The sequence below is a fragment of the Pristis pectinata genome, chromosome 6 (assembly GCF_009764475.1).
Source record: "Pristis pectinata isolate sPriPec2 chromosome 6, sPriPec2.1.pri, whole genome shotgun sequence".
NCBI classification, from domain to species: domain Eukaryota; kingdom Metazoa; phylum Chordata; class Chondrichthyes; order Rhinopristiformes; family Pristidae; genus Pristis; species Pristis pectinata.
This window is the reverse complement of record NC_067410.1, coordinates 96,154-645,761: the sequence shown is the minus strand read 5'-3', so window position 1 is coordinate 645,761 and position 549,608 is coordinate 96,154. Positions and strand designations below refer to the sequence as shown.

General features: G+C 47.7%; 8 protein-coding genes across 17 annotated transcripts; 3 read left to right on the top strand and 5 right to left on the bottom strand.

The window, feature by feature from the left end:
- Window positions 1–4,444: 4,444 nt before the first annotated feature.
- On the top strand, window positions 4,445–23,430 carry LOC127571759 (inosine-5'-monophosphate dehydrogenase 2-like; the record flags this gene model as incomplete). Its single annotated transcript, XM_052018445.1, is given in 17 exon segments — window positions 4,445–4,498; window positions 5,919–6,020; window positions 8,292–8,366; window positions 8,961–9,006; window positions 9,009–9,166; window positions 9,753–9,804; window positions 9,807–9,839; window positions 10,301–10,480; window positions 10,483–10,499; window positions 10,870–10,960; window positions 11,349–11,444; window positions 20,224–20,277; window positions 20,280–20,366; window positions 20,635–20,779; window positions 21,409–21,552; window positions 21,707–21,790; window positions 22,996–23,430. Coding segments are annotated over 17 exon segments (1,440 nt in total), but the record flags the coding sequence as incomplete, so codon positions are not given.
- Window positions 23,431–24,097: 667 nt separating this feature from the next.
- On the bottom strand, window positions 24,098–36,258 carry ndufaf3 (NADH:ubiquinone oxidoreductase complex assembly factor). Of its 2 annotated transcripts, XR_007956508.1 has the most exons (5): window positions 36,124–36,258; window positions 35,667–35,855; window positions 28,846–28,911; window positions 25,662–25,727; window positions 25,156–25,215 (listed from the first exon to the last, which is right to left on the bottom strand). XR_007956508.1 is itself a non-coding variant. In XM_052018448.1 (4 exons), the coding sequence occupies exons 1-4, from the start codon at window positions 36,168–36,170 to the stop codon at window positions 25,092–25,094; spliced, it is 426 nt and encodes a 141-aa protein (XP_051874408.1). In that variant the 5' UTR covers window positions 36,171–36,258; the 3' UTR covers window positions 24,098–25,091. The 2 variants fall into 2 exon arrangements, 1 of the variants encoding a protein (XP_051874408.1); XM_052018448.1 differs by lacking the exon at window positions 28,846–28,911 and having other exon boundaries at window positions 24,098–25,215.
- Window positions 36,259–38,847: 2,589 nt separating this feature from the next.
- On the bottom strand, window positions 38,848–56,146 carry LOC127571763 (cytochrome b-c1 complex subunit 1, mitochondrial-like). Its single transcript, XM_052018450.1, has 14 exons — window positions 55,966–56,146; window positions 51,605–51,745; window positions 51,310–51,396; window positions 50,572–50,701; window positions 49,413–49,611; window positions 47,248–47,327; window positions 45,763–45,878; window positions 44,419–44,562; window positions 43,706–43,866; window positions 42,588–42,662; window positions 41,291–41,316; window positions 40,512–40,600; window positions 39,911–39,986; window positions 38,848–39,078 (listed from the first exon to the last, which is right to left on the bottom strand). The coding sequence occupies exons 1-14, from the start codon at window positions 56,011–56,013 to the stop codon at window positions 39,014–39,016; spliced, it is 1,437 nt and encodes a 478-aa protein (XP_051874410.1). The 5' UTR covers window positions 56,014–56,146; the 3' UTR covers window positions 38,848–39,013.
- Window positions 56,147–62,715: 6,569 nt separating this feature from the next.
- LOC127571757 (hyaluronidase-2-like) lies at window positions 62,716–71,194 on the bottom strand. Of its 2 annotated transcripts, none has more exons than XM_052018442.1 (4): window positions 71,038–71,194; window positions 66,136–67,158; window positions 65,389–65,478; window positions 62,716–63,842 (listed from the first exon to the last, which is right to left on the bottom strand). In XM_052018442.1, exons 2-4 carry the CDS (start codon window positions 67,057–67,059, stop codon window positions 63,459–63,461), a joined length of 1,398 nt encoding a protein of 465 aa, XP_051874402.1. In that variant the 5' UTR covers window positions 67,060–67,158; window positions 71,038–71,194; the 3' UTR covers window positions 62,716–63,458. The 2 variants fall into 2 exon arrangements, with proteins under 2 accessions (XP_051874402.1, XP_051874401.1); XM_052018441.1 differs by having other exon boundaries at window positions 66,136–67,112.
- Window positions 71,195–100,061: 28,867 nt separating this feature from the next.
- Window positions 100,062–248,256, top strand: LOC127571755 (6-phosphofructo-2-kinase/fructose-2,6-bisphosphatase 4-like). 3 transcript variants are annotated; one of them, XM_052018432.1, is made up of 16 exons: window positions 100,062–100,139; window positions 106,390–106,522; window positions 138,011–138,265; window positions 184,433–184,558; window positions 185,750–185,846; window positions 185,944–186,010; window positions 187,872–187,946; window positions 189,724–189,780; window positions 191,966–192,087; window positions 195,818–196,025; window positions 199,307–199,453; window positions 200,336–200,440; window positions 205,104–205,233; window positions 205,816–205,878; window positions 207,021–207,085; window positions 247,891–248,255. In XM_052018432.1, the coding sequence occupies exons 3-16, from the start codon at window positions 138,256–138,258 to the stop codon at window positions 248,188–248,190; spliced, it is 1,572 nt and encodes a 523-aa protein (XP_051874392.1). In that variant the 5' UTR covers window positions 100,062–100,139; window positions 106,390–106,522; window positions 138,011–138,255; the 3' UTR covers window positions 248,191–248,255. The 3 variants fall into 3 exon arrangements, with proteins under 3 accessions (XP_051874392.1, XP_051874394.1, XP_051874393.1); XM_052018434.1 differs by lacking the exons at window positions 100,062–100,139; window positions 106,390–106,522; window positions 138,011–138,265; window positions 247,891–248,255 and adding exons at window positions 175,691–176,366; window positions 176,599–176,772; window positions 237,925–238,922; XM_052018433.1 differs by lacking the exons at window positions 100,062–100,139; window positions 106,390–106,522; window positions 138,011–138,265 and adding exons at window positions 176,633–176,772; window positions 182,991–183,214 and having other exon boundaries at window positions 247,891–248,256.
- A 13,893-nt stretch (window positions 248,257–262,149) lies between these two features.
- LOC127571753 (protein kinase C delta type-like) lies at window positions 262,150–345,879 on the bottom strand. 2 transcript variants are annotated; one of them, XM_052018426.1, is made up of 18 exons: window positions 345,701–345,879; window positions 310,418–310,550; window positions 309,023–309,222; window positions 301,038–301,098; window positions 280,151–280,310; window positions 279,678–279,709; window positions 279,235–279,320; window positions 276,931–277,060; window positions 276,744–276,844; window positions 275,955–276,066; window positions 275,099–275,244; window positions 268,330–268,503; window positions 267,253–267,344; window positions 265,858–265,920; window positions 265,628–265,766; window positions 264,739–264,927; window positions 263,545–263,673; window positions 262,150–262,702 (listed from the first exon to the last, which is right to left on the bottom strand). In XM_052018426.1, exons 2-18 carry the CDS (start codon window positions 310,530–310,532, stop codon window positions 262,547–262,549), a joined length of 2,085 nt encoding a protein of 694 aa, XP_051874386.1. In that variant the 5' UTR covers window positions 310,533–310,550; window positions 345,701–345,879; the 3' UTR covers window positions 262,150–262,546. The 2 variants fall into 2 exon arrangements, with proteins under 2 accessions (XP_051874386.1, XP_051874387.1); XM_052018427.1 differs by lacking the exon at window positions 345,701–345,879 and adding an exon at window positions 334,322–334,456.
- An 80,105-nt stretch (window positions 345,880–425,984) lies between these two features.
- On the top strand, window positions 425,985–519,901 carry rft1 (RFT1 homolog). Of its 5 annotated transcripts, XM_052018436.1 has the most exons (14): window positions 425,985–426,214; window positions 426,267–426,367; window positions 429,213–429,298; window positions 434,467–434,583; window positions 439,311–439,500; window positions 454,222–454,323; window positions 464,530–464,664; window positions 482,792–482,870; window positions 498,230–498,280; window positions 501,650–501,780; window positions 510,697–510,841; window positions 512,575–512,680; window positions 514,093–514,342; window positions 519,568–519,901. In XM_052018436.1, the coding sequence occupies exons 2-14, from the start codon at window positions 426,305–426,307 to the stop codon at window positions 519,739–519,741; spliced, it is 1,629 nt and encodes a 542-aa protein (XP_051874396.1). In that variant the 5' UTR covers window positions 425,985–426,214; window positions 426,267–426,304; the 3' UTR covers window positions 519,742–519,901. The 5 variants fall into 5 exon arrangements, with proteins under 5 accessions (XP_051874396.1, XP_051874400.1, XP_051874395.1 ...); XM_052018440.1 differs by lacking the exon at window positions 429,213–429,298; XM_052018435.1 differs by having other exon boundaries at window positions 425,985–426,367.
- A 4,069-nt stretch (window positions 519,902–523,970) lies between these two features.
- Window positions 523,971–531,821, bottom strand: LOC127571355 (musculoskeletal embryonic nuclear protein 1-like). Its single transcript, XM_052017651.1, has 3 exons — window positions 531,442–531,821; window positions 531,236–531,359; window positions 523,971–524,371 (listed from the first exon to the last, which is right to left on the bottom strand). The coding sequence occupies exons 1-3, from the start codon at window positions 531,448–531,450 to the stop codon at window positions 524,262–524,264; spliced, it is 243 nt and encodes an 80-aa protein (XP_051873611.1). The 5' UTR covers window positions 531,451–531,821; the 3' UTR covers window positions 523,971–524,261.
- Window positions 531,822–549,608: the final 17,787 nt, after the last annotated feature.

The window sequence follows — 549,608 nt, the reverse complement described above, 5'->3', positions numbered from 1 at the left end:
GGGGTGGGGGAGGAGGGAGAGAGATGGAGGGAGGGGAGCTGGAGTGAAGGTCAGGGTGGGGGGTTGAACAGTGGGTGGGATTTGGGAGGGTGGGGGGTGGATGGGTTGGGATTTGGAGGTGGGGGGTGGATGGGTGGGATTTGGAGGTGGGGGGTGGTGATGGGTGGGTTTGGAGGGTGGGGGGTGGATGGGTGGGATTTGGGGGTGGGGGGTGGATGGGTGGGATTTGGGAGGGTGGGGGGTGGTGGATGGGTGGATTTGGGAGGGTGGGGGGGTGGATGGGTGGGATTTGGGAGGGTGGGGGGGTGGATGGGGGGATTTGGGAGGGTGGGGGGGTGGTGGATGGGTGGGATTTGGGAGGGTGAGGGGTGGATGGGTGGGATTTGGGAGGGAGGGTGGGGGTTGGATGGGTGGATTTGGGAGGGAGGGTGGGGGGGTGGATGGGTGGGATTTGGGAGGGAGGGTGGGGGGGGTGGATGGGTGGGATTGGGAGGGAGGGTGGGGGGGTGGATGGGTGGGATTTGGGAGGAGGGTGGGGGGGTGGATGGGTGGGATTTGGGAGGGAGGGTGGGGGGGTGGATGGGTGGTTTGGGAGGAGGGTGGGGGGGGTGATGGGTGGGATTTGGGAGGGAGGGTGGGGGGGGTGGGTGGGTGGATTTGGGAGGGAGGGTGGGGGGGGGATGGGTGGGATTTGGGAGGGAGGGTGGGGGGGTGGATGGGTGGGATTTGGGAGAGGGTGGTGGGGTGGATGGGTGTGTTTGGGGGGAGGGTGGGGGGGGTGGATGGGTGGGATTTGGGAGGGAGGGTGGGGGGGTGATGGGTGGATTTGGGAGGGTGGGTGGGGGGGTGGGAGTGGTGGGAATGGGCGGGATGTGTGGGGGGGGGGGGGGATGCCGTGTGCTGGGTGCCCACGGTCGTAGGGATACAGCGAGCCCCAGGTGGCCTGTTTCTGTGCTGTTGACTCTGCCCCGGGGGGGTGGGGGGAGATGTGAGGGTGAGGTGCTGGATCGAGGGCTGGGACTCAGCATCTGGTCTGGGTGACGCGGCTGGCAGATGTGCAACACTTCACATCTGGGGAGCCAAGCTTCATGTAACCAGGCGTCAGTTATCGAGGAGGTTGGAGCTGTAACTGACTGAGGCCTTCCCGGGCTAGGACACCCTCCCCCTTCCCCCCACCCTGCCCAGAGACGCCTCCCCTTCACCCCCCGCCCTGCCCTGCCCCGCCCAGAGACGTCCCTCCCCCACTGAGGCCGTGGTTGAGCGGAGTGGAGGGATGCAGACGCTCTGCCGGCTCTGTCTCCTGACAGGCAGCTGACCCAGAGCCGGGCCGTTCACATCAGGGACAAAGCAGCTCCTGTCATCCGCCACCACTGGAATCTGCCTCCCTTCAGTTCCCAACCATCTCCTCCTGGGGGGTTGAACAGCCCCCCCCACGTCTCCATCCGTGCTGCACTGGCTGCGAGAGGAGCAGAGGGATGGAGCACGCGGCCCGTTGTGTGGGGAGGTGATGGGGACACGTGTGGGGAGGTGTGATGGGGACACGTGGGGAGGTGTGATGAGGACACGTGTGTGGAGGTGTGATGGGGACACGTGGGGAGAGGTGTGATGGGGACACGTGGGGAGGTGTGATGAGGACACGTGTGGGGAGGTGTGATGGGGACACGTGGGGAGAGGTGTGATGGGGACACATGGGGAGAGGTGTGATGGGAACACGTGGGGGTTACTGTCTCCAGTGGGAAGGACGGTCGGTGCAGGGCTCAGCAGGGAGGGTGAGGGTATCTTGGTCAGGGAGGGGGGAGTTGCTCACACCCACCCACTGATTCAGTGGCATGACGTTCAGCCTATAGCAGTTGAATAGCCCAGTAATGGTGCTGCAGGTTGGGAGCTGATGGTGGTGGTGTGTGTAGATCCCAAGGGGGGGTCATGAGGAAGGGTGGGGGGTGATTAACTGTGCACGGGATTAGTTGAGGGCTTTATTGAGAACATTTGACTTTAATCAAATCAGCACGGGCACTGGTTCAAGGGGAGGAATCATGGGATGTTCATCAGCTGACTCTGGACTTGGGCCCTGTGAACACAGCGTTCATTGAGATGGGAGGGGGAGTGTCTTCAGGGGGATGGGGGTGTCTCTGAGTGGGAGGGGCTGTCTCTGTGCTGGTGGGGAGGGCGTCTCCGGGGGAGAGGGGAGGTGTCTCCCAGCAATAGACGGCCTTGCCTGAGGAAGAATCTCAGGCTGCAGCTGTGTCATCAGGAAGTCTCTGTGGCACTTTCCCCGACGCTGCCTTTGACTGGACCCCCAGCCAGCCAGCCAGCCCGGGAGGACTCGTGCTGAGTCCTGGGCAGGAATCTCCCTGAGAGGTCTCTGATGTGGATCCACGGGAGCTGATCCTCGTCCATCAGCCCAGTCTCCGACTTCCTTTCTGAACCTTGGCAGCCCCATCCACACTTGCACTCTCCAGTGTCCGTCACTCCCTCAGCTCACTGACCCACACCTTGGAAACAGGCCCTTCGGCCCAACTCATCCATGCTGACCATGGTGCTGTCTTGAGCCCGTCCCATTTGCCTGTGTTTGGCCCATATCCTTCTAAACCTTTCCTATCCACGTCCCCATTGTAATTGAACTGCCTCTACCACTTCCTCTGGCAGCTCATTCTATACTGACCCCTCAGATTCCCATTAAATCTCTCCCCTTAAACTTGTGCCCCCTAGTTCTTGATTCCCCAACCCTGGGAAAAAGACTGTCTGCATTCACCCTATCGATGCCGTTGAGACTTTATACACCTCTGTAAGATCTACAAGAGAGGACTAGACTGTTGGTACATACCAACAGACTTAAGGACAGCTTCTACCCTACTGTGATAAGACTATTGAACGGTTCCCTTACACGATGAGATGGACTATGACCTCACGATCTACCTTGTTGTGACCTTGCACCTTATTGCACTGCACTTTCTCTGTAGCTGTGACACTACTCTGTACTGTTATTGTTTTTACCTGTACGACATCAATGCGCCCTATACTAACCCAAGTAACTGCACTGTGTAATGAATTAATCTGTACGAACGGTTTACAAGGCGAGGTTTTCACTGGACCTTGGTACAAGTGACAATAATAAACCAATTCCAATAGACTGGAGACAGTTTTCTGATTTCCATAACTACTGGATTCAGTTCATTTTTCTACTTGTACACACTCCTGAATCCCGAGAGCCTTTTGAACAGTCTCCTCCCTTTGCCTATCACAAGGACTACTGGGACACCTCTACAACAGAGACTGGCAAAGTTTCAAGGAGGAAATTCCAGATGCACCATAGAAAGCATCCTATCCGGATGTATCACGGCTTGGTACGGCAACTGCTCTGCCCAGGACCACAAGAAACTGCAGAGAATTGTGGACACAGCCCAGCTCATCACGGAAATCAGCCTCCCCTCTGTGGACTCTGTCTACACTTCTCACTGCCTCGGTAAAGCAGCCGGCATAATCAAAGACCCCACCCACCCCGGACATTCTCTCTTCTCCCCCCTCCCAGTGGGCAGAAGATACAAAAGCTTGAAAGCACGTACCACCACGCTCAAGGACAGCTTCTGTCCCACTGCTATAAGACTTGGATGGTCTCCTAGTACGATAAGGTGGAATCTTGACCTCACAATCTACCGTTATGACATTGCACCTTATTGTCTGCCTGCCCTGCACTTTCTCTGTAACTGTGACACTTTATTCTGCATTCTGTTATCGTTTTACCCTGTACTACCTCAATACACTGTGTAATGAATTGATCTGTATGAACGGTATGTAAGACAAGTTTTTCACTGTACCTCGGTACAAGTGACAACAATAAACCAATCCCAATAACATTGGTGCTATGAGCTGTGTGTGTGATAACGGGGCCAGAATTGGAGGAGTGCAGTGATCCCATACTGGTCTGGGATTTGAGGACGTTCCTGAGATGGGGAACAGTGAGACCATTCATAGATCTACAAACAAGGATGAGAATTTTAAGATCAATAGTTTCCCCAGGGTAGGAGAGTATAGAACTAGAGGTAGAGGTTAGAGGGGAAAGATTTAAAGGAACCTGAGGGGTAACATTCACACAGAGGGTGGTGGGTGTGAGGAACGAGCTGCCAGAGGAAGTGGTAGAGATGAGTACAGTTACAATGTTTAGAAAACATTTGGTCGGGTCCATGGATAGGAGACTTGTGGAGGGATGTGGGCCAAACACAGGCAAATGGGACGTGCTTAGATGGGAATCTTGGTCGGCACGGACCAATTGGGCCGAAGCGCCTGTTTCCGCACTGTGTGACTCTGTGACTATTTTTCTCCTGAGGAAGCCCACCTCTTCACCAGCAGACGTCTCCTTACGGGGTTGATGTTCGTGCTTTTACAGGGAGGGTGGTTACGCTCCACTGAAGGTGGAGGTGGTTTAAGTTGCTGAATTTTCTTGTCTTGCAGTGATTTCCTGATCTTGCCCGGATACATTGATTTCACCTCCGATCAAGTGGTGAGTCTCAGCATTAAAGTTCCTCAATGTATTGGGTTGTGGACGGGGAAATCCAGGAGGTCACCGTCTCAGCCCCACTGTCCAGCCTGAAGTCCTCAAATGGCTATCCTGTTCCTCCTGGATTGCCTTCCACTGGCCTTTTGGGTGCTCCACATCACAGCAATGTTTCTAGAAAAATTCTACCCCTCCCCCTCCTCCTCCTCCCTGATCCCATTCCTCCCCCCAATCCCCTCCTCCCCCCCCGTCCTCTCCCCCCCAATCCCTCCTCCCCCCGTCCCCTCCCCAGGTCCCCCGATCCCCTCCTTCCCCCTATCCCCTCCTCCCTGCCCCCCCAGAGAAATTATTTCTCTGGTGTCTCTATTCTGTGAAGCCCCCATCCTTGGGATTGGGCAAATCTCCTCTGCATTCCCTGCCCCCCCACCACCGGCTCCCTCCCCCTCTGGCTCCCGTCTCCCCCCTGCTCCCTGACTGTGGTCCAGATGTGTGCCTGTGATCAGGGCTGCTGTGAAACAAAAGACCTGACATGCTGGGAAGGCTCGAGTGTTGGGCAGCCTCTGTGGAGGAGAGGTGCAGAGTGACTGTTTCAGGACGAACGGCCTGAGTCAGGACCATTCTGTGATCGGGCACGTTAACTGTCTCTCTCTGCACAGAAGCTACCCGGCCATTGGGTTTCCCCAGTTTTCTGTCTTTGCTCTCGTTCCCAACACCTGCAGATTTCCGTGACCACTGTTTAACTGGGTTCAGCTGGAAACCCCCTTGACTGCCGAGAGCCCTTGAGCAGCTCCCTGCACCACCCCCGTCATCACAGAATGTGTTGGGTGTGGTCTTACAACCAGGATTGCTTCTCCCTCAGCCTGAGGCACTGACTCTGGAGGGAGGGGTGGCTGTGGATCACATCACCAAACCGCAGAGGGGTGTCCCTGGGGCAAGGAGGGGAGGGACATGGTGGGGGAGGTGTCCCTAAGGTGGGGGGGGTGCAGCCCTGTACAACATTCAGCTGGTTGGCGGTGTTGATGGAGGTGCCCGGTGCCATGTGTTGGCAGTTGGTCTGTCAGCCCCAGACAGTCCGGTGCCAAGGCCCATCTGCATCACAGATCTCCTCGGCTTTACCCTTTGTCCCAGAGTTACGTGAGGACTGGACCCGGCGTGGTTTCATTCTAACGCTCTGTAGGTTGGAACTGAATTTCACTACGGCGTGGATCTCGGCTCTGGTTTGTTGGCGGGTGACTTGGTGTTGGAGGTGAGGGAGCCGACGTGACCTGCCCTTCCTGCCCCTTCTGTCTGTTTACTGGTGATGGATTGAGCGGTTTTTGGGGAGAGGTTGGGCAGTGGTGTGGGTTGTCCGGTCAGCGATGGTCTCGGCTGGGATGAACGTTCCGCTCAGGACACAGACTGAAGCTGGTTCTGTCTCTGTGTGCAGGACCTCACCTCTGCCCTCACCAAGAAGATCACGCTGAAGACGCCGCTGGTCTCCTCTCCGATGGACACGGTGACTGAAGCTAACATGGCCATCGCAATGGCGGTGAGTGAACCCACCCTCACGTCCACACTGGTGGTCTCACAGAACGACAGCTTAACCCACACCCAGGGACCGTGGTCCCAGTGTAAGCATCTCCAGCTCGTCTCTGCTCTGTACCTCAGCGCTGTTTCCTGCTCCCCATCACTGCCTCATGACCCTGGGTTAGAGAGTCATTGTTTGGGGGCAGGGGGAACCTGCCAGGGTCCCTGCCCCTGACCACTGACCCCTGGGTTAGAGACAAAACATCAGCATGGAAGAATGTGTAAAAATCCCAAGGGCAAGGATGTGTCGCAGAAGGGACTAATTCAGTGAGGTGTTTACCTATCAGTTGAATGAGTTTGGCACAACTCGGTGGCCGAAGGGCCTGTTCCTGTGATGCACTGCTCTGTGTTCTAAGTGACAAAGTATTAGAAAAAACCCACGGCTGAAGGCAGACATGGCCAGGACCCACTGGACTGCACCCAGGGGTTTAAAGGAAGTGGCTGCAGAGGTGGTCGACCCTTTGGCTTTGGAGGGTCCCAGATGATTGGAAAGCAGCCAACGTGACTCCCTTGTTCAAAGGTGGGGAAGGCAGAAGGTGGGAACTACAGGCCAGTTAGTCTGCAGCCATTGTTGGCAAGATGTCAGAGTCAATAATGAAAGCGGAAATACACGATCAGTTGGAAAGCTGAATATAACCAAACCTGGTCAATGTGGTTTTATGAAAGGTAAATCAGGTTTGACAAATGTAGTGTATTTAGATTTCCAAAGATATTTGACAAGGTGCCACGAAGGCTGGTGCATACATAAGGGCCCAAGGTATTGGAGGAAGTGCGTCAGCATGGATTGACAACTGGCTGTCACATTGTTGGAATAAATGGGTCCTTTTCAGTCTGGAGGGATGTAACTGGTGGAGTTCCCCAGGGATCGGTTCTTGGTCCTCAGTTGTTTAATTACATAAATGATCTGGAGGAGGGAACAAAATGTAAGGTTTCCAAGTTTTCTGATACAAAAATGGTTGGAAGGACCTGTTGTGATGGGACATTGTGATTCTGTAACGGGATATTGACAGATTGGGTGGGTGAAAACCTGGCAAATGGAGTTTAATGTGGGGAGGTGTAAGGTCATGCACTTCAATAAGGGGAATCAAATGGTGGGTTATTATCTAAATGGAGAGAGACTGCAAGTGAGTGAAGTTCAGAGGGATCGAGTTGTTCTAATGCATGAGTCACAAAACATTACCAGGCAGGTCCAACAAGTAGTTCAGAAGGGAGACGGCACGTGGGCCTTTATTGTGAAGGGTTGGGGTTTAAGAACAGGGAGGTTGCGTTCCAGTTGTACAGGGTGTTGGTGGGACCACACCTGGAGTACTGAGCACAGGTTTGGTCCCCTGACCTCAGTAAGGATCGAGTGGCATGGGAGACAGTAGAAATGTGATTCACCAGGCTAATTCCTGGGATGAAAGGGTTGTCTTAACAAGAGAGGCTGGACAACTTTGGCTGTATTCCTTGGTGTTTAGAAGAATGAGGGGTGAACTTATTCCAACAGATAAGATCCTGAGCCAAGGTTCCTGCCCCCAAGGTATCAGAGTCTGGGTGATGTGCTGGTCACCACTGCAGTTACCCCATCCCTCAGCCAAGGGCAGTGGCTGGCAGCTAAAGGTTAACAGGTTCTTCTGATTTCCCTGTGGTGTGTGCTTGGGAATTCGCAGGTAACGGGGGCTGGTGCTGTAGTGTGGTGACGGGATGGTGGTGTGTCTGGGAATGGTGGGAGGGTGATGTGGGTGTCTGCGTGATATTGAGGGGTAGGGGTGGTGTGTTGGGGAAACGTTGGTGTGTCGGAGTGAGGGGTGTTGTCGGAGTGAGGGGGGTACAGGGCGGTGTGTCAGGGGGTCGGGGACGGTGTTAAGGACGTGTCAGACTGCCACCCCTCTGCCCACAGTCGATGGGAGGTCGGGGACATGGTTGGAGGTCAGGGGTCGGGTGTGTGTCGGAGGTCGGGGTTCGGTGTGCTGTGTCGAGGTCGGGGGTCGGGACATGTCTGACTGTCACCCCTCTGCCCACAGTTTATGGGAGGTCGGGGGTCGGGTGTGTCGGAGGTCGGGGTGATGTGTCGGGAGTCAGGGACATGGGTCGAAGGTCAGGGGTCGGGACGTGTCTGACTACCACCCCTCTGCCCACAGTTGATGGGAGGTCGGGGTGGTATCGGAGGTCAGGGGTCGGGGTGGTGTGTCGGGGACGTGGGTTGGAGGTCGGGGTGTCGGGACATGTCTGACTGCCACTCCTCTGTCCACAGTTGATGGGAGGAATCGGCTTCATTCACCACAACTGTACCCCCGAGTTCCAGGCCAGCCAAGTGCGCAGGGTGAAGGTACGGACTCCCCACCCGACCATCGGTCCCTCGTACCTGGGGAAGGGTTGTCACGGGGGAGGGTTGGGGAGGACTGCCCTGAGATGGGGGTCCCAGTGTGAGGTGGGCGAGGTGTGACCAGCAGGGATGGGTGTGGGGGGGGTGGGGGAGGAGGAAGGAGGGCAGTGGGTGAGTTCGGGGAGTTGGAGTTTGGGTTGGGGTCAGGGTCGGGCGGGGTCAGGGATCAGGGGTTGGGGTCAAGGGTCAGGTGCAGGATGGGGTTGGGGTCAGGGTCATGTTGGGATCAGTGGTTGGGTGATCGGTGTCAGGGGTGGCGGTGTTGAGGTCAAGGGTTGGGGTGGGGTCAGGGGTAGGGTGGGGTCGGGGACAGGGGTTTGGGGTCTGGGTCAGTGAATTAGGGTCAGGGATAGGGTGGGGCTGGTGGTTGGGGTCAGGGTCAGTGGTTTGGGGTCGTGGATAGGGTGGGGTCGGGGTCAGGGGTTTGGAGGTCGGGGTCAGGGTAGGGTGGGTTGGGGCCAGTGGCTTGGGGTCAGGGTCAGGGGGTTAGAGTCGGGTCAGGGGTTGGGGTCTCTCTGCTGACGCCATGTTTTACAGAAGTACGAGCAGGGCTTCATCACGGACCCGGTGGTGATGAGCCCCCGGATCGGGTCCACGATGTGTTCGAAGCCAAAGCTCGGCACGGATTCTGCGGAATTCCCATCACCGACTCTGGCACGTTGGGAGGGAAACTGGTCGGGATCATCTCGTCCCGGGACATCGACTTCCTGACCCCAGAGGAGCACAGCCTCCCGCTGGCCGAGGTAACGAGGAGGGGGTGGGGGGCTCTGACCCCGGGGTGACCTGGTGGGAGGGGTTTGACCCTGGGGTTGGGGGGGGGTCACAGGGCAGTGAGGCTGACATCCCCCCACTGCCCCCTGGTGGAGATCTACTGTTCCCTCCCCACTTGTCGCTGTGGGCGTTGCCAGGGTCAGGGTTGGGGTGTTGCTGGGGTCGGTTGGCTGTTGTCAGGGTCAGGGGTGGGGCGTTGCTGGGGTCGGTTGGCTGTTGTCAGTCAGGGTGGGGCGTTGCTGGGGTCGGGGTTGTCAGGGTTGGAGGTGAGGCCCTGCAGGCATTGCTGGGGTCAGGGGGCTGTTGCTGGGGTCAGGGGTCAGGCCTTGTCGGGGTCAGGGGTGGGACATTGCTGGGGTAGAGCGTTGTCGGGGTTGGAGGTGAGGCCCTGTGGGCATTGCTGGGGTCAGGGGCTGTTGCAGGGGTCGGGGGTCAGGTGTTGCCGGGGTCAGCTTTTGATGAGGTCGGGCAATGCCGGGATGGGGGTTGGAGGTGAGGCCCTGTGGGTGTTGCTGGGGTCAGGGTAGGGTGTGCTGACCTCTGCCCCTCCTGCCCCAGGTGATGACAAGGAGGGAGGACCTGGTCGTGGCCCCAGCTGCTGTCACACTGAAGGGGCGAATGAGATCCTGCAGAGGAGCAAGAAAGGTGCTGACCGCTGGTGACCGATAGTGACCGCTGGTGACTTACTGACCATCGTTGACCACTGGTGATGGTCACTGACTGCTGGTGACCATTGTGACCATTACTGACCACTGGTAATGGTTACTGACCATTGATGACCATTGGTGACCATTACTGACCACTAGTGACCACATGATGGTGGTGTGCCCTGAGGGTGGGGTTCGGGATCATCGGAGACTGTGAATGATTCACCGCTGACCCTCCCTGGGCGCGGGTCTCTGCCCCGGTGGGGGAGGGAATCGGGTTGGTGGGTGGGGAGTTGACCGACCTTCCCACAGGTCTGGGGGCGGGGGGGGGTCGCCCCCCCCCCCCTTCACTCCCACGGGTGAAGGAGGGTCCGGTGGTAGGTGGTGGGGGGTATATCACTGGCTGTCCCTGCCCTCCCGCAGTGATGGATGACCTCTGACCCTGCCCCTCCCCTCCAGGGAAGCTCCCCATCGTTAACGAGGATGACCAGCTGGTGGCCATCATCGCCCGGACCGACCTGAAGAAGAACCGGGACTACCCGCTCGCCTCCAAGGACTCCAAGAAACAGCTGCTGTGTGGAGCGGCCATCGGGACCCACGCCGATGACAAGTATCGACTCGACCTCCTGGTCCAGGCCGGGTGGACGCTGTGGTCCTGGTGAGTGATCAGTCAAACTGGCAACTGTCTTTGTCCGTGGGACCCCTCCCCCAGTGAGGGTCAGCGTGTGTGTGGGACCGTCCCCCGGTGAGGGTCAGCGTGTGTGTGGGACCGTCCCCCGGTGAGGGTCAGCGTGCGTGACCCGTCCCCCGGTGAGGGTCAGCGTGCGTGACCCGTCCCCCGGTGAGGGTCAGCGTGCGTGACCCGTCCCCCGGTGAGGGTCAGTGTGCGTGACCCATCCCCCGGTGAGGGTCAGCGTGCGTGTGGGACCCGTCCCCCGGTGAGGGTCAGTGTGCGTTTGGGATCCCACCCCCGGTGAGGGTCGGTGTGACCCCTCCCCCTATCTCTCACCTTCCCTCGTTCTCTGCAGGATTCCTCCCAGGGGAACTCCATCTTCCAGATCCACATGATCCAACACATTAAGGAGAAATATCCGGATCTCCAGGTCATCGGCGGGAACGGTAAGTGCACCCGGTGTGGGAGGGGCAACATTCCCACAGGACTCTGTCCCAGCTCCCGCTGGACATGCAGTGATGGGTCCCCACGGGCTGTCACCGCTGACGCAGGGGGTCCCACACTCCTCCCCTGGTCAGTCTGCTCTCTCTGCCCACAGGCGCAGGGTCCGACCCCAGCAGGCCCACAGGTTAACATTCCCCCTGCTCCTCCAACCGCTGGACCAGTGAATATCACCTACCCCGTCCCTTCCCCGAGGAGGGCGACCCTGTGCCAATCCCTGGATTGTCTGTAACGCCCCCGCACCCCCCCCCCCCCCCCCCCCCACTGCACAGTGACTGTGAATAGCTGTATCTGACGACAGTGACGGGTTTATTCCCTCCCCCCCCCACACAGTGGTAACGGCAGCCCAGGCGAAGAACCTGATTGACGCTGGCGTTGATGCCCTGCGAGTGGGAATGGGCAGTGGCTCCATCTGCATCACTCAGGAAGGTAGGATTGTGTTTCCCGGGAGGTGGCGTCTGGCGTGAGGTGCGTTCCCCTTCCCTTCTCCCTCCCAAGACCCCTACCCATGCCTGCACCTCGATCCCTCACTCTTCCCCCAACTCCGGTCCCTCACTGCCCCTCACGCTGCCAGTTGCCTTGGGTCCGTTGCGTCTCACTCTCTATCTCTCCCTTTTCTCACTCTCTAGAACACAGAACACAACAGCACAGGAACAGGCCCTTCGGCCCACCACGTCTGTGCTGAACACGATACCAAATTAAACCTATCTGTCTGCGTGCGGTCCGTGTCCTGTGGTCCGTATCACGTGGCCCACGTCCCGCGGTCCACGTCCCTCCGTCCCCGGCACCTTCACGGGTCTGTCCAACAGCCTCTTCAACACCAGCGTGGTGTCTGCCTCCACCCCCACCCCGGGCAGCACTTCCCCGGCACCCACACCCTGTGTCTGTCTGTCCCCCTCTCCCCATCCCCCCTGTCTTCCCCTCTTCCTATCCACCCCCCCCCCCCCCCCCCCACCGATGTGTGAGGTTGGTAGGTTGGTGATGGTTCTGTGTGGATTATTTTTTCAATTTCCTGACCTTCAGCATCTGACATTTGCAAACTCTGAGCTCGCCTTTGGAACAACTGAGAACCACACCCCCCCCCCCCCCCCCCACCCTGCACCTACCCCCCTGCTCCCCTCTGCACTCACCACCCACTGCACCGCACCCACCCTGCCCCCCTCTGCACCCCCCACCCCGCCCCCTCTGCACCCCCTTTACCCTGCCCCCTCTGCACCTACCCCACCCCCCCACTGCACCACCCCCACCCTCCACCCTGCCCCCCTGCACCCCCACCCTGACACAGTTTCCTGGCTGGGGTTGGATCAGCTGCTTTGTACATCGATGCAGGGGTCAGGAGGATGTCGGTGCAGGGTCGGGAGTGCGTGGGGTCGGTTGGGTGTCGGCACTGAGTTCCTGCAGCAGACTGTGTGTTACACACGTGTAGAGCAGGTGATGGGAGCGTCACCTCTGCGGGGGAATGCAGGATGAGAGGAGGGAACGTTGGGTGCTGGTGGTAAGGCCGGAGCCTTGGTAGTGTCGGTCTCCAGGAATGAAGGTCGTATCCTCGCTGCAGAGAGGGGTCACGAGGTTGACTGTGGGGTCGGTGGGACTGTGCCCACTGGAGTTGGAAGATCAAGAGGTGACCTTGGGGACTGCAGGTGGTGCTGAGAGATGTTACTTCTGCTTGGCACCGTTGGGAGGTGAGACGCTGGGACGGGGACCGGGAGATGGAACAGTACAATTTCCTCTGGTCTGAGAATGTGGGAACATTTATCCTAAGGAGCTGTTCAAAAGCGTGTGTTGGGAAGCTGTCAGAGACGGCCATTGGCAGGGCCTGGGGAGGGAGAGTGGGGGAGTCCCCACTGGGTACGAGGTGTTGGTGACTGTGTCAGTGAGCGGAGAGTGGTGGGTGATTTGGGGAGGGACCCCAACCTCTCTGTGGGCAGTGTTCCTCGTGGGCCGATTCCCCCTCCCCCTGGGAGGGATCAGGGTCAGGGGGCACAGGCTGGGTCAGATGTGACCTGCTGCCTGCCGATCTGTGGTTGGGTCTGCTCTTCCCTCCATCTCTTCACTCTTCTCTGCTGTAACACCACCCCTCTCTCTCTCTCTCTCTCTCTCCCCCTCCTTCTCTCTACACTGACTCAGCGGCACCCAAGATTCCTCCAGACTTAAAGTCTCTCAGCCCTAAACTCCCATCGACAGTCTCGGGCTGCTTTAGTAAGTGTCTCTCCACCTGATGCGGGGACGGGTGCCTGCCTTGTGTTTGCCAGCTGTCGGTCCTGCACGTCTCTCACCCGGGGGCTGTCGATGCAGATCTGTGTGTGACAGCAGACCAGGGGTGAATCCCCCAATCACCCCACCGTCTCATCCTGGGGACGGGTCCCACACACACTGACCCTCACTGGGGGACGGTCCCACACACACACACTGACCTTCACTGGGGGACCGGTCCCTCTCTTTCTCCCCCTCTCTCCCCCACCCCTCCCCCTCCCCCTCCCCCTCTCCCTCCCTCTCTCCCTCCCACACACACACACTGACCCTCACTGGGGGACGGTCCCACACACACTGACCCTCACTGGGGGACAGTCCCACACACACTGACCCTCACAGGGGGACGGGTCCCACACACACACACTGATGCTCACTGGGGGACGGTTCCATACACACTGACCCTCACTGGGGATGGCTGGTGTATATGGTTGGAGCCATCGTATCCAGGGAAGGTTGGCAGATTGAATCCAAAACTGACCTGGTAATTGGAGGGCGAGGATGGAGGGTTGTTTGTGTGACGGGAGCTCTGTGCCCAGTGCTGGACTCCAGGGACTGGTGCTGGGACGCCTGCTGCCATTATGTACATTAATGACTTGGATGTCAGTGTGGGGATGTGGTTTTGCACATGACACAACAATGGTGGTGGTGATAGTGATCAGCTGGTAAAAGGAGCAGGGCAGGGGCAGGTGGGATGTAATGCTGGGACGTGTGGGGGTCTAATTTACAGGACACAATGGTGGGGCCCTGGGTGGCAGTGAGGAAGGTACACGTCTGTTGGTGGAACCACAGGGACACGGGATGGTGAAGGTGTACAGGTGCTTGCCCTTGTGAGTCGGGGCAGAGATGATCAGAGCAGAGGGATTATGATAAATCGCTGGTCAGGCCACAGCTGGGATTCTGTGTGCAGATCTGGTCACCCCACTGTTGGAAGGATGGGACTGCACTGGGGAGGGTGCAGAGGGGCTTCCCCGGGATGGTGCCTGGAACGGAGCTGTCCAGTTCTGGGGATATCAGATAGGCTGGGTCTGTTTACCTTGAACAGGGGTGGGGGGGGGGGGGGGGGTAGCTGATAGAGGTTTGTAAAATCAGGAGGGGCAGAGATAGGGAGGATGGTCGCAGCCTAGAGGGCAAGAACGAGGGTATAGACCTCATAGACCTCTGGTTCTTGATGAGAGGAAAGGTTTAAAGGGGACCTGAGGGGCAAGTTTTCCACACGCAGAGTGGTGGGTGTGTGGAAAACTTGTGTGTGGGTGGGTGGGAGGAAGTGGGTGAGGCAGGTACATTAACAACATTTAAAGGTACTGGGAACAGGTCCACGGATAGGAAAGGTTTAGAAGGATCTGGGTCAACCTGGGCAAATGGGACTGGCTCAGGTAGACATCTTGGTTGACATGGACAAGTTGGGCCGAGGGGCCTGTTTCCGTGCTGAATGATTCTGTGAGGGTAGAGAGTGAGAAACCTTCCCCCACAGCAGATGTGTAAACCTAGAGGGCACAGGTGCCGGGGAAGGGGAGGAGGGGGTCTGAGGATGAATTTTTCCCTGGGTGGGGGTGGCGGGATGCGGAGTAGGAATCTGGAACACTGCTGAGGGGGTGCTGAAGGCAGAGACTCGACATTTAATCATTAAGGCAGAGAGGGCTACAGACCCAGTGGGATTAGTGTAGATGCTTACTGGATGGTTAGCATGCACATGATGGGCCAAATGGCCTGTTTCTGTGCTGTGTTGTTGTATGATTGAGGTTCAGACCCATAGACACTGATGCCCAGTGATTGAGGTAGATTAAACTTTCCTTTTTATCTAAATTTCCTTCACTTTCCTCATTTCTAACCTGTGTCCTAGCAGTATGTGGCGGGACGGTGCGGAGGGAGCTTCACCCTGTGTCTAACCCCAGGAGTGTGTGATGGGACAGTGTGGAGGGAGCTTCGCTCTGTGTCTGACCACGGGAGTGTATGAGGGACGGTGCAGAGGGAGCTTCACCCTGTGTCTGACCGCGGGAGTGTGTGATGGGACGGTGTAGAGGGAGCTTCACCCTGTGTCTGACCCTGGGAGTGTATGAGGGACGGTACGGAGGGAGCTTCACTCTGTGGTTTGCTACCATCCGCATCGTGTGTCTTGGTGTTTCCAGAACCTCTGTGCTTGTGGCTGATGCTGTGTCCCAGGTGGTGACTGATGTGCAGTTGTGGTGGGACCTGGTGTGACGGCAGACGAGACAGGACGTGTGCGGGTGTGGCGACTTTCACCGGCACTGCTGGTATTCCATGTGTGTTTGTTAATGACCAGGGTACCGGGCTCACGTGTGTGTGACGGGGGGACCAGGTTCTCTCACAGGTGTGTGTGTGTCAGACACGGACCAGGCGCACACTTTTCCACCCTGCCCCACCGTTTGTCGAGGAGTTGAGCTCAGCACGGGTCATCCTGTTGGGCAGGCGAGAGGGGCGGAGTGGACGACTATTTCCCTGTGATCTTCTACCCCAGGGCCAGTTCCTCCCGGTCCCCAATGTCACACGGTTCCTGTAGTGTCTGTAAATCCATCCATCTCAGGACCTACTCAGCAGCTGAGCCCCTCCATGCTTGTGGGGAGAGAACTCCAAAGGATCCCCTTCACTGCTGTAACCAAACCCGTTCTAACAGCCTGCACACCATCGGCCCTGCCAACTACTCACTGCCCCTGCACGTTGCCTCCAGTGACTGGTGGACATGTGGTGGTAGCCTCTGTACGCCGTTGTCCATCCTCGCCGTCACACCTGGTTCACCAAACGTCGCTGTGACAACATCTGCTCCTTCATGGTGGGCCTCAGATCCTACACCACCCACTGGTCACCACCGGTGGAAGGTCCACGTTCCCACTCTGCCCTCTGTCCAATAACCAGCTCTCAGTCAGTCAGGGCATTACCCCAATTCCATGCGCTCTAACCTTGTTCACCAATATCCTGGGGACATGGAACATAGAAAACCTACAGCACAATTCAGGCCCTTCGGCCCACAAAGCTGTGCCGAACATGTCCCCACCCTAGAAATTACTAGGCTTACCCATAGCCCTTATTTTACTCAGCTCCATGTACCTATCTAACAGTCTCTTAAAAGACCCTATCGTATCCGCCTCCACCACTGTTGCCAGCAGCACATTCCACGCCCTCACCACTCTCTGAGTAAAAAACTTACCCCTGACATCTCCTCTGTACCTACTCCCCAGCACCTTAAACCTATGTCCTCTTGTGGCGACCAATTCAGCCCTGGGGAAAAGCCTCTGACTATCTACCCGATCAATACCTCTCATCATCTTATACACCTCTATCAGGTCCCTCCTCGTCCTCCGTCGCCCCAAGGAGAAAAGGCCGAGTTCCCTCAACCTGCTTTCATAAGGCATGCTCCGCAATCCAGGCAGAATCCTTGTAAATCTCCTCTGCACCCTCTCTATGGCTTCCACATCCTTCCTGTAGTGAGGCAACCAGAACTGAGCACAGTACTCCAAGTGGGGTCTGACCAGGGCCCTATATAGCTGCAACAATACCTCACGGCTCCTAAATTCAATTCCCCAATTGATGAAGGAAAACCTTCTACTGGAAAGATGCAGAAGAGATTCATAGAGTCATATGGGCCCTTCGGCCCAACTGACCCATGCTGACCGAGATTCCCACCTAAGCCAGTCCCATTTGGCCCAAATCCCTCTAGACCTTTCCTAACCGTGGACCTGTCCAAATTCCTTATAAATGTTGTTGTTGTACCTGCCTCAACTACTTCCTCTGGCAGCTCGTTCTATATACGGACCGCCCTCTGTGGTAAAACATGCCCCTCGGGTCCCCTTTAAATCTCTCCCCTCTCCCCTCCCACCTTCAACCTTTGCCCTCTAGTTCTCGGTTCCCCAACCCTGTGAAAAAGACCATGCACATTCACTCTGTGCCCCTCATGGTTTTATACACTTCTACTCGGACACCTCTCAGTCTGCTATGCTCCAAGGATCTACCCAACCTCTCCCTATAAATCTGTCCCTTGAGTCCTGGCAACATCCTCGTAAACCTCTGCACGTCTTTCGTCCTTCCTATAACAGGGCGACCAAAACTGTCCACAGTGCTCCATGTGCGGCCTCACCAACGACTTATACAACTGCAACATAACCTGCCAAGTTCTTTCCTCAGTGCCCTGACTGATGAAGGCCAGCGTGCCAAACAACTTTGTCACCACCCTGTCTACCTGTGATGCCAGGATGGTGCCTGGAGTGGAGCAGATCAGTTATGAGGAGAGCTGGGTCTGTTTTCCCTGGAGAGGAGGGGTTAAGAGGGGGCATGACTGAGGTGTATAAAATGATGAGGGGTATAGATGGGGTAGACTGCAGGAAACTGTTCCCCATATCAGAGGTGAATAAAACCAAAGAACACAGATTTAGGGGAGGGGATATAATTTAGGGAACCCAAAATCCACTGCCGGATGGAGAGGTGGAAGCGGGGTCACTGACAGCATTTTAGAAGAGTCTAGTTGAGCCCTTGAATCGCCCGGGTGTGGAAGGCTACCAGCCAAGTGTGGGGGGTTGGGATTAATATGGATGGGTGATCACTGGTCATATGTGGACATGATGGGCTGAATGGCCTGTTTCCATGTTGTGTGACCTAAGTCTCCACATCCCCTGGTTCCCCATTAATCTATTCTGGTCAGAGCTGCAGTGTGTTAGGTAAACATGATGTCCCATTGGTAAATCTGGGCTGATTCTGTACTTTTCCAGCTGTTGTGTTAGTTTGAGATCCCAGCATCCCCCCACCAGTCAGGCTAACCCCTCTGTGGATCCTGTTCTCTCTCCTTCTGACTTCAACCGTGGGGTCACATTCCCACCTCTCCAATCCACTGGAAAAATCCCAGAACCTACAGAACCCTGGCAGACAGGGACTCAAACCAAAACTCTGGGATGTTGATCATCAGATCCCTGGGATTTACCAGCTTCCCAAGTGCCTGAGTGGATGAAAAGTTGATTCCTGTCCCTTGGCCCAGATACACCTGGGCAGGTTCCATGTTGTAACTTCCTACCACAGCCACTTGCGCAATCCTATTCCTCCTGCCGACCCACATCTCATTGGGATGTGGGAGGAAACCGGAGCACCCGGGGGAAACCCATGGTCACAGGGAGAGCGTGCAAACTCCACACAGACAGCGCCGGAGGTCGGGATCGAAACTGGGTCTCTGGGGTGCGAGGCAGCGGCACTACCCGCTGCTGCGCATGAAAATAGATGCAGAAGAATTGTTCCAGGGTTTCCACACTTTGTAAATCCCACCCCCTCCGGTACCCGGGGCCACCCCCAGACCCCACCCCTGGTACACGGGGTCAACCCCGGACCCCACCCCTGGTACCCAGGGTCACCCCCAGGCCCCACTCCCGGTACCCGGGATCACCCCTCCCCACCTCAGTCCGGTGACGTAACGGCTCTTGCTCCCTTGTTCTGTTCTGATCCGCTGTCCTGTCCAGTCTTCGTACACTGGGATTGCACTGTGCAGTACCTGGGTACTGGGATCACACTGTACACTGTCCAGGACCTGGGTACTGGGATTGCACTGTGCGCTGTCCAGGACCTGGGTCCTGGGATGGTACGGCTACTGTCCGGGGTGACCCCCCACCCCTGACTGACTAGCTCCCTGCCCCTCTGACTGTCTCTCACCACTCCCCATGCACCATCTCCCCCCACTGACCGTCTCATAGAACAGTACCACACAATACAGGCCCTTCGGCCCACAATGTTGTGCCGACCTTTAAACCACACCTAAGACTATCTAACCCCTTCCTCCCACATATTCCCCTATTTTAAATTCCTCCATATGCTTATCTAACAATCTCTTGAATTTGACCAACGTATTAGCCCCCACCACCACCCCAGGCAGCGCATTCCATGCACCAACCACTCTCTGGGTGAAAAACCTCCCTCTGACATCTCCCTTGAACTTCCCACCCATTACCTTAAAGCCATGTCCCCTTGTATTGAGCATTGGTGCCCTGGGAAAGAGGCGCTGGCTGTCCACTCTATCTATTCCTCAATATCTTGTACACCTCTATTATGTCTCCGCTCATCCTCCTTCTCTCCAATGAGTAAAGCCCCAGCTCCCTTAGTCTCTCCTCATAATCCATACTCTCTAATCCAGGCAGCATCCTGGTAAATCTCCTCTGCACCCTTTCCAACGCCTCCACATCCTTCCTATAATGAGGCGACCAGAACTGGACACAGTACTCCAAGTGTGGTCTAACCAGAGTTTTGTAGAGCTGCATCATTACTTCGCGGATCTTAAACGATCCCACGACTTATGAAAGCTAACATCCCATAAGCTTTCTTAACTACCCTATCCCGTGTGGCAACTTTCAGTGATCTGTGGATATGAACCCCCAGATCCCTCTGCTCCTCACACTACCCAGAATCCTGCCATTTACCTTGTACTCCGCCTTGGAGTTTGTCCTTCCAAAGTGTACCACCTCACACTTCTCCGGATTGAACTCCATCTGCCACTTGTCAGCCCAGCTCTGCATCCTATCAATATCCCTCTGCAAGCTTCGACAGCCCTCCACACTATCCACAACACCACCGATCTTTGTGTCATCTGCAAACTTGCTAACCCACCCTTCCACCCTCTCATCTAAGTTGTTAATAAATATCACAAAAAGTAGAGGTCCCAGAACCGATCCCTGTGGGACACTAGTCACAGCCCTCCAATCCGAATGCACTCCCTCCACCACAATCCTCTGCTTTCTACAGGAAAGCCAATTCTGAATCCACACGGCCAAGCTCCCCTGGATCCCTTGGCCTCTGACCTTCTGAAGAAGCCTACTATGTGGAACCTTGTCAAATGCCTTACTAAAATCCATGTCTCCCTAACCCTCTGACTGTGTCTCACACCCCTCCCCCCCCCCACTGACCAGCTCCCTGCCCCTCTTGTCTCTCACCCCTCCCGTGCACCCCCCTGATGGTCTCGCTTCCCCCACAGTGCTGGCGGTGGGGAGACCTCAGGCCACAGCTGTGTACAAGGTGGCTGAGTACGCCCGCGGTTCGGGGTGCCGGTCATCGCCGACGGGGGCATCCAGACCGTGGGTCACATTGCCAAGGCCCTGGCCCTGGGGGCATCGACAGGTAGGTGGGGGTGGCTTGGGGTGGGGGGGTCAGTGGGGGGGGGGGTGGCGGCTCAGTCTGTGCGGGGGACAGTACTGAGGGAGGGTCACACTGTGGGAGTGGGTGAGGGAGCGTCACGCTGTGGGAGGGGGTGTGGGAGGGTCACACTATGGGGGGGGAGTGCTGAGGGAGGATCACACCGTGGGGGGGGGGGAGGTCTCATTTCCCGGTGGGTGACGTGCACGTGAAGTGGCTGTGCGGAGTGAGACGTGTGACCTCTGGCCGGCAGTGATGATGGGGTCGCTCCTGGCTGCCACGAGTGAAGCTCCCGGTGAATATTTCTTCACGGACGGAGTGCGGCTGAAGAAGTATCGTGGGATGGGATCGGTGGACGCGATGGATAAGCACCTGGGCAGCCAGAGCCGCTACTTCAGGTCAGTCTGCCTGTGGTTCTTAGGGCAATGGAAGCTGCTCCCGACCCCCGCCTGTGCCCCCCCGACCCCCGTCAGTGCCTCCAACATTGTGACAAACCCCAATGGGAAATAATAACTCCTCACAGGACAAGGGGTTCCTGGGGCAGCCGGGCTTCCCCTGGGGTCTGCGCATCCCTGGCCAGCCCAAGTTGCCCCGGGGGGTGGGGGAGTGAGCTGCTGCTGCCCCTGGGGGGGGGGGGGGGGGCTCGCATGGTGCTGGTGGGGAGGGAATTCCAGGGCTTTGACCCAGTGACGGGAACAGACTCACGATACATTTCCAAGTGGGTGAAGTTTCTGGTGATGGGTCTGGAGGTGGCGGGGGCGCAGTAGGGAGAGGAAATGGGTGGGGGTGGTTGCATCATTCATTGCCTGGCCCTGTGTCACTGAGTGCAGGTGTCTCCCTCTCCGAGTGCAACAGTCGGACAGGAGGGGTTTACCGGTGGATCAACGTCAGGATCCACAATGCAGGGAAGGGTGAATCCCACCCCCTCCCCACGCCTGAGGCCGACACACAACCCAGGGTCACGGTGAGTGTGGGAGGGCTCCAGGGTCTGGAGCTGTCTGATCCAACACACCTCTCCTGTCCCCAGTGAGTCGGACAAGATCAAAGTGGCTCAGGGAGTGTCGGGAGCTGTACAGGACAAGGGATCCATCCACAAGTTTGTTCACTATCTGATCGCTGGGATTCAGCACGGCTGCCAGGACATCGGAGCCAAGAGTTTAACACAGCTCAGGTACCGATGTCCCTCCCGCCCCCCCCACCACCCACCTCCCTCCCCTCCCGCCTCCCTCCCACCCTCCCCCACCCCGTCTCCTTCCCCTCCCCTCCTCCTTCCCCACCCCCCCCACTCTCTGTGAGCTGTTGTCACTGATGTTCTGTTCTCTCAGGGCGATGATGTACTCTGGAGAGCTGAAGTTTGAGAAGAGGACACTGTGTGCTCAGATGGAAGGAGGTGTTCATGGATTACATTCGTAAGTCTCACCCCCCCCCCCCCCCCCCCGAATCCTCCGTTGCCCCGCCCTCCCTGCTGAGCTGTGCTCCCACTTCTACCCTGGCCACTCTCCCTGCCTGAGCTGTTGTCCGGAGAGCTGGGGGTCTGGGAGCCTCTTGGAATTAAGTTCCTTTAGTGAAGTGTGAATGATAATTACTGTGGCATGGAGCCCTCTCTCCCCGACAATGAGGCCCACAGGGCTGTGCAGTGGCCGGTTTAGCTCTGACTTTGTTTGACACCTTGCTCAAAATGAAAAGAAGCATACATTGGGTTTAAGAGGTTGGGGATGACTGAATCCCTTGATTATTATAAAAAGATTAAGAATAGACTTTGAGATCTACCAGCATTTGGATAGACAGTCTGATTAGGATTCAGCATGGCTTTGTGTGTGGGAAGTTGTGCTTGAGTTTTTTGAAGTGGTAACCAAAAACTTGATGAGGGTAGGGCAGTGGATGTTCTCTATTTGGACTTCAGCAAGGCCTTCGATGAGCATGGTAGGCTGGTCTGGACGGTTAGGTCCTGTGGAATCCAGGGAGAGCCAGTTAGGTGGATTCAAAATTGGCTCAGAGGTAGGAAGCAGAGGGTGGTGGTTGAAGGAAGGTTGTTTCTTGGAATGGAAGCCAGTGACTAGTGGTGTGCAGCAGGGGTCAGTGTTGGGATCCTTGCATTTGTTATTTATTTAAATGACAGATGCGAATGCACAAGGCTTGATCAGTAAGGCTAGGCTGGGTCTTTATTCCTTGGGACATAGGAGAATAAGGGGCGACCTTATAGAAGTGTTTAAAATTATGAGAGGCATAGATAAGGTGGACGGTAACAGTCTTTTCCCCAGGGTAGGGGACTCTAAAACCAGGGGCATAGGTTTAGGGTGAGAGGGGAAAAGGGACCTGAGGGGCAACTTTTTCACGCAGAGGGTGGTGAGTATATGGAACGAGCTGCCAGAGGAAGTGGGTGAGGCAGGTACAATAGGATCATTTAAGAAGCACTTGGATAGGTACATGGAGGGGCGGGGCTTGGAGGGATATGGGCTGAATTGCAGGAAATTGGGACTAGCTGAGTGGGCACCGTGGTCGGCATGGACTAGTTGGGCTGAAGGGCCTGTATCTGTGCTGTATTGCTCTGTGACACCCTCTTTGATGGGACTGACTGCTGTCTCTGATCCACTAATTTCTGGTTATTTTGCAGGTATGAGAAGAGACTTTTTTGAATCCAACCTGGGGAGCCCAGTGGTGGGTTCCCTCCTCCTCGGGTCTGTCCGGTCACAGTTCCAAATCCAGTTTGCCTTCTGTTCGCTTCCATGAACTGGGGACTGGGGTTTGCGGTGGTGCTGCTGCCCGAGGCTGTCCTGCTGACTGGTTGTGAATTCTTTCCAGGAATGTTATTTTTGTTAACTGGTTTGTTGCCATGGAGACTGCCCATCAACTTCACCAACCTGTCCGTGTCTGCGAGCTGTTGCTGCCGACAGCAAGTCTGTCAGTACGGGGGACAGACACTGGGGCTTCTGACCAGCACTGCAGTCACCCGGGGCTCTCCGTGTGCACGGTGTTGATACTGTAAGCTGCACCATTGACTGCTCTGAGCGTGGTGGACGAGCTTTTTAATAACTGAGATGTTTGTACATCAATCTGTTTTGACTGGAAGATCCTTGTTTAGAGAATAATTAATAATTCAGAATGTGTAGAGCTGCCTTTTTATTTTTGCCAGTAACTCCCATGTCCTGCCTGGGCTCTCACCTCTCTCCCTCTGGTCCCTGTTCATGCACAAACCTCTCACCAACCTCCCTGATTACCCACTGCTTTCCTGCCCCTCTCTGCAGGCAGTGGGTCTGAGGCTGTAAGGGTGAATGGTGTGAACCAGCCACCCAGAAACCACTGACCACCTCAGCCTACAAGCAGCTGCCCTGCCACCCTGCAGAGAACGCTGGTGGGACAGGAACAGCGAGACATTTCCAGACCAGATGGTCTGTGGGTGAGTGGTCGTCTCGTGTGCCAGCTGGCCTTGTCCTTGCTGTGAGATGTGGGCCAAGGCTGCTGTGTTCTGTAGGTGAAATAGTGTGCACTGGTGGCAGAGAGAGGGATTATCCATGGGCTTGGGATCTGCTTTGTCCTGGACAGTGAGGCTGGTGCCCACTGACCCTCACAATGAGATGAGATGGGATATGAGCTGGAATTGTCCTGTCTGCTCTGAGCGATGCCAGCATCTCATCCCAATCCATCTCCCCACTGATCTGCCGTAGCAACAAGAGGATGATGAGCCCAGGGCCCCAGACATGAGAGAACTCCTGCTGTATTCTTGACACAAAGTTTATTCTGTACAACCCACATGGGTCTTTGGTAGTTGCCGTGGCTCCTGCTACATGTCAGTGGGGATGTTCTGTGTGGGATCAGTGCGGCTGCCACACCGTGGTCGTTCACTCGTCAGGAAGTTAAAGGTGGCGCAGGCGTTGGGCTTGGGAAAGAAGAACAGTGAGGTAGCATTAAAATATCATCCCCCCACACACACATGGCAGGAAGTAGTTAATTACTGAGCTAGCAGAGAGTCCAAGATGAAAATTTAACCCCAACTATTCAATAATCCAGAACCTCAAACCAAAGTAACAATAAAGTTGATACGATCGACTGAAAACCTCAGAGGAAATCAGCTGCCCACTGGGGGACTCAACAACTAACAAGGTTGACTCTTGCTTCATGAAGACACAAGAGTCTGCAGATGTTGGAAATCTGGAGAACAGAGGGGTCAGGCAGCATCAGTGGAGGGAAGGGTCTCAACCTGAAATGTCAAGTGTCCATCTCCCTCCACAGATGCTGCCTGACCCTCTGAGTTCCTCCAGTTATCTACAGCCTGGGGCACAGAGTGGTGGGAACACAGCAGCAGTTCAGCAGGCTGATGCCTGGTAACTAGATGGAGGGTTTATCCTACAAGAGGTGACGCAGGTTCAGCCTGTACAGAGTTTAAATAAATCAGAGAGCAACCAATTTGAAATGGAAAATATTCTTAAAGGGGTTGAGGCAGGAAGAAGGTTTACTAGATCCAGGACTATTACCCAATAGAGGATGGGTGGTACAGGACAGATCAGAGGAGTCTCCACAGCCTGAGAGAGCTGAATCTTCACAAGTTCTACAGGAAAGTGGTGTTGACAAAAATGATGAGCCACAGTCTTACCAAGCAGCAGAATTAGAAGGGTTAATGGTCTCAGTGAGGGTCAGTGTGTGGGTGTGGGTGTGTGGGACCTGTCCCCCAGCGAGCGTCAGTGTGTGTGTGGACCCGTCCCCCAGCAAGAGTCAGTGTGTGTTGGACTCACCGTGTCCAGTTACCTCTAGAGCGACCCCCTTGCTCCTCATGAACCTCAGCAGCTTGGGGTCCAACCCTCTGCACCCGGTCACCCAGGCCCCAGCACCAGGATGTCTGCAATACAACACAGGTCAATGTAGACACAGGAGAGAGTGCACTGGCCCACAGCAGGGACCAGTGAGGGGGGGGGGGGGAGGGGGGGTTGGGTGGGGCGGGTTGGGGGGGGGGTGGGGGGGGGGGGGGGAGGGGTAGAGCCAGCACACGGGATTTCCATTGTATAGCACCTGAAACATCCCCATGTGCAACATTTCACAGCAACAAGTATGTTTCGACTGCAGTAATACAGGAAATGCAACAGCCACATTTTGCACAGGACATTCACTTAAACAAGATACTTCAATGAGCATATGAGTTTTACAGTGTAGGTCAAGGGAAAACATGATGGGCGAGAGGTTCCAGATTCTATTCAATAGACTAAAGACATTTAGCCACATTCACACAGTCACATAATTTAACTCATTAGACTCCAGTACGTGGGCTCTGCACACCCAGATCCACACCTATTTTGGGTTCCAGTAAGTAAAACAATGCCAGACTGTCTCAGTGATGTCTCTGTAACTCCCAACCTAGACAGAACAAAAGTCAGAACGTTAACACTCTGTACTCCTGACTCTAGTGCCACTGCAGTGAGGTGTCGCCCTTCATCACCTGATCCAGTGGTCAGCACCACAGTCTCTGCTGTTTCCCGAGTCCACACTGAGCACTTGACTGGGTGGTGAGAGTGACCTTACCCCTGGAGTGGATGATGTAGGTTACTGGACACTGAGCCAGTGAGGACATCTGGGCATCCAACTTCAGAAGCACACACAGGCTACGTAACTGGCTAAAGGAGTGGCCCACCTCACGATCTGCCCACCTCCTCTGATCGAGAGAGGAGTATTCAAGTCTGGCCAAACTTTCCTGCAGTTACAATCTTCCACTCCTGGCAGCTCTCCTCTGCTACCACATCTCCCCCGCTACCACATCTTCCCCCCAATGCGGTGACCCGAACTGTGCGCAGTGCTCCGGGCTGTGGATTAACCACTGTACACTGGATAAAACTGCACAACAGGCCATTCAACCCCACCACTCCATGCTGGCCATTCATAGAAACATAGAAACCTACAGTACAATACAGGCGCTTCGGCCCACAACGTTGTGCCAAGCATGTCCCTACCTTAGAAATTACTAGGCTTACCCATAGCCCTCTATTTTTCTCATCTCCAATGTAACTATCTAACAGTCTCTTGAAAGACCCTATCGTATCAGCCTCCACCACTGTTGCCGGCAGCCCATTCCACCCACTCACCACTCTCTGAGTAAAAAACTTAACCCTGACATCTCCTCTGTACTTACTCCCAGCACCTTAAACCTGTGTCCTCGTGGCAACCCTGGGGAAAAGCCTCTGGACTATCCACATGATCAATGCCTCTCATCATCTTATACACCTCTATCAGGTTCCCCCCTCATCCTCCGTCGCTCCAAGAGGAAAAGGCCGAGTTCACTCAACCTGTTTCATAAGTCATGCCCCGCATTCCAGGCAGCATCCTTGTAAATCTCTCTGCACCCCTCTCTATGGCTTCCACATCCTTCCTGTAGTGAGGTGACCAGAACTGAGACAAGTGGGGTCCTGACCAGGGTCCTATAGAGCTGCAACAATACCTCATGGCTCCTAATTCATTCTATGATTGATGAAGTACAATACACATATGCCTTCTTAACCACAGAGTCAACATGTGCAGCTGCTTTGAGCGTCCTATGGGACTTGGACCCCAAGATCCCTCTGATCCTCCACACTGCAAGGGTCCTACATTAATTACTATATTCTGCCATCATAGTTGACCTACCAAATGAACCACTTCACATTTATCTGGGTTGAACTGCATCTGCCACTTCTCAGCCCAGTTTTGTATCCTATCTATGTCCCGCTGTAACCTCTGACAGCCCTCCATACTATCCATAACACCCCCAACCTTTGTATCATCTGCAACTTACTAACCCATCCCTCCACTTCCTCATCCAGCTCATTTATAAAAATCATGAAGAGTAAGGGTCCCAGAACAGATCCCACTGGTCACCGGACCTCCATGCAGAATATGACCTGTGAAACAACCACTCTTTCCCTTCTGTGGGCAAGCCAGTTCTGGATCCACACTGCAATGCCCCTTGGATCCCGTGCCTCCTTACTTTTTCAATAAGCCTTGCATGGTGGTACCCTTATCAAATGCCTTGCTGAAATCCATTATACACTACATCTACTGCTCTCCCTTCATTGATGTGTTTAGTTCACATCCTCAAAAAATTCAATCAGGCCTCGTAAGGCAGGACCTGCCCTTGACAAAGCCATGCTGACTGTTCCTAATCATATTATACCTCTCCAAATGTTCACAAATCCTGCCTCATTCATGCTGCACGTGAGCCTCACAAGTCTTCCCTCAGCCTGACCCCCATCTCCCCCCCCCCCCCACTTCCCCAGCACATGGATGCTTTTCACACTAACCTCTGTCCATGGGGGTGAGGCGTCACATACTCCCCACTCTCTGGTGAGGACATTTCTGAATTCCCTGCAGGACCTCCCCACATCTCTGTACCCGTTCCTTCCCAAATCCTTTAAAGACCCGTGTCTGGGTCACCTCTCAGGCTGGTCTCTGGAGACACAAGATGTGGCACATACATCCTCACTAAACCTTCTCTACAACCCACTCCAGTCCCACTAGATCTTGTTTACGACACAACCAGAACCGCACACACTCTCTGCTGTGGTGACCAAGCTCTGGTTTCCTACTGTTCAATTCTAATCCTATAGATGTAAACCCTCGCTCCTGGTATTTGCCTGTGGCCATTGCTGACCTGCGACAGTTAGTGATCGGTGTGTGTGCTCCTCTCCTCGCCAAGAGGAGATGGTCCTAGACCTTCGCTGTCTTCTTTCCAAACTGTACCACCTGGTGTTTGTTTTCCCTTTCTGCAACTTGATTGGTGTTCCTGTAGTTTGCTGTTGTCTCCTTAACACACCATCCACCCTGATATAACATCACCCGCAAGTTTAAATTCTCAGTGTAATGAGTGCAAAGATCCTGGCCTGTTCCCCATGGAAGGCCAGCAACACCTCCCACAGTGAACAGCATCCTGCACTCCCACTCTCTACCTCTGTCCTGTCAACTACCAATCCATTCTGCTACCTCAATCCAATTCTCTGACAAAAACCTTTTGGAAATCTGGATAAATTACATCCTGTGCATTACCATTGTGTGGAGAGTTTGAAACCCATGCTGACTGCACTATTACATAGAGTCACAGAGTCCCACAGCACGGAACAGGCCCTTTGGCCCAACTGGTCCCTGCCGACCAAGATTCCCATCTGAGTCCCATTTGCCTGCGTTTGGCCCAGATCCCTCTAAACCTTTCCTATCCATGTACCTGTCCAAGATCCTTTAAAAGTTGTTAATGTACCTGCCTCAACCACTTCCTCTGGCAGCTCAGTCCATGTACTGACCACCCGCTGGGTGAAAAAGTTGCCCCTCAGGTTCCTATTAAATCTCTCCCTTCTCACCGTAAACTTATGCCCTCTAGTTCTCGAGTCCCCATCCCTGGGAAAAAGACTGTGCGCATTCACCCTGTCGATGCCCCTCATTATAGAACATAGAACAGTACAGCACAGAACAGGCCCTTCGGCCCACAATGTTGTGCTGACATAGCTATTCCTACCTACAGAATGCCCGTATCCCTCTATCTTCCTCTCATTCATGTGAATCCGCTCCAGGTCTTCAAAGTCTAGCAAGGAGAAGATATTTACCATCCAGTCCAGGGAATCCACTCCAGGTCGTACAGGTCTGAGCCTAAAACAATAACTTACCTGGTGGCTCCACTTCAGGACCGAAGAGTCGCCGCCGCGTGTCTTGGAACGTGGCAAAGAGGGCTGGTCCGCAGGCGAGGCTGAAACAGCATGGTTACAAGACCCCCCTCCCCAGCTTACTTCTAGCTAACGTCCAGTCCATTGCAGAACAAAGTTGATGAACTAAGGGCAAGAACGACCTAACAAAGAGAATGAGGGGACTGTTGTTTACTATGTCTCACTGAAACGTGGCTCCCACCTGCCTCACCTGACTGTGCTATTCACCTGACGGCTTCTCGATTCATCGAATGGACCGTACAGGGTCCTCAGGCAAAGTTTAAAGGCGGAGGGATCTGCTTCTTAATCAATAACTTGTGGTGCTCGGACGTGACGATCCTGGTGAGCTCCTGCTCACCCAGCCTGGAATATCTAACGGTGAAGTGTCAACCATTCTATCTGCCAAGGGAGTTCGCTTCAGCTATCCTGACGGCAGTCTACATTCCCCCACAGACGGACATGAAGCCTGCACTCAATGAGCTATACTCCGTGGTCAACAACCTTGAGACAGAGGATACCCTGAGGCCCTCTTCATCGTCGCACGGGACTTCAACCAGGCCAACCTCAAGAGTGTGTTACCAAATACTATCGGCACATCTCCTGCTCCACCAGGGGCACCACCCTTGACCACTGCTAAACAACCATCAAAGATGCCTTCCGAGCCACCCCTCGTCCTCACTTTGGGAAATCAGATCACCAGGCTGTGCTCCTCCTCGAGGAGGTTACCAAGAAGTAGATAAAGGAAAGGCTGTGGATGTTGTCTTTAGTATGGACTTTAGTAAGGCCTTTGACAAGGTCCCACATGGGAGGTTAGTTCAGAAGGTTCAGACACTAGGTATCCATGGAGAGGTTGTAAACTGGATTGGAAATTGGCTGTGTGGGAGAAGACAGAGTGGTTGTGGACGATTGTTTCTCAGACTGGAGGCCTGTGACTATGGTGTGTCTCAGGGATCTGTGCTGGGGCCATTGTTGTTTGTTGTCTATATCAATGATCTAGATATAATGCGGTAAGTTGGATCAGCAAGTTTGCTGATGACACTAAGATTGGAGGCGTTGTGGACAGTGAGGAAGGCTTTCAAAGCTGCAGAGGGATCTGAACCGAATGGAAAAATGGGCCAGAAAATGGCAGATGGAATTTAATGCAGACAAGTGTGATGTGTTGCATTTTGGAAGGACAAATCAAGGCAGGACATACACAGTAAATGGTAGGGCACTGAGGAGTGCAGAGGAACAAAGGGATCTGGGAGTTCAGATACATAATTCCCTGAAAGTGGCGTCACAGGTAGACAGGGTTGTAAAGAAGGCTTTTGGCATCCTGGCATTCATAAATCAAAGTATTGAGTATAGGAGTTGGGATGTTATGGTGAGGTTGTATAAGACGTTGGTGAGGCCAAATTTGGAGTATTGTGTGCAGTTCTGGTCACCGAACCATAGGAAGGATATCAGTAAGATTGAAAGAGTGCAGAGGAGATTTACTAGAATGTTGCTGGGTCTTCAGGAGTTGAGATCAGGAGTTGGTGTGCTGCAGCTGTTTGATGTGGGAACTTGTGGACCTTGTTGCGGTCCAAGATGGCCACATCTGCAGTAAGTGCTTGAGGCTGGACGAACTTCGGCTCAGAGTTGATGAGCTGGAGTCGCAGCTACAAACACTGCGCAGCATCAGGGAGGGAGAGAGTTATGTAGACACGGTGCATCAGGTGACAGTCACCCCCCTTAGGGTAGGTACATATGAGGTTCAGGAGGCAGATAGAATGTTCCCCTCAGTAACAAGTTTTCTGCCTTGGAAGCTGTTGAGGGGATGACCTGCAGGGGCCTAGCTGCAGTTACCAGGTCTCCGGCACTGGGACTGGTACTACTGCTCAGAAGGGAAGGGTGGGAAAGAGACATGCGGTAGTGATAGGGGACTCGATAGTCAGGGAAACAGACAGGAGGTTCTGTGGCAGTGAGCATGAACTCCAGATGGTATGTTGTCTCCCAGGTGCCAGGGTCCGGGATGTCACTGATCGGGTCCACAGGATTCTTGAGCAGGAGGGAGAGCAGCCAGAAGTTGTGGTCCATATTGGCACCAACGACATAGGTAGGAAGGGGGATGAGGTCCTGAAGAGCTGAGTTCAGGGAGCTATGCAGAAGATTGATGGAACAGGACCTCAAGGGTAGCAATCTCGGGATTGCTGCCAGTGCCACGCGATAGTGAAGGCAGGAAGTAGGAGGAGGTGGCAGATACATGCGTGGCTGAGAATGCTGGTGCAGGAGGGAGGGTTTTAGATTTCTGGATCATTGGGATCTCTTCTCGGGAAGGTGGGACCTGTACATAGAGGACGGGTTACACCCGAACCAGAAGGGGGCCAATATCCTTGCGGCGAGATTCGGCTAGGGTGGATTCGGGAGGGTTTAAACTAGTTTGTGAGGGGGAAGGAACCGGAGGAGTAGGTCAGAGGAAGAAGTGGATGTGGAAAAGTTACGATCAAACAGGTAGAGAGGCTTTGGGAAGGAGAAGCAGAATACAGGCTATAAAGTAGCAAGGTAGATGGACTGAAGTGTATTTACTTAAATGCAAGAAGTGTCAGGAATAAGGGGGATGAACTGAGGGCTTGGATAAGTATGGGGGACTATGATATCGTGGCTATTACTGAGACGTGGCTGACGTCAGGAGAGGAGTGGATATTGAATATTCCTGGTTTTCGGTGTTTTAAGAGGGATAGTGAAGGAGGGACAAGAGGAGGAGGGGTGGCGATACTGGTCAGGGACACTGTTACGGCTGCGGAAAAGATGGATGTTGTAGAAGGATCATCTATAGAGTCTGTATGGGTGGAAGTAACGAACAAGAAAGGAGCAGTTACTCTACTAGGAGTATTCTATAGGCCCCCGGTAGCAGTAGAGATATAGAGGAGCAGATTGGCAGGCAGTGTTTATAGAGAAGCAAAAATAACAGGGTTGTTACAATGGGATACTTCAACCTCCCAAATATAGACCGTAACCTGCTTAGTGTCAAAGGTTTAGATGGGACGGAATTTGTCAAATGAGTCCAGGAGGGATTCCTGACGCAGTATGTTGGCAGGCCGACTAGAGGAATGCCATGTTAGATCTAGTTTTAGGAAATGAACCGGGACAGGTGAAGGATCTATTAGGTGGGTGAGCATTTGGGGGACAGTGACCATTGCTTCCATAACCTTTAAAATTGTCATGGACAGGGACAGGTGCAGAGAGGACAAGAGGATTTTTAATTGGGGAAGGGCGAACTATGAGGCTATAGGAGAGAACTTGGGAGTGTAAATTGGGATGTCCTTTTTGAAGGAAAATGTACCATGGAGATGTGGTCGATGTTCAGGAATCTTATGCAGGATGTTAGGGATAAATATGTCCCGGGAGGCAGAGAAGGAATGGCAAGGTGAAGGAACCGTGGGTGACGAGAGAGGTGGACACGACTTGATAGGGAGAAGAAGTTAGCGTACGATGAGGTATAAGCAGCAAGGTTCAGACAGGGCCCGTGAGGAATATAGAGTAGCGAGGAAGGAACTTAAGAAAGGGCTGAGGAGAGCTAGAAGGGGACATAAAAAGGCGTTGGCTAGTAGGGTTAAGGAAAATCCCAATGCCTTTTTCAAGTACGTGAAGGGTAGGAGGATGGCTAAGGTCAAGGTAGGTCCGATTAAGGACAAAGGTGGGAGAATTTGCCTGGAGGCGGCGGAAGTGGGAGAAGTTCTCAATGAGTACTTCTCTTCGGTATTCACCAAGGAGAGGGGTCTTGATGACGCGGAAGGCAGTGCTGGTAGGGGTAATGTTCTCGAGGTTTCTAGATATCAAGAGAGAGGATGTGTTGAAGTTGTTAAGTAATATTAAGACAGATAAATCTCCGGGGCCTGACGGGATATTACCCAGGCTACTTCGAGAGGCTAGGGAGGAGATTGTTGAACCGCTGGTAAGGATCTTTGAGTCCTCGTTGTCCACGGGGATGGTGCCAGAGGATTGGAGGGTTGCGATGTTGTCCCCTTGTTCAAAAAAGGTAATAGGGATAGGCCAGGGAATTATAGACCGGTGAGTCTCACGTCTGTGGTGGGTAAGCTGTTAGAAAGGATTCTAAGGGATAGGATTTATGAACACCTAGAAAATTATGGACTGATTAGGGACAGCCATCATGGCTTTGTGAAGGGAAGATCTTGCCTCACAAACCTGATAGAGTTCTTTGAGGGAGGTGACCAGGAGGATTGATGAGGGCAGTGCGGTGGATGTGGTTTACATGGATTTTAGTAAGGCAGTTGATAGGTTCCTCATGGTAGGGCTTCTTCAGAAGGTCAGAGGCCAAGGGATCCAAGGAAGCTTGGCTGTGTGGATTAGGAATTGGCTTGCATGTAGAAAGCAGAGGGTTGTGGTGGAAGGAGTGCCCTCGGATTGGAAGGCAGTGACTAGTGGTGTCCCGCAGGATCAGTTCTGGGACCTCTACTTTTTGTGATATTTATAGATGACTTAGATGAGGGGGTGGAGGGCTGGGTTAGTAAGTTTGCGGACGACACTAAGATAGGCGGTGTTGTGGATAGTGTGGAGGGCTGTCGGAGCTTACAGAGGGATATTGATAGGATGCAGAGCTGGGCTGACAAGTGGCAGATGGAGTTCAATCCGGAGAAGTGTGAGGTGGTACACTTTGGAAGGACAAACTCCAGGGCAGAGTACTGGGTGAATGGCAAGGTACTTGGCAGTGTGGAGGAGCAGAGGGATCTGGGGTTCATATTCACAGTTCATTGAAAGTTGCCTCACAGGTGGATAGAGCAGTTAAGAAGGCCAAATGGGATGTTGGCTTTCATAAGTAGCGGAATTGAGTTTAAGAGACTGCGAGGTGATGATGCAGCTTTACAAAACTCTAGGTTAGGCCACACTTAGAGGACTGTGTTCAGTTCTGGTCGCCTCATTATAGGAAGGATGTGGAGGCGTTGGAGAGGGTGCAGAGGAGATTTACCAGGATGCTTGCCTGGATAGAGAGTATTGAAAATGGGGAGAGGCTTAAGGTGCTAGGGCTTTATTTCACTGGAAAGGAGGAGGATGAGAGGAGACATGATAGAGGTATATAAAATACTGAGAGAATCGATAGAGTAGACAGTCAGCGCTTACTTCCAGGGCACCAATGCTCAAGACGAGAGGGCATGGCTTTAAGGTTACGGGTGGAAGGTTCAGGTGGAGATGTCAAGGGGGAGGATTTTCACCCAGAGAGTGTGGTGCATGGAATGCACTGCCTGGGGTGGTGGTGGAGGCAGATACATTGGGACAGGTTCAAGAGCTTGTTGGATAGGCATATGGAGGAGTGTGGAATGGGGGGATATGCGGGAGGAAGGGGTTAGGTAATATGAGGGTGGTTTGACGGACGGCACAACATGGTGGGCCGAAGGGCCTGTTTTGTGCTGTATGGTTCTATGGTTGAGTTACAGGGAAAGATTGAACAGGTTAAGACTTTATTCTTTAGAGCCCAGAAGAATGAGGGGAGATTTGATAGAGGTTTACAAAATGATGAGGGGTATAGACAAGAGTAAATGCGAGTAGTCTCCTTCCACTAGATTAGGAGAGATAAGTACGAGAGGACATGGCTTTAGGGTGAAGGGGGAAAGGTTTAGGGGAAACATTAGAGGGAACTTCTTCACTCAGAGAGTGGTGGGAGTGTGGAACGGGCTGCCATGTGACGTGGTAAATGCGGGCTCGCTCTTGAGTTTTAAGAATAAATTGGCTAGATACATGGATGGGAGAGGTCGGGAGGGTTATTGACTGGGTGCAGGTCAATGGGACTAGCGGGATAACGTTTCGGCACAGACTAGAAGGGCCGAATGGCCTGTTTTTTTCTCTGTGCTGTTGTGTTCTGTTGTTAAGCCTCCTGATCTTCCCCTCCTGTGCTCAGCCCACTGGACCTGTCTGTTCTATTTTTTACGTAGGAGTCACCTCCCCACCTGCGGCACCGTCATTCTGGGTCCCACCTCCTGCTTCACTGGTTTAACCGCCTCCCCCCCCGACCCCCAACCCCGAGCAGCGCCAGCAAACCTCCCGGCAAGGAGACTGGTTTCGGAGCGACTTGTCCTCACTTCCACCCCCGGTTCTCAACCCCTTCGTCAATGGAACGGTTTCTCTCGGCTACACCCCTCCTGCTGCGCGACATCAGGTCTGGTTGCAACCCTGTTCCAAGGAGAACAGCCCCTCCCGCCACCACCACCCCTCACCCACCCCCTCCCCTCCCCACCCCCACCCCTCCCATCCCCCCCACCCCCACCCCTCCCATCCCCCTCCCATCCCCACCCCACCCCCTACCCCCCTCACCCACCTCCCCCTAACCCACCTCACCCACCCCCTCCCCACCCCCACCCCCACCCACCCCCCTCACCCACCCCCCACCCCACTTCAGAACCACGACCCTCCCCCCATCCAACATTTCACACTTTAACACATCAACCCCCCCCGGTCCCCCCGGGTCCCCCCCCTCAGGTCCCCCCCCCCGTCCCCCCGGTCCCCCCCCTCGGGTCCCCCCCCCCCGGTCCCCCCGGGTCCCCCCCCTCAGGTCCCCCCCCCCCGGGTCCCCCCCCTCAGGTCCCCCCCCCCGGTCCCCCCGGGTCCCCCCCCTCAGGTCCCCCCCCCCCCGGTCCCCCCGGGTCCCCCCCCGGTCACTCACGTCCCAGTGCAGCAGGCGGGCGGCAGCAGCGCGCAGGGCCCCAGCACCCTGATGCCGCCGACGGTGAAGCCGCTGCCGCTGAATCCGTCCACCAGGAGGGAGTCGGGGCCGCGCTCCAGGGCGCGAACCGCCGTCCGGCCCAACCGCTCGTCGTCCGCCGGCGTCGTCCGGTGTCCCCGCCCCGGGGGCCTGCGGGAGGCAGCGGGGGTCAGTGGGAGCCTCACCCCGACCCCTGACCTCTCACCCCGGTAACCGACAACCCGAAACCCCCCACCCTGACCCCCGGATAACCCCTGACCCCCCCCGACAACCCCCAACCCCGCACCCTGACCCCGGATAACCCCTGACCCCCCCCACCCTAACCCCTGATAACCCCGCTCTCACCCCACTCCCCGACCGGCTACCCGGTCCCTCCCCCCCCCCCAATCCACCCTCCGACCTCCGACCTCCGACCGACCTCCCGACAACCCGACACGTCCTGAGAACCCGGCAGAGCGCGGCCATCGCTGCCAGGGTCAGAGGTTAACAACAGCCAATGAGCGGCTGCCGCTCCGCGCAGCTGCAGCGCCGCGCCTCACGTGACATCATCCGCCCACGTGGGCGGGTCCCGGTCAGGTCATGTGATCCGGGCCGGTCCCGGGACATGGAACGTTCCAGCACAGTCCAGGCCCTTCGGCCACGATGCTGTGCCGACCCTCTCTCCCGCTCCAGGATCCACCCCCCACCGCCCCGTCTCTGTGTCATCCGCGTGTCTCCGAAACGCCCCCGATGCCCCTGCCCCACAGCCTCCGCCCTCCGCGTGGGGCACTTACCCCCGACACCCCCCGACCCTCCTCCAGTCACAAACCCGCGTCCCCTCGTGTGAGGCATCGTCGCCCCGGGGAAGGTCTCTGACTGTCCACTCGCTCTGTGCCTCATCACCTTGTGCACCTCTATCGTCACCTCTCAGCCTCCTCTCCAAAGAGGAGAGCCCCAGCTCACTCAACCTCTCCTCATGGGACGTGCCCTCCAACCCAGGCAGCATCCTGCTAAACCTCCTCTGCACCCTCTCTAAAGCTGCCACACCCTTCCTATAACGAGGCGACCAGAACCGAACACAATACTCCAGGTGTGGTCTGACCAGAGTTCTATAGAGCTGCAACATCACCTCGCGGCTCTTGAACTCAATCCCCCGACTAATGAAGGCCAACACTCCACACACCTTCACAACAACCCTATCGACCTGCATGGCAACCTTAATGGATCTATGGACGTAGACTCCAAGATCCCTCTGTTCCTCCGCACTGCTATGAGTCTTAACCTTTGTATTCTGCCTTCAAAATGAATCACTTCACACTTATCCAGGTTGAACTCTATCTGCCACGTCTCAGCCCAGGTCTGCCTATCAATGTCTGTTGTAATCTACAGCAACCTTCTAGACCGGAGTGACCAGTTCGGACATGTGTCCGGGGGAGTGACCAGTCCAGACACAGGTCCAGGGAGTCCAGACATCAGTGTGGGGATGACTGGTCCAGGGGAATGACTGGTTTGGGGGGAGTCCAGACACGGGTTTGGGGGAGTGACCGGTCCGAACTCTGGGTTGCTGTAAAAACTATTTCATCCAACAGGCAGAGTTGGTCCTCCTGCTGATGGAGCCGCTGTAGCAGACCCCAGACCCCAGACCCCAGACCCCTGTCCCGTCCCTCAGTGCCCAGACATCCGTCAGTCTGAGATCAGTGACCAAGTGTCCACATTCCTCTGGTGGAGAAGATTTTTCCTAAACATCCAACCCCTTATTCTGACGCTGCGAAACCCTAAACTCCTCAACCAGGCTACACCATCAGGCCCAGATGCATTTTGTAAGTCCGACAGATGCAGCCAATCTTTTCACCAGCTCCCACCATCCAGGGACCCAGTTATTTCAGGTGAACCAGCGAGCAACTTGCTAGTTACTCTTCCTAGGAAGTTCTTCTTCCTATCTGTTGTTTCTAATAAAGTGAATCATCTCACATTTTTCCAGACTGCTCTCCATCAGTACTGCAGATTCCCCTTCCCAAAGAACAGCTTTTTACAACAATTTGTAGTTTCATGGTTACTGCGAATGAGGAAGGCTTTTTTAAAATCAGATCGATTTAATAATTTTAAATTTCCCAGCCATGGTGATGGATTGTGGTCTCTGTTCCAGATCTCAGGGTAACCATGGCTGCACTGTACCCTCAGAGTGGCGACAGAGCTGAATGAGGCTTGGCAGTGGGCTGGAAAGAGAATCCACTGAAACTGTTAAGGACTCAGCAGAGAGTTGTGGGTCACCCCCCATCACTCCAGGGGTACAGACCATATAGCACGGGTTCACAGGTCTGTTAGACCTGGCACTGTGCAGCAGGCAGGACACCTTTGGTATCTCCACCTTCCTGTGAAGAACAGGAACCTATAGGATGTCCTGAACCACAATATGTGGAGAGCAGAAGACTGCATGGGCCCCACACCACGGAGTCAGGGTGTAGAAACCTGCGACTATCACCTGGTGTATTCTGTGGATGTGGCTGAGGGGAGATTTAAATTCAGGTGTAGGAGAGGTGAAGATAGAGTGAAACTGGAAGGGGCTGTTTCCCTCAGCAGAGGGCCAGAAACCAGGAAACAGAATTAGAGTGACTGGTAGAGAGATTAGAGGGTAGGTGAGGAAACCCTTTGCACCCGAGGTAGGTCCGGAACTCAGTCTGAGATGTGGGAGATGAAGAAACCCTCATCACATTTAAACAGCAGAGTCAGACAGAAACCGGTCCTTAGGCACATGGTGCCCGAAAATGGGCACATAAACTAATCCCATCTGGATAATGAGGAGCCATGACCCATGCAGGAAGGTGGAGTTAGGTGGGGAATGATTTTTGACCAGCGCAGACACATTGAGCTGAAGGCCTCCTGGTGGTAACAGATGTAGTGCACAGCTCCATGCTCTGCAGTAAAGGCCAGCCTTCCAGTAACCTTCCTGATGACCCATGTACATTCCCAGGCGTCGTTGGTCCCAGTCTCTGAGGGAATGCAGAGTGTAAGACCTTCCCAGACTGTCAGAAACTTCACAAGGAAGGACACTCTCGGTCCTGCTCACCCAGAGTCACGTCTCATCGCGCTAACAGAGAACCATCTCCTCTCCTCATCCGTCTGTAAACAACTCAAGCACAGTGAAAGGATCACAACCAGCCTGCCTGGTTTAGTTTAATTTTTAATTATTCATGTTCTGTACAGCAGGGTTACGTGGCCTTCAGATTCCAACACCAAACAGTGACAGGGAGAGAGGGAGACCACACCCCATTGTTCCCCAACAGGCCGGGGGCTTCAGCATCAATGACTCCATTACTCCTCCTCCTTGCTCACAGGCGCAGCCAGTACATGGCGCTCCTGATCCTGTTGTAATCTGGCAGTTGTTCAATCGGGCCTGTCAGGGAGACAGAAGAGAGTCAATCCACATCCGAGTCTGAGAGGTCCAGCACAGAAACAGGCCCTTTGGCCCACTGAGTCTGCTAATCATCAACCACCCATCTACATCCCACAATAAGCCCACATTCTCCCCACATTCCCTATGACTCCCCCAGATCCTAGGAGCTGATTAACTTTGGGAGAAAACCGGAGCACCCGGGGGAAACCCACGCGGTCACAGGGAGAACGTGCAAACTCCACACAGACAGTGGCGGAGGTCAGGATCAATCTCTGGCGCTGGGATACAGTGGCTCTACCCCCTGCCCCACTGTGCTGCCATGGGTGGGGGATGCAGAGGCACTGGGCCTGGGGCTGCAGCTCAAAGACAGAACAACATCCTCAGACTGCTGGCCGGCCACAAACAGGGCTGGAAAGCAGGGGCCTCACTGCATCCAGCTGGTCGTTCCAGTCTCCACAACAGGGGCCGACGGAACACACAAGCTGCACTCTGACACTTGGCAAGTCAATAAAAACGTCAGCAAATGATCCTGGACCCTAGGAACATTCCCAGAGAAAACCCTGGCATCGTGCCCTGGACAATTCCCAGCTCCTGGGACCGTGCCCTGGACAAGCCAGGGATCAGCGCATGGTGTACCACTCTGGGTTATACACTTCCTTCGTGGTGTCTCTCCATCCTGGCAACCAACAGGCTCCACGCCCACAACCCAGGCTGGACGGACTCGGGGAGAATGGGTGCAGGGGCCCAGCCCGATCTCCCCAGAGCTCCACGTGCAGTGATCCTATAACAACGGTCGATGACTTGGGGTGAACGGTTACCAGCAGGAACTCACCAACTGCAGCAACAGCAGGACACTGATCGTAGATGTAACGGCTGCAAACCTCTCGCAGGGTCCGTGCATCAACCGCCTGCACCAGGAAGAGATGCACCAGTCACTGAGGAGTGACCAGCAGAACACACACCGTCTGAGGTCTAAAGCAAGACTTCACCCCGCCACCCCTCACCGGGGGACGGTCCCACACACACACCGACCCTCACCGGGGGACGGGTCCCACACACCGACCCTCACCGGGGGACGGTCCCACACACAAACCGACCCTCACTGGGGGACGGGTCCCACACACACCGACCCTCACCGGGGGACAGGTCCCACACACACACCGACCCTCACCGGGGGACAGGTCCCACACACACACCGACCCTCACCGGGGGACGGTCCCACACACACACCGACCCTCACTGGGGGAAACGGTCCCACACACACCGACCCTCACCGGGGGACGGTCCCAACACACACACCGACCCTCACTGGGGGAAACGGTCCCCACACATACACTGACCCTCACTGGGGGACGGGTCCCAGATGCTGTGTTACAATCAGTCAGTGAGGAGCTGCCCCTCAGCTGGTTTCTCAGCTGCCAACCTGTACGTACATCAATCCTGGCATTCCACTCGGCTAACGAGATCCGTCTGTTGTGACTGAGGATTTGTCGGCCGATATCAGCGCACGTTGGCGTGGTACCTGCATAAAGACACAGTGAACTTGCTATAGGGAGGTGGGTGAACATTGTTCCAGTCTGTCAGTGAGTGGGGGAAACTGGGGGCAGTTGGTAGGACGTAGGGGAATGGGGTTAATATCGGACAGTGTGAACGGTCAGCCTGGACCCGGTGGGCTGGAGCGCCTGGTTCTGTGCTGCATCACCGTGACTGCACGACTCAACCCACCCAGCAGTGGGTTTCCTTTCAGTCACACTCTGTTGGCAGAAGGGCAGCCCCTCCCTCCCTCTGGCCCTGAGGTAGGGGCACTGCAATCTCACAGGGGGAGAGGGAGGAGTTACCCCAGGCCATGTCCCCGTGACTCAGTCTAACGATTACACACTTCAACCCTGTAAACTTCAATGAGCCCAGGACTGACCCCCCGCCCCCCCCCCACCCCCACTCTCTCTACCTCCCTCCTCCCCCCGGCACATTCTGCACCACCCCCCCTTCTGTCTCTACCTCCCCTCCTCCCAACACCTGCCCCCCCCCCCTTCTCTGTCTCTACCTCCCCTCCTCCCAACCCTGCCCCCCCCACCCCCGCTCCACCTGCCCACCCTCTGCTTCCTCACCTGGCTCCACCTGTCACCCAGCACCCCTGCCTCTCACCTCTTTGTACCAGCCATCTCCTCTCTACCCTACAGTCCTGATGCAGGGTCTCAATCCAAATGTTGACCATCCCTCTGCCTCCAAAGATGCTTCCTGACCCACTGAGTTCCTCCAACAGGTTCCAGCATCTACAGTCCCTTGTGTCTCCACTAATATTAACGTCTCTGCAAACTTACCGATCATGTGTCCTATATCCACATCATTCATGTAGATCACAAGCAACAAGGGTCCCAGCACTGATCCCTGTGGGACACCACTGGTCACAGGCATCCAGTCGCAGAAACACCCCTCTACCGTCACCTATCGCCAGACCATTTTGGATCCGATTTGAATCCCATGGGCCCCAAACCTTTTGGACCAAAGGCCTTACTGAAGATGTGAGCACAACTTCTGCACTGCCTGTCAATACACTTTGTTAGCACCTCCAAAAATTCAACAAATTGGTCAGACAGGATCTGCTCCGGACAAAGCCATGCTGCTGTCTCTGATGAGTCCCCAGTATCCAAGTGATCACTTATCCTCTCCCTCAGAATTTTTCCAGTATCTTCCCTCCTCAGGTCTATAGTTACCAGTTTTCCCTGCTGCCTTTCTCAAAAAGGGGGACCATGTCCGGTCATCTGGTACCTCATGTGTCCAGTGAAGACTTAGAAATCTCAGCCAGAGGCCCAGCAATCTCTTCCCTTGCCTCCCATAACAGCCTGGGATAAATCCCATCCGGTCCTGAAAGCACACTAAGGCATTGAGAAGCTCCTTTATTTATGGAGACCTGCATTAGACTTTCACCTTCCCCTTCACTGAATTCTCCAACGGCAAAGTCTGTTTCCTGAGTAAATACTGATTGAAAGTGTTCATTTCGCACCTCACCCATAGCTTCTGGCTTTACACATAATTTGCCCAACTTTTCCCAGGCTATTCTTTTACCTTTTACATAGAACACCTTTGGATTATCCTGTCCACCAGTGATAGTTCATGACCCCCCCCCTTTACCTTCCCAATGTCCTTTGTAAACATGCCCCTACAAACGTTTTATTCCTAGACGGGTGCCCCTTTAGTTCCCTGGACTTGCTATCGTTGTTTTCACCCTGACATGCCAGCCCTGACCTGATAAAAAAACCATTGTGGGGGGGGGGGGGGGGGGGGGGGGGGGGGGAGGGGGGGGGGGGGGGGGTGGGGGGGGGGGGGGGGGGGGGGGGGGGGGGGGGGGGGGGGGGGGGGGGGGGGGGGGGGGGGGGGGGGGGGGGGGTGGGAATATGGTGGATATGTGGGATAATAGGGCAGACTCCCGAAGACGCACAGATCTGGGCAATGGTTGGCACAGACTCCTTCCTGTTCCGTCATCTCCTTACCGTCCAGCTGGGGGCAACCAGGTGGGTCTTGAGGAGTGGTTTTTGGCTCTGGTCACCTCGCTCTCAGTCACGCTCGTGTCAGAGCCCGTCATCCTGGGCAGAAACACAAATGTGAAACCATTAAACTCCATGGGATGAGAGCTCGGAGCAGAGGTGGCCATTTGGCCCTTCGAGCCTGCTCCCCATGCAACATCACAGCTGATCCAATCTTGTCCTCTGCACCCTTTCCCACTCTCCCTGCACCCCTCAAATGTCCATCACTCTCTGCAGTGAACATACCCAATGCCCCTACAAAGGTTTCACAATCCTGACAGGAGAAATTCCACATTTCCTTCTGAACTGGGGGACTCCTTGTTCTGAAACAAAACTCTGCCCCGGTCAATGGGTATCCCAGTGGGGGAACACCCTCTTCATAGTCACTGTCAATCCCTTCACAATCTCATCCCTTTCAATAAGATCACCTCTCATTCGTACAAGTCCCAATGAGTACGGGCCCAACCTCTCTTGATACCGCAGCCCCTTCTCCGCACAGCCTCTAATACAATCCCTGCCTTAGACCAGATCAGTACGTAGTACTCCAGGTACAGTCTCAGCTCAGAGGGCATGTGCTATCAGGAGAGGCTGGACAAACTTGGGCTCTTTTCTCTGGAGCAGTGGAGGCTGAGGGGTGATCTGTTGGAAGTGTATAAAATTATGAGGGGCATAGATAGGGTGGACAAGCATTATCTTTTTCCCATTATTGAGTGATCCAATACCAGAAGGCATGCATTTAAGGTGAGAGGAGGTAGGTTCAGAACAGACGTGATGGGTAAGTATTTTACTGAGAGAGTGGTGGATGCCTGGAATGTGTTGCCTGATAGGGTGGTGGAGGAAAATTCATTGGGGGCTTTTAAGAGGGGCTTGAATGGGCACCTGAATGAGAGGAAAATGGAGGGTTATGGGCATTCTGTATAGGAATTAGATATGTCGGCGCAGCATTGTGGGCCGAAGGGCCTATTCTGTGCTACTTGTTCTCTGTTAAATTCCCTGTTCAACATGTTGCTTCATTTATTCCACAACTTTGATTTACTGAGCTATCGGCTGGTTGCAGGCAGTGTTAGAGTTGGAGGGACAGAGACCCAGCACCAGACACTCACCACTCTCCCTGTGCGAAGTGCAGCATGTCTTCAATGTTCATTCCATCACACACCAGATGTATCCCCCACAGCCCTGTGTCCGAGTAACATGTGTTGAAGGAGCGGAAACTGTGACCCAGCTTATTCTCAACTGAAATCTTGGCCAAACGACTCGAATGATTCTGCACAGGACGGATAAACGGTATAAGTAACCTGCCTCTACAATGTTCTCCCACACACTCCCAGGGCAGGGACAGGATCAGACAGAGAGTAAACTTCCCTGACAGAGAAACCAAGAGTCAACGTTTCAGCTTCATAACCTTTCATCAAAACTCAGAATAAATGTGGAGCGAGGGAGAGTGAGAGAAAGAGAGAGAGCGAGAGGGAGAGGCGTCCAGGGAGGGAATACCAGAGTTTTAAGGGGCCAGACGAAAGCACAATCATCAATTGTGAAGCAATGAAAATTCAGGGATAAGGAGGTGGCCAGAGGTTCTGCAACATCCCTGGACTGCTGGGGGTTACAGAAAGAGTGAGGGGGGAGCAGGGAGGGACCAGACACGTGGAGAGAACTCTCGTTGGGAGACGTTGACGAGTGAGGATCAGCGGTGGGAACAATCACGATGCCCCTCCGTTGGAGAGTGAGCTGCTGGCGGATCTGGGCCTGTCCAAGTTCCTGTTGTTCCACCGGTCAGTGAGACTTCAGGACAGACACACGTAGACACACAGCTGCTCACCGCTCCGCCTCCGTACGTGCGATCCCAGCTCCCGACCAGCATGCTGCCAATGGAGAGTGGGATCACGTCAGGGTTGCCGGCTCCAACCCCCTCCACAGCGATCGCAATGTGGGCCAACGGCATGGCATCATCCCGCACCAGGATCTGAAATCAAAGAGCAGTCCTGGTCAGCCTCAGTCTTAACGGTTCCACACACCACCTGCAAAGCTGCTGCTATTCAACTGTGGCAGTCTCCACAGTCAGTTCAACCCAGCCTTCACCCAAACCTTCCTCCACATCCTGACCATGCCAGGCGGTGTCAGGAGCAGCTAGAGGGGAGCGGGCAGGCTGGGAGGTTCCCTCTCCCACCGTGTGGGGCTCATCAACACCTTGTACAGCTCTGGCTCCAGTTGTGGAGTGGGTGCCAGTATCTGACATGTTCCCGGTCTCAGCCCAGTAGGAGGCCACTGCTAGTCCTCCCCTCGTTCCTCCTCCTCAGTGCCCGCCTAACTCCCCTTTCCCCTCCCTGCTCTGTCCCTGACCTCTGATAACGCACCCAACTCCAGAAGCAACAGGTTCTTCTCTCAGAAACCCTACTCACCATGAAGACCTCAGTCACCCTGAACATCCCCCAGCCTCTGACAGGCGAGGTCTCTCATCCCTGGCAGGATCTTGGACACCGTCTGGTCTCCACACTGGAGTCAGAGTTGCACAGTATACACACAGGTCCTTCAGCCCATTAGCTCATTCCACCAAGCTCTCCCGTCCTTGTCACTACACAACATAATCAGGTTCATGACCCTCCCTGCACCCTCGATTAGGTCACACCCAACATTGACGAGCAGTGGACCCAATGTTCCTTTTGCTTCAATTTGGTAATCCCATTGAAACTTTGCAATTCCTGAAGACTTTCCCTCATGATCCATCCCCCACCACCCCTTCCCACCGTGACTGACCTGTCCCCTGCCCCACCTTCCTTCCTCCAGTCACAGTAATCAGCCGGGCCTCCCACTCAATACATGACTGACCCCCACCCAACCGTGGTAACTGACCTGGGCCTCTGCACCCACCACGCGACCCTGGGCCACCCTCATGGTAACGCACCAGACTCCCTGCCAAGCCTGTGCCCCTGATCGGGCGATCCGTTCCTCTCCCGGGGGGTTTTACCTACGAACAAGGCTCTTGCCTTATCCACACACTGATCGGTCACCTCATTCTTCCACAGAGGAGTGCATCATCACAGGGGCAGATGATGGTGGCTGCTCCGGGTTCAAAGTGTGGGACAGTGACTGGGACGTTCTGTGTAGGAGCAGGGGACAGGTTACAGGAAGGGAGAGCAGCCGGTTACCGAACCGAACCACTGACCTGACTGCCGGTGAAGCGACAAGGAGACAACACTGGGACCACATCGTCCTCGTACTTGTAGGAAATCCCCCCGAAGTGCTGGCGAGCCAATCCCACCACCTCGTCGTGTTGAACACCTGAGGGGAGGGAAGCTTACTCTGTACCATGACCTTGAACATCGCGCTTCAACCGAGACATGGACATCATCTCCGAAACCACCCCAGCGTTACACAGACACTAATGACCCCACTGCACATTTAAATACAGAATCTCACCATCCAGGCCGTTTGGCCCATCTTGCCTGTACTGGCTCACTGAAAGAGCACTCCATTTAGCTACTCGTTCTCCAGCTCTGCCTTCCAACCTGCTTTCACAACCCTCTCAGGCATTGACTCTGGATCACAACTCACCGCGGGTACAACATACAACTCCTGTTCTCAGAGTGGGGAGCTGCCAGAGGACTGGAAAATTGCTAGTGTCACTCCCTTGTTCAAAAAGTGGCTCTAGGGATAAACCCGGCAAACAGAGCAGTCAGCTTAAACTTGGTGGTGAAACTTTTGGAAAGAATAATCAGGAAAAGAATAAACAGTCACTTGGAGACATAAATTGATTAGAGAAACTCAGCTTGGATCTGTCCAATTAACAAGAGATTTCTGACGAAGTGAAGGTCAGAGCACCGCCCAGGAGTAAGAAGGGTTGTAGTAGTGTGGATGGAAACTTGGCTCAGTGAAAGGTTGTTTATCAGACCCGAGGGCCGTGAATGGTGCAGTAATTCTCCCCAAGGTGCAGGGGTCAGCAGCTGGGCACAGGGAAAGACGGAGACTGGGGAAAGGAGGAGTTTTATTGTTAATGACGTGAGTGGGTGGGGTGTGCAATGTTGGAATGTGCTTCTGGGGGCTGATTCAATCGCAGCATGAAAAGGGAACTGGATAAAGATAGCTGGCAGGGCTGTGGGGGTGGGGCTGGGGGAGGGGAGTGGGGGGGGAGGAGAGGGGAGGGGTTGGGGCTGGGGGGAGGGGAGGGGGCAGAAAGGGGGGCTGGGGAGGGGGGTGGGAGGGAAAGGGTTGTGGGGAGGTGGGGCTGGGGGAGTGGGAGGGGGCTAGGGAAGGGGAGGTGGGTGGGGCTGGGGGAGTTGGGGGGGGCTAGGGGAGGGGAGGTGGGTGGGGGGGAGGGGTGTGGGGCTTGGGGAGTGGGAGGGGGGCTGGGGGTGAGGAACTGTTCTGGGACCCTGCTTCCTTTCTCCTATAACCCATTCCCCGTGTTCTTTAGCTGCCAACCCTCCAACCACTGGAATCAGAATATCCTCAATCCACCAAACCCTTTCACAGATCTCACCCCTTCCTTCAGATCTCACCCCCTCCTTCAGATCTCTTCCAACCCACCTCTGCTCCAGTTCCCATACAACTGAGGAGCTCCTCCCTGGGATCCCGGAACTCACTTCTAGACCCTGATCTTCTCAAAGTGCACAGAGACCTGCAGCTGGGGCCTCAGTTGATCAGCACTCACCTCCTGATGTTGCCAAGACTATTCGGGGAGCCTTGTAATGACCAGTCACAAACTCTACAAGATCATTGCGATTCAGAGTCCTTAGCAATAAGACAAAGGAAAGGTTAGTTGGATGAGGAATGATGCTAGTTTTAGTGGAGTCATTAAAGGCAGGTTGTTGATACTGTACAACTAACATAAAGCTGGTAGATAAATGTCCACAAACACAGTTTATGGGCTGAAGTTGGAACAATTGGAATTTCCCTGCATCTGATGGGTCTTTTAAACTAAGCGTTGACCTGTTGTTCACAGAACCGGACGCAGCCCACCTGCACTAATCCTGTTAGTCCCGTATCCCTCTACACATTTCCATCCAAACATCCATCCAAACACCTCTTAAACCTAACTGTACCTGCCTCCAGCACCTCCTCTGGCAGCTCGGTCCAGATAACCACCACCCTCTGTGAAAAACCTGCCCCTCAGGTCCCCTTAACATTTCTCCTCTCTAGTTCTAGACTCCCCTATGCTGGAAAAAAGACTATCTATGCCTCTCATAACTTTATAAACTCTATCAGGTCACCCCTCAGCCTCCTATGTCCCAGTGAGAACAATCCCAGCCTGTCCAATCCCTCCTTGTGACCACAGCCCTCCATTCCAGGCAACATCCTGCTGAACATTTATTGTGGGGACAGACTGTACACAACACTCCAAGTGCAGTCTAACCAATGCCTTGTACAGCTGCAACATGACATCCCAACTCCTATACTCAGTGCCTCAGCCTATGAAGACAAGTGTACCAAACACCTTTTTCACCAGTTCTGGACACCTCATTATAGGAAGGGTGTGGAAGCGTTGGAAAAGGTGCAGAGGAGATTTACCAGGATGCTGTCTGGTTTGGAGAATATGCATTGAGGAGAGACTAAGGGAGCTAGGGCTTTACTCATTGGAGAGGAGGATGAGGAGAGACATGATAGAGGTGTACAAAATATTAGGAGGAATAGATAGAGTGGACAGCCAGCGTCTCTTTCCCAGGGCACCAATGCTCCATACAAGAGGACATGGTTTTAAAGCAATGGGTGGGAAGTTCAAGGGAGATATCAGAGGGAGGTTTTTTTTACCCAGAGAGTGGTTGGTGCATGGAATGCACTGCCTGGGGTGGTGGTGGAGGCAGGTACATTGGTCAAATTCAAGAGATTGCTAGATAAGCATATGGAGGAATTTAGAATAGAGGGATATGTAGGAGGAAGGGGTTAGATAGTCTTAGGCAAGGTTTAAAGGTCACCACAACATTGTGGGCCAAAGGGCCTGTATTGTGCTGTACTGTTCTATGATTCTATGATCCACCTGTGTCACCATTTCCAAAGAGCTGTGGACTTGTATCTTAAGGTCCCTCTGTACATCGATGCTCCTGAGGGTCCTGCCATTTACTGTTCTTGACTCTTGCATTTGACCTTCCAAAATGCAACACCTCACACTTATCTGGGTTAAACTCTATATGCATATCCCCACCCAAATTCCCAACTGATCTACATCCTGCTGAATCTTTCGACAACCTTCCCCACTGTCCAAAACTCCTCCAATTTTCATGTCATCTGCAAACTTTTTAATCAGACCACCTAAATTTTCATCCAAGTTGTTAATATACAGTATATCTTAAAGAACAGAGGTCCCAGCACAGATCCTGTGGAACACCACAGGTCACAGATGCCCAGTAAGACAAACCCCCCTCCACCACTACCTGCCTTCTCTGACCAAGCCAATTTTGGATCCAATTTACCAAATCTTTATGGATCCCAATGTGACTTAATCTTCTGGATGAGTTTACCATGAGCAACCTTCACTAAAGTCCATGTACACAACATCCCTGCCCTACCCTTCATCAATCATCTACATCACTCCCTCAGAAACTCCAGAGTCTGTGAGACAGGACCTCCCCCACACAAAGCTTCATGATAAGCTTGGAGCAGGGTGGAACTGCACTAAATCAGGAAACACTTTGGAGGTGACAGTGACCTGCAGGCAGTGGGATAACTGGAACCCTAGATATCAGCCTACTGCTGAGCAGCGGCCTCGTTAGCAACAGGTTACCTGGTCATTTAGTTAATCATAGTTCGCAAATCAACTGCCACCTTATTAACATTACAACAGTTGGACATGAAAGGCAAGTGGACAGTGCAAGTGCTTACTTGATGTTCCTGGAGGGCCCCACCACGGTGTAGGCAAGGGGGGTTCCCTGAAAGGCGGTGGTGTGGAGATAATCAAACACCACCTCCTCCAGGTTGCTCTCCATCTCCTGCATCTCCTGCAGGATTAACCTGCGTCCAGACTCAATTTCCGCCTCCGATAACGAGCTGTTCTGTATCAGGTCACCGAGAAGCTCCACAGCTGTAAAAGGCCAATGCATCAGTTTAGCAGGAAATGTGCAACAGTTTCACAGTGGTGGTAACGTGCAGAGTGCAACCAGGCAACAGCGACGGTAACCAGTGCACAACTAGTTAAACAACATCAGTACATCACTGATTCAATACAGCCAGTAACGAGATGCAACAGTAACCAGCCACATGCAAACAGCAGTAGTTACTAACAGTTTACCACCAGTTTAACAGAGATTTAGTAGAGATAAGAACTAGCAGTATGACCGGTCTAACCATGGCAACCACCTGCAGTGTGCAACCAGATTAACAGAAGCAGAAACTAGCAGTGTCCAACTAGCAGAAACAGCAGTGTGCAACCTGTTGAACAGAGACAGGGACTGACCAGAGAGCCCACTTCACAAAGGCTGGAACAAGGTCAGTCACAAGCAGCAACCTCTCCCCTACACTGACTCTCACCCTGCCCGTCACTCACTGTTGACACGAAGCAAGGTTTTCACAGAAATTGGGATTGGATCCCCATTTCAGCCCACCTTGGTAGCATCTATCCATCGAACGACGAGTGTAAGGAGCTCTGGTAAACTGCACATAGAATATTTTCTCTTCACGCCCAGAAGTTGCTGAATGCGACCGATCAGCATTACCATTCGGCAATGAAATCGGCCGGCTCAGCAGTGACTGGGGACTACCTGCCGATGCTGCAACGCAAGCTCAACCATCGTGTGATAGCTGGAATGTTCCAGAAAGTTCTGGGGAGACACCAGTCCCAAATATGAGAGGAAGGGGAGTGGAACTAATTGGATAGCAGACACATAGCCAGCATGTGCCCGTGGCACAGGGCACCATGCGGTCAGGTTTTACACTGATTTCTGGACAAAGGAAATGGAGATCACGGAAATTATACAAACTCCAAATCCCAGACGTCAGGTTAAAGATATAAAGAAACTGAAAATATGGTGGGAATGTTCAGCACCTTTTGGCAAATCCTTGGACAGACACTTCATGTAATAGGCAGTCTGCTCACGAGAGGTGTAGGCACTCAGGTGAGCCCCTCTGCTGGCTACCTCCTGCTCCAAGGCCATCTGGGAAAGTTTCTTGGTTCCCTGAAAACAACAATGTTCAACCTTTCAAGACATTTATTCAAGAATTTTACCCGTAGCTGTTGTAACTCTCTTATTCGCTCCTGTAGCACGGTTACTGACATCGCCGTTACCCACCCTCACACCACATGTGTTGCATGAAGAAATACACACTTGGAGAGAACCTGAGGGAGCTGGAGACCTCCTACAGCTGCTGCCCTTGTCCTCAGCGGTAGTGGTCACAGACATGGGAGGTTCTGTTGGAGCAGCCTGGGCAAGTAACTGCAGCGCAGTTTGTTTTATACCGTCCACACTGTAGTTACTGAGTGGTGGAGGGATGGGGGGGGAAGAGGGGAGTGGGGGGAGGAGAGGGGAGAAGGCCATTCAAGCAAGCTGCTCTGTCCTGAATGGTGTTGAGTTTCTTGGGAGCTGTTGAAGCTGCACTTGCCCAGGCAAGTGGGAACTATTCCAACAGGCACCTGACACTCCTTGCGGATGGTGGAATGGTTTTGGCCTGAGGCTGAGGGATGACCTTACAGAGGCAGAAGGTGGATCAGTGGGAGACCCTGCTCACTGGGTGAACACTAGGACCCTGGCATTCCATAGAGCAGCTCTGGGGCCACATCACATACCTTCAGGATCAAGTGTTGGAGGAAGTTGCCGACTCCATTAGTTTTCTCATTTTCGTAGCGGCTCCCGACATCGACCCACACACCGACCTACAGAGAGTGAGAGGGGAGTGAGAGTGGGACGAGGGTGGGGGGTGCAGGGGAGGGAGTGAGAGTGGGATTAGGGTGGGGGTTCAGGGGAGGGGAGTGAGTGGGATGAGGGTGGGGGTACTGGTGGGGGGGGGGTGCAGGAGGAGTGAGAGTAGGGTAAGGGAGGGGGTGGGGTTTGCGAGCCATGGACAGCAGCAGTGGGACTCACTGTGCAGCTGTGGTGGTCTGATTCCTCCGTGGCCACTCGCAGCCCATTGTCCAGCGTCGTCAGCTTGGTTTCCGGAACATTCTCAATGGCCTGAGCGTAGGAGACGGTGCTCTGCAAACGCTGGGCTCCCAACAGGGCCGGCTGAAGCAATGAAAGAGACAGCGGGGAGTTCAGCCAAACCAGTACAGTACAACTCACCCCCGGGGTCAGTGCCCCAGGGTGCAGGGTCAGCGGCCCAGGACATGGACTGACCCCCCCCCTCCCCCCCACTTCCCTCAGGACGGAGAGACCGTGTCTCTGACAGTGAACAACGAATGAAGGTGGCTGAGGGAACAGATCCTGAGGCAAAAACCCGAGATGCTAAATCACTGTGGGGTGTCATGAAGCACGGGCTGAGAGTGCGCCGGGAGCCCGTACATCCTGGGGAACACCCTCCGCACTCTCTCCAGCACAGTCCCATCCTTCCCATGGAGTGGTGACCGGAACTACATGCACTGCTCCAGCTGTGGTCTGACCACTGCAGAGCTGAGCAACACCTCTCGGCTCTTACCCTCTATGCCCCTGCTAATGAACTCCTCCATCACAGGCACAACCCTCCCCACCACTGAGGACACCTTCAAGAGGCGGTGCCTCCAGAAGGCAGCATCCGTCACTAAGGACTCTCACCACCCGGGACATGCCCTCTTCTCGTTACTACAATCAGGGAGGAGGTGCAGGAACCTGAAGACCCACACTCAACGATTCAGGAACAGCTTCTTCCCCTCTGCCATCAGATTTCTGAACGGTCCATGAACACCACCTCATTATTCCTCTTTGCACTATTGATTGGTATTTTTTTTATTATTGTCACTTGTACCATACAACCATACAGCACAAAACAGGCCCTTCGGCCCACCATGTTGTGCCGTCCATCAAACCACCCTCACACTACCTAACCCCTTCCTCCCGCATATCCCCCCATCCCACACTCCTCCATATGCCTATCCAACAAGCTCTTGAACCTGTTCAATGTATCTGTCTCCACCACCACCCCAGGCAGTGCATTCCATGCACCAACCACTCTTTGGGTGAAAAAACCTCCCCCTGACATCTCCCCTGAACCTCCCACCCATAACCTTAAAGCCATGCCCTCTCGTCTTGAGCATTGGTGCCCTGGGAAGGAGGCACTGACTGTCTACTCTATCTATTCCTCTCAATATTTTATATACCTCTATCATGTCTCCTCTCATCCTCCTCCTTTCCAGTGAATAAAGCCCTAGCACCTTAAGCCTCTCCTCATATTCAATACTCTCTAATCCAGGCAGCATCCTGGTAAATCTCCTCTGCACCCTCTCCAACACCTCCACATCCTTCCTAAAATGAGGCGACCAGAACTGGACACAGTACTCTAAGTGTGGCCTAACTAGAGTTTTGTAAAGCTGCATCATCACCTCGCGGCTCTTAAACTCAATCCCGCGATTTATGAAAGCCAACATCCCAATGGCCTTCTTAACTGTTCTTTCCACCTGTGAGGCAACTTTCAATGAACTGTGAATATGAACCCCCAGATCCCTCTGCTCCTCCACACTGCCAAGTACCTTGCCATTTACCCAGTACTCTGCCCTGGAGTTTGTCCTTCCAAAGTGTACCACCTCACACTTCTCCGCATTGAACTCCATCTGCCACTTGTCAGCCCAGCTCTGCATCCCATCAATATCCCTCTGCAAGCTTCGACAGCCCTCCACACTATCCACAACACCGCCGATCTTAGTGTTGTCCGCAAACTTACTAACCCAGCCCTCCACCCCCTCATCTAAGTCATCTATAAATATCACAAAAAGTAGAGGTCCCAGGACCGATCCCTGCGGGACACCACTAGTCACTGCCTTCCAATCCGAGGGCACTCCTTCCACCACAACCCTCTGCTTTCTACATGCAAGCCAATTCCTAATCCACACAGCCAAGCTTCCTTGGATCCCTTGACCTCTGACCTTCTGAAGAAGCCTACCATGAGGAACCTTATAAAACGCCTTACTAAAATCCACATAGACCACATCCACCACACTGCCCTCATCAATCTTCCTCGTCACCTCCTCAAAGAACTCTATCAGGCTTGTGAGGCAAGATCTTCCCTTCACAAAGCCATGCTGGCTGTCCCTAATCAGTCCATGATTCTCCAGGTGTTCATGAATCCTATCCCTTAGAATCCCTTCTAACAGCTTACCCACCACAGACGTGAGACTCACCGGTCTGTAATTCCCTGGCCTATCCCTATTACCTTTTTTGAACAAGGGGACAACATTCGCAACCCTCCAATCCTCTGGCACCATCCCCGTGGACAACGAGGACTCAAAGATCCTTACCAGCGGTTTAACAATCTCCTCCCTAGCCTTTCGAAGCAGCCTGGGGAAAATCCCGTCAGGCCCCAGAGATTTATCTGTCTGAATATTATTTAACAACTTCAACACATCCTCTTTCTTGATACCTACAACCTCGAGAACATTACCCTTACCAGCACACCCTTCCGCGTCATCAAGACCCCTCTCCCTCGTAAATACGGAAGAGAAGTACTCATTGAGAACTTCTCCCACTTCTGCCGCCTCCAGGCAAATTCTCCCACCTTTGTCCTTAATCAGACCTACCTTTACCCTAGCCATCCTCCTACCCTTCACGTACTTGAAAAAGGCCTTGGGGTTTTCCTTAACCCTACTAGCCAAAGCCTTTTCATGTCCCCTTCTAGCTCTCCTCAGTCCTTTCTTAAGTTCCTTCCTCGCTATCCTATATTCCTCACGGGCCCTGTCTGAACCTTGCTGCTTATACTTCACGTACGCTACCTTCTTCTCCCTAACAAGTCGTTCCACCTCTCTCGTCACCCACGGTTCCTTCACCCTGCCATTCCTTCTCTGCCTCACCGGGACATATTTATCCTTAACATCCTGCATAAGATCCCTGAACATCGACCACATCTCCATGCTACATTTCCCTTCAAAAAGGACATCCCACTTTACACTCCCAAGTTCTCTCCTTATAGCCTCGTAGTTCACCCTTCCCCAATTAAAAATCCTCTTGGCCTCTCTGCACCTGTCCCTGTCCATGACAATTTTAAAGGTTATGGAGCAATGGTCACTGTCCCCCAAATGCTCACCCACCAATAGATCCTTCACCTGTCCCGGTTCATTTCCGAAAACTAGATCTAGCATGGTATTCCTTCTAGTCGGCCTGTTGACATACTGCGTCAGGAATCCCTCCTGGACACACTTAACAAATTCCGTCCCATCTAAACCTTTGGCACTAAGCAGGTTCCAGTCTATATTTGGGAAGTTGAAGTCTCCCATTATAACAACCCTGTTATTTTTGCTTCTCTCCAAACACTGCCTGCCAATCTGCTCCTCTATATCTCTACTGCTACCGGGGGGCCTATAGAATACTCCTAGTAGAGTAACTGCTCCTTTTTTGTTCCTTAATTCCACCCATACGGACTCTAGAGATGATCCTTCTACAACATCCATCCTTTCCACAGCCGTAACAGTGTCCCTGACCAGTATCGCCACCCCTCCCCCTCTTCTCCCCCCTTCCCTATCCCTCTTAAAACACCGAAAACCAGGAATATTCAATATCCTCTCCTACCCTGGCGTTAGCCACCAAGGTCCAGTGAAAAAGTTGTCTTACAAACTGATGGTACAGGTCAATTCATTACACAGTGCAGTTACGTTGGGTTAGTACAGAGTGCATTGATGTAGTACAGGTAAAAGCAAGAACAGTACAGAGTAAAGAGTCACAGCTACAGAGAAAGTGCAGTGCAATAAGGTGCAAGGTCACAACAAGGTAGATCGTGAGGTCAGAGTCCATCTCATTGTATAAGGGAACCGTTCAATAGTCTTATCACCGTGGGGTAGAAGGTGTCCTTGAGCCCGGGAACTGGAGGATATTGAGCGGGTCCCTCGGTGCTCCCCCCGGCCCGGCCCCACCGCGTCCAGGCGCCGTCCATCACCCGCTCTCTGTGGGGACGGGACGGGGACCGATCCCGGGGCTCGGGGACCAGCCCGTCCGGCCCCCGGAGCCCCGCGGTCAGCGATCCACCGGCTCCCGGACCCCGGCGCTGCTGCCCCGTACACCCCGGGGCCCGGACCCCCAACCCCCTCCGTCCCCGGTCCCCCAACCCCCGGGGCCCCTCCCCCGGACCCCCAACCCCCGGGGCCCGGACCCCCAACCCCTCCCCCGGGGCCACACTTACCCCCCGGTCCCCGGCCCGAGGCCCGTTTGACCTTCCCGTGTCCGGGCGCTGTCCCCAGTCCGGGGCCGGTTCCCCGCCTCCCCCCAGCGCCCCCGGTCCCGGGAAGCCCCGGCGGTGACCGGGCCCGATCCCCGGCCCCCGGACTCACCCTCCCGGCCCGGAGCAGCGCGCTCCCCGCTCGGTAAACGGCCGCCATCTCCGCCCTCAAGTGCGCGCCCTCCCGCCGCAGCGCCGCCCCCGGCCCGGCGGAGTCAGTCCTCCCGCCGCAGCGCCGCCCCCGGCCCGGCGGAGTCTCCTCTTCCGGCGCAGCACCGCCCCCGGCCCGGCGGAGTCAGTCCTCCCGCCGCAGCGCCGCCCCCGGCCCGGCGGAGTCTCCTCTTCCGGCGCAGCGCCGCCCCCGGCCCGGCGGGGTTAGTCCTCCCGCCGCAGCGCCGCCCCCGGCCCGGCGGAGTCAGTCCTCCCGCCGCAGCGCCGCCCCCGGCCCGGCGGAGTCTCCTCTTCCGGCGCAGCACCGCCCCCGGCCCGGCGGAGTCAGTCCTCCCGCCGCAGCGCCGCCCCCGGCCCGGCGGAGTCTCCTCTCCCGGCGCAGCGCCGAGCTGCGGGACGGGGCGGGACCCTCGGACCGTGGCGGGGTCGCAGTGGGCGGGGTGGGTATTGTGGGGCCGGCGATGATCGGTCACTGCAACACTGCCCCGTCTGTGTAACCCCCGGGGGCAGGGTCTGAGCTGGCCGGGCGGCGGGGTCTGAGCTGGCCGGGCGGCGGGGTCTGAGCTGGCCGGGCGGCGGGGTCTGAGCTGGCCGGACAATGTCCGGTGCCGGTCACGGGCAGCCGGGAGTGGGAACTGTTCACCCCCCGCAGCCGCTGGAAGCGGTGGATCTGAGCATTTTATCACCTGTCTGAGAATCTTTAATTGGTTTAAATGTTTTGTGGTTCCTGCCCGGGTCCTACAGCAGGAAACAGGCCCTTCGGCCCGACTCGTCCGTGCTGACCGTGCTTGGATCGATAGAGATGCAAATTCCCTTAATTTCTTTAAGCTTTTACCCCAAACCTCGAACCGAACTTTGAATTGAAGATCAAAGATTTAAGTTTTAAATTCAGATGTGGCACATTCTTTTAACCAGCAGGGCGGGGAATCAGAAACGGCTCTGGCCTTGAACCTGAAGTTCGGTGATGGTGTCTGGTTCTGGGTCACTGGAGCTTTCAGAACAATGTTTTAATGGGCTGTTTGATTACATTGAGTAGTCGTGTTCATTATGAATTCAAACAGTCATTTAAGGCCGGTTTAATTCAGTTACAGTGAGTGTTGGGGCTGCTTCTCCCACTGACACCTCCCCAGAGTTTTGTCAGGGAGGGACTGATGCAAAGTCACCCCCGGGACCAGTTGCCGCTCCTTCCCCGAACTACCAGGGACACATTTCCATCGATGCTTGAAGAATGTAAAAGTTTCCCCTCCTCCAGGCTGCGGTGCCACCCATCATCGCTTTGGACAGGAATGCGAAGGTTTTGTTAAAGTCATGATTCATTTCTTCGGAGTTTTATTTATTTTTATGTTACACGAGGAAACCAAAAGTCCCTGAAAAAAGGATAGCAACTTGTGAATTGATGGCTTTGTCCTGCTCTCTCCATTAAGAATATTTTTTATCTGTTAATAAATGTTGATCATAATTAATATTGGATGGAATAAGGATCTGAATTCAACTCTGATCATGTGAATTCTGGTTAATATTGAGTTGTGTGAGGTTCCCACATATTAAAGCAAACGGTGACAAGGATTCTGGAATCTGGAACAAAATCAGATCACTTGAAGAACTCAGCAAGTCGAGCAACATCCGTGGAGGCAGAAGTGGTAAGTTGATGTTTTGGGTCGAGACCCTGTCTCAGGGTTATGTCAGGTTGTGCCTCTCGTAATCTTATAAACCTCTATCAGGTCTCCCCTCAGCCTCCGACACTCCATAGGAAACAACCCAAGTTTGTCCATCCTCTCCTTATAGCTCATGCTCTCTAATCCAGGCAGCATCCTGGTGAACCTCATCTGTGCCCTCTCCACAGCCTCCACATCCTTCCAGTCATGGGGCGACCAGAACTGCACACAATACTCCTTGTGGCCTAACCAAAATTTTATGCAGCTGCAACATGACTTCCTGACTTCTTTCTGCACACCCTGGCCGCTGAAGGTGAGCGCGATGTCTGCCCTCTTCGCCCGATCTACTTGTGTCGCCACTGTCAGGGAGCTGTGGACTTGGACCCAAAGATCCCTCGGTACATCAGTGCTCTCCAGAGTTCAGCCTCCACCCCACCCATCGTTGTTATTGCCACATCCGGCAATCTTTCCCCTCAGCCCCCATACAGGGTCTCAACCTGTAACACTGACGAACACCCTTTTCCTCCAAAGATGGAGCTCAGCCCACTGAGTCCTTCCAGCGAACTGTTCCTTGTTAAAAGCAACTGGTGAATAATTTGAATTGGGAGTTTAGAAAATCGCTTGGAAAAAAAATCAGTTGTAATTGCAAACATTTTCTTCATTAATAAGGCCTTAATTAATAAATGGTCCTCATTAATTAACGACACCCCCCAAGCTCTACACATACAGAGGCAATTTACAGCAGCCAATTAACCCACTGACCCACGTCCTGGGGATGTGGGTGGGAACTGGAGCACCCGGAGGAAACCCGCACGGAAATGTTTAACCCTGATATCAGTTCTAGTTCCAGACGTTCTGTTGGAAGTTGGAATCTAAAGGAAGACTGTGAGCCTTTAAAGCGTCAAAAACAGTACAAAATAATTAATTTATTGTAATATCAAACTCAGCCTATTGTTGAAATGCTACGTGAAGGTCAGTTTGCAGAGAGGTTAACCCCTTCCACTGACAGCTGTTTTGTTCAGGTTGTTTTAAATGGATGCTCTTCTGAAAGTTATGGTTTAATTCTTCCAGCTCCGTAGTGCCACATGGACTCTGTTGGTGAAAACTTTTCACACAGGTGAAGGTGGATTCAGGTCCCAAGGGAAGCAGGTTCCACAAGTTATCTGCAAACTTCACATGCAACATGTTGACAATTGGATGTCTGTGCGCGCGCGTTCTGTGTGTCTGTGTGGGGGGGGGGGCTTGTATGCGTGGGGGGGGGGCTGAGTGTGTGGGGAGCGGCTGCGTGTGTGCGCGCTGTGTGTGTGTGCGTGCACATGCACTGTGTGTGTGGGGGCGGCTGTGTGTGCGCGTGCAGTGGGCTCTGCAGGGCTGTAACAGCTGCCTGCTCTGTGGTTTAGTGTCCATCATATGACCCTTCAGCCCACCTTATCCATGCTGACCACGATGCCCACCTACACCTCATCTGCCTGCATTTGGCCCATATCCCTCTGCACATTTCCCATCCATGTACCTGTCCAATGCATTTTAAACGTTTATAACAGTACCCACCTCTACCACTTCTTCTGGCAGCTCGTTCCACACACCCACCACCCTCTGTGTGAAAAACCTGCCCCTCGGGTCTCCTTTAAATCTCTCCCCTCACCTTAAACCTATGCCCTCAAATTCTAGACTCCCCCACCCTGGGGAAAAGACTCTGACCATCCACCTGTCTATGCCCCTCATGACTTTATTAACCTCTGAGGTCACCCCTCAGCCTCCTACGCTCCAGTTAGAACAAACCCAGCCTGTCCAATCTCTCCCTATCACCACAGCCCCTCATTCCAGGCAATGCCCTGGTGAATCTCTTCTGCACTCTCTCTATTGCGACCACATCCTCCTCGTAGTGTGGTGACCAGAACTGTACACAACATTCCAAGTGCGGTCTGACCAATGTTTTGTACAGCTGCAATATGACATCCCAACTGCTCTACTCAATGCCTCGGCCTATGAAGGCCAGCGTGCTGAACACCTCCTTCACCACCCTGTCCTCCTGTGTTGCCATCTTCAGGGAGCTGTGAACTTGCCCCCCAGGATCCCTCTGTACATCAACACTCCTGAGGTCTCTGCCATTCACTGTCTGCGTCTCGTTAGTGTTTGATGTACCAAATTGCATTTCCTTGTCTGGAAATGTCGCCCAACTTTCCAAAGATCTATGTCTATGTATCATTTCACAATTCTCTTTGCTGTTCACTACTCCACCAATTTTTGTGTTGTCAGCAAACCTACTGATCAGTGCACCAAGATTTTCACCCAAATCACACACACACCCACAGGTCCCAGTACGGATCCCTCCAGACTACTGCTGCTCACAGACACCAGTCCATATATCACCCCTCCCAACTGCCTCCTATCACCAACACAATCTGGGATCCCATTTGCCAACACACCTTGGGTCCTGTGTGCCCAGGACCAACCTTGCTGAAGTCCATGTGAACCACGGCTGCTGCCCCCCCCATCAACTTTCTTCGTTACCTCCTCAAAAAATGCGATCAGAGTGTGAGACAGGATCTCCCCCGCACAAAACTGTGCTGACCTCCCCCCCCACAATCCTTGTATTAACATAAATCCTGCCCCTGATTTTTCCAACAACTTCCCACCACGATGTCAGACTCACCGGCCTGTGGTTGGCAGCCTTGTCCCCACTGCCATTTTGAACAAGGGGAGAACATTAGTGGCACAGTAGTGGGGGGGGGGGGGAAGAGGGGCATGGTAGCGTGGGGGGGGGTTGGCACCGTAGTGGGGGGGGGCACGGTAGTGTAGCGGTTAGCGTAACGCTATTACAGCACCAGCGACCCAGGTTCAATTCCCGCCACTGTCTGTAAGGAGTATGTTCTCCCCGTGTCCGCGTGGGTTTCCTCCGGGTGCTCCGGTTTCCTCCCACATTGCAACAGCGTACGGGTTAGGAGGTTAACGTGGGTGTAATTGGGTGGCGAGGGTTCATTGGGCTGAAGGGCCTGTTACCGTGCTGTACAATGTTAACATACCCTTCCTTCATCTCTGCAGAGAATACAGCCCAGGAACAGGCCCTTCGGCCCACCATGTCTGTGCCAACCAGGATGTCAGTCTAACTAATCCCTTCTGCCTGCACACGGTCCACATCCCTCCATTCTCGACTCGTTCGTGTGTCTAACAGCCTCTTTAACACCACTGCTGTATCTGCCTCCACCCCCTCCCCTGGCAGCCCGTCCCAGGCACCCACCAGCCCTACACATCTCCTTTAAACTCTCCCCCTCTCACCTTAAGCCTCTGCCCTCTAGTATTCAACGTTTCCACCCTGGGGGAAGACTCTGGCTGTCCACCCTATCTGTGCTCTCATAATTTTATAAACCTCCATCAGGTCTCCCCTCAGCCTCCACCGCTCCAGAGAAAACAACCCAAGTTTGTCCAACCTCTCCTTATAGCTAATCCTCTCTAATCCAGGCAGCGTCCTGGTGAACCTCTCCTGCACTCTTCCCAAACCCTCCACATCCTGCTCCCTAGTGAAGAGTGATGAGAAATGTTCAGTTAGGACCCACTCGTATCCCCTGGCTCCACACACAGATTTCTACTTCTCCCTCCGCTACCCTCTCACTTCCAATACAGATTCAGCCCTTCCACCCAACCGGTCTGTGCCGACCAGGTCACCTTCCTGAGCTCGTCCCATTTGCCCGCGTTTGGCCCACATCCCTCTAAACCTTTCCCATCCATGAACCTGTCCAAATGTCTTTTAAACAGTGTAACTGTACCCACCTCTACAGCTTCCTCTGGCAGCTCGTTCCACACACCCACCGCCCTCTGTGTGAAAAACCTGCCCCTCAGGTCCCCTTTAAATCTTTCCCCCTCACCTTAACCCTGTGCCCTCTAGACTCCCCCACCCTGGGTAAAAGCCTGTGACCATCCACCTTATCTACGCCCCTCATGGTTTTATAAACCTCTGTCACCTTCCACTCCCAGTCCAAGTTAACTTACATCTGCTGTCTCCTGCCCACTTCTCCAGCTGATCTAGACCCTGTTGTGACCTTCCACAACCTTCACTGTGCAGCACACCATCAATGTTGGTGTCGTCTGCAAACTTACTGACCATGTTAAACAACAGTGGACCCAGCGCCAGTCCCTGCAGCACACCGCTGGCCACAGGCCTCCAGTCTGACGATCACCCTCCAACACCTCCCTCAGACTCCTTCCACCAAGCAGACTGTATATCCAACTGGCCAACTCACCCTGGATCCTGTGATCTCACCTTCCAGACCAGCCTCCCATGCGGGACCTCGTCAAGGGCCCTGCTCACGTCCATGCGGGACCTCGTCAAGGGCCCTGCTCACGTGGCGTCCACCACCCTGCCCTCATCAATCCTCTTCATCACCTCTTCAAAAACCTCAATTCATGAGACATGATTTCCCACACACAAAGCCGTGCTGACAGTCCCTGATCAGTCCTTGCCTTTCCAAAAGCAATCCTGTCCCTCAGAATCCCTTCCAGTGACTTTCCCACCACTGATGTTAGGCTCACTGGCCCGTAATTCCCTGTTTTGTCCTTGCAGCCCTTACATAAAGGCACAACATGAGCCCTCCAGTCTTCCGGGACCTCACCCATGCTAATATCTCTGCCAGGGCCCCTAGGCTTCCCCCCCCCAGCTTCCCACAGTGTCCTGCGGTACACTTGGTCAGGTCTGGGGATTCATCCACCTTTGTGCACCTCGAGACTGTCAACACTTCCTCTTTTGTAACATCAATGTACTTCAAGACATTCCTTAAGCTTCTCCACCGAGTACTGCCGCAATGTTCTCCCTGACCAGCAGTGCCACACCCCGTCACACCTGGAACTTCTACATCCCAGAGCACTGAGCTGCCGGTCCTGCCCTTCCAGGATTGCAACAACATCACAATTCCGTGCACTGATCCATGCTCTCAGCTCACCCGCCTTACCCACAAGACACCGGCATTAAAGTCACGGCCATTCAGCCTCCCGACCCTGTCGACCTTTCCCCCCCCCCCCCCCACCCTCCTGCCTCTGCTCTGCCCACTGGATCGCCTGTTCCACGTTCCCTGTAGGAGTCACCCCCCCCCCAACTGCTGCACTGCCTCGCTGGTCTAAACTCTCCTGAGCTGCTCTAAACTGCCCTGCAAGGAGACATCAGTCATTGGACCAAGAGGCCACAGGATGAGCCGTTGAAGAGCCAGGACACCAGACCGGGACCTTGTACAGCACAGGAACAGGCCCTTCGGATACCGGATAACCCAAGCTGCTACTTTATTGGTCAAGTGAGCTCCTGCTCACTGTGCAGAGGTCACTGCTTTAGACACACACACCGACAACCTTTTGACACAGTTTACAGTCAGGCTCAGACATCTGCCATGTTGCTGTGGTGGTCAGTCATTGTTCTGTTTCCTGCCGACTCTCCCTGAGCCATCAAGCATTTCCAGCAGCTTCTGACCTTATCAGTGCGACCGTCATCAACACCAATGGCTCAGGGTCTCTGTTCACCGAGTCCAAGCGTCCTTGGCTGTGAGGTTCCAGCATTTACATTGATCAATGTCCCACCGCTGCCCAGGGAAGCAAGGGAATGGCAGTGGATTACACGGGTGGCTCCCGTCACGTGGAGCATCACCGTCACCCTGTGACCACCAGTTACTGCGGCCACTGCAGCACCGGAAAATTCACACAACTCTTTGGATGTAAAAATACTGGTGAAATACTGTCCCTGCAGAGAGGCTTCGAGGAAGCAGAGCCTGGAGGAGGAGGGAAGGGCTGACGGTTGCTACAGTATCAGAGGGAGCAGGAGGGCGAGGAGAGGGGCAAGGGTGGAGGGCAGACTGCGTAGGCCGGCACTCTCTGCAATACCACACTGCTGGCCCAACCAGCCCCGGAAACAGCGGCACTGGAAGTCCTCCTGGAACCGTTGGCGGTCGCGCTGGGTCAGGGCGCCGGATACCTGGAGCCCAGCTCCCTCGGACGGGCTTTCCTGGATCCGGAAGCTGTCCGGGCTGAGGTGGAGGTAGGTCTCAGCCTCACTGTCCCTTCGCTCACACCTCCCGCGGCCCCCACACAGGAACTGGCTGCAGTACCTGGTCGCCGTGGTGACGTTCAGGAGGTAACGGCCAAAGACCCCTCCCACGTAACTCTTCATCATCCGGCAGCGTTCCTGTGGATACATCCCTGGGATCGTCAGCATACAACCCGACCTCTGGCCTCTGACCCCAACCCGACCTCTGACTCCAACCCCAACCCATTCCAACCCAACCTCTGACCCCAACCCCAATCCATTCCAACCTGACCTCTGACCCTGACATTCCAACCCGACCTCTAACCCTTACCCCAACCCATTCCAACTCGACCTCTAACCCTGACCCCAACCCATTCCAGCCCAATCTCTAACCCTGACCCATTCCAACCCGACCTCTAACCCTGACCCCAACCCATTCCAACCTGACCTCTGACCCTGACTCATTTCCAACCCAACCTCTAACCCTGACCCCAACCCATTCCAACTCCAACCTTTGACCCCAACCTGATCTCCAACCCTGACGCAACCCCACCTGACCCTCAACCCCCAGTGCAACCTCTGACCCCAACCCTCTGCTGTTTGTGATATATATAAATGACCTGGATGAAAATGTACATGGGTGGGTTAGTAAGTTTGTAGATGATACAAAGATTGGTGGTGTTGTGGATAGCGTAAACGACTGGTAAAGGATACAGTGGGATATAGATCAGTTGCAGATATGGGCGGAGAAATGGCAGATGGAGTTCAACCTGGCCAAATGTGAAGTGTTGCACCTTGGGAGGTCAAATGTAAGGAGACAGTACACTGTTAATGGCAAGACCCTTTACAGTGTTGATGAGCAGAGGGATCTTGGGTCCAAGTTCATAGCTCCTTAAAAGTGGCCGCACAGGTCAATTGGGTGGTAAGGAAGGCGTACGGCATGCTTGCCTCTATTAGTCGAGGCACTGAGTTCAAGAGTCGGGAAGTTACGCTGTAGATTTATAAAACTCTGGTTAGGCAGCATCTGGAGTATTGCATTCAGTTCTGGACGCCCCATTACAGGAAGGATGTGGAGGCTTTGGAGAGGGCGCAGAAGAGGTTCACCAGGATGCTGCCTGGATTAGAGGGCATGAGCTGTAAGGAGAGGTTGGACAAACTGGGGTTATTTTCTCTGGAGCAGCGGAGGCTGAGGGGAGACCTGATACAGGTTTATAAGATTATGAGAGTCATAGAGTAGACAGCCGGTATCTTTCCCTCAGGGTAGAAATGTCTAATACCGGAGGGCGTGCATTTAAGGTGAGAGGGGGGTAAGTTCAAAGGAGGTGTGCAGGGCAAGTATGTTTTCTTTTATACAGAAAGTTGTGGGTGCCAGGAATGCGCTGCCAGGGGTGGGGGTGGAGGTGGAGGCAGATACGATAGAGGGGTTTAAGAGGCTCTTGGGTAGGGACATGGATGTGCAGGGAATGGAGAGAGATGGACATTGTGTAGGCAGAAGGGATTAGTTTAGTTGGGTGTTTAGTTACTAGTTTAATTAGTTTGGCACAACGTGGTGGGCCAAAGGGCCTGTTCCTGTGCTGTACTGTTGTGTGTTCTGTGCTCACACCTGACCTTCAACTGAACCCTGACTCGACCCCAACCCACCCAACCGGACCCCGCACCAGCCCCCGATCACAATCCAACCCGGTGGGGAGGGGAGGGGACTTACCGCACTGTTGCTGTAGTCGGTGTCTCCCCAGAAGATGATCCCGGCGGCCCCCAGCGCCGCTGTCTCCCCAATGGTGGTGACCAGGTCCCGCTGCTCACGGCAAACCCACCGTCAGTACAGACACTGACCCCCCGCCCCCAACACAAACACTGACCCCCCACACACACACTGACGCCCCCCCCCCACTTCACCAGGCTCTGCCCCCAAACCCACCACCGAGGTCTCCTTGGACACCCCCCACCCCCACCCCGGTCCCTTTCTTGGACACAGGCAGAGCCCACCCATTCCAGACCCCCAGGGGAGAGGTAGGGAGGTGTTGGGGTGGGGGTAGGGGAGGAAGGGGATGGGAGGGGGAGTGAGGGGAGGAGGGGGGTGGGGGAGGAGAGAGGGGTGGAGGGGGTAGAAGGGGAAGAGGGAGGGAGGAGGGGAGGGAGAGGGGACGGGAAGTAGGAGGAGGAGGGGTGGAGGGGGATATTGAGGGATGGAGGGTGAGGGTGAGGAGGGCAGGGGAGGGGGTGTGGGAAGTGGGTTTGGGGATGGGGTTGGTGGGAAGAGGGGAGGGGTGGGGGTGGGAAGAGGGGAGGGGTGGGGGTGGGATGGGGGGTATCTGCTGGTGCTGGGTGTGATGGCACCATTGACCTTGGTCAGCAGCTGGATGGTGTAGGGGGAGGGGGGAGGGGGGAGGGAGGTGGGGGTGGGCTGGGGGAGGGGAGTGGGGGGTGGGGCGGGGGCGATGGGACCACTGACCTCGGTCAGCAGCTGGACGGTGTAGCTGTAGGTGGGCCGTGAGTACACAAAGACGGGCAGCGCGTGGTGGGGGCCGTGCAGCTGGGAGACGCGGAGAGCCTCCTTCACCCGGGACCGGACGAACTTGTGGGCACTGGGCGAGGAGCGGAGGGAACGGTCCAGGTAGATCGAGGGGTAGATGGCGGTGCTGTTCCTCCAGAGCCATGTCAGCAGGTCGTTGCGGGCGATCTCCACGTCGGGGCAGCGCCCGGTGTAGTTGGCTGCGTTGTTCTTGTAGTCGTGGTTGTAGCAGTCGGGGAAGAGGTAGAAGCCCCAGAGGCTGCGGGGCCGCGTGTTCCTGCCCTCCTGCAGAGTCTGCACCATGAACCTCTGCGCCGACTGCTCAAACTCGAACTGTGCCTGTCTGCTGACGTCCGCCTGTGACCAGTCGGGGTGTCGCTGGGACACCAGGGACAGCGAGCTGTCCCGGTAGATCTGCTTGTTCTTCCAGTTTCGGATCCAGAGTGGCCTCCACTCCTCCCAGTCGATCACTGCCAGACCCTCCTTGTCCCAGGACCGCATGTAGCGCCTGATGTCCGAGCGCACCGCGTCCAGGTGTGGCAGCAGGCTGCTGTTCTGGGGCACGCCCCCATTCACAGGGCTCTGCCCCTGGAAGTAGGGATACCTCCCGAGCCTCTCCTTGTAGAAGATGGTGAGCTGCTGGTCGTAGAAGCCCTCGTTCGGCGAGGACACAATGTCAAACATCTCAAGGTTGAGGGACACTGAGTACCGGGCGCAGTCGTGGGTCGGAGCATTCCACACCGTCACAAACGGCTTCCCGGCAAAGCTGGACGTCTGCTTCCGCTGCTGTGGCCTGGCCATAGCTGCCAACAGTGTCACCACACAGGTCACCGTCCGGGCAAAGCAGGCTGCCCACTGGCCCATGGTTCCCCGGTCACTCACTGCCCAGCCGGTCCTGGAGATGGTCAGTCCCAGCCCTGCAACACAGTGTCACACAGCGGTCACTGATGGTCAGTCCCTGCCCTGCAACAGTATCACACAGTGGTCACTGACGGTCAGTCCCGGCCCTGCAACAGTGTCACACAGAGGTCACTGACCTGAGGCACAGTCACTCTGCGCCCCGCAAACACCCCCACCTCCCCCTCCAACACACCCACCTTCCCCCGACACACCCCGACCCCTACAAACCCTCCCACCCTCCATGACACCTCCACCCCCTGCCCAATGCTCTCTGCCCCCTTCACCCACCCACCCTCCCTAACGCTCCCCTCCCCTCTCCCCAACATCCCCACACACATCCTGTCCCCATACAGTAACCACAACGATCTCCCCCCCCCCCGCCCCCACATCTGCCTCCTCGCTCTGTGGCAGACATGGGGTCCGTGGAGCCTTGCTCCCCTCATCCTTGGGGTGAGGGGGTGGGGAAGGGAGGGGTGGGGTGAGGGGGTGAGGGTGAGGGTGTGGGGTAGGGAGGGAGGGGAGGGGGGTGGGGTGAGGGGGTGGATGGGGAGGGGTGGGGTGAGGGTGGGGTTCAGCCACTGAGCATCCTGTTCAAACACTTACTCAGCAGCACACCAGAGAAACAGGAAACACCGATAAACACAGAGCACTTCCTGAGGGCGCACGGACAGCAGGCTGTGGGGTGGGGGGGTGGGGGGGTGGAGATGGACCAGGCTGTTGGGGGGGGCGGGGGGGTAGAGAATACAGAGCCACAGCACTGGACAGGCAGTACTGCTGGTTCAAGACAAACTGCATCATTTTCACACACTCCGTGCAGCCACGGAAACCCAGGAGGAAGTGACAGACCAGCGTTTACAGCTGGAACAGGGCAGAGATTTACAACGGTGAAGGTCAGAGGGTCGGGAGCATCTTACAACTCAGCAAAGGATGACCAAGGAATTGATGAAGGAATGGAATACAGAGCAGGAACTGGACGAAAGAGCTTCATCGCTTTACAAAAGGTGAGAGGGCAGCAAAAGCAACGGTCAGTGTCCGCGCCGGAGCCCATACCGGCGCTCGGTCAGTGCCCGCGCCGGAGCCCGTACCGGCGCTCGGTCAGTGCCCACAGCAGACAAGATAAAATCTTGCCAAAAGTACAGAGAAACAAAGGTCCAACAGGAAGGAGGAACCAAAGTAAATAAACATTATTCAAAATGAAGTATCTGAGTGACTAAACGGCGATAAACCCCAGGGACCTGATCACCTACAGCTCTGAGTTTCAAGAGCAATGATTATGGATAGTGGATCCTCTTCTGGGGTTCTGGGATCGTTCCTGTGGACTGCGGAGAGTGAACTGTTTAAGTCGGAGGGAGAGAAGACAGAAATTCCAGTGTGTGGGTGGGGAAAATGCCAGAATCTATAATCAAGGATGAAGCAACAGGTCAGCTTGGAAAGGAAAGAGTCAGCACGGAGATCAGATTTGTCTGGAATTCCGCGAGGATGTGACTGGTCAAATAGATAAGCTGAAACAGTGGATTTGATGCCTTCGGAATGAGCGTTTTTGAGAAGCAGAAATCGATAAACATGGTTAGAGCACATGGAATTGGGGGTGACATACAACAAAACATCACTGGACAGAGAGCAATGTCCTTGTCAGGGATCAGCATTTGGCTCCACCTGTTCACCATCTAGGTCGAGGGAACAAGCATCACTTTTCCAGGTTTACCGATGACACAAACCTCGGTGGGATTGTGGGTGGGGAGGAGGATGTCAAGGGGCTTCAGGGATATGGACAAGCTGGGGGAGTGGGCCAGAGCACAGCAGTGGGAACACGCAAGGTCATCCACTTTGGTGCAGATAATCAGAGTATTTAAGTGGTGAGAGACTGTGCAGTGTTGATGTCCAAAGGAACCTGGGTGTGCTTGTACACCAGTCACTGACAGTTAGCGTGCAGGTGCACCAGGTAAATGGTATGTTAGCTTTAATTACAAGGAATTGAGTATAAAAGTAAAAGATGTCTTACCTCACCTAAGGAAAGATATACTCAACAGAGAGCGAGAGCGAGATCACACTGGAACTTACAAAATTCGTACAGGCTCAACAGGCAGGATGCAGGGAGGACGTTTCCCCGGCTGCCTGGTCTAGGACCGGGAACCTGGGCTGTGATTCACCACCACTGGCTGCACTAACAAGGGGATGGCTCCGATGAGAACATCAGACTGTCCCTTACACGTGAGGTTTCCGCCTGATCTCCCGATCAGACAGCAGAGTCTGACAGAATTCAGCTGTGTCACATTGGAACAGGTCGGTTGGAGAAAGGTGAGCACGGGTGTGGACAGGTTGTGGAGGAGACCCACAGGAACGGACTCAGAGACGGAGATCGCAGAAGTCTGGACTGAGGGCAGCAGAATCAGGTCTCTCCTCACTTCCACAAACAGAACGGCTGGAAAATCTGAGACTTTTAAGGCAATAGAGAAAAAATAGGTGGGTGAGTTGTAATCTGGAGCATTCCCACTGTGGGCTGAAAGGGCTGTTCCTGTTCTCTACTGTTTTGTGTTCTGCTCCCTTACAACACCCTTCCGATAAGGCGATTACTTTAAACCAGAAACACAGGAAACCACACAATCCGGAGCAAAAAACAAACTGCTGGAGGAACTCAGTGGGTCAGGCAGCATCTGTTGTGGCAGAAGAATGGTCACCGTTTCTGGACACTGGGAACGTCCTCCTTTTTCAGGGAACGTAGCTTCCCTCAACAGTGGCCGACGGAGCCCTCACCTCCGTTTCCTGCTCTCACCTCACCTCCCTCCAGGCAGAGCAGAGGCAGAGTGCTCCCGGTTTTCATCCCAGCACATCAGCCTTCATCATCTCCACCAGCTGCCACACAATCCCAGTCACACCCCCAGCCCGTCCTGTCAGTCACTGTGTGTCCTTCCAGGTGAGGCAGAGATTCACATTTACCTCGTCTCAGAGGGTTACACAGCAGGGGAACAGGCCCTTCGGCCCACCTCGTCCATGTAACCAAGTGCCTACCTGGGGCTGGTCCCATTTTCATGAATTTGGCCGGTATCCCTCTAAACTTTTCCTACCCACGTAAAAGTCTAAATGTCTTTTAAATATTGTAACTTGTACCCATCTCACCCACTTCCTCTGGCAGCTTGTTCCAGATATGGACCACCCTCTGAGTGAAGAATTTGCCCCTCGGGTCCCTTTTTAATCTTTCCCCTCTCACCTTAAACACGTCCTTCAGTTTTAGACTCCCCCACCCTGGCAAAAAGACTGTGACCGTTCACCCTGTCTGTGCCCCTCATGGTTTTATAAACCTTTATAACATCACCCCTCAGCGTCCTTTACCCCAGGGAAAACAGTCCCAGAAACATCTTTGTGAATCTTTTCTGCACACTCTCCAGCTCAATGACAGCTTCCTATCGTTTAGACAGGCACATGGACAGGAGGGTTTCGAGGGACATGGGCCAAACGTGGGTAAATGGGACCAGCTTGGACAGACATCTGGGTTGGCACAGACCAGTTGGGCCGAAGGGCCTGTTTCTATGCTGTACGACTTCAGCAACAAGAACTGCACCCACTACCCCCCACCCCAGGGCACCCCCTCCCCTCACCCCCCCTCCTGGGGCACCCCCTTCCCTCAACCCCCCCCCCTCCTGGGGCGCCCCCTCCCCTCACCCCCTTCCCTCAACCCCCCTCCTGGGGCACCCCCACCCCGGGGCACCCCCCACCCCGGGGCGCCCCCCACCTCGGGGCGCCCCCTCCCCTCACCCCCCCTCACCCCCCCCCCCGGAGCCCCCACCACCGCTCGGGGAGCCCGGGCAGCGCACCAGATCCGAGGGGCCTCCCGCCCCCAGCACAGCAAGATCCCACTCCTGCCCAGTCATGTGGCCTCCCCGGGCTCCGGCCTTCCGACGGACACTAGGCCGCAGCCCGGACCTCGATTTTCCTCTCGCTTACCCTGGGTTGTGGCGGGAGCCGGCCTGTCCCGCCCGGGCGCCGATCCCCGGGCCCCGCTCACCCGCGCCCCGAGCCCGCCGCTCGCTTCATCCCGGGAGCGGCCGCCGGACGACGCGCGGAGCCGGGGGAGAGGAGGTCCCGCCCCCGGGATACGGGCCCCTCCCCCCCGGGATACGGGCCCCGCCCTCCCCCACCACCGGGATACGGGCCCCTCCCCCCCGGGATACGGGCCCCGCCCTCCCCCACCACCGGGATACGGGCCCCTCCCCCCCGGGATACGGGCCCCGCCCTCCGCCCACCCCGGGATACGGGCCCCTCCCCCCGGGATACGGGCCCCGCCCTCCGCCCACCCCGGGATACGGGCCCCGCCCTCCGCCCACCACCGGGATACGGGCCCCGCCCTCCCCCACCACCGGGATACGGGCCCCTCCCCCCGGGATACGGGCCCCTCCCCCCGGGATACGGGCTCCTCCCCCCCCCCCCGGATATTGGCCCCGCTCCCAGATGATCCCCAAACATTGCTCTGATACCCCACCCATAACACCCGTGACCCTGAGACAGACCCTCACCGTCCCGAGATCAACCCTCCCCTCCCACACCCAGAGCAAACCAGCACTGAACACCAGACCCTGACCAACCCTTACAAGCCATGCCCTTGAACCAAACCCAGACCAGACCCCAACACACCACCAAACCATTGCCTGACCAAAAAAATGCCCAAACCACTCCCACTGCCCCGTGCTCTCTTCACACCTCTATCACAGCCGTGCTGGTTTCGCTGAACCAACTTCTCTGAAGGTCCAGGGCACTACTTTGAAGAGCAGGAGATTTCCATGTCTGAGACTAATGTTACTTCCACTCCATAGTGTCCACGGTCCCGGGTACGCACAGTGTCCACACTCCCTGGTACGCACACAGTGTCGAATGTCCCGGGTATATACAGTGTCCACAGTCCCAGGTACACACACAGTGACCACATTCTCTGGTACGCACCACCTCCACAGTCCTGAGTATGCATGCACACAGTGTCCACAGTCCCGGGAACTCACAAAGTGTCGTCAGTCCCAGGTACACACACAGTCAGGAAGTCAGGAGAATGCACACCAGTCCTCATTGAGGGGTCAGCGGTGGAAAGGGTGAGCAGCTTCAATTCCTGGTGTCAACATCTCGGAGGATCTGTCCTGTGCCCAACGCAATGATACAATCACGAAGAAGGCATGGCAGCAGCTCTACTTCATTAGGAGTTTGAGGAGATTCAATCTGTCACCAAAGACTCTTACAAATTTCTACAGATGTACGGTGGAGAGCATTCTGACTGGTTGCATCACTGCCTGGTATGGAGGCCCCAATGCACAGGGTCGCAAGAGGCTGCAGAGGGTTGTAGTCTCAGCCAGCTCCATCACAGGCACAACCCTCCCCACCATCGAGGACATCTTCAAGAGGCGGTGCCTCAAGAAGGCAGCATCCATCACTAAGGACCCTCATCACCCGGGACATGCCCTCTTCTCATAGGAACAGCTTCTTCCCCTCCGCCATCAGATTCCTGAATGGTCCAGGAACCCATGAACACTACCTTATTATTTCTCTTTTGCACTATTTATTTATTTTTGTAACTTATAGTAATTTTTATGTCTTGCACTGTACTATTGTCGCAAAACAACATATTTCACGACATACGTCAGTGGCAGTCACGGTAGCGTAGAGGTTAGCGTTATGCTATTACAGCGCCAGCGACACGGGTTCAATTCCGGCCGCTGTCTGTAAGGAGTTTGTACGTTCTCCCTGTGTGTCTGTGTGGGTTTCCTCTGGGTGCTCCAGTTTCTTCCCATGTTCCAAAGACGTACGGGTTAGGAGCTGTGGGCATGCTATGTTGGCGCCAGAAGTGTGGCAACACTTGCGGGATGCCCCCAGAACACTCTACGCAAAAGATGCATTTCACTGTGTGTTTCGATGTACATGTGACTAATAAAGATATCTTTATAAATCTGATTCTGATTCAGTCCCAGGTACGCACACAGTGTCCGCAGTCCCGGGTACGCACACAGTGTCCACAGTCATAAAAACATAAGAAATAGAAGCAGGAGGAGGCCATCTGGCCCATCGAGCCTGCTCCACCATTCAATAAGATCATGGCTGATCTGGCCATGGACTCAGATGCCCCTACCTGCCTTTTCCCCATAATCCTTAATTCCCCTACTATGCAAAAATCTAGCTCACTGTGTCTTAAATATATTTATATATAGAGGTAGCCTCTACTGCCTTCCTGGGCAGGGAATTCCACAGATTCACTACTCTTTGGGAAAAGCAGCTTCTCCTCATCTCCATCCTAAATCTATTCCCCAGAATCTTGAGGCTATGTCGCCAAGTTCTAGTCTCACCTACCAGTGGAAACAACTTTCTGCCTCAATCTTATCTATCCCTTTCATAATTTTATATGTTTTTATAAGATCCCCTCTCATTCTTCTGAATTCCAGCGAGTATAGTCCCAGGCGACTCAATCTCTCCTCATAGGCTAACCCCCTCATCTCCGGAATCAACCTGGTGAACCTCCTCTGCATCACCTCCAAAGCCAGTATATCCTTCCTCAAGTAAGGAGACCAGAAATGCACGCAGTACTCCAGGTGTGGCATAACCTCCCTGCTCTTAAATTCAATCCCTTTAGCACTGAAGGCCAACGTTCCATTTGCCTTCTTGATAACCTGTTGCACCTGCAAACCAACCTTTTGCGAATCATGCACAAGCACTCCCAAGTCGCTCTGCACAACAACATGCTGCAATCTTTCACCATTTAAATAATAATCTGATCTTCTATTTTCCCTTCCAAAGTGGATGACCTCGCATTTACCAAAATTGTACTCCATCTGCCAGACCCTTGCCCACTCACTGAACCTATCTACCTCTCTCTGCAGACTCTCCGCATCCTCTGCACAATTTGCTTTTCCGCTCAATTTAGTGTCATCGACAAACTTAGATACGCTGCACTCGGTCCCCTCTTCCAAATCGTTAATATATTTCGTGAACAGTTACCAGCCCAGCTCCGACCCCTGTTGCACCCCACTCCCCACTGATTGCCAACCAGAGAAACACTCATTTAACCCAACTCTCTGCCTTCTATTGGTTAACCAATCCTCTGTCTGTGCTGATACATTACCCCCAACTCCATGCATCCTTATCTTATGGATAAGTCTTTTACACCGCACCTTATCAAACGCCTTCTGGAAATCCAAGTATACAATGACCACCTGTTCCCCTCTATCCACTGCGCTCATTATATCCTCAAAGAACTGCATGCACAGTGTCTACGGTCCTGGGTACACACACAGCGTCCACAGCCCCGGTTACACTCACACTGTCCCGGGTACACACACAGCGTCCACAGCCCCGGTTACACTCACACTGTCCCGGGTACGCACACAGCGTCCACGGTCCCGGGGACACACACTGTCCTAGGTACAGACTGTCCCAGGGACGCAGTGCCCACGGTCCCTGGGACACACACGGTGTCCACAGCCCAGGGTATACACACAGCGTCCACGATTGCGGGTACACACACTGTGCCCACAGTCCCGGGTACACACACTGTGCCGGGGACACACACACTGTGCCGGGGACACAGTGCCCACGGTCCCGGGTACACACACTGTGCCGGGGACACACACACTGTGCCGGGGACACAGCGGCCACGGTCCCGGATACACATAGACAGTATCCCGGGGACACACACACACAAACAGTGTCCCGGGACGCGGTTCAGGGTTCGGATTTTGTCAGCTCGGGTGTCCGGGCGGGACGAGTCGCGGCTCCCTCCGGCTGTGGGAGGGATGGGACACCCGGCCAGTCCGTCCCTGCCCCGGTGCCGGTCCCTACCTGTGTCCGCTCCGCAATCCCGGCCGCCCGGACTCCCCGCCCAGCCCCGTTCGTCAGCCGCTTCCTGTCACCCGATGTGGATCCACATTCAAACCCTCAGCAAATGGCCGCTCGGGCCGTCGCACCCGTGCTACATCGCGGCTCTCTCATTCCTCCCCGCTCCCGCCCCCCGACCAGTCTCGGACCACCGACCCCAACCCCGGGACCTCCAGACTGTGGGATCTCCGCACGGACCTCGGCGGCGGCTCGGGAGACGCAAACAGGTCCCCTCTCCCCAATGCCCCTCTACCCTCCCCTCCCTGCTTCCCCACCCCCTCTCTCCCCCCCACCCCACCCTCTTCCCCACCCCCATCCCACTCCCTCCCCTCCTTCACCCCACCCTCTCCCCCCCCCCCTCGGGTGTGGGCGGACCCTGCAGGAGGGGCCCTCTGGGAACCCACCCAAGGTGCTGAGGGCAGTGCAAGGTGCAGGGCGGGAATTTTGCCTCATCTTCCACAGTCGGTGAAGGATGTGGGGACTGAGGAACCCGGTCCATTCACAGTCGATAGGATGGAGGTATTGGAAATGTCACCAGGACCGGGTGGGATGTCCTGGGATTGAGGGAAATGTCACTTCCCAGTGCTCTTCATACACAGGATGGAGAGTGGCGAATGTTACTCCCTGGTTCAAAAAGGGAGTGAGAATAAGCCCAACAACTCCAGGCCAGTCTGTTTAACATTGGTGATGGGAAAGGTTTGAGAAACATTGATATGGGAGAGGATCAATAGTCACCTGAAGGAATTAATTATCACAAGCCAAAGCTGATTTGTTGAGGGCAAATCTTGTTTAGCCAATTTGATAAAACTCTGATGAGGTAATGGATAGATTTAACGAGGGTAATGCAGTCAATTTGGCATACATGGACTTCCAGAAAGAGTTTAAGGTCCCACATATCAGGCTCATCAGCAAAGTTGAAGCATGTGGCATAAAAGGGACAGTGGCAGCACGGATACAAAACTGGCTCAGTAACAGCCGGTGGGTGGTGGAGGAGGGCATTCCCAGGGGTTGCTGTGGGGCATAGACTTGGGGTGCAAGCCACAACTTCGAAACCTGCAGATTATATAAATCTTGGCAGCATGGAAAGCTAGGAGAAAAATGATTCATTTCAGTGGGATTTGGACACTGGTGGCACAGGGAGACAAAGATGCAGAATACGAGGTTGCATTTGATAGGAAGAACGGGGAGAGGCAATACAGAATAAAGGACACTGTTCTAAAGGGTGCAGGAGCAGATGGACGAGGTTATGAATGCACAAGTCCCTGAATGTGGGAGAGCAAACTGAGAAAGCAGTTAATAAGCTGCACACAATGCAGGGCTTCATCAGTGCAGGCAGAGAGTATAAAAGCAGAGATGTCATCCTGAACCGTTATAAAACACTGATGTGTCCGCACCTGGATCAGTATTAAATTCTGGGTGCCACATCACAGGAAAGAAGTGAAGGTATTAGAGAGGTTCCAGGAGAGATTTATGACAATGGCTGCTGGGCAGAGGGACTACAGATACAATGAATGGCTGGAGAGGATGGTTGATGAGATTAGCATTAGTGCATGTTGTCTACATGGACTTTAGTAAAGCTTTCGACAAGGTTCCTCATGGTAGGCTGGTCCAGAAGATTAAGACACATGGAATCCACAGTGACATGGTGGATTGGGCAGGCACGGTCATGTAGCAGTTAGAGTAACGCTTTACAGCGCTAGCAACCTGGGTTCAAATCCGGCCACTGTCTGTAAGGAGTTTGTACGTTCTCCCCGTGTTTGCGTGGGTTTCCTCCGGGTGCTCCGGTTTCCTCCCACATTCCAAAGACGTACGGGTTAGGAAGTTGTGGGCATGCTATGTTGGCGCCAGAAGCGTGGCAACACTTGCGGGCTGCCCCCAGAACACTCTATGCAAAAGATGCATTTCACTGTGTGTTTCAATGTACATGTGACTAATAGATATCTTATCAAAATTGGTTTGGCCATACAAGACAGAGGGTAGTGGTAGAGGGGAGTTATTCTGGCTGGAGGTCTGTGACCAGTGGTGTTCTGCAGGGATCAGTGCTGGGATGTCTTGGTTTGTGAATGATTTGGATGAAAACGTAGGTGGGCTGATCAGTAAGTCTGCAGACAGCACAAACATTGGTGGAGCTGTGGACAGTGAGGAAGGTTGCCAAAGGATACAGTAGGATACAGATCAGTTGGTAATGTGGGCAGAGAAATGGCAGATGTATCTTCTACCTGATGGAAGAAGAGAGAACGTCCAGGGTGGGTGGGATCTTTGAACATGTTGGCTGCTTTCCTGAGGCAGCGAGGTGCAGACAAAGTCCATGGAGGGGAGGTTAGTGTCTGCGATGTGCTGAGCTGTGTCCACAACTCTCTACAGTTTATTGTGGTCACGGGCAGAGCAGTTGCCGTACCAAGCTGTGATGCATCCAGATAGGATGCTTCCTATGGTGTATTGATAAAAAATTGGTGAAGGTCAAAGCAGACATGCCAAATTACTTTAGCCTCCTGAGGAAATAGAGGCACTGGTGAGCATTCTTGGCTGTGGCATCCACATGGTTGGACCAGGACAGGCTATTGGTGATGTTCACTCCTATGAACTTGAATGGTTCCCTAGTATGATAAGATGGACTCTTGACCTCACAATCTACCTCACTATGGCCTTGCACCTTATTGTCAGCCTGCCCTGCACTTTCTCTGTGACGCTTTATTCTGCATTCTGTTATTGTTTTACCTTGTACTACCTCAATGCACTGTGCAATGAATTGATCTGTATGGAGAGTATACAAGACAAGTTTTTCACTGTACCTCGGTACATGTGGCAATAATAAACCAATTTACCAGAAAAGTACATAGTGACAGGACTGTTAAGACATTGATGTATAGAGAGACCTTGGGGTGCAAGTCCATAGCTCCCTGAAAGAGGCAACACAAGTAAATAGCGTGGTGAAGAAGGCATACGGCATGCTTGCCTTCATCAGTCGGGCTGTTGAGTAGAAAAGTCAGGAAGTCAAGTTGCTGCTGTATAAAACTTTAGTCAGGCCACATCTGGAGTATTGTGTGCCGTTCTGGGCACTGCCACATTACAGGAAGGATGTGGAAACTTTGGAGGATGCAGAAGAGGTTCACCAGGATGTTGCCTGGATTGGGAAGTATTAGCTACAAGGAGAGCACTACGACGCTGGAGGAACTCAGCAGGCCAGACAACATCCACAGAGAAAAGCAGGCGGTCAATGTTTCATATCAGGACTGCTTTTCTCCGTGGATCCTGCCTGGCCTGCTGTGTTCCTCCGGCACCATAGTGTTTTTCATCAAGGTTCCAGCATCTGCAGTCCTTTGTTTCTCTTGCTATATGGAGAGGTTAGACAAACTTGGACTGTTTTCTCTGGAGTGTCGGAGGCTGAGGGGAGACCTGATAGAAGTTTATAAAATTATTACAGACATAGGTAGGGTAGACAGCCAGAGTCTTTTTCCCAGAGTGGAAAAGTCAAATACTAGAGGTCATGGCTTTAAGGTGAGAGGGGGAAAGTTTAAAGGAGATTTATGAGGCAAGTTTTTTTTAACATGGAGAGTGGTGGGTGCCTGGAACATACTGCCAGAGGAAGTGGTGGAAGCAGATACAATAGCAATGTTTAAGAGGCTGTTGGACAGACACGTGAACAGGCGGGTAATGGAGGGATGTGGACCGTGTGCAGGAAGATGGGATTAGTTTAGATTGGCATCATGGTCGGCACAGACATCATGGGCCAATGGGCCTGTTCCTGCGCTGTCATGTTCTGTGTGTGTGCTTCGTGAAGGCTGAGGGACAATTCGTCAGGATATATGAAGTGTTGAGGGGACAGTGGGAGGCAGTGGAGGATTGAGGACTGAGGGTATAGGGGAACATTAAGGGGAAGCGAATCCAGAATGACATGAATAAAAATCTTTTAATGCGACGTGTAGTTAGAAGTGGCAAAATGCCTGAAGTGGAAGCAGGTTCCACTGAAAGGGAATTGGATAAATCTATGGTGAGGAAACACTTATAAGACCACAGAGGAAGGGCCAAGAGCTGGAACTAGAGAGCTGGCATGGAAATGATGGACTGAGTGGCCTGCTCTCTGAATCTATGACTGTGTGGTCCAGCAAACCTCCCCCGTTTTGGAGTTAATCTTTAGAATTTATGGGAGAGTATTCAATCTACGGCAATGACACCCCAGAATAAGGCCAGCCAATCCTCAGTGGTCAGCTGTAGTGTGCAGTCAATGGCTGCAGTGGTTCCCAGTCAGAGTATGGCTCCGTGTCATCGTGAGCACGAGGGTGGTCCCTTACAGTCAACATCCACAAGAACAAGGTGTTCTACCACCCTGCCCCACCGCCTCTGACAATCACGGCTCACAGCAAAACTCCACAAGGCAAGGACCATGTCCCACGTCTCAGGAGGGTCCTCTCGGGGAAGGTGGAGTTCACCAGCACGGTCTTTGGTCAACTGACGAAAGGGTGTTGGAAGATGAAGCCTGAGACCTGGCATTAACCTCTGGTCTCCCAGGCAGCAGTGGTCCCTGCCTTGTGTACACGTCTGGGACCCACACACCTTCAGCAGGCACCTCAAAGCACTGGAAAATACCCAAACACTGTCTAAACTCACAGGAGGGATAAAGCAGCACTGGCCAACGTTTCCCTAGTTACCCACAGTCAGCTGTGTTCAACAGGTTACAGAATTCATGTGCCCACAACAGACTCTGTTCAGACAAAGAGCTCAGTCAGTCAGCAGCGTTTGTGGAGAGAACCCAGTCGGGATCCTTCTTCAGAACTGGGGGGAGAGTGGAGGGGTTACTGCGAGGAGCAGTGAGGTGAGAGACAGACGGCCAGATGGAATAGAAACGTAGGTCAAGTCGTATCTGTGGAGGAAAACCAGGCTCAACCGTTCGGGATCGATGAAGAGGAGATGCGATCCGAGAGATCAGGTGACAGAGCTGCCTCTCTACAGTTAGAAACACATGTTATAGAAACAAAGTGAGAAAGGGACGTGTGGAAGCGGGAACCAACGAGAGCTGGAGAGTTCCACGTCCACGCCTCCACACTGAGCTCCAGAGGGAGAAGAGATGGAGCACCAAGGAACAGGGGTGTACCTTCCCACCGACTCCTGGGACTCCCTAGCCCACCAGCACTGCAAGTGGAGGGAACACCCGGAGGGGTGGGGGAAACACCTGGGGGGGGGAACACCGGGGAATGGCGGGGGCGGGGGACACCCGGGGACGGTGTGGGGGGGAGGGGAACCACCCGGGGACTGTGCGGGGTGGGGGGGGGGACACCCGGGGACTGTGCGGGGTGGGGGGGGGGGAACACCCGGGGACTGTGCGGGGTGGGGGGGGGGGAACACCCGGGGACTGTGCGGGGTGGGGGGGGGGGGACACCCGGGGACTGTGCGGGGACACCGGCGCTGTGCGTTGGCAGCACGGAGAGGCAGAGGGAGTGCACCTCCTGTAGTCTGCGGTTTCCACACCGGCCTCACCGGTCACCTCAGACCCACATAACCGGAGCACAAGTGAGTCACCCTCCATCCAAAGAGGGTGATTCAGATAAGAGATCTCAATTATGCCCCCCTCCCACCGTGTGACCCTCCCTCAGTACCACCCCCCCGCAGTGTGACCCTCCCTCAGTACCACCCCCCCGCAGTGTGACCCTCCCTCAGTACCACCCCCCCGCAGTGTGACCCTCCCTCAGTATCACCCCCCCACAGTGAGACCCTCCCTCAGTACCGCCCCCCCCGCAGTGAGACCCTCCCTCAGTACCGCCCCCCCCCGCAGTGAGACCCTCCCTCAGTACCGCCCCCCCCGCAGTGTGACCCTCCCTCAGTACTGGGGGTGGGGGGAAAGGGGTGGGGAGAGGGTAAAGGAGGGGAGGGGAAAGGGGGTGGAGGAAGGCGGGGAGGGGGGTAAAGAGCAGGGGGAAGAGGGAGGGGGGAAAGGGAGGGGAAAGGGGAGATAAGGGGGGGAGAGAAGGGGAAAATGAGGGGGAAGTGGCAAAGGAGGAGGGGAGGGGAGGGGAAAGCAGGATGGGGAGTGGGAGAGGGGGTAGAAGGAAGGGGAAGGTGGGTGGGGTAAGGGGGGTGTGTGGGATAGGAGGGGTGATGGAGCAGAGAGGAGAAGGATCTGCTGTTCAGGGAGGCCCTGCTACACAAGGATGCAGGCGGTGTCCCGCTCTCACTCCCACCCCCACCCCAAGACATGGACGTTTGGCCGGGAGGAAATAGATCGGAAACCTTGGCTTCCGGGAATTAATCCAGTTCCTGGTACTGAGTGAGCACAAAAGGCAGGAAGGAAACGGCAGCCGTTCGCCCTGTGTGGAGAGGAAGGGAGCGCCGGCAGCAGCTTGTCGCGGGACGTGTCGGTGACGAAGGGGCTGGAGACTGACAGCTGGCCCGGGACAGGGAGAAGGGGAGATCCCAGCCAGGCTCACGAGCTGAGAGCCTCCTGTGGCTCAGGATGTTGTGGAGAGTGACCTGGAGCGGACTAATTCCCAACCTACACCAACGACCTACAGACTGAGTGTCCAAGTCCCGCTCTCTGCCGTCAACGTTCTTCAAGCTGGGAAAATAAACCCGGTGCTAGTTAAACGGAGCTTGGGTCTGTGGCATTCACCTGAAGCCCACTGGTCACTCACATCCTCAGGAGGTCAGTGTCCGTGCTGACCCCTGCTCTGTGCAACGATGCCATGAGCAGAAGGCTGGGAGTCACCGGGAAGGGAGGGGGAGAAGGGGAATTTTTTGCACACCGAGGGAGTCTGGAACACACTGCCTGATGGGGTGGTGGAGACAGGGACCACGTTTAAGGAGGACCCTAAGGCAAGTACGTGAATCACCAAGGCACAGAGGTTAATGTGGGTGAGTGGGAGTTGTGTGAATGGGTACAACAGGAGACACGGTGGTTCTGTGCGGTACCACACTGTGACTCCGTGACTGTGTGCGTGATGGGACCAACCATCACGCACAGTTAACAACGTCAGTCAGCTCAACCACTTTCAGGAAATTGTGTTCATTCTGGAAAGGATCTCCTGTCAGCAGAGGACCTGGATCAGCAGCAGGAGAAAGGTCACGGTGAGCAGGGAGCATTCCCTTCGAGGGGCCGGGGAGGCTTTCTTGAAGTAGCTGCATCGTAAACCACTCCAGCCCTTGTAGCACTGACACTGGAAGTGGGCTTTAATCCGCTTCTTCTCCACATGCTTGAGACGGCCTTTAACGTAGACCCTCTTCTTCGTGGCCGTGCTCCGTGTGACCACTTGAAAGTTCTTTCCACTCAAGTGCAAGAAGACGTCTTCCTCGGGCTGCTTGCGGTAACACCTTCCGTGTTTGCTGCACAGATACTTGCTGCACAAACGGGCAGCCGTGGTCACGTTCAAAATGTAGGGTCCCAGGACAGTCTTCAGATTATCCTTCACACTCTGGCAGTTTGCCTGCAGGCAGAGAGGAGGAAAGGGAGAGTCAGCAGGTTCAAATTCCTGGGCATTAAACATCTCGGGCGAGCTGTCCTGGGCCTAGCACAGAGATGTAATCACAAGGAAGGTGCGCTAGAGCCTCGACTTTATCAGAAGCTTAAAGAAATTCAACTGGGACAGAGTTAGAGAAGGGAAACTCGTTAAGGGCAGTCCTTTGATGTAGTCTATGTGGATTACAGCAAGGCTTTTGACAAGGTCCTAATTGGTCACAACAGTAAAACATAGAACACAAAACAGTACAGCTCTGGACAGGCCATTCAGCCCACCGTGTTGTGCCGATCTTGATGCAAATTTATACTAAATGTCCTCCTCCTGTGTATCATCCACATCCCTCCATTCCCTCCATATTCATGTGTCTATCTAAAAGCCTCTTAAACTCCACCAAACTGCCTGCTTCTACCACTACCCCTGGTGCCCCATTCCAGGCACCTACAGCTGTGCATAAAAAACTTGCCCCTCATGTCACCTTTAAACTTCCCTCTCTAACCTTAAAGCACGTCCTCTGGTGTTTGATATTTCTACCCTGGGGAACAGTTTCTGACTGTCTACCCTATCTATGCCTCTCATAATTTTAAAATCCTCTATCAAGTCTCCCCTCAGCCTCCGACATTCTAGGGAGAACCATCCAGGTTTGTCCACCCTTCCCTTATAGCTTATACCCTCTAATCCAGGCAGCATGCTGGTGAACCTCTTCTGCACCCTCTGCACACATTTCCTGTAATGGGGCGACCAGATCTGCACGCAATGCTCCAAGTGCGGTCTGACTAAAGTTTTATACAGCTGCAGCATGACTTCCTTACTCTTGTACTCAACACCCTACCAATGAAGGCAAGCGTTCCATATGCCTTCTTTACCACCTTACCCACCTGCGTAGCCACTTCCAGTGAACCTGGACCCCAAGATCTCTTTGTACCTCAATGCAACTAAAGGGTTTGCCATTAACTGTGTACTTTCTCCTTTCATTTGACCTCCCATAGGAAGGATGTGGAAGCTTTAGAGAGGGTGCAGAGATTTACCAGGATGTTGCCGGATTGGAGAGCATGTCTTACGAGGACAGGTTGAGTGAGCTGGGGCTTTTCTCTTTGGAGAGAAGGAGGATGAGAGGTGACTTGATAGAGGTGTACAAGATGATAAGAGGCATAGATCGAGTGGACAGTCAGAGACTTTTTCCCAGGGCGACAATGGCTAACATGAGGGGACATAATTTTAAGGTGATTGGAGTTAGGTATAAGGGGGATGTCAGGGGTGTTTTTTTTAACACAGAGAGTGGTGGGTGTGTGGAACGCACTGCCGGCCGGGGTTGTGGGGGCAGATACATTAGGGATATTTAAGAGACTCTTAGGTAGACACATGAATGATAGACAAATGGAGGGCTGTGTGGGAGGGAAGGGTTAGATAGATCTTAGAGCAGGTTAAAATGTCGGCACAACATTGTGGGCCAAAGGGCCTGTACTGTGCTGTAATGTTCTAAATTCAAAGTGCAACACCTCACATTTGCCCGGATTAAATTCCATCTGATACTTCTCTGCCCATATCTGTAACTGATCTATATCCCACTGTATTCTTTGATAGTCCTTTACACTGTCCACAGCTCCACCAATCTTGCTGTCATCCACAAACCTGCTAATCCATCCATCTACATTTTCATCCAAATCATTGATATATATCGCAAACAACAGAGGTCCCAGCACTGATCCTTGCGGAACACCACTGGTCACAGACCTCCAGCCAGAATAACAGTCTTCAACTCCAGCTCTCTGTCTTCTTTGGGCAGCCAATTCCAAATCCAAACTTGCAATTCACCCTGGATCCCGTGCATCTTTATCTTCTGAATCAACCCACCATGAAGGACCTTATCAAATGCCTTACTGAAGTCCACGTAGATAATGTCCACTGCCTTTGTCACCTCCTCAAAAAACTCAATCAAGTTTGTAAGGCATGACCTGCCCCGCACAAAGCCGTGCTGACTGTCCCTAAGCAGGCCATGCCCTTCCAAATATGCACAAATCCTATCCCTAAGCATCCTCTCCAATAGCTTCCCTCCCACTGATGTGAGACTCACTGGCCTATATTTACCTGGATTATCCCCATTTCCCTTCTTGAACAAAGGCACAACATTTGCTACTCTCCAGTTCCCTGGGACCTTGCCTGTTGCTAGTGAGGACACAAAGATCCTTGTCAAAGCCTCAAAATCTCCTCACTTGCTACTTTCAATATTCTGGGACACATGTCATCAGGCTCTGGGAACTTATCCACTGTAATGCTTTTTAGAAGACCCAGCACTACCTCCTCAATCTCAAAATGTCTCAGCACATCAGCACAACTCTTTCATCATCCTCCAAATACTGACACAAAATACTCATTTAGTACCTCAGCCACTTGCTCTGACTCCAAGTACAAATTTCCTCCTTTATCCTTGAGTGGACCTACCCTCTCCTTAGTTATCCTCTTTTTCTTAATGTAAATATAAAATGCCTTGGGATTCTCCTTGACCCTGCTCACATTTCATGGCCCCATTTGACCCTCCTAATTGCCTGCTTGAGCACTTTCCTGCTATCTTTATGTTCCACAAGGGCCCAGCCTGATTTTAGCCTCCTAAACCTTCCTTTATCTTCCTGACTAAATGTAAGACCTCTCGGGTCATCCAGTCTTCCTTTACCTCACCATCCTTATCCTTACCAGAACATGCCGATCCTGAACTCTGATTAGCTGGTCTTTAAACAACTCCCACATGTCAGATGTGGACTTGTCCAACAGCAGCTGCTCCCAATCAATGCCCCTTAGTCATAGAGTCATACAGCACGGAAACAGGCCCTTTGGTCGAACTGGTCCATGGCGACCAAGATTCCCATCTAAGCCAGTCCCATTTGCCAGCAGTTGGCCCCTATCCCTCTAAACCTTTCCTATCCATGTACCTGACCAAGTACCTTTTAAATGTTGTTAACATACCTGCCTCAACCAATTCCTCTGGCAGCTCGTTCCATATATGGACCACCCTCTGGGTTGCCCCTCAGGGTCCTAATTGATATCTCCCCTCTCACATTAAACCTGTGCCCTCTATAACTCTCTCCATAATTCAGTCCCTTGAGTCCCAGCAATATCCCCACAAATCTCCTCTGCAGCTCAATGGCACGTGGTGTTGGACTCTTGGGGTGTGTGCCTTTAGGGGTTTCCCTGCAGAGATTCAGCTGCAGTCGGTGACCCTGGTCCGTCAGGAACTGCCTGGCTCATGCTCCCTCCCATTTCCGGGTGCAACCACCCTCCCCCCACTGTGCTGAGGGAACTTTTGGCCAATTTCACGATTTTCCCAGGGAGTCCCCACTGATGTCAGCACGAGAAACGACAATGGTTTACTACAGCAAACACATGTGTAAAGCATGCCAATGTGGGTGTGTAAGGGAAGTGAGTAGGTGTGCCTTACCGTGGTTCTGGAGAAATCGATGGTTCCCCACAGAACTACTCCGCTCGCTCCCATGGCCGCACTCTCCCCGATAACGTGGACCAGATCAACCTGCAACATGAGGACCTAAATGAGCAGGTGGGCTGTGGTGCAGCCAGTGAGAGGGTTGGACCTTCACTCTGCAGCCCCTCCCCATCCACACTGGTCCTACCAGACTAGTCACAGGCACACTCACCACCCTCTGTGTGATTATTCTCAACAATGGTGCCCCACAAGGCTGCATCCTCAGCCCTCTACTCTACTCCCTGTATGCTCATGACTGTGTGGCCAGATTCTGCCCTAACTCACCTACAAGTTTGCAGATGATACCACCGTTGTAGGCTGTATCTCAAACAGCGATGAGTCGGAGTACAGGAAGGAGATAGAGAGCTTAGTGGAATGGTGTCATGACAACAACCTTTTCCTCAATGTCAACAAACAAAAGAGCTGGTCATTGACTTCAGGGAAGGGGGCAGTGTACATGCACCTGTCTACATCAATAGTGCTGAGGTCGAGAGGGTTGAGAGCTTCAAGTTCCTGGGAGTGAACATCACCAATAGCCTGTCCTGGTCAAATCACGTTGATGCCACGGCCAAGAAAGCTCACCAGCGCCTCTACTTCTTCAGGAGGCTAAAGAAATTTGGTTTGTCCCCTTTGATGCTCACCAACTTTTACCGATGCACCATAGAAAGCATCCTATCTGGATGCATCACGGCTTGGTATGGCAACTGCTCTGCCCAGGACCGCAAGAAGCTGCAGACAGTTGTGGACACAGCCCAGTGCATCACGGACACCAGCCTCCCCTCCTTGGACTCTGTCTTTACCTCTCATTGTCTTGGTGTAGCAGCCGGCATAATCAAAGACCCCACCCATCCGGGACATTCTCTCTTCTCTCCTCTTCCATAGGGTAGAAGATACAGGAGCCTGAGGGCACGTACCACCAGACTTAAGGACAGCTTCTACCCCATTGTGATAAGACTATTGAATGGTTCCCTTATACAATGAGATGGACAATGACCTCACGATCTACCTTGTTGTGACCTTGCACCTTATTGCACTGCACTTTCTCTGTAGCTGTGACACTTTACTCTGTACTGTTAGTGTTTTTACCTGTGCTACTTCAATGCACCCTGTACTACATCAATGTAACTGCACTGTGTAATGAATTGACCTGTACGATTGGTATGTAAGACAAGCTTTTCACTGTACCTCGGTACAAGTGACAATAATAAACCAATACCAATAATAAACTGATATCAATAAACTTGCCCCTCACTTTAACCCTATGACTCCCCTACCCTAGGGAAAAAGACTGTGACCATTCACCATATCTTTGCCCCTGATGATTTTACAAACCTTTACAAGGTCACCCCTCGGCTTCTTATGCTCCAGTCCCAGCCTATCCAGCCTCTCCTTATAACTCAAGTCCTCCAGTCCTGGCAACATCCTTGCGAATTTTTCTGCACCCTTTCCAGCTTAATCACATCCTTCCTATAGCTGGGTATATCAGTTACAGATATGGGTTGAGAAATGGCAGGTGGAGATTAATCCAAGCAAGTGTGAACAGATGCACTTTGGCAGGTCAAATGTATGCGGAGAGTATACAGTTACTGGCAGGACCCTTAACGACATTGATGTGCAGAGGGACCTTGGGGTGCAAGTCCAAAGCTCCCTGAAAGTGGCTACACAAGTAGTTAGGGTGGTAAAGGTGTAGGGCACGCTTGCCTTCATTGGTTGGGCCACTGAGTACAAGTCACGAAGTCATGTTGCAGCTGTATAGGCCAGATTATCGTGTGCAGTTCTTGTCACCACATTACAGGAAGGATGTGGGGGCTTTGGAGAGAGTGCAAAAGAGGTTCACCAGGATACTGCCTGGATTAGAGGGTATGAGCAAAAAGAGAGGTTGTTCAGACATGGGTTGTTTTCTCGGGAGTATTGGAGGCTGAACGGAGACACTCTATAACTTCTATAAGTTTATAAAATTATGAGAGGCACAGTCAGAATCTTTTTCCCAGGGTGGATATGTCATCAATCTAAGGTGAGAGGGAAAAATTTTAAAGGATATGTGTGGGGCAAGTATTTTTTTTACACAGAGAGTGGTGGTGCCTGGACCGGGTTGCCAGGGGTGGTGGTGGAGGCAGATACAATAGTGTGTTTAAGAGGGATTTAGACAGGCACCTGAACAGGGAATGGAGGGGAATGGATCACGTGCAGGCAGATGGGATCAGTTTAATTTGGCATTGTGTTTGGCACAACGTTGTGGACAGAAGGGCCTGTTCCTGTGCTGTACTGTCCTATGTTCTTTAATAGAACTGGGGAAAGTTGGAGGTGAACAGGTTTTTAGGTGCAGAGAATGTGGTTCAGAGGGTCAGCTTCCTTCTCCCAGAAACTCCAGCTGTATTGATCCTCCCACAGCATGGCGCTCCCTCACCACCCCTCCCACAATGCGATGCTCCCTCCTCACTGTCCTTCCCACAACGTGACGCTCCCTCCTCACTGCCCCTCCCACAACGTGACGCTCCCTCCTCACTGCCCCTCCCTCCTCACCGCCCAATAATGAACGTTTATTCACTAAAAGCACTACAAAAGACAACCAGTGTCAATACACGACATCTAATACAGAAAAGAAGAAACTACGCAACGACATACCACGGTAGAGAATGCAAACTAATACTAACGAAACACACATGCGACGCTACACCCGTTAACGCGACACGTGACACTTCAAATAAGAATCGCGTTCGTACCGTCCACGACACACGCGATCCCCTGAGGGGCCCACCGAGCGCGGAACTCGGCTAGGGTGCCCGCGGAAACCGCACCTGCGCGCGCACGTAAGCGCGGAAGACGGGCAGGCAGGCCGACCTGCCGGTACCCTCGGCCGCCCGCCGCCGCGTCCCGTGGATGGCCAGCTTGGCCAGGCCCAGCAGGAGACCCACCAGGAGATCCGCCGCGCACCCCTCCCCGCGCTGCACCGGGTGCCCATAAACCAACAGCGCCGGGCTGAAGTGTAACCAGAACTTAAGCAGCAGCCCCCGCAGGTACTCGAAGAGGGGCTGCAACCTCTCGCACTCCGCGTACGCGTGGTACACCGTCTCCTCCCGGCCGCAGAAGTGACATGTGGCCGGGGTGTCGGTGAACCGGCTCAAGAATCGGTTGCACGGCACGGCCCGGTGCAACACCCTCCACCCCAGGTCCCCGATGTACAGCGGGAGGACTCCCGCGTAGATCCTCACCGCCCTCCCACAACGTGATGCTCCCTCCTCACTGGCCCCCCCACAACGTGATGCTCCCTCCTCACTGGCCCCCCCACAATGTGATGCTCCCTCCTCACTGTCCCTCGGTGGTTTGAACTGTTGACCTTCAGAGCCAGGTACAGGAATGCTCTGCCCACACTGTAACCGTGCATCGAGAGGTTTAACTCCTTGGCAGAGGTTGCAGTGGAGCCTACCAGTGACCCCAGAAACCCGTTTCTGACCTTAGTGCCGTGCTCCTATTTGTTCATCTCTTGTCCATGTGGAGAGACCCCTGTGAACTCGACCCTACGTTCTGCACCCTTTCCCCTCGACTGCTGGCATGAGCAGTGAGAGCCAGAAACTGTGCTTTAGAATGTGAATTACCATCAGTTGGCACGGCCTGTCTGTGGGCTCCACCTACCTGAGTCAGAGGTTTGAGGGTTTCGGTGTAGTGGGAGCGGGTGTACACAAAGACAGGGCGTGCGAACTTGGAGTCTGACATCAATGCTACACGCATGGCCTCTTCCACCCGGTATCTACCGTACAGCTTGCCTCGTTCTGAGGATTTTAAATGCTCCTCCAAGTAAACGGATGGAAAAAGAGCCGTACTCCGTGACCACAACCAGTGGAGCTCATTATTGCGTTCAATCTCTGCAGCAGGGCAGAGGCCGTTGTACTCAGGGTATTCACCTCCATAGTGGTAGTTGTAACAGTCTGGGAAGAGGTAGTAGCCCCAGAGTGCCTGAGGTCTCAGCTCTTGCCCCAGCTTCAGGGTGTAGCTCATGAAGAGTCTTGCGGCCTTGTCAAACTCCACCTGGGCTTGCTTCTCGATCTGACGGGGAGACCAATCTGGATGTTTTGCCTGGACAATGTCCCGTGACTTCTTCCTGTAGATCTTTTTTGTGCCCCAGTTCCTCCAGTACAAGGGCCGCCACTCCTCCCAGTCAATAACCGCAAGGCCCTTGAAGTTCTTGGATAAATACTTCTCAATGTCAACCTTCATTTCTTTGCTGTGCTCCATCAGACTGGCGTTTTGGGGACAACCCCCATTGATTGGTTCTTCATCCAGGTAGTGGGGATACTTGCCCAAATGTGCAACATAAAATATTGTGATTTGGTCTCCCATAAAGACTTCGTTTTTATTGTTCACAATTCCAAAGTCACCCAGGTGGAGGTCGACCCCTCGGTGAGTGCTGCATTTCTCAGTCGGAATGTTCCAGAAGACAAGGAAGGGCTGGTCCTTCATTATAGGGGGTATAGCTTGTTTGATGGAGTTGCCTTGGGCAACATGGGCAAACAGCACCAAGCACAGGGTGGCACAGAGGGAGCAGGCTGCAGGGAGGGATGGCAGGCTCAGACAATACTGCCAACCTGGTCCACACCAATGCCAGTCCATCAGTCTCTCATCAACCTGCTACAAGATCCACATTGTTAGTTTGCAATTAGGCAACCAGTGACAAGTAACCAACCGTTTTAGGCAAAAGGCTAAAAAGCAGGACCTTGAGGACAGTAATCTCTGGATTACTCCCAGTGCCTCGTGCTAGTGAGGGCAGAAATGGAAGGATAGGCCAGCTGAATGTGTGGCTGATGAGTTAAGGCAAGGGGAGGGATTCAGACTTTTGGACCATTGGGATCTCTTCTGGGGTAGAGGTGACCTGTCCAAGGGACGGGTCGCACCTGAACTGGAGGGGGACCAGTGTTCTGGTGGAAGAGTTTAAATGAGATTGGTGGTGGGTGGGATCCAAAGCAGCAGGTGGGAGGCTGGAAGTTGAGACAGAATTCAATGACAACAAGTTGACAAGTTGCAGATGGCAAGCAATGAGGAAAGACTGTTGGATTTGTTTCAATGCAAGAAGCCTGACCGATAAGACAGATGAACTCAGGGCATGGATAGGTATGTGGGACTGGGATATTATAGCCATTACAGAAACATGGAAGCTAAATGTTCTGGGGTACAGGTGCTATGTTGAGATTGTACTATAGGACCCAAATGGGATTTAGAGGAACAAATATGTAGGGAGATTGCAGAGAGTTACAAGAATAGTAGCGTTGTCACAGGAGGGGATTTTAACTTTCCTAACAGAGACTGGGATCGCCATAGTGCTAAGGGTTTGGATTGGGAGGAATTTGTTGAGTATGTTCATAAAGATTTCCTCAGGTAGTATATAGAGGGCCCTACTAGGGAGAGGGCAAAGCTTGGAAAATGGGACAGGACAAGTGACTGAGGTGTCAATGGGGGAGCACTTTGGGACCAGTGACCGTTTTTCTATTAGTTTTAAAATAGATGTTGTCCATTTCTGTCCACTTCCATAAGTTGAAGCTCTAATTTGGGGCAAGGTGAATTTTGACAGTATTAGACAGGAACTTGCAAAGGTTGATTGGAGTAGGTTGTTTGCAGGCAAAGGGACATCTGGCAAGTGGGAGGCTTTTAAAAGTGAGATAGTGAGAATTCAAGGTCTGCATATTCCTGTTGGAGTGAAGGGCAAGGTTGGCAGGAATAGATGACAAGAGATATTGAGATTCTGGTCAGGAAAAAAGAGGATGCATGGGTCAGGTACAGGCAGCTGGGATCAAACAAATCCTTGGAGGAGCATGGGGGATGCAGGAGTGTACTCAAGAAGGAAATCAGGAGGGCAAAAAGGTGGTATGAGATAACTTTGGCAGAGAAAATTAAGAAAAATCCAAAGAGATTTTATGATTATATTAAGGGAAAAAGAGTGACTAGGGAGAGAATAAGGCCCCTCAAAGACCAAAGTGGGGACCTTTGAGCCGCAGGAGATGGGGGACGCCCATGATGAATATTTCTCCTCTGTTTTTACCTTGGAGAAGGACTTGAAAACTTCGGAACTTTAGATAGTTAATGGGAATGTCTTGGGGATAGTCCGCATTACAGCAGAGGAGGTACTGGATGTTTTAAAACGTATGAAGGTAGATAAATCTCTAAGGCTAGAACAACGTGGGAAGTTAGAGAAGAAATTGGGGGAGCCCTGGTTGAGATCTGTGCATCATCATTAGTGTCAGATGAAGTGTTGGAAGACTGGAGGGTGCGTGGGAGATCATGTCTCACGAATTTGATTGAGTTTTTCTCCAACCCACAGACACATCGAACCATTAGACATTGAACTACCAAATCATTAACGATTTGCCCCACAGACCCATTTATCCATGGAGTCACTGACCTCTTGATTGTTTGACCCACCAAATCATTGACCCAGTGAGTGATTCATCCACCGCCTCATTGACCCACTGCCTCACTGAACCATTGTCCCATTAACCCATTTGGACACTGAACCACTAACCCAGATTCCAGACACCCTCTGGGTGAAACATTTTACCTTCAGATCCCTCTTACTCTTCACCTTAAACCTACAGCCTCTGGCCTTAGACACCTCTGCTCTGGGGAGCCACCTTATCAATGCTGCTCATTACTGTGTCAGATGCCCCCTCAGCCTCGCCCACTGCAAGGAGAACAAACTCAGCCCCACTCTCTCCTCATAACTGAAACATTAAATCCCAGGCAACATCCTGGTGAATCCCCTCTGCACCCTCTCCAGTGCACTCACATCCTCCCTGTAGTGTGATGCTCACACAGTGCTCCAGCTGTGGCCTGACCAATGGTTTATGAAGTTGTAACAACCTCCCTGCTCTTATAGTCTACACCCCAGCTAATGAAGTCCAGCATCCCACATGCCTTCTTCACCACCTCAGGAACCTGTGCTGCCTCCTTCAGGGATCCTGGGACATGTACACTGTCCCTCTGTTCCTCAGTCCTCCCTGGGCCCCTACCCGTCACTGTGTCCCCTGGCATCATTAGTCTCCCACAGTGTATTGCCTCACACACCAGGATTAAATTCCATCTGCTCAGTCCAGCTTCCCAACTGATCAATATCATTCTGATTGTGGGTGGGGAAAGGGGGGGAGGTGTGGGGTGAGGGTGAGTGATGGGGGTATAGGATGGGAGGGTGAAGTGTGAGAGCTGTGGAGGGGTAAGTGGAGTGTAGAGGGGTGAGGGGAGAGTGGGGTGTGGGAAGGGGGGTGATGAGTGAGTGGGGTGTGGGATGGGGACAGGTGGGGGGGTGTGGAGGGGTGGGTGGTCTGTGGGGGGTGTGGGATGGGGACGTGGGGTGTGGGCGGGCCGTGGGGGGGATGGGGACAGGTGGGGGGGGAGTGAGTTAGTGTGTAGGACCAAGAATTAGGTTGTTACAGCGTGTGGATTACCTGCACCGGACTGAAGGAAATGCACGTTCAATGAGGCGCAGCACAGCAGAGACCATTGGTGAAGGGCAGCAGAGAGCAACAACTAAATACGTCTCACTTGAAGAGAAACAGAAACAGAAACACTTGTGGGGGAAATTGTGGTGACTGGTGACAAAATGAGGCCAAAAACGAGAGAGAAGCCAATTGGGCAGTGGAGGTTTCATGGGTAGAAAGAACAAACTGGGAAGTGTTTAAGATTTGGAGTGTCCCCACTGATAGCAGTGGTGAAGTGGCTGCTACCACACAGATCCAACAAGCTGGCTTCTCCCTATGACCACCTGGGTCCCCCCCAGATGTTTCTCCTCCTGCATCACTGCAGTGTGTTGGTTGATCGGTGAGCTGCCCCGATAGTGTAGGTGGGTGGTAGAATCTTTCTTTTTCAATCTTTTTATTAGTTTTCAAATTAATACAGATTAAGGCGGGTGGTAGAATCTGGGGAACCCGTGGTAACACGAGGAGTATGGGTTACAGGGAAAATCTGTGGGGAATGGGACGCTCTGTCAACTTGCCGAGACTCGAGGGGCCGAAATGGCCTCTTTCTTTGTCGTCAATAAGGAAAAATGGTAAAAACAGGAAGGTTTTAATGGGAGGTTCTAAATTCATATTGATTGGGATAACCAGCTCATGCATGAAGTGCGGTGGCTTTCTGGAGACTGCACTGGATTCCTTTCTGTGACAAAGTGTCCTGAATCAACCTGGGACAACTCAAGGTAGATTTAGTAATGAGTAACACGTCAGATTTGGTTGGAGATGCAAGTGACTGCAGGATCAGATTTGGTCAACAGCCCAGTCATGCCGGAACATTTATGTAACAGCGATCAGAATGTACTGTTCAAAGGCAGGAAATGTCAAACAGCTACTGAGAACTGGAGAACGTTGACTGTGTGATGAGACAGCTTCCACGATAAGCTAATGGATCAAATGACAGACCCGGGAGAGGTTTCAATAAAGAACCAGTTAACACATTTAAGGAACACGAAATCCTGTCGCCAAGATAAGCCAAGAAACAAGGGACAAAATGACACTAAAATGAAAAGATGCTAAAAGGCAGAACAGAGCACGTGGTGACTGCTGTCACAAAGCACAGACACAAAAGTTAGAGCCAAAAGTATGAAAAACGATTGTAAATGTTCATTTGACCGACACTTGAGCAACAACAATCATTATTGGAAAGGGTTGAGGGTGGTAACGGGTTGAGGGTTGAGGGTGGTATAGGGTTGAGGGTGGTAATGGAGAGAGGGACAGGGGAGCAATGTCAAACTGAAATTCTGTTGTGGGTGAAGTAGGAGATGAGAAGAGTGAAACAGGATAATGGGAAACCCTCCAAGAGATGTTCCTGGTGGATTCTCACCAGGAAGAAAGGAACCAAGGGCACGGCTCCCAGGATCAGAGTAGGGAAGGTGATGGGACAAGAAGTGGGGCGTGAGACATCAGCAACTGAGGCAAGACTACAAAATGTGGTGAGTGAGGAGTGAGCAGTTTGGTGGAGTTTAAGAGGCTTTTAGACACATGAATATGTAGGGAATGGATGGTAGAAGGAGGAGGAGGGGGGAGGAGGAGGAGGGGGAGGGGGGAGAGGGGAGGGGAGGGGGAGGGGAGGAGGAAGAGACAGGGAGGAGGGAGGAGGGGTGAGGGATGATGGGGAGGAGAGGGGAGGGATGATGGGGAGGAGAGGGGAGGAGGGAGGAGGGGAGGGGGAGGAGGGGAGGGGGAGGAGGGGAGGGGGAGGAGGGGAGGGGGAGGAGGGGAGGGGGGAGGAGAAGAGGGGGGAGGAGAAGAGGGGGGAGGAGAAGAGGGGGGAGGAGACGGGGAGGTGTGATGGGGAGGAGAGGGTAGGAGGGAGGAGGGGAGGGGGAGGGGGAAGAGGTGAGGGGAGGGGGAGGGGAGGAGGGTGATGGGGAGGAGAGGGGAGGAGGGGAGGGGGAGGGGGAAGGGAGGAGGGAAGGGGGAGGGGGAAGAGGGGAGGGGAGAAGGGTTGAGGGGCGGACGGATTCCGATCCCGGACCCACCCCGCTCACCGCTCCGTGGAGCCGTCGCCTGGTCCCGGCCTGTGGGCCGTGTCCTGACGCCACTCGGCCCCTCACCAGTGACCTAGCCCCATCTAACCACCCGTGCGGGGGGGGGGCGGCCCCCGGTAACAGGCGAGCTCGATGCCCGGCAGTTCCCCCACCACTTCCCCGCGACCCCTCGGTTCCCCAACCCCTGCCGCCCTCCGTCACCGCCCCCGGGCCCGGGCCCGGGCCCGGGCCCGCGACCCCAGGACACTCGGTCCCCGAGCCCGGGAACCGGCGGCCTCCCGCCTGGGTGGTACAGTCCGGTGTCCCGCCAATAATGGGGCGGAGGGGGCGGGGCCAGTCCGAGGGGCGGGGCCAGGGTGGGTCCAGGGGCGGGGGGCGGGGTGCAGGGTGGGTCTTTCAGGGTGGGATGGGGTTGCGAGGTCAGGGAGGTGGCAGGATGGGGAGGGGTGAGTTCAGGGATGGGGTTAGGGTGGGGGGGTGAGGTGAGGGAGGGGGGCAGGATGGTGAGTAAGGTCAGGGAGGGCACTGGGCAGGGTTGGTGAGAGGTGGAGCAGGGAGAGGCAAGGTCAGGGAGAGGGAGGAGGCGAGGTGGGGGGGGTGTGGACAGGGAGGGGTCTGGGAAGGGTGACCCATCTCCCAGTGAGGGTCAGTGTGTGTGTGGGACCGTCCCCCAGTGAGGGTCAATGTCTGTGTGGGACCCGTCCCCCAGTGAGGGTCAGTGTGTGTGTGGGACCGTCCCCCAGTGAGGGTCAGTGTGTGTGTGGGACCCGTCCCCCTGTGAGGGTCAGTGTGTGTGTGGGACCCGTCCCCCAGTGAGGGTCAGTGTGTGTGAGAGAGACCCGTCCACACTTGTGAAAGCTCTGTGCCATTATGGTAAGGGGCTATGGGAAAGGTGGAGGGGCAGCTGGAGTGGTGGTGGGAGTGGGATGGTGAAGGGAAGGATGGGGTTGAGGGAGGGAGGGATGAGGAGGGCCAGGAGTGTTTGAGAGTGGAGTGTTGGAGCAAGAGGATGGGGGCAGGCGGGTGATGGAAGGCCTGGAGGTGAGGTTGTGGGGGGGAGGTGGATGTGGGCAGGGCAGGGGGTGCAGTGGGTGGGGGAAGGTGAGGATGGATGGAGAGAGAGCTGACACTAGGGGTGGGGCAGGTGGGGTGGCTAGAGTTGGGGGTTGAAATAGGAACAGATAGCAGGTGGGGAGGAGGGAGGGTGAATGTGGGATATGCTGTTGGGCTGACCTGGAGGAGGGGTGGGCTAACCTGGGGGAGGAGAGGAGTGCGCTGACCTGTCCTGTGCAGATCTCACTGTGGTGAAGTGACCCAGCATTGAGTGGGTTGCCGGAGTCTGGTTCTGGTGTTGACTCCCGTCTGTGGTTCCAATGTCCAGCACCCGTGAGCGCCCCAACATCCTGCCTGGACCCTGGACTTGGACATCGCCAATGACTCCACCAATCAGCATCTCCTCAGGGACAGCTCCAACACCTCCACTGTGGACAGGACCCGAAGAGCAGTCGAACACTGTGATGTCTCCAGGTTGGACGCCGGGGCTCCCAGCAACTTCCGGTGAGAGGGAATGGTTCTCCTGTTGTTGGTGGGGGTGGTATTCTGAGGGACATTGGGGGCGGGGGTTGGGGGAGATCAGGTCAGGAACATTAGGGTCAGGGCCAGGTTGGCGTCGGGGTCAGGGCCAAGCTATTTAATGTTTTATTTGGATGACCTGAAGAAGCTGCAGGTGGCCTCCCTGGTGCCCTCGATCTCTATGGAGTTTGAGGTTCCACTGGAGAAGCCTCTGCAAGTAACTGTAGTGCATTTTGTGGATAAGAACACAAAACATAAAAACTTGCAGCAGCAGAGGCTGCCTGGCTTTTCAAGCCCACCCTCCCGTTCACGGCTGGTCATCCATTTCCCAGCACGATCTCCATCTCCCTGGAGTTCCTTCGTGTCCAGAAATCTCTCCATGTCCATTTGGAATGAATTCAACGGCTGAGCCTCCACAACCCTTCCCGGTGGAGACTTCCAAACATACACCATCTTCTTGGGGAAGACATTTCTCCACATCTCAGTTCCAAATGGCTCACCCCTTATTCTGAGACTGTCACCCCAGATCTAACTCCTCACTCAGGGGGAACTTCCAGTTGGATGAGTCCCGTAAATTTCAATCAGATGTCCTAAACTCTGGAGAATACAGCAAATACAGTCTATTCTTCATACAGCAAACCTGCTATCCCGGCAACCGGAGCAGTGAAGATTCACGGTGCTCCCTGTGTAGAGGGCATGTCCTTTGTTTGAGTGAGGAGACCAAAGCTGTACGCAGTGCTCCAGGTGCGGGTTCTGTGAGATGGCTTTTACCCTGCACTGTAGCCACAATGTCTTGGTGTTGGAGGGAAGGCACGTGTATGTTCTGTATGGTGTCAGACATCTGGTCTCAAACATCCCTCGTCCAGCCACTGTTCCATCGCACTCCCGACGTGTGCCTTTGTAGATGCAGGACAGGCTTTGGGGAGTTCGGGGTGGGCCACTCACCGCAGGATTCGCAGCCTCTGACCTGCTCCTGTAGCCACGGTGTGTCTGTGGCTGATCCAGTTGAGTTTCTCTTTAGTGGTGGACCCCCAGGATGTTGATGGTGGGAAACTTGGTGATGGTAATGTCATTGTATATTGAGGGGAGGTGGTTAGATTCTATTGTTGAAGACAGATTGTTGTTGCCTGGAATTTGAGTGGCATAAATATGACACCCTCTACAAACTGGTGTCCGAATTAATCCAGATTTTCCCATCTACAGTTCTCTGAAACCTGTTCTGTATCATGATTATTCAGACCCAAGTATGTTTCAGCCACTAAGTATTTCACTGTAAATGCTTCTTGTGTTGAGCTAAAATACCTTTTAATTTTGACCTGTTAATTTTTCTTGGTTGGACTGTTTTTGATGTCCCGTCAACATTAAACTCCTTGCCCTCCCTGACAATCAGACTGCTTTCATCCAAGGTAATGACCCACACCACTTCCCCAACCCCCAATCTGTGGTAACCTCGGGAGGGGGGAGGTGGGGAATGGGCTCAAACACTTTGTGGTTGTGCTGATTCTGACCTCTCTGTCTTTTCCAGATCCCTGTGTCTACTGTTCTGCGAGTTATTGTCTTCCCCTCCCTCCCTCCCTCCCTCTTCAGCCTTCTACCCCCTTTGCCCTGGAGATACTCCTTTCCAGAGGCTGCTCAGGCCCTCCTGCAGCTGCTGCCCAATCAGAGGGGGGACCTCCAACTTGTAATAAGAGGAAGCCTACCCTTCACCCCACCCCGGTTCCATGTGCCCCCTTCAAACATGGGGGCATTCTCACTACCTCCCTGTAACCCCTCCCCCCCCACCACCCCTCACTAATATTGCCCCCACCCACCACCCACCACCCCTCACTAACATTGCTCCATCCCTCTGCAGACTCTCCGCATCCTCTGCACAATTTGCTTTTCCAGTCAATTTAGTGTTATCAGCAAACTCAGATATGCTACAGTCGGTCCCCTTTTCCAAATCGTTAACACATATATAAACCGTTCCTTGCCATGTACCTGTCCAAGTGTTGTAATTGTACCTGCGTCTACTGCTTCCTTGGGCAGCGTGATCCACATACCCACCACCCCCTGTGTGAAAAGGTTTCGCCTCAGATCCTCTTTAAATCTTTCCCCTCTCACCTTAATCCTATGCCCTGTTTTAGACTCCCCCACCCTGGGGAAAAAGACTGTGACCATTTACCTTATCTATGCCCCTCATAACTTTATAAACCTTTAACATCACCCCTCAGCTTCCTGCGCTGTAACTCAAGCCCTCAGTCCCAGTAACATCCTTGTGAATTTTTTCTGCACCCTCTCTAGCTGAGTCACACCCAGGCTGTAGAATGGTGAGCAGAACTGCTCACACACTGCTTCCACAGGTGTGGTCTCGCCAACGACTTGCACGACATAACTCTTGTACTCAGTGCCCTGACCGCTGAAGGCAAGTGCGCAAACCGCCTTCACCACCCCGTCCCCCCCGTGTCTCCACTTCAGGGAACCCTCTGGCTCTCCTGTATCACTTGTCCGAGTGTCACGGTCCCCACTCAGGGTGTCCAGCACCGCGGGAGCAGTGCCAGCACAGTCGGGGCCTCAGAGCATCGCTGCATCTGGGACAGGTGCTCCACTGGGTGCTGCAGCGGGTGGAGCCACTGGATCCCAGCGCCAGAGACACGGGTTCGATCCCGACCCCGGCGCTGTCTGTGTGATCTCCCTGGCACCGTGTGCGATCCCACCCCAGCCCAGAGGTGGTGGGTCGGGGGGTGGGGGGAGGCGGTCTGACAGGGGGCGGGTCACTGAGTGGATGGGCGGGGCCTCGATGATGGAGGGGCGGGTCCAAGAGGGTGGAGCTGGTAACAGGCAGGGGCGTGGTCTCCGGGGAGGGATGGGGGCGGGGCCTCCCCGTGGCGCGCCGGGGCCGGGCCCCGGTGACGGGCGGGGCCGGGGCCGGGGCCGGGGCCGGGGCCGGGGCCCGGTGACGGGCGGGGGCGGGGCCGGTGACGGGCGGGGGCGGGCCCCGGTGACGGGAGGGGCGGGGCCGGGGGCGGGGCCCGGTGACGGGCGGGGGCGGGGCCGGGGCGGGGCCGGGGCCCGGTGACGGGCGGGGGCGGGGCGGGGCCGGGGGCGGGGCCCGGTGACGGGCGGGGGCGGGGCCGGGGGCGGGGCCCGGTGACGGGCGGGGGCGGGGCCGAGGTCCCGCCGCTGCCCGGGGATGAGGGAGCGGGACCCGCGGCCGATCAGCCTGACAGCCGAGGCCCAGGTAAGAGCGGCCCGGCGGACGGTCCGCGCGGCTCCGGGAGACGCAGGCCCGATCTGACCGCACACCCACCGTCCCTCACCGGGGGACGGTCCCTCACACACCGACCCTCACCGGGGGACGGTCCCTCACACACCGACCCTCACCGGGGGACGGTCCCTCACACCCACCGACCCTCACCGGGGGACGGTCCCTCACCCACCGACCCTCACCGGGGGACGGTCCCTCACACACCGACCCTCACCGGGGGACGGTCCCTCACACACCGACCCTCACCGGGGGACGGTCCCTCACACACCGACCCTCACCGGGGGACGGTCCCTCACACCCACCGACCCTCACCGGGGGACGGTCCCTCACCCACCGACCCTCACCGGGGGACGGTCCCTCACACACCGACCCTCACCGGGGGACGGTCCCTCACACACCGACCCTCACCGGGGGACGGTCCCTCACACACCGACCCTCACCGGGGGACGGTCCCTCACACACCGACCCTCACCGGGGGACGGTCCCTCACACACCGACCCTCACCGGGGGACGGTCCCTCACACACCGACCCTCACCGGGGGACGGTCCCTCACACATTGACCCTCACCGGGGGACGGTCCCTCACACACCGACCCTCACCGGGGGACGGTCCCTCACACACCGACCCTCACCGGGGGACGGTCCCTCACACACCGACCCTCACCGGGGGACGGTCCCTCACACACCGACCCTCACCGGGGGACGGTCCCTCACACCCACCGACCCTCACCGGGGGACGGTCCCACACACACCGACCCTCACCGGGGGACGGTCCCACACACACTGACCCTCACTGGGGGCGGTCCTACACGTACTTTTGTTAGTTATGGGGAGAGGTTGGATAGGCCAATTTTGTTTTCTCAGGAACAAAGTAGTTTGAAGTGTTGTAGAGCACGGAAACAGGCCCTTTCGTGATCTGATAAAGATATATAATATGATGATAAGCATACGTAGGATAGGCGGAATCTAGGAAGAGCTGTCTTAGATCACCTGGAGTCCAGGGAGGGTTGGCTCATTGGATACACAATTGGCTCGATGCTATGGAGCAGAGGGTAAGGGTGGACATTGTTTCTCGGACTGGAGGCCCGTGACTAGCAGTGTACCTCAGGGGGGCTGGGCCCTTTGTTGTTTATCATCAATATCAATGACTTGGATAAGAATGTACAAGACACGGTTAGTAAGTTTGCAGATGTCAACAAAATGGGTGGTATAGTGGGCAATGAAGAAGGGTATCAAAAATTCTGGGGGGATTGTGATCAGCTGAGTAAGTGGGGCAGGAATGGCAAATGGAGTTTAATTTGGGTAAGTGTGAGATGTTACATTTTGGAAATTCAAATCCAGTGAATGACAGGGCCCTGGGGAGTGTTGTAAAAAAAAGGACCTTGGAGTTCAAGTATATGGTTCCCTGAAAGTGGCATTGTAGGTGGACAGGGTGGTGAAGAAAGCTTTTGGCACACTGGCCTTCATCAGTCAGGGCACTGAGTATAGAAGTTGGGATGTTATGTTGCAGTTGTACAAGATGCTGGTGAGGCTGCATTTAAAATATTGTGGTCAGTTTTGGTCACCCTGCTCTTGGAAAGATGCCATTGAGCTGGAAAGAGTGCAGAGGAGATTTACGAGGATGTTGCTGGAAATCAAGGGACAGAGTTAAGGAGAGAAGTTGAGCAGGTTGGGACTTTATTCATTGGAGTGTTGGAGAATGATGGGTGATTTTATAGAGGTGTATAAAATCTGTACTTTCACCCAGAGAGTGGTCCGTATATGGAATGAGCTGCCAGAGGAAGTGGCAGGTACATTAACAACATTTAAAAGGTACTTGGACAGGAAAGGTTTAGAGGGTATGGGCCAAATGCAGGCATATGGGTTTAGCTCACTGGGCAACACAGTCGGCATGGATGATTTGGGCCGAAGGGCCTGTTTCTGTGCTGTACCACTGTAATTATGAGAAGTGTAGGTAGGGTACATACATAGAACATTACAGCACCATACAGGCCCTTTGGCTCACGATGTTGTGCCGACATTTTTTCCTGCTCATATATCTATCTAACCCTTTCCTCCCACATAGCCCTCCATTTCTCTATCATACATGTGCCTATCTAAGAGTCTCTTAAATGTCCCCAATGGACGTGGACCCCAAGATCCCTCTGTTCCTCCACACTGTTAAGAACCCTGTGATTAACCTTGTATTCTGCCTTCAAATTCGATCTTCCAAAGTGTATCACTTCACATTTTTCTGGGTTGAACTCCATCTGCCACTTCTCAGTTCTGCATCCTATCAATGTCCTGTTGTGATCTACAGCAACCTTCTACACTATCCACAGCAGCACCAACCTTCATGTCATCAGCAAATTTACTAACCCACCCTTCTATATCCTCATCCAAGTCACTTATAAAAATCACAAAGAGCAGCGGTCCCAGAAAAGATCCCTGTAGAACACCACTGGCCACTGACCTCCAGGCAGAATACATTGCATCTACCATCACCCTCTGTCTTCTATGGGTGAGCCAATTCTGAATCCACACAGCCAGGTTTCCCTGGATCCCATGTCTCCTGACTTTCTGAATGAACCTTCTATGAGGAACTTTATCAAACGACTTAATAAAGCCCATGTACACCACATCTACTGTTCAACCTTCATCAATGTGCTTTGTCACATTCTCAAAGGCACGACCTGCCCCTCACAAAGCCATGCTGACTGTCCCTAAGCAGACTGTGCTTCTCCAAATGCCATAAATCCTGTCTCTAAGAATCTTCTCCAGTAATTTGCCCACCACTGAAGTCAGACTCACTGGTCTGTGATTCCCAGGGTTATCTCCCTTTGTTAAAGATAGGAACAACATTTGCCACCCTCCAATCATCTGGCACTACTCCTGTTGCCAGTGAGGATGCAAAGATCATCGCCAAAGGCTCAGCAATCTCTTCCCTCACTTCCCGTAATAACCTTGGCTATATCCCACCCGGCCCCGGTGACTTATCTATCCTAATGTTTTTCAATAGTTCCAGCACATCCTCTTTCTTAACATCGACATGCCCTAGTGTATCAGCTGTTGTACACCATTCTCACAAATGTCAAGATCTCTCTCTCTGGTTGAAGCAAAGTATTCACTGAGGACTTCCCCTACCTCTTCTGACTCCAGGCACATGTTTCCTCTTTTATCCCTGATCGGTCCTACCCTCACTCTAGTCATCCTCCTATTCTTCACATACGTGTAGAACGCCTTGGGGTTTTCCCTGATCCTACTCGCCAAGGACTTCTCATGCCCCCTTCTAGCTCTCCTAAGTCCATTCTTAAGCTTCCTCCTGGCTACCTTGTAACTCTCCAGAGCCCTGTCTGATCCATGCTTTCTAAACCTCAGGTTTCTTCCTCTTGACAAGATATTCTACATCTCATGTCAGCCATGGTTCCTTCACTCTCCCATCCTTACCCTGCCTCAATGGCACAAATTTATCCAGACCCCATGCAAGTATTCCTTAAACAACCTCCACATTTCCGCTGTGCACTTCCCCAAGAACATCTGTTCCCAATTTACGCTCCCGTTCCTGCCTAATAGCATCATAATTCCCCCTCCCCCAGTTAAATACTTTCCCATATTGTCTGCTTCTATCCCTCCAAGGCTCTGGTAAAGGTCAAGGAGTTATGGTCACTATCACCAAAATACTCTGCCACCAAGAGATCTGAAACCTGATCAGGCTCATTGCCTAGTACCAGGTCCAGTATGGCCTGTCCACATACTGTGTCAGGAATCCTTCCTGTACACACCTAACAAACTCTGCCCCATCTATCCCCTTTACACTAAGGAAGTGCCAATCAATATTAGTGAAGTTGAAATCATCCATGACAACAACCCTGTTATTTTTGCATCCCTCCAAAATCTGCCTCCCAATCTGCTCCTCAGTGTCTCTGCTGCTATTGGGGGGGTCTGTAGAATACTCCCAATAGAGTGATTGCTCCCTTCCTGTTTCTTACCTCCACCCACACTGACTCAGTGGACGATCCCTCCAGGACATCCTCCCTTTCTGCAGCTGTGATACTGACCCTGATCAGCAAAGCCACTCCCCCACCTCTTTTACCTCCCTCCCTGTCCCTTTTGAAACATTTAAACCCCGGAGTATCCAGCAGCCATTCCTGCCCTTGTGACAGCCAAGTCTCTGTTATAAGATAAGAAAAGATAAGATATTTATTTATTAGTCACATGTACATCGAAACACATAGCGAAATGCGTCTTTTTGCATTACTGAGAATGTTCTGGGGGCAGCCCGCAAGTGTTGCCACTCTTCCAGCGCCAACATAGCATGCCCACAGTTCCTAACAGGTTAGGAAGTTGCGGGCATGCTATGTTGGCACCGGAAGCGTGGCGACACTTGTGGGCTGCCCCCCAAAATCACTACGCAAAAGATGTATTTCACTGTGTGTTTTGATGTACATGTGACTAATAAAGATCTTATCGTATCTTAACCTGTACGTCTTTGGAATGTGGGAGGAAACCGGAGCACCCAGAGGAAACCCACGCAGACACGGGGAGAACGTACAAAATCCTTACAGACGTTGGTGGGAATTGAACCCGGGTCGCTGGTGCTGTAATAGCGTTACACTAACCGCTATGCTATCGTGCCGCCACATCACAGTTCCTTGCACTTACCCATGCTCTCAGTTCACCACCCTTTTTCCTGATACTTCTCACATTAAAGTAGACACACTTCAGCCCATCCAACTGACTGCAACTTTGCCCTTTCAAATGCCTATCCTTCCTTGTGAAATTGTGGAATTATTTTTCCTATTGTAGAGGATTCAAAAACAAGACAATGACTTAACCAGCGTGCCCTATATCCACGGCCAAATGTTCTCTCCTAATTCACGAATGTTTACTTTCTGCGCCATCCTTTGATGCAGCACCCTTTCAAATGTCCTTTGGAAACCTTGATATTGTCCACCCACTGGTTCCCCCTTATTCACACAACATATTACTTCTTCAAATAATTCCAATAAATTGGTCAAACATCTTACTTTCACAAAACCATGTTGACCTTTACCTGATTACTTAGTACCCTGTTGTAATGTATTTAATAACAGTTTTGAATGTTTTCCAAATGACAGACTGACCTGTAGTTTCCCGGTTTCCACTTTCCCTCCTTTTTTGAATAGATACCTTCCCCAAATCTAGGGAATTGTGGAAAATTAAATGTTATTCTGCAACTATCTGACTGGCCGCTTCTTCTCAGACCCATGGATGCAGTCCATCAGGACATCAGCTGCAGCTCAACAGTTTGCTCAGTGCCACTGCCCCGATGCTTGTAATTTTCCGGAGTTCCTCCCTCTCAGTTCCTAACTTGCAACAATTTCTGGGATGTTACTTATATCCTCTATAGTGAAGACTGATACAAGATACCAGTTGGGCCCCAGCAAGGATCTCGGTTGTTTACGTTCCATTGACTGCTCCTGACGTCATTCCCACTCTCCCTACCTCCCACCTGCCTATCACCCCCTGCACCTGGATCCACCGGTTATCTGCCAGCTCTTGCTCCCCCCTTCCCCTCACCTTTTTATACTAGCTATCTCCCCTCTTCCTGTCCAGTGCTGATGAAGGGTCTCGACCCAAAATGTCAACTGTCCACTTCCCTCCACAGATGCTGCCTGACCCGCTGAGTTCCTCCAGCATTTTGTGTCTTGCACCTGTTAATTCATCTGCCATCTCCCTGGTTACCATTATTAATCATCCAAACTCACTTTCAAATGGATCATTCTATAAAGGGATGAAGGTGTGAGTTTATTTAACCATGGAGTGCAGTACCGTTGCTGCTTGTTACATTGGAGAGAGTAAAACCACTTAGCAGAACGTTGAGTACGTATTCAAACAGGGCGCATGGTGAAAATAGTATGACCAGACTGAAACTGGCCTGTTTTTGTTGTGTAATTCCATGATGTAAAAAGCCACTATACAACGACCAGGCCTTTCCCCTTTGGCTGGGAGCAATAACATATTGTGTAGTAGCTCGGAGTGCGGGGTATGTTGTGCTCGGATTAAGTATTAATCTCAATTGCTACTACCATAGTTAACCTTTGAACCTGTTCTAACATTTTTATTAGTTCTCTTGATAAACTGGAAGTAAATAACATCTATTGTTGTAATTTTTCATCCCATGACCATTGCTGGGCAGATGGGAAAGGTTGTGGGCTTTGATGGTTCTGTAATCAGATGGTAAATGATCTCTACATTCTGACAGAGGCACCCAGCTAAATATAAAACCTTGACTTGCCAAAGGAGGTTTGGAATCCAACCTTTCTTCTGCCGAGTGGGATACGAGCTTCAATAATGTTGTGTGCCTTCTGTTCACTGGCGGACAGACCAGACCTGCTGTAAGTACAAGGCATGGATTAACAACTGTGTCTCATTGCTGTTCCGTGACTGACCAAACTTTGGAGAAAAATGACCAAGAATTCCTGATGTTTTATTAAATTAAAAGTTAGACAGTGCCTTTTGAAATTTTAACAAGATTTGTGCTTAGTTCGAGGGAATTCTATCTGAGGTGCTGAGAGGAGGGGCAGTATTGGAAATGTTTACAGAGTGAAGCGTTGTTTTGTTATTTATACTGGGATCATTTCTGAGCTAATTTTAGCTCTCCAGAGATGGCCGGAGAGAGTTATTGTTGGTGAGCTAAAAGTAATCAGTTCTGAATCCTTCGCCATCCTGATTCTCAGGGTGAGCTGTAACTGTTGCAGAGATAGAATAGCATTGAACTTGTAATCTCCCTCAGCAACATCTTAAAATGCTTCACCTACACCATGTCTTTACTTTGTCGACTCCGAGGCTTCCACTTAGAACTTAGAACATTACAGCACAGTAGAGGCCCTTTGCCCACAATGTTGTGCCAACATTTTATCCTACCTTAAGATCTATCTGACCTTTCCTCCCACATAGCCTTCCATTTTTCTATCATTCATGTGGCGATGTAAGAGTCTCTTAAATGTCCCTAATGTATCTGCCTCCACCACCTCTGCTGGCAGTGCGTTCCACGACCCACCACGCTCGGTGTGAAAAACTTACCTCTGACATCCCCCCTGTACCTTCCTCCGATCACCTTAAAATTATGCCCCCTTGTGTGAGCCATTTTCGCCCTGGAAAAAGTCTGACTGACCACTTGATCTATGCCTCTTATCATCTTGTACACCTCTATCAAGTCACCTCTCATCCTCCTTTGCTCCAAAGAGAAAAGCCCCAGCCCGCTCAACCTATCCTCATGAGATGCTCTCCAATCCAGAGAGCATCCTGGTAAGTCTGCTCTGCACCCTCTTGAAAGCTTCCACATCCTTCCTATAATGAGGCAACCAGAACTGAACACAATACTCCAAGTGTGGTCTAACCAGAGTTTTATAGAGCTGCAAAATTACCTCGCGGTTCTTGAACTCAATACCCCAACTAATGAAGGCCAACACACCATATGCCTTCTTAACAACCCTATCAACCTGCGCAGCAACCTTGAGGGATCTATGGACGTGGACCTCAAGATCCCTCTGTTCCTCCTGCTAAGTGTCCTGCCATTAACCTTGTATTCTGCCTTCATGTTCGATCTTCCAAAGTGTATCACTTCACACTTTTCCGGGTTGAACTCCATCTGCCACTTCTCAGCCCAGCTCTGCATCCTTTCAATGTCCTGTTGTAACCTACAGCAACCTTCTACACTATCCACAACACCACCAACCTTTGTGTCATCTGCAAATTTACTAACCCACCCTTCCACTTAATCATCCAAGTCACTTATAAAAATCATAAAAAGCAGGGGTCCCAGAACAGATCCCTGCAGAACACCACTGGTCACCAACCTTCAGTGAGAATACACTCCATCTACAACCACTCTCTGTCTTCTATGGGCGAGCCAATTCAGAATCCACACAGCCAAGCTTCCCTGGATCCCATGCCTTCTGACTTTCTGAATGAGCCTTCCATGAGGAACTTTATCAAACATCTTACTGAAATCCATGTACACCACCCCCACTGTTCTACCCTCATCAATGTGCTTTGTCACATCCTCAAAGAATTCAATCAGGTTCCTGAGGCATGACCTGCCCCGACAAAGCCCTGCTGACTGTCCCTAATTAGCCTGTGCTTCTCCAAATGCCCATAAATCCTGTCTCTAAGAATCTTCTCCAGTAACTTGCCCACCACTGAATTCACCCACTGAATTTACACTAGTGTGTAATTCCCAGGGTTATCCTTATTCCCCTTCTTGAACAAAGGAACAACATTTGCCACCCTCCAATCATCTGGTACTACTCCTGTGGCCAGTGAGAATGCAGAGATCATAGGCAGAGGCTCAGCAATCTCTTCCCTCGCTTCCCTTGGATATATCCTGTCTGGCCCCAGTGACTTATCTATCCAAATGTTTTTCAAAAGTTCCAGCACATTCTCTTTCCTCATGTTGTCATGCCCTGTTCTACGCCATCCTCACAAACATCAAGGTCTCTCACTGGAGAAGCGAAGTATTCATTGAGGACCTCCCCTACCTCTTCAGACTCCAGGCACATGTTTCCTCTTTTATCCCTGATTGGTCCTACCCTCACTCTAGTCATCCTCCTATTCTTCACATACGTGTAGAATGCCTTGGGGTTTTCCTTGATCCTACTCGCCAAGGACTTCTCATGCCCCCTTCTAGCTCTCCTAAGTCCACTCTTAAGCTCCCTCCTGGCTACCTTGTAACTCTCCAGAGCCCTGTCTGATCCATGCTTTCTAAACCTCAGGTAAGCTTCTTTCTTCCTCTTGACAAGATATTCTACATCTCGTGTCAACCATGGTTCAGTCATTCTACCATCCTTAACTTGCCTCATTGGGACAAACCTATCCAGAACCCCATGCAAGTATTCCCTAAACAACCTCCACATTTCCACTGTGCACTCCCCGAACATATTTATGTTCCCAAGTTCCCACCTAATAGCATCATAATTCCCCTTCCCTCAATTAAATACTTTCCCATATTGCCTTCTCCTATCCCTCTCCAAGGCTATGGTAAAGGTGAAGGAGTTATTGTCAATTGTCTCCAAAATGCTCTCCCACCGAGAGATCTGAAACCTGATCAGGCTCATTGCCTAGTACCAGGTCCAGAATGGCCTCTCCTCTCGTCGGCCTGTCCACATACTGTGTCAGGAATCCTTCCTGGACACACCGAACAAACTCTGTCCCATCTATTCCCATTACACTAAGGAGGTGCCAATCAATATTAGGGAATATTAGGAAAAAAAAAACAGGGTTGTTGTCATGGGTGATTTCAACTTCCTGAATATTGATTGACACTCATTCTACCTCCCTTTCTACAGCTGTGACACTGTCTCTGATCAGCAAAGCCACTTCCCCACCTCTTTTACCTCCGTCCCTGTCCCTTTTGAAACATCTAAACCCCGGAATATCCAGCAACCACTCCTGCCCTTGTGACAGCCAAGTCTCTGTAATGGCCACCACGTCATAGTTCCATGTACTTACCCATGCTCTAAGTTCATCATCCTTGTTCCTGATACTTCTCTCATTAAAGTTGACACACTTCAGCCAAACCAACTGACTGCAATTTTGCCCTTTCAACTGCCTCTCCTTCCTCACAGTCTTTCTACACTCTGCATCTACTCTTATACAAAATGCACCAACCTCTGACCTATTACTCGGGTTCCCATCCCCCTACCAAACCCTCCCCAACAGTTCTAACAAAACCATAGAACAATACAGCACAATACAGGCCCTTCGACCCACCATGTGCTGCCCTTCAAACCATCCCTAAGACTATCTAACCCCTTCCTCGCACATATCCCTCTAACTTAAATTCCTCCATATGCTTATCTGACAATCTCTTGAACTTGTCCAACCACCAACCCAGGCAGCGCATTCCATGCACCAACCACTCTCTGGGTGAAAAACCTCCCTCTGACATCACCCTTGAACTTCCCACCCATTACCTTAAAGCCATGTCCTCTTGTATTGAGCATTGGTGCCCTGGCAAGGAGGCGCTGGCTGTCCACTCTATCTATTCCTCTCAATATCTTGTATACCTCTATCATGTCTCCCCTCATCCTCCTTCTCTCCAATGAGTAAAGCCCTAGCTCCTTTAGTCTCTGCTCATAATCCATACTCTCTAATCCAGGCAGCATCCTGGTAAATCTCCTCTGCACCCTTTCCAAAGCCTCCACATCCTTCCTATAATGAGGTGACCAGAACTGGACACCGTACTCTAAGTGTGGACTAACCAGAGTTTTGTAAAGCTGCATCATCACTTCGCGGCTCTTAAACTCGATCCTCCGACTTATGAAAGGTAACATCCCATAAGCTTTCTTAACTACTTTATCCCCCTGTGTGGCAACTTTCAGTGATCTGTGGATATGAACCCCCAGATGTCTCTGCTCCTCTACACTGCCCAGAATCCTGCCATTTACCTTGTACTCCGCCTTGGAGTTTGTCCTTCCAAAGTGTACTACCTCGCACTTCTCTGGATTGAACTCCATCTGCAACTTGTCAGCCCAGCTCTGCATCCTATCAATATCCCTCTGCAAGCTTCGACAGCCCTCCACACTATCCACAACACCACCGATCTTTGTGTCATCTACAAACTTGCTAACCCAGCCTTCCACCCCCTCATCTAAGTCATTAATAAATATCACAAAAAGTAGAGGTCCCAGAACCGATCCCTGCGGGACACCACTAATCACAGCCCTCCAATCCGAATGCACTCCCTCTACCACAACCCTCTGCTTTCTACAGGCAAGCCAATTTTGAATCCACACGGCCAAGCTTCCCCAGATCCCTTGCCCTCTTGACTTTCTGAAGAAGCCTACCATGCGGAACCTTGTCAAATGGCTGACTAAGATCCATGTAGACCACATCTTTTGCACTACCCTCATCAATCTTCCTGGTCACCACCTCAAAGAACCCTATCAGGCTTGTGAGGCAAGATCTTCCCTTCACAAAGCCATGATGGCTGTCCCTAATCAGTTCTCCAAATGCTCATAGATCCTATCTCTTAGAATCCTTTCCAACAGCTTACCCACCACAGACGTAAGGCTCACTGGTCTGTAATTCCCTGGACTATCCCTACTACCTTTTTTGAATAAGGAGACAACATTCGCCACCCTCCAATCCTCCGGTACCATCCCCCGTTGACTCAAAGATCCTAACCAATGGTTCAGCAATCTCCTCCCTCAACTCACGGAGCAGCCTGGAGAATATTCCGTCAGGCCCCGGGTACTTATCTGTCCTAATATTTTCTAACAACTCCAACACATCCCCTCTCTTAATATCTATATACTCTAGAACATTACCCTGACCTACACTGTTCTCAGCATCATCAAGACCCCTGTCCTTGGTGAATACTGAAGAGAAGTATTCATTGAGAACCTCACCCACTTCCACAGCTTCCAGGCACATCTTCCCACTGTCACGAACCAACAACAAAAGAAACACACTGAGCATGATTCAGTGTTAAAAACTATTTTATTAATCACTACTTATGATAATACGTAAAAATAAAAGTAACAATGTTAGTATGTTAGAATTCCAAAATGTTAAACCTTGAACGTTAACCCCAAAACTAAACTCTTCGTGTGTGTGTGACAAAGTCCCAAACTCCAAGTTCCGGAATGGTTCTTAAAGTTCAGTTCCGCAAGCCATAAGGTGAAACATGAGCAAGGGCTTCTTCAACAACCACCGTTGTCTGAAGATAAGACGTAGATGTAGAGAAACAGAGAGAGAGTAAATACGAAATCCAAATGTTCCACGATGGAACCCCAGCGACACTTCAGTGTTTACTCGGTAGTGACTTCCTCACCCCGAAAAGCATCCGAATCGTGGTCGTCCACACACACAAATACCTGTTTCCTTCTACAGGTCAGCAACAAAGTGAACTCCACCGGATTACTTCCAACTTCCATACATGGATTTCAGTGGCAGACACAGTTATTGTTTCTCATCCATCGATAGAGAAAACTAGCAGGCTGGTGTCTCTCTCCCTTCTCTCTCTCTCTCTCTTTCTTCTTCTTCTAACTTCTTCAACAACGTCATTACGTCCTTTATCTTCTATTGACGTAAGCACGCCCCACACACACATACACACACACTCTCCATCTTAAAGGGACTTTCACTGAGTCCGTAACACCACCTTTGTCTTTAATCGGACTTACCTTTACTCTCGTCATCCTTCTGCTCTTCACGTATGAGAAAAGAGCCTTGGGATTCTCCTTAACCCTACTCGCCAAAGCCTTTTCATGTCCCCTTCTCGCTCTCCTCGGCCCTTTCTTAAGTTCCTTCCTTGCTACTCTATATTCCTTACGGGCCCTGTCTGAACCTTGCTGCTTACACCTTATGTATGCTGCCCTCTTCTTCCTAACTAGTTGTTCCACCTCTCTCGTCACCCACGGTTCCTTCACCCTGCCACTCCTTCTCTGCCTCACCGGGACAAATTTATCCCTAACATCCTGCAAAAGATCCCTGAACATCGACCACATCTCCATAGCACATTTCCCTTCAAAAATGTCATCCCAATTTACACTCTCAAGTTCTCGCCTTATAGCCTCATAATTCACCTTTCCCCAATTAAATATCTTCCCGTCCTCTTTGCTCCTATCCCTGTCCATGACAATTCTAAAGGTTATGGAGCAGTGGTCACTGTCCCCCAGATGCTCACCCACCGATAGATCTGTCACCTGACCCAGTTCATTACCTAAAACTAGATCCAATATGGCATTCCCTCTAGTCGGCTTGTCAACATACTGCGTCAGGAATCTGTCCTGGACACACTTAACAAATTCCGCCCCATCTAAACCTTTGGCACTAAGTCTCCCATTATAATAACCCTGTTATTTTCGCTTCTCTCCAAAAATTGCCTCCCAATCTGCTCCTCAGTATCCCTACTGCTACCGGGGGGCCTATAGAATACTCCCAGGAGGGTAACTGCCCCTTTCTTATTCCTAACTTCCACCCATATTGACTCTAAAGAGGATCCTTCTACATTATCTACTCTTTCTGCAGCTGTAATAGTGTCCCTGACCAGTATCGCCACCCCTCCTCCTCTTCTCCACCCCCCCCCATCCCTTTTAAAACACTGAAAACCAGGAATATTCAATATCCATTCCTGCCCTGATGTCAGCCATGTCTCTGGAAGAGCCACAATATCGTAGTCCCATGTACTTATCCAAGCTCTCAGTTAATCTCCCTTATTCCTGATGCTTCTTGCATTCAAGTAAATGCACTTTAGCCCATCCACCTTACTACTTTTACAGCCTGTATTCTGCTTCTCCCTTCTCAAACCCTCTCTACCTGTTAAATCTGACTTTTCCCCATCCCCTTCTTCCTCTGACCTACTCCTCCGGTTCCCATCCCCCTCGCAATCTAGTTTAAACCCTCCTGAACCACCCGAGCAAACCTGGCCGCAAGGATATTGGCCCCCCTCAGGTTCGGGTGTAACCTGTCCTCTCTGTACAGGTCCCACCTTCCCCAGAAGAGATCCCAATGATCCAAAAATCTAAAACCCTCCCTCCTGCATCAACTTCTCAGCCACACATTTATCTGCCATCTCCTTCTATTCCTACCTTCACTATTACGTGGCACTGGCAGTAATCCCGAGATCGCTACCCTCAAGGTCCTGTCCTTCAGCCTTCTGCCTAGTTCGCTAAACTCACTTTTCAGGACATCATCCCTCTTCCTACCTATGTCGTTGGTACCAACATGAACCACGACTTCTGGCTATTCTCCCTCCCACTCTAGAATCCTGTGGACCCAATCAGTGACATCCCGGACCCTGACACCTGGGAGGCAACATACTGTCTGGGATTCATGCTCACTGCCACAGAACCTCCTGTCTGTTTCCCTGACTATCAAGTCCCCTATCACTACCGCCTTCCTCTTCTCCTCCCTTCCCTTCTGAGCAGCAGGACTGGTCCCAGTGCTACAGACCTGGCTACTGCTGCTAGGCCCCGGCAGGTCATCTCCCTCAACAGCCTCCAAAGCAGAAAACCTGTTACTGAGGGGAACAGCCTCCGGGGTCCTCTGCTCTATCTGCCTGTTCGTTTTCTTTTTTCTTTTCCCTCCCCTGACAGTCACCATTCTATCTACTTCCTGGACTCCAGAATTACCTGCTCTGGGGGGGGGGGGGGGGGTGACCATCTCCTTATGTACAGTATCTACAAAACTCTCCCCCTCCCTGATGTTGCGCTGTGTTTAAAGCTGTAACTCCAGCTCATCGATTTTGAGCTGAAGTTCCTCCAGCCTCAAGCACTTACTGCAGAAGTGGCCATCGTGGACCGCAGCAAGGTCCATGAGTTCCCACATCAAGCAGCTGCAGCACACCACCATGTCCTCCAACTGAACTAATTCCGTTTTTTTCCCCCTAGTTTTTCCTACTTAAATATTTATCACAGATAACAGGTAATCCTTACCTTTACCTATCTACCAGCTACTCACCTGCCTTGCCCCTTTACCGCCTAAGCCCCTGAAGCCAAAGCCCGACCACTGTGCTCCGTCTCACTCCGCTGCCCACTGGATATGGCGCTTTGCTTTTTAAACTGCCCGCGCCGCGTCTGCCGACGTCATGCACCTGCGCAGTCCAGCCCCCACTCTTCCCGATTAAAACTTATAGAAACACTTAAAAAAGAACCTTATAAAAATCTAACCCTAATAATCACAACCCTATTAAAAACTAACCCATAATTAAAACCCTATTAAAAAATAGATAAAAAGGTAAAACTTATCTGCTCCGAAGTCTTCCGAAGCGAAACCCACGAAGCCTCCGTGCAAACCTGCCTGCAAGAATATTGGTCCCCCTCAAGTTCAGATGTAACCTGTCCCTTTTGTACAGGTCGTACCTTCCCCAGAAGAGATCCCAATGATCAACAATTCTGAAACCCTGCCCCCTGCACCAACTCCTCAGCCACACGTTCATCTGCCAAATCATCCTATTCTTACCCTCACTGGCACGTGGCACAGGCAGCAATCCAGAGATCACCACCCTTGAGGTCCTGCTTTTCAGCTTCCTACCTAACTCCCTATGTTCCCTGTTCAGGACCTCATCTCTTTTCCTACCTATGTCATTGGTATCAATACGTATCACGACCTCTGGCTGTTCACCCTCCCCCTTCAGAATGCTGTGGACCCGATCCGAGACGTTCCTGACCCTGGCACCAGGGAGGGACCATCCACCCCACCCCCCTCCGCACCTCTCCCTGCCCCCTCCCCACTCCCCACCCACCTCACCCCTCTCCGTACCCCTTCCTGCCCCCTCCCCCCCTCCCCCCACCCACCCTGCCCCCCTCCCCCCTGTAGTTTTATTCACCTCTGATAAGGGAAAAGATTCCTGCAGTCTACCCGATCTATAGCACTTGTAGAGTCACAGAGTTATACAGAAACAGGCCCTTTGGCCCAAGTTGTCCAAACCCAGCAAGTTGTCTACCTGACCCAGCGTTTGGCCCATATCCCTCTCAACCTTTTCTGTCCATGGACCTGTCCAACTGTTTTTCAAATGTCGTAACTGTACCCACCTCTACCACTTCCTCTAGCAGCTCGTTCCACACACCCTCTGTGTGGAAACACTGCCCCTCAGGTTCCCTGTTAATCTTTCCCCTCTTTCCTCAAATCTCTTCCCTCCCCTATCCTGGGAAAAAGACTGTGACCAATCACCTTATCTATTTTATACACCTCCATCATATCCCCCTTAAACCCTTCTGCTCCAGGGAGAACAGACGCAGCCTCTCCTCATAACTGATCTGCTCCATCCCAGGCAACATCCTCTGCACCCCTTTCCTACGCAATCACTGCACTTTCTCTGTAACCATAACACTATATTCTGTCATTGCTTCTCCCGTGTACTACCTCAATGCATTGATGTGGTGAAATGATCTGTATGGATGGCATGCAAAACAAAGTTTTTCACTGTACCTCGGTACATGTGACAATAATAAACCAATTTAATTTACCAATGTACATCCTTCCTACAGTGCGGCGACCAGAACTGCACACAGTACTCCAGCTGAAGTCTGACCAATGTTGTATAAAGTTGGAACGTAACCTCCGTGTTATCAGAGGGGCAGGGCAGAGGTGATGTCCTGTCAGAGGGCATTAATGAGAAGCCTATGTTTTTCCCTTCAGATGAAAGAACGACAACTTGTTGCATGGGCACTTTTAATGTTGTAAAATGTTTCACAGCCCCGAAGAAATATTGAACAGAATTTGATACCAAGCCACATAAAGATAAATTGGATCAGATGACTAAAAACTTTGTCAAAAAAGTAGGTTTAAGGAATGTCAAAGGATGAAAGAGGAGCAAATGGAGGTTTAGAGAGGGAATTCCAGAGTTTAGACCCCTGGCAGCAGGAGGCATGACTACTAGCAGTGGACTGATTAAACTGGGGATTGAGCAAAGATCTAGAACTGGAAGAGTGTGGGTAAATAACTCAGCAAAACAGAAGCAACACACAGAAGGTGCAGGTGGAACTCAGTGGGTCAGGCAGCATCTGTGGAGGGAAATGAACATTTGACGGTTTGGGCTGAGACCATCAAGACTGCTATGAAGGGTCTTGGCTTGAAATGTTGACTATTCCTTTCCCTCCATATATGTTGCCTGACCTGCTGAGTTCCTCCTGCATCTTCTGTGTGTTGCTCCAGATTTCCAGCATCTGCAGTCTATTTTGTGTATCCAAAGTAAAACAGAACATGCTGGAAACACAAGCAGCAACTCACAGACCTGTGACGTACAACACAGAAGCAGGTCCTTGGCCCCCCTCTGTCCCTGCAGCCCATTGAGTATCTATCTATGCCAGTCTAATTTACCAGAACTTGCTTCTCTGCCTTGGTGATCCAAGTGCTTGTCGAGATACTTAAATGTTGTGAAAGTACGCGTCTCCACCACCCACTTGGCAATGCGTTCCAGATTCCAGCCACCCTCTGGGTGAAAATGTTCTTCCTCAGATCCCTTCTGAACCTCTTACCTCTTACCCTAAATCTATACCTTCTAGTGTTAGGTACATCTGTTAAAGGGAGTAGATTTCTATAATCAATCCTATCTATTCCCTCATAGTTCTGTACACCTCTGTCAGATCTCCCCTCGGTCTCCTCTGCTCCAAGGAAAACAAACCCAGCCTGTCCTGACACTGAAACACTTTATCCCAGGTAACATCATGGTGAATCTCCCCTCCACCCTCTCCAGTGTTATCCTGGCCTTCTCATAACACAGTGACCAGAACTGTATGCAGTGCTCCAGCTGATTTATAAAGTTGGTATTGGTATTGGTTTATTATTGTCACTTGTACTGAGGTACAGTGAAAAGCTTGTCTTACAAACCAATTGTACAGGTTAATTAATTACACAGTGCAGTTACATTGAGTTAGTACAGAGTGCATTGATGTAGTACAAGTAAAAACAGTAACAGTACAAAGTGTCACAGCTACAGAGAAAGTGCAGTGCAATAAGGTGCAAGGTCACAACAAGGTAGATCGTGAGGTCATAGTCCATCTCATTGTATAAAGGAACCGTTCAATAGTCTTATCACAGTGGGGTAGAAGCTGTCCTTAAGTCTGGTGGTACGTGCCCTCAGGCTCCTGTGTCGTCTTCTTGATGGAAGAAGAGAGAAGAGAGAATGTCCCAGGTGGGTGGGGTCTTTGATTATGCTGGCTGCTTCACCAAGACAACAAGAGGTAAAGACAGAGTCCAAGGAGGGGAGGCTGGTGTCCGTGATGCACTGGGCTGTGTCCACAACCCTCTGCAGCTTCTTGCAGTCTTGGGCAGAGCAGTTGCTGTACCAAGCCGTGATACATCCAGATAGGATGCTTTCTATGGTGCATCGGTAAAAGTTGGTGAGAGTCAAAGGGGACAAACTAAATTTCTTTAGCCTCCTGAGGAAGTAGAGGCGCTGGTGAGCCTTCTTGGCCGTGGCACCTATGTGATTTGACCAGGACAGGCTATTGGTGATGTTCACTCCCAGGAACTTGAAGGTCTCAACCCTCATTGATGTAGACAGGTGCATGTACACTGCCCCCTTTCCTGAAGTCAATGACCAGCTCTTTAGTTTTGTTGACGTTGAGGGAAAGGTTGTTGTCATGACACCATTCCACTAAGCTCTCTATCTCCTTCCTGTACTCCGACTCATCACTGTTTGAGATACAGCCTTCAACGGTGGTATCATCTGCAAACTTGTAGATGGAGTTAGAGCAGAATCTGGCCTCACAGTCATGAGTGTATAGGGAGTAGAGTAGAGGGCTGAGGATGCAGACTTGTGGGGCACCAGTGTTGAGAATAATCGTGCTGGAGGTATTAGAACATAGAACATAGAACAATTACTGCACAATTCAGGCCCTTCGGCCCACAAAGCTGTGCCGAACATGTCCCTACCCTAGAAATTACTAGGCTTACCCATAGCCCTCTATTTTACTCAGCTCCATGTACCAATCTAACAGTCTCTTGAAAGACCCTATTGTATCAGCCTCCACCATTTCCGGCAGCCCATTCCACGCACTCACCATTCTCTGAGTAAAAAACTTAACCCTGAAATCTCCTCTATATCTACTCCCCAGCACCTTAAACCTGTGTCCTCTTGTGGCCACCAATTCAGCCCTGGGGAAAAGCCTCCGACTATCTACCCGATCAATACCTCTCATCATCTTATACACCTCTATCAGGTCCCCCCCATCCTCCATCTCTCCAAGGAGAAAAGGCCGAGTTCCCTCAACCTGCTTTCACAGGGCATGCTCCGCATCCCAGGCAGCATCCTTGTGAATCTCCTCTGCACCGTCTCTATGGCTTCCACATCTTTCCTGTAGTGAGGCGACTAGAACTGAGCACAGTACTCCAAGTGGGGTCTGACCAGGGACCTATATAACTGCAACAATACCTCTCGGCTCCTAAATTCAATTCCCCGATTGATGAAGGACAATACACCATATGCCTCTTAACCACAGAGTCAACCTGCCCCGCCACTTTGAGCGTCCTATGGACTCGGACCCCAAGATCCCTCTGATCTTCCACGCTGCCAAGAGTCCTACCATTAAGACTATATTCCGCCAACATATTTGACCTACCAAAATGAACCACTTCACACTTATCTGGGTTGAACTGCATCTGCCACTTCTCAGCCCAACTCTGCATCCTATCTATATCCCTCTGTAACCTCTGACAACCCTCCAAACTATTCACAACACCCCCAACCTTCATGTCATCCGCAAACTTACTAACCCACCCCTCCACTTCCTCATCCAGGTTATTTATAAAAATCACAAATAGTAAGGGTCCCAGTACAGATCCCTGAGGCACACCACTGGTCATCGACCATCGCTCAGAATACGACCCCTCAACAACCACTCTTTGCCTTCTGTAGGCCAGCCAGTTCTGGATCCACACTGCAATGTCCCCTTGGATCCCATGTCTCCTCAACTTCTCCATAAGCCTCACATGGGGTACCTTATCAAATGCCTTGCTGAAATCCTTGCTGCCTATCCTCATTGATTGCAGTCTGTTTGTTAGAAAGTCAAGGATCCAGTTACAGAGGTAGGTGTTGAGTCCTAGGTCTCGGAGTTTGGTGACAAGCTTGCTTGGGATTATTGTATTGAAGGCAGAGCTGTAGTCAATAAACAATAGCCTAACGTAGGTACAATAACCTCCCTGCTCTTAAATTCTATGCCCCTGACTGATGAGGGAAAATAATCCAAATCTCTTCTCTCCTGCTTACCAACCTCTGCTGCCATGGATCTTTGGGGCACAGTCCCACTGTTCCTCAGAACTCCTTGGTCCCCACCATTCATTGTCCTTATTACTCCTCATGAAATGCATCACCTTGCACTTATCAGGATTAAATTCCATCGCCATTGCCCTGCCCGTCTTACCAACTGATCAATATCATCCTGGAGCTTGTGACTACTCTTCTCACCATCAATTGATGCCATTACCTTCATGTCATCTGCAAATTTACTAATCACACCTCCTGCATTCATATCCAAAGTATTAATCTCCATATTCGCACGTGGAGAGAGAAACGAACCTTTCCTCAGAACTCAGAACATTTAGATGAGCAGCATGTTTTAGGTTGCAGAGAAGGGAGAGGGATGTAGAGAACAAAGGAAATGTCTGTGAAATTGTTCAGACCAAGAGACTGAGGTTGGCTGAGAGTGGTGAATCTGGAGGAGGTGTAAATAGATTCACACGGTCCAGCTCTGACTCTTCCCTTCCCATTCCCGACATCTCCATCTCTGGGATAGAGTAGTCACCAACATTCAGTTCAAGCCCACTGACTCCCATATCCATCTCATTACTCATCCCTCAAGCCCGTCTCCTGTAAGGACTCCTTTCCATTCTCCCAGTTTCGGCAGCCCTGCCGCATTTGTTTTGATGTCAACATTTTCTACGCCACTGCTTTAGAAATGTCTTTGTTTGTACGTAATCATGACTTCTCTACCATGGTTGACAGGGCTATCAACCACATCTGTTCCACATCCTGTACTTCTGCGCTCACCTCTTCTCTCTCCCAGGGTAGGGTTCCCTTTATCCTCACTTTCCATTTCACCAACCTCCACACTCAATAGATGATCCTCCATAATTTCCGCCATCTTCATTGTGATGCCACTGGACAGATCTTCCTCTCCTCCACTTTCAACTCCTACACCCTTCCTTAAAGCATCTTCCCATCCTTTTGCAGGAGATGCAACTCCTGCCCTTTCACCTCTTCACTTCCCAACATCCAAGGATCTAAACACTTCTTCCATACAAAGCCGTGAATCACTTGTATTTCCAGTTTAATGTACTGGATTTGGTGCTCACATCGTGGCCTTTTCTGCCTTACAGAAGTACAGACTGGGAACCACATTGCGGAATCTCCCTGTTCAAGCAGGAAGGGTGACCCCAAGCTGCCTGTCAGTTTAATACACCATCCCGCTCTCACTCTGATCTTGAGCTCTTGCTATGTTCTAACAAAGCCCAACATGAGCTCAAAGAACAGCATCTCATCCACCATCGAAGCTAATTATAGACCTCAGAACTCAACGGTAATCAGCCTTTCCAGTTTGTTTTGAAACTGGCCAGTTCTGATGACAGGTTATCACTGGTCACATTATCACCGTTTTCTCACCACATTGACCTGCTGGGTAGCTCCTGTCCTCTCTGTTATATCAGGTCTCCAGTGACTACGGCGTTCTGTATGTCACTGTTCCAGCTGGGATTTTATTTCTCTCATGTCCGTCCTCATCACTCTCCTGTGTTTATACCTCCTCCAAGCAGGTCCACTACGATTAACAACCTTTCACCACCTTCTCTTAACCAACATCACTACCGTTTGAATCATTCAGTCTCTCTTTGCCTGCACCTTATCAGAGATGGTATTCCCATTTCTCTCCAACCCTTACCTTTTCTGCAACTTAAGAATGTTTGTCTTCTAAATTCTGCTGGCTCTGAAGAAGGGTAATTCCAAAACATGAACTCCGTTTCCCTCTTCACAGACTCTGCCTGACCTTCTGAGGATTTCCTGCTTTTACTGTTTGCATTTCAGATTTCCAGAATCTGAAGTATTTTTGCTTTCGATTAGTATTTAAATAATTTGTGAGTGTCTGTAAAGTTTACAGAGATAGGGAGGGATGAGACCATGGTGAAATTTGAAATTTCAGATTTCCAGAATCTGAAGTATTTTTGCTTTTGATTAGTATTTAAATAATTTGTGAGTGTCTGTAAAGTTTACAGAGATAGGGAGGGTTGAGACCATGGTGAAATTTGAAAGAAAAGATGAGAATTTAAAATTGAGGCTTTATATATCAGAGAAAGACGATAAACCAAGAGCCCATTTTCTTCCCAAAATGAATGTGGTTTTATGTGGATTTATGGGCCAGTGTTTACCCCTCACCCATATCAGTAAGTTGATTATCCTGTTAGGCATTTCCTTTCTGTTTGTGGCATCTTTTGGCTTCATTTGGCTGCCCTGTTCCTTACTTTGAAAGCCATCTGGATAAGTCCTTGGATAGGAGAGGTTTAGAGGGCTATGGGCCAAACGTGGGCAATTGGTACCAGCTCGCTGGGCAACACAGTCGGCATGCTGTTTCCATACTGTATGACTCTGTGACTTCAGAGCAGTGATTACATTTCAAAAGAATGGCTGTAAAACATTCTGGAAGCCCTGGGTCATGAAAGATGATATGTTTCACTTTCCATTCATGTTGAGTTGTAGCGCAGTGCACCAGCTGTTGTCGACCTAGATCTGGAAAACACCTTGTAATCTGATTAGATGCTTTCTGTGCAGAGCATTGCAGGGCTATGTGAGGCTGGCACTCTGCTCGGGAGTCCTACTCTTGGCACTGATGGAGCAGTATTCCCTCAGAACTGACTACAGGTCTTGGTCACCGTTATAGCTTAGACTGACGGACACAGTTTCACACAGTGGAAACCACTGATTTAGGTGTAAATGCCAGTCCAAGTGCACCAGGATACGTGTAATACCCAGGCCAAGCACAAGTTGCCCCTGAACCAGTTTGTCTGAGCAAAACTCGTGGCCTTGCTGGTTACTCTTTTAAAAATAATTTATTCATTTTTTTGAGACATGGGCTTCACTGGTAAGGCAAGCATTTATTGCCCAAGCCTAATTGCCCTTGAGATGTCTCCTACTTGAAGCATTTCAGTCCTTTGGACAAGGTGATCCGACTGTGCAGTAGGGTGGGGATTTTGAGGATTTAGATTCAGCATCAAGGAAGGACTGGTGAAATATATCCCAATCAGAGGGATGTGGCACTTGGGAAGGTAACCTGCAAGTCGTGGTTTTCACCGAAGCGTGGCAACATGTTGCAAGCTGCTCTTTACAGACCTACTCATTACCCTTACTATAATCGTTCACTGTGTAATGAATTGATCTGTATGGACGGTGTGCAAGAAAAGTTTTTCACTGTACCTTGGTACAAGTGACAATAATAAACCAATACCAATACCATGCGTCTGACTTTATTCTTCTTGGAGGCAGAGATCATGCTTGGGGAGGTACTACTGGGGTAGCCTGGCGAGTAGCTGCACTGTATCGTGGAGATGGCATACCCTGCAGCTACTGTGCATCACTATTGGAGGTAATGAACATTAAAGATGGCAGATGGGGTATCAATCAAGTGGGCTGCTTTGAACTCAGTTGAGTTGAGCTTTATTAGGTCTTAATAGATCTTTTTAGCTATTATTAGATCTGCAGTCTTTCAGGCAAATGTGTATTCCTTCACATTTCTGACTTGTGCCTTGGTGATGGTGGGAAGGCTCCAGGCTGTTGGGAGTTAGATTACTTGCCACAGGATATCTAGCATCTGGCATGTTTCTGTGGGTGCAGTACTTAGGTAGTTCTGGTTAATGATAAGCCCATTGTAATGATTGAAGATGAAAACAAAAGAATGTAGATCTTGTCACCACAGCTGTAGCATATCATAACGGAGACTGGTTCCCCTTTTCAAGGAGGGCAGCAGGGAATGCCTGGTAATCATTGACCTGTAGGGAGTGATAGGGATTGAGAAAAATTCTGAGGGACAGGATTAATGACTAATGACAGGACTAATCAGAGATAGCCAGCATGACTTTGTCAAGAGCAGATCCTGTCTTATCGATCTGATTGAATTTGTTGAAGAGGTAACAAAGTGCATAGAGGAGGGATTGGATGCAAAATTGGCTTGGTGATAGGAGACGGGGGGTGATAGTAGAGGGGTGCTTTTGAGATTGCATGCCTGTGACTAGTGGTGTTCCACAAGGGTTGGTGCTGGGACCCTTGTTGTAATATATGTGAAAGACATGATCAGTAAGTTTGCAGATGACACAAAGATGGTGGAGTTGTTGACAATGTGGAAGGTGGTCTTAGGCTACAGGGTGATAGTGATGTGTTGGTGAAGTGGCCTGAGGAATGGCAGATGGAGGTTAATCCTGATATGTGAGGTGATGCATTTTGGGAGCACTGATGAAGTGAGAACATACACTATAAATAGAACATAGGATATAGAACAGTACAGCAGGAACAGGCCCTTCGATCCACAATATCTGTGACGAACATGATGCCAAAATTAAACTAAATCTCTTCTGCCTGTACATGATCCATATCCATTCCCTGCATATTCATGTGTTTATCTAACAGCCTCTTAACTGTCACTATTGTATCTGCTTCCACAACTACCCCTGGCAGCCCGTTCCAGGCAACCACCACCCTGTGTAAAAAATTTGCCCCACACATCTCCTTTAAACTTTCCCCCCTCACCTTAAATGCGTGCTGTCTAGTACTTGACATTTCTACCCTGGGAGAAAGATTCTGACTGTCTACCCTATCTATGCCTCTCATAAGTTTAGAGACTTCAGTCACTAAGTTTAGACACTCAAGAAAAAAAAAGTTTGTCCAACCTCTCCTTGTAGCTCATACCCTCTAATCCAGGCAGCATCCCAGTGAACCTCTTCTGCACCCTCTCCAAACCCTCCACATGCTTCCTGTAACGGGGCAACCAGAACTGCACACAATACTCCAAGTGCGGCCGAACCAAAGTTTTATACAGCTGCAACATGACTTCCTTACCTTTATACTTAATGCCCCGACCAATGAAGGCAAGCATGCCATACACCTTCTTTACCACCCTATCTACTTGTGTTGCCACTTTCAGGGAGCGATGGAGTTGGACCCCAGGATCCCCCTGTACATCAATGCTGTTAGCTATATACTTTCCCTTTACATTTGACGTCCCAAAGTGCAACACTTCACACCTGCCCAGATTAAACTCCATCTGCCATTTCTCCAACCATATCTGTACCTGATCTATATTCTGCTGTATACTTTGACAGCCCTCTACACTGTCCACTACTCCACCATCTGCAAATTTACTAACCCATCCGTTTACAATTTCATTCGTCATTATATATATCACAAGCACCAGAGGCCCCAATACCGATCCCTGTGGAACACCACTGTTCATGGACCTCCAGCCAGAATAACACCCCTCCACCCCTACCCTCTGTCTTCTATGGGCAAGCCAGTTCCGAATCCAAACTACCAAATCTCCATGGATCAACCTACCATGAGGGACCTTGTCAAATGCCTGATTAAAGACAACATCCACTGCCCTACCCTCATCAATTGCTTTCGTCACCATCTCAAAAAACTCAATTATGTTAGTAAGACACGACCTGCCCTGCACAAAGCCACACTGACTGTCCCTAGGCAGGCCGTCGTTTTTCAAATGCTCATAAATCCTATTCCTAACAATCCTCTCCAATAGTTTCCCTACCACTGACATGAGACTCACCAACCTATAATTTCTTGGATTATCCCTATTTCCCTTCTTGAACAAAGGAACAACATTGACTGCTCTCCAGTCATCCAGGACCTTGCCTATTGCTGGTGAGGACACAAAGATCTTTGTCAAGGTCATCTTTCGATAACTAGGGATAGATCCCATCCGGCCCTGGGGACATCCACCTTGATGCTCTTCAAAAGACTCAGCACCACCTCCTTCCTGATCTCAAAATGCCCAGCGCATTAGCGAGCCCCACACTGCTCTCACTAACCTGCATGTCTTTCTCCTTGGTGAATACAGACACAAAGTACCCATTTAGTACCTCACCCACATCCTCTGACTCCAAGCATAAATTCCCTCCTTTATCCTTGAGTGGTCCCACCCTCTTCCTGGTTATCTGTTTGTTTTTAATGTAAGTATAAAATGTTTTTGGATTCTCCTTAATCCTACTTGTTAAGAACATTTCATGGCCCCTTTTGCCCTTCCTAGTCCCCTGCTATCTTTATATTTCTCAAGGGCCCTGTCTTATTCTAGATTCCTAAACCTTGCATGTGCTTCCTTTTTGTTTTTGACTGTTCATAACCTCTCCTGTCATCTGGGTTTCCCTTAGCCTGCCATCCTTGTCCTTTCTCCTTACTAGAATATGCTGGTCCTGAGCTCTGATCAGTTGGCCTTTAACCAACTCCCATATGTCAGATGTAGACTTGCCAGATGACAGCTGCTCCCAACTAACTCCCACCAGCTCCTGTCTAGCCATGTTATTTGTCCTCCCCCAATTTTGTACTTTCCCAAAAGGTCCAGACTTATCCTGATTCATAACTATATTAAAGCCTAAGGAATTATGATCACTGTTCCCAAAATGCTCTCCCACGGAAAGGCCGGTCACCTGGCCAGGATCATTTCTCAAAACAAGGTCCAGGATGGTCCCTCCTCCAGTTGGACTACCCACACACTGTTTCAAGAAACACTCCTGAATGCACTGAAGAAATTCTGCCCCATCTAAGCCTCCTGCACTGAGGAAATATTGGGGAAGTTAAAGTCGCCCACTACGACAACCTTGTTAGGGTCCGAGGGAACACTGAAGAACAGAGGAACTGTGGTTTTAAAGTCCAAAGATCTTTAAAGGAAACAGAACAGGTAGACATTGACATTGAGAGGGTATATGGGATACTGCCCTTCATTAGTCAATGTAAGAGGTTATGCTCCAATTTTATAAAAGATTGGTCAGACCTCAGTTGAGTACTGTGTGCAGTTCTGGTCACCGTGCTGTAAGAAGGATGTGAAAGCAATTGATGAGGGTAGGGCAGTGGATGTTGTCTTTAATCAGGCATTTGACAAGGTCCCTCATGGTAGGTTGATCCATGGAGGGTGAAGGCACTCAGTCTTTTTCCCAGGTTTGGCAAATCGAGAACTGGAGGGCATAGGCTTAAGGTGAGAGGGAAAAGATTTAATAGGAATTTGAGAGGCAACTTTTTAATACAAATTGGGGTATGTATGTGGAATGAGCTGCCAGAGGAAGTGGTTGAGGCAGGTACAGTAACAAATTTTAAAAGACAGTTGGACAGGTACATGGATTGGAAAGGTTTAGAAGGTTATAGGCCAAACACTGGTGAAGTTGTAGTATGACATCCCTGCTCTTACATTCTATGCTATGGCTGATGAAGGCAAATATCCTACATGGTACATCATCATACATCTCCTCAGGCCCTGGGATTTGTTCACCATTATGTTCTCCAAGACGTAACATCTCCTTCTTCTTAATGCTAGCATGCTCGAGAACATCACTCCCTCTCCCCAAACTCTTCTTCTACCATGTCTTTCTCTTCAGTGAATACAGATAAGAAATTTTCATTTAAGCTTTGCCCCATCCCCTGGCTCCACACACACATTGCCTCTAAGGGAACCCACTATTTTCCTGGTTACCCCCTTGCTCCTAATGTTTATAAAATGCCTCGGGATTCTCCTTAATCTTGTCTGCCAGTGATATTTCATGACCCCTCTTTTTTTCTTCTAATTACCTTTTTAATAGCGGTGATAGAGGTGTACAAGATGATCTGAGGCATAGATCGAGTGGACAGTCAGAGACTTTTTTCCAAAGCGACAATGGCTAACACGAGGGGACATAATTTTAAGGTGATTGGAGGAAGGTATAAGGGGGATGTCAGAGGTAAGTGTTTTACACAGAGAGTGGTGGGTGTGTGGAACGCACTGCCGGCAGAGGTGGTGGGGGCAGATACGTTAGGAACGTTTAAGAGACCCTTAGATAGCCACATGAATGATAGAGAAATGGAGGGCTGTGTGGGAGGGAAAGGTTAGATAGATCTTAGAGCAGGATAAAATTTTGGCATAACATCGTGGGCTGTAATGTTCTATATAAGTACTGTCCTACACTCACTGCCTTGGTAAAGCAGCCAGCATAATCACAGACCCCACCCACCCTGGACATTCCCTCTTCTTCCCTTTCCCATTGGGCAGAAGATACAAAAGCCTGAAAGCATGTACCACCAGGCTCAAGGACAGCTTCTGTTCTGCTGTTATAAGACCATTGAATGTTCCCCTAGTACGACAAGATGGACTCTTGACCTTACAATCTACCTCATTAAGACCTTGCACCTTATTGTCTGCCTGCACTGCACTTTCTCTGTAACTGTAACACTTTATTCTTCATTCAATACAGCACAGTACAGGCCCTTCGGCCCACGATATTGTGCCGACCTATATACTGTAAACTTACTCCGTGATCAATTTAACCCTTCCCTTCTGCACAGCTAATAACCCTCCATTTTTCTTACATCCATGTTCCTATCTAAGAGCCTTTTAAATGTCCCTGTTGTATCAGCCTCTATCACCACCGCCAGCAGTGTGTTCCAGGCACCTACCACTCCCTGTGTAAAAAAACCCTACCTCTGACATCTCCCCTAAACTTTCCTCCTCTAACCTTAAACGGATGACCTCTGGTATTGGCCATTGCCACCCTGGGGAAAAGGTGCTGGCTGTCCACTCTATCTATGCCCCTCATAATCTTATACACCTTTATCGAGTCGCTCCAATGAGAAAATCCCTAACTCGCTCAACCTTTCCTTGTAAGACATGTTCTCTAATCCAGGTAGCATCCTGGTAAATCTCCTCTGTGCCCTCTCTAAAGCTTCCACATCCTTCCTATAATGAGGTGACCAGAACTGAACACAATACTCTAAATGTGGTCTAACCAGAATTCTACAGAGCTGCAACATTACCTCGCAGCTCTTTCTGTATTGTTTTCCATTGTACTACCTCAATGCACTGTGTAATTAATTGATCTATACGAATGGTATGCAAGACAAGTTTTTCACTGTACCTCAGTACATGTGACAATAATAAACCAATACCAATTCCACTCTGTACTCAAAGGTCTCTCCTGTTTTCAGTGACCTATACCTACACGTCGTTCTTTTATTTCCTTCATCACCCTTGATATCTCTTTGTCATCTAGGGTTCTCTCATCTCCCCATCTCTCCTTTCTCCCTCACAGGAACATGTTGACCCTGAACTCTCACGATCTCAGTTGTTGGATGTTAATATATGCATAAGCAGCTGCTCCCAATCTGCTTTTTGCCAGCATTCCCCAATTTAGAACTTTAACTTGTGGACCATAATTATCCCTTTCTATAACTGTCTTGAAACTTATGGAATAATGATCACTATCCCCAAAATGTTCTCCCACTGATATTCCCACCACCAGTTTGGTATCGTTTCCCAAGATTAAGTCCAATAAAGCCCCTTGTCTAATTTGGCTCAAAAACTTCTCCTGGCTGTACTTTACAAATTCCACCCCATCTAAGCCTGTTGCACTCAGCAATCCCAGTCAATATTGAGGCAGTTGAAATCCCCACTATTATAACTTACACCTCTTGCACCTTTCTGCGATTTAAACATGTAGTTTGATGAAAATAAACCAGGTAGATTAATGTGCCAGGGGTGATTCTGGGTGTGTGCTCTGTGCATGAGAGAGTGAAGGCTCCCATGCCAGCTCCCACTTCGAATGAGTGCTTTAGAGCTACAGATAATTGATTTTTACTTGTTCTAGCCCAAAGATTATAGCACACTGCAGATGGTATGACATCAGAATCAGGTTTATTTCACTGACCTATGTCGTGAAAGTGGTAGCAGTGCAGTGCAAGACATAAAGACATAAAAATTACTATAAATTACAAAAATAAATGAATAGTGCAAAAGAGGAATAATAAGGTAGTGTTCATGGGTTCAGAAATCTGATGGCAGAGGGGAAGAAGCTAATCTCATCACAACTTCAGATCCCTGTTCATTTATTCAAACAAGGTTCTTTGCAAAGCTCCATGTAGAAAGATCTTGTACTGACTTTAGCCTGAGCCACCTGTAGCATGCCATTGAGTTACTAAAGGCAACTTGCCTCAATATGAACTTATTTTTGGAAAAAGATCTTACCATCTTCAGGAATGGTTATTGAATCACCTTAGGAATCTTCTGGATTTATTTGTGCTCAGTTGTCAACAGATATTTCATCTGCAGCTGATGCCATCTTTATACAAATGAATCATGTTGTATTTATACAGCACCTTCCATGTCTTCGCATCCTAGAGTGCTTTAAAACCAGATATACAGTTTAGAATGGAGCATCATGAAAGCAAATGGGTGAGCAGTGTTTAGGAGACATCCTGCAGGCACTGATGATAACTGTTGAGTTAATTTGTCTTTTGGTTGAGATGGAAATGTTGGCCAAGATATATCCTTGAGTCATCTTTGAATATTGAAACTTGAAAACCACTTGAGCAGTCAGTGAACTTGTGTGAGGCTGCATTTGATCCCAGTAGTGGACTAACAGAATGCAGCATGTATCACTTCTCTGCCTACGTCTTTTTTTCACTCTTTCTTCGTAGAGGAAACCTGACCTGTAATTCCCCTACTTCACTGATAACTAAATTTATCTCTGAGTCTACAATGTGAAAAAGGATGATTTCTCACCACTTTTCTACAAGTTGTTGAAAAAATCAAATGCTTTCAAATTTTTTATTTTTTCAAAAAGGCACTGAGACGCTAGGTGCAAGCAATAATCAACTAATTGTTGGGGTTTCTCTCTAGACTGCAAGTACCAGATTATTATCCTGCCCTACTGCCAATATCCATGGTATTGGATGTACCCTTGGCCCAAATGATTAGACAGTTGCCTTCAGTCATGAACACTGGGTAAATGCAGTCCAGGATTATGCAGAAAATGCAGGGTGGTTAAGAATTTATTATGCTCAAGGTAGAGGGTTCGCTGACATGGACGTGTATCCACGATGATTCTGTTACTTAGGTTAGGCCCTACTTAGATCATGACATTGACTTTGCTACAGTGAGCTGGACCATCTGACCCACTCTTACTCCCACAGTCTCTGCCTCTGTCACGGACGTTCCCACAGTTTCTGACTTCCCTATCAACCACTCCTGGGACATCTGACACCAGACCCCAGTTGCTGAAAACCAAACCAATCATGTCCCTGGATTGATACAATTAACTGAAATGCAGTAACTGATGTATTTTGTAAAGAATAAATATTTATTAGTTGGCACAACATGTTGGCCTGTTCCTGTGCTGTGCTGTGCTGTTCTGTGCTGTGCTGTTCTGTGTTCTATTGATTAATGTAAAAATGCATTTTAAAAAATGTATGGAAATCTTTCTGTAATATAAACAGTTATGGCTAAAAATGAACATATGTAGAAATTTCTGCAAATTACTGCAATTCATAAAAATAAATGTTATTTTTCTGCACTTTGCTTGTCTTGTCCACAACTCAGTTGCAATTTTTAAGTACAATTTGTAGGTAGAACCTGACAAGCACTTAAAGACCAGTTGTGCTTTTTTGAACTAAGCGAGTGTAATATAATACCTGGTGCTTGTAGTCTCACACTTGGAATACATTGAAGTTCAAGATGTACATCTGTAAAGAACATAAATATTCAAAGATGTACATTAAATCACATTGTTCCACAGAGTGGATGCAGCATTAAACGCAGGAGGCTTTGATTGCTCAACATTGCTGTGTCCGAGTGTAATGCAACACCATAAATGTTTTTAAAACACAAAGATTTGCATGGTGAAAGCACTGTTCACTGGCTCAGGACTGGCCAAAACTCACTGCTCTGCTTTTCTCTCCTATATATTGGGCTTCCCCTTTTCCTGTCTTCAGTCCTGAAGAAGGGTCCTGACCCAAAATGTTGACCGCCTACTTTTCCCCACGGATGCTGCCTGGCCTGCTGAGTTCCTCCAGCATCGTCGTGTTTTCCTTCAAGGTGACATTTGTGTTGTGTGGACGGTTAGGGTGAGGTTCTGAATAAATATTTGTGGCCGTCTTCTCAACACAGGAGACTGATTTTGACACTGTAGTAAAGGCAAAAGAGTGAAATATTGGATGGGATAAACATCGTACAGAGGAAGTATTGGGGTTTGGTATGTCTGAAAGTGAATAGAGCCCAGATGAACGATATCCTAGGCTGCTAAAAGAAGCAAGAGAGGAGATTGCAGAGTCTCTGACCATGACTTTTTGATCCTCCCTGGTACAGGAGAGATGCCACAGGACTGGATTCTGCTAATGTTGTACCACTGCTTGAAAAGGAAGGAAAAGATAATTGCAAGTTTGTCAGTTTAATCTTGGTGGTGGGAAAGTCATTGGAATCCATTCTAAAGGGCAGTATAAACCTTCAATTAGAAAGGCTCAGGTTATTCACGTGGATTTAAGATAAGATATTTATTTATTAGTCACATGTACATTGAAACACACAGTGAAATGTGTCTTTTACTGAGTGTTCTGGGGGCAGCCCACAAGTGTCGCCACGCTTCCGGCGCCAACATATCATGCCCACAACTCCTAACCCGTACGTCTTTGGAATGTGGGAGGAAACCGGAGCACCTGGAAGAAACCCATGCAGACACGGGGAGAACGTACAAACTCCTTACAGACAGCAGCGGGAATTGAACCTGGGTCGTTGGTGCTGTAATAGTGTTACACTAACTGCTACACTACCGTGCCGCCTGTTAAGGGAAGGTGGAACCTGACTAATTTGATTGAATTTTTTGAGGTGACAATGATGGTTAACAAGGGCAGGGCATTTGATAGTTCAATAAGATTTGGAAAGTCCAAAGTAAAAGCCAAAGGGAGAGTGGAAAATTGGATCCACTGACGGTGGTAGGAAGCAGAGAATGGTGGCTGATGGCTGTTTTTGTCACGAGAAGGTGGTTACCATGGCCTTCCACAAGCTCTGTTGCTCCGTTCCTTCCTTTTTCCAGTGTAATGATTTACAGTTAAATGTAAGGGGCATGTTAATGGTGTTTGCAGCTGACACAAAAACTGGCCCTGAGGTTGATGGAGGAATAAAGAAATAGGTGATATAGTCAGTTGGGCAGAGACCTTCAAGGTAGCAGGCCAGGTTGATAACGAACAGGATGCTTTCTTATATTAGCTGTGGCATACAAGGACATGGAGGTTGTGTTAGAATTGTATACAACGTTATTGTGACCATAGCTTGAGGATTGCATACAGTTCTGGTCCCACATTACAGGAAAGATGCGATTGCACTGGAGAGGGTGCTGAGATTTGGAACAATGTTGCCAAGACTGAAAGTTTATAGTTTGGGAAAAGATTAGATAGGCTGAAGTTGTTTTCTTTATAAAATTGCCAGGGCCCCAGGTAGAGTAAGTAAGAAGAGATTTTTTTTAACCCTTAGCAGAGGAGTCAAAAATGAAGAGATTTAATTAGTAGAATGGTTACAGCGGAGGTGAGGATAGTAGGGGTCTGGAACTCAGTGCTTGCAAGGGTGGTAGGGCATTGCATTTGGATGTGTGTTTGGATAGCTGTCATCTGCAGGGGTACAGATCCAGTGCTGAGAAGTGGGAGGAGGTGGCGCGCAGTTTTTTCAACTGGGAAAAGGACCAGGGGTAAGTCATTGGGTCTGCTCTGCTATTCAACAAAATCATGGCTGATTTCTAACTCCAGAACATGTTCCTGAGCTTTCCCCATATTACTCGATTCCTCCAATATCTAGAAATCTATTGATCTCAGTTTAGAATGCAGTTGATAACTGAACTCCACAGCCCTCCAGAGCAGAGAATTCCAAAGGTTCACCTTCCTTTGATTGAAGAACTTTCTCCTCAGTGCCCAGCCTTGCATTTTGAGACCGTGGCTGTGGTCCTAGACTCCTCAACAAAGGGAAATATCCCGCCTGCATCCAGCCTGTCCAGCCATGTGTTTCAGTGGAGTTTACCTAACAATGAACGTGATGGGCCTGTTGTGTAAATTCTCTGATTCCATGAACTGTGGGGGCCTTCCATAGCTATTAGTCTTTCACCCATGGTTGCCACTTAGCTGTAGTATTTCGAGGAGGAAGGGGCTTGAGGTGATGCTGAATATTACACAGTTGAATTGCTCTCCAGAATTGGTGTTGGTGGGTGTGTATGTGAAGGTAGAGTCACATTGTCAACATTGTGCCTTCCTTCAGACTGAAGCCTTAGTACAATGACTGGAAGAGTGAAATGGAGGGTGCCATACCCTGAAACTTTGCTGATGGCTGTAGAAGACAGCTCAGCGGTCACAAGGATTCATCGGTCTGTGTTGTGCCTGGCTTGGTAGAGCCATGGCAATGCTGACTGGCCATGAGGCCTTTTAATGGATGTGCTTGCTGAAGACTAATGGTTAACTGTGAGTTTAATAAGTATCCCATCTGCTGTCTCAATTTAAATCCAGTTTAATTGGATTGGAAATTTAATGGGGCTTAAAGGTTCATGGTTAAATAATTTACAGATTAGTATTTGCAACTGTAAGAGTCAGGGCCTGAATGGTAAATTATCATTTGAGTCACTTTCAGGGAGAAATACGGGACGTGTGCCTCCCACCTGGCCCAGCTTGGCCTCTGTATTGAGGTCTGTTTCTTCTGGTTCTGTCATGTGTAAAAATTGTTTTAAAAGATTGGTCATGTGTACGGGGAGAGGACAGAATGTTTCAGAAGCTGCTGTAAGCCGGGCAGCTTGTTTTTCAGCCCAGGAAAGTACTCTCCCAGCTACATACTAACCTCTCTTTTCTCTGTCATCGCTGCTATGAAGTGCTGGTGCAAGGAGCTCAGTCCACGTGCCAGAACGTGACATGTTGATAAAGCAAATGCAATGGCAAAGCAGTGGTGGTGAATCTCAGGGCTCCAGGCTGACCTAAGGCCACACATCCTTGTGTTGTAGGTTACAAACTTCCTGTCACTCTACTCATTGGTTATAACCCACAGCTTAATGCCTAAATTCTAGAAACTTCCATTGGTGGACTTTCATCTGTTTAGACTGCTGTAATGAAGAGCGACCTTTGAGATTTCTTGGAAGACAATAAGCATTTCCAGTGATATGGGAAGATTAGAGAAGCTGCATTTGTTCTTCCTAGAGCAGAAAAGGTTAACGAATAAATCAGGGACTGCATCATCAGCTGGGCTTTGGCTGTTTCTGGTGGCAGGAGGCGCGGTGACCAGAGGACCTAGATTGAAGGCTGTGGCCAAAGCCGGGAGGTAGACGAAAGTTTTGCTTTAACCACAGCTGTAGATATTCGGATGCCACAGGCAAGCTTCATCTCTCATCAAGTTGTGATATACTGACAGGGATTGGCACTTTACGCTCAGTCTGCATCAGTTGCATTTTGTGTTGATCTCCACTTCATTGCTATTGTTCATCCTTCTCAAGCAGCTCATTTCAGTGAGAAACACATTTGCCAAACTGTTGAGTAGTACCGCACCAGATCTGAAAGTAAAGTCAGAGACTTGTACAGAACAGGAGTAGGCCCTTCGGCCCAACTCATCCATGCTGGCTGTGGTGCCTATCTGTGCTAGTCCCATTTGCCTGGAGTAGGCCCATGTCCCTTTGTGCCAAGTACCATAGTGAGTCCAACTGCAGCGCCATGTGGTCTGACAGGTATATCGTCAGGGTCATTGGATGTGTCCCTGGTCTCATGCATCTGCAGGAGGAGCATTAAAGCAAAGTTAAAAAAATCAATTTCTCTTCACCGATTGTGGAGCTTAGAGGTCCTGGCAGTTATGTCAGAGAGCTTCTTTACGTCACACCACACGTTCTGTCTCTGGTCTCAGTAAGCTTTGTAATCTTTCTTGAGAAACAAAGGACTGCAGATGCTGGACTGCAGAGGCACAAGACCCCACCTCTCCTCTTTTGTCCACCTATCACTGCTCTGCTTTTCCCTCCCATATATTGGGCTTCCCCTTTTCCTATCTTCTGTCCTGCTTTTCTCCATGGATGCTGCCTGGCCTGCTGAGTTCCTCCAGCTTCATCGTGTTTTTCATTGTAATCTTTCTCCACTGTCCTCATTACCAGCCGTAACATAATGGTGAGTGGGCAATAATGGAGCTGGTGATTCCTGCAGTAAATGAACCCTAGAGACACTAGGAGTTTCGGAATATGTACCAACTCTTTAGTAAGGACTAACAACAAACTGTGAGGTGCGCTCAGTCACACATTTAATTATTTTATTACATCATGTACCCCACTTACATATTTGCAGACAAATTTACCACAGCAGAGAGTGGTTCTGATTTAGAATGTGCTGCCTGAGATGGATCAATGGGGCAGGTACGGTAGTGTAGCAGTTAGCGTAACACTTTACAGCACCAGCCACCTGGGTTCAATTCCCGCCGCTGTCTGTAAGGAGTTTGTATGTTCTCCCTGTGACTGCGTGGGTTTCCTCCGGGTGCTCCGGTTTCCTCCCACATTTCAAAGACGTAGGGGTTAGGAAGTTGTGGGCATGCTATGTTGGCGCTGGAAGTGTGGCAACACTTGCGGGCTGCCCCCAGAACACTCTACGCAAAAGATACATTTCACTGTGTGTTTCGATGTACATGTGAATAATAGAGAGATCTTATCTTATCCAAAGGACGGCAGTCTTCAAAATGATGGTTCATCTCCAAGGGCCATTGGGGGTGAGCAACAAATACTGTCCTTGCCGGTAACAATCTGCTGGAGGAACTCAGCAGGTCGAGCAGTATCTGGGGGGGGGAAGGAATTCTCAACGTTTTGGGTCGAGACCCTGTATCAGGACTGTCCTTGGCAGTAGAGGTAAGTGCAAGGTGTTGCATTTTGGTGTTAAACCAGGGCAGCACTTACACAGTAAATGGCAGGGCCCTGGAGAGTGTTGTAGAATGGAGAGACTCAGGGCTACAGATACATAGTTCCCTGAAAGTGGCGACAATAGTAGGCAGGGTTATGAAGAAGGCATTTGGCATGCTTGCCTCCATCAATCAGGGAACTGTGTACAGGAGTTGGGACATCATGTTACAACTGTACAAGATGTTGGTGGGACTACACATGGAGTGTTGTGTGCAGTTCTGGTCACCCAGCTATAGGAAGGATGTGATTAAGCTGGAAAGCGTGCAGAAAAGATTCACTAGGATGTTACTGGGACTGGAGGGGTTGAGTTATAAGGAGAGACTGGATAGGCTGGGACTTCTTTGACTGGAGCATAGAAGGCTGAGGGGATATAAAGGTTTATAAAATCATGAGGGACATAGATAAGGTGGACGGTCACAGTCTTTTTCCTAGGGCAGGAGAGTCTAAAACTAGACAGCATAGATTTAAGGAAAGAGGGGAAAGATATAGAGGGGGTCTGAGGGACAAGCTTTCCACACAGAAGGTGGTGGGTGTATGGAACGAGCTGCCAGAGGAAGTGGTAGAGGCAGGTACAATTACAACGTTTAAAATACGTTGGACAGGTACGTGGACAGGAAAGGTTCAGAGGGACATGGGCCAAATGTGGGGTATTGGGACTAGCTCAGGTAGGCAACTTGGTTGGCATGGACGAGTTGGGTTGAAGGGCCTGTTTCTGTTCTGTATAACATTACAACTCTATGATTCTATGGCACATTGTGACGTTACAGTAATTAGGTTATGTAATTTCTTTTCAACCGACATTTTTTGTTGGTTCACCAGTTATAAGCTGGGCGTTGTGCACTGACCTAGTCCAAGTTGAGAGAAATGTTTCAGGAAAAAGACTTTGAGTCAAAATAGAAACACATAATTCCCCTAAAATATTGCACAAATCTTTAACCAAGTCTGAACATGTGCAGAGTGCACAACCCTTAGCTGACAATCCAAAATTGTTGCCTTCAGAGGAATCCCTTATCATTGACTTTAATGAATTTGTTAACAAATCGATTTACTAATGGTATCCACTTATGTCAAAAATATTGTTTTAATACATTTTTAAAAGAATCTTAATTTAATGGCAGAAGATTTTTTTCACAAAGGCATTTTGAGTGGTTGGGAAATTGTGTTTTGTGGCTGCTGGCTCTCTCAGTAAATAACAGAGAACGAGGACAGAATCAGGTCTGAAGGAGCAAGTATTGTTAAACTACAAGATACTGTCTGCAGAGAAACTTCCTTCACTGTAGTGCTGACAGAGTAAAGAAGAGCAATGAATGTTTGTTTCCAAAACCCATGCAACTCTGTTGCTTTGTCAACTTTTCATTATTTTGCACAATAGTATTCTTATTTCATTAAAACTCCCTCAACCCAGTTCAGATGTCACTTCAGTTTATTCTAATCGATTTGTCTACATATATAAGATGATTATTATAGTTTTAATCTTTTTTTAGAATCACAAACCAGATCTTGAGAGAGTGGATTGACAGGTTTGCTCAGAGATCTTTGGACTAAGATGACAACAGTTGGTTGGAAGAAGTGATTATGACTCAGCAAGAGCTCAGACAAGGAAGATCACATTATTTCTTCCGGAAAGCTCTTTAAAACAACAGTTGGACTACTGCTTTTCCTGAATGTGTATGTTTCCTTAATCATGGTACATGGAATCTTGGATTCAGTTTGAAAAACAATAGCCAATATGTCTAGAGGTGAGTAAGTAATTTTATTTTTATTTAAGCAACCTGTTGCAGCCCCTCTTGTTTGTCCCATTTTGGTACAGGGCAGTGGAACATGACACCAGACAGTGTATTTTGTGAAGTGACAGAGCCCTGAGGTACCTCAGTGTCACCCTGCACTACACTGTGTACTCCAGAGCTGTGGCGTAACACAAGGGCTGTACAATACCACTGTGTACCATAGAGTGTCATAGAGTGTCTATCAACTAAGGCTGTCAACATTAAGGAACACATTGTGCATGGGACTGTGGGCAGGGCCCAAAGCCCCACTATATAACAAAAGATCCCAGGAGTAGTGCAGGTTCAATGGGTCACAATGTGTCCTATGACCAGGGTCATGATGAGGAACTATTATTATGTAAGTGAAAGCAGAAAAAGAAAATCATATGGAACATCTGCTAGTTATGGTTTCAGGAATCTGACTAATAAACATTACAGACAAACACCAGGCCATCTAGAAAACACATTAAAGCTGTGTTCTTTTAAAAGTTAGCTATTGACATTTTAATCTCAGTGGGGAAACATTTCAGACTCTCCAAAGCCAGGAAAGTGGACACTTCTGCCTTGTCACAGTGTCACAGAGTCACAGAGCAATATAGCATGGATACAGGTCCTTCGGCCCAACCAGTCCATGCCGACCATGGTGCCCACCCAGCTAGTCCCAATTTCCTGCATTCGGCCCATATCCCTCCAAACCCCACCCCTCTGTGTACCTATTCAAGTGCTTCTTAAATGACACTGTTGTATCAGCCTCACCCACTTCCTCTGACAGCTCGTTCCATATACTCACCACCCTCTGCGTGAAAAAGTTGCCCCTCAGGTCCCCTTTAAATCTTTCCTCTCTCACCCTAAACCTGTGGGATTTTGGGACTGTCAACATCCAAAACCTACTGCTCTTGGCAGCGTTAGCTGTCTGAGAACCCCTCGAGTTCACATAAATTCACCTGCCTCAAAACAAGACGAAGAGCTGGAGAGTGGCCAGGCGAGGGATGGGAATTCAAAGAATTGTGTTGTTTCTGTAATAGCTCCTTCAGAGAGTTGTTTTGTAACTGCATTTAATGCCAATGTGAGACTTGCTGGGTATCCCAGGACACAGGGACCTCAGCACCAATACCATGTGGGGCTTGAAGACCCAGCGGACAAAGAGTGGACCCCAACTCTGAGCCAACCCTGAGGCGAGCAAAGATACCAAATCCTTCCCGTGATTCCCTCTTCTCGCAGCCTCCACAGCGCTTCTCTGGTCATATGACAAAGGGCTTCAGATACACTGGGTGGTGATGGCATTATTGCAAAGTTCCTGGCAAACAGTCTGGGTGTCCTGGGAATTGGTAGCTCTGCCTCATGGGTTTTGATGGTTTACAAGGAAGTCCCATGTCAGGATTGTGGCACAGGCAATTTTCCTTTCAGATACAAGCAGTTCTGTAAACTTTTGGGGTCCTGACAACCCTAAAAGCTAAATACCAGCGCATCACACAAACACTGGAGGAACTCAGTGAGTCAGGCAGCATCTATGGAAGGAAATGACAGTATGTTTTGGGTTGAGACCCTTCAAATGGACTGCACCTGAAGCCAAATACTAGTGCACTGTATTCCAGTAACTTGCAAAGAATGTTGGGAATGAGTCAGGGATTGGGATCAAACCTGCGGCCAATTTACGTGCTCCTTTCCCTTGCTGCTTTTGAGTTGACTCCCTGTGTAGTGGGCTCCGTGGATTCTACGTGAAAGACGTCAAACCAATAAATGAAACCAAGTTAATGCCTGGCAGCTCCCCAACGTCCAACCATCCAGCCTCCCCTCCTTCCTCCCCTCTCCTACCCCTGCACAGAATCATTCCGCTGGCACAGAGGCAGGTTCCCCTCAGCCACCCCTCCCTGCATACAGAACTCACTCGCTCTGCAGATCACGCATCACACACCCTCCCAGTTCCAACTCGCATACTGATGGTCTCTCTCCCCCACTGGTCTCTCTCCCCCAGTAAGGGCACTCTTACTGCACAGGGTTCCCTTTCACAGTGAAATCATTTTAGTTTCACAGTGATGTCTGAAAATATGTTTCTCACAAAGTGTTTGTTTGTGTCACTAGTAGTTACAAAGCACACAGTGGAAATGTTTGGAATACTCTGCAGACCAGCCAGCCTCTGTGAAGAGTTACTGGTTCTGGTTGTTGCCTGTTCAGCAGTTAGAATTACATGGAGTGCACTGCCATAAGGTGTGGCTCAGACATAGCCTCAGGAAAACAATAATCCTCTCAAATTCTTCACCACTGAGTATAAAAGTTGGTGCGGTTGTACAGGACTCTGGTGAGGCCACACTTGGAGTATTGTGTTCAGGTTTGGTCGCCCTGCTATGGGAAAGATGTTATTAAATTGGAAAGAGTGCAGAAAGGATTTACGAGGATGTTGCTTGCACTTGAGGGACTGAGTTATAGGGAGAGGTTGGACAGGCTAGGAATTTATTCCTTGGAGCGTAGGAAACTGAGAGGTGATCTTATAGAGGTATATAAAATAATGAGAGGCATAGATAGGGTGAATGCACACAGTCTTTTTCCCAGCGTTGGGGAATCAAGAACTAGAGGGCATGGGTTTAAGATGAGAGGGGAGAGGTTTAATAGGAACTTGAGGAGCAACTTTTTTTACACAAAGGGTGGTACCCCTGTGGAATGATCTACCAGAGGAAGTGGTTGAGGCAGGTACAATAACAACATTTAAAAGACAGTTGGATGGGTACATGGATTGGAAAGGTTTAGAGGGATATGGGCCAAACGCTGGCAAATGGGACGAGCTTAGATGGGGCATCTTGGTCAGCATGGACCAGTGGGGCCGAAGGGTCTGTTTCCGTGCTGTATAACTCTATGACTCTGTGAAACTGTCAATGAACTGACCACCCATAAGGCCCAAAGACAAAGACCCACTGGTGCAGCGGTCCTTCTGAGACAGTTGAAGTTGAATTTGATTGTGTTTCATGTTAGTGCAGCCTACTGTTCTATCGGGAACCATTTAAAAATGATCACACAGAAGACGGTCATTCAGCCCATTGTGCCAGTGCTGGTTCTGCTCCTTCTGTGTCTGATAATGCAGGTATTTTGTGTTTCCCATCAAGCAATCTGCAAAGATGTGGCTTTATCATGTTTGGAGATAGAGTTTTCAGATGTGGTACTAAATTCAGGATCAGACTAAGATTTCCATTTGGTTTTTGTTAACAGCTTAAGGTGCCTTTCTGAAGTTTGTCTTCTGAAATACATTTCCTCCGTTTTCTGTTAAATTGTTGGAATAGTTTAATGAGTCTTACTCTGCAGCAAGTTATGGTGGAGAGTTACATTACAGACAGCTCTGATTCCTAGTGTGGACAGTGCAGGTTTAAACTGAATTGTCAAGGTCTGGACATCAGCTCACAAGGGAAGAAATCTGAATGTAGGTGCTTAAAGAAGTGAGAGTGTGGCTAGTACTGGAGAAGGAAGGAACACCACATCATAAAAATGGTTACCAGGAAAATAAAGGTAGGTTTAGAAAACCTGCAGGTCTTTTGGTTGTGGAAGGAAACCGGAGCACCTGGAGAAACCCACACAGTCACAGGGAGAGCGTGCAAACTCCACACAGTCACAGGGAGAGCGTGCAAACTCCACACAGACAGCACCGGAGGTCAGAATTGAACCTGGGGGTCTTGGCATTGCGAGCCTTTGTACTGCTCCCGACTAGGGGAGGATAGAATTAAACTTAGAGCAGAAAATACTGGAAACACTCAGCTGTGGAAAGAGAAACAGTTAACATTTCAGATCCATGACCCGTCAACAGAACTTGGTCTGTTTCTGAGGATGGGTCTCCATCCTGTTGCGTTAACTATTCATCTTTCCACAAGTGCTGCCCGACCTCATGAGTTTTTCCTGCATTTTCTGCTTTTATTCTGAGACTCCTTTGAACTTTGGTTTGTGTTGTTGAGGTGGGACCTGGCACTGTCCTGCAGCCGACTCCGCTGCCTTGTGGCATTTTGTGGTAAACACACAGGATGAGATGTGTCACAACTTCATATAGTTACAAACTGAACTGAGCTAATTGGATTGTGGTTGCATTGGAGATACGTTTGTGTGTATTTTAAATTTGTTTTCCAGTTTTCAGCTCCTTCCTTGCAAACTGCCACATGAAAAATGAGGCAATTTTCCCAATCTCTGCTGTGCATCTGAAATTTCTGCAACAGAAAATCTTGACAGGAATCGACACTGACTTGTTCATGGTTTAAACTGCACTTCGCAATAATGAGTATTTTTGAACAATGCAAGAGGAAACATATACCTTTGAGAGGGAGTGCAGGGGGTGTGATACTTGTTACTGGTGTGTACTGTCTGCAGAATGTTCATTTACAAGCAGCAAAACTTAAACATTCCAGAAAGACCAGGTCAGAATTTCAAAATAAGCATCACAGAGAGTCATAGAAAAGGCCCTTCAGCCCGGCTCATCCATGTGAACCAAGGTGCCCATCTATGCTAACCCCATTTTCCCGCAATAGGGCCCATATCCCTCTATTCCTTTCCTATCCATGTACCTGTCCAAGTGTGCTGAAAATGTCCCCGCCTCTACCTCCTCCACTGGCAGCTCTTTCCACACATCCACCACCCTCTGTGGAAAAACTTGCCCCTCAGGTCTCTGGTAAAACTTTCCTCTCTCACCCTAAACCTACGTCCTCTAGTTTTAGTCTCCCCTACTCACTGTGGCTATCTGCTCTATCTATGTCACAATTCAGCCTCCCCTGCTCCAGTGGGAACAGTCCTTGCCTGTCCAGTCTCTCCTTGTAACCACAGCCCTCCATTCCAGGCAACATCCTGGTAAATCCCTTCTGGACTCTTTCCAGTGTTACCACATTCTTCCTGTGGTGTGTGGCCAGAATTGCACACGATATTCCAAGTGTGGCCTAACCAAACATGATGTCCCAACTCTTATACCCAATACCCCTGCTACCTTTACTGTGGAGAAGGTCATAGAAGCTCGAGAATTCAGGGAAGAGAATAGTGATGTCCTGAAACATATCCACATGACTAAAGAGGAGGTGCTGGTGGTCTTAAAGAGCATAAAGGTGATTAAGTCCCCGAGGCCTGGCCAAGTGTATCCCAGGACATTGTGGGAAGCCAGGGAAGAAATTGCTGAGGTCTGGCAGAGACATTTGGTTTTTGCTCCAGATTTCAGCATCTGTGTTCTCTTGTGTCTCCATATTTGTATTATTGTGAGCTACGGGTGAGGTCCCAGAGGACTGGTGGGTGGTTGATGCTGTGCCTTTATTTAAGTAGGGCTGCAAGGACAAGCCAGGGAACTACAGGCCGGTGAACCTAACACCAGTGGTAGGAAAGTTATTGGAGGGGATTCTGAGGGACAGGATCTATCTGCATTTGGAAAGGCAAGGACTGATTCAGGACAGTCAGCATGACTTAGAATTCCCAAAATACAACACCTCACACTTACACTCCTTTTGCCATTTCTCCGCCCACATCCGTAACTGATCCATATCCTGCTGTATCCTTTGACAACCTTCTTCACTGTCCACAACTCCACCAATCTCTGTGCCGTCTGCAAATTTACTAACTCACCCATGTACATTTTTAGACCTCCAACCAAAATAACACCACTGCCCTCTGTCTTCTACAGGCGAGCCAATTCTGAATCCAAACTACCAAGTAACCATGGATCCCATACATCTTAACCTTCTGGGTAAGCCTACCATGAGGCACCTTGTCAAATGCCTTAATAAAATCCATGTACATAACATTCACTGGCCTACCCTCATCAATTACCCTCATCATCTCCTCAAACAACTCAATCAAGTTTGTAAACTATGTTGACAATCCCCAATCAAGCCATGGTTTTCCAAATGCTCATAAATCCTATCCCTAAGAATCCTCCAGTAGCTTCCCTACCACTGACATGAGGCTTGCCAACCTATATTTCCTGGATTATCCCTATTTCACTTCTTGAACAAAGGAACAACATTGGCTACTCTCCAGTCCTCCAGGGCCTCACCTATTGCTGGTGAGGATACAGAGATCTTTGTCATAGCTCCAGAAATCTCCTCTCTTGCCTCTTTCAATAACCTGGGAAAGATCCCATCCGGCCCTGGGGACTTATCCACCTTGATGCTCTTCAAAAGACTCAGCACCACCTCCTTCCTGATCTCAAAATGCCCCAGCACATTAGCAAACCCCACACTGCTCTCACTAACCTACGTGTCTTTCTCCTTGGTGAATACCGATGCAAAGTACTCATGTAGTACCTCACCCACATCCTCTGACTCCAAGCATAAATTCCCTCCTTTGTCCTTGAGTGATCCTACCTTCTCCCTAGTTATTAACAAGAGCTCTGATCAGCTGGTCTTTAAACAACTCCCACATGTCAGATGCGGACTTGCTCAATAACAGCTGCTCCCAGTTAACTCCTCCTAGTCCTGTCTAATAATGTTGTAATTTGCCCTCCCCCAGTTTAGTACTTTCCCGCAAGGTCCAGACTTATCCTGATTCATAATTATCTTAAGACCCAAGGAGTTGTGATCACTGTTCCCAAAATGTTCTCCTGCTGAAAGGCCAGTCATTTGGCCAGGCTCATTTCTCAAGACGAGGTCCAGGATGGTTCCTCCTCCAGCTGGACTATCCACGTACTGTTTCAAGAAACCCTCCTGAATGCACTGAAGAAATTCTGCTCCATCATTTGCTAGGGTGGTTCGGGAGGGTTTAAACTAGTTTGTGAGGGGGAAGGGAACCGGAGGAGTAGGTCAGAGGAGGAAGGGAATGGGGAAAAGTTAGATCTGACAGGTAGAGAGGCTTTGGGGAAGGAGAAGCAGAATACAGGCTATAAAAGTAGTAAGGTAGATGGACTGAAGTGTGTTTACTTAAATGCAAGAAGTGTCAGGAATAAGGGGGATGAACTGAGGGCTTGGATAAGTATGGGGGACTATGATATCATGGCTATTACTGAGACGTGGCTGACGTCAGGAGAGGAGTGGATATTGAATATTCCCGGTTTTCGGTGTTTTAAGAAGGATAGGGAAGGGGAGAGAAGAGGGGGAGGGGTGGCGATACTGGTCAGGGACACTGTTACGGCTGTGGAAAAGATGGATGTTGTAGAAGGATCATCTCTAGAGTCCGTATGGGTGGAATTAAGGAACAAGAAAGGAGCAGTTACTCTACTAGGAGTATTCTATAGGCCCCCCGGTAGCAGTAGAGATATAGAGGAGCAGATTGGCAGGCAGTGTTTGGAGAGAAGCAGAAATAACAGGGTTGTTATAATGGGAGACTTCAACTTCCCAAATATAGACTGGAACCTGCTTAGTGCCAAAGGTTTAGATGGGATGGAATTTGTTAAATGTGTCCAGGAGGGATTCCTGACACAGTATGTTGACAGGCCGACTAGAGGGAATGCCATGTTAGATCTAGTTTTAGGAAATGAACTGGGACAGGTGAAGGATCTATTGGTGGGTGAGCATTTGGGGGACAGTGACCATTGCTCCATAACCTTTAAAATTGTCATGGACAGGGACAGGTGCAGAGAGGACAAGAGGTTTTTCAATTGGGGAAGGGTGAACTACGAGGCTATAAGGAGAGAACTTGGGAGTGTAAATTGGGATGTCCTTTTTGAAGGAAAATGTACCATGGAGATGTGGTCGATGTTCAGGGATCTTATGCAGGACGTTAGGGATAAATATGTCCCGGTGAGGCAGAGAAGGAATGGCAGGGTGAAGGAGCCGTGGGTGATGAGAGAGGTGGAACGACTTGTTAGGGAGAAGAAGGTAACATACGTGAAGTATAAGCAGCAAGGTTCAGACAGGACCTGTGAGGAATATAGGGTAGCAAGGAAGGAACTTAAGATAGGGCTGAGGAGAGCTAGAAGGGGACATGAAAAGGCTTTGGCCAGTAGGGTTAAGGAAAATCCCAAGGCCTTTTTCACGTACATGAAGGGTAGGAGGATGGCTAGGGTAAAGGTAGGTCCGATTAAGGACAAAGGTGGGAGAATTTGCCTGGAGGCGGCGGAAGTGGGAGAAGTTCTCAATGAGTACTTCTCTTCGGTATTCACCAGGGAGAGGGGTCTTGATGATGCTGAAGGGAGTGCTGGTAGGGGTAATGTTCTCGAGGTTGTTGATATCAAGAGAGAGGATGTGTTGAAGTTGTTAAATAATATTAAGACAGATAAATCTCCGGGGCCTGACGGGATTTTCCCCAGGCTGCTTCGAGAGGCTAGGGAGGAGATTGTTGAACCGCTGGTAAGGATCTTTGAGTCCTCGTTGTCCACGGGGGTGGTGCCGGAGGATTGGAGGGTTGCGAATGTTGTCCCCTTGTTCAAAAAAGGTAATAGGGATAGGCCAGGGAATTATAGACCGGTGAGTCTCACGTCTGTGGTGGGTAAGCTGTTGGAAAGGATTCTAAGGGATAGGATTTATGAACACCTTGAGAATCATGGACTGATTAGGGACAGCCAGCATGGCTTTGTGAAGGGAAGATCTTGCCTCACAAGCCTGATAGAGTTCTTTGAGGAGGTGACCAGGAAGATTGATGAGGGCAGTGTGGTGGATGTGGTTTACATGGATTTTAGTAAGGCGTTTGATAAGGTTCCTCATGGTAGGCTTGTTCAGAAGGTCAGAGGCCAAGGGATCCAGGGAAGCTTGGCTGTGTGGATTAGGAATTGGCTTGCATGTAGAAAGCAGAGGGTTGTGGTGGAAGGAGTGCCCTCGGATTGGAAGGCAGTGACTAGTGGTGTCCTGCAGGGATCGGTTCTGGGACCTCATAGATGACTTAGATGAGGGGGTGGAGGGCTGGGTTAGTAAGTTTGCAGACGACACTAAGATAGGTGGTGTTTTGGATAGTGTGGAGGGCTGTCAGAGCTTACAGAGGGATATTGATAGGATGCAGAGCTGGGCTGACAAGTGGCAGATGGAGTTCAATCCGGAGAAGTGTGAGGTGGTACACTTTGGAAGGACAAACTCCAGGGCAGGATACAAGTTAAATGGCAGGATTCTGGCAGTGTAGAGGAGCAGAGGGATCTGGGGGTTCATATTCACAGTTCATTGAAAGTTGCCTCACAGGTGGAAAGAGCAGTTAAGAAGGCCAATGGGATGTTGGCTTTCATAAGTCACGGGATTGAGTTTAAGAGCTGCGAGGTGATGATGCAGCTTTACAAAACTCTAGTTAGGCCACACTTAGAGTACTGTGTTCAGTTCTGGTCGCTTCATTATAGGAAGGATGTGGAGGCATTGGAGAGGGTGCAGAGGAGATTTACCAGGATGCTGCCTGGATTAAAGAGTATTGAATATGAGGAGAGGCTTAAGGTGCTAGGGCTTTATTCACTGGAAAGGAGGAGGATGAGAGGAGACATGATAGAGGTATATAAAATACTGAGAGGAATAGATAGACAGTCAGCGCCTCCTTCCCAGGGCACCAATGCTCAAGACAAGAGGTCATGGCTTTAAGGTTATGGGTGGGAGGTTCAGGGGAGATGTCAGGGGGAGGTTTATCACCCAGAGAGTGGTTGGTGCATGGAATGCACTGCCTGGGGTGGTGGTGGAGGCAGGTACATTGAACAGGTTCAAGAGCTTGTTGGATAGGCATATGGAGGAGTGTGGGATGGGGGGATATGCGGGAGGAAGGGGTTAGATAGTGTGAGGGTGGTTTGATGGACGGCACAACATGGTGGGCCGAAGGGCCTGTTTTGTGCTGTATGGTTCTATGGTTCTATGGTTAAGATGTTGATGAGACCACACTTGGAGTACTGTGTGCAGTTCTGGTCACCCAGCTACAGGAAGGGTGTTATTGAGTTGGATAGGGTGCAGAAAAGATTCACAAGGATGTTGTTGGGACTGGAGGGCTTGAGTTACAAGGAGAAACTGAATAGGCTGAGACTTCTTTCCTTGGAGCAAAAGAAGCTGAGGCTTGTTACATTTGGGTAGTCAAACCAGGGTAGGACCTGCACAGTAAATGGTCGGGCCTGGGGAGTGTTGTGGAACAGAGGGACCTAGGATTACAAGTACATAGTTCAATAAAAGCAGCTTCACAGGTAGATACGTGTTTGGCACGCTGGTCTTCATCAGTCAGGCCATTGAGCATAGGAGTTAGGACGTTATTTTGCAACTGTACATGATGTTGGTGAGACTACACTTGGAGTGTTGAGCACAGTTTTGGTTGCCCTGTTGTAGGGAAGACATCATTAAACTAGTAAGAGTGCAGAGAGGATGCTGCCAGAACTTGAGGGCCTGAGTTACAGGGAGAGGTTGGGCAGGTTAGGATTTCTTTCCTTGAACAAAGGAGAATGAGGGGGACCTTATAGAGGAATATAAAATCATGAGGGGCATAGATAAGGTGAACGGCCATAGTCTTTTTCCCAGGGCAGGGGAGTCTAATACAAGAGGACATAGGTTTAAGGTGAGAGGGGAATGGTTTAAAGGGGACCTGAGGGGCAGGTTTTTTTTCAGAATCAGGTTTATTATCACTGACATATGTTGTGAAATTTGTTGTTTTGTGGCGGCAGTACAGTGCAAGACATAAAGACATAAACATTACTACAAGTTACAAAAATAATTAATAGGGTAAAAGAGGAATAACGAGGTGGTGTTCATGGGTTCGTGGACCATTCAGAAATCTGACGGCGGAGGGGAAGAAGCTGTTCCTGAAATGTTGAGTGTGGGTCTTCAGGCTCCTGAAGTCTTTTCACACAGAGGGGGTGGATGTATGGAATGAGCTGCCAGAGGAAGTGGTAGAGGCGGGTACAATTACCATGTTTAAAAAACATTTAGACAGGTGTATGGATTGGGAAGGTTTAAAGGGACATGGGCCAAACGAGGGCAAATGGGACTAGCTTGGTTAAGCACCTTGGTTGGCATGGACGAGTTGTGCCGAAGGGCCTGCTTCCATGATGTATGACTCCGCGAAGGCAAGCAAGATAAACACCTTCTCACTACCCTGTCCATCTTTGTCACCATCTTCAGAGAACTATGAACTTGCCCCCTAAGTTCCCTTTGTACATCAACACATCTACGATCCCAGCACTTTCCTGTATATATCTGGCAGTATTAGGTGACCCAAATGCAAGAATGAGGGGAGACCTTGAGGGGAGGTATACAAAATTATGAGGGGTATAGATAGGGTTAATGCATGCAGGCTTTAGCTGCTGAGGTTGGGTGAGACTAGAACTAGAGGACATAGGTTTAGGGTGATAGGTGAGATATATAAGGGGAATCTGAGGGGGGACTTCTTCACTCAGAGGGTGGTGCAAGTGTGGAATGAGCTGCCAGTGGAAGTGGTGGATGTGGGTTCAATTGTAACATTTAAGAGAGGTTTGGATACGTACATGGATGGGAGGGGTTGGAGGGATATGGTCTGAGTGCAGGTAGATGGGACTGGGCAGAAGATGTCAGCGTGGACTTGATGGGCCGAAGGCCTTTTCTGCACTGTAGTACCCTATGACCTCCTTCTCATACTAACCAAACACCCAAGTCGGGACGTGAGGGACTGTTATGGAGAGAGATTGAGCAGGTTGGGACTTTATAGATAAGTAAAGATATCTTTATTAGTCACATGTACATCGAAAGACACAGTGAAATGCATCTTCTGCATAGTGTTCTGGGGGCAGCCTGCTAGTGTTGCCACACTTCTGGCGCCAACATAGCATCCCCACGACTTCCTAACCCGTACGTCTTTGGAATGTGGGAGGAAACCAGAGCACCCGGAGGAAACCCACGCAGACACGGGGAGAACGTACAAACTCCTTACAGACAGTGGCCAGAATTGAACCCGGGTCGCTGGCGCTGTAATAGCGTTACGCTAACTGCTACACTACCGTGCCTGCCTGGTATTGCATTGGAATGTAAGAGAATGAGGGGTGATCTTATAGAGCTGTATAAAATTATGAGGGGCATAGACAGGGTGAATGTGCACAGTCTTTTTCACAGGGTTGGGGAATCAAGAACTAGAGGGCACATGTTTAAGGTGAGAGGGGAGAGATTTAATAGGAACATGAGGTTCAACATTTACACCCAGAGAGTAGTCAGTATGTGGAACGAGCTGCCAGAGGAAGTGATTGAGGCAGGTACACTGACTACATTTAAAAGGTACTTGACAGGTACGTGGATAGAAAAGGTTTGGAGGGATATGGTCCAAACGTGGGCAAATGGGACCAGGTTAGATGGGGCATCTTGGTTGGCGTGGACCAGTTGGGCTGAGGGGCCTGTTTCTGTGCTGTATGACTTCAGATCTGTGCTTGGTGTGAAAGCTGCTTAACAGACATTTTACTGAAATGCCAAAACAGCTCCTCCTCACTAAGTTCCCACTCTCACTCACTTTGCAAGGTTTTTGCATTCTGCTTAAGTTGCATTCAGCTAATGCTCCTCCACACTCTCTGATTTGCTTCAGTTACATCAAATTCTCTGTTTCTTCATAACTTTTAAAAATGAGTTTGGAATCAAAGTGAGGAAGATTCAAATTCAATAAGTAGGAAGAGTTACTGAAGTTGCTTAACTTCTGCAGTACAGAGTTCAGACCACTAAGTGGCATGATTCGGCTGGGTTTTACACAAACCATTGCTCTTTACAAAAAGCATCACTACTTGCAATCTGTTGCATTTTCCCAGTCAGTATGTGGTAATAAATACCAAAAATCTAAAGTATTATAAAACTGGAGCATTGGTGAGCTCTCTCCCATCAACAACTCGTGCTGCCCTAGAATAGCCAGCTACACAACTGTAGCTACAAAGGAATTGGAACTGGAATCGGTTTATTATGTCACGTACAGTGAAAAACTTGTCTTGCATACCGTCCATACAGACCAATTCATTGCACAGTGCATTGAGGTAGTACAAGGTAAAACAATACAGAATGCAGAGTAAAGTTTCACAGTTACAGAGAAAGTGCAGTGCAGGTAGGCAATAAGGTGCAAGGTCATAACGAGATACATTTTGAGGTCAAGAGTCCATCTTACCGTACCAGGAAACCATTCAATAGTCTTATAACAGCAGGATACAAGCTGTCCTTGAGCCTGGTGGTACGTGCTTCCAGGCTTTTGTATCGTCTGCTCGATGGGAGGGGGGAGAAGAGAGAATATCTGTGGGTGGGGTCTTTGATTACGTTGGCTGCTTTACCGAGGCAGTGAGAAGTGTAGACAGAGTCCATGGAGGGGAGGCTGGTTTCCGTGATGTGCTGAGCTGTGTCCACAATTCTCTGCAGTTTCTCGCGGTCCCGGGCAGACCAGTTGCCATAGCAAGCCGTGATGCATCCAGATAGGATGCTTTCTATGGTGCATCGATAAAAGTTGGTGAGAGTCAAAGGGGACATGCCAAATTTCTTTAGCCTCCTGAGAAAGTAGAGGCACTGGTAAGCTTTCTTGGCCGTGGCATCTACGTGGTGGGACCAAGACAGGCTGTTCACTCCGAGGAACTTTAAGCTGTCAACCCTCTCAACCTCAGCAACATTGATGTAGACAGGTACACGTGCACCTCACCCCTTCCTGAAGTCAATGATGAGCTCTTTTTTTTTGCTGACATTGAGAGAAAGGTTATTGTCAATGACACCATGTCACCAGGCTTTTTATCTCCTTCCTGTACTCCGACTCATTGTTATTTGAGATATGGCCCACTACGGTGGTATCATCTGCAAACTTGGAGATGGAGTTAGGGCAGAATCTGGCCACACAGTCATGAGTGTATAGGGAGTAGAGTAGAGGGCTGAGGACGCAGCCTTGTGGGGCACCAGTGTTGAGAATAATTGTGCCGGTGGTGTTGCTGCCTATCCTCACTGATTGTGGTCTGTTGGTTAGAAAGTCAAGGATCCAGTTACAGAGGGAGGTGTTGAGTCCTAGGTCTCGGAGTTTGGTGACAAGCTTACTTGGAATTATTGTATTGAAGGCAGAGCTGTAGTCAATAAACAATAGTCTAACGTAGGTGTCTTTACTGTCCAGATGCTCCAGAGCTGAGTGTAGGGCCAGGGAGATGGCATCCGCTGTAGAACTGTTTCAGTGATAGGCGAATTGCAATGGGTCCAGGTTGTCTGAGAGGCTGGACCAACCTCTCAAAGCACTTCATGACGGTGGATGTCAGAGCCACTGGTCAGTAGTCATTAAGGCATGTTACCTTGTTTTTCTGAGGTATGGGGATGATAGTGGTCTTCTTAAAACAGGTGGGAAACTCAGATTGAAGCAGGGAGAGGTTAAACGTGTCTGCAAATACCCCCGTCAGCTGATCATCACAAGATCTGAGCACACGGCCAGGGACACCATCTGGACCAGATGCTTTCCTTGGGTTCACTCTCCAGAAGACTGATCCGGCGTCCTCAACAGTGACTACGGGTTCAGGTGCATTGGAGGGTGTCAGGGTGGGTGGTGACCTTCCAATCCCCTTCAGTTCAAAACGTGCATAGAATGCGTTAAGCTCAACAGGGAGGGATGCGCTGTTGTCGATGATGCAGCCCAACTTCATTTTGTAGCCCATTATAGCGTGTAAGCCCTGCCACAACTGACGGCTGGTCTGGAACTCGATTTTGGACTGGTATTGTCTCTTAGCATTCCTGATAGCTTCACGGAGGTCATATCTCAATTTCCTGTATGGGTCAGGGTCACCTGATTTGAACGCTGCGGTCCTCGACCTCAGTAAGGAGTGGGTATCCTGGTTCATCCATGGTTTCCAGTTTGGGAACACCCGTATTGTCCTCTTTGGTACACAGTCCTCAATGCACTTCCTGATAAAGTCAGTGACGGTGGTGACATACTCACCCAGGCTGGCTGCTGAATCTTTAAACATGGACCAGTCCACTGACTCAAAGCAGTCGCGTAGAAGCTCATCTATTTCCTCAGACCAGCACTGCACAACTTTCTGTACTGGATCCTCGCATTTCAGTTTCTGTTTGTCTGCTGGGAGGAGGAACACAGCCTGGTGGTCTGATTTACCAAAGTGACGACGGGGGGAGGGGGAGGGGAGGCGGGGTGGCTCGGAAGGGTCTTTGATGGTTTTATAGTAGTGCTCAACCGTCTTATGGCTCCTGGTGGGGCAGGAGATGTGCTGGTAGTATTTTGGTAACACACTCTAGAGGTTGGCCTGGTTGAAGTCACCTGCAACGATGAAGAGGGCCTCAGGGTATCCTGTCTCAAGGTTGCTGATCACAGAGTATAGCTCATTGAGTGCAGGCTTCATGTCCGTCTACGGTAGGATGTAGACTGCCATCAGGATAGCTGAAGTTAACTCCCATGGCAGGTAGTATGGGTGGCAGTTGAGAGGCTGGACATCCTGTAGTGAGTAGTTGACCTCGTGATTCCACCATCTTACGAACAAGTCAGGAGTGTGCTGGAACACCTCCCACTTGCCTGGATGAGGGCAGCTCCACAACCCTCAGGAAACTTGATATCATCCAGGACAAAGAGCCCATTTGCTCACAAAGAGCACATTTGCTCGCTCTGCCACTGATGTCTGCCGGCTTTAGTGCCTACCATTTACAAATGCACTGCAGTTATTGGCACTATTCTGACAGCACCTCCCAAATTTACAACTCTCCCACCAAGAAGGCCAAGGTAGCAGGTTCATGGGTCAGCCATCACCTGCCTGTTGCTCTCTGAACCACACGCCTTGCTGACTTACAAATATATCGCCCTTCCTTCATCGTCACCGGTCTGCAGTTCCCTGCCCAGCCGCATGAACTGAATCAAGGATATGGCTGGCCACCTTCATCAGAGTGAGAACGAGCAGTAAACTGCACTGCAGGGTTGTCCACTTGGGAAGAATCATTGAAAAGAACCATAGAACCATAGAACCATACAGCACAATACAGACCCTTCGGCCCATCATGTTGTGCCACCCTTCAAACCACACCAGAGACCATCTAACCCCTTCCTCCCACATATCTATCTTAAATTCCTCCATATGCTTATCTAACAGTCTCTTGAACTTGACCAACGTATCAGCCTCCACCACCACCGCCTCCACCATCTCTTAATCCTTTCTAGCAGCTTACCCACCACAGACTCACTGGTCTGTAATTCCCTGGACTACCCCTACTACCTTTTTTGAATAAGGGGACAACAGTTGCCACTCTCCAATCCTCCGGTACCATCCCTGTGGACAAAGAGGACTCAAAGATCCTAGCCAACGGTTCAGCAATCTCCTCCCTAGCCTCGCGAAGCAGCCTGGGGAATATTCCGTCAGGCCCTGGGGACTTATCTGTCCTAATATTTTCTAACAGCTCCAACACATCCTCTCTCTTGATATCTACATACTCTAGAACATTACCCTTACCAACACTGTCCTCAGCATCATAAAGACCCCTCTCCCTGGTGAACACTGAAGAGAAGTATTCATTGAGAACCATTGAGAAAAGTAAACTGAAAAACAGCAATAAAACTTCTCAGTGGAGTATGAAGGAGGAGGAGATTTTCCTTGGCCTGGGCACATAGAACATAGGGCAGGACAGGATGGGCAGGACAAGACAGGATGGGCGGGGCAGGACAGGGCGGGGCAGGCAGGACAGGGCAGGAAAGGTTAATGAACACAGTGGTACTGATGGGCTGAGCTGTGTTTGTTTCAGTGCCAGGAGTATTATGGGCAAGGCAGATGAAGGTAGAGCCTGGGGTCAGTGCATGGAACTACGATGTTGTTGCCATTACAGAGACTTAGTTGTGAGGGACAGGACTGGCAGCTCAACATTCCAGGATATCGATGTTTTAAATGAGATAGAGATGGAGGTAAAAGAGTTGGAGGGGTTGAATTACTAATCAGGGAGAAGGCCACAGCTGCACGCAGAGAGGACATGGTGCAGGGTTCATCCACTGAGGCAATATGGGGGGAGCTCAGGAATAAGACAGGTGCAGTCACTCAGATGGGGTTATACTGCAGGCCTCCCAGTAGCCAGCGGGAGAGAGAAGAACAGATGTGTTGGCAGATTTTGGAAAGATGTAAAAACAACAGTGTAATTGGTGAATTCGTTTATTATTGTCACGTACTGAGGTACAGTGACAAACTTTGTCTTGCATGTCATCCATACAGATCATTTCATTACAGCACGATATTGAGCTAGTACAAGGGAAAACAACAACACAGAATAAAGTGTTACAGTTACAGAGAAAGTACAGTGCTGGCACACAAATAAAGTGCAAGGGCCACTACAAGGTAGATTGTGAGGTCAAGAGTTTTTATCATACAAGGGGACCGTTCAATAGTCTTATAACAGAGGGACAGAAGCTGTCCTTGAGCCTGGTGGTACATGCTTTCAGGTATTTGCATCTACTGCCCGATGGGAGGCGGGAGAAGAGAGAATGTCCGGGGCGGGGTTGTCATAGTGGGAGACTTTACCTTCTCCAATATTGGCTGGGCCATCCTTAATGCAAGAGGCTTTGACGGGGCGGGATTTGTTATGTTAGTAAGTTTGAGCATAGAGTCATACAGCATGGGAACAGGCCCTTTGGCCCAACTGGTCTGTGCCTATCAAGATTCCCTTCTAAGTTTGTCCCATTTGCCTGCATTTGGCCCAATCCCTATCAACCTTTCCTATCCGTGTACTTGTCCAAATGCCTTTTAAATGTTGTTAATGTACCTGCCTCAACCCCTTCCTCTGGCAGCTCATTCCATATACTGACCACTCTCTGGGTGAAAAATTTGTCCCTCAGGTTCCAACTAAATCTCTCCCCTCTCACCTTAAACCTATGCCCTCTAGTTCTTAATTCCCCAACCCTGGGAAAGAGACTGTGCACATTCACCCTATCGATGCCCCTCATAATTCTATACACCTCTATAAGATTACCCCTCATTCTCCTACGCTGCAATGGATAAAGTCCCAACCTGGTCAACGTCTCTCCATAACTCAGTCCCTCGAGTGCTGGCAACATCCTCGTAAATCTCCTCTGCACCCTTTCCAGCTTGCTGTTATCTTTCCTATAGCAGGGTGACAAAAACAAACACAATATTCCAAATGTAGACTCACCAATGTCTTGTACAACTATAGAACCATAGAACAATACAGCATAATACAGGCCCTTTGGCCCACCATGATGTGCCGCCCTTCAAACCACACCAGAGACCATCTAACCCCTTCCTCCCACATATTCCTCTATCTTAAATTCCTCCATATGCTTATCTAACAATCTCTTGAACTTGACCAACGTATCAGCCTCCACCACCACCCCAGGCAGCGCATTCCATGCACCAACCACTCTCTGAGTGAAAAACCTCGCTCTGACATCTCCCTTGAACTTCCCACCCATTACCTTAAAGCCATGCCCTCTTGTATTGAGCATTGGTGTCCTGGGAAAGAGGCGCTGGCTGTCCACTCCATCTATTCCTCTCAATATCTTGTATACCTCTATCATGTCTCTGCTCATCCTCCTTCTCTCCAATGAGTAAAGCCCTAGCTCCTTTAGTCTCTCCTCATAATCCATACTCTCTAATCCAAGCAGCGTCCTGGTAAATCTCCTTTGCACCCTTTCCAACGCCTCCACATCCTTCCTATAATGAGGCGACCAGAACTGGACACAGTAATCTAAGTGTGGCTGAACTAGAGTCTTGTAAAGCTGCATCATCACTTCGCGGCTCTTAAACTCAATCCCACGATTTATGAAAGCTAACATCCTATAAGCTTTCTTAACTACCCCATTCACCTGCGAAGCAACTTTCAGTGATCTGTGGATATGAACCCCCAGATCCCTCTGCTCCTCTACACTGCCAGAATCCTGCCATTTACCTTGTATCCTGCCTTGGAGTTTGTCCTTCCAAAGTGTACCACCTCACACTTCTCTGGATTGAACTCCATCTGCCACTTGTCAGCCCAGCTCTGCATCATATCAATATCCCTCTGTAAGCTTCAACAGCCCTCCACACTATCCACAACACCACCAATCTTTGTGTCATCTGCAAACTTGCTAACCCAGCCTTCCACCCCCTCATCTGTCATTAATAAATATCACAAAAAGTAGAGGTCCCAGAACAGATCCCTGTGGGACACCACTAGTCACAGCCCTCCAGTCCGAATCCAAACCACAAACCTCTGCTTTCTACAGGCAAGCCAAGTCTGAATCCACACTGCCAAGCCTTCCTGGATCTCTTGGCCTCTGACCTTCTGAAGAAGCCTACCATGCGGAACCTTATCAAACGCCTTATTAAAATCCATGTAGACCACATCCACTGCATTACCCTCATCAATCTTCCTGGTCACCTCCTCAAAGAACCCTATCAGGCTTGTGAGGCAAGATCTTCCCTTCACAAAGCCATGCTGGCTGTCCCTAATCTGTCCATGATTCTCTAAATGCTCATAGATCATATCTCTTAGAATCCTTTCTAACAGCTTACCCACCACAGACGTAAGGCTCACTGGTCTGTAATTCCCTGGACTATCCCTACTACCTTTCTTGAATAAGGGGACAACATTTGCCACCCTCCAATCCTCCAGTACCGTCCCCCTGGACAACAAGGACTCAAAGATCCTAACCAACGGTTCAGCAATCTCCTCCCTCGCCTCACGAAGCAGCCTGGAGAATATTCTGTTAGGCCCCGGAGACTTATCTGTCCTAATATTTTCTAACAACTCCAACACATCCTCTCTCTTAATATCTACATACTCTAGAACATTACCCTCACCAACACTGTCCTCAGCGTCATCAAGACCCCTGTCCTTGGTGAATACTGAAGAGAAGTATTCATTGAGAACCTCTCCCACTTTCACAGCTTCCAGGCACATCCTCTGTCTTTAATCGGACCTACCTTTACTCTAGCCATCCTTCTGCTCTTCACGTATGAGAAAAAAGCCTTGGGATATCTCCTTAACCCTACTCGCCAAAGCCTTTTCATGTCCCCTTCTTGCTCTCCTCAGCCCTTTCTTAAGTTCCTTTCTTGCTACTCTATATTCCTCACAAGGCCTATCTGATCCTTGCTGCTTACACCTTATAGAACCATAGAACCATAGAATCATACAGCACAAAACAGGCCCTTCGGCCCACCGTGTCGTGCCGTCCATCAGACCACCCTCACACTACCTAACCCCTTCCTCCCGCATATCCCTCTATCTCACGTTCCTCCATATGCCTATCCAACAAGCTCTTGAACCTGTTCAATGTATCTGCCTCCACCACCACCCCAGGCAGTGCATTCCATGCACCAACCACTCTCTGGGTGAAAAACCTCCCTCTGACATCTCCCCTGAACCCTCCACCCATAACCTTAAAGCCATGACCTCTCGTCTTGAGCATTGGTGCCCTGGGAAGGAGGCGCTGACTGTCTACTCTATCTATTCCTCTCAATATTTTATATACCTCGATCATGTCTCCTCTCATCCTCCTCCTTTCCAGTGAATAAAGCCCTAGCACCTTAAGCCTCTCCTCATATTCAATACTCTCCAATCCAGGCAGCATCCTGGTAAATCTCCTCTGCACCCTCTCCAATGCCTCCACATCCTTCCTATAATGAGGCGACCAGAACTGAACACAGTACTCTAAGTGTGGCCTAACTAGAGTTTTGTAAAGCTGCATCATCACCTCGCGGCTCTTAAACTCAATCCCGCGACTTATGAAAGCCAACATCCCATTGGCCTTCTTAACTGCTCTTTCCACCTGTGAGGCAACTTTCAATGAACTGTGAATATGAACCCCCAGATCCCTCTGCTCCTCCATACTGCCAAGTACCTTGCCATTTACCCTGTACTCTGCCCTGGAGTTTGTCCTTCCAAAGTGTACCACCTCACACTTCTCCGGATTGAACTCCATCTGCCACTTGTCAGCCCAGCTCTGCATCCTATCAATATCCCTCTGTAAGCTCTGACAGCCCTCCACACTATCCAAAACACCACCTATCTTAGTGTCGTCTGCAAACTTACTAACCCAGCCCTCCACCCCCTCATCTAAGTCATCTATGAGGTTCCAGAACCGATCCCTGCAGGACACCACTAGTCACTGCCTTCCAATCCGAGGGCACTCCTTCCACCACAACCCTCTGCTTTCTACATGCAAGCCAATTTCTAATCCACACAGCCAAGCTTCCTTGGATCCCTTGGCCTCTGACCTTCTGAAGAAGCCTACCATGAGGAACCTTATCAAACGCCTTACTAAAATCCATGTAAACCACATCCACCACACTGCCCTCATCAATCTTCCTGGTCACCTCCTCAAAGAACTCTATCAGGCTTGTGAGGCAAGATCTTCCCTTCACAAAGCCATGCTGGCTGTCCCTAATCAGTCCATGATTCTCAAGGTGTTCATAAATCCTATCCCTTAGAATCCTTTCCAACAGCTTACCCACCACAGACGTGAGACTCACCGGTCTATAATTCCCTGGCCTATCCCTATTACCTTTTTTGAACAAGGGGACCATATTCGCAACCCTCCAATCCTCCGGCACCACCCCCGTAGACAACGAGGACTCAAAGATCCTTGCCAGCGGTTCAGCAATCTCCTCCCTAGCCTCTCGAAGCAGCCTGGGGAAAATCCCGTCAGGCCCCGGAGATTTATCTGTCTTAATATTATTTAACAACTTCAACACATCCTCTCTCTTGATATCAACAACCTCGAGAACATTACCCCTACCAGCACTCCCTTCCGCATCATCAAGACCCCTCTCCCTGGTGAATACCGAAGAGAAGTACTCATTGAGAACTTCTCCCACTTCCGCCGCCTCCAGGCAAATTCTCCCACCTTTGTCCTTAATCGGACCTACCTTCACCCTAGCCATCCTCCTACCCTTCAAGTACTTGAAAAAGGCCTTGGGATTTTCCTTAACCCTACTAGCCAAAGCCTTTTCATGTCCCCTTCTAGCTCTCCTCAGCCCTTTCTTAAGTTCCTTCCTCGCTACCCTATATTCCTCACGGGCCCTGTCTGAGCCTTGCTGCTTATACCTCACGTACGCTACCTTCTTCTTCCTAACAAGTCGTTCCACCTCTCTCGTCACCCACGGCTCCTTCACCCTGCCATTCCTTCTCTGCCTCACCGGGATGTATTTATCCCTAACATCCTGCATAAGATCCCTGAATATCGACCACATCCCCATGGTATATTTTCCTTCAAAAAGGACATCCCAATTTACACTCCCAAGTTCTCTCCTTATAGCCTCGTAGTTCACCCTTCCCCAATTGAAAAACCTCTTGTCCTCTCTGCACCTGTCCCTGTCCATGACAATTTTAAAGGTTATGGAGCGATGGTCACTGTCCCCCAAATGCTCACCCACCAATAGATCCTTCACCTGTCCCGGTTCATTTCCTAAAACTAGATCTAACATGGCATTCCCTCTAGTCGGCCTGTCAACATACTGCATCAGGAATCCCTTCTGGACACACTTAACAAATTCTGTCCCATCTAAACCTTTGGCACTAAGCAGGATCTAGTCTATATTTGGGAAGTTGAAGTCTCCCATTATAATAACCCTGTTATTTCTGCTTCTCTCCAAACACTGCCTGCCAATCTGCTCCTCTATATCTCTACTGCTACCGGGGGGCCTATAGAATACTCCTAGTAGAGTAACTGCTCCTTTCTTGTTCCTTAACTCCAGCCATACGGACTCTAGAGATGATCCTTCTACAACATCCATCTTTTCCACAGCCGTAACAGTGTCCCTGACCAGTATCGCCACCCCTCCCCCTCTTCTCCCCCCTTCCCTATCCCTCTTAAAACACCGAAAACCAGGAATATTCAATATCCACTCCTCTCCTGACGTCAGCCACGTCTCAGTAATAGCCACGATATCATAGTCCCCCATACTTATCCAAGCCCTCAGTTCATCCCCCTTATTCCTGACACTTCTTGCATTTAAGTAAACACACTTCAGTCCATCTACCTTACTACTTTTACAGCCTGTATTCTGCTTCTCCTTCCCCAAAGCCTCTCTACCTGTTTGATCTAACTTTTCCCCATTCCCTTCTTCCTCTGACCTACTCCTCCGGTTCCCTTCCCCCTCACAAACTAGTTTAAACCCTCCTGTACCACCCTAGCAAATCTCGCCGCAAGGATATTGGCCCCCTTCTGGTTTGGGTGTAACCCGTCCTCTCTGTACAGGCCCCACCTTCCCGAGAAGAGATCCCAATGATCCAGAAATCTAAAACCCTCCCTCCTGCACCAACTTCTCAGCCACACATTTATCTGCCACCTCCTCCTATTCCTACCTTCACTATCACGTGGCACTGGCAGCAATCCCGAGATTGCTATCCTTGAGGTCCTGTTCCTCAATTTTCTGCCTAGCTCCCTGAACTCACTCTTCAGGACCTCATCCCCCTTCCTACCTATGTCATTGGTGCCAATATGGTGCCTATGTCATTGGTGCCAATTTCTTCTTCCTAACTAGTTGTTCCACTTCTCTCGTCACCCACGGTTCCTTCACCCTGCCATTCCTTCTCTGCCTCACCTGGACAAATTTATCCTGCAAAAGATCCCTGAACATTGATCACATCTCCATAGTACATTTCCCTTCAAAAATGTCACCCCAATTTACACTCCCAAGTTCTCGCCTTATAGCCTCATAATTCGCCTTTCCCCAATTAAATATCTTCTCGTCCTCTTTGCTCCTATCCCTGTCCGTGACAATTCTAAAGGTTATGGAGCAATGGTCACTGTCCCCCAAATGCTCACCCACCGATAGATCTGACACTTGTCCCGGTTCATTACCTAAAACTAGATCTAATATGGCATTCCTTCTAGTTGGCCTGTCAACATACTGTGTCAGGAATCCGTTCTGGACACACTTAACGAACTCCGCCCCGTCTAAACCTTTGGCACTAAGTAGGTAATAAGTGCTAAACTTTCCTGCGTCCTCACCACAAAATTCTCAAAAGAGCAGTGCATGCAAGACAGCCCAAGAATCTCACAGAACTAGAAGCCTTTTGCAAGGAAGAATGGGCAAAAATCCCCCAAACAAGAATTGAAAGACTCTTAGCTGGCTACAGAAAGCACTTACAAGCTGTGATACTTGCCAAAGGGGGTGTTACTAAGTACTGACCATACAGGGTGCCCAAACTTTTGCTTTGGCCCCTTTTCCTTTTTTGTTATTTTGAAACTGTAAAAGATGGAAATAAAAAAGTAATCTTGCTTAAAATATTAAAGAAATGTGTCATCTTTAACTTTATGCCTTTTGGAAATCGGGTCATCTTTTACTCGCTTAGCTATTCACAGTAACAGAAATTTTGACCAGAGATGCCCAACTTTTGCATGCCACTGTACATGCTTCCCTTAAAGCAATGTCACAGGTAGACAGGCTGGTGAAGAAGGCATTTAACATGCTGGCCTTCATCAGTCAGGGCAATGAGTATAGGAATTGGGATGTAATGTTGTACTTGTACAAGATGTTGGTTGGACTGCACTTGGATTACTGTGTACAGTTTTGGTCACCCTGTTCTCGGAAAGACATAAGTCTTTTCTGCACTCTTTCCAGTTTATGAGGATATTGCCAGGACTAGAGGGCCTGAGTTATTGGGAGAGGTTGGGCAGGCTAGGACTTTATTCCTTTGAATGTAGGAGAATGAGGTGTATAAAATCACGAGGGTCATGGAAAGGGTGAACGCACATCATCTTTTTCCCAGGGAAAGGGAACTGAAGCCTAGAAGGCACAGGTTTAAGGTGAGAGGTGAAAGATTTAAAGGGGATCTGAGGGACAACTTCTTCACACAGAGAGTGGTGCGATTATGAAGTGAGCTGCCAGAGAAAGTGGTTGAGGCAGGTGTAATTACAACATTTAAAAGACATTTGGATAAGTACATGGACAGGAGGGTTTGAGAGGGATATGGTCTGAACATAGGTAAATGGGACTAGCTTGATGGGCACCATGGTTGGCATGGACCAGTTGGGCCGAAGGGCCTGTTTCCATGCTGTATTACTTTATGATTCTAGGTGCTTCCAAGGAGGTTTTTTGAAACAGTATGTGGATAGTCCAAATAGAGGAGAGGCCATACTAGACCTTGTATGGGAAACGAGCCTGGCCAGTGATTGGGATTTCTGTGGGAGAGCATTTTGGGAACAGTGGTCACAGCTTTAAGATTGTTATGAATAAGGATAGGTCTGCACATTGGAGGAAAGTGCTGAATTGTGGGAAGACAAATTCCAACAGAATTAGGCAGGAGCTGGGGAGAGTAGATTGGGAGCGGCTATTATTGGGCAAGTCCACATCTGGCATGTGGGAGTTATTTAAAGACCAGCTGGTCGGAATTCAGGACCAATGTGTTTCTGTGAGGAGGAAAGACAAAGATGGCAAGGTTCAGGAACTTTAGATGATGAGGGATGTTGTAAATGTAGTCAAAAAGAAAAAGGAAACATATGTAAGGTTTAGGAAGCTGAAATCACACAGGACCCTCGAGGAAATATAGAGATGGCAAGAAAAGGAATGGGACCTTTGAGAAGAGGTGAGTCTCTGTGCCTGTGCTTGGGAGTTTCACCTTGCAAGAGTCTAAACGAGGCACGTTTGCAAATTGTTACCAGTTGATTGGCTGATTAACTGCAGCAAATAAAGGGAAGGCAGGTATAAGCAGAGCGGCCATTGTGTGAGTGGCCAGTGTTGGAGTGGGGAGCTGAGGCTTTGGCTCAAGAGGCAAAGGTAAGTCTCCAGTAAGTTCCTTTCTTTCTTTGCTTTGGTGTTCCCTTTAATGCCAGGACAGAGTAGTGAGGATGGCTCTAGGGTCAGTGGTGTGTTCAGCTTGTGAGATGTGGGAGTTCTGGGACACATCCAGTCTCCCTGATAACTACATCTGCACGAGGTGCATCCAGCTGCAGCTCCTTACAGACCACGTTAGGGAACTGGAGCTGCAGCCAGATGACCTTTGGCTCCTATGGGATACTGAGGAGTACATAGACGAGCTACAGGGAGGTAGTCACTCCGAAGCTGCAGGACGTGGGTAGCTGGGTGACTGTTAGGAGAAGGACGGAGAATAGGCAGGTTGTGCAGAGTACCCCTGTGGCCATTCCCCTCAATAACAGGTATACTACTTTGGATACTGTTGGGGGGATGACCTACCAGGGGAAAGCTGCAGTGACCAGGCCTCTGGCACTGAGCCTGGTCGTGTGGTGCAGAAGGGAAGTGGGGAAGAAGAGGAGGATGGTAGTGATAGGGGATTCCATTGTAAGGGGGGCAGACAGGAGATTCTGTGGACGTGAAAGAGACTCCTGGATGGTATGTTGCCTCCCAGGTGCCAGGGTCAGGGATGTCTCGGATCGGGTCCACAGCATTCTGAAGGGAGAGGGTGAACAGCCAGAGGTCATAGTACATATTGGTACCAATGACATAGGTAGGAAAAGAGATGAGGTCCTGAAGAGGGAATATAGGGAGCTAGGTAGGAAGCTGACAAGCAGGACCTTGAGGGTAGTAATCTCTGGATTGCTGCCTGTGCCACGTGCCAGTGAGGGTAAGAATAGGATGATTTGGCAGATGAATGCGTGGCTGAGAAATTGGTGCAGGGGGCAGGGTTTCAGATTTGTTGATCATTGGGATCTCTTCTGGGGAAGGTACGACCTGTACAAAAGGGACAGGTTACACCTGAACTGGAGGGGGACCAATATTCTTGTGGGCAGGTTTGCTAGAACTGTTGGGGAGGGTTTAAACTAGTTTGGTAGGGGGTTGGGAACCCGAGTGATAGGTCAGAGGTTGGTGCATTTAGTGTACAAGTAGATGCAGAGTGTAGAAAGACTGTGAGGCAGTTGAAAGGGCAAAATTGCAGTCAATTGGATGGGCTGAAGTGTGTCTGCTTTAATGCAAGAAGTATCAGGAATAAGGCTGATGAACTTACAGTGTGGATAAGTACGTGGAACTGTGATGTGGCCATTACAGAGACTTGGTTGTCACAAGGGCAGGAGTGGCTGCTGGATATTCCAGGGTTTAGATGTTTGAAAAGGGACAGCGACAGAGGTAAAAGAGGTGGGGGGGTGGCTTTGCTGATCAGGGGCAGTGTCACAGCTGTAGAAAGGGAAGATGTCCTGGAGGAATCGTCCACTGAGTCAGTATGGGAGGAAATCAGAAACAGGAAGGGAGCGATCACTCTATTGGGAATATTCTGCAGAGCCCCCAATAGCAGCAGAGACGCTGAGGAGCAGATCAGGAGGCAGATTTTGGAAAGATGCAAAAATAGCAGGGTTGTTGTCATGGGTGATTTTTAAACTTCCCTGATATTGATTGGCACCTCTTTAGTGTAAAGGGGAGTTTGTTAGGTGTGTACAGGAAGGATTCCTGACACAGTATGTGGACAGGCCGACTAGAGGAGAGGCCATACTGGAACTGGTACTTGGCAATGAGCCTGATCAGGTTTCAGATCTCTCTGTGGGGAGCACTTTGGAGACAGTGACTGTAACTCCTTGACCTTTACCATAGCCTTGGAGAGGGATAGGAGCAGACGATATGGGAAAGTATTTAACTGGGGGAGGGGGAATTGTGATGCTATTGGGCAGGAACTTGGGAGCATAAATTGGGAACAGATGTTCTTGGGTAAGTGCACAGTGGAAATGTGGAGGTTGTTTAAGGAATACTTACATGGGGTTCTGGAGTGGTTTGTCCCATTGAAGCAGGGTAAGGATGGTAGAGTGAAGGAACCATGGTTAACAAGAATGTAGAATATCTTGTCAAGAGGAAGAATGAAGCTTGCCTGAGGTTTAGAAAGCATGGATCAGACAGGGCTCTGGAGAGTTACAGGGTAGCCAGGAGGGAGCTTAAGAATGGACAGGAGAGCTAGAAGGGGCATGAGAAGTCCTTGGTGAGTAGGATCAAGGAAAACCCAAAGGAGTTCTACACATATGTGAAGAATAAGAGGATGACTAGAGTGAGGGTAGGACTGATCAGGGATAAAAGAGGAAACGTGCCTGGAGTCGGAAGAGGTAGGGGAAGTCCTAAATGAGAGAGACCTTGATGTTTGTGAAGATGGCGTATGACAGGCTGATATGCTGGGGCATGTCGACATGAGGAAAGAGGAAGTGTTGGAACTTTTGAAAAACATTAGGATAGATAAGTCACCGGGGCTGGAAGGATATATATCCAAGGTTATTACTGGAAGCGAGGGAAGAGATTGCTGCACCTTTGGCAATGAGCTTTGCATCCTCACTGGCCACAGAAGTAGTGCCAGATGATTGGAGGGTGGCAAATGTTGTTCCTTTCTTTAAGAAAGGGAGTAGGGAAACCTTGGGAATTACGGACCAGTGAGTCTTACTTCAATGGTGGGAAATTACTGGAGAAGATTCTTAGAGACAGGAGTTATGGGCATTTGGAGAAGCATAGGCTGATTAGGGATAGTCAGCATAGCTTTGTGAGGGGCAGGTCGTGCCTCACGAGCCTGATTGAATTCTTTGAGGATGTGACAAAGCACATTGATGAAGGTCAAGCAGTGGATGTGGTGTACATGGATTTTAGTAAGGTGTTTGATAAGGTTTCTCATGCAAGGCTTATTCAGAAAGTCAGGAGGCATGGGATCCAGGGAAACTTGGCTGTGTGGATTCAGAATTGGCTTGCCCACAGAAAACAGGGTGGTGGTAGATGGAGCGTATTCTGCCTGGAAGTAATACACTTCAGGAGATCGAATTTGGAAGTCAGAATACTAGGTTAATGGCAGGACTCTTAGCAGTGTGGAGGAACAGAGGAATCTTGGAGTCCATGGATCCCTCAAGGTTGCCACGCAGGTCAATAGGGTTGTTCAGAAGGCATATGGAGTGTTGGCCTTCGTTAGTCGGGATATTGAGTTCAAGAGCCACGAGGTGATGTTGCAGCTCTATAGAACTCTGGTCAGACCACACTTGGAGTATTGTGTTCAGTCCAGGTCGGCTCATTATAGGAAGGATGTGGAAGCTTTAGAGAGGGTGCAGAGGAGATTTACCAGGATGTTGCCTGGATTGGAGAGCATGTCTTATGAGGATAGGTTGAGTGAGCTAGGGCTTTTCTCTTTGGAGAGGAGGATGAGAGATGACTTGATAGAGGTGTACAAGGTGATAAGAGGCACAGATCGAGTGGACAGAGACTTTTTCCCAGGGTGACAATGGCTAAAACGAGGGGACATAATTTTAAGGTGACTGGAGGAAGGTATAAGGGGGATGTCAGGGGTAATTTTTTTTTTTACAGAGTGATGGGTGAGTGGACCACACTGCCTGCAGAGGTTGTAGGGGGGGCAGATACATTAGGGACATTTAAGAGACTCTTAGATAGACACATGAATGATAGAGAAATGGAGGGCTATGTGGGAGGGAAGGATTAGATAGATTTTAGAGCAGGATAAAATGTATTGGTTTATTATTGTCACTTGCACCGAGGTACAGTGAAAAGCTTGCCTTACAAACCGATCTTACAGGTCAATTCATTACACACTGCATTTACATCAAGTTAGTACAGAGTGCATTGATGTAGTACAGGTAAAAAAGTAACAGTACAGAGTAAAGTGTCACAGCTACAGAGAAAGTACAGTGCAATAAGGTGCAAGGTCACAACAAGGTAGATCATGAGGTCATAAAGTCAGAGGTCATAGTCCACCTGATTGTATAAGGGAACTGTTCAATAGTCTTATCACAGTGGGGTAGAAGCTGTCCTTAAGTCTAGTGGTATGTGCCCTCAGGCTCCTGTATCTTCTACCTGATGGAAGAGGAGAGAAGAGAGAATGTCCTGGGTGGGTGGGTTCTTTGATTATGCTGGCTGCTTCACCAAGATAATGAGAGGTAAAAGAGTCCAAGGAGGGGATCATTGTCGGCACAACATTGTGGGCTGAAGGGCCTGTTATGTGCTGTGGTGTTCTATATTCTATGTTCTAAGTTGAAATCATCCATGACAACAACCCTGTTATTTTTGCACCTCTCCAAAATCTGCCTCCTGATCTGCTCCTCAGTGTCTCTGCTGCTATTGGGGGGTCTGTAGAATATTCCAATAGAGTGACCACTCGCTTCCTGTTTCTGTCTTCCACCCACACTGACTCAGTAGACAATCCCTCCAGGACATCCTCCCTTTCTACAGCTGTGAGCCGAAGGGCCTGCACTGTGTTCTATGTTCTATGAAAGAACTCAAGCAGGGGATTAAGATGGTCAAAAGAGGCCATGAAGTGTCCAAAGTGTGTAACACTTTATACAAATCCAAAGGCATTTTATACATACATTATTAACATGAGTATAACTGGGGAGAGGGTAGGACCACTCAATGATAAAGAGGGAATTTATGCCTGGAGTCAGAGGATGTGGGAGAGGTACTGAATGAGTACTCTGTGTTGGTATCCACCAAGGAGAAGCATGGAGCATAGTGAGATCAGGGGTGGGTACGCTGATATTCTAGGGCATGTTGAGATCAACGAGGAGATGGTGTTGGGTCCATTGAAGAACACTGAAGTGGATGTCCCCGGGGTCTAATGGATCTATCCCAGGTTATTGAGAGAGGAGATTGCTGGGGCCTTGACAAAGATTTATATTCTCATTAGCCACAGGTCCCGGAAGACTGGAGAGCATCCAATGCTTTTCTCAAGGGCAGTAGGGATTATCCAGGAAATTATAAGCTTGAGTGGTAGGGAAGCTGGTGGAGAGGATTCTTGGGGGTAGGATTTACTCACATTTGGAAAGGCATGGGATTATTAGGGATGGTCAGCATTATGCGGGAGAAGTCATGTCTTACAAACTTGATTGATTTTTCTGAGGAAGTGATGAAGTTGATTGATGAGCATAGAGCAGTGGATGTTGTCTACATGGACTTTAGTAAGGCATTTGAAAGGGTCCCTCATGATCCAGAAGATTAAGATGCAAGGGATCTATGGTGACTTTGTAGATTGGATTCAAAATTGGCTTGGCCATAGAAGTAGAGGGTAGTGGTGGAGGGGTGTTATTCTGACTGGAGGTCTGTGACCAGTGGTGTTCTGCAAGGATCGGTGCTGTTGTTTGTGATATATATAAATGACTGGACAAAAATGTAGATGGGTAGATTAGTAAGTCTGGGGATGAGACAAAAATTGGCAGAGTGGTGGATAGTTAAGAGGGTTGTCAAAGGACACAGCAGGATATCAATTAGGTACAGATATGGGTGGAGAATTGGCAGATGGAATTTCATCCGGGCAAGTGTGAGGTGTTGCACTTTGGGAAGTTAAATGTAAGGGGAAGGTGTACAGTGAATGGCCCTTCAGCCCATGATGTTGTTCCCTACTAAACTAGTAATTAAACGCCTAATTAAACTGATGCCTTCTGCCTACACAATGTGCAGATAATGGAGGGGTATGGACATTCATGTGCCTATCTAAGATCTCTTAAATGTCCCTGTTGCATTTCCCTCCACCACCACCCCTGGCAGCACATTCCAGGCACCCACCGCTCTCTGTTGTAAAGAAAAACCTGCCCCACACATCTCCTTTGAATTTACCCCCTTTCACCTTAAATGTATGCCCTCTAGTATTAGACATTTCAACCCTGGGAAAAAGATATCGGCTGTCTGCTCTATCTGTGCCTCAGAATTGTAATACTCCAGATGCCACTGAATCTTCTAGACTAACCCTAACCCTTGTCAAAAGCTTGACTAAAGTCCATGTTGACAACATCCACTGTCCTACCCTCGTCAATACAGAGGAGGAGGAATTTTCTTTGTACCTGGGTACCTGGAGAAGGAGGAACCATCCATAATCTGGGAATGTGGAGGAGGAACCATCTTGTGGTCTGGGAACATGATGAGTGGAATCATCACTCATGGCTTGGAATGTGGTGGGAGGGAAAGATGCCATGCCCAATGAGCATCAATCATGAGTCACACAGCACAAAAATATACCCTTCGTCCCACCACATCCATGCCGACCTTTTTTATGTATCTACACTAATCCCATTTGCCCACATTAGGACCGTATGTACTTTGCCTATTTATGTGTCTTTTAAATGTAGTGATTGTATCTGCTTCCACCACCTCCTCTAGCAGCGAGTTCCAGATATCACCCACTCTCTGGGTAAAAAACTTACCCCTCAGGTCCCCTTTAAAATGTCTTCCCATCACCTTAAATCTGTGCCTTCTTGTTTTGGATACCCTTACCACGAGAAAGCCTCTCATGATCTTGTACACTTCTATCAAGTCACCCCTCAGCCTCCTTCTCTCCGGAGAAAACAGTCTCTCCCCATGACTAAAGTCCTCCAATCCAGGCAACATCCTGGTGAATCTCCTCTGCACCCTCTCCAGTGCAACCACATCCTTCCTATAGTGTGGTGACCAGAACTGCACACAGTACTCTGAGTGCAGCGTAACCAGTGTTTTGTAAAGCTGCAACACAACATCCCAACTCTTATGGTCTGTACCCTGACCTATGAAGGCAAGTATGCCATATGCCTTCTTCACCACCCTATCAACCCATGTTATCACTTTCAGAGAACTATGGACGGACCCCAAGCTCCCTCTGTCCATCAACATTCCCTAGCACCCTACCATTTACTCTGTGTGTGTGTGTGTGTGTGTGTGTGTGTGTGTGTATATATATATATATATATATATATAAAAATATATATATAACCCCCACTTGACTTCCCAAAATGCAGGGTTAAATTCCACCTGCCAAGGCTCTGTCCAACTTTCCATCTGATCTATATCCTGCTGTAGCCTTAGACAATTCTTCTTGCTGTTCACATTTTTCTCGTCATCCACAAACCTACTAATCATACCTCCTACATTCATATCCAAGTCATTAATATACATCACAAACAGCAAAGGTCCCAGCACCGATCACTGTGGTACACAACTGGTCACAGACTTCCAATGAGGAAAACATCCCTCCACCACTACTCTCCTCCCTATCACTAAGCCTATTTTGGATCCCATTAAGAAGCTTGCCTTGGATCCCATGTACCTTAGCCTTCTGGACCACAGGGAACCTTGTCAAATGCCAAACTAAAGTCCACATAGACATTTCCCATCCTGCCTTCATCAGTCTCCTATGTTACCACCTCAAAAAATGCAGTCAGGATTTCCCCCACACAAAGCCACGCCGACTATCCCGGATGTACATAAATCTTGTTCCTTAGAATTTTCATCAATAATTTCTCAACCACTGATGTAGAGTTCCCAGACTGTAGTTACCTGGTTGATCCCTGCTGCCCTTAGGTAAAGGAACAACATTAGCTTCCTCCAGTCTTCTGGCATCTCACCTGTGGCTAACAAAGATATAAAAATCTCTGTCAGGGCTCCAGTAATCTCTTCCCTTATTTCCCATAGTCATATGGCCATGGGAATTAATCTACCCTTGTGCATTCCAATACACAGCACCACCTTCTTAATACTGACCTGCTTCAGACCATCAACAAATCCCTTGGTTCCCTTTCCTCCATGTCCTTCTCCTTGGTGAATATACACAAGAATTACATCACCTGGCTCCACACATAGATCGCTCCCTAGGGGGACCCTCTCTTTTCCTAACCACCCTTTTTGCTTCTAATGTATAATGACTTCTTTAAATATATTTGCTTCTCCTTAACCTTACCTGCTAAGGATACTTCATGGCCTCTTTTTACCCTCCTAATTTCTTTCTTAAGTTCTTTCTTAAGGTAGGTCCGATTAAAGACAGAAGTGGGAAGATGTGCCTGGAAGCTGTGGAAGTGGGTGAGGTTCTCAATGAATACTCTTCTTCAGTATTCACCAAGGAGAGGGGTCTTGATGACGCTGAGGACAGTGTTGGTAAGGGTAATGTTCTGGAGCATGTAGATATCAAGGGAGAGGATGTGTTGGAGCTGCTAGAAAATATTAGGACAGATAAGTCCCCAGGGCCTGACGGAATATTCGCCAGGCTGCTTCGGGAGGAGATTGCTGAATCGTTGGCTAGGATCTTTGAGTCCTCGTTGTCCACGGGGATGGTACCGGAGGATTGGAGGGTGGTGACTGTTGTCTCCTTATTCAAAAAAGGTAGTAGAGATAGTCCAGGGAATTACAGACCAGTGAGCCTTAGGTCTGTGGTGGGTAAGCTGCTAGAAAGGATTGTAAGAGATAGGATCTATGATCATTTAGAGAATCATGGACTGATTAGGGACAGCCAGCATGGATTTGTGAAGGGAAGATCTTGCCTCACTAGCTTGATAGGGTTCTTTGAGGAGGTGACCAGGAAGATTGATGAGGGTAGTGTAGTAGATGTTGTCTACATGGATTTTAATAAGGCGTTTGACAAGGTTCCGCATGGTAGGCTTCTTCAGAAAGTCAGAGGCCAAGGGATCCAGGGAGGCCTGGCCATGTGGATTCAGAATTGGCTTTCCTGTAGAAAGCAGAGGGTTGTGGTGGAGGGAGTGCATTCGGATTGGAGGGCTGTGACTAATGGTGTCCCACAGGGATCGGTTCTGAGACCTCTACTTTTTGTGATATTTATTAATGTCTTAGATGAGGGGGTGGAAGGGTGGGTTAGCAAGTTTGCAGATGACACTAAGATAGGCGGTGTTGTGGATAGTGTGGAGGGCTGTTGAAGCTTACAGAGGGATATTGATAGGATGCAGAGCTGGGCTGACAAGTGGCAGATGGAGTTCAATCCAGAGAAGTGTGAGGTGGTACACTTTGGAAGGACAAACTCCAAGGTGGAGTACAAGGTAAATGGCAGGATTCTGGGCAGTGTAGAGGAGCAGAGGGATCTTGGGGTTCATATCCACAGATCACTGATAGTTGCCACACAGGTGGATAGGGTAGTTAAGAAAGCTTATGGGATGTTAGCTTTCATAGGTCGTGTGATAAGAGTTTAAGAGCCGCGAAGTAATGATGCAGCTTTACAAAACTCTGGTTAGACCACACTTGAGTACTGTGTCCAATTCTGGTCACCTCATTATAGGAAGGATGTGGAGGTGTTGGAAAGGGTGCAGAGGAGATTTACCAGGATGCTGCCTGGTTTGGAGAGTATGGATTATTTTGAGAGACTAAGGGAGCTAGGGCTTTACTCATTGGAGAGGAGGAGGATGAGGGGAGACATGATAGAGGTATACAAAATATTAAGAGGAATAGATAGCCAGTGCCTCTTTCCCAGGGCACCAATGCTCAATACAAGAGGACATGGCTTTAAGGTAATGGGTGGGAAGTTCAAGGGAGACGTCAGAGGGAGGTTTTTCACCCAGAGAGTGGTTGGTGCATGGAATGCGCTGCCTGGGGTGGGGGTGGAGGCTGATACATTGGTCAAGTTCAAGAGATTGTTAGATAAGCATATGGAGGAATTTAAGATAGAGGGATATGTGGGAGGAAGGGGTTAGTTAGTCTTAGGAGTGGTTTGAAGGTCAGCACAACATGGAGGACTGAAGGGCCTGTATTGTGCTATATTGTTCTATGGTTCTCTCCTACACCCTCTACACTCCTCAAGGGACTTGCCTATACCTGTCCTATGCTTCCTTTTTTCCTGATCAATAATGTTTATCATCAAAGGTTCCCTAATCTTACCATCTTTGCGTTTTACCCTTACTGGAACAGGCTAGCCCTGAACTCTTATCAACTCTCTTTCAAAGGACTCTCATTTGTTAAATGTTGTTTTACCCACAAGCACCTGCTCCCAACCGACTTTCACCAAGTCCTCTCTTGCGCTATAGGAATTATCCTTCCCTCAGTTTAAGACTGTAACTTGAGGACTAACCTTATCCCCTTCCATAACTACCTTGAACCTTACAGAATTATTGTCACTGTTTCCAAAGTGTTCCCCAACCGACACTTTCACCACCGCCTGGCTCCATTTCCAAAGGTCAAGTACAGCTCTCCTCTGGTAGGACTACATATTGTCTCAAAAATCTATTTTAGGCACACTTCTGCCCTATTTGCCTCTTTCACTGAAGCAATCCGTCAATAACGGGAAAGTTAAAGTCCTCCACTACCACAACCTTTAACTTTTACACCTTTCTGCGATGTTTACACACCTGTTCTAGTTCCTTTCAACTGTATGGTATGACCCCAGCAAAGTGACTGCCCCTCTCTTCTGAGTCCTACCCACATGGCCTCATTGGACAATCCCTCCAGCATATCCTCCCTACACACTGCCATGATGTTCTCCCGAATCAGAATTGTAACTGCTCCTCCTCTTTTGCACCCTCATCACACCTTGTGTCTATATCCTGGAACATTAAGCTGCCAGTCCTGCCCTTTCCTCAACTATATTTCTGTGATTGCAGTAATGCCAAAATTCCACATGCTGATCCACGCTGTAAGCTCACCTCGCTTACTCATGAGGCTCTTGCCTCAGTTGAACCTGCCAGCCCCATTGCTCCCTCAGCTGCCTGTGTCCGATCTGCCCACTGGACTTGCTTGATTTATTGTCTTCAGCATCGTGGGCTGGAGGGCCTGTCCTGTGCTATACTGTTCTATGTTCTGTGTTAATACTGAACTCTCAAACCAGACACCCAGCTCTGAACTTGTTGATGGGTAAAGATTACCAAGTGGACAGAGGGCTCAAAGCTTCCCTGAAAATATACAACATCCCTATGACTCCAGGGAATCCCTGGCACACAACTGTTCAAAGCAGACATTGGGGACAGTATTGAGAACCTCTAGTCCATGCATGAGGAGCACACAAAGGCCCAGCATAAGTTGTAAGCTGTGAATACTGAGTGGGTGTGCAGACAGCATCTCCACCCCGCTGCCTTTGAAACCTGACTGCAGCATAGAACCTTGTATCCTCAGATGACCTCATGATCTACCTTGTTGTGACCTTGCACCTTATTGCACTGCACTTTCTCTGTGATGCTTTACTCTGTACTGTTATTGCTTTTACCTGCACTACATCAATGTACTCTGTACTAACCCAATGTAACTGCACTGTGTAATGAATTGACCTGTACCATCGGTTTGCAAGACAAGTTTTTCACTGTACCTTGGTACAAGTGACAATAATGAACCAATCCCAATACCAATGAACTTTTAGTCAGTGAGTGTTGAGAACCCATCTGTCTGCAGCAGGAAGACCAGTGTGTGCTGGTACAGTGGTGTGCAAAAGTTTGGGCACCCCTGATCAAAATTTGTGTTGCTGTGAATAGCTAAGCGAGTAAAAGATGACCTGATTTCCAAAAGGCATAAAGTTAAAGATGACACATTTCTTTAATATTTTAAGCAAGATTACTTTTTTATTTCCATCTTTTACAGTTTCAAAATAACAAAAAAGGGAAAGGGCCCGAAGGGCACCCTGTATGGTCAGTACTTAGTAACACCCCTTGGCAAGTTTCACAGCTTGTAAACGCTTTCTGTAGCCAGCTAAGAGTCTTTCAATTCTTGTTTGAGGGATTTTCGCCCATTCTTCCTTGCAAAAGGCTTCTAGTTCTGTGAGATTCTTGGGCTGTCTTGCATGCACTGCTCTTTTGAGGTCTATCCACAGATTTGCGATGATTTTTAGGTCGTGGGACTGTGAGGGCCATGGCATAACCTTCAGCTTGTGCCTCTTGAGGTAGTCCATTGTGGATTTTGAGGTGTGTTTAGGATCGTTATCCTGTTGTGGAAGCCATCCTCTTTTCATCTTCAGCTTTTTCTTTTACAGATGGTGTGATGGTTGCTTCCAGAATTTGCTGGTATTTAATTGAATTCATTCTTCCCTCTACCAGTGAAATGTTCCCCGTGCCACCGGCTGCAACACAAGCCCAAAACATGATCAATCCACCCGTGCTTAACAGTTGGAGAGGTGTTCTTTCTATGAAATTCTGCACCCTTTTTTCTCCAAACATACCTTTGCTCATTGCAGCCAAAAAGTTCTATTTTAACTTCATCAGGCCACAGGACTTGTTTCCGCAATGCATCAGGCTTGTTTAGATGTTCCTTTGCAAACTTCTGAATCTGAATTTTGTGGTGAGGACGCAGGAAAGTTTGGAGAAACCATTTCCCCCCACCCAGGGGTTGGGGTGAATGTGTGGTTGGCTGCGGACTATGACCAGCAGGGATAAGCGTCTTTAATGCAGTTAGTCTGGAGCTTGGAGTCGGTCAGTTGTCGGTGAAACGTTGTCTGGGCTCCTGTGTGTCGGTGGGCGGTGTCTGCGGGCTCGGCCTCCCCGCAATCCGAGTGCCCCTGGGTTAGGAGACGTTCGGTAGTTTGCGGCTCCGCTCGGGAGTTTGCGGAGGATTTCACGTGATCAGCCCATGGCTGCAGACGGAAGCGGCTCCGGGAGCAGCAGCGGGGGCTCGGGCTGAGCGGCGGTTCCGGGAGCAGCGGCGGCGGCGGGAGTGGGGGCGGCGGTTCCGGGAGCGGGAGTGGGGGCGGCGGCTCCGGCAGCGGGGGCTCGGGCTGAGCGGCGGCTCCGGGAGCAGCGGCGGCGGCGGGAGCGGGGGCGGCGGTTCCGGGAGCGGGAGTGGGGGCGGGGGCTCGGGCTGAGCGGGGGCTCGGGCTGAGCGGCGGCTCCGGCAGCGGGGGCTCGGGCTGAGCGGCGGCTCCGGGAGCAGCGGCGGCGGCGGGAGCGGGGGCGGCGGTTCCGGGAGCGGGAGTGGGGGCGGCGGCTCGGGCTGAGCGGGGGCTCGGGCTGAGCGGCGGCTCCGGCAGCGGGGGCTCGGGCTGAGCGGCGGGGATGCTGCGGGTGTAGATTCCGCACAGGGCCGAGGACAAGAGACGTGATGGCAAACTCGCTGCCAGAGCTCACCCAGAACCCGCTGAAGAAGATCTGGATGCCGTGTAAGAATGGCCGGTGTGAGGTGCACATTTCACAAAGGAAGGGTAGGTGCGGAGTCTGCAGACAACACCACCACCACCGCCCCCCCTCCCCCCGGAACACCTTCCCCCCCACCGCTGGGAACACCTCCCTCCCCCCAATCCCATCCCACCCCACTGCCAGGAACACTTCTCCCCCATCCCACAGTTTAGAATACCCCACCATCCTCCCAATCCCACTGCCAAGAACTGCCCCCCCCATACTGCAGCCCCATCCCCCCTCCCCTCCCCCAGTTCCTCCCCCCCCCCCCCAACCCCCGTCCCAGCCCCCATCCCATTCCTGCCCTGATTATCCCAGTAATTCTGCCGTACAATCCGGCGAGGGTTTTGATCTGGGCACTGTGCAGGAGGCTGCAGCTCCCACTGACCAGGTCACAAATCTCCTATCTGCAGAATGTTTACCTGTCATCCTGGGTGTTTGCAAAGCTTTGCATTGGAACTACACCTTTCACCGGCGATAACAGGGGGGAATGCAACCAGTTACTGCCAGCCACCTGTAAGAGTGCTGTCAAGTGCTGCATGTGGTGGTCAGTGGCCTAGGATAGGTTAGAGCAGTGAAAGTAAATTGTTAAAACACCAAATTTACCTGCTGCTCTCTATGGTATTTGCAGCAGTTCTCTGAGAATGATGCACATTAATTTATGATGGAACTATAATAGTCTACTAACTTGTAAATCACCAATTAAAAGCAATGTTTAGAAATTGTGTAAGATTTAATTGGAAATATTGAATGGAGTTGCAGATTTCAGTTCCTTGTTGGCAGTGTAAACACCGGTGAGTCATCTGGTGTGTTCCTCTCCCCCGCTGTTGCTGCAAAGCAGTGTTCATGTGTACTGCATTTTCAGTCTTGTAAAAAAAAAACAAGTTTTGTAAATGGTGACCCTAACATTATTGTTAAATGTTTCTTTCACGGTGATGGTTTATAATTCCTGTGTGCAGGTGGCTGAGCACCAGCCCAGTACTAGTTCAGTGTTGTGGGAGTTCTGTGTCCTTCTGTGATGTGGCTGAACTTTGAACGTTTTGAGTGATGATGTGTGAACTGGCCAAGTCCACGGGTGCTCGCCATTCTGTATAGCCAAGTGGTTCGTAAGATGGATTCCTAATTTTAAAATGCCATAGTAACAAAAATCTTCATAAACTTGTCTTGCTGTTCTGAATCTCACATGTACGGAGTTAAACCTTCCTGTGCACATGAACAGGGAATGGAAGGACATGGAGGTACATTGTGGACCTCCCACACTTACCCAGGGCTGACCTTTTGCTCAAACTTGCCCCACCGTTCATTGAGCACATAGTTATTGTCTGCAGTTATCTGGAGATGGGGTAGTGTGAGTTTGTAAACGGCATTTGTTGTCATGTTGTTTATTTTCAGTTTCTTCTAAAGCTTCACAGATGTCCCTTTGAATATGAGTGGTAAAACCTCATTCAGTAGGTTTTCAGTTTTTCAGTTGGAATATTGGCTCGTATGTGTGATTATAGTTTGTGGTTGCCAGGACATGAGGGCCTGAAGTAGAGGGGTTGGATGAGCTAGGACTTTATTTCTTGGGACACCGTAGAGGTGTATAAAATCGTGAGGGGTATAGATAGGGTGGGGGAATCGAGAACTAGAGGGCATAGGTTTAAGGGGAGAGATTTAATAGGAACCTGAGGGGCAACTTTTTTTTACACAAAGGGTGGTATCCATGTGGAATGAGCTGCCAGAGGAATTGGTTGAGGCAGGTAAAATTATGTTTAAAAGACACTTGGACAGGTCCATGGATAAGAACGGTTTAGAGGGATTTGGGCCAAACACAGGCAAATGGGACTAGCTTAGATGGGCATCTCGGTTGGCATGGACCAGTTGGGCCGAAGGGCCGTACGTGCTGTTTGACTCTGACTCTGCTGTTTGCATCTCCTCTTGACCTACCTTCTGTTCCTGTACTTTGCACAGCCACCCTTTTCACTGTCATCTCTGCTGTTCTCCAGCTCTCAGACTTTCTCTCTGCCCAGCACCAGTAGCTTTTTGCTTCCTTGAATACCACTGAAGAAAAACTCAGACTTTTTTTTCCTGAGGGTAATTTATAAACTACTGCATGGAAAATGAGCATAACAATTGCAGTCATCACTAGTTTATTCTTGTTTTCTCATCACTACTCAGGGTTAGCCTGGACTGAGAGGTGGGTAAAGCAAAAAGATAAAGTAGGAATGAATAAGCCATTCTTGGGTTGGCAAGCTGTGACCAATGGAGTAGCACAGGGTTAATACTTGGGCCCCAACTGTTCACAACCTATGTCTATGATTATCTAAGGGGGTGAAATATAATGCTTCTACTGATGGCACAAAACCAGTGGTAATGTGAGTAATGGTAAAGATGCAAAGTGGCTCTAAGGGTTCACAGACAAGGTCAGTAAAGCAGCATGGCAGATGAAGTACAACGTGAACAAATGGGAAGTTATCCATAGAGTTTAAGATGGTGAGAGGTGGGAAATGTTGATGTTCAGAAAGGAACGAGGTGTGCTTGAGCAGAGTTACTGAAAACTAACGAGCAAATGCAGAAGGCAGAAAGCATGGCCATGTTTGAGATTTTTGAATGCAAGTGTTTTGCTACAATTATACTGGGGCTTAGTGAGACCACAACTAGAATATTGGGCCCATTAGGGTTAAAGGGAGAGGCAACATTACACTGCTGGAGATGTTTGGCAAATCACAAGTGGGGGAAATGTAGAGGAGCAAATGTGCAGGGGATTTAGAGAGGTGTGGAAAATATAGGTCTTTATGATGGACTTTACTATCCCAGTTTGCATCTGGATAATTAAGAATTAGGGGACGGAGAAGAATTTCTAAAACATGTCCAGAATAATTTTCTAGCAATGTTTCTGGTTTATTGAGCAAGGCAGCATTGCTAGGAAAGAGGATGCATTTTCTGTTGTAATGTTCTGAGGTGAAAGGTTTCAAAGTGTGAACATTGTTTAGTAGTTTTCAATGCCATCGTGTCACCTTTGCCACTGTTAAGATGTGAATTTGTAAGCCAGATTCACAACCCTGTGAAGTGTTGGAGCCCCCCACCCCACCCGCCAATGATTGAGGCTTAAGGCTGAGATGACATTAACCTTATCGATGTTGAAACCTCATCAAATCGATTGATGATTACTTCCTTGCTGTTGGTGAGGTTACCATGTGATGTAGATTGCCCAAGTCCCCACTGAAATTTCAGTTTCTGCTACATTTTTTGAGGTATGAATATCAGCTATAGTTCCCCTGCCCTGCACTGAAATAGTACCAAAAATAGTATCTTTTGCATGCACCTTGCGGGGAGATAGGACATCAGCTAATTGTTGTATGAGAAAGGTGACAGCTTTCAGTCTGCTGCCTCAGCTCTCCTGTTAATGTGTGGTTTCCCCTGCTCCCTCAGAAGAATTCAGTGGTGCTTTTGACCATCCAGTGATTTGCATTGTTACATTGATCAGGGACAAATCGTGTTTGGTTTAATTTTAATGTGGAAGAAAGCAACAGAGGTGAAAGGCAAACAAGACCAGGAACACTGGCATTTGCTCTAGTTACAATAAGAGGAGTCCATCTGCCTGGGTCTGCCAATGGAGTGTGAGCAGCCACAAGCATGGTGCCTGAGTGAGCTGTGGCAGTTCACTTGACAGTAATTTATAGTCCTAGTAATAGACTCAGTTAATGAGAACTTGCAGCCATTAAGCTTGTTTGTGCCAACAGGTTTCGAAAAATGACCCGGTGGAATAAACTGGGATAATTTGTTATCTGATCTTTCGGGGAAACGGGGTATTTTAGTCAGTGAAGCAATTGAATGGCAGTGTCAATGTTTTATACATGCATGGTGGAAATGTTTGTCACCAGATATCAGTGGTCATCACGAGACATGGTTCTCAGCATTTAACAACTCTCTGGTTTCATTTGACACTGATGTGACTGTTAACCTCAAGTATGAGGTGCCTGTCATTGGGATTACTGGTGTGCCCCATGTCACACCTTCAGGGTACAGGTCGTCCCCAGGTTACGACAGGGTCTGTCCCCGAGAACTGTTCTTAATCCCTACAGTTTATGGGCAACATGTAGACAACCCAGGGCATCTAACCCAACCATTCAGATAGTCCCGCAAACCTAGTTCCCACAGCAGAAGATGCTGCAGCCCTATAGCAGCCGGCAAATGCACGCCACCCATCTCCCAAACGCTCGTCCGTATGTACGGGCTGTATGTGTTGGGTTCCAAACCCTGGGGAGGAGCTGTGCATTGCATAGTAAGCAAAAATAAACTGTAGCGGTTCATGTGTGGAGGTCACAGTCTGTGTGTCAGGCTTAAGAACAGGAATCAGCTCCTTGAACATAGAACAGTACAGCACAGGAGCAGGCCCTTCAGCCCACAGTGTCTGTCCTGACTACGATGCCAATTTGAACTGCACATCTGCCTGCATGTGATCCACATCCCTCCACTCCCGGCCTGTTCATATGTCTGTCTAAATGCCTTTTTAATGTTGCTATCTGCTTCCACCACGTCCCCTGGCAGCCCATTCCAGGCACCCACCACTCTCTCTGTAAACAAAAAAAACTTGCCTCACAAGTCTCCTTTATATGTTCCCCCTCGCCCCTTAAATCTATGCCCTCTAGTATTTAACATTTCCACTTTGACTCTGACTGACTACCCTATCTATGCCTCTCACGATTTTATAAACTCCTATCAGGTCTCCCCTCAGCCTCTGCTGCTCCAGAGAAAACAATCCAAGTCTGTCCAAACTCTCCTTATAGCTCATACTCTGTAATCCAGGCAGCATCCTGGTGAACCTCTTCTGGACCCTCTCCAGAGCCTCCACATCCTTCCTGTAATGGGGTGACCAGAACTGCACACAATACTCCAGATGTGGCCTAACCAAAATTTATGCAGCAATGCTTCCTGATTTTTATACTCGCCTGATGCAGGGTTAACGACCAATGAAGGCAAGCATGCCGTACGTATGCCTTCTTTACCACACTGCCTTCTTGTGTTGCCACTTCCAGGGAGCTATGGATTTGCACCCCAAGATCCCTCTGTACATCAATGATCCTCAGAGTCCCACCATTTACTATATACACTTTCCCCTTGCATTTGACCTTCCAAAGTGCAGCACCTCACACTTGTCCGGATTAAACTCCATCTGCCATTTCTCTGCCCACACTTACAACTGGTCTATAACCTGCTGCATCCTTTGACGACCTTCCTCACGACCCACAGCCCCACTACTTTTTGTGTCTTCGTCAAACTTGCTGATCAGCCCACCTACCTTTTCATCCAATTCATTTATATCTACAATATCACAAACAACAGAGGTCCCTGCATTTTCCCTGCAGAACGCCACTGGTCGCAGACCTCCCCCTCACCACTGTCCTATGACCAAGCCAATTTTGAATCCAATCTATCATGTCTTCACAGATCCCATGTGCTTTAATCTTCTGGATCAGACAAATTCTTGTCAAGAATTTTACTAAAGGCCATGTAGACAACATCCACTGCCCTACCCTCCTCAATCATCTTCGTCACCTCCTTTATATAAAAGAGAACTCAAACAAGTTTGTAAGATGTGACCTGCTCCACACCAGGCTATGCTGCCTCTCCCTAATGTGTCTATGCTTTTATCCACTTTCAGCTTCCCTAGCAGTTCCAGTGCTTTTTCTGGTCACCATAGATGGTGATGAGCTTCTTCAGAATTGTAGGCCTTCAGTCATCTCAACGAGTGCAGAATATTTCAACAGATCCTTGTTCTGTCTCAGGGATTCAGGAACTAAGGGCCTTGCTATTGAATTCCCGGTTTCTGACGTGATCTGGTAGCCACTGTTTGTGTGTGTGGCTCCTCCAGTTAAGTTTCTGCTCAATAGTGACTCGCAGGATGTTGATTTTGGTCGTGGTTCTACCAGTGAATGTGGGGTAGCTGGACTCTGGTTGTCGATGGTCACTGCCTGACACAGGTAGCCTGGATGCTGCTTAACCCATACCAGAATGTTATCTAAGTCTTGCTGCAACTTCATTTATTCATTTGTTTACTTCATTATCTGAGGAGTTGCAAATGGAATGGAATATTGTGCAATCATCAGTGAACATCCCCATTCCTGACCTTTTTGGTGGAGCAGCTGAAGATGGTTGAATCAGTACTGTCCACTGAGGAACTCGTGCTGAGATGATTGACCTCCAGCAGTTGTAGCCTGCACAAGACACCAGCCATTAGTGTTTACCTTGATTCTCCTTTCAGTTTTACCAAGGCTCCTTGGTGCCGATGACACCACTGTTGTTGGTAGAATCTCAGGCGGCGTTGAGGAGGCATACAGGAGTGAGAGAGATCGGCTGGTTGAGTGGTGTTGCAACAACAACCTCGCACTCAACGTCAGCAAGACCAAGGAATTGATTGTGGACTTCAGGAAGGGGAAGTCGAGAGAACGCACACCAGTCCTCATTGAGGGGTCAGTGATGGAAAGGGTGAGTAGCTTCAAGTTCCTGGGCGTCAACATCTCAGAGGATCTATCCTGGGCCCAACACATTGATGCAATCATGAAGAAGGCACGCTAGCAGCTCTACTTCGTCAGGATTTTGTGGAGATTTGGTATATCACCAATGAATCTTACGAATTTCTACAGATGTACGGTGGTGAACATTCTGACTGGTTGCTTCACAGCCTGGTATGGAGGCTCCAATGCACAGGATTGAAAGAGGCTGCAGAGGGTTGTGGACTCTGCCAGCTCCATCACAGGCACAACCCTCTCCACCCTCGAACATTTTCAAGTGGTGGTGCCTCAAAAAAGGCAGCATCCATTATTAGGTACCCTCACCATCCGGGAAACACCCTCTTCTTGTTACTACCATCAGAGAGGAGGTACAGGAGCCTGAAGATCCACACTCAATGATTTAGGGACAACTTCTTGCCCTCTGCCATCAGATTTCTGAATGGTCCATGAACCCTTGACCACTACCTCATTATTCTTTTTCTTGCACTTTATTTATTTTTGTAATTTATAGATTCTTGTGACTTTGCCCTGTACTGCTGCTGCAAAGCAACAATTTTCACGTCATATGTCAGTGATAATAAACCTGATTCTGCTTCATACTTGGTCAAATGCTGATGATGAAGGCAGTCTATCTTGCCCCTGGAATTTGGTCCTTTTTGTCAGCTCTGAAAAGATGTCTTTATTAGTCACATGTACATCGAAACACACAGTGAAATGCATCTTCTGCATAGTGTTCTGGGGGCAGCCCTCAAGTGTTGCCACAATTCTGGCGCAAACATAGCATGCCCACAACTTCCTAACCTGTACGTCTTTGGAATGTGGGAGGAAACCGGAGCACCCGGAGGAAACCCAGGCAGACATGGGGAGAACGTACAAACTCCTTACAGACAGCGGCTGGAATTGAACCCAGGTCGCTGGTGCTGTAATAGCGTTACACTAACTGCTACACTAATGGGGCGACCCTAATTTGGTGCTTTTCTTTTTAAAAAAAAGCGCTGGTCTTTGACACCTGATGGCAGGGAGATGGTGCAATGCTAAGGCTCAATGCTTTGGTCGGTCTCTGCAGAACTTGGAGCTTGTGTTTGGCTTTCAAGCATCATTACTGTTAGAATGTTTGGAAAGAGAGGTGATTTAAAGTTGTTATTCTGTGCTTTATTTTGATTAATAATCATATATCCTGTTTTAATTTCAGTATGGATCCCACACATGACAAACTCCCCTTCACTCATTGTAATGGTGGGTCTCCCTGCCAGAGGCAAAACCTACATCTCAAAGAAACTCACCCGTTACTTCAACTGGATTGGAGTGCCTACTAAAGGTGTGTTCCTGACAGCTGCTGGATTGGATGGGGCAAGAGTTAGGGGCACTCGTAGTATTTAAAATTTGACGTGTATATTCCTGCTGTATAAGAATAAGGTGAAGTTAATGAAGAAAATTGGAAAAACAAAGTGAGCATTAAATAGAAAGAAATGCAAATATGTTTAATAAATAGACATGTTCCGAGCAGACACCAAAGGATGAAAGGCCTGCAGGACATGAAATGGTAAATTGAATGTCGCCATTAAGGAAGAAGATTGAGAAATTATTGGCTATGATTAAAATGGGGAGGAATATTTATGACTATATAAAAAAAATTTAAAAGAATTGTTAGATGCAACTTCCCAGTCCTGTGGTGCTGGAGGACTGGAAGACAATTAATGTGATAATGTCCTTTACAAAAGGATAAAAGGAAAGATCAAGTAATTACAGGCCAGTCAGTCTGACATCAGTAGTGGGAAAATTATTGGCATACTTTTTGAGTGACAATATAAATTAGCTATTTGCAAGCACAGTTTCTTCAAAGACTGTTATCATTGAAGGAAGGTTGCCTCTGATGAACACTCCTTGATACCTCAAAGTTCAATGAGAGTGTATTTGATGTATGGGACATGATTTCTAGAAACAAGGTCATAAATGGTAGGCTGATCTGGAAAATAAATGCCCATGAAATCCTCAGCATTTTAGCACACAGAACGGTACAGTGCAGGAATGGGCCCTTCTGCCCACCATATCTGTGCTGAACATGATGCCAATCTAACCAATCTCATTTGCCTGCATGTAGTTCACATCCTTCTGTTCCCTGCCTGTTCATCGTGTCTGTCTAAATGCCTATGAAATGTTGCTATCCTGTCTGCTTTCGTCACCCTGGCAGCATATTCTCAAAAAAAAGTCCGCCTTGCAAATCTCCTTGTGCTTTTCCCTCTCACCTTAAAAGCTATGCCCTCTAGTGTTTGACATTTCCACTCTGGGGGTGGGGGGAAGGACTCTGACCATCTACCCTGTCTGTACCCCTCATCATTTTATGTATCAGGTCACCCTTCAGCCTGTGAAGTTTCACATCAGAGCTCAGTGAAATAACTTACTTGAATGAGTTTGTACTGTATCAGTGTTTGAGGTACATGATGGATTTACAAATGCATCAATTCCTTGGTTTTAGATGGTCTAAATTTGGTAACTTATTTCTTCACAGCATTTAATGTTGGCCAGTATCGGCGTGACCTACTAAAGACCTATAAATCGTTTGAGTTTTTCCTCCCTGATAATGAAGAGGGCTTGCAAATCCGGAGGTAACTGCAGACCTTTAAATTGTCTGCATTAGCTGTTTAATGACCATTGCTGACCTGCAGAATGCTGTCTGATTGCCCGATGTCTTTCCTCCTGTAGACAGTGTGCCTCAAGAGCACTGAACGATGTGAAGAAGTACCTGGACGAGGAAGGTGGCCAGGTTGCGGTAAGTGACAAACAAATGTGGCAGGGTGACCGATCGAGTCTGTAACACTGAGAATCTTCTTGGAATCAAGGTTTTGATTCATCAAGATCCAATGATATGAATGAGTAGCCAGCAGTTGTTTGGCACCAGCCAGGACACTGGGAGAATTCCTTGCTCTTGTGGATCTTCAGTGTCCATCCATGCTAGGAAGAGGCAGAGCAAGTTCTGCACCCTAACGATGCAGAGCTGTCTCAGTACTGGGCAAGAAATCTGAGCAGGAGTTGGCCCCACAGCCCTTAAAACCCACTCTGTCTGCAATGAGACCAGGCTTAATCTGCACTCACTCCACCTTCCACTTTTCTTGCCTGTTCCTGTATCCCAGTTTGAATGTATGCAGTGATTCATAATTCCCTTGGGTGGAGAATTCCAAAGGTTTATGATCTCTTTGCAGGAAGGAGATTATCCTGATGGTGTTTTCTGTTGTTCGCCCATCTCCGTGCTGAGATGTTGCCCTCAGTGCCACCTGTCTTACCTCGTGAGGTAACGTTTAATTTGGCATCTCATTGGACGTGCTGGTGCCCCTTATCCACCTGTGTGGTTGCATTCTCAAAGAACTCTAATAAATTTGTCAAACATAATTGGCTGTTCATAAACCACGTTGACTCTTGTTGATTTTCTAAATATCTTGCCACTACTTCCTGGACTCCAGCATTTTCCCAAAGATGGATGTTGGACTAATGAGCCTACAGGTTCCTGTGTGCAGCTGTGAGCTTACCAACAACGTTAGAGAACAGGAGCAGGGTTAAGCCCTCGAGCCTGCCTCGCCATTCAATGTGATCACGGCTGATCCGCCCCAGGCCTCCTCTCCACTTCTGTGCCACTCCCTCAGTTTCTGATCTTTCAAAAACATATCTACTTCTTTCTCGTACATCCCTGGTGACCCAGCCCCCACAGCCCTTTAGAATTTCACAGACTCTCATCTTCTTGCAGAGAGCAGTGAGATTCACCATTCTTCCCCACACCTGCCAACTAATCAGCATCTTCTGTTTTTATTTCACGTTTCCAGCATCCGTAGTTTCCTTGTTTTGGGGCCAGATGTGTTCTTCTGCCATTGAACTTTTCTCCACTGGCATTTCTAAGCTGTTATAGAGGGGTCCGTGATACTGAGTGCTGTTCCGTAGATGTTTCTGCACTGATGCTTGCTTTGCTCGGCCTCCTCACTGAGCACCAACGTGGTTGCTATAGGAAGTTCTCCTGAACACTTCAGATTCTTTTGTCTATATTAGTATAATTGAAAGTCTCCTGTTTTCATTACAGATCTGTGTTGTCTATGTACTTTCCATAAATTGGCAGCCTATAGAATGCACCCACAAATCTAATGGCACTTCTGTTTCCCAGCTAACAAAAATCTGTGACCGATTCAGGAGATTTCCCTCTGCTGTAGTACAATATTCTCATTCATCTTTGTTGCCACCCTTTCTGCCCCCCCCCCCCCCCCATGTTTTTGTTTCTACATACTTAGTGCCCAATCCTGCTCTGTCTTTTCATCTAAGTCATTACTGTATTTTGTGAATAGATGAAGTCCTAATCCTGCTCCCTGTGGCACCCCACTTGTAATGGCTGGTCTGAAAATGGCCTGTTTATTCCGACAGTCTCTTGTGCTTCAACTAATCTCTATCTGTGTTAAGTAATTGCCCCCAATCCCACGGGCCCTTATTTTATCTGATACCTCATCAATTTTGAAAATGCAGGTAGACGGAGTCAGCAATGAAAGAGGCTTCACGGTCCAGCAGCATTGGGTGTAATTGCTTCAACTGGAGGCCAGGTTCCTCCTGGCTCCCTGCCATCCATTCATACTGAAGGCCCAATGATCTTTTCACAGGTTTTCGATGCCACCAACACTACACGTGAACGAAGAGAAATTATTATCAACTTTGCAGAACAAAATGGATACAAGGTTAGTGGCAATAATCGCTGGCCAAGCAGGATTGCTGCTGTCTCATGGAATTGCAAGATATTCTGTTTCATGCTTCTGAGTTGTAAAATCTAGCAGGAACCCTGCTGAACAGATTCCTAGAATTTACCGTATTTACTCAAGTACTGGCCAGCTTCAATACTTCAGTGCAATGGGAGAAAACACACACAGTCCACAAAGGCCACTGTGTCTGGCAGGGTGAGGAGGTGATTCTGCACCGTGGGATCCCTGTGGTTCTCTGAGCTGTCACAGGGCAAAGGCGCACGCGTTTCTAGGTGGAACCCAGCAACTCCTGCCCTCTGCTTCTCAGTCAACTTTCCCTTTAACCGTACCCCACTCTGTGACAAGGTTAAAGTGCAGCCAGTACCAACGGTTGGGAGGGTGTGAGGTGGGAGACAGGGGTCTCTGGATATATTAAAGAATGGCAGTGAAAGGTGGATTGCGTTTTGGGAGGGTGGGATGTTTAAACATGCAGCCAGTGAGAACTGGGTGTGGCGACCGATTGGGATGTTCACAGGTGTGTTGTGTGGGCACAGAGTGAGATGAGTCGTGGGGGGTGGGGGGTGCGGGGGGGTGGTGAAATATTAGACAGTGGACTGGGTAAAGGGGGATATAAGGTATGGGGAGTGGGGAAGGACTGGATGGATATTAAAGTGTGTGGAACACAATGAGAATGGGATTAGGTGGCTGTATTCAGGTATGTGTGGGGCAGGAAATTGTCTGTGGGATTATACAGTGGTTTATTGAAGGGTGAGGAGAGAATTGGATTGTACTGGGTGGGATGTGTCAGGTTTGCTCGTGAGGAGTTGAGATATGGAAGGATGTGGGGGGGGGATTGGGTGGGTGGGATATTCAAGGCATGGGGGGGAAGGATTAGACTTTGGGATGTTAGAGGCAGCGGATAGTGGGGGCCGGCGGGGTCAGGGGTAGCGGGGCAGCGGACAGCGAGGTCGGGGTAGCGGGGCGGTGGTCAGGGGTAGCGGGGCAGCGGACAGTGCGGTCAGGGGTAGTGGTGGTGGCAGGCAGTGGGATCAAGGGCGGTGGGTAGTGTGGTCAGGGGTAGTGGGGGCGGTGAGCAGTGGGGTCAGGGCTGGCGGGGTCAGGGGTGGTGGGCAGTGGGGTCAGGGTGCGATATTAAAGGCTGTTCAGACGGTATGTTTTGACTGAGAGAAAATATTTTTGGGAGGAGATTCCCCAGGATGTTGCCTGGATTGGAGGGCTTTAGTTAAGGTGAAGGAGGCTGAGGGGTGACCTGATGGAGGCAGGGTATGTAGGGTAGATAGTCAGAATCTTCTGCCCAAAGAGAAGAGGCAGAGGTTTAAGGTGAGAGAAAATAGGTTTAATGGGGACCTGAGGGGTAAGTTTTTTTTACCCAGAGAGGGGTTGATATCTGAAACGTGCTTCCAGAAGAGGTGGTGGGATCAGATAGTCAGTACGGTTAATGGACATTTAGACGGACCTCATGGAAGGATGCAGTCCTAATGTGGGGAAATGGGGTTAGTATAGATGGACAGAAAGGTCGGCATGGATGTGGTGGATCGATGGACCCGTTTCTATTCTATCCTGTCCTGTCCTGCTCTGTGACTATTTGGGTAATGAATAACTTTTAAAATATTTAAATGTAGCAATCAAGTTTTGCAGTATCATTTCTGTTCACTTCAAATTTTTTTGTTTGGAAATGGAATGAGAGACATTTCTTAATTCAATCTGTTCTCTCCTCAACATGCTGATTTTCCCCAAACTATTTCATGTTACGAAGGTATTCTTCGTTGAGTCAGTGTGTGAAGATCCTGAGGTCATTGAGACAAATATTGTGGTAAGTTATGTTTTGGTGGCATTTTGCATGATCGTGTGTTTTGTACTGTAGTGATGGAGATGTATGATTCTAGTGTGTTGTACGGCAGTGCTGCAGATGTCTGACTGAGGGGATTTGTATGCTCATGCCCTTCATATGTATGAAGCGCCAGTGCTCGGTGTATGAAGCAGCAGTATTGTATGGTGGGGTTCCTGCTATATTACAAGAAAGGGTCTCAGAAGAATGCTTGAGGTGCACTGATATTTGAGAAGTATAATATCAAATAAACAAACCTAGAGAATGGGAACAGAAGTAGACCATTCTGTTGTGATTAGTGCTGTGTCCTCTAGCCCTGAGCACCATAAACAAATACATCCATTACCTCCTTCCTTATCAGATTCAAGCACTAATAATCCTCTGTGTAACTGCTCATCACCCTCCAGCCTCTGTCTCCACCTTCACCCTCCACCCACCACCCACCCCCCCCCCCCCCCCCATCCTGGTTCCATGTCCATCATCCTTCAACTATCACTTCACGGCTCGACTCATCCCCCTCCACCCCTTCGTCTCCTCTCCCCTCCCCCCTTCGTCCTGTTGCAGGGTTTTGACCCAAAACGTCGACATATCCTGGAAACATTGAATAGTTTGGTTTTAACTGCCTTCTGTGTTAGAGAATCCCCCAGGCTTCCCCTTCATTTCTCCTTGTGTCAGCCGTCGAGTCCCACGTCAGCCCGGTCCGTCCTCTCCCACTGTCAGGGACCTACCTCCTGCATTTTGTCTCCCAGTCCTGTTCGACTGTGGAGTCATGGAGCGATGCAGTGGAGAGGAAGATGGCTGGTATGTGAAGGAGAGGTGAGGGGTGTCGGGTGGGTGGTGATAGGTGAACCAAGGAGGGGTGATGGGCAGATGGAGCCAGGATGGGGAGAGGGAGGGATGACGGTGAAGACTACAGTCGGTCGCCAAGAGTCTGTGCTCACTTTTGCAGTGTGCGTAACCCTCACCTTCCCAGACTGGTGGAGGCTGGGTCATTGGGTATATTTAAGGTGAAGATTGAGGGTGATGGGGAACTGGTACAGAAGAGGAGTTGAGGCTGGCAGAGATCAGCAATGATCATATAGAATGTGTGGCAGGATTGAGGGGCCAAGTGGCCTCCTCCTGCTCTCTCCCCTTTTGTTGTGTTAATTGCACCACCAACAGCTTCACCTCTATCGTAGGTTCCAGTAGATTTGTGGAGCGTGGTTTCACTTTGGTAAATCCATGTCGCTTTACAAGTCTCTGCTGCTGCATCTTTAGTGAACTCATTCTCCCCACATTCGATGTCAGACTGATGTTTATAATTCCCTGTATTCTTGCACCCATGCCCTTTAAACAGTGGTGTTACGTTAGCTACTCTCCAACCACTGGAGCTGTTCCAGAGTCCATAGAATTTTGGAAAACGACCAGCAATGTATCTGCCACCAAGTACTTCGGGACGTAGAGGAAAACAAAACAAACCCCGTCTGTCCTCATAACCAAAGTGATCTCCATCCCAGGCAACGTCATGGTGAATCTCCCCAGTACCCCCTCCAGCGCAATTCCATCTTTCCTATGCAAGAAGCAAGCTGCTGGAGGAACTCTTGAGGGTCAGGCAGCATCTGGGAAGGCAAAGGTCCTGATGCAGTCTCGACTCGAAACATCAGCTATCCCTCTGCCTTCACAGATGCTGCCTGACCAGCTGAGATCCTCCAGCAGATTGTTTTTTGCTCCAGATCCCAGCCACTGCAGTCTCTCATGTCTCTATCCTTCCTACAACAGTGTACCAACCAGAACTGTATACAGTGCTCCAACAGTGGCCTGACCGATTGCTTTATCAAGTTGTACCTGATGATAGTCTATCAGTCTTGATAAATTCTTTCTGTCTGAAACCTGCCGACTCTGGCTCCAGCCACCGGGGCTCAGTCAGGCACAATGCTTCAAACTGTTAGTTGTCTGTTTCATGACCCTGATCACCAGAAAACTGAGCCTGCCAGTTGCCTTCTGCAACTCTACTCTGGGAACAACCTCTGGCTGACTGAGGTGTGCAGTTACAGGCCCTGCCTGTGGCTCCCAGTGGCCGCTATTTATAAAACACTGATCAATATGGAAAGTTCTAGGTGTATCTGTGAATGTCAAGAAAGCTTTCTCTATCCAGAGCAGTTCATTAATCATTCCCATTTGCTCCTTTTAGCAAGTGAAGCTGGGGAGCCCTGACTACAGTGACTGTAGCAACGATGAAGCCATAGCAGACTTCCTGAAGCGGATAGAGTGTTACCAGAACACGTACCAGTCCCTGGATGAAGTGTCAGATAAGTACGTTAGCCCTTGAGCAGGGTCACCTAGACGTCTTCCCCCGGGTCCCGTGAGCTGTTGGAGACGGTGATGGTTTAAAGAGTCACATTTGTAGGATGCAATGTTACATCAACCACCATGGCCAGTCACTTCCTTCACATTGATCCTCCCCTCATGCACGTGCTGCTGCTCACTCCGTCCTGTAGTAATTCCCTTCTGGCAGCACTCCTCTCTCTCTCACACTTGTGGCCAAGACTTCCATCTAAGATCTCCTTGTAAAGTCTGTAGCCAGAGGTGTGCTGCAGAGATCATTCTTGTTTGTCATATAAGTGACCTGGGTGAGAATGTAGGTGGACTGATCAGTAAGTTTGCTGAGAACACAAATTGGTGGAGAAGTAGATAGTAGAGAAGGTTGTGAAAGGATACAGAGGGCCATGGATCATTTGGAAAGCTGAGTGGAGCAGGCGGCAGATTTATTGCAGACAAGTGTGAGGTGAGGCATTTTGGGATGTCAGATACTAACAGGACACATACAGTAAATGGCAGGGACCTCTGTGTACAAGTTCCTAGCTCCCTGAAAATGGTGACACAGGTGGATAGGGTTGTGAAGAAGGCATCTGGTATGCTTGCCTTCACGGGCCAGGGCATTGTGTATAAGAGGTGGGACTCATGTTGCAACCGGGCAAACCATTGGTCAGGCTGTACTTGAAGAATTGTGTACAGTTCTGGCCACCATACACAGGGAAGATATGGTAGCAATGGAGAGAGTGCAGAAGAGATTCACTCGGATATCCCCTGGAATGGAGGGGTTTTCTTGCAAGGTGAGAGTGGATAGGCTGTGTTTATCTTCACTGGAGTGAAGAAGATTGAGGAGTGACCTCAACACCTTTCCGCAGTGTTGTAATTCAGCAAAATTGGATGTGTGACACTTGATCCCCTCCTGATGTAGATTGTTACCCAGCACTGCTCCCTGCGGCACCACATTCATCACCACTTCCCAACCCCACATTACCTGTTTATCTCTCCTTGTTTGTTATTGTCCTTTGACCAATCCAGGACTTGCCTCCAATACTGCAGTCAATAATCTCTTTGGCACCTTAGCAATGGTCTTTTGAAAGTCTGAAAGCCGCATCAATTGATTCATCCGTGGTCATTGGGCTAGTCGTAACCTCCAAAAATTGTATTAAGTTGTGAAATGTGGCTTCCTTTTTCATAAATCTCTTGACTCTGCCCGGTCCTACTGTAATTTTCTGTGCCCTGCCAGCACATCCCTTGTAGTACATTCTGGTATTCTATCTCCTGAAGTTGGGCCGACAGGTCTGTGCATCCCTCCATTGCTCCCTTCTGATCTCAGAGAACCACTCTGGTATCTGTGGTGCTGCTAGGTGACAACCAGTTTGTCCACGATCTCCTCAGCTCCTGCTTTCAAAAAGATGGGATGTGGACCAGGACCCAGGATTTATTACCTTTCTTTTAACTGACGCCAATTTCTTTGAGCTCCTCATTTTCTCCAGTTCTCCACCAACTCTGTGTGGTTTGTCTGTGTCTCCATGGAAGATACAGACAAAGTGTTTTATTTCTCTGCCACCTCCTTACTTTCTGATGTATATTCTTCATTTGTATTGATTCCATTTACAGCACTTGGTCTCTACCATTCTATGTATTGGCAATTCAAGTGTTCACCTAGATACTTCATAAAAGTGAGAGGCTCTGCCTCCTCCACCCCCTCAGGCAGGGCATTCCAGTGAGAAAGTGAAAAGAATTTCCTCGGACCTCCTCTAAACCTTACTTTAAACTTGCATCGAACATAGAACGTTACAGCACAGTACAGGCCCTTCAGCCCACGATGTTGTGCCGACATTTTATCCGGCTCTAAGATCTACCTAACCCTTCCCTCCCACATAGCCCCCCAATTCTCTATCATTCATGTGTCTCTCTTAGAGTCTCTTAAATGTCCCTAATGTATCTGCCCCCACAACCTCTGCCAGCAGTGCATTCCACACACCCACCTGTGTTTATAAAAAAAAACATACCTCTGACATCCCCCTTGTACCTTCCTCCAATCACCTTAAAATTATGGTCCCTCATGTTGGCCATTGTCACCCTGGGGGAAAAAAGTCTCTGACTGTCCACTCGATCTATGCCTCTTATCTTGTACACCTCTATCAAGTCCCCTCTCATCCTCCTCCTCTCCAAAGAGAAAAGCCCAAGCTCACTCAACCCATCCTCATCAGATATGCTCTCCAATCCAGGCAACATCCTGGTAAGTCTCCTCTGCACCTTCTCTAAAGCTTCCAGATCCTTCCTATAATGAAGTGACTAGAACTGAACACAATACTCCAAGTGTGGTCTAACCAGAGTTCTATAGAGCTGCAACATCACCTCACGGCTCTTGAACTCAATACCCCGACTAATGAAGGCCAACACACCATCCTCTACTTTTAGACCCCTCTGCTACTGGGAAAAGTTTCCTCCTATCTATTCTTTCCACGCTCCTTTTAATTTTGTCCACTATCAGGTCTCCCCTCGGCGTCCTCTGCTGCAGGGAGAACAGACCCAGCCCCTCCGTTCTCTCCTCTTAACTGAACTCTCCACCCCAGGCAACATCCTGGGGAATCTCCTCTGCACCCTCTCCACTGCAGTCCCATCCTTTCTTCAGTGTAATGACCAGAACTGCACACAGTACTCCAGCTGTGGTCTAAACAATATATTTTAAAGGTGCACCATAACTCCCCTCCTCTTGTATTCTGTGCCCCAGCTAATGAAGCAAGTATCCCGTATGTCGTCTTCACCTCCCTATCTACCACTGCTGCTGCATTCGGGGATCCTTGGACTTGGGTGCATTGAGGAACATTTGTACAAGGGCCCCTACTCTGTCCCTCCTACCCTTTTCAGTTCTGACAAAATGCATCACCTCACCTGTTTCAGAATTAAATTCTCTCTGCCGTTGCTCTGCCTAATTGACCAATAATGTCTTGTAGCCTAAGGCCATCAATAGCAACACCAGTTTCTGTGCCGTCTACAAACTTGTCACACCTCCCACATTCCTATCCAAATGACTAATGTAAATAGGCAGAGGGCACTGATCCTGTGGTACACCCATTGCCCTCTGCCTTCTATTTCCAATCCAATGTTCCATCCAGTTGGCCAACCTGTCCTGGATCCCATGGGCTCTAACCTATTAGGACTAGTTTCCTATATGAGTCCTTGTTGGAGACTTTACTGCAGTCCACGTAGACTACACTGCACTGCCCTCATTCTGTTACATATTGAAAGAAAGCAGTCAAATTGGTGAGACGGGATATCCCTAACAAAGCAATGCTGTGCTTGGTCCATCCCAGGTGCCTGCCTGCACTGGTGTTAGACTCACGGGCCTGTAATTACTTGCTTTATTCCTGCCGCCTTTCTTCAACTAACACCCCCTGTCTGCCCCTCCCTCTGATGGGGGGGTCACTGTCTGGTGCCTGTGCTCTGTCCTTTGTTCCACCTTTCTCAGCTTCTGCAGACCCCTGCTGTTGTGTATTCCATCTGGTTCATCAATAGGTGAAATCTGTGGCCTTCATACTGACCTGGGGCAACACCGTGATACACTTCAGCTACCCCAGCCTTTGCCTTGTGCCACTGCTGTCCTGTACATGAATGTGTAAGTGTGTCCCTGTGAGTGTGTGTGTGAGAGACTCTTGTGTCCACGAACGATCCAGTGTGTGGGTGTGACTGTCACATTTAGTTATTTGTAATGTTTTTCTCCAAGGGATCTTTCTTTCATTAAAATCATGGACGTTGGAAGACGCTACCTTGTCAACCATGTACTGGATCATATTCAAAGCAAAATTGTTTACTACCTCATGAACATCCACATAACTCCGCGCTCCATCTACCTCTGTCGTCATGGTGAGAGTGAGCTGAATCTGAAGGGCAGGATAGGCGGTGACTCGGGTCTGTCTAGTCGTGGCAAACAGGTGAGTCTGAACCCGTCCTGGATCTCCACACGACTCGTCTCTGGCCCCTGGCCCCGTCACTCCCCTAGATCCCCCCGGCCCCCTGCCGGAACCCCCCCCCGGCATAAACCACAACAAATTCTGAATCAACCTTGCATCGGAGTTGCTGATATCTGAGCGAAGGAAATGAAGGATGTAACCAGGTGTAGGAGAGTAGGGAGCTGGGTATAAAAGTGATCCTCCTGCCCCTGCAGAGACCAGCCCAGGGCATGCTGACTGTGGCTGGAGGGTCTGAGGGGAGTGGGCCCATTCAGTCTCTCCCAGGTTGCTGGACGTGTGGGGTCCCCGTGAACCCAGGAGCTGAGGTGATGCCCGTTCCTTCAGGGATTCTGCAGCCTAATGCCAGCCTGACAGCCGGAGGATCGGGATCCACCACTAATGGGAACCTCGAGCCTGGAGGTTCAGAACATTTGTTTTCTACTCAATTTTATTTTAATTAATAATAATTTTTTTTTAAAGAGTACTTAAATATATTAAAGTCATAAAATTAAAATCCAAGTTATCTTTAATCTTTTTTTTAAAATCAAAAACAGAAAATGGCAGAAGTACTCAACTTGACCTGAAACATTAACTCTGTCTCCACAGACGCTGCCTGACCGGCTGAGTGTTTCAAGCACTTTCTTTTTATCTCCGATTTCCAGCACCTGCAATTCTTTTTGTTTCAATTAATAGCTTTTAATTGCCTCATTGTTACCCTTGTGTTAATGAAATTGGCCTTCCCCCAAATTAAGACCGTTTTATTACTGGTCCATCCTTGTCCTTTTCAATAACCACTTTAAAATGTGCAGAGTTAAGCCACTATCTTCAAGACGTTCCTGCACTAACACTCTCTGCACTGGAGCAGCTAATACTCTGGGATGAAGTCCAGTAATGCTCCTTCCCTCATTGGTCTAACTACATATTGCGTCAAAAAATTCTCCTGGACACGCCTCAAACTGTGCTCCTCACCCCGGCCAAGCCTCTAACTCTAAGGCAATCCCAATTAGTATTTGCAAAATTGAAGTACGATGACCCTATTCTTATTGCATCTCCCTGCTGTCTGCCTACCTCTCTGTTCCTCCGTCTCCTGTTGAGTGTTGGGAGGTCTGTAATACACCCCCAGCAAAGAGACAATTCCCTTTTGTTTCTAATCTCTACCCAAGTGCCTAATTTGAGGAACCTTCTGGGATATCCTCCCTCAATACTGAAGCAATGCATTCACTGACTAACAGTTTAATACCTTCTCCCCTTTTACTCTCCTCTCTTGTCTCACCTGAATGTTCTATACCCTGGGACACTGAGTTACTCGTTCTGCCTGTCTTTCAACCACGTACCAGTGATGGCACCAGTAGGAGAGATGTGATGGTGCTGGAGAGGGTGCAGAGGAGATTCACCAGGATGGTGCCTGGGATGGAGCACTTCAGTTATGAGGAGAGACTGTAGAGGATGGGTCTGTTCTCCCTGGAGCAGAGGGGGTTAAGAGGGGACATGGTTGAGATATATAAAACTGAGTGGTATAGGTAGGGTGGACTGCAGGAAACTTCCCCCGTGTCAGTGGTAAATAAAGCTAGAGGACACAGATTTAGGGTGAGGGGGAAGAGATTCCTCCTTCACCCAGAGTGGTGAGTACCTGGAACACACTGCCCGAGAGAGCGGTGGAAGCAGAGTCACTGCCAGCATTGAAGAAGTGTCTGGACGAACACTTGAATTACCTGGGCATTGAGGGCTCCGGGCCCAGTGTTGGAAGGTGGGACTAATACGGATGGGTTCCCACTGGTTGGTGTGAATTACATGTTGAGGGACACTCTACAGTTTGGTGCAGCCAAATCTCACTCAATTCAGCTCAGTGTTGAAACTCTCTACCTACACGACCGCCAATCAAGCTGGTGGGCTGAATGTCCTGGTGCGTGACTCTGTGACCTCTGCCTCGCGCAGTATCCTGCACCTGGCGACTGAGTCCTTCACTGTGATCTAGGCTGGCACTGTTAGTGGGGCAGCTGTTATAGCTCCTGCCTCTCAGCACCAGCCACAGGTTTGATCCTGGCCTGTCTGTGTGGAGTTTGTACGTTCTCCCTGTGACTCTGGTTTCCCTCACATCCCAAAGACACAGGTTAGTAAGTTAATTGGCTGTAAGTCGCGGTGGGATGTGGGTGAGTGGTAGAATCTGGTGAGACAATGGAAATGTGAGGAGAATACAGGGAAAGTACAGGAACAGGCCCTTTGGCCCAACTTGTCCATGCCAACAGGTGCTGATCCAAGCCAGTCCCATTTGTCTGTGTTTGGCCCATATCCCACTAAACCTTCCCTATCCATGACCCTGTCCAAATGTTTTTTTAAACATCATGATTGAACCGACCTTTACCACCACCTCTAGCAGCTCGTTCCATATGCCCATCACCCTCTGTGTGGAAAAACTTTCCCCTCAGATCCTCTTTAATAAATCTATCCCCTCCCACCTTAAACATCAGACCTCTAGTTTTACTTCCCTATCCTGGTAAAAAGACTGTGAGCATTCATCTTGTCTAGCTATGCCCCTCATGATTTTATAAACATCTATGGTCACCATCAGCCTGCACTCCAGGGAAAATAATCTCAGCCTATCCAGTCTCTCCTTGCGACTCATTCCCTACAGTCTCATTAACATCCGTGTGAACCTTTCGTGCACTCTTTCCAGCTTAATGACATCCTTCCTATAGCTGGGTGACCAGAACTGCACACAATACTCCAAGTGTGGTCTCACCAATGTCTTGTACAGCTGTAGCATGACGACCCAACTCCTGTACTCACTGCCCTGATCAATGAAGGCCAGAGCACCAAATGCCTTCTTCACCACCCTGTCATCCTGTGTCACCACTTTCAGGCAACTATGTACCTGTACCCCAGGTCCCTCTGTTCTACAGCTCTCCAGGGCCCTGCCATTTGCAGTGCGAGTCCTGCTCTGGGTTAACTGACCAAAATGCAACACCACCAATTATGGTCTTGCCTGCAAACTTGCTAACCATGCCAACTACATCATCCAAATTGTCCTATCAAATGCTGCCAACATGAGCTTCTAAAGGGCTTCACAGCTGATGGGTACTTGCTCCTCTCCCAGAAAAAACCTCAATGTATCAGGTAGCACCTGAGTTTCATGGTGAGCTAACAGCTCAAGTACCCACTGATCTGGAAAAAGTAGTGGACACAAGTTAATTTTCCAGCAGTTGAAGAATACAGAATCTACAGCAGTCAGACGTTATGCATCACAACTCTGTTTATTTTTCTAGTTTGCCAGATCGTTGGGGAACTTCATACAGGATCAGAACATAAAGGACCTGAAGGTGTGGACCAGCCAGATGAAAAGGACGATCCAGACCGCAGAGGCCCTGAATGTGCCTTACGAGCAGTGGAAAGCGCTGAATGAGATTGATGCGGTGAGTTCAGTGTTGTTCCCCCGCCCTTGGAGCTTGTGTTGCTGGAGAAGTGCTCAGTGGGAAATTTAACTGGGTCATCAATGTGAAACTAGGGAGTCAGGTGTCCTGTTTAATTCACCACAGGTCACTGAGCTCACCTGGAAATGGTGGTCAGTGTAAGAGGGGTTTCCATTTTCCCTGCAACAGGATTAGTATTGACATCTAATCCTGGAAACCACTCAGTTTTGTGCAAAAGGCAATTGTGTTTTTGTGGTTCAGTGGAGAAAGGAGAACTGCAGATGTTGGATGTGCCCAGTGTTTCTGCTGGGGCTGAGGTGTTGGGGAGCAGAGTCTAACTGGAGCCCTGGAGTCAGCAGTAGCTTGGTGCACCCCCCCACTGTCCCCACCCCTGTTTGCCCCCCCCTCCCCCCCCAGTCTCCCCCACTGTGTAACGTGGTGGTCCTCCAGCCCTGAGACTCTGCTCAACTCCCTCCCCAGTGCCCAGTTACATCGCCTCCTCCTACTTCCTCGGGAATAAGGTTCCCCTTAGAATGCAATGTCATCTGAATTGGGGGGGGGGGGGGGGGGCGGGGTGGGGGCTGCTGGTCAGGGTGGGTTGTTGGGGGAGGGGATTGTTATTTGTCACTGTCCTCCTGGGGAGAGTGTGGCCTTTCACTGCTGAGAGCAGGACGGTGACCGGCGGTGTGGGGGCAGTGACCGGCGGTGTGGGGGTGGTGACCACACTGACCAGCGGTGGAGCAGTGACCACTGACCGGCCCCTTGGGTTGCAGCGGGTTTATTTACCTGTGGGTGAGCTGCTGGTGCCGTGGAGTGGTGCGGTGGGTGGGGACTTCACCAGGGAGGGTGCAGCTTCACCTCCTCACTCGGTGACTGTCTCCACAGGGAGTGTGTGAGGAGATGATGTACGAGGAGATTCAGCAGAACTACCCCGCAGAATTCGCACTCCGAGATCAAGACAAGTACAGATACCGGTACCCGAAGGGGGAGGTCAGTGCTGGACTGGTCGCGTCCCCCCCACCCACACCCACCCCCTGACCAGTCAGCTGCCCCGTCACTCTGTCAGAGCCAACACTCGTTTCTCGACCATCGTACATTCCACGTCATCATCCATTAGGACCACGTCCTTCTTCAGAGCTTTCAGGGCAAAGAACCTGCCTTTCCCCTTCAATTCACTGAAGAGCACCTGGCAGTAAATAGGGCAGTCACTGATCGGTGCCACGTGTCCCAGAGAAACCCAAATCAACCTCCCTCCTCCAGCTCCCCACGTACCCACTCGAGATGTACTTTACCCGGTAACCTTACCGACACTACCTGGCCAGATTCACCAAACAAACTACGGGGAATACAGCAACTAATCACCGAACATGCTAACCACAGGGAATACTGATCACTGAACACATTAAGTAAGGAAATGCTGATCACTGAACATGCTAACAACCTGGAACACCGAACACACTAACCACAGGGAACTGAACGTGTGAACCACAAGGAACACTGTTCCCTGTGGTTAGTGTGTCTGGTGATCACTGATCACACTAACCACAGGGAACTGATCACAAACACACTAAACACATCACTGAACACGTGAACCACAGGGAACACTAACCACAGAGAACATCGTTCACTGAACATGCTAACCACATGGAACACCAATCATGCAAGCCACATAGAACAATGATCACCGAGCATGCTAGCCACAAGGAACTAATCACTGAACATGAAGAACGTAGAACATTACAGCACAGTACAGGCCCTTCGGCCCACAATGTTGTGCCGACATTTTATCCTGCTCCAAGATCTATCTAACCCTTCCCTCCCACATAGCCCTCCATTTCTCTATAATCCATGTGGCTATCTAAGGGTCTCTTAAATGTCCCTAATGTATCTGCCCCCACAACCTCTACTGGCAGTGCATTCCACGCACCCACCACTCTGTGTTTAAAAAAAAAACTTACCCCTGACATCCCCCTTGTACCTTCCTCCAATCACCTTAAAATTATGCCACCTCATATGAGCCATTTTCACCCTGGGAAAAAGTCTCTGACTGTCCACTCAATCTATGCCTCTTATCTTGTACACCTCTATCAAGTCACCTCTCAGCCTCCTCTTCAAAGAGAAAAGCCCTAGCTCACTCACCCTATCCTCATAAGACAAGCTCTCCAATCTAGGCAGCATCCTGGTAAATCTCTGCACCCTCTCTAAAGCTTCCACGTCCTTCCACACCCCAAGATCCCTCTGTTCCTCCATGCTGCTAAGAGTCCTGCCATTAACCTTGTATTCTGCCTTCAAATTCAATCTTCCAAAGTGTATCACTTCACACTTTTCTGGGTTGAACTCCATCTGCCACTTCTCAGCCCAGCTCTGCATCATATCAATGTTCCATTGTAAACCTCGACAACCTTCTACACTATCCACAACACCACCAACCTTCATGTCACCTGCAAACTTACTAATCCACCCTTCCACATCCTCATCCAAGTCATTTATAAAAATCACAAAGAGCAGGGGTCCCAGAACAGATCCCTGCAGAACACCACTAGTCACCGACCTCCAGGCAGAATACACTCCATCTACACTACTCTCGTGCCTTCTATGGGTGAGCCAATTCAGAATCCACACAGCCAAGTTTCCCTGGATCCCATGTCTCCCGACCTTCTGAATGAGCCTATCATGGGCAACCTTATCAAACGTCTTACTAAAATCCATGTACACCACATCCTCAATGTGTTTTGTCACATCCTCAAAGAATTCTATCAGGCTTTTGAGGCACAACCTGCCCTTCACAAAGCCATGCTGACTGTCCCTAATCAGCCTATGCTTCTCCAAATGCTCATAAATCCTGTCTCTAAGAATCTTTTCCAATAACTTGCCCACCACTGAAGTAAGACTCACTGGTCTATAAGTCACAGGGTTATTCTTTCTTGAACAAAAGAATGACATTTGCCACTCTCTGATTATCTGGCACTATTCCTGTAGCCAGTGAGGACGCAAAGATCATCGCCAAGGGCTCAGAAATCTCTTCCCTCACTTCCTGTAGTATCGTGGGATATATCCCATCCAGCCCCGGTGACTTATCTATCCTAATGTTTTTCAAAAGTTCCAGCACATCCTCTTTCCTCACATCGACATGCCCTAGTGTATCAGCCTGTCGTACGCTATCCTCACAAACATCGAGGTCTCTCTCACTGGTGAATACAGAATCAAAGTATTCATTAAGGACATCCCCTACCTGCTCCGACTCCAGGCACATGTTTCCTACTCTATCCGTAATCAGTCCTACCTTCACTCTAGTCATCGTCCTGTTCTTCACATACGAGTGGAACGACTTGGGGTTTTCCTTAATCCTATTCGCCAAGGACTTCTCATGCCCCCCTTCTAGCTCTCCTAAGTTCATTCTTAAGCTCCTTCCTGACTACCTTGTAACTCTCTGGAGCCCTGTCTGATCCTTGCTTCCTAAACCTTAAGTAAGCTTCTTTCTTCCTCTTTACTAGATATTCACATCTTGTGTCAACCATGGTTCCCTCACCCTACCATCCTTTTCCTGCCTCAATGGGACAAATTTATCCAGAACCCCATGCAAGTGAACTCTAAACAACCTCCACATTTCCATTGTGCATTTCCCTGAGTACATCTGCTCCCAATTTACACTCCCAAGTTCCTGCCTAATAGCATCATAATGTCCCCTCCCCCCAATTAAATACTTTCCCATACTGTCTGCTCCTATCCCCGTCCAAGGCAAGGGTAAAGATCAAGGAGCTATGGTCACTGTCTCCGAAATGCTCATCCACTGAGAGATCTGACACCTAACCAGGTTCATTGCCTAGTACCAGGTCCAGAATGGCCTCTCCTCTGGTCAGCTCTCCTATTAATTAAGGACGTCCCCTATCTCCTCCACCTGCAGGCATATTTTTCCCCCTTTATCTCTGAGCGGTCCTACCCTCACTCTAGTCATCCTCGTGTCTCCTTCTAGCTCTCCTTAGTCCCTTCTTAAGCTCCTTCCTGGCTACCTTATAATTCTCAAGAGCTCTGCCTGATTTTTGCTTCCTAAAGCTTAAGTATGCTTCCTCCTTCCTCTTGACTAAATATTTCACCTCCCTTGTCAACCACGGTTCCTTTACCCAACCATCGTTTCCCTGTCTCAGTGGGACAAACCTATCCAGAGCCCCATGCAAGTGGTCCCTAAACAGCCTCCACATTTCTGCTGTGCATTTCGCTGAGAACATTTGTTCCCAATTTATGCTCCCAAGATCCTGCCTAATACTGCTGTAATTAGCCCTCCCCCCAATTTAAAAACTTTCCCATATCATCTGCTCCTATCCCTGTCCGTGGCTATGCTAAAGGTCAGGGAGTTGTGGTCACTATCTCCAAAATGATAGCCCACCGACAGATCTGTCACCTGACCAAGTTCGTTGCTTAGTACTAAATCCAGTATGGCCACTCCTCTAGTCGGCCTGTCCACCTACTGTGTCAGGAATCCTTCCTGGACACATCTAATGAATTCTGCCCCATCTAAGTGTTTTGTACTAAGGAGATGCCAATCAATAGGCACTGACGGCCTACTCCCTTTCCCTCCCCTGACGGTCACCCAGCTACCTGCATCCTGCAACCCAGGTGTGACTGCCTCCCGGTAACTCCTGTCCATCATCCCCTCAGTTTCCCGAAGGATCCGGAGTTCATCTAGCTCCAGTTCCCCAACACGGTCAGTAAGGAGCTGCAGCTGGATGTACCTCGCAGGTGTAGTCATCAGGGACACTGGAGGTCTCCCTGATTTCCAACATCCTGCAAGAGGAGCAAACGACTGCCCTGCCTGCCATTCCCAGCACTCTAAACTGTGCGATAAGAAGAGAAGAGACCTTACCTGAGCCTCACCTTGGCCTTCACTCTCTTCCTTCACGTCTTCATGTCGAAGCCTCTAGGTCCCACCCTGACACTGAGCCACTCACACATTGGCAGCTCTGCTTGAGCTTTCCTCCTTTTTATTGGCTGCTGCTGCCCAATTAGCCTGAGACTTGCTCTCCAAACTGCTTCCTGCTCTCGCTCCTGTAGAATGTTCCAGTGATGCCTGCCTACAGTTCCTCTATCTCCTGTTTAGTGTGGGAGGCCTGTAATACACCCCCAGCAAAGTGACGGCACCCTCTAACCATATGGCCTCGTTTAAGGAGCCTTCCAAGGTTTCCTTCCTCAATACTAAAGCAATGCAATCTTTGACCAACAGTGCAACTTTTTTTCCTCTTTTTTTTGCCCCCCCCCCCCAAACTTGCCCAAAAATTCTACACCCTGGGGTATTGAGTTACTTGTCCTTTAATTAACACGGGTCTACGATACTGTTGTCATCACTGGGACGTGGTTAAAGCTTTGAGTTCATCTGCTAGTGATACTTTTTGCACTAAAGTTGTTGCAGTGACTTCTTGTGGGCTGAAGGGCCTGCGCTGTGCTGTAATGTCACACATAATGAGAAGCAGAGTTGTTCAGTGCCAGCTCCAGCTGGTGCAGAATCTGACAGTGGGATTGAAATGGACACCATTGATTTTACAGCAAGGTTTCAATTGATATTCTATCAAGCCAAAGTCGGGAACCTTGAATGTCCTTGCAACAGAAGCAGGGTAGGAGCTACGGCTGTCACTGTAATCTGTTTCTCCTTCTCCTTCAGTCGTATGAAGACTTGGTTCAGCGCCTGGAGCCAGTGATCATGGAGCTTGAGAGACAGGAGAATGTTTTGGTCATCTGTCACCAAGCTGTTATGCGCTGTTTGCTGGCTTATTTCCTCGATAAAACAGCAGGTAATTAGGTGGTAAGAGTTGTAGCATCGCTTGTACTGCCGCCTATGGCACAGAAAGGGCTGCTGGCTGCCTGTGATGGTGCTGGCTTCACCATTCCTCCACTGTGTGCTTTCCCGATGCAGGGCTCAACTCCGGCACACCCTTCCCCTGTCTCTCGTCTTCCCCCCCCACCCCCCGTCTCCTGTCTCTCCCATCTGCCCCCATCTCCAGTTTCCTGTCTCTCCCCCTGTGTCCATCTCTTCATTAACCTGCTCTATCTCTCAGCTCGCACAGGGCTGGTACTCCACCTAGTGTTAAAAGTTCCGCATCCTCCTAGTAAGGAACTTCCTCCTGGGTTTCTGTCCTAAACCTTTACCTGGAGAGATCTGCAACTGATTGTAATGTTATCCTGTGCAAGTGTCGTGTATTCCTGGAGCTCTGTATATGTAAAGAGAGGCTGCTTGTAATTAGCCTTCCAGGTTTAATTGAGTCTTATTCAATGTTTTAAAAAAAATCATGGCTTAGTGCACGGATAAGGTAAATTGGCAAATGGTGTTTGTCTGTAATGACCTGTAGTTACCACACCTGTTCTTCTGTTCACAGAGGAGCTCCCATACCTGAAGTGTCCCCTGCACACTGTCTTAAAATTGACCCCAGTGGCGTATGGTAAGTGTGCTGGACCAGTCCTGAGGCTTTGTAACCTAAACCCAGCCCAGTTAACCTAATGAGACAGTGGGGAGCTTGTGGAGATGGAAATCGGGCAGAATTCATTTGGTCATTTGTATTTTAACTCGGTTAGAGTTCTTTAATTAAGTAAGATCAAGATGATTGGAGAGTAACAGAGTTTATGCTGATGATTCAGACTTTAAAAAAGCATTTGAAAACTTCCACATATTGGACTTTTCTCACAGACTTCACGGCATTAAAGGGATAGTGGCAGGTTGGTTCCAGAGGGAAGAGGTGACGGGTTAGTTCCAGAGGGAACAGGTGACGGGTTGGTCATCATGCGGTAAGGAAGTAGACTGCTCTTCCCAGGGTTGGTGTGAGGGGCAATGCTCTTTCTGATGTACTTCAGTGAGCGTAACCATGGGTTTACATGGCAAGGATACCATCTTTGCAGATGATCCAAACTCAAAAATGTAGCAAACAGGTGAGGCAAATGATAAGCAACTTGAGGGCAGAATTAGACCTGTGAAATAGACAGATCAGTGGCAGGTGAAGTGTGAAGACCTTCATCTTGGTGGGAAGAATGAACTAAATGATCCAGTTGTGAAGGGGTTCAGGAGCAGAGAGACCTGGGGATGTACGCACATGGGTCTTTGAGGTAATGAGGCTGTTCGACAAGTTACTACAGAGCCTCATGGAGTTTGACTTTACAGATGCAGAATTTACGGTGACTTTTTTCAAATAATGATTAAGTTTCCACAGTTCTACTGTAACCAGAGCACAAGGAGCAGAACACATGAAATCCAATCACTAACTATGCTTTGGTACCTGGTTATTTGTGGGGCTGGGAGAAGAGGTTGGTACCTGGGGATTAGTGGGTGAGGTAAATGCCCTTGGAGTCGGCTGTTATTGCCCTGGTGGTGTGAGCTGCTGTGGAAAGGGGTCCTTCTTGCTGCCTCACCACTGCATTCAGAAATCCCTTTATAATTGTCATCCATTGTCCACATCGGTTTCATTGTTCTAACACAAACTGCCTCTCCGGCTTCTCCAGTAGCTGAAAGCTTCCAGTTGTGTCCCCAGGACTCCTCCCTTACCCTGTGCTGGAAGGTGTTTGACCGTCTGGGTGTTTGTTCCCTTTCTAGGATGTAAAGTCGAATCCATTTTCCTCAATGTTGAAGCTGTCAACACGCACCGAGAAAAGCCAGAGGTAAGCTGGAACACTGGCTCCATCTGAGGTTTAATATTATAGTTAGGAGGAGCTGTCTGGTGGTTTCTGGGAAGGGGGTGGAGGGAGGTAGGGTGTGGCAAGGTGTGCTGTTTGGAATGACCATTGGGGATATAGTGCAGTTTGTACCCAGGGGCTGGTGTGGTGCTGCTGAAGGACACAGCAAGGTTTGGTAAACGAGCGTCTATGGGCCAGTTCTCTAACAGTGGATGGATTTTGGCCTCGACATTCCTATCACACATTCTGGAAGAGGCAATATCTTGTCTCCTAAATCGGTAAGAATCTGCCACTTATTGAACACTTGTGAATATAGAAGTCGACAATGTAAAATAGTAAAAGTGTCCTTGATGGAAATGAAACCACCCAGTTTGGTGTTGAGGTCACTGCTGCAAGTTATTGATAGCACTGTTGTGAGAACTGATGATTCAAACAGAAAACCGTGTTGGAATGTAAACCGTCAGTGTGTTACATTAGCATAAGGAACGTTGGCGGGATCGGGCCATGAGCCTGCTCTGCTATTCAGTGAGGTTTCAGCTGAACCTGTAGCTTGACCTACTTCGTGCTCAAGTGATTTTGGAGTGTGCAGCTTTAACCGTGTCCGCAACTGGGGACACTGATGAACTATAAACATTCGGGCAAGGGCAAGGAGGCCATGCTTGGAACCTCAAAGACATGGTCTATGGAAGCTTCTGGAAGGAAATATTTAACCTCCTCTCTCACTCTGTCCAAGTTAATGTGCTTTTGTTTTGAAGCTTATAGAAGAGTAAAAGGAGGTTGTAATAATTGACTAATTAACTTATCCAATGAACTAATTGGTTAAAAATTAAATACAAGTGAATAGAAACCTTAGCAAATGGATATTTTAAGCAAGATAAGGTGGTAGGCCCGATAGCTGCACCTCATGGGAGCTCAGGGAGCCTGGTGTGATGGTCAGAATTGCACCAAGTGCCTCTGTTGTGAGGAAAAGCTCAGGGCTGATGACTTTGAGTCTGAGCTGCAGATATTACAGAGCACCAGTGAGTGAGAGTTACCTAGACGTGAAGCAGTTCTGCACTTGGGTTAGTAATGGTCCAGATTTGGACAGGGTGTCACCCCAAGTACAGGCACCAGGGATGTAATGATGTTCGAACCTTAAGTTGTAACTCCGTCCAACGTTTGCGAAGTAGTTGCTGCCTCAACAGATGTGAACAAGGACTGTGTGAGAAGGAAAGGCAACGTAAGCACATCACCGAGGTGCTGAGGTCCATTCAGGTTAAGGGCATTGAAAAGGAACATGACGGTGGTAAGGGACAGTTTAGTTGGAGGACTGTTCTCTGCAGCTGTGACTGGAGTACTGAAGGCCAGGATTCACAACTCTGGGCTGGAGAAAGTGAGCGAGCAAGGATCTCTCAACAGCCGATGATACAAGTAACACAGAGGATCTGCTGAAAGCTTTTGAGTTAAAACGGGACCTGGAATAATAGTTCAGAATCCGAGCCACATATACATTGGCAGTTTGAACAGATCAAAAATAAATCCAAGACTAAACATGTGCTGTAGGAGAAAATGTTTTGGTGGGGTGGGCACTGGCACCAGTGCTGGTTTTGGTGGGGTGGGCGCTCCAGAATGTGTCATTATCTAACAAGCAGTGTTGGATGTTTCAGTGGGTTTAAAGCTGGTTTAAAGGGCCTTGAGATGCATCACCAGTTGCTGTGGGAGGCAAGGGAGGAGATTGCTGTGGGAGGCAAGGGAGGAGATTGCTGTGGCCCTGACAGATTGGATTGAACTTTTCAAAGAGGTAACAGAATGTATTGATGAGGGCAGTGTAATTGAAGTGTCCCACATGGACTTCAGTAAGGCCTTTGATAAGTTCCCACCTGGGAAACTGAAAGTTATGGCCCAGGGGATCCAGGGCAAGCTGGTAAATGGATTCAGAGTTGGTTTGGTAATAGGAGGAAGAGGGTGATGGTGGAGGGTTATTGTGTGATTGGAAGCCTGTGACCAGTGGTGCAGCCCAGGGATTGGAGCTGGGACTTTTACTGTCTGTCTCATACATCAATGATTTGGATATGAATGTAGGAGGAAACCATAGAACAATACAGCACAATACAGGCCCTTCAGCCCATCATGTTGTGCCAACCTTCAAACCACTCCTAAGACTATCTAACCCCTTCCTCCCACATATCCCACTATCTTAAATTCCTCCATATGCTTATCTAACAATCTCTTGAACTTGTCCAATGTATCAGCCTCCACCACCATCCCAGGCAGCGCATTCCATGCACCAACCACTCTGGGTGAAAAACCTCCCTCTGACATCTCCCTTGAACTTCCCACCCATTACCTTAAAGCCATGCCCTCTTGTATTAAGCATTGGTACCCTGGGAAAGAGAGTGGACAGCCAGCTACTATCTATTCCTCTTAATATTTTGTACACCTCTATCATGTCTCCCCTCATCCTCCTCTCCTCTTAAACTCGATCCCCTGACTTATGAAAGCTAACATCCCATAAACTTCCTTAACTATCCTATCCACTTTGACCTTCTGAAGAAGCCTACCATGTGGAACTTTGTCAATCCATGTAGACCACATCCATTGCACTACCCTCATCAATCATCAATCTAAGAGAGAGGATCTATGAGCATTTGGAGAAACATGGACTGATTAGGGACAGCCAGCATGGCTTTGTGAAGGGAAGATCTTGCCTCACTAGCCTGATAGGGTTCTTTGAGGAGGTGACCAGGAAGATTGATGAGGGTAGTGCAATGGATGTGGTCTACATGGATTTTAGTAAGGTGTTTGACAAGGTTCCACATGGTAGGCTTCAGAAGGTCAGAGGCCAGGGGATCTGGGGAGGCTTGGCTGTGTGGATTCAGAATTGGCTTGCCTGTAGAAAGCAGAGGGTTGTGGTGGAGGGAGTGCATTTGGATTGGAGGGCTGTGACTAGTGGTGTCCCACAGGGATCGGTTCTGGGACCTCTACTTTTTTGTGATATTTATTAATGACTTAGATGAGGGGGTGGAAGGCTGGGTTAGCAAGTTTGCAGATGACACAAAGATTGGTGGTGTTGTGGATATGGTGGAGGGCTGTTGAAGCTTCGAGGGATATTGATAGGATGCAGAGCTGGGCTGACAAGTGGCAGATGGAGTTCAATCCAGAGAAGTGTGAGGTGGTACACTTTGGAAGGACAAACTCCAAGGTGGAATACAAGGTAAATGGCAGGATTCTGGGCAGTGTAGAGGATCTGGGGGTTCATATCCACAGATCGCTGAAAGTTGCCTCACAGGTGGATAGGGTAGTCAAGAAAGCTTATGGGATGTTAGCTTTCATAAGTCGGGGGATCGAGTTTAAGAGCCGTGAACTGATGATGCAGCTTTACAAAACTCTGGTTAGGCCACACTTGGAGTACTGTGTCCAGTTCTAGTCGCCTCATTATAGGAAGGATGTGGAGGCGTTGGAAAGGATGCAGAGGAGATTTACCAGGATGCTGCCTAGATTAGATAGTATGGATTATGAGGAGAGACTAAAGCAGCTAGGGCTGTTCTCATTGGAGAGAAGGAGGATGAGGGGAGACATGATAGAGGTATACAAGATATTGAGAGGAATAGATAAGAGTGGACAGCCAGCGCCTCTTTCCCAGGGCACCAATGCTCAATACAAGAGGACATGGCTTTAAGGTATTGGGTGGGAAGTTCAAGGGAGATGTCAGAGGGAGGTTTTTCACCCAGAGAGTGGTTGGTGCATGGAATGTGCTGCCTGGGATGGTGGTGGAGGCTGATACATTGGACAGGTTCAAGAGACTGTTAGATAAGCATATGGAGGAATTTAAGATATGTGGGAAGAAGGGGTTAGATAGTCTTAGGTGTGGTTTGAAGGGCCGCACAACATGGTGGGCCGAAGGGCCTGTATTGTACCGTATTGTTCTATGGTAATCTTCCTGGTCACCTCCTGAAAAAACCCTATCAGACTAGTGAGGCAAGATCTTCCCTTCACAAATCCATGCTGACTGTCCCTAATCAGTCCATGATTCTCTAAATGATCATAGGTCCTATCCCTTAGAGTCCTTTCTAACAGCTTACCCACCACAGACGTAAGGCTCACTGGTCTGTAATTCCCTGGACTATCCCTACTACCTTTTTTGAATAAGGGGACAACATTCGCCACCCTCGAATCCTCCAGTACCGTCCCAGTGGACAACGAGGACTCAAAGATCCTAGCTATCAGTTCAGCAATCTCCTCCCTCACCTCACGAAGCAGCCTGGGGAATATTCTGTCAGGCCCCAGGGACTTATCTGTCCTAATAGTTTCTAACAGCTCCAACACATCCTCTCTCTTGATATCTACATACTCTAGAACATTACCCTTACCAACACTGTCCTCAGCATCATCAAGGCTCCTCTCCTTGGTGAATACTGAAGAGAAGTATTCATTGAGAACCTCACCCACTTCCACAGCTTCCAGGCACATCCTCCCACCTTTGTCTTTAATCGGACCTTCCTTTACTCGTCCTCCTTCTGCTCTTCACGTACTAGTAAAAAGCCTTGGGATTCTGCTTAACCCTACTCGCCAAAGCCTTTTCACGTCTCCTTCTCGCTCTCCTCAGCCCTTTCTTAAGTTCCTTCCTTGCTACTCTATATTCCTCACGGGCCCTGTCTGATCCTTGCTGCTTACACCTTATGTATGCTGCCTTCTTCTTCCTAACTAGTTGTTCCACCTCTCTCGTCACCCATGGTTCCTTCACCCTGCCATTCCTTCTCTGCCTCACCGGGATAAATTTATCCCTAACATCCTGGAAGAGATCCCTGAACAATGACCACATCTCCACAGTACATTTCCCTTCAAAAGTGTCATCCCAATTTACACTCAAGTTCTCACCTTACAGCCTCATAATTCGCCTTTCCCCAATTAAATATCTTCCCGTCCTCTTTGCTCCTATCCCTGTCCATGACAATGCTAAAGGTTATGGAGCAATGGTCACTGTCCCCCAGATGCTCACCCACCAATAGATCTGTCACCTGACCCGCTTCATTACCTAAAACTAGATCTAATATGGCATTCCCTCTAGTCGGCCTGTCAACATACTGTGTCAGGAATCCGTCCTGGACACACTTAACAAACTCCGCCCCATCTAAACCTTTGGCACTAAGCAGGTGCCAATCAATATTTGGGAAGTTGGTCTCCCACAATAATAACCCTGTTATTTTTGCATCTTTCTAAAAACTGCCTCCCAATCTGCTCCTCAGTATCCCTACTGCTACCGGGCAACCTATAGAATACTCCAAGTAGAGTAACTTCACCTTTTCTTGTTCCTAACTTCCACCCATATTGACTCTAGAGAGGATCCTTCTACATTATCCACCCTTTCTGCAGCTGTAACAGTGTCCTTGACCAGTATCGCCACCCCTCCTCTTCTTCCTCCCGCCCCGCACCCCCCCCCCCCATCCCTTTTAAAACACTGAAAACCAGGAATATTCAATATCCATTCCTGCCCATGTCTCTGTAATAACCACAATATCGTAGTCCCAATATTGGAGTGATTGGTAAATTTGCAGATAACACAAAGACTGGTGGTGTTGATAGGATAGTCGTAGGCTACGGACGATAGTTATTGGTAAAATGGGAAGGGCAATGGCATTTAATCCTGATAGGTGCTTAGTGAAGAGGACTGATAGGGATAGGACGTTGGTAAAGAATGGTAGGGCCCTGGGGAGTATTGAGGAGCAGAGGGATCTAGGTGTAGAAATCCAAGAATCCCTGAAGATGGCAGCACAGGTTGGCAGGATGGTGAAAAGACTCAGCATTCATCAGAAGGTACAAAAGAGGCACCTTTCAGGCCCTCGTCCCACCGACTGTGACCTACTCCCTGATCCCTTTTGCCCGCATTAGGCCAATATCCCTCTACACCTTTTCTATCCAAGTAACTATCCAAATGTCTTTTGAGCATGTCCTCTGGCAGTTCGTTCCAGATATTCAGCACTCTGTGAGAAAACTTACCCCTCAGGTACTTGCCTTCATTTGTAGAATGTAAGAGCAGGACGGTTTGGATGGTGCAACCTTCTTAACAAAAAAGAAACGGTTGGGCCACAGCTGGAGTCCTGCATACAGTTCTGGTCTGCGCACACAACTGCATGGGAGAGGGTATACAAGAGATTCATCAGGACATTGCCTGGGATGGAGCTTTTTCACATGAGGAGAGATAGTTTGTCCTCCTTGGAGAGGAGGAGATGACTGATAGAGGAATGCAAAATTATGAGGGGCATAGATGTAGTTGGAAACATTTTCCCCATTGCAAAGGTGCCTAAAACTAGAGGATGCAGATTTAGGGGAAGGGGTTAGAGGGGATCTGAGGAGGATTTTTCCCCCAGAGAGGGGTTGGAATGTTCTCCCTGAGGGGGTGGTGGAGGCAGGGAGACTCACAACATTTGAGTATCTAGACAATAACTTGTACCGCCAAAGCAAAAGGACTATGGACAAGTGCTGTAAGTGGGAATGGTGTAGATAGGTCGTTGATGGTCAGAGTGGATATTGTGTGACACAGACTGTGGGGAGTGCTGTTCCAATGAGATTAATTGGTCTGTCGACAGGGCTTTGAACTAATAAATGGAGAAGAGCACAGTACGTGGGGGGAGGGTAATGGGTCAAAGAAGCAGTTGGCTACTGAGAGCAGATTGGGTGTGTGGCAGCAGAGTGGTTCATGTTGTGAATCAGTAAAGCAAAATCAGTTCAAGGAAGAGTGATGGTAAGTTGAAGGAATTACATTTTAATGCATGAAGCATCTGAAACAAAATAGACAAACTGAATCAAAGGGCGATGCGTGCATCTGACCTGTTGCTGAGGCAGTTGCACGGTGACCAAGGCTGGGAATGAGATATTTCAGGGTTCCTGAAGGTTAAGGCTGAACTAAGTGGAGCAGGTGTGGAGGTGGGTACCCCTGATGGTAACAGATGACATTTGGGGAGAATGTGGCATGGTCTTGGCCCAAATGTACAGTAAGTTGAATTGAATTGAAAGGGAGAAAGAGGGGCAAAGGTTGGAGTGGCTCCCTAACAGCACCACTGCAATTCGTGAGAATGCATCATGAAGTAAGAAATGTTTGTAACAAAGGTAATGTAGTGATCTTCAGCTGGCTGAACAACCTCCATCAAACTCCACTCACTTTCTCCACATCAAAGGTGAAGCTTTGAGGGCCTTCATCTGCCCTAGTTATGCCCATGGGGTATGTGGAACAGTTGGTTCCACATCACGCCCCCTCCCCCAACTCTTTGTCTAGTGCTTGGACAACTGGATTGGTGTCACTTCACTGGTGCAGAAGTTGAAGATGTTACTTTAGCTGCCCGTTTCCATGTTATGTGGACCATTCTGTCTCTCCCCATCCCTTTCTAGATTTCCCTGCCTCAATCTTGGGGTAGGTTTGTCACCGATATCCATTGCAAACCCACAGCCACCTCCAGCCCACTTCCTCTGAGGACCCTCTGACTCCGTTCCATCTTTTGGTTCCTCTACTGCTAATGACGAGACTTTCCATGTAGGTACCTCTGAGATATCTGCCTTTTTCTGTAACCATGACTCGCTCTCTACAGTTTACAGAGCCCTCAACCACGCTTCATCTGTTTCCTGCACTTCTGCTCTCAGCCCCTCTCCTGGCCAGAACAGGGGTAGTGTTCCCCTGTTCTGGCCTTTCATCCCACAGACCTCCCCATTAAATGGGTTATCTTTCACAGTTCAGGCACCTTCAGAGACCAGGCACGTCGCCCCCTTTCCTTCACTTTCACCATCCCAAAGGGACTGTTTCCTTTCACCCTGATCGGCACTTGTGCCTCCTCCACCAATCATTCCACTTCTCACAACACTCTGCCACGCGCCCACGGGGGGGAGTAGCATTTACTCTTCCACCTCATTGCTTCCCACCTTCGAGGGAATCAAAACTCCGTCCAGGTGAAGCACCGACTCACTTACACTTCTGGTTCAGTGTACAGCAGTTGGTGCTCTCACACAGTGTTGACCGTCAGCTCAGTGGCCACATTCTCTGTCATAAAGGTATGTACCAAAAGAGACGATGCAGCAGTGTGGGAGAGAGTGGTAGAGAGGGTGGTTCTGATGCAAGGCCATTGATTGACGATATTAATGTTGATCCTTTCTCCACAGATGCTGTCTGACCTTCTGAATATTTCCAGCATTTTCTGTTTCATTATTGCATCAGCTGTCACTGAAACTGTCTCTTAGAACCCTGGGAACAAGTCCTTGGGTTCATTGGGGTCTGGGTACAGGTCCTACGATTTCTTCTGTACTTTGTGATATGGGAAGAAAACTGATACTGAAAGCCAATTTTTGTGTAATATCAAAATGGTCAGAGTTTGTGTGGACAAATGAATAGGAGGGTGGTGGTAAGGTAAGTGTGGGACCTCTAGAGAACGAGGCTGGTGAATTCCTAACAGGAATCAAGATATGGCAGATATGTTAAATCAACGCATTATATCAGTCTTCGCCAGGACACTGCAAATATCCCCAAGGTAACAGATGGGCTAATTTCAAATAATGAGGAGGAATTTGTAAATAAAAAACAAAAATCCCAATAACAAGAGACAGTACTATAAAATTTCACGGAGCTAAAGGTGGACAAATTACCAGGACCTGCTGGACTACAGCCTAGAGGTTTAAAGGCAGTGGCTGCAGACATGTGAACCCAGTGGTTGAGACTTTCCAAAACGCACTAAATTCTGGGAAGGTCCCAGATGATTGGAAAGCAGCCAACGTGACTCCCTTGTTCAAAAGGTGGGGAAGGCAGAAGGTGGGAACTACAGGCCAGTTAGTCTGCAGCCATTGTTGGCAAGATGTCAGAGTCAATAATGAAAGCGGAAATACACGATCAGTTGGAAAGCTGAGTATAACCAAACCTGGTCAATGTGGTTTTATGAAAGGTAAATCAGGTTTGACAAATGTAGTGTATTTAGATTTCCAAAAGATATTTGACAAGGTGCCACGAGAGGCTGGTGCATAACATAAGGGCCCAAGGTATTGGAGGAAGTGCGTCAGCATGGATTGACAACTGGCTGTCACATTGTTGGAATAAATGGGTCCTTTTCAGTCTGAGGGATGTAACTGGTGGAGTTCCCAGGGATCGGTTCTTGGTCCTCAGTTGTTTAATAATTACATAAATGATCTTGGAGGAGGGAACAAAACGTAAGGCTTCCAAGTTTTCTGATACAAAAATGGTTGGAAGGACCTGTTGTGATGGGACATTGTGATTCTGTAACGGGATATTGACAGATTGGGTGGGTGAAAACCTGGCAAATGGAGTTTAATGTGGGGAGGTGTGAGGTCATGCACTTCAATAAGGGGAATCAAACGGTGGGTTATTATCTAAATGGAGAGAGACTGCAAGTGAGTGAAGTTCAGAGGGATCGAGGTGTTCTTGTGCATGAGTCACAAAAAGTTACCAGGCAGGTCCAACAAGTAGTTCAGAAGGGAGACGGCACGTCGGCCTTTATTGTGAAGGGTTGGGGTTTAAGAACAGGGAGGTTGCGTTCCACTTGTACAGGGTGTTGGTGGGACCACACCTGGAGTACTGAGCACAGGTTTGGTCCCCTTACCTCAGTAAGGATCTAGTGGCATGGGAGACAGTAGAAATGTGATTCACCAGGCTAATTCCTGGGATGAAAGGGTTGTCTTAACAAGAGGCTGGACAACTTTGGCTGTATTCCTTGGTGTTTAGAAGAATGAGGGGTGACCTTACTCTGACATACAAGATTCTAAGGGGACCTGATGATAGATGTTACGATATTTTCACCAGTGGGAGAGTCACAGACAACGGAACATGGTTAGAAACTAAAGGGCCAGTCACTTACAACTGAGGTGTGTGGAAATGTCTTCTCTGAGGTTGGTGAATGTCTAGAACTCTCTGTCCTCAAGGGTGATGGAGGCCAGATCATTGGATAGATTGAAGGTGATCTGTACTGGAGACATAAATATTTGAAAGATCGAGTAATTGAGAGTTACGGGGAGCTGGCACAGAAGAGGAGTTGAGGCTAGTGTAGATCAGCTGTGGTTATATTGAATAGTGGGGCAGGATTGAGGGGCCAAGTGGCCTCCTGCTCCTGTTTACTTGCAGTAATGGCTTTAACCTCTTACTGGCCCCAAGATCTTGGCTGAGGGCTGACTTTGTGGAGGTTTATAAAGTCATGAGGGGCATTAATAAGGCCAATGTTCACAGTCTCTTTTCCAGGTTGGGGGAGTCTAAAAACCACAGGTTTAAGGTGAGAGGGGAAAGATTTAAAGGGGACCTGAGGGGCAACTTCTTTAGATGGTGGTAAGTAGGTGGAATGAACTGCCAGAGGAAGTGGTAGAGGCAGGTCCAATTACAATGTTTAAAAGACATCTGGACAGATACATGGGTAGGAAAGGTTCAGAGGGATATGGGCCAAATGCAGGCAAATGGGACTGGCTGAAAGCCCTGTATCTGTGCTGTATGATTCTTACTGACTACCCTATCTATGCCTCTCGTAATTTTATAAACTTCTATCAGGTCTCCCCTCGGCCTCTGAAGCTCCAGAGAAAACAACCCAAGTTTGTCCAACCTCTCCTTGTACCTCATGCCCTCTAATCCAGGCAGCATCTTGGTGAACCTTTTCTGCACCCTCTCCAAAGCCTCCATATCCTTCCTGTAGTGGGGTGACCAGAATTGCACACAATACTCCAAATGTGGCCCAAAGTTTTATATAACTGCAATATGATTTCTTGACATTTATAACTGTGGAAGGGGTGACCTGTACAAGAGGGATGGGTTGCACCTGAACTGGAGGGGAACCAATATCCTGGGGGGGGGGGGGGGTTTGTTAATGCTACTGGGGAAGGTTTAAACTAGCTTCGCAGGGGGATGGGAGCCAGAAAGACAGGTTAGTAAGTGAAGGAACGGGCAGGAGGGCTGATGTCAGGGAGTGTAGTATTAGGCAGATTCCTAATAACAGATGTGATGGGATGAATAGTTTGAAGTGTTTGTACTTTAATGCTCGGAGTGTTATGGGCAAGAATGATGAACTTAGAGCATGGATCAGTATATGGAACTATGATGTTGTGGCCATTACAGAGGGTTGAGGGAGGGACAGGAATGGGTGATCGATGTACCAGGGTTTTGGTTTTAGGAAGAATAGAGGGGGGGGGGGGGGGGTAAAAGAGGGGGAGGAGTTGCAATACTAATTGGAGATAATATTATCAGCTGCACTCGGGGGAGACATAATGGAGGGCTTGGATACAGTCCATATGGGTAGAACTCAGGAATAGGAAGGGTGAAATCACTCTCTTGGGGGTGTACTATAGACCTCCCAATAGCCACTGGGACATTGAGGAACAGATGTGCAAACAGATTAGGGAAATGTGTATATATAAAAAAAATTACAGGGTTGTGGCCATGGGAGAGTTCAACTTCCCTAATATAAATTGGGACCTCTTTAGTGCAAGGGTGTTAGATGGGGCAGAATTTGTTAGGTGTATCCATGGAGGGGTTCCTAAACCACTATGTTGACAGTCCAACAAGGGGAGAGGGCTATTCTGGACCTGGTGTTGGGTAATGAGCCTGGCCAGGTGACCTCACCGATCAGTGGGTGAGCAATTGGGGAACAGTGACCACAGGTCATTAACTTTCAGGATAGCTATAGATAAGGATAGGTATGGGGCTAGCAGGAGGGTTTTAAATTGGAGTAGGACTCCATAGAGTACACGATAGGTGTGTCCTGATTAGAAGGAAGGACATGAATGGCAAAATAAGGGAACCTTGGATGTCCAGAGAGGTGATGAACTTAGTCAAGAAGAAAAAGGACAAATGTGTAGAGCTTCAGAAGTTAGGATCAGACAGAGCACGTGAGGACTATAAAGAAGCTAGAAATGAACTCCAGAAAGGAATTCAGAAAGCCAGGAGGGGCCATGAAAAGTCCTTAGCAAGTAGGATTAAGGAGAATCCAAAGGCATTCTATACCTATGTAAGGAACAAGAGGATAACAAGGGAAAGGGTAGGACCACTTAAGGATAAAGAAGGGAATCTATGTTTGGATGCAGAGGATGTGAGTGAGGTTCTGAATGAGTATTTCTCTTCAGTATTTACCCAGGAAAGGGACATGCAGGACACAGAAATTGGAACTGAGGGCGTAAACATGTTAGGGCATTTAGAGGTCAAGGAGGAGGTAGTGTTAGGTCTCCTAAACAGTATAAAGGTGGATAAGTCCCTGGGGCCTGATGGGATATACCCCACGTTACTGAGGGAGGTGAGAGAGGAAATTGGGGCCTTGGCCAGTATCTTTGTGTCCTCTTTGACCACGGGTGAGGTCCTGGATGACTGGTGAATGGCTAATGTTGTTCCTCTATTTAAGAAAGGAACATGGGAAAATCTGGGGAACTATAGACTGGTGAGACTCGCATCAGTTGTAGGGAATTTGCTGAAGAAAATTCTTTGAGATAAGATATATGAGCATCTGGAATCCAATGGCTTGATTAGGGAAAGCCAGCATGGCTTTGTGCGGGGCAAGTCATGCTTTACTAACCTGGTTGAGTTTTTTGACAGGGTGACGAGAGAGATTGATGAAGGTAGAGCTGTGGATGTCATCTATATGGACTTCAGTAAGGCATTTGACAAGGTCCCACATAATTGTTTAATCAAGAAAGTTTGGATGCATGGGGTCAGTGGACAATTGGCTGTGTGGGTCCAGAACTGGCTTCCCCATAGAGGGTGGTGGTTGAAGGGACTTATTCGGCCTAGAGGCCTGTGCGTAGTGGTGTTCTGCAGGGATCTGTGCTGGGACCTCTGTTTGTGAAGTACATAAATGGCCTAGATGAGTATGTTGATGAATGGGTTAGTAAGTTTGCAGACGATACCAAGGTTGGAGTTGTGAATAGTGTAGAAGACTGGCGATGGATACAGCAGACGTGGGCAGAGAAATGGCAGATAGTTTAACCCGGATAAATGTGAGGTGTTGCACCTTGGTAGGACTAATGTCAAGAGGCAGAACACTCTTAAGAGCAAGACCCTTAATGGTGTTGAAGAGCAGAGAGACCTTTGGGTGGAAGTCCATAACTCATTGAAAGTGGCTAAACAGGTAGACAGGGTGGTTAAGAAGGCTTATGGAATGCTTGCTTTCATTAATCAGCATATTGAATACAGGAGTCAAGAAATTATGATGCATCTCTATAGAACTCTGGTTAGGCCGCATTTAGAGTGTTGTGTGTAATTCTGGTTACCTCGCTGTAGGAAGGATGTTGAGGCTTTAGAGATGGTGCAGAGGAGGTTTACTAGGATGCTGCCTGGATTAGAGAGCATGTGCTATCAGGAGAAGCTGGACAAACTTGGGCTCGTTTCTCTGGAGTGGCAGAGGCTGAGGGGTGATCTGTTGGAAGTGTATAAAATTATGACAGGCATAGAGAGGGTGGACAAGAAATATCTTTTTCCCATCATTGAGCGATCCAATACCAGAGGGCATGCATTTAAGGTGAGAGGGGCTAGGTTTAGAAGAGACGTGAGGGGTACGTTTTTTACTCTGAGTTGTGGGTGCGTGGAATGCGTTGCCTGATAGGGTGGTGGAGGCAAATTCATTGGGGGCTTTTGAGAGGGGCTTGAATGGGCACATGAATGAGAGGAAAATAGAGGGATATGGGCATTCTGTAGGTAGGAGGGGATAGCTATGTTGGCACACTGTGGGCTGATAGAACTGATCTGTGTTCTCTAACTAACACCCTGACTGAACACAAGCATACTGTACGCCTTCTTTACCACCCTATCTACTTGTGTTGCCACTTTCAGGGAGATATGAACTTGCACCCTGGGATCCCTCTGTACATCAGTACTACAGCCATTTTCTGTATACTTCCTCCTTACATTTGACTTCTGAAAGTGTTAATATCTCATACTTATCCAGATTAAACTCCACCTGCCATTTCTCTACCCATATCTGTAACTGATCTGTATCCTGCTCTATCCTTCGACCTTCCTCATTGTCCACAACTCCACCAATTTTTGTGTTGTTGGCAAACTTCCTAATTAGCCCACCCACACTTTCATCCAAATCATTTGTATAATTCACAAACAGAGGTCCCAGCACTGATCCCTGCAGAACACCACAGGTCACAGACCTCTGGTCAGAATAACTCCCCTCCACCTCTACCCTCTGTCTTCTGTGGCCAAGCCAATTTTGAATCCAGTCTACCAGGTCTCCATGGATCCCATGTGTCTTAATCTTCTGGATCAGCCGACCATCAGAATCGGGTTTATTATCACTGACGTATGTCATGAAATTTGTTGTTTTGTGGCAGCAGTATAGTGCAAGACATAATGACATAGAATTACTATAAGTTACAAAAATAAATAAATAGTGCAAAAGAGGAATAACTGTTCCTGAATCATTGAGTGTGGGTCTTCAGGCTCCTGTACCTCCTCCCCGATGGTAGTAACGAGAAGAGGGCATGTCCCAGGTGGTGAGGGTCCTTAATGATGGATGTCACCACCTTGAGGAACTATCTCTTGAAGATGTCCTCAATGGCGGGAAGGGTTGTGCCCGTGATGGAGTTGGCTGAGTCTACAACCCTCTGCAACCTCTTGCGATCCTGTGCATTGGAGCCTCTGTACCAGGCGGTGAAGTTCAGGGAATGTCTCCATTGTCTCAGGAAACTTGGCTGCTGGGGAGGGCTGCAGGTAAAACTGAAACGCAGGGCCCTGAGGCCCCTCCTTCCTACCATCCTCTTGGCTAATGCACAGTCTCTGGAAGTTAAAACTGAAGACAGGTACCAGAGGAACATCAGGGACTGTTGTGAACTCTGCTTCAGAGACATGGCTCACCCCCAGCACTCTGGACACAGCACTGCAGCCTGAGGGCTTCACCATCCACTGCATGGACCGGACAGCAGCATCAGATAAAGGCAGAGGCAGCGGTGTTTGCTTCATGATTAACTCTTCGTGGTGCACAGATGTGGCAGTTCTGTCTCAGTCCTGCTCCCCCAACATCTGGCCGTCAAGTGTCGTCCATTCTATCTGCCGAGGGAGTTCTCCGCCATCATCCTGGTCGCGGTTTCCATTCCACCCCTGGGAACGTCAAGCTGGCACTGGAGGAGCTGAGCACTGTGATCAACAGTCATGAGACAGTGCACCCTGATGCCTTCCCGATCATCATGGGGGACTTCAACCAGGCCAGCTTGAAGAAGTCTCTGACAAACCACCACCAATACGTTACCTGTAGAACCAGAGAAGCCAACACACTCGATCACTGTTACACCTCCATCAAGAACACTTACCATGCCATCCCAAGCCCGCACTTTGGCAAGTCCGATCACCTGGCTGTACTTCTACTCCTGACATACAGGCAGAGACTGAGGACCACAGCACCAGTGGTGAGGACCGTGAAGGTCTGGTCAAGGGAGGCAGAGGACCGTTTACAGGACTGCTTTGAATCGGTGGACTGGACCACATTCAGGGATTCATTCTCTGATCTGAATGAATATGCCACTTCATCAAGACCTGTGTGGATGTGTGTGTGTCATCGAGAACATACCGAGTTTTCCCAAACCAGAAGCCCTGGATGAGCCAGGAGATTCGCAGTCTGCTGATGGCTAAATCTGTGGTATTCAAGACCGGCGATCCAGAACCCTACAAGAAGTCCAAGTACAACCTACGGAAGGCCATCGGGAGAGCAAAAAGGCAATTCCATGTGAAGTTCCATGTGACATAATCAGATGCACGACAGCTGTGGCAGGGTTTGCATGCCATTACTTCCTATAAGGTGAAACCTAACAGCATAAATGTCGGTGATGCCTCACTCCCTGGTGAGCTCAGTACCTTTTATGCACGCTTTGAAAGGGAGAATGACACTATACCTGTGCGAATCCCCACAGCATCCGGCGACCCTGTGATTTCTGTCTCGGAGGCTGACATCAGAAGATCCTTGAAGAGGGTGAACCCTCGCAAAGCGTCAGGCCCCGACAGTGTACCTGGCAGGGTACTGAAAATCTGTGCTAACCAATTGACTGGAAGTGTTCAAGGACATCTTCAAACTCTCTCCTGCAGTTGGAGGTTCCCACCTGCTTCAAAAGGGCATCAATCACACTGGTGCCCAAGAAGAGAAGGGTGAGCTGCCTCAATGACTATTGCCCAGTAGCACTCACTTCTACTGTGATGAAGGCTGGTCATGGTTAGAATTAACTCCTGCCTGAGCAAGGACCTGGACCCTCTGCAATTTGCCTACCGCCACAACAGGTCTACAGCGGACACAATCTCATTGGCTCTCCACTCTGCTTTGGAGCACCTAGACAATAGCAAAACATACATCAGGCTACTGTTTATCAATTAGAGCTCTGTGTTCAACACCATCATCCCTTCAGTACTAATCAACAAGCTTCAAAACCTGGGCCTTTGTACATCCCTCTGCAACTGGATCCTCTACTTCCTTATCGGGAGACCACAGTCAGTGCAGATCGGTAGTAACAGTGACAACCAGTCAGAATGCTCTCCACTGTCCATCTGTAGAAATATGCAAGAGTCTTTGATGCAATCACGAAGAAGGCATGAGAGCGGCTGTACTTCATTAGGAGTCTGAGGAGATTTGGTATGTCACCATTGTGTTGGGTCCAAGATAGATCCTCTGAGATGTTGATGCGCAGGAACTTGAAGCTTCTCACCCTTTCCACCACTGACCCCTCAATGAGGATCGGTGTGTGTTCTCCTGACTTTTCCTTCCTGAAGTCCACAATCAATTCCTTGGTCTTGCTGACGTTGAGTGCAAGGTTGCCTGTTTTGTGCTGTATGGTTCTATGGTTGTTGTTGCAACATCACTCAACCAGCCAATCTATCTCACTCCTGTACGCCTCCTCATCGCCATCTGAGATTCTACCGACAACAGTGGTGTCATCAGCTGATTTATAGATGGGGTTTGAGCTGTGCTTGGCCATACAGTCGTAAGTGTGGAGAGAGTAGAGCAGTGGGCTAAGCACACATCCTGCGGGTGCGTCTGTGTTGATTGCCAGCCAAGAGGAGATGTTACTACCACGAGGGACCTTGTTGAAAGCTTTACTAAAGTCCATGTAGACAACACCCACTGCCCTGCCCTCATCAGTCATCTTCATCACCTCCTTAGAAATCTCAGTCAATTTTGTAAGACGTGACTTCCCATGCTGACCCTCCGTCCCACAAAGTTGTGCTGAACATGTCCCTACCTTAGAAATTACTTGGCTTACCCATAGCCCGCTATTTTTCTAAGCTCCATGTACCTATCCAAAAGTCTCTTAAAAGACTCTATCGTATCCACCTCCACTGTTGCTGGCAGCCCATTCCACCCACTCACCACTCTCTGAGTAAAAAAAACTTACCTCTGACATCTCCTCTGTACCTACTCCTCAGCACCTTAAACCTGTGTCCTTTTGTGGCAACCATTTCAGCCCTGGGGAAAAGCCTCTGACTATCCACACGATCAATGCCTCTTATTGTCTTATTCACCTCTATCAGGTCACCTCTCATCCTCCATCGCTCCAAGGAGAAAAGCCGAGTTCACTCAACCTGTTTTCATAAGGCATGCTCCCCAATCCAGGCAACATCCTTGTAAATCTCTTCTGCACCCTTTCTATAGCTTCCACATCCTTCCTGTAGTGAGGCAACCAGAACTGAGCACAGTACTCCAAGTGGGGTCTGACCAGGGTCTTATATAGCTGCAACAATACCTCCCGGCTCCTAAATTAAATTCCACGATTAATGAAGGACAATACACCATATGCCTTCTTAACCACAGAGTCAACCTGTGCAGCTGCTTTGAGCGTCCTATGGACTCTGACCCCAAGATCCCTCTGATCCTCCACACTGCCAAGAGTCCTACCATTAATACTATATTCTGCCATCATATTTGACCTACCAAAATAAACGACTTCGCACTTATCTGGGTTGAACTGCATCTGCCACTTCTCAGCCCAGTTTTGCATCCTATCTATGTGTCGCTGTAACTTCTGACAGCCCTCCACACTATCCACAATGCCTCCAACCTTCGTGCCATCAGCAAACTTACTAACCCATCCCTCCACTTCCTCATCCAGCTCATTTATAAAAATCACAAATAGTAAGGTTTCCAGAACAGATCCCCGAGGCACACCACTGGTCACCGACCTCCATGCAGAATATGACCTGTCAACAACTACTCTTTGCCTTCTGTGGGCAAGCCAGTTCTGAATCCACAAAGCAATGTTCCCTTGGAGCAGACTTGATGGGCCGAATGGCCTGCTTCTGCTCCCTTGTCTTGTGATCCCATGCCTCCTTACTTAATAATCCTTGCATGGGGTACCTTGTCAAACGCCATGCTGAAATCCATATACACTACATCTACTGCTCTTCCTTCATCATTGGGATCTTTTCTGGGGAAGGTGGGACCTGTACAGAGAGGATGGGTTACACCCGAACCCGAGGGGGGCCAATATCCTTGCAGCCAGGTTCGCTAGGTTGGTTCTGGAGGGTTTAAACTAGTTTGTGAGGAGGATGGGAACCAGAGGACTGGTCAGGGGAAGAAGGGGATGGAGAAAAGTCAGATCTAACAGAGGCTTTGAGGAAGGAGAAGCAGAGTATAGGGTATAAAAGTAGTAAGGTGGAGGGGCTAAAATGCATTCACTTAAATGCGAGAAGCATCAGGAATAAGGGAGATGAACTGAGAGCTTGGATAAGTACATGGGACTACGATATTGCGGCTATTACAGAGACATGGCTGACACCAGGGCAGGAATGGATATTGAATATTCCCAGTTTTCTGTGTTTTAAAAGCTATAGGGAGGGGGGGAGAAAAGGAGGAGGGGTGGCGATGCTGGTCAGGGACACTGTTACAGCTGCAGAAAGGGTGGATAATATAGAAGGATCCTCTCTAGAGTTAGTATGGGTGGAAGTTAGGACAAGAAAGGAGCAGTTACTCTACTGTGAGTGTTCTATAGGCCCCCAGGTAGCAGTAGGGATACTGAGGAGCAGATTGGGAGGCAGATTTTATCGTGGGAGACTTCAACTTACCAAATATTGATTGGCACCTACTTAGTGCCAACGGTTTAGACGGGGCGGAGTTTAAGTGTGTCCAGGACAGATTTCTGACGCAGTATGTTGACAGGCCGACTAGAGGGAATGCCATATTAGATCTAGTTTTAGGTAATGAACTGGGTCAGGTGACAGATCTATCGGTGGGTGAACATTTGGGGAACAGCGACCACTGCTCCATAACCTTTAGAATTGTCATGGACAGGGATAGGAGCAAAGAGGACGGGAAGATATTTAATTGGGGAAAGGCGAATTATGAGGCTATAAGGCGAGAACTTGGAAGTGTAAATTGGGATGACATTTTTGAAGGGAAATGTACTGTGGAGATGTGGTTGTTGTTCAGGGATCTCTTCCAGGATGTTAGGGATAAATTTATCCCGGTGAGGCAGAGAAGGAATGGCAGGGCGAAGGAACCATGGGTGACGAGAGAGGTGGAACAACTAGTTAGGAAGAAGAAGGCAGCATACATAAGGTGTAAGCAGCAAGGATCAGATAGGGCTCATGAGGAATATAGAGTAGCAAGGAAGGAGCAAGAAGGGGCTGAGGAGAGCGAGAAGGGGACATGAAAAGGCTTTGGCGAGTAGGGTTAAGGAGAATCCCAAAGCTTTTTACTCTTACGTGAAGAGCAGAAGGATGGCTATAGAGAAAAGGTAGGTCCGATTAGCGACAAAGGTGGGAAGATGTGCCTGGAAGCTGTGGAAGTGGGAAGTTCTCAATGAATACTTCTCTTCAGTATTGACCAAGGAGGGGGGTCTTGATGACACTGAGGACAGTGTTGCTAAGGGTAATGTTCTAGAGTATGTAGATATCAAGAGAGAGGATGTGTTGGAGCTGTTAGAAAATATTAGGACAGATGAATCCCTGGGGCCTGATGGAATATTCCCCAGGCTGCTTCAGGAGGCAACGGAGGAGAATGCTGAACCGTTGGCTAGGATCTTTGAGTCCTCGTTGTCCACAGGATGGTACTGGAGGATTGGAGGGTGGCAAATGTTGTCCCCTTATTCAAAAAAGGTAGTAGGGATAGTCCAGGGAATTGCAGATCAGTGAGCCTTACGTCTGTGGTGGGTAAGCTGTTAGAAAGGATTCTAAGGGATAGGATCTATGATCATTTAGAGAATCATGGACTGATTAGGGACAGCCAGCATGGATTTGTGAAGGGAAGATCTTGCCTCACAAGCCTGATAGGGTTCTTTGAGGAGGTGACCAGGAAGATTGATGAGGGTAGTGCAGTAGATGTGGTCTACATGGATTTTAGTAAGGCATTTGATAAGGTTCCACATGGTAGGCTTCTTCGGAAGGTCAGAAGCCAAGGGATCCAGGGAGGCTTGGCCATGTGGATTCAGAATTGGCTTTCCTGTAGAAAGCAGAGGGTTGTGGTGGAGGGAGTGTGTTCGGATTGGAGGGCTGTGACTAGTGGTGTCCCATAAGGATCGGTTCTGGGACCTCTACTTTTTGTGATATTTATTAATGACTTAGATGAGGGTGTGGAAGGGTGGGTTAGCAAGTTTGCAGATGACACAAAGATTGGTGGCGGTGTGGATAGTGTTGAGGGCTGTTGAAGCTTACAGAGGGATATTGATAGGATGCAGAGCTGGGCTGACAAGTGGCAGATGGAGTTCAATCCAGAGAAGTGTGAGGTGGTACACTTTTGAAGGACAAACTCCAAGGCGGAGTACAAGGTAAATGGCAGGATTCTGGGCAGTGTAGAGGAGCAGAGGGATCTGGGGGTTCATCTCCACAGATCACTGGTGGATAGGGTAGTTAAGAAACCTTATGGGGTGTTAGCTTTCATAAATGGTGGGATTGAGTTTAAGAGCCGCAAAGTAATGATGCAGCTTTACAAAACTCTGGTTAGACCACACTTAGAGAACAGTGTCCAGTTCTAGTCGCCTCATTATAGGAAGGATGGGGAAGCGTTGGAGAGGGTGCAGAGGAGATTTACCAGGATGCTGCCTGGATTAGAGAGTATGGATTCTGAGGAGAGACTAAAGGAGCTGGGGCTTTACTCATTGGAGAGGAGGATGAGGGGAGATTATGATTGAGGTATACAAGATATTAAGAGGAATAGATAGAGTGGAGAGCCAGTGCCTCTTTCCCAGGGCACCAATGCTCAATTCAAGAGGACATGGCTTTAAGGTAATGGGTGGGGAGATGTCAGAGGGAGGTTTTTCACCCAGAAAGTGGTTGGCACATGGAATGCGCTGCCTGGGATGGTGGTGGAGGCTGATATGTTGGTCAAGTTCAAGAGCTTGTTAGATAAACATATGGAGGAATTTAAGATAGTGGGAGGAAGGGGTTAGATAGTTTTAGGTGTGGTTTGAAGGTCGGCACAACATGGTGGGCCAAAGGGTCTGTATTGTGCTGTATTCTATGGTTCTATGTGTTTCGTCACCTCCTCAAAAAATTCAGTCAGGTTCGTAAGGCAGGACCTGCCCTTGACAAAGCCATGCTGACTATTTTCTAATCATATATCTCTCCAAATGTCCATAAATCCTGCCTCTCGGGATCTTCTCCATCAACTTACCAACCACTGAAGTAAGACTCACTGGTCTATAATTTCCTGGGCTATCTCTACTCCCTTTCTTGAATAAAGGAACAACATTCGCAAACCTCCAATCCTCTGGAACCTCTCCCATCCCCATTGATGATGCAAAGATCATCGCCAGAGGCTCAGCAATCTTCTCCTTCGCCTCCCATAGTAGCCTGGGGTACATCCGGTCCCGGCAACTTATCCAACTTGATGCTTTCCAAAAGCTCCAGCACATCCTCCTTCTTAATATCTACATGCTCAAGCTTTTCAGTCTGCTGCAAGTCCTAACTACAATCACCAAGATCCTTTTCCATAATGTACCTCTGCCATTTCCTCCAGATCCACGCACACTTTCCTACTGTTACACTTCATGGGTCCTATTCTTTCACGTCTCATCCTTTTGTTCTTCACATACCCATAGAATGCCTTGGGGTTTTCCTTAATCCTGCCCGCCAAGGCCTTCTCATGGCCCCTTCTGGCTCTTGTAATTTTAAATGCCTCCATTGCATTCCCTCTCAACCTCCTGTCTTCTAAGCAGAACCATCTCCAATCTATCCTTGTAACTACATCCCCATGTCACTGGAATAATTCCAGTGAGCCTCTTCTCCAGTTTCTCCAAGGCCTTTACATCATTCTGCATGATGCCCACACCAAGAACAGGCACAATACTCCATCTGTGGCCAAGCCAGTGTTTTACAAAGGGTTGGAGACCCCACCAACCACAGTGATGGAGGGTCTCACAGAACTGGTTCAGTGTAACTGTTGCTCTTGTGTTCAGTGAAGTGTTGCTACATGCTTAACTATTCCATCAACTTGCCTCGTCACTTCCAACAATTTAACACTTGTAGCCCAAACCTGTCTGTTCACTTACCCCTTTTGGAATTGTGCCCTTAAGTTTACTTTATCTTCTGTGATCATAGCAACAGAACTTCATTCTTTGCATGTTTTTGCATTGTTTCATCTAGAACATAGAACATTACAGCACAGTACAGGCCCATTGGCTCACAATGTTGCACCGACATTTTATCCTGCTTTAAGATCTCTTGCAAGCATTTCCTTGTGAAGTTTATTACTTTATGAAACTTTGGTGTTGTAGATAGTGAGGAGCATTGTCCTAGTTACAGCTGGGTGGACTAATGGCAGATGGAATTTAACCCTGTGAAGTGCAGAGTGAAATTAGAAAGTGAAATGAGGGTGGGGACATGCACAGTGAATGGTAGTGCTCCAGGGAGTGTGGATGAACAGAGGGACCTTGGGGTACAAGTCCATAGATTCCTTTGAGTGACAGCATGGGTAGATGGAGTGATGAAGGAGGCATATGGGAAGCAAGAATATCATGTTACAACTTTATAAATTGATGAGGCCACAGCTGGAGCAGTGTGCGCAGTTCTGGTCACCACACCATGGGAAGGATGTGGTTGTGCTGGAGGGGATGCAGAGGGGATTCACCAGGATGTTCCCTGGATCAGATCATTTTAGTTACAAGGAGCGATTGGATAGCCTGGACTTGAGACGAAGGGGTGACCTGACAGGTATATAAAATTATGAGGGGACAGAGAGGGTAGGTGGCAAGAAACTTTTCCCCCAGGTTCAAAATGTCTAATACTAGAGGGCATGCATTTAAGGTGAGGGGGAAAGTTCAAAGGAGATGTGTGGGGCAAGTTTTTTTTGTAAACAGAGTGGTGGGTGTCTGGAATGTGCTGCCAAGGGTGGGGGTGGAGGCACATACAATAGAGACATTTAGGAAGGTCTTAGATATGTACATGGATGCGCAGAGAATGGAGGGGCAGAAGGGATGAGTGTAATTAGGTGGCATTAGCTCATTTAGTTGGGCATTTAATTAGTTCAGCACAACATTGTGGGCCGAAGGGCCTGTGCTGTGCTGTTCTATGTTCATGGTGGGGGTGTCTCAGACAAGAAGGCATAGGTATAAGGTGAGGGACAGGAGGTTTGGAGCAGATCTGAGAAGGAATGTTTTCCACACAGGGTGGTTGGAATCTGTAGCGCGTTGCCTGAGGCAATAAGATTTCTTTATTAGTCACATGTACATTGAAAGAGTGAAATGCATCTTTCGCGCAGTGTTCTGGGGGCAGCCCGCAAGCACTTGAATAGCCAAGGTGTCATAAGTTATGGACCAAACATGGGTAAATGGGATCAGTGTCGATAAGTACAATGGTCAGCATGGACGTGGTGGGCCGAAGGGCCTGTTTCTCTGCTGTGACTCTGGCTCCTCCTCGCAGTCCCTTTTCATCCCTGGGCTTCTTTCTTGGTGACATCTGTTAAATGGGATAAAGTAATAGTTTTGTCATCAAGACTGATCCTCAGGGAGAGTAGCAGCGTGGATAGAAAATTGGTCAAAGAACAGGAAATGGAATAAAAGTAACGGCTTATTTCTCACTGGGAAACGGAGAGTGAGATGTCTTGGGGATTGATAGCAGGATTACTACTTGGGCCTTAAGTTCCAAACATACAGATGACCTCTTTTTATAAGTCTCTCATTTCCTGTGTCAATCCTACTGTATATTGTCTCATCAAAAAACTTTTTTAATATGATTTGCTGTAAACTTTCCCTAATCAATCCATATTTGTCCAAGTGGCTGCTAATTCTGCCCGATTAATATTTCTAAAAGTTTTCCGACTACTGAAGTTAAACAGACCAGTCTGTAGTCACTGGGTTTATCCTAACAAGACATAAAAGGCTGTAGGCTGGGTGCTGGGGAATTAAATAACTTGGACAAATATGGTATTGGTTTATTATTGTCACTTGTACTGAGGTACAGTGAAAAGCTTGTCTTACAAACCGATCATACATGTCAATTCATTACACAGTGCTGTAGTTACATTGAGTTAGTACAGAGTGCATTGATGTAGTACAGGTAAAAACAATAATAGTACAGAGTAAAGTGTCACAGCTACAAAGAAAGTGCAGTGCAATAAGGTGCAAAGTCACAACAAGGTAGATCGTGAGGTCATGGTCCATCTCATTGTATAAGGGAACAGTTCAATAGTCTTATCACAGTGGGGTAGAAGCTGTCCTTAAGTCTGGTGGTACGTGCCCTCAGGCTCCTGTATCTTCTACCCGATGGAAGAGGAGAGAAGAGAGAATGTCCTGGGTGGGTGGGGTCTTTGATTATGCTGGCTGCTTCACCAAGACAATGAGAGGTAAAGACAGAGTCCAAGGAGGCGAATGATTATGGAAAGTTTAACTGACAGATTTCGGTTCGGAGTTGGGCTGGTACTTGATGGACACAGTGGGTAATAGTTGCAGTACTCCAGTACCTAGGCAGCACCTCTGTACTTCAGATGTTTACAAGGTAATGGCCAAAATGCACAGATAGAAAAGTTGGTGAGAAGAGAAACAGTATATTTACCTTCATTAGTTGGGGTGTAGTGGGTACAACTTGATCAAACATTGGTGAGGCCACACACTGTGTGCCACGGTAGTGTATGGGCAGGCACGGTAGTATAGCGGTTAGCATAATGCTATTACAGCACCAGTGACCCAGGTTCAATTCTGGCCACTGTCTGTAAGGAGTTTGTACGTTCTCTCCGTGTCTGTGTGGGTTTCCTCCCACATTCCAAAGACATACGGGTTAGGAAGTTGTGGGCACGCTATGTTGGTGCCAGAAGTGTGGCGACACTAGTGGGCTGCCCCCAGAGCGCTCTGCACAAAAGATGCATTTCACTGTGTGTTTCGATGTACATGTGATTAATAAAGATATCTTATCTCTACTCTGGTCACCACACCATAGGAAGGGTGTGAATGCACTAGAGAGGTGATTCACCAGGATGTTGGTTAGGATAAAACATTTCAGCCATGAGGAGAAACTGTTGAGACTGTGTCTGTTTTCCCTGGAGCAGAAGGGGCTGATGAGGACCTGACTGAGATGTATGATGAGAGGTCTACACTGGGTAGCGAGTAAGAAACATTTACCCTTTTGCAAAGAGGTCTATCCCAAGGCCATAAGTTTTGTGTAAAGGATAAGATGTTTAAGGGGATTTTAAGGAAGAACTGTTTCGCCCTGAAGGTGTTTGAAATCTGGAGACTCCAGGGGATGTAAATAGTTTGTGAGAAGGGCACAAAGATTTTGTGATGTGGTAACCAGAACTGTACACAAGTGTGGTCTATGCTATGTTGTGTACCACTGTGCCACATTAACCCAGCTCTTAAACTCAATGCCTCAGCCTACGAAGGCAAGCATCCCAACGCATTCCTCACTACCCTATCCACCTGTGTGCCACTTTCAGGGAGCTAGGGACTTGCACCTCAAGGTCTTTCCGTACATCAGTGCTCCCAAGGTGTCAACAGTATTTGACCCCTCAAAGCGCATCACTTGGCACTTGTCAGGATTAAGTTCCATCGGCCACCACTCCCCCCAACTTTCCAGCTGATCTGTGTCTTTAAACCACTTTCTTTGATATCTATGATTCCACCAATTTTTGTCATCTGCAAACTTACTGATCGTACCCCCTACATGCTCATCAAAGTCATTACACATATGACAAACAACAAAGGTCCCAGCGCCAGTCCCTGCAATGTACAAACTTATAGTAAGAGAAACAGCCACCCACCACTATCCTCTGCCTCCTGTCACCTAGCCAATTTTGAATCCACTTCAACAAGCTTCAGATCCCTTGTGCCTTAATTTTCTGGACCACCCTACCTTGCTGGATGTTGTCAAAGCCTTACTAAAGTCTATATAATCAATATCTACTGAAATGCCTTCATCAATCGCCTTGGATGAAAAAAAACTGGATCAGACTTGTGAGACATGACCCTTGCACAACCCATACTAACTGGTAAATCCAGTCCTTCAGAATCTTCCCTAACAACTCCCCCACCACTGTCAGGCTCACAGCTCTGTAGTTTCCAGGCTTATCCCTACTGCCCATTTTGAACAAGGGGACAACATTAGCTAACATCCAGTCTTGTATTACCTCACCCATGGCTAACAAAAATGCAAAACAGTTAGAGCCCCAGCAATCTCCTCCCTTGCAGCCTTTAGCATCCTTCGATTGATCCCATGTGTCCCTGGGGACTTATCCACCCTAATGTGCTCCAATACTTGTGGTGCTTCCTCCTTTCTGATACGCATGTGTGCTCCAGAGTATCAGCACAGCCTTCCCTTAACTCTCCAGCCAGCATGACCTCCCTAAAAAGTATTCCTTTAGGATCTTGTTCATATCATTCACATGCCCTGATTCCATACACACACGTTACCCCTCTGGTCCCATGGACACTTCAATCACTTGCCCATCCTCATTCTCTAAGATAAGGTCAAGTACAACTCCCCACCCTGGTCGGACTCTCTATACACTGTTCAGAATACCTTCAAATGCATCTTATAAATTCCTGCCTATCTAAGCCCGTTACCCCAGTCAATATTGGGAAAGTTAACCCCTGCCCTCACAATGACAACGTTTTTGCCTTTACGTCCCTCTGTGACCTGCCTACATATCTGTGCTTCTAATTCCTACTGACCACTGGGAGACTTGTTGTGGAACCCCATCAAAGTGAACTCCCCTTTCTTGTTCCTAAATTCTACCCATGCAGCCTCCTTGGCCAATCCCTCCCTGAGAACTGCTGTAATGCACTCCCTGATCAGCAGTGCAACTCCCCCTCCCCCTCCCTGTCACATCTGAAACTTCTATTTTGGCAAGAAAAATATAAAAGCAGTATTATCTGAGTGGTGAGGGATTGCAGGGCTCGGAGATGCAGAGGGAGTTGGGTTTCCTGTTGCATGATTTGCAAAGGATCAATGTATGGGAATAGTGCGTTATTGGGGAAGTTAACACGTCATTTATTGGTTGAGGATTTGAATCAAAATGTAGGGAGGTCATGTTTCATTTTATGCATGGGTGAGACCACATCTGGAGTAATGTCTACAGTTTTGGTCTCACTTAAAGAATGGATGTTAATATGTTGGAATCAGTTCAGAGAAGTTCATTGCACAATGCCAGGAATGGGTGGATTGTCTCATGAGGAGAGGTTGGAGGGACTGGGCTTCTATCTGCTGGAGTTTGGAATAACAAGAGGGGATGATTAAAAACACCAGATCCAGAGGGCTTCTGCCAGGATGGATGTGAAGAGGATGGTTCTGCTAGGGGGAGAATGTGGGACTGGGGTCATAGAGTCATACGATACACAAACAGGCCCTTTGGCCCATCATGTCCATGCTGACATTAATCTCAGTTGTCCTGGTACCTTTTATACCTTGCCTGTTTAAGTGCCTGTCTAAATATTTTGTAAATGTAGCAATTGTATCTGATTATTGTTTAAAAATAAGAGGTCACTAATTTAAAACTAAGATCAGGCAAAAAGTTGTTCAGAGTGTACGAGCTTTTGGAACACTCTTCCACAGAGGGTAGTGGAAGTAGTCTTTGAATATTTTTAGGGCAGAGGTAGGTAGTTTGAAACCTAGAACCTGCAGGTGCTGGAAACCTGAAATAAAAACAGAAGATGCTGGATGTACTCAGACACAGGCAGCATCTGTGGGAAGTGAAACAGAGCTAATGGTTGAGGTTCAAGACCCTTCGTTGGAGAGGTGACAGATTACTGGGGATAAGCAGGAAGTGAGAGTCCAATCAGTCATGATGTATTAAATGATGGAACCACCTCAAAGGGCTGAGTGACTTTCTCCTGCTAATCTTTGTCTTTGAACATTCACACACCACTCCAGAGACACAAGGGGACTACAGCTGTTCACTGCTGCATTTTTGGGCCATTCAGATATGACCCTCCTGGGACTGACCACATCCTGACAACAGAATGAATCAAAAAGTACTGAATCATCTGACAACACACATGATGCTGGAAGGAACTCAGCGGGTCAGGCAGGCAGCCAGAAGTCAGACCTCTTTCTTTTCAGGCCAAGATCCTTTATCAGGACTGGAGTGTTGATTGCATATTTCCCTCCACAGATGCTGCCTGACCCACTGAGTTCCTCCAGCATTGTGTGTGTGTTGTTCCAGATTGCCAGCACCTGCAGTCTCTCTTGTGAATCATCTGACACTCCAGCTCTGTAGTGTTAGATGTTGTCTTCAAGATGAGGTTAAAACACACCTTTCGCTGTCTGCTAGGCTGGATATAAAAGATCCCAAAGGATTACTCAAAGAAAAACATGGAACTCTGCTGGGGCTCTGAGTGAGATTCCACCCTTAACCAATGCTGGTTTCTTTGTGGCATCTTAACATTGGAAACAGAGCCGGTGCCCCAATTCAATAAGCTCACAGCTGATTCTGTCTTGCCCTCGAGTCCATTTTCCAGCCAGCACTGGATGCTCCTTGATCAAAGTCTATTCCAATATAGAATGCAGAATGATTCAGATCAAGTCTCTCTCCAAAGACTTTAATAGCTTCTGAGATGTCATATTCCTTATCATGTCCACCTTGAATGAGTGATTCTCTATCCTGACACAGTCTCTTCCAGCTCTAATCCCCACTGGACCAATCCTCATGAGTATCTGTCATGTCAGTATCTTGGATCTCATGTGTTGCAATGAGATATCTTCTCATTTTTCCAATTTTCAGAGTGTATAGGCCCACTCTCCTCATCAGGTCACCTTTTCATCTCTGCGAACCTTCTCTGCACTTCCTTCAAAGCAAGTGGGAGGCCATAGCTGTCCACGGTGCTCCAGGTGGGGTCTCACCATGGCCCTGTATAAAGTACGTGGCAGAACTTGCCCTGTCTTCTGCTCTGAGACCCTAGCAACAAAGGTCAACCTTCCAGTTCCTTGCAATTCCTTACTCTGTCTCAAGTGCTAACTTTGCATTTCTTGTACAGGGTTGTTAAGAATTTCTCTGAACACAAGAATTCAATAATCTCACACTATTTAATTAGAATTCTGTTCTTGTATCCTTTCTACCAAAATAGATTACATAGAACACAGAAACAGCACAGGAACGGGTCCTTCGGCCCACCATGTCTATGCCGAACACGATACCGAATTAAACTAAATCTATTCTGCCTGCACATGATCCACATCCCTCAATTTCCTGCATATTCATGTGTCTGTCTAACAGCCTCTTAAACACCATCACATCTGCTTCCATCACCACCCCCAACAGCCTGTTCCAGGCACCCACCACTCTGTGTGGGGGAAGAAACTTGCGCTGCACATCTTTAAGTTCCGCACCCCCCCCCCCCCAACCCTCACCTTAAAGATATGCCCTCTAGTATTTGACATAATAAAATGACCGATTATCTACCCTGTCTATATCTCTCATAATTTTATAAACCTCTATTAGGGCAGGCACAGTAGTGTAGAGGTTAGCGTAATGCCATTACAGCGCCAGCGATCCGGGTTCAATTCCTGCCGCTGTCTGTAAGAAGGAGTTTGTATGTTCTCCCTGTGTCTGCGTGGGTTTCCTCCGGGTGCTCCAGTTTCCTCCCACATTCCAAAGGCGTACGGGTTAGGAAGTTGTGGGCATGCTATGTTGGTGCCGGAAGCGTGGGGACACTTGCGGGCTGCCCCCAGAACACTACGCAAAAGATGCATTTCACTGTGTTTTGATGTACGTGACTAATAAAGAAATCTTTTTAAAAAAAAGTCTTCCCTCAACCTCCACTGCTCCAGAAAAAACAATCCAAGTTTGTCCAACCTCTTCTTATAGCTCATGCCCTCTAATCCAGGCAGTATCCTGGTGAACCTCTCCTGCACCCTCTCCAAAGCCTCCACACCCTTCCTGTAATGGGGTGACCAGAACTGCACACAATACTCCAAGTGTGGTCTGACCAAAGAATTGTATAGCTGCAAAGTGGCTTCCTGACACCTGAAAAGTGTCCCAACCAATGAAGGCAAGCATGCTGTACACCTACTTTACCAGCCTATCTACTTGTGTTAGCACTTTCAGGAGGTGGCCTCACTCTCTCACTCACCTGGATTAACTACTGTGTGTGTCTTCTGTACCCGTGTCTCTGATTACTGGCCACCACTTCCACCTGCCCATCTCTGAGCCTCTCCCAGACCCCATGAGCCAAATCCTTCACTTCCCTCCCCACTTTCCTGACCCCTATTCTCATCCCCCTCTATTGAATCCCCCCACTTCCTCACATCCATCTCCCTTACCCCCTCTGGTACCTCTTCTTTCACACCCTCTCCCCGCCCCCCTCTCTTTGCCCTGTGACTCTGTAAGATGCCTGTAATGTGATTTCACTCTGTAAAGGGAGCAAATGTTTGGTTAAATTCCAGTCTGAACATTTAACTAACTGCACTTTTTGTAACCCTCTAATCAGCTTGAATTCCTGGTGGTGTCTGTTTTATTCTTCACAGTTTCTGTTTTGTCATGCAGAATGTAGACATTTCAAGACCTCCTGAAGAAGCTCTTGTAACGGTCCCTGCTCACCAGTGAGACTTGCTGCATCACCTGTCACCACTGCATCTTAACAGGGGGCTCTCCCTCACCGTCTAACCTCACTACACAACTTGTTCTTTCAAGTCCTAAAATAGTTCTGCAAATAAACGTTTTTACTTCTGGCTGTTTTGTTAAATGTTTATAGACTAAATGCTGTGCACAAGAGTCTTCAGATCATGCAACAAAACTAATGGAAGAACTCTGTCCGAACTGTTCTATAAATGCTGCACCCTCGCTGACTGACTGACTAGATTTTTGATTATACCTGTACTTATCTACTGGACTTCTGCTTTTTTGCACTGTCTTTGAAGCAGTAATTTGCAGGGCAGGTGAAGGTAAGCAGCAGTCATGGAAATATTACAACTGTTTACATTTATAACTTCCTGCATTTGGCAGTTTAAGTTGATGTAAAGTTAATTAAAACCTGATATAGCTAAACTGCTTTCTCGGTCAGGAGATATCTGTCTCGGGAAATTGAATGTCTTGATGTAAAGTAATTTAATGTTAACTGACAGGAGTCTTACTGTGTGGATAGAAACGGTACATGATTCTTACAAAGTGAGTGTTAAAATGGGGCACGTCCATGTGCACTAGCTGCCCTCCACCTCAGCAGAACGAAAAATCTCATATTGACAGGGCTGTCAGTAGAGTCCCTATCCAACCATAAAGGGCTGCTCAGAGTTAGATAATTGATAGGAGTTTTTCCTTCAAAATGATTATGTGTAAAATTGTTGTTATTTTAGATGGATGATACTGTGTTTTGACCAGCAGTGTTGTTGGATGGTGTCGCACTGTAATGAATCATTTTCATTGTTAAGATGGCTACTTAAATGCCTTTTAAAGCCATGCTTTGGTTGAAAACTGTTTCATTAGGCAGGGGTCTGCTCAGTTTGTTTCTCTGGCTTCAAATGTGATTTTAATTAAAATTTGTAATATTTAAATGTGCATTATTTTTTTGAACATAGTACAACACAGGCACTTCAGCCCACCATATTGTGTTGAACGAATTAAGCTAATGGCACATATTATACTAATCCCTTCTGCCTGCATATGGTCCATATCCCTCCATTCTCTGTACATTCACGTGCCTATCGAAGAGCATCTCAAACACTCCATGGCGTCTACCCCCACCCCCACCCCTGGCAGCACATTCCAGGCACCCACCACTCTCTGTGTAAAAACTTGCCCCACACATCTCCTTTGAATGTACCCCCCTCTCACATTAAACCTATGCCCTCCAGTATTTGACATTTCAACCCTGGGAAAAAGATACTGGCTGTCTATCTATGCCTCTCATAATCTTATAAACCTCTATCAGGTCTCCCCTCAGCCTCTGCTGCTCCAGAGAAAACAACCCAAGTTTGTCCAACCTCTCCTTATAGCTCGTACCCTCGAATCCAGGCAGCGTCCCGGTGAACCTCTTCTGCACCTTCTCCAAAGCCTCCATATCCTTCCTGTAACAGGGTGACCAGAATTGAATGCAGTACTCCTGATGCAGCCCAACCAGAGTATTATAAAGCTGCAATATAACTTCCTGACTCTTGAACTTGATGCCTCGACTAATAAAGGCAAGCGTGCATATGCCGCCTTTACCACTTCTTTACAAGGCCACCCCCCTCACAATTGTGAGATACTCGGTCGATATATATGATCATGTTAATGTGCTGATACATTTAGAACCTAGAACAGTACAGCACAGGGACAGGCCCTTTGGCCCACTATGTTTGCACTGCCCACTTCCTACCTGTATTTGTGCTGATAGTTAATTAGCTCCTGTACATTGTTCCTTTCCACAGGTAAGTGACAAAAGAATCCAGAGGGCAGGGCTGCAGGGCCATAAGACCGGGACTATATGTGGTCTCATTACGTGGTCTCCCACTAACTGAACAGTGACCACAGGCTACATCTCTGTTCTGCAACAATTTTCATCTGCTGATGTTTGGAACAAATTACTGTTTCATATATTTCTGGATTCAGAATTCAACTGTATCGATCGGGAATCTCTCTGTAGCCAGGTGAATAGAAATGGTGAACACATCAGCAACTATCCCACATGACCCAGTAGGACCTCCTGATTACCTGGTCATTAGCATGTTGCTATTAGTGGTTTTGCAGTGTGGGATTTCCCATCACACAACTGCTCCACTTTAAAGCTGTGAACTGGTTTGGGATATTGTGTAGTTGCTCACCCTTCCTGCCCCTCCTCTTTTCATTCATGGTAGGCAGGTGTTGCTGTCTGGGGCAGCATTTATTGCCCTTCCCCAGTTACCCTGACAACGTATGGTGAGACGCCTTCTTGCTGTCCTTTTGGTGAAGGTGCTCCCACAGTGCTGTTGGTTGAGATTTTCCAAATTAAGACCCAGTGACGATGAATGGTTGGTGATACGTTTCCAAGTCTGGATGGTGTGTGACTGAGGGGAAGCTGCAGGTGGTGGTGTTCTCCTGCACCCACTGCCCTCGGTGGAAGAGGTGGTGGGTTTGGAATGTTCTCTCGGAGTAGCCTGGGTGAGTAACCCCAGTGCATGCTGTCGACGCTGGTGGAGGGAGTGCAGTCCGTCAGGGAAGTTGACGTTCTGTACTCATCGAGACGTGTAGTATACCATCACACCCTGAACTGTCCTTGCAGGTGGGAGTGGGGGTGGGGTCACTGGGAAGAGAACAGAGATTGAAGGGATTGACTGAAGGATCCAAGGGAGATCAGAGAATGTCCTTTATACAGTTAGTAATGGTTCAGTGTTTTGCCTAAACACCAGAGAACTGAGGGAGCCTCGCCCGGAGGTGGGAATGAGTAAACCACACACTAGGACTGGGTCTGAACCTCCTGCAGATGGAGGTGAGCCTCCCATTGGCATTGAGTGGACATGAGGGAGCTCCCCACAGTGAGGGAGCCCCCCAGCATTCTTTTCATTTCCAAAATGAGGTGCTGGTGTGAATTCTGCAAACGATGGTGATACTTCCACATCGATGGAATGTTTGGTGCCAGCGGCTCCTTGCACTATAAGTTCAGGGTTGTGGATACAGGGTTTCTTCGGCCCAAGGAGGTGGTGCTCCTGTGGCCCATCTGTGTGACAACATCTGGCTGTTGATATTGCTTAATGTCTGCTTCTTGACTAGATGTGTGAATGTACTGCACAATTACACGTTCTGTGTGAAGCCTTTGTGTCAGATAACGTCTCTCGTTCTACTTAAACACCTTCTGTTTCTCTTTTTGGGATATCTCAGGTAACGACTGAACTTGACCCCTGTCTCTTGACCCCCATCCCCCATACTGCGACCCCCATCCCCTGACCCGAGTAATGTCAGTACTCGTTCCCTGTCCCCCACAGTAGGCTGGTCCCAAAGATCAGTGCAACAGGATCCAAGGGGTTTTGACAAATTGGATCCAAAGTCGCCATGGTGACAGGAGCAGAGGGTGGCAGAGGGTGCGTTACCGATGGAGGTCTGTGACCGGTGGTGTACCGCAGGGGTCAGTGCTGGCTCCTTTGTTGTTTGTCAGATGTACAAGTGACTTGGATGAGAATGTCTGTGATCTGATAAGTGGATGGTTGGTTGGTGGAGTTGTAGACAGGACAGTTGCCGAAGGATCCAGTGGGACACAGAACAGCCGGGAAGTTGGGCAGAGCGGTGGCAGATGGAACTTAATCCAGATGTGTGAGATAATACACTGGCCAGACGTACACGATAAACGGCAGGGATCTCAGAAGCATTGATGTGCAGAGGGACCTTGGGTGCAAGTTCATTGCTCCCTGACTATATTGAAATGCATTTTCCATTACTCAGCCTGCAATGTTCTAAGCAGCGGTGTTTCAAGTTCTCACAGACATGGTTAAATGTTGTGAGGGTCCCTGCCTCCTCCGCTGGTTCAAGTTTTAACCCACCCTCTTGAGTGAAAAAAATCCCTCCCAATTTCCTAACACTTGCCTTGCCCCTGGTCATAGACTCCTCTGGTGTGTGGAGGGTAAAGCTTCTCACTGTCCACCCTATCTCTGCCCCCTTGTTATTTTGTACACCTGTATCCGGCCCCACCCCTCAGCCTCCGCTGCTCCAAAGGAATCAAACCCACCCTCTCTGATCTCTCCATAACTGGAACACTCCTCCCAGGCAACATCCTGCAGAACATTTTCACCCTCTCTGGTGCAGTCACCCCCTTCCTATCATGTGGTGACCAGAACTGTACCCAGTGCTCCACCTAATATGTAGATACAACTGTTGTACCATCAACTCCCTTGGGTGTGATAGAAGTGAGAGGGAGCTCACCACTAGGGGAGTGTGACAGGAGGGAGCTCACCACAGGTGAGGGTGAAAGAAGTGAGAGAGAGCTCACCACCATGGGAGGGAGCTCACCACAGGGGTGAGTGACAGGTGAGAGAACGCTCCCAACAGGGGCGGGTGACAGAGGTGAGAAGGTGCAGAGTCTTCTTAGGATATTGAAGATCAAAAAATCTGCAGAAGCTGGAAATCTGAGATAAAGGTGGGGATTGGTGAAGCGTTTGGATGTGGCACAGTTTCAAGTCGTGCTGAGCATGTCCTTGAATCATTTTCTCTGCTTCCTGGTAATGCTTTCCTGTGACACAGCTCAGAATAACCGCCTGTTCTGTGAATCTGGCCTTGAATAACACGGCCTCTCCAACAGGACTAACTGAATGCCATTAGTGCCTCAGTGCTGGGCATTTTGACCTGGGCAAGGACACTGGAGTTGCTTCACTTACTCCCCCATGCATTTGGAGAACTTCGCAGTGACAGCATTGCTGATCGCTCTCCAGTGCTTTCAGATCTCAGAGGTGTGCAGGGAGGGGGAGTCATGTGCTTCACCCATGTGCCAATCTAAATATACTGGTAATTAAACACCTAACTAAACTAATCTGCCCACACAGTGTCCATCTCCCTCCATTCCCTGCACATTCATGTGCCTATCTAAGAGCCTCTTGAACGCCTCTATCATATCTGTCTCCACCATCACCCCGGCAGCACATTCCAGGCACCCACCACTCTCTGTGGGAAAAAAAAGTCGCCCCGCACATCTCCTTTGAATTTACCCCCCTCACCTTAAATGCATGCCCTCTAGTATTAGACGTTTCGACCTTGGGAAAAAGATACCAGCTGTCTACTCTATCTATGCCTCTCATAATCTTATAAACCTCTATCAGGTCTCCCCTCAGCCTCCACTGCTCCAGAGAAAACAACCCAAGATTGTCCAGCCTCTCCTTATAGCTCATATCCTCGAATCCACGCAGCATCCTGGTGAACCTCCTCTGCACCCTCTCCAAAGCCTCCACATCCTTCCTGTAACGGGGTGACCAGAACTGAATGCAATACTTCAGATGCGGCCTAACCAGAGTTTTATAAAGCTGCAATATAACTTCCTAACTCTTGAACTCAATGCCTTGACTAATAAAGGCAAGCATGCTTTACGCCCTATCAACCTGTGCAGCCACTTTCAGGGAGCTATGGACGTGGACCCCAAGATCCCTCTGTATATCAACACTGATAAGGGTCTTGCCTTTAACAGTATACTGTCCCTTTACATTTGATCTCCCAAATGCAACATCTCACATTTGGCCGGGCTAAACTCCATCTGCCATTTCTCTACCCATTTCCGCAACTGATCTGTATCCCTCTATATCCTTTGGCAACCTTCTACACTATTCATAAATCAACAATCTTTGTATCGTCTACAAACTTACTAACCCACTAATCTATATTTTCATCCAAGTCGGGGGCCAGGCCCGCTTATGAACCGAAGGTCGTTAAGACCATGAAGGTCGGATCGTATGTTCAGGCGTTCGTAAGTCGGGCGTTCGTAAGTCAGGGACTTCCTGTATATCGTTTTGGATATTGTTGGGAGGGGGGGGAAACCTGCCAGGGGAAAACCACAGCAGCCAGGTCTCTGGCACTAAAGTCTGACTGTGTGGCACAGAAGGGAAGGGGGGAGAAGAGAACTGCAGTAGTGATAGGGGATTCAATGGTTAGGGGAGCAAAATGGGTGTCAAACCCACCATCCCAGGAACAGTCTGCTGACCCTTCGCTGCACTCCCTCTGTGACTGACATTCCCTTTGGGAGACCAGGACTGTAACAAGTTTTGACAAATGTGAGGTCAGCGTAGAACAGGCTAATGTGCTGGAGCATGTTGAGGTTAAGAAAGAGGCAGTGTTGGAGCTCCTGAAAAACGATAGGATAGATAAGTCCCTGGGACCAGACAGGATATACCCCAGGTTTCTACAAGAGGTGAGGGAAGAGATTGCTGGGGTGTTGACGATGATATTAGCATCCTCCCTGGCCACAGGAGTGGTATCAGTGGATTGGAGGGTGGCAAATGTTGTTCCCTTGTTCAAGAAAGGTAATAGGGATAATCCTGGGAATTATAGACCAGGAATCAAGTCAGTAGCGGGCAGCTATTGGAGAGGACTCTTAAGGATAGGATATACGAGCATTTGGAGAAGCACTGTCTTATTAGGGCTAGTCAGCATGACTTTGTAAGGGCAGGTTGTGCCTCACGAGCCTAATTAAGTTTTTCGAGGAGGTGACAAAGCAAATTGATGAAGTTAGAGCAGTGGATTTGGTGTAAATGGACTTTAGTCAGGTGTTTGACAAGATTCCCCATGGTAGTCTCATCCAGAAAGTCATGAGGCAAGGGATCCATGGAGACTTGGCTGCATGGATTCGGAATTGAATTGCCCACAGAAGGCAGAGTGTGGTGGTAGATGGAGCGTCTTCTGCCTGGAGGTTGGTGACCAGTGGTGTTCCGCAGGGATCTGTTCTGCGACCCCTGCTCTTTGTGATTTTTATAAATGACTTGGATGAGGAAGTGGAGGGATGTGTTATTAAGCTTGCAGATGACACAAAGATTGGAGGGGTTGTGGATGGTGTAGAAGGTTGTTGTGGGTTACCACAGGATATAGACAGGATGCAGAACTGGACAGGAACGCACTGCTGGGGGTGGTGATAGAGGCTGATACAATAGGGACATTTAAAAGGCTCTTAGATAGGCACATGGATGTAAGAAAAATGGAGGGTTATGGGCTGTGCAGGAGGGAAGGGTTAGATTGATCATGGTGGAGGTGTTCATATAGTTTGGCACAACATGGTGGGCCGAAGGGCCCGTACTGAGCTGTACTGTTCTGTGTTCTCATCTCAGTCTATAATAGCCAACCCCTGATCATAAGAGGACAAGAGAACGGAGTGGTCATCTGTCCTTCAAGCCTGCACAGGCGGTTTCTCCCTTCTCCCCACTCTCACGTTCCACCGCTGTCCCCATAACCCTCGATTTCTCTAATACCAGAAATGGCTCAATCTTTATTTTTAGTGACGGATCCACCTCTGCCCTTTGGGATGGAGAATTCTGGAGGTATGCCATCTCTGAAGGTCTCCTCCTCTCTGTCCTGACCCCTAATTCTGCAACTATAAGCCCAGTCCTAACATAAGCAGAAACCTTCCCGCGTCCATAGAACATAGAACATTGCAGCACAGTACAGGCCCTTCGGCCCACAATGTTGTGCCGACATTTTATCCTGCTCCAAGATCTATCTAGCCCTTCCATCCCACATAGCCCCCCATTTCTCCATCACCCTGGAAGAACTTTGCAGGTTTCAATACGAGATCCACTCATTGTCCAGAAGTATAAAGGAAACAGTCCCAGTCTATTTGGTCTGTCCTCGTCAGGCAAACCCACCATCCCAGGAACAGTCTGCTGACCCTTCGCTGCACTCCCTCTGTGACTGACATCCTCTTTGGGAGACCAGAACTGTAACCAGTATTCCAGGTGTGAATACACCATGGCCTTATATCATTTCAGTAACACTGCTACTCTTATTCTCAAACTCTCTTGTTCTCAGGAACATTTGCCTTCCTTGTTTTGCTTCAGGCATTAGCTTTCAGTGACTCCAACAACATCACACAGGTCCCTTTGACCACCAGCATTTCCCAATTTGTCAGCATTAAAAAACGCACTGCTTTTCTGTTATGTCCGCATCAAATTTTTCCACCTTCTATCTGCCACGTACACGCCCACTCACTCTGCTCATCCATTTCCCCTTGAAGCCCCTCTGCATCCTGGTCTCCACCCTGTTTACTTGGAAATATAACATTTGGTTCCCTTGGCCAAGTTGTTTAGTTTGTGAACATCTGGCTCCAGACACCAAAATCCCTGCAGGATCACACTGGTTAACTGCTGGCCAACATGTGAAAGACACACTTGGAACACAAGAAGTTAGGACTAGGCCCCTTGATTCTGCCCTACAGTTCAGTGTGGTCAAGACTGATCTACACTGGCCTCAACTCCTCTTCTGTGCCAGTTCCCCACAACCCTCAATTCCTCAAACTTTCAAATATTTATCGAGCCTCACCTGAAATATATCCTCGGGGCAGAGAATTCCAGAGATTCAGACAGAAGAAATTCCTGCACACCTCAGTGTTAAACGGCCTGACCCCTTATTTTGTGGTTGGTTATGTGCCTTTGATGGTACTCAATGTATTGTACTCCAATTATCCTCAGTGAAAACATCCCAGTCTCCACTCTGTCCAGCCCCATTAGGATCTTATAGGATTGAATAAGGTCACTCCTCATTCTGCTGAACACCAAGGAACACAGACACAGACTGTTGGCCTCTCTTGATGAGACAGCCCTCTCATCCCATCAGTTAGTCTGGTGAAGCTGCTTCACACTGACTCCACTGCTACTCAACCTTTTTTTTTAGGTAAAGGGACCAAACCTGTGCTCAGTACTCCAGGTTGGTCCCACCAACACCCTGTACAACTGGAATGCAACCTCCCTGTTCTTAAATTGGTAAAATGGTTTATTATTGTTACTTGTATCGAGGTACAGTGAAAAACTTCTCTTGCATATGAATGACCGTTCATACAGATCATTTCATTACAATAGTGCATTACAAGGGAAAACAATACAGAAAATGCAGAGTAAAGTGTCACAGTTACAGAGAAAGTGCAGTGCAGGCAGACAATAAGGTGCAAGATCATAACGAGGTAGATTGTGAGTTCAGGAGTCCATCTTATCGTACTAGGGTACTGTACAATAGTCTTATAACAGTGGGATAGAAGCTGTCCCTGAGCCTGGTGGTACGTGCTTTCAGACTTTTGTATCTTCTGCCTGATGGGAGAGGGGAGAAGAGAGAATGTCTGGGGTGGGTGGGGGGGTCTTTGATTATGTTGGCTGCTTTATCGAGGAAGCAAGGAGTGTAGACAGAGTTCATGGAGGGGAGGCTGGTTTCTGTGATGTGCTGAGCTGCATACACAACTTTCTGCAGTTTCTTGTGGTCGCGGGCAGAGCAGTTGCCATACCAAGCTGTGATGCATCCGGATAGGATGCTTTCTGTGGTGCATTGATAAAAATTGGTGAGAGTCAAAGGGGACATGCTAAATTTCTTTACCTCCTGAGGAAGTAGAGGCGCTGGTGAGCTTTTTTGGCTGTGGCATCTACATGGTTGGACCAGGACAGGCTATTGGTGATGTTCACTCCAAGGAACTTGAAGCTCTCAACCCTCTCAACCTCAGCACTGTTGATGTAAACAGGAGCGTGTGCCCCGCCCTCTTCCTGAAGTCAACGACCAGCTCTTTTGTTTTGCTGACAATAAAGGCTGATGTCGTGTCTCCCTTCTGAACTACTTGTTGGACCTGCCTGGTAACTTTTTGTGACTCATGCACAAGAACACCTCGATCCCTCTGAACTTCACTCACTTACAATCTCTCTCCATTTAGATAATAACCCACCGTTTGATTCCCCTTATTGAAGTGCATGACCTCACACCTCCCCACATTAAACTCCATTTGCCACCCACTCAATCTATCGATATCCCGTTACAGAATCACAACGTCCCATCACAGCAAGTCCTTCCACCCATTTTTGTATCAGAAAACTTGGAAACCTTACGTTTTGTTCCCTCCTCCAGATCATTCGTGTAATTATTAAACAACTGAGGACCAAGAACCGATCCCTGGGGAACTCCACCAGTTACATCCCTCCAGACTGGAAAGGACCCATTTATTCCAACAATGTGACAGCCAGTTGTCAATCTGTTCAAACACACTCAGGATCTGAGGGGAAAGTTTTTTGCACAGAGTGTGGTTTTTATCTGGAACTCACTGCTAAAGGAGGAGGTGGAATTATTGGTGACGCAAGCAGATTTAAAAACTATTGGGGAGATAGTCTCAATCAAGGACAGAAAAACTGCAGGTGGAGCAGCCTCTGATGGTCGATGTTTCAGGTCGAACCCTGCATCAGTCACAGAGGAGTTTCCCAGCACCAAACTGAAGGGATGAATGGAAGTGATTTTAACAAAATTATGGGCATGTGGAGAGGAGAGGGGGTGGGCGGGGAGAGGAGGGGTGGACGGGGAGGGGAGGGGTTAGACGTGGAGGGGAGAGGGTGGACAGGGGAGGGGAGGGAGATTATGTGAGTGGAGAGGAGGGATTAGATGTGGAGAGGATGGGGTGGATAGTGGGAGAGGAGTGGGACATAACATGGGGGGGAGGGGGCATTACGTGGGGGGAGGAGGGGGACATTACGTGGGGGGGAGGGGACATTACGTGGGGGAAGAGGGGGAGATTACGTGGGGGGAGCAGGGGGACATTGTGTGGGGGGAGCAGGGGGATATAATGTGGCCGTTACACAGTCACTGGATTGAGTTGGAAGGTTTCTGTCCTGAGTTATGTCCTGGGGCCCCAGCTGTGGCAAGGACGCCCCAGAGGTGAAGTGCAGATCCCACTGGTCTCCAGTCCCAGACAGTGTCCCAACAACATGGAATACCGGGAAGCCAGGACTGTGGCTGGATGAGGGGCTGTAACAGGCTGGAGAGACATGAGGCCTTGGGTCTGGGAGTGGGAACTGTGTGATTTGTAAACCCTCTAAATTAGGGCTCTTTTGTATATAATTAAATGTTAAAATAATTTGAAACATATCCTCATTTTAAAAAGAATTTTCCGAACATACATGGCACAGCAGGTAACGCTGCTGCCTCACCCAATGTTCCATGTTCGATACCGACCCTGGCTGACGTCTGTGTGGAGTTTGCACGTTCTCCCTGTGACTGCATGCGTTTCCTCTGGGTGCTCCGGTTTCCCCCCACATCGCAGACATGCTGTGTGGAACAATGGCAGCTGGAGTGTAATGCTGACAACTGCGAGTTGATGTATTTTGGGAAGAGAAATAAGGTTAGGGCATGTGCAGTGAATGGAGGGGCCCTGGGGAGTGGTGAGCAGAGGGACCTTGGGGTACAGGACTGAAAGGTTACAGGAAGCTCAGCCATGATCTGATGAATAGCAGAGAAAGGTCAAGGGAGTCAGCTCCTGCTCCTCCTGTGAATGTATTCCATTCCCAAGCAATAAACAATAGCATTCTGCAGCTTTCCTGACCACCTGCTGCATCTCCATACCAGCTACCCGCCAATTGTGCACTCAACACCCCCCCCCCCCACCCCACGTCTCTCAGACCTCTGCAACCCCTCATCATTTACCTGAGATGCTTTTTCTGCCAAAATGGACAATTTCACATCCTTATATATTGTACTCCATTTACCCACTTGTTTAACTCACTGTCCTTCTGCAACTCACTTTCGTATCTATCATTGTGTCATCAACAAGTTTACCAATTAGACTTTTCACATCTTCATCCAAATAATTTTTATAAGATAAGATCTTTATTAGTCACATGTACATCAAAACACACAGTGAAATGCATCTTTTGCGTAGAGTGTTCTGGGGGCAGCCCACAAGTGTTGCCACACTTCCAGCACCAACACAGCATGCCCACAACTTCCTAACCCATATGTCTTTGGAATGTGGGAGGAAACCGGAGCACCCGGAGGAAACCCACACAGACACGGGGAGAACATACAGACTCCTTACAGACAGCGGATGGAATTGAACCCGGGTCGCTGGTGCTGTAATAGCGTTACGCTAACCGCTTCACTACCGTGCCTGCCCATTTTATAATTTATATAAACTGTAAAAAGTTGAGGCCCCAGCACAAGTAGAGTCCACCCACTGGTTCCCTTTATCCACAGAATGTTACTTCAAAGAACTTCAATAAATTGGTCCCTTTCACAAAATCATGTCGATTTGCCTGATTACTATGAACCTTTCTGTGCCGCACTGTAACGTCTTTAATAATAGTTGTAACATTTTCCAGATGACAGATGTTCAGCTCTCTGGCCTGTAGTTTTCTAAATAAAGGAGTTACATTTGCTATTTTCAAACCAAGGGAATATTTGAAAATTTGAACCAATGCATCAAACATTTCACTCTTCACTTCTTTTCAGAGCCCAGGATGAAGTCCATCAGGATCCGGGGACTTGTCAGCTGCTCCAACAGCTTGCTCAGAGCCACTTGACTGTAGTGTTCCCACAACCTTCTGTCCCTTCCAGTTACCACTAGTTCTGGGCCCGTTACCTGTATCCTCCAAACACCAGTGCAAAATACCTATTCAGTTCATCTTATTTTCCATTATTGATCTCCCAGTCTCACTTTCTCTTGGCCCAATGCTTATTGAGTTTACTTTTTCCAACATTAAATAAATTCTTAACAGTGTTTTGATATTTCAAGCTACCTTTATCTCATGCTCAAATGTTTCCTTTACTAATCATTCAGTCATTCTCAGCTTTTTTTATGTATTCTGTACAGTTGTTTGACCTACCACCTGTCCTTGTGCGGTTCCTAGGATCACAGAGTTGAACGGCACAGAATCGGACCCTTTGCCCCACCTCGTCTATGCCGACTGGGAAGCCTATCTTCGCTCATCCCATTTGTCTGCATTGGGCTGCGTATCCCTATCCAATCCTTTCCTATCCCAGTCCCATCCAAATACCTTTCAAACATTGTAAAAGAGATAGTGCTTTAAGAAGGTGGCGGCATCCATCACTAAGGACCCTCACCACCTGGAACACATCCTCTTCTCGTTACTACCATCGAGGAGGAGGTGCAGGAGCCTGAAGACCCACACTCAGCGATTTAGGAACAATTCTTCCCCTCTGCCATCAGATCTCTGAACGGTCCATGAACACTACCTTATTATTTTTTTGCACTATTTATTTTTGTAACTTATAGTGACTTTATGTCTTTGCACTGTACTGCTGCTGCAAAACAACACATTTCATGTCATCTAAGCAACACACACACAAAGTGCTGGAGGAACTCAGCAGGTCAGGTAGCATCTCTGGAGGGAAATAAACAGTCAACGTTTTGGGTCGAGACCCTTCATCAGGACTATGAGGGCTGAAGAGAAAAGTGGATGTATGAGTGTTAATTATTCCCAACTTCCTGTATCCTTGAACAATTCCAGGAGATTGGAAGAGAGCAAATTATCATTGGACAATTCAAGGAAAGAGGTATGTGGACCAAGTGCTGGTAGAATTCTGGAACAACTTATCATGAAAGGGCAGACGTATGAGATGTACTATCAGGCTGAAAGTTGTTTTGATCCCCAGGACCTGACGGAATGTGTTCCAGTCTGCTACAGGTGGCAAGGGAGGAGATGGCTGAGGTTCAGACAGAATTGTTCAAATCTCTGGTGACAGGTGAAGTGCTGGAGGACGGCAAATGTGGTTCCTTTACTTAGCCAGGTAATTACAGACAGCTGAGGGTAACATCCGTGGTAGGGAAATTATTGGAAAAAATCCTGAGGGATAAAAAGGCAGGGAATGATCAAAGACAGTCAGCACGGACTTGTTAGGGGAGATCCTATTTGACTAATTTGACTGAATTCTTTGAAGCATTGGTGAGACAGTGAACATGAGAAACAGGAGCAGGAGGAGGTCATCTGGCCCGTCGCGCCTTCTCCACCATTCAATAAGATCATGGCTGATCTGGCCATGGACTCAGATCCACCTACCTGCCTTTTCCCCATAACACCCCTAGTATGCAAAGATCTATCTCACTGTTGTCTTAAATATATTTATGAGGTAGCCTCCGCTGCTTCCCTGGGCAGGGAATTCCACAGATTCACTACCCTCTGGGAAAAGCAGTTTCTCCTCATCTCCATCCTAAATCTATTCCCCCAAATCTTGGGGCTATGTCCCCTAGTTCCAGTCTCACCTACCAGTGGAAACAACCTTCCTCCTCTATCTTATCTCTCCCTTTCATAATCTGATATGTTTTGATAAGATCCCCTCTCATTCTTCTGAATTCCAGCGAGTATAGTCCCAGCTGACTCAATCTCTCCTCATAGGCTCACTCCCTCATCTCCGGAATCAGCCTGGTGAACCTCCTCTTCACTGCCTCCAAAGCCAGTATATCTTTCCTCAAGTAAGGAGACCAGAACTGGTGCGGCCTCACCAGTACCCTGTACAGTTGCAGCATAACCTCCCTGCTCTTAAATTCAATCCCTCCAGCAATGAAGGCCAATGTTCCATTTTCCTTCTTGATAACCTGTTGCACCTGCAAACCAACCTTTGCGATTCATACACAAGCACTCCCAAGTCACTCTGCACAACATCATGCTGCAATCTTTCACCATTTAAATAATAATCTGATCTTCTATTGTTCCTTCCAAAGTGGATGACCTCGCATTTACCAAAATTGTACTCCACCTGCCAGACCCTTGCCCACTCACTTAACCTATCTATATCTCTCTGCAGACTCTCCGCATCCTCTGCACAATTTGCTTTTCCACTCAATTTAGTGTCATCGACAAACTTAGATCAACTACACTCGGTCCCCTCTTCCAAATCGTTAATGTATATCGGACAGTTGTGGGCCCAGCACCGACCCCTGCAGCACACCACTCACCACTGATTGTCAACCAGAGAAACACCCATTTATCCCAACTCTCTGCCTTCTATTGGTTAACCAATCCTCTGTCCATGCTAATACATTACCCCAACTCCATACATCCTTATCTTATGGATGTCTTTTATGTGGCACCTTATCGAACACCTTCTGGAAATCCAAGTAGACAACATCCACCTGTTCCCTTCTATCCACTGTGCTCATTATATCCTCAAAAAAACTCCAATAAGTTTGTCAAATAGGATCTGCCCTTCCTGAATCAATGCTGTGTCTGCCTGACGGAACCATTTCTATTTGGATGTCTCGCTATTTTTTCCTTAATGATAACTTAAAGCATTTTCCCGACTACAGATGTTAAGCTAACTGGCTTATAGTTACCCGCCTTTGCCTACATCCTTTTTTAAACAGTGGCGTGACATTCTCTGTCTTCCAATCTGCCGGGACCTGCCCAGAGTCCAGAAAATTTTGGTAAATTATCACGAACGCCTCTACTATAACTTCTGCCACTTCTTTCAGTACTCTGGGATGCATCCCATCAGGACCAGTGGACTTGTCTACCTTTAGGCCCACTAGTTTGCTCATCACTACCTCTTTAGTGACAGCAATTGTATTAAGGTCGTCACCTCCCATTGCCACCATAACATTATTAGACATTATTAGCATGTTAGACTTGTCCTCCACCGTGAAGACTGACACAAAATAGTCATTCAAGGCCTTGGCCATTTCCACACTACCATAGAACCATAGAACAATACAGCACAATACAGGCCCTTTGGCCCACCATGTTGTGCCGACCTTTAAACCTCACCTAAGACTAACCCCTTCCTCCCACATATCCCCCTATTTTAAATTCCTCCATATGCTTATCTAACAATCTCTTGAACTTGACCAACGTACCTGCCTCCACCACCACCCCAGGCAGTGCATTCCATGCACCAACCACTCTTTGGGTAAAAAACCTCCCTCTGATATCTCCCTGGAACTTCCCACCCATTACTTTAAAGCCATGCCCTCTTGTATTGAGCATTGGTGCCCTGGGAAAGAGGCGCTGGCTGTCCACTCTATCTATTCCTCTTAATATTTTGTACACCTCTATCATGTCTCCCCTCATCCTCCTTCTCTCAAATGAGTAAAGCCCTAGCTCCCTTAGTCTCTCCTCAGAATCCATACTCTCCAAGCCAGGCAGCATCCTGGTAAATCTCCTCTGCACCCTTTCCAACACCTCCACGTCCTTCCTATAATAGGGCGACCAGAACTGGACACAGTACTCTAAGTGTGGTCTAACCAGAGTTTTGTAGAGCTGCATCATTACCTTGCAGCTCTTAAACTTGATCCCACGACTTATGAAAGCTAACATCCCATAAGCTTTCTTAACTACCCTATCCACCTGTGAGGCAACTTTCAGTGATCTGTGGATATGAACCCCCAGATCCCTATGCTCCTCTACACTGCCCAGAATCCTGCCATTTACCTTGTACTCTGCCTTGGAGTTTGTCCTTCCAAAGTGTACCACCTCACACTTCTCCGGATTGAACTCCATCTGCCACTTGTCAGCCCAGCTCTGCATCCTATCAATATCCCTCTGCAATCTTTGACAGTCCTCCACGCTATCCACAACACCACCAACCATTGTGTCATCTGCAAACTTGCCAAACCACCCTTCTACCCCCTCATCCAGGTCATTAATAAATATTACAAAAAGTAGCATTCCCAGAACTGATCCTTGTGGGACACCACTAGTCACAGCCCTCCAATCTGAATGCACTCCCTCCACCACAACCCTCTGCTTTCTACAGGCAAGCTAATTCTGAATCCACACAGCCAAGCCTCCCTGGATCCCATGCCCTCTGACCTTCTGAAGAAGCCTACCATGTGGAACCTTATCAAACGCCTTACTAAAATCCATGTAGACCACATCTACTGCACTACCCTCATCAATCTGCCTGGTCACCTCCTCAGAGGATCCTATCAGGCTTGTGAGACAATGATCTGCCCTTCACAAAGCCATGCTGACTGTCCCTGGATCCTGGGTCCTGATCCTGGACCCTAAATGCCCATAGATCCTATCTCTAAGAATCCTTTCCAACAGCTTGCCCACCATAGACGTAAGGCTCACTGGTCTGTAATTCCCTGGACTATCCCTACTACCTTTTTTGAATAAGGGGACAACATTTGCCACCTTCCAATCCTCCGGTACCATCCCCGTGGACAATGAGGACTCAAAGATCCTAGTCAACGGTTCAGCAATCTCCTCCCTGGCCTCAAGCAGCAGCCTGGGGAATATTCCGTCAGGCCCCGTGGACTCATCTGTCCTAATATCTTCTAACAGCTCCAACACATCCTCTCTCTTGATATCTACATGCTCTAGAACATTAGCCTTACCAACACTGTCCTCAGCATCATCTAGGCCCCTCTCTTTGGTGAATACTGAAGAGAAGTATTCACTGAGAACCTCACCCACTTCCACAGCTTCCAGGCACATCTTCCCACCTTTGTCTCTAATCGGTCCTACCTTTACTCTCGTCATCCTTCTGCTCTTCACATAAGTGAAAAGAGCCTTGGGATTTTCCTTAACCCTACTTGCCAAGGCCTTTTCATGTCCCCTTCTTGCTCTCCTCAGCTCCTTCTTAAGTTCCTTCCTTGCTACTCTATATTCCTCATGAGCCCTGTCCGATCCTTGCTGCTTACACCTTATGTATGCTGCCTTCTTCCTCCTAACTAGTTGTTCCACCTCTCTTGTCACCCATGGTTCTTTCACCCTGCCATTGCCTCACCGGGACAAATTTATACCTAACATCCTGCAAGAGATCCCTGAACATCGACCACATCTCCATAGTACATTTCCCTTCAAAAATGTCATCCCAATTTACACTCCCAAGTTCTAGCCTTATAGCCTCATAATTTGCTTTTCCCCAATTAAATATCTTCCTGTCTTCTCTGCTCCTATCCCTGTCCATGATAATCCTAAAGGTTATGGAGCAGTGGTCACTGCCCCCCCAAACACTCACCCGCCGAGAGATCTGTCACCTGACCCGGTTCATTACCTAATACTAGGTCTAATATGGCATTCCCTCTAGTCGGCCTGTCAACACTTAACAAATTGCACCCCGTCTAGACCTTTGGTACTAAGCAGGTGCCAATCAATATTTGGGAAGTTGAAGTCTCCCATGATAACAACCCTGTTATTCTTACACCTTTCCAAAATCTGCCTAAAATCTGCCCAATCTGCTCCTCAGTATCCCTTCTGCTACCGGGGGGCCTATAGAATACTCCCAGTAGAGTAACTGCTCCTTTCTTGTTCCTAACTTCCACCCATACGGACTCTAGAGAGGATCTTTCTACATTATCCACCCTTTCTGCAGCTGTAATGGTGTCCCTGACTAGTATCGCCACCCCCCCTCCTCTTCTCTCCCCCTTCCCCATCCCTTTTAAAACACTGAAATCCAGGAATATTCAATATCCATTCCTGCCTTGGTGACAGCCAAGTCTCTGCAAGAGCCACAATATTGTAGTCCCATGTACTTATCCAAGCTCTCAGTTTATCTCCCTTATTCCTGATGCTTCTCGCATTCAAGTGAATGCACTTTAGCCTATCCACCTTTCTACTTTTATACTCTGCTTCTCCTTCCTCAAAGCCTCTCTACATGTCAGATCTGACTTTTCCCCATCCATTTCTTCCTCTGATCTACCCCTCTGGTTCCCATCCCCCTCGCAAACTAGTTTAAATATTACCCAGTATTAATTCCCCCTTCTCGTCTTCCAAGGGACCTACATTCACTTTAGACACCCTTTTCCACTTTATATAATTATAAAAGCTTTACTGTTTTTTATATTTTGTGCTCGTTTACTTTCATAAACTATCTTCCCCTTCCTTATTGCTTGCTTAGTGGTTCCTTGTCGCTTTTTAAAGTTTTCCCAATCTTCCAGTTTCCCACTACTCTTGGTGACTTTGTATGCATGGCATTATGTCAGTATGTCAGTGATAATAAATCTGATTCTGACGAGCTTTTAGTTTGATGCCTTCTTTTATTTCCCTAGTTATCCAAGGCTGGCTCTCCCCACCCTTACTGTCCTTGCTTTTAACTGGAATATACTTTTGTTGAGCACTGTGAAAAATCTCGTTGAAAGTCTTCCACTGTTTCTCAACTGTCCCACCATATAGCCTGTGTTTCCAGTCTACACTAGCCAGCTCCTCCCTCATCCCGTTGTAGTCTCCCTTGTTTAGGCATAATACACTGGTGTTAGATCGAACTATTGCACCCTCCATTTGTATGAGAAATTCAATCACACTGTGATTATTCTTTCCAAGAGGATCCCGAACTACAAGATCATTAATTTTACCTGTCTCATTGCACAGGACCAGATAAAGTGCCCTTACACTCATTGTCCTTTGAGAATCGAGTAACCTTTGTGTCCTTTATGTTCGACTTTTCTGTACTCCACTCTTACTTTTTTCTAACTGTTGCTCTGGTCTCCGCTTTGCTTCCATCTTTCTGCATGGATTCCCATTCCCTGCCATATTAGTTCAGTGTATTGATATCATAGAACACTAGAGCACAGTGCAGGCCCTTCGGCCCACGATGTTCACAAGATCACAAGACAAAGGAGCAGAAGTAGGCCATTCGGCCCATCAAGTCTGCTCCATGACACAAAGGTTGGATGTGTTGTGGATAGTATAGAGGGCTGTCAGAGGTTACAGAGGGACATAGATAGGATGCAAAGTTGGGCTGAGAAGTGGCAGATGCAGTTCAACCCAGATAAGTGTGAAGTGGTTCATTTTGATAGGTCAAATATGATGGCAGAATATAGTATTAATGGTAGGACTCTTGGCAGTGTGGAGGATCAGAGGGATCTTGGGGTCCGAGTCCATAGGACGCTCAAAGCAGCTGCACAGGTTGACTCTGTGGTTAAGAAGGCATATGGTGTATTGTCCTTCATTAATCGTGGAATTTAATTTAGGAGCCGGGAGGTATTGTTGCAGCTATATAAGACCCTGGTCAGACCCCACTTGGAGTACTGTGCTCAGTTCTGGTTGCCTCACTATTTGAAGGATGTGGAAGCTATAAAAAGGGTGCAGAGGAGATCTACAAGGATGCTGCCTGGAATGCGGAGCATACCTTATGAAAGCAGGTTGAGGGAACTCAGCCTTTTCTCCTTGGAGAGATGGAGGATGAGGGGGGACCTGATAGAGGTGTATAAGATGATAAGAGGCATTGATCGGGTGGATAGTCAGAGGCTTTTCCCCAGGCCTGAAATGGTGGCCACAAGAGGACATAGGTTTAAGGTGCTAAGGAGTAGGCATAGAGGAGATGTCAGGGGTAAGTTTTTCACTCGGAGAGTGGTGAGTGTGTGGAATGGGCTGCCGGCAATGGTGGTGGAGGCAGACACGATAGGGTCTTTTAAGAGACTGTTGGATAGGTACATGGAGCTGAGAAAAATTTCTATGGGTAAGCCTAGTAATTTCTAGGGTAGGGACATGTTCGGCACAGCTTTGTAGGCCGAAGGGCCTGAATTGTGCTGTCGTTTATTTCTATGAGCTAAACTAATACTATTCCTATCTAGCCCCAATTTCCGGCCTTATCCCCATGTTCGTTGATACCTTGACTAATTAGATACCTATCAATCTCCTCCTTAAATGCCCCCAATAATTGGGCCTCCACAGCTGTACGTGGCAAAGAATTCCATAATTTCACTACCCTCTGGCTAAAGAAATTTCTCCTCATTACTGCTTTAAACCGGTACCCTCTAATTCCAAGATTGTGCCCTCTAATCCTGGACTCACCCACCAAGGTAAACAGCTTAACCACATCTACTCTGTCCAGTCCTGTTGTGCCGACATTTTATCCTACTCTAATATCTATCTAACCATTTCCTCCCAAATTTCTAGCATTCATGTGTCTAAGAGTCTCTTAAATGTCCCTAATATATCTGCCCCCACAACCTCTGCCAGCAGTGCATTCCACGCATCCACCACTCTCTAAAAAACTTACCCCTGACGTCCCCCTTATACCTTCCTCCAATCACAAAATTATGCCCCCTCGTGTTAGCCATTGTCGTCCTGGGAAAAGGTCTCTGACTATCCACTCGATCTATGCCTCTTATCATCTTGTACACCTCTATCGTCTCCTCTCATCGTCTTCCTCTCCAAAGAGAAAAGCCCTAGCTCAATCAACCTATCCTCATAAGACATGTTCTCCAATCCAGGCAGCATTCTGCTAAATCTCCTCTGCACCCTCTCTAAAGCTTCCACATTCTTCCTGTAATGAGGTGACCAGAACTGAACACAATACTCCAAGTCTAACCGGAGTTCTATAGAGCTGCAACATTACCTCGTGGCTTTTGAACTCAGTACCTTGACTAATGAAGGCCAACACACCATACGCCTTCTTAATAAGCCTATCGACCTGTGCGGCAACCTTGAGGGATCTATGGACGTCCTGATCAGTCCTACCCTCACTCTAGTCATCCTCTTATTCTTCACATACGTGTAGAACGCCTTGGAGTTTTCCTTAATCCTACTTGCCAAGGCCTCATGTCCCCTTCTAGCTCTCCTAAGCCCATTCTGAAGCTCCCTCCTGGCTACCTTGTAACTCTCCAGAGCCCTGTCTGATCCATGCTTTCTAAACCTAAGGTAAGCTTCTTTCTTCCTCTTGACAAGATATTCTACATCTCGTGGCAACCATGGTTCCTTCACTCTCCCATCCTTACCCTGCCTCAATGGGACGAACCTCTCCAGAACCCCATGCAAGTATTCCCTAAACAACCTCCACATTTCCGCTGTGCACTTCCCCAAGAACATCTGTTCCCAATTTACGCTCCCAAGTTCCTGCCTAATAACATCATAATTCCCCCTCCCCCAGTTAAATACTTTCCCATATCATCTGCTCCTAGCCCTCTCCAAGTATGGTAAAGGTCAAAGAGTTATGGTCACTGTCTCCAAAGTGCTCTCTCACTGAGAGATCTGACACCTGATCAGGCTCATTGCCTAGTAGCAGGTCCAGTATGGCCTCTCCTCTAGCCGGCCTGTCCACATACTGTGTCAGGAATCCTTCCTGTACACACCTAACAAACTCTGTCCCATCTATCCCCTTTACACTAAGGAGGTGCCAATCAATATTCGGGAAGTTGAAATCACCCATGACAACAACCCTGTTATTTTTCACCTCTCCAAAATCTGCCTCCCGATCTGCTCCTCAGCGTCTCTGCTGCTACTGGGGGGACTGTAGAATATTCCCAATAGAGTGATCTCTCCCTTCCTGTTTCTGATTTCCTCCCACACTGACTCAGTGGACGATCCTTCCAGGACATCCTCCCTTTCTACAGCTGTGACACTGTCCCTGATCAGCAAAGCCACTCCCCCACCTCTTTTACCTCCGTCCCTGTTCCTTTTGAAACATATAAACCCCGGAGTATCCAGCAGCCATTCCTGCCCTTGTGACAGCCAAATCTCTGTAATGGCCACCACGACATAGTTCCACATACTTACCCACGCTCTAAGTTCCTCACCTTTGTTCCTGATACTTCTCACATTAAAGTAGACACACTTCAGCCCATCCAACTGACTGCAAGTTTGCCCTTTCAACTGCCTATCCTTCCTCACAGTCTTTTTACACTCTGCATCTACTTGTACACTAAAAGCACCAACCTCTGACCTATCACTTGGGTTCCCATCCCCCTGCTGAACTAGTTTAAACCCTCCCCAACAGTTTGAGCAAACCTGTCCCCGAGGATATTGGTCCCCCTCCAGTTCAGGTATAACCCGTCCCTCTTGTACAGGTCATACCTTCCCCAGAAGAGATCCCAATGATCAACAAATCTGAAACCCTGCCCCCTGCACCAATTTCTCAGCCACACGTTCATCTGCCAAATCATCCTATTCTTACCCTCACTGGCATGTGGCACAGGCAGCAATCCAGAGATTACTACCCTTGAGGTCCTGCTTTTCAGCTTCCTACCTAGCTCCCTATATTCCTTCTTCAGGACCTCATCTCTTTTCCTACCTATGTCTTTGGTACCAATACGTACCACGACCTCTGGCTGTTCTCCCTCCCTCTAAGCTATGGGTGTCGTCACCAGTATTGTTGACAACACCCACAGCTCAGAAACAAAATCACAAGAACTGAGGACAGGGATAGGCCATGCGGCCCATCATTTATCCTGTACTGTACCCACATTCCTTGCATTTGGAACTTTGCTGCATTCCCCCATAGCATCCCTGCCACACCCCAAAGGCATGCAGGCAGGTTAAATGACCCCTCGAATGATCACGAGTGGTTACAGAATCAGGGTGGACTTCGTCGGAATGTGAGGGAATGGGAACCAGGGAATGGGACTGAGGGAATGTTCTGCCAACTGGCTTGGACTCGACAGACTAAATTGCCTCCTTCTATGTTGTAAGACAGTATGAAATTAATCCTCAGTCCTCACCAGCACATTGTTCCCAATTCCATGTGCTCTAATCTTGCTGACCAACCTTCTGTGTGGAACCTAGAACCATAGAACACTACAGCACAGAAAATAGGCCATTCAGCCCTTCTAGTCTGTGCCGAAACGTTATTCTGCTGGTCCCATTTACCTGCACCCAGTCCATACCCCTCCAGACCTCTCCCATCCATGTATCTATCGAATTTATTCTTAAAACTTAAGTGAGCCCGCATTTACTACATCAGATGGCAGCCCGTTCAATACTCCCACCACTCTTTGAGTGAAGAAGTTCCCCCTAATGTTCCCCTTAAACCTTTCCCCTTTCACCCTAAAGCCATGTCCTCTCGTACTTATCTCTCCTAATCTAGGTGGAAAGAGCCTACTCGCATTTACTCTGTCTATACCCCTCATAATTTTGTAAACCTCTATCGATTCTCCCCTCACTCTTCTGCGCTCCAAGGAATAAAGTCCTAACCTGTACAATCTTTCCCTGTAACTCAACTCCTGAAGACTCGGCAACATTCTAGTAAATCTCCTCTGCACTCTTTCAATCTTACAAATATCCTTCCTATAGTTAGGTGACCAGAACTGCACGCAATACTCCAAATTTGGCCTCACCAATGTCCTATACAACCTCACCATAACATCCCAACTTCTATACTCAATACTTTGATTTATGAATGCCAGGATGCCAAAAGCCTTCTTTACAACCCTGTCTACCTGTGATGCCACTTTCAGTGAATTATGTATCTGAACTCCCAGATCCCTTTGTTCCTCCGCACTCCTCAGTGCCCTACCATTTATTGTGTACTTCCTACCTTGATTTGTCCTTCCAAAATGCAACACCTCACACTTGTCTGCATTAAATTCCATCTGCCATGATTCCTCATCGAAATCCTTCTGAAAATCCAAACACACCATACATATCTAAAAACTGCAGACCATTTAACAATCAAAAGATCCACACTCAGGTTAATGAAAGGAAACTAGTCTTTAATCAGTAATTTAAATAATGTACACTTTAATTGAAGACATTGGTACAAAGACAAGATGAGGCGAGTTTAAAAATGTCCGGTCTTTCTGTCTAACACTTTCAGGGGAGGCTCCAGTGCCTTTTCACTGGTTCCACTGAGGGTTTAGCACCGAAGCCCCAGTTTACAGCTTCACCATCAATGAGACAGCCTGCAGAGCATTTACAGATTAAAGGCATGCACATATGATCAATCACCAACACACCAGGAAGCCAGCAGAAATTAGCAATGAAAAATGAAGTTGATTAACAGAAGTCTGGATAGCATAGTAAACTATTCCGAATTCTCATGCCTTTGTTCAATTCAAGTTTGCTGAGACATAGGAGTTTAACTGGAAGGCAAGGGCTTGAGCAAGACTCTGCACTTCCGACTACTTCATCATGCGTTCCATACTTTGGTTGGTATAGGAAAACCCCAGGAACGCTGTCTGATCCATGGAGTCAATCAGATTCTTGTCTCCCTGAGAGAGTCGGGGCTTCTCGCTCAGAAACTCACGGTCAAAGTTGCTGTAATCACCAGGAGACTTCTGCAATTACAGGAGAGAAAACATACATGAACAGAGAATCAGTGTGGCACAGTTCTGAGGGAGTGCGTGCTGAGGAATGGAAGGCGCGGTGATTCCAAGGGAGGGGAAAAGATTATCCTTACAGCCTTGCAGTCTAATTATCTTCCTCTGTCCCACTTTTCTGCCAGATTCCCAAATTCCCTGTTGTACCCACATTCCAAAAATTCATCAACCTTGAAAATACTTGAAGGCTCAGTGCCCACAGCTCCCTGGGAGAGAGAATGCCAAAGATTCTGGGAAAGAAATCCCTCCCTATCTCAATCTGAATTTTAATCCATAACTAGGGGCACAGTCTCAGAAAGCAATGTCACAAGTACAGAAAATGCCGGAAATGCACAACAGGTCAGGCAGCATCTATGGAGAGAGAAGTGTGTGTTGGGGAACAGAACAGGTTGAAGACACTTTTTCTCTCCACAGACAGTTCCTGACCTGAAACGTTCTCTCTGTTTCTCTCTGCACTGATTCTGTCTGACCTGCTGAGTTTAGATTTTCAGCACCTGCACTGTTTTGATTTTTATTTCCAATGTCCTCCCTCTTTAATAAGGTCGTCTCATTCTACTCATTCCAGAAGCTTGAGATCCAAAATACTCCACCTTTCCCCAGAAGAAAACACTCTCACCTAGGATTCAGTCTCCAAGGCAAATGTGTTGCACCTGGAAAGAGGAAGGACAAACTCCATGCTGTACTCCAGGTGTGGTCACACTAACCCCTGTAAAGCTGTAGCAAGACTTCCCAACCAATCCTTTGCAATAAGAGTAGGAAGCTCAGGAGGAGAGGGAGGGTAAGTATCTGAACAAACGCACCACTTTGGGTTTGAAAGGAGGCTCCAATTCCCTTTTCTCTAAAGCTGTCCAGTTCACTGTTTTGAAGAAGTTGTGCTGTTTGATATTTCCAGAAACGCCAAGTCTCTTCGATGGGTCTCTTTCAAAGAGCTGGAAGTGTACAGATACATGTTAACAACAGCTTCACACCGAGGATTATTCATTCACAAGTTCTGATGAAAAGTTATGAGCTTGAAACTTTCAGTTTCTCCACAGCTGCAGACTGATCTGCAGAATATCTGCAGTATTTTCAGTTTCAGATTTCCAGCAGCTGCTTTTTATTTGTTTCCTTTAACATTGTGAGATATCCCAGGGAACTTCACAGAATCAACCATGGTACCAATTTCCATGGGGATATGAGGGCAGATGACCAAAGTTCGGTATGAGTGAGGAGGAGAGAAGGTGGGAGAGGTTTAGAGAAGGAAGTCTGGAGCTCAAGGTCCATCTGCCAGTGGGGAGGATATTTGAGAAGCTGGAATTGTACCTTGGGGATCTCAGGGGTTTGTAGTCCAGGTAAAGGTTCCACAGAAAGGTCACAGTGAGTGGCTCCGGACCAGGGGTGATGTGGGCACAGAGTGCGGTCTGGGTACACCTTCCCAGTAAAGGGTACAGGGTACAGGGAGTGAAGGAGGCTGAGGTGTGACCTAATTGAGGTTTATAAAATCACAATGGACATAGATAGGGTGAATGGTCATAGTGTTTTTCCCAAGGTGGGGAAGTCTAGAAGAAACTAGAGGGCATGGCTTTAAGGTGAGAGAGGACCTGAGGGGCAATGTTTCCCATGCAGATGGTGGTGAGTATATGGACCGAGCTGCCAGAGGAAGTAGTTGAGGCAGGTACATTGACAATGAACAGGTACATGGATAGGAAAGTTTAGAGGGATATGGGTCAATCGCAGGCAAATAGGACTGGCTCAGGTAAGCACCTTGGTCGGTGCGGACGAGTTGGGTCAAAGGGCCTGTTTCTGTGCTGTATGACTCTGGGACCCTATGACAAACACTGTGTCCTTCCTGCCCCTGTACGGCAGTGCCCAGGGAAGGTTGCTCAATATCCAGCATAGACGGAGGGCACGGTGTCGATGTTCACCTAGTTAGAGGTTCGAGCCCCAGTCACAGAGAAATCGGAAACTGTGCCGACCGGGACTGGAGCAGGGAAATGGATCAAAGTGGGACCTACCTTTTCAAGAATGTCCTTGGATTCTTTGGTGATCCAGCGCGGGTAGTGCGGAGTGTCCACTCGGATCGACTCGAACAACTCATCCTCATCATCGCCATGGAAGGGGGACTGGCCGATCAACATCTCATACAACAGCACCCCGAAGGACCACCAGTCCACAGAGAAACTGTACTTCTGCCCCAGCAGGATCTGTGGGAGAGAGAGGTGGGCGAGGGGGGTGGAGGAGAGGGGATGGGGGAGAGGGGGTGGGGGGAGAGGGGATGGGGGGAGAGGGGATGGGGGGAGAGGGGATGGGGGGAGAGGGGATGGGGGGAGAGGGGGTGGGGGGAGAGGGGGTGGGGGGAGAGGGGGTGGGTGGGGGGGTGGGAAGGGGAGAGGGGATGGGTGGGGGGTGGGTAGGGGGCAAAGAAGGGAGGGGTTGAGGTGGGAGGTATTGGTATATTATTGACACTTGTACCAAGGTACAGTGAGAAACTTGTCTTACATACTGTTCGAACTGATCAATTCATTACACAGTGCATTGAGGTAGTACAAGGTTAAAAACAATACAGAGTAAAGTGTCACAGCTACAAAGTGCAGTGCAATAAGGTGTGAGGTCACAACAAGGTAGATCGTGAGGTCGAGAGACCATCTTATCGTACTAGGGAACCGTTCAATAGTTTTATCACAGTGGGATAGAAGCTGTCCTTGAGCTTGGGGGTACGTGCCCTCAAGTCTCCTGTATCTTCTGCCTGATGGAAGAGGGGAGAAAAGGGGTGAAGTGGAGAGAGAGCGTCAGATTGAGGGGCATGGACCATGGGGAGGGGGGGACTGCGAGGAACAGTCCCGGGGTTGGGGGTAGGGCCAGGTCCAGGGGCCTGGAGACCCAGGCCAGGGAGGATGCACTAACCTCGGGAGCGATGTAATCCGGGGTCCCACAGAAGGTTGTTGCACGATTGTCACCGAACACATTCTCCTTACACATGCCAAAGTCGGCGATTTTAATGTGCCCGTCCTTGTCCAACATGACGTTATCCAGCTTCAGGTCCCTGTCCAGACAAGGAGTGAGACACCCGTGAGATGCTGCCCGTTGACTTCAGGACCCTCATAGAGTGGAGCCCTCGGCGCGCTAACACTCACCGGTAAATGATGCCCTTGCTGTGCAGGAACTGCAGCCCACAGATGATCTCCGCCCCATAGAACCTGTAACAGAGGAGGCGTCAGAACATCACCGGTGGGGCAGACACCGAGCCCAGGGAACGATGAGCAGCTGGTGAGGGGACTGACCATCTGGGGGAGGGGGGGGAGGGGCACTGACCATCCGGGGGGAGTGGACAATCCGGGGACATTTCCCTCAATGTCAACAAAAGAGCTGGTCATTGGCTTCAGGAAAGGGGGCAGTGTACATGCACCTGTCTACATCAATGGTGCTGATGGTTGAGAGGGTTGAGAGCTTCAAGTTCCTGGGAGTGAACGTCATCAACCAGCCTGTCCTGGTCAATCATGTAGATGCCATGGCTAAGAAAGCTCACCAGTGCCTCTACTTCCTCAGGAGGCCTAAAGAAAATTTGGTTTGTCCCCTTTGACTCTCACCAACTTTTACCGATGCACCATAGAAAGCATCCTATCTGGATGTATCACGGCTTGATACGGCAAATGCTCTGCCCAGGACTGCAAGAAGCTGCAGAGAGTTGTGGACACAGCCCAGCTCATCACGGACACCAGCCTCCCCTCCTTGGACTCTGTCTTTACCTCTCGTTGTCTTGGTGTAGCAGCCAGCATAATCAAAGACCCCACCCACCTGGGGCATTCTCTCTTCTCTCCTCTTCCATCAAGTAGAAGATACAGGAGCCTGAGGGCACGTACCACCAGACTTAAGGACAGCTTCTACCCCACTGTGATAAGACCACTGAACAGTTTCTTTATACAATGAGATGGACTATGACCTCACGATCTACCTTGTTATGACCTTGCACCTTATTGCACTGCACCTTCTCTGTAACTGTGACACTTTACTCTGTACTGTTATTGTTTTTACCAGTACTACATCAATGCACTCTGTACTAACTCAATGTAACTGCACTGTGTAATGAATTGACCTGTACGATCAGTTTGTAAGACAAGTTTTTCACTGTACCTCAGTACAAGTGACAATAATAAACCAAAACTAATACCAAGAGGCGAGGAGAGGCGAGGAGAGGGGAGGAGAGGGGAGGAGAGGGGAGGAGAGGGGAGGAGAGGGGAGGAGAGGGGAGGAGAGGGGAGGAGAGGGGAGGAGAGGGGAGGAGAGGGGAGGAGAGGGGAGGGAGGGTTTATGGGGGAGAGGGGGGAGGGGGAGGGGGCGATGGGGGGGAGGGAGGGGAGGCAGAGTGAACTGTAGTGTTGCAACAGATGAAAGGGAAGAACTTGCGGAGGGTGGGGAGGGCTCAACACCCGAGGGATGGGCCGTGCCCGGTGGGTTTGGGGGGATCCGTGCCCGGTAGGTTTGGGGGGTCTGAGCTCTCCTCTGGTTCCGGGACACTGGCAGTTACTCACATGGCCCTGTACAGATCGAATCGGCCCTTCTCCTGAATGTGGAACATCAGATCGCCTCCGTTCAGATATTCCATCACAAAGAACAGATGTTCCTGCCGTCAAACACACACAGTCACCCCGGGAGCTGTGGGGGTAACAGGAGGAGCAACCCCTCTCCCCACTGAACCCCTGACATTCCCATCGATCCTGAAGCACCCCCGCTCCCCCCAGCACAAACCTCAGCCCAAGTGCCAAGAATCCCACCACATCACTCCACCACCCATAACTCTCTCCCTGCACCAACTCCCCCGTCCCCAACCCTCCCAACCTCCACCTCTTCCCCTGCACTAACTAACTCCCCCTATCCCCTGCCGCTCCCTCTAGTCTGCTCCCCCTCCTGCCAACCCACTCCCTACCTCTCCCCTATGGTAACGGACTGGTTCCCCCTCCATACTGCTCCCTCGCTGCACCCCTCCCCACACCCTCTCCCTCTGCTCCCCTCCCCCTCGTGCTCCCCCTTCCCTCATGCTCCCCTCCCCCATCCCTCCCCTACGCTGCACCCCTCCCCCTCAGTACTACTCTCCCCCACCCTTCCCCCTGGGTGCTCCCCTCTCCTCCCCTCCCCCTTGGTGCTCCCCTCGTTGCGCCCCTCCCCCTCCCCGCTTCCCTCCCCTTCACTGCACCCCTCCCCCACCCCTCCCCCTCCTCCTCGTGCTCTCCTCCCCCACGTGCTCCCCTCCCCACCTCCCCCACCCCTCCCCCTTGTGCTCCCCTTTCCATCATGCTCCCCTCCCTCAGTGCTCCCCTCCCCTACGTTGCACCCCTCCCACACCCTCCCCCTCCCCCACCCCCTGGGTGCACCCCTCCCTACCCTTCCCCCTTGTGACCCCTCCCCCTCATGCTCACCTCCCCCTCAGTACTCCCCTCAGTGCTCCCCTCCCTCTTCCAAACAATCTAGACCTCCACACCCCACCTGGTAACTCTCTGCAATGAGCCCCCACTCAGTAATAGCCCCTCCTACAGCTGCAGAGAGGGGAGCCATGCATCCCCCCCTGTCAGTGGGGATACTGCCCCCCACTTCCCTGGAGCAGCTGGTACCTTGGTTTGGAAGGTGGAGTATAGGTGAGTGAGGAATGGATTATCCCAGGCCAGAGCCAACACTCGTTTCTCAACCATCGTACATTCCACGTCATCGTCCATTAGGACCACGTCCTTCTTCAGAGCTTTCAGGGCAAAGAATTCGCCTTTCCCCTTCAATTCAGCGAGGAGAACCTGGCAGTAAACAGGCCAGTCACCGTTTGGTACCACGTGCCCCAGAGAAACCCAAAACAACCTCCCTCCTCCAGCTCCCCACATACCCACTCGAGATGCACTTTACCCAGTAACCTTACTGACACTGCCCGGTCAAATTAACCAAACAAACCACAGGGAATACAGCAACAGCCACAGATGTTAACCACATGGAACACCGATCACCGAACACGCTAACCACAGGGAACTAATCACTAAACACACTAACATAGAACATTACAGCACAGTACAGGCCTTTCAGCCCACTATGTTGTGCCAACATTTTATCCTGCTCTAAGATCTATCTAACCCTTCCCTCCCACATAGCCCTCCACTTCTCTATCCTTCTGCCCCCACAACATCCTGCCATTTACCTTGTACTCCGCCTTGGAGTTTGTCCTTCCAAAGTGTACCACCTCACACTTCTCTGGATTGATCTCCATCTGCCACTTGTCAGCCCAGCTCTGCATCATATCAATATCCCTCTGTAAACTTCAACAGCCCTCCACACTATCCACAACACCGCCTATCTTAGTGTCATCTTCAAACTTGCTAACCCACCCTTCCACCCCCTCATCTAAGTCATTAATAAATATCACAAAAAGTAGAGGTCCCAGAACCGATCCTTGTGGGACACCACTAGTCACAGCCCTCCAATGCGAATGCACTCCCTCCACCACAACCTTCTGCTTTCTACAGGAAAGCCAATTCTGAATCCACACGGCCAAGCCTCCCTGGATCCTTTGGCCTCTCACCTTCTGAAGAAGCCTACCATGTGGAACCTTGTCAAATGCCTTACTAAAATCCATGTAGACCACATCTACTGCACTACCCTCATCAATCTTCCTGGTCACCTCCTCAAAGAACCCTATCAGGCTTGTGAGACATGATCTGTCCTTCACAAATCCATGCTGGCTGTCCCTAATCAGTCCATGATTCTCTAAATGCTCATAGATCCTATCTCTTAGAATCCCTTCTAACAGCTTGCCCACCACGGACGTAAGGCTCACTGGTCTGTAATTCCCTGGACTATCCCTACTACCTTTTTTGAATAAGGGGACAACATTCGCCACCCTCCAATCCTCCGGTACCATCCCTGTGGACAACGAGGACTCAAAGATCCTAGCCAATGGTTCAGCAATCTCCTCCCTCACCTCATGAAGCAGCCTGGGGAATATTTCATCAGGCCCCGGGGACTTATCTGTCCTAATATCTTCTAACAGCTCCAACACATCCTCTCTCTTGATATCTACATACTCTAGAATATTACCCTTATCAACACTGTCCTCGGCATCATCAAGACCCCTCTCCTTGGTGAATACTGAAGAGAAGTATTCATCGAGAACCTCACCCATTTCCACAGCTTCCAGGCACATCTTCCCACCTTTGTCGCTAATCGGACCTACCTTTTCTCTAGCCATCCTTCTGCTCTTCACATACGAGTAAAAAGCTTTGGGATTCTCCTTAACCCTACTCGCCAAAGCCTTTTCATGTCCCCTTCTCACTCTCCTCAGCCCCTTCTTAAGTTCCTTCCTTGCTACTCTATATTCCTCATGAGCCCTGTCTGATCCTTGCTGCTTACACCTTATGTATGCTGCCTTCTTCTTCCTAACTAGTTGTTCCACCTCTCTCGTCACCCATGGTTCCTTCACCCTGACATTCCTTCTCTGCCTCACTGGGACAAATTTATCTCTAACATCCTGCAAGAGATCCCTGAACAACGACCACATCTCCATAGTACATTTCCCTTCAAAAATGTCATCCCAATTTACACTCCCAAGTTCTCGCCTTATAGCCTCATAATTTGCCTTTCCCCAATTAAATATCTTCCCATCCTCTTTGCTCCTATCCCTGTCCGTGACAATGCTAAAGGTTATTGAGCAATGGTCACTGTCCCCCAGATGCTCACCCACTGATAGATCCGTCACCTGACCCGGTTCATTATCTAAAACTAGATCTAATATGGCATTCCCTCTAGTCGGCCTGTCAACATACTGTGACAGGAATCCATCCTGGACACACTTAACAACCTCCGCCCCGTCTAAACCTTTGGCACTAAGCAGGTGCCAATCAATATTTGGGAAGTTGATGTCTCCCACGATAATAACCCTGTGATTTTTGCATCTTTCCAAAACCTGCCTCCCAATCTGCTCCTCAGTATCCCTGCTGCTACCGGGGAGCCTACAGAATACTCCCAGTAGAGTAACTGCTCCTTTCTTGTTCCTAACTTCCACCCATATTGACTCTAGAGAGGATCCTTCTACATTATCTACCCTTTCTGCAGCTGTAACAGTGTCCCTGACCAGCATCGCCACCCCTCCTCCTCTTCTCCCCCCCTCCCTATCCTTTTTAAAACACTGAAAACCAGGAATATTCAATATCCATTCCTGCCCTGGTGACAGCCAAGTCTCTGCAAGAGCCACAATATCATAGTCCCATGTACTTATCCAAGCTCTCAGTTCATCTCCCTTATTCCTGATGCTTCTCGCATTTAAGTAAATGCACTTCAGCCCATTCACCTTTCTACTTTTATAGCCTGTACTCTGCTTCTCCTTCCTCAAAGCCTCTCTACCTGTCAGATCTGACTTTTCCCCATCCCCTTCTTCCTCTGACCTACTCCTCCGGTTCCCATCCCCCTCGCAAACTAGTTTAAACACTTCCAAACCACCCTAGCATACCTGGCCGCAAGGATATTGGCCCCCCTCGGGTTCAGGTGTAACCCGTCCTCTCTGTACAGGTCCCACCTTCCCCAGAAGAGATCCCAATGATCCAAAAATTTAAAACCTTCCCTCCTGCACCAACTTCTCAGCCACACATTTATTTGCCATCTCCTCCTATTCCTACCTTCACTATTACGTGGCACTGGCAGCAATCCTGAGATTGCTACCCTTGAGGTCCTGTTCTTCAGCCTTGTGCCTAGCTCCCTAAACTCACTTTTCAGGACCTTATCCCTCTTCCTACCTATGTCATTGGTACCAACATGAACCACGACTTCTGGCTGTTCTCCCTCCCGCTCAAGAATCCTGTGGACCTGATCAGTGACATCCCGGACCTTGGCACCTCGTGGCTCTTGAACTCAATACCCCGACTAATGAAGGCCAACATATCATATGCCTTCTTAATAACCCGATCAACCTGTGTGGGAACCTTGAGGGATCTATGGACGTGGATCCCAAGATGCCTCTGTTCCTCCACACTGCTAAGAGTCCTGCCATTAACTTTGTATTCTGCTTTCAAATTCGATCTTCCAAAGTGTGCACTTCACCCTTATCCGGGTTGAACTCCATCTGCCACTTCTCCGCCCAGGTCTGCATTCTATCAATGACCTGTTGTAACCTACAGCAACCTTCTACACTATCCACAACACCATCAGCCTTTGTATCATCAGTAAACGTACTAACCCACCCTTCCACATCCTCATCCAAGTCATTTATAAAAATCACAAAAAGCAGAGGAACACCACTGGTCACCGACCTCCAGGCAGAATACGCTCCATCTACCACCACCTATGAGTGAGCCAATTCTGAATCCACACAGCCAAGTTTCCCTGGATCCCATACCTCCTGACTTTCTGAATGTGCCTTCCATGAGGAGCCTTATAAAACGCCTTACTAAAATCCATGTACACCACATCCACTGCTCTACCTTCATCAAGGTGCTTTGTCACTTCCTCAAACAATTCAATCAGGCTCGTGAGGCACGACCTGCCCTCACAAAGCTATGCTGACTGTCCCTAATCAGCCTATGCTTCTCCAAATGCCATAAATCTTGTCTCTCAGAATCTTCTCCAGTAATTTTCCCACCACTGAAGTAAGACTCACTGGTCTGTAATTCCCAGGGTTATCCCTACTCCCTTTCTTGAACAAAGGAACAACATTTGTCACCCTCCAATCATCTGGCACTACTCTTGTGGCCAGTGAGAATGCAAAGATCATCGCCAAAGGCGCAGCAATCTCTTCCCTCACTTCCCGTAATAACCTTGGATATATCCTGTCCGGCCCTGGTGACTTATCTATCCTAATGTTTTTCAATAGTTCCAGCACATCCTCTTTCCTCACGTCGACATGTCTTGGTGTATCAGCCTGTTGTACCCCACAGGGAACTGATCGCTAAAGGCACTAACCACAGGAAGCCATTGATCACTGAACACGCTAACCACAGGGAGTATCAACCCAACTCATCCACACCGAGCAGTGGGCACCCTTCCATGTTAACTCCATCCTCCAGCACTTGGTCACAGCCCCCTATACTTGGGCGACTCAAGTGCTCGTCTGTAGACACTTCTTAAACGCTGTCAGTGACCGAGCTTCCATTCTCTCAGGCAGTGAGTTCCAGGTACTCACCTCCCTAATGCTTTGGATACCGTTGGGGGGATGTTTCCTCAGAGAAAAGCAGCAGCAGCCAAGTCGTGTTACCACAACTGGCTCTGTTGTACAGCATGGAAGGTCAAAGTCCAGACAAGCAGTAGAGATAGGGACTTGATAGTCAGGGGCACAGACAGGTTTTTCTGTGGCTGTGAGTGGGACTCCAGGATGGCGTGTACCTCCCTGGTGCCAGGGTCAGGGATATCTTGGACTGAAAGGGGAGGGTGAGCAGCCAGACATCATGGTCAATATTGGTACCAATGGCATAGACAGAAAGGGAGACAAGGTCCTGCAGAGTGATCTTAGGGAGATAGGCAGAAAGATTTCTTTCTTCGACCTCTGGGGTTGTAATCTCAGGCTGACCGCCTGTGCCACATGCTAGTGTGTTACAGGAATAGGGAGATACGACAGACGAACGGCTGGCAAGACCAGACAGGGAACTCTAGGCCGGTGAGCCTAATGTCAGTGGTGGGAAAGTTACTGGAGGGGATTCTGAGGGACAGGATCTACCTGCATTTGGAAAGGCAAGGACTGATTAGGGACAGTCAGCATGGCTTTGTGCATGGGAAACCAACTTGATAAGAGTTTTTTTTGAAGAGGTAACGAAGAGGATTCAGTGTAGGACAGTGGGTGTTGTCTACATGGACTTTAGCAAGGCCTTTGACAAGGTCTCGCTGGTAGGCAGATCACATGGGATCCAGTGAGTGATACCAAATTGGTTTGGTGGAAGGAGTCAGAAGGAGGTAGTGATGGTGTTTCTCAGACTGCAGGCCTGTGACCAGTGGTGTGCTGCAGGGATCAGTGCTGGGTCCACTGTCGTTTGTCATCTACCTCAAGAATTTGGAAGATAATGCAGGTGGCATGCATTAGTAAGTTTGCAGATGACACCAAAACTGGTGCAGTGAACAGTGAAAAAGGTTGAACTGGATTAACTGGGAAAGTGGGCAAGGGAATTTAACAAACAAGTGCAAAGTGATGAAATCAGGCCAGGAAATACACAGTGAATGGCAGTGCCCTGGAGAGCGTTGCACAACAGAGAGACCTTGGGGCACAAGTATGTGGTTCCCTGAAAGTGGCGACACAGGTAGACAGGGTGGTGAAGAAGGCCAGGGTGGTATGATTGCCAAGACTTTGAGTATAGGAGTTGGGATATCGTATTACAGCTGTACAAACTGCTGATTAGGCCACACTTGGAGAATTGTGTTTGGTTCTGGTCGCTGTAGGAAAGATGTGATTAAGCTGGAGAGAACGCAGAAAAGATTGACAGGAATGTTGCCTGGACTGGAGGGCTTGGTGTGTAAGGAGAGACTGGATAGTCTGGGATTGTTTTAGAGTCATTGAGACATACAGCACGGGAACAGGCTCTGGTCTGTACCCAACTGGTCTATGCCGAGCAAGATGCCCATCTGAGTTAGTTCCATTTGCCAGCGTTTGTCCCTGGATCAAAGGAAGCTGAGGGGTGACCTTATAGAGGTTCATTCAAGAGTTTGGGTGCAAGTCCATAGCTCCCTGAAAACGGTGACACGTGTGGATAGGGTAGAGGTGGCAGCGTTTGGGATGTCACATGGCAGTTGGACAAAACGTTGGTTAGACCGCACTTGGGAGTTTTGTGTACAGTTCTGTCCCCACACTAAATGTTCACCAGGACATTGCCTGGAATGAAGGGCTGTGGTTACAAGGAGGGATTGGACAGGCTGGGTTTGTTCTCACTGGGACATAGGAGGCTGAGGGGTGACCTCAGAGGTTTACAAAATTACAAGGGGCATGGATAGGGTAGACAGAATCTTTACCCATGGGGAGGGTGGTCTAGAACGAGAGGACACAGGTTTAAGGTGAGAGGGGAGAGATTTAAAGGAGATCTGAGGGGTAAGTTTTCCACACAGAGGGTGGTGGGTGTGTGGACCGAGCTACCAGAGGAGGTGGTGAAGGCAGGTACAGTTACAATGTTTACTGGACATTTGGACAGGTTGTTGGGTAGGCAAGGTGTAGAGGAAAATGTGCCTAATGCAAGCAAATGGGACTAGTATAGATAGGCACACGGTCGGCATGGACAAGGTGGGCCGAGGGGTCTGTTTCTGTGGTGTATGGTTCTATGAGGTTAACTGCAATCACTAAGCTCTAGGCTGTTGCTCCACCCCCCCCTTCCCCAGAGGCAGTTAGCACCCCGCAGAGAGCTGCTCCTCATTGGTTTCTGCCGATACGCCAACACTTACTTTTCCAAAGCTCCCTTTTCCCAGCACTTTGTGCAAAGTGAAATTCTCGATGGTCATTTTCCTCCTCAGATCCTCGCGCAGACTTGGTCCTCGTTGGGGTGGTTTTGGTGAACTTTCTTCCCACAATTTTCCATACTGGTTACTGTCTGAAAACAAGTAACGTTGATGAGAGCAGCAGGTAGCAGGGAGGGAGAGCTGGTAAACACCAGTGGATTCAACAGGCACATCCCCATTAACCAGCCCCACCTTCAAACAGACTCCCCTGGCAGGAGATATATTGAGGTGACCACAGCACACTCACAGGCTCCCTCCTTCTGGCACAACACAACCTTGCAGCTGCTCTGTCTCAACCCAGCCCACAGCCAGTCAACAACCATAGGGTCTCTGGCAGCATGTGCAGTGCATCAGATCCACACTGACCTTTCAGTCACTGCCCAAGATCAGGCCAGCTCCCATCCAGCTCCCCTGGAGTAGAGGACAGCGGTCAGTGACCAGGTGTCAGCAGTCAGTGACCAGGTGTCAGCAGTCAGTGACCATGAGTCAGTGACCAGTGGTCAGCTGTCTGCAGTCAGTGGTCAGTGACCAGATGTCAGTGGTCAGCACCCAGCAGTCAGCACCCAGTGGTCAGTGCCCAGTGGTCATTGACCAGTGGTCAGCAGTCAGCGCCAGCAGTCAGTGCCCAGCAGTCGTTGACCAGTGGTCAGCACCCAGCAGTCAGGGCCAGTGGTCAGTGCCCAGTACCAGCAGTCAGCACCCAGCGGTCATTGACCAGTGGTCAGTGCCAGGGGTCAGCACCCAGTGGTTATTGACCAGTGGTAAGTGCCAGCGGTTAGTGCCCAGCGATCAGCACAGGTACCTGTGTAGTCAAGGTTCTGGGTTCCAAATGCAGAGGTGTTGTTGTAGGGCTGATAAATGCCAATGTTGGAATTGTCAGGGAGGCTGCTGTCAGACTTCCGGGTGGAGGATTTCTGGGAGAAAAACAAAAACATTTTGAAACTGTGAGCTCTTGAGCGGTAAAGTGGAGAGACTGAGCTGTTCTCCCTGGAGGACAGAAGGTTAAGGGGAGATTTAGTCCAGGAGTTCAAAATCAGGAAGAGATTTCTTGATCTGAATAAGTAATGAGAACCGGTGTGGGGGCAGGAGGGTGACCAGAGGAAAGGGAATAAAGGCGATGGGAGAAGGGGGAACGCTTCCTGCAGGGAGTTGCTGTGATCCGGGACACTCAGCCTGGAAGGGCAGTGGGAGCAGATTCAACAGGAACTTTCAAAGGGGAACTGGAAAATACCAAAACATTAAAAGTTTATGGAGACGTCACGGGCAGGACATCAGCTACTGGAGAACTTGGAAAGAGCTGGCCTAGGCACAATGGGCCAAATTACCCCCTCCCACCCCCTCACAGTGAAGTGGGAAGCACCAGAGGGAGACAGGGAGCGACAACCTTCACTGAACCACCCAGAGCTCTGGGGGAGTCTGCCTCTCCCCCACACCCTTTGTTCTAACCAGCTGCTCCTGCTGGCATTAGTACTGTCCGAAAGTTCGGATGCTGGGATCCAGAGACAGACGTAAGCTTCTGCAGCCTGGGTGGTATCCAGGATCCAGTAACAGGTGTGTGGGCTGTGGGACCCGGATTCCAGACATGCCTTACCATGCTGATCTGGTTCAGTGCCTCTGCCATCAGTTTCTGGTTGATCCCACAGAGATTCGCCACTTTGCCCCGACACTTGTGGTGCACATTCATTGCACATTCTGCAGCAGAAAAAAATGGGGCATTACATGGCAACCATGTGGCACAGAGAACATCAGCTGGCCTTTGGTCACAGCTAGAGATTTACCTTCACACTTGAGTCCCTGCTTGACCAGTCCCCACAGCAAGCTGCCACAGTGATCACAGAACGTTGGACTCATGTAGTTATACACCTTAAACCTGTGTGGAACGTCGATTTTGAAACGCTCCTTCTGGAACTGCAGAACAGAGGATTGAAGAGACATTAACCCACACATACAGGACCTGTCAGCACACAGAAAGGTTGTGAGGCCCCAGCAAGAGGCCACTGAGAACATAAATACCAGTAGGACAAGGACTTTGCCATTGCTCTGCTTTGGATGGACCATTTCCCTCAGCACCACTTTCTGCATGAACCTCATATCCTCCGATTTCTCTTCACAAGTACGTGAGAAACAGGAGCAAGAGCTGGCAATCTGGACCCTCTGGTCTGCTCCACCATTTCACATTCTAGCTGATCTAATCATATCCTCAACACTTCGGGAGATCAAATTTGAAGGCAGAATACAAGGTTAATGGAAGGGCTCTTAGCAGTGTGGAGGAACAGAGGGATCTTGGGGTCCACGTCCATAGATCCCTCAAGGTTGCAATGCAGGTTCATAGCATTGTTAAGAAGGTGTATGGTGTGTTGGCCTTCATTAGTCGGGATATTGAGTTCAAGAGCCTCGAGGTAATGTTTCAGCTCTATAGAACTCTGGTTAGACCACATTTAGAGTATTGTGTTCAGGTCTGGTTGCCTCATTATAGGAAGGATGTGGAAGCTTTAGAGAGGGTACAGAGGAGATTTACCAGGATGCTGCCTGGATTGGAGAGCATGTCTTATGAGGATAGGTTAAGTGAGCTAGGGCTTTTGTCTTTGGAGAGGAGGATGAGAGATGACTTGATAGAGGTGTACAAGATGATAAGAGGCATAGATGAGTGGACAGTCAGAGACTTTTTCCCAGGGCGACAATGGCTAACACGAGGGGACGTAATTTTAAGGTGATTGGAGGAAGGTATAAGGAGAATGTCAGGGGTATGTTTTTTTTTTACACAGAGAGTGGTGGGTCCCTGGAACACACTGCCTGCAGAGGTTGTGGGGGCAGATCCATTAGGGATATTTAAGAGACTCTTAGACAGACACATGAATGATAGAAAAATAGGGGGCTATGCGGGAGGGAAGGGTTAGATAGATATTAGAGCAGGATAAAATGTTGGCACCACATCGTGGGCCGAAGGGCCTGTACTGTGCTGTAATGTGCTATGATCTATGTACCAGTTTCCCATTCGTTCCCTTGAAATGCAAATATCTGTCTATCTACACAATCAATCACTCCACCTCTACACTTCTCTGAGCTAGAGAACAGCAAAATAATATCCTAGACCTATTGATTTCAGTCTTGAATATAGTTATTGGGTCACACCGCACAGAAACAGGCCCTTTGGCCCACTATATCCATGCCAACCATCAAGTACCTAGCTATACTCATCTCATTTTTCAGCACCTGGTCTGTAGCCTTCCATGTCTTGTCGATTCAAGTGCTCATCCAGGTACCTCTCCAATGTCATTTCCACCACCCACTCAGGCAGAGTCAGACAGATTCCAACCTCCCCCCAAGTTTCCTTCCATCTCCTCGAAACCTCTTCCCCTAAATCTATGCCATCTAGTTACAGGTACTTCTGCTGTGGGGAAAAACTTCACACTATCTGCCCCGTCTACACCTCTCATCATTTTATACACTCAACCAGGTTCCCTCTCAGCCTCCTCTGCTCCAAGGAAAACAAACTCAACCTATCCAGTCTCCCCTGCAAACTTCTAAACCAGGCAACATCCTGATGAATCACCTCTACACCAACCACACTCCTTCTACACTCTGGTACCCAGAACTGTACACACTACTCCAGCCGTGGCCTAACCAATATTTTATAAAGTTGTACCTTGACCTCCCTGCCGTTTATGCTATGACCCGTTTACCTTCTCACCACTTCCTGCACCCGTGATGCTAGCTTCAGTGATGCTTTGATTTGTACAGCAAGGTCCCTCTGCTCCTCAATACTCCTTGAGGCCCATAATCATGGTACAAACCCTAACCTCATTAGTCCAATCTGCCAACTTGCCTTGGATCTTTTACCAGCTGGGCTTGTAAAGATCCAGATGTCTGCTGTAAACAATTCATTAGAAGGCAGAGAGAGAGACTGGAGACTAAGGCAGGGGTGAGTGCAGACCAGGAGTGCGGTAAAGTACAGAGCAGGGATTTATGAGCAGAGTGAGAGGAGTGTGTGGCTCCTGGGGGCTGTTAGAGAGGAGTGAGATGGGAAGGGCACAGGTCCAAGAAGAATACATTCTGTAACATGATTCGTTGCTGGCTCTCACCATAGTGTCTCGGCTGTTTGTGGCTGTTCCCGTGCATCGGCCAATGATCTTGTCGATGCATTTCTTATGAATTGCAGCATTACATTCTGTAACAAACGGGAGAGAATTAGATGGAGGTGGGGGGGGGTGGGGTAGGTGCCCCAGGGACAGGGGGCGAGGGAGGCGGGTGGGGGGTTGGTGGGGGCGTCCCAGGGACAGAGGGTGAGGGAGGTGGGGGGTGTCCCAGGGACAGGGGGCGGTGGGGGGGGGTGTCCCAGGGACAGAGGGTTGGGGGGTGGGGTGGGTGCCTCACAGACTGAAGAGGGGGCACAATTGAGGGTATGTGCGAGACACAGGCATGTGTAACAATGGGGAGTGGGGGGGACCGAAGGCGGTGGGGGGGGAGGGAAAGTGGGGTGGGAGAGACCACCAGATGGTGGAATGACGTGTTGGGGTATACTCACGGCGACACTGGTACCCCTGCTTGTTCAGACCCCTGTGGAGGAGAGTTCACACTGAGCCAGTTACAGAACAAAGGCCCCACCCCCCACCACCCCCTCCTTGCCCCTCGGAGTCAAATACAGAGAACTCCTGTCTGCCTGGCCTCGCCCACTCCCACCCACATTACCCACAATCCCACCCACTGAGGTCAAGCTGGCCCTGCCCACATTGGGGGTGGGGCTGGGGCCACTGCAGACTTGCTCTGGGAAGGATCTGCAGATCCACGATGGGCTGTAGGATGTCCTGAGCAGCGACTCCTGGACTCAGCAGCTCCCCGTTCCGTCTGGTGGCGCAGTCAGTCACCCCCCGAAACTGAGGGGAGCATTGGATGACGAGTCCCTTCACCCTGGGCAGGTCCCACTCTCAACCCCCAGTCTTGCCCCCATCCCACAACCAGCCCACTGTGTCACAGGCAGCCTGTAGCCCATGGCCTCACCAGACAAAGTCCCGGCACACAGAGCAGAAGGTCGGCTGTCGGAAGAAGGTGGCGGTGAACTCATGATTCTTGATGTAATGGATCTTGGCCTGTTTGAAGGCCCCCCTCCTGCGGTTCAGAGTCACAGCTCCATCCTCCTCCTTCACACCCTGGTGACAATCTAGGAACACAGCTCCAAGGTTAGTGTGAAGGCCACGATTTGGATTCAATCCAAAAACAGCAGGGAATGGTGACCCAAATCCACCCCCTATACCAAACATCCCAGACTCCAGTGGCAACTATATTCCACCAGAAGTTATGAGAGGACAATCAGTCACAGCTCCCTCCCACAGGAACATAGGAGCAGGCCACTCGGCCCCTCAATCCTGCCCTATCATTCAATATGACCTATGTTGACCTCAACTCCTCATCCGTGCTAGTTTCCCATAACCCTCAGTTCCTCGATCTTTCAAACAATTATTTATCTCCACCTTAAATATATCCAGCGATCTGGTCTCCGCCACCCTCAGGGGCAGAGAATTCTAGAGATTCACCACCCTCTGAGAGAAGACATTTCTACACACCTCAGTTTTAAATGACCTTAGTTTGTAGTTGTGTCCCCGGTCCATGACACTCCCACTGGTGGAAACATCCGAACATCTATCCTGTCAAGCACTCTTAGGATCCTTTTTCCCACAAGCAGTCAGGATCATAAATGAACTGTGTCCCCTTCCCCTTCCACCAACAAGCTCTCCCTCCACACACACGGACATTCTCTCATCAATACAGACACAGTTTGATAGTTAGTGACCTGATACATTGAACTTCATCTCGAGCTGAATAAGCACTTATTAATACATAAATGCACTTCAATGAATATGTGGTGTTGATTTGTTTCTAGTTTTATTTTAGAGATGTTTTTATAGACTATTTTAGATATTTCTTTTTGTTGCACTGATATGAGCTGGTGAGAAACAGTACTTCGTTTTTTTTGCGTATGTAAATACTCAGAGAAATGACAATAAAGTAAATCTTGAATCTTGAATGTTGGAATAAGGTCACCCCTCATTCTACTAAACCCCAAGGAAAACAAAACAGGACTAATCCAACCTCATCAGTCAACTCTCAAGCGATGGAAGGTGTTGTCCACTCTGCTATCAAGTGGCCACTAGTGATCTACTCAGCAATACTTAATTTGGGTACTGCTCAGCTTCAAGTCTCAGCACAGACTAGGTTCTGGTATGGATCCAAGACCTGATTTGCAAAGGTGAGGCAAATGGCACAAGATCATGACTGCATTTAAACAAGTGTGGCATCTAAGAGTGCAGGGAAGACAGAAGTCGATCAAGGATTAAACATTCCAGTGTCGGAGGTCAATCATCCCAGTCCCAGGACATCACTGGGGAGTTCCTCAGGGCAGTGTCCTGGGCCCAACCATCTTCGGCTGCTTCAGAGACCTTCATTACATCAGAAGGTCAGCAGTGGGGATGTTCACTGATGACTGCACAGTGTTTGGTCCCACTCACAACCCCTCAGTGATGAAGCAGCCCGTGCCTGCATGCAGCAAGACGTGGGCAGCACTCAGACACGGGCTGGTCAGTTGAAGTAATGATCCCACCACACAGAACCAGGCAATCAGCATCTCCGGGTATCTAACTACCTGCCTTTGACACTGCCATTGTCAAGTCCACCATCATCAATACCCTGGGGGGGGGTCACCATTGACCAGAAATGGGACCAGCCATACAAAGACCATGGATACAGGAGCAGGTCAGGGGCTGGGTTACCTGTGGGGAGTGATTCACCTTCTGACACCCAGAAGCCCTTCCCCCATCTACAAGGCACAAATTAGGAGTGAGATAGAATACTTGCCACCACCTTCTTGAGGAGACTGTAGATGGACAATAAATACCAGACTTATTGACAACATCTACATCCTGAAATGAATAAAAAATCCTGGATTCTCCACCACAGCTCATTAGTCAACTATGCTGGGTGCATTGATAATCTGGTAGCAACATCCTGCTGGTGTTGTGCGTTAGTCAGGCCAGAGCTGGGACACTGAATAGTTCAAGGCCACACTGAGGGAGGAGGTGACAGACAGAATGTGGAGGAGATTTAGACGATGCCTTGTACCCAGAGTTTATTAGTTACAGGAGAAGACTTTGTAGTCTCTGGAGACTTTATTTCATTTGGAAGAACGGAGTGTGGGAGGAAGATGCACAAAATTATGTGGGGCCCAGAGAGTAAGAAGAAATGACCCTATTTCTTTATCAGAGAGATCAGGAACCAGGCAGGAGAGAGAAGATTTAATGCGCAACATCATTTCACTCAAATAGTGATGATCTGGACTTGGAGAGAGTGGTGGAGACAGACTGCCCACCACACTGTGGCGGTTCCTGCAGGAGCACTTGCAGAGGACTACAAAGTAGAATCAGCCTATATTAAGATTAAGATATCTTTATTAGTCACATGTACATCAAAACACAGTGAAATGCATCTTTTGCGTAGAGTGTTCTGGGGGCAGCCCACAAGTGTCGCCACGCTTCCGGCGCCAACATAGCACGCCCACAACTTCCTAACCTGTACATCTTTGGAATGTGGGAGGAAACCAGGGCACCCGGAGGAAACCCACACAGACACAGGGAGAACATACAAACTCCTTACAGACAGCGGCCAGAATTGAACCCTGGTCGCTGGCGCTGTGATAGCGTTATGCTAACCGCTGCACTACCGTGACTGTCTTTCCCCACTGTTCTATATTGCCAGTATGGACATAATGGGCTGAATGGCCTCTTGCTGTGCCTTCTATGAAGATGAATTGAACCATCATGATGATTAGATCAGGGGAGAGGGGCAGATGGAGGGGGGGCACGGGGAGAAGGGGCAGGGGAGGGGGGCAGACAGAGAGGGTGGGTCCCTCTGTGGGGCAAAGTTGGAGCCAGGTAGTGACGTTGAGAAGCACCTCTCCAACTAACAGGTGGAAATCCGAGATTCTCTTCCCAGGGGCTGTAGGTGCTGTGGTTCTGTGGGATCTTTACAGGATAAAGGGGCTGAACGAGATACAGATCGATCTGTGAGCACAGGAACAGCGGCACCTCCTTCAGTCCTATCCAATGGAGCAGGACAGAGACTAGTTGTTCTGAACCTTCACTGTGACTGGGAATCAGAATGGATCCTGGTTACTGACATTACCAGAGCCCAGGCCCACACACATTCCTACTCCACCCCTTGCAGTCAGCAGCTTTACATGCTTAACCCAAAAAGGCCGGTCACTCTGGTTTAACAACCTGTTATTTTGATTTGAAGATAGTCGTTACTGCAGCAACTTGGCACCAAGCCAGGAGGTGTGGCCAACTGCAGCACCGTGATTGGGTCCCCAGCTGTCCTTCCTTCCTCCCTGCAATCTATTCATTGCCAATCAGCCAGCACCACGGAGCACAATCACCAACCCTGCAATCTCCCGAACAGAGCTGCCCCAAATAACTTGGTCTAAACACAGAAAAACAGTGGCAAGTAGAGGCAGACAGAACAATGACAGACAGCAGCATGTAACAAGGCAGCAGCACTAGTAAACTCTTGCCTTAGTCAAGCTCCCATTCATTGTCTGTCAAATTAGGCTTTGTAGGGATCGGGAGAGAGTTTAAGAAATTAGGAGGGCTAAAAAGAGGAAGTGAAATGGTCTTGACAAGCAGGCTTAAGAAGAATCCCAAAACCTTTTACAAATATATTAGCAGTATAGCAGTTAGCGTAACACTAATACAGCGCCAGCGACCCGGGTTCAATTCCTGCCGCTGTCTGTAAGGAGTTTGTACGTTCTCCCCGTGTCTGTGTGGGTTTCCTCCGGGTGCTCCGGTTCCCTCCCACATTCCAAAGTTACGGGTTAGTACGGCAAGGACTCAGTGGGCGGAAGGGCCTGTTACCTTGTTGTATAAATAAAGTTTTATAATTTTTTTAAAACGGTAGTTAGGGAAAGAGTAGGTTCCTTCAGAGACCAAAGGCGTGATCCAATGCGGAGACATGGGATGTGAGCAGGATTCTAAATGAATATTTTTCACACTGTAGGCTGGTCCAGAAGGTTATGACACATGGGATCCATGGTGTGTTGGCAAACTGGATCCAGAATTGGGTTGGTAATAGAAGGTGGTGGTGGAGGGGTGTTTTTCTGACTGTAAGTCTGTGACCAGTGGTGTACCGCAGGGGTCGGTGCTGGGACCTCTGTGGTTTGTCAGATATACAAGTGACTTTGATGAGAACGTTGGTGGATGATTAGTAAGTTTGCTGATGGCACAAAAATTGGAGTATTAGACAACAAAGAAAGTTGCCTAAGGACACAGAGGGATGTAGATCAGTTGAAAAGTTGGGCAGGGCAGTGGCTGATAGAATTTAATCCAGACAAGGTAATGCAATTTGGTACATCAAACACTAACAAGACGCAGACAGTAAATGACAGGGACCTCAGGAGTGTTGATGTACAGAGGGATCCTGGGGGGCAAGTTCACAGCTCCCTGAAAATGGCAACACAGGAGGACAGGGTGGTGAAGGAGGTGTTCAGCATGCTGGCCTTCATAGGCCGAGGCATTGAGGAGAGCAGTTGGGACGTCATATTGCAGCTGTACAAAACATTGGTCAGACCACACTTGGAGTGTTGTGTACAGTTCTGGTCACCACACTATGAGAAGGATGTTGCCTGGAATGGTGGTCTGTCATTACAGGGAGAGATTGGACAGGCAGGGTTTGTTCTCACTGGAACACAGAGGCTGAGGGGTGACCTTATAGAGGTTTATAAAATTATGAGGGGTAGATAGGGTAGATAGAGTCTTTCCAAGGGTAGGGGACATAGCTTTAAGGTGAGAGGGGAGAAATTTAAAGGGGACCCGAAGGGCAAGTACTTCCCACAGAGGGTGGTGAGTATGTGGAAACAGCTGCCAGAGCAGGTAACAGAGGCAGATACACAGTGCAACGTTTAAAAGGCATTTGGACATGTACTTGGAAAGGTGCAGAGGGATACGGATCAAAATCAAATGGGATTAGTTTAGATAGGCATCACAGTCAACATGGACGAGGTGGGACAAAGGATTCTGGATTGGATCAGCATGCAAATACTAGAAACAAAAGTGGATCATTTGGAACAGCATTCAGTCAGGGGTGTGGTGATGTTTTGGTATTGGGATTGGTTTATTATTGTCATGTGTACCAAGATACAGTGAAAAACTTGTCTGTGTGCCATCCAGACAGATCATTCTATACACAAGTACATTGAGGAAGTCAAAAGGAGAACAGAGCGCAGCATGTAGTGTCACAGCTACAGAGAAAGTGCAGTGCAGGCAGACAATAAGATGCAAGGGCCACAATGGTAGATTGGGAGATCAAGAGTTCATCTTTTAGTGAATGAGAGGTCCGTTCAAGAGTCTGATAACAGTGGGAATAGAAGCTGTCCTTAAGCCTGGTGGTATGTGGTCTCAGGCTTTTGTAACTTCTGCCCAGTGGGAGGGGGGAGAAGAGAGAATGACTAGGGTGGGAGGAGTCCTTGATTACGTTGGCTTCTTTTCCGAGGCAGTGGGAAGTGTAGATGGAGTCAATGAAGGGGAGGCTGGTTTCCATGATAGACTGGGCTGTGTCCACAACTCTCTGCAATTTCTTGTGGCAGAGCAGTTGCCGCGCCAAGCCATGATGCATCCGAATAGGATGCTTTCTATGGTGCATCTGTAAAAATTGGTGAGGGTCAAAGGGGACGTGCCGAATTTCCTTAGCCTTCTGAGGAAGTAGAGGAGCTAGTGAGCTTTCTTGGCTGTAGTGACAATGTAACTGGATCAGGACAAATTGTTGGTGGAATCTGAGGGTCTCAACATGTCCCGTCTGCAAGAAACAAGACACTTCAATCCAGCTAATTACTGCCTAATCAGTCAGCCTACGCTCAGCACTGTTGATGGAAGGTGTCATCCACAGCATTTTACTCCAATCATCTGCTTACCAATGCTCAGCTCGAGTTTCACCAGGACCTCAGCTCCAGACCTCATTCCCAGACCTCATTCCTTGGTCCAAGTGTGAACCAAAGAGCTGAATTCTAGAGGTGACATCAAAGTCCTCTGGTAAAACCACTCAATGGGCATCAAAGGAATAACACAGTATAAGACAAAGAAAATTATCAAAAGCCCATTCACTAAATAGTGTTTTAAAACTAGGTAGGTACCATTAAAAATGAATAGATGGGGATAATTAAATCTGGGTCACAAAGTAATAAGCGTATCTAAATAGAAAATAGAAAAATAGATGGTTGTTTAGATCATAAACAAACAATGAGACTATGCCCTTTAGTATGTGACATTTCCACCCTGGGAAAAAGATTATCTACCCTACCTCTCATAATTTTATAAACTTCTATCAGGTCACCCGTCAGCCTCTGATGCTCCAGAGAAGACAAACATTGTCAATATCCTCTGCATCCTCCAGTTTCATCACATCCTTCCCAAAGTATAGTGACAAGAATTTCACATAATATTCCTGTTGTGGTCTCTCTAACGTCCTATACAACTAACACAAAGTCCCAACTCTTGTACTCAATACCCCGTCTAATGAAGGCAAGCGTGCCACATGCCTTCTTCACCACCCTGTCTACCTGTGTCCCAACATCAGGGAACTACGAACTTGCATCACGAGGTCTCTCTGTTCAGTAACACTTCCCAGGGCCCTGTCACTCACTGTCTATATCCTGCCCTGGTTTAACTTCCCAAAATGCATCACTTTGCACTTGTCTGAGTTAAATTCCACCTGCCATTCGTAGAACATAGAACAGTACAGCACAGTACAGGCCCTTTGGCCTACAATGTTGTGCTGACCTATATAAACCTACTCCATGATCCAAGCCTCCATGAGGCTTTGGCTCAAGAGACTTCGGTGAGAAGAGGCGAAGATAAGTCTATGTTCCTTTCCTTCTTTGCTTTGGTGTTCCCTTTAGTGCCAGGACAGAGTAGTGAGAATGGCTCCAGGGTCAGTGGTGTGTTCAGCTTGTGAGATGTGGGAGTTCTGGGAGACATCCAGTCTCCCTGATAACTACATCTGCACAAGATGCATCCAGCTGCAGCTCCTTACAGACCGTGTTAGGGAGCTGGAGCTGCAGCTGGATGACTTTCGGCTCCTATGGGATAATGAGGAGTTCATAGATAAGAGCTACAGGGAGGCAGTCACTCCTAAGCTGCAGGAGGCAGGTAGCTGGGTGACTGTCAGAAGGACAGAGAATAGGCAGGTAGTGCAGAGTACCCCTGTGGCCATTCCCCTCAATAACAGGTGTAACGCTTTGGATACCGTTGGGGGGGGGGGGGGGGGGAGACATCCTACCAGGGGAAAGCTGCAGTAACCAGGTCTCTGGCATTGAGCCTGGTCGTGTGATGCAGAAGGGACGGGGGAAGAAGAGGAGAACGGTAGTGATAGGGGATCCCATAGTAAGGGGGGCAGACAGGAGACTCTGTGGATGTGAAGGTAACTCCCAGATGGTATGTTGCCTCCCTGGTGCCAGGGTCAGGGACAGCTCAGATCTGATCCACAGCATTCTGAAGGGGGAGGGTGAACAGCCAGAGGTTGTGGTACATATTGGTAACAATGACATAGGTAGGAAAAGAGATGAGGTCCTGAAGAGGGAATATAGGAAGCTAGGTAGGAAGCTGAAAAGCAGGACCTCAAGGGTAGTAATCTCTGGATTGCTGCCTGTGCCACGTGCCAGTGAGGGTAAGAATAGGATGATTTGGCAGAGGAACGTGTGGCTGAGAAATTGGTGCAGGATGCAGGGTTTCAGATTTGTTGATCATTGGGATTTCTTCTGGGGAAGGTATGACCTGTACAAAAGGGACAGGTTACACCTGAACTGGAGGGGGACCAATATTCTTGCGGGCAGGTTTGCTAGAACTGTTTGGGGAGGGTTTAAACTAGTTTGGCAGGGGGATGGGAACCCGAGTGATAGTCAGAGGTTGGTACATTTAGTGTACAAGTAGATGCAGAGTGTAGAAAGACTGAGGAGGATAGCAGTTGAAAGAGCACAATTGCAGTCAGTTGGATGGGCTGAAGTCTGTCAACTTTAATGTGAGAAGTATCAGGAACAAGGGAGGTGAACTTAGAGCATAGGTAAGTAGGTGGAACTGTGACGTGGTGGCCACTACAGAGACTTGGCTGTCGTAAGGGCAGGAATGGCTGCTGGATATTCTGGGGTTTAGATGTTTCAAAAGGGACAGGGACGGAGGTAAAAGAGGTGGGGGAGTGGCTTTGCTGATCAGGGTCAGTATCACAGCTGTAGAAAGGGAGGATGTCCTGGAGGGATCATCCACTGAGTCAGTGTGGGTGGAAGTCAGAAACAGGAAGGGAGCGATCACTCTATTGGAAGTATTCTACTGACACACCCCTCCCCAATAACAGCAGAGATGCTGAGGAAAAGATCGGGAGGTCGGGAGGCAGATTTTAGAGAGGTGCAAAAATAACAGGGTTGTTGTCATGGGTGATTTCACCTTCCCTAATATTGATTGGCACCGCCTTAGTGTAAAGGGGATAGATGGGACAGAGTTTATTAGGTATGTACAGGAAGGATTCCTGACACAGTATGTGGACAGGCCGACTAGAGAAGAGGCCGTACTGAACCTGGTACTAGGCAATGAGCCTGGTCAGGTTTCAGATCTCTCAGTGGGAGAGCATTTTGGCGATAGTGACCATAACTCCTTGACCTTTACCATAGCCTTGGAGAGGGATAGGAGCAGACGATATGGGAAAGTATTTAACTGGGGGAGGGAGAATTATGATGCTATTAGGCAGGAACGGGAGCGTAAATTGGGAACAGATGTTCTTGGGGAAGTGCACAGTGAAAATGTGAAGGTTGTTTAAGGAATACTTGCATGGGGTTCTGGATAGGTTTGTCCCATTGAGGCAGGGTAAGGATGGTAGAGCGAAGGAACCATGGCTGACATGAGATGTAGAATATCTTGTCAAGAGGAAGAAATAAGCTTACCCGAGGTTTAGAAAGCATGGATCAGATAGGGCTCTGGAGAGTTACAAGGTAGCCAGGAGGGAGCTTAAGAATGGACTTAGCAGAGCTAGATGGGGGCATGAGAAGTCCTTGACAACTGGGATCAAGGAAAACCCCAAGGCATTCTACACGTATCTGAAGAATAGGAGGATGGCTAGAGTGAGGGTAGGACCGATCAGGGATAAAAGAGGAAACATGTGCCTGGAGTCGGAAGAGGTAGGGGAGCTCCTTAATGAATACTTTGCTTCAGTATCCACCAGAGAGAGAGACCTTGATGTTTGTGAGGATGGCATACGACAGGCTGATATGCTAGGGTATGCCGACGTGAGGAAAGAGGATGTGCTGGAATTTTGAAGAACTTTAGGATAGATAAGTCACCGGGGCCGGATGGGATATATCCATTATGGCAAGCTAGGGAAGAGATTGCTGCGCCCTTGGTGACGATCTTTGCGTCCTCACTGGCCACAGGAGTAGTGCCAGATGATTGGATTAAACAAATGTTGTTTAAGAAAGGGAGTAGGGATAACCCTGGGAATTACAGACCAGTGAGTCTTACTTCAGTGGTGGGCAAATTACTGGAGAAGATTCTTAGAGACAGGATTTATGGGCATTTAGAGAAGCATAGGCTGATTAGGGACAGTCAGCATGGCTTTGTGAGGGGCAGATCATGCCTTACGAGCCTGATTGAATTCTTTGGGTATGTGACAAAGCACATTGATGAAGGTCAAGCAGTGGATGTGGTGTACATGGATTTTAGTAAGGCGTTTTATAAGGTTCCTCATGGAAGACTTATTCAGAAAGTCAGGAGGCATGGGATCCAGGGAAACTTGGCTGTGTGGATTCAGAATTGGCTCACCCATAGAAGACAGAGGGCAGTGGTAGATGGAGCATATTCTGCCTGGAGATCGGTGACCAGTGGTGTTCTGCAGGGATCTGTTCTGGGACCCCTGCCCTTTGTGATTTTTATAAATGACTTGGATGAGGATGTGGAAGGGTGGGTTAGTAAGTTTGCTGATGATACAACGGTTGGTGGTGTTGTGGATAGTGTAGAAGGTTGCTGTAGATTATAACAGGATATTAATAGAATGCATACCTGGGCTGAGAAGTGGCAGAAGGAGGGAGTTCAACCCGGATAAGTGTGAGATGATACACTTCGGGAGATCAAATTTGAAGGCAGAATACAAGGTTGATGGCAGGAATCTTAGCAGTGTGGAGGAACAGAGGGATCTCTGGGTCCACGTCCATAGATCCTTCAAGGTTACCTCGCAGGTCAATAGGGTGGTTAAGAAGGCGTATGGACCGTTGGCCTTCGTTAGTCGGGGTATTGAGTTCAAGAGCCACGAGGTGATGTTGCAGCTCTATAGAACTCTGGTTAGACCACACTTGGAGTATTGTGTCCACTTCTGGTTGCCTCATTATAGGAAGGACGTGGAAGCTTTAGAGAGGATGCAGAGGAGATTTACCAGGATGTTGCCTGGATTGGAGAGCATGTCTTATGAGGATAGGTTGAGTGAGCTAGGGCTTTTCTCTTTGGAGAGGAGGAGGATGAGAGGGGACTTGATAGAGGTGTACAAGATGATAAGAGGCATAGATCGAGCGGACAGTCAGAAACTTCTTCCCAGGGTGACAATGGCTAACATGAGGGGACATAATTTTAAGGTGATTGGAGGAAGGTATAAAGGGGATGTCAGGGGTAAGTTTTTTTACACAGAGAGTGGTGGGTGCATGGAACGCACTGCATGCAGAGGTTGTGGGGGCAGATACATTAGGGACATTTAAGAGACTCTTAGATAGAACATGAATGATAGAGAAATGGGGAGCTATGTGGGAGGGAAGGGTTAGATAGATCTTAGAACAGGATAAAATGTCAGCACAACATTGTGGGCCGAAGGGCCTGTACTGTGCTGTAGTGTTCTATGTTCTATGATCAATCTCACCCTTCCCTTCTACACAACCCATAACCCTCCATTTTTCTTACATCCATGTGCCTTTTCAAGAGTCTCTTAAGTGGCCCTATTGTATCAGCCTCTACTACCACCTTTGGTAGTGCGTTCCAGGCACCCACTGCTCTGTGTGTTAAAAACCTACTTCTGACATCTCTCCTAAACTTTCCTCCTCTCACCTTAAACAGATGTTCTCTGGTATTGCCCACTTCCCAGTTGATCTAGATCCTGTTGTAACCCAAGTCAACCTTCTTCACTGTCCACTCTACCACCAATTTCGGTGTCATCTGCAGAACTACTAACCATGCCACCTACATTCTCATCCAAACTGTTAATGAAGATGACAAAAACAGCGGACCCAGCACCGGTCCCTGCAGCACACCTCTGGTCACAGGCCTCCAATCTGAAAAATACCTCTCCACTCACACTCTCTGACTCCTACCACCAAACCAATTTTGTATCCAATTGACTAGCTCATCCTGGATCCCATGTGATCTAACCTTCTGGACCAGTCTGCCAAACGGGACCTTGTCAAAAGCCTTGCTAAAGTCCGACTGGACAACCTCACATTTTTCCACATATGTTCCATCTGCCATGTCTTCACCCAATCTCTTTGCCTGTCTACATCCCCTGAAACCTCTGCATCCTCCTCACAACCCACACTGCCACCCACTTTATGTAATGATCAAACTTCATAGAACATAGAACCGTAGAGCACAGGAACAGGCGCTTCAGTCCATGATGCTGTGCCGAACCAATTACATTAGCAATAGGATGCCCAACTAAACTAATCTCCTCTGCCTACACAGTGTCCGTATCCTACCATTTCCCTCACATTCATGTGTCTAAGAGCTTCTTGAACACTCCTATTGTATTTGCCTCCACCACCACCCCAGGCAGCGCATTCCAGGCACCCACCACTCTCTGTGTAAAAAAAAACCCCGCATATCTCTTCTGAACTTACCCCCTCTCACCTTAAATGTATGCCCTCTGGTATTAGACATTTCAACACTGGGGAAAAGATACTGACTGTCTACTCTATCTATGCCTCTCATAAACTTATAAACCTCTATCAGATCTCCCCTCAGCCTCCACCACTCTAGAGAGAACAAACCAAGTTTATCCAACCTATTTGCATAGCATATGCCCTCTAATCCAGGCAGCATCCTGGTGAACCCCTTCTGCACCCTCTCCAAAGCCTCCACATCCTTCCTATAATGGGGCGACCAGAATTGAATGCAATGCTCCAGGTGCGGCCTAACTAAAGTTGTATAAAGCTGCAGCATAACTTCCTGGCTCTTGAACTCAATGCCTCAACTAATGAAGGCAAGCAAGCCATATGCCTTCTTTACCACCATATCAACCTGTGTGATCACTTTCAGGGAGCTATGAACTTGGACCCCAAGATCCCTCTGCTCATCAACACTGTTAAGGGTCTTACCGTTAACAGTGTACTGTCTCTTTACATTTGGTCTCCCAAGGTGCAACACTTCACATTTGGCCGGGTTAAACTCCATCTGCCATTTCTCCGCCCATATCTGCAGCTGATCTACATCCTGCTGTATCCTTTGCCAGTCTTCCACACCATCCACAGCACCACCAATCTTTGTATCATTTGCAAATTTACTAACCCATCCACATACACTTTTCATCCAGGTCATTTATATGCATCACAAACAGCAGAGGTCCCAGTACGGATCCCCGAGGAACACCACTAGTCACAGACCTCCAGCTAGTATAAGTCCCATCGACCACTACCGTCTTCTATGGGCAAGCCAGTTCTGAATCCAAACGGCCAACTCACCATGGATCCCATGCATCTTAATCTTCTGGGTGAGCCTCCCATGAGGGACCTTGTCAAATGCCTTACTCAAATCCATGTAGACAACATCCACACCTCTATCTTAATCAATCACCCTCGTTACCTCATCAAAAAACTCAATCAAGTTAGTAAGGCACAACTTGCCCTGCATAAAGCCATGCTGACTGTCCGTAATTAGGCTATGGTTTTCCAAATGCTCATAAATCCTATCCCCAAGAATCCTCTCTGATAACTTCCCTAACACTGACACGAGACTCACCGGTCTATAGTTACCAGGATTATCCCTGTTTCCCTTCTTGAATAATGGAACAACATTAATTACTCACCAGTCCTCTGGGACCTCACCTGTGGCTAGAGAGGACACAAAGATATTAGTCAAGGCCCCAGCAATCTCATCTCTTGCCTCTCTCAATAACCTGGGTTATATCCCATCAGGCCCTGGGGACAGAGCCACCTTAATGCTCTTTAAGAGACCCAACACTACCTCCTTCTTTATTTTGAAATGCCCTAGCACATTAGCATGCTCCACACTGATCTCCCTGTCCTCCACATCCTTCTCCTTGGTAAATACTGATGCAATGTATTCACTAAGGACCTCACTCACATCCTCTGCCTCCAAGCACATGCTCCCTCCTTTATCCTTGAATGGTCTTACCCTCTCCCTAGTTATCCTCTTGCTCTTGACGTATGTATAGAATACCTTGGGATTCTCTTTAATCCTACTTGCCAAGGACTTTTCATGGCCCCTCCTGGCTTTCCTAATTCCCTTGTTGAGTTCCATTCGCTTCACTACATGATAGTTGGTCCCTTCATCCACATCATTGATATTAATCATGGGGCCTGGACCTGCCTCCTACAGAACCCCACTGTTCACCGTCTCCCAAATGACTCTTGATCTCTTTGCTTCTTTCCTCTTTCCTGCTCAATAACCATTCCAGAAACTACACTACCCCCCCCTCCCCATATCATGTGCTTTCATTTTATTTAATAATCTCATGTTACCTAACCAAAGGCCCTCTGCAAGCCTAATTCACCATACTAACTGGTTTGTCTTTATCTATTCCACTAATTACAATCTCATAAAACTTGTAACAGACATGTCAAACATGATGTCCCTTTCATAAATTAATGATGACCCTGCCCAATCTAGTTAATATTTTCAAAGTGCCCTGTTACCACATTAAGCAAACTCCTTGTTATAGATGTCAGACTAACTGGTCAATATACACTGTTTTCTCAAACCATGGGGTTACATTTGCTATCTTCCAATCTGGGAGCCATTCTCATCTCACTAGAAATGTGGAAGATGACAAGAGGATGTACCACCTCCATGGCCCCTTCCTTCAAACCCTTAGCTGCACAGCATCATCCTGGGCTTTTACTGACAATCAGTTCCACTGTCTGCTCCCATTTCTATCAGCTGCTCATTCATTCAAGACCTCTAAACCTCCACAATTTCCACTTGGTTTCTGTCTCCTCTTTTGTGAAGGCAGCCACAGAATACTTGTTTCATTTCTCTGCCATTTTCTTATTCCCTGACAAAATTTATCCATCTCAGCCTGCAAGGAACTCTTTTTAAACTTTAACTTACCTTTTCATTTTTATCTATCTATTGAACCTCTTATACTCTGTTTCTTGCTAGCGTTCTCTACTTTTGCTCTCCTCATCAATGCCTTGGTCCTCCATTGTGGAATTATTGATTAGTAAACTTCCCACTCATTGGGATGGAGGCTTTACTTCGCTGGTGCTGGAGAATGAGGTGGACCAAGTGGACTACATGCCAGTGGGAAAACAGTCACAGACCCTTAATCGGCAGAACAAAGAGGGGCAAGGAGGACTCCGCCATATCACCTCCAAACTAGAGGTGGTATGACTTCAGTGGGATGGAAAGGGACCTGCCAGGGTAACTGGCAGGTAAGACTAAAACAGAATACTGGATGATCTTTAAAAAGCAGATGCAGTCTCGATCCATTCCATGGCAGGAAAGACGAGGGAACCAAAGCCAGAGCTCCTGAATGACATGGAAACTGAGAAGGTGATGAAAGAAACTGGGCGTATGATGCACACCACCTGTGTAACTTGGCTGAGCACCAGGGTGAACAAAGTAAACTGAGAAGGACACAAGACAGAAAGGAGCAAGAAAAGAACAGCACCAAACATAAAAAGGATTTCAAAGATCTGCCAATTTGTAAATGCAAACAGCTGGGGTTGATTATGGATTAAGATGATGATCTAAGCATGCAGAAAGCAAGAGATGAATCAGAGAGCAATTTCACTTTAAATATTTATTTCATTTCCTTTATCTTTGTAGTTTTCACTTGCAGTGGGAACTAGTCTGCAGTGGGGACCTGGTCTGCAGTGGGCAACTAGTCTGCAGTGGGGACCTGGTCTGCAGTGGGCAACTAGTCTGCAGTGGGCAACTAGTCTGCAGTGGGCAACTAGTCTGCAATCTAGCAGTTGCCCAAGTAATTAAGTAACCAAACAGAACTGATTAACTGAAGTCAGACCTCATGGTACCTCGAAATAAACCTCAAAAACGGGAGGATGGTTCATGCTGAACCTTTATTTAAGTGCTGCAAGGACAAGTCAGGGAATTACAGGCTGGTGAGCTGAACATCAGTGGTGGGGTTACTGGAAGGAATTCTGAGGGACTGGATCCATCTGCATTTGGAAAGACAACGACTGATTAGATAGACACTGATTAGACTGACTAACTCTTAGGTAGACACATGAATGATAGAGAAATGGAGGGCTATGTGGGAGGGAAGGGTTAGATAGATCTTAGAGCAGGATAAAATGTCGTCACAACATTGTGGGCTGAAGGGCCTGTACTGTGCTGTAGTGTTCTATGTTCTATGATTAGGGACAGTCAGCACGGCTTTGTGCGTGGAAAATTGTCTCTCACAAATTTAATTAAGTGACCATGAGGATTGATGAGGACAGGGCGGTAGACATTGTCTACATGGACTTCAGCAAGGCTTTTGACAAGGTCCTGCATGGTAGGCTGGTCTGCTAGTTAGATCACATGGGATCCAAAGTGAGGTAGCCAATTAAATACAAAATTGGTTTGGTGGCAGGAGTCAGAGGGTGGTAGTGGAGGGGTGTTTTTCATATTGGAGGCCTGTGACCAGTGGTGTGCTGCGGGGATCGGTGCTGGGTCCTCTGTTGTTTGTCATCTATATTAATAACATTGCTTAACGTGGTTAGTAGGTTTACAGATGACACCAAAATTGGTGGTGTAGTGGACAGTGAAGAAAGTTAACTAAGATTACAAGAGGATTTGGACGAACTGGGGAAGTGGGCCAAGGAATGGCAGATGGAATTTAACTCAGATAAGTGAGGTGTTGCATTTTGGTCAGTTAAACCACTTCAGTAAATGTATGGGCCTGGAGAGTGATGTAGAATAGAGAGACCTACAGGTACAGGTACATAGTTCCCTGAAAATGGCAACACAGGTAGACAGTGTGGTGAAGATGGCATTTGGCACATTTCCTTCATCAATCAGGGCACTTAGTTGGGATGTCACGTTAAAACTGTACAAGATGTTGCTGAGACCACACTTGGAGTATTGTGTGCAACTCTGGTCACCCAGCTATAGAAAGGATGTCATTAAGCTGGAAAGCGTGCAGAAAAGATTCATGAGAATGTTACCAGGACTGGAAGGGCTTAAGTTATAAGGAGAGACTGGATAGGCTAGGAGTTGTTCCCTGGACTGAAGGAGGCTGAGGGGTGACTATTTAGAGGTTTACAAAATCATGAAGGTCATAGATAAGGTGGGTGGTCACAGTCCTTTTTCCCAGGGTAGGGAAGTCTGAAACTAGAGAACATAGAATTAAGGTGAATGATTTAAAAGGGACCTGAGGGGCAACTTTTTCCACACAGAGGGTGGTTGGTACATGGAACAAGCTGCCAGCGGAAGTGGCGGGGAGTTACAATTACAACATTGAAACGACATTTAGACAGGTACATGGATAGGAAAGGCCCAAAGGATTATGGGCCAAATGCAGGCTTGGGTAGACATCTTGGTCTGAGTCTAAAAGTCTGGGTAGCAGGAAGGCATGGTGTGTTTTATTACAGTGAGCAGCGTCCATCATGTGCTATCGATGGAGTCTGGGCTCTGCTCAGGGAAATGGTGCACATTTGCATTTAAATAATTAAATAAGTAATTATTTTAAATAAATGACATTAACACAGGCATTAAAGGGCAGGTGATGTGTTGCAGCTGCAGTAGAGTCACAGAGCAATACAGCACAGATACAGGCCCTTCAGCCCAGAGTCCATGCTGAACATGTTGTCCACCTAGCTCGTCCCAATTTTCTGTGTTTGGTCCATACCGCTCTAAGCCCCCCACCTCCCCCACAACCCCCCATGTACCTATCCAAGTGCTTCTGAAATAATATTATTGTATCTGCCTAAACCACTTCCTCTGGCAGCTCGTTCCATATCCTCACTACCCTCTGTGTGAAAAAGTTGCCCCACAGGTTCCCTTTAAATCTTTCCCCTCTCACTTTAAACCTGTGCCCTCCAGTTTTAGACTCCCCTACCCTGGGGAAAAGACTGACCATTCACCTTATCTACACCCCTCATGATTTTATAAACCTCTAGCACAAGGGAGCTGATGCAAACGACTGTGACACATAGTGACCATCTCTGCAATGATGTCTGCAGCTCGAAGAATTCCTGACTCCATACAACCAATACCAGAGTTCAGGATTGTTGGGTTATTAACAAGTTGTTAGTAACATAAGGCAGTGGTTTTACCAACTGTGCCACTGTGCACCTGGGAAACCCAGACACATTTCATGAGCACGTGAACAGGAACCATGTTCTAAGAAATGTGGGGCCGATCAGATCCTTCAATGACTCTGTAAATTGAAAGGGGAACAGGAAGAACACACAATAGATATTACATGGCAATATTTGTTATTGAGAGAGGTAAGAGGTGAGATTGCTGGGGCCTTGACCAAGATCTTTCCATCTTCACTAGCCACAGATGTGATGCTGGAGGACTGGTGGGTAGCTAATGTCGTTCCTTTGTTCCAGAAGGGAAATGGGGATACTCCTGGAAATTATAGACCAGTGAGTCTCACGTTGGTAGGAAACCAACAGAGAGGATTCTTGGGGATAGGATTTATGAGCATTTGGAGACGCATGGTCTAATTAGGGATAGTCCGCATGGCTTTGTGTGGGACAGGTCATGTCTGACTAATCTGATTGAATTTTTCGAGGAGGTGACGAAGGTGATTGAAGGTAGAACGGTGGATGTTGTCCACATGGATTAGTAAGGCATTCGACAAGGTCACTTGTGGAAGGCTCATCCAGAAAATTAGGATGCATAGGATCCACGGTGACTTGGCTGTTTGGATCCAAAATTGGCTTGCTCATAGAAGACAAAGGGTGGTGGTGGATGGGTCGTATTCTGGATGGAGGGCTGTGACTGGTGGTGTTCCGCAGGTATCTGTACTGGGACCTTTGTTGTTTTTCATTCAAATCATTTATTTATATGACAATGTGGTAGGGTGGGTGGGTAAGTCTGCAGACGACACAAGTTGGTGGCATTGTGGATTGCATAGAAGGTTGCCAATGGATACAGCAGGATATAGATCAGTTGTAGATATGGGCAGAGAAGGGGCAGATGGTGTTTAATCCGGGAAAGTGTGAGGTGCTGCACTTTAGGAGATCAAACATAAAGGGAAAGTTTACAGTTAATGGCAGGATCCGTAACAGCATTGATGAACAGAGGGATCTTGGGTTCTAGGTACATGGGTCCCTAAAGTGACCAGACAGGTTGATAGAGTGGTAAAGGAGGCATATGGCATGCTTGCCTTCATCAGTCGAGGTATTGAGTTCAAAAGCCTGGAAGCTACGTTACAGCTTTATAAAATTCTGGTTAGGCCACATTTAGAGTATTGCAAGAGAAACAAAGGACTGCAGACGCTGGAATCTAGATGAAAAACACTATGAAGTTGGAGGAACTCAGCAGGCCAGGCAGCATCAGTAGAGAAAAGCAGGTGATCAATGTTTCGGGTCAGGACCCTTCTTCAGGACTCAAGAAGGGTCCTAACTCGAAACGTTGACTGCCTGCTTTTCTCCACGGATGCTGCCTGGCCTGCTGAGTTCCTCCAGCATCATCATGTTTTTCATTTAGAGTATTGCATTCAATTCTGGTCGCCTCATTACAGGAAGGATGTGGAAGCTTTGGAGCAGGTGCAGAGGAGGTTTTCCAGGATGCTGCCCGGTTTGGAGGACATGTTCTATGTTCCTCATGGTAGGCTTCTTCAGAAGGTCAGAGGCCAAGGGATCCAAGGAAGCTTGGCTGTGTGGATTAGGAATTGGCTTGCACGTAGAAAGCAGAGGGTTGTGGTGGAAGGAGTGCCCTCGGATTGGAAGGCAGTGACTAGTGGTGTCCCGCAGGGATCGGTTCTGGGACCTCTACTTTTTGTGATATTTATAGATGACTTAGAGGAGGGGGTGGAGGGCTGGGTTAGTAAGTTTGCGGACGACACTAAGATAGGCGGTGTTGTGGATAGTGTGGAGGGCTGTCGGAGCTTACAGAGGGATATTGATAGGATGCAGAGCTGGGCTGACAAGTGGCAGATGGAGTTCAATCCGGAGAAGTATGAGGTGGTACACTTTGGAAGGACAAACTCCAGGGCAGAGTACTGGGTAAACAGCAAGGTACTTGGCAGTGTGGAGGAGCAGAGGGATCTGGGGGTTCATATTCACAGTTCGTTGAAAGTTGCCTCACAGGTGGAAAGAGCAGTTAAGAAGGCCAATGGGATGTTGGCTTTCATAAGTCGCGGGATTGAGTTTAAGAGCCGCGAGGTTATGATGCAGCTTTACAAAACTCTAGTTAGGCCACATTTAGAGTACTGTGTTCAGTTCTGGTCGCCTCATTATAGGAAGGATGTGGAGGCATTGGAGAGGGTGCAGAGGAGATTTACCAGGATGCTGCCTGGATTGGAGGGTATTGAATATGAGGAGAGGCTTAAGGTGCTAGGGCTTTATTCACTGGAAAGGAGGAGGATGAGAGGAGACATGATAGAGGTATATAAAATATTGAGAGGAATAGATAGATAGTCAGCGCCTCCTTCCCAGGGCATCAATGCTCAAGACGAGAGGTCATGGCTTTAAGGTTATGGGTGGGAGGTTCAGGGGAGATGTCAGAGGGAGGTTTTTCACCCAGAGAGTGGTTGGTGCATGGAATGCACTGCCTGGGGTGGTGGTGGAGGCAGATACATTGAACAGGTTCAAGAGCTTGTTGGATAGGCATATGGAGGAACGTGAGATAGAGGGATATGCGGGAGGAAGGGGTTAGGTAGTGTGAGGGTGGTCTGATGGACGGCACGACATGGTGGGCCGAAGGGCCTGTTTTGTGCTGTATGGTTCTATGGTTCTAAGAGAGGTTGGACAAGCTGGGGCTGTTTACTCAGGACTGGCGGAATCTGAGGGGAGATTTGATAGAAGTTTATAAAATTATAGATACAGTCGGTATCTTTTCCCAGGACTGAAATGTCCAGTACTAGATGCCATGAATTTAAGGTAAGGGACAAGTTTTTTTGTTTACAGAGAGTGGTGGGGGCCTGGAATGCACTACCAGGGGTGGTGGTAGAGGCAGATGGCATAGGAGCATTTAAGACTCTTAAGATAGGCACACAAATATGCAGAGAAGGAAGGAATACGGTCAACGTATGGGGAAGAGGGATTAGATTAATTAGGGGTCATTGGTTTAATTAATTTGACACAACATCGTGGGCTGAAGGGCCTGTCCTATGTTGTATTGTACTGTTCTATGTTCTGTGTTCTACTAACACTGGAGCAGCGTTAAAGAATGATTCACACCACAACATCGCCAATCTGCTAACAAGTCAGTTAAGTAGTATCTGTGGAAGCAAAGGGATGGTTCACCTATTGGGACAAGACTTGTAATCTCTTCTCTCCTAACAAGTCGGTCTTTGTCATGGTTTGAAATGCTGGGTCTAGGGAGCTCCATGTCCCAAGTTCACTCCGAGACCAGGAGACATCTAATGTTGACTCACAATGATCAAATGTGAAAGCAGTTAAGCAAAATATTTCTCATCTCCATTAGCCAATTAAAGGCATCCTCACAGCCTTGGACATGTAGCAGAACCTTACCTGTATCCTCCAGGAATAACTGCACTGCCATCAGCACTTTCCCTTGGGGTTGGAGGTCCAGCTGCAGAGAAAGGAACTCCAGTAAATATTATAACTGCCCCTCACACACACAGTCTGAGGACCCTGCAAGTCATCACCAGCTGCCTCCTCCCCTGGTCTCACACACCCCAGAAGCCCTCTTCCCTGGTCTCACACACCCCAGGAGCCCCCTCCTCTGGTCTCACACACCCCAGGAGCCCCCTCCCCTGGTCTCACACACCCCAGGAGCCTCCTCCCCTGGTCTCTCACACCCCAGGAGCCTCCTCCTCTGGTCTCACACACCCCAGGACACCACATAATCCAAACTCCATAATCAGAGGCAACAATCTGCTGGAGGAGCTCAACCCATGAGGCCAAGCTAATACTGTCCCTCCCCTCACTTCCCGAGCTCCTCCTCGCCCAAATGGCATTCGGGGAAGGGGCGGTGGGACACCACTCCTGTCCCGCTCGTCTTCAGGAGAACAACAGCCAGCAGGTCACTCCATCCACCCTGAGCTCTCTGTACAACCCGCACAGGGCAGGGATGCAGAGCAGGCGTGTACATTTCCAGCGTACAATCTGCAATGCCTTCTGGACTTTGGATGGAGTCCACTACCATGTCTTCAAGAGGTGGGACATGCTTGGATGGGTTGTCCTGGCCCCAGGCCTTCCCTCAGTCCTGCACCAAAGGTGGGCACAGGCTTGGAGCTGGAGGTTGGCAAGGAGGAGAGGTACCATGGGGGTGGAAGTGAAAGCATGGAGGAAGACTAGCACTGAGAAGCAAACAGAACCTGACCTTATCCCTGCTCTGACCTTAAGGAGCTCACCTATCCTGTAGAGGATACACAGTCCAGGGGACTGGGCAAGAGGGTGTTGGAGACAGAAATCTTCAGAGATGGGAACCTCAGAGCCTTCACACCACTCTGGGAAGAATAAGAGTTGCTTCCCCTCCTTAGAGGTAAGAGGGACAACTGGTGGGGAAGTGGCTCCAGATACAGGTACACCAGCCCCATAGAAAACTATAGAACAATACAGCACAATACAGGCCCTTCGGCCCACCATGTTGTGCCGACCTTTAAACCACTCCTAAGACTAACTAACCCCTTCCTCCCACATATCCCTCTATTTTAAATTCCTCCGTAAGCTTATCTAACAATCTCTTGAACTTGACCAATGTATCAGCCTCCATCACCACCCCAGGCAGCACATTCCATGCACCAACCACTCTATGGGTGAAAAACCACCCTCTGATATCTCCCTTGAACTTCCCACCCATTACCTTAAAGCCATGCCCTCTTGTATTGAGCATTGGTGCCCTGGGAAAGAGGCGCTGGCTGTCCACTCTATCTATTCCTCTTAATATCTTGTATACCTCTATCATGTCTCCCCTCATCCTCCTGTCTCCCCTCATCCTCCCCTCATGTCTCCCCTCATCCTCCCCTCATGTCTCCCCTCATCCTTCAATGAGTAAAGCCCTAGCTCCCTTAGTCTCTCCTCATAATACATACTCTCCAAGCCAGGCAGCATCCTGGTAAATCTCCTCTGCACCCTTTCCAACGCCTCCACATCCTTCCTATAATGAGGCGACCAGAATTGGACACAGTACTCCAAGTATGGTCTAGCCAGAGTTTTGTAAAGCTGCATCATTACTTCACGGCTCTTAAACTCGATCCCACGACTTACGAAAGCTAACATCCCATAAGCTTTCTTAACTACCCTATCCACCTGTGAGGCAACTTTCAGTGATCTGTATATATGAACCCCCAGATCCCTCTGCTCCTCCACACCCCCCAGAATCCTGCCATTAACCTTGTACCTTAGAGTTTGTCCTTCCAAAGTGTACCACCTCACACTTCTCCGGATTGAACTCCATCTGCCACTTCTCAGCCCAGCTCTGCATCCTATCAATATCCCTCTGTAAGCTTCGACAGCCCTCCACACTATCCACAACACCACCGACCTCTGTGTCATCTGCAAACTTGATAACCCACCCTTCCACCCCCTCATCCAAGTCAATAATAAATATCACGAAAAGTAGAGGTCCCAGAACTGACCCTTGTGGGACACCACTAGTCACAGCCCTCCAATCTGAATGCACTCCCTCCACCACAACCCTCTGCTTTCTACAGGAAAGCTAATTCTGAATCCACACGGCCAAGCCTCCCTGGATCCCTTGCCCTCTGACCTTCTGAAGAAGCCTACCATGTGGAACCTTGTCAAACACCTTACTAAAATCCATGTAGACCACATCCACTGCACTACCCTCATCAATCTTCCTGGTCATCTCCTCAAAGAACCCTATCAGGCTAGTGAGGCAAGATCTTTGCTTCACAAAGCCATGCTGGCTGTCCCTAATCAGTCCATGATTCTCTAAATGATCATAGATCCTATCTCTTAGAATCCTTTCTAACAGCTTGCCCACCACAGACATAAGGCTCACTGGTCTGTAATTCCCTGGACTATCCCTACTACCTTTTATGAATAAGAGGACAACATTTGCCACCCTCCAATCCTCCGGTACCATCCCTGTGGACAACGAGGACTCAAAGATCCTAGCCAATGGTTTGGCAATCTCCTCCCTTGCCTTGCAAAGCAGCCTGGGGAATATTCCGTCAGGCCCCGGGGACTTATCTGTCCTAATATTTTCTAACAGCTCCAACGCATCCTCTCTCTTGATATCTACATGCTCCAGAACATTACCCTCACCAACACTGTCCTCAGTGTCAAGACCCCTCTCCTTGGTAGGTACTGAAGAGAAGTATTCATTGAGAACCTCACCCACTTCCACAGCTTCCAGGCACATCTTCCCACCTTTGTCTCCAATTGGACCTACCCTTACTCTCGTCATCCTTCTGCTCTTCACGTATGAGAAAAAAGCCTTGGGATTCTCCTTAACCCTACTTGCCAAAGCCTTTTCATGTCCCGTTCTCGCTCTCCTCAGCCCCTTCTTGCTCCTTCCTTGCTACTCTATATTCCTCAGAAGCCCTATCTTACCCTTGCTGCTTACAATTTATGTATGCTGCCTCCTTCTTCCTAACTAGTTGTTCCACCCCTCTTGTCACCCATGGTTCCTTCACCCTGCCATTCTTTCTCTGCCTCACCAGTTCAAATTTATCCCTAACATCCTACAAGAGATCCCTGAACATCGACCACATCTCCATGGTACATTTCCCTTCAAAACTGTCACCCCAATTTACACTCCCAAGTTCTAGCCTTATAGCCTCATAATTTGCCCTCCCCCAATTAAATATCTTCCCGTCCTCTTTGCTCCCATCCTTGTCCATGACAATGCTAAAGGTTAGGGAGCAATGGTTACTGTCCCCCAAACACACTCACCGAGAGATCTGTCACCTGACCCGGTTCATTACTTAATACTAGATCTAATATGGCTTTCCCTCTAGTTGGTCTGTCAACATACTGTGACAGGAATCCATCCTGGACACACTTAACAAACTCCGCCCTGTCTAAACCTTTGGCACTAAGCAGGTGCCAATCAATATTTGGTAAGTTGAAGTCTCCCACGATAATAACCCTGTGATTTTTGCATCTTTCCATAACCTGCCTCCCAATCTGCTCCTCAGTATCCCTACTGCTACCGGGGAGCCTATAGAATACTCCCAGGAGGGTAACTGCTCCTTTCTTGTTCCTAACTTCCACCCATATTGACTCTAGAGAGGATCCTTCTACATTATCTACCCTTTCTGCAGCTGTAATAGTATCGCTGACCAGTATCGCCACCCCTCCTCCTCTTCTCCCCCCCCCAACCCTTTTAAACCACTGAAAACCAGGAATATTCAATATCCATTCCTGCCCTGGTGACAGCCAAGTGTCTGCAAGAGCCACAATATCATAGTCCCATGTACTTATCCAAGCTCTCAGTTCATCACCCTTATTCCTGATACTTCTTGCGTTTAATTAAATGCACTTTAGCCCATCCACCTTTCTACTTTTATAGCCTGTACTCTGCTTCTCCTTCCTCAAAGCCTCTCTACCTGTCAGATCTGACTTTTCCCCATCCCCTTCTTCCTCTGACCTACTCCTCCTGTTCCCACCCCCCTCGCAAACTAGTTTAAACCCTCCCAGACTACCCTAGCAAACCTACCTGCAAGGATATTGGCCCCCCTCAGGTTCGGGTGTAACCCGTCCTCTCTATACAGGTCCCACCTTCTCCAGAAGAGATCCCAATGATCCAAAAATCTAAAACCTTCCCTCCTGCACCAACTTCTCAGCCACGCATTCATTTGCCATCTCCTCCTATTCCTACCTTCACTATCACGTAAATGATGCCATGGAACAAGCTCTGGACAGGGGTTCTCTATGCTACAAGATGGGGAACCAACATTTCCCAGTAAAACTAATCCCTCCCACAGGCTAGAGTGAAGGCGATCCTGAGATGGGAGGTTGTGGGCACTGGATCTCCCTCCATCAATGGGTCTGGTACTCCAGGTGAGAAGGAAAGTGTAACCAGTAAAAGTGGGGCCCTCCACCTTTCCTGCCCAACACTCATCAGTGTAAATGTCGTAGGTAGATCGCCTTTCTGCAGATGGTGGTGGGGCAGAGGACAGTTGTCCCTCTCTGTGTCAGGGTACAGAGGAGCTTCGCCAGGATGCTGCCTGGGATAGAGTGTTTCAGTTATGGGGAGGGTCCTTGGAGCAGAAGAAGTCCAAGGCGTCCTATTACAGCGCCAGCAATCGGGTTTCGATTCCTGTCACTGTCTGTAAGGAGTTTGTACGTTCTCCCGTGTCTGCGTGGGTTTCTGCCGGGTGCTCCGGTTTCCTCCCACATTCTAAAGATGTATGAGTACGTTAATTTGGGGTTTAAAATGGGCGGCACAGACTCGTTGGGCCGGAACGGCCTGTTACCACGCTGTAAATAAAATTTAAAAAATTAACAAAGGGGCGTAGATAGGGTGGATAGTGAGGATCTTTTCCCCAGGGAAGAGGAGTACAAGACCATGGCAAGGCCGAGGTTTAGAAGGAATCTGAGGAGGTATTTGTCACCCATGGGGGGGTGGAATCTAGAAAACACTGAAGGGGTGGCAAAGACTCTCACAACACTGAGAAAGTAACTAGACAAACACTTAAATGACCAAGGTATTGAATGCTGGTAAATGGGATTAGCACAGGTAGGTACTGGATGGTCGGCATGGACATAGCGGGCTGAAGGGCCTGTTTCCATGCTGTACAGTTAATGATACCATGCCGATGACTAGGACCTGGCTCCGCCTGGATTTCCAGAGCTAGAAATAGTGACTTACTCTTTGGCCTGATGCAGGCATGGGGAGAGATTCTGACCTGGTGCCAACTCAAGGCCTAGATTCATAGACCAGTACAGCACAGAACAGGCCCTTCAGCCCATAATGTTGTGCCAACAAAACTAATCCCTCCTACCTACAGAATGCCCATATCCCTCCATTTTCCTGTCATTCCTGTGCCCATCCAAGCCCCTCTAAAAAGCCCCCCAATGAATTTGCCTCCACCACCCTATCAGGCAACGCATTCCACGCATCCACTACTCTTTCAGTAAAAAACATGCCCCTCACTTCTGTTCTGAACCTCCCCCCTCTCACCTTAAATGCATGCCCTCTGGTATTGGATCACTCAATGATGGGAAAAAGATATTGCTTGTCCACCCTATCTATGCCCCTCATAATTTTACACACTTCCAACATATTACCCCTCAACCTCTGCCACTCCAGAGAAAAGAGCCCAAGTTTGTCCAGCCTCTCCGGATAGCACATGCCCTCTAATCCAGGCAGCATCCTGGTAAACCTCCTCTGCACCCTCTCTAAAGCCTCGACATCCTCCCTATAGTCAGGTGACTAGAATTGTACACAATACTCTAAATGCGGCCTAACCAGAGTTCTATAGAGATGCATCATAACTTCTTGACTCCTATAGTCAATACCCCGATTAATAAATGCAATAATTCCATAAGCCTTCTTAACCACCCTGTCTACTTCTGTAGCCACTTTCAATGAGCCATGGACTTGCACCCCAAGGTCTCCCTGCTCTTCAACACTGTTAAGGGTCTTGCCCTTAAGAGTGTACTGCCTCTTGACATTAGTCCTACCAAGGTGCAACACCTCACATTTATCCAGGTTAAACTCCATCTGCCATTTCTCTGCCCACATCTGCAGCTGATCTATATCACACTGTATCCGTCACCAGTCTTCCACAATATTCACAACTCCACCAATCTTGGTATCGTCTGCAAACTTACCAACCCACCCACCAACATACTCATCCAGGTCATTTATGTACATCACAAACAGCAGAGGTCCCAGCACAGATCCCTGCGGAACACCACTACTCACAAGCCTCCAGCCTGAATAAGTCACTTCAACCACCACCCTTTGTCTTCTGCAGGCAAGCCAGTTCTGGAACCACACAGCCAATTCTCTACTGACCCCATGCATCTGAACTTGCTTGATTAACCAATTATGTGGGACCTTGTCAAATGCCTTACTGAAGTTCATATAGATGACATCCACAGCTCTACCTTCATCAGTCTCTCTCGTCACTTTGTGAAAAAACTCAACCAGGTTAGTAAGACATGACTTGCCCCGCACTAAACCAAGCTGGCTTTCCCTAATCAAGCCATTGGATTCCAGCTGCTCATATATCCTATCTCGAAGAATTTTCTCCAGCAATTTCCCTGCAACTGACGTGGACTCACCGGTCAATAGTTCCCAGAATTTTCCCTTCTTCCTTTCTTTAGTAGAGGAACAACATTAGCCACTTGCCAGTCATCCGGGACCTCACCCATGGTCAAAGAGGACACAAAGGTACTGGTCAAGGCCCCAGCATTTTCATCTCTCACCTCCCTCAGTAACCTGGGGTATATCCCTTCGGGCCCCGGAGACTTATCCACCTTTATACTGTTTAGGAGACCTAACACTACCTCCTCCTTGAACTCTAAATACCCTAACATGTTTCTGCCCTCAGTTCCAATTTCTGTGTCCTGCATGTCCCTTTCCTGGGTAAATACTGAAGAGAAATACTCATTCAGAACCTCACCCACATCCTCTGCACGCAAACATAGATTCCCTTCTTTATCCTTAAGTGGTCCTACTCTTTCCCTCGTTATCCTCTTATTCCTGATGTAGGTATACAATGCCTTTGGATTCTCCTTAATCCTAATCGCTAAGGACTTTTTATGGCCCCTCCTGGCTTTCCGAATTCCTTTCTTGAATTCCCGAGAAACTCAGGGAAGATTCCTCTGCCATTGATGCTGGTGGTAGGATCCTGACAGAGGTGGGTAGTTGGTGTGGCTGAGATGCCTACAGTCTAATGTGGGGTGGGTATGTCAGCTGCTGGCAGCGACTAACCTGAGGAAGATGAAACTTGGTGTAGGGCGATTTACAGTTCACCATCAGTTAGGTGGTGGACATCCTCATGCTCCCCACTAGCTCTCCCTTTAGCTTCTGGGGAACTCCAGGAGTTCCTGGAAAAGACCAGGGATTGCTGCAATGGTCCAGATGTGGTCAGAACTGGCGCTGCTCGAGGGGTCTGTCTTTGGGGTGTGGGAGACTTGAGGGGTGTGGGAAACGAAGTCTCAACACCTGATCCGCTGAGGCTTTGGATTGAGCACTGGTAGGTGGGATTAGTAGAAATGGTTACTTGATGGTCAGGAGGGACACAATGGGCTGAAGGGCCTGTTTCTGTGCTGTCTATGAAAATGGGGAAGGATGCAGATTGGAGCCCAGATGAGCAGCATTGGTTCATGGGTTCCCTGGTGGGCTGCTGAGGGAGTGGAGAGTCACAGGAACTGCACTCGGTCCCTGCAGTGGGGTATGGGTGATGTCAATGACCAAATACCAGGGGAGGTTTACCATAAACGTTACACCCCAACCACCCTTACACCCATTCCCTTGTCTGTAAGGGATCACATCTACTCCCATTTCCTCCTGTACCTCAAACTGTGACCAACTCCCAGATTAGGTCTAATCCTCCGAACAGACTCACCCAGAATTCTGCTTTCCCATTGCCTTTCTTGCAGCGCTCAGCAAGGACCGAGACCCCAACGGTAACCTCTGACAGGGGCTCCTCTGCACTCCCCATCAGGACAATCTGGATGACTCGACCCTCGTAGATGTGAGCATCGAAGGAAGACTTCCACTCTGGGTACATGGTCGGCTTCTTCTGGATCAAGGTCTTGCCACGTTCTGCGGGGATAAAGGACGGTGCACAACAGGAATAAGGTCACAGCAAAACAACAGGAAATCACAGGGATTGGTGAAATGCGAAGGAGGGAGAGAGGGGTGGGGAGGGAGAGAGGGGTGGGGAGGGAGAGAGGGGTGGGGAGGGAGAGAGGGGTGGGGAGGGGTGGGGAGGGGTGGTGAAGGGGGGAGGGGTGGTGAAGGGAGCAGAGGTCAGGGAGGGAGTTGAGGTGGGGAGGGAGCGGAGGTGAAGGGGAGGAGGCAGATGGTGGAGGGAGGGAGGGAGGGATAGGGACGGAGGGAGGGGGTGACGGAGGGAGGGGGTGACGGAGGGAGGGAGGGAGGGAGGGAGGGAGGGGGTGACAGAGGGACGGAGGGAGGGAGGGAGGGGGGGAGGGAGATGGGGAGGGAGATGGGGAGGGAGATGGGGAGGGAGAGGGGGAGGGAGAGGGGGAGGGAAAGATGGGGGAGGGGGAGGGGGAGGGATTGAAAGGAGGGGCAAGGGGGGAAGAGGACAGGGAGGAGAGCAGGATGAGAAGGGGGGAATGGGGGGGAGAGGGAGAGGACGGGGGGAGGGGGAGGGGGAGGGGGAGGGGGAGGGGGAGGGGGAGGGAGAGAGGACGGGGGGGAGAGGGAGAGAGGACGGGGGGGAGAGGGAGAGAGGACGGGGGGGAGAGGGAGAGAGGACGGGGGGGAGAGGGAGAGAGGACGGGGGGGAGAGGGAGAGGACGGGGGGAGGAGCAAGATGAGAAGGGGAGCAAGATGAGAAGGGGAGCAAGATGAGAAGGGGAGCAAGATGAGAAGGGGAGCAAGATGAGAAGGGGAGCAAGATGAGAAGGGGAGCAAGATGAGAAGGGGAGCAAGATGAGAAGGGGAGCAAGATGAGAAGGGGAGCAAGATGAGAAGGGGAGCAAGATGAGAAGGGGAGCAAGATGAGAAGGGGAGCAAGATGAGAAGGGGAGCAAGATGAGAAGGGGAGCAAGATGAGAAGGGGAGCAAGATGAGAAGGGGAGCAAGATGAGAAGGGGAGCAGGATGAGAAGGGGAGCAGGATGAGAAGGGGAGCAGGATGAGAAGGGGAGCAGGATGGGGGGGGGGATTAATTCCCCAAGAACTGGACGGAGACCAATGGGTACTTGAAACCACAGCTGGAGATCTGCCCCCAGGTGAGGGACCTCCTTCATGGGGCCAGGATGTCATACCTGTGGTCATGGCCTCCTTCATCTTCACAGCAATGAATGGCTGCTGATTCTCGGTGACATTCAGGGTCAGGCCCAGCTCATAAGAGCTGAAGGAGATGCGCAGAAACGGAGACATGGCAGAATGCGAGGAGGCCTGGAGGTGGAAGAGAAACAAAGGTTCAATACAGACCCATTGCTGCCTCCCATACACTAGCTCCTGCCCACACCACACTGCCCGTCCCCTTAACACTATAGAGACAAACCCGTCCCCACCGGTACCGTTCCCCGGTGTTAAACAGTGACAGACCCATCCCCACCAGTACCGTACCCTGGTGTTGTACAGTGATAGACCCGTCCCCACCGGTACCTTACCCCAGTGCTGTACAGTGACAGACCCATCCCCACCAGTACCGTACCCCAGTGTTATACAGTGACATACCCGTCCCCACCGGTACCGTACCCTGGTGTTATACAGTGACAGACCTGCCCCCACCAGTATTGTACCCCAGTGTTATACAGTGACATACCCGTCCCCACCAGTACCGTACCCTGGTGTTATACAGCGACAGACCCGTATCCACCGGTACTGTACCACGGTGTTATACAGCGCCAGATCTGTCCCCACCAGTGCTGTACCCTGGTGTTATACAGTGACAGACCCGTCCCCTGGTGTTATACAGTGACAGACCCGTCCCCACTGGTACCGTACCACGGTATTATACAGCGACAGACCCGCCCCCACCAGTACTGTACCCCAGTGTTATACAGCGACAGACTTTTCCCCCCCAGTACTGTACCCCAGTGTTATACAGCGACAGACTCGTCCCCCCCAGTACTGTACCCCAGTGTTATACAGCGACAGACCCGTGCCCACCAGTACTGTACCCCGGTGTTATACAGCGACAGACTCGTCCCCCCCAGTACCGTACCCCAGTGTTATACAGTGACATACCCGTCCCCACCAGTACCGTACCCTGGTGTTATATAGCAACAGACCCGTACCCACCGGTACTGTACCACGGTGTTATACAGCGACAGATCCGTCCCCACCGGTGCTGTACCCTGGTGTTATACAGTGACAGCCCCGTCCCCACTGGTACCGTACCACGGTGTTATACAGCGACAGACTCGTCCCCCCCGGTACTGTACCCCAGTGTTATACAGCGACAGACTCGTCCCCCCCAGTACTGTACCCCAGTGTTAAACGGCGACAGACCCGTGCCCACCAGTACTGTACCCCAGTGTTATACAGCGACAGACTCATCCCCACCAGTACTGTACCCCAGTGTTATACAGCGACAGACTCGTCCCCACCAGTACTGTACCCCAGTGTTATACAGCGACAGACTCGTCCCCACCAGTACTGTACCCGTGTTATACAGTGACAGACTGCTCCCCACTGTATGCATTATACAGTGACAAATATGTTCTTGTCAGAACCACACCGTAACGTTGACTGTGACAAACTCCATCCCCACCAGTATTATACATCAATAGACCTGTCCTGTTATTACCGTGCCCCAGTGCTCAACAGTACCCCTACTGTACCCCAGTGTGATACTATGATAACCCTCTGCCTGTCAGTCTGTATCTCAGTATCATATTGAGACAATCCAGACCTATCAGTCCTGCACCCTAACATTATACAGTGACGGACATTTGGCCCCCGAGCACTGGCAGCTGTAAACTGGGGGTCTACGAGGTGTGTGGACCATGAGCAGCAGTAGAAAGGTCCACCACTGCAATCAGCAACCTGATGCTGCCAGACATTCCTCACTATTAGCCAGAGGACCATGGTTCAATACATAAAGAAGGTTCTGCCAGGAACAGAACCAGGCATACACAGGAGGTGCCAATCTGAACCACCACACACACATTGAATATCAGTAACAGAATGCAATAGACAAGGGACTAGCAATCTGCGAACCAACAAATCACATAAGATCTCCACAGCCCTGTCACACTGAGTCATCCTGATGTTGGACAATTAAACAGCTAATGAGAGGAAGAGACTCCAAGAACACCCTCGTCCTCAACAATGACAAGACCCAGGATGTGAGGGTTGGAGGCAAGGCTGAAGCATTTGTCACCATGACCACATGAGTGCTGGGTGCACAACCCATCTTCCTGATATCTCCACCTTCACAGGTGACCATATTCAGCCAATCTGATTCATTCCAAGTGACGTTAAGAAACAGCTGAGAGCACTGGTAACCGGAGCAGTCAACGTGCCAGCCACAGTGCTGAAGACCTCCACTCCAGAACCAGCTGTAACTGCTGTCCAGCTGGTCAGTACAGTTACAACACTGGCATCCACTCAACAATGTGGAAAATTACCCACGTACATCCTCTTCACAAAACGCAGGACAAAACCAATCCATCTAATACCACTCAGCCAGTCTACTCTCATTCATCAGCTAAGAGATGCATGTAGTGGTTAGCGTAACCCTATTACAGCGCCAGCAACCCGGGTTCAATTCCGGCCGCTGTCCATAAGGAGTTTGTACGTTCTCCCCATGACTGCGTGGGTTTCCTACGGGTGCTCCAGTTTCCTCCCACATTCCAAAGACGTACATAGTTGTGGGCGTGCTATATTGGCACCGGAAGCGTGGTGACACTTGCGGGCTGCTCCCAGAACACTCTACGCAAAAGGTGTATTTCATTGTGTGTTTCGATGTGTGTGTGACTGATAAAGATATCTTATCTCATCTTATGTCATTGATTGTGCTATTAAGCAGCACTTCCTCACCAATAAGCTCTTAACCGAGGCCCAGTTTAGGAATTATCGGGAACACTCCTGACATCACAACCTTGGTCCAAATGTATTGGTATTGCTTTATTATTGTCACTTGTACCGAGGTACAGTGAAAAACTTGTCTTGCATACCAATCATACAGGTCAATTCATTACACAGTACAGTTACATTGAGTTAGTACAGAGTGAATTGATGTAGTGCAGGTAAAAACAATAACAGTACAGAGTAAAGTGTCACAGCTACAGAGAAAGTGCAGTGCAATAAGGTGCAAGTTCACAACAAGGTAGATTGTGAGGTCAGAGTCCATCTCATTGTATAAGGGAACGGTTCAATAGTCTTATCACAGTGGGGTAGAAGCTGTCCTTAATTCTGGTGGTACGTGCCCTCAGGCTCCTGTATCTTCTGCCTGATGGAAGAGGGGAGAAGAGAATGGCCCGGGTGGGTGGAGTCTTTGATTATGTGGACCAAGGATTTGAATTCCAGAAGAGGTGAGAGTGACTGATTGATAATAAACCAATACCAATACCTTGAAGTCAGGCTATATTTGACTGAGCCACAGAAACTGTTGGAGGAACTCAGCAGGTCAAGCAGCATCTGTGGAGGCAAAGAGTGAAGACCCACACTTGACGATTCAGGAACAGCTTCTTCCCCCCTATCACCAGATCTCTGAACAGTCCACGAACACTACTTCATTATTCCTTGTTGCACTATTTATTTTTGTAATTTACAGTAATTTCATGTCTTTGCACTGTACTGCTGCCACAAAACAACACATTTCACGTCATATAAGACAGTGATAATAAATCTGATTTTGATTCTGAAGGAATCCATCTGTAGTCTCTTTCATCTCCAGTATTTGACTGAGTGTAGAATCAAGCAGCCCTGGTAAAAGTGAAGTCCATGGGCACCAAGGGAGAAACACTCCAGTGGTAAGAGTCATTCTTTGTCATTGTTGGAGGCCAATTACCCCAGTCCCAGGACATCTCTGCCCCAGGTCAGTGTCCTGGTCACAACCACCTTCAGCTGCTTTCTAAATTGGTAAATAACTGCTAAATTGGTTCATTATTGTCACATATACCAAGGTACAGTGAAAACCTGTCTTGCATACCATTCATACAGATCATTGCATCACATCAGTATATTGAGGTAGTACAAGGGAAAATAATAGAGAATGCAGAATAAAGGGTTACAATTACAGGGAAAGTGCAGTGCAGGCAATAAGGTGCAAGGCATAATGAGGCAGATTGTGAGGTCAAGAGGCCATCTTATCATATTAGACCCATAGAGCAACACCACACGGATACAGGCCCTTCGGCCCAACCAGTCCATGTCGACCATTGTGCCCACCCAGCTAGTCCCAATTTCCTGCATTCAGCCCATATCCCTCCAAGCCCCGCCCCTCCATGTACCTATCCAAGTGCTTCTTAAATGATACTATTGGACCTGCCTCACCCACTTCCTCTGGCAGCTCGTTCCATATACTCACCACCCTCTGCGTGAAAAAGTTGCCCCTCAGGTCCCTTTTAAATCTTTCCCTTCTCACCCTAAACCTGTGCCCCCTAGTTTTCGACTCCCCTACCCCGGAGTAAAGACTGTTACCATCCACCTTATCTATGCCTCTCATAAATTTAAACTTTTCTATAAGGTCACCCCTCATTCTCCTACGTCTAAGGAATAAAGACCTAGTTTGGCCAACCTCTCCCTGTAGCTCAGGCCCTCGAGTCCTGGCAACATCCTCATAAATCTCCTCTGCACTCTTTCCATTTTAACCACGTTTTCCTGTAACAGGGTGACCAAAACTGTACACAGTGCTCCAAGTGTGGCCTCACACCAATGACTTACACAACTGCAACATAATCTCCCAACTCCTATACTCAGTTCCCTGACTGATGAAGGCCAGGTGCTAAGCACTTTTATCATCACCCTGTCTATCTGTGATGCTGCTTTCAATGAGCTATGCACTTGTACTCTGTTCCATTACACTCCCCAGTGCCCTACCATTCATGGTATAAGTCCTATGCTGGTTTGACTTTCCAAAGTGCATCACCTCACACTTATCTGTATTGAAATCCATTTGCCACTCCTCAGCCCACTTCCCTAACTAATCATGACCCTCCTGTAATCTACGACAACCTTCTTCATTATCAACAACACCTCCTAATTTCATGTCATTTGCAAACTTACTGATCAATCCTTTTGCATTTGCATCCAAATCATTGATATAAATAACAAATAACAAGGGTCCCAACACCAACCCCTGCGGCACAACACTAGTCACTGGCCTCCATTCCGAGAAACAACCTTCAACCACCACCCTCCGCTTCCTACTTCTGAGCCAATTTTGAATCCACCTAACTAGCTCTCCCGGGATTCCATGGAACCTAACCTTGCTAAAGTCCAAATAGACAACATCCACTGCCCTACCCTCATCTACCTTTTTGGTTACCTCTTCAAAGAAAACTAAAAGATTCGTCAAACACAACTTCCCATGCACAAAGCCATTATGACTCCTCCTAATCAGACTCTATCCAAATGCTGGTAGATCCTGTACCTCAGAATTCCCTCCAGTAACTTCTCCACTACTGATGTCAGGCTGACTGGCCTGTGGTTCCCTGGCTTGTCCTTGTTTCCCTTCTTAGACAATGGAACAACATCAGCCACCTTCCAGTCTCCAGGAACTTCACCAGTGGCTAACGATGAAGCAAATATCTCCGCAAGGGCATCCGCAATTTCTTCTCCAACCTCCCACAAAGTCTGAGGATGCACTCGATCAGGCCCTGGGGATTTATCCACCTTAATGCGCTGTAAGACTGCAAATACCTCCTCCCTAGTAATATGAACGTTCTCCAAAACACCTCCACTTGTTCCCTTACCTCTTGAGCAAACATGATTTTGTCCTCAGTATACTATACAGTTTACAGATAATCCTTGAAACATTAGATCAATGAGTCTCACGTCAGTGGTAGGGAAGCTATTGGAGAGGATTGTTAGGGATAGGATTTATGAACATTTGGAAAACCATGGCCTAATTAGGGACAGTCAGCATGGCTTTGTGCAGGACACGTCATGTCTTACTAACTTGATTGAGTTCTTCCAAGGAGGTGATAAAGGTAATTTATGAAGGTGGAGCAGTGGATGATGTCTACGTGGATTTCAGTAAGGCTAAAGGTTCCTCATGTCGGCTAATTGTGAAGATTAAGATGCTTGGGATCCATAGTGACTTGGCTGTTTGGATTCAGAAATGGCTTGCCCATAGAAGATGGGGGTAGTGGTCGATGGGACTTATTTTGACTGGAGGTCCATGACTAGTGATGTTCCACAGGGATCTGTACTGGGACTCCCCCTGCAACTAGATCCTCAACTTCCTCATAGGGAGACCACAGTCATTGCTGATTGGCAATAACATTTCCTCCTCGCTGACTATCACACAGGTTCACCTCAAGAATGTGTGCTTAGCCCACTGCTCTACTCTCTCTACGCTCACGAGTGTGCGACTAAGCAAACACCATCTACAAATTCGCCGACGACACTACTGTCATTGGTAGAATCTCAAATGGTGATGAGGTGGTGTACAGAAGTGAGATAGATGCCTTTATTAGTCGAGGCATTGACTTCAAGAGTCAGGAAGTTATGTTGCAGCTTTATATAATACTGGTTAGGCTGCATCTGGAGTATTGCATTCAATTCTGGTCACCCCATTATAGGAAGGATGTAGATGCTTCAGAGCAGGTGAAGAAGAGGTTCACCAGGATGCTGCCTGCATTAGAGGGCACGTGGTATAAGGAGAGGTTGGACAAACTTGGGTTGTTTTCTCTGGAGCAGTGGAAGCTGAGGTGAGACCTGATAGAGAAGACAACAAGAGGCATTGATAGAATAGACAGCCAGTATCTTTCTCCCAGAGGCATGCATTTAAGATGTGAGAGGGTATATTCAAAAGAAATGTGTGGGGCAAGGTTTCTTTTTACACACAGTGATTGGTGGGTGCCTGGAATGTGCTGCCGGGATGGTGATGGGAGGCAAATACAATAGAGGCACTTAAGAGGGTCTTAAATAGGCACATGAATGTGCAGATAATGGAAAGATATGGAAATTATGTAGACAGAAGGGATTAGTTTAGTTAGGCATTTAACTACTAGTTTAATTAGTTTGGCACAAGATAGTGGGATGAAGGGCCTGTTCCTGGTCTAAGGACAAGGGCGGCATCCTCTCCTACCTCCCCATGAACATCACCTTGACTTAGAAAGATTACCTATGGGTGGGCATCCTGGAACTCTCCTCCCAACATTAGTGAAATAGGAGATACATTAAACAGGAAATTAGAAACACATGCATTAAGTATAAATCTAATTATGGGTGACCTCAATCTACATACAGATTGGGCATCCCAAATCAGTAGTAGTACTGGGGAGGAATTTCTGGAGCGCATGTGTGATGGTTTTTGGAGGCATATACTGAGGAACCAGTTAGATAACAGGTCATCTGTGACTGGGTATTCCGTAATGAGGCAGGATTAACAAATAATCTTGTGCAGAATTCCTCAAGGAAGAGTGACCATAATATGGTAGAACTTTTCATGAAGATGGAGAGTGACAGTTGATTCTGAGATGATAGTCTTGAATCTAAAGAAAGGGAACTCTGAAGGTACGAGTTGGCTGTGGTAGATTGGGGAACGTTTCCTAAAGGGTTGACTGCACAGGCAATGGCAAGCATCTAAAGAGTGTGTGGATGAATTACAACAATCATTCATTCCTGTCCAGTACAAAAATAAAACCTGTAAGGTAGCCCAACCATGGATTGCAGAAGGAATTTGGGACAGTGTTAGACCCAAGGAGGGGAAATACAAAAATGCAGAAAAATGAACAACTAGGGTTTGGGACTAATTTATAAGTTAGCAAAAGAGACAAAAGGACCAATTAAGAGGAAAAGTGAGTATGAGAATAAGTTTGCAGGGAACATAAAAACTGTCTGTCAAAGCTTCTATAGACAGGTGAAGGGAAATAGATTAGTGAAGACAAATTTGTCCTTTACAGTTAGAAAAGAGGGTATTTATAACAGCAAGCAAATAAATGGCAGACCAATTAATTTTTTTCCAAAATGCAACACCTTGCAATTATCTGAATTAAACTCCATTTGCCATTCCTTGGCCCACTTACCCAGCTGATCAAGATCCCCCCACCCCCCTATAACTTTTGATAACCTTCTTTACTGTCAATGATACCATCTATTTTAGTGTCATCTGCAAACTTACTAACCATGCCTTGTAATTCTCATCCAGATCATTGACAAACGATAATAGGCCCAGCACCGACCCGAGGTACACCACTAGTCACGGGCCTCCAGTCCGAGACACAACCTTCCACCATCACCCTCTGCTTCCTACCATCAAGCCAATTGTGTATCCAATTAGCCAATGGGACCCACACCATCAGTACTGTATCTGTGTTGTACACATTGCCTGAGAGGGTGGTGGAGGCAGATTCTCTCACAACATTTAAGATTTAGATGAGCACTTTGAACACTGTGCATAGAAGGCTATGATAGATTGTTTTGTCTGGAGCTTTGAAGTTGGAGGGGCAACCCGATAGAAGTTTATAAAATTATGAGAGGCATAGATAACACAGATAGTCGAGTCTTTTTTCCAGGGTGGAAACGTCATAAATGAGAGGCGGAAAAATTTAGAGGTGATGCTGGAGGCGATATTTAAAAGATGTTTGGACAGGTACATGGATAGGAAAGGTTTAGAGAGATATGGGTCAAACACAGGCAAATGGGACTAGCTCAAGCAGACAACTTGGTCAGCACAGATGAGTTGGGTTATAGTGTCTGCTTCCGTGTTGTACAACTCTACAAAGAGTGGTGGGTGCCTAGAACGACCTGCCACAGGAAGTGGGGGAAACAGGTTCAAAAGCAACATTTAAGATGCATTTAGACAGACAGGCAGGGACTGGAGGGACTAGGGACTGTGCACAGGCAGATATAGGTAATGCAGGCAGAGGCATTAGTTAGATTGGCACCATGGATGGCAAAGACATGGTGGGCTGAAGGGCCTGTTCCTGTGCTGTACTGTTCAATGCAAGGCTAGGTTGTGTGCTGAGAAATTGAGATGGATACATGACGGACAGGTGCACTGCAGGGACAGAGCCCATTTCTGTGCTTTACTGCATGGAAGCTTTAGATTTCCGAGCACAGACTCTCTATCCCAGGACACCTTTGCTTCACCACTAGAATCCATCTGGAAGGTGCAGCTCCCACAGAATTCCTTGCACTTGATTTGGCCTGTGCCAGGTTGGAGCAGATAGTGTGGTCCTCGGGAAAGACAGCTGCACACAGGAGCTCATTTCCTTTTTTATTTTGAGTTGGTTTAAGTACATTCAGTTTTCAGTTGTGTGCCTACAAATATTCAAAAAATATTGTAATAACTAAATAGGAGCATTTTTATACGTTTGTGAATGCCTTTTACATTCCCTCTACACTATCCTGTCACACAGCCAGGGTAGGGACATGGTCACCTCTGGTTGGGGTTGCTCATTGGATCTAGACTTCGGGAGTTGGTCCTACACAACTGCAGCCCCTGCTCTCTGCCGGCCCATTCTGCAGTCTGGGGTCTCCCACTGGAGATCTATACAGGGGTTCCCCCCTCCCCCCCTCCTTTCATTAGGGAGCCAAGGTGGGGAGCCCTGCAGAAAGAAGGGGGGGGGGAAGAACTGCTGGTGGGGGTTGGGGGGAGTGGGAGGACCTGCTGGGGAAGGGGGTGAACAGGGGTTTCCCAGCAACCTTCCCCTGTGGAGGCTGTGGGTGCTGTGACCCTCTGCTGCTGGGTTGGGGGCCCTGAGCAGGAACAAGGCACAGACAGGTTAGGTCCTCGCACTCGAGGCCAGTACTGCTGGACCCAGCAGACACTATAAATAATTCCCTGTGGACAAGGTAAGAGACAGTGTTCCTCTCTGCTCCAGGATCTGGCTCCAGCTGCAACTCAAGCCAGTAACATAGGGCCACCTGAGGGAGTCTGTGGGACCCCAATTCCCTCAAGGAACCAAGGGAGGCTCCACCACCATCAATCCTGGAGGTGGCCGAGATACTTACTGCAGTGGTGTGGATGTGTTGGCCACTAGTAGCAACTTGCTTTGGGGAGAGGGAGGGATTGGGATTCCATCGTCGGCAAGGCAGTGGACATGTGCCCCATCCAGTCTCCCCTTGTCCTCACTGGACAACCCTAGGATTTTCGGGAAAAGGTTAGAGCTTACCACAAAAAAGCTGGCTGTGGTCTGTCAGGAGGTGGTGCTGCTCCTGGGGTCTGTCTGCACTGGAAACGATGGGGGAAGGGTGTGGGAATTGAGTGATATTGGTCCAACGTGTTCTCACTGGGCTACCGAGGGTGTGCAGGGTGAAGAACAACTGTTCTCATTCCCCACTGTGGTGGGACTTAAAAGTACTTTTGACATGAAGGTAACCATCGTAGGAATAGAGGGTTTCTGCAGATTTTACCATGACTTGGTTCTCAGGAAAGGCGATGTGATGTGGTGAGTCTCCTACCAGAAACCAGCACTATTCTAGGATTGGGTTGGAGCTACACCCATTCCACTTCTATCACTCCAGAACACCTGCTCCACCTCACTTTGCATTTGGACAACGCGCCATTACTGAGTAACGTGCATGCCCCATGATGCAAGTGTTCACTCTCGAGCTCCAACAACAGCAGCAGCAGCTATGTTATCCTCAGAGGGATTTCACTATAACCTTGGGGAAAAGGATTGCTCCTGTCCCCAGCATAGTCAAGCGTTGGTGGAGATGTTGAGGATCTGGTGGGCTCCTTTGACTTGGTGCACCATCCTGATTCCAGCACTTTCACACATGGGTACTTGCAGACATTTTAACCTCTTCCTACTTCAATCTGAGGCTAACAGATCCTTGACAGTATCCCTTGGCTTTGGGAGGGGAGTATGTCTGGCCAATCTGTATTCCATCCATCTGGAGCCATCCCTGTCTTCTTCAGAGGAGGTTGATGGGTCTGCTTCTGCATGGGCTGGGTTTGGAGGTCATCCTCTTGGCTTATGGTGACGATGTGCTCCTCATGGTCACAGTTCCCGTTGACCAACCAACCTTTTCGGCCACATCCACCATGTGGACCAATGGGGAGAAATGTTCCAAGGTCCTGATGCAGGGTCTCAACTCGAAATGTCGACAACCCCTTTGCCTCCGCAGATGCTGCCTGACCCACTGAGTTCTCCCAGCAGTTTGTATCTTGTTCCCGACTCTTGGTAGGATAGTGTCAGGTGGACTCCTCGCTGGAGGAGGTGAAACCACATATCTCCTCCATCTGGGAGATTACCTGAGCCCTGCTGAGAAAGCTTGGGCAGCAAACCAGAAGGGAAAGTCACCAATTGGCCAGGGCAGTGGACAGAACTTCTCCGAGTGATTTCCTCCAGGGGCTGAGCGCTGGTCATAAGCCAACTGATGACCTGTGCTGTGATTGCGGTTGGTCACTTTTGTGCCACCCCTGCCTTTGCCACTAAGATCCAGAAGAAGCTGGTGGATTTCTTCTGGGTTTCCTCTGCAGATCCAAGCCTCCTCATCGAGGGCAGTCAGTCACTGGTGTGCATCCATATCCAGGTGGTGACTTCAGACCCTACAGATACCTGTATTAGATCATCCTCTCAGACATTGTGCAGTGGTAATATATTACTGCCTTCAGGACGACACACAGTTCCCAGCAATGAGCATCAGCTGTGCTGCTCTGCAGGAGTTGCCTGTCTTTTAGCAGGAAAAGGATCTTCTCAGAATCTGGGATGTGGTCACCTCCAGTTAGAGCGGTCCACCAGCAGAGGACGGCAGCTGGATGTAGGGAAGGAACAAAAAGTGGACTAGTGTGCCACTGAGGCTTGCAGCCAAATCCTTGGCCAGGGGCCATCACATTGGGTGTCAAGAGGGGCTCGGGGCAACCCCTGCTCAGCCAGAAGTTCATTGGATCCAGGCCCTGAAACCTCGCTCAGAATCCAGACCCACGTAACTGGAGTTCTCTCTCTGTCTGTCCAAATCCTGCTGAGGGATTTCCTGAGAGCTGCTCCTATGCATTCTCCACCTTGTATGATGCCTGGATATGCCCACAGATGGCAGGGTGAACTAGTAAAGCAAGGGGGGGAGGGTTCTCTACTCTGAAGTCCTGCCCTTTATAGCAGGGACCTCAACTGAAGAGACCAGGCTCACAGTCTCCCAGGGCACCTGCCCTTTCTGTAGCCTGGAGTCCATGATTGGGGTATATCTGTAGAGAGAAGCTGCAGCCCTTCTGAGTACCAGTGTGGTGAGAATCTTGGTTAGATGACTTCCTTGTCAATCTGCTCCCGCATAAGGTGGCCATTCACAGGTCTCACAATGAGCCAACCACCTGCCCCTCTACATTTATACTGGGGGTGTCCCAGAGAGGGAGCTGGCAGTGTCTGCCAACTCCCTGGACACCTTCCAGGGCCAGTGGGAGCGCAGGGGTTGGTGTACATCCAGGTCAGCGAGGATGGTAGTTTGTATTTAAATGTTATAAAAAGTTGAAAAGAAAAGAAAAACAAAATGGATACAAAAACTCTCAGAGCCCTGTCACACCAGATACACACAGGGCAGGGACAGAATGTGTGATAATATAAAGAACAAAATGTTATAGGTATATAGGAAAGCCCCTCCAAACTGTCCAATCATGCACTCAGAGGACAAGGTCTGCATTAGGCTGGGGGCAAGGCCTCACTGATATCACGGCAATTCAGGGCTGCAGATGTCTGATATGCTATCTGGCCCTCGCTTGTCAGATGGGAGCTGTCCTCCCAGCTGAAGCGTGTGCCCGACTTGCTCCAAGGGAAGGTGGGTTTTGAGGCACAGCCATGTGCTAGCTCAGGAGCCTGGTGAGTGGATGATTGGCTCACAGTTTTATTAAACATGCAAGTACTGCGACACATGCCGAGGGAAGTCACCACACTCCAGATCCAAGGAGCCAGGAAATGCCTGAACGTGGTGAGGTTTCAACCCTGAATGTTGTCAGAGTCACCAACCCAGAGATTTGCAGAAACAGCAGTAAATCTATAGTTTCGGTTTTACAAATGCTGTGACTTATTCTGAAAAGAGGAAAGACAAGAGGGAATGGATGAGGGTGGCACTGGGAGAAATGATGGTTAGAACTTTAAAACCCCGTCGAGGTTTTATTTTTACCACACACTCATGCCCCTGCCCCAGACACAGCCATCAGCCTCTGGTTGTCCATGCCCACCCTGTACATCCTCACTGACGGAAAGCCATGGATGAGATCAGAACACAAGATCAGAAAAGGAGTAGGCATCAGCTCAAGCCTGCCCCAGTAAACAAGGCTGATCTGCCCCACACCTCATTGTCCCATTAATGCCACTTCTCCAAAGCCCCAAATTATAAAATCATAGCATCGTACAGCATGGAAGCAGGCCATTCAGCCCAACTTGTCCATGCTAACCAGTGGAACCCTTCTGTATTAACCCAATCACCCACCACTTGGTCCATAGCCCTATATGCCTAAGCAACTCAAAGGGCTCAGCTAGACACTTAAATGCTGTCAGTGACCTAGCTTCAACCCCTCTCTCCGGCAGTGCATTCCAGGTACTCACCACTCTCTGGGTGAAGATCACCCTCAAATCCCCTTTAAATTGATTACCCCCCCCCCCCAAACCTACATCCTCTAGTTTTATGTACTGATATGGGAAAAGGTTTCCTGCAGTCTACCCTGTCTATGCCCCTCATCATTTTCATTCATCAATCATGTTCCCTCTTAAACAACCACCACACCACCCCCCCCCCCCCCCACTCCAGGGAGAACAGACCCAGCCTCTCCAGTCTCTCTTCAGAACTGAACTGCTCCATCCCAGGAACCATCCTGGTGAGTCTCCTCTGCACCATCTCCAGTGCGATCACATCCTTCCCATACTTTGGTGACCAGACTGCACACAGTGCTCCAGCTAAGGTCTGACCAAGGTTTATTGGAGCCTAACCTCCCTACTTCTGTATTCAGTATCCCAATTAATGAGGCCAGTGTCCCATTTGCCTTCTCACCATGTTGTCTACCTGCATGGTCACCTGCAAGGATCTCTGGACTTGTACTCCAAGGTCCTTCTGTTCCTCTGAGAACACTGTCCCATCACACACTCCCAGGGTCAGACACGGGGTGAAGCTCCCTCCGTACCGTCCTGTCACACATTCCCAGAGTCGGACACAGAGTGAAGCTCCCTCTACACCGTCCCATCACACATTCCTGGGGTCAGACACAGAGTGAAGCTCCCTCTACACTGTCCATTGCACACTCTTCACCAACTTTCAGATGACATGCAGCTCCCAGAGTTGAGTGCTAGCTGTACTGTTCCAAGGGAGTGTCCCACCTTTTACTGGGGCCTTTTCAGAGTGCTGAGCACAGTTGCTTCTAGTTAGATGTCTACTTTCTGGTAGGGGCAGCTCTGGACAGGGGAAGAATGAGCTTCATGACACTGAGGCTAGCAGTGGGTGTCTAGGGGACACTTGTGGGGCAATGTTGACTGAGCTGAAAAACACGATGATGCTGGAGGAACTCAGCAGGCCAGACAACATCTGTGGAGAAAAACAGGCGGTCAACGTTTGGGTCAGGACCCTTGTTCTGACCCTCCCCCACTCAGCTGAAATTGCTCATCAGACCCAGGTCCCTATAACCACCTTTAGTGCTGGTCCCATACAATGAGCCTGCTCTCAGAATTGCCCTCCATGCCGTTCCTCGCAAGCTCTCCTGCACGAACCGTACTTCCTCACCCTCATCTGCCATCTTGACATCCCATGGGCATCTATTCTGCCATCAGGCAGTGAGTGGGATCCTGAGCGAAGCTCTCTCTGTGCAAGGGGGCTTCCCCCTTACACCTCTGATCTGGGATGGAGAATGCTGCCTAGGAAAGTTCCATGCCCTGGCTGCCTACAACTTCCATGGCTCAGACTAGTCTGTGTTCCATGTCTACATGGAGTGGGAGAGCTTTCAGCATGTGTTTGAGTACCTGATGGGGTGATTCCTCAGGTTCTGGGTGCAACTCAGCTTCATGTTCCAGAACTTTGGGCATTTAGTGCAAAGGTGAACAAATGGGTCAAGGGGCCTGTCATCTGCTCCTGGGCTTGACCAAGTTCCAGGCAGGGGGCTTGTAGGGGGCCCATCCAAGCAGATTGCTACCCCTCTCCTGGGATCAGATTGATTGCCAAGGTGCTCCTGCAGAGAGAGCACATGATGCCTGCTAGCTCGATGAAGCCATCCACAACTGGCGGACACTGCAGGAGCTGGAGTACTTTGCAGACACATTTTAAATTAAGGTTTTGTTAAGATTTTAAAGTTTTTAAAAAAACACTGGCTAGATACAGAGTAAAACTCTTGTTACACTTTCCAAGCAAACCCTCATGACCTGCCTCACTGGGAGTTTACTTCGAGTCTATGATTTTGCAATTGAATGTGGTGCATTGTAAGCTAACAAAGCAAATCAGCAAGGGCTCAGCTGAAGAGTCTTTGATTTGGTGCATTAACTCTTTCTTTTCACAGATGCTCCCTGGCCTGTTGAGTGATTCTCATGTTTTCTGATTTTGAAGTGGGTTGATTACTTTGTAAATCACATTGTCCACATTGAAAAACCTCTACATGCTTCACTCCTTTTTTCTAAAAAGTTACTAAAAAGTATTCCCTGCGTTCCTGGATTTAAACAATATTTTCCCCAAACTGATGAGATGGAGTAAAGCTCTCTACTTTCTTCCATCACACACTCACAGAGATAGTACATGATAGACACAGAATCTAATGACTGGTAGACCATGCTGTGTGAAACCAGCTACCTTATTTCCGACAACAGAGACTGGAGATCTACAGTCACAGAGTACTGCAGCACAGAAAAGGGCCCTTCAGCCCACCGAGTCCATGCCAACCTGATCTTCTGCCTAGTCCCATCTACCTGCACCTGGACCATATCCCTCCAAACCCCTCCCATCCAAGGGCCTATCTAAACCTCTCTTAATCATTACAATTGAACAGATTTGTGCATATTTCTGCCTGTGCCCACATGTGTAAAGTTGTAAATGGACCCATGTAAATGCTCATCTGCTTTTCAAACCAATTTGGTTTTGTGACAAATGAAATTCCATTTTCTGTGAAGTGTGAGAAATTAACGGCAAACCAGCAAGATGGAGACAAGAGATTGCAGATGCTGGAATCTGGAGCACAAAACTAACTGCTGGAGGAACTCAGTGGGTCGAGCAGCATCTGTGGAGGCAGAAGGATGGTTGATGTTTTGGGTCGAGATACTGGAAGCCAGCCAGATATTTGGATCCACAAACACTTTGCCTGGGACCATCTCCACAGGTTGCACGTTGGGATCCAACAGGGCTAATTAACCACAACATGCTGTGTAATTTAGGCTGATCCTTTCCCTCAATGTCAACAAAACAAAAGAGCTGGTCATTGACTTCAGGAAAGGGGGTGGCGTACATGCACCTGTCTACATCAATAGTGCTGAGGTTGAGAGCTTCAAGTTCCTGGGAGTGAACATCACCAACAGCCTGTCCTGGTCAAATCACGTAGATGCCACAGTCAGGAAAGCTCACTAGCGCCTCTACTTCCTCAGGAGGCTAAAGAAATTTGGTGTGTCCCCTTTGACACTCACCAACTTTTATTGATGCACCATAGAAAGCATCTGATCTGGATGCATCACGGCTTGGTACGGCAACTGCTCTGCCTAGGACTGCAAGAAACTGCAGAGAGTTGTGGACACAGCCTCCCTTCCTTGGACTCTGTCTTTACTTCTCGTTGTCTTGGTGAAGCATCCGGCATAATCAAAGACCCCACCCACCGGGGACATTCTCTCTTCTCCCCTCCTCCATCGGGTAGAAGATACAGGAGCCTGAGGGCACGTACTACCAGGATCAAGGACAGCTTCTACCCCACTGTGATAAGACTATTCAATGATTCCTTTATACAATGAGATGGACTATGACCTCACAATCTACCTTGTTGTGACCTTGCACCTTATTGCACTGCACTTTCTCTGTAGCTGTGACACTTTACTCTGTACTGTTATTGTTTTTACCTGTACTACATCAATGCACTTTGTACTAACTCAATGTAACTGCACTGTGTAATAAACTAACGATCAGTCTGTAAGACAAGCTTTTCACTGTACCTCGGTACAAGTGACAATAATAAACCAATACTGCTCTCACCCAAGATCTATTAGGTAGGATAGCTGTTGATTTAACCACTGTCTTTAGCTGACCCACAGAGGTTACTGACAGCTGAGCCACCATGGCTCAGGTCACCCAGACCAACTCTTGTTGCCACAGCAGAGTTATGTTGTGATTGTACAAGATGTTAGTGAGGCCACACTTGAAGTATTGTGTTCAGATTTGGTCACCCTGTTATAGGAAGGATGTGATTAAACTGAAAAGAGTGCGAAACAGATTTACAAGGATGTTGCCAGGGCTCGAGGGACTGAATTATAGGGAGAGGTTGGACAGGCTGGGCCTTTACTCTTTGGAGCGTAGGAGACTGAGGGGTGATCTCATCGAGGTGTACAAAATCATGAGGGGCATAGATAGGATGAGCGGTCTTTTTTTCCAGGGTTGGGGAATTGAAAACTAGAGGACATAGTTTTAAGCTGGAACAAGAATCAGAGGGGCAACTTTTATATAAAACACAGCGGGTCGTAGATATATGGAACCCGCTGCCAGAGGAAGTGGGTGAGGCAGGTACGTGAAATACATTTAAGAAGTATGTAGACAGGTACATGGATGACAAGAGACTAGAGGGACATGGGCCAAGTGCTGGGAAGTGGGATTAATTTGAATATACATCTTGGTCAGTATGGACACGTGTAGGCTAAAGGGCCTTTTTCTGTGCTGTACAACTCTATGACTCAAACACTGGCTGAAGAGTAGACAAAAGTGTGACTTTGCGTGGGCCACTACAAACCTTGGAATGATGGACATAGCGCATTATTTGTCCAACACCTCACACAGGAAGACCAACCAAAATTATTGCTTCCTATTGTTTTTAAACATAACTTTCTGCCTCCAGCAATACTGAAAATTGGGAAGATTGTACATTCCAGAATCACATCTACCATTCAACTCAAAGGGCAAAACATATCCAACATCGGCCAGGCCATTAATGAGAAATTAATTAGTGGCATAACGAACTGTCAAAGACTTCAAGCTCAAAAGGAATAGCAGGAATAGGCTGCCCAGGCCTTCAAGCCTGCTCTGCCACTTACCAAGATGATGGCTGATCTTCTACCTCGCATGCATTTTCTAGTATTGTCCCATTTCCCTTGATTTCCTTAATGGCCAGAAATCCATTCATCTACACTTTGAGTGATCTCAGCAACCATCATGACCCCTGGGGAAGAGAATCCCAAAGATTCACCATCCTTGGACTGAAGAAACTTGTCTTCATCTCAGTCCTAAACTGTCTACCCCTTTATCTTGTAACTGTGATCCCGGTACCAACCCCTCATTCATGGGAAACATCCTCCATGCATCTACCCTGTCAAGTCATTTAACAAGTTTGGTTTTCATGAAATAGAACATAAAACAGGACAGTACTGGAACAGGCCCTTCGGCCCACCACATCTGAACCAAACGTGATGCCAAATTAAACTAACTCTCTTCTACCTGCACATGATCCACATCCCTCCATTCCCTGCACATTCATGTGTCTGTCTAAAAACCTCTTAAACGCCTCTATTGTATCAGGTCTCCCCTCAGCCTCTGATACTCCAGAGAAAACAACCCAAGTTTGTCCAACTTCTCCTTATAGCTCATACCCTCTAATCCAGGCAGCATCCTGGTGAACCTCATCTGCACCCTCTCCAAAGCCTCCACATCCTTCCTATAATGGGGCAACCAGAACTGAATGTAATACTCCAGATGCAGCCTAACCAGAGTTTTATACTCTGCTGTATCCTTTGACAACCTTCTTCACTGACCACAACTTCAGCAATCTTTGTGTTGTTTGCAGATTTATTAACCCACTCATCTACATTTTCATCCAAGTCATTTATATATATTACACAGGCCCCAGCACCGATGCCTGTGGAACATCCCTGGTCACGGACCTCCAGCCAGAATAACACCCCTCCACCACTACCCTCTGACTTCTATGGATAAGTCAATTCTGAATCCAAATGACCAAGTCACCATGGATCCCATGAGATATCCTCTTGTTCTTTTACATTCTTAACAATATAGATCTGGATTACCCAATCCCTCTTCATACGGTAAACACACCATCCTTGGAGTGTGGCGAATCTTTGTCGTGCTCTTTGTAGGACATGTATGTCCTTTCTTAGGTACAGAGACTAACAGCATACACAATACACACACAGTGCGGTCTGAGTACCTACAGAATTGCAATAAGACTTCCTTACTCCCAAATCCTCTCATTATGCAGCCTAACGTAACATTTCCCTCCAAATCACTTGCTGCATCTGCACACTGGCTTTTGGTGACTTGTGTACAAGCACACCCCCGTCACTAGGAATTAACGCTATTTTACAAATATTCTTGCTCACTCATTCACTGAAAAATGTGAACCCTCTACCACAATATTTCTATAGATAGTCACAGAGCAATACAGCACAGATACAGGCCCTTCAGCCCAACCAGTTCATGCCAACCACAGTGCCCACCCAGCTAGTCCCAATTTCCTGCGTCCGGCCCATATCCCTCCAAGCCCCGCCCCTCCATGTACCTATCCAAGTGCTTCTTAAATGATACTATTGGACCTGCCTCACCCACTTCCTCTAGCAGCTCGTTCCATATACTCACCACCCTCTGCGTGAAAAAGTTGCCCCTCAGGTCCCTTTTAAATCTTTCCCCTCTCACCCTAAACCTATGCCCTCGAGTTTTGGACTCCCCTACCCTGGAGAAAAGACTGTTACCGTTCACCTTATCTATGCTTCTCATAATTTTAAACATTTCTATAAGGTCACCCCTCATTCTCCTACGTCTAAGGAATAAAGACCTAGCCTGGCCAATCTCTCCCTGTAACTCAGGCCCTCGAGTCCTGCAACATCCTTGTCAATCTTCTCTGAACTCTTTCCAGTTTAACCACGTCTTTCCTATAACAGGGTAACCAAAACTGTACACAGTGCTCCAAGTGCGGCCTCACCAACGACTTATACAACTGCAACATAATCTCCCAACTCCTGTACTCAATCCCCTGACTGAAGAAGGCCAGGTGCTAAGCCCCGTTATCATCACCCTGTCTACCTGTGATGCCGCTTTCAATGATCTATGCACTTGTACTCTGTTCCATCACCTCACACTCATCTGTATTGAAATCCATTTGCCACTCCTCAACCCACTTCCCTAACTGATCACGATCCCCCCGTAATCCATGATAACCTTCTTCACTATCAACAACACTCCTAATTTCATGTCATTTGCAAATTTACTTATCAAGCCTTGTGCATTTGTATCCAAATCATTGATATAAATAACAAATAACAAGGGTTCCAACACCAACCCCTGCGGCACAACACTAGTCACCGGCCTCCATTCCGAGAAACAATCTTCAACCACCCTCTGCTTCCTACCCCCGAGCCAATTTTGAATCCACCTAACTAGTTCTCTATGGATTCCGTGAGACCTAACCTTCCACACCAGCCTACAATGCGCGACCTTGAAGGCCTTGCTAAAGTCCAAATAGACAACATCCACTGCCATACCCTCATCTACCTTTTTGGTTACTTCTTCAAAAAACTCTAAAAGGTTCATCAAGTTTGACTCTCCACGCACAAAGTCATGCTCCTAATCAGACCTTGTCTATCCAACTGCTGGTAGATCCTGTCCCTCAGAATTCCCTTCAGTAACTTCCCCACCACTGATGTCAAGCAGACCGGCCTGTAGTTCCCTGGCAACTGTAGCTTCATCTGCCATGTTCTTGCCCACTCACCCATCTCATTTACTTCCACTTGAAGTGTTCTGACATCCTCTGCCATACACACAGTCCCACTAGTTTGATATCATTAGCAAACCTGGAAGTGTGATATTTGGTCCTCTTAGCCCAAGCACTGTAGAAATTGTGAATCCCTCGGTCCCAAGATCGATCTGTGCAGGAACCCAGCAGTCAGAGCCAGATGACCCCAGGAGACCCCTTCACTTGCTCTCTGTCCAGTCACCAATTCTCCATTCACACCAGTGTCGGCAGACAGGTGAAGTCTAATGCTGAAAATGTGGTGCTGGACTTTGGTAGGAAAGTAAAAGCGAATATATAGAACATTACAGCACAGTACAGGCCCTTCAGCCCACAATGTTGTGCCAACATTTTATCCTGCTCTAACATCAATCTAACCCTTCCCTCCCACATAGCCCTCCATTTCTCTATCATTCATGTGGCTATCTAAGAGTCTCTTAAATGTCCCTAATGTATCTGTCCCCACAACCCCTGCAGGCAGTGCGTTCCACGCACCCACCACTCTCTGTGTAAAAAAACTTACCCCTGACATCCCCTTTATACCTTCCTCCAATCACCTTAAAATTATGTCCCCTCGTGTCAGCCATTGTCACCCTGGGAAAAAGTCTCTGACTGTCCACTCGATCTGTGCCTCTTATCATCTTGTGCACCTCTATCAAGTTACCTCTCATCCTCCTTCTCTCCAAAGAGAAAAGCCCGAGCTCACTCAACCTTTCGATATATACATAATGTATCTTACGTAAAAGAGTAAAATATATTTTTTCAACCCATCTGCTCCATTCTCCTCCCCCCTCCCCCCCACTGTTCGAACCGTTTCTCCCCAGCCCCACCCACTAACACCATCTCCCCCACCCCACACACCAACTCCCCAACCCAACGACCAATGCTGTCTTCCCCACCCACACCGTCTCCCCATCTGCCCCCACCCCACCCACCCACACCGTCTCCCCATCTGCCCCCACCCACCAACACCGTCTCCCCATCTGCCCCCACCCCACCCACCAACACCGTCTCCCCATCTGCCCCCACCCCATCCACCAACATCAGCCTCTGTCTCTCTCCACCACTGCTCCCCACCCCAGCTCATCATCTCCCTCCCCCACATCTCGAATAGATTAATTCCACAATGTGTCAGCAGGGAGGGAACTGAATGACACAGAATCACTCAGGGACAATGCAATCTGCGTTTAATTGGCTTCTAAAGATTCATTCAAAAGCTCCAAATTAAAATAACAAAAGCCGAAGCCTCCCCTCGCCCACCGCTTTCTGGCATCTCCACATCACGAGGCTGGGACACGGGCTGCCGGCTCTAAGGGAGAAACGGAACCACAGTCACAGGGAGCTCCCATCACGTTGGGATGGGGGACCAGGTTAGGAAGAGATGTTACTGCCGGGGAGAGGGAAAGCCAAAAATGTGGGTGCGTGGCTGGTCAATAAATGAAACACACGTTAGGAGGAGAAGTAGGCCACTCGGCCCCTCAAACCTGTTCCACCATTTAATAAGATTGTGGCTGAACTGATTGCAATTTCAATTCTACATTGTCTACCCCAGTAACCTTTCACTCCCTTGCTGATCAGGTATTTTCAAACACTTTGCTCCCAGCCCCCTTTGAGGAAGACTTCCAAAGATTCACAACTTTCAGAGAACAGAATTTCTCCTCACCAATGTTAAATGGACAACCGCTATTTTTACAGTTCCCCTACATCAAGCTTCTTCCACAAGAGGAAACATTTCTCTACACATCCACCATCAAGACCACTTAGGATTCTGTATGTTTCACGCAAGTTGCCTCTCACTCTTCTAACCTTCATTGGAGACAAGCCTTTCTGTCCAATCCTTCTGTGTTAGACACATCCCCCATTCCAAGATTAGTCTAGATAACTTTCCCTGAACTGCTCCCAATGTATTTACACCCTTCCTTAAATAGACCAACACTGCACACGGGGTTCCAGACGTGATCCCGCCAAGGTCCTTGAAACGGAAGTATCACATAACAAAAATATTCCCAATCACCTGCTGCACCCGCACACTGCCCTTTAGTGAGACATACTTGGCACCCAGATCTCTTTGCATCTGAACTCTGCACTCTCAAACCATTTAGATAATATTTATATACATTTTCCTGCTACTCTTGTTTCCATGTAAATGAAATCATGTATCATGACACTTCAAGTGCCCGAGACGCCAGACCTGAAGCTCACCACAGCTGCACACTACACTTCCCCCTCTCCTGCTCCTCAGTGCAGTCTTCCACCCACCAATTTGCTGAATGTTCCATTTCACTCATCCTCACCACTCCGAACGATTGTTCCACTGCTCAAAGCTGCTGTAAAACTCACTTGTCACTTACAGTCCTGTACATTAGTGCTCCTTATCAGTTACACCAACGCACACATCAGTGATGGAGTGAGATTAGTAAAGCGAGACCTGGGGGCAGTTTGGACAGACAGGGTGTGGCGTACACACACACAGAACCAGGCCTGGTGCAGCGTACACCCACCTACACACACACACAGGTGAGCACTGTGCACAGTGACATTGACTTCATTCCTTCCAGGTCTCTCCCTGAACCAAGCTTTGTTTTTAAATCAGTAATTAAATCTAACATGGAATAAACATTGTGTCCTTTCCGAACAATCCATGAACACTACCTCGATATTCCTTTTTTTTGCATTATTTATTTTGTAATTTATAGTAAATTTGTCTTTGCACTATACTGCTGCCACAAAACAACACGTTTCATGTCAAGTCAGTGATAATAAACCTGATTCTGGTGTCCCAGCCACCAACCTGTTTCACTCAACTCCTGAATTCCCAGTGGCATCGATCTACTGAACTCTGTGAAAATCCAAAACACAAATACAACAATTCACACATCCTCCAATTTGAAATCTGTGAAATTAATGCATATCCAGACTACAAAGAACCCAGACTAACCAGCAAGTGCTAAAGTATCAAAGGAATCAGAATTCATTACTCCCACCACCTCAATTCATTCTGACTGAGAAGAGTTATTTCTGGACATATAAAGCTGGCTTTGCACAACCAGAGACACAAGAGACTGCAGTCCACAACCAGCCTTTCACCAGCTCGAACAGGGAGTTACGGAGCCAGCCAGGTGTGTAGCCAGTTTTCCACAAGCTCCCACCACCTCAGGTTCCTGAATCCCTCTTGCTCACAGCAGCCTTCAGTTCCCTCTCTCACCTCCGTGGTCCCAGTGAATTGGCAGCAGTGAATTCCAGCTGAACAAAAGCTCTTGCAGACAAGTGTCCCCGGGACTGTCAGCCACGAGACTCAGAGCCACCCATCTCCATGTCCTGGGATGGCAGTTCGCAAAATGAGAAGCTTCTGCTGCATCGAAACACCACACATCCCTGACGTCAGGTTGTGTTCAACCTGCTGCCCCCTGCGAGCAAGCTTAGTCACAGCAACGAGATTCTGGCAGAGCCCCGAGCCACAGCACCACTGCCTCCCCACCACTTCAGCAACGCCCCCCCCCCACTCACCCCCAACGTGTCCAACCCCAATAGCAAATTCCTAGACTCACTGACACCAGCCCCCGCACCACACACCCAGCCCCCCCACACCACCCCACTCTTCCACACAGTGCTCACCATATCTACCCCCACAAAGGGCAGTGAGGGGAAGGGGCATGTGGGGCCAGAGTGCACAGGTGCCCAGGGGTTGCTGTTGCATCGCTGACCCATTGGATCTCGGACCCTGTGAGCTCCACTATGGTTGGGCTGCCCCAGAGATATACTGGGGTCACAGATTCTGGGCCTCAGGGGCAGGAATGGTGGGGGGAGGGGGCGGGGAGTAGGGAGGGCAGGAGCGAGAGGGTGTCAGGAGTGAGGGGGGCTCCAACTGAGTGGAAGGAGGTGGGGGTGGGGTTGAGCTCATTTGCCAACAGACGCTCCTCAGCTGAGGGAAGTCACCAAGTGACGTGGAAATGGCCGAGATCATTTGTCTACCTGAAGGTGACTCTCATTCACCTGCATGTCTCAGCCGAATACAAAGGACAAGCCCACATCCGCTCTCGTTCTCAGATACCAACAGCTCCAGCACAGAAAATTCACCGTCTCCTCCTGACAGTGTGACATAATAACAGCCGGTATCTGCAGTCAGACAGGTGCCTATTAAACCGTTTTCTTCCAACGCTCTGGGCCACTGTTTGTGTTGGGGGTGGAGAAAGAAACTCAGCACTTACAAAGAAAGAAACCAGCATTGTTCCCTCTACCTGGGAAGAACTATAAAAATTCTCAGCCCAGGGGCCACTCACTCTTCTTATCAAAGGATGAAGGGTCTTGACCCCATAAATCATAGGAGCAGAATTAGGCCCTTCAGCCCATCGAGTCTGCTCCACCACTCAGTCATGGCTGATTTCTAATTCAACCCCATTTTCTCACCACCTCCCCATAACCCTTAACCCCTTCACCAATCAAGAACCTGTCAATCTCTGCCTTAAGTACACCCAATGACTTGACCTGCACAGCCAAAACATTTCCCCACAGACGCTGCCTCACCTGCTGAGTTCCTCCAGCATCTTGTATGTTGCTCCAGTTTCCAGCATCTGCAGTCTCATGTGTGCAACTGAAGAACCTCCACCCAGTTTATCCCACCTTCGCACTGGGTCCGTGGCCTTCTATGCTCAAGCGATTCAGAAGTGTCTGTCTAGACACTTCTTGAGATGCTTGTTTAGGCACTTATTAAATATTGTCAATGACTCTGCTTCCAGCACTCTCTCAGGCAGTGCATTCCAGGTATTCACCACTCTCTAGGTGAAGAAGGTCCCCTTCAGATCCCCTCTAAATATCCAACCCTTATCCTGAATCTCTGTCCTCTATTTTTATCTCTCTCTGAAATGGGGGAAAATTTCCTACAGTCTACCCTATCTATACCCCTCATAATTTTATATACCTCAGACATGTCCCCTCTTAACCTCCTCCACTCCAGGGAGAACAGACCCAGCCTCTCCAGTCTCCCCTCATGGTTGAAACACTCCATCCCAGGCACCATCCTGGTGAATCTTGTCTGCACCCTCTCCAGTACAATCTTCAAAATGTTCCTCATCACTGTATATTCCTTGCCTTGATACATTCCCCAAATGCATTGCTGCACACTTCTCTGGATTAAATTCTATTTAATTTTTTGCTCAAATGTCCACGCCATCAATATATTTGTGCAGTCTATAGTTTTGTGTCTCAGTGTCAACTACATGGACAACTTTTGTATCATCTGCAAAAGTCTTTATGAAATCTCCATACTTGGTCCTAAACTATTACTAGAAACACAAATGGACCACGTACTGATCCCTGGAACTCCACTGTAACACCTACATCACCAATGCATCATTCTTTGCTTCCTGCTACCGAGCCAGGCTTGGTTCCAATTTGCTACTCTTTGGATCTCATGGGCTTTTACTTTTTGACCAGCCTGCATATGGGACCCCGTCAAAATTCTGACCAAAGGTCTTGAGACCTGAAACGCTAACTGTTCCTTTATCCTCCGGATACTGCCCGATCTGCTGACTGTTCAGCATTTTCTATTGTTTTATTTCAGAGTTCCAGCATCAATTTTTTTTTGTTTCGTTATAAACTAATTACATCAAATACACTGCCTTGTGCCTCTTTGTACCTTGTACATCCTCCAAAAAATCAATTAAGTTTGTCAGACAGCAATAAAAGTGCCTTGGCCAATGACACTCCTCCTCTCCCCCTTCCATTATGAAAAGTCATTGGCCTGAACTGCCAGCTCTGCCTGCTTTCCCCATAGATACCCCCTGACATACCAAGGCGCCAAAGCATCATTTGCTCCAACATCAGAACTGGACACAAATAGCAAAGGACAGTCAATTGAAACTTGAATTCAGTCTGGAATCCTGATGGCTATTGGCCACCTAGACGGATGGTACAGTTCCTGGAGCTTATACTGGGCTTCAGTGGGACAATGTAAAAGGCCAAGGAGAGGGCAGAGTGCTGTAGGACTCCATGACTTTATGCTCCAAGTTTGTCAATGCCACAAAACTGAGTGGGAATGTGAGTTGTGAAGAGAACGCAGAGACATCACGGTGATTTAGACAAGTTGAGTGTGTGGGCAAATATGTGCTCAATGCAGCATAAAGTGGATAAACGTAAAGTCATCCACTTTGGTAGGAATAAGACAAATTATTACTCAAATGTTGATAATTTGGTAAATGCCAATGTAAAAAAAGCAATAAGTTACTTCCTCAGGAGGTTAAGAAATTCAGCACGTCCCAATTCACCCTCACCAATTTTTAATCGATGCACCACAGAAAGCATCCTATCCGGTACGGCAACTGCTCTGCCCAAGATGGCAAGAAACCAGCTTCCCCTCCTCGGCAAAGCAGACAACATAATCAGAGACCCCACCCACCCCAGATATTCTTTTCTCCTCCCCCCATCAGGCAGAAGATACAAAAGCCTGAAAGCACATACCACCAGGCTCAAGAACAGCTTCTATCCCACTGTTATAAGACTATTGAACAGTCCCCTAGTACGATAAGATGGACTCTTGACCTCACAATCTACCTTGTTATGGCCTTGCACCTTATTGTCTGCCTGCACGGCACTTTCTCTGTAGCAATATTCTGCATTCTGTTATTGTTTTCCCTTGTGCTACCTCAATGCACTGATGTAGTGTAATGATCTGTATGGATGGCATGCAAAACAAAGTTTTTTACTGTACCTTGGTACATGTGACAATAATAAACCAATTTACCAAGTTAAGGCAGCAATCTAATGTTATCGAGTCCGTCACACCGCTCAGAAACTGGCCCTTCAGCCTACCGAGCCTGCCACGGTCCTTTTACACTAACCTACACAACTGATCCCATTTCATTCTCCCCACTAACCTAACACACCAGGGGCAATTAACCTACAACCCTTCATCGTTGGCCTTCCTTGGAAGAGGTTTTGAGTACAGAAGATATCTTAGTACAATCATACAGGGCCTTAGTGAGACCACAGCTGGAAAAGAGAGTGCAGCTTTGGTGTCCTTACCCAAGGAAGGAGATATTACCATAGAGGGAGTACAGCTAAGGTTCATGAGACTGATTCCTGGGAAGGCCGGACTGATGTATGAAGAAAGAATGAGTTGACCAGGCCTGTATCACTCCAGTTTAGAACAAGGGATCTCACTGAAACACAGAAAGTTCTGACAAGGCTAGACAGTGATGACACTGAGAACAGTGTTGGTAAGGTTAATGTTCTAGAGTATGTAGATATCAAGAGAGAGGATGTGTTGGAGCTGTTAGAAAATATTAGGACAGATAAGTCCCCGGGGCCTGACGGAATATTACCCAGGCTGCTCCTCGAGGCGAGGGAGGAGATTGCTGAACCGTTGGTTAGGATCTTTGAGTCCTCGTTGTCCACAGAAATGGTACCGGAGGACTGGAGGGAGGCAAATGTCGTCCCCTTATTCAAAAAAGGTAGTAGGGATAGTCCAGGGAATTATAGACCAGTGAGGCTTACGTCTGTGGTGGGCAAGCTGTTGGAAAAGATTCTTAGAGATAGGATCTATGGACATTTAGAGAATCATGGTCTGATCAGGGACAGCCAGCATGGCTTTGTGAAGGGAAAACCTTGCCTCACTAGCCTGATAGGGTTCTTTGAGGAGTTGACCAGGAAGATTGATGAGGGTAGTGCAGTAGATGTGGTCTACATGGATTTTAGTAAGGCATTTGACAAGGCTTCTTCAGAAAGTCAGAGAGCATGGGATCCAGGGAGGCTTGGCCATATGGATTCAGAACTGGCTTGCTTGTAGAAAGCAGAGGGTTGTGGTGGAGGGAGTGCATTCAGATTGGAGGGCTGTGACTAGTGGTGTCCGACAAGGATCGGTTCTGGGACCTCTACTTTTCGTGATTTTTATTAATGACCTGGATGAGGGTGTAGAAGGGTGGTTTGGCAAGTTTGCAGATGACACAAAGGTCAGTGGTGTTGTGGATAGTGTGGAGGACTGTCAAAGATCGCAGAGGGACATTGATAGGATGCAGAGCTGGGCTGAGAGGTGGCAGATGGAATTCAATCCGGAGAAGTGTGAGGTGGTACACTTTGGAAGGACAAACTCCAAGGCGGAGTACAAAGTTAATGGCAGGATTCTGGGTAGTGTGGAGGAGCAGAGGGATCTGGGGGTTCATATCCACAGATCCTTGAAAGTTGCCTCACAGGTGGATAGGGTAGTCAAGAAAGCTTATCGGATCATTCATACGTCGTGGGATCGAGTTTAAGAGCCACGAGGTAATGATGCAGCTCTACAAAACTCTGGTTAGACCACACAGAGTATTGTGTCCAGTTCTGGTCACCTCATTATAGGAAGGATGTGGAAGTGTTGGAAAGGGTGCAGAGGAAAGTTACCAGGATGTTGCCTGGTTTAGAGAGAATGCATTATGAGGAGAGACTAAGGGAGCTAGGGCTTTACTCTTTGGAGAGAAGGAGGATGAGGGGAGACATGATAGAGGTGTACAAAATATTAAGAGGAATAGATAGAGTAGACAGCCAGCGCCTCTTTCCCAGGGCACCAATGCTCAATACAAGAGGGCTTAGCTTTAAAGTAATGGGTGGGAAGTTCAAGGGAGATATCAGAGAAAGGTTTTTTTACCCAGAGAGTGGTTGGGGCATGGAATGCACTGCCTGGGGCGGTGGTGGAGACAGGTACATTGGTCAAGTTCAAGAGATTGTTAGATAAGCATATGGAAGAATTTAAAATAAAGGGATATGTGGGGGGAAGGGGTTAGGTAGCTTTTAGGTGCGGCTTAAAGGTCGGCACAACATTGTGGGCCGGAGGGCCTGTATTGTGCTGTACTTTCTATGATTCTATGACAGGCAGGATGCCAGGAGGATGCTATGCCTGGCTGGGAAGGGTCTAGAACAAGGGGGTCACAGCCTCAGGAAGACATCGGACTGAGGTGAGGAGAAACAGCCTGAGGATGGTGAAACTGTGGAATGCACTATGACAGGAGGCTAAGTCACTGAATATACTTGAGATGACCAATAGTGTTCTGGACACTAAAGACAGGACTATGGGGAAGAGAGCAGGAAAGTGGTATCATCTTGAGTGGGCAGCAGACCCGAGGCTGAATGGATTGTTCCTGCTTCTGTCATTTCATTTTTAAATTATACAGTATTGGCAGCTCTCGTCTTCCAACACCACTCCCGTAGCCAGGGAGGACTGAAAAATGAGAGTTAGAGCCCTCACAATTTCCTCCCAAACTTTCTTTAACAGCATAGGATATACTCCATCTGGGCATGGAGATTTTTCAAAGATACCAAAACCCATAAAATTTTCTTGTATATTCAACATTTTGTACACATCCTCCTTCCCTCCCTCTCGTGAAAACAGCTGCACAATATTCATTAAGAACTCTAACCCATATCCTCTGCTTCCACACGTTAGCTTTTCAATCTGCAACATACATTACTCTTCCTTCATCTGTTCTGATAGTTCCACACCACTGTTGAAAGGCTTTCTTTTACCTTGGCTTCCCCTTCAGCATAAGTGACAAGGATCTCAACCAAGTCAGCTCCACTTCCTGCATCGCTCCCACTCAGTAGGGACAGGTCCTCCTTATCCTCAACCTTCGACTGATCATCCTCTGTAATTTCTGCCATCTCCACAACATGCTACCACCAGACACAACTTTCCCTCCTCACCCATCACCGTGTGGGTTTCCCTCTGCTGCTCCAGTTTCTTCCCACATCCCAAAAATGTGTAGGTTGACAGGTTAATTGGCTGCTATAAATTGCCTCCAGTGTGTAGGTGAGTGACAGCACGGGGGGGGGGGGGGGGTTTAATGGGAATGAGGTGGGATTGGGTGTAAAATGGGTGCTTAATGGTTGGTGAAGACGGTGGCCAAAGTGCCCATTTCCCTGCTTTATGACAGGTACCAGTGACTATTGGACTGAACACAGCCTAATTCACTGTCCTACAATGACCCCAAAACAAGGGCAGCAACAAGGGCATGAACACTGAATTGTCCAATTTTGCCCTGTCCCTTCTCTTTTTCCTTTTGATCTTCCCAGTTCCTCCTCCACCCACCCCAGCCCCCATCACCCTGTTTCTTTCCCCTTCTCTACCCACTCCATCTGCCCATCACCACCACACTCTTCACACTGGGTCCCCTCCCCCCACAGTTCATATCTGCCCTCCCCACCTCCCTCGGTTCCAGGCTCCACCTTCCTCTCCTATCAGTGTCCATCATCTGCAGCCCTCTGTCACCTCCACCAATCACCTCCAGCCTGTCACTATTCCCAGTCTCCCCTCCTCCATCTGCCTATCACCCCCCTTCACCTGGATCCACCTATTGCCTGCCAGCTCTTACCCCACCCCTTCCCCTCACCTTTTTATACTGACTACCTCCCCTCTTATCTTTCAATCCAGATGAAGGGTCTCGACCTGAAACGTTGACTGTCCATTTCCCTCCACATATGCTGCCTGATCCGCGAGTTCCTCTAGCATTTTGTTTGTGGCAACAATTAAAACTTTGCTGCAGGGAAACAGTGTTGAAGGTCTTCAGGCCTTAGACAGTTGGCTCTTCTCAGATAGCACTTTAACCTCCAACAACCTAATAACCTCCAACTATCAGAAACAGCAGAATGTCCTCCCTCCCAACAGCACTGTGGGTATACCTACACCTCAAGGGCTGCAGAGGTTCACACAGGCAGCTCACCACCACCTGGGCAATTAAATGCTGGCTCAGCCTGTGAAGCCCACATCCATAGAATGAATGAATAAATAAATAAAGGCCTTGATGTCCCCAAAATTAGCAACCTGTGTAGTTTAATGAGAATAATCTGGAGTGAATTCCCACAAGTGCAAGGTGTTCTTGAAGTGAAAACTTCATCTTAACTTCACAGAAAAAGCAGCCAATTAGTTCAATACCATTAAGCACAAGGCAGACTCATTACTTGTCTGCTCTTAAACATTTGTTTGATCTCTTTTCCAAACTGTCCCAAATTTTTTACCTTCAATTTCCGGTTCTGCTTTACTTCCCATTACACTGCCGAGCTAATTCAAACTGCACAAGACACCTGTCAGTAGAGACAGAGGTCCAGCCCACCTGCCAACAAAGGGACCTCGGCACAGAAGTGGGTAGTGCCCGACAGCCAATGTGCTGCTAACTCTCTCATTTCATACTGACAGGGTGAGACATCAAATTATTTAAATAGACAGAATAAGGAACTAATAGACAAAATAAAAAGGTTTGAAAATTTCTTTGAAATGCTTGTTTTAATGGCTGATGACTAAACTATTGAAATAAAGGATAGCAACATTCCCTCTCATATACCTCACCTCCTCAAATTGACAACAGTAAACAAAACTCTCAAACCAACCTCAGTCCAAAGAAAAACCTATGGCAGAGTCAATAAAATACCCACTGTCGGCACTGAATAAACAGCAGTCCCCTCCTCCATGCCCCAACTGTAAGAGACACAGAACAACTGCACTCAAGACAAGAAACTCTTTAGAGCACAGCTGCAAGACTGTGTCCAATTCCCTTCAAAACAGAGGTTTTCTAGAATTGTTCCAAGAGAGTTAGACCAGAGAAGCTGATAGAGGTCAACAGGCTAGGGCTGATCAGCTCAGCAAATGTTGGCGTAAACCATCCCGACACCCTCTTCGAGTCATTAACATCCTTCCTAAAATATGGAGCCCATAATTGGACACAACCCTTCAGCTGGAGCTCAAGTACTGTTTATAAAGATTTAGCAAAACCTCCTTGCTTTTTTATCCAATTACTCCATCAATTAAGACGACAGCCCAGCTTACATTTTTGTTTGGAAACAGCATTATTACCTTGTTGTACTCAGAACCCCAGGATTTTTCTGTTCCTGCATTCCAGTTCTAAAATTGCACATATTATCAACTTTCCACAGGTGAGGAAAGTTCTTGCTGCCAGTAATTCCACACTCCAAATATATTCTTAAAACGCTCAATTGGACAAGAATTGCAAGCAGCATTCATGATCGTCAGCTTATAGAATATGATACAAACAAAGATAAAACATCACAAAGGTAAATGCAGAAAACTCACGGACTCCACAGAATCCAAAACCGTGTCACTGATGGTCAACAACAGATTAGGCATTCAATACATGCAGCCAGCTTTGCAAAGACAGTTTAAGGCCATTGAATGTGCAGATAGATAGGGTGGCACTATTGGGTTGTCCACAACCCACTATTGGGTTGTGTCCTGCGGCAGCAGAGGGACAACTGAAGAGCAGTGTTAAGATGGTCAATGTAGGAGCACAAGGAAGGATTCATTTTGTTTTGAGGGAGGGGTTACTGGCACAAGTTCTTGATGGAAAGGTTAAATGGAAACTATTAATTAATACAGAATACGGTCAGGGTGCAGTGATTGATAAGAGTGATGAAACAGAACCGAAGTTAGAGCTGAAATTTTTGGAAAACATTCTCAGAATAAAGAGGGAAAGCAGCATTCTAGGAGTTAGAGACAAAGGCCCCTGCCATTTCATAAATGAATGAAGGTATCAACATCCCAAAAAATGTCAAGACTGTGATTGTGAATGCTCAAACCCGTCAAAATAGAAATGAAGTGGTACTTAGAACTATGGAGTAATGTCACGGGCTCTGAAACTTATGGGAAAAGGACAAGAATCAAATAAAGCCAAAACCAACATTCTCAGGTATCATTAAAGGGGTAAATGTGGTGTCAGTGTTAGTGAAGGTGTGGGGCAGATCGTTCAAAATAATGCAAAGACAATTCAGACCATCCTGAAACAAGGACAAGCCGGTGGTCACAGTGGGCTTGGTGCTTTGGCTGCTCCCTACATCACATAGTTAATCCAGCAAAGGATTTCAGGAAGATTGACGGATAAAGCCAACGGGAAAAATGAGGAAATTAACTTGTATTTGTATGATGCAAAACATTCCAGGGTAGTGGGTGATTAAATTCGGGAATGACCTACATCCAGGCTGGATATCAGGCAAACTGAGAGATAGTGGCAGGGTCAATGAGAGGTGGGATGGTGGTGGATGTGCAAAACAATGCCATGTTTACGGGGGGGGGGGGGGGGGGGGTCCACAGAGAAATCCTGGGGGCAACATCTGGGCAGGAAGAGAAGCCATTGTTGGTGATTGTCTGGCTGTCTAAGGAACAGAATACACAGAGAAAAATGTCTTGGAGAAATATAAGGTCATATCTTGGAGGAAGAAACAGGTAATAAACAGAGAACAGAAGTTCACCAAGTAAATAATCAGAGACACAGGGACCCCCAACTTAGCCAATGTGATAAAGCTTTTTTTTAGGAAAACAAAACAGCATTTTAGGTTTATAGATTGGAGCAATGAGAAAAGATGTAAAAACCTTTCTGCAGAGTGCATCTAGACTTGGGGAGTCACTTTTTAGTGACAATTGAGTAAGAGAGATTTTAATGTAGATTCACTAGTCTGAGTTGAAGGAGGGGAACTAGGGTCACGAGGAGAAACAGGGCTGAGAGCTGTCAGAAAAAAACAACCATAGTTTTTTTGGTGTTCTTAAACTATGAAGTATTTGGTGGTGAAAAAGGAAACTCCTGCAGAGAGTGAAGAGGTACTGACTTCAGGACACACCTTCCACTGAGTGCAAACCAGATGTGGGTCAACCTTGTTTTCTACCACACTTTTAGAACCAGGACATCCCAAAGCTCTCTCCAGCCAGTAAAGCAGTTCAAGGATATCATTTGCTTTGAAGAAATCCTGCAGCGAATTTTCGCACAGCAAAATACCATGGGCCATCGCTGTTATTGACCAGTGAAAGTGTTTGTGACGTTGAAAGAAGGACAAACTGCTCTGCAGTGCCCAAGGTCCTGGTTCATGAAGGTCCCAAAGACCTCACCTCCCTTTGCACTGCCCCTCACCCCAGTGTTTCGTTTGTTGGGTGGGGAATAAACTGTGGGTAAAGGGGAGCAAGGGGGAGAGAATGGGAGAGAGGGTGGGGGGGTCTGAAGTGGGGGGGGTTGAAGTGGGGTGGAGGGGGTCTGTGTTGTGGTGGGGAGGGGCGAGGGGGGAGGAGGGAGTGTGGATGATGGGGGAGTGTGTGGGAGGGCATGGATGAAGGGGGAGGGTGTGGATGAGGTGGGGGGAGGGTGTGGAAGGGGGGAGGGTGTGGATGAGGTGGGGGGAGGGTGTGGATGAGGTGGGGGGAGGGTGTGGATGAGGTGGGGGGAGGGTGTGGATGAGGTGGGGGGAGGGTGTGGATGAGGTGGGGGGAGGGTGTGGATGAGGTGGGGGGGAGGGTGTGGATGAGGTGGGGGGAGGGTGTGGATGAGGTGGGGGGAGGGTGTGGATGAGGGGTGGGGGAGGGTGTGGATGGGGGGGAGAGGGTGTGGATGAGGGGTGGGGGAGGGTGTGGATGGGGGGGGAGAGGGTGTGGATGGGGGGGGAGAGGGTGTGGATGGGGGGGGAGAGGGTGTGGATGGGGGGGGAGGGTGTGGATGGGGGGGGGAGGGTGTGGATGACGGGGAGGGGCGGGGAGGACCACCAGATCTCCGCCCGATTGCGGGGCGCCCCCGGTCAGATGAAGTCTCGGGTCATTGGGGAGTTGCGGATCTCCGGAAAATGAACTCACCGCAAGCGTCGTCCGTCCGACCGCCGAGTCCGGCGCTCCCTCCTTCCAGGGTCAACCTCTCCCAGGCGCTCCCTCCCTCTCTGCCTCCGTCTCCGGGCGCTCCCTCACCCACTGTCCCGGGACAAACTCCCTCGGTCGCCGCCTGTTTCTGAGTTTCAGGAAGTTGCTGTAGTCCGGGTAGTGACGTCATTCAGGTACAGCCCCGGACTTTAACTCGTCATCGGACGGATCGGCGGGAGTGGAGATTGTTCCGGGCCGTGGGACCGGACCGGCTGGGCTGGGCAGGGCTGATCTGTGGGACTGGGACCGGCTGAGCTGGGCTGAGGGACTGCGACCGGGACTGGGACCGGACCGGCTGGACTGTCGGACCGGGCTGATCTGTGGGAACGGAACGGGACCGGACCGGCTGAGCTGGGCTGAGGGACTGGAACTGGGACCAGGACCGGACCGGGCTGATCTATAGAACTGGGACCGGAGCGGGACCGGGCTCAGCCTCACACCGGGGGACGTGCAGGACAGGTGGGAACAACGTGTATTCACACAGCGGTGGTGGAAGGTTAGATTCGTGACCAAGGAGTCTGTGGGAGCTCGGCCCCGGGAGAGTGGACAAGTTCTGTGCTCAGTGTAGGAGTGTCGATGAGGTGAAGGCTGAGGAACGGTCTGCGCCTTTTCATGTCATCACCAGAACCACCCAGTGAAGGGATTAATACCCCACACACACCCCACTCCTCAATACACCCACACGCACCCCACACCTCAATACACCCAAACCTCAATACTCCCAAGCCTCAATAAACCCACACACACCCCACACCTCAATACACCCACACACTCCACACCTCAATACACCCACACTTCAATATACCCACACCTCAATACACCCACACGTACCCCACACCTTAATATACCCACACACACCCCACACCACAATACACCCACATACATCCCAAACCTCAATACACCCACACCTCAATACACCCACACATACCCCACACCTCAATACACACACACACCGCACACCTCAATACACCCACACCTCAATATACCCACACATACCCCACACCCCACACCTCAATATACCCAAACATCAATACACCCATACCTCAATACATCCACACACACACACCACACCTCAGTACACCCACACACACCCAACCCAGCCATGGACACACTTCCTTCCATCTAGCACACCATGAACACATATCACCCCAAATCACACAGTGCCCATAAACACTGGGACCAGAGGTAAAACACAAGAAATAAAACCAGGAGAAAACATTCCATTCATTGAGACTGCTCTACTTTCAATAAGACCAAGGCTGACAAGATTTGTCTTTTACTGCCCAATCCCCACAATCCTTGACTCCGTATAGTTCAAAATATTGTCCATCTGAACTTATAATGTCAGCATAACATTGTGGGCCAAAGGGCCTATACTGTGCTGTAATGTTCTATGTTCTATAATATATTTAAATGTCCACCTCTAAACACCTCTGGGATACATAATCCCAAGGGTTCATGATCCTCCGGGAGAAGAAACTCCCCCTCATCTCGTCTTAACTCGAGATTATTCTGAAAATGTGCCTCCTAGTTCTTGATTGCCCGATACTGTAAACATTGGACAGGCTGGGTTTAGTTTACAATGTTTAAAAGGCAAATGGTATGAGCAAAGATGGGCATCATGGTCAGCCAAAGAACCCATTGCTGTGCTGTACAACTCTATGACTCTGATTATCTCAGCATACACACTGACAAAATCGCTCAAGTGTTAGGTTTCAGGGTGATCACTTCCCATTATTCTGAACTCCAGTTAGTATAGGCCCAATCTGCTCAACATTTCCTTGTAAGATAACCCCTTCATTTCAGGAATGAACCTAGTGGTTCTTCTTTGAATTGTCTCCAATGCAACTATATCTCTCCTTAAATAATTAAACAAAAATTGTATGTAGTGTTTGAAGATCCCTGGAGCTGGAGTCAATGGGCATCAAGGAGAAAGCACTCCAGTGGTTGCAGTTATATCTCGCACAAAGGAACAGGGTTGTGGTGGTTGGGATGTCAATCATCCTGTTTCTAGGACAACACTGCAGGAGTTCCTCAGGGCAGTTTACTGGGCCCAAACATTTTCAGCTCCTTCATTGATAACCTTCCTTCCATCATAACATTATGACAGTCATAAATATCATACAGGCATGATCTGACAGATGTAATTCATGCTACAAAAGTGCCAAGTAATGACCATCTCCAAAAATATCAATCTACCCTATACTTAGTCCCCACCATCAACATCCTGGGGTCAGTATTAATCTGAAACTCAACTGGATCAAACACATAAATCCCATGTCTACAAGAGCAGGTCAGAGGCTGGGGATCCTGTGGTGAGTGACTCACCTTCTGATGCCCTAAAGCCCTTCCACCGCTGACAAGTCAATCGTTAGAAGTGTGGAGCTTGGACAAGTGCAGATCCACCCTCACCATCCTGGACAAAAGCAGTCCCCTGGATTGACACCCCAGCCACCACCTTACACCAACAGGGCTCAGTATCTGCAGTGTAGACCACGTTACCTTCCCTGGTTACTCCAGCAGTACTTCACAACTTCCACTTTTACCACCAAGAAGGACAAAGGCAGCAGGCACATGAGAACACCACCACCTGCAGGTTCCCCTCCAAGTTGTACACCATCCTGATTTGGAAATATATCACTGGTCCTTTACTGTATCTGGACCTAAATCCTGGAACTCCCTAACCCACAGTGCTGTGGGAGCTCCTTCACTGGGAGCAGCTCAAGAAGGAAGCTTTGGATGGGCAATGAGGGCCAGCTTTGTAAATGTGGTGAATCTATGCTCAGTCCCTCCCTCCACCTCACTTGAATGGATGTTTAAATAGTTGATGCCCAGCACTAATCTCTGTGGTACTCCATGTCACAGCCTTCCAACCTCAAACTGATTGATTTATCCAAGCCTTCTGTTCTTTAACTGTCCTCTGTCTGGGCTAATACACAATGAGCTCTTAACATGGACAATGACCTTTAATATGGCACACTATAACTGCCTTCTGGAAATCAAGTACACTACATGCACCCTGCTTGTTACATGCTCAAGGAATAAATCATTTATCAAATACAATTCCCTTTCTTAAGATAATGGTAACTATTTTGATTGAACAACACAGAAAACATTGGAGGAATTCTGTGGCTCAGGCAGCATCTATGGATGGAAATGGACAGTCAACATTTCGGGTCGAGACCCTTCATCAGGACTGGAAAGAAGGAGAGGAGATAGTCATTATAAAAAGGTGGGGGGAAGGGGTGGAGCCTGTGGTGAGTGACCTGGCAGGTGATAGGTGGATCCAGGTGAGGGGGGTGATAGGCAGGTGGGGGAGGGGGGAGAGTGGGAATGATGTACGAAGCTGGGAGGTGATAGGTGGAAGTGTCAAAGGGCTGAAGGGGATGGAATCTGATAGGAGAGGACTGTTGACCATAGAATGAAGGGAAGGAGGTGGGGAGGAGAACCAAAGGGAGGAATGTGTGGGTGATGGGCAGATCAAGAGGGCAGGGGAGGAGAAAGAGATGGGGTGATGAGGGCCAGTGGGATAAAGGAAAAAGGGGACAGAGGAGAGTGCTTACCAAAGGTTAGAGAAATCGATGTTCATGCCGTCAGGTTGGAGACTAACCAGGCAGAATATAAGGTGCTGTTCCTCTAATCTGCATCTGGTCTCAACTTGGCAGTAGGGGAGGATGTGGATGGACATGTTGGTGTGGGAATGGGAAGTGGAATTAAACTGGCTGACCAAGGTGAGATCTCAATTGTTACGGTCAAGTGAAGGTGCTCAACAAAGTGGTCACCCAATCTGTGTTAGGTCTCTGTGTAGAGGAGATCACACCCGGAGGCCTCCTTTTTTATTTGATTCAGAATCAGAATCAGGTTTATTATCACTGACATATGTTGTGAAATTTATTGTTCAGCAGCAGCAGTACAGTGCAAGACATAAAAATTACTATAAATTACAAAAATGAATAAATAGTGGAAAGAGGAATAACGAGGCAATGTTCATGGGTTCACGGACTGTTCAGAGATCTGATGGTGGAGGGGAAGAAGCTATTCCTGAAACATTGAGGCAAAATCAAAACTCTTTTGATAGGAGGTTTTTGTTCTAATTGTGTTCTTTCTTGTAAAAATTGTGTATAATTTTTGTTTAATTTATGTTTTTCTTTTGATTGCTTCTTATCTGATGCTATGTGCCTGCTGCAGGTAAGTTTTTCATTGCACACATGGACTTGTGTGTCTGACCATAAACTCAACTTTGACTTTGAAGTAAGGTTTTATAAATATCTCACTACTTCCATAATAATGGATTCCAGCATTTTCCTAGCCCATAGTTTCCCAATTTCCCACTCCCTCCTATCTTGAATAGAATCATAGAATCATAGAAAGTACAGCACAATACTGGCCCTTCAGCCCACAATGTTGTGCTGACCTTTAAACCTTGCCTAAGACTATCTAACCACTTCCTTCCACATATCCCTCTATTTTAAAATCCTCCATATGCTTATCTAGCAATCTCTTGAATTTGACAAATGTACCTGCCTCCACCATCGCCCCAGGTAGCACATTCCATGCCCCAACCGCTCTCTGGGTAAAAAAACCTCCCTCTGACATCTCCCTTGAACTTCCCACCCATTAATTTAAAGCCATGCCCTCTTGTATTGAGCAATGGTGCCCTGGGAAAGAGGCGCTGGCTGTCTACTCTATCTATTCCTCTTAATATTTTGTATACCTCTATCATGTCTCCTCTCATCCTCCTCCTCTCCAAAGAGTAAAACCCTATCTAGCGGAGCAGCCTGGGGAATATTCCGTCAGGCCCTGGGGACTTACCTGTCCTAATATTTTCTAACAGCTCCAACACATCCTCCTTTTTGATATCTACATGCTGCAGAACATTAACCTAACCAGGCATTACATTTCCAGTTTTCTCATTCACTGGGATCTTGTCAGAAGTTAGGACACTTTGGAATTTTCAAGAGGGCTGTGGAGTCTCAATCTCTGAGTATTTTCAAGAAAATAATCAATAGATGTTTAGAAAAACATTAGAATAGATAAGTCACCAGGGCCGGACGGGATATATCCAAGGTTGTTACAGGAAGCTAGGGAAGAGATTGCTGTGCCTTTGGCAATGATCATTGAATCCTCACTGGCCACAGCTGTAGTGCCAGATGATTGGAGGGTGGCAAATGTTGTTCCTTTGTTTAAGAAAGGGAGTAGGGATAACCTTGGGAATTACAGACCAGTGAATCTTACTTCAGTGGTGGGTAAATTACTGGAGAAGATTCTTAAAGACAGGATTTATGGGCATTTAGAGAAGCATAGGCTGATTAGGGACAGTCAGCATGGCTTTGTGAGGGACAGGTTGTGCCTCATGAGCCTGATTGCGTTCTTTGAGGATATGACAAAGCACATTGATGAAAGTAGAGCAGTGGATGTGGTGTACATGGATTTTAGTAAGGCGTTTGATAATGTTCCTCATGGAAGGCTCATTCAGAAAGTCAGGAGGCATGGGATCCAGGGAAACTAGGCAGTGTGGATTCAGAATTGGCTCACCCATAGAAGACAGAGGGTGGTGGTAGATGGAGCGTATCCTGCCTGGAGGTTGGTGACCAGTGGTGTTCCACAGGGATCTGTTCTGGGACCCCTGCTCTTTGTGATTTTTATCAATGACTTGGATGAGGATGTGGAAGGGTGGGTTAATAAGTTTGCTGATGACATGAAGGTTGGTGGTGTTGTGGATAGCGTAGAAGGTTGCTGTAGATTACAACAGTTCATTGATATGATGCAGAGCTGGGCTGAGAAGTGGCAGATGGAGTTCAACCTGGAAAAGTGTGAAGTGATACACTTTGGAAGATCGAATTTGAAGGCAGAATACAAGGTTAATGGCAGGACTCTTAGCAGTGTGGAGGAACAGAGGGATCTTGGAGTCCACGTCCATAGATCCCTCAAGGTTGCCACGCAGGTCGATAGGGTTGTTAAGAAGATGTATGGAGTGTTGGCCTTCATTAGTCAGGGTACTGAGTTCAAGAGCCGTGAGGTAATGTTGCAGCTCTATAGAACTCTGGTTAGACCACACTTGGAGTATTGTGTTTAGTTCAGGTTGACTTACTATATGAAGGATGTGGAAGCTTTAGAGAGGGTGCAGAGGAGATTTACCAGGATGCTGCCTGGATTGGAGAGTATGTCTTATGAGGATAGTTTGAGTGAGCTAGGGGTTTTCTCTTTGGAGAGGAGGAGGATGAGAGGTGACTTATTAGAGGTGTACAAGATGGTAAAAGGCATAGATTGATTGGACAGTCAGAGACTTTTTCCCAGGGCAAAAATTGCTAACACGAGGGGGCATAATTTTAAGATATTTGGAGGAAGGCATAAGGGGGATGTCAGAGGTAAATTTTTTACACAGTGAGTATTGGTTACCTGGAACACACTGCCTGCAGGGGTTGTGGGGGCAGATACATTTTGGACATTTAAGAGACTCTTAGATAGCTACATGAATGATAGAGAATTGGAGGGCTATGTGGGAGGGAAGGGTTAGATAGATCTTAGAGCAGGCACAACATCGTGGGCTGAAGGGCCTGTACTGTGCTGTAGTGTTCTATGTTCTAGATATGATAGGCTCTTATAAGAAGAAGTGCCCTGACCTGAAACATTGACTGCCTACTTTTCTCCACGGATGGCTGCCTAGCCTGCTGAGTTCCTCCAGCATCATCGTGTTTTTCATCTAGATTCCAGCATCTGCAGTCCTTTATTTCTCTAAGTTATAAGATCCACTGTAATCTTATTCAAGGCAGAGCAGGCACAAGGGGCAAGTGGTGGAGAGTTGCTTCGATTTCCTTTAGCTCCGATCTCTTTAAATATGTACAATCACTTACATTTTCATCATCCTTGCTAGTTTATGACCATAATCTGTTTTCTTCCTCGTTTTTTTTCTGTCATCTTTTACTGCTTTTTAAAATTTTCAAAACCTTCCAGCCTGCCACTAACCTCTGTAATAGAATACATTTTTTTCAATTTGATGCCATTCTTAACTTAGAAGAATGAATTATCCTCCTTGTTAATCTTTATTCTCAATGGAAATTGTGAAATATTTCCTTGAGTGTCTGCCACTGCTTATCTGCCTACCCACCTGCCTTTCCATTTATTTTCCCAGTACACTTTAGTAATCTCTGTCTTCATACATTTATAATTGACTTTTTAAAGTTTAATACACCAGCTTCATAGCTAGTGTATCACTCTGAAGCTGAATATGAAATACTATCATCTAATGACTACCCTTCTCTAGAGGATCCTTAACATGAGATCATTAATTAATTCAGTCTCCTGACTCATGATCAGATCTAAAATAACCTGTCCTCTGGTTGGTTCCACAAAGTATTGTTCCAGGAAACAATCCCAAGTACAATTTATGAACTTCTCAAAATTACCTTTGCCAACTTGATTTGTCCAATCTATGCAGAGGTTAAAGTGGAGGCCCCCCATTCTTCATTACTTAATAAACAAGAGTAGAAGCTGAGTTTTACCCTTTAGGAAGTTTTTTTTTTCTCCAAGTCTGCTGAGTGCACTTGTCTGCAAGTCAGCCCTTACAGGTGGTATTTGCCATAAAAGCTAAACGGAGACACAGGATAAGCCCCTTTGGCTTGGAGGAAAACAACAATTGTGTTGGAGGTATCCGATGACTGAGCTGTATAAAATGATGAGGGGTATTTATAGGGTAGACCGCAGGAAACTTTTCCCCATATCAGAGGTAGATAAAACTAGATGACATAGATTGGGGGGTGAGGAAGGGGGGAAGAGATTTAGAGGGGCTCTGAGGGGGACTTCTTTCACCCAGAGAGTGGTGGGTACCTGGAACGCACTGCTGGGAGAGTGGCTGAAGCTGGATCGCTGACAGCATTTATGAAGTTTCTAGTTGAGCACTTGGATTGCTTAGGCATAGAAGACTATGGTCCAAGTGAAAAACACGATGGTGCTGGAGGAACTCAGCAGGCCAGGCAGCATCTGTGGAGAAAAGCAGGCGGTCAACTTTTCGGGTCAGGACCCTGCTTCGGGACTGAAGATAGGAAAAGGAGAAGCCCGATTATATAAGGAGGGAAAAGCAGAGTGGTGATAGGTGGACAAGAGAGGGGAGGCGGGGTGGGCACAGGGTGGTGATAGGTAGACGCAGGTAAGAGACAGTGATAGGCAGGTGTGGGGGAGGGGAGAACAGATCCACCAGGTGATGGGTCACAGGTGAGGAGAAAAAAAGGGGGGGGGTAGAAAAAAGAGAGGTAAGCTAGGAAAGGAAGGAAAAGAAGAAGCATGTTGGGCAGGGGCATGTGGGGAAGGGGTGTGGGGATTACCTAAAGTGGGAGCATTCCATGTTCATGCTGTGAACATTACAGCATCTGTGGAGGCAAGAGGTGTAGATGGACCTGAAACGTCACCTTATAACTTTTGCTCCACAAATGCTTCCTGACTCATTGAGTTCTTCCAGCATTCTGTTTTTGTTCTAGATTCCAGCATCTGCAGTCTCTTTCATCTCCGTGTACATCCTGATCATCTGAGCCAAGATCAGATCTCCCTGTTGTCATGGTTTTGCAATACAGGCCAGGATTCCTAATTATTTCCGACACTTAGTTGGTAACATTCTTTGTTCCACCTCTGAGATCCCTCTGTACAGCCTCGTTCTGTTTCTCTTTCCACAGATGTCACTTGATTGTCGCTCTTCTTCCAGCATTTCTGTTTTTGTTTCAAATTCCAGCACCTGCAGTTTTATTTGTATTTTCATTCTGTACTTTCTCATCATTTAAACAATATTCTGCCTTTTTATTCTTTTTACTGAAAAGGATAAACTCACATCTCATTACATTTTACTCCATATGCTTATTTTTTCCTACTCACAACCTATTTATATCCCTTTGCAGACTTTTTATATCCCTCATAACTTGCTTACCCACTCATATTTGCATTATGCAAAACTTTGCTACAATACTCAGCCACTTCATCAAAGATAGTAATACAGATTATAAATATTTGAGGCCACAGCATTGATCCCCATGGAACTCCACCATTTACAGCTTGCCAACCTGAAAATGACCTATTTTTCCATTCAGGACAGAGATAAGAAAAAAAGCAGGCTGGCAAATCTTCAGAATTCTCTGAACAGCAGGACTGTTAGGATCAGTCCCTGAGTATATTCAAGACAGAGAAAAGTAGCCTTTTAGATATGTTGGAGCTGGCTTGAGATACTGACCTAGCTAATGTTGTTCCTTTACTCAAGAAGGGCAGCAGGGATAAGCCAGGTAACTACAGCCAGTGAGCCCTACATCAGCAGCAGGGAAATTATTGGAAAAAAATATTGGACAGGATTTATGTGCACTTGGAAAGGCAGGGACTGATCAGGGATGGTCATTGTTGCTTTGTGAGGAGGAAATCCTGTTTCATTAATTTGACTGAGTTTTTTTAAGGAGGTAACAAAGGAGATTGATGAAGGCAGGGCAGTAGATATTGTCCATATGGATTCTGTTAAGACACTTGACAAGGTCCCACATGGTAGGTTGGTCCAGAAGGTTTTGGAACATGGGATCCAAGGTTAGCTGGCTATTTGGATCAAAAATTGATTTGGTGATAGGAGGCAAAGGATAATGGTGGATGGATGATTTTCTGCTTGGGAGTTTGTGACAACTGATTTATCACAGAGATTTGTGCTGGGACCTTTGTTGTTTGTGATATACATTAACAACTTGCATGTCAACATAGAAAATTTGTGGATGACATGAAAATTTGTGGTGGTGTGGACAGCAGTGAAGGTTGTCTAAGGCTACAGCAGGATATAGATCAGAAGAGCACTGGCAGATGGAATTTAATCTCAACAGGTGATGGATTTTAGAAAAAGTTGGGATGTTATGTTGCAGCTCTATAGAGAAACATAGAAGACCTACAGCACATTCCCGGCTCTTCAGCCCACAAAGTTGTGCTGAACATGTTCCTACCTTAGAAATTACTAGGCTTACCCATAGCCCTCTATTTTTCTAAGCTCCATGTACCTATCCAAAAGTCTCTTAAAAAACCCTATTGTATCCGCCTCCACCACTGTTGCCGGCAACCCATTCCACGCACTCACCACTCTCTGAGTAAAAAACTTACCCCTGACATCTCCCCTATACCTACTCCCCAGCACCTTAAACCTGCATCCTCTTGTGGCAACCATTTCAGCCCTGGGAAAAAGCCTCTGACTATCCACATGATCAATGCCTCTAATCATCTTATACACCTCTGTCAGGTCACCTCTCATCCTCCGCCGCTCCAAGGAGAAACGGCCGAGTTCTCTCAACCTCTTTTCATAAGTCATGCTCCCCAATCCAGGCAACATCCTTGTAAATCTCTTCTGCACCCTTTCTATGGCTTCCACATCCTTCTTGTAGTGAGGTGACCAGAACTGAGCACAGTGCTCCAAGTGGGGTCTGACCAGGGTCCTATATAGCTGCAACATTACCTTTCGGCTCCTAAAGTCAATTCCATGATTGATGAAGGATGATACACCGTATGCCTTCTTAACCACTAAGTCAACCTGTGCAGCTGCTTTGAGCGTCCTGTGGACTCGGACCCCAAGATCCCTCTGATCATCCACACTGCCAAGAGTCCTACCATTAATACTATATTCTCCCATCATATTTGACCTACCAAAATGAACCACTTCACACTTATCTGGGTTGAACTGCATCTGCCACTTCTCAGCCCAGTTTTGCATCCTATCTATGTCTCGCTGTATCCTCTAACTGCCCTCCACACTATCCACAACACCTCAGCCTTTGTGTCATCAGCAAACTTACCAACTCATCCCTCCACTTCCTGATCCAGGTCATTTATAAAAATCACGAAGAGTAAGGGTCCCAGAACAGATCCCTGAGGCACACCACTGGTCACCGACCTCCATGCAGAATATGACCTGTCAACAACCACTCTTTGCCTTCTGTGGGCCAGCCAGTTCTGGATCCACAAAGCAATGTCCCCTTGGATCCCATGCCTCCTTACTTTCTCAATAAGCCCTGCATGGGGTACCTTATCAAATGCCTTGCTGAAATCCATATACACTACATCTACTGCTCTTCCTTCATCAATGTGTTTAGTCACATCCTCAAATAATTCAATCAGGCTCGTAAGGCAGGACCTGCCCTTGACAAAGCCATGCTGACTATTTCTAATCATATTATACCTCTCCAAATGTTCACAAATCCTGCCTCTCAGGATCTTCTCCATCAATTTACCAACCACTGAAGTAAGACTCACTGGTCTATAATTTCCTGAGCTATCTCTACTCCCTTTCTTGAATAAAGGAACAACATCCGCAACCCTCCAATCCTCTGGAACCTCTCCCGTCTCCACTGATGATGCAAAGATCATTGCCAGAGGCTCAACAATCTCCTCCCTTGCCTCCCACAGTAGCCTGGGGTACATCTCATATGGTCCCGGCAACTTATCCAACTTGATGCTTTCCAAAAGCTCCAGCACATCCTCTCTTTCTTAATATCTATACGCTCAAGCTTTTCAGTCTGCTGCAAGTCATCACTGCAATCACCAAGATCCTTTTCCATAGTGAATACTGAAGTAAAGTATTCATTAAGTAGCTCTGCCATTTCCTCTGGATCCATACACACTTTCCCACTGTTACACTTGATTGGTCCTATTCTTTCACATCTTATCCTATTGCTCTTCACATACTTGTAGAACGCCTTGGGGTTTTCCTTAATCCTGCCCACCAAGGCCTTCTCATGGCTCCTTCCTGTTAGCCTTATAATCTTCCAGATCTCTAACATTACCTAGCTCTCTGAACCTTTTGTAAGCTTTACTTTTCTTCTTGACTAGATTTATTACAGCCTTTGTACACCATTGTTCCTGTACCCTTTCATAAAATCCCTGTCTCATTGGAACGTACCTATGCAGAACTCCACACAAATATCCCCTGAACATTTGCTACATTTCCTCCGTACTTTTCCCTGAGAACATCTGTTCCCAATTTAAGCTTCCAATTTCCTGCCTGAGAGCCTCATAATTCCCCTTACTCCAATTAAACGCTTTTCCAACTTGTCTGTTCCTCTCTCTCTCCAATGCTATTGTAAAGGAGATAGAATTATGATCACTATCTCCAAAATGCCCTCCCACTGAGAGATCTGACACTTGACCAGGTTCATTTCCCAATATCAGATCAAGTACAGTCTCTCCCCTTGTAGGCTTATCTACATATTGTGTCAAGAAACCTTCCTGAACACACCTAACAAACTCTACCCCATCTGAACCCCTTGCTCTAGGGAGATGCCAATCGATATTTGGGAAATTAAGATCTCCCATCACGACAACTCTGTTAGTATCACACCTTTCCAGGATGTGTTTCCCTGTCTGCTCCTTGATATCCATGTTACCGTTGGCCGGCCTATAAAAAACACCCAAAGTTATTGATCCCTTCCTGTTCCTAACCTCCACCCACAGAGACTCCATAGAAAATCCCTCCATGATGTCCACCACTTCTGCAGCCGTGACACTATCTCTGAGCAACAGTGCCACGCCCCCACCTCTTTTGCCTCCCTCCCTGTCCTTTCTGAAACATCTAAATCCTGGCACTTGAAGTAACCATTCCAGTCCCTGAGCCATCCAAGTCTCTGTAATGTTCACCACATCATAGCTCCAAGTACTGATCCAAGCTCTAAACTCATCCACTTTGTTCACAATACTCCTTGCGTTAAAATAGACACATCTCAAACCGTCGGTGTGAGTGTGTCCCTTGTCTATCATCTGCCTATCCTCCCTCTTGCACTGTCTACAAGCTTTCTCTATTTGAGAGCCAACCGCCTCTTCCTCAGTCTCTTCAGTTTGGTTCCCACCCCCAATAATTCTAGTTTAAATTCTCCCCAGTAGCCTTAGCAAACCTCCCCACCAGGATATTGGTCCCCCTGGGATTCAAGTGCAACCCGTCCTTTTTGTACAGGTCACACCTGTTCCAAAAGAGGTCCCAATGATCCAGAAATCTGAATCCCTGCCCCCTGCTCCAATCTCTCAGCCAAGTATTTATCCTCCACCTCATTCTATTCCCATACTCACTGGCACAGGCACAGGCAGTAATCCCGAGATTACTACCTTTGCGGTCCTGGTCTTCAGACCTGCCTAGCTCGCTAAACTCACTTTTCAGAACCTCATCCCTCTTTCTACCTATGTCGTCGGTACCAACATGTACCACGACTTCTGGCTGCTTTCCCTCCCACTCAAGAATGCTGTGGACCCGATCAGAGACATCCTGGACCCTGGCACCTGGGAGGCAACATACCATCCGGGATTCTCACTCATGCCCACAGAACCTCCTGTCTGTTCCCTGAACTATCGAGTCCAAACACGATACATATGACATATATATGACATCTCTCCCCAGATACGCGTCCCTATATATGACATATATAACAGTGGTTAGGCCATACTTGGAGTGTTGCATGCAGTTCTACACTTTAGGAAGGATGTGATTGCACTGGATAAAGTACAGAGGAGATTCACCAAGATGTTGCCTGGATTGGAGGGATGTAGTGATAGGTAGAGATGGGATAGGTTGGGCTTGTTTTCCCTGGAGTGAAGGGTGACCTGGTGGAAGTATATAAGATTATGAGAGGCATAGATGGGGTAGGTAGTGAAAATCATTTTCCCATAGTAGGGGTATCAAAAACAAGAGGACATAGGTTTAAGGTGAGAGGGAGGAGTTTTAAAAGGATCTGAGGGGTAAGTTTTTTATACAGAGAAGTGGTTGATATCTGTAACTCTCTGTCAGAGGTGGGGGAGTCAGATACAATCACTATGTTTAAGAGGCATTTAGACAAACACTTAAATAGGCAAAGTACAGAAGTATACGGTCCTAATGTGGGGAAATGAGATTCGTGTAGACGGGCAAAAAGGTTGGCATGAATGTGGTGGGCCGAAGGGCCTGTGTCTGTGCTCTATGGTTCTACACAGATACGATGGATCATTTCATAATCTGTGTCATATAATTAGGATTATGGAGCGTGGTTACCGGGAAACCAAGGGTGGGAACTGAAAATCATTTAGGAAGTGTTGGAAAAAAAAGAAAAGGAACATTGCTGGTTAAAGAGGAGATCGACTCAATGGTGAGCTCGACTGATGTGGAAGCTGGATGGATAGATCTAAGGATACCAAGGAACTATGAACACTAGTGTGAGTTTCATAGAGAGCCACATTGGTATCGAAGTTGGGGATTCAGATTGAGATGAATTTATTGTCATAGACGCCAGGGTGCAGTGAAATTCCTTGCTCGTGTGAAGCTCACAGGATTCATTAAACAAGAAATTAGAGACATTAAGGGAACAACTGTAATCATAGGGGACTTTAATCTACATGTAGATGAGGCGAATCAAATTAGTAACAATACTGTGGAGGAAGAATTGCTGCAGTAAATATAGGCGAGGCTTCTGGGCCAATATATGAGAAACCAAATAGAGAGCAACCCAGCCTAGACCGGATACTGTGTATTGAAAATGGATTAATTAGCCCTTGGAGAGAAGCGACCATAATATGATAGAATTCTTCTTTGTGATGAAGAGGGATATCATTGATTTTGTGACCAGGGTCCTGAATCTAAATAAAGAAAACTATGAGGGTATGAGATGAGAGTTGGCTAAGAAAGGCAGGGCAATGTTACTTACTGGGTTGAAGGTGAATCGACAACGGCAAACTCTGAAGACCACATCGATGAGTTGTTCACCCCTCTCTGGGACAAAAGTAAAACAGGAAAAATGACTCACCCGTAGTGTACAAGGGAAATTAGGGATAGTCTTAGATCCTAGAAGGAGACATATAAATTGGCCTGAAAAAGCAGCAAACTCAAGGACAGGGAACAATTTAGAATTCCACAAAGAAGGGTGTTTTAGAGAGTCAGGTGCAAATTTGAAGGACAGGACCTCCAGGGTTGTAATCTCAGGATTGCTACCTGTGCCACGTGCTAGTGAGGCTAGAAATAGGAGGATCATGCAGCTAAATACATGGCTAAGGAGTTCGTGCGGGAGGGAGGGCTTCAGGTTTCTGGATAATTGGGCTTTGTTCCAGGGAAGGTGGGACCTGTTCCGACCAGACAGTTTGCACTGAACTGGAGGGGGACTAACATACTTGTGGGTAGGTTTGCTAGTGCTGCTCCGGGGGGTTTAAACTAGATTTACAGGGGGAGGGTAACCAGAGTGTTAGAGCAGATAGTGAGGTGGAGGAGGATAAAGGTCGTGTGAGGTCTGCAGGTATAGACAGAAATCAAAGGTTTGTACGTGATCTGAAATGTTCTCAGGTGCATCTATTTCAATGCAAGGAGTATTGTAGTTAAAGCAGATGAGTTTAGGGCGTAGATTGGCACGTGGGATTACGACATTATTGGTATTAGTGAGACTTGGTTGCAGGAGGGGCAGGACTGGTAGCTTAATGTTCCGGGGTTCCGTTGTTTCAGACGTGATAGAGAGGGAGGGATGAAAGGGGGAGGAGTGGCATTACTAGTCAGGGAAAATATCACGGCCGTGCGTAGACAGGACAGCCCAGAGGGCTCGTCTACAGAGGCCATATGGGTGGAGCTGAGGAATGGGAAAGGTGTGACCACACTAATAGGGTTGTATTATAGACTGCCCAATAGTCAGAGCGAATTGGAGGAACAAATCTGTAGGGAGATAGCAGACCGATGTAAGAAACAGAAAGTTGTAATAGTAGGGAATTTTAACTTTCCACATATTGACTGGGACTCCCACACTGTGAAAGGGTTGGATGGCTTGGAAGTTGTCAAATGTGTTCAGGAAAGTTTTCTAAATCAATATATAGAGGTACCAACAAGAGAGAATGCAATACTTGATCTCCTATTAGGGAACCAGACAGGTCAGGTGACAGAAATATGTGTAAGTGAACATTTTGGGTCCAGTGACCATAATATCATTAGATTCAAGTTAATTATGGATAAGGATAGGTCCGGTCCTTGAGTTGAGGTTCTAAATTGGAGAAAGGCCAATTTGTGGAAATGAGAAAGGATCTAAGAAGAGTGGATTGGGATAAGTTGTTTTACGGCAAGGATGTGTTCAATAAGTGGAAAGCCTTCAAAGGCGAAATTTTGAGTGTGCAGAGTTTGCATGTTCCTGCCAGGATTAATGGCAAAGTTAACAGGCATAAGGAACCTTGGTTTTCAAGGGATATTGGCTATCTGGTTAAGAAAAAGAGAGAGGTGTATAGCAGGTATAGGCAACTAGGAACAAATTAGGTACTTGAAGAGTATAGAAAATGTAAGAAAATACTTAAGAAGGAAATCAGGAAGGCAAAAAGAGACATGAGGTTGCTTTGGCAGATAATGTGAAGGTAAACCAGAAGGGTTTCTACAAGTGTATTAAGAGTTAAAGGATAGTAAGGGACAAAATTGGTCCCCTAGAACAGTGGTTTTCAACCTTTTTCATGCTGCAGCCCCCCCAGGACATATCCTTGTTTGATGGCGGACCCCCAAAGCCCACAAAATCAAACAACTGATAATTCATGCATACAACATTTAAATTACTGCACGTAGACCCTATTGAAATAGTGACTATTTCAATCACCGATAATTACCAGCGGTGTCTTTCAGTGTTCAGTTCAATGTGAAGGTTGTGCCTGTTTTGCACTGCAAACTTTGTCCAAACGTGGTGGTATGTGCGACAAATATACGCATATGTCATCCTCAATACTCAGTCTTGATCTGTATTTGGTTTTCATGGCAGTGAATGCAGAAAATGCTGTTTCACACAAGTAAGTAGTTGAAAATGGTAACAGAACATTGACGGCTTTGCCGGACGGCAGTGGATACTCCTGGGAACATGCTATCCAGAACGACAACAGTGACATTCGGTTGAACTGCAAGCGCAAAGTCCTGTCAGATGACAGTTCAGCCAATTCTTCTTGTTCACATCCAGTTAAATCAGTAAGCATGCATTCAAACGGATTTCCAATCCAATCAAACATGCTCGTGTCATTGTTGCCGAAATACTCATGGAAATAATGTGACAGCCGTTGAATATTGTTCAAAACGGTGCTCGCAATGGCCTCTGTCTTAGTCTCGTTCACTGTCAGAAAGTCAGCCAGCAACGGAAACATATCATAGACGCTTTGCTCACATCTTCCCTTCCAGATACGGAGTTGTATCTGGAAGGAATTGATCTTGTTGTGCGTTTTCAGAATATTTGAGCCAGGTCCTTGCAGTGATAGATTTAAGCTGTTCAAAATGTTGAAAATATCTGCAAGATAAGCTAATCTGGCAACCCACATCTTGTCTGTCAAGAACTGTGCCAATGATCCATTATGCTCATTTAGGAAAATGAGCAGTTCATCTCGCAATTCATATACACGCTGCACAATGCGGCCTCGTGACAGCCATCTGACTTCTGTATGTAGCAACAAATGCTTATGCTCGGCTTCCATTTCACGGCATATGTTTTCAAACAAACGATGATTGAGCGGCATGGCTTTGATAAAGTTAACGATTTCAATGCACATGGAAAACACACCTGCAAGATTTTCATCCATATCCTTTGCAGCCAAAGCCTCACGGTGAATCATGCAGTGGGTCGCTGCTACATGTGGAGCTACTTCTTTCACTCGTGTGACTAGACCTGACTTCCATTCCGTCATTGCGGCAGCACCATCTGTGCATACTCCAATACACTGTGTCCACACCAATGCCGATTGTACAAAAATAGTGTCAAGCACACGGCAAAGTTCTTCACCGGTTGTACACCCTGGGAGCGCCTTGCAAAACAAAAAGTCTTCCAAAGCCTCTCCTTCCCAGCAATATCGAACATAAACCAACAACTGCGCAGCACTGGCAACATCAGTACTTTCATCGAGCTGAATCGCAAATCTGACTTGCTGAAGACGTGCTATCAGCTGGCTCTGTATATCTTCCACCATATCGCCAGTTCTCCTGCTTACTGTGTGATCAGACAGTGGAATGGCTTTCAGTTTTTGACTGGATTCTTTTCCCTGTACAACTTCGCACATATCTACTGCTGCAGGCAGTATAAGCTCTTCTCCAGTTGTGTGAGGCTTTCTGGAATGTGCTATTTGTAATGCTACCAAATATGATGCGCGAAGAGCCTTCTCATTTACAGTGGTGCAGGCTGTCATTTTGCCTTTTTGCTTGAGGTACAGCTCCTTTTGCCGCTCAAAATATTCCTTCAGCTTACTGGCAATATCTGGATGCACTGTTGTTAAATGGCGCTTCAATTTCGCTGGTTTCATTACATCGTTGGACAGTGTTTGCAAACACACAACACAGAGAGGTTGGTCCGCATTTGTCCCCACTGTGATGAAGCCATATGAAATGTATTCTGGATCGTACTTGCGTTGTTTTCTCTTTCGGTCACCCTTATCCCTTTGTCATCAGAATCTTCTGGTTTCTGGTCAGCTTTTCTCTTCAGAAATTTCTCCACACTCAGCAATACACGCTGGACAGTTTAATTACTATTACTGATAAACAAGATTATCAAAACTAATCTAAAATTTACATGCTTGCGCACTTTTCTTTTAACAGTGACGTCACTGTGGCGTAAATGCATGGTAAGTAAGCAATATTATTAAGGCACACCAACAACGTCACTCAGTGTCGCTAACACTACAGCGCACAACAGAATAGTAGTGAGTAGTGAACACTACTGACTACTCTGACTACACAAATCGAATATTAAGTGACAGCTTACCAGAAGGGGACACTGTCTAAATCTCTAAGATCGTCATCTATAACAAATAGAATAGATATGGCCGATTTTCTGAATAGTGGAAAACTGGAGCAAGCAAGTAAGCTACGTCTTTGTAACAGGTCGCTTTTCCATTTTTTTCTTGGCTTGCTCGCGGACCCCCTGGCAACCTGCCGTGGACACCCAGGGGTCCGCGGACCACAGGTTGAAAACCTCTGATCTGATGATAATGTGGTAAATTGGATCAGCAAGTTTGCTGATGACACTAAGATTGGGGGTGTAGTGGACAGTGAGGAAGGCTTTCAAAGCTTGCAGAGGGATCTGGACCAACTGGAAAAATGGGCCAGAAAATGGCAGATGGAATTTAATGCAGACAAGTGTCAGGTGTTGCATTTTGGAAGGACAAATCAAGGTAGGACATACACAGTAAATGGTAGGGCACTGAGGAGTTCAGAGGAACAAAGGGATCTGGGAGTTCAGATACATAATTTCCTGGAAGTGGTGTCGCAGGTAGACAGGGTTGTAAAGAAGGCTTTTGGCATCCTGGCATTCATAAATCAAAGTATTGAGTATAGGAGTTGGGATGTTATGGTGAGGTTGTATAAGACATTGGTGAGGCCAAATTTGGAGTATTGTGTGCAGTTCTGGTCACCTAACTATAGGAAGGATATCAGTAAGATTGAAAGAGTGCAGAGAAGATCACGGAGAAAGATCTAGGGGATTGTAGTGGGGACTTGCAGTGGCCTGAAAAGCTTGAGCATGTAGATATTAGAAAAGAGGTGGTGCTGAAACTTTTGGAAAGCATCAAGTTAGATAAGTCGCCGGGACCGTATGAGATGTACCCCAGGTTGCTGTGGGAGGCGAGGGAGGAGATTGCGGAACCTCTGATGATGATCTTTGTGTCGTCCATGGAGACGGGAGAGGTTCCGGAAGATTGGAGGGTTGCGGATGTTGTTCCCTTATTCAAGAAGGGGAGTAGGGATAGCCCAGGATATTATAGACCAGTGAGTCTTACCTCAGTGGTTGGTAAGCTGATGGAGAAGATCCTGAGGGGCAGGGTTTATGAACATTTGTGGAGTATAATATGATTAGGAATAGTCAGCATGGCCTTGTTAAGGGCAGGTCCTGCCTTACGAGCCTGATTGAATTTTTTGAGGATGTGACTAAGCACATCGATGAAGGGAGAGCAGTAGATGTAGTGTGGATTTCAGCAAGGTGTTTGATAAGGTACCCCATGAGAGGCTTATGGAGAAGGTGAGGAGACATGGGATCCAAGGGGACATTGCAGTGTGGATCCAGAACTGGCTGGCCCACAGAAGGCAAACAGTGGTTGTTGAGGGGTCGTATTCTGAGTGGATGTCGGTGACTAGTGGTGTACCTCAGGGATCTGTACTGGGACCCTTTGTGATTTTTATAAATGACCTGCATGGGGAAGTGGAGGGGTGGGTTAGTAAGTTTGTGGATGACATGAAGGTTGGGGGTGTTGTGGATAGTTTGGAGGGCTGTCAGAGGGATATAGATAGGATGCAAAGTTGGGCTGAGAAGTGGCAGATGCAGTTCAACCCAGATAAGTGTGAAGTGGTTCATTTTGGTCGGTCAAATATGTTGGCGGAATATAGTCTTAATGGTAGGACTCTTGGCAGTGTGGAGGATCAGAGGGATCTTGGGGTCCGAGTCCATAGGACGCTCAATGTGGCGGCGCAGGTTGACTCTGTGTTTAGGAAGGCATATGGTGTATTGTCCTTCATCAATCGGGGAATTGAATTTAGGAGCCGTGAGGTATTGTTGCAGCTGTATAGGTCCCTGGTCAGACCCCACTTGGAGTACTGTGCTCAGTTCTGGTCGCCTCACTACAGGAAAGATGTGGAAGCCATAGAGAGAGTGCAAAGGAGATTTACAAGGATGCTGCCTGGGACGCGGAGCATGCCTTATGAAAGCAGGTTGAGGGAACTTGGCCTTTTCTCCTTGGAGAGACGGAGGATGAGGGGGGACCTGATAGAGGTGTATAAGATGATGAGAGGTATTGATGGGGTAGATAGTCAGAGGCTTTTCCCCAGGGCTGAAATGGTGGCCACAAGAGGACATAGGTTTAAGGTGCTGGGGAGTAGATATAGAGGAGATGTCAGGGGCAAGTTTTTTACTCAGAGAGTGGTGAGTGCGTGGAATAGGCTGCCGGAAATGGTGGTGGAGGCGGATACAATAGGGTCTTTCAAGAGACTGTTATATCGGTATATGGGCTATGGATAAGCGTAGTAATTTCTAGAGTAGGGACATGTTCGGCACAGCTTTGTGGGCCGAAGGGCCTGAATTGTGCTGTAATTGTTCTATGTTCTATGTTCTATGTTCTAAGATTTACTAGTATGTTGTCAGGTCTTCAGGAGTTGAGTTACAGGGAAAGATTGAACAGGTTAGGACTTTATTCCTTGGAGCGTAGAAGAATTTGATAGAGGTTTACAAAATAATGGGGGATATAGACAGAGTAAATGCGAGAAGGCTCTTTCAACTTCGACTAGGAGAGATAAGTACGAGAGGACATGGCTTTAGGATGAAAGGGGAAAGGTTTAGGAGGAACATTAGGGGGAACTTCACTCAGAGAGTGGTGGGAGTGTGGAACGAGCTGCCATCTGACGTGGTAAATGCAGGCTCACTCTTAAGTTTTCAGAATAAATTGGGTAGATACATGAATGGGAGAGGTCTGGAGGGTTATGGACTGGGTGCAGGTAAATGGGACTAGCGGAATAAAGTTTCGGCACAGACTAGAAGGGCCGAATGGCTTGTTTTCTGTGCTGTAGTGTTCTATGGTTCTAAGGGCAATGGGATTAATTAAGAGGAAAAAAATGGAGCTTGTACAGAACATAAAAACTGATGGTACAGCTCTGCCTTCAATATGATAATTTCACACAAACTCATCTCCAAACTCTGAGACCTGGGATGCAACACCTCCCTTTGCAACTGGATCCTTGACTTCCTGATCAACAAACTGCAATCAGCAATAGGCAGCAACACCTCTGCCATGATTATTCGTAACACTGGTGCCCCACAAGTCTGCATCCTCAGCCCCCTACTCTACTCCCTATACACTCATGAATGCATGGCCAGATTCTGCTCTAACTCCATCTACAAGTTTGCAGATGTTACCACTGTAGTGGACCGTATCTCAAGTAATGATGAGTCAGAGTATAGGAAGGAGAGCTTAGTGGCATGGTGTTATGGCAACAACCTTTCCCTCAATGTCAGTAAAACAAAAAAGCTGGTCATTGACTTCAGGAAGGGGGGCAGTGTGCATGCTCCTGTCTACATCAACGGTGCTGAAGTCGAGAGAGCATAGAACAGTACAGCGCTGTATGATGTTGCGCCGACATATATAAACCTCCACAAGAGGGTTGAGATCTTCAAGTTCCTCGGAGTGAACATCACCACTAGCCTGTCCTGGTCCAACCACATAGACGCCATGGCCAAGAGAGCTCAGCAGCGCCTCTACTTCCTCAGGAAGGTAAAGAAATTTGGCATGTCCCTTCTGAATCTCACCAACTTTTATCAATGCACCATAGAAAGCATCCTATCCGAATGCATCACGGCTTGGCATGGCATCTGCTCTGCCTGGGACCGCAAGAAACTGCAGAGAGTTCTGAACACAGCTGAGTACATCATGGAAACCAGCCTCCCCTCCATGGACTCTGTCTATACTTCTCGCTGTCTCGGTAAAGCTGCCAGCATAATCAAAGACCCCACCCACCCCGTACGTTCTCTCTTCTCCCCTCTCCCATTGGGAAGAAGATACAAAAACCTGAAAGCACATACCACCAGGCTCAACGACAGCTTCTATCCTGCTGTTATAAGATTATTGAACAGTTCCCTAGTACGATAAAATGGATTCTTGGCCTCACAATCTACCTCGTTATGACATTGCACCTTATTGTCTATCTGCACTGCACTTTCTGTGTAACACATTATTCTGCATTCTGTATTGTTTTACCTTGTACTACCTCAATGCACTGTGTAATGAATTGATCTGTATGGATGGTATGTCCAGTTCTGGTCACCTCATTATAGGAAGGATGTGGAGGCGTTGGAAAGGGTGCAGAGGAGATTTACCAGGATGTCGTCTGGATTAGAGAGTATGGATTATGAGGAGAGACTAAGGGAGCTAGGGCTTTACTCATTGGAGAGAAGGAGGATGAGGGGAGACATGATAGAGGTATACAAGATATTGAGAGGAATAGATAGAGTGGACAGCCAGCGCCTCTTTCCCAGGGCACCAATGCTCAATACAAGAGGGCATGGCTTTAAGGTAATGGGTGGGAATTTCAAGGGAGACGTCAGAGGGAGGTTTTTCACCCAGAGAGTGGATGGTGCATGGAATGCGCTGCCTGGGGTGGTGGTGGAGGCTGATACATTGGTCAAGTTCAAGAGATTGTTAGATAAGCATATGGAGGAATTTAAGATAGAGGGATATGTGGGAGGAAGGGGTTAGATAGTCTTAGGAGTGGTTTGAAGGTTGGCACAACATGGTGGGCCGAAGGGCCTGTATTGTGCTGTATTGTTCTATGGTTCTATAGTTATGCAAGACAAGTTTTTCATTGTACCTCAGTACATGTGACAATAATAAACCAATTTACCAATTTAAAGACTTCTTTAGATATGTGAACAGATTACTTAAGACAAATATTAATCTGTTACAGTCAGAGACAAAGGAATTATTACTATGAACAAAGAAATAGCAGTAAAATTGAACAAATACTTTGGTTCTGCCTTCACAAATGAGAACTCAGTTAACCTTCCAAGTGTTGGAGAACCTGGGGTCTAGAGGGAGGTAGGAAATGAAGGAAATCAGTACTAGTGCGGAAGTGGTGACAGAGAAGTTGATGGGATTGAAGACTGCAACCCAGGATACTTAAGGAAGCAATCCATGAACAATATAGCCAGGATCAGTTCCTGCAGGTTGGACAGTTAATGTAACCTCACTATTTTCAAAACAGGGAGACAGCTGGAATGACAGGCTGCTTAGCCAGAGGTCAGTGGTGGAGAAAGTGCTAGAGTCCATCATTAAAGATGGGAATACAGAACATTTGGGAAACAGTGACAGAATCAGTCAAAATCTGCATAGATTTATGAAAGGGAGATCAGGCTTGACCCCCATTTACTAACGATTTTTGAGGATGTAACGAGTAGAGGAGGTCCACAGGATGTGGCGTATTTGGACTTTCAGAAGGCTTTCAATAAAGTCTCGTGTAAGAGATTCAGTGCGCAAAACTAAAGCACATGGAACTGGGGGCCGTGTACTGATATGAACAGAGAACTAAAACATAAAGGGAAACTTCTGGGAACACTCAGGTCAGGCACATCTGTGGAAAGAGAAACCGAGTTAACATGTCAGATCAAAGATCTTTCATCAGAACTGGGACAGGAAAAACAGGTTAAAGTTGTAGAGAAGGTGTGGGGGGCTGATGGATGGGGCAGGGGGAATATCTGAGAAAGAGTGAGACCAGGGTTGCCAAGTGAATAAGTTGTGTTTTATAGGTTAATGGAGATATCTGGAGAGCAACAATACAGACAATGGAGTGTAAAATACTGTGAAATGTAGGGCTGGGGGGCATGCCCAGCAGCTGATCTACTGGGCTAAAATAATACTGGGCTAAGAGCAAAATAACTGACCTAACACCACAGATGGATAACTTACAGCAGGAAATTGCCAGCTCTGGTACAAACAGAGAAAGCAAATCATCTGAAGTTGTTGAATTCAATATCGAGTGTAGAAGGCCGTAATATGCCCAGAAGGAAGATGAGGTGCTATTCGTCAAGCTCTCTTTGGGCCTTGTTGTTACAGTGCAGTGGGTCATTGGGAGTGGGATGGAGAATTAAAGTCTGTCACTGTCACAGACATTCCCTCTACCCTGTCCATTGTTAGATCTGGACATGATGTTGTCCAGAAGGTTCTTCAGAAGTCAAGAATGAAGCGCAAATCTTATGGTTACAGCCATTTTATTAGATGCTCATCAAGGTACAGGTCAAGCAGTGTCAGCTTGTATTAGTAAGCAGCAGCAAAGAACAGCAGGCAAATAAGGCAACTAACAAAGGACTGGAGACCTCGTGTTCCCCCTTTATACTGCAAACTAGTTTAAGCTGGCTAGATAAGGGAGTTTTCTCTGATGGGAACAGTCTGTGAACAACAGGGACAGTCTTGATTTATGCTGCCATGACATCTCAGGCTTACAGACAAAGAAACTTAAAAATCTACTAAAAATTTACAGACAAACAGGTGATTAGAAAAACATATATGCAAGCATAAAGAAAATAAAACTACAAGAAAATTAACAATTTAAATAGCAATTTAGACCTTAATCCAACACTACCAACACCCCACCACCCGTCCCCCATCCAACTTCTCTGCAGCTCAAAACTAACTTGTTTTTCTCTCCCAGTTCTGACAAAAAGTCTTCAACATTAAATGTTAACTCTGTTTCTTTCTCCACAGATGCTGCCCGACCTGCTGAGTGTTATTAGAATTTTCTGTTTTAATTCAGATTTCCAGAAACTGCAGTTTTTTATATTTCCATCCACTGGATAGAGAACTGCTTAGCAGACAGAAAACTCTTGTGGCAGGTGGTATAGGTGGCACCTCACTGTTAGATATTCCAAGTCAGGTGAGCAGGAAATCACCAGGACATCATGTCCAAGCACCACGATTTCCATCTACTGGATAGGGAACTGGTTAGCAGACAGAAAACAAAGAGTCAATGTCATAGTGCTGCTAAACTGTAAGTGATTAGGGTTTTGCTGTTGGTTCAGGAACCAAATGGTTGAAGGGAAGTAGCTGATGGTGTAGGACTTCAGACTACTGTACCTCCTACCCAATGGTAGCTGCGAGAAGATGGCATGGCCTGGATGGTGGGGATCTTGGATGAAGAAAGTTGCCTTCTTGAGGCTGCACCTCCTGTAGATACGAGGAACAAGCAGGGAGCAGGCAGTGACTAATAGGACCCAGGGTTTAGTGCTGCAACCCCGGCTATTCACAATATACATCAATGGTGTAGATGAGAGAATTCAGTGGAGTGTGTACAAGTTTACCAACAACACAAGCCTGGGTGGAGGTTGGGCTGTGAGGAGGCTGCAGAGAAGCTACAGGTGACTTGGATAGGTTGTCTAAGTGGGCTGTACATGAGAACAGTTAACCTTGCTTTATGTTACTCAGTAGAACCATAGAACACTACAGCACAGAAAAACAGGCCATTTGGCCCTTCTAGTCTGTGCCGAAACGTTATTCGGCTAGTCCCATTTACCTACACTCAGTGCATAACCCTCTAGACCTCTCCCGTCCATGTATCTATCTAATTTATCCTTAAAACTCAAGAGTGAGCCCGCATTTACTACATCAGATGGCAGCCCGTTCAATACTCCCACCACTCTTTGAGTGAAGAAGTTCCCCCTAAACCTTTCCCCTTTCACCCTAAAGCTATGTGCTCTCGAACTTATCTCTCCTAATCTAGGTGGAAAGAGCCTACTCACATTAACTCTGTCTATACCCCTCATAATTTTGTAAACCTCTATCAAATCTCCCCTCATTCTTCTGTGTTCCAAGAAATAAAGTCCTAACCTGTTCAATCTTTCCCTGTAACTCAACTCCAGAAGACCCAGCAACATTCTAGTAAATCTCCTCTGCACTCTTTCAATCTTACAAATATCCTTCCTATAGTTAGGTGACCAGAACTGCACACAATACTCCAAATTTGGCCTCACCAATGTCTTATACAACCTTACCATAACATCCCAACTTCTATACTCAATACTTTGATTTATGAATGCCAGGATGCCAAAAGCATTCTTTACAACCCTGTCTACCTGTGATGCCACTTTCAGGGAATTATGTATCTGAACTCCCAGATCCCTTTGTTCCTCTGCACTCCTCAGTGCCCTATCATTTACTGTGTATGTCCTATCTTGATTTGTCCTTCCAAAATGCAACACCTCACATTTGTCTGCATTAAATTCCATCTGCCATTTTCTGGCCCATTCTTCCAGTTGGTTCAGATCCCTCTGCAAGCTTTGAAAGCCTTCCTCGCTGTCCACAATGCCTCCAATCTTAGTGTCATCAGCAAACTTGCTGATCCAATTTACCACATTATCGTCTAGATCATTGATATAGACAACAAACAACAATGGCCCCAGCACAGATCCCTGAGGCACACCACTAGTCACAGGTCTCCAGTCTGTGAAACAATCATCCACTACCACTCTCTCTCTTCTCCCACACAGCCAATTTCGAATCCAGTTTACAACCTTTCCATGTATACCTAGTGTCTGAACCTTCTGAACTAATCTCCCAAGTGGGACCTTGTCAAAGGCCTTACTAATGTCCATGTAGACAACATCCACAGCCTTTCCTTCATCTACTTTCTTGGTAACCTCCTCAAAAAACTCCACAAGATTTGTTAAACATGATCTACCATGCACAAAGCCATGCTGACTATCCTTAATCAGCCCTTGGCTGTCCAAATACTTGTATATCCGATCTCTCAGAACACCTTCCAATAATTTACCCACTACTGATGTCAGGCTCACTGGCCTGTAATTACCTGGTTTACTTTTAGATCCTTTTTTAAACAATGGAACAACATGAGCTACCCTCCAGTCCTCCGGCACCGCACCTGTGGCTAAGGACATTTTAAATATATCTGCCAAGGCCCCTGCAATTTCTACACTAGTCTCTCTCAATGTCCGAGGAAATATCTTATCAGGCCCAGGGGATTTATCTAACTTTATTCGCTGTAAGGCAGCAAGCACCTCCTCCTCTTTAATCTTTATATGTTCCATGACACTATTGCTTGTTTCCCTTCCTTCCATACACACTATGCCAGTTTCCTGAGTAAGTACTGATGCAAAAAAACTGTTTAAGATCTCCTCCATCTCCTGAGGCTCCACACATAGACGACCACTCTGATCTTCTAGGGGACCAATTTTGTCCCTTACTATCCTTTAACTCTTAATATACTTGTAGAAACCCTTCGAGTTTACCTTCACATTATCTGCCGAAGCAACCTCATGACTTCTTTTTGCCTTCCTGATTTCCTTTTTTTAGTATTTTCTTACTTTTTCTATACTCTTCAAGTACCTCATTTGTTCCTAGTTGCCTATACCTGCTATACACCTCTCTCTTTTTCTTAACCAGATCGCCAATATCCCTTGAAAACCAAGGTTCCCTATGCTTGTTAACTTTGCCTTTAATCCTGGCAGGAACATGCAAACTCTGCACTCTCAAAATTTCGCCTTTGAAGGCCTTCCACTTACTGAGCACATCCTTGCCAGAAAACAACTTATCCCAATCCACTCTTCTTAGATCCTTTCTCATTTCCACAAAATTGGCCTTTCTCCAATTTAGAACCTCAACTTGAGGACCAGACCCGTCATGGATAAGTAACTTGAAACTAATGACATTATGGTCACTGGACTCAAAATGCTCACCTACCTATACTTCTGTCACTTGACCTGTCTGGTTCCCTAATAGGAGATCAAGTATTGCATTCTCTCTCGTTGGTACATCTATATATTGATTTAGAAAACTTTCCTGAACACATTTGAAAAATTCCAAGCCACCCAGCCCTCTCACAGTGTGGGAGTCCCAGTCAATATGTGGAAAGTTAAAATCTCCTACTATTACAACTTTCTGTTTCTCATATCGGTCTGCTATCTCACTACAGATTTGTTCCTCCAATTCCCTCTGACTATTGGGCGGTCTATAATACAAACCTATTAGTGTGGCCACACCTTTCCTGTTCCTCAGCTCCACCCATATGGCCTCTGCAGACGAGCCCTCCGGGCTGTCCTGTCTCCACACAGCTGTGATACTTTCCCTGACTAGTAATGCTACTCCTCCCCCTTTCATCCCTCCCCCTCTATGACGTCCGAAACAATAGAACCCCAGAACATTAAGCTACATTAAGTACAATGCAATGGCAATGGACCTTTGATGGCACATCCATAATGGGGCCTGTACCTGTCTCAGCTCATAACAGGAGGCATCACAAATGAGCTTTAGCATGTGAGTGGTAAACCAGAAGACATTAACCACTCAGCCTCCTGAAGTTACTTTCCCTACCACCATGATCACTTAATCAAAGACCCCATCCACCCTGGACATTCTCTCTTCTCCCCCTTCCCATTGAGCAGAAGATACAAAAGCCTGAAAGCATGTACCACCAGGCTCAAGGACAGCTTCTATCCCGCTGTTTTAAGACTATTGAACAGTTCCCTAGTAAGATAAGATGGACTCTTGACCTCACAATCTACCTTGTTATGACTTGGCACCTTATTGTCTACCTGCACTGCACTTTCTCAGTAGATGTGACACTTCATTTAGCATTTGTCATTGTTTTTCATTCTACTACCTCAATGCACTGTGTAATGAATTGATCTGTATAAACGGTATGCAAACCAAGTTTTTTCACTGTACCTTGGTACATGTTACAATAATAAACCAACTCTCCAGTTCTCTAATTGAAGAAGCACTTGGATAGGGACATGGAGGGGTGGGGCTTGGAGGGATATGGGCTGAATGCAGGAAATTGGGACTATCTGGGTGGGCACCATGGTCGGCATGGACTGGTTGGGCCGAAGGGCCTGTATCCTTGCTGTATTGACTCTATGATCTATGTCAGTGTTACTGCAGGGTATAGCAGAAACCCAGCATCACATTCGAACATTCCTGGGAAGGAACAAAGTTTGTTTACATTCTCAGGGCTTCTTGCCTTGACAATGACCTCAACCTTTCCCTTGACCTGTTATTGACAGTTTGCGCACACCCAGAAGCCCAAATAAACCACTCCTTTCTGCACAAAGGCACCGTATATTGGATCAAATGGATCACGATACTGTTGCAGTCATGAAAATATGGTTGCGGGAAGGGCTAGGACTGGCAGCTGAAGATTCCAGGATATAGAGGTTTCAAGCGTGACAGAAGCGGGTACAGAAGTCGAGGGGGTGTTGTGCTTCTGATCAGAGAGAGCATTACAACAGTGCTCAAGAGAAGATATCCTGGAGGGTTGGGCTAATGACGCTTTGTGGGTAGAATTTAGGAATAAGAAAGGGTGATCACTTTGATGGGTTTATACTATAGGCCTCCAAGTAGTCAGTAGGAATTAGAAGACCATGTAGAATATGGAGGCAAACTGCAATAGGAATTTAACTCAGACAAATGCAAAGTGATACATTTTGGGAAGTTAAACCAGGCCAGGACATAGACAGTGAATGGCAAGACCCAGGGGAGTGTTATTAAACAGGAAAACCTTGGCGTACAAGTACATAGTTCCCTGAGTGGTGACACAGGTAGACAGAGTGGTGAAGAAGGGTTTTGGCATGCTTGTCTTCAACGACCAAGGTACTGAGAATAGGAGCTGGGACATTATGTTACAGTGGTACAAATTGGTGGTTACTCCGCACTTGGGAATACTGTGTGCAGTTCTGGTCTGCAAGCTATAGGAAGGATGTGATTGCACTGGAGAGAAGATTCAACAGGATGTTGCCTGGACTGGAAGATTTTAGCTATGGAGAGATATTGAACAGGTTGGGACTGTTTGCCTTGGAGCAAAGAAGGCTGAGGCGTGACCTTATAGAGGTTTATAAAATTATGGGGGGCATAGATAGGGTAGATATCTTTTTCCCAGGGTAGGGGAGTCTAAAGCTAGAGGGCAAAGGTAAGAGGGGAAAGATTTAAAGGGAACCTGAGGGGCGAGTTTATCCATACAGAGGGTGGTGAATATATGGAACAAGTTGCCGGAGGAAGTGGTAGAGGTGGGTACAATTACAACATTTAAATGACATTTGGACAGGTACATAGATAGGGAAAGTTTAGAGGGATATGGGCCAAATGCAGGCAAATGGGACTAGTGTAGATAAGCTTCTTGGTTGGAGTGGATAATTTGGGCCAAAGGGCCTATTTCCATGCAGTAAAACTTTATGAATCTGTGATGTAAAAACAAAAGGGTTGTAGTGAGGGATTTTGACTTTCCCAATATTAACTGTGATTGTTTTAGTGTAAGGGGCTTAGATTTTCGTAAAATGTATTCAAGGGAATTTCTGAAGCAGTGTGTGGAGGGAAGGGGTGATCTTATCTGTAAGAATACCAGGGATAGTAGCGGAAGCAGGCAGTTTAAGAGGCTTTTAGATGGACACATGAATACGAAGGGAATGGAGGAATATGGATGATATGCAGGAGGAGGACATTTAGTATAAATTGGAATCAAGATTGGCACGACATTGTGGGCCGAATGGCCTGTCAGTGCTGTACTGTTCTGTGTGCTGTTCTGTTATGAATGAGGATGGGCAAGTAAGTGGTAGAAGAGTCTGTGGAGGAACCCTTTGGGAACAGTGACCATAGTTCAGTAAGATCTAAGGTAGTCATGGATCAAAGGTTGGTCCTAGAGTTAACGTCTTAAATTAGGGGAGGGCTGATTTCAACAGTATAAGGAAGGACTTAGCGAAATCAGATTGGGAGCATCTGTTAGAGGGAAAAACAACATCTGATATGTCTACGTGCCTGTGTTGGATGGGGCAGGCTTGTTTAAAGGCAAGATAGCGTGTGTTTCAAGTTAGCATGTCCCTGTAAGAATTTAATCCAAACTTGAAAAAGTACAATTTGGGGCATGAAAAACTGACAGATAATATACAGTAAATGAAATGAATCTCAGGAGGGTTGAGGTACAGAGGTATCTTGGGATACAATTTCACAATTCCCAGTAAATGGTGACACAGGTGGTTAGGGTAGAGAAAAAGGCATTCAGCATGCTTACCTCCATAGGCTGAGACTGAGTATAACAGCTGCAATGTCATGTTGCAACTGTACAAAATATTGGTCAGGCCACACTTGGAATACTGTGTACAGTTCTGGTCACCACACTACAGGAAGGATGTGGCAGCAATGGAGAGAGTGCAGAAGAGATTCACCAGGATGTTGCCTGGACTAGAGGGCTGTAGTTATAAGGAGAGATTCGACAGGCTGGGTTTGTTCTCACTAGAGTGTAGGAGGCTGAGGGGTGAGTTCAGAGGTTTATAAAATTATGAGGGCATAAACTAGTTTGGCAGGGGGATGGGAACCAGAGTGATAGGTCAGAGCTTGGCTCATATAGTGTACCAGTAGATGCAGAGTGTAAAAAGACTGTGAGGAAGGATAGTCAGTTGAAAGGGCAAAATTGCAGTCAGTTGGATGACCTGAAATGTATCTACTTTAATGAGAGAAGTATCAGGAACATGGCTGATGAATTTAGAGAGTGGGTAAGGATGTGGAACTTTGAGGCGGTGGCCATTACAGAGACTTGGCTGTCGCAAGGACAGGAATGGCTGCTCTATATTCCAGGGTTTAAATGTTTCGATATGGACAGGGACAGAGGTAAAAGAGGTGGGGGAGTGGCTTTGCTGATCAGGGACAGTGTCACAGCTGTAGAAAGGGAAGAAGTTCTGGAGAGATCATCCACTGAGTCACTGTGGGTGGTAGTCAGAAACAGGAAGGGAGTGATCACTCTATTGGGAGTATTCTACAGACCCACCCCCCCCCCCCCCCCCCCAATAGCAGCAGAGATGCTGAGGAGCAGATCGGGAGGCAGATTTTGAGAAGTTGCAAAAATAACAGGGTTGTTGTCATGGGTGATTTCAACTTCCCTAATATTGATTGGCACCTCCTTAGTGTAAAGCAGATAGATGGGACAGAGTTTGTTAGGTGTGTACAGGAAGGATTCCTGACACAGTATATGGACAGGCCGACTACAGGAGAGGCCGTACTGGACCTGATGGCAATGAGCCTTATCAGGTTTCAGATCTCTCGGTGGGAGAGTATTTTGGAGACAGTGACCATAACTCCTTCACCTTTACCATAGCCTTGGAGAGGGATAGGAGCAGACGATATGGGAAAGTATTTAACTGGGGGAGAGGGAATTATGATGCTATTAGGCAGGAACTTGGGAGCGTAAATTGGGAACAGGTCTTCTTGGGGAAGTGGACAGTGGAAATGTGAAGGCTGTTTAAGGAATATTTGCATGGGGCTCTGGATAGGTTTGTCCCACTGAGGCAGGGTAAGGATGGTAGAGTGAAGGAACTGTGGTTGACAAGAATGTAGGATATCAGGGCTATGGAGAGTTGCAAGGTAGCAAGGAGGGAGCTTAAGAATGGACTTAGCGGAGCTAGAAGGGGGCATGAGAAGTCCTTAGTGAGTAGGATCAAGGAAAACCCTAAGGCGTTCCACATGTATGTGAAGAATAAGAGGATGGCTAGAGTGAGGGTAGGACTGATCAGAGATAAAAGAGGAAACATGTGCCTGGAGTCGGAAGAGGTAGGGGAGGTCCCTAATTACTTTGCTTCAGCATTCACCAGAGAGAGAGAGACCTTGATATTTGTGAGGATGGCATATGACAGACTGATACGCCAGGGCATGTCGACGTGAGGAAAGAAGATGTGCTGGAACTATTGAAGAACATTAGGATAGATAAGTCACCGGGGCTGGACGGGATATATCCGAGGTCATTATGGGAAGCAAGGGAAGAGATTTCTGCACCTTTGGTGACGATCTTTGTGTCCTTGCTGGCCACAGGAGTAATGCCAGATGATTGGAGGGTGGCAAATGTTGTCCTTTTGTATAAGGAAGGGAGTAGGGCTAATGCTAGGAATTACAGACCAGTGAGTCTTACTTTAATGGTGGGCAAATTACTGGAGAAGATTCTTAGAGACAGGATTTATGGGCATTTAGAGAAGCAAAGGCTGATTAGGGACAGTCAGTATGGCTTTGTGAGGGGCAGGTCATGCCTCACGAACGTGACTGATTTTTTTGAAGATGTGACAAAGCACATTGATGAAGGTAGAGCAGTGGATGTGGTGTGCATGAATTTTAGTAAGGCGTTTGATAAGGTTCCTCATGGAAGACTTATTCAGAAAGTCAGGAGGCATGGGATCCAGGGAAACTAGGCTGTGTGGATTCAGAAATGGCTCACCCATAGAAGACAGAGAGTGGTGGTAGATGGAGTGTATTCTGCCTGGAGGTCGGTGACCAGTGGTGTTCCACAGGGATCTGTTCTGGGACTCCTGCTCTTTGTGATTTTTATAAATGACTTGGATGAGGATGTGGAAGGGTGGGTTAGTAAGTTTGCTGATGATGCAAAGGTTGGTGGCGTTGTGGATATTGTAGAAGGCTGCCGTAGATTAAAACAAGACATTGATAGAGAGCAGAGCTGGGCTGAGAAGTGGCAGATGGAGTTCAACCCGGATAAGTGTGAAGTGATACACTTCGGGAGATCGAATTTGAAGGCAGAATACAAGGTTAATGGCAGGACTCTTAGCAGTGTGGAGGAACAGAGGGATCTTGGGGTCCACGTCCGTAGATCCCTCAAGGTTGGCACATAGGTCGATAGGGTTGTTAAGAAGGCGTATGGAGTGTTGGCCTTCATTAGTCGGGGTATTGCGTTCAAGAGCCGCGAGGTGATGTTGCAGCTCTGTAGGACTCTGGTCAGACCACACAGAGTACTGTGTTCAGTTCTGGTCGCCTCATTATAGGAAGGATGTGGAAGCTTTAGACAGTATGCAGAGGAGATTTACCAGGATGTTGCCTGGATTGGTGAGCATGTCTTACGAGGATAGGTTGAGCGAGCTCGGGCTTTTCTCTTTGGAGAGAAGGAGGATGTGAGGTGACTTGATAGAAGTGTGCAAGATGATAGGAGGCATAGATCGAGTGGACAGTCAGAGACTTTTTCCCAGTGAAATAATGGCCAACACACGGGGACATGATTTTAAGGTGATTGGAGGAAGGTACAAGGGGGATGTCAGGGGTAAGCTTTTTACACAGAGAGTGGTGGATGTGTGGAATGCACTGCCTGCAGAGGTTGTGGGGGCAGATACATTAGGGAAATTTAAGAGACTCTTAGATAGACACATGAATGATAGAAAAATAGGGGACTATGTGGGAGGGAAGGGTTAGATAGACCTTAGCGCAGGTTAAAATGTTGGCACAATATTGTGGGCTGAAGGGCCTGTACTGTGCTGTAGTGTTCTCTGTTCTATAGATAGGGTGGATGGTCAGAGTCTTTTCCCAGGGTGGGGGAGTCTAAAGCTGGAGGGCACAGATTTAACTTGAGAGGAGAGAAATTTAAAAGATCTGAGGTTAGATTAAAAAATAGATTTTCACACAGAAGATGGTTATACAGAATGAGCTGCCAGAGGAAGTGGTTGAGGCAGATGCAATTTCAATGTTTAAAAGGCACTTGGACTGGTACATGGATAGGAATGGAGGAGAGGGACACGGGCCTAATGCAGGTAAGTGGGATCAGCATTGAGGGGATCACGGTCATTATGGACGTTGGGCTGAAAGGTCCCATTTCTGTGCTGTACAACTCTATGATTCTATGAACTTCCCAACCCCAAAGTATCTGGTTGTTCTGATTAATGAAAAGACATTAGAACATGGAACTGTATAGCACAGGAACAGGCCCTTTGGCCCACAGTGTTGTGCCAAACTAATTAAACTAGTAATTAAACATCTAACTAAACTAATCCTTTCTGCCTACACAATGTCCATATCCCTCCATTCTCTACACAAAGACCCTCTTAAATGCCCCTATCATATTTGCCTCCACCCCCACCCCTGGCAGCACATTCCAGGCACCCAACACTCTCTGTGTAAAAAATGTTGCCCCACACATCTCCATTGAACTTAGCCCCTCTAAGGTGAGAGGGGCATGCCCTCTAGTATTGGACATTTTGACCCTGGGAAAAAAAGATACCAGCTGTCTACTCTATCTATGCCTCTCGTAATCTTATAAATTTCTGTCAGGTCTCTCCTCAGCCTCCGCCATTCAAGAGAAAACAACACAAGTTTGACCAACCTCTCCTAATGCCTTCTAATCCAGGTAGCATCCTGATAAACCTCTTCTGCACCCTCTACAAAGGCTCCACATCCTTCCTATAATGGGCTGACCAGAATTGAATGCAATACTCCAGATGCAGCCTAACAAGAGTTTTATAAAGCTGCAATATAACTTCCCAACTCTTGACCTCAACCAATAAAAGCAAGCATGCCATACGCCTTCTTTGCCACCCTAACAACCTGTGCAGCCACTTCCAGGGAGCTATGGACTTGAATGCCAAGATCCCGCGGTATGTCAACACTGTTAAGGGTACTGCCATTAACCGTGTGCTGTTCCTTTACATTTGATCTCCCAAAGTGCAACACCTCACATTTGACTGGATTAAACCCCATTTTTCCACCCATATCTGCAACTGATCTATATCTCGCTGTATTCTTTGGCAATCCTTTACATTATCCACAACACAACATTCTTGTATCATCTGCAACCTTACCCTCCCACCCATCCATGTTTCCATCCAAGTCATTAATATGTATCACAAACAGCAGTACAGATCCCTGCGGAACACCACTAGTCCTATTGACCACTACCCTCTGTCTTCCATGCGGAAGCCAATTCTGAATCCAAATTACCAAGTCGCTGTGTGTCCAATGCATCTTAATCTTCTGGATGAGCCTACCATGAGGGACATTGTCAAACCTCTTACTCAAATCCATAATCATTGACCTGAAACATTACCTCTATTACTCCCTGCAGATCAATCCACCATTTTCTGTTTACACTTCCTACCTATTTTTTCTGTCCATTAACCATTGCTCAGTCTGGTGCAAAGTAGCAGCTCAGCCTGATTTGGCTATATTGGGAACCCTGGCATTTATGATAAACTGCATGAGCTCTTCAGTTCTTGCGTAGAACAGATGGAGGTTTTCTTCAGGGCAATCAATAACTTTAGTCTAAAATCTGCCAGCTCAAAACAAGGGCATACAAGAATGTATAAGAACAATCTTATTAATGGATATAGACCTGGAAACATTTGGCACTTTAGGAGATAGCCTAGCACAATGTAAGATAAGAGATGTTTCAATAAGGCGATAGAGAGATTGTAGAATCATTTTACTCCAACACTCTTCAATCTTATTGAATGTTATAAATTCAGGACCAGAAACTAAAGATTAAGCATGATCATTAGGGATTTATAGCAGTGATGAAGAATCTGTCTTAACATTGTAATTTTGGCATCTACCTGAATTGAGTTGCACAGGACAAGTTGGTATTTGGTGAGATGAGCAAATTCAATCATAATTATAAAATTTAACACTTGAACATGCATGTAAAATTGGCATATAAACTATGGAGATTGGGAAGTGTTGATGTTCAAAGGCACTGGGTGTCCTTGTGCAGAAGCTAACTTTCAGGTGCAGTTGGCAGTTAGGGAGGTAGATGATATGTTGGCTTTTATTGTTGGAGGATTTGAATACAAATGTCTTACTAAGATTTTATAGAGTCTCAGTGAAACTGCACCTGGCATATTATGTACAGTTTTGGACTCCTTACCTAAAAAAAGATATACTTGATACAGAGGGAGTGCAGCAAAGATTCACCAGACTAGTTCACAGAGCCAGAGTCTTGTGGTGACCAGAACTGTACACAATACTCTGAGTGCAGTCTATCCTCTGTTTTGTACAGCCACAACATGACGTCCCAACACTTGGACCAAATGCCCTTTTCACTACCCTATCCACCTGTGTTGAAACTTCAGGGAGCTAAGGAATTGCATCCCAAGGTCTCTCTGTATATCAAAGATCCTAAGGTCCCTGCCAGTTACTATGCGAATAATTGGCACCCTTGGGGTCCAAGTCCATAGCTCTCTGAAAGTGGCCACACAAGTAAATGGGGTGGTAAACAAAGCGTACGGCATGCTTACCTTCATTGGTTGGGGCATTTGAGTATAAGAGCAAGGAAGTCATGTTGCAGTTATATAAAACCTTAGTTAGGCAACACTTGAAGTATTGTGCGTGATTCTGGTTGCCCCATTACAGGAAGAATGTGGAAGCTTTGGAGAGGGTGCAGAAGAGGTTCACCAGGATGCTGCCTGGATAAGACGGTATGAGCTTTAAAGAGACGTCAGACAAACTTGAGTTGTTTTCTCTGGAGCATTGGAGGCTGAGGAGAGGCCTGATAGAAGTGTATAAGATTATGAGATGCATGAATAGAGTAGACAATCAGAATCTTTTTCTCAGGATAGAAATATCAGATACTAGAGGGCATAGCTTTAAGGTGAGAGGGGGGAAAGTTTAAAGGAGATGTGCGAGGTAAGTATTTTTACAGTGGTAGGTGCATGGAACGGGCTGCCAGGGGAAGCAGGTATGATAGTGTCATTTAAGAGGCTGCTGCACAGACACATGAATATGCAGGAAATGGAGGGATGTGGATCATGTACAGGCAGAAGGGATTTAGTTTAATTCAGGATCATGTTCAGCACATACATTGTGGGCAGAATGGCCTTTTCCTGTGCTGTACTGTTCTGTGTTCTATGTTCTACCTCAATGATTTGGATGAGGAGGAAAGTGTCACATGTGAAGGTGGCATATCAGGTCTTGCTGCTGTCTTAGGTTCAATCCTGACTGACCATGTGGAATTTGCATTGTCTCCCTGTAAATGTGTGGGTTTCCTCCAGTTTCCTCCCACCTCCCACAGATGTGCTGGTTGTTGGGTTAATTGGCTGCTATAAATGATCATCCTTATTACCTCTAGTGTAGGTGCACAGCAGTAGAATCATGCTGGAAGATGTGAGAATGGATTAAATAGGTGGGCAAGTAGGACTGAGAGCTGACATAGACTTCATGGGCCAAACAGCCTACACCTATATCCTAAGGCTTGCTGATAGTGCAGAGATGGGTGACAGTGTGTGGCAGACAGGTTGGTGAAGAAGATGTTTGGCAAATTTGCCTTCATCATTCAGGATACTGAGTACAGGACTTGGGACATGATGATACAGCTGTACAAGACTTTGGTAAGACCACGCTAGGAGTACTCTGTACAGTTCTGGTCACCCTGCTGTAGTAAGGGAGTCATTAAACTAAAAAAGGTGCAAAAAAGATTCACCAGGATGTTACTGAGACTGGAGCTTTGTTACCAGGACAAGGAGAAACTGGATAGGGTGGGACTGTTTTCCTGGGAGTAGAAGAAGCTGAGGGGTGATCTTATGGACGTTTATAAAATCATGAGGGGCATAGATAAGATAAATGGTTGCAGTCTTTTTCCCAGGGTAGGGGTCTAAAACTAGAGGGCATTGTTTAAAATGAGAGGGGAAAGATTTAAAGGAGACCTGAGGGGCAGGTTTCTCCACACAGAGGGTGGTGAGTATGTGGAACGAGCTGCCAGAGGAAGTGTCAGAGGTGGGTACAATTACAACTTTGAAAAGACACTTGGACAGTTTCACGGATAGGAAAGGTTTAGAGGGATATTGGCCAAATGCAGGCAAATGAAACTAGCTCAGGTAAGCACTCTGATCAGCATGGACAAGTTGGGCCGAAGGGCTTGTTTCTGTGCTGTGCCTTCTTGGTGTAGCAGCCAGCATAATCAAAGACCTCACCCACCCGGAACATTCTCTCTTCTCTCCTCTTCCATTGGGTAGAAGATACAGGAGCCTGAGGGCACGTACCACCAGACTTCTACCCCACTGTGATAAGACTATTCAACGGTTCCTTTATACAATGGGATGGACTATGACCTCACGATCTACCTTGTTCTGACCTTGCACCTTATTGCAATGCACTTTCTCTGTAGCTGTGACACTTTACTCTGTACTGTTACTGTTATTACCTGTACTACATCAATGCACTTTGTACTAACTCAATGCAACTGCACTGTGTAATGAATTGACCTGTACAATCGGTTTGTAAGACAAGCTTTTCACTGTACCTCGGTACAAGTGACAATAATAAACCAATACCAATACCAATATAACTCTATGACTCTATGAGTACCATAGCAGTGAGCTTTGCCCAAATGGGGTCAACTGTTGAGGTAATTACAGTGGCAACACTAGTCTTTATTAGATCAAGGACTGAAGCTCTCAACTGACTTTGTTTCAAGAAAGTTTCCTCTGCTTCTCACGTGGAGTGAAGATTCACTGCCACTTTCCAGCTCCTTTTTGCTCTTCTAAAGTATGCTAAGACTGACCCTAATATTTCTATAAATAAGATGATAGTTTGAAAAAAGTCTTTTGAAGATGAAGGTTGATTTCCCTTTTTACTAAATGAGGATGTTCTGACATTCGTAACATTCTTTCCTGCCACTTAACTGGCTCATTCTGGCAGTTTTGTGTCCTTCTCCTCTGTCTCCTTCTCTGGGACAGCCCACACTCTGGAGAGCAAACCTACATACTGAAAAAGAGCAGCCATTTGTCAGCTCAGCCTTGACAGAACAGGAACACTTCCTGCACACAAATACTCTGCATCCTCAGAACCAATGTTTTTTTGCAAAACTTCATTTCCTCGCTTGTGTTTAGACTTTTACTACAGACCATAATAGTTATCTTCACTCTTTTTCTATTATATGTTCCTGCATTTAATTTTGCTAGTTCCAGTGATTTTAGTACATGATTGTGTAGTTTAGAGTCATACAGTCATACAGCATGGAAACAGGCCCTTCGGCCAAACTGATCCATGCCCACCAAGATTCCCATCAAAGCCAGTCCCATTTGCCTGCATTTGGCCCATATCCCTCTAAATCTTTCTTATTCATGTACCTGTCCAAGTGTCTTTTAAACACTGTAATTGTATCTGCCTCAACCACTTCCTCCGGCAGATCATTCCATATACTGACCACCCTCTGGGTGAAAAAACTGCTTCTCAGGTTCCAATTAAATGTCTCCCCCCTCACCCTAAAACTATGTCTTCTAGTTCTTGATTCCCCAACCCTGGCAAAAAGACTGTGTGCATTCACATTATCTATGTCCCTCATCATTTTGTACACCTCCACAAGATCACCCCTTATTCTCCTACGCTCCAATGAATAAAGTCCCAACCTGCTCAACCTCTCTCCATACCTCAGTCCCTCGATTCCTGGTGACATCCTCATAAATCTTCTCTGCATTCATTCCAGCTTAATGGGTGACCAAAACTGAACACAATATTCCAAATGCGGACTCACCAGCATCTTTTACAACTGCAACATAACATCTCAACTTCTATACTCAGTGCCCTGACTGATGAAAGCCAGTGTGCCAAAGCCTTCTCCACCACCCTCTCCACTTGTGACACCACTTCCAGGGAACCACGTACTTGTATTCTTAGGTCCCTCTGTTCTGCAACATTCCCCAGGACCCTACTGTTCACTGTGAAAATCCCACCCTTAATAGTCTTCCCAAAATGCAACACCTGGCACTTATCCGAATTAACCGCCATTTGCCATCCCTCAGCCCACTAACCCAGCTGATCAAGATCCCTCTGTAAACCCTGATAACCATCTTCACTGTCAATGACACCACCTACTTTAGTGTCATCTGCAAACTTACCAACCATGCCTTGTACATTCTCATCCAAATCATTGATATACTGTAGATGACAAATAACAATGGGCCTAGCACTGACCCCTGGGGAACACCACTAGTCACAGGCCTCCAATCCAAAATACAACCTTCTATCATCACTCTCTGTTTCCTACCATCAAACTAATTGTGTATCCAATTAGCCAGCTCTCCCTGGATCCCACACATTCTAATTTTTCCAAGCAGCCTACCATGCAGAACCTTATCAAATGCCTTACTGAAGTCCATATAGACTACATTTACCACCCTGCCCTTATCGGTTACTTCTTCAAAAAACTCAATCATATTTGTGAGACATGATCTCCCACGCACAAAGCCCTGCTGGCTATCCCTAATCAATGCATCTTTCCGGATGCATGTATATCTTATCCCCCAGAATCTCCTCTAGTAACTTACCTACCACAGATGTTAGGCTGGTCTGTGCTTCCCATGTTTTTCTTTGCAACCCTTCTTCAATAAAGACTCAACATTTGCCACCCTCCAGTCTTCCAGCACTTTATTTATTTATTTTTTTGGTAAAGATTCAAAGAAAATAACTGCAGAAAAAAAAGAATTGAAAGCTTGGTTTCCATGATTCAGTACTGCGACTCTCACTTACGCTGTTGTATTACAAACTCATCTCCTGTTTTCCTATCTTTCACACTATAATATTCCATAATCTTTACTGCTTTTGCAATAAGTCACACTTCCATCTCTGTCTGTAATACCTCACACTCTTGCGCTCAATGATATTTCAAAAAACCCTCTTGCTCTGTAATGTATCAAACTTCCCATTTGCTCTGTAAAACAGCAAATTTACTTTGTTCTAACATATTTCAAACTCACCCCTTTTCCATAATATTTTGCAGTCCACTCTTGTTCTGTAATATCAAATTCACTTCTATCCCTGTAATTTTTCAAATGAATCTTATACTTCATAATATTTCAGACGTCTGGTGCTGCAATCTTTAACACTTATTCCTCCTTATTCTGTAATATTTCACATTACTTCCTCTAGGATAAGTAAGAGGCAAAGGGAGAGCATGAGACAAGATTAGCAGAAAATAAAAGAGAATCCAATAACTATACTATAGATATGTGAACATGAAAAAGGTTGTAAGATAAAACCTGGGGCTGATCAGAAACCAAAAAAGGATGTTCACTTATGGAGGCAGAGATGATAGCTGAGTAACAGAATCTGTACGTTTTATCAGTCTGTATGAAGGAAGATGATTCTGCTGCAGTTTGAGCAAAGATTGAGATTTTCAATGGGCTAAAAATTAGTTAAGAGGACATGCTTTAAAGCATAGCAATAAAGATAAGCCATCTGGTCCAGATAGCATGCATCCTAGGTTCTGTGGAAAGTAAGGGAGGAAACTGCGGAGTCAGACAACTCCACTTCTATGCCAGTTGCCCTTAACGCTTAATTCCTCAACCTTTCAAGTAGTTATCTATCTCCACCTTAATGATCCAGCCTCCACCATCCTCAGTTCAGAGAATTCCAGAGATTCACTATCCTCTGAGGGAGGAGATTTCTACATACATCGGGTTTAAATGGCTGGCCCCTTAATTTTATATCTATGTCCCCATATTTGTGACTCTCCCACCAATGAAAACATCTTTTATTCGTTCGAGCGATGTGGGTTGCGCAGGCTGAGCCAGCATGTAATTGCCCATCCCGAGTTGCCCATGAGAAGGTGGTGGTGAGCTGTCTTCTTGAACCTACAGTTCTTGAGGTGTGGGTGTACCCATAGTGCTGTAAGGGAGGGAGTTCCAGGACCTTGACCCAGCGAGAATGAAGGAACGGTGATATATTTCCCAGTCAGGATGGTGTGTGGCTTGGAGGCAACTTCCACGTGGTGGTGTTCCCCGTGCTTCTGCTGCCATTGTCCTTCTAGCTGGTAGAGGTGGTGGGTTTGGAAGGTGCTAACTAAGGAGTCTTGGTGAGTTGCTGCAATGCATCCTGTAAATGGTACACACTGCCGCTACTGTGTGTGGGTGGTGGAGTGAGTGAATGGTTATTGACGGGGTGCCTGTCATGTGGGCTTTTCTGTCCTGTATGGTGTCCAGCTTCTTGAGTGTTGTTGAAGCTGTACTCATCCATACCAATGAAGAGTGTTCCATCACACTCCTGACTTCAGCCTTGTGGATGGTGGACAGGCTTTGGGGAGTTAAGAGGTAAGTTATTCACTGCAGGATTCCTAGCTTCTGACCTGCTCTTGTAGCCACATTGTGTACATGGCCACTCCAGTTCAGTTTCTGGTCAATGGGAACCCCCAGGATATTGATAATGGGGGAATCAGTGATGGTAATGCCATTGACTGTCAGGGAGCGATAGCTGATTTTCTCTTGTCGGATATTGTCATTGCTTGGCACTTGTGTGAGGGGAATGCTACCATCAGCCCAGGTATGGATATTGTACAGGTCTTACCTGCAGACTGTTTCATTATCCAAGGAGTCACGAATGTGCCAAACATTGTGTGAGCATCAGTGAACATCCCTACTTCTGATCTTAGTTTGAAGGAAGGTCATTGATGAAGCAGTTGAAGATGGTTGGGCCCAGGGTATAAGCCTGAGGAACTCCTGCAGAGATGTCTTATGGCTGAGATGATTGACCTCCAATCGCCACAACATCTTCCTTTGTGCTAGGTATCATTCCAACCAGTGGAGTGTTGTCCCCGATTCCCATTGCTTCCCATTTAGCCAGGGCTTCTTGATGTCATACTCAATCAAATGCTGTGTTGATGTCAAGGGCAGTTACTCTCACTTCACCTCTACAGTTTAGCTCTTTTGTCCATGTTTGGACCAAGACTGTAGTGAGGATCTTGTATGTTTGAATAAGGTCACCTCTAATTCTTCTAAACTCCAAGGAATACAAACATCCCGTGAGTTAGCCCAGTGAATCTCCTTCGGATTGTCTCCAATGCCACTAAAACCTTTATTAGGTAAGGGGACCAAACCTGTGCACAGTACTCCGGATGTGGTCTCACCAGCACCCTGTACAATAAGAACACAACCTCTCTGTTCTTAAATTCCAACCCCTTCACAATAAAAGCTGACGTACCATTTGTTGCCTTAACTACTTGTTGGACCTGCCTGGTAACTTTTTGTGACTCATGCACAAGAACACCTCGATCCCTCTGAACTTCACTCACTTACAGTCTCTCTCCATTTAGATAATAACCCACCGTTTGATTCCCCTTACTGAAGTGCATGACCTTACACCTCCCCACATTAAACTCCATTTGCCAGGTTTTCACCCACTCACTCACTCAATCTATCGATATCCCATTACAGAATCACAACGTCCCATCACAACAGGTCCTTCCACCCACTTTTGTATCATCATAAAACTTGGAAACTTTACGTTTTGCTCCCTCCTCCAGATCATTTGTGTAATTATTAAACAATTGAGGACCAAGAACCGATGCCTGGGGAACTCCACCAGTTACATCCCTCCAGACTGAAAAGTACCCATTTATTCCAACAATGTGACAGCCAGTTGTCAATCCATGCTAACGCACTTCCTCCAATACCTTGGGCCCTTACGCACCAGCCTCTTGTGGCACCTTGTCAAATGTATTTTGGAAATCTAAATACACTACATCTGCAGGGTTCCCCACCCCCCCCCCCCCCCACCACCCCATACACCACCATCAACTCTCCCTATCACATCCTCAAAGAATCTGAGCAAATTCATCAAATATGACTTATAGAACATAGAACACAGAACAGCATGGTAGCGTAGCGGTTAGCGCGACGCTATTACAGCGCCAGCGATCGGGGTTCGATTCCCGTCGTTGTCTGTAAGGAGTTTGTACGTTCTCCCGTGTCTGCGTGGGTTTCCTCTGGGTGCACCGGTTTCCTCCCACATTGCAAAGACGTACGGGTAGGTTAATTTGGGTTTAAAATGGGTGGCGCGGACTCGTTGGGCCGGAAGGGCCTGTTACCACGCTGTAAATAAAATTTTTAAAAAATTAAATTAAATTAAGCACAGTACAGGCCCTTCAGCCCCACAATGTTGTGCCGACATTTTATCCTGCTCTAAGATCTATCTAACCCTTCCCTCCCACATAGCCCCCTATTTTCCTATCATCCATGTTATCTATCTAAGAGTCTCTTAAATGTCCCTAATGTACCTGGCCCCACAACCTCTGCAGCCAGTGCGTTCCACTTACCCACCACTCTCTGTGAAAAAAACCTACCCCTGACATCCCCCTTATACCTTCCTCCAATCACCTTAAAATTATGTCCCCTTGTGTTAGCTATTATCGCCCTGGGAAAAAGTCTCTGACTGTCCACTCGATCTATGCCTCTTATCATCTTTTACACCTCTATCAAGTCACATCTCATCCTCCTTCTCTCCAAAGAGAAAAACCCCAGCTCACTCAACCTATCCTCATAAGACATGTTGTCCAATCCAGGCAGCATCCTGGTAAATCTCCTCTCCACACTCTCTAAAGCTTCCACATCCTTCCTATAATGAGGCAACCAGAACTGAACACAATACTCCAAGTGTGGTCTGACCAGAATTCTATAAAGCTGCAACATCACCTCGCGGCTCTTGAACTCAATACTCCAACTAATGAAGGCCAACAGTCCATACGCCTTCTTAACAACCCTATCGACCTGTGTAGCAACGTTAATGGATCTATGGACGTGGACCCCAAGATCCCTCCACACTGCTAAGAGTCCTGCCATTAACCTTGTATTCTGCCTTCAAATTTGATCTCCCGAAGCATATCACTTCACACATTGCTGAGCTCCATCTGCCACTTCTCAGCCCAGCTCTGCATCCTATCAATGTCCTGTTGTAATCTACAGCAACCTTCTACACTATCCACAACACCACCAACCTTTGTATCATCAGCAAACTTACTAACCCACCCTTCCACATCCTCATCCAAGTCATTTATAAAAATCACAAAGGGCAGGGGTTCCAGAACAGATCCCTGTGGAACACCACTGGTCACCATCCTCCAGGCAGAATATGCTCCATCTACCACCACCCTCTGTCTTCTATGTGCAAGCCAATTCTGAATTCACACAGCCAATTTTCCTTGGATCCTGTGCCTCCTGACTTTCTGCAGATAAGATAAGATATCTTTATTAGTCATATGTACATCGAAACACACAGTGAAATGCATCTTTTGCGTCGAGTGTTCTGGGGGCAGCCCGCAAGTGTCGCCACGCTTCCGGCACCAACAAAACATGCCCACAACTTCCTAACCCATATGCCTTTCGAATGTGGGAGGAAACCGGAGCACCCAGAGGAAACCCACGCAGACACAGGGAGAACTTACAAACTCCTTACAGACAGCAGCAGGAATTGAACCCAGGTTGCTGGCGCAGTAATAGTGTAATCCTAACCGCTACACTACCGTGCCATGGAATGAGCCTTCCATGAGGAGCCTTATCAAACACCTTACTAAAATCCATGTACACCATATCTACTGCTCTACCCTCATCAATGTGTTTGAATTCTTTGAGGATGTGACAATCAGGCTCGTGAGGTACAACCGGCTCTTCACAAAGCCATGCTGATTGTCCCTAATCAGCCTATGCTTCTCTAAATCCTATCTCTAAGAATCTTCTCCAGTAATTTGCCCACCACTGAAGTAAGACTCACTGGTCTGTAATTCCCAGGGTTATCCCTACTTCCTTTCTTAAACAAAGGAACAACATTTGCCATCCTCCAATCATCCCGGCACTACTCCTGTGGCCAGTGAGGATGCAAAGGTTGTCGCCAAAGGTGCAGCAATCTCTTCCCTTGCTTCCCATAATGACCTTGGATATATCCCGTCTGGCCCCGGTGACTTATCTATCCTAATATTTATCAATAGTTCCAGCACATCCTCTTTCCTCACATTGATATGCCCTCACAAACGTCAAGGTCTCTCTCTCTGGTGAATACCGAAGCAAAGTATTCATTAAGGACCTCCTCTACCTTTTTCGACTCCAGGCACGTTTCCTCTTTTATCTCTGATTGGTCCTACCCTCACTCTAGTCATCCTCTTATTCTTCATATACGTGTAGAACGCCTTGGGGTTTTCCTTGATCCTACTCACCAAGGACTTCACATGCCCCCTTCTCATCCATTCTTAAGCTCCCTCCTGGCTACCTTGTAACTCTCCAGAGCCCTGTCTGATGCATGCTTTCTAAACCTTAGGTAAGCTTCTTTCTTCCTCTTGACAAGATATTCTACATCTCGTGTCAACCATGGCTCTTTCACTCTACCATCCTTACCCTGCCTCAATGGGACAAACTTGTCCGGAGCCCCTTTTCATAATACCACATTGACCAGCTTTGTCTTTATTCACCTTACCTGATTAGCTAGTTCCTCTTTGATTATCAATTCTGGCATCTTGGCAACAATAGATGTTAAACTAACTGGCCTATAGTTCCCACCTTCTGTCTTCCTCCCTTTTTGAATAAGGGAGTCACCTTGGCTGTTTTCCAATCTTGTGGTACCCTCCCAGAATTTAATGAGTTTTGAAAAATTTCAACAAATGGGTTCACTGTCTCTGTACCCACTTCCTTTAAACCCCTTGGGTGCTGACCATCGGGTCCTGGTGATTTGGAATGGGTGGAGAGATGGTAGATGATACTTAATGCTGAGAAATACGAGGCATTACTTTTTCGTAGGAAGAATGAGCAGAGGCAACATAAGCTAGAAGGCAGAATTCTAAACAAAAGAGACATCTAGGGGTATATGAGCACAGCTCATTGAAAGTACCAGGGCAGGTTGAGAACACGGTATAAAATGCACCTGTGATTCAGAGCTTTATAAACAGAGGTGTCAAATGCAAGAGCACGGAAAGTCATGATGAACCTTTATAAAACACTGGTTTGCCCACAACTAGAGTATTGGGCACTGTACTGAAGTAGAGATGTGAAGACTTTGGAAAGGATGTAGGGAAGGTTTATTGAAATGATTCTGGGAACGAGGGACTTCAGTTTTAGGGAGAGACTGGAGAAGCTGAAGTTAACGAGCACAGGAGAGTGAGTAAGGCCTGAGCAGATCAGCCATGATCAGAATGAGTGGCATGTCAGGCTTCAGGGCCCACCTCTGTTCCTAGTTTTTGTGTTGTTTTAGGTGCTTTACTTGGAATGGTGGAGGTTGTGAGGGGATCATAGGACAGTACAGCACAGAACAGGCCCTTTGGCCCACAATGTTGTGCCGACATAGCTAATCCCTCCTACCTACAGAATGCCCATAAGCCTCCATTTTCCTCTCATTCATGTACCCATCCAAGCCCCTCTTAAAAGCCCCCAATGAATTTGCCTCCACCACCCTATCAGGTAACACATTCCAGGCATCCACCACTCTCTCAGTAAAAAATGTACCCCTCACGTCTGTTCTGAACCTCCCCCCTCCCTCGCCTTAAATGCATGCCCTCTGGTATTGGATCACTCAATAATGGGAAAAAGATATTTCTTGTCCATCCTATCTATGCCCCTTTTATACACTTCCAACAGATCACCCCTCAGCCTCTGCTGCTCCAGAGAAAAGAGCCCGTTTGTCCGGCCTCTCCTGACAGCACATGCCCTCTGATCCAGGCGGCGTCCTGGTAAACCTCCTCTGAGCCTAGAGAGCGGAGAGTCACCTGACTCGGTGAGTCTTTGTTCTCACTCCATTTGCTTAGAGTTTTCTCCCCCCAGCAGCAGCATCATTGGAATAGGAGTAGATCACCCACCCTCTCAAGCCTGCCCTGCCATGGCTGCTCTTCCCCAGGCCTCATCTCCTTATGTGCTAGTTCCCCATTGCCCTCAACTCCATAGAACCATAGAATCATACAGCACAAAACAGGCCCTTCGGCCCACCATGTTGTGCTGTCCATCAAACCACCCTCACACTATCTAACCCTTTCCTCCCGCATATCCCTCTATCTCACATTCCTCCATGTGCCTATCCAACAAACTCTTGAACCTGTTCAATGTATCTGCCTCCACCACCACCCCAGGCAGTGCGTTCCATGCACCAACCACTCTCTGGTTGAAAAACCTCCCCCTGACATCTCCCCTGAACCTCCCACCCATAACCTTAAAGCCATGCCCTCTTGTCTTGAGCATTGGTGCCCTGGGAAGGAGACGCTGACTGTCTACTCGATCTATTCCTCTCAATATTTTATATACCTCTATCATGTCTCCTCTCATCCTCCTCCTTTCCAGTGAATAAAGCCCTAGCACCTTAAGCCTCTCCTCATATTCCATATGCTCTAATCCAGGCAGCATCCAGGTAAATCTCCTCTGCACCCTCTCCAACGCCTCCACATCCTTCCTATAATGCGGCGACCAGAACTGAACACAGTACTCTAAGTGTGGTCTAACTAGACTTCTGTAAAGCTGCATCATCACTTCACGGCTCTTAAACTCAATCCCACGACTAATGAAAGCTAACATCCCATAGGCCTTCTTAACTGCTCTATCCACCTGTGAGGCAACTTTCAGTGAACTGTGAATATGAATCCCCAGATCCTTCTGCTCCTCCACACTGCCCAGTACCTTGTCATTTACCTCGTACTCAGCCCTGGAGTTTGTCCTTCCAAAGTGTACCACCTCACACTTCTCCGGATTGAACTCCATCTGCCACTTGTCAGCCCAGCTCTGCATCCTATCAATATCCCTCTGTAAGTTCCGACAGCCCTCCACACTATCCACAACACCGCCAATCTTAGTGTCGTCTGCAAACTTACTAATCCAGCCTTCCACTCCCTCATCTAAGTCATCTATAAATATTACAAAAAGTAGAGGTCCCAGAACCGATCCCTGCGGGACACGACTAGTCATTGCCCTCCAATCCAAGGGCACTCCTTCCACCACAACCCTCTGCTTTCTACAGGCAAGCCAATTCCTAATCCACACAGCCAAGCTTCCCTGGATCCCTTGGCCTCTGACCTTCTGAAGAAGTCTACCATGAGGAACCTTATCAAACGCCTTACTAAAATCCATATAGACCACATCCACCGCACTACCCTCATCAATCTTCCTTGTCACCTCCTCAAAAAACTCTATCACGCTTGTGAGGCAAGATCTTCCCTTCACAAAGCCATGCTGGCTGTCCCTAATCAGTCCATGATTTTCTGGGTGTTCATAGATCCTATCCCTTAGAATCCTTTCTAACAGCTTACCCACCACAGACGTGAGACTCACCGGTCTATAATTCCCTGGACTATTCCTACTACCTTTTTTGAACAAGGGGACAACATTCGCCACCCTCCAATCCTCCGGCACCATCCCCGAGGACAACGACTACTCAAAGATCCTTACCAGTGGTTCAACAATCTCCTCCCTCGCCTCTTGAAGCAGCCCGGGGAAAATCCCGTCAGGCCCCGGAGATTGATCTGTCTTGATATTATTTAACAACTTCAACACATCCTCTCTCTTGATATCTACAACCTCGAGAACATTACCCTTACCAGCACTCCCTTCCACATCATCAAGACCCCTCTCCTTGGTGAATACCGAAGAGAAGTATTCATTGAGAACTTCTCCCACTTCCGCCGCCTCCAGGCGCATTCTCCCACCTTTGTCTTTAATCGGACCTACCTTTACCCTAGCCATCCTCCTACCTTTCATGTACGTGAGAAAGGTCTTGGGATTTTCCTTAACCCTACTAGCCAACGCCTTTGCATGTCCCCTTCTAGCTCTACTCAGCCCTTGCTTAAGTTCCTTCCTCGCTACCCTATATTCCTCACGGGCCCTGTCTGAACCTTGCCGCTTATACCTTATGTATGCTACCTTCTTCTCCCTAACTAGTCGTTCCACCTCTCTCGTCACCCACGGTTCCTTCACCCTGCCACTCCTTCTCTGCCTCACCGGGACATATTTATCCCTAACATCCTGCAATAAGATCCCTGAACATCGACCACATCTCCATGGTACATTTCCCTTCAAAAAGGACATCCCAATATACACTCCCAAGTTCTCTCCTTATAGCCTCATAGTTCGCCCTTCCCCAATTAAATATCTTCTTGTCCTCTCTGCACCTGTCCCTGTCCATGACAATTTTAAAGGTTATGGAGCAATGGTCACTGTCCCCAAAATGCTCACCCACCAATAGATCCTTCACCTGTCCCGGTTCATTTCTGAAAACTAGATCTAGCATGGTATTCCTTCTAGTCGGCCTGTCAACATACTGCGTCAGGAATCCCTCCTGGACACACTTAACAAATTCCGTCCCATCTAAACCTTTGGCACTAAGCAGGTTCCAGTCTATATTTGGGAAGTTGAAGTCTCCCATTATAACAACCCTGTTATTTTTGCTTCTCTCCAAACACTGCCTGCCAATCTGCTCCTCTATATCTCTACTGCTACCGGGGGGCTTATAGAATACTCCTAGTAGAGTAACTGCTCCTTTCTTGTTCCTTACTTCCACCCATACGGACTCCAGAGATGATCCTTCTACAACATCCATCCTTTCCACAGTCGTAACAGTGTCCCTGACCAGTATCGCCACCCCTCCTCTTCTTCTCCCCTCTTCCCTATCCCTCTTAAAACACCAAAAACCAGGAATATTCAATATCCACTCTTGCCCTGACGTCAGCCACGTCTCAGTAATAGCCACGATATCATAGTCCCCCATACTTATCCAAGCCCTCAGTTCATCTCCCTTATTCCTGACACTTCTTGCATTTAAGTAAACACACTTCAGTCCATCTACCTTACTACTTTTATAGCCTGTATTCTGCTTCTCCTTCCCCAAAACCTCTCTACCTGTTTGATCTAACTTTTCCCCATCCCCTTCTTCCTCTGACCTACTCCTCCGGTTCCCTTCTCCCTCACAAACTAGTTTAAACCCTCCCAAACCACCCTAGCAAACCTAGCCGCAAGGATATTGGCCCCCTTCTGGTTCGGGTGTAACCCATCCCCTCTGTACAGGTCCCACCTTCCTGAGAAGAGATCCCAATGATCCAGAAATCTAAAACCCTCACTCCTGCACCAACTTCTCAGCCACGCATTTATCTGCCACTTCCTCCTGTTCCTGCCTTCACTATCGCGTGGCACCGGCAGCAATCCCGAGATTGCTACCCTGGAGGTCCTGTTCCTCAGTCTTCTGCCTAGCTCCCTGAACTCGCTCTTCAAGACCTCATCCCCCTTCCTAGCTATGTCGTTGGTGCCAACATGGACCACAACTTCTGGCTGCTCTCCCTCCCGCTCAAGAATCCTGTGGACTTGATCAGTGACATCCTGGACCCTGGCACCTGGGAGACAACATACTATCTGGAATTCATGCTCACTGCCACAGAACCTCCTATCTGTTTCCCTGACTATCGAGTCCCCTATCACTACCGCATGTCTCTTTCCCACCCTTCCCTTCTGAGCAGCAGTACCAGTCCCAGTGCCAGAGACCTGGTTACAGTAGCTAGGCTCTTGCAGGTCATCCCCCTTAACAGCCTCCAAGGTGGAAAACCTGTTACTGAGGAGAACAGCCTCTGGGGTTCCCTGCTCTGTCTGCCTGCCTGACTTCTTCTTCCTCTTCCCTCCCGACAGTCACCATTCTATCTGCATCCTGAACCTCAGAAGTACCTGCTGTAAGGGGGGTGACTGTCACCTGATGGACCGTGTCTACATAACTCTCTCCCTCCCTTATGCTGCGCAATGTTTGTAGCTGCGACTCCAGCTCATCAACTCTGAGCCGAAGTTCGTCCAGCCTCAAGCACTTACTGCAGATGTGGCCACCTTGGACCGCAGCAAGGTCCACGAGTTCCCACATCAAACAGCTGCAGCATATGACCATGTCCTCCATCTGACTACCTTTTTTTCCCCCTAGTTAATCCCACCTACAAATCTATAATAAACAACAGGTAAACCTTGCCTTTACCTACTTACCAGCTACTTACCCTCCTTGCCCCTTTACGCCGAAGCCCCTTGAGCCAAAGCCCGACCACTCTGCTGCCCCTCACTCAGCTGCCCGCTCCGACGCTGCCCACTCTATAGGCTGTTTGCTTTTTTAAGCTGCCCGTGCCGCACCTGCGCAGTCCAGCCCCCACTCGACTAGTTAGAAAAAACTTTTAAAACACTTACAAAAGCAAGTTATAAAAATCTAACCCTTACACTTAAAACCCTAACAAAAACTAACCCTTACACTTAAAACCTTAATAAAAGTGATAAACAGAAAAAACTTAGCTGCTCCGAAGTCCTCTGAACCGAAGCCCTCGAGACCTCGAGTCCTCCTCTGACCTTTCCAAAGTTTACCTACTTTCTCTTTAAATACCTCCAGTGATATCTCTTTCAAAAATAGGGCAGAGGATTCCAGAGATTCACCAGCCTCAGTATTAAGTGACCAATGCTTTACATAGAGTCATAGAGCACTACAGCACAGAAACAGGCCCTTCGGTCCATCTAGCCCATGCCGCCTGATCTTCTGCCTAGTCCCATCTACCTGCACCCAGACCATATCCCTCCAACCCCCTCCCATCCATGTACCTAGCCAAACTTTTCTTAAGTGTTACAATTGAATTGGCATCTACCACTTCCACTGGCAGCTCAATCCACACTCGCACCATCCTCTGAATGAAGAAGTTTCCTCTCAGGTTCCCCTTATATATTTCACCTTTCACCCTAAACCTATGTCCTCTAGTTCTAGTCTCACCCAACTTTAGGGGAAAAAGCGTGCATGCATTCACTCTATCTATGAGGAGTATGAGGTATAATTTTGTAATTTATGAGGTATAAGATCTCCCCTCATTCTCCTGCACTCCAGGGAATAAAGTCCTAACCTATTCAACCTTTCCCTTTAACTCAGGTCCTCAAGTCCTGGCAACATCCCTTGTAATTTTTTTCCACACTCTTTCAAGCTTATTGATATTTCTCCTATACGTAGGTGACCAGAACTGCACACAATACTCTAAATTCGGCCTCACTGACACCTTGTATAACTTCATCATAACATCCCAAGTCCTGTACCCAATGCCCCGATTTATGAAGGCCAAAGTGCCAAGAGCTCTCTTTACAACCCTATCTTCCTGTGACTCTACTTTCAAGGAACTAACTGGTTTAGAGGTGTACAAGATGATAAGAGGCATAGATCGAGTGGACAGTCAGAGAATTTTTCCCAAAGTGACAATGGCTAACATGAGGGGACATAATTTTAAGGTGATTGGAAGAAGGTATAATGGGAATGTCAGGGGTAAGTGTTTTACACAGACAGTGGTGGGTGTGTGGAACGCACTGCCTGCAGAGGTTGTGGGGGCAGCTACATTAGGGACATTTAAGAGGCTCTTAGACATATGAATGATAGAGAAATGGGGGGCGATGTGGGAGGGAAGGGTTAGATAGATCTTAGAGCAGGATAAAATGCTGGCACAACATTGTGGGCCTAAGGGCTTGTACTGTGCTGTAGTGTTCTATGAACTATGGACCTGTATTCCCAAGTCCCCTTTTGCTACCACACATCTCAGAGCCCGACCATTCACTGTGCTCGTTTTACCCTGGTTTGTCCTCCCAAAGTACAACACCTCATACTTGTCTGCATTAAATTCCAGCTGCCATTTTTCAGCCCATTTCCCTAGCTGGTCAAGATAACGCTGCAAGCTTTGATAGCCTTCTTCGCTGTCCACTACGTCCCCAATCTTGGTGTCATCTGCAAATTTGCTGATCCAGTTTACTAAATTATCATCTAAATCACTTGACCCAGCACTGTTCCTTGCGGCATACCACTAGTCACAGGCCTCCAGTCAGAGAGACAACCACTTACTACCACTCTCTGGCTTCTCCTGCTAAACCAATGTTGAATCCAATTGGCTACTTCATCCTGAATGCCAAGTGACTTAACCTTCTGGACCATAACACATAGGAGCAGAATTAGGCCATTTGGCCCATTGAGTCTGCTCCGCAATTTGATCATGGCTGATTTATTTTTCCCTCTCAATCCCATTCTCCTGCCTTCTCCCCATAACCTTTGACACCCTTACTAATCAAGAACCTGTCAACTTCCGCTTTACATACACCCAATGACTTGGCCTCCACAGCTGTCTGTGGCAATGAATTCCACAGATTCACCACCCACTGGTAAAGAAGTTCCTACTCACCTCTATTCTAAAGGAACATCTTTCTATTCTGATGCTGTGCCCTCTAGTCCTAGACTATCCCACAATTGAAAACAATCCTCTCCACGTCCACTCTATCCAGGCCTTTCAATATTTGGTGGGTTTCAATGAGATCGCCCCTCATCCTTCTAAACTCCAGCAAGTACAGTCCCAGAGCCATCAAATGCTCCACATACATTAACCCTTTCATTCCCAGGATCATTCTTGTAAACCTCCTCTGGACCTTTTCCAATGCCAGCACATCCTTCCTCAAATATGGGGCCCAAAACTGCTCACAATACTCCAAATGTGGTCTGAACAATGCCTTATATAGCCTCAGCATTACATCCTTGCTTTTATATTCTAGTCCTCTCAAAATGAACGCTAACATTGCATTTGCCTTCCTTACTACCAACTCCTTACTGCCTGCGTTAAACTTTAGGGAATCCTGCACTAGGACTCCCAAGTGCCTTTGCACCCCTGATTTCTGAATTTGATTCCCGTTTAGAAAATAGTCTACGCCTTTATTCCTTCTACCAAAGCGCATGAACACATACTTCCCTATGCTGTATTCCATGTGGGACTTTGTCAAAGGCCTTGCTAAAGTCCACGTAGACAACGTCCACTGCCTTTCACTCATTGAAGAACTCTATAAGATTGGTTAGACATGACCTACCATGCTCAAAGCCATGTTCACTATCCCTAATCAGGCCCTGTCTCTCCAACTACTTATATATCCTGTCCTTTAGAATACCTTCCAATAATTTACCCATGACTGACATCAGGCTCACTGGCCTATAATTTCATGGCTTATCCTTAGAGCCTTTCTTGAACAACTGAACAACATCAGCTATCCTCCACTCCTATGGCACCTCACCTATGGCTAAGGATGTTTCAAATATAAGAGACATAGATTGAGCGGACAGTCAGAGATTTTTTTCCCAGGGCGACAATGACTAACACGAGGGGACATAATTTTAAGGTGATTGGAGGAAGGTTATAAGGGGGATGTCAGGGGTAAGTTTTTTTACACAGAGAGTGGTGGGTGCATGGAACACACTGCTGGCAGAGGTTGTGGGGCAGATACATTAGGGACATTTAAGAGACTCTTAGATAGACACATGAATGATAGAAAAATAGAGGGCTATGTGGGAGGGAAGGGTTAGATAGATCTTAGAGCAAGATAAAATGTCGGTACAATATTGAGGGCAGAAGGGTCTGTACTATGCTGTAGTGTTCTATGTTCTAAATATCTCTGCTGGGGCCCCTGCAATTTCTGCACTAGCCTCCCACAAGGTCTGAGGGGACACCTTGTCAAACCCTGGGGATTTATCCACCTTCATTCCGTAATCCAAATACAGTCCATGAGCTCACTACTCTTTTGCCTCAGTTCTATAGTCTCTGTGTCTGTCCCCAGAGTAAACACAGATGCAAAAACTTCGTTTAAGTTCTCCCCCATCTCTTTCGGCTGCATGCCTAGATGACCATGCTGATCTTCAGGAGGACCAATTTTGTCCTTGCTACCCTTTTGCTCTTGATATAGCTATACTCTTGGGATTCTCTTTCCCCCTGTCTGCCAGAGCAACCTCGTGTCCTCTTTTTGCCCGACTGATTTCTCTCTTAAATTTTCTCTTGCATTCCTTATACTCCTCAAGCTCCTCATTTGATCCCAACTGCCAATACCTGATATGTGCCACCTTTTTCTTTACAAGAGCCTTAGTATCCCTCGATAACCAAGGTTCCTTAAACCTGTTAGCCTTGCCTTTTATTCTAACAGGAACACACAGATTCTGTACTCTCAATATTTCACTTTTGAAAGCCTCCCACTTACCTAGTACCTCTTTGCCAGAAAACAGCCTATCCTAATCCAGGCCTGCCAGATCCCTTCTGATGCCATCAAAATTGGCCTTACTCCAATTTAGAATCTCAATCTGAGGACCAGTCCTAGCCTTCTCCATAATTATCTTGAAACTAATGGAATTATGATCACTAGATCCAAAGTGTTCCCCTACACATACTTCTGTCACCTCCCCTGTCTCATTCCCTAATAGTTAACCTTGTAATTATGTCCCCCCACTAGTAGAAACATCTCAACAACTTCCCTTTCATGCTCCTTTAGGATATGTTTCAATGAGATCATCCCCGTTCTACTAAGCCTCTCATTCTTTATACATATTCTATGATCTCCCTTTCTCTATATTCACTCACTGATCTCCCACTGTTCACAGACATTCAATGACTTACATGACTTATACTCACTCAATGATCCACTGCTTTTTATACACAATCAGTGCTTTCCTGCTCTTTATATTTTCTCTCTGTGAATAAAGATCCAACTTTTTTTTACAGAATCGGCCAGGGAGACGTTGGAGCAGCAGGTCCCTCTCAGGTATGGTGAGAGTGTTTGAAAGGCTTGTGTGTTTCTGTGGGCTTTTCTTTTACAGAATCGGCCCGGGAGATGTTGGAGCAGCGGGTCCCTCTCAGGTACGGTGAGAGTACTTAAAAAGCTTGTGTGTTTCGTGTGTTTTCGCAGGCTTTTTTTCTCTAGCAGAATTTAGAAGGGCCAATAAAGAGGAGGTCATGTCAAGCGGAGCGGCCATTTTGGAGCAGCCATTGTCGGAGTGGACAGAGTCAGAGGGAGTGGCTTTGGCACAACAGGCTTCGGCATCAAGAGGCGAAGGCCATCTGCAACAACACCTGTGAGTAGCTGGTAAGTAAAGGTAAGTTTTACTGTTATTGTTATAACTTTTAAGTAGACTACAGCTAGGTAAGAAAACAAAAGTTCAGATGGAGGGCAAGGCAATGTGCTGCAGCTGCATGATGTGGGACCGAGTGAACCCTGCTGTGGAACATGGTGAACACATCTGCAGTAAGTGATGGAGGCTGGAGGAACTTGGGCTCAGAATTGATGAGCTGGAGTCGCAGCTTCAGACACTGCAGAGCATCAGGGACGGAGAGAGTTATGTAGATGCTGTGCATCAGGAGGCAGTCACCCCCCCCTTAGAGCAGGTACTTCTAGGGTCCAGGAGGCAGATAGATGGGTGACTGTCTGGGGAGAGAGGAAAGGAACAGGCCGACAGTGCAGAGGACCCCAGAGGCTGTTCCCCTCAAAATCAGGTATTCCGCTTTGGATGCTGTTGAGGGGGATGACCTACAGGGATCAAGCAGCAGTAGCCAGGTCTCTGGCACTGGGACTGGTCCTGCTGCTCAGAAGGGAAGGGAGGAGAAGAGGATGGCAATAGTGATAGGGGACTCGATAGTCAGGGGAACAGACAGGAGGTTCTGTGGGCATGAACGAGAATCCCGGATGGTATGTTGCCTCCCAGGTGCCAGGGTCCAGGATGTCTCTGATCGGGTCCACAGCATTCTTGAGCGGGAGGGAAAGCAGCCAGAAGTCATGGTACATGTTGGTACCAATGACATAGGTAGAAAGAGGGATGAGGTCCTGAAAAGTGAGTTTAGCGAGCTAGGCAGGTCTGAAGAACAGGACTGCAAAGGTAGTAATCTCGGGATTACTGCCTGTGCCACGCAACAGTGAGTATAGGAATAGAATGAGGTGGAGGATAAATGCGTGGCTGAGGGATTGGAACAGGGGGCAGGGATTCAGATTTCTGGATCATTGGGACCTCTTTTGGAACAGGTGTGACCTGTACTAAAAGGATGGGTTGCACTTGAATCCCAGGAGGACCAATATCCTGGTGGGGAGATTTGCTAAGGCTACTGGGGAGAATTTAAACTAGAATTGTTGGGGGTGGGAATTGAACTGAAGAGACTGGGAAAGAAGCGGTTGGCTCTCAAATAGAGAATGCTTGTAGACAGTGCAAGAGGGAGGATAGACAGGTGATAGAGAAGGGATGCACTCAGACCAATGGTTTGAGATGTGTCTATTTTAACGCAAGGAGTATTGTGAATTAAGCGTATGAGCTTAGAGCGTGGATCAGTACTTGGAGCTATGATGTGGTGACCATTACGGAGACTTGGATGGCTCAGGAACAGGAATGGTTACTTCAAGTGCCGGGTTTTAGATGTTTCAGGAAGGACAGGGAGACAAAAGAAGTGGGGCTGTGACACTGATGATCAGAGATAGCATCACGGCTGCAGAAAAGGTGGACGTCATGGAGGGATTGACTACGGAGTCTCTGTGGGTGGAGGTTAGGAACAGGAAAGGGTCAATAACTTTAGAGACATAGAAACATAGAAAAACTACGGCACAATTCAGGCCCTTCGGCCCACAAAGCTTTGCCAAACATGTCCCTACCCTAGAAATTACTAGGCTTACCCATAGCCCTCTATTTTATTCAGCTCCATGTACCTATCTAACAGTCTCTTGAAAGACCCTATCGTATCCGCCTCCACCACAGTTTCCAGCAGCCTATTCCACGCACCCACCACTCTCTGAGTAAAAAACTTACCCCTGACATCTCCTCTATATCTACTCCCCAGCACCTTAAATCTATGTCCTCTTGTGGCCACCATTTCAGCTCTGGGGAAAAGCCTCTGACTATCTAACCAATCAATACCTCTCATCATCTTGTACACCTCTATCAGGTCCCCCCTCATCCTCCGTCTCTCCAAGGAGAAAAGACCGTTCCCTCAGCCTGCTTTGATAAGGTATGCACCACATTCCAGGCAGCATCCTTGTAAATCTCCTCTGCACCCTCTCTATGGCTTTCACATCATTCCTGTAGTGAGGTGACCAGAACCGAGCACAATACTCCAAGTGGGGTCTGACCAGGGACCTATATAGCTGCAACAATACCTCTCGGCTCCTAAATTCAATTCCCCGATTCATGAAGGACAATACACCATATGCCTTCTTAAACACAGTCAACCTTTGCAGCTGCTTTAAGCGTCCTACGGACTCAGGCCCCAAGATCCCTCTGATCCTCCACACTGCCAAGAGTCCTACCATTAAGACTATATTCCGCCAACATATTTGACCTACCAAAATGAACCCACCTGGGTTGAACTGCATCTGTCACTTCTCAGCCCAACTTTGCATCCTATTTATGTCCCTCTGTAACCTCTAACAGCCCTCCAAACTATCCACAACACCCCCAACCTTCGTGTCATCTGCAAACTTACTAATCCACCCCTTCACTTCCTCATCCAGGTCGTTCATAAAAATCACGAAGAGTAAGGGTCCCAGTACAGACCCTTGAGGTACACCACTGGTCACCAACCTCCACTCAGAATACGACCCTCCTACAACCACTCTTTGCCTTCTGTGGGCCAGCCAGTTCTGGATCCACACTGCAATGTCCCCTTGGATCCCATGTCCCCTCACCTTCTCCATAAGCCTTGCATGGGGTACCTTATCAAACGCCTTGCTGAAATCCACACTACATCTACTGCTCTCCCTTCATCAACGTGCTTAGTCACATCCTCAAAAAATTCAGTCAGGCTCGTAAGGCAGGACCTGCCTTTGACAAAGCCATGCTGACTATTCCTAATCATATTATACCTCTCCAAATGTTCATAAATCCTGCCTCTCAGGATCTTCTCCATCAGCTTACCAACCACTGAGGTAAGACTCACCGGTCTATAATTCCCTGGACTATCCCTACTCCCCTTCTTGAATAAGGGAACAACATCTGCAACCCTCCAATCTTCCAGAACCTCTCCCATCTCCATCAACGATGCAAAGATCATCTGGGTGTTTTTTATAGGCCGCCCAATAGTAAAGGGGATATCGAGGAGCAGAAAGGGAAACAGATCCTGGAAAGGTGTGATAATATCAGAGTTGTCGTGATGGAAGATTTTAATTTTCCAAATATCAATTGGCAACTCCCTAGAGCGAAGGGTTCAGATGGGGTGGAGTTTGTTAGGTGTGTTCAGGAAGGTTTCTTGACACAATATGTAGCTAAGTCTACAAGGGGAGAGACTGTATTTGATCTGGTATTGGGAAATGAACCTGGTCAGGTGTTAGATCTCTCAGTGGGAGATAGTGATCATAATTCTATCTCCTTTACAATAGCATTGGAGAGAGAGAGGAACAGACAAGTTGGAAAAGCGTTTAATTGGAGTAAGGGGAATTATGAGGCTCTCAGGCAGGAAATTGGAAGCTTAAATTGGGAACAGATGTTCTCAGGGAAAAGTACGGAAGGAATGTGGCAAATGTTCAAGGGATATTTGTGTGGAGTTCTGCGTAGGTACGTTCCAATGAGACAGGGAGTTTATGAAAGGGTACAGGAACCATGGTGTACAAAGGCTGTAATAAATCTAGTCAAGAAGAAAAGAAAAGCTTACAAAAGGTTCAGAGAGCTAGGTAACGTTAGAGACCTGGAAGATTATAAGGCTAACAGGAAGGAGTTTAAGAAGGAAATTAGGAGAGCCAGAAGGGGCCATGAGAAGGCCTTGGCAGGCAGGACTAAGGAGACCCCCAAGGCATTCTACAAGTATGTGGAGAGCAAGAGGATGAGACGTGAAAGAATAGGACCCATCAAGTGTAACAGTGGGGAAGTGTGCGTGGATCTGGAGGAAGTGGCAGAGGTACTTAGTGAATACTTTACTTCAGTATTCATTATGGAAAAGGATCTTGGTGATTGTAGTGATGACTTGCAGCAGACTGAAAAGCTTGAGCATGTAGATATTAAGAAAGAGAATGTACTGGAGCTTTTGGAAAGCATCAAGTTGGATAAGTCGCCGGGACCGTATGGGATGTACCCCAGGCTACTGTGGGAGGCGAGGGAGGAGATTGTTGAGCCTCTGGCGATGATCCTTGCATCATCAGTGGGGATGGGAGAGGTTCCAGAGGATTGCAGATGTTGTTCCTTTATTCAAGAAAAGGAGTAGGGAGAGCCCAGGAAATTATAGACCAGTGAGTCTTACTTCAGTGGTTGTTAAGTTGATGGAGAAGATCCTTATGAGCCTGATTGAAATTTTTGAGGATGTGACTAAACACATTGATAAAAGAAGAGCAATAGATGTAGTGTATATGGATTTCAGCAAGGCATTTGATAAGGTACCCCATGCAAGGCTTATTGAGAAAGTAAGGAGGCATGGCATCCAAGGGGGCATTGCTTTGTGGATTCAGAACTGGCTTGCCCACAGAAGGCAAAGAGTGGTTGTTGAAGGGTCATATGCTGCATGGAGGTTGATGACCAGTGGTGTGCCTCAGGGATCTTTTCTGGGACCCTTACTCTTCGTGATTTTTATAAATGACCTGGATGAGGAAGTGGAGGGATGAGTTAGTAAGTTTGCTGATGACACAAAGGTTGGAGGTGTTGTGGATAGTGTGGAGGGCTGTCAGAGGGTACAGCAGGACATAGATAGGATGCAAAACTGGGCTGAGAAGTGGTAGATAAAGTTCAACCCAGATAAGTGTGAAGTGGTTCATTTTGGTTGGTCAAATATGATGGCAGAATATAGTAATAATGGTAGGACTCTTGGCAGTGTGGAGGATCAGAGGGATCTTGGGGTCCAAGTCCATAGGATGCTCAAAGCAGCTGCACAGGTTGACTCTGTGGTGAAGAAGGCATACGGTGTATTGTCCTTCATCAATCATGGAATTGAATTTAGGAGCCGAGAGGTAATCTTGCAACTATATAGGACCCTGGTCAGACCCCACTTGGAGTACTGTGCTCAGTTCTGGTCACCTCACTACAGGAAGGATGTGGAAGCCATAGAAAGGGCGCAAAAGAGATTTACAAGGATGTTGCCTGGATTGGGGAGCATGACTTATGAAAAGAGGTTGAGAGAACTCGGCCGTTTCTCCTTGGAGCGGCGGAGGATGAGAGGTGACCTGACAGAGGTGTATAAGATGATTAGAGGCATTGATCATGTGGATAGTCAGAGGCTTTTTCCCAGGGCTGAAATGGTTGCCACAAGAGGACACAGGTTTAAGGTGCTGAGGAGTAGGTACAGAGGAGATGTCAGGGGTAAGTTTTTTACTCAGAGAGTGGTGAGTGCGTGGAATGGCTGCCGGCAATGGTGGTGGAGGCGGATACAATAGGGTCTTTTAAGAGACGTTTGGATAGGTACATGGAGCTTTGAAAAATAGAGGGCTATGGGTAAGCCTAGTAATTTCTACGGTAGGGACATGTTTGGCACAGCTTTGTGGGCCGAAGGGCCTGTATTGTGCTGTAGTTTTCTATGTTTCTCATGATAGGACATCCCTCTTATCCCAGGAATTAGCGAACTGAATCTGAGCCAACAGAAGAGTTAATTGGGAACAGCTATCTTTAGGCAAGTCCACATCTGACATCGGAGGGTGTTTAAAGACCAACTGCAGAGTATAGGACAGGTTTGTTCCAGTATGAAGGACAAGGGTGGCAAGGTACGGGAAGCTTGGATTACGAGAGAGCTGGTGAATTTCGTCAAGAAGAAAAAGGAAGAATATATAAGATTTGGGAAGCTGAAATCAAACTGGGCCCTTGAGAATTATAAAGAAGCTAGAAAGGAACTCAAGAAGGGAATTAGGAGAACCAGGAGGGTCCATGAAAAGTCCTTGGCAAGTAGGATTAAAGAGAATCCCAAGGCATTCTATATATAGATCAAGAGGAAGACAATAACTAGGGAGAGGTTAGGGCCACTCAGGGATAAAGGAAGGAATATGTGCTTGGAGGAAGAGGATATGGGCAAGGTCCTAAATGAGTATTCACCAAGGAGAAGGACATGGAGGATAGGGACATTAGTGTGGGCCGTGCTAATATGCCAGGGCATTTTGAAATAAAGAGGCGGTGTTGGGTCAGTTGAAAAACATTAAGGTGGATAAGCCCCCAGGGCTTGATGAGATATACCCCAGGTTATGAGAGGCAAGAGATGGGATAGCTAGATCTTTGTGTCCTCTCTAGCCACAGGCAAGGTCCCAGAGAACTGGTGAGTAGCTAATATTGCTCCTTTGTTCAATAAGGGAACTAGGGATAACCCTGGAAATTATACACTGGTGAGTCTCACGTCAGTCACAGGGAAGTTATTGGAGTGGCTTCTCAGGGATGGGATTTATGAGCATTTGGAAAAGTTTGGCCTAATTAGGAACAGTCAACATGGCTTTCTAAGGGGCAGGTTATGTCTGACTAACTTGACTGAGTACTTTGAGGAGTGATGAAGGTGATCATTGAAAGTAGAGCTGTGGATGTTGCCTAGATTTTAGTAAGGCATTTGACAACATCCCTCATGGTAGGCTCATCCAGAAGATTAAGATGCTTGAGATCCACAGTGACTTGGCCATTTGGATTCAGAATTTTCTTGCCCATAGAAGACGAGGTAGTAGTTGATGGGTCTTATTCTGGCTGGATGTTCATGACTAGTGGTGTTCTATAGGGATCTGTACTGGGACCTCTGTTGCTTGTGATATACATAAATGACTTGGACGGAAACATGGATGGAAACATGGATGGCTGGGTTAGTAAGTTTGCAGATGACACAAAGATTGGTGGAGTTGTGGATAGTGTAGAAAATTGCCAAAGGATACAACAGGATACAGCCATTAATTGTACTTTCCCTGTATATTTGACCTCCCCATTTTTGTGTCATCTGCAAACTTACTAACCCACCCATTTACATTTTTGACCAGTCATTTATACATCACAACCAACAGACACCCCAGCACCAATCCCTGCAGAACACCAAATACATTTGACCCATCCACATCTGACCCATCCACATCTGATATGTGGGAGTTGTTTAAAGACCAACCGATCAGAGCTCAGGACCGGCACATTCCAGTAAGGAAGGAGGACACAGATGGCAGGGCAAGTGAAACCTGGATGGCAAGAGGTTTTGAACTTAGTTGGAAAGGAGAAGGAAGTGTAAGGCTCAGGAAGCTGAAATCAGACAGGGCCCTTGAGGAATATAGAGACAGCAGGAAAGAACTCAAGCAGGGGATTAGAAAGGCCAAAAGGGGCATATGAAATGTCCTTGACAAGTAGGAGTAAAGAGAATACCAAGACATTTTATACTTGCATTAAAAACAAGAGGGTAACCAGGGAAGAGCATCAAGGTGAAGTCCCTAGAGCCTGATGGTATACATCCAGGTTATCAAAAGAGGCAAGAGAGGAGATTGCTGGGGCCTTGACAAAGATCTTTGTATCCTCACTAGCAATAGGCGAGGTCCCAGAGGACTGGAGAGTAGCTAATGTTGTTCCTTTAAGAAGGGAACCAGGGATAATTTATCCACCTTAACGCTCTTCAAGACACCCAACACCATCTACTTCTTGATCTCAAAATGCCCTAGCAGATTAGAATACTCCACACTATCTTAATCTCACTATAAGAACATAAGAAATAAGAGCAGGAGTAGGCCATCTGGCCCGTCGCACCTGCTTCGCTATTCTCAATAAGATCATGACTGATCTGGCCGTGGACTCAGATCTACCTACCTGCCTTTCCCCCGTAACCCTTAATTCCCCTACTATGCAAAAATCTATCTAACTGTGTCTTAAATTTAATGAGGTAGCCTCTACTGCTTCCCTGGGCAGAGAATTCCACAGATTCACTACTCCCTGGGAGAAGCAGTTTCTCCTTATCTCCATCCTAAATCTATTCCCCCAAATCTTGAGGCTATGTCCCCCAGTTCTAGTCTCACCTACCAGTGGAAACAACCTTCCTGCCTCTATCTTATCTATCCCTTTCATAATGTTATATGTTTTGATAAGGTCCCCTCACATCCTTCTGAATTCCAATGAGTATAGTCCCAGACAACTCTATCTCTCCTCATAGGCTAACCCCCTCATCTCTGGAACCAACCTGGTGAACCTCCTCCAAAGCCAGTATATCTTTCCTCAAATAAGAGACCTGAAATGCACACAATACCCCAGGTGCAGCCTCACCAGTACCCTGTACAGTTGCAGCATAACCTCCCTGCTCTTTAAATTCAATCCCTCCAGCAATGAAGGCCAACATTCCTTTTGCCTTCTTGATAACCCGTTGCACCTGCAAACCAACTTTTTGCGATTTATACACAAGCACTCCCAAGTCCCTCTGCACAACAGCATGCTGCAATCTTTCACCATTTATATAATAATCTGATCTATTTTTCTTTCCAAATGATCTCACATTTACCAACGTTGTACTCCATCTGCCAGACCCTTGCCCGCTCGCTTAACCCATCTATATCTCTCTGCAGAATCTCCATATCCTCTGCACAATTTGCTTTTTCACTCAATTTAGTGTCATCAGCAAACTTAGATACACTACACTCAATCCCTTCTTCCTTAAGAAAGGGCTGAGGAGAGCGAGAAGGGGACATGAAAAGGCGTTGGCTAGTAGGGTTAAGGAAAATCCCAACACCTTTTCCACGTACGTGAAGGGTAGGAGGATGGCTAGGGTAAAGGTAGGTCCGATTAAAGACAAAGGTGGGAGAATGTGCCTGGAGGCGGCGGAAGTGGGAGAAGTTCTCAATAAATACTTCTCTTCGGTATTCACCAAGGAGAGGGGTCTTGATGACGCGGAACGGAGTGCTGGTAAGGGTAATGTTCTCGAGGTTGTAGATATCAAGAGAGAGGATGTGTTGAAGTTGTTAAATAATATCAAGACGGATAAATCTCCGGGGCCTGACGGGATTTCCCCCAGGCTGCTTCCAGAGGCGAGGGAGGAGATTGTTGAACCACTGGTAAGGATCTTTGAGTACTCGTTGTCCTCGGGGATGGAGCCGGAGGATTGGGAGGTGGCAAATGTTGTCCCCTTGTTCAAAAAAGGTAGTAGGGATAGTCCAGGGAATTACAGACTGGTGAGTCTCACGTCTGTGGTGGGTAAGCTGTTAGAAAGGATTCTAAGGGATAGGATCTATGAACACCTAGAGAATCATGGACTGATTAAGGACAGCCAGCATGGCTTTGTGAAGGGAAGATCTTGCCTCACAAGCCTAATAGAGTTCTTTGAGGAGGTGACAAGGAAGATTGATGAGGGTAGTGCGGTGGATGTGGTCTATATGGATTTTAGTAAGGCGTTTGATAAGGTTCCTCATGGTAGGCTTCTTCAGAAGGTCAGAGGCCAAGGGATCCAGGGAAGCTTGGCTGTGTGGATTAGGAATTGGCTTGCCTGTAGAAAGCAGAGGGTTGTGGTGGAAGGAGTGCCCTCGGATTAGAGGGCAGTGACTAGTGGTGTCCCGCAGGGATCGGTTCTGGGACATCTACTTTTTGTAATATTTATAGATGACTTAGATGAGGGGGTGGAAGGCTGGGTTAGTAAGTTTGCAGACAACACTAAGATTGGCGGTGTTGTGGATAGTGTGGAGGGCTGTCGGAACTTACAGAGGGATATTGATAGGATGCAGAGCTGGGCTGACAAGTGGCAGATGGAGTTCAATCCGGAGAAGTGTGAGGTGGTACACTTTGGAAGGACAAACTCCAGGGCTGAGTACGAGGTAAATGGCAAGCTACTTGGCAGTGTAGAGGAGTAGAGGGATCTTGGGGTTCATATTCACAGTCCACTGAAAGTTGCCTCACAGGTGGATAGAGCAGTTAAGAAGGCCTATGGGATGTTAGCTTTCATAAGTCGTGGGATTGAATTTAAGAGCCGTGAAGTGATGATGCAGCTTTACAAAAGTCTAGTTAGACCACACTTAGAGTACTGTGTTCAGTTTTGGTCGCCACATTATAGGAAGGATGTGGAGGCGTTGGAGAGGGTGCAGAGGAGATTTACCTGGATGCTGCCTGGATTAGAGCATATGGAATATGAGGAAGAGGCTTAAGGTGCTAGGGCTTTATTCACTGGAAAGGAGGAGGATGAGAGGAGACATGATAGAGGTATATAAAATATTGAGAGGAATAGATAGAGTAGATAGCCAGCACCTCCTTCCCAGGGCACCAATGCTCAAGATGAGGGGGCATGGCTTTAAGGTTATGGGTGGGAGGTTCAGGGGAGATGTCAGGGGGAGGTTTTTCACCCAGAGTGCTTGGTGCATGGAATGCACTGCCTGGGGTGGTGGTGGAGGCAGATACATTGGACAGGTTCAAGAGTTTGTTGGATAGGCACATGGAGGAATGTGAGATAGAGGGATATGCGGGAGGAAAGGTTTAGACAGCGTGAGGGTGGTTTGATGGACGGCACAACATGGTGGGCCGAAGGGCCTGTTTTGTGCTGTATGGTTCTATGGTTTAAATCGTTAATGTATATTGTGCACAGTTGCAGGCCCAGTACTGACCCTGTGGCACCCCGCTCAGCACTGATTGCCAACCAGAGAGACACACCCATTTATCCCTACTCTTTGCCTTCTATTGGTTAACCAGTCCTCTATCCATTCTAATAGATTACCCACAACTCCACAAATCCTTATCTTATGGATGTCTTATATGTGACACCTTATCGAACACCTTCTGGAAATCAGAGTATACAACATTCACCCATTCCCTTCTGTCCACTACGCTCATTATATCTTCAAAGAACTCCAGTTAAGTTAACCCAACCTTCCTGAATCCATACTGTCTGTGCCTGATGGAACCACTTCTATCCAGATGTCTCACTATTTCTTCCTTAATGATAGTTTGAAGCATTTTCCTTGACTACAGACATCAAGCTAACAGGCCTATAGTTACTTGCCGTTTGCCTACATCCTTTTTTAAACCATGGTGTGACATTAGCTGTCTTCCAATCTGTCAGGACCTGCCCAGAAAATTTTGATAAATTATCATAAACACCTCTACTATAACTTCCACCACTTCTTTCAGTACCCTGGGATTCATCCCATCAGGACCAGGGGACTTGTCTACCTTTAGGCCTACTAGTTTGCTCATCATTACCTCTTTAGTGACAACAATTGTATCTAGGTCCTCACCTCCCATCACATCTAGCTCATTAGATGTGACCTCCATGAAGACTGACAGAAAATAGTCATTCAAGGCCTTGGCCATTTCCACATTATCCAATATTAATTCTCCCTTCCCATCTTCCAAGGACCTACATTCATTTTAGTCACCTTTTTCCACCTTATATAATTACAAAAACTTTTATTATGTTTTCATATTTAGTGCTAGTTTACTTTCATAATATTTCTTCCCTTATTGCTTGCTTAGTGGTCTGAGCTCACTTACCATGACTAAAAAGCTTTGAGAGGAAACTAAAGAGACAGTTTAAAAAAAAATGAACACCCCACCCACAACCAGCAGCACTTTGACTAGACAGCAACCCCTCCCAAAATGGCCACTCAGCTTGACCCTTATTTCTTTTTATTGGCTGCTGTTAACTAACCAATGAGCCAATCAACTATTAACAATGTGCAAATGTGGCTCTTTTAGATTCCTTCAAGGTGAAACTTCCAAGCACAAAGACTCACCTCTTTTCAAATCTCCCACTATAAATCCTGACTCCTGCAAGGTGAAACTCCTTCATATCCTTCTCCTTAGTGAATACTAATGCAAAGTACCCGTTTAATACTTTGTCAACATCCTCTGGCTCCGGGCATAAATTCCCTCTGTTATCCTTGTGTAATCCTATCTTCTCCCTAGTTACCCTCTTGTTTTAAACATACATAAAACTGCTTTGGGATTCTCTTTAATCAAAAAACTGAAGTGTTTTTGTAGATGGCACATACAATGGTGGAAGGATGAATGTTAAGGTGGCTAAGGTGACAACCAAGTAGGTTGATTGTCCTAGATGTCGTCAAGCTCCTTGAGAGTAGTTGGAACTGCCCTCAATCAGGCAAGTGCAAAATATTCCATGAGTCTCCTCATTTGTGCCTTGTAGATGGTGGAAATGTTTTGGGGTGTCAGGAAGTGAGTCATTCACTGCAGGATCTAAACTAAACACAAGAGGTTCTAAACTGTTCTTTTAATCGTAATATTTATGTGGCTGACCCAGTTGCATTTCTGGTCAATGCTGACTCCCAGAATGTGAATGTTGGGGTCTCATATGCACACAATGTCAATAGTGAATGGTTGGATTCTCTCTTGTTAGAGCTGTGCATTCCCTGATAGGCCTAGTACAGCAACCTCTTAGTATATGCTTGAATGTTGCCTGGATCTCACCACAAACATACATGGATTGATTCATTTCCTGAGGATTTTTGAATGGATCAATGTATCTATAATGGACTAAGCCACTGTCCCTCTCTTCCCTTGTCCTGTATTAATCCCAATTTCCAGGTTTAGAAAAAATGCCTCAGACTACCGCAGAGTAAAATTTTTGGCAACATAAAACCTTCCTCAGGCTGCAAAGTGCAAGTCCTTTAAATTTAGGACATGCTATTGTATTTAACTAGGACAGATCCTTCAATGCTGACTCTGCCTGCGTGATACTGTGTTCCACTTACATTGCTCTCTTTGACCTGCTGTGTATTAATAACACAGGCACCTGAGAGGCGAACACAGCCCAAGTTTCATGCACCACTGCTTCCCATCCCTGTAAAGGACACAGAGGCGGTTCACTGTGACTTTTCTCAAAGACCCATTTTAAAACTCTGTGCAAGAATGCTTGGAAACTTGTCAGTGTTTAGTGAATGGCCCATGAAGTGGAACACGTGTGGTAATTGGACTTGCCCCAGCAACACCATTATGTGAAATTGTCCTGCTTCTGTCAACAATTAATCAATATACTTTATTTCTATTTCCCTAAACTCACCTTCAAAGTCTTTATCGAAACTCAGGTTATGATAAATTGTAGATTTCAAATCTTAGTCTGTCACATCCAAATAATTCCAAAATAATCCCAATATAGGAGGATGTTGCTGGGACTCGAGGGACTGAATTATGGAGAGAAGTTGAACAGGCTGGGACTTTATTAATTGGAGAGTAGAATGAAGGGTGATCTTATAGAGGTGTATAAAATCTGTCTATACCTGTCACTGCCTTGGTGAAGCAGCCAGCAATAATCAAAGACCCCACCCACCCGGGATATTCTCTCTTCCCCCTCTTCAATCAGGCAGAAGATACAGGAGCCTGAGGGCACATACCACCAGGCTCAAGGACAGCTTCTATCCCGCTGTTATAAGACTATTGAATGGTTCCCTTATATGATGAGATAGACTCTTAACCTCACAATCTACCTCAATATGACCTTGCACCTCATTGTTTACCTGCACTGCACTTGCTCTGCTGCTGTGACGTTTTGTTCTATATTTTGTTATTGTTTTTACCCTGTACTACGTCAATGCTCTGTGTAATGAATTGATCTGTATGAATGGTATGCAAGACAAGTTTTTCACTGCACCTCGGTACATGTGACAGTAATAAACTAATGCCAATACCAACACCAAAATCATGAGGTGTATAGAGTGAATGTGCATACTTTTCCCCAGGAGAATCAAGAACTAGAGGACACAGGTTTAGGGTGAGAGGAGAGAGATTTAAGAGGAACCTGAGGGACAACTTTTCCACCCAGAGGGTAGTCAGAATATAGAATGACCTGCCAGAGGAAGCAGTTGAGGCAGGTATATTGACAACATTTAAAAGGCACTTGGATGGGTACGTGGATAGGAAAGGTTTAGAGGGCCAAACGTGGGACTTGCTTAGATGGGAAATCTTGGTCGGCATGGACCAGTTGGGCCAAAGGTCCTGTTTCATGCTGTATGATTATGACTCTATAGGAAACTGAAATCAGTCAGGGCCTTTGAGGAATATAAAGGAAGCAGGAGAGAATTTAAACCGGGAATCAGGAGGGCCTAAAGGGGCCATGAAATGTCCTTAGCAAGTTGGATTAATGAGAATCCCAAGGCATTTTATACAAACGTTAAAAACAAGAGAGTATCTAGGAAGAGAGTAGGACCATTCAGGGACAAAAGAGGGAATTTATGCCTGCAATCAGAGGAAATGGGCAAGGTACTAAATGAGTATCGCATCAGTATTCACCAAGGAGAAGGACATGGAGAATAGTGAGATCAGGAAGGGGGATGCTGATATTCTAGGGCATGTTGATAGCAAGGAGGAGGTGTTGGGGCTCTTAAAGAACATTAAGGTGGATAATTCCCCAGAGTCTGATAGGATCTATCCGAGGTTATTGAGGGAGGCAAGAGGGCAGATTTCTGGGACCTTGTCAGAGATCTTTGTATCCTCTCTAGCCACAGGTGAGGTCCCAGATGACTGCACAATAGCCAATGTTGTTCCTCTGCTTAATGAGAGCAGTAGAGACAAACCAGGAAATTATAGGCTGTGAGCCTTTCATCAGTGATAGGGAAATTATTGGAGAAGATTCTTAGCAGTGGGATCTAATCGCATCTACAAAAGCAGGGGCTTCGTAGTGATAGTCAGCATGGCTTTCTGTTGGGAACATCATGTCTTACAAACTCAATTGGATTTTTTGAGGGGGTGATGAAGATGATTGATAAGGGTGGGGCAGTGTATGTTGTCTACGTGGACTTTAGTAAAACATTCGACAAGCTCCCTCTTGGCAGGCTGATACAGAAGATTAAGGAACGTAGAATCCATGGAGACTTGGTAGATTGGAGTCAAAATTGGCGTGGCCATATAAGGCAGAGGGTAGTGGTGGAGGGGTGTTATTTGACTGGAGGTCTGTGACCAGTGGTGTTCTGCAAGGATTAGTGCTGGGACCTGCATGGGAGGCAAGTCGCTTGACATGCAGGATGATGTAGCCAATTGGATTTAACATTGGCTTAACGGGAGAAGCCAGAGAGTGGTAGTAGATGGTTGTCTCTCTGACTGGAGGCCTGTGACTAGTGGTGTGCTGCAGGGATTGGTGCTGGGCCTGTTGTTGTTTATCATCTATATTAATGATTTAAATGATAATGTAGTAAACTGGATCAGCAAATTTGCGCATGACACCAAGATTGGGGGGTAGTGGACAGCGAGGAAGGCTATCAAAGCTGACAGTGTGATCTTGACCAGCTAGGAAAATGGGCTGAAAAATAGCAGATAGAATTTAATGCAGACAAGTGTGAGGTGATGCACTTTGGGAGGACAAACCAGGGTAAGACTTGCACAGTGAATGGTAGGGCACTGAGATGTGCGGTAGAACAAAGGGATCTGGGAATACAGATCCATAGTTCCTAGAAAGTAGCATCACAGGTAGATAGGGTCATAAAGAGAGCTCTTGGCACATTGGCCTTCATAAATCGGGGCATTGAGTACAGGACTTAGGATGTTATGTTGAAGTTGTACAAGATGTTGGTGAGGCCAAATTTAGAGTATTGTGTGCAGCTCTGGTCACCTACATACAGGAAAGATATCAATAAGCTTGAAAGTGTGCAGAGAAAATTACAAGGGACGTTGCCAAGACTTGAGGACCTGAGTTATAGGGAAAGGTTGAATAGGTCAGGACTTCACTCCCTGGAGTGCAGAAGAATGAGGGGAGATCTTATAGGGGTATAAAAAATTGAGGAGTATAGATAGGGTGAATGCATGCAGGTTTATCCCCTAAAGTTGGGTGAGACTAGAACTAGAGGACATTTGGAGCGGGAGCTTTGAAAAGAGTTGAGTCTCTTCTGCGTGTGCTTGCGAGTTTCACCTTGCAAGAGTCTAAAAGAGGCACATTTGCAAATTGTTACCAGTTGATTGGCTGATTAACAGCAGCAAATAAAAGGAAGGTAGGTATAAGTGGAGCTGCCATTTTGGAAGTGGCCATTGTAGTGGAGGAAGAGGACTGAGGCTTTGATGAAAAGAGGCTAAGGTAAGTTTCTTTCTTTGATTATTCCTTTAGTGCCAGGCTAGAGTAGTTAGAATGGCTCTGGGGTTAGTGGTGTGTTCATCTTGTGAGATGTGGGCTTTCTGGGAGACCTCCAGTCTCTCTGACAGCTTCATCTGCCCAAGGTGCATCTAGCTGCAGCTCCATACAGACTGTGTTAGGGAACTGGAGCTGCAGCTGGATGACCTTTGGTTCCTACAGGAGAATGAGGAGTTCATAGATAAGAGCTACAGTGAGGCAGTCACTCCTAAACTACAGGAGGCAGGTAGCTGGGTAACTGTCAGGAGAAAGACAGAATAGGCAGGTAGTGCAGAGTACCCCTGTGGCTGTTCCCCTCAATAACAGGTATAATGCTTTGGATACTGTTGGGGTGATGACCTACCAGGGGAAAGCTGCAGTGACCAGGTCTCTGGCACTGAGCCTGGTTGTGTAGTGTGGGGGGTGGTGGAGAGAAGAGGAGAGTGGTGGTGATGATAGGGGATTCCATAGAAAGGGGGGGCAGATAGGAGATTCTGTGGATGTGTAAGAGACTCCCAGATGGTATGTTGCCTCCCAGGTGCCAGGGTCAGGGACATCTCAGATCGGGCCCACATAATTCTGAAGGGGAAGGACGAACAGCCAGAGGTTGTGGTACATATTGGTACCAATGACATAGGTAGGAAAAGAGATGAGGTCCTGAAGAGGTAATATAGGGACTAAGGTAGGAAGATGAAAAGCAGGACCTCAAGGGTAGTAATCTCTGGAATACTGCCTGTGCCATATGCCAGTGAGGGTAAGAATGGGTTGATTTGGCAGACTAATGTGTGGCTGAGGAGTTGGTGCAGGCGGCAGGGTTTCCAGATTTGTTGATCACTGGGATCTCTTCTGGGAAGGTACGACCTGTACAAAAAGAATGGATTACACCTGTACTGGAGGGTGACCAATATTCTTGCAGGCAGGTTTGCTAGAACTGTTGGGGAGGGTTTAAACTAGTTTGGCAGGGGGATGGGAACCTGAGTGATAGGTTAGAGGTTGGTGCATTCCGTATACAAGTAGACGCAGGGTGTAGAAAGACTGAGGAAGGATAGGTAGTTGAAAGGCAAAATTGCAGACAGTTGGATGGGCTGAAGTGTGTCTACTTTAATGCAAGAAGTATCAGGAACAAGGGTGATGAACCTGGGTAAATAAATGGAATTATGATGTGGTGGCCATTACAGAGACTTGGCTGTCACAAGGGTAGGAATGGCTGCTGGATATTCCAGGGTTTTGATATTTCAAAAGGGCCAGGGATAGAGGTAAGAGGTGGGGGAGTGGCTTTGCTGATCGGGGACAATGTCACAGCTGTAGAAAGGGAAGATGTCCTGGAGGGATTGCCTACTGAGTCAGTGAGTGTAGAAGTCAGAAACAAAAGGAGATCACACTATTGGGAGTATTCTTTCTCTTTCCTCCACCCATCTGTGCGCTGCGCACCCCGCGCGCCCCCCCCCCCCCAAAATAACAACGGAGATGCTGAGGAGCAGATGGGGAGGCAGATTTTGGAGAGGTGTAAAAATAACAGGGTTGTGATGGGTGATTTCAACTTCCCTAATATTGATTGGCACCTCCTTAGTGTAAAGGGGATAGATGGGGCAGAGTTTGTTAGGAGTGTCCAGGAAGGATTCCTGACAGTTTGTGGACAGGCTGACTAGAGGGGAGGCTATACTGGACCTGGTACTGGGCAATGAGCCTGATCAGGTTTCAGATCTCTTGGAGGGAGAATATTTTGGAGACAGTGACCATAACTCCTTGACCTTTACCATAGCCTTGGAGAGGATAGCAGACGATATGGGAAAATATTTAATTGGGGGAAGGGGAATTGTGATGCTATTGAGGATCAGTGAGGATAGGCAGCAATACCTCTGGCACGATTATTCTCAACACCAGTGCCCCACAAGGCTGAGTCCTCAGCCCTCTACTCCCGATACACTTGTGACTGTGTGGCCAGATTCTGCTCTAACTCCATCTACAAGTTTGCAGATGATACCACCATTGTAGGCTGTATCTCAAACAGTGATGAGTCAGAGTACAGGAAGGAGATAGAGCTTAGTGGTATGGTGTCATGACAACAACCTTTCCCTCAATGTCAACAAAACTAAAGATCTGGTCATTCCCTTCAGGAAAGGGGGTGGTGTACATGCACCTGTCTACATCAATGGTGCTAAGGTCAAGAGGGTTGAGAGCTTCAAGTTCCTGTGAGTGAACATCACCAACAGCCTGTCCTGGTCAAATCACACAGAAGCCACAGCCAAGAAAGCTCACCAGCACCTCTACTTCCTCAAGAGGCTAAAGAAATTTGGTTTGTCCCTTATGACTCTCTCCAACTTTTACCGATGTACCATAGAAAGCATCCTATCTGGATGTATCACAACTTGGTACGGCAACTGCTCTTCTCAAGGCTGCAAGAAACTGCAGAGAGTTGTGGATACAGCCCAGCTCATCACGGACACCAGCCTCCCCTCCTTGGACTCTCTTTACCTCTTGTTTTCTTGGTGAAGCAGCCAGCATAATCAAAGACTGCACCCACCTGGGACATTCTCTCTTCTCTCCTCTTCCATCGGGTGGAAGATTACAGGAGCCTGAGGGCATGTACCACCAGGCTTAAGGACAGCTTCTACCCCACTGTGATAAGACTATTAACTGGTTCCCTTATACAATGAGATGGACTATGACCTCACGATCTACCTTGTTGTGACCTTGCACCTTATTGCACTGCACTTTCTCTGTAGCTGTGACACTTTACTTTGTACTGTTATTGTTTTTACCTGTATTAAATCAATGCATTTTGTACTAACTCAATGTAACGGCACTGTGTAATGAATTGACCTGTATGATCTGTTTGTAAGACAAGCTTTTTACTGTACCTCAGTGCAAGTAACAATAATAAACCAATACCTATTAGGCAGGAACTAGAGAGCATGAATTGGAAACAGATATTCTTGGGGAAGTGCACAAAGGAAATGTGGAAGAAAAACACTATCCTGCTGGAGGAACTCAGCAGGCCAGGCAGCATCCTTGGGAGAAAAGCAGGCGGTCAATGTTTCAGGTCAGGACCCTTCTTCAGGACTGAAGATAGGAAAAGGGGAAGCCTAATATTTAGGAGGGAAAAGCAGAGCAGTGATAGGTGGACAGAAGAGGGGAGGTGGGGTGGGCACAGGGAGCTGATCGGTAGATGCAGTTAAGAGATAGTGATAGGCAGGTGTTTTGTAAACCTCTATCAAATCTCCCCTCATTCATCTATGCTCCAAGGAATAAAGTCCTAACCTGTTCAATCTTTCCCTGTAACTCAACTTCTGAAGACTTGGCAACATTCTAGTAAAACTTCTCTGCACTCTTTCAATCTTACTGATATCCTTCCTATAGTTAGGTGACCAGAACTACACACAATACTCCAAATGTGGCATCATCAATGTCTTATACAACCTACTCCTATACTCCCAATTCCTATACTCAATACTTTGATTTATGAATGCAAGGATGCCAAAAGCTGCCTTTACAACCCTGTCTACCTATGACACCACTTTCAGGGAATTATGTATCTGAACTCCCAGATCCCTTTGTTCCTCTGCACTCCTCAGTGCCCTACCATTTACTGTGTATGTCCTACCTTGATTTGTCCTTCCAAAATGCAACACCTGACACTTGTCTCCATTAAATTCCATCTGCCATTTTCTGGCCCATTTTTCTAGTTAGTCCAGATCCCTCTGCAAGCTTTGGAAAGCCTTCCTCGCTGTCCACAATGCCTCCAATCTTAATGTCATCAGCAAACTTGCTGATCCAATTTACCACATTATCATCTAAATCATTGATATAGATAACAAACAACAACGGACCCAGCACAGATCCCTGAGACACACCACTAGTCACAGGCCTCCAATCTGAGAAACAATCATCCACTACCACTCTCTCTCTTCTCCCACACAGCTAATTTCAAATCCAGTTTGCAACCTTTCCGTGTATACCTAGTGGCTGAACCTTCTGAACTTACCTCCCATGTGGGACCTTGTCAAAGGCCTTACTAAAGTCCATGTATACAAGATCCACAGCCTTTCCTTCATCTACTTTCTTTGTAACCTCCTCGAAAAACTCTACAAGATTAGTTAAACATGATCTACCACGCACAGAACCATGCTGACTATCCTTAATCAGCCCTTGACTGTCCAAATACTTGTATATTCAATCTCTCAAAACACCTTCCAATAATTTACCTACTACTGATGTCAGGATCACCTGCCTGTAATTACCTGGTTTACTTTTAGATCCTTTTTTAAACAACGAAACAACATGAGCTACCCTCCAGTCCTCCGGCACCGCACCCGTGGCTAAGGACATTTTAAATATATCTGCCAGGGCCCCTGCAATTTCTACACTAGTCTCTCTCAAGGTCCAAGGAAATATCATGTCAGACCTGGGGGATTTATCTTCCTTTATTCGCTGTAAGGCAGTAAGCACCTCCCCCTCTTTAATCTCTATATGTTCTAATGACACTACTGCTTGTTTCCCTTCCTTCCATATACACTATGCCAGTTTCCTGAGTAAGTACTGATGCAAAAAAACTGTTTAAGATCTCCCCCATCTCCTGAGGCTCCACACATAGATGACCACTTTGATCTTCTAGGGGACCAATTTTGTCCCTTAATATTCTTTTACTCTTAATATACTTGTAGAAACCCTTCGGGCTTACCTTTACATTATTTGCCAAAGCAACCTCATGTCTTGTCTTTGCCATCCTAATTTCCTTTTTTAGTATTTTCTTACATTTTCTATACTCTTCAAGCACCTCATTTGTTCCTAGTCGCCTATACCTGCTATACATCTCTCTTTTTCTTAACCAGATTGCCAATATCCCTTGAAAACCAAGGTTCCCTATGCTTGTTAACTTTGCCTTTAATCCAGATGCAAACTCTGCACTCTCAAAATTTCACCTTTGAAGGCTTTCCACTTACTGAACACATCCTTGCCAGACATAAGACAGTATTAGGTACAAGGAAAACTTGTATAAACTTGGATTGTTTTCCCTGAAGCATCACAAGCTGAAGGTGACTTGATGGAAATATATAAAATTATGAGAGGTATAGATTGGGTAGATAGTCAGTCTTTTTCCCCAGGGTGGAAATATCACATACTAGAGGGCGTAGCTTTAAGGTGAGAGGGGGAAGGTTGAAAGGAGATTTACAAGAGAGTGCTAGTTTCTTGGAACGTACTGCCAGGGAAAGTGGTGGAAGCAGGTGCCCTTTAGGAAGTTTGTTTATTTTCTTCAAGTCTGCTGAGTGCATTTAACATAGAACATTACAGCACAGTACAGGCCCTTTGGCCCATGATGTTGTGCTGACATTTTAGATTTAGATCTACTTTAGATCTGTCTAACCCTTCCCTCCCACATAGCCACATGAATGATAGAGAAATGGAGGGCTATCTCAGAGTCTCTTAAATGTCCCTGATGTACCTGCCCCCACAACCTCTGCTGGCAGTGCATTCCATGCACCCACCACTCTTAAAAAAAACTTACCTCTGACATCCCCCTTATACCTTCATCCAATCACCTTAAAATTATGCCCCCTGGTGTGAGCCATTTTTGCCCTGGGAAAAAGTCTCTGTCTATGCTTTTATCATCTTGTACACCTCTCGTCCTCCTCTCCGAAGACAAAAGCCCTAGCTCCCTCAACCTATCCTTATAAGACATTCTCTCCAATCCAGGCAGCATTCCTGGTAAATCTCCTCTGCACCCTCTCTAAAGCTTCCATATCCTTCCTATAATGAGGTGACCTGAACTAAACACAATACTCCAAGTGTGGTCTAACCAGAGTTCAACAAAGCTGCAAAATTACCTCGCGGCTCTTGAACTCATTACCCTGACTAATGAAGGCCAACACACCGTATGCCTTCTTAACAACCCTATCAACCTGTGCAGCTAACTTGAGGGATCTATGGACGTGGACCTCAAGATCGCTCTGTTCCTCCACACTGCTAAGAGTCCTGCCATCAACCTTGTATTTTGCCTTCAAATTTGATCTCTCAAAGTGTATCATTTAACACTTGAATTCTTGGTTGAATTCACACTTGGTTGAATTCCATCTGCCACTTCTCAGCCCAGCTCTGCATTCCATCAATATCCTGTTGTAATCTACAGCAACCTCCTACACTATCCACAACACCAGCAACCTTTGCGTCATCAGCAAACCTACTAACCCACCCTTTCACATCCTCATCCAAGTCATTTATAAAAATTACAAAAAGCAGGGGTCCCAGAACAGATCCCTGCTGAACACCACTGGTCACTGAGCTACGGGTAGAATACGCTCCATCTACCACCACCATCTGTCTTGTCTGCAAGTCAGCCCTTACAGACTGCAACCAGGTGGTATTTGCCATAAAAGCTAAACGGAGACACAGGATAAGCCCCAAAAGCACAATGACCCTGTTTGGCTTGGAGGAAAACAACAATTGTGTTGGAGGTGTCTGATGACTGAGGTGTTTAAAGTGATGAGGGGTATTTATAGAGTAGACCGCGGGAAACTTTCGGCTTCCGTGCTGGACAAGTTTGTGCTTTCTGTGCGCTCGCGCGCGCTCCCGCTCCCACACACCGCCCTCAAGCGCGCTCCCGCTCCCACACACCGCCCTCAAGCGCGCTCCCGTTCTCCCACACACGGCCCCTCACACACTCAAATCCGACTCTACCCCCTCCCCACATCAAAGGTGCCTCACTGATAACTTCACCCCGCGGAGAAGCGGCGGCATCTTTGTAAAACCAGAGCGGTGACCGGGGGCCGGGGCCGAGATCCAGGTCCGGGCCTGTGGAGCGGGAGCAGGAGCGGGGGACTGGGGCCGGGGCCGAGGTCCGGGCCTGTGGAGCGGGAGCAGGAGCGGGGGACTGGGGCCGGGGCCGAGGTCCGGGCCTGTGGAGCGGGAGCGGCGTCGCGACGCCGATGGAGGCTCGGGAGGCGCTGACGAGCGCGGCCACACTCGCCTCTTACAGTGCGGGGCTACAGGTGAGCAGAGACGGCGGGCCGGTGCCCGTCAACGGGACCCGAGCACAGCAAGATCCCACTCCGTTCCGCCCGTTCAGCAAACTCACTCCCCTGACAATTCGCTGTCGGCTCCCTCATTCGCACAGCTCCCCCAACACCCGTCCCCTCCGCTCCGCAAAACTCCCCCCCCACGCACGCCCCGTCCCCCCCTCGTCTCCCCCCCAAAACCCTGTCCGTCTCCCCAAACCCAACCTACCAAAAACCTATTCCTCTCCCCATAAACCATTCCTCTTCCCTCCTTCTCCTCCCCCCCCCCGCCCCAACCAAGAGCCAGTCTCTTCGCTCCTAGAGCCTGTTCCCCCCACCTCCACCAGATGCCGTCCCCTCTTTCCCCACCATGTCATAAGGAGAAATCAAAACCACCAGGCCTGCATTCACTTGACTTTAGAGTTTTGAGAGAAAATCTAACTGAAATGTACATAATTCTGACAGATCTACAGACTGGTTACAGGGACAATGTTTCCCCTGGTAGAATGGGTCTAAAGCCAGAATCTTGGGCAAAAAACAAATTTCTGGAGGAACTCAATGGGTCAGACAAGACCTGCTGAGTTCCTCCAGCAGTTTGTTTTTTGCTCCAGATTCCAGTATCTACAGTCTCTTGTGTCTCCATCATAATCTTGGGATTTAGGATATGGGATTTAGGATAAGACATTTAAGATGGAAATGAGAAATTTCATGCAGAACCTTGACCCAAAACATCAACAATTCCTTTCTCTCCACACCTCCCCCCCCCCCAACAGATGCTGCTCCACCTACTGAGTTCCTTCAGTTTTATTTTGCTCCAGATTCCGGCATCTGCATTCTTTTGTGTCTCCATGGGAAATTTCTTTGCTCAGAAGATTGTGATGCTGTGGAATTCTCTACTAAAGGCTGTGGAGACAAAGTCACTGAATATATTTAAAAAAGGAGATAGATAAATTTCTCAACACAAAAGACATCAAGGCCTAAAAGGAGAGAGAGGAACATAGAACATAACAGAACAGTACAGGCCCTTCAGCCCACGATGTTGTGTCAACATTTTATCCTGCTCTAATATCTCTCTAACCCTTCCCTCCCACATAGCCCTCCATTTCTCTATCATTCATGTGGCTATCTAAGAGTCTCTTAACTGTCTCTAATGTATCTGCCCCCACAACCTCTGCCGACAGTGCGCTCCACACACCCACCACCCTCTATAAAGAAAAAACTTACCCCTGACATCTGCCTTATACCTTCCTCCAATCACCTTAAAATTATGCTCCCTCGTGTTAGCCATTGTCACCCTGGGAAGGTCTCTGTCCACTCGATCTATGCCTCTTATCATCTTGTACAATGGCCATGATCATTTTGAATAGGGAGCAGGCTCAGAGAGCTGAATGGCCTATTCCTGCTCTTATGATAGTCCAGGATGGATGTTCAGCATTCCAGAATTGGAGGAGGATGGAGATCTTAGAATAATCTAGAGGTTGGGGAAGGTTTCAGAGATGGAATAGAGATAGGACCAGAGATAATCATAGCAACAGGGATTTGTGGGATTTGCAGAGAGATGGAGCATAGAGTGGAATTCAGAAGTGGAATGGAGGTATACTAGTGTTACAGAAACCAGGTAGGGGTGTGGGAGCTGGTGGAAATTGGGAGGGGTGCGTGTGCTGGAGGAGATTATAGTATGGGAGAGGTGTAGTGGCTTGAGGTGTTTGCAGATATAGTCAGGGGTGTAGAGGCTGGATGAAGTTACAGAAATGGAGAGGAACAAGACCATACAGGGATTTGTAAACAAGGAGCTCCAAGCAGAAATGATGACACAAGAGACTACAAGATGCTGGAATTTGGGGCAAAAGCAAACTGCTAGAGGTCCTGCATGAGGACTGAGAACATAGAGGGAAGATAGCCAGTATATAGAAATGAGAGGGAGGGGTAAGACTGAGGCTGGTAGGTGATGGGTGGAACCAGATGAAGAAGGGATAATGGGCAGATGGAACCAGGTGGGGGAGAGTGAAGAGTCTTGGTGACAAGGTGAGAGGGATGGAAAAGTTGAAGAGAGAGAGATCCTGGGTGGACTGGTAGGAGTGGTAGGATTGGAAAGGAGCATGGGGTGGGTTGGGGTATGGGTTACTTTAAGTGGAGAATTCAACATACAGTTGTGTTGGAGGCTATCCAAGTGGAATACAAGGTGTTGTGCTTCAAATTTGCATTTTGCCTCACCCTGGTAGTCAAAAAGGCCAAGGACAGATAGGTCGGTGTGGGAATGGTGAAGAAGAATTGAAATGACATGCAACCAGAAGCTCAAGATGGCCATTGTGGATAGAGTGGAGGTGCTCTGCAAAATGGTTGTCTAATCTACGCTTAATCTTGTGTACATAGAGGAGGCCACATTGTGAGCACTGAATGCAGTAGACCAGGTTGGAGGTGCACATGAATCTCTGCCTTACCTAGAGGGACTCTTTACGTCCCTGGATGGTGGTGAGAGAGGTGGTTTAGGGACAAGTGTTGCATCTCCTATGGTTGTGGGGAAGGTGCCAGGAGGCAGGGAAGGGATGGATAGACCAGGGAGTCACAGAGAGAATGGTCACCGATGAAAGTAGGGAGAGAGGGGAAGATGCGATTGGTGGTGGGATTCCATTGCAGCTGGCAGAAATGCTGAATGGAGAGGCTGGTGGGGTGAAAGGCAAGGAGCGGGGAACTCTATCTCTGTCTGGGGCTGGGAGTGTGTGACAGTAGGTATGGAGATGGAGGAAATAATGGTTTTCTTTCTAATTGGGAGAAATAATTGGTGCTGAGATTATTAAATTATGATTGTAATTCTGAAAATTTTTTTTCTGGGTATCAGATACTGTTTCGAGTGCTGACCTTCATCTTGAATGGCTATACGCTGCGCTATGTATCCAAAGAGACTATTGGTATTGTCAATGTGAGGTAGGAACTTGGCTTCCCATTCTGTTCCCACCTGAACATCTTCCTAGCCTCATTTTATGGCCCACTATGTAATTGCTTCAGCTTCACTACAACAAATGGTCTGTTTTATACAAGTACAACAAAGTTCGGCAGTAGAAACACGAAGCATAAAGCTGTTAGCCCAGCAGTGTTCAACCTATCCTATTAGATGTGACTGAACTCCAGATTTTACCATGTCTAATCTCGTTGAACTGGAGTGTGGCAATCATTCCTCTGCAGCTGAAGGCACAATGATGGAGCAATTTAATATAGATGTGCACAAGTCCAGGTAGGTCATTTGGTACCTTGAGCCTGCTTTGCCATTCAATAAGATTATCCTTGATCGAATTTGGGCCTCAACACCTCTTTCCCATTGTCTCTCCATACCCCTTGATTCTATTATAATTAAAATATCCATCAGAATCTGTCTTGAATGCATTCACTGAAATAGATCTTCTACAGGTGTCTGTGGTAGACAACTAAAAAGAGTCATGACTCTGAGATAAGAAATTTCTTTTCATTGCCACCATAAGTGGGCCAGGTACCTGCACCAAAGGAAATATCCTCTTAGGATTCAGCTCATTAATCCCCTTCAGAATCTTGCCTTTCAGCTGGTCATTCTTGGAAATTCAGTGAGTACAAGCACAACTTGCAAAACCTCTTTTCACACATCAACCCCTTTATCCCACCTTAACCTGATGAACCTTCTCTGTTCAGCCTTCGGTGCAAGTATATTCTTCCTTAAAAATGGGAACCAAAATTGTATGCAGTACTCCAGGAACAGTCTTGCCAGTTTCACCACAAACTCCTTACTTTTATTCTCCATATTCTTTGCAATAAAGGCCAACATTCCATAAGTTTTCCTAATTACTTCCCGCACCTGTATGAGAGTCCTTTGTGCTTCATGCACTAGGACCCCCAGAACCCTTTGTACGGCAACATTTGTAGTCTCTCCATAGGAATAATAATAATATACTTTTATTATTCCTTACAAAGTGGCTAACCTTATATGTTCACACATTATATTCTATCTGCCAACTTCTTATACCATTCACTTTCTTATCCCTTTGGAGGCTCTTTGTGGCATTAGGTAGTTTGGCTGCAGAATATTTGGTAAATAGCTGAGGCTCCAACACTGAATTTTATGGCATTCTACTTATTAATTGCCAGTACAAAAATGACCTGTTTATTCCCACTCTACTGTTCATTGTGAAAGTCCTACCCTGGTCTGTCTTCCCAAAATTCAACACTGCACTTATCTGAATTGAAAGCCATTTGCCGATCCTCTGCCCACTTACCCAGCTGATTGAGGTCCTGAAAGAGGGTCCTGACCCGAAACATTGACCGCCTGCTTTTCTCCACAGATGCTGCCTGGCCTGCTGAGTTCCTCCAGCATCATAGTGTATTCTAGCACCTGCAGTCCTTTGTTTCTCTTTTTGATAACTTTCTTCACTGTCTACAATACCACCTACTTTAGTATCATCGGCAAACTTACTAACGATGCCTTGTCCATGTACATCCAAATCGTCTATATAAATAACGAACAACAAAGGTTCCAGCACTGACCCCTGTGGCACACCACTAGATACAGGCCTCCAGTCCAAGAAACAACTTTTGACCATCATTCTCTGCTCCTTACCATCGAGCCGATTATGAATCCAATTAGCTATCTCTCACTGGATCCCATGTAATCTAACCTTCCAGACAAGCCTACCTTGCAGGACCTTGTTAAAGGTCTTGCTGAAGTCCATATAGACAATGTCCACTGTCCTACCCTCATCTATCCACTTGGTTACCTCTTCAGAAAACTCGGATTTGTCAGATACGATTTCCCACACACAAATCCCTAATTAGACCTTGCTTATCCAGATGTTGATAGATCCTGTCCCTCAGAATCCCCTCCAGTAACTACTCCACCGCTCTTGTCAGACTCACTGGCCTGTGGTTCCCTGGCTTGTCTTTGATGTCCTTCTTAAATAATGGTACATTAGCCACCCTCCAGTCTTCTGGAACTTCACCTGTGGCTAAAGATGAAACAACTGTCTTTGCAAGGGCCTCTGCAATTTCTTCCCTAGCTTCCTATTGTAGCTAACAATGTTGTGCTGAACCAATTCCATTAGTAGTAAAATGCCCAACTAAACTAATCCCTTCTGCCTACACAATGTCCATATCCTACCATTTCCCTCACACTCGTGCCTATCCAAGGGCTTCTTGAACGCCCCTATCATATTTGCCTCCACCACCACCCTAGGCAGCACATTCCAGGCACCTTGCCCCAAACATTTCCTTTGAACTTGCCCCCATCACCTTAAATGCATGCTGTTTGGTATTAGACATTTCAACCTGGGGAAAAGATACTGGCTGTCTATCTATGCCTTTCCTACTTATAAATCTCTATAAGGTTTCTCCTCGGCCTCTGCCACTCCAGAGAGAACAACCCAGTTTGTCCAACCTATCCTCATAGCACATGCCCTCTAATCCAGACAGCATCTTGGTAAACCTCTCCAAAGCCTCGACATCCTCCTTATAAGGAGGCAACCAGAACTGAATGCAATACTCCAGGTGCAGCCTAACTAAAGTTTTATAAAGCTGCAGCATAACTTCCTGACTCTTGAACTCAATGCCTCAACTAAAGAAGGCAAGCATGCCGTACATCTTCTTTACCACCCTATCGACCTGTGTGGTCATTTTCAGGGAGCTATGAACTTGGACCCCAAGATCCCTCTGCTCATCAACACTGTTAAGGGTCTTGCCATCAACAGTGTACTTTTTACATTTGATCTCCCAAGGTGCAACACTTCACATTTGGCCGGGTTGAACTCCATCTGCCATTTCTCTGCCCATATCTACAGTTGATCTATATCCCGCTGTATCCTTTGCCAGTCTTCTATGCTATCTGCAACACCACCAATCTTTGTATCATTTGCAAACTAACTAGCCCACCCATGCACATTTTCATGCAGGTCATTTATATGCATCACAAACAGCAGAGGTCCCAATATAATCCCTGAGGAATACCACTAGTCACAGACCTCCAGCTAGAATAAGTACCATCGATCACTACCCTCTGTCTTCTACGGCAAGCCAGTTCTGAATCCAAACGGCCAATTCACCATGGATCCCATGCATCTTAATCTTCTGGGTGAGCCTCCCATGAGGGACCTTGTCAAAGGCCTTATTCAAATCCATGTAGACAACATCCACACCTCTATCTTAATCAATCACCCTCGTCACCTCATCAAAAAAAATTCAATCAAGTCAGTAAGGCACAACTTGCCCTGCACAAAGCCATGCTGACTGTCCCTAATTAGGCTATGGTTTTCCAAATGGTCATAAATCCTATCCCTAAGAATCCTCTCTGATAACCTCCCTAACACTGATGTGAGACTATAGTTACCAGGATTATCCCCGTTTCCCTTCTTGAATAATGGAACAACATTAGCTACTGGCCAGTCCTCTGGGACCTCGCTTGTGGCTAGAGAGGACACCAAGATATTGGTTGAGGCCGCAGCAATTTCATCTCTTGCCTCTCTCAATATCCTGGGGTATATCCCATCAGGCCCTGGGGACAGAGCCACCTTAATGCTCTTTAAGAGACCCAACACTACCTCCTTCTTTATTTTGAAATGCCCTAGCACATTAGCATGCTCCACACTGATCTCCCTGTCCTCCACATCCTTCTCCTTCGTAAATACTGATGCAAATTACTCATTCAGGAGCTCACTCACATCCTCTGCCTCTAAGCACATGTTCCCTCCTTTTTCCTTGAGTGGTCCTACCCTCTTCCTAGTTATCCCCTTGCTCTTGACATATATATAGAATGCCTTGGGACTCTCTTTAATCCTACTTGCCAAGAACTTTTCATGGTCCCTCCTAGCTTTCCTCATTCCCTTCTTGAGTTCCTTTCTGTATATTTCCTCAAGTGCTCTGTTTGATCCTAGCTTCCTAAGCTTTTCTCCTTTTTTCTTCTTGACAAATATCCAAGGTTCACTTACCTTGCCATCCTTGTCCTTCTTACTGGAACATACCTGACCTGTACTCTGCAATTGGTCTTTAAACACCCTCCACATGTCAGATGTGGATTTGCCCAAAAACAGCTAGTCCCAATTAATTCTCCCTAGTTCCTGCCTAATGCTTTCGTAATTTGCCCTGCTCCAATGTAATACTCTCCTGCAAGGTCCATACTTATCCTTACCTATAGCTATCTTAAAACTTAAGGAGTTGTGGTCATTGTTCCCTAACTGTTCTCCCACTGAAAGGTCAGTCACTTGGCCAGCTCATTACCCAGCACCAGGTCCAGTACAGCCCCTCCTCTCATTGGACTATCTACACATTGATTTAAGAAACCCTCCTGGATACGCCTAATAAATTCTGCCCTATCTAAACCCTTTACACCTAGAAGGTCCCAGTTTATATTAGGAAAGTTGAAGTCCCCCACGACAACAACCCTGTGAGTTTTACCCCTTTCCCTAATTTGCTTGCATATCTGTTCCTCAATGTCCAGGTGGCTTTTGAACTAGTTAGATCTCAGCTGGAGAACTGTCGAATTTGGGGCACCACTTCTAGAAGGGTGCAGTGGTGTTTTCTGGAATAGTTCCAGGATTAAGGACAAATTAATAGAAAACTGTATTTTTTTTCTAATGTGAATGAGGAGAGACTTCCCAATGACAGAAGGTTCAGTAACCAGAGGACACAGGTGACTGGTAAAAGTATTGGAAATAACATAGAAAATACATGAGCAATGCAGAAAGTGCTGGAGGAACTCAGTAGGTCAGGCAGCATCTATGGAGAGAAATGGACAGTTGACTTTTCGGGTTGAGACCCTTCATCTGGACTCTAGAAAATACTGGCGTTCTGATCTGGAGTGTGCTGTTTGAAAAGACAAACTGATTCAATCTGAACATTGAAAAGGGAATTGGATAAACAATGAAAATTGAAAAGAAATGACAAGGCTATGGGGGGGAAAAAGCAGAACAGTGAAGAATGCTTTCAAAGAGCTAATATGATCAAAATAGCTTCCTTGTGTGCTGTATTGTCTGATGTCTAGCAATCTCAAGGACTATCCTCCCAGTGTGTTCAGGGTTTGCTTTGTTTGTACATTTGCTTTAAGACTTGTGTTCTGGTAACCTGCTACTGACTTTTCTCTCCAGACTGATGCTGCTATATTCTACAGTCGTATTCCTTGCACGAGAAGCCTTTCGGAAAGCTTGCCTAAATGTCGGTGTAGAGCGGAAGTGGTCCCAGATTATAAACCTGATCTGGTTAACGTGAGTGTTCAGTGATTTTCAGTGATGCCAATATTTAGCCTGGTCAAACTACCATAATGAGTAGGTTGTCTTCACCAAGAGCAATATAATCCCAAGATATTTATGGTTTCATGTTGTTAAGACTCAGCCCTAGATTTTGCAGGGTAACCATATACATAGAAGGTGTGAAGACATGGAGTTATACAGCGCGGAAACAGGTCCTTCACCCCAACTTGTCCATGCCGACCAAGATGTCTTTCTGAGTCAGTCCCATTTGCCTGCATTGGCCCTTATCCCTCTAAATCTTTCCTATCCATGTACCTGTCCAAATATCTTTTAAACATTGTGATTGTACCTGCCTCTACAGCTTCCTCATGCAGCTCATTCCAGATGCATGGGTTTCCTCCGGGTGCTCCGGTTTCCTCCCACATTCCAAAAGATGCATAGGTTAGGAAGTTGTGAGAATGCTACATTGGTGCTAGAAGCGTGGTGACACTTGCAGGCTGCCCCCAGAACATTCTACGCAAAAGATGCATTTCGCTGTGTGTTTCGATGTACATGCAACTAATAAAGATATCTCATCTCTGCGTTGGGGGGGGGGGGGGGGGGGGGGGGGAAAGAAATTGCCCCTCAGGTTCCTTTTAAATTCTTCCCCTCTCACCTTAAACCTATGCCCTCTAGTTTTAGATTGCCCTATCCAGGAAAAAAGACTGTGATCATCCACTTTATCTATGCCCCTCATGATTTTATAAACCTCTGTAAGGTCATCCATCAACCTCCTATGCTCCAGGGAATAAAGTTCCAGCCTAACCAATCCCTCCTTATAACATAAGCCTTCCAGTCCCGGTAACATCCTCATGAATATTTTCTGCATTCTTTGCAGCTTAATGACATCCTTCCTATTGCTGGCAAACAGGACTGCGCACAAATGATCATCCAGGCTAGAGCATGTTGCAGCCATGTGAGTCTTAATGGAGCATGTGGAACCAAGGGACATTGTGTGTTACCTGTTGGCACTTTGCATGCTCCAAACATATGAAAATCAGACGCAGGAGCAGGTCATTTGACCTCTCAAACTTGCCCTGCCACACAATAATTGTACATATCAACGATTTGGATGAGAATGTACGAGGCATGGTTAGTAAGTTTGCAGATGACACTAAAATAAGTGGTGTCTTTGATAATGAAGATGGTTATCAGGATTTACAAAGGGATCTTGCTCACCTGGGTAAGTGGGCTGAGGAATGGCAAATGGAGTTTAATTTGGATAAGTGCGAGGCTTTGCATTTTGGGAAGACAAATGAGAGTAGAACACAATGAATGGTAGGGCCTTGGGGGAGTGTTGTAGAACAGAGGAACCTGGGAGCACAAGTACATGGTTCCCTGAAAGTAGCGTTCCAGATAGACAGGGTAGTGAAGAAAGCTTTTGGCATGCTGGCCTTCATCAGTCAGGGCATTGAGTACAGAAGTTGGGATGTTATGTTGCAGTTGTACAAGATGCTGGTGAGGCCGCATTCAGAATATTGTGCTCAGGTTTGGTCATCCTACTATAGAAAAGATGCCGTTAAGCTGGGAAGAGTGCAGAGGAGATTTATGAGGATGTTTCCAGCATTTGAGGAACTGAGTTATGGAGAGAGATTGAGCAGATTGGGACTTTATCCATTGGAGCATATGAAAGTGAGGGGTGATCTTATAGAGGTGTATAAAATTATAAGGGACATGGATAGAGTGAATGCGCACAGTCTTTTTCCCAGGGTTGTGGAATCAAGAACTAGAGGGCATAGGTTTAAGGTGAGAGGGGCAAGATTTAATAGGAACCTCAGGAGCAACTTTTTCACCCAGGGGGTGGTCAGTGTATGGAATGAGCTGCCAGAGGAAGTGATTGAGGCAGGTACATTAACAACATTTAAAAGGAACTTCGACAGGTACATGAATAAGAGACGGTTAGAGGGATATGGGCCAAACGCAGCAAATGGGACTGACTTAGATGGGAATCTTAGTTGACATGCGCCTGTTTCCGTGCTGTCTGACTCTATGACTAATAAGGTCGTGCTTGAATAAAACAATGCGGAAGAACTCAGTGGGTCAAGCAGCATCCGTGGAGGTAAAAGGTGCAAGTTGACATTTTAGGTCCAGATTCTGTATCAGGACTGGGAAGCACTAGGAAAGTTTGTCAGGATATATAGGGCTTCAGAAGTTCGGATCAGATAGAGCACGTGAGGACTATTAGAGAAGCTAGAACTGAACTCAAGAAAGGAATTAGGAAAGCCAGGAGGTGCCATGAAAAGTCCTTAGCAAGTAGATTAAGGAGAATCCAAAGGCATTCTATTACCTATGTCAGGAATAAGAGGATAATGAAGGAAAGGGTAAGACCACTTAAGGATAAAGAAGGGAATCTATGTTTGGATGCAGAGGATGTGGGTGAGGTTCTGAATGAGTATTTCTATTCAGTATTTACCCAGGAAAGGGACATGCAGGACTCGGCAATTGGAACTGAGGGCGGAAACATGTTAGGGCATTTAGAGGTCAAGGAGGAGGTAGTGTTAGGTCTCCAAAACAGTATTAAGGTGGATAAGTCCCTGGGGCCCAATGGGATATACCCCAGGTTACTGAGGGAGGCGAGAAAGGAAATTGCTGGGGCCTTGACCAGTATCTTTGTGTCCTCTTTGACCATGGGTGAGGTCCCGGATGACTGGCGAGTGGCTAATGTTGTTCCTCTACTTAAGAAAGGAAGAAGGGAAAATTCGGGGAACTATAGACCGGTGAGTCTCACGTCAGTTGCAGGGAAATTGCTGGAGAAAATTCTTAGGATATATGAGCATCTGGAATCCAGTGGCTTGATTAGGGAAAGCCAGCATGGCTTTGTGTGGAGCAAGTCATGCTTTACTAACCTGGTTGAGTTTTTTGACAGGGTGACGAGAGAGACTAATCAAGGTAGAGCTGTGGATGTCATCTATATGGACTTCAGTAAGGCATTTGACAAGGTCCCACATAATCAGTTAATCAAGAAAGTTCTGATGCATGGGGTCAGTGGAGAATTGGCTGTGTGGATCCAGAACTGGCTTACCTGTAGAAGACAAAGGGTGGTGGTTTAAGGGACTTATTCAGGCTGGAGACCTGTGGGTAGTGGTGTTCTGCAGGGGTCTGTGCTGGGACCTCTGTTGTTTGTGATGTACGTAAATGACCTGGATGAGTATGTTGATGGATGGGTTAGTAAGTTTGCAGGCGATACTAAGATTAGTGGAGTTGTGAATATTGTGGAAGACTGGTGATGGATACAGCGTGATATAGATCAGCTGCAGATGTGGGCAGAGAAATGGCAGATGGAGTTGCACCTTGGTAGGACTAATGTCGAGGCAATACGCTCTTTAAGGGCAACACCCTTAACAGTGTTGAAGAGCAGAGAGACCTTGGGGTGCAAGTCCCTGACTCATTGAAAGTGGCTACGCAGGTAGACAGGGTGGTTAAGAAGGCTTATGGAATGCTTGCATTTATTAATCGGGGTATTGAGTATAGGAGTCATTAAGTTACGACGCATCTCTATAGAACTCTGTTTAGGCTGCATTTAGAGTATTGCATACAATTCTGGTCACCTCACTATAGGAAAGATGTTGAGGCTTCAGAGAGGGTGCAGAGGAGGTTTACTAGGATGCTGCCTGGATTAGAGAGGCTGAACTTGGGTTCTTTTCTCTGGAGCAGCAGAGGCTGAGGGGTGATCTGTTAGAAGTGTATAAAATTATGACAGGCATAGATAGGGTAGACAAGCAATGTCTTTTTCCCCATTATTGAGTGATCCAATACCAGAGGACATGCATTTAAGGTGAGAGGGGGTAGGTTCAAAAGAGACGTGAGGGGTATGTTTTTTACTGAGAGAGTGGTGGATGCCTGGAATCCGTTGCCTGATAGGGTGGTGGAGGCAAGATCATTGGGGGGGCTTTTAGGAGGGGCTTGGATGGGCACATGAATGAGAGGAAAATAGAGGGATATGGGCATTCTGTAGGTAGGAGTGAATAGCTATGTTGGCACAACATTGTGGGCTGAAGGGTCTTTTCTGTGCTCTACTGTTCTTTATTCTATGATATATTAGTACAGTGCTGGTAGGTGATAGGTGGAGCTAGATGTGGAAGGGATGATGGGCACGAAATCAGGTGGGGAAGGGGATGGGATGAATGAACAAAGGGAGAAGAAAACTAGTTGGACAGGTGAGTGTGTGGAAGGAGAAGACTGGGGTGTGGGATACCTGAAATGGAAAATTCAATATTCATACAAAAGAACTTCTCTCCTTCGCAGTTCTGATGAAGGGTCTTTGACCTGAAACATTGATTCTGTTTCTCTTCCCACAGATGCATTCTGATCTGCTGAGTATTTCCAGCATTTCCTGTTTTTATTTTAGATTTTCTGCATCTGCAATTTTTGTGATTTCCATTTATGCTTGCTGTCTGTTGTCTTTTAACCCGTCAGAAATATGAATGGAATCTTGAGGGATGGGATGAATTGAAGGAGTGTGTAGTGAGGATGAGGTGTATTGACCTTAGGAGCAGTGAAAGTGAGGATTTTGAATAGCAGCATATCAGAAATGAGGTGGGCTATGGTAATGCAGACTCGCATGTTGATTATGAACCCTAAATGCAATTGATTTATTGTATTTTCTTTCACTGTGTGTGTGTGTGTGTGTGTGTGTGTGTGTGTGTGTGTGTGCGCGTGTGTGCGCATCTGCATCATTAATGGTCTGACTACTCTTATTTCAGGGTTCCTGTGGGGATATTCTGGGCCTTGCTCTTGGCCTGGGTGTGGCTTAATTTGCTGGCAATCCCAGACCAAGCAGTTATACCTCATTATGAGGTTGGAGTGGTGGCATTTGGTCTCTCTGCTGTGGTGGAACTCCTATCTGAACCTATGTGGGTGCTGGCTCAGGTGCATATGTTGGTGAGCTTAAAGGTGAGTTATGAGCAAATAATGATTGCTTTTTCTATGGTAAACCGTTTGTTCCATCTGACGGATTTTATGCCCCTGAAGTGCTGGGGTTGAGATGCTGGGTCACAGTCACTTATACTGCTCCATTCATGTGCCTGCTGTTCCCATGTGATGTTAGATGGTGAACACAGGCAGAATGTGAAAGGCATTGCAACCAAGCCTGACCAAATAGCTACCATCTAGGGGCAATGATCAAAAGCATGAATTTGGGCTGATTTACTCAGGAGTTATGTTAAAAGGATCTCTGCGCTACATGTTAGAATTCTAGTTAGAAGGAACTCTGCTACAAGTGCAGGAGGTTATTTGGTCTTGGCGCTGGACTAGGAGGGAATGGGGGATAGGCAGCCTGTTTGTCTGCAATAAGGGGGCCATTTATTGGAACGTAGAACAGTACAGCATAAGAACAGGCCTTTGGCCCACAATGTTGTGCTGGCCAAATTAAATTAGTAATCAAATTCCCAACTAATTTATCCCTTCTGCCTACACAATGTCCATATCCCTCCATTTCCTGCACATTCATGCGCCTATCTAAAAGCCTCTTGAATACCTCTATCATATTTGCCTCCACCAGCACCCCTGGCAGCACATTCCAAGCATCCACTACCATCTATTGTCCATCCATGATTGCTGTTGAAAAGATGGTGGGAAGATGCAGCTTCCACCGTCAGCCTGGTGAAGGTGCTTCCACATTGCTGTTAAGTAGGGAGTTCCAAGGTTTAGATGCAATGGCAATATTTTTCTATGTTGAGATCGTGTGTGTGACCTCGAGAGGAATCTGCAGATTGTGGTGTTCACATTTATCTGCTGCCCTTGTCAGAAAGTCAGAATCATATACCATGGAAGGCTTTGACAAGGTCCCACATGGTAGACAAGTTTGGAAGGTGAGATCACATGGGATCCAGAATGAGCTGGCCAATTGGATTCAAAGTTAGCTTGGTGGAAGGAGTTAGAGAGTGGCAGTGAGAGTTTTTCACATTGGAGACCTGTGACCAGTGATGTGTCTCAGGGATCGGTGTTGGTTCCACTGTTGTTTGTCGTCTACATTAACGATTTGGATGAGAACGTAGTTGGCATGGTTACTAAGTTTGCAGATGACACCAAAATTTATGGAATAATGGACAGTGTAAGGGTTATGTAAGGTTACAACAGGATTTAGATCAACTGGGGAAATGGGCCAGAGAAATGCAGATAGAATTTAACTTGGAGAAAAGTATGAGGTGTTGCACTTTGGTCAGTTAAATCAGGGCAGGACTTGCACAGTAAATGGTTGAACCTTGGGGAGTGTTGTGGAACAGAGAGACCTAGGGTTACAGGTACATTGTTCCCTGAAAAAGGTGCTCGGCATCTTTGCCCTCATCGGCCAGGGCATTGCGTACAGGAGATGGAACGTCATGTTACAACTGTACAAGTCGTTGGTGAGACCACACTTGGAGTGTTACGTGTAGTTCTGGTTGCCTAGCTATAGGAAGGATATCATTAAGCTGGAAAGGGTGCAGAGAAGATTCACGAGGATGTTACTGGGACTGGAGGGTTTGAGTTATAAGGAAAGATTGGATAGGCTGGGATATTTTTCCCTGGAGCATAGGAGGCTATGGGGCATCAATAAGGTGGATGGTCACAATCTTTTTCCCAGGATAGGGTAGTCTAAAACTAGAGGTCATAGGTTTAAGGTGAGAGGGGAAAGATTTAAAAGGGACCTGAGTGGCAACTTCTTTATCCAAAGGGTAGTGCAGATATGGAATGGGCTGCCAGAGAAAGTGGTTGAGGTAGGTACAATAACAATATTTAAAAGGCATTTGGATAAGTACATGGATAGAAAAGGTTGAGAGGGATACGGGCCAAATACAGGCAAATGGTACCAGTTCAGGTAGACGTCTTGGCCAGCATGGAAGAGTTGGGCCGAAGGGCATGTTTCCATGCCATATAACTCTATGATTCTATGGAAATAAGTCATTCATCCCAACTTGTCCGTGCTGACCAGTGGGCACCCTTCTGTATTAACCCCATCTCCTACCACTTGGTCTGTAGCCCTGGAAGCCTAGACGATTCAAGTGCTCATCTAGACACTTCTTAAATGCTGTTAGTGACCCAACTCCTCCACTCTCTCAAGCAGTGCATTCCAGGTACTTGCCACTCTCTGGGGATGAAGACCCCCCCCACCTTGTTAGGTTGCATGGAATTCGGGGGGAGCTAGTGAGGTGGATTCAGAATTGGCTCGATAACAGGAATCAGAGGGTGACGGTTGAAGGTCGATTCTCCGACTGGAGGCCTGTGACTAGTGGGCTGCTCCAGGGGTCAGTGTTGGGACCTCTGTTATCCATCATGTATGTAAATGATTTGGATATTAATGTACATAGTACGATTAACAAGTTTGCTAATTACGCTAAATTAGGGGGTCTTGTTGTTAGTGAAGCAAGTTACAATGAATTATAAAGAAATCTTGATCAGTTAGGGAGATGGGCTGAGCAATGGCAAATGGATTTCAACTTGGATAAGTGTGAGGTGATGCATTTTGGACATTCAAACTGGGGTAGGGCTTGTCTGTGCCCTGCCATTCACTGTATAAGTGTTGTGGAACAGAGGGACCTGGGACTACAAGTACACAGTTTGCTGAAAGTGGCCGAGTAAGTAGACAGGGTGGTGAGGAAGGCGTTTAGTATGCTGGCCTTCCTCAGCCAGGGCAACGTGATTTGGAGTGGGGACATTATGTTGCAGTTATATAAGTCGTTGGTGAGGCTGCACTTGGATTATTGTGTACTGTTTTGGTCACCTGTTACAGGAAAGACATTGTCAAGCTAGAGAGGCTGCAGGAGAGATTTACAAGGATGCTACCTGGATGAGAGGGCCTGAGTTGGCCACACTGGATCTTTATTCCTTGGAGCGTAAGAGAATGAGAAGGGACCTCATAGAAGTTTATAAAATCATGAGGGGTATGTATAAGGTGGATGGTGATAGTCTCTTCCCCGGGGTTGGGGAGTCCAAAACTAGCGGGAACAGATACAAGATAAGAACATAGAACAAAGAACATTACAGCAAACACAGGCCCTTCAGCCCACAATGCTGTGCCAACATTTTATTCTGCTCTAATATCTACCTAACCCTTCCCTCCCATGTAGCCCTCGATTTTTCTATCATTCATGTGGCTATCTAAGATTCTCTTAAATGTCCCTAATGTATCTGCGCCCACAACCTCTGCTGGCAGTATGTTCCACACACCCACCACTCTCTATGTAAAACCTCTGACATCCCCCTTGTACCTTTCTCCAATCACCTTAAAATTATGCTCCCTCATGTTAGCCATTTTCGCCCTGGGAAAAAGTCTCTGTCCACTCGATCAATGCCTCTTATCATCTTGTACACCTCTATCAAGTCACCCCTCATCCTCCTCTCCAAAGCTTCCACATCGTTCCTATAATAAGGTGACCAGAACTGTATTCAATACTCCAAGTGTGGTCTAACCAGAGTTCTATAGAGTTACAACATTACTGTGCAGCTCTTGAACTCAGTACCCAACTAATGAAGGGCAACAGACATACGCCGCCTTAACCACCCTATCAACCTGCACGGCAACCTTGAGGGATCTATGGACGTGATACCCAAGATCCCTCTGTTCCTCCACACTGCTAAGAGCCCTGTCATTAATCTTGTATTCTGCCTTCAAATTTGATCTCCCAAAGTGTATCACTTCACACTTTTTCGGGTTGAACTCTTATCTGCCACTTCTCAGCCCAGTTCTGCATCCCTACAATGTCCTGTTGTAATCTACAGCAACCTTCTACACTATCCACAACACCACCAACCTACTTGTCATCAGCAAACTCAGTAAACCACCCTTCCACATCCACATCCAAGTCATTCATAAAGATCACAAAGAGCAGGGGTCCCAGAACAGATCCCTATGGAACACCACTGGTCACCGACCTTCAGGCAGAATATGCTCCAACTACCACCATCCTCTGTCTTCTATGAACGAGCCAATTCTGAATCCACACAGCCAACTTTCCCTTGATCCCATGCCTCCTGACTTTCTAAATGAGCCTTCCATGAGGAACCTTATCAAAAGCCTTACTAAGATCTATGTACACCACATCCACTGCTCTACCTTCATCAATGTGCTTTGTCACATCCTCAAAGAATTCAATCAGGTTCGTGAGGCACAACTTGCCTCTCACAAAGTTATGCTGGCTGTACCTAATCAGCCTATGCTTCTCCAAATGCCCATAAATCGTGTCTCGAAGAATCTTCTCCAGTATTTTGCCCACCACTGAAGTAAGACTCACCAGTCTGTAATACCTAGGGTTGTCCCTACTCCCTTTCTTAAACAAAGGAACAATATTTGCCACCCCCCATCTGGCGCAACTCCTGTAGCCAGTGAGGATGCAAAGGTATCGCCAAAGGCGCAGCAATCTCTTCCCTCGCTTCCTGTAATAACCTTGGATATATCCCATCCAGCCCTGGTGACTTATCTATCCTAATGTTTTTCAAAAGTTTAAGCACATCCTCTTTCCTCACATCGACATGCATATCAGTCTGTTGTACGCCATCCTCACAAACATCAAGGTTTCTCTCAGTGGTGAATACTGAAGCAAAGTATTGATTAAGGACCTCCCTACCTCTTCCGACTCCAGGCACATGTTTTCTATTTTATCCCTGATCAGTCCTACCCTCACTCTAGTCATCTTCCTATTCTTCACATAGGTGTAGTACAGGGGGTTTTCCTTAATCCTACTCGCCAAGGCCTTCTCATGCCCCCTTCTAGCTCTCCTGTCCATTCTTAAGCTCCCTCCTGTCTACCTTGTAACTCTCCAGAGCCCTGTCTGATCCATGCTTTCTAAACCTTAGGTAAACTTCTTTCTTCCTCTTGACAAGATATTCTACGTCTCTTGTCAACCACGATTCCTTCACTCTACCATCCTTACCCTGCCTCAATGGGACAAACCTATCCAGAACCCCATACAAGTACTCCCTAAGCAACCTCCACATTTCTGCTGTGCACTTCCCCAAGAATATCTGTTCCCAATTTACGCTCCCAAGTTCCTGCTTAGTAGCATCCTAATTCCCCCTCCCCCAATTAAGTACTTTCCCATATCGTCTGCTCCTGTCCTCTCCAAGGTTATTGGTAAAGGTCAAGGAATTATGGTCACTGTCTCCAAAATGCTCTCCCACCGAGAGATCTGAAACCTCATTGCCTAGCAGCGGGTCCAGTATGGCCTCCCCTCTAGTTGGCCTGTCCACTTTCTGTGTCAAGAATCCTTCCTGGACTCACCTAACAAATTCTGCCCCATCCATGCCCTTTACATGAAGGAGGTGCCAACCAGTACTGGGAAGGTGAAATCACCCATGACAACAACCCCGTTATTTTTGCAACTCTCCAAAATCTGCCTCCCGATCTGCTCCTCAGTATTTCTGCTGCTATTGGGGGTCTGTAGAATACTCCCAATAGAGTGATCACTCCCTTCCTGTTTCTGACTTCCATCCGCACTGACTCAGTGGACGATTCCTCCAGGACATTCTCCCTTTCTACAGCTGTGACACTGTCCCTGATCAGCAAAGCCACTCCCCCACCTCTTGTATCTCCGCCCCTGTTCCTTTTGAAACATCTGAACCCTGGAATATCCAGCAGCCATTCCTGCCCTTATGGCAGCCAAATCTCTGTAATGGCCACCACGTCATAGTTCCACGTACTTACCCATGCTCTAAGTTCATCACCCTTGTTCTTAATACTTCTTGCATTAAAGTTGACACACTTTAGCCCATCCAATTGACTGCAATTTTGCCCTTTCAACTGCCTGTCCTTCCTCACAGTCTTTCTACACACTGCATCTACTTGTACACTAAATTCACCAACTTCTGACCTATCACTAAGGTTTCCATCCCCCTGCCAAGCTAGTTTAAATCCTCCCCAACAGCTGTAGCAAACCTGCTCACATGAATATTGGTCTCCCTCCAGTTAAGGTGTAACCCGTCCCTTTTGTACAGGTCGTACCTTCCCCAGAAGAGATCCCAGTGATCAACAAATCTGAAACCCTGGCCCCTGCACCAACTCCTCAGCCACTCATTCATCTGCTAAATCAACCTTTTCTTACCCTCACTGGCACGTGGCACAGACAGCAATCCAGAGATTACTACCCTTGAGGTCCTGCTTTTCAGCTTCCTTTCTAGCTCCCTATATTCCCTGTTCAGGACCTCATCTCTTTTCTGACCTATGTCATTGGTACCAATATGTACCATGACCTCTGGCTGTTTGTCCTCCCTCTTCGGAATGCTGTGGACCCAATCAGAGACATCCCTGACCCTGGCACTGGAGAGGCAACATACCATTCGGGAGTTTCTTCACGTCCACAGAATCTGCTGTCTGCCCCCACTTACTATGGATTCTGCTATCACTGTCGTTCTCCTCTTCTCCCTCCTTCCCTTCTGCGCCACACAACCAGGCTCTGCCAGAGACCTTGGCACTGCAGCTTTCCTCTGGTAGGTCTTCCCCTTAACAGTATCCAAAACAGTATACCTGTTATTGAGGGGAACGGCACCGGGGTACTCTGCACTACCTGCCCATTCTTCTTCCTTTTCCTGACAGTCACCCAGCTACCCGCATCCTGCAGCTTAGGAGTGACTGCCTCCCTGTAGCTCTTATCTATGAGGTCCTCGTTCTCCTGTAGGAGCCAAAAGTCATCCAGCTGCATCTCTAGTTCTCTAACACGGTCTGTAAGGAGCAGCAGCTGGACGTACCTCGTGCAGATGTAGCTATCAGGGAGACTGGAGGTTTCCCAGAACTCCCACATTGCACAAGATGAACACACCACTGACCCTGGAGCCATTCCAACTACTCTGACCTGGCACTAAAGAAATACCAAAGCAAGAAAGAAAGAAACTCACCAGAGACTTGCCTTCGTCTCTGCCTCTTCTCGCTAAAGCCTCTTGAGCCAAAGCCTCAGTCCCCCACTCCAACCCCGGTCTACACTTATACCTACATTCCCTTTATTTGCTGCTGTTATTTAGCCAATCAGCTATTAATAATTTGCAAGCTCCTGCAAGGTGAAACTTACAAGTACACGCACAGAGGCTTGCCTCTTTTCAAAGCGGCCACTACAAATAGGTGGGGAAAGATTTAAAAGAGACCTGAGAGGTAACTTCTTTACACAGAGGGTGGTGAGTAGCTGGAATGAACTGCTAGAGGAAGTGGTCGAGGTGGGTACAATTGCAACATTTAAGAGGCATTTGGATAGATACATGGAGGAGATGGGTTTGGAGGGTTATGGGCCGATTGCAGGCAACTGGGACTAGCAGGGGAGATGCTGTTGTCAGCATGGACCAATTGGGCCAAAGAGCCTGTTTCTGTGCTGTATTACTCTATGACCTCTGAATCTCTTCCCCCCCCACCCCCCCCGCTTTAAATTTATGTTCTCTAGTTTTATCTATCTATGGGGAAAAGTTTCTTGCAGTGTACCCTATTTGTACCCCTCATAATTTTATACCTCCGTTATGTTCCCTCTTAAACTCCTTCATTCCAGGGAGAACAGACCCAGCTTCTCCAGTCTCTCCTCATAACTTAACTGCTCCATCCCAGGCACCATCCTGGTGAATCTCCTCTCCACCTTCTCCAGCACTATCACATCCTTCCTTTATTTCAGTGACCAGAACTGCAAGTGGTTTTCCAGCTGAGGTCTGACCGTGGTTTTATAAAGTCAGAGCATAAACTCCCTCCTGTATTCAATGACCTGAATAATGAAGGCCAGTATCCCATATGCCTTCCTTGCCTCATTATCCACCTGTGTTGCCATCTTCAAGGATCTATGGACTTGCACACAGAGGTCCCTCTGTTCCTCAACACTCTTAAGACCCAACCATTCATGGTTTCCCATGACCTAACATTTGTCTGGATTAAATTCCATCTGCCATTTTTCAGCCTATTTCACCAAAACGTCGACTTCTCTCTGCAGTCTAAGACTACCTTCCACAGTATCAACAACTCTGCCAATCTTCGTGTCATCCGTGAACTTACTGATCACGCTTCCCACATCCACATCCAAGTCATTCACATATTACAAACAACATGGGTCGCAGTTCCATTCCCTGTGGAACACCACTGGTCACAAGCATCCATTCGCAAAAGCAACACTCTACCATCGCCCTCTGTCTCCTATTGCCAAGCCAATTTTGGATCCACTTTGCCAACTTTCCCTGGATCCCATGGGTCTAAACCTTTTGAACTTTTCTCCCATGAGGGATTTTGTCAAAGGCCTTACTAAAGTTTGTGTAAATCACAATTACTGCCCTGCTCTCATTGATGCACTTTGTTACCTCTTCAAAGAATTCAGTCAAATTGGTCAGACAAAATCTGCCCTTGATAAAGCCATGTTGGCTGTTTCTGATTAGTCCGTGCCTTTTCAAGTGACCTTTAATCCTATCCCTCAGATTTTTTTTCCAGTATCTTCTTTTTCCCTGTATGAAATGTCAAATACTAGAGGGCATAGCTTTAAGGTGAAAGGGAGAAAGTTTAAAGGAGATTTATGAAGCAAGTTTTTTTTACACACACAGAGAATGGTGGGTGCCTAGAACACGCTGCCAGGGGAGGTGGTGGAAGCAGATACCATAGCAGTGAACAGGCAGGGAATGGAGTAACGTAGACCACGTGCAGGCAAATGGAATTTGTTTAATTTGGTATCGTGGTCGGCACAGACATGGTGGGCCGAAGATCCTGTTCCCCACAACTGATGTTGGGCTCACAGTCTATAGTTACCAGCTTTTCCCTGCTGCCATTGTCAAAAAGGGGGACCATGTTTGCTGTCCTCCCGTCATCTGGTACCTCGCTTGTGTCCAGTGAAGATTTAAAAATCTCAGCCAGAGGCCCAGCAATCTCTTCCCTTGCCTCCCATAGCAGCCTGGGATAAATCCCATCCAGTCCTATGGATTTATCCACCATTAAGCTCGTCAAGGTATTAAGTACGCCTCTTTATTTGTGGAGATTAGACCAGACTTTCACCTACTCCTTTACTGAATTCTCCAACCACAAAGGAATGCTGATGAAAAGTATTCATTTAGGATCTCACTTGTATTTTCTAGCTCCACACACAGATTACTACTGTTGTCCCTAGTGGGCCATACTTTTTCCCCTGGTTATTCTTTTGCCTTTAGTGTACTTACAGAATGCCTTCAGAATTACTTTAATCCTGTCAGTGGTTTCTCATGAATCCTCTTAGCCTCCCTGATTTCCTTTTAAAGCACCTCCCTACACTTTTTAAGGTCTTGACAGACCTCCCTTGTCATTAGTTCCCTGTACCTATCTTATGTTTCCTTTTTTTTCTTTTTGTTCATCCCTCAATATTCCTTGACATCTAGGTTTCCATGTATTTGCTACTCTTGGCTTTTACCTTAGTAGAAACATATTGGCCTTAAACTCTCACTTTTTCTCCTTTTGAATGCTTCCTACTGTGCAGATGCAGGCTTACCTGCAAGTGAACGCTCCCTTTGCTAGATTCTCGTGTTAATGAAATTGGCCTTCCCCCAATTTAAGACCTTTACTACTGTCTACACTCCTTGCTGCCTCAGAAAAGCAGCCAGCATAATCAAAGACCCCTCCCACCCCAGACATTCTGTCTTCTCCCCCCTTCCATCGAGTAGAAGATACAAAAGCTTGAAAACACACACCACTAGGCTCAAGGACAGCTTCTATCCTGCTGTTATAAGACTATTGAACGGACCCCTTGTACGTTGAAGATGAGCTCTTGGCCTCACAATCTACTTTGTCATGGCCCTTGCACCTTATTGTCTACTTGCAATGCAATTTCTCTGTAACTATAACACTATATTCTGCATTCTGTTATTGCTATTCCATTGTACTACCTCAAAACTACTTATTTTTTTGAAATGATCTGTATGGATGGCTTGCAAAACTAAGTTTTTCTTTGTATCTTGGTACATGTGATAACAATAAACCTATACCAATACTGATCCATCCATAACACTTAATATATGGGTTAAGATCTCTAAAGTGGCCACTCATTGACACTCCCTCCACTTGACCAGCTACATTCCCCAAGATAAAGTCAGGTAATACTCCTTCCCTCATTGGTCTATCTACACACTGTGTCAAAAAGCTCTCTGAGACACACCTCAAAATTTCTGCACCCTCAGCCTTCAATGCTAAGGCAATCAGTTAATATTTGGGAAATTGACCTTCTAGGTAATGGAGATTGTAGGTTTGGAAGCTGCTGCTGGAGTACCATGAAACTGCAGTGCAATTTGTAAATGGTACACACAGCAAGTAGTGGACGGCATGAGTATTTAGATTAGTGATAGCATGCCAATCAAGTGGGTTGCTGCACTCAAGCAAGCAAAGCATTATATTATAGTCCTGACATGCCTTGTAGAAAGGGTTTGGGATGTTGGGATGCCTGTCACTCTGTGCAAGATACTCATCCTTTACTCTCCAGGTTGTTTATTTTAATTTTTGGTCTCCCAGGTGACCACCAGGATATTGATGTTGGGGATTGAACAGTGGTAAATGCTGTTGAATGTCAAGGGTAGGTGATTAGACTTTTTGTCTACAAATAGTTCTATCTGGCACAAATGGATGTTACATGCCACACCAGACCAATCCCTAAACAAAAACCTGAATGTTGTTCAGGTCTTGCAGCATGCAGTTGTTATCTGAAAGGTTACAAAAAGAATTCAATGCTATCCTGACCTTGGGTGCAGGACGGGTCGAGGATTTGGTACCTGACTTTGTCATAGTCATAGAGTACTACAGTAGAGAAACAGGCCGTTTGGCCCATCTCGTCCATGCTGACCTGATCTTCTGCCTAATTCCATCTACCTGCACCAGACCATATCTTTCCAAACCACTACCATCCATGTACCTATCCAAACTTCTCTTAAATGTTACAATTGAGCCTGCATCTATTCACTTCTGCTGGCAGCTCATTCCACACTTGCACCACCCTCTGAGTGAAGAAGTTTCCCCTTACATTCCCCTTAAATATTTCACCTTTCACCCTAAATCTAGTTCTAGTCTCACCCAACCTTAGGGGAAAAAGCCTGCATGCATTCACCCTATCTATACTCCTCATCATTTTGTATACCTCAAAGTTCTCCCCTCATTCTCCTGCACTCCAAAGAATAGAGTCCTAACCTATTCAACTTTCTCCTATAACTCAGGTCCTCAAGTCCCGGCAACATCCTTGTCAATTCTATCTGTGCTCTTTCAAGCCTATTGATATCTTTCCTGTAGGTGGGTGACTAGAACTTCAGACAGTACTCTAAATTCAGCCTCACCAATGTCTTGTGCACCTTCAACATAACATCCCAAGTCCTGTACTCAATGCCTTCATTCATGAAGACCAAAGTGCCAAGAGCTCTCTTTACGACCCTATCTACCTCTGATGCCACTTTCAAGGAACTATGGATCTGTATTTCCAGGTCCTTCTGTTCTACCGCACACCTCAGAGCCCTACCATTCACTGTGCTAGTCTTATCCTGGTTTGTCCACCCAAAATGTAACACCTTACACTTGTCTGCATTAAATTCCATCTGCCATTTTTCAGCCCATTTACTTAGCTGGTCAAGGTCATGCTGCAGGCTTTGATAGCCTTCCTCGCTGTCCACTATGTCCCAAATCTTGGTGTCATGCACAAATTTGCTGATCCAGTTTACCACATCATCTAAATCATTAGTATAGATGATGGATCCAGCACCGATCCTTGCGGCACACCACCAGACACAGGCCTCCGGTCAGAATGACAACCATTTACTACCACTCTCTGGCTTCTGCCGTTAAGCCAATGTTGAATCCAATTGACTACTTAATCCTGAATGCTAAGTGACTTAACCTTCTGAACGAGCCTCCCATGTGGGACTTTGTCAAAGGCTTTGCTAAAATCTATGTAGACAAGGTCTACTGCCTTTCCCTCATCAACCTTCTTGGTAACCTCCTCAAAAAACTCTTAAGATTTGTTAGACATGACGTACCATGCTCAAAGCCATCTTGACTATCCCTAATCAGACCCTGTCTATCCAACTACTTGTATATCCTGTCCTTTAGAATACCTTCCAATAATTTACCCATGACTGACATCAGGCTCACTGGCCTATAATTTCCCGACTTATTTTTAGAGCCTTTCTTGAACAACAGAACAACATTAGCTATCCTCCGGCACCTCATCTGTGGCTAAGGACGTTTTAAATATCTCTGCCAGGGCCCCTGCAATTTCTGCACTAGCCTCCCACAAGGTCCAAGGGGATACCTTGTCAGGCTCTGGGGATTTATCCACCTTTATTTGCCTCAAGACAGCTAGCATTTCCTCTACCATAATCTGGATACAGTCCATGACCTCACTGCCCTTTTGCCTCAGTTCCATAGTCTGTGTGTCTGTCTCCAGAGTAGATACAGATGCAAAAAATTAATCTAAGATCTTCCCCCATCTCTTTCAGCTCCATGCATAGATGACCACGCTGATCTTCAAGAGGACCAATTTTGTCCCTTTCTATCCTTTTGCTCTTAATATAGCTATAGAAATCCTTGGGATTCTCTTCCACCCCGTCTGCCAGAGCAACCTCATGTCCTCTTTTTTGCCCTACTGATTTCTCTCTTGTGTTCTCTTGCATTTCTTATCCTCCTCAAGCGCCTCATTTGATCCTAACTGCCTATACCTGATATGCTCCACCTTTTTCTTTACCAAGGCCTCATATCCCTCAATAACCAAGGTTCCCTAAACCTGCTAGCCTTGCCTTTTATCCTAACAGGAACATACAGATTCTGTACTCTCAATATTTCACTTTTGAAAGCCTCCCACTTAGCAAGCATCTCTTTGTCGGAAAACAGCTTATCCCAATCCATGCCTGCCAGATCCCTTCTGATGCCATCAAAATTGGCCTTACTCCAATTTAGAATCTCAACCTGAGGCCCAGTGCTAGGCTTCTCCATAATTATCTTGAAACTAATGGAATACTGATCAGTATGTTCCCCCACACACTTCTGTCACCTGCCCTGTCTCATTCCATAAGAGGAGATCCAGTATTGCACTCTCTCTGGTTGGAACCTCTACATATTGATTAAGGAAACTTTCCTGAACACATTTGACAAACTATATCCCATCCAATCCCTTTACAGTATGGGAGACTTAGTCAATATGTGGAAAGTTTAAAATAACCTACTATCACAATCCCAGCGATCTGGCTTCAAATCCTGCCACTGTCTATAAGGAGTTTGTACATTCTCCCCATGTCTGCGTGGGTTTTCTCCGGTGCTCCAGTTTCCTCCCACATTTCAAAGATGAGGTTAGGAAGTTGTGGGCATGCTATGTTGGCGCCGGAAGTGTGCCGACACTTGCGGGCTGCCCCCAGAACACTATGCAAAAAGATGTACATCAAAACACAGTGAAATACATGTGACTAATAAAGAAATCTTATCTTATTTTCCTTGCAACTGTCTGCTATCTCTGTACAAATTTGTTGCTCTAAATTGTCATATAGACCCAAAGTCATCTGGAACAGAACCAGGCCCTTTGGCCCACCTAGTCTATGCTGACCATCAAGCACCAATTCACACTAATTTCACTTTGTTATTCTCCCCACATTCCCATCAATACTCCCATAGGTTCTACCAATCATCTAGGCACTAGAGGGGCAATTAACCGACAAACATACATACTTTTGAGATGTTTGAGGGGGGAGATCTACATGTTCACGGTGAACGTACAAACTCCACACAGACAGTGCCCAAGGAGGTGGAGTTGAGAGTCAGAGTGTGATCTGGTCAGTTTTTGGTATTGGTTTATTATTGTTACTTGTACTGAGGTACAGTGAAAAGCTTGTCTTACAAACCAATCATACAGGTCAATTCATTACACAGTGCAGTTACATTGAGTTAGTACAGAGTGCATTGATGTAGTACTGGTAAAAAACAGAACAGAGTAAAGTGTCACAGCTACAGAGAAAGTGCAGTGCAATAAGGTGCAAGGTCACATCAAGGTAGGTCGTGAGGTCATAGTCCATCTCATTGTATAAGGGAACCGTTGAATAGTCTTATCACAGTGGGGTAGAAGCTGTCCTTAAGTCTGGTGGTACATGCCCTCAGGCTCCTGTATCTTCTACCCGATGGAAGAGGAGAGAATGGCTGCTACACCAAGACAATGAGAGTCCAAGGAGGGTGTCTGTGATGTGCTGGGCTGTGTCCACAACTCTCTGCAGCTTCTTGCGGTCTTGGGTAGAGCATTTGCCGTACCAAGCCGTGATACATCCAGATAGGATGTTTTCTATGGTGCACCTGTAAAAGTTGGTGAGAGTCAAAGGGGACAAACCAAACTTCTTTAGCCTCCTGAGGCGCTGGTGAGCTTTCTTGGCTGTGGCATCTACGTGATTTGACCAGGACAGGCTGTTGGTGATGTTCACTCCCAGGAACTTGAAGTGGTCAACCCTCTCGACCTCAGTACCATTGACGTAGACAGGTGCATGTACACCACCCCTTTCCTGAAGTCAATGACCAGCTCTTTAGTTTTGTTGACATTGAGGGAAAGGTTGTTGTCATGACACCATTCCACTAAGCTCTCTATCTCCTTCCTGTACTCCGACTCATCGCTGTTTGAGATACGGCCCACAACGGTGGTATCACCTGCAAACTTGTAGATGGAGTTAGTTTTGCCTGATTTGCTCTTCCCTGTGCCATGTCAACTGTCTTCTGTTTTTCAGGTGATTGCTGAAAGTCTGGCCATGGCAGTGAAGTGCATAGTGACAGTGGTGTGCATCACTCTTGTACCACACTGGGGTCTCTACGTATTTTCTCTGGCGCAGGTGATTGACAACATTCTTGTTTATTTTGACAGGCTAGAATTGCAGAGCTCTGAACTCCTAATTTATTTAAGGGATACTGACTACATGAAGTAAGTTTGCTGATCACAATTGGCAGCTTGTGATGGAACGGTAACAATAATAGCCTTCGCCTGCATCCTACCCCTTAAAGGGTGTGTTACTAAGACAATGTTTTGTTGAACTGAGCACCTTTAATATAGTGTAGCTACTGACTCATGCTGTCCCACTGCTCCTTCCACATAATCCTACAAAAGATTTTCAAGAATTTTATTCAATTCTCTTTGAAAAGTACTAAACCAAAAGGAATGTGGATGCTGTAAAAATGAAGTAAAAATAGAAAACACTGGAAAATCTTGGCACTGAGGCAGCATCTGTTGCGAGTGAAATAGTTAATGTTTCAGAACAATGACCTCAGAAATAAAACAAGTGTCAAGATATAGAAAAAGTAGGGGGAGGAAGAGAGAACAAAAGAGAAGGTCAGTGAAATGGCAGAAGAGATTAAATCACCAAAAGGGTGATAAGGGAAGGTTGCAAAAGTCTCTAGAGAATATCAGATCAGACTGATTTTCTGAAATATAAAAAGAAATGCGGAAGAAATGATGGAAATGCTAATGTCTGAATGTTAAATCCAGTTGGCTGGCAGTTCCTGTCAGAAGATGAGGTGCTCCTTCCCAAGTTTGTGTTGAGTTTTATTGTAACACTATAGGAACTCAAGGATAGGAATCAGAGTGCAAGTGAGATGGAAAAGTAAAATGTCAGAACATAGATATGGAACATAGAACAGTATAGCACAATAACAGGCCCTTCAGCTCACGATGTCTGTACTGACTGTGATGCCAATTTAAACACCAGATCTACCTGCACATGGTCCATATTCCTCCATTCCCTACTTGTTCATGTGTCTGTCCAGATGCTTCACAAACGTTGTTACTGTATCTGCTTCTACCACCTCCCCTGGCAGTCCATTCCAGGTACTTCCCACTCTATGTTTATATTAAAAAAAATGCCGGACAAATCTCCTTTAAATTTTCCTCCTCTCACCCTAAAGCTATGCCCTCTAGTATTTGATAAAATAAGATAAGATATCTTTATTAGTCACATGTACATCGAAACATACAGTGAAATGCATCTTTGCGTAGAGTGTTCTGGGGGCAGCCCACAAGTGTCGCCACTCTAATGGCGCCAACATAGCACGCCCACAACTTCCTAACCTGTACGTCTTTGGAATTTGGGAGGAAACCAGAGCACCTGGAGGAAACCCATGAGACATGGGGAGAACGTACAAACTCCTTACAGACAGCAGCCAGAATTGAACCCGGGTCGCTGGCGCTGTAATAGCATTACACTAACCTCTACACTACAGTGCCTGCCTAGGAGAAAGACTATGTACCCCATCCATGTTTCTCTTAATTTTATAACTTCAATCAGGTCACCCTTCAGCCTCCAACACTCCAGAGAAAACAGTCCAAGTTTGTTCAATCTCTCCTTACAGCTAATACACTCCAAGCCAGGCAACATCCTGGTGAACCTCTTTTGCCTCCACTTCCTTCCTGTAATTCAGTGACTAGGACTGAACAGTACTCCAATGCACCTCAGAGCTTTATACAGCTGCAAAATGACTTCAACTTTTATGCTCAATTCCCTGACCGATGAAGACAAGCATGCCATATGCTTTCTTTACCACTCTATCTAGTTGTATTGCCACTTTCAGGAATTATAGTCTTGGACCCAAGATCCCTCTGTACTTTAGTGCTCCTAAGGGTCCTGCCATTTACTATCCACTTTGTTCTTACATTAGACCTCCCAAAGTGCAACAATTCATTCTTGCCTGGATTAAACTACATCTGCCATTTCTCTGCCCAAGTATCTATATTTTCTGTATCCTTTGATGACCTTCCTTGCTATCTACAACTCCTCCAATTTTTGTGTCATCTGCAAACTTGTTAATCAGACAAGGCCAATTTCGGATCTAATGTACCAACTCATCATAGATTCCATGTGACTTAATGGATAAAAAGCTTAGTAAGGTGATCACAGTTCAAGCAAAGACTGCACAAGCAGAAAGGAAATGAGTGACTGCTAGGCAGAGTGGAGGAAAGCAGGCAGTGCAGGAATACCCTGTATCATTCCCTATCTCTAGTAGATATCCTGCACTGGATGTTGTTTGGGATGATGGGTTCTTGGGGGATTGCAGCAAGAACCAAATTTCTAGGACCATGGTGGCTCTGCAGCAAAGGATAGAAGGAAAAAGAGCGGGAGAGCTACACTGCTAGGGGATTCAACTGTAAGGAAAACAGATTTGAGTCACAAAGTCACACAGCACAGAAACAGGCCCTTTGGCCCAACTGGTCCATGCCGACCAAGATTCCCATCTAAACCAGTCCCATTTGCCTGCGTTTGGCCCATTATCCCTCTAAACCTTTCCTATTCATGCACCTGTCCACGTGGCTTTTAAATGTTAATGTACCTGCCTCAACCACTTCCTCTGGCAGCTCATTCCATAAACTGACCTCCCTGTGGGTGAAAGTGTTACCCCTCAGATCCCCTTTAAATCTTTCCCCTCTTACCTTAAATCCGCGCCCTCTGGTTTTAGACTCCCCGACCCTAGGGAAAAGGCTGTGACCATCCACCTTATCTACACCCATCGTGTCCTTTGCGCATGCTCACAGGGTAGAGTGCCACCATATCCCTATCGATCTTCTCTCTGTGCATGCTTTTAAGTTAGAGCGCCGCTGTTTCCCTGTTGATGTCCTTCTCTGTGCATGCCCACAAGGTAGGGTGTAGCTGATCTCCCCTCTGCGCACGCCCACAAGGCTGGGGCCGGTCCACCCTCTCTTGCCACTGGGGCGCTGGGCTCCCGGAGCCGCGGCCCCTCCACCACACCTGGGAATGGAACCGGGTTGGTGGGACGAGACTTTCTGTGGCCTCAAACATGATTCCAGGGTGAGATGTTGCCTCTCTGGTGCTGGGGTTAGGAATGTCGTGGAGCAGCTGCAGAGCACCTTGAAGAGACATACCAGTAATCATGGCACATGTTAGTAACAACAAGATGGGTCAAACAAAGAGAGAGGTCTTACAAGGTCAATTTGAGTAGAATGTGAAGGTTATAGTCAGATCACCTATGACCTTATTAACTGGTGGAGAGGGCTAGAGAGGCTAAAATTTCCCCTTTCAGGGGAATCTAGAACTAGGAGCATATTTTCAAACTAAGGAAGCACCCATTTAGCATAGATGTGGAGGCACCTCCTTGGAAGGTCATGAATCTTTGCAGCCCAGTGCCCCAGAGATCTGTGGATGTTGTCATTGGAATATAATGAATAATTTTGGACGATAGGGAAATCAAAGTTATGGGATACATGCAGGAAAAGTCAACTTGAGCCCAAGATCAGATCAGGTTGATCAGACTCAAGGAGCCTGGGCATAGGAAGCCACAGACCAAATTTTATTTTTTATATACACAGAGCGTGCTAAATGCCTGGAACGTGCTGGCAGGGGTGGTGAAGCAGACGTGAGAGTTCCATTTAAGAGGCACTTAGAACATAGAACGTTACAGCACAGCACAGGCCCTTCGGCCCACAATGTTGTGTCGACATTTTATCCTGCCTTAAGATTTATCTACCCCTTTCCTCCCATGTAGCCCTCCATTTCTCTATCATTCATGTGTCTATCTAAGAGTCTCTTAAATGTCCCTAATGTATCTGTCCCCACAACCTCTGCCAGCACATGAACATGCTGGTAATGGAGGGATATAGAGGTGTGCAGGCAAATAAGATTAGTTTAATTTGGCATCTTGGTTGGCACAGACATGCTGTGCTGTTCTATGTTTTGTGCTGGTCAGTATAGATCAAAGTTATGGGAAACATTCAGGAAAGTCAACTCGAGTCCAAAATCAGATCAGGTTGATCAGGCTCAAGGAATCTGGGTCTAGAAAGCCACAGACCAAGTTTATTTTTATAGATGGGGTTAGTATAGATGGGTACTTGATTGTTGGCATGTGGCTGTAGGGCCTTTTTGCAAGCTGCATGACTCTATGACCAACTCCTGTTCCTATTACATGAGAGGGCAAGGAGCATTGTGGAATAAAACTACTTAACTGGAGGAGCAACAAACAAGCTGCCATCTGGCAGCATCTGTGGAGTCAAATGGACAGTTGATGTTTCAAGTCAAGACCATTCATCTCAACTTGTGTCAGAATCAGATTTATTATCACTGACTTGTATGTCATGAAATTTGTTGTTTTGCGGCAGCAGTATAGTGCAAAGACATATTACTATAAATTACTTAAAAAAAAAAATGGTGCAAGGAATAATGAAGGAATGTTCATGTAGTAGTGTCTCCACTTTCAGGGGACTATGTACTTGTAACCCAAGGTCACTGTTCTACAACTCTCCCAGGGCTGTATCATTCACTATGTAAGTCCTGCCCTGGTTTAACTTCCCAAAATGCATCACTTTGCACCTGTCTGAGTTAAATTCCATCTGCCATTCCTTGCCCACTTTTGCAGTTGATCTAGATCCTGTTGTAACCTTAGGCAACCTTCTTTATGGACCACCACACCACAATTTTGGTGACATCTGCAAACTTACCAATCATTCCAGCTGCATTCTCATCCAGATCATTCATTTATGACAAACAAGGGACCCAGCACTGATCCCTGTTAGAACTGGAGATGATGTTGTCCAGAAGGTTCTTCGGGAGTTAAGAATGAGGCACAAATCTTATGGTTACAGCCGTTTTATTAGATGTTCATCAAAGTACAGGTCAAGCAGTGACAGCTTGTAACAGCAAGCAAGGCAAGTAACACAAAGTAACAAAGAACCTGTCTCGAGCTCTCCCTTTTTACTGCAAACTAGTCTAAACTGGAAAGATAAGAGAGTCTTCTTGATAACGGCAGTCAGTAGAAAAGTACTGCGAGCTACACTTAAGTCTTACAGACAAGGAAACTACAGAAGTACAGAATCAACTATACTATGTTACTAAAAATTTACAGACAAACAGGTGATTATACAAACATATAAGCGAGCATAAAGAAAGTTATAACTTCAAGAAAGAAAAAATTTAAACCCTAATCCAACATCCTTCTGGCACACCACTGATCACAGGCCTCCAATTTGAATAACAATCCTCCATCACCACCCTCTGACTCCTTCCACTAAGCCAATTTTGTATGTAATTGACTATCTCACCCAGGATCCCATGTGATCTAACCTTCTCGATCAGCCTATCATGTGGGACCTTGTCAAAAGCCTTGCTGAAGTCTATGAAGGCAACATTACCACCCGACCGTTGTCAATCCTCTTGGTCACTTCTTCAAAAAAATTCAGTTAAATTCATAAGACGATTTCCCATGCACAAAGCCATGTTGACTATCCCTAATCAGTGCTTTCCAAATGCAGATGGATCCTGTCTCAGAATCCTCCAGTAACTTTCCCACCACTGATATTAGGCTCACCAACCTGTAGTTCTCTGGCTTGTCCATGCAGTCATTAAATAAACTTTTGCCACCCTCCAGTCTTCCAGTGCCTCATATGGCTAAAGATAGAAAAATCTCTGCCAGGAATCCTGTAGTTTCTTCCCTTGTTTCCTACAACATCCTGGGATACACTTGGTCAGGCCCTATGGATTTACCCACCTTTATGCTCCTCAAGACTGCCCACACTTCCTTTTTCGTAATGTTGATCAGTAATTCACTAAGCAAGTGGATAAATACTTGTGGGTAAATACCATCTGGGTGTAGGGAAAGGGTTGGGAAATGGGACCGAATAGATTGCTCTACAAAGAGACAGCACAGATTTGATAGGTTGAATGGCCATTTTCTATGCTGTTATGAATTTATGTTCCTTATAGGAAGTTCCAGGACTTGAATATGTATCAAAAAGAACAGTGGTCCTAACTCTGGCCCTGTGGGACAAATATCCATGCTCCTCCAGTTCAAAACCAATGCTTCTGTCCTTTATCAACGTGCTGCCACTTTGATCATGTGGATTTTAATTTTCTGAGAAAGCTCATTGTGATATGTTACCAAAAACCCTTTGCAAGTGTTCAACCTTTTGTGCAAGCTTTAGAGAGGGTGCAGAGAAGATTTACCAGGATGCTGCCTGGATTGGTGAGCATGTCTTATGAGGATGGGTTGAGTGAGCTCGGGCTTTTCTCTTTGGAGGGAAGGAGGATGAGAGGTGACCTGATAGAGGTGTACAAGATGATAAGAGGCATAGTTTGAGTGGACAGTCAGAGACTTTTTCCCAGAGCAAAAATGACTAACATGAGGGGGCATAATTTTAAGGTGATTGGAGGAAAGTATAAGGGGGATGTCAGAGGTAAGTTTTTTTTTACACAGAGAGTGGTGGGTGCATGGAATGCACTGCCGGTAGAGTTGGTGGGGGCAGATACATTAGGGACATTTAAGAGACTCTTAGATAGCCAATGGATGATAGAGAAATGGAGGGCTATGTGGGAGGGAAGGGTTAGATAGATATTAGAGCAGGATAAAATGTTAGCACAACATCGTGGACCTAAGGGCATGTACCGTGCTGTAATGTTCTATGTTCTAAGTCTGGGTACAGAACATTAACTGAATAATCCTCATGAACCCACTAAGTTATTAAAAAACTTAAGTTAGTAGAACTTGTTTTGTCTTTGACAAGTGTGTGCTGGTTTTCATTTACCACCCCATTTAATTTTGACCCAAATTAATGTCTCCAGAGGTTACCCCATCACCAAAGTCAAATGTTAAGGACCATTCAAAACTATTAAATATACACAAATCACTTAAAAATGTTAAGATTGGTACTTTAAATAAGACATGTTTAAACAATGTTATAAAATACTTCAAAGCCACTTGAAAAGAACACAAACAAATTTAAAGCAATCTTAAAATATTGGTATTTACCTCCATACTTTGCAGCCATTCCTCTTTGAAATCAGTTAAGAATTTCCTGTTCAAACTTATTTCCCCACCCTAAATGATGGGGAAGTGCAACAAGTTTGCATTCCCTTGCTGGATTCCAAGTGGTTCTCTGGATTGCTGCCAGAGAGGGTAAGAATAGGAAGATACGGTGGACAAATGTGTGGCTGAAGAGTTGGTGCAGGGGCAGGCTTTCAGATTTGTGGATCACTGGGATCCCTTCTGGGGACAAAAGGGGCGGATTACACCTGAACTCAAGAAGGACCAGTGTCCTTGCGGGCAGGTTTGCTAGAGTTGTTGGGGAGGGTTTAAACAAGGTTGGCAGAGGGATGAGAAGTAGAGTGTTAGGTCAGATGATGGAGCAGTTGGTGTAGGTAGATGTATTATGCAGAGAGACTGTGAGGAAGGACAGGCAGTGGATAGGGGACAAATGCAGTCAGTTGGATGGATTGAAATGTGTTTAATGCAAGAAGTATTAAGAATAAGGGAGCTGAACTTAGAGCATGGATCAATACATGGAATTATGATGTTGTGGCCATTACAGACTTGGCTGTCGCAAGGGCAGGATTGGCTGCTTGATATTCCGGGGTTTAGATATCTCAAAAGGGATAGGGAGGGAGATAAAAGAGGGGAGGAGTGGTATTGCTAATCAGGGAAAGTATCACAGCTGCAGAAAGGGAGGACATAATGGAGGGATAGTCTACTGAGTCAGTGTGGGTGGAAGTCAGAAACAGGAAGGGAACAATCACTCTATTGGGAGTATTCTATAGGCTCCTTAGTAGCAACTGGGACACTGAGGAGCAGATAAGTAGGCAGATTTTGGAAAGGTGCAAAATTAACGGTTGTTATAATGGGAGACCAACTTCCGTAGTATTGATTGGCACCTCCTTAGTGCAAAAGGTTTAGATGGGGCAGAATTTGTTAGGTGTATTCAGGAAGGATTCCTGACACGGTATGTGGAAAGGCCATACTGGATTGAGTACTAGGCAATGAACCTGATCAGGTGACAGACTTCTCAGTGGGCCAACATTTCAGAGACAGTGACCACAACTCTCTGACCTTTTGCTTAGCGATGCACAAGGATAGGAGCAGATGATATGGGAAAGTTTTAAATTGGGGAGAGCTAATTACATTGGTATCAGGCAGGAGCTTGGGAGCGTAAATTGGGAACAGATGCTCTCAGGGAAATGCACAACAGACATGTTGAGGCTGTTTAGGGACCACTTGCATGGGTTTCTGGATATGTTTGTCCCACTGAGACAGAGAAAAGATGGTAGGATAAAGAAACCATGGTTGACAAGAGAGGTGAAACATTTAGTCAAGAGGGAAGAAGGAAGTTTACTTAAGGTTTAGGAGGGGATATACCCCAGGTTATTAAGGGAAGCAAGGGAAGAGATTGCTGGGGCGTTGAAGCTGATATTTGCATCCTCCCTGACCATGGGAGAGGTGCTGGAGGATTAGAGGATGGCAAATGTTGTTCCCTTGTTCAAGAAAGATAATAGGGATAATCATGGGAACTTTAGGCCAGTGAGTCTTATGTCAGTGGTAGGCAAGCTATTGGGGAGGATTCCTAGGGACAGGATTTACGAGCATTTGGAGAAGCATAGTCTTATTAGGGATAGTCAGCATAGCTTTGTGAGGGGTAGGTCATGTTTCACGAGCCTAATTGAGTTTTTCGAGAAGGTGACAAAACAAATTGATGAAGGTAGAGCAGTGGATGTGGTGTATATGGACTTTAGTAAGGTGTTTGACAAGGTTCCCCATGGTAGGCTCATCCAGAAAGTCATGAGGCATGGGATCCATGGAGACTTGGCTGTGTGGATTTGGAATTGGCTTGCCGCTTGCCCACAGAAGACAGAGTGTGGTAGTAGATGAAGAATATTCTGCCGAGAGGTGGGTGTTCCGCAGGGATTTGTTCTGGAACCCCTGCTCTTTGTAATTTTTATAAATGACTTCGATGAGGAAGTGGAGGGATGGGTTAGTAAGTTTGCAGATAACATGAAGGTTGGAGGTGTTGTGGATAGTGTAGAAGGTTGTCATAGGTTACAACAGGATATAGACAGGATGCAGAGTTGGGCAGAGAAGTGGCAGATGGAGTTCAATCTGGAAAAGTGTGAAGTGATACACTTAGGAAGAATGAACTTGAAGGCAGAGTACAAGGTTAATGGCAGGATTCTGAGCAGTGTGGCCGAACAGTGGGATCTTGGGATCCAAGTCCATAGATCCCTCATTGTTGCCACACAAGTTGATAGGGTGGTTAAGAAGGTGTATGGTATGCTGGCCTTCATTAGTCAGGGGATTCAGTTCGAGTTGCGAGATAATGTTGCAGCTCTATAAAACTCTGGTTAGATAGTGTATTGTGTTCAGTTCTGGTCGCCTCATAATAGGAAGGATGTGGAAGTTTTGGCGAGGTTGCAGAGGAGATTTACCAGGATGCTGCCTGGATTAGAGAACATGTATTATGAGGAACAAGCTATGGATCTTTCCTTTGGAGCGATGCAGGATGAGAGGTGACTTGATAGAAGTGTACAAGATTATGAGGGGCATAGACAGAGTGGACAGCAAGCACCTTTTCCCCGGGGTGGCAATGGCCAATACCAGAGGACATCTGTTTAAAGTCAGAGGAGGAAAGTTTAGGGGAGATGTCAGGGGTAAGTTTTTTGTTTACACAGAGAGTTGTGGGTGCCTGGAATGCATGGCTGGGAGTGATGCTAGAGGCTGATACAAGAGGGACATTTAAAAGATTCTTAGATTGGCACATGGATGTAAGAAAAATGGAGGGTTATGGGCTGTATAGGAGGGTAGGGTTAGATTGATCATGGAGTAGGTTTATATGGGTCGGCACAACATCGTGGACTGAAGGGCCTGTACTGTGTTGTATTGTTCCATGTTCTAAAATATTGGCCTTTAAACTGTCTCAAATATTTCAAAAAATTTTGAATCATGCAGGGGTTTCTGTTTTCTTAAAATTATTCTTGATATGTGGGCTTTTATTATTGTTCCAAGACTCCCAGTTTAAGGGGACTGATTTCAGTGTGACTGAGTTTCTGACTGGGATCACTGCTGTTTAATTTGAGTTTCACCTTAACTGCTTTGTTTATGATCTTATGGAGGTAACAGTATAGAATCCTGGTTGATGTCTTGGGGAGTTGGGTAGGATTGGTGAATGCCTTGGGGAAAATGAGACCCTTAAATGAGGACAGGGGAATATATTTGTTGGAACTGTTTGTTCTTTGATCTGCATACAGCAGCCACAAGCTAATTCTTTTCCTTTTCTCTACCAGCTCCTGTACTCAAGTACCCTCCTCACATGCTACCTGCTGTATTTTATGAAATTTGTTGGCTCAAGGGAAGCACAGAGGAAGTCTTTTCCCCTCTCTACATTGACTGACTTACTGCCTAAACCTCTGCCTTACCAAGTAAGTAGTGTGGTCCTCCTCACCACTGACAATGCTCTGTGTCAGAGTTTGAGGGGCCATGAAAAGTCCTTGGCAAGTAGGATTAAAGAGATTCCCAAGGCATTCTATACATACGTCAAGAGCAAGAGAATAACTAGGGAGAGGGTAGGACCACTCAAGGATAAAGGAGGGAACATGTGCCTGGAAGCGAAGGATGTGGGTGAGGTCCTTAATGAGTACTTTGCATCAGTAGTTACCAAGGAGAAGGATGTGGAGGATAGGGAGATCAGTGTGGAGCATGGGTGCTGTGTAACAAACCGGAGGTGATTAGGGAATTAAAGGTAAAGGAACTATTAGTAACTAGCGATCACAATATGATTGAGTTCAGTTTCAGTTTCAAATTTGAAAAGGGGAAGCTGATATCAGATGTGTCAACATTTCAGTGGAACAAAGGAAATTACAGTGGCATGAGTGAGGAACTGGCCCAAATTGATTGGAATAGTAAGCTAGTTGGAGGGACGGCAGAGCAGAAATGGATGGAATTCCTACAAGAAATAAGGAAAGTGCAGGATAGATATATTCCAAGAAAAAAGGTTATGAATGGAAAAATGGCACAAATGTGGATAACGAGAGAGGTGAAGGCTAAAATAAAAGCAAAAGGGAGGGCATACAAGGAAGCAAAAATTAGTGGGAAAACAGAAGACTGGGAAACTTTTAAAAATTTACAGAAAGAAACTAAGAAGGTCATTAGGAAAGAAAGATGAATTATGAAAGGAAGTTGGCAGATAACATTCAAAAAGATACCAAGAGTTTTTTTAAATATATGAAGAGTAAAAGAGAGGCACGGGTTGATATAGGACCAATTGAAAACGATGCAGGAGAGATTATAATGGATAACAGAGAGATGGCAGAGGAACTAAATGAGTATCTTGCATCGGTCTTCACTGTGGAGGACATCAGTAATATACCGGATAGTCAGGGGTCTCGGGATAGAACTGAATTCAGTTAAGATTACTAGAGAGAAGGTGCTTGGGAAGCTAAATGGACTAAAGACAGAAAAGTCTCCCGGACCGGATGAGGTACACTCTCGGGTTCTGAAGGAGGTGGCTTCAGAGATTGCGGAGGCATTGGTGATAATTTTCCAGGAATCAATAGACTCCGGCATGGTTCCAGAGGACTGGAAGATTGCAAATGTAGTTCCGCTGTATAAGAAGGGTGGGAGGCAGCATAAAGGAAATTACAGAACTATTAGTCTGACATCGGTGGCAGGAAAGTTATTGGAATCGATCCTCAAGGATGAGGTTATGGAATACCTAGAGGTGCAAGGCAAGATAGGCCCAAGGCAGCATGGTTTCGTGAAGGGAGGATCCTGCCTGACCAACCTACTGGAGTTTTTTGAGGAAATCTCAGGTAGGGTGGATAAGGGAGAGGCTGTGGATGTTGTGTATTTAGACTTTCAAAAGGCCTTCGACAAGGTGCCGCACAAGAGGCTGATTAATAAGATGAGAGTGCATGGAGTTACAGGTAGGATATCGGAATAGGTAGAGCATTGGCTGGTTGGCAGAAAGCAAAGGGTGGGAATAAAGGGATCCTGTTCTGGTTGGCTACCAGTTACTAGTGGTGTTCCGCAGGGGTCGGTGTTGGGGCCCCTTCTTTTTACTCTGTACATTAATGATTTGGATTATGGATTTGGATACTTGTCTTGCATACCGTCCGTACAGATTAATTCATGATAACAGGGCATTGAGGTAGTACAAGGGAAAACAATAACAGAATGCAGAATAAAGTGTCATAGTTACAGAGAAAGTGCAGTGCAGGCAGAAAATAAGGTCATAACGAGGTAGATTGTGAAGTCAAGAGTCCATCTTATTGTACTAGGGAACCGTTCAATAGTCTTATAACAGCAGGATAGAAGCTGTCCTTGAGCCTGGTGGTACATGCTTTCAGGCTTTTATATCTTCTGCCCGATGGGAGGGGGGAGAAGAGAGAATGTCCAGGGTGGTGGGGGTCTTTGATTTGTTGGGTAGAAACCTCAGGCTTTGGGTCTGATGGTGGGCTGGGTCCAGGAAAATGCTACACATAATCCTGCAGTAAAGGAGGCCATTCAGCCTACTATGCCTGTGCGGTAAAATACATGGCACGGTAGTGTAGCGGTTAGCATAACACTATTACAGCTCCAGCGACTTGGGTTCAATTCCGGCCGCTGTCTGTAAGGAGTTTGTACGTTCTCCCCATGTCTATGTGGGTTTCCTCCGGGTGCTCCGGTTTCCTCCCACGTTCCAAAGACATACGGGTTAGGAAGTTGTGGGCGTGCTATGTTGGTGCCAGAAGAGTGGTGCAATTCTCGTACGCATTCTCAGTAACGCAAAAAGATGCATTTCACGTGTTTTTTTTAAGAAAACAAAAAAAAATGCGAGAAGCATCAGGAATAAAGGAGATGAACTGAGAGCTTGGATAAGTACATGGGATTATGATATTGTGGCTATTACAGAGACATGGCTGACATCGGGGCAGGAATGGATATTGAATATTCCTGGTTTTCAATGTTTTAAAAGGGATAGGGAGGGGGGAAGAAGAGGAGGAGGGGTGGTGATACTGGTCAGGGACACTGTTACAGCTGCAGAAAGGGTAGATAATGTAGAAGGATCCTCTCTAGAGTCAGTATGGGTGGAAGTTAGGAATAAGAAAGGGACAGTTACCCTGCTGGGAGTATTCTATAGGCCTCCCGGTAGCAGTAGGGATACTGAGGAGCAGATTGGGAGGCAGTTTTTGGAGAGATGTGAAAATAACAGGGTTATTATAATGGGAGACTTCAACTATCCAAATATTGATTGGCACCTACTTAGTGCCAAAGGTTTAGACGGGGCGCAGTTTGTTAAGTGTGTCCAGGACGGATTCCTGACACAGTATGTTGACAGGCCGACTAGAGGGAATGCCATATTAGATCTAGTTTCAAGTAATGAACTGGGTCAGGTGACAGATCTACCGGTGCGTGAGCATTTGGGGGACAGTGACCATTGCTCCATAACCTTTAGAATTGTCATGGACAGGGATAGGAGCAAAGAGGACGGGAAGATATTTAATTGGGGAAAGGTGAATTATGAGGCTATAAGGCGAGAACTTGAGTGTAAATTGGGATGACATTTTTGAAGGGAAATGTACTATGGAGATGTGGTTGATGTTCAGGGATCTTTTGCAGGATGTTAGGGATAAATTTGTCCCAGTGAGGCAGAGAAGAAATGGTAGGGTGAAGGAACTGTGGGTGATGAGAGAGGTGGAACAGCTAGTTAGGATAAAGAGGGCAGCATACATAAGGTGTAAGCAGCAAGGATCGGACAGGGCTCGTGATCAATATAGAGTAGCAAGGAAGGAACTTAAGAAAGGGCTGAGGAGAGCAAGAAGGGGACATGAAAAGGCTTTGGCGGTAGGGTTAAGGAGAATCCCAAGGCTTTTTTCTCGTACGTGAAGAGCAGAAGGATGACTAGGGTAAAGGTAGGTCCAATTAAAGACAAAGGTGGGAGGATGTGCCTGGAAGCTGTAGAAGTGGTTGAGGTTCTCAATGAATACTTCTCTTCAGTATTCACCAAGGAGAGCTGTCTTGATGATGCTGAGAACAGTATAGGTGAGGGTAATGTTCTAGAGTATGTAGATATTAAGAGAGACGATGATATTAGGACAGATAAGTCCCCGGGGCCTGACGGAATATTCCCCAGGCTGCTTCATGAGGCAAGGGAGGAGATTGCTGAACCGTTGGTTAGGATCTTTGAGTCCTCGTTGTCAATGGGGATGGTACCGGAGGATTGGAGGGTGGCGAATGTTGTCCCCTTATTCAAAAAAGGTAGTAGGGATAGTCCAGGGAATTACAGACTGGTGATCCTTACATCTGTGGTGGGTAAGCTGTAGGAAAGGATTCTAAGAGATAGGATCTATGAGCATTTGGAGAAACATGGACTGATTAGGGACAGCCAGCATGGCTTTGTGAAGGGAAGATCTTGCCTCACTAGCCTGATAGGGTTCTTTGAGGAGATGACCAGGAAGATTGATGAGGGTAGTGCAGTGGATGTGGTCTACATGGATTTTAGTAAGGTGTTTGACAAGGTTCCACATGGTAGGCTTCTTCAGAAGGTCAGAGGCCAAGGGATCCGGGGAAGCTTGGCTGTGTGGATTCAAAATTGGCTTTCCTGTAGAAAGCAGAGGGTTGTGGTGGAGGGAGTGCATTCTGATTGGAGGGCTGTGACTAGTGGTGTCCCACAGGGATCGGTTCTGGTACCTCTACTTTTTGTGATATTTATTAACGACTTAGTTGAGGGGGTGGAAGGCTGGGTTAGCAAGTTTGCAGATGACACAAAGATTGGTGGTGTTGTGGATAGTGTGGAGGGCTGTCGAAGCTTGCAGAGGGGTATTGATAGGATGCAGAGCTGGGCTGACAAGTGACAGATGGAGTTCAATCTAGAGAAGTGTGAGGTAATACACTTTGGAAGGACAAACTCCAAGGCAGAGTACAAGGTAAATGGCAGGACTCTGGGCAGTGTAGAGGAGCAGAGGGATCTGGGGGTTCATATCCACAGATCACTGAAAGTAGCCTCGCAGGTGGTTAGGGTAGTTAAGAAAGCTTATGGGATGTTAGCTTTCACAAGTCGTGGGATTGAGTTTAAGAGCTGCGAAGTGATGGTGCAGCTTTACAAAACTCTGGTTAGGCCAGACTTAGAGTACTGTGTCCAGTTCTGGTCGCCTCATTATAGGAAGGATGTGGAGGCATTGGAAAGTGTGCAGAGGAGATTTACCAGGATGTTGCCTGGATTGGAGAGTATGGAATATGTGGAGAGACTAAGGTTGCTAGGGCTTTACTCATTGGAGAGAAGGAGGATGAGGGGAGACATGATAGAGGTACACAAGATATTGAGAGGAACAGATAGAGTGGACAGCCAGAGCCTCTTTCCCAGGGCGCCAATGCTCAAGTCAAGAGGACATGGCTTTAAGGTATTGGGTGGGAAGTTCAAAGGAGATGTCAGAGGGAGGTTTTACACCCAGAGAGTGGTTGGTGCATAGAATGCGCTGCCTGGGGTGGTGGTGGAGGCTGATACATTGGACAAGTTCAAGACATTGTTAGATAAGCATATGGAGGAATTTAAGATAGAGGGATATGTGGGAGGAAGGGGTTAGATAGTCTTAGGTGTGGTTTGAAGGGCGGCACAACATGGTGGGCTGAAGGGCCTGTATTGTGCTGTATTGTTCTATGTTTCTATGGAGTAAATGGTTTTGTGGCTAAGTTTGCAGACGACACCAAGATAGATGGAGGAGCAGGGAGTACTGAAGAAATAGGAAGGTTGCAGAAAGACTTAGATAGTTTAGGAGAATGGGCAAAGAAATGGCAGATGAGATTCAATGTTGAGAAATGTGTGGTTGTACACTTTGGAAAAAGAAATAAACGGGCAGATTATTATCTAGATGGGGAGAAAATTCAAAGTACAGAAGTACAAAGGGACTTGGGGGTAATTGTGCAGGATACCCTAAAGGTTAACCACCAGGTTGGATTGGCGGTAAAGAAAGCGAATGCTATGTTGGCACTTATTTCGAGAGGTATAAAGTATAAAAGTAAGGAAGGTTTGATGAGGCTCTATGGGGCACTGGTGAGGCCTCATTTGAAGTACTGTGCACAGTTTTGGGCCCCGTATCTTAGGAAGGATGTACTAATGTTGGAGAGGGTTCGGAAAAGATTTACAAGGATCATTCCCGGAATGAAAGGTCTTACTTATGATGAGCATTTGTCGGCTCTTGGACTGTATTCATTGGAGTACAGAAGAATGAGAGGGGACCTCATAGAAACATTTAGAATGTTGAAAGGTCTGGACAGAGATGATGTGGTTAAGCTGTTTCCCCTGGTGGGTGAGTCCAGGACTAGAGGGCACACTTAGAATTAGAGGGTACCGGTTTAAAACAGAAATGAGGAGAAATTTCTTTAGCCAGAGGGTAGTGAAATTATGGAATTCTTTTCCACGTACAGCTGTGGAGGCCCAATCATTGGGGGTGTTTAAGGAGGAGATTGATAGATATCTAATTAGTCAATGTAGCAAGGGATATGGGGATAAGGCTGGAAATTGGGGCTAGATAGGAATAGTATTAGTTTAGCTCATGGAGCAGACTCGATGGGCTGAATGGCCTACTTCTCTCCTTTATCTTGTGATCTAATAAGCTAGGACATTTTGAGATAAAGGAGGAGGTAGTGTTGGATCTCTTAAAGAGCATTAAATCCCCAGGGCCTGATGGGATATACCCCAGGCTATTGAGAGAAGCAAGAGATGAAATTGCTGGGGCCTTGACCAATATCTTGTCCTCTCTAGGCACAGGCAAGGTCCCAGAGGACTGCTGGGTAGCTAATGTTGTTCCATTATTCAAGAAGGGAAACAGGGATAATCTTGGTAACTATAGACCGATGAGTCTCACATCAGTGGTAGGAACTTACTGGAGAGGATGCTTGGGGAAAGGATTTATGAGCATTTGGAAAACTATAGCCTAATTAGGAACAGTCAGCATGGCTTTGTGTAGGGCAAGTCGCGCCTTACTAACATGATTAAGTTTTTTGATGAGGTGACGAGGGTGATTGATGAAGATAGAGGTGTGGATGTTGTCTACATGGATTTGAGTAAGGTGTTTGACAAGGTCCCTCATGGAAAGCTCACCCAGAAGATTAAGACACATGGGATCCATGGTGAATTGGCAGTTTCGATTCAGAACTGGCTTGCCCATAGAAGACAGAGTAGTGGTCAATGGGACTTATTCTAGCTGGAGTGGTGTTCCTCAGGGATCTGTACTGGGACCTCTGCTGTTTGTGATGTATATAAATGACCTGGATGAAAATGTACATGGGTGGGTTAGTAAGTTTGTAGATGATACAAAGATTGGTGGTGTTGTGGATAGCGTAAACGACTGGTAAAGGATACAGTGGGATATAGATCAGTTGCAGATATGGGCGGAGAAATGGCAGATGGAGTTCAACCTGGCCAAATGTGAAGTGTTGCACCTTGGGAGGTCAAATGTAAGGAGACAGTACACTGTTAATGGCAAGACCCTTTACAGTGTTGATGAGCAGAGGGATCTTGGGTCCAAGTTCATAGTATTGATATTGGTTTATTATTGTCACTTGTACTGAGGTACTGTGAAAAACTTGTCTTGCATACTGATCGTACAGGTCAGTTCATTACACAGTGCAGTTACATTGAGTTAGTACAGAGTGCATTGAGGTAGTACAGGTAAAAACAATAACAGTACAGAGTAAAGTGTCACAGCTACAGAGAAAGTGCAGTGCAAACTTTGTGTAAAAAAAGTTATCCCTCAAGTTCCTATTAAATTTTTCCCTTCTCACCTTACATAGAACATAGAACAGTAAAGCACAGAATAGGCCCTTCGGCCCACAATGTTGTGCCGACGTAGCTCTTCCCTCCTACCTACAGAATGCCCATATCCCTCTATTTTCCTCTCATTCATGTGCCCATCCAAGCCCCTCTTAAAAGCCCCCAATGAATTTGCCTCCACCACCCTATCAGGCAATGCATTCCAGGCATCCACCACTCTCTCATGACCACCCTCACATCTGTTCTGAACCTACCCCCTCTCACCTTAAATTCATGCCCTCTGGTATTGGATCGCTCAATAATGGGGAAAAGATATTGCTTGTCCACACTATCTATGCCCGTTATAATTTTATACATTTCCAACAGATCACCCCTCAGCCTCCACTGCTCCAGAGAAAAGAGCCCAAGTTTGTCTAGCCTCTCCTGATAGCGCATGCCCTCTAATCCAGGCAGCATCCTAGTAAACCTCCTCTGACCCTCTCTAAAGCCTCAACATCCTTCCTATAGTGAGGTGAGCAGAAATGCACGCAATACTCTAATTGCAGCCTAAACAGATTTCCACAGAGATGCTTTATAACTTCTTCAGTCCTATACCCAATACCCCGATTAATAAATGCAAGCATTCCGTAAGCCTTAAACCTATGCCCTCTGGTTCTTGATTCCCCAACCCTGGGAAAAAGAACATAGAACACTACAGCACAGTACAGGCCCTTCGGCCCACAATGTTGTGCCATTTTATCCTGCTCTAAGATCTATCTAACCCTTCCCTCCCACATAGCCCACTGTTTTTCTATCATTCATGTGTCTATCTAAGAGCCTCTTAAATGTCCCTAATGTACCTGCCCCCACAACCTCTGCCGGCAGGGCATTCCACGCACCCACCACCCTTTGTGTAAAAAAACTTAGCCCTGACATCCCCCTTATACCTTCCTCCAATCACCTTAAAATTATGTCCCCTCGTTTTAGCCATTGTTGCACTGGGAAAAAGTCTCTGTCCACTCGATCTATGCCTCTTATCATCTTGTACACCTCTATCCAGTCACCTCTCATCCTCCTCTCCAAAGAAAAAAGCCCTAGCTCGCTCAACCTGTCCTCATAAGACATGTTCTCCAATCCAGGCAACATCCTGGTAAATCTCCTCTGCACCCTCTCTAAAGCTTCCACATCCTTTCTATAATGAGGTGACCAGAACTGAACACAATACTCCCAAGTGTGGTCTGACCAGAGTTCGATAGAGCTGCAATATCACCTGGCACTACTCCTGTGGCCAGTGAGGATGCAAAGATTGTCGCCAAGGGTGCAGCAATCTCTTCCCTAGCTTCCCGTAATAACCTTGGATATATCCCGTCCAGCCCCGATGACTTATCTATCCTAATGTTTTTCAGTAGTTCTAAGCACATACTCTTTCCCACATCAACATGCCCCAGCATATCAGTCTGTCGTACACCATCCTCTCAAACGTCAAGGTCTCTCTTTCTGGTGAATACTGAAGCAAAGTATTCATTAAGGACTTTCCCTACCTCTTCCAACTCCAGGCACATGTTTCCTCTTTTATCCTTGATCGATCCTACCCTCACTCTAGTCATCCTCTTATTCTTCACATACGAGTAGAATTCCTTGGGGTTTTCCTACTTGCCAAGGACTTCTCATGCCCTCTTCTAGCTCTCCTAAGTCCATTCTTAAGCTCCCTCCTGGCTACCTTGTACTTCTCCAGAGCCCTGTCTGATCCATGCTTTCTGAACTTTAGGTAAACTTCTTTCTTCCTCTTGACAAGATATTCTACATCTCATGTCAACCACGGTTTCTTCACTCTACCATCCTTACCCTGCCTCAGTGGGAAAAACTTATCCAGAGCCCCATGCAAGTACTCCCTAAGCAACCTCCACATTTCCGCTGTGCCCCAAGAACATCTGTTCCCAATTTACGCTCCCAAGTACCAGCCTAATAGCATCATAACTCCCCTCCCCCAGTTAAATACTTTCCCATATCGTCTCCTCCTATCCCTCACCAAGGCTATGGTAAAGGTCAAGGAGTTGTGGTCACTGTCTCCAAAATGCTCCGCCACCAAGAGATCTGAAACCTGACCAGGCTCATTGCCTAGTACCAGGTCCAGTACGGCCTCTCCTCTAGTCGGCCTGTCCACATACTGTGTCAGGAACCCTTCCTGTACACACCTAACAAACTCTGTCCCATCTATCCCCTTTACACTAAGGAGGTGCCAACCAGTACTGGGAAGGTGAAATCACCCATGACAACAACCCTGTTATTTTTGCAACTCTCCAAAATCTGCCTCCCGATCTGCTCCTCAGTGTCTCTGCTGCTATTGGGGGGGTCTGTAGAATACTCCCAATAGAGTGATCACTCCCTTCCTGTTTCTGACTTCCATCCACACTGACTCAGTGGACGATTCCTCCAGGACATTCTCCCTTTCTACAGCTGTGACACTGTCCCTGATCAGCAAAGCCACCCCCCCACCTCTTGTATCTCCGCCCCTGTTCCTTTTGAAACATATAAACCCCAGAGTATCCAGCAGCCATTCCTGCCCTTGTGACAGCCAAATCTCTGTAATGGCCACCATGTCATAGTTCCACGTGCTTACCCACGCTCTAAGTTCATCACCTTTGTTCCTGATACTTCTCACATTAAAGTAGACAGCTTATCCAACTGACTGCAATTTTGCCCTTTCAACTGCCTATCCTCTGTCACAGTCTTTCTACACTCTGCATCTACTTGTACAGTAAATGAACCAACCTCTGACCTATCACTCAAGTTCCCATCCCCCTGACAAACTAGTTTAAACCTTCCCCAACAGTTCTAGCAAACCTGCCCGCAAGAATATTGGTCCCCCTCCATTTCAGGTGTAACTCGTCCCTTTTGTACAGGTCGTACCTTCCCCAAAAGAGATCCCAACGATCAACAAATCTGAAACCCTGCCCCATGCACCAATTTCTCCACCATGCATTCATCTGCCAAATCATCCTATTCTTACCCTCACTGGTGCATGGAACTACCCTTGAACCATAGAACACTACAGCACAGAAAACAGGCCATTCAGCCCTTCTAGTCTGTGCTGAAACTTTATTCCACTAGTCCCATTGACCTGCACCCAGTCAATAACCCTCCCGACCTCTCCCATCCATGTATCTATCCAATTTATTCTTAAAACTTAAGAGTGAGCCCGTATTTACCACGTCAGATGGCAGCTCATTCCACACTCCCGCCACTCTCTGAGTGAAGAAGTTCCCCCTAATGTTTCCCCTAAATCTTTCCCCTTTCACCCTGAAGCCATGTCCTCTCGTACTTATCTCTCCTAACCTAGGTGGAAAGAGCCTACTCACATTAACTCTGTCTGTACCCCTCATAATTTTGTAAACCTCTATCAAATCTCCCCCATTCTTCTGCGCTCCAAGGAATAAAGACCTAACCTGTTCAATCTTTGCCTGTAACTCAACTTCTGAAGACCCGGCAACATTCTAGTAAATCTTCTCTGCACTCTTTCAGTCTTACTGATATCCTTCCTATAGTTAGGTGACCAGAACTGCACACTATACTACAAATTTGGCCTCACCAATACAACCTCACCATAACGTCCCAACTGCTATACTCAATACTTTGATTTATGAATGCCAGGATGCCAAAAGCCTTCTTTATAGCGGGGACAGAAAAAAGAAAAAAAACTTTGGAGGCTTCGTGGGCTTCGCTTCGGAGCAGATAAGTTTTTCTTTATCTTTTTATTAGGGTTTTAAGTATAAGGCTTAGTTCTTAATAGGGTTGTAATTTATTAGGGTTAGTGTTTTTATAAGGTACTTTTATAAGGGTTGTAAAAGTTTTAAGTGGTAGAGTGGGGGCTGGACTGCACAGGTGCAGCGTGGGCAGTTTAAAAAGCTAACTGCCATATCCAGTGCGCAGCATCGGAGCGGGCAGTGGAGTGAGAGGGAGCAGAGTGTTCTGGGCTTTGGCGTAAAGGGGCGAGGAAAGGTAGGTGACTTAAGTTAAGGAAGGAGTATGAGTGCGGTTTCCTGTACTCGGTGTCAAATGTGGGAGTTCCCGAAGTCTCCCTGCCTCCGGGAAGGCTATGTCTGCGCCCGGTGTGTCGAGCTGCAGCTCCTGAGGGACTGTGTTAGGGAACTGGAGATGCAGCTCGATGACCTTCGTCTGGTCAGGGAGAGTGAGGAGGTGATGGAGAGGAGTTATAGGCAGGTGGTCACGCCGGGACCATCGGAATCAAGCAGTTGGGTCACAGTCAGGAGGGGGAAGGGGAAGGGAAAGGGGAAGAGTCAGGTACTAGAGAGTACCCCTGTGACTGTACCCCTTGACAATAAGTACTCCTGCTTGAGTACTGCTGGGGGAGACAGCCTACCTGGGGGAAGCAACAGTGGCAGTGTCTCTGGCACAGAGCCCAACCCTGTGGCTCAGATGGGTAGGGAAGGAGTGAGGAGGGCACTAGTGATAGGGGACTATAGTTAGGTGGGCAGACAAGCGATTCTGTGGACGCAGGAAAGAAACTTGGAAGGTAGTTTGCCTCCCAGGTGCCAGCGTCCGGGATGTTTTTGATCACGTCCAAGATATCCTGAAGGGGGAGGGAGAACAACCAGAGGTCGTGGTACATATTGGTGCCAACGACATAGGTAAGGAAAGGAATGAGGTCCTGAAAAGAGACTATAGAGAATTAGGAAGGAAGTTGAGAAGCAGGACCTCAAAGGTAGTAATTTCCAGATTACTGCCTGTGCAAAGCGACAGTGGGTATAGGAACAGAATGAGGAGGAGGTTAAATGTGTGGTTGAGGGATTGGAGTAAGGAGCAGGGATTCAGTTTTCTGGATCATTGGGGCCTCTTTTGGGGCAGGTATGACCTTTCCAAAGAGGACGGGTTGCACTTGAATCCCAGGGGGACCAACATACTGGTGGGGAGGTTTGCTAAGGCTACTGGGGAGAGTTTAAACTAGAATTGTTGGGGGGGGTGGGATCCGTACTGAAGAGGTGTTTGGCTCTCAAATAGAGGAGGCTAGGAGTAAGTACCGTAGGCAGGTGATAGAGAAGGGATGTGTTCAGACAGGCTTGAGATATGTCTAGTTTAACGCAAGGAGTGTTGTGAACAAGGCGGATGAGCTTAGAGCTTGAATTGATACTTGGAGCTATGATGTGGTGGCCATTACGGAGACTTGGATGGCTCCGGGACTGGAATGGTTGATTCAAGTGCCGGGTTTTAGATGTTTCAGGAGGGACAGGGAGGGAGGCAAGACAGGTGGGGGAGTGGCACTGTTGATCAGAGATAGTGTCACAGCTGCGGAAAAGGTGGACGTTGTGGAGGGATTGTCTACGGAGTCTCTGAGAGTGGAGGTTAGGAACAGGAAGGGGTCAATAATGGTGCTGGGTGTTTTTTATAGGCTGTCCAATAGTGACAGGGTTATTGAGGAGCAGATAGGAAAGCAGATCCTAGAAAGGTGTGAGAATAACAGAGTTGTTGTGATGGGGGATTTTAATTTCCCAAACATCGATTGGCATCTCCAGACAGTGAGGGGTTTAGATGGGGTGGAGTTTGTTAGGTGTGTTCAGGAAGGGTTCTTGACACAGTATGTAGATTGACCTACAAGACGAGAGGCTGTGCTTGATTTGATATTGGGTAATGAACCTGGTCAGGTGTCAGATCTTTCAGTGGGTGAACATTTTGGTGATAGTGATCATAATTCTATCTCCTTTACATTAGCACTGGAGAGGGATAGGGACAGACAGGCTAGAAAGGTGTTTACTGGAGTAAAGGAAATTATGAGGCTCTCAGGCAGGAAGTTGGAAGATTAAATTGGGAACAGATGTTCTCTGGGAAGAGTATGGAAGATATGTGGCAAATATTCAGGGGATATTTGTGTGGAGCTCTGCACAGGCATGTTCTGATGAGACAGGGGAGTCATGATAGGATACAGGAACCGTGGTGTACAAAGGCTATAATAAATCTTGTCAAAAGGAAAAGAAAAGCATATAAAAGGTACAGAGAGCTAGGTAATGTTAAAGATCTGGAGGAGTACAAGGCTAAAAGGAAGGAACTTAAGAGATTAGGAGAGCCAGAAGGGGACATGAGAAGGCCTTGGCGGGCAGGATTAAGGAAAACCCCAAGGCATTCTACAAGTATGTAAAGAGTAAGAGGATGAAATGCGAAAGGATAGGGCCTATCAAGTGCAGCAGTGGGAAAGTGTGTATGGATACGGAAGAAATAGCAGAGGTACTTAATGAATACTTTACGTCAGTATTCACCACGGATAAAGATCTGGGGGATTGTAGTGAGGACTTGCAGCAGGCTGAAAAGCTTGAGCATGTAGATATTAGAAAAGGGGTGGTGCTGAAACTTTTGGAAAGCATCAAGTTAGATAAGTTGCTGGGACTGGATGAGATGTACCCCAGGTTGCTGTGGGAGGCGAGGGAGGAGACTGCGGAGCCTCTGACGATGATCTTTGCGTCATCCATGGAGATGGGAGAGGTTCCGGAAGATTGGAGGGTTGCGGATGTTGTTCCCTTATTCAAGAAGGGGAGTAGGGATAGCCCAGGAAATTATAGACCGGTGAGTCTTACTTCAGTGGTTGGTAAGCTGATGGAGAAGATCCTGAGAGGCAGGATTTATGAACATTTGGAGGAGTATAATATGATTAGGAATAGTCAGGATGGCTTTGTTAAGGGCAGGTCCTGCCTTACGAGCCTGATTGAATTTTTTGAGGATGTGACTAAGCACATCAATGAAGGGAGAGTAGTAGATGTAGTGTATATGGATTTCAGCAAGGCGTTTGATAAGGTACCCCATGCGAGGCTTATGGAGAAGGTGAGGAGACATGGGATCCAAGGGGACACTGCAGTGTGGATCCAGAACTGGCTGGCCCACAGAAGGCAAAGAGTGGTTGTTGAAGGGTCGTATTTCTGAGTGGAGATTGGTGACCAGTGGTGTACCTCAGGGATCTGTACTGGGAACCTTACTATTTGTGATTTTTATAAATGACCTGGATGAGGAAGTGGAGGGGTGGGTTAGTAAGTTTGCAGATGACACGAAGGTTGGGGGTGTTGTTGATAGTTTGGAGGGCTGTCAGAGGTTTCAGAGGGACATAGATAGGATGCAGAGTTGGGCTGAGAAGTGGCAGATGCAGTTCAACCCAGATAAGTGTGATGTGGTTCATTTTGGTAGGTCAAATATGTTGGCGGAATATAGTCTTAATGGTAGGACTCTTGGCAGTGTGGAGGATCAGAGGGATCTTGGGGTCCGAGTCCATAGGACGCTCAAAGCGGCTACGCAGGTTGACTCTGTGTTTAAGAAGGTATATGATGTATTGTCCTTCATCAATAGGGGAATTGAATTTAGGAGCCGTGAGGTATTGTTGCAGCTATATAGATCCCTGGTCAGACCCCACTTGGAGTATTGTGCTCAGTTCTGGTGGCCTCGCTACAGGAGGGATGTGGAGGCCATAGAGAGGGTGCAGGGGAGATTTACGAGGATGCTGCCTGGAATGCGGAGCATGCCTTATGAAAGCAGGTTGAGGGAACTCGGCCTTTTCTCCTTGGAGAGACGGAGGATGGGGGGGACCTGATTGAAGTGTATGAGATGATGAGAGGTATTGATGGGGTAGATGGTCAGAAACTTTTCCCCAGGGCTGAATTGGTGGCCACAAGAGGACATAGGTTTAAGGTGCTGGAGAGTAGATATGGAGGAGATGTCGGGGGTAAGTTTTTTACTCAGAGAGTGGTGAGTGCGGGAGTGGGCTGCCGGAAACGGTGGTGGAGGCTGATATGATCGGGTCTTTCAAGAGACTGTTAGATAGGTATATTGAGCTGAGTAAAATAGAGGGCTATGGGTAAGCCTAGTAATTTCTAGGTAGGGACATGTTCAGCACGGCTTTGTGGGTCGAAGGGCCTGAATTGTGCTGTAATTGTTCTATGTTCTAACCTGAACTCCCAGATCCCTTTGTTCCTCCGCACTCCTCAGTGCCCTACCATTTACTGTGTATGTCCTACCTTGATTTGTCCTTCCAAAATGCAACACCTCACACTTGTCTGCATTAAATTCCATCTGCCATTTTCTGGTCCATTTTTCCAGTTGGTCCAGATCCCTCTGCAAGCTTTGAAAGTCTTCCTCGCTGTCCACAACGCCTCCAATCTTAGTGTCATCAGCAAACTTGCTGATCCAATTTACCACATGATCATCTGGATCATTGATATAGATAACAAACAACAATGCACCCAGCAGATCCCTGAGGCACACCACTGTTTACAGGCCTCCAGTCTGAGAAACTATCATCCACTACCACTGTCTGTCTTCTACCACACAGCCAATTTCGAATCCAGTTTACAACTCCATGGATACCTAATGCCTGCACCTTCTGAACTAACCTCCCATGTGGGACCTTGTCAAAGGCCTTACTAAAGTCCATGTAGACAACATCCACAGCCTTTCCTTCATCTACTTTCTTGGTAACTTCCTCGAAAAACTCTACAAGGTTCATTAAGCACGATCTACCACACACAAAGCCATGCTAGCTATCCTTAATCAGCCCTTGGCTGCCCAAATACTTGTGTATCCGATCTCTCAGAACACCTTCCAATAATTTACCTACTACTGATGTCAGGCTCATTGGCCTGTAATTACTTGGTTTACTTTTAGACCCTTTTTTAAACAATGGAACAACATGAGCTACCCTCCAGTCCTCCGACACTGCACCTGTTGCTAAGGACATTTTAAATATATCTGCCAGGGCCCCTGCAATTTCTACACTAATCTCTCTCAATGTCCGAGGAAATATCATGTCAGGCCCAGGGGATTTATCGACCTTTATTCGCTGTATGGCAGCAAGCACCTCCTCCTCTTTAATCTCTTTATGTTCCATGACACTACTGCTTGTTTCCCTTCCTTCCATATCCCCTATGCCAGTTTCCTGAGTAAATACTGATGCAAAAATCTCCCCCATCTCCTGAGGCTCCACACATAGAAGACCACTGATCTTCTAGGGGACCAATTTTGTCCCTTTCACTCTTAGTATACTTGCAGAAACCCTTCGGGTTTGCCTTCACATTATCTGCCAAAGCAACCTCGTGTCTTCTTTTTGCATTCCTGATTTCCTTCTTTAGTCTTTTCTTACATTTTCTGTACTCTTACGGTACCTCATTTGTTCCTAATTGCCTATACCTGCTATACACCTCTGTCTTTTTCTTAACCAGATCACCACTATCCCTTGAAAACTAAGGTTCCCTATGCCTGTTAACTTTGCCTTTAATTCTGGCAGGAACATGAAAACTCTGCACTCTCAAAAGTTCGCCTTTGTAGGCCTTCCACTTACTGAACACATCCTTGACTATCTATCCCCTCATGATCTTATACACCTCTATAAGATCACCTCTGTCTCTTACGCTCCAAGGAATAAAGTCCTAGCCTGTCCAACCGCTCTCTATAACTCAGACCTCGTCCTGACAACGTAAATCTTTTCTGCACTCTTTCCACTTGACTAACATCTTTCTTATAACAGTGTGACCAAAACTGAACATAATACTGTTGAGTGCAGCCTCACCAATGTCCTGTAGAACCAAACCATGAACTCCCTTTTATACTCAATGCCCTGACTTATGAACGCCAGCGTGCCAAAAGCCTTCTTCACCACCCTGTCTACCTGTGACTTCACTTTCAGGGAACCATGTACTTGTACACCAAGGTTCCTTTGTTCTACAACACTCCCTGGGGCCTACCATTCACTGTGAATGTCCTACCTGGATTTGTCTTTCCAAAACGCAACATTTTGCACTCATCTGGATTAAACTCCATTTGCCACTCCTCGGCCCACTTACTCAGCTGATGAAGATCCCCCTGTCATTATTGATAACCTTCTTCATTATCCACTATGCCACCTATTTTAGTATCATCTGCAAACTTACTAACCATGCCTTGTACATTCTTATCCAAATCATTGATATAGATGACAAACAACAATGGCCCAGTACTGATCCCTGAGGTACACCACTAGTCATGGGCCTCCAGTCCAAGAAACAACCTTCCGCCATCACCCTGTGCTTCCTGTGTTTCCAATAAGCCAGCTCCCCCTGGATTCCTTGCGATCTAACCTTCCAGAGCAGCCTACCATATGGAACCTTGTCATAGACCTTACTGAAATTCATATAAACCATGTCTACTGCCCTGCCCTCATTGACTTTCTTGGTCACATCATCAAAAACTCAATCCGTCTTTCCAGATACACGTATATCTTATCCCTTAGAATCCTGTCCATTAACTTACCTACCAGATATGTTAGATGTTAGTGTATAGTTCCCAGGTTTTTCTTTGCCGCCCTTCTTAAAGGGGCATTGACAGGGTGAATGTCACAGTCTTTTTCCCAGTGTAGGGGAGTTTGAAGCTGGAGGACATAGGTTTAAGGTGAGAGAGGAAAGGTTTAAAGGGGATGTGAGGTTTAACTTCTTCACACAGAGAGTGGTGGGTATATGGAATGAGCTGCCAGAGGAAGTCGTAGAGGTGGGTATAATTACAACATTTAAAATGCACAGGTACATGGACAGGAAAGGTTTAGAGGAATATGGGCCAAAAGCAGCCAAATGGGACTAGTTCAGGTGTGCAACTTGGTTGGCATGGACGAGTTAGGCTGAAGGGCCTGTTTCCATGCTGTGTAACTCCAAGTCTTTGATTTCTACATTTGAATCTCATTAGTGACATCACTAAGTGAGAAATAACATATGTGCTGCAGATCTGATTTTCTTGTGCACAATTTTGATGTTTTTATATAAATCTATTCCATTCATTGACAACTTTCCTTTCATTTTCAGCATGTTATTGATCTACAACTGGCCAAACTGACTTGGACCTTTTACAAACAATCTTTGCTCAAGCAGATCCTGACAGAAGGTACAAATAGGTTGGGGAGGAACTGAAATGGCTTTAAACTTTCCTCAGAAACTGGGAAGTAGTCATGGGGAATAAGGGAATGGCAGAGGGGTTGAGCATATTTTGTATCAGTCTTTACATTAGAAAATACTATGAACATCCCTTTAATGCTTAAAAATATCTGTGAGGAATTAAATACCTTCACCATCACTGGCGAATTAGTACTTGGCAAACTAATAGGGCTAGAGGCTGGTAAGTCCCCAGGATCTTAAGATCTGCATCTTAGGATCCTGAAAGAAGTGGTTACAGAGATAGTGAATGCACTGTAATCTACGTAGTGGAATACATTCATCGTGGAAAAAAGACTCTGACCGTCTATTCTATCTATGCCTCCCATAAATTTTATCTACTTAAGATAGATATCTTTATTAGTCACACGTACATCGAAACACACAGTGAAATGCACCTTTTGCGTAGAGTGTTCTGGGGGCAGCCCGCAAGGGTCGCCACGCTTCCGGCGCCGACATAGCATGCCCACAACTTCCTAACCCATATGTCTTTGGAATGTGGGAGGAGGCCGGAGCACCTGGAGGAAACCCACGCAGACACGGGGAGAACGTACAAACTCCTTACAGACAGCGGCTGGAATTGAACCCGGGTCGCTGGTGCTGTAATAGTGTCATGCTAACCGCTACACTACCGTGCAGGTGAAGAAGTTCTATCATGTTTTTGTTGTTTTTCCCTAAAAAAAAACACTAACCACAAGATTGTTAATCATTCCTTTTTTATTGTGCAAACCTCATCTGGGATGTCATGTTCTCTAGTCAGTTCCTCAATGTATTGATCTAAATATCCATCATGTAGAGTCCAGAAATTCTCCCTCTGTGGTATTATTGCTACTATGTTTGACCAATGTATGGATTAAAGTCCCCCAATATTACAATTGTAACCTTCTTATATCTGTCTCTAGTTCCCTATTTAATTCCATCCCCTATGTTACCACCACTGTCTAGGGTTGATACTCAACCCCCACTCATGTTTTCTGCCTTTTGGTATTTCTTAGCACTGCCCAGAGAGATTTCACCTTCTGATTTTCCAAGCCAATGTCCGTCCTTACCATTGCATTGATTTCCTCCTTTACTAAGAACACCATCCTACCTCCTTTCCCTTTTTACTTGTCCTTCCTACGTATTGAATAGCCCCGGATGTTCTCCCCATCTTTCTTCCAATCTGCAGCCACAATTCCTTAATAGCAACAATATCATACCATTTATATTTGCACTGTTAGTTCATCATTAATGCCTTTAGACCTGCGTTTTTAACATTATTTGCCCTCTTATTTGTTTTTATAGCACTATGGCCCTGTTTGCCTCTTGCCCATGTTTTCTCTGCCTTCCAATTTTCCTTCTTCCTTTTCTGTCTTTCATTTCTCTCCTCATTTCCCACTTCCTGTCTCCCTGCTCAAGTTTCCCTCCCCCTTCTATTCGAGTTTAACCCTTCCAGACAGCATTAGCAAACATGCCAACATGTAACTCCCTCCCCAGAACCAGTCACAATATCCCAAGAATCTGAATCCCTCTCCCCTACCTCATCTCTCCAGTCATGTATTCATCTGATTTTATCTTCGTATTTGTAGTTCACAAGATCACAAGACAAGGGAGCAGAAGCAGGCCATTCGGCCCATCGAGTCTGCTCCAAGGAAAGGGAAATAGAAATGAGAAATGGGGAATGGGGGAAGAAGAAGAAGAAAAAAAAAACTATTCTAATCCCAATTTCCGGCCTTATCCCCATATCCCTTGATATCCTGACTATTTAGATATCTATCTATCTCCTCCTTGAACGCCCCCACTGATCTGGCCTCCACTGCTGTACGTGGCAAGGAGTTCCACAAATTCACCACCCTCTGGCTAAAGAAATTTTTCCTCATCTCTGTTTTGAAACTGTACCCTCTAATTCTAAGATTGTGCCCTCTGGTCCTGGACTCACCCTCCAAGGGAAACAGCCTAGCCACATTTACTCTGTCCTTTCCTATCAATATTTTAAATGTCGCTCTGAGGTCCCCTCTCATTCTTTTGTACTCCAGTGAGTACAGTCCAAGAGCCAACAAACGCTCCTCATACGTAAGCCCTTTCATTCCTGGAATCATCCTCGTAAATCTCCTCTGAACCCTCTCCAACGTCAACACATCCTTCCTAAGATGTGGGGCCCAAAACTGCGCACAATATTTCAAATGAGGCCTCACTAGTGCCCCGTAGAGCCTCATCAACACTTCCTTACTTTTATACACTATACCTCTCGAAATGAATGCCAACATAGCATTCGCTTTCTTTACCACCGATCTGACCTGGTGGTTAACCTTTAAGGTATCCTGCACGAGTACCCCCAAGTCCCTTTGTACTTCCGTGCTTTGGATTTTCTCTCCTCCTAGATAATAATCTGCCCGCTTATTTCTGCTTCCAAAGTGTACAACTGCACATTTCTCTACATTGAATCTCATTTGCCACTTCCTTGCCCATTCTCCTAAACTGTCTAGGTCCCTCTGCAACCTTCCTATCTCTTCAATACTCCCTACTCCTCCCCCTATCTTGGTGTCATCCGCAAACGTAGCCACGAAACCATTTATTCCATCATCCAAATTGTTAATGTACAAGGTAAAAAGGAGCGGTCCCAACACCAACACCTGCGGCACACCACTAGTAACCGGTAACCAACCAGAACGAGATCCTTTTATTTCCACTCTTTGCTTCCTGTCAGCCAGCCAATGCTCCACCCATTCTGTTATCCTACCCGTAATTCCATGACCTCTCATCTTATTAATCAGTCTCTTGTGAGGCACCTTATCAAAGGCCTTTTGAAAGTCTAAATATACAACATCTACCGCCTCTCCCTTATCCACCTTACCTGTGATTTCTTCAAAAAACTCCAATAGGTTGGTCAGGCAGGATCTTCCCTTCACAAAACCATGTTGGCTAGGACCTATCTTGCCTTGCGCCTCTAGGTATTCCGTAACCCCATCTTTGAGGATAGATTCCAATAACTTTCCCACCACTGACGTCAGACTAATAGGTCTGTAATTTCCTTTATGCTGCCTCCCACCTTTCTTATACAACGGAACTACATTTGCGACCCTCCAGTCCTCCGGAACCACGCCGGAATCTATTGATTTCTGGAAAATTATCACCAATGCCTCCGCTATCTCTAAAGCCACCTCCTTCAGAACCCAGGGATGCACCTCATCCGGTCCGGGAGACTTATCAGTCTTTAGCCCATTTAGTTTTCCTAGCACCTTCTCCCTAGTAATCTTAACTGAACTCAATTCCATTTCGTGAGACTCCTGACTAACCGGCACATTGCTGATGTCCTCCACGGTGAAGACCGATGCAAAATATTCATTCAATTCCTCTGCCATCTCTCTATCGTCCATTATAATAGCTCCTGCACCGTTATCAATTGGTCCTATATCAACCCGTGTCTCTCTTTTACACCTTATGTATTTAAAAAAACTCTTAGTATCCTTTCGAATGTTATCCGCCAACTTCCTTTCATAACCTTCTTAGTTTCTCTCTGCAGGTTTTTAAAAGCTTCCCAGTCTTCTGTTTTCCCACTAATTTTTGCTTCTTTGTACGCCGCCCCTTTTGCTTTTATTTTAGCCTTCACCTCTCTCGTTATACACATTTGTGCCTTTTTTCCATTCAAAACCTTTTATCTTGGAATATATCTATCCTGCAATTTCCTTATTTCCTGTAGAAATTCCTTCCATTTCTCCTCTGCCGTCCCTCCAGCCAGCTTACTCTTCCTATCAATTAGGGCCAACTCCTCTCTCATACCATTGTAATTTCCTTTGTTCCACTGAAATATCAATACACCAGTTATCAGTTTCTCCTTCTGAAACTTGAAACTGAACTCAATCATATTGTGATCACTGGTTCCCAGTGGTTCCTTTACCTTTAGTTCCCTAATCACCTCCGGTTCATTACACAGCACCCAATCCAAAACAGCCAATCCCCTGGTGGGCTCTTCAACAAGCTGCTCTAGAAAAACGTCCCTTAGACATTCCACAAACTCCCTCTCCTGAGTACTACCGCCATTCTGGATTTCCCAGTCCACCTTCATGTTAAAATCCCCCATAATTATCTTCACATTGTCACTCTGACATGCTTTTTCTATCTCAAACTGCAACTTATCGTCCACTTGCTGACTGCTATTAGGGGGCCTATATATGACTGCTACTATTGTCCTTTTACCCTTGCTATTTCTTAGCTCCACCCACAAGGATTCCACCTCCTCTGACCCAATATCCTTCCTTTCTATTGATTTTATATCACTACTAACCATCATGGCCACACCTCCCCCTCTGCCTACCCGCCTATCCTTCCTATACACTGAGTACCCCTGGACATTCAGTTCCCAATCACATCTATCATAAAGCCATGACTTGGTGATTGCCACCATGTCATATTTATTAACCTGTAGTTGTGCCACTAGGTCATCTACTTTATTCCTAATGCTACGTGCATTTAAATATAGTACGTTTAGTCCGGTATCTGCTATTAGTTTTGTTGTACTTCTATTGTTCAGCAGATTATCCTGGCTTTCCACCTGTCTATCCTTCTTACCATCTTCACTACATACTACCTTAGACATGTTCCTATATACCTCATCCTCTATCCTAACATTCTGTATCCTTGCCATCCTCATTGGACTTGTTTCTATAAACTTCCTCCTTTACCTTAGCATCTTGTAACCTAACATCCTGGTTTCCATCCCCCTGCCAGATCAGTTTAAACCCTCCCCTACAACTAAATTAAACATTCCCGCCAAGATATTGGAACCTTTGGAGTTTAGGTGCAACCCATCCTTAGCGAATAGGTCATGCCTCCCCCAAAAAAGGTCCCAATTATCCAAAAATCTGAAGCCCTGCCCCCTGCACCAGTCACTCAGCCACGCATTCATCTGCCAGAGCTTTCTATTCTTCCTATTATTGACACATGGCACAGGTAGGAATCCTGAGATTACTACCCTTGAGGTCCTACTTCTCAACCTTCTCCCCAATGCCTTGTATTCCTCCTTCAGGACCTCTTCTCTTTTTCTACCTATGTCATTGGTACCTACATGTACCAAGACTTCTGGCTGCTCACCCTCTCCCCTCAGAATATTCTGGACCCGGTCCGTGATATCCCGTACCCTGGGACCAGGGAGGCAACACACCATCCGAGACTCATTGTCGCTATCGCAGAATCTGCTATCCGTACCCCTTACTATAGAATCCCCAATAACCACTGCATTTCGCTTCCTCTGCTGGACCACAGTACCAGGCACAGTGCCAAGGTCCCGGTTGCTGAGGTCTTCCTCTATCAGGTCATCCTCTCCAACCGAATCTAAAATGAGATAACGGTTTTCGAGGGGGACCGCCACAGAGGTGCTGTCTACAAACTCTTTATAACTCCTGTCTATTTCCTGCTCACACTCCCTAACCAACCGAAGGTCATCGAGCTGCTGCTCCAGACTCTCAATCTGTTCCTTGAGGAGCCGCATGTCGGTGCACTTTGCGCAGATGTAGTTATCGGGGAGTCTGGTAGTCTCCCAGGGTCCCCACATCTGACACTCCAAACATAAGACCAACCCTAGATGCATCTTGCTGAATACCACTGAGTTCAACAAATAAACTAGTAACTTACCCCCTCTCTATTAGTCTTGCCTCTTTCCCGCTCTCGCCGAAGCCCGTTGAGCCAAAGCCTAACCCACTCTGCTCCCTCTCACTCAGTTGCACTAGCATAGGCACCAAAAGTCCCAAAATTACTACCTTCCAAGGTCCTACTTTCTAATTTACTTCTCAGCTCCCTATATTCAACTTGTAGGACTGCATTCCTCTCTGTTACCTGTGTTGTTGGTATTGATGTGTACCACAATAACTACAGCAACTCTTGACCCTAGCACCAAGGAGACAACATACCATTCTAGAGTTTTGCTTACTGCAAACAGCCTTGATCCTCTAATATATCTAGTAGATCTTGTTGTGTATTCTGTGAAGACAGACAAAGTAATTATTCAATTCCTCTGTTATTTTGTTATTCTCCATTATAAGTTCTCTTGTCGCCGTCTGTAAAAGGCCCACGTTTGCCATTGCAAGTCATTTCCTTTTTACATTACTATAAAAGATCTTGCAGTCTGTTTTTTATATTAGTGACCAGTCTACACATCAATTTTTGAGCCCCTTCTGCTGAATTCTAAAATGCTCCCAATCATTAGGTCTACTACCATTTCTGGAACAAACTGCTGGAGGAATTCAATGGGCCAGTCAGCATTTGTGGGGGCGGTGGCGGAGGTGGGGGGGGGGGCGCGCAGGGAAGGAACTGTTGACATTTTGGTTTGAGACCTTGTATCAGTCCCGATGCAGTATCTCGACCCAAGATGTTGACAATTCCTTTCCACCTACAGATGCTGCTCGACTCACTGAGTTCCTCCAGCAGTATGTTTTTTGCTCTGGATTCTAGTATCTGCAGTCTCTTGTGTCTCCAATATTTATGGAAACTTTATAAGCCTTTTCCTTTCATATTGCCTTTAATTTCTCTGGTCAGCTAATGATGAAGCCAAGTTATGAGGAGGATACAGCATAGAGAGATATCATAGGTTGAATGAGTAGACAAAAAGCTGGCAAACTGAGTTTGAAGTTGTTCATTTTAGAGGGAAGAATTATAAAGGTAATTTAAATGCAGAAAGTTGCAGTGCAAAGGGATTTGGGGGTCCTCATATAATCACAGATTTATACAGCACAGAAACAGGCCCTTTCAGCCCACCTCATCCATGCCGATTGTGATGCCTATCTATGCTAATCCCATTTGCCTGCATCATGCCTCTTTGTCTTTTCTATCAAGTACCTGTCCAAATGCATTTTAAACATTGTCATTGTATCTGCTTCCCCTTCCTCCTCTGGCAGCTCTTAAATGAAACACAGAAAGCTTCATACAGGTGCAGGCAGTAATTGAGATGGCTAAAGGAATGCTGGCCTTTATTTCAAGATGGTTGGAATATAAATGTAGAGAGGTCTTACTATAATTGCACAAGGCACTAGTGAAGCCACATCATGAGTGCTGTTGTACAGCTTTGGTCCTCTTATTTAAGGAAAAGTATATTATCATTAAAGGTAGTTCAAAGAAGGTACACTAGGATGAACCCAGATGTAGAGGGATTTTCTTATGAGGGAATGTTGAACAAATTTGGTCTGTGTTCATTGGAGTAAAGACAAACGAGAGGTGATCTTATTGAAACGTGATTGTTAGGGGGCTTGACAGGATAGATGATGGGAGTTTACCTCGTGTGAGTCTAGGACCAGAGGGCATAGTTTCAGAATAAGGGAGCTTCCATTTAAGACTGAGATGAGGAAGAATTTTTTTCTGCCAAAGGGTTCTGAGACTTTGGAATTCCTTGCCCCAGAAATATGTGGAGACTGAATGCTTGAATATTCAAAGCTAAGATGGATCACTGTTTAATTAATAAGGGAATCAAAGATAATGAGGAGAGGGCAGGAAAGTGAAATTAAGGAAAGTTGGATTAGCCATGGTCTTACTGAATTGCAGAACAAGCTCAAGGGGCTGAATGGCCTGCTCCTGTGGTCTTATCGATAATAAAGTTGTGGATCTTCACACCGAGAACACTGATTATTGTGTGGAGTGCACTCCAAAATGCTGAATGAGACTCTGAATAGATCTGACAAATCAAAACTGGGTGTCTGTGAGGTGCTGTGGGCTGTCAGTACAAGAGGAAATATATAGAGTCATATAGCATGAAACGGGCCCTTTGGTCCAACCAGTCCATGCCAACTAAATTGCCCATCTAAGCTAGTCTCATTTGCCCACATTTGGCCGATATCCCTCTGAACCTTTCCTATCTGTATACCTGTCTAAATGTCTTTTAACAATGACATATGTGAGGTCATGGCCCAGCATATCCCGCACTCTACCAGTACTACCGAGCCTGGTTCAGTGAGTTGTGCAGAAGGGCATGCTGGGAACAACACCAGACACATCTAATGATGATGATTTGCCAGCCTGGTGAAACTGTAAAACAGGACTTCTTGATGCACATAAAAGGCAGGCAATTTCACAAGTAACATCAAATTGAAGCTGTGTAGTCCTGCCACTTTGTTGTGAATTCTGGTGGACAATTAAGTACCCAAAAAGATGAGGAGCAGGCTCCCAAAAAATTCCCCTTCTGCAAAACGTAGCATGTCAGAGACGAGACTGAACTGTTTGCAACCATGTCCAAGTGATCACTCTCAGCTTCCTCAGAGATCCCCTCAATCACAAGAAGGTCTCCAGACATTTCGATCAACTCCATGTGATATCAAAAAACAGCTGAGAGCTACAAGACTAGACAACATCTCATGTCTCGAACTGAAGACCTGCATTCCAGAACTGGCTGCATCTCTAGCCTACTTGTTTCATTACTGTTGCAACATTGCCATCTACCTGAGATTGTGGAAAATTGCTCAGGTATGTCACAAAAAGCAGAAATCCAGTCAGACCAATTACCGCCCATTCAGTCCACTCTCAGTCCTCAGTACAGCACCGCAACAGGCCCTTCGACCTACCATGTCTGCAGCAGCCGTGACATATGCAGGACGTACACAGTGAATGGCAAGGCCCTGGAGAGTGCTGTTGAACACAGAGATCTTGTACATAGTCCCCTGAAAATGGGAACATGGGTAGACATGATGGTGAGATAGGCATATGGCATACTTACCTTCAACGGCTGAGACGTTGAGCATAAGAGTTGGGATGTTATGTTATAATTGTACAAAATTTAGGTTAGGTTGCACGTGAATTATTATGTGCAGTTCTGGTCACCACAGTGTAAGAAGGATGTGGTTAAGCTAGAGAGGATGAAGAAAAGATTCACAGGAATGGGCTGGAGGGCTAACCAGAAAGATTGGATAGGCTGGGACTGTTTTCCCTGGAGCAAAGGATGCTGAGGGGTATATAGAGGTATATAAAATTATGAGAGGCATAGATAGAGTAGATAGCCAGAATCTGTTTCCCATGGTTAGGGTGTCTAAAACGGAAGGGCATAGGTTTAAGGTGAGAGAGAGGAGGCTTAAAGGAGGTCTGACGGGTAAATGTTTCACACAAAGAGTAGTTAGTGTCTGGAATGAGCTGTTAGAGGAGGTGGTGGAGAGAGAAATAGTAACATTTAAGAAGCATCTTGACAGGTACCTTGAGTAAGCAGGGCATACATGATTATGGAATTATAGGGGTTAAAAAAGGCATATGGCATGTTTGGTCAGGGATTGAGTATAAGAGTTAGGAAGTCATGTTGCAGCTACGCTAGAACCATAGAACACTACAGCACAGAAAACAAGCCCTTATAGTCTGTGCCAAAACTTTATTCCGCTAGTCCCATTGACCTGCACCCAGTCAATAACCCTCCAGACCTCCCCCATCCATTTATCTATCCAATTTATTATTAAAAATTAAGAGTGAGCCCGCATTTACCACGTCACATGGCAGCTCGTTCCACACTCCCACTACTCTCTGAGTGAAGAAGTTCCCCCTAATGTTCCCCCTTTATCTTCCCCCTTTCACCCTAAAGCCATGTCCTTTCGTACTTATCTCTCCTAATCTAGGTGGAAAGAGCCTACTCGCATTAACTCTGTCTATACCCCTCATAATTTTGTAAACCTCTATCAAATCTCCCCTCATTCTTCTGCGCTCTAAGGAATAAAGTCCTAACCTGTTCAGTCTTTCCCTGTAACTCAACGCCTGAAGGGCAGGCAACATTCTAGTAAATCTTCTCTGCACTATCCTTCCTATAGTTAGGTGACCAGAACTGCACACTATACTCCAAATTTGCCCTCACCAATGTCTTATACAACCTAACCGTAACATCCCAACTCCCATACTCAATACTTTGATTTATGAATGCAAGGATGCCAAAAGCCTTCTTTACAACCCTGTCTACCTGTGACACCACTTTCAGGGAATTATGTATCTGAACTCCCAGATCCCTTTGTTCCTCCACACTCCTCAGTGCCCTACCATTTATTGTGTATGTTCTACCTTGATTTATCCTTCCAAAATGCAACACCTCACACTTGTCTGCATTAAATTCCATCTGCCATTTTCTGGCCCATTTTTCCAGTTGGTCCAGATCCCTCTGCAAGCTTTGAAAGTCTTCCTCACTGTCCACAACACCTCCAATCTTAGTGTCATCTGCAAACTTGCTGATCCAATTTGAAGTATTGTGTGCAATTCTGGTCACTCCTTTACAGGAAGGAAGTGGAGGCTTTGGAGAGGGTGCAGAAGAGGTTTACCAGGATCTAGCTTGATTAGAGGATATGAGCTATAAGGAAAGGTTGAACAAATAGTTTGGTTTCCGTAAGTGCTGGAGGCTGAGGGAAGGCCAGAAAGAAGTTTTTATAGAAATTTACATAGCCCTTTATTTCTTTATCATTCATGTTGACACATGAATGACAGAGAAATGAAGGGCTATGTGGGAGGGAAGGGTTAGATAGATCTTAGGGCAGGATAAAATGTTGGCGCGACATTGTGGGCCGAAGGGCCTGTACTGTGCTGTAATGTTCTATGTTCTGTAAAATTATGAGAGGCATCAATAGGGTAGGTGTGTTCAGGAAGGGTTCTTGACACAATAGGTAGATAGGCCTACAAGAGGAGAGGCTGTGCTTGATTTGGTATTGGGAAATGAACCTGGTCAGGTGTCAGATCTCTCAGTGGGTGAACATTTTGGTGATAGTGATCATAATTCTATCTCCTTTACGTTAGCACTGGAGAGAGATAGGAACAGACAAACCAGGAAGGCATTTACTTGGAGTAAAGGGAATTATGAGGCTTTCAAGCAGGAAATTGGAAGATTAAATTGGGAACAAATGTTCTCTGGGAAAAGTACGGAAGAAATGTGGCAAATATTCAGGGAATATTTGTGTGGAGTTCCACATAGGCATGTTCCAATGAGACAAGGGAGTCACGAGAAGATACAGGAACCGTGGTGTACAAAGGCTATAATAAATCTAGTCAAAAGGAAAAGAAAAGCATACAAAGGTACAGAGAGCTAGGTAATGTTAGAGATCTGGAGAGTATAAGGCTAATAGGAAGGAGATTAGGAGAGCCAGAAGGGGATACGAGAAGGCCTTGGCGGGCAGGATTAAGGAAAACCCCAAGGTATTCTACAAGTGTGTGAAGAGTAAGAGGATAAGATGCGAAAGAATAGGGCCTATCAAGTACAGCAGTGGGAGAGTGTGTACGGATCCGGAAGAAATGGCGGTGGTACTTAATGAATACTTTACATCAGTATTCACTATGGAAAAAGATCTGAGGTATTGTAGTGGGGACTTGCAGCGGACTGAAAAGCTTGAGCATGTAGATATTAGGAAAGAGGAGGTGCTGAAACTTTTGGAAAACATCAAATTGGATAAGTCGCCGGGGCCGGATGAGATGTACCGCAGGCTGCTGTGGGAGTTGAGGGAGGAGATTGCAGGGCCTCTGACGATGATCTTTGCATCGTCGACGGAGACAGGAGAGGTTCCAGAAGATTGGAGGGTTGCGGATGTTGTTCCCTTATTCAAGAAAGGGAGTAGGGATAGCCCAGGGAATTATAGACTGGTGAGTCTTACCTCAGCGGTTGGTAAGCTGATAGAGAAGATCCTGAGAGGCAGGATTTATGGAGAGGTATAATATGATTAGGAATAGTCAGCATGGTTTTGTCAAGGGCAGATCCTGCCTTATGAGCCTGATTGAATTTTTTGAGGATGTGACTAAACACGTCGATGAAGGGAGAGTAGTAGATGTAGTGTATATGGATTTCAGCAAGGCATTTGATAAGATACCCCATGCGAGGCTTATGGAGAAAGTAAGGAGGCATGGGATCCAAGAGGACATTGCAGTGTGGATCCAGAACTGGCTGGCCCCCAGAAGGCAAAGAGTGGTTGTAGAAGGGTCGTATTCTGCATGGAGGTCGGTGACCAGTGGTGTACCTCAGGGATCTGTACTGGGACCCTTACTCTTTGTGATTTTTATAAATGACCTGGATGAGGAAGTGGAGGGGTGGGTTAGTAAGTTTGCAGATGACACAAAGGTTGCGGATGTTGTGGATAGTTTGGAGGGCTGTCAGAGGTTACAGAAGGACATAGATAGGATGCAAAGTTGGGCTGAGAAGTGGCAGATGCAGTTCAACCCAGATAAGTGTGAAGTGGTTCATTTTGGTAGGTCAAATATGATGGCAGAATATAGTATTAATGGTAGAACTCTTGGCAGTGTGGAGGATCAGAGGAATCTTGGGGTCCGAGTCCATAGGACGCTCAAAGCGGCTGCGCAGGTTGTCTCTGTGTTTAAGAAGGCATATGGTGTATTGTCCTTCATCACTAGGGGAATTGAATTTAGGAGCCGAGAGGTATTGTTGCAGCTATATAGGTCCCTGGTCAGACCCCACTTGGAGTACTGTGCTCAGTTCTGGTCGCCCCACCACAGGAAGCATGTGAAAGCCATAGAGAAGGTGCAGGGGAGATTTGCAAGGATGCTTCCTGGAATGCGGAGCATGCCTTATGAAAGCAGGTTGAGGGAACTCAGCCTTTTCTCCTTGGAGCAACGGAGGATGAGGGGGTACCTGATAGAGGTGTTTAAGATGATGAGAGCTATTGATGGGGTAGATGGTCAGAGGCTTTTCCCCAGGGCTGAAATGGTGGCCACAAGAGGACATAGGTTTAAGGTGCTGGGGAGTAAGTATAGAGGAGATGTCAGGGGTAAGTTTTTTAACTCAGAGAGTGGTGAGTGCATGAAATGGGCTGCTGGCAATGGTGGTGGAGGCAGATACGATAGGGTCTTTTAAGAGATTGTTGGATAGGTACATGGAGATGAGAAAAAAGAGGGCTATGGGTAAGCCTAGTAATTTCTAGGGTAGGGACATGTTCGGCACAGCTTTGTGGGCCGAAGGGCCTGAATTGTGCTGTAGTTTTTCTATGTTCTATTTCTATGTTCTAGAAAGTCAGAATTTTTTTCCAAGGTAGAAATGTCAAATGCTAGAGGACCTGCATTTAAGGTGAGAGGAGGAAATTTTAAAGGAGATGTGTGGGTCAAGTTTTTTTTAAACACAGAGAGTGGTGGGTGTGCCTGGAATGTGCTGCCAGGCACAGTGGTGGAAGCAGATACAAAAGCGATATTTAAGATGCTGTTAGATAGACACATGAATATGCAGGGTGGAGGCATATGGATCATTACAGGCAGAAGAGATTTAGTTTAATTCGACATTGTGTTGGGCGCAGACATGGTGAGGTGAAGGGCCTGTTCCTGTGCTGTAATGTTCTATGTTCTAATGCAGGCAAGTGAGATTAGTATAGGTTGGCATTAACATTGTGGTCTAAAGGGCTTATTTCTATGCTGTACAAGTCTAGACTCAATTGTCAATATCCTGAGGATCATCATTGATCCAAAACTCAACGAGCAACCACATGGATACTGGCTATAAAGCCAGGTAAAAGGCTGTATCCTGCAATGAGTGAATCATCTCCTGACAGTCCAAGGCCTATCCACTACCTACAAGACAGATGTCAGGTTCATCCTGAAATACTAACCACTTGCTTGGATTAGTGCAGCATCAACAATGTCAATGATACATTGACATTAAAGATGATAGTACAGGTAGATAAGGTGGTGAAGATGCCATACAGGGTGATAGTCTTTATTAGCCAAGGCATAAAATGTAAAAGAATGGAGGTCACGATACAACTTTATAAAACTTAGGTTAGGCCACAGTTGGAATATTGTGTGCAATCACACTCCAGGAAGAGCATGATTGCACTGGAAAGAGTGCAGAGATTCACCAGGATGTTGCCTGGGATAGAACATTTCATTTATGAGGAGAGACTGAATATACTGGGTTTGTTTTCCTTGAAATGTAGGAAGCTGAGGGGGGGACCTGATTAAAGTGCATAAAATTGTGATAAGGATGGAAAGTGAGAAAGTTTTCTCCACTATGAAGATGTCTAAAGCCAGAGGGCATGGGTTTAAGGTGAGGAGTAAGACGATTGGAGGGGATCTGAGGAAGACTGTTTTCACCCAGACTGAACACACAGTGAAATGCATTTTTTGCGTAGTGTTCTGGGGGGCAGCCCGCAAGTGTTGCCACGCTTCCGGCGCCAACATAGCATGCCCACAACTTCCTAACCTGTACGTCTTTGGAATGTGGGAGGAAAACGGAGAACCTGGAGGAAACCCACGCAGACACAGGGAGAATGTACAAACTCATTACAGACAGCAGCGGGAATTGAACCCGGGTCGCTGCTGCTGTAAAGCGTTACGCCAACCGCTACACTACCGTGCCTGTACTACCATGTACTACATCAATGCACTCTGTACTAACCCAATGTAACTGCATTGTGTAATGAATTGACTTGTACGATCGGTATGCAAGACAAGTTTTGCATTGTACCTCGGTACAAGTGACAATAATAAACAATACCAATACCAAGGTGGTGGAGAACAGCAGGTATATGGGAATGCCTTATGAAAGCAGGTTGAGGGAACTCGGCCTTTTCTCCTTGGAGAGACGGAGGATGGCGGGGACCTGATAGAGGTGTATAAGATGATGAGAGGTATTGATAGGGTAGATAGTCAGAGGCTTTTCCCCAGGGCTGAATTGGTGGCCACAAGAGGACATAGGTTTAAGGTGCTGGGGAGTAGATATAGAGGAGATGTCAGGGGTAAGTTTTTTACTCAGAGAGTGGTGAGTGCCTGGAATGGGCTGCCGGAAACGGTGGTGGAGGCTGATACGATAGGGTCTTTCAAGAGACTGTTAGATAGGTATATGGAGCTCAGTAAAATAGAGGGCTATGGGTAAGCCTAGTAATTTCTAGGTAGGGACATGTTCGGCACAGCTTTGTGGGCCGAAGGGCCTGAATTGTGCTGTAATTGTTCCATGTTCTAACATCACCACCTGCTGGTTCCCCTTCAAATTGCACATCATTCTGATTTAGAAACGTATCGATGGTCCTTCATTGTCACTGGGTCTAAATCCTGGAACTCCCTCCCCAATAGCACTGTGATAACACCTTCACCATGCAGCTCACCACCCACCTTTAGGGATGGGCAATAAATGTTAGCCTAGACAAAGCTATCCAGTCCTGACAGTGAATATTTAAAAAAAAACCTGTGTGTGCATCTCTCCATATCTCATCCCTAATGACGCTGAGATATTAGAGTGGCAATCTATTGATTCCCTGCTCATTGATCTGTAGTCCCTAATAATTATAAATGCCCAAAGCACCTCACTGATGGTTGACTGTGGGAGCTGAATTGGAATGGATTCACTGGAACACCAGAAAATGATCAGGGTTAGGCTGCCTTACTCTAACTAATAGTCTGGTTTTATTGCAGGTGAACGATATGTCATGACATTTCTCAACGTACTGAATTTTGGGGAACAAGGTATGATTGTTATTTTCCGGGCATGTTCTATTTGTTCAGTTTAATTTTACACGTTTTGTTTTAAAGGTAACTGGTACCTGGGGCATTGCTGATGACAATATACTTCTGTTTTAACAAGGAAATTGTCAGCACTGGCCTGGCAATGTGTTAACGCAGCAATACAAGCACCGACTCCTCAGCATCTGATCTGAGCCACCACCCTGTGTAGGTAGTTTGGGGAGGGACCCTTGGCTTTGTTTGAAAGGGGGTGGAGGCAGAGGCAGAAGGGGTTGCAGAGAGACCAGGCACCTCATACTGTGAGGCAGAGGCCTGGGTCACATAGTGAGGTATGGGGGGTGTCCCAGCGTCTGGAGGGGGGAGGGAAGGTTTGTTGGTCATAGGGTCATCCAGCATGGAAACAGGCCATTTGGCCCAATTTGCCTCTGCTGATCTATGCTGCCTGTCTATGCCATTTGCCTGCCTTAGTCATATATACTTCTACTCCATTCCTATCCAAGTGCCTTTTAAATATTGAAGTTGTATCTGCCTCTACCACTTCATCTGCCCATCATCCTCTGTGAAAAATCTACCCCTCAGATTTATTTTAAATGTCTCCCCACTCACCATAGACCTGTGCCCTCTAGTTTTACACTCCCCCATCGTGGAAAATACACTCTGACCATCCACCCTATCTATGTCCTTCATAATTTCATAAACCTCTATAAGATCACCCTTCAACCTCCTACATTCCATGAGAATAAACCCAGCCTGTCCAATCTCTCCTTATAACTACAGCCCTCCATTGCAGACAACTTCCTGGTGAATCTCTTCTGCACTCTCTCCATTGCTACCACATCCTTCCTGTTGTGTGGTGACCAGAACTGTACACAATATTCCAAGTGCGGTCTAACCAATGTTTTGTACAGCTGCAGCATGACATCCCAACACTTGTACACAATGCCTTGGTCTAAGGTGGCAAGCATGCTGAATGCCTTCTTCTCTACTCTAACCACCTATGTCTCTGGTTTCAGAGAGCTATGAATTTGCACTCCCAGTCTCTCTGTACACTCCTAAGGTCCCTGCCATTCACTGTACGTGTCCTTTTAGTATTTGATGTCCCAAATTGCATTTCCTCACTCTTGTTTGGCTTAAATTCCATCTGCTACCATTCCACCCTTCTTTCCAACTGATATATATGCCTCTGTATCCTTTCACAATTCTCTTTGCTGACTACTACTACACCAATTTTACTAATCAGTCCACATACGCTCTCATCAAAGTTATATATATTAGTATATTATGTATGTGTATATGACAAACAACAATGGCCCCAGCACCGATTCCTATGGTACATCACTGGTTACAGACTTCTAGTCAGTAAAACACCCCTCTATTTTGGATCCAGTTTGCCAACACACCATGGAGCCACATGCCCTAACATTTTGGACCAGCCTATTGTGTGGGACTTTGTCAAAAAGCCTTTCTAAAATCCATGTATACCCTGTCCACTGCCCTGTCTTCATCAATTTAAGTTATCTCCTCCAGAACCTCAATTAGGTTTGCAAGACAGAATTTTCCCCGTACAATATCACGTTAACTCCTCCTAATCAGTCCCTACCTTCCCAAGTGAACATATATCCTGTCCCTTAGAATTTTTTCTGATAATTTCTGTATTATTGATGTAAGACTCACCAGCCTGTAGTTTCCTGGCTTATCCCCACTGACCTTTTTGAACAAGGGAACAACATTAGCTCCTCCCTTGCTTCCACAGCATCCCCTCAGCCCTGGGATTTATCCACCTGAATGTGTGCCAGTATCTCTGATACTTCTTCCTTCCTGACATTGACATGTCCCAGAATACCAGCATACTCATCTCCTAACTCCCCATCCTCCACATCCTTCTCCCTGCTGAATACCAATGAGAAGTATAGGACTCACTCCTATCCCTTGACCCCACACAGAAGGAACCTACTCTTTCTCTAGCTACCCTCTTCCTACTTATAAGAGGTTTTGGAATTCTCTTTAATCTTGCTTACCAAGGCCATTCTCCAGGGACACAGCCTCTCCAGTCTCTCCTCATGCTCCATCCCAGGCAACATCTTGGTAAATCTCCTCTGCACCCTCTCCAGAACTATCACATCTTTCTTACAGTGTGGTGACCAGAACTGCACACAGTACTCCAGCTTGAGGTCTGACTAATGTTGTATAAAGTTGGAGCATTTCCTCCCTGTTGTTGTATTCAATGCCCTGACTAACGAAGTCCAGCATCCCATATGCCTTTTTAACCATGTTATCTACGTGCGCTGCCACCTTCAAGGTCCCTCTGTTCCTCAGTACTACCAAGGACCTTACCATTCATGGTGTATGTCCTAGCCTCATTAATACTCCCAAAATGCGTTACCTCCAATTATCTAGATTAAACTCCATCTGCCATTTCTCAGCCCATTTCACCAACACATCAATCTCACCCTGTAGGGTTAGTGTCATCTGCAAACTTAGTGATCATGCCACCTACATCCATATCCAAATCATTCACCGATCCCCATGGAACAGCACTAGTCGCAGTCATCCAAACAAAAGCAATCCTCTGCCATCACCCTCCTGTTGCTTAGCCCAAGGCAAGGGAAGGATTGTTGCTGTGGGAAGAGCAGGTCTCTGTGGGAGTGGGACAGGAAAGTTACTGTGACTAGGAGGAGAGGAAGGGAGTCACTGTAGTTAGAAGATGAGGAATAGAGTGTCATTATAGGTCCATGGTCCATTTGTGGGGATGGGGTAGTGGTGAAAGGGGCTGGCCACAGTGGGTCCAGTGAGGGAATACGGACTCATTATGATGGAGGGAACATGATCCCAGAAAGCTTATGAATAAAATAAGGATCCTACAGGTAATTGATGCATGCCCTGGTGGAATTTGTTGATTGGCCAGACTATAATTTTTGGGCTGGTGTGTTGTGGCTGCTGCCTCCTTACTGACAGTGCACAGTTGAGATGGGTCTAGCTTCAAGTAGTAGTAGTGATGGAGAGAGATCAAGAAATTGGACCCTAATCAGCAGCCAAAAATCACAGTCTAGCCAATCAGGGTAAGTATCAATTTCTTGCAGGATCCTCACATTATTCCCAAGCTTTCTGAGATCATTTGCCACTTTCCCCATGCCTTTCCCACTCCCCACCCCCACACCTCTACAGTGGATGCACTGTGACCCTCCTACCACTAGACTCACAGTGAACTTCATCTGCAACCACCTCAACCATCAACACCCTAACATCCTTTTCCCTCACTCCTATCCCCTTCCTCATCAAGTTGCTCCTTCCTACAGATCGCTCTCATGGTTTAGTCCGGTCTCGGGACAAACGTCTGGCGGATGGTGACTGATCAAGTGTTTTTTTTTGCAGGTGTCTATGACATTGTGAATAATCTGGGCTCGCTGGTGGCTCGGTTCCTCTTCCTTCCTATTGAGGAAAGTTTCTACATTTTCTTTGCTAATGTTCTTGAGCGAGGGAAGAAACCAGGGCACCAGAGACAGGTAATGTGGATTTGGCTGTACCAGATACTGTCCTGCTTCATACTGTGGTTTTCCAGGGCTCAGTACTGTCCTCACTTGACAAAATGCTGCTGCTATTAGAGGAAGGGAGACAGTTAAGAAATTAGGGACAAAAACAGAGGGGGGGACTTCCAGAAATGACAGGTTGGGATGCAATTAATTGCTGTTTGGAAAAGTATAGGCTAATAAATAAGTCAGCATGGATTAGAACATAGAACAGCACAGCACAGGAACAGGCCCTCCAGCCCGCGATGTTGTGCCAAACTAATTAAAATAGCAATTAAACGCCTAACTAAACTAATCCCTTCTGCCTACATAATGTCCATATCACTCCATTCTCTGCATATTCATATCACTATCTAAGAGCCTCTTAAACACCTCTATGGTATCTGCTTCCATCACCACCCCTGGCAGCACATTCCAGGCACCCATCGCTGTGTAAAACAAAAACTTGTCCTGCACATCTCCTTTGAACTTACTCCTTCTCACCTTAAATGCATGCCCTCAAGTGTTAGACATTTCAACCCTGGGGAAAAAGATAACGGTTCTCTACTCTATCTATGTGTCTCATAATCTTATAAATTTCTATCAGGTCTCTTCACAGCCTCTGCTGCTCCAGAGAAAACAACCCAAGTTTGTCGAACTTGTCCTCATGGCACATGCCCTCCAAACCAGGCAGCATCCTGGTGAACCTCTTCTCCACCCTAGCCAAAGCCTCCACATCCTTCCTATAATGGGGTGACCAGAATAGAATGCAGTACTGCAGATGTGGCCTAACTAGAGTTTTATAAAGCTGCAACATAACTCCTTGACTTTAAATCAGTGCCTCAACTAATAAAGGCAAACATGCCATATGCCTTCTTTACCACCCTATCAACCTGTGCAGTCACTTTCAGGAAGCTGTAGACTTGGACCCCAAAATCCCTCTGTACATCAACACCGTTATGGGTCTTGCCATTAACAGTGTACTGATTTTTAAATTTATTCATTTTATGGAATGCAGAAGTACTTGCAAAGCCAACACTTATGGCCATCTGTAAAAGATTAGCATTACCCATGGTAAACAAGTCGCCAGCTCCCATTGTGATGCATCCTTGGTCACCAAGGGATATGAAATTGTGGAGATGGTGATCACGATCTCATGTAGCTCACCTTAGATATGGAGCTGATGCCAGGGGAGTGGAGAATTACAAATGCTCCTGATCTTCAGGGGAACAAAAAACAAGTGGGGTGAACCCAGGGTACCGTGAATAATTGTTATGTTACTGGACCAGCATCAGAGTTCTAGATTACCAATCCAGCGACGTGTGCAAATCCCAACATGCCAGCGGGAGTATTTAAATTGAATTAACTAAATAATTTGTGTTTCCTCAATTTATTGTCCATCCCTAATTTGTTGAAAACAAAACGTTTCATTGAGCTTAAGTTTTTTAGTGAAGTGACAGGAGATGGAAAACAGTAGTGCAGTTGATGTTGTGTATGTGGACTTTTAAAAGCAGATATTCCACTTTGAATGCCGTTGAGGGGAATGACCTACAGGGATCAAGTGGCAGTAGCCAGGTCTCTGGCACTGGGACTGGTCCTGCTGCTCAGAAGGGAAGGGAGGAGAAAAGGAGGGCAATAGTGATAGGGGACTCGATAGTCAGGGGAACAGACAGGAGGTTCTGTGGACGTGAGCAAGAATCCCGGATGGTATGTTGCCTCCCAGGTGCCAGGGTCTAGGATGTCTCTGATCAGGTGCACAGCATTCTTGTGCGGAAGGGAAAGCAGCCAGAAGTCGTGGTACATGTTGGTACCAACGACATAGGTAGAAAGAGGGATGAGGTCCTGAAAAGTGAGTTTAGGGAGCTAGACAGAAGACTGAAGAACAGGAACTCAAGGGTAGCAATCTCAGGATTGCTGCCAGTGCCACATGATGATGAAGGTAAGAATAGGAGGAGATGGCTGAGGAGTTGGTGGAGGGGACAAGGTTTTAGATTTTTGGATCATTGGGATCTCTTCTGGGGAAGGTGGGACCTGGACAGATTGGATGGGTTACACCTGAACTCGAGGGGGACCAATATCCTTGCAAGCGGGTTTGCTAGTGTGGTTCAGGAGAGTTTCAACTAGTTTGCAAGGGGAATGGGAACCGGAGGGATAGGTCATTGGAAGAAGTGCATGGAGTAAAGCCAGGTCTAACATATAGAGAGGCTTTGAGGAAGGAGAAGCAGAGTATAGGGTACAAAAGTAGTAAGGTGGATGGGCTAATGTACATTTACTTAAATGGAAGAAGCATCAGGAATAAGGGTGATGAACTGAAGAGCTTGGATAAATACATGGAACTATGATATTGTGGCTCTGGCAGAGACTTGGCTGTCACCAGGGCAGGAGTGGATATTGAATATTCCCAGATTTCGGTGTTTTAAAAGGGATAGGGAGGGGGGGGGAGAAGAGGAGGAGGGGTGGCATTACTAGTCAGGGATACTATTACAGCTGTAGAAAGGGTAGATAATGTAGCAGGATCCTCCCTAGAGTCAGTATGGGTGGAAGTTAGGAACAAGAAAGGAGCAGTTACTCTACTGGGAGTATTCTATAGGCCCCGTGGTAGCAGCAAGGATACTGAGGAGCAGATTGGGAGACAGATTTTGGAAAGGTGCAAAAATAACAGGGTTGTTATAATGGGAGACTTCAACTTCCCAAATATTGATTGGCACCTGCTTAGTACCAAAGGTTTAGACATGGCAGAGTTTGTTAAGTGTGTTCAGGATGGATTCCTGTCATAATATGTTGACAGGCCAACTAGAGGGAATGCCATATTAGATCTAGTATTAGGTAATTAACTGGGTAAGGTGACAGATCTTTCAGTGGGTGAGCATTTGGCAGACAGTGACCACTGCTTCCTAACCTTTAGCATTGTCATGGACAAGGATAAGAGCAAAGAGGACAGGAAAATAATTAAGTGGGGAAGTGTAAATTATGAGGCTATAAGGCTAGAACTTGTGAGTGTGAATTAGGATGACTTTTTTGAAGGGAAATGTACTATAGAGATGTGGTCGTTGTTCAGGGATCTCTTGCAGGATGTTCGGGATAAATTTGTCCCGGTGAGGCACATTGATGAGGGTAGTACAGTAGATGTGGTCTACATGGATTTTAGTAAGGCATTTGACAAGGTTCCACATGGTAGGCTTCTTCAGAATGTCAGAGGGCATGGGATCCAGGGAAGCCTGGCCATGTGGATTCAGAATTGGCTTGCCTGTAGAAAGCAAAGGGTTGTGGTGGAGGGAGTGCATTCAGTTTGGAGGGCTGTGACTTGCAGTGTCCCACAAGGATCGGTTCTGGGACTTCTGCTTTTCGTGATTTTTATTAATGACTTGGATGAGGGGGTAGAAGGGTGGGTTGGCAAGTTTGCAGACAACACTAAGGTTGGTGGTGTTGTGGATTGTGTAGAGGATTGAAAGATTGCAGAGGGACATTGATAGGATGCAGAGCTGGGCTGAGAAGTGGCAGATGGAGTTCAATCCAGAGAAGTGTGAAGTGGTACACTTTGGAAGGACAAACTCCAAGGCAGAGTACAAAGTTAATGGCAGGATTCTTGGTAGTATGGAGGAGCAGAGGGATCTGGGGGTCCATACCCACAGATCCCTGAAAGTTGCTTCATAGGTGGATAGCGTAGTTAAGAAAGCTTATGGGGTGTTAGCTTTCATAAGTCGAGGGATCGAGTTTAAGAGCTGTGAGGTAATGATGCAGCCCTATAAAACTCTGGTTAGACCACACTTAGAATACTGTATCCGGTTCTGGTCACCTCATTATAGGAAGGATGTGGAAGCATTGTAAAGGGTGCAGAGGAGATTTACCAGGATTCTGCCTGGTTTAGAGAGTATGCATTATGACGAGAGACTAAGGGAGCTAGGGCTTTACTCTTTGGAGAGAAGGAGGATGAGGGGAGACATGATAGTGGTATACATAATATTAAGAGGAATAGATAGAGTGGACAGCCAGCGCCTCTTTCCCAGGGCACCAATGCTCAATATAAGAGGGCATGGCTTTAAAATAATGGGTGGGAAGTTCAAGGGAGATATCAGAGGGAGGTTTTTGTTTACGCAGACAGTGGTTGGGGCATGGAATGCGCTGCCTGGCGCAGTGGTGGAAGCAGGTACATTGGTCAAGTTCAAGAGATTACTAGATAGGCATATGGAGGAATTTAAAATGGAGGGATATGTGGGAGGAAGGGATTAGATAGTCTTAGGCAATGTTTAAAGGTCGGCACAACATTGTGGGCCGAAGGGCCTTTATTGTGCTGTATTGTTCTATGTTCTGTGTTCACCAATTGTCACAAAATGGGCATCTCCGAGTCGTACGGCACAAAAACGGGCCCTTTGGCCCAGCTTGTCTATGCTGACAATGGTTCCTATCTACAGTAATCTTCTTCACCCGCATTAGGTCCGTATCCTTCTACTCCTTTCCTAACCAAATACCTGTCCAAATGCCTTTTAAAGGTTGTAATTGTATCTGCCTCCACTAGCTCCTTTGGCAGCTCATTCCAGATATTCACCAACCTCTGTGTGAAAAACTTACCCTCAGATCTCCTTTAAATTTCTCTCCACACACCTTAAACCTATGCCCTTTGGTATTAGACTCCACTACCCTCGGAAAAAAGGTCTGACTATGGTCTTAGGGAGCATTGACAAACAAAGGGACCTTAGAGTACAAATCTAGAGATCCTTGAAGGTGGCAATGCAAGTAGATAATGTGGTTAGGAAGGGATACAGGATACTGGCTTGATTAAATCGGGGCATTGAATACAAAAGCAGGGAGGTACAGTGGCATGCAGAAGTTTGGCACCCCGGTCAAAATTTCTGTTACTGTGAATAGTTAAGTGAGTAGAAGATGAACTGATCTCCAGAAGTCAAAGTTAAAGATGAAACATTCTTTTCAACATTTTAACCAAGATTAGTGTATTATTTTTGTTTTGTACAATTTTAGAAGTGGAAAAAAAGGAAAGGAGCACCATGCAAAGGTTTGGGCACCCCAAGAGGTTTGAGCTCTCAAATAACTTTTACCAAGGTCTCAGACCTTCATTGGCTTGTTACGGCTATGACTTGTTCATAGTCATTGTTAGGAAGGCCAGGTGATGCAAATTTCAAAGGTTTATAAATACCCTGACTCCTCAAACCTTGACCCAACAATCAGCAGCTGCCTAGCACTCTGAAAATTAAAATAAATGATGCCCACAAAACAGGAGAAGGCTATAAGAAGATAGCAAAGCGTTTTCAGGTAGCCGTTTCCTCAGTTCGTAATGTAATTAAGAAATGGCAGTTAACAGGAACGGTGGAGGTCAAGTTGAGGTCTGGAAGACCAAGAAAACTTTCCAAGAGAACTGCTCGTAGGATTCCTAGAAAGGCAAATCAAAACCCCTGTTTGACTGCAAAAGACCTTCAGGAAGATTTAGCAGACTCTGGAGTGGTGGTGCACTGTTCTACTGTGCAGCGACACCTGCACAAATATGACCTTCATGGAAGAGTCATCAGAAGAAAACCTTTCCTGTGTCCTCACCACAAAATTCAGCATCAGAAGTTTGCAAAGGAACATCTAAACAAGCCTGATGCATTTCGGAAATAAGTCCTGTGGACTGATGAAGTTAAAATAGAACTTTTTGGCCGCAATGAGCAAAGGTATGTTTGGAGAAAAAAGGGTGCAGAATTTCATGAAAAGAACACCTCTCCAACTGTTAAGCACAGGGGTGGATTGATCATGTTTTGGGCTTGTGTTGCAGCCGGTGGCACGGGGAACATTTCACTGGTAGAGGGAAGAATGAATTCAACTAAATACCAGCAAATTCTGGAAGCAAACATCACACTGTCTGTGAAAAAAAAAGCTGAAGATGAAAAGAGGATGGCTTCTACAACAGGATAACGATCCTAAACACACCTCAAAATCCACAACAGACTACCTCAAGAGGAACAAACTGAAGGTTTTGCCATGGCCCTCACAGTCCCCCGACCTAAACATCATCGAAAATCTGTGGATAGACCTCAAAAGAGCAGTGCATGCAAGACTGCCCAAGAATCTCTCAGAACTAGAAGCCTTTTGCAAGGAAGAATGGGCGAAAATCCTCCAAACAAGAATTGAAAGACTCTTAGCTGGCTACAGAAAGCGTTTACAAGCTGTGAAACTTGCCAAGGGGTATTACTAAGTACTGACCATGCAGGGTGCCCAAACTTTTGCTTTGGGCCCTTTTCCTCTTCTGTTATTTTGAAACTGTAAAAGATGGAAATAAAAAAAGTAATCTTGCTTAAAATATTAAAGAAATGTGTCATCTTTAACTTTATGCCTTTTGGAAATTGGGTCATCTTTTACTCGATTAGCTGTTCACAGTAACAGAAATTTTGATCAGGGGTGCCCAAACTTTTGCTTGCCACTGCATATTGACTCAGGAACCTTTCCTGGACACATTTCACAAATTCCACCCCGTCCAGGCCCTTAATACTCTGGATGGCCCAGTCAATACCGGGAAAATTAAAATCTCCCACTAATGCAACCCTATTATTCTTAGAACTATGAGCAACTTCTCTACACACCTGCTCCTCAAGTTCCCGTTGACTACTGAGGGGGTCTATAATATAGCCCCACTAGAGTGACCCTCCCCTTTTTGTTTCTAAGTTCTATCCATTTGGCCTCACTGGACAATCCCCCAAGAATGTCATCTCTAAGCACTGCTGTTACTCCTTCCCTCATCAAAAAGGCAACATCCCCTCCTTGCTTACCTGTACCTCTGTCATGCCTGTGGCATCTGTATCCTGGAACATTGAGCTGCCAGTCCTGCCCTTCTCTCAGTCATGTTTCTGTTATGACTCTGATATCCCAGTCCCCAGAGCCAATCCACACTCTGAGTTCGTCCGCCTTACCTGTTAATCCTTGTGCATTGAAATAAATGCAGTTTAACTGGGTATTCCATTGCACCGCACCCCCCCCCCCCCCCCCCCGCCCTTTACTGTGCCCCTGGCTATCCTGATTACTAAACTTGCTCTCGCTGGCTAGTGCTTTATCCCATGACTTGCTCCTGCTCAGAGTCCCATACCCCCCTGCTAACTTAGTTTAAACCCTGCTGTGTAGCATTAGCAAATTTCCCTGCAAGGATATGGATCCCTCTCTCGTTCGTGCAACCCATCCCTCTTGTACAGGTCACCTCTACCCCAGAAGAGATGCCAGTGGTCCAAGAACCCGAATCCCTGCCCCCTGCACCAGCTCCTCAGCCACGCACTCATTAGGCCTATCTTTCTATTTCTGCCCTAACTAGCACATGGCACTGGGAGTAATCTGGAGATCACTACCCTTGAGGTCCTGCTTCTTAACTTCTTATTTCCTATACTCATTCTGCAGGACTGCATCCTTTGTTCTGCCTACGTTGTTTGTACCAACGTGTACAATGACCTCTGGCTGTTCGCCCTCCCCCTCAAGAATGTTCTGCACCCACTTAGAGACGTCCCTGACCCTGGCACCCGGGAGGCAACACACCATCCTGGCATCTCTTCTGCAGTCACAGAATCTCCTGTCTGTCCCCCTGACTATCGAGTCTCCTATCACTATTGCCCTGGCTTACTGCACCCTTTTCCTCTGAGCATCAGAGCCCATCACAGTACCAGAGACACCTGACTACTGCTGCTAGCCCCGGAGAGATCATTCCCCCCACCCCTCCAACAGTATCAAGAGATATACCTGTTAGTGAGGGAAATGGCCACAGGGGAACCCTGCACTGACTGCCTATTCCCCTTACTTTTCCTGGTGGTCACCCATCTATCTGAAGCCTGTACCTGGGGTGTGACCACCTCAGTAAAATTCTCATCTATGATGCCCTCAGCATCACAGATGATCTTGAGTACATCCAGATCCAGTTGCAGTTCCTTGACCTGGTTAGGAGCTGCAGCTGGGTGCACTTCCCACAGATGTAGTCATCAGGGAGACTGTGAGGTTCCCTAACTTACCACATTTCGCAGGAGGATCATTCCACTGCCCTAACTGCCATCCTGCATACACTGAATCAAATGCTAAGGATGAATAAGAAATTTTAAAAACCTTACCTGCTCCTCACCTGTGCCTTCTTGCCAAAGCCTGCCTGCCTGCCTCACTCACTCACTCACTCACTCTCACACACACACACACACACACACACATTCCATTTAATCTTACCTTCCTTTCATTGGTTAAAGTGCCCTCCAATTAGCGAATCAATGAGACTTGTCTTTTTATAAGTTTCTGCTCTCACTCTCAGCTCCCGACTCCTGTAAAAGTGAAACTTCTGTAAATACTTAATTATAATATATAAATAATTGATTAATTAATGAATTAATGCAACAAGTAATGGCAGACCTAGTGTTTCTTCATTCCACAGTTGACATCTGAAGTCTGGTTGTGGTAAACTGCTGGATGGAATTCAACATTTTTGGAGGAAGACTGAGCAAAGGCAATATAAATAAAATGATACACTATTAAAGGGGGATTTAATCAATGAAGGTTGAATGACAAGCAGAGAGAATGTATAAAAATAGCATGCTGGATGCAAAAGTAGCATACTATAGTACTGGAAATCTGATGACAGGCCTTCAACCTAGAACCTTAATTCTGTTTCTCTCTCCACAGATGCTCCCGAATTTGCTGAGTTTCCAGCATGCTAGACAATCGGCATTTGTAGATCATTTATAGATATTTGATACAAAAGCAAGGAAGTTATACTAATCCTTTATAAATGAGTGGTTAGGCCCCCGCTGGAAGAATCCATCCATTTCTAGGCTCCGCACTTTTGGAAAATAAAGCAGAGAGGGTGCAAAGGAGATTCCTTGGAAAATTCCTAGAGATGGAGAAACTTGAGAAGTTGAGGTTAATCTCAAAACAAATTTTCTCTGCATTTATTATGACTGACAGGAGGAAGTTCGTTTGGCAGCAATTGTTCTGAAGATGCTTCTAAAGCTGGTCCTACTGATTGGTGTGACCATCTCTGTCTTTGGCTATTCCTATTCTGAGCTGGCGCTGGATATCTACGGTGGATCAATGCTCAGCTCTGGACCAGGTATCATCCTCTAGGCAAGGCATATTAATCTTTGAGGTACAATTTGTGCAGCTTCACCAGAAGAGTTTCTATAGTCTTTAATTTGCTATGAACTGACAGCTCATAGAACATAGAACAATACCGCCCACAATGTTGTGCCAACCTTTTAACCTACTCTAAGATCAACCTAACCATTCCCTGCCACATACCCCTCCATTTTTCTATCATCCATGTGCCTATCTAAGAATCTCTTAAATGTCCCAAATGTATCTGCCTCTACCAGCATTGCTGGCAGTGCATTCCACGCATCCACCACTCTCTTTGTAAAAAATTTAACTCTGATATCCCCCCTGTACTTTCCTCCAATCACCTTTAAATTATACTCCCTTGTGTGAGCCATTTCCACCCTGCAAAAAAGTCTCTTGACTGCCCACTCAATCTTTGCCTCTTCTTGTACACCTCTATCAGGTCACCTCTCATCCTTCTTCACTCCAAAGAGAAAAGCCCTAGCTCACTGAACCAATCCTCGTAAGACATGCTCTCCAATCCAGGTAACATCCTGGTAAATCTCCTCTGCACCCTTTCTAAAGCTTCCACCTCCCTCCTATAGTGAGGCGACCAGAACTGAACACAATATTCTAAGTGGTTTAACCAGGGTTTTATAGAGCTGCAACATTACCCCTGATTAATGAAGGCCAATATGCCATAAGCCTTGTGCAGCAACTTTGAGGGATCTATGGACTTGGATCCCAAGATCCCTCTGTTCCTCTACACTGCTAAGAATCCTGCCATTAACCCTGTATTCTGCATCACAATACTCCAGAATTCCCTCCCTAAACTTTCTGCCTCTGCCTTGACTTCCTTCCTTGTTCTCCTTCACTCACCTCTTGACCAACCCTGTCCTCATATCTTCCTTTGTGACTTGTCAAATATTGATAATCTCTTAAAGCACCTTGTTTATGTGGAGGCGTTGGAGAGGGTGCAGAGGAGATTTACCAGGATCTTGCCTGGATTGGAGAGTATGGAATATGTGGAGAGACTAAGGGAGCTGGGGCTTTACTCATTTGAGAGTAGGAGGATGAGGGGAGACATGATAGAGGTGTACAAAATATTAAGAGGAATAGATAGAGTAGACAGCCAGCGCCTCTTTCCCAGGGCGCCAATGCTCAATACAAGAGGACATGGCTTTAAGGTAATGGGTGGGAAGTTCAAGGGAGATGTCAGAGGGAGGTTTTTCAACCAGAGTGGTTGGTGCATGGAATGCGCTGCCTGGGGTGGTGGTGGAGGCTGATGCGTTGGTCAAGTTCAAGAGATGTTAGATAAGCATATGGAGGAATTTAAGATAGAAGGATATGTGGGAGGAAAGAGTTAGATAGTCTTAGGTGTGGTTTGAAGGTCGGCACAACGTGGTGGCCCGAAGGGCCTGTATTGTGCTGTATTGTTCTATGGTTCTTTTATGGTTCTATGGTTTATTGCGCAATGTGCCTTTTAAGTGGAAGTCTATTGCAAATGTCAGTTTATTAACTTCTTAACTTCTTTAACAAGATAATGTTGTCCAACCACTGGTGAAATGAGAGCTGGAACCATTCAAGCCCTGGGCTCAGGACTAGGTCTCTTGCAGTTGTGTTGTGCCTAGCACTGACTTGATCAATCAGAAGGCATTCTTCACCCCCTAGTGTTTGTAGCAAAAGGCTATATTTTGGGAGACTGATTGGGGAAGCCATGGATTGTAATTGTTTTCTGTTTCTCACCAGGTCCAGGTCTCTTGCGTTGTTACTGTGTCTATGTGTTGCTGATAGCTGTTAATGGAGTGACAGAATGTTTCACATTTGCTGCAATGAGTAACCAAGAGATTGGCAGGTGAGTGAGAGAAGTTTTAGCACTGTCGGATTGGTCCTTAAGTTAAATAAACTTCTAGGTACATTGAGGCAAAACAACCCAAGAAAACTTAAAGAATAGGACTTGAGCATTTCTGATGGTAGTAACACAAAAGCATTGTATCCTGTGTTCTTATTCAGACTGGCCAAATCTTCCAAATCCACCTTCGCATCACCATCCAACGCTATACATTTTCCTCATCCTGACTTTGTTTCACATGTTTCTGTGCCACACAATTACACCAAAGGTTAACCTATATTAGGAGGAGCACCTAATGTGACTTCTGCTGTAGCAACTGGTTTTCATTTGGGCTAACAAAGTTGATGTAACTTCTTTGCTTCATCGTCAATAATTTTCTCTTCTTACATTTCCAACAGAGAGTAATTAAGTTACAGAGCATGGAAATGGGCCCTTCAGCTCAACCCATCCATGCTGTCCAAGTTGCCTGCATTTGGCCCATATCCCAAAAACCATTCCTGTTCATGTACCTGTCCAAGTACCTTTTAAATGTTGTAATTGTACTGCGTCTACCACTTTCTCTGACAGCTCATTCTACATACCCACCACACACTGTGGAAAAAGTTGCCCCTCAGGCCCCCTTTTAAATCTTTCCCCTCTCATCTTAAGTCTATGACCTCTAGTTTTAGACTCCGCCAACCTGGGAAAGAGACTGTCACCTTCCTTATGCCCCTCATGAGTTTATATACCACTATAAAATTTTGGTGTCATTCACAAACTTACTAATGATGCCAACTACATTCTCATTGAAATCGTTAACATAGGTGGGCCAAATGCAAGCAAATGGGATTAGCTCGGGAAGGCACCTTGGTCAGCATGGATGAGTTGGGCTGAAGGAGCTGTTTCCATGCCTAATGACTCTATGGCCTCCTGTGGCAGCTCATTCCAGGCAGCAACTACTCATTAAGTGAAAAATTTACCCTTCAAATTTCCTTTAAACCTCCTCCCTCTCACCTTAAACCTATGTCTTCTAGTTTTAGACACCCCTGCCATGGGAAACAGACTCTGGCTCTCTACACTCTCGATGCCTCTGGTACGTTTACACACCTCTATCATGTCACCTCTCAGCCTCCGTTCCAAGAAAATCAGCCCCAGCCTTTCCAACCTCTCCTTATAACTCAAGCCCTCCAGTCCAGACAACAACCCTCTTAATCTTTGCTGTGCCCTCTCTAGCTTCCGTAGTGTGGTGACCAGAACGGCACACAATACTCCAAGTGTGGCCTAACCAACGTTTGTGCAACTGTAAAATGATGTCCCAACTATTGTACGATGAAGGCGAGAATGCCATATGAGGTGATGAATGTTTCTATAGTAAATGCAAGTATGTTTCTGTGAAGTACTTTGAAGTTCACTAACATTTGGCTGTTTGATTGTAGGTATAACCTTGTGATGCTGGCCCTGTCGCTTTCATTCCTTGGCCTTTCGTTTTGCTTAACTCATTGGCAAGGAGCTGTTGGCTTCATTTTAGCAAACTGTTTGAACATGGGATTGCGAATTACACACAGTCTGCGATACATCAGTTGTTACTTCCGACCCACTGAACATCGGCCTCTCAGAGGCCTCCAGCTCTCGGCACCTTTACTCCTGGTGTACCTCGCTAGTGGAATAGTGACAGTTCTCTCACAGGTAGGTACTCGTAGAGGGGCTCGATCACAGATATCGCACCAATGCCCTGTGTCACAAGCTGCGAGCGGTCATTGGTATTGGTGTTGGTTTATTATTGTCACTTGTACTGAGGTACAGTGAAAAGCTTGTCTTACAAACCAATCATACAGGTCAATTCATTACACAGTGCAGTTACATTGAGTTGGTACAGAGTGCATTGATGCAGTACAGGTAAAAACAATAACAGTACAGAGTAAAGTGTCACAGCTACAGAGAAAGTGCAGTGCAATAAGGTGCAAGGTCAGAACAAGGTAGATCGTGAGGTCATAGTCCATCTCATTGTATAAGGGAACGGTTCAATAGTCTTATCACAGTGGGGTAGAAGCTGTCCTTAAGTCTGGTGGTACGTGCCCTCAGGCTCCTGTATCTTCTACCCAATGGAGGAGGAGAGAAGAGAGAATGTCCCGGGTGGGTGGGGTCTTTGATTATGCTGGCTGCTTCACCAAGACAACGAGAGGTAAAGACAGAGTCCAAGGAGGGGAGGCTGGTGTCCGTGATGCCCTGGGCTGTGTCCACAACTCTCTGCAGCTTCTTGCAGTCATGATACAGACACATGGGCGATTGATATGATAAAAGTGCAGGACAGAAGGTTTTTGATTCCTTGGGACTTGTTTGGGGAGGTGGGTCAGTACAAACCGTCAAATTGCATGGCTGGCTAATGTTGTCACATTGAGGTCTTGGAGTGACGTTGGGGAAGGGTTAAATCTGCTTGGAAGTGATATGGGACCCCTGTTGGAGTTTCAGAATGAAGAGACAAAGGAATGGCACTGGGAATATTAGTGAAGAGAGAGACCTTGGGATTTAAGTCCATAGTTCCCTGAAAGTGGCAACACAGGTGGATAGAGTGGTGAGCTTGCCTTTGTAGGTCAGGGCACAGAATATAAAATTTGGGATGTAATATTGCGACTTTACAAACCACTGGTTAGACCACACCTAATATTGTGTGCAATGTTCAAGCCTTCTTAAACACCCTGTCTACCTGTGTGGCCACTTTCAATGAGTCATGGACTTGCACTCCAATGTCTCCCTGCTCTTCAACAATGTTAAGCGCCATGCCCTTAAGAGTGTACTGCCTCTTGACATTAGTCCTACCAAGGTGCAACATTAATCCTGGTTAAACTCCATCTGCCATTTCTCTGCCTACATCTGCAGCTGATCTATATCACGCTGTATTTGTCGCCAGTCTTCTATACTGTTCACAACTCCACCAATCTTGGTACATCTGCAAACTTACCAACCCATCCATCGACATACTCATCCAGGACATTTATGTACATCACAAACAACAGAGGTCCCAGCACAGATCCCTGCGGAACACCTCTACTCACAGGCCTCCAGCCCGAATAAGTCCCTTCAACCACCACCCTCTGTCTTCTGCAGGCAAGCCAGTTCTAGATCCACACAGCCAATTCTCCACTGAACCCATGCATCTGAACTTCCTTGATTAACTGATTATGTGGGACCTTGTCAAATGCCTTATTGTAGTCCATATACATGACATCCACAGCTCTACCTTCATCAGTCTCTCTCGTCACCCTGTCAAAAAACTCAACCAGGTTAGTCAGACACAACTTGTCCCACTCAAAGCCATGCTGGCTTTCCCTAATCAAGCCATTGGATTCCAGATACTCGTTTATCCTATCTCAAAGAATTTTCTCCAGCAATTTCCCTGCAACTGACATGAGACTCACCAGTCCATAGTTCCCCGGATGTTCCCTTGTTCCTTTCTTAAATAGAGGAACAACATTAGCCACTCACCAGTCATCCGGGACCTCACCCATGTTCAAAGAGGACATAAAGATACTGGTCAAGGCCCCAGCAATTACCTCTCTCACCTCCCTCAGTAACCTGGGGTATATCCCATCAGGCCCAGGGACCTATCCACCTTAATACTGTGTAGGAAATCTAATACTACCTCCTCCTTGACCTCTAAATGCCCTAACATGTTTCCACCCTTAGTTCCAATTTCTGCATCCTGCATGTCCCTTTCTTGAGTAAATACTGAAGAGAAATACTCATTCAGAACCTCACTCACATCCTCTGCATCCAAACATAGATTCCCTTCTTTATCCTTAAGTGGTCCTACCCTTTCCCTCGTTATCCTCTTATTCCTGACATAGGTATACAATGCCTTTGGATTCTCCTTAATCCTACTTGCTAAGGACTTTTTATGGCCCCTCCTGGCTTTCTGAATTCTTTTCTTGAGTTCATTTCTAGCTTCTCTATGGTCCTCGCCTGCTCTGTCTGATCCTAACTTCCGCAGCTCTACATACTTGTCCTTTTTCTTCTTGATTAAGTTCATTACTTCTCTGGACATCCAAGGTTCCCTTCTTTTCCCATTCATGTCCTTCCTTCTAATCGGGACATACTTATCCTGTACTATGTGTATTTGATCCTTAAACACTTACCACAAGCTCAACATGGACTTGCCAGCAGAAAGATCTTCCCGGTTTACTCTACCTAGTTCCTGCCTTATGCCTTCATAATTAGCCCTGCTCCAATTTAAAACTCTCCCGCTAGCCCCATACCTATCTATCTATAGCTGTCCTGAAAGTTAATGACCTGTGGTCACTGTTCCCCAATTGCTCACCCACTGATCGGTGAGTCACCTGGCCAGGCTCATTACCCAACACCAGGTCCAGAATAGCCTCTCCCCTTGTTGGACTGTCAACATATTGATTTAGGAACCCCTCCTGGATACACCTAACAAATTCTGCCCCATCTAACCCCCTTGTACTAAAGAGGTCCCAATTTATATCAGGGAAGTTGGAAGTCTCCCATGACCACAACCCTGTAATTTTTACATATTTCCCTAATCTGTTTGCAAATCCATTCCTCAATGTCCCAGTGCCTATTGGGAGGTCTATAGTACACCCCCAAGAGAGTGATTGCACCCTTCCTATTCCTGAGTTCTACCCATATGTATCCAAGCCCTCCATTATGTCTCCCCGGAGTGCAGCTGATATATTATCTCCAATTAGTATTGCAACTCCTCCCCCTCTTTTACCCCCCCCCCCCCCCCCTTCTTCCTAAAACTTCAAAACCCTGGTACATCGATCACCCATTCCTGTCCCTCCCTCAACCCTCTGTAATGGCCACAACATCATAGTTCCATATACTGATCCATGCTCTAAGTTCATCACTCTTGCCCATAACACTCCGAGCATTAAAGTACAAACACTTCAAACCATTCATCCCATCACATCTGTTATTAAGAATCTGCCTAATACTACACTCCCTGACATCAGCCATCCTGCCCGTTCCTTCACTTACTGACCTGTCTTTCTGGTTCCTATCCCCCTGCGATGCTAGTTTAAACCTTCCCTAGTAGCATTAACAAACCTCCCTGCCAGGATATTGGTTCCCCTCCAGTTCAGGTGCAACCCATCCCTCTCGTACAGGTCATCCCTTACCCAGAAAAGGTTCCAATGATCCAAGAACTTGAAACCCTGCCCCCTGCACCATCTCCCCAGCCACTCATTTGTCTCTGCTATCATCCTGTTCTTTTCTTCACTAGCTCATGGCACCGGGAATAATCCGGAAATTACTACCTTGGCAGTCCTGCTCTTCAGCCTCCTTCCTAACTCATTTCGCAGGACCTCTACCCCTTTCTTGCCTGTCATTGGCCAATATGCACCACGGCCTCTGGCTGCTCATGCTCCCCCATAAGAATATTCTGCAACTGCTCAGAGACATCCAGGACCCTTGCACCCGGGAGGCAACACACCATCCTGGCGTCTCTTCAGTGGCTGCAGAATCTCCTGTCTGTCCCCCTAACTATTGAGTTCCTTATGACTATCGCTCATAGGGAAGGAAGGACTATCTCTTCCCAGTTTAGTCTGGGAAGAGATTCGACAGGCTGGGCTTGTTTTCCCTGGGGTGAAGGAGGCTGAGGGGTGACGTGGTAGAGCTGTATAGGCAAGAATAGATAGTCAAAATCTTTTTCCCTATGGTAGGGGTGTTAAAAACAGGAGGGTGTCAGTTTAAGGTGAGGAAGGAGTTTCAAAGGGGATCTGAGGGGTAAGTTTTTACCCAGAGAGTCGCTGATACCTGGAACTCACTGCCAGAGGAGGTGGTGGAATCAGATACAATCACCACACGACATTTAGACAGGCACTTGATTATATATGCAAGGCACAGGAGACCTGAAATGAACACAGAAAATGCTGGAAGCATGAGCAGGTCAGGCAGCACTTGTGGAAAGAGAACAGAGTTAATGCTTCAGGTTGAAAACCCGTCAGAACTGCGAAGAGAGAAAACAACAGATTAATGAATGTGGTTGAGAGAAAACAAAACACAGGCCATGTGAAAGCTGGAATACAGGTTTGTAAAGCTAGAGGAGGTGTCCAGCAGATCAGGTGGTGTCACTTGAGAGGGGAAAGCTGAGCAAGCCTACAGATGGATAACGACAGGAGACTGGCAGCTCTGACAGGAACAGAGAAAGTGTGTTACCTGAGCTGCTACACTTGGTCTGGCATATGGTTCATGTTCATGAACCAAGAGCAGGGGGAAACCTCCTGCTTCTCTCCTCATTGTTTTGCTGTGGCAACTGCATCTTTCTACAATGGCTTTGGTCGAAGTGACCAGAGGCGACCGATGAACTGCAAAAGGGACGGGAGGTGCTGGATGAGGCAGGCGTGAGTGCTGGGTGAGGTGGTGCACGCTTTTCACTGGGCTGTGTGCTCCCAACCAGTGAACCAGGTTCTTGATACTGCCCTAAATATTCCTTATTCACTTCGAGCAGCGGTAGGCCAGAACTTCCAGGGATCAGCAGGGATGTTACTTCAAGTGGCTGAGAGAACATTCTTGAAACTTTTATCTGGCCACTGGTAATCTCCGCCAAACTCATGGCTTCCACCTGGATCAGCCCATTTCACCTTATTGCCCTCAGCAGCTTTTAATATCCAGGAGACATGAAATTATCTGACATCTGAGTATCAGGGGGTTGGACAGGGGACATTTGTTTTCAATGAGTGATACCCACCATCATGTTTCAGTTTATTGGCTCATCACTTAGAGTTGACAAGGCAACGGAGCAAGAGTTGGGGAGTGGACAAGTCGGAGTAATATTTTTAGTTTGCAGGCGATGGGCAAATGATCTCCAACTGCGCTGTAAAATTCTCGGACACAGTGACACCGACACATTGTCTCACGCTTTCTTGTGCGTTATCTTGTTCTGTTCTCAGGTTACCTTGTGCTGTGCGCAAGGGCTGATGTTCCGCTCGCTTCACGTTCTGTTTGGGGCACTCTGTTTAATCATGATTCTTGCCACAATCTTCTTCACGGAGCCCAGGCTTGTTCAGTTCATTAGAGCTCACTTTCTCTCTCGGAACAAAACAGAAATGGTGAAATGGGACTGAAAGCAATGGAGTGGAGACTAGGGAGCAGAAACCAGGTGATGCCGGCAGCCTGCCAATCGCTGGGCGGACCCACCCCTGGGACAAGCGCTGGAGTCTGTGGCTCCACTCCCCACACCTCAATTGTACTAACCCACTGGAATAAAAACTGACCACTTGGAAATGTTCAACCTGCTTGTCTGTACAGGTGTGTATGTACACATTGTGTATGTGATGTGTACATGTGTGTGTGTACACATTGTACATGTGATAGAACCATAGAACACTACAGCATAGAAAGCGGGCCATTTGGCCCTTCTAGTCTGTGCCAAAACGTTATTCTGCTAGTCCCATTTATCTGCACCCAGTCCATAACCCTCCAGACCTCTCCTGTCCATGTATCTATCCAATTTATTCTTAAAACTTAAAACTTAAAAGTGAGCCTGCATTTACTACATCAGATGGCAGCCCAATCCACACTCTAACCACTCTTTGAATGAAGAGGTTCCCCCTAATGTTCCCCCAAACCTTTCCCCTTTCACCCTAAAGCCATGTCCTCTCGTACTTATTTCTCCTAATCTAGGTGGAAAGATTAGGAGAAATAAACACTAACTGTCTATACCCCTCATAATTTTGTAAACCTCTATCAAATCTCCCCTCATGCTTCTGCGCTGCAAGGAATAAAGTCCTAACCTGTTCAGTCTTTCCCTGTAACTCAACTCCTGAAGACCCGGCAACATTCTAGTAGATCTCCTCTGCACTCTTTCAATCTTACCGATATCCTTCCTCTAGTTAGGTGACCAGAACTGCACACAATACTCCAAATTTGGCCTCACCAATGTCTTATACAACCTCACCATAACATCCCAACTCCTATACTCAATACTTTGATTTATGAATGCCAGGATGCCAAAAGCCTTTTTTACAACCCTGTCTAGCTGTGACACCACTTTCAGGGAATTATGTATTTGAACTCCCAGATCCCTTTGTTCCTCCGCACTCCTCAGTGCCCTACCATTTACTGTGTATGTCCTGCCTTGATTTGTCCTTCCAAAATGCAACACCTCACACTTGTCTGCATTAAATTCCATCTGCCATTTTCTGGCCCATTTTTCCAATTGGTCCAGATCCCTCTGCAAGCTTTGAAAGCCTTCCTCGCTGCCCACTACGCCTCCAATCTTAGTGTCATCAGCAAACTTGCTGATCCAATTTACCACATTTTCATCTAGATCATTGATATAGACAACAAACAACAATGGCCCCAGCACAGATCCCTGAGGCACACCACTAGTCACAGGCCTCCAGTTTGAGAAACAATCATCTACTACCACTCTCTGTCTTCTCCCACACAGCCAATTTCGAATCCAGTTTACAACTTTTCCATGGATACCTAGTGTCTGAATCTTCTGAACTAACCTCCCATGTGGGACTTTGTCAAAGGCCTCACTAAAGTCCATGTTGACAACATCCACAGCCTTTCCTTCATCTGCTTTCTTGGTAACCTCCTCAAAAAACTCCACAAGATTCGTTAAACAGGATCTACCACGCACAAAGCCATGCTGACTATCCTTAATCAGCCCTTGGCTGTCCAAATACTTGTATATCCGATCTCTCAGAATACCTTCCAATAATTTACCTACTACTGATGTCAGGCTCACTGGCCTGTAATTACCTGGTTTACTTTTAGATCCTTTTTTACACAACGGAACAACATAAGCTACCCTCCAGTCCTCCGGCACCGCACCCGTGGCTAAGGACATTCTAAATATATCTGCCAGGGCCCCTGCAATTTCAACACTAGTGTCTCTCAATGTCCGAGGAAATACCTTATCAGGCCCGGGGGATTTATCTACCTTTATTTGCTGGAAGGCTGCAAGCACCTCCTCCTCTTTAATCTCTATATGTTCCATGACACTACTGCCTGTTTCCCTTCCTTCCATATACACTATGCCAGTTTCCTGAGTAAATACTGATGCAAAAAAACTTTAAGATCGCCCCCCATCTCCTGAGGCTCCACACATAGAAAACCACTCTGATCTTCTACGGGACCAATTTTGTCCCTTACTATCCTTTAAATATACTTGTAGAAACCCTTCAGGTTTACCTTCACATTATCTGCCAAAGCAACCTCATGTCTTCTTTTTGCCTTCCTGATTTCCTTTTTTAGTATGTTCTTTTTCTATACTCTTCAAGTCCCTCATTTGTTCCTAGTTGCCTATACCTGCTATACACCTCTCTCTTTTTCTTAACCAGATCGCCAATATCCCTTGAAAACCAAGGTTCCCTGTGCTTCTTAACTTTGCTTTTAATCCTGGCAGGAACATGCAAACTCTGCACTCTCAAAATTCCACCTTTGAAGGCCTTCCACTTACTGAACACATCCTTGCCAGAAAACAACTTATCCCAATCCACTCTTCCTAGATCCTTTCTCATTTCCACAAAATTGGCCTTTCTCCAATTTAGAACCTCAACTTGAGGACCAGACCTGTCCTTATCCATAATTAACTTGAAACTAATGACATTATGGTCACTGGACCCAAAATGTTTACCTGCACATACTTCTGTCACCTGACCTGTCTGGTTCCCTAATAGGAGATCAAGTATTGCATTCTCTCTCATTGGTACCTCTATATATTAATTTAGAAAACTTTCCTGAAGACATTTGACAAATTCCAAGCCATCCAGCCCTTTCACAGTGTGGGAGTCCCAGTCAATATGTGGAAAGTTAAAATCCCCTACTATTACAACTTCCTGTTTCTCATATCAGTCTGCTATCTCACTACAGATTTGTTCCTCCAATTCTCTCTGACTATTGGGCGGTCTATAATACAACCCTATTAGTGTGGCCACACCTTTCCTGTTCCTCAGCTCCACCCATATGGCCTCTGTAGATGAGTCCTCTGGGCTGTCCTGTCTATGCACAGCTGTGATATTTTCCCTGACTAGTAATGCCACACCTCCCACTTTCATCCCTCCCCCTCTATCGCGTCTGAAACAACAGAACCCCGGAACATTAAGCTGCCAGTCCTGCCCCTCCTGCATCCATCTCACTAATAGCAATAATGTTGTAATCCCACGTGCCAATCCACACCCTAAACTCATCTGCATTACCTACAATACTTTTTGCATTGAAATAGATGCACCTGAGGACATTTCTATCACGTACAAACCTTTGATTTCTGTCTATACCTGCAGTCCTCGCATGACCTTTTTCCTCCCCCACCTTACTCCCTCCCCCTGAAAATCTAGTTTAAACCCCCCAGAGCAGCACTAGCAAACCTACCCGCAAGATTGTTAGTCCCCCTCCAGTTCAGGTGCAAACTGTCCCATCGGAACAGGTCCCACCTTCCCTGGAACAAAGCCCAATTGTCCAGAAACATGAAACCCTCCCTCCTGCACCATCTCCTTAGCCACATATTTAGCTGCATGATCCTCCTATTTCTAGCTTCACTAGCTCATGGCATGGGTAGCAAGCCTGAGATTGCAACTTTGGAGGTCCTGTCCTTCAACTTTGCACCTAATTCTCTAAACTTTCTTTGCAGGACTTCCTCCTCCTTCCTATCCACATCATTGGTCCCTACGTGGACCACGACATCTGGCTGTCGTGTACATATGTGTGTGTGTGCACACATTGTGTATGTGATGTGTACATGTGTGTGTACACTGTGTGTGGTGTTTACATGTGTGTACACATTGTGTGTGATTACACATTGTGTATGTGGTGTGTACATACACGTGTGAGGTGTGCATGTGTGTTTGTACACATTGTTCATGTGTGTACGTACTCCTGTGTGTATGAACATATGTGCGTTTGTGTGCATTTGCCTCTGTGTGTGTGCGTGTGATCAAAGGGCTTGTTTATTATTTTGAGATAGTCTCTGAGGTGTGAGATCCCGAGTTTATAACCCGACATGTTGCACCGGGTTTTACTGCACAGACTGATGCTGAGACCAGGCCTGTATATTCTCTTAATGCAAAGGGTTCTCGGTGTTGGCGGTTCTGTCGCTAGTGTTGTAAAACCGTAAACTTGCTTAAAAACTCTGAGCGAGTCTGATCTGCAGCCGATGGAGTGCCTCATACAGGGGGCAGTCCTGAGCGTCTGTTTTAGTCGTTGTGTAAACAAACAGTGCGGCTGAATTTATCAGCTGAGCTCTGTTTCCCACCACTGAACTGGTTCAGGGAAAGCTTCTGGAAAACGAATGGATTAGTTCCCCAGTGATCCTGTGAAAAATGACAGAAGTGGAATAAACTCACAACTGCACAGGTCCGTTTATTTTAAAGGGTTTGACAATTCAGCATTGTTTTGTAAGACGTTAGTCTGATCCAAAATTTTATCCATGGAAAAATTGAATCTGTTCGAGTGGGGGCGGGATTATTGTAGTTTGGTTTTAAACGCATATAAAAAAAATTCACACTCCTTCACAAACTGGAAACACGTTAGCATTAAGCGTTCAGCAGTGTCTCTATAGATGAATCTGCTTGTTACAACTCCCCCAAATTTCTGTTAAACCAGAACTTGCAACTACGTGAATGCAGAATTTTCCTCATTTCTGGAAGATGCTTTTTGGTTGACCCTCGGCCTCCTTTGTGAACACGGTCTCTTGTCCTGTTCTGGCGGCGCTGAAGACAGACGGTGCGGCCAGACCTTCCTGTTCTGTGGGCACAAACCTCTCGTCAAACCCCAGCAACCGACTCAGGCAGCAGGAAAACCCACTCACAATAATCCACCCCCCCCCCCATATTCCCCACCCACACTAATCCCCCCCCTCACACACATTCCCCGCCCGCAGGAATTCCACCCCCCCAACCCCCGTGCATTCCCCGCCCGCAGTAATCCCCTCCCCCCCGCATTCCCCGCCCGCAGTAATCCCCTCCCCCCCCGCATTCCCCGCCCGCAGTAATCCCCTCCCCCCCCGCATTCCCCGCCCGCAGTAATCCCCTCCCCCCGCATTCCCCGCCCGCAGTAATCCCCTCCCCCCCGCATTCCCCGCCCGCAGTAATCCCCTCCCCCCCCGCATTCCCCGCCCGCAGCAATCCCCTCCCCCCCCCCGCAGTAATCCCCTCCCCCCCGCATTAGTTCCACCCCCCCCGCCTTTCCCCGCCCGCAGTAATCCCCTCCCCCCCATTCCCCGCCCGCAGTAATCCCCCCCGCATTCCCCGCCCGCAGCAATCCCCTCCCCCCGCCCGCATTCCCCGCCCGCAGTAATCCCCTCCCCCGCCCGCAGTAATTCCCCCAACATTCCCCAGCCACCCCATCAGTATCACAGTTGAATTCCCCCCCCCCCCCCCATATCCTCCAGTAAACCTTGGCATCTCACCTTCTTCCTTCTGTTCACTGTAGCTTTTCTCGCTATTTCATGGTTTGGTAAAGTTGACCCATGGCACCATTCGGTTACAACCCAGTTTAGTGGCCAAACATGGGCCATGAGTTTGATCTAATGTGGTTGAGGGATGGTTTTCCTGGTCTCACAGCGACTGCTCTCTGAACTAGCATCACCTGGTGCTCTGTGCTGGTTGGCTATTGCAGTTGCCCGAATAATTACTCCAACTACACTACAAAAATAGTTATTCGTTTACTTTGGGATTGCTGTGGGACAGAATCTATTTGGTCCATTGTTGCACTGACTTTTCAGTCAAGGGCTCCAAATTGTCCCTATCCCCTACACTTTCCCCTTTGACTGCAGTTTTTCCCCTCCAAATGTTTATCCAAGCCTGTATTGAAAATTTATTTTCAGGCAGCTTATTCACAGCAACTTACTGCATGATAAGCTTTTCCAGTGTTGCCTTGGTTCTTTGGCCAATCTCTGTCAGTGTGTCCTCTGGTTTCCAATTTTCTGGCTACTAAAAACAGTTTCCCCTTAATTATTCTTTCAAAACCCCTGCATGACTTTGAACACACCTCTCTAACCTCCTCTCCACCCTTCATCACTGCTCCCTTTCCAGTAACTCTGCTTGGAACCCTCTCAAAAGCCTTGACATCATTCCTGAAGTGTGCCCAGAATCAGATACAAACCACAGTCTTGGACCTAATCAGTGTGTAAAAGGTTTACCCGTTTAATAATATCACAGAGCCACAGTGATTGGTCTCAGAACTGACCACATTAAGGATTTTTCTCTCCAAAGTTCAAGGATTGTTTCAAGGACTACCTGGCCCACCTTTGGGATGCAACCTCCAGGACTGTCTACGGCCTTCCTCCTTGGACCAGGTTAGTCACCCGTAGTGGTAATGATAGAGAGAAGGATCCAATGGGCCATGTCATGATAGTTTGTGAGGGAATACAAATATGGAGTCACAGAGTTGTACAGCATGGATACAGGCCCTTCAGCCCAAGTCGACCAAGCTGCCAACCTGAGCTAGTCCTGTTTGGCCCACATCCCTCTAAACCTTGCCAATCCCTGTACTTATCCAAATATCTTTTAAATTATTTTATTGTACCTGCCTCAACTACTTTCTCTGGCAATCATTCCATATCTGCACAACCCTCTGTGTAAAGAAGATGCCCCTCAGGTCTGTTTTAAATCTTTCCCCTCTCACCTTAAACCTATGCCCTCAAGTTTTTGGTTCCCTTTCCCTGGGAAATTGCCTATGTGCATTCACCCTATCTTTACCCCTCATGATTTCATATCTTTCTGTAAGGTAACCCTCAGTCTCCTATGATCCAAGGAATAAAGTCCTAGCCTGCCCCATCTCTCCCTGTAACACACACCCTCAAGTCCTGGCAACACTCTCAAATCCTCTTTGCACTCTTTCCAAATTTACTCACTTACTGTTCAGAGGAAGAACTTACAAGTTCTTACAATTTACAATCCCCCGACTAATGAAGGCCAACAGACCATACACCTTCTTAACAATCCTATCAATGTGCACGGCAATGTGAGCAATCTATGGATGTGGACCCCAAGATCCCTCTGTTCCTCCACACGGCTAAGGGTCCTGCCTTCAAATTCAATCTTCCAAAGTGTATCACTTCACACTTATCTGGGTTGAACTCCATCTGCTACTTCTCAGCCCAGCTTTACATCCTATCAATGTCCTGTTGTAATCTACAGCAAACTTCTACACTATCCACAACACCACCAACCTTTGTATCATCAGCAAACTTACTAACCCACCCTTCCACATCCTCATCCAAGTCATTTATAAAAATCACAAAGAGCAGGGGTCCCAGAACAGATCCCTATGGAACACCATTGGTCACCGACCTCCAGGCAGAATACGCTCCATCTACCACCACCCTGTGTCTTCTATGGGTGAGCCAATTCTGAATCCACACAGCCAAGTTTCCCTGGATCCCATGCCTCCTGACTTTCTGAATGAGCCTTCCATGAGGAACCTTATCAAACACCTTACTAAAATCCATGTACACCACATCCACTGCTCTACCTTCATCAATGTGCTTTGTCACATCCTTAAGGAATTCAGTCAGGCTCATGAGGCATGACCCACCACTCACAAAGCCATGCTGACTGTCCCTAATCAGCTTATGCTTCTCTAAATGCCAATAAATCCTAAGAATCTTCTCCAGTAATTTGCCCACCACTGATGCAAGACTCACTGGTCTGTAATTCCCAGGGTTATCCCTACTCCCTTTCTTAAAGGAACAACATTTGCCACCTTCCAATCATCTGGCACTACTCCTGTGGCCAGTGAGGGCGCAAAGATCATTGCCAAAGGTGCAGCAATCTCTACCCTCACTTCCTGTAAAAATTTTGGCTATATCCCATCCAGCCCCGGTGACTTATCTATCCTAATGTTTTTCAAAAGTTCCAGCACATCCTCTTTCCTCATGTCGACATGCTCTAGCATATTTACCTGTTTTACACCATCCTCACAAATGTCAAGGTCTCTCTGGTGAATACTGAAGCAACGTATTCATTAAGGACCTCCCCTACCTCTTCTGACTCCAGGCACGTTTCCTCTTTCAACAGCGCCAGCAACCTGATTTCAATTCCAGCCACTATCTGTAAAGAGTATGTATGTTCTCCCAGTGTCTGCATGTGTTTCCTCCCACGTTCCAAAGACATACAGGTTAGGAAGTTGTGGGCATGCTATGTTGGCACTGGAAGCGTGGCAACACTTGTGGGCTTCCCCAGAACACTACGCAAAAGATGCATTTCACTATGTGCTTTGATGTACATGTGACTAATAAAGACATCTTAAATAACTTATCCTACCCTTACTCTAGACGTCCTCCTATTCTTCACATACATGTAGAATGCCTTGGGGTTTTCCTTAATCCTACTCACCAAGGCCTTCTCAAGACCTCTTCTAGCTCTCCGAAGTCCATTCTTAAGCTCCCTCCTGGCTACCTTGTAACTCTCCAGAGCCCTGTCTGATCCATGCTTTCTAAACCTTAGGCAAGCTTCTTTCTTCCTCTTGACAAGATGTTCTACATTTTGTGTCAATCACGGTTCCTTCAATCTGCCATCCTTACCCTGCCTCAATGGGACAAACCTATCCAGAACCCCATGCAAGTACTCCCTAAACAACCTCCACATTTCCGCTGTGCACTTCCCCAAGAATATCTATTCCTAGTTTACGCTCCCAAGTTCCTGCCTAATAGCATCATAATTCCCTCTCCCCCAATTAAATACTTCTCCATATCATATGCTCCTATCCCTCTCCAAGGCTATGGTAAAGGTCAAGGAGTTATGGTCACTTTCTCCAAAATGCTCCACCACCAAGAGATCTGAAACCTGATGAGGCTCATTGCCTGGTACCAGGTCCAGTATGGCCTCTCCTCTAGTCGGCCTGTCCACATACTGTGTCAGGAATCCTTCCTGGACACTCCCAACAAACTCTGCCCCATCTATCCCCTTTACACTAAGGAGGTGCCAGACAAGAGAAGGGAAGTTGAAATCACCCATGACAACAGCCCTGTTATTTTTGCACCTCTCCAAAATCTGCCTCCTGATCTGCTCCTCAGCATCTCTGCTGCTATTGGTGGGTCTGTAGAATACTCCCAATAGAGTGATCATGGTTTATAAAATCATGAGGCATAGATAAGGCCACAGTCTTTTTCCCAGGTTAGTTTAAAGTTCAGCACAAACACCTGTGTTGTACTGTTATATGTAAAACTAGAGGGCATAGGTTTAAGATGAGTGGAAAAAAATTTAAAGGGGGCCTGAGAGGTGATTTTTTTCTACAGAGGGTGGTGGGTATATGGAACAAGCTACTAGAGGAAGTGGTAGTACAATTACAATGTTTAACTGAAACTGGGGTTATCCAAAACTGGAGTAGCCAATGTACATAACATGGCTACAAGGAGGTCAGAGGCTAGGAATCATCTCCTCACTCCCCAAAGCCTGTCTACCATCTACCAGGCTCAAGTAACAAGCATGACGGAATACCCTCCACTAGCCTTCAGTGTAGAGAGTGATGGAACACTCTCCACTTGCCTGGATGAGTTCAGCTTCAACAACACAAGCAGCTCAACACCATCCAGTAAACAGCAGCCATTTAATAGGCACCCCATCCACAACCATTCACTCACTCCACCACTGACACACAGTAGCAGCAGTTTGTACCATCTACAGGATGCACTGCAACAACTCCCCAAACACCACCACCTGGAAATTGCCCACTGAGCCACACACCATCCTGATTCTGAAATTATTGTCGTTCCTTTACCATCGCTGTGTCAAAATCCTGGAACTCCCTCCCAAACAGCACTGTGGGTACACTCACACCTCAGTGCAGTGGCTCAAGAAGGAAGCTCACCACCACTTTCTCAAGGGCAACTAGGGATGGGTAATTAAATGCTGGTTCAGCCTGTGATGCCTACATCCTTGAATGAATGAGAAAAAAAGACAATTTCATGGATAGGAAAGGTTTAGAAGGTTGTGAGCCAAATGCAAGCAAATGAGACGAGTTCAGGAAGACACACCTTGGTTGGCATGGACCAGTGCTGTAGAACTCTGTATAATAAATAGATGCAGGAGTAGGCTGTTTGCCTCTGGTGCTTGCTCCACCACTCATTAAGATATTCACTGATCTGCCACTTATCCACACTAACCACGTATCCCTCAATTCATACAATTTCTAAAAACAAATCAATGTTATTCAGTGATTGAGTGGAGAATTCCAAACATTCACTGTTTGGGTAAAGAAATTTCTCTGTCCTTGTGTTTTAATACCCCATGGTAGGGGCATTAAAACCAGAAGGACATTGGTTTAAGATGAGCAGGAGTTTTAAAGGGGATCTGGCGGGGGGGGGGGGGGGGGGGGGAGGGGGGGGTATATTTTTTTTACATGGAAAGTGTTCTGCCAGAGGTGGTGGTGGTGGGATCAGATACAATTACAATGTTTAAGATGCATTTAGACAGACATTTGGTAAGGCAAAGCATAGAAGGATATGGTCCTAATGCAGGCAAATGGGATTAGTGTAGATGGGCAAAAGGTTCAGCATGGACGCGGTGGGCCGAAGGGCCTGTGTCTGGGCTGTACACCTCTATGACTGGATGACCTGTGACACCTGATTCTCTGCTCCCCAGACAGCGTCAACCCCGTCCAACATCAAGAAATTTAAACGTTTCAACCAGATCCCCTCTCATTCTCCTGAACTCAAGCCACCTTTACTTCATCTCTGGTCAAACCAGAGACCTGCCCCAGGATTCAATCTCACAGCTGCACTGCCTCCATAAATACTTCCCTCCGCTCATGCACCGCATTATAAAGTATCCTCTTTCGCCATCCGAGGGCTCAATTGCTTCAGCCCTGCAACTTTCAAAGATGTGCAGGGAAAGTTTTTTTTTGTTTTACACAGAGTAGTGGGTGCCTGGAATGCGCTGCCAGGGGTGGGGGTGGGGGTGGAAGCCGACACGATAGAGGAGTTTAAAAGGCTCTTAGATAGGCGCATGAATGTGCAGAGGATGGACGGATATGGACATTGTGTAGGCAGAAAGGAGTCGGTGTTATTATCTTAATTAGTTCGGCACAACATCGCGGGCCGAAGGGTCTGTTCCTATTCTGTATTCTGCGTTCTAACTTAGTGCTCCGGGTCATAAGGACGTAAAAATTCACTTAAAATTCTGATAAAAGATCATTGCCTTAAAACATTAACTGTTCCTCACTACTGCTGATGGGAATTCCGATACTCCTTTTTATTTACAGGGATAACGGTTTCTGATAACCCCAGGAATCGTTGGTAAGAGAGCGGGACATCAGATCGGACAGAAAGTCGCCTCTCTTATTTGCAGGTTCTTTTGTCTGAATTAGCTTCTGGGTTTGGAGAGTTTCAGTACATTACTCCACAAGATCTCAGGGGATAAGAGTTTCCAGATGCGGTATTTATTTAATGAAAAACAAATTACAACGTCTCCGTTGAGAGAAACACACGGACCCTACATCGCAGAGGCTGCCGTGCAGACCTTAGCCCCGTCTACAACAAAACTTGGACAACACAAGATTCACCGATGAGAAGTGAAAATTACTGGACAAAATCAGAGACCGAATATCGTCGAAGCGTTGAAAGTACCGGAGAATAGGAAAGAAGGTTTGCGCTTTGAAAAGACTTACCACATTGTCGCATGACCTGGTAGGTTTTGGACTGGATCGCCTGCTTGGTGCCCAGTCTGTTCCGAGCTCCTTTAATATCTTCCTCTTTCATTGGCGGCCGTTTCTTCTTCACAACCTGCACCTCCTAAATGGCCAGATTTCAGAAACAGTTTGACAAAGGGTATTTAAGAAGCATGCTAAAAACCCAACGGGAGTAGCTGTCTTACCTGCGACATACTTCTCAGCGGACCCGCTCCGAACCCAAGGCGGAGCCGGATTGCAGGCGGGTTTTGTTCTGGGAACGTTCTAATTTGGGAGCCTGGGAATGAGCTCCGAGTCCCTCACCAGCCCGCTATTATTAACCATGATGCTTCTTTGTAGAATGTACTGAACCTGTCTGACGTTCACGGACAGCTGCAGACCTCGGGAGCCAATTAACTTGAATTTACAGCACGCAAAAGACCATTCGGCCCAAGACCTTTCTGTTCATCCATCGACACATGAGAGACTTTAAAAACCGGATTCTAGGTGTGGACACATTTGGTTGCATCCAGTTTACAGAGGGAACTAACATCTCTGGAGCACAGCGGGTAAGGAAGGAACTCATTCATCGCGATTCCATGAAGCCATGCGCCCCCCGCCTCCCACCGTGACTAAGTGCCTATACATGGCCCATTTCATACGCAACATATTCAGTCTGCTTTTAATGGGCAGAACATCGTCATACTTTCCCTTTAGTTCGGTGACCGTGAACATTCTGAGACAGAAGTCATAAGTACCACTGACTTAATCACAGAGCAATACAACACAGATACAGGCCCTTCAGCCCAACCAGTCCATGCCGACCATGGTGCCCACCCGGACTTAGATAGAAGCTTCTCTTTTATTCTTCCTGCTCATGCGGACAATTTCATATTTCCCCACATTATACTCCACTTGCCAGACCTTTGTCCACTCACTTAACTTGTCGATATCCCTTTCTGACTTCTTTATGTTCTCTTTACCACACACTTTCCTACCCGTCTTTGTGTCATCAGCAAACTTTGCAACCAGACTGATGCTCCCTCCATCCAAGTTCTTGTCATAAGCTGTAAAAGACACCCCCCCCACACACACACACTGATCCCTGTGGCACTCAATTTGTTATATCTTGCCAACTACATGCCTACTCTCCGTCCCTTGTTAATCTTGTATCCATGCTGACAAGGCATGTCCCACACCACAATAAGCTTTGACGCTGCTCCTCATCAAATGCCTTCTTAGTACATCCTCTATCCACAGTACAGTTATACAGCGCAGAATTAGAATTGGTTTTGTTGTTGTCACATGTAATGCAGTACAGTGAAAACCTCGACTTGCATACCATTCATCCAGATCAATTCATTACGCAGTACATTGAAGTAATAAGGTAAAACAATACAGAATGTAGAGTAAAGTGTCACAGCTACAGAGAAAGTGCAGTGCAGGCAGACAATAAGGTGCAAGGTCATAACGAGGTAGATTGAGGTCAAGAGGCCATCTTATCGTACTAGGGGACTGTTCAATAGTCTTATAACAGCAGGACAGAAGCTGCCCTTGAGCCTGGTGGTATGTGCTCTCAGGCTTTTGTATCTTCTGCCCAATGGGAGAAGACAGCATGTGCAGGGTGGGTGGGGTCTTTAATCATATTGGCTACTTTACCAAGGCAGCAAGAAGTGTAGACTAGAGTCCAGAGGGAAGGGTGGTTTCTGTGATGTGCTGGGCTGTGTCCACAACTCTGTAGTTTCTTGTGGTCCCAGGTACAACAGTTGCCATACCAAGCCGTGATGCATCCAGATAGGATGCTTTCTATGGTGCATCAATAAAAGTTGGTGAGTGTCAAAGGGGACATGCCAAATGTCTTTAGCCTTCTGAGGAAGTAGAGGCTTTCTTGGCCGTGGCACCTCCATGGTTGGACCAGGACAGGCTATTGGTGATGTTCACTCCTCAGAAATTGAAGCTCTCAACCCTCTTGACCTGTGGACCATTGATATAGACAGGAGCATGTGTACTGCAGCCCCTTCCTGAAGGGAATGACCAGCTTTGTTTTAATGACCTTGAGGGAACAGGGCGTTGGTCCTGACTTGTCCAGGCTGATCATTTTACTTCTTCAAAACTCAATAAATTGGGCAAATATAACTTCCCTTTCACAAAACAATGTTGATCTTGCTTATATACTGAAATGCTTCATTTTTAGGTCTTTAATGATAGCTTCTAACACTCTCCCTTTGACAGTTGTTAACTAGTTTCCTGTCCTGATTCCACCCTCCCCCTCCCCACACTTTTTGAATAAAGAAATCACATTTGCTGTTTTCCAATCTAATGGCATCCTCACTGAATTGAAGAAATTTTGGAAGATCAAAATCAACTTATTAGCCATCTCACAAGATGAACTCCATCAGGACTGGTTGTGTCTTGTCAGCTGTAACTCTGACACTGCCCTGCTGTTTGTAATTTTCCTAAGTTCCTCCCTCCTTTCCAATTCCTAACTTGTAGCTATTTCTGGCATGTTATTTGTATCCTCTGTGGTGAAGGTTGCTGCAAACTGTCTGTTTAATTCATCTGTCTTCTCCTTGTTTTCTGATATTAATTCCTAAGTCTCATCCTCAATAGGACCTGGCTCATTTTGACAAATTTTCTTTCCCCTTTTTAAAAATATTCAACAGAAACTCTTACTGTATGCCTTTTATATTTCTGGTAAGCTTAATTTCATACTCTATTTTTGCCCATTCTTAGAACCATAAAACCATAGAACACTACAGCACAGAAAAACAGGCCATTCGGCCCTTCTAGTCTGTGCCGAAACGTTATTCCGCTAGTCCCATTTACCTTCACCCAGTCCATTACCCTCCAGTCCTCTCCCATCCATGTATCTATCCAATTTATTCTTAAAACTTAAGAGTGAGCCTGCATTTACCACATCAGATGGCAGCTCATTCCACATTCCCACCACTCTGAGTGAAGAAGTTCCCCCTAAACCTTTCCCCTTTCACCCTAAAGCCATGTCTTCTCGTACTTATCTCTCCTAATCTAGGTGGAAGGAGCCTACTCGTATTTACTGTCTATACCCCTCATAATTTTGTAAACCTCTATCAAATCTCCCCTCATTCTTCTGCGCTCCAAAGAATAAAGTCCTAACCTGTTCAATCTTTCCCTGTAACTCAACTCCTGAAGACCCAGCAACATTCTAGTAAATCTCCTCTACACTCTTAATCTTACTGATATCCTTCCTATAGTTAGGTGACCAGAGCTGCACACAATACTCCAAATTTGGCCTCACCAATGTCTTATACAACCTCACCATAACATCCCAACTCCTGTACTTTGATTTATGAATGCCAGGATGCCAAAAGCCCGTTTTACAACCCTGTCTACCTGTGACGCCACTTTCAGGGAATTATGTATCTGAACTCCCAGATCCCTTTGTTCCTCTGCACTCCTCAGTGCCCTATCATTTACTGTGTATGTCCTATCTTGATTTGTCCTTCCAAAATGCAACACCTCACACTTGTCTGCATTAAATTCCATCTGCCATTTTCTGGCCCATTCTTCCATTTGTTTCAGATCCCTCTGCAAGCTTTGAAAGCCTTCCTCGCTGTCCACACCACCTCCAATCTTAGTGTCATCAGCAAACTTGCTGATCCAATTTACCACATTATCATCTAGATCATTGATATAGACAACAAACAACAATGTCCCCAGCACAGATCCCTGAGGCACACCACTAGTCACAGGCCTCCTGTCTGAGAAACAATCGTCCACTACCACTCTGTCTTCTCCCACACAGAGAATTTTGAATCCAGTTTACAACCTCTCCATGGATACCTAGTGTCTGAACCTTCTGAACTAACCTCCCATGTGGGACCTTGTCAAAGGCCTTACTAAAGTCCATGTTGACAACATCCACAGCCTTTCCTTCATCTACTTTCTTGGTAACCTCCTCAAAAAAACTCTACAAGATTCGTTCAACATGATCTACCATGTACAAAGCTATGCTGACTATCCTTAATCAGCCCTTGGCTGTCCAAATACTTGTATATCCGATCTCTCAGAACACCTTCCAATAATTTACCCACTACTGATGTCAGGGTCACCGGCATGTAATTACCTGGTTTACTTTTAGATCCTTTTTTAAACAATGGAACTACATGAGCTACCCTCCAGTCCTCCGGCACCACACCTGTGGCTAAGGACATTCCAAATATATCTGCCAGGGCCCCTGCAATTTCTACACTAGTCTCTCTATGTCCGAGGAAATATCTTATCTGGCCCAGGGAATTTATCTACCTTTATTCGCTGTAAGGCTGCAAGCACCTCCTCCTCCTTAATCTCTGTATGTTCCATGACTCTTGCTTGTTTCCCTTCCTTCCATATCCACTATGCCCATTTCCTGTGTAAATACTGATGCAAAAAAATTGTTTAAGATCTCCCCCATCTCCTGAGGCTCCACACATAGACAACCACTCTGATCTTCTAGGGGACCAATTTTGTCCCTTACTATCCTTTTATTCTTCATATACTTGTAGAAACCCTTTGGAATTACCTTCACATTATCTGCCAAAGCAACCTCAGGTCTTCTTTTTGCCTTCCTGATTTCCTTTTGTGTATTTTCTTACTTTTTCTATACTCAAGTACCTCATTTGTTCCTAGTTGCCTATACCTGCTATACACCTCTTTCTTAAGCAGATTGCCAATATCCCTTGAAAACCAAGGTTCCCTATGCTCCTTAACTTTGCCTTTAATCCTGGCAGGAACATGCAAACTCTGTACTCTCAAAATTTCACCTTTGAAGGCCTTCCACTTACTGAACACATCCTTGCCAGAAAACAACTTATCCCAATCCACTCTTCCTAGATCCTTTCTCATTTCCACAAAATTGGCCTTTCTCTAATTTAGAACCTCAACTAGAGGACCAGACCTGTCCTTATCCATAAGGAACTTGAAACTAATTGCATTATGGTCACTGGACCCAAAATGCTCACCTACACACTTCTGTCACCTGACCTGCTTGGTTCCCTAATAGGAGATCAAGTATTGCATTCTCTCTCATTGGTACCTCTATATATTGATTTAGAAAACTTTCCTGAACACATTTGACCCAGTCAATATGTGGAAAGTTAAAATCCCCTACCATCACATCTTTGTTTCTTACATCTGTCTGCTAACTCACTACAGATTTGTTCCTCCAATTCTCTGACTATTGGGTGGTCTATAATACAACCCTATTAGTGTGGCCACACCTTTCCTGTTCCTCAGCTCCACCCATATGGCCTCTGTAGACAAGCCCTCTGGGCTGGCCTGTCTCCGCACAGCTGTGATACTTTCCCTGACCAGTAATGCCACTCCTCCCCCTTTCATCCCTCCCCCTCTATCACATCTGAAACAACAGAACCCTGGAACATTAAGCTGCCAGTCCTGCCCCTCCTGCATCCAAGTCTCACTAATAGCAATAATGTCATAATCCCACGTGTCAATCCACACCCTAAGCTCATCTGCCTTACCTACAATACTCCTTGCATTGAAATAGATGCAACTGAGAACATTTCTATCATGTACAAACCTTTGATTTCTGTCGATACCTGCAGTCCTCACATGACCTTTTTCCTCCTCCACCTCACTATCTGCTCTAACACTCTGGTTCCCCTCCCCCTGAAAATCTAGTTTAAACCCCCCCAGAGCAGCACTAGCAAACCTACCTGCAAGAATGTTTGTCCCCCTCCAGTTCAGGTGCAAACCGTCTCATCGGAACATGTCCCATCTTCCCTGGAAGAAAGCCCAATTGTCTAGAAACCTGAAGCCCTCCCTCCTGCACCATTTCCTTAGCCACATGTTTAGCTACATAATCCTCCTACTTCTAGCCTCACTAGCACGTGGCACTGGTAGCAATCCTGAGATTGCAACCTTGGAGGTCCTGTCCTTCAACTTTGCACCTAATTCTCTAAACTCTTTGCAGGACCTCCTCCCTTTTCCTATCCACGTCACTGGTCCCTACATGGACCACAACATCTGGTTGCTCACCCTCCCTCCTGAGAATATCAAGAACTCAATCTGAGATATCACAGACCCTGGCACCAGGGAGGCAACAGACCATCCGGGATTCTCGATCTCTCCCACAGAATCTCCTATCTGTCCCCCTAACTATCGAATCCCCTATCGCTACTGCTCTCCTCTTTACCCTCCTTCCTTTCTGAGCTGAGGGTCCCATCTCAGTGCCAGAGACAGGACCACTGCCACTCGTCCCTGGTAGGTCATCCCCACCAGCAGTATCCAAAATGGTATACATTGTTGATGGGAATGGCCACAGGGCTGCTCTGACCTGTCTGTCTATACCCCTTCCCTCTCCTGACAGTCACCCAGTTACCTGTTTCCTGACTTTTAGGGGTGATTATCTCCCTGAAACTCCTGTCTATTTCTGCCTCTGCCTCACGAATGATCCAGAGTTCATCCAGCTCCAGTTCCCTAACTCAGTTTGTCAGAAGCTGCAACTGGATGTACCTTTTACCGGTGTGGTCATCAGGGACAAGTGTGCTGTCCCCGACTTCCCACATACTGCATACGGAGCACACAACTGCCCTAACTGCTGCCATCACTACCTACTCCTAAGTTATTTAAATTAAAGGAACTTACCAGCCTTACCTCTCTGGGGGCAAGCTCGTCCTCACCCGCTGCTCATCGAAGCCTCTTGAGCCAAAGCCTCAGAGCTCCACTCCTAACCCTGAGCCACTCACACACTGGCCACTCCTCTTCAGACACCCCTCCTTATATTTGTCCCTGCCAATTACCTCAAGTACCATTCTCTCTAATCAAGCACTCAACACTCTGTTTAACCCTTCAGTTGCCCTCCACTTATTAAGCTTTTAAAAGACACTCACCGTACCTGAAAGGGACCTGCTACTCCAACAGCTCCCGGGCTCTCCTTATATTATTCTTAATAATCTTCTATTCATTCTTTGCTGTTTTTTAATATTCTGTCCAATCTTCTGAACTGCCACCCATCTTTGCACAATTAAATTCTTTTTTGAGTTTGATACTTTAACTTTTTTCATAGTTAACCACAAACAGTGAGTTCCCCTGGCTTGGAACTTTTCCTTCTTTTCTTTAATGTATCTAATCTGTTTATTCTAAAAGATCACCTTAAATGTCTGCCACTGCATCTTGACTGACATCCAAAAGGTTGGACTGGTCTTTAACTTTGCTGCAAAATTTTGAATAGCAAGTTACCACGGGCACTAGTGGGGTCCCAGTTACCACAGGATCTGGTGGGGTCCCAGTTACCAGTTACCATGGGGACTAGTGGGTCCCAGTTACCACAGGCACTTAATGGGGTCTCAGCTTTTCACAATTTACACCAATGATTTGGATGAAGAGATCAGACATAATTTTACGGATGATACAAAGCTGGATGGCAGAGTGGCAGGGGTATACTATGCAGAGGATTCAGAGTTGATGTAAGCAGGCAAAGTGGACAAAGACAAGGCAAGGACTTCTGTGGAACAATGTGAGATTATTCACATTGGACCATGTTTTAAATAGTGAGAGGTCGACATTGTTGGTGTTCAGAGGGACCTGGGTTTTCTTGTACATGAATCCCTGAAAGTTAACAAGTAGATACAGCAAACAATTGGGAATGCAAGGATATAATATCCTTTATGCAAAAGGGTTTGAGTACAAGAGTAGAAACGTCTTGCTCCAATTATATCATCCCTGGTGGGACTACAGCTCAGTTACTGAGTATATTCAAGGCAAAGAGCAATAGATTTTTAGATATTAAGGAAATGGATTCAAATGGAGTCAGTGCATGAAATGTGGCTGCAATGTCATTGACCCATGGAGCAGGCATATGTGACCTCCTGCTTCTATATTTATGTTCTTATGACATCCACTCTGGCACAGACCTTCCCTTTGGGTCCCTGATATGCCCCTTTCTGTACAACTTAACATTTGTTGTTTCCTAAATGGTGAAAGAACATAGATTTGAAATATTGACTGTTTCTATCTCCACAGATGCTGCACTTTCTGCTCTTGTTTGTTTTCCAGCATCAGCAGTGTTTTCTTTGGATTCTGCTAAGGGAATGGAGCCTTTCAGGTTACACTGACTAAGCCTTTCATGATTTTATTTATCTCAATTAAATCTCACCATTTTTCTTAAAAAAAAACTGCCCCAGCCAAGAATCGGGTCTTCTCATAACCATTTCACCAGCCCTGTAAACATCCTTACAAACCTCTTCTGCAACCTTGTCTTGTGCTGTCACATACATCCTGTAGTGTGGTGACCACAACTAAACACAACATTCTAACGGTGTTCTAACTATACTATTCTGGCACAATCTCCCTGCTCTTGCATTCTACCTCTTGGTCAATAAAGACATCATGCACCATCTTTCCTTATCTACCTCTCCTGCTACCACTGGGATTTGTGGATATGCACTCCAATATTTTTTTTATCCTTTACACTTTTTTGGATCCAAACATTTATTGTGTATTTCCTTAGCTTGTTGACCTCCACAAGTGCATTACATCACTCTTCTTCAGACCGAATTCTATTTGCCATTTTTTGCTCATCTTGTGGCGACTCACTGTCTAGTCGGGCGAACCAGCTCGGCAGTCAGGTCGCACGGCGTCGGAACGACGAGGCCCAAGATGGCGGCGGGCCTCGTCTTTCCGAGCGACGGGGAGAACCCGCGCGCGGGAAAGTCCTAATGACATAGGATTTACGTCATTGCCGGTTGTTTTGGGCGGGAACATTCTCCCTTAAAGGGCCCGCGCAAGGCGGGAAAATAAACCAGTTCTGTTTGGCAATCCTCCGAGTAGAGTCTTGTTTTATTCCGCGGTAGCAACCGCTACAATCTAACCATTCTATTTCTGAATGGTATGTGAACCAATGAACACTATCTTGTTATTCCATCTCCCCCACATTCCATCTCCCCCACATCTCCCCATTTATTTTTGTAATTTACAGTAATTTTATGTCTGCACTGTACTGCTGCCACAAAACAACAAATTTCATGTCATATAGATCAGTGATAATAAACCTGATTCTGATTAATATCTTTGTGTAGCCTGGAACTTTTTTCACCACCATCAGGCACACCACCACTTCTTGTATTAGCAGCAAACTTATCAATTGTGATTACAACACGTAGGACCAAATTGTTCATCTATGCCACAAATTGTAAGGACCCCAGTGGACTTCACTGAACATAGAACAACAGCACAGAAACAGGCTTTTTGGCCCACAATGTCCATGCAGGCCATGATGCTAATTTAAACTGCACATCTGCCTGCATGTGGCCGATATCTCTCCATGCTCTGCCTGTTCCTGTTATCAAACGAAATGCCTCTTAAACAATGCTATTGTGTCTACTTCCAACACCTCCCCTGGTAGAGTGTTCCAGGTACCTACATCCTCTGTGGAAAAAATGTGCCACATAAATCTCCTTTTAACTTTCCTCCTCTAAACTCAAAGCTATGCCCGCTAGTATTTGACATTTCTATCCTGGGAAACAAGACTCTAACTATCCACCCGATCGATGCCACTCATAATTTTATATACTTCTATCAGGTCACCCTCAGCCTCCAGCCCTCCAGAGAAAACATTTTGTGCAACTTCCCCTTATGACTTACACTCTCTAATCCAGGAACATCCTGGTGAACCTATTCTGCACCTTCTCCAAAGGCTCCACATCCTTCCTATAATGCAGCAACCAGAGTTACACACTGTACTCCAAATGTGGCCTGACGAAAGCCTTATACAGCTGCAACATGACTTCCTGACTTTTATACTCAACAGCCCAACCAATGAACACAAGTATGCCATACTCCCTCACCACCTTATTGTGTTGCTACTTTCAGGGAGCTATGGACTGACACTCCAAGATCCCTTTATCCACCAATGCTTCGAACAGTCCTGCCTTATACTGTATACTTTACTCTTACATTTGACCTCCCAAAGTGCAACACCTCACACTTGTCTGGATTAAACTCCATCTGTGTATCACAAATGATGGAGGTCCCAGCGTTAATCCTCGAGGAACACCACTGGTCATAGATCTCCGGTCTGAATAACACCTCTCCACCACTGCTGTCTGTCTTCTGCATGGAGTCTTAGGGTACTAAAGCACAGAAATAGGCCCTTCAGCCCATCTAGTCCATGCTGACCTGATCTTCTGCCCAGTCCCACCTACCTGCACCCAGACCATATCCCTCCAAACCCCTCCCATCCATGTACCCATCCAAACGTTTAGAACCATAGAACCATACAGCACAAAACAGGCCCTTTGGCCCACCATGTTGTTCCGTCCATCAAACCACCCTCACACTAACTAACCCTTTCCTCCTGCATATCCCTCTATCTCACATTCCTCCATATGCTTATCCAACAAACTCTTGAACCTGTCCAATGTATTTGCCTCCACCACCACCCCAGGCAGTTTCTTAAGTGTTACAACTGAACCCATGCCTACCACTTCCTCTGGCAGCTCATTCCACACTCACACCACCCTCTGAGTGAAGAAGTTTCCCCTCAGATTCTCCTTATATATTTCAGCTTTCACCCTAAACAGTGGATGTGGTGTACATGGATTTTTGTAAGGCATTTGATAAGGTTCCTCATGGAAGGCTCACTCAGAAAGTCAGAGGCATCAGATCCAAGGAAACTTGGCTGTGTGGATTCAGAATTGGCTCGCTCATAGAAGACAGAGGGTGGTGGTAGATGAAGCATATTCTGCCTGGAGGTCAGTGACTAGTGGTGTTCCACAGGGATCTATCTGGGAGCCCTGCTCTTTGTGATTTTTATAAATGACTTGGATGAAGATGTGGAAGGGTGGGTTACTAAGTAAAAAAAAATAGAGAATCATGGACTGATTAGGGACAGCCAGCATGGCTTTGTGAAGGGAAGATCTTGCCTCACAAGCCTGATAGAGTTCTTTGAGGAGGTGACCAGGAAGATTGATGAGGGCAGTGTGGTGGATGTGGTTTACATGGATTTTAGTAAGGCATTTGATAAGGTTCCTCATGGTAGGCTTCTTCAGAAGGTCAGAGGCCGAGGGATCCAAGGAAGCTTGGCTGTGTGGATTAGGAATTGGCTTGCATGTAGAAAGCAGAGGGTTGTGGTGGAAGGAGTGCCCTCGGATTGGAAGGCGGTGACTAGTGGTGTCCCGCAGGGATCAGTTCTGGGACCTCTACTTTTTGTGATATTTATAGATGACTTAGATGAGGGGGTGGAGGGCTAGGTTAGTAAGTTTGCGGACAACACTAAGATAGGTGGTGTTGTGGATAGTGTGGAGGGCTGTCGGAGCTTACAGAGGGATATTGATAGGATGCAGAGCTGGGCTGACAAGTGGCAGATGGAGTTCAATCCGGAGAAGTGTGAGGTGGTACACTTTGGAAGGACAAATTCCAGGGCAGAGTACAGGGTAAACGACAAGGTACTTGGCAGTGTGGAGGAGCAGAGGGATCTGGGGGTTCATATTCACAGTTCATTGAAAGTTGCCTCACAGGTGGAAAGAGCAGTTAAGAAGGCCAATAGGATGTTGGCTTTCATAAATTGCGGGATTGAGTTTAAGAGCCGCGAGGTTCTGATGCAGCTTTACAGAACTCTAGTTAGGCCACATTTAGAGTACTGTGTTCAGTTCTGGTGGCCTCATTATAGGAAGGATGTGGAGGCATTGGAGAGGGTGCAGAGGAGATTTACCAGGATGCTGCCTGGATTGGAGGGTATTGAATATGAGGAGAGGCTTAAGGTGCTAGGGCTTTATTCACTGGAAAGGAGGAGGATGAGAGGAGACATGATAGAGGTATATAAAATATTGAGAGGAATAGATAAGAGTAGACAGTCAGCGCCTCCTTCCCAGGGCACCAATGCTCAAGACGAGAGGTCATGGCTTTAAGGTTATGGGTGGGAGGTTCAGGGGAGATGTCAGAGGGAGGTTTTTCACCCAGAGAGTGGTTGGTGCATGGAATGCACTGCCTGGGGTGGTGGTGGAGGCAGATACATTGAACAGGTTCAAGAGCTTGTTGGATAGGCATATGGAGGAACGTGAGATAGAGGGATATGCGGGAGGAAGGGGTTAGGTAGTGTGAGGGTGGTCTGATGGACGGCACGACACGGTGGGCCGAAGGGCCTGTTTTGTGCTGTATGGTTCTATGGTTAAACCTATGTCCTCTAGTTCTTGTCTCACTCAACCTCAGCAGCTAAAGCCTGCATGCATTCACCCTATCTATACCCCTCATAATTTTGTACACCTCCATAAGATCTTCGCTCATTATCCTGCACTCCAGGGAATAAAGTCTTAACCTATTCAACCTTTCCCTATAATTCAGGTCCTCAAGTCCCAGCAACAATCTTCTCTGCACTCTTTCAAGCTTATTGATATCTTTCCTGTAGGTAGGTGACCAGGACTGCACACAATACTCTAAATTCGGTCTCACCAACGTCTAGGGCAGGCATGGTAGTGTAGCGGTTAGTGTAACGCTATTACAGTGCCAGTGACCCGGGTTCAATTCTGGCCGCTGTCTGTAAGGAGTTTGTACGTTCTCCCCGTGTCTGCGTGGGTTTCCTCCGGGTGCTCCAGTTTCCTCCCATATTCCAAAGACGTACAGGTTAGGAAGTTGTGGGCATGCTATGTTGGAACCAGAAACGTGGCAACACTTGTGGGCTGCCCCCAGAACACTCCACGCAAAAGATGTATTTCACTGTGTGTTTCGATGTACATGTGATTAATCTTATCTTATCTCGTATAACTTCAACATAACATCCCAACTCCTGTATTCAATGCCCTGATTTATGAAGGCAAAAGTGCCAAAAGCTCTCTTTATGACCCTATCTACCTTTGATGCTACCTTCAAGGAACTATGGATCTGTATTCCCAGGTCTCTTTGTTCTACCACACACCTCAGAGCCCAACCATTCACTGTGCTAGTCTTACCCTGGTTTGTCCTCCCAAAATGCAACACCTCACACTTGTCTACATTAAGTTTACAGGAAGTAGATAGAAGGGTGACTGTCAGGGGAGAGAAAAAGAGAAAGAAAACGAACAGGCAGATAGTGCAGAGGACCCCCGAGGCTGTTCCCCTCAATAACAGGTTTTCTGCTTTGGAAGCTGTTGAGTGGGATGACCTGCAGGGGCCGAGCAGCAGTAGCCAGGTCTCTGGCACTGGGACTGGTCCTACTGCTCAGAAGGGAAGGGAGAAGAAGAGGAAGGCAGTAGTAATAGGGGACTCGATAGTCAGGGAAGCAGGTAGGAGGTTCTGTGGACGTGAGCATGAATCCCAGATGGTATGTTGCCTCCCAGGTGCCAGGGTCCGGGATGTCTCTGATTGGGTCCACAGGATTCTTGAGCGGGAGGGAGAACAGCCAGAAGTCGTGGTTCATGTTGGTACCAACGACATAGGTAGGAAGAGGGATGAGGTCCTGAAAAGTAAGTTTAGGGAGCTAAGCAGAAGGCTGAAGAACAGGACCTCAAGGGTAGCAATCTCGGGATTACTGCCAGTGCCACGCGATAGTGAAGGTAGGAATAGGAGGAGATGGCAAATAAATGCGTGGCTGAGAAGTTGGTGCAGGAGGGAAGGTTTTAGATTTTTGGATGATTGGGATCTCTTCTGGGGAAGGTGGGACCTGTATAGAGAGGACGGGTTGCACCCGAACCTGAGGGGGGCCAATATCCTAACAGCCAGGTTTGCTAGGGTGGTTCGGGAGGGTTTAAACTAGTTTGCAAGGGGGGTGGGAACTGGAGGAGTAGGTCAGAGGAAGAAGGGGATGGGGAAAAGTCAGATCTAACAGGTAGAGAGGCTTTGAGGAGGGAGAAGCAGAGTACAGGCGATAAAAGTAGTAAGGTGGATGGGCTGAAGTGCATTTACTTAAATGCAAGAAGCATCAGGAATAAGGGAGATGAACTGAGAGCTTGGATAAGTACATGGGACTACGATATTGTAACTATCACAGAGACATGGCTGACATCAGGGCAGGAATCGATATTGAATATTTCTGGTTTTCAGTGTTTTAAAAAGGATAGGGAAGGGGGGAGAAGAGGAGGAGGGGTGGCGATACTGGTCAGGGACACTATTACAGCTGCAGAAAGGGTGGATAATGTAGAAGGATCCTCTCTAGAGTCAATATGGGTGGAAGTTAGGAACAAGAAAGAAGCAGTTACTCTACTGGGAGTATTCTAAAGGCCCCCCGGTAGCAGTAGGGATACTGAGGAGCAGATTGGGAGGCAGATTTTGGAAAGATGTGAAAATAACAGGGTTAATATAATGGGAGACTTGGAACTTCCCAAATATTGATTGGCACCTGCTTAGTGCCAAAGGTTTAGATGGGGCAGAGTTTGTTAAGTGTGTCCAGGACGGATTCTTGTCACAGTGTGTTGACAGGCCAACTAGTGGAAATGCCATATTAGATCTAGTTTTAGGTAATGAATCAGGTCAGGGGACAGATCTATCGGTGGGTGAGTATTTGGGGCACAGCGACCACTGCTCCATAACCTTTAGGATTGTCATGGACAGGAATAGGAGCAAAGTGGACGGGAAGATATTTAATTGGGGAAAGGCAAATTATGAGGCTATAAGGCGAGAACTTGGGAGTGTAAATTGGAATGACATTTTTGAAGGGAAATGTATTATAGAGATGTGGTCAATGTTCAGGCATCTCTTGCAGGATGTTAGGGATGAATTTGTCCTGGTGAGGCAGAGAAGGAATGTCAGGGTGAAGGAACCATGGGTGACAAGAGTGGTTAGGATCTTTGAGTCCTCGTTGTCCACGGGGATACCAGAGGATTGGGGGGTGGCGAATGTTGTCCCCTTATTCAAAAAAGGTAGTAGGGATTGTCCAGAGAATTACAGACCAGTGAGCCTTGTGTCTGTGGTTGGTAAGCTGCTAGAAAGGATTCTAAGAGATAGGATCTATGATCATTTAGAGAATCATGGACTGATTAGGGACAGCCAGCATGGCTTTGTGAAGGGAAGATCTTGCATCGCAAGCCTGATAGGGTTCTTTGAGGAGGTGACCAGAAGATTGGTGAGGGTTGTGCAGTGGATATGGTCTACATGGATTTTAGTAAGGTGTTTGACAAGGTTCCGCATGGTAGGCTTCTTCAGAAGGTCAGAGGCCAAGGGACCCAGAGGTTTGGCCGTGCGGATTCAAAATTGGCTTTCCTGTAGAAAGCAGAGGGTTGTGGTGGAGGGAGTGCATTCGGATTGGAGGGCTGTGACTAGTGGTGTCCCACAGGGATCGGTTCTGAGACCTCTACTTTTTGTGACATTTATTAATGACTTAGATGAGGGTGTGGAAGGGTGGGTTAGCAAGTTTGCAGATGACACAAAGATCGGTGGTGTTGTGGATAGTGTGGAGGGCTGTCGAAGCGTAAAGAGGGATATTGATAGGATGGAGAGCTGGGCTGACAAATGGCAGATGGAGTTCAATCCAGAGAAGTGTGAGGTGGTACACTTTGGAAGAACAAACTCCAAGGCGGAATACAATGTAAATGGCAGGATTCTGGGTAGTGTGGAGGAGCAGAGGGATCTGGGGGTTCATAGCCACAGATCACTGAAATTTGCCACACAGGTGGATAGGGTAGTTAAGAAAGCTTATGGGATGTTAGCTTTCATAAGTCGTGGGATCGAGTTTAAGAGCCACGAAGTAATGATGCATCTTTACAAAACTCTGGTTAGACCACACTTAGAGTACTGTGTCCAGTTCTAGTCTCCTCATTATAGGAAGGATGTGGAGGTGTTGGAAAGGGTGCAGAGGAGATTTACCAGGATGCTGCCTAGATTCGAGAGTATGGATTATGAGGAGAGACTAAAGGAGCTAGGGCTGTTCTCATTGGAGAGAAGGAGGATGAGCGGAGACATGATAGAGGTATACAAAATATTAACAGGAATAGATAGAGTGGACAGCCAGCGCCTCTTTCCCAGGGCACCAATGCTCAATACAAGAGGACATGGCTTTAAGGTAATGGGTGGGAAGTTCAAGGGAGATGTCAGAGGGAGGTTTTTCACCCAGAGAGTGGTTGGTGCATGGAATGTGCTGCCTGGGGCGGTGGTGGAGGCTGATACGTTGGTCAAGTTCAAGAGATTGTTAGATAAGCATATGGAGGAATTTAAGATAGAGGGATATGTGGGAGGAAGTGGTTAGGTAGTCTTAGGAGCAGTTTGCAGGTTGGCACAACATGGTGGGCTGAAGGGCCTGTATTGTGCTGTGTTGTTCTATGGTCCTAGAACATAGAACATAGAAAAACTACAGCACAACTCAGGCCCTCCAGCCCACAAAGCTGTGTTGAACATGTCCCTACCCTAGAAATTACTAGGCTTACCCATAGCCCTCTATTTTATTCGGCTCCATGTACCTAACAGTCTCTTGAAAGACCCTATCGTATCCACCTCCACCACCGTTGCCGGCAGCCCATTCCACGCACTCACCACTCTCTGAGTAAAAAGCTTACCCCTGACATCTCCTCTATATCTACTCCCCAGCACCTTAAACCTATGTCCTCTTGTGGCCACTAATTCAGCCCTGGGGAAAAGCCTCTGACTATCTACAATATCAATCCCTCTCGTCATCTTATACACCTCTATCAGGTCCCCCCTCATCTTCCGTCTCTCCAAGGAGGAAAGGCCAAGTTCCCTCAACCTGCTTTCATAAGGCATGCTCCACATTCCAGGCAGCATCTTTGTAAGTCTCCTCTGCACCCTCTCTATGGCTTCCACATCTTTCCTGTAGTGAGGCGACCAGAACTGAGCACAATACTCCAAGTGGGGTCTAACTAGCGACCTATATAGCTGCAACAATACCTCTCGGCTCCTAAATTCAATTCCCCTATTGATGAAGGACAATACACCATTTGCATTCTTAACCAGAGTCAACCTGTGCAACCGCTTTGAGCGTCCTATGAACTCGGACCCCAAGATCCCTCTGATCCTCCATGTTGCCAAGAGTCCTACCATTAATACTATATTCCGCCAACATACTTGACCTACCAAAATGAACCACTTCACACTTATCTGGGTTGAACTGCATCTGCCACTCTCAGCCCAACTCTGCATCCTATCTATGTCCTGCTGTAACCTCTGACAGCCCTCCAAACTATCCACAACACCCCCAACCTTTGTGTCATCTGCAAACTTACGAACCCACCCCTCCACTTCCTCATCCAGGTCATTCTATGGTTCGCAGAGCACCAACGCTCCATCCGTAACCGTGATCTGCATCTCCCCATTGCCAGTCACCTCAACTCCCCCTCCCACACTATCACTGACATGTCTGTCCTCGGTTTCCTCCACTGCCAGGAGAATTCCAAGCACAAACTGGAGGAACAGCACCTCATTTTCCGTCTTGGAACCTTGCAGCCTGACGGCATGAACATTGAATTCTCCCACTTTAGGTAATCCTCACCCCCCTTCCCCACCCCTTCCCACTCTGCTTCTTCTTCCCTTTCCTAGCCTCTTTTTTTCTACCTTTTCCTTTCTTTCCTTTGCTCTGACCCATCACCCCCCCCCCCGTGGATCTGCTCTCCCCTCCTCCCCCGCACCTGCCCATCACTATCTTTTACCTGCATTGACCTATCACCACCCTGTGCCCACCACCTCTCCCCTCTTTTGTCCACCTATCTCTGCTCTGCTTTTCCCTCCTATATATTGGGCTTCCCCTTTTCCTGTCTTCAGTCCTGAAGAAGGGTCCTGACCTGAAATGTTAACTGCCCGCTTTTCTCCACGGATGCTGCCTGGCCTGCTGAGTTCCTCCAGCATCATAGTGTTTATTGTCTAGATATTCTAGCATCTGCAGTCCTTTACTTCACTTTCTCATAGATTCCCTCCTTTGTCCTTGAGTGGTCCTGTCCCTCCTTTGTGACCCTTTTGTTTTTAATGAATAAAATATTTTGGGATTCTCTTTATTCCCATTCACCAAGGACGTTTCATAGCTTCCTTTCGTCCTTAATTTTTGGGATCTGCATAACAAAAAAAGTCATTGGGTCCCTATGCCTGAATGCCATTCAACAAGAGCATTGTTGATCTTTCATTTCAGTTTCACTTTTCTGCACTAACTCAATATCTTTTGAGTCCCTTTTCTGGCTGTGTCTAGAAAATACTCAGTAGCTGAGCCTCCACGGCTCTCTTGGGTGAAGAGTTAAAATTGGTCAATTGGTTTATTATTGTCACATGTACCGAGGTACAGTGAAAAACTGTGTTTTGCATGCCATCCATACAGATCATTTCATCACATCAGTGCATCGAGGTAGTACAAGGGAAAACAATAACAACAAATAACGATAACAGAACTCTGGTCTGGGGTTACGGAATACCTAGAGGCACAAGGCAAGATAGGTCCTAGCCAACATGGTTTTGTGAAGGGAAGATCCTGCCTGACCAACCTATTGGAGTT

Bases quoted from the DNA above. Each gene is read 5' to 3' on its own strand.
- ndufaf3 (XM_052018448.1), bottom strand. From the start codon at position 36,170: ATGGCCGCGCTCTGCCGGGTTCTCAGGACGTGTCGGGTTGTCGGGAG. The intron at 35,856-36,123 runs GTCGGTCGGAGG...TGCCTCCCGCAG, and splicing joins ACGTGTCGGGTTGTCGGGAG to GCCCCCGGGGCGGGGACACC. The intron at 25,216-25,661 runs GTGTGGATCTGG...GTTGTATTGCAG, and splicing joins CTTACTGGAACCCAAAATAG to ACATCCTGGTGCTGGGGCCT.
- LOC127571763 (XM_052018450.1), bottom strand. From the start codon at position 56,013: ATGGCGGCCGTTTACCGAGCGGGGAGCGCGCTGCTCCGGGCCGGGAGG. The intron at 51,746-55,965 runs GTGAGTCCGGGG...TCATTGCTTCAG, and splicing joins CGCTGCTCCGGGCCGGGAGG to CCGGCCCTGTTGGGAGCCCA. The intron at 44,563-45,762 runs GTCAGTGGTTCG...CTTTGATTTCAG, and splicing joins GTCGCTTCACCGGCAGTCAG to ATCCTGGTGCGGGATGATGC.
- LOC127571757 (XM_052018442.1), bottom strand. From the start codon at position 67,059: ATGGGCCAGTGGGCAGCCTGCTTTGCCCGGACGGTGACCTGTGTGGTG. The intron at 65,479-66,135 runs GTCAGTGGTCCC...TGCCGTGAGCAG, and splicing joins CCGTCCAGCTGCTGACCGAG to CGGGACCTGGTCACCACCAT. The intron at 63,843-65,388 runs GTAAGTCCCCTC...ATGTATCCACAG, and splicing joins CCGACTACAGCAACAGTGCG to GAACGCTGCCGGATGATGAA.
- LOC127571755 (XM_052018432.1), top strand. The intron at 192,088-195,817 runs GTACGTTAGCCC...TTTTTCTCCAAG, and splicing joins CTGGATGAAGTGTCAGATAA to GGATCTTTCTTTCATTAAAA. The intron at 207,086-247,890 runs GTAAGCTGGAAC...TCCCTCCTCCAG, and splicing joins CGCACCGAGAAAAGCCAGAG to ATCATTCGTGTAATTATTAA.
- LOC127571753 (XM_052018426.1), bottom strand. From the start codon at position 310,532: ATGTCTCCGTTTCTGCGCATCTCCTTCAGCTCTTATGAGCTGGGCCTG. The intron at 265,921-267,252 runs GTGAGTAACTGC...CCTCTGTTACAG, and splicing joins TTCGATCTGTACAGGGCCAT to GTTCTATGGGGCGGAGATCA. The intron at 264,928-265,627 runs GTTAGTGCATCC...TCTCTCCCACAG, and splicing joins CGGATTACATCGCTCCCGAG to ATCCTGCTGGGGCAGAAGTA.
- rft1 (XM_052018436.1), top strand. From the start codon at position 426,305: ATGGAGGCTCGGGAGGCGCTGACGAGCGCGGCCACACTCGCCTCTTAC. The intron at 454,324-464,529 runs GTGATTGACAAC...TTTCTCTACCAG, and splicing joins ACGTATTTTCTCTGGCGCAG to CTCCTGTACTCAAGTACCCT. The intron at 514,343-519,567 runs GTAGGTACTCGT...TTCTGTTCTCAG, and splicing joins TAGTGACAGTTCTCTCACAG to GTTACCTTGTGCTGTGCGCA.
- LOC127571355 (XM_052017651.1), bottom strand. The intron at 524,372-531,235 runs GTAAGTCTTTTC...TTGTGCCCACAG, and splicing joins CCAGGTCATGCGACAATGTG to AACAGGAAGGTCTGGCCGCA.